Source organism: Delphinus delphis, chromosome 14, assembly GCF_949987515.2.
Source record: "Delphinus delphis chromosome 14, mDelDel1.2, whole genome shotgun sequence".
Classification (NCBI taxonomy): Eukaryota; Metazoa; Chordata; class Mammalia; order Artiodactyla; family Delphinidae; genus Delphinus; species Delphinus delphis.
The window spans coordinates 21,146,115-21,722,830 of NC_082696.1; the positions used below are offsets into that span (position 1 = coordinate 21,146,115).

General features: G+C 40.2%; 4 protein-coding genes, 1 long non-coding RNA gene and 1 pseudogene across 19 annotated transcripts; 3 read left to right on the forward strand and 3 right to left on the reverse strand.

Moving 5' to 3' along the window:
• Nucleotides 1–9,205: 9,205 nt before the first annotated feature.
• Nucleotides 9,206–66,420, forward strand: FUCA2 (alpha-L-fucosidase 2). 4 transcript variants are annotated; one of them, XR_009521904.1, is made up of 9 exons: nt 9,206–9,618; nt 14,745–14,932; nt 17,922–18,261; nt 19,599–19,809; nt 20,054–20,244; nt 28,887–28,995; nt 30,234–30,333; nt 36,832–36,986; nt 66,304–66,420. XR_009521904.1 is itself a non-coding variant. In XM_060029863.1 (8 exons), the coding sequence occupies exons 1-8, from the start codon at nt 9,221–9,223 to the stop codon at nt 36,900–36,902; spliced, it is 1,608 nt and encodes a 535-aa protein (XP_059885846.1). In that variant the 5' UTR covers nt 9,206–9,220; the 3' UTR covers nt 36,903–37,367. The 4 variants fall into 4 exon arrangements, 3 of the variants coding, with proteins under 3 accessions (XP_059885846.1, XP_059885848.1, XP_059885847.1); XM_060029863.1 differs by lacking the exon at nt 66,304–66,420 and having other exon boundaries at nt 36,832–37,367; XM_060029865.1 differs by lacking the exon at nt 36,832–36,986 and having other exon boundaries at nt 9,355–9,618; nt 66,304–66,322.
• On the reverse strand, nt 27,744–71,690 carry PEX3 (peroxisomal biogenesis factor 3). Of its 2 annotated transcripts, XR_009521905.1 has the most exons (15): nt 71,406–71,690; nt 63,229–63,360; nt 58,557–58,638; nt 52,335–52,378; nt 50,959–51,083; nt 50,585–50,651; nt 50,423–50,477; nt 49,728–49,896; nt 48,070–48,140; nt 45,842–45,964; nt 38,416–38,512; nt 35,878–36,037; nt 34,309–34,451; nt 28,331–28,389; nt 27,744–27,894 (listed from the first exon to the last, which is right to left on the reverse strand). XR_009521905.1 is itself a non-coding variant. In XM_060029866.1 (12 exons), the coding sequence occupies exons 1-12, from the start codon at nt 71,476–71,478 to the stop codon at nt 35,954–35,956; spliced, it is 1,122 nt and encodes a 373-aa protein (XP_059885849.1). In that variant the 5' UTR covers nt 71,479–71,690; the 3' UTR covers nt 35,015–35,953. The 2 variants fall into 2 exon arrangements, 1 of the variants encoding a protein (XP_059885849.1); XM_060029866.1 differs by lacking the exons at nt 27,744–27,894; nt 28,331–28,389; nt 34,309–34,451 and having other exon boundaries at nt 35,015–36,037.
• Nucleotides 66,314–155,246, forward strand: ADAT2 (adenosine deaminase tRNA specific 2). Of its 6 annotated transcripts, none has more exons than XR_009521908.1 (10): nt 71,791–71,970; nt 84,306–84,410; nt 86,784–86,934; nt 88,514–88,620; nt 92,937–93,009; nt 93,118–93,232; nt 131,247–131,412; nt 133,480–133,639; nt 144,729–144,818; nt 155,201–155,246. XR_009521908.1 is itself a non-coding variant. In XM_060029869.1 (6 exons), the coding sequence occupies exons 1-6, from the start codon at nt 66,403–66,405 to the stop codon at nt 93,159–93,161; spliced, it is 504 nt and encodes a 167-aa protein (XP_059885852.1). In that variant the 5' UTR covers nt 66,314–66,402; the 3' UTR covers nt 93,162–94,854. The 6 variants fall into 6 exon arrangements, 2 of the variants coding, with proteins under 2 accessions (XP_059885852.1, XP_059885850.1); XR_009521909.1 differs by lacking the exon at nt 155,201–155,246 and adding an exon at nt 146,378–146,760; XR_009521906.1 differs by lacking the exon at nt 155,201–155,246 and having other exon boundaries at nt 144,729–145,403.
• A 25,082-nt stretch (nt 155,247–180,328) lies between these two features.
• AIG1 (androgen induced 1) lies at nt 180,329–414,382 on the reverse strand. Its single transcript, XM_060029870.1, is given in 8 exon segments — nt 180,329–181,035; nt 186,981–186,998; nt 187,598–187,761; nt 221,759–221,874; nt 323,782–323,883; nt 349,979–350,134; nt 413,897–414,212; nt 414,214–414,382. Coding segments are annotated over 8 exon segments (975 nt in total). The 5' UTR covers nt 414,279–414,382; the 3' UTR covers nt 180,329–180,997.
• On the forward strand, nt 414,344–428,323 carry LOC132436882 (uncharacterized). Of its 6 annotated transcripts, XR_009521915.1 has the most exons (8): nt 414,344–414,455; nt 418,176–418,271; nt 419,065–419,196; nt 420,477–420,573; nt 422,952–423,041; nt 424,763–424,957; nt 426,092–426,264; nt 427,189–428,323. It is a non-coding gene; the product is annotated as an uncharacterized lncRNA (long non-coding RNA). The 6 variants fall into 6 exon arrangements; XR_009521911.1 differs by having other exon boundaries at nt 425,288–428,323; XR_009521914.1 differs by having other exon boundaries at nt 420,366–420,573; nt 426,092–428,321.
• A 108,965-nt stretch (nt 428,324–537,288) lies between these two features.
• LOC132437239 (metallothionein-1E pseudogene) lies at nt 537,289–537,604 on the reverse strand (annotated as a pseudogene).
• Between the last annotated feature and the right edge of the window lie 39,112 nt (nt 537,605–576,716).

Below are 576,716 nucleotides of genomic sequence, written 5' to 3' on the forward strand. Positions count from 1 at the left end.
GAGGATTGGGAGTGAACATCCTTGTGGGGCTGTTACTTGGCCCACCACATGATGTAAACTGAAACAGCTGACTACAGACCTACCACTCTGAGAACCTATGTACAGGTGTTCTAGGCATGCAAGAGATGGTCATGCGTGTGAATTCAATGAGCTAGCCATGGACAGGTGACCATCATGAGAACCCAGGCACCATCAGCCTGGGCACTCAGGAAGATGGCTATGTGTGGAAGTAAAGCATGTGGGAGCATCCTCTCTTGAAGAACCCAAGGGGCCAGCCCCAAACATGCCACAGCATGGAATTATCGATAGAATCGTTTAACTCTGTAGGGCAGTTCACAACAAATTTCATAACCAGTACAGGAAGTAGCAAGAAGCAGGGCAGTAGTGGGCAGTCCAACAACAGTGGTCTCCCCACTGGAATGTGGAAGCTGGACTTATGTCTTTTTGGATAGCGTGAGTGCCTACAACAGCTCATGTGGAAAGAGGGAGATAATAAGCTTTCTGTCAAGAAGATAAGGGGGTATTGAGGCAGAATTAATACAAACAAGCAAAACACTATGAACAAAATTTTAAATAAAGACAGGATCCAATCCTGCACTTAAGGGAAAAAAAAAAAAAAAGAGTAAGTGAAAAAAATCCTGTTATGCTGAGGATGAATCCAGACATGTGAGAACAAGTTTCAACATTGTGGACAAAAGTAAGGCAGCCCTGTGAGTTTCTCATTTATTATGCTGCTCAGTAGCTGATATAAAAGGATTTAGCCATGGCTCTTACCTTCAAAAATAAGCAAGATTTCATAGTATTGATAGTTTCTGGAAAACTGTAATGAATGTTCCTTTTTTTTTTTTTTTCGGTACGTGGGCCTCTTACTGTTGTGGCCTCTCCCGTTGCGGAGCACAGGCTCCGGACGCGCAGGCTCAGCGGCCATGGCTCACGGGCCCAGCCGCTCCGCGGCATGTGGGATCTTCCCGGACCGGGGCACGAACCTGTGTCCCCTCCATCGGCAGGCGGACTCTCAACCACTGCGCCACCAGGGAAGCCCCTGAATGTTCCATTTTTATAATTCCATTTCCCTTGTCAATGAGTAGCTACATGGATTAAATTTTAAATTTCCTGTGAAGAAAATTGGGAAAACACATAAAATATAGAGAATAAATCTTATACGGATATTCGAGGGAGTATTTTACATTTTGGAATGAACCTTTGAGCAGTTTTGTGGTCAGATAATGTGGGTTTTACTGATCTTTACAGAATGAATGACATTCTTTCTGGTAAGTTCCCAAGGTATCAATATTTATGGATGAAGAGACTGTGTTGTGAAGGGAACTGGGATGTGGTCCCCATCTAGAGACCTTCCAGGGATTGCAGTCATGTGTATTACACACGCCGCCATCTTTATTCCTCGATAAGAGACTCTACAGATAATACTATGCCAATCTGTCGGGCATGGCATCTCTTCAGATGAGCTACCACCTCACCACTGCACGCACTACCTTCTCTATTTTGACCAGTGTGTCAGGATAGAATCTTTGATAGCGATACAGGTCTCACCTATGTAGCCTCACGTGGGGCTCTGATCATCTTGTCAGAAGATTGCAGCAATTTCTTCTTCGTCAGACTCTGTCTGCAGGACTGACTCTTGACCTTCTTAGTGTCTTCAGCTACTGCAGTGAATAGCCCTCAGGGCTCTAACATGGATAAGATCCTATGCCTACCTCTTGTGAAAATTGCTTGAGGCTTCTTGAGTCTTTCTTACAGGTCTTGCCCTTAGATTATTGCTTAGAATACCCTCACCCCAGTGCCTTCCCTCCCACCACTCAAATGCTCCACACATCTCTCTCGCAGCAGCACCTCATCATTGCTCACCTCTGTGGATTCCTTGTCTCTTCACACTGGACTCTGGTTCTTGAGGGCAACAGAGTTTTGGAAGCTTCTTATGGGCTGGCTTTATATCCTGGGCACCTGACCCATGCTGTTGGCCTCTGTCTGAAATACCTTTGCTCCCACTGTCTGTCTACCTAATTAACTTACTCATACTTGAGAGACCTCAGTTCAAATTTTAATTCTCCAGGGAAGCCTTCTCTGACCACCAGACTAGATTGGGGTCCCCTGCCATATGCTTTCATAGTAGTCTTTATTTCATAGCATGTACCCCAGTTTGCAATATTATATTTGGGTCATTTGTTTAATGTCCATATTTCCCACTAGAGGGAAAGCCATACGAGGGAAAGAACTGGGTCTGTTTTCTTGCCATTGCGTCTGCCGGGCCCAGCTCAGTGCCTGGCCCAAAGTCAGGGCTAACTAAATATATATTGACCTAATGAAATAAAGGAGTAATGACCAAATGAATGAAAGAGTGTTTCATTGATATAATAACCAGAGTCCAGGTAGCTCTCCTCAGTTTAGCATGATGGTCAAAAACATGGGCCCTAGGCAATTTAGGCAAGTTATTTAGCCTCTCTGTGCCTCTTACCCTCATCTGTAGAATGGGGATAATAAAAGTGCCTTATGAGGATTTAATGAAACTGTATGTAGGTATACAGATCGACCAATAAGTAGATAAATATCCATATATGTATCTTTAAATATTTAGAAGAATGCCCAGCATATAGTAAGTGCTAAACAGCATTTACCAAACCTTAAAACTCCCACTCCCTGCGATGACTGGCACATTCAGCCATTGCTATTCTAATGCACTTACCCTGGCTCACATGAATATCAATATTTCATCTAATCTCTTTGTATATTTTTAGTGCTTCTTATCCTCTGTCTCTACGTTCTCCAGGGCTGACTTATCTATCGGTGTAGCAGGCACAGGGCCCAGGCCCATAATACTTGTAGAGACCCACAGAAATGTTTTAATGTCTTCTAAAATCTGAAGGGGCAAAAAAAAGAGCTTTTAGGTTAAAGAAAAATATTTTAATATATAATATGAATATATTTGCCTTTACCCCAGCATAGTCATAAAATATATGCTTTATTTGTTTGTTTGCTTATTTATTTTTACCGAGGAGGAAGGGGCCCTTGAAGGCAACAGTGTCCAGGAAAGTCAGAGTGCAGCCCGGCAGTTCTCAGCCTGACACTGCACCAGAGCCTTCACTCTTCAGTTAGAAGAAATGAGAACAAAAATGCCACCATGGCTGTGTCACAACTTTTGTGCACCATCTGAATGGTTTCTGGTAAGGGCAGGCAGCTCCTTGAGAAAGCACAGCCCTGGCAGTAGGTGATCTTGCTATTCTGGGTTTACCCTCTGAAAGCACATGTGCTCCCCTAGAGCCGGGCTGCAGAGAGGACTCTGCTCCCTGCCGTCCTCTCTCTCCCACTGCTTCCTCAGCCCTCCCGCACCTCCTCACCCACAGGTTTCCTGCCCACACTCACCTCTTTTCCCATCTCCCCTTTGTTCACTTTCCTCTACCCCAGCTGGCTTCCTCTAAAGCACTCTTTTTTTTTTTTTTTAACATCTTTATTTGGGTATAATTGCTTTACAATGGTAAAGCACTCTTAACCTCCTCTTAGCTTTCAGCATCCTTCACCTCCTGGACGCTCCCCTGTGTTTCCCACATTGCTTTGCTTCTTTAGCAATGCTTTTGGGTGCCTCTACCTTATCCCTCTCTTCCTTCTTGTCACTCATTATTCTTGCACGTCGTCCACTTCTCTTTGCATTGTAGTTCCTTTTGATTCCAATTTCAGGCACTCTTTATATCTGCTGCTTTATTTATTTATTTTATTTTTTAAGAGCTCTGTGCTCTTAAGTTTTTTTTTCTTTAATGTCTCCTTTCTCCCTTTTGCCCAGTCCTTTTTCAGTTTTCTGTTAGTTCCTTTTCTTTTTTTCTGCTTCCTCTTCCTCTGAGGATGTGGTCCCTTACCTCTCACCTAACCAGGGCTGTGGAAACTCCACCCTCTGCTCTGATCCCCACAGCCAGGAAGGTCACAGGAAAGGAGACTTGATATATGACAGAGACCTCTTCTTCCTGAATTGGGCCTCCATGCACAGACACTAATTAGATCATTAAGTTTTCAGTGAAGACATTGAGAAGGAGAGAAATAGAAGGCAAGTGGATCGCACATTCTGATGCTTGGCTGTGTATCAGGGTCATAAAATTACCCGGGCCACCCACTCTCATCCAGAGAAAATGTGGCTCCTTTGTTTTGTTAGTAGTCAACCTGCTTGCCTTGCAGACCACCCAATTGCCCCCACCGCCCCAGCCCCCCACCAGTTGGTTGGTGAGCAAAATTGATTGTTCAATCTGGATTACAGGTAGACAAATCCCATAAATTAGCCTCTTTAGTAAATATTTAGGCTCCCCTTTGGGTAAAAAAGCTCAGTATCTCAGATGCTTCTCCATTCCCTGCTTCTCCCTAAGGTGGCAGGCTTAGCTGTTGTTCTCCAGGTGCTGGGAAGAAACATGGCATCCCTGCCCCTTCTGGTCTTCGGGTGCCAGTATTTGTCCTGTTGATGTTCCCAGATGAAGCCTGAAGCTGCTATAATTCATGATCTGGTCTCTGTCAGCCCACCTCAGCTCTCAGTGGTATGCTGGAGTCCTCTGAGATATGACTGTGAGCCCCAAATCCTTGGCACAGAGGCCCCAGGGAACCACTGGAGCCAGATTCCCTGTTAGGTTCTCTGCTACCTCTGGGTCCTGTCTGTATCACTGGAGTATCAAGGTCACCCAGGAAATCTACAAGCAGCCTCTCCTTCTGTCTAACAAGGCTCCATCTACTTAAATTTGCCTGTCAGCCTAAGAGGCTTCCTCTCAAGTCCTAAGTGGGAATCGGGAGAGAAATGCCCCTTCCCTTAGTCACCCCTTATTTATCTGACACATATAATAATAATAGTCTGTACTTAGATGAAGCTTAATATGTGCTTTGCGTGGTTTAATTCTCAGAACCCTATGAGGAAGATGTACTATTATCATTCACATCTAATAGGTGTGGCAACTGAGGCACAGGAAGGTTGAATGACTCCCTCAGGATCACAGAGCTCTGGAGTCGAGGGTGGAGCCAGAACGAGCATCCTGGTGGCCCAGCTGCAGAATCTGTCCTCTCAGACTCTGAGCTATGCTGCTCCCCTGCCTCCTCTGAGCCCCTTGGCCTCTTCCCTTCATTCCTCCTTCTACTCCCTGCCCCCAGGCCAGAAAAAGGAAGGATTTTATTTGCCCACGTCATATGCTCTCTCTACCCTGAAGCTGGTTTACTTACCATATAAAGAACGGCGTGGGTTTGGTTTGTTTTGAACACTTTTCTTCTGCGTTTCCAGAGGGCGGCTGTATAGTGATGTCACCCGTGAGGCGAACGTTTCATTCTCCCATTGTCCACTTCAGCGGAATTCTGGGAACTGCTGAGACTGGCTGGTGGCAGCCATCCAACTCCCATATGGAGATCCAGAATGTGTCCTCGAGAGCCTCACTCAGATATCAGCTCCACCCTCGGCAGCTCACTACATCCCGGAGGACATCAACAGCGTGACTGCATCCTCCGGCAGCAACAGAAATTGACCAAGCCTGGCTGGGCTGCCCTGTCCCACTGGGAGACCAGGAGCAGTGACCATGGTAAGCACCCCGCGTACCTGCAGCTGCCCAATGTGTGGCTGCCGGCCCTGGTGGCTCCACACTGATGCCCACCCGTTGCTGCAAGGGACAACTACTTTATCTTTCTACTTTCTTCACCTGGCACCTCCAGGTGACCTCAGACAAATAGGATGGGATCGGGGCTGCTTGACCGTGTTGCCCACTGGGGCCCAAGGTTCCCCAAGATGAGCCAAGCACACCTGGAGATGTATTGTTTCTCAGATATCTGGATCCTCTATCAAAACCTTTAATTACATAGTTTAAGCCTTAGGGTGGTGTGGTTCTATTGCTCAATTAGCAGTAGCTTTAAGTGTGAAGACTGCAGCTCTGTAAAGCATTATCACAGAAAGTGGGAAGCACCAGCTCTCCATCAGCGACCGTGTTCTAAAATGTTTCATAGATTTCATCCTTTTAGTCATTTAACAAGTATATTTTGAACAAATCTCTTCATTTCCAGACAGATCTATTTCTTATTCATTCCAAATTCTTTATCAAGGATTCCCCACCTGGCATTCTAGGATTCTTATGTGTCCTCAGGGCACTAAGGAAGGCCTTTCGTCTGTTTTCAGTATATCCTACAGAAATTGTACTTTTATGATAAGGTTGTAAAAATGTTCTTTGCCTTCAAGTGAAATGATAAATGACCCAGTGGCATTTATGCAGATCAGAAGGTCTGATTAGCACTCTTTAACTGAAATACATGGAAATGTAAATAACTTATTACATGATAAAAGAAATTGGTTTGGAAGATGGAAACATTCAGAAGGTGAGGTTCACACGTGCAAAGGATGCTTGATGAGAAGACAGGGCCCCACTACTGCCTTCTCACCATGGCTATGTCTACTGTCCCTCTGAGAGTTCACAGTCTCATGGTCACTGTGAAAAATGTCTTTTATGCTGATTATACAATTGTCTGTTTCAAGGGACATCAAGGCACAGTGACTAAAGGGCCATTTTTTTTTTTTTTTCAAATATGCCCTGGAGGTTCAGGGGCCACTGAGGTACTGGATCATTCTAGGATCAAAGACTGGATCATAAAAATTGTCACCCCACTTTATCACTAACTGGGGCTACTGCGATAGGTAATGATGTTCAGTGGATTCTCAGATCTCTCTCTTCCAGGAGACCCACAGCCTGGAAAGACTGGGGGCCCTTATGGCGGAGCTGTAGTTCTGGGAAGCCATTGACACTGCATCGAGAGGGTAAATGTCCTTATACCTGGGGTGACAAGTGGTTGCTGCCACTCCCATGTCTTTGCAGAGACAGGAGAATGAGGGCAACAACTACTTAGCGTCATTTCCTTCTTTAATACTTTAATAATACTTGTTAAAAGGAAACAAGCAGTCCCAAATGGAGTCAATTGTGCTAAACCCCACCAAGACTTAATACCTAACTCACTGTAGTTTCAGCCTCTCCCAGGAGTGGAATTTTAAATCAGTCCGTCTGAAACTTCCTGGTCCACACTAGGGAGGTAATCTGCCCTAGACCACCTGCATTCCCTTAAGGAAAGGTGACCTTACCTGAAATAATTCACTCTTTGAACTTCCTTGTCCCACCCTCTTTTTGCCCATAAAAATCTTCTATTTTGTACAACTCCTTGGATTGCCTTTCTACTTGCTAGATAGGATGCTGCCCTTTTATGAGTGGTTGAATAAAGCCAATTCAATCCTCAAATTCACTCCACTGAATTTTGTTTTTTGAACACACTCAATGATTAGAACCCTGATTCATTGAAGGACTTCAACAGACGTGCTGCTCCGTGCCAGGCTCTGCCGTAAATTCAGGACTACAGAAAGGCAGATCACTTCCTGTCCTTGGGATGCTCACACACAGCCTCATGGGAAATGAGATCTGTATCCTAGCTACAAGATAATCCATGGACTGCTATATTAGTGATTGGAATGAGATATTAATGGGAACACACAGGAGGGAGTAAAACGTCTGGGAGGGAAGGTGGTGACAGAAAGCTTCACAGAGGCACTGACATTTGAACTGGCCTATGGTAAAATGAGAGGCAGTTTTCTATGGGAGCAGATGGGGTGGGGATTCTGGCTCTACTCTGAAAGCATTTAAGAGGAGAAGACAATGAGCTTTTGATGACCTCCCTTTGAAACAGGAGGGAAGGCGGCAGGGCACAACCTTTAAAAGAAATGACATAGCCCTTGAGGATATGACAAAAACTGGTTAGACGCAGTTAGGCCCAAGATGGCGGAAGATTCGACTTCCAGTGGACCTTGAACCTCATTATACACTCATTGTAATAGATTATCATATACTAAATGACACACCCACAGGCACCATGACAGTTCCGAGGCTGACCATAAAAGGCCGAAAGTGGACGGTGGCCAAGTTCCTGGAAATCCTGGAAATCCCCGCCCCTCCCCCCAAATAGTTGGAATAATCCTCCCACTCATTAGCCTATGAAATTACCCAGCCAATAAAAACTAACCACCCCATATTCCAGGGCCTCTCACCTTCTGAGATGGCCCACACTTTGCCTGTGGAGTGTGTTTCTCCCAGGGCCACTCTCGCCTTTTAAAATGGGCCGCATTCTGTCTATGGAACGTGTATCTCTCTAAATAAAACAACTTCTTACCTATCACTTTGCCTCTCGCTGAATTCCTTCTGCACAGAGACATAAAGAATCCGAGATTCAGAAAGTCCTGAAACCTACTGTGCGATTTCAATTAAAAGACAGTGGGTTCAAGTCCCGATCTGAGCTTTGGCTGGTTTTGAAGCCCATCTGAGCTGTGCAGTTTCACCTTGATTAATCATTCCAAGTTTCTGCCTTCTTTCCCAAGCCAGCAGATTTTTTTTTAAAGGAACATTTATTTATTTATTTATGGCTGCGTTGGGTCTTTGTTGCTGCGTGCGGGCTTTGTCTAATTGCAGCGAGCAGGGGCTACTCTTCATTGTGGCTTTTCATTGCGGTGGCTTCTCGCTGCGGAGCATGGGCTCTAGGTGCGTGGGCTCAGTAGTTGTGGCATGCGGGCTCAGTAGTTGCGGCGGACAGGCTTAGTTGCTCCCCGGCATGTGGGATCTTCCCAGACTAGGGCTTGTTGGCAGGCAGATTCTTAACCACTGCGCCATCAGGGAAGTCCCACCAGCAGATTTCTTAAACATTCGTTTCACTGGTTTCACCTGTCTTAGATCACTTTGTTTTCTACTGCAGTGGTTTTCAAAGTTTGATGTTCAGACCAGCAAAATCAGCATCACCTTGAACTTGGTTAGACATGCAAATTCTGGGGCTCCAACCTGCATTGCAAACTCCTGGAATTTCACCTGATACAGACTCAAGGTTGACAGCCACAGTTCTAAACACACCCAGGACTCTGGGGAGTGGGAGTGGGGTGTAAAATGCAGAGGCTGAAAAGGATCTGGGTTTTTCGGTGCCACCGGCCAGGGAGGGGTTGGACGACCCGGCTGAGGTTCCCGCCTTGGGATCCAGGTCCACGGTTCCACCCAGGCTGGTCTCTAGCGTCTCCTCTGGCGGTTTCTAGAAGGAGCTGGAGGTTGAGGGGAGAGGTGCTCCCACAGGTCCCTGAACCAGACTCGTTTTTTCTCTCCCAAGCGGATTGACTAGGAGGCTTAGCTGAGCAGCCTCAGGGCTGGCTTTGGGGTAATACTGGCGTCCTTAGTTTTGCAAGTGAGCGATGCAGGCCTCCTGTGGTCGTTCTGTTCCGGCGCCGGGACCGCGGCCACTCCCATCCCAGAGAGGAGGGTGCCTTTCTCCTAGGACAGCTTGGTCAGGTGACCTTGGCGGCTCTTACTCAGCCAGGGACCCGGAAGGACGAGGGATCAGGAGGCCGCGCGCGTGCGGGCAGGACGGCGGGCGCGGGGCCATGAGGTCCCCGAAGCTGCCTGGGCTCGTACTCTCGCTGCTGCTGCTGCTGCCGCCGCCGGGTCCAGTTGGCGGCGCCGCGCGCTTCGACCCCACCTGGGAGTCCCTGGATGCACGCCAGCTGCCCGCCTGGTTCGACCAGGCCAAGTTCGGCATCTTCATCCACTGGGGCGTGTTCTCCGTGCCCAGTTTCGGGAGCGAATGGTTCTGGTGAGTGCACCTCCCTCCGTCTCCTCTGACCCCGCTTTGCACCCCACTGGCCTCCAGCCACGACCCAGATCCCAGCCTATGGCGGTTTGTTTTGCCCCCTAGTCAGTTTCACCTCCCGCTGTTTTAGCGGTGTTTAGCATTTCCGGGTGTTAAATGAATAATTTACTGTGTAAGTGGTTCGTGCTGGGTGAACACCGAATTTTTCTTCCGTGTGACTGCAAGAGTTGTCAGACAACTGATGTGACTGGCTTCTCAGCTTCTTGATAGCTGCACTTATCAAGTTGTAGTTATCACTCTGTAGCCACCGAATGACTAAGACAGCAGGAAAGTAATCGACTGTGTGGGGTCATAATGTGAAGCGTGAGCCTAAACTGCCGTCCTTGTCCTTAGAGAATCAGACACCTTGTCCCGTCGCTGTTCTGCTGCTACCTGTCAATTTTTAGTTGTTCTGCCATGAAGTATGATTTAAACATAAATTCATGGGTATGTGAGACTTCTGTTCCTTTGGGCATTCACTGGCTCTTTAATGTTAAAATGTTACCACGTGTGGCTCAAGAAACAAAAAGTTCTAGAATGTTTACCCTAAAAAACCCCAATTATTAATAGACTGCTATGTGGAAAGTGCTGCACAAAAAATTGCTCTGTAGCTTTTACCTTGAGATCTATGTAAAAATGTGCATGTAATCCCTTACAACTTTGCAGTGTCTCACATACTTTCCTGATTAAATACCTGAGGTATTTTAAGTTCTTCAAGATAGAAATGGTATATATATATATATATATATATATATATATATATATATATAGTATACATATATAATATATTCCTAGTGAAATAAGAAAATAAACAATGAGTATTTAAACCTGCTTTATACTATATAGTGTACAACAAATTTAATATATACAATATATTTTAGATACGTCAACTGAAAAAAAATACCCTATGTGAGAGTTGTGAATTAAGTTTTATTTGGGGCAAAATGAGGACTGAAGCTTGGGAGACAGCCTCTCAGAGAGCTCTGAGGAGCTGCTCTGAAGAGGTTGGGGGGAGAGATCAGTATATATGTGACTCTGGCGAAGGCGGATACGTGCAATCAAGCACACATTTTGGCAGAAGGTTACCGCTAGTCACGAGAAGGGTGCTGCTAGTCACGAGAAGGTTACCGCTAGTCACGAAAAGGGTGCTGCTAGTCACAAGGAGAAGATTCTCCCTTATGATTTTAGTGCTTTTCTAGATATGAGAAGATGCAAGAATTTGGGCTCATAAAATCTCCTGAAAATATCTAATTATCTGAAGGGCTGTTCTGCCAGTTTCTCCCAGAGCACAGAGTGCCTCATTCCTCATCTCCACCTTGAACTCCTCCCAGGGTGTGATGAAGGTCAGTGACTTCAGTGGCTAGCGACTTCATTCTTATAGAACCAGATGGCAAGTGACAATTTCTAGTTGGCAGATACAATACAGAGTATAAACTATATATTGTATTAACGTTATACTATAAACATTGTACCACTTTCTATAAAGAGACTTTCTGCAACCAGTAACTCTTCTTATTCAGTTAGGCCAGTTGATGTAAAAGAACTGTATAAACTATGGAGTACTATTCATATACTCTTTTGGAATCAACTTCAAAACCAAGGGACTCTTTCTTCCCATAACTTGTATTACCAAATATATTTGCTTCAGGATGTTATAAATCTTTCTTTGCAAGTTTTGTGCTGTGAGGCATTTTGAGTTTAGTTTTGAAATGTTTCAGATTAGCAAGGTACATCAATTAACAGATTTTTTCCTCTTAAGATATAATAAATTATACTTTAATTTGCCATTTTGTTCAACTGGGAAGATTAGGTAAATATACATTTGGTGCTGGGAGAGGATTTGATTGTTAACTGAAACTAGTGCTCTGTGCAAAACAGCTAGTTTTGAGTCATCTTATTCTTTGTAATGGTTAACTTTTTATTTTCTACAAATGAACACAAAGTTGTTTGTTTTGACCTAGGACAATAAAGATAATTCTCATACAAAACAGAGTATATTTTTGATGGTCTGGAAGTGCAATAACCCTGTGGAAGATTCTTTAATTATCTATAGTTTCCCTTTGTGTCCCCTCTAAATCTCTGCTCCCCACCCCAATTTGTCCTGGAGCCATCAACAGTAGAGATGGGTATATCTGACTGTCCTTAATGGCAGTTCGAAACCAAATATAAATTATGGGCTGTTTACTGTAGGTGCCTCTTCTCATCTCTATTAGTATGAAATTTGAGAAGTGACTCTAGACTATAATAGAGAATGCAAGTTCAAATTAGATGTGTTAGGAAAAAATAGAAATCTCTTATCTTTTAACTTTCTGACTGTCCCAGTTTCTCTTTTGTAGTTCGATTTAAAATGTAAAAATGCATCATGTATCAATTAGGATACTTTCACTTCAAGGTATAGAAAACCCAAATAAAAGGTTTAACAATAGGGGTTTGTTACTCTACATAATGAGAAATTTAGAGGTAGTTGGCTCATTGATGAAATCAAAGACCTAAGCTTTCTGTCATCCTCAGCCTGTTGACTTGTCCTGTCATGGTCACATGATGGTGGACAGGCATCACTTCATACAACCTTGTCCGAAGGCAAGTTGTATCTCTTTCTATTAGAGAGGAAACCATTCCCAGAATCTCCCAAGTTGGCTTCCCCTCAAGTTCCATTGGCCAGCTTGGGTCAGGTTTCCATGTGGTAGGTGTGATGGAAACTGGGAAAGTATGTATCTGACTCTTGGGCAGGTAAAGAATAGTGCCTGTGACATATTATGTCCTTCAGTGAAGGCTTCTCAGTGGGATGAACCTCCTGATCATCTTTGGGGACGTAATGCTGATTATGGATTTACTCATCCCTTAGAAACACTCTTATGAAAGGAGTGGTGGAAGGAAGAGTAGAAGATGGGTCAGAGATGGGGCCTGCATCTATTTCATGAGCATAATATTACTGCCATATTTATCTAAAAATTATGTTTTCGATGTTGTTTTCCTCCTGAAGCTTTGCTTAGGCAGTTTAGGCCCCATTGCTCAGAAACCATGCATATAACCAGTGACTCAGAAACCATGCATATAACCAGTGACTCCTTGAAGGCTGAGTCAATATAGTAAAATAACAGCATCTTCTTAATTTTACTGTCATCTCCTCCCCCACTTGTTCTCTGCTAGTGAATATAATACATTTGTGTTACGCTTTATGTGCTTTGTCTTCTTTTGAAGCCTTCATCACTTATGTTACAAAGGACTAACTATGTAAAGATACTACATGTTGCAATTTAAAAGTGAAGAATTAAGAGCAAATGGGTGGCTGTGTTGTCTGGAATGTTCAGGTTGATGAGCTGAGTGGAGTTCACAGAGGGATAGATGGAAGACTATGGAAGTTTACATAAGCTTTCTTTAAGGTGAAGTCAAACTAAATGGGGAAGTGAGGAAGAGAATCTTGGTAATATGTGAGTAAGGGGGATTTAGTAAAGGGAGCTGGGGCAGTTACAGGTGACCCTTGAACGACACAGGTTTGGTCCACTTTTATGTGGATTTTTTTCAATAAATATACACTTGGCCCTCTATATTCGAGGATTTCACATCTCTGGACTCAACCAACCTCAGATGGAAATTTTCATCCACGGTTGCTTTAATCCACAGATGCCGAAACTGTGGATATGGAGGGCTGACTGTATTGGCTGACTGGGCTGGCCAAAAAGTTCCTTCAGTTTTTAAGTAAAAATAAAAGACACATTTTTCATTTTTACCAATAACTTTATTGAACAACATATTCACTGTTTTGTTCCACTACCTTCTGCCATTTTTCAGGCAACTTCATAATTCCATCTTCCCCAAACTTTTTATCTTTTTGAGCAAAGAACTGTTCCAGGTGCCTTTTACAGTCTTCCAGGGAATCGAAATTTTTTCCATTAAGAGAATTTTGTAAAGACTGAAATAAATGGAAATCTGAAGGTGCAATGTCTGGTGAATATGGCGGATGAATCAGAACTTCCCAGCCAAGCCGTAACAGTTTTTGCCTTGTCATTAAAGAAACGTGTAGTCTTGAGTTATCCTGATGGAAGATTATGCATTTTCTGTTGACTAATTCCAGACGCTTTTCGTAGAGTGCTGCTTTCAGTTGGTCTAATTGGGAGCAGTACTTGTTAGAATTAATCGTTTGGTGTTCTGGAAGGAGCTCATAATAGAGGACTCCCTTCCAATCCCACCATATATACAACATCACCTTCTTCAGATGAAGACTGGCCTGTGGTGTGGTTGGTGGTGGTTCAATTCGCTTGCCCCACGATCTCTTCCATTCCACATCATTGTACAGTATCCACTTTTCATTGCCCATCACAATTTGTTTTAAAAACGGAACATTTTCTTAATGTTTAAGTAGAGAATTGCATGCGGAAATATGGTCAAGAAGGTTTTTTTCGCTTAACTTATGTGGTACCCAAACATCAAAGTGATGAACATAACCAAGTGCAAATGATTTTCAATGCTTGATTTGGATATTTTGAGTATGTCAGCTATCTCCCGCGTGGTATAATGTTGATTGATCTCAATTAATGTCTCGATTTGATCACTATCAACTTCAACTGGTCTACCTGAGAGTGGATCATCGTCCAGTGAGAAATCTCCAGCATGAAACTTCGAAAACCACTTTTGATACATTCAATCACTCACAGCACCTTCTCCATACACTGCACACATCTTTTTTTGTGTTTCAGTCGTTTTTTTACCTTTCTTGAAATAATAAAACATAATATACCAAACATGTTTCTTTTTTCTTCCATCTTTAATATTAAAATGTCTACACAAAAATTCACCAATTTTGATAAGTTTTTTTTTAAATGCACGCTGATATGACAGCTGTCACAATACAATCTAATTGTTTTGAATGAAGTTAAAGACAAGTGGTACTAGAGCCATCTTACAGAAGAAAACAAACGAACTTTTGGCCAACCCAATACTATGCCATTTTATATAAGGGACTTGAGCACCCACAGATTTGGGTATCTGCTGAGGCTCCTGGGACTAATCCCCGATGGATACTGAGGGATAACTATATCTCAGATGTTTATGTGAATGCTACTTACATGCTGTTTCCTTCATCCCCTTAGGTGGTATTGGCAAAAGGAAAAGTTACCGAGTTATGTGGACTTTATGAAAAATAATTACCCTCCTGATTTCACATACGCAGATTTTGGACCACTGTTTACAGCAAAATTTTTTGATGCAAACCAGTGGGCAGATATTTTACAGGCTTCTGGTGCCAAATACGTTGTCTTAACTTCCAAACATCATGAAGGTAAGTACAACATTTGCAAAAACTCACAGTGGTTATGAAATGTAAAGTAGTTCTTTTGGACCAAGAAACTAAAGCAAGGTCATCCACATGAAATCAGAGTTTTCTCTTAGGAGCAATCATAAGTGCTTGCAGCGTAAGAGACCATGTGTTCCACCCAGTTAAGAAGCATTATGTATGCAGAAAGATCATACCCTCCACATGACAGAGAAAAAATGGAAACTGATCACATTTTTTTATATGCATATTTAACAATTTCCAAGTAATCCAAGATTTGATTTGAAGCTATTTGAAATGGGAAGTGGGTTGCAGGTCAAAGTTTACACTTGGAATTGCATTCTTCCTTTCTTTCCACCTTTGTAATGCATTCTGGGAAGGCACCCAGGGGATTATTTTGCTGTAGTTTTGCATCATGACGGACATACAAGGTTGTGCTTTTGGCCAACTCTTATATGGCCCAATTGAGGACAGTTTGCTAGTGATGAAAATGACGCAGGTCACCTGGAAGGAACAGGATTATGGAGCTGTAGTGGTGCCCAGAAATATCAGAGATGGTGGAGGAATATGTAAAGGAAACACAGTGGTTGTATTAGGGTTCTTCAGAGAAACAGAACTAATAAGCAGTATAATATATAGAAAGGTTTATCATAAGAAATTGACTCACGCAACTATGGAGGCTGAGAAGTCTAGACCCAAGAGAGCCAGTTGTATTGTTCCAGTATGAGTCCAAAGGCCTGAGAACCAGGAGAGTGGATGATTTAGGTTCCTGTCCAAGTATGAATGCAAAGGCAGGAGAAGACTGATGTCTCAGCTCAAAGACATGCAGAGAAAAGAATTCTTTCTTAATCAGCCTCTTATTCTGTTTAGGCAGGCCTTCAGTGGATTAGATGAGGCCCACCACTGGGGGAGGGCAATCTGCTTTACTCAGTCTACCTATTCAAATGTTAATTTCATCTAGAAACACCCAGGAACATATCCCGAATGATGTTTAACCAAATATCTGGGCACCCAGTGGCCCAATCACGTTGACACATAAAATTACCATCATAGTAATCTTCCACTAATAGGATAGATTCCACCCATTACCATTCCAGTATCTATAAGATCAAAGAAGCATCAGCAAATTATTATTGTTCCAACAGCATGTTAATAATTAGACAATTTGTTTGCATAACCATCTTTGCCTTGGAATAAAAAATTTTCCCTCATTATTTTCCCCAGGGGTGGGTAGGGGATTAGAAGGGAAGAACCAAAACCCAAAATAAGGAATTATCTTAGAATATTTTTCCCATTGGCCACATTCTAGTGGCTTAATGATTTTCTCCTATAGATGTTTCTCAGGCTGAGATGGATATTTATAAAGCGTATTTGCTTGTGAACATGTTGATTTCCTGATGCCTAGGAATTTCTCCAAGCTGCATGGCACAAGGTATTACATAGTGAGCTTATTTAAAAACAAAACAAAACAATCTTAATCACATTGTGAGGACAGATGATGTAGCCCACATTTATCAACTCTCTAGGACTCATATTGTTGGACATTTTCATGCTTATGGGAGAGACCCTGCTGAGCCTGGCTAGGCGGGAAGACCACTGTGTGAGCTTCTGGTGGTGCTACTGAACCGAATACCCATGTGGTTTTAGCACCGCCAGACATTAGGGTCTGTCAAGTTGAAACATTTTGAATAAGACTTTAAATATCATCAGCAATGCTTTGAAGTTTACCACAAACATCTTTAGAACCAGTGTGAGCTCTTTTAAAAGTTTCTTCAAAATGAATCCAGAGTGTGTCCATCTTAGTCTTGTCCTAATTTACAAGAGTAAAGTGTTGCACCAAAGCACCTTACTTATGTCTGTTCTCAAAGATTCTTTTAGATTTTAGTGGGACAGCAACAATGTATTTATGTTCCTAGGTGCCAACTAAACATTTTGAGGCTTTTTAAATTATTTCTTAAGTATTTCAGTTTATATAGGGCTTCTATGGTTTTTATATAGAACAACCAGCAATCTAAATGCAAATTCCTTTTAAAATATGAATTATTTCAAAGTGCTTATGTAAAGGCAGACATTCTTCTTACCTATTTAGTTGGTAGGTAATTCACTTTTAGGTAATTTAAAGCACGACATCCAAGCTTATGATTTTAGAGTAGGATGAGATTACAAATGGTGGGTACATTGCAAAGTACAGAACTACTGGGGACTAGTACCCCACCCCCACCTTGATAAAATGAATAATGAGGGTAAAGGACACTTACTACTATACATGGACACCAGTGTTCTAAGAATCATACTATAACAAAATAAATAATCCTAAAACCAGGGAATATACTTTAATTTTTGGTTTAGAAGACAAATAAGAATCTTGCAGGAGTGCATCTCAGGATCTTCACTGTAAGCAGTAACAGTCATTGTTTAGCATGATAGATACGGAAGGTGTTCCTGTCTTAGCTGTGATCGCTAATGTTGATTGCTGATTTTGTGCTAGACCCTGTGCTAGCCATTGGCTGAGGATATAGCAGGGGACACTGCAGACATGATGCTGTCCCTCAAGGAGCTTATAGTCTAAGAGGGAGAATACAGGAGATAGATCAGACTATACAGACTTTATGGGGAACCCTGAGAGTTGCTTTTAAAAATCTTGGTTCTACTTTGTTTAAATTCTCATTTGTTTCTTGTATGAAAGCAAAATGTATACTATGGAAAAAAACTGCCATAAAGCAGTTGTTTGTGGAAACAGTGATTTATGTATTACGTGTACTGCCTATGTGATTTGAAAGCTTTCTTTTTGTTTTTTTTGGCTGCACTGCGCAGCTCGTGGTATCTTAGTTCCCCAACCAGGGATCGAACCCATGCCCTTGGCAGTGAAAGCTCAGAGTCCTAAGCACTGGATCGCCAGGGAATTCCCCCTATGTAATTTGTTTTGGTGTTTGTATATGTGGAAATTTACTAAAACAATTGATATGCTTACAAGCTTTTTAATATAATGTTTCAGGCTTCACCTTGTGGGGCTCAGAGCGTTCGTGGAACTGGAATGCTGTAGATGAGGGGCCGAAGAAGGACATTGTCAAGGAACTTGCAGTAGCTGTTAGGACCAGGACTGACCTGCGCTTTGGACTGTACTATTCCCTTTTTGAATGGTTTCATCCGCTCTTCCTTGAGGATGAATCCAGCTCATTCCAGAAACAACAATATCCACTGTCTAAGATGCTGCCCGAGCTCTACGAGTTAGTGAACCAGTATCAGCCTGAGGTCCTGTGGTCAGATGGTGATGGAGGGGCCCCAGATACCTACTGGAACAGCACAGTCTTCCTAGCATGGTTGTACAATGAGAGGTGTGTGTGTTATTAGATTGCTGTTGTGACCTTAAACATTCCTACTACATGTATAAAATTTTAATTCCCTTGCTTCTTGAAATATGTCCTTTCAGGCTCATTTGTGACATGGGGGAGGAAATCATTGTAAATAATGCTCATTAGATATATCAATATTTACTCAGAATAATCAAGAGTTACAAATCAGGAGTCAAATACAACTCAATAGTCTGATTTTGAAATCAGACTAAACGTCACAGGATCAATAACTTTGAAGACATTAATTTTGTGGGTCCTCATTTTCATCTTCTATTCTGGGACAACTCTATTTATTCATCACTGTTTCTGATGATGTGCTTTTCAATTCCTCTAATTGCTTCTTTTCATCCTCATACATTTGATAATCTTTGCTGCTCAGACAGTGTCACCCTTGTTTGTCTCCTCTTTTCCCTCATCGTCAGCATTTCACCTCTTCCTGTTCTCTCCTATTGCTTTCTAGCATGTTCCAAGCTACCCCATTAGAAGAGGAAGTTCTGACTGAGCTCCTTGATAAGGCTTACACTATATGGAGCAAAGTTATATTTGTAACTAGAAAGTACTTGGTATCATGCTAGGAGGTCAGGGAGTGTCCTGCTTGTGTTCTCTGGGCCCACAAAGGGCACACATACAAATACTCTGGAGAGCTCTTGATATGTAACTGCAGTTTCTCTAGGTACTCCTTCCAAAAGGAAATATGGGGAACCCTCCACTTCAATTTGTGAACCAAACGATCCCCTCTAAGTGGAGAAGTACAGGAGGTACCAACTGCTATGATGAATAAGGTAGCGGGGGTATTTCATGCTACAGTGAATTCCATGATAACGGTCAACTTTCCTGAGGTTTTTCAATATTAGGCACAATTGTAAGAGAAAGAAAGGCTAGAATATATGTAGGAGATTATTCAGTCATAGGTGAGAAGAATGTCTTGACTGTAAGTTCAATTTTAGCTACCATTCACAATATGGAGGCAGGGAGGAGAACCTTCAAATAATAGTAAAATACTCTTATAAGTGCTATGTGTGCTGGGCACTGGGCTATGTGTTTTACATAAATTAGTTCTGTTCTAATAATAGATGAGGAAATTGATTATTCAGAAGAGTTAGGTAACTTGCTGTGGGACAGCGAACTTAGAAAGTGACAGGCCAGGACTACAATCTCCCCAGGTCTATTTGACTTCAAAACCGTGGGCTTTGTATTATATTCCACTACGGTTATTTTCCAGGAGTGAATTTCAGTCAGACCTCTTTTCAGTGACACTGCTTTTGTGTAAAAATTTTTTACTTTTTGTTTAAAAAAAAAAATCATCCTTTTCATTTCAGCCCAGTTCGGGACACAGTGGTCACCAATGACCGTTGGGGAGCTGGTAGCATCTGTAAGCACGGTGGCTACTATACCTGCAGTGATCGTTATAACCCAGGACATCTTTTGCCACATAAATGGGAAAACTGCATGACAATAGACCAGTTTTCCTGGGGCTATAGGAGGAATGCTGGAATCTCTGACTATCTTACAATTGAAGAATTGGTGAAGGTACAGTAAAATGTCTGGTGACCATTATGGTAGCACTTGTAATAGTGTAGGTGTATGAGAATTATTTTTTCTAAATTGTATAGCTCAGCGGTCTATAACACAGGACATTACTCTTTTTTCTGTGTGTATTCTCCTAGATAGTGGCTATATATATATGTCTAAGTCCATAAATACCACATGTTAACACATTCAGGATGGAATTGTTTTCTTTCTCTAAGAACTATATTTATTCTTAATTTTTTAGCAACTTGTAGAAACAGTTTCATGTGGAGGAAATCTTTTGATGAATATTGGGCCCACAAAAGATGGCACCATTTCTGCAATTTTTGAGGAGCGATTAAGGCAAATGGGGACCTGGCTAAAAGTCAATGGAGAAGCCATCTATGACACCCATGCTTGGAGATCCCAGAATGACACTGTCACCCCAGAGGTATGGTAAGTACTATTAGATAGAGGAAGGCATTTAACATTTCTCAGAGGTAAAGAGAAAAGTAAACTAAAAAAGGAAATGGGATGAATGCCCACCTACACAAAACACTTTCTTTACTTACTCTACAAGAAATTAGAATATTTTAAAACACATTATTTATCAAATTGAGCTGAAATCATCTCTAGATTCCTCCAAACAGTGGACAGATTTCAGGGAAAAATATTCAGCTCTTACAAAAATTGTAGGCCATTCAGAAAAATGAAAAAAAAAAAAATGCTGAGTGGTTAATCCAAAAGAGACTTCAGGTTTAGTCAGGTAAATTCTAACTTTTGCAGGTGTTACATCGCACCAAATTAGCAGGAGGTGCAGAAGGGCAGAAAAAATATTAAAAATCTGCAAAAATAACAGCATTATTTAAATTGATTAAAAATCTTGTACCTTGTTCCTATTATTCTAATAAATCTAAACCTGAAGTTTCTTTAAAATTATCTTAACTGGCTAACTTTTCTTTTAACTAGTATCTCCTGTAAAAGCCTTGCCGCAGGTTCTGTCTGAGCTTTGGAAAGTTCTGTGGGCCAATGAGTCAGACTCTGCAAATATGGTGGTTTCTGATGTGCGGTCTTAACATATATAAATAAGAGTAGCATTAGTGAAGCTCTAAAAATTCACCTTATGTTGCCACCAAAGTGAGTACAGCCTGATCAAGTATATATCAAAAGATTAGACTAAATAATCTTCCTTGAACTTATGACTTAAATTGTCAGTTCATTGAAGGAAATAAAGTAAGGCAGTCTACACAGAAGCAACTGACTATAGAATTTTAGAATGCCGGGTCTGGGAGAAGCCACAATAAGAACTCAGAACCAATCTTTCATTTTACAGAGGCTAGTTTAAATTGGGTTTTAGAATTTGCTTCTGTGTTTGTATTTGACCATGAGGGTGTCGGATCTGGGATTTGACAATGGTTAACCATTATTCCATTACATTTTCTTTCAATAAGTAAAGATAAAAGCCAAGCTACTTATTAGCAAGACCTATAAAGCCGTAGCCTGGCTCCGCTGCACCGAGCCCAGTGGCTTGCCATCCCTGCCTTACCAGAGGAGCTCTCTCCCCGCAGGTTCATCACCTGTGCTTCCCTCCTTGCTGCATCTTTAGATAACTATCTAGACTCCCAGGGCGATCCTTGAAATCCTTTGACACTTTAGCCCTGGCTCACTGTTACTGTCCCCAGAACTACGCTTCACATAATTCTTAGTGATTTTAATGTCAATATTCACAGCTCTTCTAATCTGCTGGCCCCTCAGTTCCGGTACCTCCTCCCTTCTAGGGATCCTTTCCCCTTCTGTTGGTCGTACCTTAGACCTTGTATTTCCAATAATTGTACTCCTTCTATGCTCTCAGTCTGAAGCATTCCATTGTCTAACTCCCACCTCTTATATTTTAGCTCACTTCAGCTTCCAAAGGGATCTGCCGCCTTTAATTCTGTCACTTTTTCTCTTCCTCCTGCCTCAACCCTCTCATGTCTTTTCTTTTTCCTTATCCAGGTCAGGTTCTATGCATCACTCCAGTGCATCCACCCTCAACTCCTTAACTCTCTCTCCCTCTGTCGTACTCATTAAAACTCAGCTTTGATTAAACTCAGCTCTACTTATTCCATATCTACCCCTGTGTAGCTAAATGTGACTAGAAACACACACACACACACACACACACACACACACACACACACACACACACACACACACACAATGTCAAATGCTCTCGCTTTTGGCTTTAAAGCAAACCCGTGTATCCTGGATCCCATCCCAGATTATCCACTCAAGGATATTGTTCTAGCAATTCTCCCCGTTTGCTCCTCATCTTCAATTTCCCCTCTTTGTTAGATCCTTTCCTATCAGCATAAAAACCTGTTTTGGTTTTTTTCATCTTGAACTCTTTCCATCCTACTTAGATCTCCAGCTACTTTCCCATTTCTCTACTTTCCTTTATAGTAGAACATCTTGAAAGAATGTTTTTTACTTGCTATCTCCAGTTTCTTGCTCCAGTTTTCCTCTTTTTTAAAAAAACTTATTTATTTATTTATGTATATTTTTGGCTGTGTTGGGTCTTCGTTGCTGCACGCGGATTTCTCTAGTTGCGGTGAGTGGGGGCTACTCTTCGCTGCAGTGCACAGGCTTCTCATTGCGGTGCTTCTCCTGCTGCGGAGCACAGGCTCTAGGCACGCGGGCTTCAGTAGTTGTGGCGCACAGGCTCTAGAGTGCAGGCTCAGTAGTTGTGGCGCACAGACTTAGTTGCTCCACTGCACGTGGGATCTTCCTGGACCAGGGCTTGAACCCTTGTCCCCTGCATTGGCAGGAGGGCTCCCAACCACTGCACCACCAGGGAAGCCCTCCAGTTTCCCTCTTAAACTCACTCTGGTCAGATTTCCACCCCACACTCTATAAAATCACTGTTATCCAGGTCCACAGGAACCTCTCCCTCACTGGGTCAGTCGCGGTCCCTATCATCTGAGCTTACTGTCAGCATTTGCCCCAGGTGATGGCTGTCTCTGTCTTCACTGTGCCTGTTGGCCATTCCTTCTTAGTCTCCTTTGCTGGTTCCACCTCAAGTCCCCGACCACTAAACCTTGAAGTGCCCTGAGGCTCAGCCCTTGGACTTCTATTCTTTATCTTAATTCCCCAGGTGATCTCATCTATTTTCAGGGCTTTAAATGCCATACTGATGACTTCTGCAGTGCAATCATCTTTTTTAAACTCCAGACTCATATATTCAACTTCCTAGTCAGTGTCTCCACTTAAAAATAAAGCATCTTAAACCTGTTGTGTCCAAAACTTAGGTCCTTAAAATTTTGCCCTAAATTAGTTCCACCCACAGTCTCCCCCATCTCAGTTAATGGCAGCTTCATGCTTTTAGGTGCTTGTCAGGCCCAAAACCTTGGAGTCCTTAACTTCCCTTTCTTTTACATCCCACAGCCAATCCATCAGTAAATTCATCATATCTTTGAAATATATCTGGAATCTGACCACTTCTCATCCTCTCTGTGGCAACCCTCTTCCTGTTAGTCTCCATCGTTTCCCCCATGGATTATTTCAGTAGCTTCTTGTCTAATCTATTTCCATCTGTGCTCCTTTAATCTATCTGCTACAAAACCTTTTAAATAATAAGTCAGGTTACGACACTCCCATGCTCAAATTCTTCCAGCGGCTTCCAGTCTTAGAGAAAAATTCAAGACTTACAAAGGCTTATAAGGTCCTATAAAAACGAGCACCTTGTCTCTGTGATCTCATTGGCTATCATGCTATCCTTCACTTACTCTCCTTCAGTCACTCTGCCCTCCTTGCTGTTCTATCAACAGGCCAAGCATACTGCTGCATTGGGACTCTGTGCTTGCTGTTCTCTTCCTCTGCTCACGTGGTTCTCCCTCACATCCTTCAGGTCTCCTCAACGCCACCTCCTCAAAGAGGTCTTCCTTGACTATTCTATTTATTTTTATTTTTTTGCGTGTAGACTTTCTTCTTTATTGCTGTACACCCAGAACTTAAAAGAGTTCCAGGTATATTGTAGTCACAAATAGATAATTTTTGAATAAATGAACACATTTTAAAATTTAGGGGTCAGGTAATTTCCAGCAATGCCATTGGTTTAAGAAATTAAAACTGCTTCAGATTACCAAATGTGAGAGTGATTATGATTTCTAACATGGCTCAAAATAATTTTTTAAAATTTGAAGTTTGTCTCCAAATCAGTAAGGAATCAGTCTAGAGAATCAGAAGGTCTATGATTTTTTCTGTTTTCTTCATCACTGATTTACCTTGAGAACAAGTTGTCTATTCCTTTTAAGAAAGTAAGTTTAGTGAAGATTTAAATTAATGTGACAGAATGTACAGATATTTAATTTGAGGTTAGTATAAACACAGAGGACCCAAAGAATCCCCTAACAATCCTCTGATCTTCTTTTTTCTTTTTTAACATCTTTATTGGGGTATAATTGCTTTACAATGGTGTGTTAGTTTCTTCTTTATAACAAAGTGAATCAGTTATACATATACATATATCCCCATATCTCTTCCCTCTTGCATCTCCCTCCCTCCCACCCTCCCTATCCCACCCCTCTAGGTGGTCACAAAGCACCGAGCTGATCTCCTTGTGCTATGCGGCTGCTTCCCAGTAGCTATGGATTTTACATTTGGTAGTGTATATATGTCCATGCCACTCTCTCACTTTGTCACAGCTGACCCTTCCCCCTCCCTGTGTCCTCAAATCCATTCTCTAGTAGATCTGCGTCTTTATTCCTGTCTTGCCCCTAGGTTCTTCATGACCTTTTTTTTTTTAGATTCCATATATATGTGTTAGCATACGGTATTTGTTTTCCTCTTTCTGACTTACTTCACTCTGTATGACAGTCTCTAGTTCCGTCCACCTCACTACAAATAACTCAATTTCATTTCTTTCTATGGCTGATTAATATTCCATTGTATATATATGCCACATCTTCTTTATCCATTCATCTGTCGATGGACACTTAGGTTGCTTCCATGTCCTAGCTATTGTAAACAGAGCTGCAATGAACATTGTGGTACATGACTCTTTTTGAATTATGGTTTTCTCAGGGTATATGCCCAGTAGTGGGATTGCTGGGTCGTATGGTAGTTCTATTTGTAGTTTTTTAAGGAACCTCCATACTGTTCTCCATAGTGGCTGTATCCATTTACATTCCCACCAACAGTGTATGAGGGTCCCCTTTTCTCCACACCCTCTCCAGTATTTATTATTTGTAGATTTTTTGATGATGGCCTTTCTGACTGGTGTGAGTTGACATCGTATGGTAGTTTTGATTTCCATTTCTCTAATGATTAATGATGTTGAGCATTCTTTCATGTGTTTGTTGGCAATCTGTATATCTTCTTTGGAGAAATGTCTATTTAGGTCTTCTGCCCATTTTTGGATTGGGTTGTTTCTTTTTTTGATATTGAGCTGCATGAGCTGCTTGTAAATTCTGGAGATCAATCCTTTGTCAGTTGTTTCATTTGCAAATATTTTCTTCCATTCTGAGGGTTGTCTTTTGGTCTTGTTTATGGTTTCCTTTGCTGTGCAAGAGCTTTGAAGTTTTAGGTCCCATTTGTTTATTTTTGTTTTTATTTCCATTTCTCTGGGAGGTGGGTCAAAAAGGATCTTGCTGTGAATTATGTCATAGTGTGTTCTGCCTACGTTTTCATCTAAGAGTTTGATAGTGTCTGGCCTTACATTTAGGTCTTTAATCCCTTTGAGTTTATTTTTGTTTATGGTGTTAGGGAGTGTTCTAATTTCATTCTTTTACATGTAGCTGTCCAGTTTTCCCAGCACCACTTATTGAAGAGGCTGTCTTTTCTCCATTTTATATTCTTGCCTCCTTTATCAAAGATAAGGTGACCATATGTGCGTGGGTTTATCTCTGGGCTTTCAATCCTGTTCCATTGATCTATATTTCTGTTTTTGTGCCAGTACCATACCGTTTTGATAACTGTAGCTTTGTAGTATAGTCTGAAGTCAGGGAGCCTGATTCCTCCAGCTCTGCTTTTCTTTCTCAAGATTGCTTTGGCTATTCGGGGTCTTTTGTGTTTCCATACAAATTGTGAAATTTTTCATTCTAGTTCTGTGAAAAATGCCAGTGGTAGTTTGACAGGGATTGCATTGAATCTGTAGATTGCTTTGGGTAGTATAGTCATTTTCACAGTGTTGATTCTTCCAATCCAAGAACATGGTATATCTCTCCATCATCTTTAATTTCTTTCATCAGTGTCTTATAATTTTCTGCATACAGGTCTTTTGTCTCCTTAGGTAGGTTTATTCCTAGGTGTTTTATTCTTTTTCTTGCAATGGTAAATGGGAGTGTTTTCTTAATTTCACTTTCAGATTTTTCATCATTAGTGTATAAGAATGCAAGAGATTTCTGTGCATTAATTTTGTATCCTGCTACTTTACCAAATTCATTGATTAGCTCTAGTAGTTTTCTGGTAGCATCTTTAGGATTCTCTATGTATAGTATCATGTCATCTGCAAACAGTGACAGCTTTACTTCTTCTTTTCCGATTTGGATGCCTTTTCTTTCTTTCTCTTCTCTGATTGCTGTGGCTAAAACTTCCAAAACTATGTTGAATAATAGTGGTGAGAGTGGGCAACCTTGTCTTTTTCCTGATCTTAGTGGAAATGGTTTCAGTTTTTCACCTTTGAGGATGATGTTGGCTGTGGGTTTGTCATATATGGTCTTTATTATGTTGAGGTAAGTTCCTTCTATGTGTACTTTGTAGAGGGTCTTTATAATAAATGGTTGTTGAATTTTTCCCAAAGCTTTCTCTGCATCTACTGAGATGATCATATGGTTTTTTCTCCTTCAGTTTGTTAATATGGTGTATCACATTGATTGATTTGCATATATTGAAGAATCCTTGCATTCCTGGGATAAACCCCACTTGATCATGGTGTTTGATCCTTTTAATGTGCTGTTGGATTCTGTTTGCTAGTATTTTGTTGAGGATTTTTGCATCTATGTTCACCAGTGATATTGGTCTGTAGTTTTCTTTTTTGACTATTTTATTTAAAAGAACACCTAGATCCCTTTTTGCCAACGTAGTGTTGACCTAAAATAGACTGCCAGTTATTTCTCCAGCAAAAGTGGGTTTATTTGCGATCAGCAAGGAATTGTAATTTGGGGTCTGCAAACATGGCAAGCCACATGTAAGTCCCTGCACAGCAAGGGAAGGAGAACTCTTTTACTGGGGGGAAAAGGAAGCTGGGAAAGCTATAGTAAATGAAGAGTCCATGGCTTTTCATTGGCTGAGTTGTTGCCAGGTAATAAGAGGAGCCTTCCTACTTCATGTGGGCTCTGCTATTGTTGCAGGGCATGGGAGCTCCCCTCTCTGGTCTCCTGACTCTATTTTAATTGAGCTTCCTGTTTATCAATTTTCACACAGGCATGCTCTATTCTTCTTACTGGGCTTCAGTTTTCTCCATAACATTTAATCATCATCTGACATACATTTTTTTGCTCATTCTAATTTTCTCCACTACATGTAAGCTCCATGAGGACAGGGACTGTGTTCAATGCTATGTCTCCAGCTCTGAAACAGTGATTAACATTTTAAGATGTCAATAAATATTTGTCAAATAATTGAGTGAAAAAATGAATGAATTCTGTTTTCTTTGTCTAGACCTTACTCTTCTCACCTTTTCCCTTTTGCTCACATTCATCCTTTAAGTCTCAGATTAAATGTCATTTTCTTGCTAATGGTATAACGTAAAAACATGCCTTTGTTATAATCTTTCAACTTCCTCTTCTTTCATAGTGCTTATAAAAATTCACCCTTCTATATTATTTGTGTGATTATTTGATGTCTCTCTCCCTCACTCTAGTCTAAGCTTTACAAGAACAAGAACTAAGTGTGTTTTGTTTTCTATTGTATCCTTAACACCAAGCACGGTACTGGGCCCAGCATTGACAGATACATACCTGTTGAATGAAGGAGTATGAAGATTTGATCATCAGGTGGAAAGCCATCTATTCTTGCATCTTATGCTCTTTGCTCACATTCCCCCACCTGTTTCCAGCTCCATGAGAAAAGTCTGATGAAGAAGAGTAGTACTAGAAAAATCTCGGTTCCAAGAACTTCCTTTTAGCACTGGGGAAGTGGGGAAGACAGGTGCTGTGATAATTGTGATTTATAATAAGAAATATATATTTGGTCTTTTTCTGTTTCTGGCACAGAGCTCCTAAAACTCTTGGAATTTCCTAAGCGATGAGAGCCATAAAGGTGTCTTTTGTTATGTCAGTGAGGTGATTTTGGACACTACCAAAGGATGAGGGCTGGTTGCCAGGAGACCCGACCATGTTATTAGAGGGTTGGAACTTTCAGTCCCACCCATGGCCTCCAGGGAGGGGTGAGAGGGTGGAGGTTGAACCAATCATCAGTGGTCATTGATTTAATTAATAATGACTAATGAAGCCTCCATAAAAATCCCAAGGATGAGGTTTAGAGAACTTCTGGATTGGTGGAGGTACAGGGAGAGTGGAGCACCTGGAGAGGGCATGGAAGCTCCCTGCCCCTTCCCACATACCTTGCCCTGTGCATCTCTTCCATCTGGCTGTTCCTGAGATATATCCTTTTATAATAGACCTGTAATACAGGAAGTAAAATGTTTCTGTAAATTCTGTGAGCTGCTCTAGAAAATTAGTTGAACTCAAGGAGGGGGTCGTAGGAAGCTCCAATCTATAGCCTGTGGGTCAGAAGCCCAGGTGACAATCTGGACTTGTGACTGGTGTCTGAATTTGGGGAGGGGGCAGTCTTGTAGGACTAAACCCTTAACCTGTAGAATCTGACACTATATCTGGGTAGATGGTGTCAGAATTGAGTTGAATTGTAGGACACCCAGTTAGTGTCCGAGAATTGCTTGGTGGTGTGGGGAACTTCTCCCCACTCCACACACATACACGGGAATTGGGATCAGAACCCTTCTGGTGCTTTTTATGCTACCATCGGGCTAGTTTTCCTTCACTCTATTAATAAAAACATTGGTAAATATTTACTGAATGGAAGTATCTCTGTAAAATAATTCTAGACCTGACCCATAAATAATGAGAAATATTACTATGCTTTTATTCCCTTTTAACCAGGTACACGTCCAAACCTAAAAACAAATTGGTCTATGCCATGTTTCTCAAATGGCCCACATCAGGACAGCTGTTTCTTGGTCAGCCCAAAGCTACTCTGGGGGCAACAGAGGTAAGAGGGAATTTTGTCTTTATTGTTCCTTTAACTTGCTGCCTAGAATAACCTGATGAAGACATAACTTTTAACTTCAGGGTGAGCCTTATATGTGTTCCTCTTATACCTCATAAGAGTAATTTAAAAATGGACTTCATCAATGGCAATGTTTGGCAAAAACCTTTGAAAGTTTTCTTTCATTTCCCAGAAAACCAAACCTATAAAACGGCTATATTATCTCCATGCATATCAATTAAAATATCTTCTTCACAGTCATTCTATGTTGTTCAGGCTCACTGCATGCATCCAAAATGAATCTTTTCGTAAAACTGGAATCCAGATTCTTCCCCTGACATCCCACCCCAGAACACATCTGAATAACTATGAGATGTCATGGCCCTACCATTTCAAGTTCACAAAAAACTGGGGGAAAATTAAAGGTTAATCTCACAGTTTTAACCATCAGCTCTGGCATCGAGTTCACTTTGATATATTTTATAGATTATTTTTAAGAAACTGAAAATTTTCTGGGATATGAATTGTCCAAATGCTTTTCCTTGCATCATTTTTCCATATTTCATTTCTAACACTTATGGCCAATCAGGCAGAAAAGGAGATGAGTTCAGATCTGATGTTTAATTACAGCTTAGTGTCCTGGGCATGACATTATCTTTTTATTTTATTTATGTTCTCTTTGGCTGCCATCAATAGTGTTATTTGAAAGTTCACGGGTTTTGTTTTTATGTTACTCTAGATGATAAGCAAAGTTTTCTGGTTCAAAATAACCACAGATATATAGAAAACTACTTATTGAAATTCACCTTGTATAAGATGAAGAATATAGAACAGTTACAGTAATAATTGATCACGCTTAGGTATTGTTGATTAGTGGAGGTTATTGGAACATCTTGGGGGGAATGGTGGCTGGATAAGGAAGCTGAGCCTTTCTTCAAACATTCTGTGTGAGAACTGGGCAGGCCTTAGTCGTGCAGATTGGTTTGAGAATAATTTTCTCTACTCTGACACTATTCAATCTTTACAATTCTTCTCCAAATCCTGCACACTTTTAAGAGTAATATGGGAGCAAGACAGATGTATACACTCATTTTAAAACAGCTTGTAATCCACTAAATAAAAGTAAAAAATGAATCTTCTGTCCACATTGCTTTTTAAGAGATATCAACCACTCCTTCCGAATAAAGTGAGGGAGTCAGAGATACACTTGGAGACATTTGTGTGTATGTTTTTAATTTCAGGTTGAACTACTGGGACATGGACAGCCACTTCAATGGACTCCTTTGGAGCAAAATGGCATCATGGTAGAACTGCCTCAGCTAACTGTTCATCAGATGCCCTGTAAGTGGGGCTGGGCTCTAGCACTAACTAATGTGACCTGATTTGCAGTAGAGTGCTTCCTGATGCAGTTATATCTAAGACTAGAATGTATCAGGTTTCTATAATTGTAGCACACAGAGAAAGCAAATGTAAAATTGGCCCAGAATTTCCTAAATTACTCACATAACTGGTTTAACTCTCCAGTGCACTTTGCTATTGACGTCCCTTCACACTGAATTTATTTCCACGTGTGATTCAGAGGTGGGGATTTTGTTTCAGAGTAGTGAGGAATTGGTGGTGTTAAGGACTGAGTTGTGTCTTCTGCCAAATTCACATGTTGAAGCCCTAAGCCCCAATGTGATTGTATTTGGAGATTTTAAAGAAGTAACTAAGGTTAAATGAAGTCATAAGAGTGGGACCTTAATCCAATATGACTGGAGTCCTTATAAGAAGAGGAAGAGCACGGATGCAAGCATATGGAGGAAAGACCATGTAAGGATGCAGTGAGAAGGTAGCCATCTGCAAGCCAAGGACAAAGGCCTCAAGAGAAACCAAACCTGCTGACACCTTGATCTTTCAGCCTTCAGAACTGTGAGAAAATAAATTACTGTTGTTTAAGCCATCCTATATGTGGTATTTATTATGGCAACCCTAGCCGACTAATAGAGGTTCATAGGTATATAATAAATTTGGCTTAATATTTTATTTCCAATGCTTACAGTAATTTTCTTTTTATAAAAAAAATTTGTCTTTTTTTCCCTCTTGGTAATAAAACTGATATGTTCACTATAGATATTTAAGATTATACAGAAATGCTTAAAGGCAAAATCACTGTTAAGATCACCACTACTAATATTTTAGTATGTATTCTTCCACGTTTTTCTTTGGCAGGGGGAGGTGAGTGTGTGGGATTGGAGGTATGGGCCTATTTTTGTGGGTGGGCTAATTTGAGGACCAATTTAAATTAATAAATTTACTTCCTGTATATGCTTTTAAGCAAATTGAAGTTGAACAGCTAGCTGAAAATTAGGAAGTCTATTCAGATCTTCCCTAAGAATGAAGCAAAAATAATACTGATGTAAATTTAAAGAAACACTGATTAAAGAACTCACTCCCCTTAACAAAAGATGTTCCACATGGCTAGATCTTTATTTGAAGTGCTACAGGCTTCATTTTGTCATATCAATCAAATGTGGACATCTCATTGTTCCCTATAAATGCTTCAAGTAGACAGGGAAATAAAATACTATTCATATTTATTTTCTAAAATCATCTTGAAGTTGAAAATCTTAAAAAAAATTATTCATTGCTGAAGTTTCTACAACTATCAAAATTTTGAAACCATGCCAAAGTATTTACATGAATAAGTACTTTAAGAGTTCTAAATCCCAAGTAACATTTTATTAGAGGTCCAAAGACAGATTTACATGATCCCAAACACTAGACTAAGGAAAAACAAAAAAAGGAAAAAAGCCCTCAAACCCAAATAAACAGGGTTAGAAGAATCTTAACATAAAAGTGAGGTCATCTGTTTGTTTGAAGAAAGTTTTTTTTTTTTTTTTTTTTTTTTTGCGGTACACGGGCTTCTCACTGTTGTGGCCTCTCCCGTTGCGGAGCACAGACTCTCCACCACTGTGCCACCAGGGAAGCCCTGAAGAAAGTATTTTTGAGACTAAAAACCTGTCAATCATTTAAATTACTACCCTGTCCATCTTGACCTTTACAAATAGAGGGAAAATGGAACTATTTAAGCAAATTATAGTTAGGTATAGGGTTTAGTTAATGGGTAGCTGTGAGGGAGCTAAATGATAAAATACAGCTCAGCATTCAGAGGTGCTGATAAAATGCTTTGCTAATAACCAGACATTATATATGAAACAGAATGAGACACCAAATTTAAGTTTATTTAAGGTATATCTTGCTTATATGTGAAATATACTATAAGTGGGACTCATAACAAGCATTTTAAAATATTCCATCAAATTCTTAGCATTATCATTGGTATGGAGGGCAGGAATTATAGTAAGGATAATTAAAAACCAGAGCTCTTATTACCTATTTTAGCCAATAGTCCTTAACCCCCCAAGCAATTGTGCCTTTTCCCAGAGTTACTAAATAGGCACAAAATTGACTTGTTTTGAATTTCAGTAACTTTGGATTTTTCTTTAATGATGAGAAATATTGAAGGCAAGCAAAGCTAGATTATTAGACTGAATGATTTAGACATTGATATCATTTAAAATATGGATATCACTAAGACTCTCATTTTCTTATGAGTGCCACATTGAAGCAACACAATTACTTTAAAAGGTCAGGCTAATCAAATAAATATGAATTAGGACAATAGAAAACAAGACAGATGTTTTGCCTTCTGTTCATTTCAATTTTGTAAGTAAAAGACCTGGTTAGATGAAAACCTTCCTAACTTGCAAAAAAATAAATAATTGTTCATATCAGATTTTTATATATATACAGTAACCAACACATTTATGCAAGTTTGAAGGAGAAAGTAGAAGCTGTTTTAAGTAATCTCCATTTACCCAACTCACTAGATTAACGGATGCTCTCCATTTTCTTGGAAAAGCATACTGATTGACGCCCAGGCAAGCTGCAGGCTTTCAGTTAGTAGGCTTCTGTCTGGCACATGCTTCACCTTGATTTTCACTTGCTGCAATATATGTTTACCAAGGGTTAGTTGAGTTCGTTATGGGTTGAGTTCGTTATGGGTTGAATAGTGTTCCCCAATAATTCACATCTACCCAAAAGCTCAGAATATGATCTTGGAAGTAGTGTCTCTGCAGATGCAATTAAAGTAAATATCGAAGTAAGATCATACTGGATGCAGGGGTCACAAGCATGTAAAAGATGACCATATGGAGACAGAAGCAGAGACTACGCTGCTACAAAGCCAAGGAATTCTTGGGGCCACCAGAAGCTGGAAGAGTCAAGGAAGGACTGGAGGGATTCTTCCTGAGAGTCTTCAGAGGGAGCATGGCCCTGCTGACACCTTAATTTTGGATTTCTAAGCACCAGAATGGTGAGAGAATAAATTTCTATTGTTTAAGCCACACAGTTAGTGGTAATTTGTTATGGCAGTTCTAGGAAACTACTATAGTTACCAAACTAATTATGCCAGTAGAACTTTTTATCATGTTGCATAAGCAGATGAAATGAGTGTGAACAGTTATAGTTTCTGTGAAAACCAAGTTGAATACTTTGGAAAAACTAGATAAACATATGTTGCCTTTTTTTTTTTTTCCAATTTAAATGTACTGGTTAATTAATTGTGGGTAAAACAGTTGTAAAAGGACTTCCCTGGTGGCACAGTTGTTAAGAATCCACCTGCCAATGCAGGGAACACAGGTTTGATTCCTGGTCTGGGAAGATCCCACATGCCATGGAGCAACTAAGCCCGTGTGCCACAACTACTGAGCCTGTGCTCTAGAGCCCGCGAGTCACAACTACTGAAGCCCGCACGCCTAAAGCCCGTGCTCTGCAACAAGAGAAGCCACTGCAAAGAGAAGCCTGCGCCCTGCAATGAAGAGTAGCCCCCGCTCGCCACAACTAGAGAAAGCCTGCGCGCAGCAACGAAGACCCAACGCACCCCCAAAAAAAAAAAAAAGTTGTAAAAGACTGAAGGGAAATATAGTAAAAATCTACAAGAATTCTGTACCCCTGGTATACAACTATATAATGTTAATACATGTGATCTGTATAAGAAAGACAATTAGAGAACCCTTAGAAGCAGACCTACACTGAAAAGGTAGAAAAGACATGGGTCCTACATTCAATAACTGGCAAATAAAGATTATTTATATTTTAAGTTAAAATATCTAAGAATACATGTGTTATTTTTTAAATGATACCCGGCTTTAAATGACTTCTTGGATTAACCAAACAACTAAGGGTCCCAGATAAAAGGGCTCCTACTGTACAATTAGAAGACAAATTTATAATGTCTAAGTCCAATTAGCTTTAAATACATGTGGTTTTTACCTTGTCATCTCTAAAACTGCTACAACTCTACAGAGGTAGATGATTCCAGGTGATAATTTTCAGATGATCAGCTTTCTATCCTTAACAAGGCTGCACCTGTTCATTCTCAAAATTTCCTTGGATGAAATCCTGGGTTAATATTGCTGGAAGAGATGCATGCCCTATTACACACACATTTACTAATTTTCCAAAATATAGTTTTTCCACCACCCTATTAGAAATAACATCATTATATTCTGTCAAATTTTGAAAAGAAGCATTTGCTCTCCTCTCCACTTTTACATCTGCTTTTTCTGTTTTTTTTGTTTTGTTTTTTGTTTTTTTAAAAAAATATTCTAGGCATAGATTCCCTAGTGGTTGGCTTCAGGCCTAACCTGGCCTTAGAAGAGACTTCACAATTCATTTTCTACCTTCTACTATTTAGCTATATGTTATATGTTAGAGAAATAAAACAACATAAAATGATGCTACTGAAAATATTCTTATGCTACTGAAAATATATCTAATATAATGACGATCATGATTCATTTATTTCTGCTCTAATTACCCATATAAAGAACTATAGATTTACTAGAACAATGAATTATTTCTTTTCAGAAGGAAATGCTATTTATTTTTTCTAAACAAATAAGTTAAAAGAAAGCAACGATTACCAGTTAAAATGAAACTTGAAAACTAGTGTAATCTCCAAAAATAACAGCAAAAATGCTATGGGACAAATAAATTAATAGTTGTAAAGTATTAACTCAATAAAACCATATTTTACTAAAATACTTTATTGCAATAAGATTCACTGTTCAAAATCAATACAAAGTAAGTTATTAAAATTATTTACAAAAAATGAATGAAACTATGTACAGTAGTTAATCATAGCTGTGAGTAAACGGCATCAACACAATTTTTGCCCCTAAATCAATATGTAGTTTCCTAAGGATTGTTAACAACAGTAAAGAAAAAAATTGCTGATCATAGTTGTTCCCTATTTTTTTCTGGCCGTGCCATGCGGCATGCAAAATCTTAGTTCCCCCGACCAGGGATCAGGGATCGAACCCGTTCCCCCTGCAGGAGAAGCAGGGAGTTTTAACCACTGGACTGCCAGGGAAGTCCAGATCACAGTTGCTAAATTAACTGATTTCTCTAAAAAAACGAAGTCCTCAATCAGGTATATTTCAGACAAATAACTTATCCCTTTGAATACTAACTGGAAGTCTGATTCACTCCTGTATACTGTAGTCCGGAGAACTTAATGATTAAATAGCATTATTTTCCAGACTTCACACCTACTTCCCAAACAGATTTTACCTCAGTATTAATGTCAAAGTATACTGAATTTCCTATTATATAAAAGAAGTATCTACATTAATCAGTTTGGAACTAATATCCATGGTGTAACAAATTATTAACAATTCTGACATTTGCCCTGTGTACACTCAGATATGCCCACAAAAACCAGTTTGTTGATGACTTTAAAAAAATATATTAAGATGCCAAATAAATCTATTTTATTATGAAATGAAGACTTTGATTATGAATATATTTTTATTAGACATTTCAGTACCAAATCATTACCCTCTATATAGTTGATTTATTCAGTGTATTTTTTAAAGCAAATGAATTCCACTGTAGTTCTTCCTGAAGGAAAAAATCATTTCTCCAGTTGTTGAGGAGTACTAAAGGCCTCATACACATTAGCAGCGAAGTCTTTCACTTGCTCCATCATTAACAGATCCTAGCAAAGACGACAATAAAACATTACAGTTTATAAAAAGAACAGATAATCAGAATTCATTTCTGTAATCAAGCAACAAAGTTAGCTCTAAGTTTTGTGGCATTAAGGCCAAAAAGAAAACCATTTAATGAAAGTAGTTTTTCTTATAATAAATTCCTGGAGATGTTTATTGTTTAAGTTCTTACGTGAGAGATAGTGGATATGATAAGTATTCAAGTGTGGCTTAGAGAAGACGACCCAAAATAGTCTTCAAATGGATTTCTGTGTGTGTCAAGTGCTAGAAGAGTATCTGTTGAATAAATGATTACAACACTATACAAGTCTAAAGGTACTTTTGCTGGAAGCTGACATGACATGATTGAGGTATATTACTTTCTAACATAGAATATATGTAGTATATCATATATTACATATACACACATACATAATCACACATATACACCTGAGAACAGGGGTTCTTAAGGGATCTGTGAATGTAGATAAGGAAAAAAATTACATCTTTATTTTCATTAACCTTCAACTAAAATCTAGCATTTCCTTCAGTTATGAATGTAAGCAACAAACTGATAGTAGCAGCAGAACCTCTGAATTTGCCTTTAGTAGAAATCAGACATTTTTACATCATATGATAGACAGCTGTGGAAGTTACATGGAGTGCCATTACATCTTGTTATTTAATGCATGAACAAAGAAGCAATATTGCTATATCGTAAATCTGATTTTTAAAAGTATTTTAAAACTGTATGCAATTGGTTTTCTTTAAAACCTACGTATTTTACAATATGCATTTATAGGCATTATTCTGAGGAGGCGTCCACAGGCTTCTCCAGATAGTGAAAGGATCTATGACAACAGAAACCATTAAGTGCCCTGTGAGCAGCAGAGAAACAAGAAGTGAACCTATCCTTTGTGTTCTCTCCTAAGCATCAGAAAACCCAAGTGAGCTTAGGTAAGTCTTGTTCTCACAAATTCAAGGTTAAATTCTCTGAATACCACGTGGCATTTTAACTCATAGAAATCATAGTTAAAAAAATTGGTGGAAGTCTTGTCAATTAATGGTCTAGTTTATAAACTCAATCTACATCCAGTCACACTAAGAAAATTTACTAAGCATTAGTATCAATGATGTTTTTACTAGGTTGAAACCTTTTGTCTTCATTCTCAATTATACAGACTTTAATTAATGTAGAACATAAATTACTTAAGCACCAGAGCTGGTGTTGTATTACGCTTAGCTGTATTTCCCACTTGTCAAGATGAACAGCTTACTGATGAAGCCAGAGACTTCATGAAAATGGAGAAAGATAAAGGTTTAAATGCCAGAAGTTATAACTTTTTTTCTCACACTAATATACATGTAAAAATTAAAAAAAAAAACAGAAAATTTAAAACTAAGTTTTTAATTAAGATTTTTTGAGCTTAAATTAAGCTTAAAATTAAGTGAAATGAGATCAGCCTTATTCATTCTTTCTTCTGAAATATGAATGGCTAATTCTCATGGGTGAGAGGATGACACAGAAGACTGAAGGAGTGAGGAAAAGTAGCATGTTAAGGACAAGCTAATGACACTATACAGAGAAAGGAAGAATTACAACCCATAGTCTCAGGACTCTTCATGTCCTCAAGTAGAAATCCACAGAGATAAACGATACTGAGAAGATGCCATCTTTACACTTAGGCCTAGGGTCTCTTTGCACTGCACATTATGGCAGTGGTTTGGAACTGAGGTGTATTGCAGGTAATTTATTACTTGTTGTACAGTTTCCAAGTTTGCAAGTGACTTGGAAAAAAACCTATGGATTCAAAGTTGTCCTTTTAATAAAATTAGTCTTACTCAATGTATTCTAAAATGCTTTCCTAAGAAAGGAGATGGAGTTATAGGTAGTCTAATGAAAAATTTAAATAACCTACTGAGTATGCAGTTTTTAATGAGCAGATTATTGGTGCACTATTAATTGTTGTATTTATTAGCTATTAAGATGCTTTACCTTTCCCATAAAAATTTTCAATTTTTCCTCAAAATGCGAGGAACTAGTTCGCTGATTTGCCTCAAGGCTCAACTTTTCTACTAGCACAGCTTAATGCAAAACAGTAACACTGTAAATTCAACTGACCACTAGAATGTATTTGGACTAAAATGTAGTCTGTCTAACACGTGTTGGACTATAACATGGAGAAAGGTATTCTCAACCTCATAAAAGTGCCATGATACATTATTACTCTCATGGGTCATGCTACCATACTCTACATGTGGTTTCAAGTTTTTGGTTTCTTTGAACAAATATCATAGAAGAGAAATGTAATTTTATGTTGGACAAATAGGATCACAACCAAGAGTACAGTCTGTTTTTAATAATACCCCCAAGCTTTCCTCTTACCTGAACAAAATGACTAGGTGTTTCACTGCAAACTGAATGGATCTGTCCATTTATTATTGGAATTATCTTAGCTAAAGGCAGGCTGACACTGGAAAGACTGAAAAATCATCATAGTAATAATTATTTTCTTAAATTATCTTATAGGAACTTAATATTTTAATTATAAAAGTAATAGTCATTGAAAAGTACTTATAGAAATGTATTAATAAGAAAATATAAACCACATATAATTCTACCACCTAGAAATAACAACTATGATGTCAATTGACATCATAACTAATTTTTTCCAGTAATTTTTTATATATACATATCTATACTTTTTGTGTTTTTAACACACAACTATAACATCCCAAGCAACACTTGTTTTGCATTTTTATTCACAGGTTATAATCATTTTTCCATCTCATTAAAAGTTCTTCCAAAGTTTTTGTCTGTTTTTTAATAATTATATAGTAATCCATCCTCTAGCTGTGACAATTTATATCATCAGTTGGGCATACAGTTGGGCATTTATATCATAAATTTAAATATTTATATCATACAGTTGGGCATTTAAGTTTTTGCCTAATATTCCTTAATATAAATAACTTTTTGTATTTACAGTAAATTACTGGGTCGAAGGGTATGAATGCTTTTAAGCTTTAAAATGTATATTGCCAAATGCTCTCTGCTTCTCTAACAGTTTATGAGGATACCTGCTCTATCATGCCTTCTTTCTACATCAAGCATTATCTTTTTCTTTAACCTTCATATGTCTGATAGCTGGAAATGGCATCTCACAGTTTTGAGAGCAATGTCAAATGTTTTTTCCCTCTACTTCAGTGAACTGTACTGTCATCTAGTCAGCTGAGTAAGTAGGAAACCTGGGATCATCGGTACTTCCTTCTCCTGCCTATATCCAGCCTCTCCACAATCCTCAATATTTCTTAAATGTGTCTACTTCTCCCCATTGCCAAACCTATCCACACTAGGCATTATCTCTTCTCTAGACTACAGCAATGACCTTCTAACCTGTAAATGCTCAATAAACATTTCCTGGATGAATGAATGAATGAATGTTATGTGTGACTATATATATAATGACTGTTAAATAATGAAACTACTTTTTGTGTGTGGGTTAAAGACTTGATTTATTACATAAAACATCACATTTCATACATTTAAACCTGGGACTACACTAAAATTTTCCTTTTAAATATCATGAAAATGCTGAAGCTATGGTATCTAACTAGTATGCTGTGCTAAGATTTGAGGGAATGCTTTTTTTTTTTTTTAACATCTTTATTGGGGTATAATTGCTTTACAATGGTGTGTTAGTTTCTGCTTTATAACAAAGTGAATCAGTTATACATATACATATGTTCCCATATGTCTTACCTCTTGCGTCTCCCTCCCTCCCACCCTCCCTATCCCACCCCTCCAGGCTGTCACAAAGCACCGAGCCAATATCCCTGTGCCATGCGGCTGCTTCCCACTAGCTAACTACCTTACGTTTGGTAGTGTGTCTATGTCCATGACTCTCTCTCGCCCTGTCACAGCTCACCCTTCCCCCTCCCCATATCCTCAAGTCCGTTCTCCAGTAGGTCTGCGTCTTTATTCCTGTCTTACCCCTAGGTTCTTCATGACATTTTTTTTTCTTAAATTCCATATATATGTGTTACAATACGGTATTTGTCTTTTTCTTTCTGACTTACTTCACTCTGTATGACAGACTCTAGGTCTATCCACCTCATTACAAATAGCTCAATTTCGTTTCTTTTTATGGCTGAGTAATATTCCATTGTATATATGTGCCACATCTTCTTTATCCATTCATCCGATGATGGGCACTTAGGTTGTTTCCATCTCCAGGCTATTGTAAATAGAGCTGCAATGAACATTTTGGTACATGACTCTTTTTGAATTTTGGTTTTCTCAGGGTATATGCCCAGTAGTGGGATTGCTGGGTCATATGGTAGTTCTATTTGTAGTTTTTTAAGGAAACTCCATACTGTTCTCCATAGTGGCTGAACCAATTCACATTCCCACCAGCAGTGCAAGAGTGTTCCCTTTTCTCCACACCCTCTCCAGCATTTATTGTTTCTAGATTTTTTGTTGATGGCCATTCTGACTGGTGTGAGATGATATCTCATTGTAGTTATGATTTGCATTTCTCTAATGATTAATGATGTTGAGCATTCTTTCATGTGTTTGTTGGCAGTCTGTATATCTTCTTTGGAGAAATGTCTATTTAGGTCTTCTGCCCATTTTTGGATTGGGTTGTTTCTTTTTTTGTTATTGAGCTGCATGAGCTGCTTGCAAATTTTGGAGATCAATCCTTTGTCAGTTGCTTCATTTGCAAATATTTTCTCCCATTCTGAGGGTTGTCTTTTGGTCTTGTTTATGGTTTCCTTTGCTGTGCAAAAGCTTTGAAGTTTCATTAGGTCCCATTTGTTTATTTTTGTTTTTATTTCCATTACTCTAGGAGGTGGGTCAGAAAGGATCTTGCTGTGATTTATGTCATAGAGTGTTCTGCCTATGTTTTCCTCTAAGAGTTTGATAGTTTCTGGCCTTACATTTAGGTCTTTAATCCATTTTGAGCTTATTTTTGTGTATGGTGTTAGGGAGTGATCTAATCTCATACTTTTACATGTAGCTGTCCAGTTTTCCCAGCACCACTTATTGAAGAGGCTGTCCTTTCTCCACTGTACATTCCTGCCACCTTTATCAAAGATAAGGTGTCCATATGTGCGTGGGTTTATCTCTGGGATTTCTATCCTGTTCCATTGATCTATATTTCTGTTTTTGTGCCAGTACCATACTGTCTTGATTACTGTAGCTTTGTAGTATAGTCTGAAGTCAGGGAGCCTGACTCCTCCAGCTCCTTTTTTCGTTCTCAAGATTGCTTTGGCTATTTGGGGTCTTTTGTGTTTTCATACAAATTGCGAAATTTTTCATTCTAGTTCTGTGAAAAATGCCAGTGGTAGTTTGATAGGGATTGCATTGAAAAAAGTGGAGAGATTTATGCATTCCTGAAGAGATCAGTCATTATTCTCCTTCACAGTACCTTTGCAGCATTTTTCTTTTTTTTTTTGAATTTTTAAATTTAACTTATTTTTTATACAGTAGGTTCTTAACAGTTATCCATTTTATACATAGTAGTGTATACACGTCAATCCCAATCACCCAATTCATCTCACCATCCCACCCCCCACCCCGCCACTTCTCCCCCTTGGTACCTTTGCAGCATTTTTCAAAACCTGTCATGATTTTTGTTTGATGTGTCTCTTTATATGTTAGTGAATTTGTCTTCCACAGAAATTAAAGACAGCACTACCACACAAGGTCCATATGGTTTCATGCCCACCTCACTCACTGTATTATCCTAGCACTTTGTAAAGGGCCTGGTGCAGTGTGTGCTCAAAACATACTTGTTGACATGATTAATAAAAGTTTCATTCATCCATTGCTATGTCCCACCCCCAATGTCTACTTTCCCAATTCCACCTTCACAAAGCAATCAAAGTGATCCTACAATGTAAATCCCATCCTGTCACTCTCCTGCCACTTTTCTAGTGGCTCCCCAGCATTCTCAAGCTGACAATCATAACCTGTATGTGCTGAATTCTCCAACTTCATCTCACACCATTCTTTCCCTAGTTCCATCCTTTCAGCTGCCACACTGGTCTTCCAGGTCCTCGAAGTGTACTGTGGTCCTCCTGTCTTCAAAGTCTTTGCGCTATGACTTCTGCTCTGAATGTCAACTGCCTCACTCTATCCAAGACCTCATCTTTTTGTTCTTGTTCAAATTATTTCCTTGCAAACTCTACTTGACTTTCCATGTTTGTTCAAATACTTCTATTATATGCTCAACATTCTTTTCCTATATAACACTTATCATAGTTTATGCAATTATGTTTACTGTCTGTTTCTCCTACTAGATTATAAGATCCATGAGGACAGAGACTTAGTAAAGTACTTGATAAATAGCAGATGTTTAATAAACAGATTTTAGATAAATGGACAAACTGGTCATTTCTACATGCTCTTTTGTGAATTATGTTTGTGTCTCTGACCATCTCCTTCTTTGGGTTTCCTTCCTTAACTGATGTGTATATAATGCTGTGAACCTCTGTATATGATGCATATAATTTGCAAATACTTCCCCAATATATCATTTGCATTTAATATTGATTATAAAGTTATAACTTGCTTGATCTTTAACTTTTAAATTTTACCGCCAAAGATTATTTTATTCATATAAAGTTCTTTACTTTCATTCTTAGAAAAACTTTCTCCAGCTTGAGATCAGCTAAATATTCACCTGTTTTCTATCACTTCATTTATGTTTTGATTGTTTAAACCCCCTGGTTTTTGCTTTTGTTTTTGTTTCTGGCTATAAGTATGGTACAGAAGGGCTCTAACTTTATTTTACAATTAGTCATCTTACCATGACTGTCTTACCGTTATTTACTAAATAATACATCTCTTCCTAACTTTTATCATATGCTATATCTTGTATATTTTAGAGCCTGTTTCTGGATTTTATATCGTATTTCACTGATTCATCTATTCCTAGTAACATATTATTTGAATAACTGTACCTTATAATACATGTTCTATAGGGAAAGTATTCATTGCTCTACTTCTTCAATAATTTCTTGAGTATTCTCAGCCCTTTATTCCTCCTTTAGTACTATCAGTTTTTTTTTTTTTTTTTTTTGCGGTATGCGGGCCTCTCACTGTTGTGGCCTCTCCCATTGCGGAGTACAGGCTCCGGACGCGCAGGCTCAGTGGCCATGGCTCACGGGCCCAGCCGCTCCGGGGCATGTGGGATCTTCCGGGACTGGGGCAGGAACCCGTGTCCCCTGCATCGGCAGGCGGACTCTCAACCACTGCACCACCAGGGAAGCCCAGTACTATCAATTTTTCAGGTTCAAAAATAACAAAGCAACCACTCTCTAATCCTCAGTGGATTTTGATGGTACTTTGACCACATTTATAGATTAATTTTGGGAAGCTAACTTTACAAATTTTAGCTGATTCTCTTGGATTTCTAAGTATAAAATCATGTCACTTTCATATAACAATAACTTTTTTCTCTCCCTTTCTGAAACTAATGTCATTTTCTGAAGATAAGAATTTAACTTAGAAAATCAAGAGTCAACTAACAGTTTATTATACAGTAATAAACATTCAGGGAGTGTCTCTTCGCAAAATAAATATATAAAAATCACTGGCATTCCTGAATTTGGTTCTCAAAATTGTCTCTTCCTAGTCTTACTGCACTGGTTAGAATAATAAAATGATGCTGAATAAATATGACAATAGTGACCATCTTTATACTGTTTTTAATTTAATGGAAATAATTCTAGTGTGTTGCCATTAAGTATAACATTTGCTTTTGATTTCAAATATTTTATTATATAAAAAGGATTTTTTATTTCTAGAAGAGGTTTTATCAGTAATAAAAGTTATATTTTATTGAATGCTTTTTCAGCAACACTGAAGATGATGCTTGTTTTTTGTCCTATTAACTTATTAATGTTATGAATTAGTGTAATAACTTTCTTAATGTTTAAACTTCCTTGCATTCTTAAAATAAACCCTAATTAGTCACAGTCTTGGAGAATAACTAGAAATTCCAGGCTCTGATGTGAGACAAATGTGAGTGAACATCTGGCTTTACTACTCGCTGGCTGCGTGACCACAAATTATTTAATTTTTCTCTGTCTTAGTTTCCTCACCTGTGGCAAGAGGAAGATACTAGTACTTACTTCCTAGGGCTATTTTAAGAATTCAATGAGATAATGTTCTGAAAAATACCTATCATACTTGTATGTAGAAAAAGAAAACAGAAGTACTGGTCACTATTATTACTGCTATATATTTCTGGATTTCATTTGTTTATATTTTATTTAGGACTCATATCTATATTCGTACTTTAAGTGCATAGTTTTTCTTTTACATCCCATGTTTATCCATCATATTTTCTATTGGGTTGTTTCTTGTGATAGGAAAACTTTTAATATTATATCTATATATGTTTATATATACACATATATTATATGCACATGTTGTATATATAGTATATACATAAATATATACATATGTAATATATACATATATATGTAAAATTTAATGTTTTATTAGTTTACATCATTTTTCTGTTGATTCTCTTGAGGGTTCTGGATTATTAATTGTAGTACACATAATTAGTGATATTTTCTCTCTTTGCCGATAGTTAAGTATAAACACTGAGTACTACAGGAGTGATAATGAGTACTACAGGAGTTCAGAAAAGACTATCAATGGCTGATGTAATTGTAACATAATTTTTATAATTCTTTAGTGTATAAGATCAAGTATTTGTTTATATTATATCAACTATTACAATTCTTATAACTACTCAGGAAATGACTAATACTTCTGCTAGGTAGAGATTATAGTGAAATTTTGTTGACTGGAGCACCTTGATTTAGGGAGTATTTTATAGAGGCTGAAATTTTTTTTTGATAATTTAAAGAACTGCTAAAAAAGATTTTAGGATGATATTTAAATTGCTTCAGAAAATAAATTTTATGATGCTAGGCATTCCAAATCCTCAATGTTAACTGCAAATTATTCCTTTTTGTATAATAAAGATGGGTCCCAGAGAACCGGGCAAATAAAATAATCTTGCCCTGTGTATTTGAGAATTAAATTGGACATTGCACATACATACTGCATATCAGTTACTGTTACCCCTAATTTTAACAGATGAGTTTATAGTCAGTTAACATTGATTTAGTACCTATTATTTTCTGAATTTAACTTAAAAAACTGCAAAAGAGTGTAAATCCTAATAGGAGATTCAAGGTGCTCATGCTGAGATGATAAGAATATAATAAAACCATAAGATATCTTTTGGCAGTGTGAATCCATGACTTAGTAATAGTTATGATTAAAATCACTACCAATTGCACTAAATAAACATTCCTAATCCTACAATAAGGGCTGTAGAACTAGGAGATAATTCATCAAGTGGGAATTTAGAAACAAGAATGCTTGGCTGAATTATACAGGCTAGTTATGGCTTATAGTACTGGAATAATATAAGAGAAAACATTAAAACTTAAATAATGTTTTCAGTTTTGTATTCTAAAGAGTGAAATCTAAAAAGCCCCAATAATTGAAATTTGGCCTATAGAAAAAATAGTTTCACAACTTAAGTACTTTATGTAGTGGCAAAATTTTTGGAAGAAATGAAAGTTTTAATATTGAATACTGAAAGAGCTCCTCCTAATGAAGGAGTCATTGGTTGAACAGAGTTTAATTTGTTGAAAAAACAAACATTCAAATTTATCCTCTAAGATATTTTTGTTACCTGGAACAAAAAATAAACACATCCCAAAGCACTATTTTATTAGAACATTCTTTAGACTGATAACATTCTTTTATGTCTTACCTATTCATGGAGTTACCGTGTTGCAGGTCCTGTTCAGTAGGTCGAAAGAACTCAGCCATATTGTCTAGCAGTCTACTAAATCCTCGGTTTAGACAGGTATTCAAAACTGTACTAAAATCTGGACTACACAAAATAAGAGGATAAGTTACTTTTCAGATTTTCAATCGAAAAGGAGACAAATTCAATAACGATGTGGTTACCTTTGACAACCACCAACATTTCTAGTCACAATTTAGTTTTTAGACTAAAACACTATAAAAATATATCAAGGAGTCAATCTTAAAAGTTAAGCATAAAAAGTGAGCTTATTATTTAGCACAACACAATGAGAATATTCATTCATTTTGCTAGATTTTCTTACATTAGGCAGCACTTTATAAGTGTATTTTTATAAATATCAATAAATAGTATTCTCTTGAGGAAACACTTGAAGAGGAATCCTCTTATAGTCACAGGTTATTGGTTTGCCTTATATACTCTATCATATCATCCCAGTGAGACAGAATATTTTATTAACATGTACAACAGATGAGGAACTGGATACTTGAGGGATGAAGAAATCTGTCCAAAGGTTATGTAATTAGTAAATATGGGAGCCAGAATTTGAACCCAGGCCTTTTTGATCTTAAAGTTCAAGCTCTTTTTGTTACATCATGTCAGTACCTCACAAAAACTCTTTGATATAAAGAATAATATATGTATGCTATGAGAGTTAGAAACTGCCTAGTTGAACAGATTAGTTCTATCTTCGACATGTAGAAATCTCAATTCAACTCATGAGAGTGGAGGGCTAGGGCTATAAGTTTGGGAATTACTAACATACAGACAGTAAATTAGTAGGAGTATATAAAATTGCTTGGGGCAGCTGAGGATGAAATAAGAACAAATACCTGGGAAACACTAATATTTAAAGGAAAGGCAGGCATAGAGGAACCTAAGAAGAAATGATCTGAGAACTGAGAGAAAAATTAGATTTTTCATTGAAGCCATAAGAGAAAGGAATTTCAAGAAAGCCTTGATCACCAGTGTCAATTACTAGAGAAAGGCCAAGTAAGATGAGCATTACATGTTGACTGGATTTGGGAAAAGTTCACTGATGACCTTTTTCTAGAGCTTCATGGAGTGGTTTGAATAAGAAAAAAGTGGAGATTGCTACTGTAGAAAGTCAAGGGACTAGAACTTGATGAATTCAGATAGTAGAGTCAGTAGCTGAGTTAACCTAAAAATTTGCTGATTTTCTTCAAGATTATGAAAAAATATTATAAACAAAGGATATAATTTGCCCAGAAAACAGAACTAGAAAAAAACTAGAAAAAATGATCTTAAATTATCTTTAGTTGAAAAGAAACTTTGATATTTTAATCACTTAAGATAAAGTGGATGGAACTGGTATTACCACTAAGATTTCACAATGATAGAACTACCTCAACGAGTGTTAAGTGGCTCAATCAAGGTTGACCAGATAGTAAACAGGACAGCCAACCTTGAATCTAGGTCCTCTCGTCTTCTAATTCATAATCTGATGCTTTTTCCATTTCTAACACTCTGGCTCTCTTCTGGGTAATTTAAAATAGTAATACTCAGTTTAGGGAGGATGTGAAATTTTTATCACTCAAAGATTTAGGAACATTATAGACTATCCTGAAAGCGTTAGGGGAAGTAGTTCTCAAAATTGAGTACAGGTGTGTGTGCATACACATTAGCATGTGTGTACATGTGTCTACACCTGAGGCCTAGCTGGAGCTGGCTAGCTTTGGCTGCCAAGAGCATCTTTTCCCAACTCTCCAAGTCAGCACTGAGTGACCTCAAGTTGGTAGTCAGCACTGCTGTGGCTACAATTTGTTTCTGGTCTTTTTTCTTTACAGGGCTGGTTGTTAACCATTTACCACTACACACTGAGCATATGAGAATCACCCTTGAAAGCCTTCCTCAAAATATAAATGCTAACTATCTTCCAGTTCCTTAACTAGTATATCAGAGTCTCTAGGCTAGGAAAGTAGGTGGGGGCAAGGCATGGGTCTCCTAAAAAAAAAATCTTTGCTTCCCTCCCCATCCTAATAAGAGGACCATTAGTTTAGGTAGGAAATCCTACTTAAGGCAGGGGAATAGATTTTAAATTTAATTTTAACAGAATATTATGTTGAACGTTGTTCAAAAAAAACTATAAAATGGTCATAAGTACATTCAAAAAAGAAACACATGCTTTCTATTACATGCAGTATACATACCTTTCCAACATGTCTCTAGTTTCATTGAGTAGTTTAATAGTGGTAACATCTCTAGGAGAAAGCCCACAGGCCTGTGAAATTAAAAGGCCACATTTCAGGGTTTCAAATATTAGCACAGGGTTATGATGAAACAAATCATATTAATAAACTCAGGAGTTCAGGAAGCCTAAAAGTCTATGTTCTATCAACAATCAAAAAATGTTAAACTCAAAACACTATAAAGGTTCATGTGCACAGGTAAGCAGTATTTAGAACATGAGTCACAGTAAGATCTTTGTTTATCTGACCCCTCTTGGACACATTTCTAGAATATACTTACAAAGAAAAAAATAGCCTTTGAGGTTGCAGAGGCCAGGGATTTGTTTTTCTGTGATTGTTAAGACTTTTTATCAGGATATGTATGTGTCTTTTCTCATCAATCTAGTTTAGTCTAAGGCTCTGTGTGTCCTTTCAATCTGAAGTTGCAGGTTTAAATTTAATTCAGGTAAGATTTGGTCTATCATCCCTCTCTTCATCCGTTCTTTTGAATCATTTTCTTTTTTAATTCCACTGTTGAATTTTAAAATTTGGAAATTGCTTTATCATTCCAGAAAGCTTTTTAAATACTATTATTGCATCTCCTTGAGATTCTAATTTGTAAGTAAGTTTTCTCCTGTTTCTTTCATTAATTCTGTCAGGTCTGTTCTGCTCGTTCAATTTAGCCTCCATCCTGCAGTTCACAGGGTTTCCTCACATGGTTTGCTTTTTTTTTTGGCCTATTCATGAATGCAGGGTCTCTCAGTACCCACAAACATCTATCTCTGGGGTTTCTGGGCAAGGGGGAAACCGGCAGGCAATGAAAAACATGGCAGTCTTTGTTCTAACAGGACCTTTACGCTGAGGTATGGCATAGGGGCCTCTCTGGTCTAAGACTTCTCCAATTGTTAAGTGAGAGATATTCTTCTCTCAACGGCAAAGAATGGATGCAATCCACTTAGGTATAAAATTTTTTAAAAATGAGGTCTATAACATGTACTCTTTGGCATTTTTATTATTCTTAACCAATGAATAACTTAAATCACAACTGGCTGGGACACACCAGTGTATAGCAACACCATAGCTGATAAATGTTAGATTAGGCCTTCTTTGTTTCTCAACTGGATGACTCCTTCAGTCCATTCAGATACTGCCATCATTGATTCATCTTAAAAAGCAAATGTGATTGTGGTACTGGCTTGATTAGAATTTGAAATGGAAGTTCAGACTCTTTATCTTGGCACAAAAAGCTCTTTAGGATCTTGCCCCAACTACCAGCTTTATCTTCTGTTACCTGACCTCATACAGAAATGCTCTAGCCAAAGGAACTGAATTTATCTCCTGTGTTCCCCAGGTGTAATTAATACATCTTATTCATTTTATATCCCAATCATACTAGTGTCTGTCACATAACTAATATTCAATAAAATTCTGCTGAATATCTAAAGTTTTTTCTAACTAGAAGTCAGTTCCATTTACAGTTTGTTTTCTAAATTAATGAGGTTTTATTTAAATTACTGAAATACATGTCTTTCAATCACTTACCTTTCAAGAGACTCAGAAATCTAAATTTTAAGAGATAGTGAAAAAAACCTTAAAAAAAAAGAGTAATTCGTTTGGTTAAATGGTTATGAATGAAGCACCTGAACTGCTAATGGAGTTTCTTCATCTGGCATCATATAATGGCACAATAAAGATCTGGATCCATCGTTATTAATCCAAGAAGAAGATTTATGTTGCTCAACGAGATCTCTGATTTCTTTTAGTTTTTGCTCCAAGTCCAAAAGGGACAAAGAATGTTTAAGAGAAACACTAGAAACAGAGAAAAGGGAATTGGGATAAATTGAAACTATACAACACATCCTATACACACTCTTACCCTAACAGGTTACTACCTGAGATCCTGTTTCAACCAGTCAAACCTGAAACTGCTGACTGTGAAATCACTAGAGTAGATTAAGAAATCAGCTACCCATTAAGGACCAAGAAAAATCTTGTTGCAGATTTCACAAGAAAATTCCCACTGTATGAACGGGAGTTAAAAGCCTCAGACACAGATTTTTAAAAGCAGGTTTTTTATCTCATGACCCAAATATCTCTGGTGTGTTTGGAAATCAATCAATAAACAATGAAACATTAAATCTTTTCCCTTAGTATGAAAAGGTTGATACTGATGAAGAAAATGGATTCCACAATGTAACACCGCAGGGCTGTGTCCATATTAGGTTAAGAGTTTCGCAGACCATTTGTCAAATCACTAGCTTCATTAGAACAATTCGAATTTTTCTTTTATTCATCAGAATCAGTAAGTCAGAAAAGCCAAAGCAAAATGTCTTACCTTCCTAAAATCTTCTGCACAGCTTGTTTAATGACAGTGATCAATTCTGTCAGGCCTATTAAAGCAAAAACAAACATAAAAGCGTTGTTGACTTTTTCAATTCCTCAATACTACGAATGAATGAATCAGAACTAGTTTACAGGTCACGAATAAGAATCTTACCATCTCCAAGGAGGTGTTGAATACTTGATAAATATTGCTGTTGGACATCTGGGGGGGCAAGAACTGTCTGTATAAAACAGAAATAAGGTACCCAATATTATTAGTAAATAATAATATTTTCATTATAACTTGAGCTGAGATTCTTTAGGACCTGGAACAACAGGAAAAATACTATTCTTTAACATAACAAAAAGCCTAGCTTCAAAATATGAAGAATAATAATGCTAAAAGTTTATAATCACATGAAATATAAAGATATTTATTCTATATGAATTATCATTCTATATGAATTATTTACCAAATAAATAATATTTGGTTAAATTTTGAACCTCTTGAAAGAAAGGGCAATATCTACTGAAGTCTATTAAACTTACGGTGCCATTTTTGCCAACTGCTGCATTATCCAGGTAAATATATCCACCAATTATGTTTAACTGGACTCGCAAAAGAACCACCAGCATGCAAGTACTGTACACAGCTACGATACTTCTTGTGAAACCTTTACAGAGAAAAGAAAACCACTTGGTACTAATTATTAAAATATAAACAAATGTGTAAAATCACAAACCATTCCTACAGTTATTTTTTCATAAGATGACTTTAAAAATACATTTGTAATTGTTTCAAGTACAAAAATATATCAATTCAAAACATTTCATAGTTTATCTGCTTAAAAAATGTTTATCGTAAATTAGGAATGATCTCTTAATTGAAACAATAACCAAAAAAAACAATAACGGATATATTCAGTGAAGGGTTATATATTATTAGCTTAGAAAGGAAAAAAAGAAAGGACCGGGAAGCATTAAGTGTTGCAGCCTCAGAACTCAGAGCTGTCCACGGAGCTAGTCCTGAGCAAGAGAAGAGGGCTGAGCATGGAAGAGCTCCAGCCGTCAATGGCAGGTAAAAGAGGATAAAGGATAAGCCCGTTAAAGGGCTGGAGGAAGGTACACAAAGACAGGGAAACACCCAGAGACCCGGCTAGGACAGCGTGTTCAAAACAGAGGAGAGAGAAAGGTGTTGACTCTTGTGGAGGGGTCTAGTAGGATGAAAATGTCCAGTGGATTTAGCAACACAGAAGTTACTACTGATGCTTGAGACCTCTGCTTGGGTGGAGATACACGACTGGAAACCAGGCTCTAGTATGTCAAAGAGTGAGTAGGAGTGAAGAAGGAAAGACAGGGAATGTAGAAATCTTTTGTATTATACAATGGATGTGAGAAAGTACAATAGCTGAAAGGAAATACAGGGTAGTACAAAAGTTTAGTTCATTTTCAAATAGGCAAAGTTTAAGCATGATTCAGTTGATAAGGATTAGTTGAATGGATAGGAAAACACAGGAATAACTGACAGTATGAAGTTCTGAGACATGAAGATACATCTCTTCTAGGGCAGCTTTCTGCTACAAATTTTTATCGCTAATCAAAGTCTGCATACAATATCAAAGTAAAGTTACTATCTGGGTTGGAGTAAAAACTTCCTTCAAAGTATATATTGTAGATATCAGTACCTAATATGCATATATGTAGTCTAGGACAGGTTTACATATTATCATAACAATACCACCACCACCGCTAATATTTATTGAGTAGTTTCTATGACCATTAATCTACTTGCTTTATGAGAATTATTTAATCTGAAAAAAACTCTATGAGGTAGGTAAAGAAGAGTTACCCACATAATAGAGTACAAAAATTTCCCATTAAAAATATTTTAAGGCTGTGCTGTTGCACAGAATACGCAGGCTTACTTATTATCTTCAGATCCTCCCATATGTCTAGCTTGTTTGAAGGCCTAAAGAAAAATATCAGAAAATAATAATATAGGTAATCTAACAGAAAACTTTGAACTTTACAGCTCTATACTTAATTATATTTTATCACAGGATAATTGCAGAAAACAAAGCCCATAAAATATAGTAAAAACAACTGTAATTTCAGTAACTGATAATAACAACCACTTTCATAGTATCCTGGTGTATATCCTTCCAGTCTTTCTCCTCCTTCTGAGCATATGCATATTATAAAATCATACAGGAAAAGCAGGAATATTTATTTCTTTCCCTTATTTACTGTTTTATAAATAATGCAGTAGGTTCTATAACTCTTCAAAGGTAAGTAATGAAGTATTTTTTGTTTACAAGTATCATTACAAACACATGCATTTAAATGTGTGTTTGATGTGTTTCTACCCACTGTAGCTATTATCCTTACTGATGTTCAAACTGCCCATCTTTAACTATTGTGGGACTATTCAGGTTAGTTCCGAAGTCCTTTTGACACGACCCCTTTTAGTCTTTGACAACTTCCTTGCTCTCTGACATAAAAAGCTCTTCTGGGTTCATCTTGTTCAATTCTTGCTGCAAACCTGAAATCATCCATTTCTCTGAGAGTCCTGGTTCCTAGTAGTGGAAAATGGTAGTCTGAGACTTAATCCTTTGATTAAGGATGTTCATTGCTACTGGGTAGGTCATTATTTCTAAGCCTTTTCAGTAGACTAAGCTAGTAAATATCAATATATGTATGTATTTATTTATTTATATGAACATATATTCAAAGAGATAAAATACATCATGAATTCATATTGATACTTCTAATTCAAAATTAGGACCACTGGGTTTTTTAACAATCTCATTGTTCTTACATCTGTATTTCTTTTTGCTCACACTAGAAATCAGTGAAACTAACATAATTACTAATTTGCTTCATCCCTCACTCTATGGACAACAGTCTCAGAATAGCAATAGCAACAGTGAAAAGAGTTTTAAGTTTTTTTTTTCAATTCTGTATGCTCTAAGAGTATATATCCCACTAAAAACACACAGCCAAATTTCTATTTTTTTAATTAATTAATTAATTAATTTATGGCTGTGTTGGGTCTTTCTGTGCGAAGGCTTTCTCTAGTTGCGGCAAGTGGGGGCCACTCCTCATCGCGGTGCGCAGGCCTCTCACTATGGAGGCGTCTCTCGTTGCGGAGCACAGGCTCCAGACGCGCAGGCTCAGTAATTGTGGCTCACGGGGCTAGCTGCTCCGCGGCATGTGGGATCTTCCCAGACCAGGGCTCGAACCCGTGTCCCCTGCATTGGCAGGCAGATTCTCAACCACTGCGCCACCAGGGAAGCCCTCAAATTTCTATTTTAAAGTCACTTGGCATAGCTTCTCTTTTTGTGATTACAACACCAACTAGATACGCATTTGGGTTAATTTGATTTATTTTACTATTACTTTTTAAACATTGCTTTTTAAACACTAAACATAGTTTTATAAATATGTAAAATATTTATATGGTTCCAAACTCAAATTTATACAACACAGTATATTCAAAGAAGTCCATTCCTACCCACCTTTATTCTTTTTCTTCTTCATAGGTAACTATTAAAAAAATATACTTTAACTTCCCATTGTTTTCCTTTATATAGGCAAATATGTATATATATTCATATCTGCCCCCTTAGATAAATGGTGGCATTCTATACACATTTTCCTTTATCTTTTAAAAAAATATAACAATATATCCTGGGGATCATTCCATAATAGTATAGAGATAGTAGCCATCGTTGTTTTTTTTTTTTTTTTGAAAACCATGGCATAGTACTCCACTCACTGTGTGTGTATACTATGTGGCTGAAGTTCAGGGCTTTTCAAATCACCTTTGTGGTAGGACCAGGTATTTTTCTTATTTCTAATCTGTCACAGATGAACAGTTTGGTAAAATAAAATAAAAATGAATTACTAGAAAAGTCAAATTAAAAAACCACAAAGATACAAAAAATACAATCCCATATTCTTTATAATTATAATCAGACAATGAGTTACCATTACAGTTGTGGGATATTACTAGCTTCTTATCTTTCTTTGGCACTGGAGAGACTGTAGAGCTTCAGGTGTCCCTTTCCTAGATGGCACAAGTGTGGTAGATATATGGAGAAAATCCTACCAGGCCCTGATGCAACCTTACGCTACTGTTCAGGCCTTGTGGCAGAACACCATATTTTAGTCCCATATTAAACTGGGAATCAACCACAATTCAAGGGTTAGGTATTTTAATGCAAGTAAATCACTTCTTTTGAATGTTATCTAAGATAAATTTCAAAGTGATTCTTATAGAAATTCTAAATGAAACAAGATAAGAAAACAGCGGTTCCAAAATTTTAACACAGGAAGTGCTCAACAGCAGCAGGCTGTGGAAGGGCAAACTAGGGTGTCTGTCTGGAAACTGTACTTACTGGGCATGATTTTGGTGGGACAGGACCGAATTATAGCCATGCAGGACATTTCTTCATGTTGACATTCACCACTATCAGACTTAAAAGTAGATTTAATTGAGTTATGAGACCTAATGTACAGCACGGTGAATACAGTTGATAATAATGCTTTCGTATACTTGAAATTTCCTGAGAATAGATGTTAAGTGTTCTCACCACACACCAAAAAAATGGTAACTACATGAGGTGATGGATATGTTAATTAGCTTGACTGTGGTAATCACTTTTAATATATACATTTACAAAAAATGAAAAAAAAAAATTCACCTTATCTGTTTTAAAGATTCTGATTCCAGACCTATGTAGAACAGAGGAAAGTACTTTCTAGGCCAAGATTCCTTTCAAATGATTTGTCTGATGGAAACCAACTTCAAGTTAAATACAATCAGACTCTTTAATATTACCAAAATATGTTTAAGAATTAAACTAATCCTTTCAAAGTGTTCTACCTGTCTTGTGATGAAGGATGTTTAAGATCCTTTGCCATTGAAACTACACTGCCATTATCAATCATCAATAAGAATGCCAAATATTAAAGGCAGTGTTGTTTATTTGCTACTATAAAACTGATAAAATAAGACTATCAAACCTTTCATTTATTTCTGATTAGTTATTATCACAATTAGTTCAAGGAGAAAATTAACTTGCTTGACAGGCTTATATGAGGCCGGAGTTGATTGAAAACCAATACAAAAGCAGTCATAAGATTGGAGGCCTTACTTTAATCACACTTTGTAAGGGCTCAAGCGTCTCTTTATGCAAATACTTCTCAAATGGACATTCTCCCCTCCCCCAGCCCCCAAACTGCAAATAGTAATTTCAAATCAAAAGAAAGGAAAGAAAAAATAACACAGAGATGTTTAAAGAGGAAACAGGCAATGAGGAGAACTGTTGTGCATCTTACCCTTCCAAGAATTTAAAAAATTCTCCTGTGTTATAAAGAGAAGAGGGCTCACGCCTTTTCTTTAAAGCTATCCAGGATTACCCATCATTAATCCCTTTGCTCTCTAGCCTCCCACATTTTCTCCCACATTTTGCTTTTACTTTTTACCACAGACTAACCATAGTATGTCTTGAATTATGACAATTTATTTCATCTAATTCCTCCTTTGGATGACAAAGTCTTAGAGAGAAAGAGACCTTATCTTAATTATCTTAAATCCTCCAAAACACAGGGAATGTAGGGCCTTACGGGAAACAGGGTTACCAAGAAAGAATCCCACTTATGTTTAATGTGTGTGTTTCTGTGTTGCTTTTATAAATGTGTATTCACTTATTTCATTTGTCTTGCCTTCTCAGTAAGACTAAAACTTAAGGCAATTAAATTTATTTTTCTATATGTTTCTTCTTTATATAATCACATGAACTAATTTATAAACCAAACCTTACATCCATAAGTAGTAGTAAAAGTGTGTCAGCCTCTAAGAATCATGAAACTAAGGAAAAAATTCTTATCACTAGCATTATACTTTAATCAGATTAAAAAACCTGATCAGTTGGTTGAATGAGGGAATATCTAGGTTATGCCTTTTTTAAAGTAGTTTTCTTTAGGGACTGTCATCATGTTGTTGAAGTGCAGAGTTGTAACTTTGTGTGGATTATGGACAGTCAATAATATGTATTTAAAAGCTGCACTATTGCAAAACGGGTGTATTATCCAGGTACTCATACATTTTTCTTTTACTGTTACTTGATTTTTATTTATTTTTTTAAAATCTATTTTTATTGTTGGCTGCGTTGGGTCTTAGCTGCAGCATGTGGAATCTTTTGTTGCAGTGCGTGGGCTCTTTGTTGTGGCGTGTGTGTGGGCTTTCTCTCTAGTTGTGGCGCGCAGTCTCAGTAGTTGTGGTGTGCAGGCTCAGTAGTTGCGACGCGCAGGCTTAGTTGCCCCATGGCGTGTGGGATCTTAGCTCGCTGACCAGGGATTGAACCTGCATCCCCTGTGTTGGAAGACGGATTCTTAACCACTGGACCACCAGGGAAGTCCCTGTTACTTGATTTTTAAACTTTGTTTTAGCCACTTAAAAACTGTTACGACACAATTTGCTTCAAATCCATTCCAAGTTGTATATTTGTTTTCTAATAAAAAAATTACAATTTATACCCCCATCCAAAAAAAGTACACAAACCAACTGTATATAAATTCACTGTTATTTTGGGAGGTATTGTCTGACCACAGAAAATGTCTTCAAAGAAATTTTCCAGCTTGCTGCGTAACCTGCCCGAGCACTAAATTCCTATCTGCAAAATGGAGTTAATAATATCTGCCTCAGAAGCAACCTAAGTGTCCATAGACAGATGAATGGATAAAGGAGATGTGGCACATATATACAATGGAATATTACTCAGCCATAAAAAGAAACGAAATTGGGTCATTTGTAGTGAGGTGGATGGACCTAGAGTCTGTCATACAGAGTGAAGTAAGTCAGAAAGAGAAAAACAAATACTGTATGCTAACACATATATATGGAATTTAAAGAAAAAAATGGTTATGAAGAACATAGGGGCAGGACAGGAATAAAGATGCAGATGCAGAGAATGGACTTGAGGACACGGGGAGGAGGAAGGGTAAGCTGGGACGAAGTGAGAGAGTGGCATGGACATATATACACTACCAAATGTAAAATAGATAGCTAGTGGGAAGCTGCCGCATAGCACAGGGAGATCGGCTCGGTGCTTTGTGACCACCTAGAGGGGTGGGATAGGGAGGGTGGGAGGGAGACGCAAGAGGGAGGAGATATGGGGATATATGTATATGTATAGCTGATTCACTTTGTTATAAAGCAGAAACTAACACACCATTGTAAAGCAATTATACTCCAATAAAGATGTTAAAAAAAAATCTGCCTCACAAGGATACTGTGGAAATTAAATGGGAATAATGTATCTAGCACTGGGCCTGGCACAAAGAGACACCCCAGAAAGAGCACTTTCTTTCCCCTGACTACTGGAGGATGATTACAAGGAAAATGAATATCTTTCGATAAGGCCACAATGATTAAAATATATTTAGTGAAACCATTCCTCTCCACCCCCCTTCTTGTTCATTAAAAGAAGCCATTTCCTTCTGCAAGTCTTCTCAAACTAACACAGCATCACACTAAATTACAATACTCCAATACACACTACTCTCCACATACAAGGTCCTATGTATGAAAGTGCTTTGTACACAGTACACTGTCATGGTAAGATAAATTATCATTATCATATGTTCATGTTATATTTGTACTTCATTTTGTTAATGATATAAAATGTCAGTTCATATGCTTTAGTTATTTAAAATGTATGTTCACATGCTTTAGCTAGTACGCTGTAAACTCTTTAAGAATATTAAAGAGTTAATATTTAATATTTAACATTACTGTCGCTTCACAACATCTGGTTCAGGAACACATTCCCTAAGTACTCCATAATTAAATTTCTGAAAAAGTGTCAGAGTGACAGAAGATCTCTTCATATGAAAACCAGAATACATACAAATATTGTCACCCTAAATACTTTGCACACCAAGGTAGAACATAAATAAATGGACAAAATATTAATTAAATGATATCGTAAGTAAATATTTTTTTCTAAATGAGCTTATTTATTATAAGCTCTAAATAGAAAGAAAAATAAGAAAACAAAGACTTTTGAAAAGTATTTCAGTTACATTCTATAAATTTTCAGTGCAATGTATACATGAGAATGGCTGTAACTTGCATTTACCTGTTTTTTAGCAGAGCTGTAAGGCTCTCAGAATTGAGTTGCTGCATTAAGGCCTCTCTCAGTGTTGGAAGCATGGACAGCACTATAATACAAACAGAAAATTAAAAAGGTCACAAGTGATAGGACTGCCTTCACTGAGAAATGCACATTGTTTTAGGCTATATGACAGGACTAGCAACTATCAAGGGTTGGTAAGGAAGGTCAGGGCTTTCAAATTATTATTAAGAATAAAAACCAGTTACATACTAATAAATCATTTATCTGCTCATGTGAAGCAAAATTATGCATATACATGTGATGATCATAGTGATGCAAACAAGTACACGTAGAAGAAAGAATGGGAAGAATTATTACCAAATGTTAACAGTGTTGGTCTTTGGGCTACAGACTATGGATAATTCTTTTTTTTTTTCCAGATCTTTTACAATAAATGTTTATTTCTGATTCAATAAAATGATCTTTTGTCTTTAGCTATACTTCTTGCTTCACATTTTATTTCTAATTTTAGAAAACATTTATTTCTTAACTACTACAAAGCAACAGGCATTTGTTACGACCTAGACAAAAGTGCATCAGGCTAGGGATTAAGAGCTGCCGAGTTGTAGTTTTGGTTTTGACAATGGCTATTGTTCGAATACCAACATGAAGATACAATAAGATATAATACTCTATGGAAAAAAAGACTGCATGTAATTTACGGGAGTTATTTATTTATGGCTCTATGCATGGTATAAGAAATGTTGGTGAAACGTACATACATAAATTTAAAAACTACTAAAGAAGTAGTGACAACAAAATGAAAAAATATCAAGAGATTACAAATGCCATATTCTAAAAGGGAAAACTTTAGTGTATGATTTTTACTTCTTGACAAGGCAAGATATTAATGACAAGATCCATGTTATTTTTTTTCAATAGAAAATTCAGCTTTTAACCTACTCTAAACATTTATTTCAGTGCTGCATTGTGTAGCTTCAGCACATTTCCTCAAGATACATGATTAAATCACCTAAGTTGTTTAGACCACTAACTAAAGTAGCAGCTCAGTCAATGTAAAACGTGGTTTCTCTTTTAGTGTCCGTGGTATGTATATCTAGCCTAAACACGGTATTTTATCTTACCAAGAAAAAGCAACACTAGAGTCCTAAATTCAGAAAAAGTAGTAGGGAACTTTAAAGATTATGTGGTATGACAACATGATTTAAGAGGAATCTCTTCAATAATTCTCCTGAGAGATAAGAGCTTCTGACTTTCCACTTCAGCATACTCAATCAAAGACAAGGCTATTCTTCTCTTCTAGCCATCTGTACTAACACTGAACAAATATGTTTCTGTATTGAGTTGAATACAGCTTTCATGTCTTGCTTTAGCCACCTGGTCTCCATGATAAACACCCCCAGTCCAACCACAAATCACAGGACAACCCTTCACCAGCCTTGAATCTGTGTGACCCTGAGCAAATTATTTAACTTCTCTGTGCCTCAGTTTCCTCATCTGTAAACTGGGGATGACAGTGGATCTACCTTACAAGACTGTTGTAAGGATTAAGGATAAAAGGCATTAGAACAGTGCTTCTTTACACATGGAAATGCTCAGCAAGTGTTAGCTCTTTTTATTATTATCCTTACTTGGCTTCTTCTGACACATGCCAGTTTGTATCTTCTTAACATGTGACAGGCAGAAATGGACCTCTGCTCTGACTACCACAGAGCATGTTATAACTACCTTTGAGCTGAACCACAGACTTTATTACTTCAGTCTAAGATTAAATTAGTATTTCCAGAAGTCACATCATACTCTGGTTCATAACAAGCTTATGTTCAACTAGAATTCCCAATCTTTCCTCATACCTCCTGTTTTTAAGCAAGCTTGGATAATTCTGTATCAGTACAATTGACTTTTAATGCAGAACAATTCTTTTATCCCAGTCTAGCACTTAAACGGGACTAGACTATTTTGCATCCCAAAACTTCATTTGTGGTGTCAGTTATGCATCCAAGCGTTGTGTCATGTGTAAATTTAATAAGCACTTCTCCCAAATCTTTAGTAAAATCATGAAGATGGTAGAGACAATGGGCAGGGCACAGAAGCATTCCATTAGATACTATCTTTCAAGTTGGGGCCAACTTCTTGCGTTAAAAAACTGATTATATTTACCTAAAAGTACTAAATTTTTCTAGTATGTCCATTACATCTTATTCAAAAGAATAGAAATTTAATTATATGATTTGTAACCCCATTATCAATACATATCAGAAAGCTAATCTGGAAATCTTTTCAGTGAACCTATACTTTGGCTCTTAGTGGGCACCATATTTTAGTTCTAACTGCCTGTATCAGCTATGCATTCATCTGAGGGGTGTGATGGTCATGGAAATGCGCCGCTCGCATCTTCTGCTGGGAGGAGCATAATTAGCTGTCAGCTCCAGCTGCCACCCCTCTGGATCTACACCGCTCTCAGCCAATGACAGTGCTTGGTGGGGATACTAAAGCAGGCCCGATCCTGAGGGACTCCTCTACCAGGGAACTTAGGCTTGAGGACTCCCGACTGGCCTGCCAAAACTTTCTTAAAACCGTGCTGTACTCAGAGACTCTTCTTACCTAACCTTCCTTCCTCTGCCCATTCTATTCACAACTATCAGACCTGTATGGTGGTCTAAAGTCTTTCCTTGCTTACTTCTCCTCCCTCCTCTTTATTCTGCATGGGTGTTCCCCCCAGTCAGTCTCCTGCACATCTAATCCCATTTTAGCTGTGCTTCCCAGAGCACCTAAACTGACACAAGGGTCCATGTCAAACTAAGATGTATTTTGAGATCCCAGAAGTCAGCATTTTTCATTTTTTGAAAATTTGAGTAATAACTGGAAATGAACTGTTCTTAAACTAGTGGTTAACAGTGGGGAGAGGGAAGGGGCAGGGGCAGTACAGGGGTAGGAAAAAAAAAGGATTATTTTGGGATTATATGAAATCATGTATGTGAAACTTTTGAAAACTGTAAAGCACTAAATAATTTTTCATTCAATTAAACAAAAAGAAAAGAAAAAAAAGAAATGGACTGCTCTTATTCTTTAAAAATTCATTAAAATGTCCTTGGTAGTACCACTACATTGAATGCTAAATATTGATTTAAAGAATTGTGTAATTTTTAAAAAGTTATGTTACTGAGTATTTATTATGTACCAAGCACTTTATATGAATTACTGCATTCTCATAAAACATTTATGAAGTGGGTTTTATGATGATCATTTTATAGAGGAAAGAACTAGATTTAGATTTGCCCAAAGACACACAGATATTACAAGGCAAAACTAGGAACGGAACCAGATCTGCCTCACCCTTGAGCCTGTGCTCTTACTTACTGTACCTTATCTGAGTTGCCATTTTACACAGCATTTATGATTAATTTTTGCTTTATAGATTGAAGTATTATTATTTCAAACATTAAAAATCATGGGACTTCCCTGGCAGTCCAGTGGTTAAGACTCTGCGCTCCCAATGCAGGGGGCACGTGTTCAATCCCAGGTAGGGGAACTAAGATCCCGCATGCCGCATGGCACAGACAAAAAAAAAAAAAAAAAAAAAATCATACTCCAGCTGAAATGCAATGTGTCTCTTAACCTTCTTAATCCCAGCCTCTTTATCAAATGAGACTGAACTAAAAACAAAGTTCTTCCAACCTTGAAAAAATATTCTACTTTTAAAATTGAACAAAGAGAACCTACCTTTATAAATTTTTTTCTAAATTAATTGTTCTTGAAAGAAATGGTAGAAAAGCATTAAGCTTCAAACAATAACAAAGAAAAACAAGTTTGACATGGATTTGAGAACTCATTCTTCAAGGAGTTATGCCAATTATAACGTAACACCTTGTTTTCTTCAAATATGGGCAGCTGATTTTGTTATAGCATCCTCCCAGTAGGTTTCTAGCTCTGGAGATTAAATTATTACCACTGATTAACACTGAGTGTATACTATTGTGTTAGACTTACAGGTCTCTAGGTGCCTTGTTAATGTAAGAAATTCTTTACTATGACATACATGGCCCAATGGCATCAGGCCCACTCCTGCAGCCCTGTCTCCTATCACTCTTCTTCCATTGCTCATGCTACTCTAACTACACAGCCTTTTTCGCTATTTCTCAAATATGCCAAGCTTGTTCCCACCACAGGCATTTTGTATGGCTCCCTCCATTGTACCATTTAATTTCTCCTCAAATGTCACTTCCTTAAAGAGGTCTGACTCCTGGTTGCCCCACCTTAAAGAGCACCCCACCCCTCACACAGCTCATTCTCTTGTAAGCAGTCATCACTGCCTAAAGTCATTTATCTGTTGTTTATCATCTTCTTCTCTCACTAGTGAATAAACTCTGAAGGTCAGGTTTTTGTTTTTTCACACAATTGACCAAATTGTTCACCTTCTGTTTCCCCAGTGCTGAGTACTGTTGAGTATTTGCTGAATGAATAAATAAAATGAATGAACAAGCATCTATGTTGCATATTAATTTACACTGATTTTCCAAATCCACATTAAACGATGTATTTCAGTTAAATCATGTAAATACTTGCTAGATTTAGCATTTTTGCCTTTTCCTCTAACTTTGGTCCTGGAGGTATGCAAATTAATATAAATCATCAAGCAACTTTATACATATATAAATAGTTCTCTTTGTCTTACCTGTCATATTGCAAGTCCTCTGGTTACTTTCAAAATGATATTGTCGTCGTGCTTGGGCAATGTATTCTGCAGCCTCCCTTTCTTGTATTTCTCTGATTTTCTTCTGTCCATATTTCCCCAGGATATATATTCCTAAAATTATTTTTTAAAACAAGTTAGTATATCAATGCAGTTAATTAGAGTATTAAAAATTCTAAACAGTATTTTTAACCCACTTTATCCAAATATGAGGCTTATATTAGTGAAAAGCTAAAAATTACAACTTTTAAGAACCTAAATTAAAGAACTGTATAAGAATTGCAACCTGAAGAGAAGGAAAAGGAGACTGGCATTTTAAAAGCCAATGATAGATGGGTACATAAAGACTAGGTCTAAAGAAACAGAAAGGAATTAAATCTACAAAGTAAGGCAATGCCTTTAATAGTGAACTGGAGATATTCTAAATGTCCAGCAAAAGGGAACTGTTTAAATACATTATGGTCTAGCCATACAATGGACTCTTACGTAGCTATTAAAAACTACATTGCTAAATAGTTAATGACTTAAGGAAACATCCATGTTATAGTGTTAGAGGATAAAATAAGATCCTAGAAGTTTTGCTTTTTAATGTAAATAAACATATATGACAACAGATGGATTTTAATTTCTTACATATATTAAACAATGATCATTGCTAAATAGTGGGATAGCAGGTGATTTTCTTCCTTCTTCTTGCTTCTCTATGGTTTACACATTTTCTTCAACCAAAATATAATACTTTTTAAAAATATAAGAAAAAATTTAAAAGGAAGAATAAAAGGAAGGTAGGTTGTCAAGCAGACATCTAAAACTAGAAACTTAAGTGAAAAAGGGAAGGTGAAAAGGGTACAAAAATTCCTAAATTATGACACTATGATATAAAAATATAGGTGGGGTCTTACAGCCTGTAATTTACTTTAACACATTTCAGTATAGACAGTATAATATAAAATGTGCACATTTTGGTCATACCTTATAGGCATTCAGTTGTCCTGACTGGGAATGTTAACACTCCAGCGTGGTTAGTTAGCATTTGATCAAAAGCCATAGTTCAAGGTTTAAGCATTTCAACTAACCTAGCAAAATGAATATCAGAAATGGCTTTTCACAGATTAAATGACTGGTGTTTAAGATACTGGGTTAGCTGAAACATTTTAGTAATATTCATTTGAACAAGAATATACGAGAAAGTCCTTAACCCTTAGGAATGGCTTAGTCTCGGATCCTCAGCTGCTAGTTCGAAGGATTCTTAGTCAAGAGGGTTAACCACATGGCCAGCAGAATCCTACATCTAGAATACTGTTGCATTTGCTTTGGGTAAATCGTTTATGCATGGTGCTGTTGTAGCACAAAGAAAGGACAATGGGATTTCAATGAGCTTATAGAACAAGTTATGATACTGTTTTATCTATCCTTGATAATAGATGTTTTAATGTGAGCCAGAATTTGTTTCATGATAACCTGGCAACAAGGCTGTAGGAGAATAACTAATCCTCACCTACCTCCAACTGTCTGTAGCCTCCAATATAACAAGAAAGAACATAAGAATTGTACATGACCGAAATAACTGGATTTGGTCTGTTTGTCACAGGTGGGAAGGAGGAAGCCCACTAAGAGCTGCAAAGCAAACACGTATCCTGAATTATTTTCACTAGTGTAAGCAATACAGATGAACTGATAACATGTTATATGTCTTAAAAAGACATTGAAAGAGTATGTGCTACAAATAATTAGAAATAAAGTGTGACTGCTGTTAGGTCTAGATGCAAAAAATGTATTACAATCTCCTTAAAGAATAAATAAAAATTCATATAAATGTCTTCAGAGCTACCTTTCTTGTAATTCATCCTCAATAAACTGAAGACAGCGCCATAATACTAACAGAATGAAGCAACTGACTTACGAAGTAACCCTTTGACAGGCAACTCTTAGATAATAACTACTTCTCAATGAATTGCTTCTATTTTATTTGCACAACAGATGGCTAAAAGTTATGTGTAAAATGATTATTATTTCTCAAATAATAATAATAGCGTAAAATGAAATGCTGCAATGACACCCCTTGTATAGTTAAGAATTTTCTGGAATAATAGTAAATTTGATTGGTCTATGTGTTTTCCTGGGGAGAAGGTCCACTGCTTTCATTAGATTTTCAACAGTGTCTGACAAAAACACTTTAGGAACTACAGTTGACCTCTGAACGACTCCAGGGATAGGGGTGCAGAACACTCCCTCCAGAAGTGGAAAATCTGCTTGTAACTTTACAGTGGGCTCAATTCATAGTTCTGTGCCCTTGGATTCAACCGAGGATCTGTTGTGCTGCAGTATTTACTGAAAAAAGTCTGCATATAAGTGGCCTTGCACAGTCCAAATCTGAGTTGTTCAAAGGTCAAATGTATTGTGTAAGTGGCCCTGTGCAGTTCAAACCTGTTTTGTTCAAGGGTCAACTAACTGTACTGTGTTTAATTTGGTAAATGTAATATATTCTTACTAAAGCTAAAAGATAAATTATTATGGGTTGAAGTGTATCCTAGCCCAAATTAACATGTTGAAGCTCTAGTACTTCAGAAAGTGACATTATTTGGAGATAGGGTCTTTGCAGAGATAATCAAGTTAAAAGGAGGTCACTAAGGTGGGCCTAATCCAGTAGGACTGGTGTTCTTATAAGAACGGGAAATTTGGACATAGACATGTGTACAGGAAAGATGATGTAAAGACACAGGGAGGAGAAAGTTATCTACAAGCCAAGGAGAAGGGCCTGGAACAGATCCTCTCTTAAAGCCCTGAGACGGAACAAATCCTGCCAACACATTGATCTTGGATTTCTGGCCTCCAAAATTGAGAGACAATACATTTCTGTTGCTTAAGCAACTCAGTTTGTGGTACTTCGTTATGGCAGCCCTAGCAAACTGATACAAGGCATTAGGCTAAAATCCCACAATCCATTATTTTCCTCGAGTTAGCACTGAAGTAAATTCCTATACAAGGACTAATTTACCCAGGCTCTCATTTGCAAAATTCATAAATTCTGATTTTGTCTGATTTGTTTCCCTACAGAAGTAAGAATGAAGGCAGAGAATTCATTACCTAAAATGTGGAGTTCAGGATACACCTGACTTGCTGCCTGAAGTTTGGCCCAGAAGAGAGTAGATACTGATGGCTGTGGCACCAACTAGGCAGGTAACTTTAAGCAAGTCTTTCCTCTCTCTGGGTCTAAATTTCTTCATAAAATGAAAGGCTGGGATTATATGAGCTTTAAAGTTTCTTCTTTAGCTATGACTTTATTTATGAATAATGAAAACATTCACTAAATATCTCAAAGAATAAATGTAAAATGTTTTGACGTTTCCTTTCAGAACACTGCTGGTAAAGCAAAATATCTTCTAGCCTTCCCATATTACGAATTTGGTTTTCTAAAACCATCACTTAGTGCCTTAATGGATGAAAATCCTTCAGTATAACTATTTTACTAGGTTAATAACGTCAATAAGGGTTTGAAAATAATCTATTAACTTCACTCCCATACAAAAGACCACCAAACCCTTCTATTCTGATTCTATTTCAGAAATATTTTCTAAACTTTGCCACTTTAGTCCACTTCTCTACCACTGTCTTCATTCAGACCCAGATTATTAATGCTCTTGAACAGGTTTAACAGCTTCCTAACTCTCCTTTGTTTCTGGTCTCACACCTTTCCAATCCATCTTTTATATGCAAAGTGATTTTCTAAAACTTGAATCTGACTGTACTACTGCCATATTTAGAATTCTTCAACACCCTGCCATCATTTCTTAATGTACAGTCCCTGTTCCACTTACATCAGAATTACTGATGGGGTACTTGTTAAAAATGTAGCCTTGGGGCTCTCCTGGTGGCGCAGTGGTTGAGAGTCCACCTGCCGATGCAGGGGACGCGGGTTCGTGCCCCGGTCCGGGAAGACCCCACATGCCGCCGAGCGGCTGGGCCCGTGAGCCATGGCCGCTGAGCCTGCGCGTCCGGAGCCTGTGCTCCGCAACGGGAGAGGCCACAACAGTGAGAGGCCCGCGTACCGCAAAAAAAAAAAAAGTAGCCTTTAAGGAAGTTCCTTGAAAACATCCCCAAATGTTTTGTCTTATATGATGCTGTACCCCCAATATATAATATTGGTACACAATTGGAGCTCAATAAATATTTGTTGAATGAATTAAAGAATTAATGAACTGCACTCTGGGCCTAAAGAATCAGAATCTCGGAGAAAGAATTCTATATTTTCATTAAGTCCCTTCAGTGATTTTTATCCATACTAAAGTCTGAGAAGCTCCAAATTCTGTAGAATGGCACAATAAGGAAGGCCCTTCACAATCTGCACTATAGCTACTTCTCCAAATTTATCTTTTGCCACTCCCCATTTATTCCTTGCACTTAGCCATAGTGAAATACACTTTGATTCATCCAAAACAAGGTCTCTGAATCTGCTGAGCAACCCCTTTACCTGTTGTGCCCCCTTCTACTTTGCTAGCTGTAACTCCAGCGGATTCTTTTTAAAATAAATAAATAAATAATTGATTAATTTTGGGCTGCGTTGGGTCTTCGCTGCTGCACACGGGCTTTCTCTAGTTGTGTCAAGTGGGGGCTACTCTTCATTGTGGTGCGTGGGCTTCTCATTGCGGTGGTTTCTCTTGTTGCGGAGCACGGGCTCTTAGGCACGCGGGCTTCAGTAGTTGTGGCTTGTGGGCTTAGTTGCTCCATGGCATGTGTGATCTTCCCAGACTACGGATCGACCTGTGTCCCCTACATTGGCAGGCAGATTCTTAACCACTGCACCACTAGGGAAGTCCCTCCAGTGGATTCTTAACGGAGGCTTGCTGAACACCTCCATTATTCTCTCTCTCTATGCTCCCACAGAACCCTGCTCTATTATGGTACTCTAATACTATCACTGTACTACTTTTGTTTATTTCCATTTCTGCTTTCTGGACTGCACTATGAGTTCCTCAAGGTCAAGAATTGTATCTTATTCCTGTGTATCACCAGAGCCCAATATGGAGAGAGTAGGCCCTCTAATTCAAATGTTTGTTGAATGAATGAAAAACCAAAGAGACCAAACATTAAAGTTTTTTCCCCACCACTGAATGGCCAAGATTCTTGAGCATGCAAGTTGATATCTTACCTAGTTTGCAAATCTGTCAAAATGTGCTACTTCTTCCATGAAGCGCTTTCCTAATTATTTCCAACTGCACAGGCTATCTGCCAGTTTGATATATACAGCATTTTTCAGGTCTTATTGTTTTGTATTTTAATTATTTGTATGCTTCTTGCTGTGGTTTGAATGTTTGTGTCTCCCCTAAATTCATCTGTTGAAATTCTAATGCCCTATGTGATGGTATTAGGAGGTGGGAGTCTTTGGGAGGCGCTTAGGGCATGACAGTGGGGCTGTCAAGAATGAGATTAGTGTTTTGTTTCTTGGTTTTTTTTTTTGTGGTACGCAGGCCTCTCACCGTTGTGGCCTCTCCCGCTGCGGAGCAGAGGCTCCGGACGCACAGGCTCAGCGGCCATGGCTCACGGGCCCAGCCGCTCCGTGGCATGTGGGATCCTCCTGGACCGGGGCACGAACCCGTGTCCCCTGCATCGGCAGGCGGACTCTCAACCACTGCGCCACCAGGGAAGCCCGAGATTAGTGTTCTTATCAAAGGGCCTTCACAGAGATCCCTAGCCCCTTCTGCCATGTGAGACTACAAGAAGTCTGCAACCCCGAAGCGGACCTTCACCTAACCATGCTTGTACCCTGACCTTAGATTTCCAGACTCCAGAACTGGGAGAAATAAATTTCTGTTGTTTATAAGCCACCCAGTCTGTGGTATTTGTTATAGCAGCCTGCACAAACTAAGTCATTTGTTTTCATTCCTTTTAGACCATAAAGTCCATGAAGACAAGAGTGGTGTACTGTGGAAAGAGAATGTGCTTCGGGATCTAACACACCTGGGTTTGAGTTCTAGCTTCCCTGTTACTAACTCTGGGAACCTCAACAAGTTTTTAAATTCTTAGCACTCTGGTTCCCACATTTTTGAATGGGGATAACAATAACTATCCTGTCATCATCCCCACTGAATAGAAGAGCTTAATACAGGGCCCATTGGGCACCCACAAAATGGTAGCTATTACTATTAAAAATCTCTGTAAATCTTGTATTTCCAATCATATTACCTTCAACACTACAGGCACTGGATAAATATTTCTTAAAATTGATTAACTGATATGTACCATGTTATAGGACCTTTCCCTTGAAGCAGAAAGACTATGAGGCTCAAACAAATGCCAATCATGGTCATCTACTCTTTTTTCTTTTTAGACTGACATCCATTCTTGTTATAAAACACTAGGATTATTTTCTTTTTCTGTTCCTCTGAACCTCTTCCCCCCTTTCTCATTCCTCTTAATCTCTAACTATAAAGCTCTCAATAGATTTTTGAAAAAAATCTATAACTATCTTTCTTTTTTGAATTTTTGAATTTTATTTATTTTTTTATACAGCAGGTTCTTATTAGTTATCCATTTTATACATATTAGTGTATATATGTCAATCCCAATCTCCCAATTCATCATACCTATAACTGTCTCTTAAGTGTACTCTTTTGCTTCCCCTATGATTATATCTAATCTACCATTAGGTTGTTCCATAAATCTGACGGGGTATGCTATTTTTTCTGAGATAGCTAAAGAGATACTATTTTCTTTCCTTCAGTAGAGGCAAAAATATTTTATTTATACTTCTTCCATCACACATAAATCATTAGTTTCTACAAATAAAGTGGACTCAGTAGTCTTTGTGTAATTTAAATATACATTAGATATCAGTGCATGAAGATATTAGAAAATATATTTTATCTATAAAGAATTTTTCAAAGAATGCCATTAAAATTTACATATAATCGAGGGTTTCCCTGGTGGCGCAGTGGTTGAGAGTCCGAGATCCCACATGACGTGGAGCGGCTGGGCCCGTGAGCCATGGCCGCTGAGCCGGCGTGTCCGGAGCCTGTGCTCCGCAACGGGAGAGGTCACAACAGTGAGAAGGCCGCGTACGGCAAAAAAAAAAAAATTTACATATAATCATTATTGATCTGTGGTAGACCTCAGAGAGGAGAAAAACATTCTCCTTGCCTCATTAACAAGAAGCCTGTTTCAAATTTTCAAGAATCAACAGAGCTGAATTATTGATGCTAAGAGTATTGCTAATTTCAAATTGTTTTGGGGCAATAGAATATAATCAATAGTAAGAGAAAAACAACCAAATTCTTCGGGAAACTTCTCTTGTTTTTAACTATTTCTGTAACCAAAGCATGTAGTCAGTGATAATACTTCTCCAAAAACTCAAATGCTAAAAATTTCCTCTTAACAGTCCTACATTTCCTTCTCCTGTATCACACAAGACCTTTTATTCTCTCCTTTAGACCCCTGCATGATTGTCTTATGAGGAAAAAGGCTCTCAAGATTGCTATCTAATCTGTTTCTAAATCTCCTCTCAGCCTGTGCAACTCAGTTATGTGAGCTAGGTGGGAATTCATCCCAATCTTGAAGATCCTGAGAAGATTGCACAACTTCCCGAAAGCACTTTCTTATTGCATAATTTACTACATAGTTTGTATTCTAAAACAGCTGAAACAGAGCTAAAATATTGATTTGTGTTTCTTTGTCTAGCATATACCTTCCAGTCCTTCAGTACAATTGTGCTGTTTTCAAAAATTCAATTTAACTTTAAACAAGAACTCGAAGTGCAGGCTTTAGTTAACTTCCCTCGAGTATTATGAAACTTCTGCGAACGGTGAATGCCAAAGTACTGGAAGTACCAAACAGAAACGATGAACCTCACAGTAAAACAATAGAAGAGAAGTAAAAAAATATGTAAGAGAACGGTGCCTTGAAACAGAAAAAAAAAAAAAAAAAATGTGGTGGGTTCTCCCAAGGTGGGTGAGTAAAAGGCGAGAAACAGAGTAAGCGGCAGTATCAGGGCAAAGGGCACAAATTTCACAACTGCAGAGATGTAAAGAACCCTGGAGGTTTGTCACCCGGTTCCCCGTCCCATGGTTGAACGAATCCTGGGCCATCACCTCTATTTTAGAAGGCAGACATCTCTCTCCCACCCCCTCCTCCCTATGCCCCTTTCCAAGAACGCTGTCACCCACCTCCGAGGACCGTACCCAGGAAGATGCATTTCTTTTTGTGACGTTTCAGAAAATTCCACGTAGATCTCAGCATCTTCAGGCCCTGGGGGTGCGGGCTGCCTAAAGGGAAGGAGGAATGGTTCACCAGGAAAACGTTTCTTCGTCGCCTGGCACGGACTACCCGGCTGGACCGCCGTCGTCCCACTCGTTGCTCTCCAAAAACCACGAACGCGACTTTCCGCAGAGACTGTCACCGGAGCGGGAAGGGGGCGGAGACTGTAGCTGAGCAGCAGCGGTTTCTGTTACTGCGGGCGCGCCGCCGCCGCCGCCGCTCACTAGCCTGAGGCGCCGTGGTCCGTCTAGAATTCGCTCCCGAGTGCCTCACAGTTCGATTCCCCCGGAAACGACAGCCCGCCCCCACCGCGTTCCGTTGCCAGCGCTCCTCCGCCGCCGCGGCCTCCGGCACTGAGCGAGGCTACCCCGGTGCAGTATGGAGGCGAAGGTAGGGTCCACGCAGATTACGGGCGGCGCGTGCTCTGTGTTGGCGGAGGAGACCGAAAAGTGGATGGAACAGGCGATGCAAATGGTGAGGGGGCGGGACGTGGATGTATAGGGTGGGAATTTTCTCTGGCTTATCCTGACCGAAGCGTTCGAGTAAACGTCCCCGGGGTTGCTTTCTGGTCTCAGTAATCTCGATGGCGCTCGCATTCTCTGGGTAAACAGCTGGCTTTACTGTCCTGAAATGTTCTTTAGCCCATTCTCACAGTGGTTCTGAGGAAAGGAAGAGACGAAATACAGAAATTATTTCTTTTTCACTTGTTTGAAGTATGCGCCAAACATCCCTATTCGGGGGCTGCTGGCACAGGCGTGCTGCGTCCCCTTGTTTCCTGTGCACATTCGCAAATCCTCGAAGTCACATTATTTTGTATTTAGGACCTCTTGACTCTATCTAGTAGAAGGAAGGAAGCTGAGGATGTTTCCGGTAGAGAACAGGATAAAAACAAGTACCTGAACAGCCAGATTCTCATTCATCTATCCATCCATCCATCCATCCATCCTTTCACTTCCCTCACTCCTTTCAAGACTCCTGATTAAGGAGGGCTCTAATAAGATTTGTGTATAATCCAAGCTTTACCCATACTTACGTGTCCCATCGAACTCTTTAATAGGGATAAAAGTCTATTTGGCATATATGTATATATATATAAATCATGCACACACACATATATGCATATGTTCATTTAAACTTGTTCCTCATACTCTTTTGAAAGTCACTCACAGTAAAAAAAAAAATCTATTTTGTATTACATTCCAGTAAACACACACAGATAAAATTGAAACAAAAGTTTTACAGAACAGTACTTAATCTTCCTATGTACAGTTTTTCTGGTATTTCTCTTTCATTGCATTTTGGAAAAAAAAATGCTGGTCATCACCCCTGATTTGATTTCATGACCCACTCTTTAAGCCCACTTCAAAATTTATTTCCCCCATTAAACTTACAGGATGCATAACTTTCTGTCTGATACTTTAATGTTCACATGTACCTTTAAATAATTAATTTGTTATTTGTAATATGGAGTTGTCTGTCCTGAACTCCTTTTATGTTACTAAATTCTCCAAGCTGGAGACAAGGAGTTTTCATGTGATATCAAAAATCTCACTCTCCTTACCCCAAATCATTTCAATAATATCATATGCCTGGCGGTGCCTTTTTTTTTTTCTGGCCGCGCTGCGTGGCGTGTGGGATCTTAGTTCCCCCACCAGCGATCAAACCCGTGCCCACTGCAGTGGGAGCGCAGAGTCTTAAGCACTGGATGGCCAGGGAAGTCCCTGGGCAGCATCTTTATAAGTAGTGAGGATGATAATAAATGCACATGAAGGCTAAAATATCTCAGATTAAGCTGCATTTATATCTTTCTATGGGCGAGAGACCTGGAGGCCAGGGAATGCTGGAATACTGGGAATTCGTGGTCTCTTCCATTTATTTTCATTTGCTTCAGGAACTCTTCTCAGAGTATTTATGTGGAGCTTGTGTAGATGAAATTTTGAGGGTTGCTGTCATAGAGGACTCAATAGTGGTTCCATAAACAGCTAAGTTTAATCAGTCATTGAGCTTTTCCACTTTGTGTATCAGAAATGTGTTTTCTTTCTGTCCTTTCATATCTTTGTACTAGTCTCTAGTCTTCCGGACTAAACATTTGAGTCTTTTTACTACCTTTTGGTATGACCTTGGGCAAGTCACTTTATCCCCCTAGGGTATTGCTTCCTACTCTATAAAATGGGGTGGTTGAACTCCAAGTAATTTCTAAGCCCTCTCTGGCCTTGACATTTTTGTCTTTTAATTAGATTATAAACACCTAGGGGTGTGATTACCTAGTTTATCAACACAGGGTCAAGGAAGTCCTTAGTTTGCACTTATTTTTTTGGTTTTGGCCAATAGTATATGTTTCTTCCAGGACTTAAAAAAGGGAAAAAAGGGCTTGTCATAAACCTTGGGCTTTGTCCAACCATTCCCTCCCCACTAAAGAAACTTCAAATCTTAAACTAATTCAAAGGATTGTTGAAGTAATTGAAGGTGTATTATGTACTTCTGAGAAGAATTTATGATTAGGCCAGAAGCACAGCTAGTACCAAATCTGGAGGCAGCAAGTTAATCTCTGATTAATGTGTTCTGAGGAACTTGAAAGTGAAATGTCCAGTATACAAGTAATAGGGAGGATACTAGCATCCCCACAGCACTTGTACAGAGTACACATATTTATATGACCAGTTCAAGTAATTAGAATGTTTGTCTCTGATGTTAGCATTTGTTGGGCAAAGGCCTGGAGGAATTGGAATGGAGATGGATTCTTTAAAGTATATGACCAAAGGCAGAAAACATAAAAGGAAAATGAATAGGTTTTAGTTATATAAGTATTGAAATCTTCTCCATATTAAAAAGATAAGATACAAAGTAACAAAGCAAATGACAAAGAGGGAAAATATTTGCAATGTAAATAAAAGGACAGGTTTGATAACCTTAATATATAAAGAACTTTTACAAACTAATGAGAAAAGATGTACACCCTAATTTTGAAAAAGTCGAAGGATATGAACATGCTATTCTAAAAGAAATACAAATAACTAGCGAGTGAACAAGTGTGCGATTTCACTAGTAATAAATTAAATTCAAGTTAAAAAGAGTTACAATTTTTCACCTGTTAAATAGGCAAAGGTGAAAAAATTATAATGCTTGCTGTTGGTAAGGGTGTGTGTGTGAGGAGCTGGCTAGTAGGTTGCTGAAATTGGGGCATCCTTTCTAGAGGGCAACTTTGCTATGTATATATAAAAAAGCCTTAAAACTAGTTTATCCTTTGATCCAGTAATGCCTTTATGGTATTTTTTTTCCCAAATGAAAATATTTTAATGTTTTCTTTTTCTGATTATATAAATAATTCATAGTCATAAGAAATTCAAACTATAAAAAGATTTAACAAATTAAGTAATAATTACCTAAAAATCCTACCCTCAGAGATAATGTTATAAAAATTTTAGGGGCATCCTTCCATGTATCTCTGTCCATGTGTAAACAGACATATATACTTTTTTCTTATATTAAATCTCTGTGCTAGGTTTTTTCAAATTTATTTTTTGACATATATATGTTTAAATAAATGAAATTACGTATTTTCTTTATGATTGTGAATATCTTTTTCTAGACGTAAATATTTCTTATTTTGGTTTGTTTTCCTCACCCCCATTCCATAATACTTTTATTGCTGTGGAATAGATTACCAAAAGTGGGACAAAGGATGTATGTATTTTAAAACCATCTAGACATTTTAAGATTGCCTTCTAGAATTATGCTGCCCAATGTAGTAGCCACTAGCACGTGTGGCTATTTAAGTTTAAATTGATTAAGATGAAATAAAATTAGATATTCAGTTCCTCAGTCACATTAGCTGCATTTCAAGTACTCAGTAGCAACACATGGCCAGTGGCTACCATATTGGACAGTGCAGATCAAGGGATATTTCCATTACTACAGAAAGTTCTGTTGGATAGCACTGGTCTGAAATGGTCATAATTCCATCCCCAGTGTATGAGAATGTTCTGTCCTACCCCTGTTCCCACTAGCCCTGAAATGATCACTCTTTAATATTTGGCAATGTTATAGGTGAGAAGTATTATAATATCTGTGTTACTTTTTTTTGTTGTTCTTTGATAAATTTATCAAACTTTAAATAAAGTTCTCTACACTTTATTATTGTTTGTAAAATCACTATTTTTCATGACAGTTTTCTTTTGGAGAGCTAAGTGTATAATAAAGGTTATTGTTTTAATCATCAGATAATATAATTCTAAGGGTGTAGGCTTAGAATCAAATAAAAGAATAACAGTGTTGCACTTTTACATTCCAGACACAGTGCCATGGATAGTGTTTCATGTAGGCCATAGTGTATAAGCCCCATAGTAGCCCTACCCTATCAGGTGTGTATTATTACTGGCCTCATCTTCAGAGGGGGACACTGAGGTTTAGAGTGAAGTAAACTTCCCAAAGTTAGGGAGCTGGTAAGGAGAGAGCTGTAACTTGAGCCCAGCCACCTGTCTTCACCCCGCCCTGCCTGTACTGTGCTGTGTTCGGTCACTCACTGCTCTCCAGTGCGCCCTACTGGACCTCTCTGCCTGTTCACTTTCATCCCACTGACTACAGTGTATTGAGCATCCTAATTAGACACTCGGATTGTTTTTTCTCTGTGAATTGCCTAGGCATATCCTCTTTTGCCCAATTTTATTATTAGTTTTATTTAAATACATTGTAGGAACCCTTTGTATTTTATAGCTATTTCTAGGAATAATTCATAAGGAAGTGATGGAGACATAAAGTTCTTCACTTGTTTATAATAGTGAGGGATTTGAAAAATAGCCCCATGTTCTAGTTAAACAATAGGGGACCAGTTAAATGAATCATAAATATTCATGTAAAGGAGCATCATCTAAGTTTAAAAAATCATGTGCTGAAAAAATATTACTCAACATGGGGAAATGTTTGTAATACATTTCTAAATGAAAAAGGCAGACTGTTGAACTGTTTATATAGTATAAATCGATTTGACTGTTTAGAAAACTACGAACATGTATATGCAGGCATAGAAAAAAACCTGAAAACTTTCTGTCACAGAATAGTAACAGAGACCATATTTTGGAGTGTTGGGATTGAGTGGTTTTTATTTTTATTTTTTTATTTTTTTGCGGTACGCGGGCCTCTCACTGCTGTGGCCTCTCCCGTTGTGGAGCACAGGCTCCGGAGGCGCAGGCTCAGCGGCCATGGCTCACGGGCCCAGCCGCTCCATGGCATGTGGGATCTTCCTGGACTGGGGCACGAACCCGTGTCCCCTGCATCGGCAGGCGGACTCTCAACCACTGCGCCACCAGGGAAGTCCGAGTGGTTTTTATTTTTTGATGTGTGGATTTTTTTACCCCCAGGTTTTTTGCCTTGAACATACTTACTTCATAGTTAGGAAAAAAGAAAGCGTGAGTGAGTGAGTGTGTGTGTGTATGTGTGTGTGTGAGTGTGTGTGTATGTGTGTGTGAGTGTGTGTGTGTGTATTATCAGAGGGTCAGAGATAGAGGGAGAAAAGTTGCAAGTTTTCTAGAATAAATCAATTGCATATTATTGTTGTTGCATTTTCTGGGCGCCTAGTATTACTATAATATTGTGCTAGGTCTGAGGAAAATTCAAAAAGAAAACAAGCACAGACACATGCGTTGTAACAAATGTGGTGTGATTTAGTGTTTCCTGTGTGTTAGGCCTTGTGATGCGTGCTAGGCCTGCAAAGGTGAGCAAAACAGGTTTGCTAGTGCTTGGATCTAGTGCTTGCCTCCCAGGAGCATACAGTTTAATTGATGAAATTAAGCCACGCACAAATGAAAAAGTTAATGGTAACAAGTTCAGGGTCCCAAATAAGAGACAGATATAAAGTACTATCAGATAATAGGCGACAAAGTCCTGAGCAAGTCAGTTGAATTAAATTATAGGATGCTTTCTTAACTTTAAAAAGGGAAAGTGGGATGTAGGTGGGTGGAAAAGGAGAGAAAGGTTGATCAAGCAGAGGAACCGTCAAGTCCACAGAAATGGAGGACTTGGTCTTAGGTTAGGAGGTGATCCAGCTGTTTGTTCAGAATAGGGCTTCCTAACAGGAGCCCAGGTTTTAGGGGGATCTATAAACCCTGACGCTATGTATAAAAGTGTCATGTACATGTGCCTTTTTCACGTTTGAGAGTCCATAACGTTCATCAGATTCTCAGAGGGGCTCTGGAAAGTTTAAGAACCAAGGACCTAGAAGGATAATGAAAAGTTACGCTGGCTTATTTGGCTGGTGGGAAGCGTGGGTGGTAGTTGGGAGGCTCTCGGTGCCAGGTTGAGGAATTTAATGTTGTAGAGGGAAAAGAGAGCTTCCGAGAGTCATTAGCAGTAACAGCTGTAGCGTAGTTTGACCTTTTAAACGTTATTATTTTCTACCTAAGAGTTGTTCTGGCTAAATTGTCTTTTCCCCTGATTTTTTTTTTTTCTTTTGTAGGAGATATACCTGGGGACTCACCAAGAGTCTGTGCACACTGCAGTCTGTCCCCATCTCTCCTCCTTTTACCACTGCATCACTAGAGAGTAGTTTATGGGAGCAATGGCTTTAGAGAAACTCCAGAATCTCTTCCATCCTAGAGCTGTCATTGTCTGTAACCTGCGGGCTCTGACTAGAGTGAAGGAAATGACATTTAAAGAGCAATAGAAATGACATTAAAGACATCTGGAGTAGAGACCAGTAATTGGGCCAGGAAGAAGAGAGATTTCATTCTTCAGTTTTGAAAGATGATAATTTATTAATTTATGAAAGACCAAGTTGCCATTTTAAATAGTAACTGAGCCTTGGCTCCTGTCAAAAAAGATGAGAGAGTTAAAAACCTACCTGCACACACTTCAGACCCACCTTGCCTGAGTTCTTGTGCATTCATAAAGAAGTGATCAGACTTGACAGAAGAGTTGGTGGGAGTATTGGAAAGTACGAGATGGGATGAGTTGAAAATTCTTTTCAGCTTAATTAAATCTATTTTGAATGTGACAGCAAAGCAAATATATATTTGATATATGCATATATACACATGTGTTTTATATACATGTAAACACACCCACCTATATTTTTTTTAATTGAAAAGCATTTCACTCTAAACTCACTTCCATGGAGTTTTTGGGTTATTCTCACCACCTCCTCCCTAACTCGCCATTCCAGATGCCCACCCCCTCACTGTGAGCTTGGCAACAACTTTAATCAACAACATTATTTGCCTTTTTAAAATACTCCCTTCACTCACATTTTCTCTCTAATTTGGACAGCAAAGGAAGGCATTTCACAAAAAAACACGTTAATCTAAGGAAGTAGGAAGATAATATTCAGGGTTGGGAAATAGAGTTAAAAGGAGATAATTTGCTGGAAGGGAGAAAGAGAAAATCCAAAGGAAAGAATGAAAGGCACAAGCCCCGTCACCTGGAGACCCTGGTGGAGGGGCTGCCAGGCCCTGCAGCGTGGCCCCGGCTGTCTTCCAGGTGAACAAGTCAGGACTTGGAAGGAACCCTACTGGGCAGCTTGGGTTCACCTTCTCCCCGGCCACTTACTCCCTTTCCTCTTACTCTTGGATTCTCTTCTGCACATTTGAAATGGCCACATAGCCTCACATAGAATTCTTCAGGAGATAGTTTTACAGAAAATCCTTGTCACATGGCTCCCCATTTGTTTACTCCTGCAGTTTTTTTTTTAATCTTTAAGCTTCCTATGCCTCACTCTGTTGCTAAATGTCCCCTCTCCTTTTGTCCCTTGAACTAGACCTACTAAGAACCCAAACACTGATACAGTAGCTGAACAACGGTAATTACAGTAGAAATTAGAGACAGAGCCATGGCAGAGAGCCCAGGAACCTGACATCTGGTAGGTGCTCCACAAAGACTTGTTGAACAAGTGAGTGGATGGAGCCAGGTTGCCTGGGCTCTAGTCCCAGCCTCTTACAGGGGCTAATTCCATAACCTTCCCATGGCTCAGTCTTCTCATCTGTAAAATGGGGAAGCTCACGGAACCAGTCTCATAGGGTTATAAACTAAATGAATTAATACAGTGCTTAAAATAGTCCTGGATCAAGGTAAGTTTTTCAGTAAGCTCTAAGCTATTAATATTTGCAAGCTCAGAATCAGAACACTTGAGATGTAGACATAACAGTCTGTTGTAATAGAAACTAGAAACGTAACTTATAGGCAAGTCACTCTTCAGGTCACTGGTTTCATTCCCTCCCTTCCACCCAAATTGACTCTTCTTTCTTGGCCTAGTTTTTTCCTTGGATCTTCCATAACACCAGATACTCCTGGTTTTCCTCCTACCTCAGTAGGCATCTCTTCTTAATTGCCATTGTAAGAGCCTTCTCTGTTTATTCCACCTTTATTTTTTTTTTAATGTTTCAATTTGAAATAATTACAGATTCATAGGAAGTTGCCACAGAGTATACAGAGAAGGCTCACATACCCTTCAGGCTGCTCCCTCCAATGGTAACATCTTCCGTAACTGTAGTAAAATATTAGAGCCGGGAATGTGGCATTGACCCAGTCTGCAGGGCTTGTTCAGATTTCATCACCTTTATGTGCTAACCTTAAAGCGTTTGTGTATGTGCGTGTATCTGTGTGTATGTGTAGTTCTATGCAATTTTGTCACCTGTTTAGTTTTGCGTAATCACCACCAGAACTGCTCCATCACCACAAGGCTTCCTCATGCTACCTCTTTATAGCCACCATCCCTTCCAAACCCTAAACCCTGGCAGTCATTTATCTGTTCTCCATACCTGTAGTTTTGTCATTCAAGAATGTTTTATACATGACTGTGTCACCTTTGGGGATTTATTTTTTCATTCAACATAATTTCCTTGAGATCCATCCAAGTTTTGAGTCAATTAATAGTTGATTCCTTTTTACTGCTGTATAGTTTTCCATGGATAGATGTAGCACACTTTGTCTAACCAGTCACTCTTTGAAGGACATCTGGGTCATTTCCAGTTTTTGGCTATTATGAATAAAACTCCCATGAACATTCATGTCTGTATACAAAATTGTGTATTGTATGAACATAAGGTTTCATTTCCCTGGGTAAATAAATGCCCAGGAGTGCAATTGTTGGGTCATATGTTAAGTGCATGTTTAGCTTTTTAAGGAACTACGGAACAATCTCCCAGGGTGGCTGTACCATTTTACATTCCTGCGGGCAATAGATGAGTGATCCTGTTTCTCTGCCTTGCTGGTATTCGGCACGGATACTTTCTATTTTAGCCATTCTGCTAAGTGTGTAGTGATAATCTCATTGTGGTTTTAATTTGCCTTCCCTAATGGCTAATGTTGTGACCATCTTTTCATGTGCTTATTTGCCATCTGTATGCCCTCTTTGACAAAATGTCTTTAAATATCTGTTGCCCGTTTTCTAACAGTTTTTTTTTCACTGTTGAATTTTGAGCATTCTTTACATAGTCCAGATCTAGACTTTTGTTGAATATGTGGTTTGTAAATATTTTCTTCCCATTTTAGCTTATCTTTTCTTCCTCTTAACAGGGTGTATTAGTTTCCTATGGGTGCTGTAACAAATTACCGCACATCTGATAGCTTAAAACAACACAAGTTTATTCTCTTATCGTTCTGGAGGCCCAGAGTCCACACTGAGTTTCACTGTGCCAAAACCAATTGTCAGCAGGGCTGTGCGCCCTCTGGAGGCTCTAGAGGAGAATATGTCTCCTTGCCTTTTCCAGCTTCTAGAGCGACATTCCTTGCTTGGTTCATGGCTCCTTCCGCCATCTTAAAAGTCAATAGAGTAGCATCTTCAGCTCTCTCTGCTTCCATCATCACAGTGTTTTATACTTTATGTGTCAGATTTCTCTCTGCCTCTCTCATAAGGACACTTATGAGTGCATTTAGGGCCACCTGAATAACCCAGGGTAACTTTCCTGTTTCAAGATCCTTACCAAATACTTGATGGATGAAAAAATGATTTGTCTCTCTTGTGTACCCCAGGTTATGTGTCATCCTAAGCTTATTTCATTTTGTCTTCCTTCAATTAATTTTTTATTTTTGTGAAGACAAACAACACAAAGGAAAACTGATCAACATATTTGAACAGGAACTTCACAAGAGATATCCAAATGTCAGTAAACTTACGAAAAAATGGTAAACCTCTTAACGCACCAGGGAAATGAAAATTAAAACCACAGACACTACCTCATATCCATCAAAATATCCAAAATAAATAATATTAACAATTCCAGTTGTCAGTGAGGATGTAGAGCAACGGGAACTCTCACACACTGTTCATGGGAATGTAAATTATTACAACCACTTTGGGAAACTGGCAGTATCTATTGTACTAAAGGCAAACACACACAATAGCCTCTAACCCAGTAAATTTACTGTTAGGTATATACTCAACAGAAATTAATAGTACCTGAAGAGACAGGTATAAACATGTTCATACGGCATTATTAGTAGTAATCAAGAAGTGGAAACAACCCAAACATCTATCAACAGATTGCATAAATAAACTGTGGTATATGCATACAAAGTAATATAGGGCAATGAAAGTGAACTACAGTTACAGGAATGAACGTGGATGCAACTTAAAAACATGTGAAACAAAAGCAGCTAGAAACAAAATATATACGCCGTGAGTCCATTTATATAAAGTTCAAAAACAGGCATAGTTAAGTCAGAATAGTGATTTAAGCTTACTTTAAATTTCATTCTTTGTGCGATGATTGCCTTAACTGCACGAGTACTTAGTCTCCACCCTCCTCAGCTGTCAGTCCTCCTCCTGGCTTTCCTTTCTATAGTAGCCTATGGTACATTTGTATATTTATTTGTATATAGTCACCAAACCTTGGAGCTCTTCAGTCTTTCAAACTTTGCATAAACTGGGTATGCTTTAACTGTTTTTACAGAACTGGGACAGCACTAGCCTGTGGGTAGCTCATGACACAATTCTGAAGAATGCGGTCTTATTGCTTCAGATACTGTCTCTTTACACCTCTCCATGCCCCAGCTCTATCCCACCACTCCAGATGGGAGAGAAGTACAGTATGCTCCCACCACGTGCCTCTCCTTTCAGCGCTTTTGGCCAAATGATAAGTGTCAGTTGAGCAAGCTTGAAGCAGCTAAGGAACCCATGCTGGCATTATGATACGACGTTATTGCTACTGTAAATAGTGTAGCTGGGAGCAAGAGGCTAGTGCAGGAGATAGAACACACTGTTTTCAGCTAAGTCTTCAACTTGGCACTTTATATGCCCCATGGTGTGTGAAAATACCTCCGCTTAAATGGGAGTCTTGTCTTCCAAAGGGTCTCTGGCCTGCCACAGTAGGAAATGCTGTGCCTTTCTAGAAACAGCTGTACTTGGGATTTTTAATTGTAGTGAGGTGGCAATGATTGTATACTAGTCCAAGGGTTGTACCCGTTTAAGGTTCTCTCTCACCTGTGGTATCAGGGCATCCCAGAGGTAACCTGCCTGTTTTTGCTCTCTGCCTGAAGAAGTATTCCTTAGCTGTCCTGGGCCCCGGAGCTGCTGGAGTTCCCTCAGCCATAGCGCTAGAAGAAAAATGGGCAGCCTCTGATAGAGGGGAGACTTTGCAAATATAATAAATTGGTTTGCCATTCCTGGGATGGTGATGGAACTATGCCTAAACTTATTTTTCTCATTTGTGTTTTTCAGTTGAGGTATACTTCACATACAGTGAGATGCACAGTTCTTAAATGTATTATTCAGTTTTGAGTGATGCAGACATCTGTGTAAGCCACATCCTTATCAAGATAAAGTTTTCGCCACCACAGAAAATTTCCTGTGTCCCTTTCCAATCTACACATCCCCTTTCATGAAGCAACCACCGTTCCAATTTCTTCCATCGTAGTTTAGTTTAGTCTGTTCTAGTACTTCACATGATTTGACTTCTTTTCCCTTAGCATGTCTGAGATTCATCCATGTTGTTGTGTGGATCAGCAGTTTGTTTCTTCTTATTGCTGAATAGTCTTCTATTGTGTGAATATGCCACAGTTTATTCATTCTTTTGTTGATGGGCACCTGTTCTATTTCCAGAGTTTGGCTATTATGAATCACGCTGTTATGAACATTCTTTTACAAGGTTTTTTGGTGGACATATATTCCCTTCTCTTAAATAAATACTTAGGAGTAGAATAGGCTATATGGTCACAGGCTATATGTATGTTTACTTCTTAAAGAAACTTCCAAAATGTTTTCCAAAGTGGTTATGCTATTTCTTTGTATAGAGTGCTCCTAAACTTTTATTGTCTCACTTAGAGCAGAAATTGTGGGCACAGGGAGATATCCAGTCTGGTCACCTTTATGCTGTTGGAACTCTAGAGGATATTTTCTGTAATTTTTAAAGAAACAAAACAATAAGTAGAATTTCAACAAGGAAAGAATTTTAATAAAAGATTTATAAATGTTACTTATTCTTCTACCTCTTTGCAGATACATACACTATCTCAGAAAAGGTGCATAGACCCTGGCAATTAAAAAAAAAGAGTCAATAGCAAAAAGAGTCAGCAGCAGTCTTTTGATTACTTCTCCCTCCAGTGAGAAGAAAAAAGTCAGGGGACTCAGGACCCATGAAGGTGATTTGTTCCTGAATCTCCTTAATATAGATATGATAGAGAACAAAGGCACTAAATACTAATATCTAGTACTAGTATTAGTATTATACTAAAATACTATGTTTGAGAAAAGGGAAGGCTGACCTGCATTTCTTTGTTCTGGTGTTTGTACGTGTGTGTACCGCTCAGGCTGCATCTTTTCTCTCCTACCATCTTTTCATGTTTTGAACATTACCTCTTAGATTTTCCATTTTGTCTTTCAGGCCAAAGAAGCCCTAGAAAATATTGAGGTTCCTGTTGGCTGCCTTTTGGTCTACAACAATGAAGTTGTAGGGAAGGGAAGAAATGAAGTTAATCAAACCAAAAATGTATGTGAGTTGAATAGTATAATTGCAGACATATGGAAGTGATGGTAGGTGTGGAATGAATTTATCGTAGATGACTAGAAGATGGGTCTGTGTAGAGTCCCGTGAGTATCAATGGAAGGATGGTTTCCCTAAACATCTCTTTTTTTGAATGCCCTTTTTTTTCTGATTATAAAAGTGATACATGTTGATTTTTTTAATGAAAATTCTACTTTATAAAACACATCAATTTAATTCATATCGTATCCTTTAGTACCTTTACATAATGTATTCCTCGTGGTAAATTAAAAAGTCACCCTCAGTTGATAGCTATGGAAGTATAAAAAGATTGTATAAAGGAAGCTATTCCTAAATCAGATAATTCAGTGAAATACAGTCTCCACCACCTGCCGTCTCTATCTACAGGTACACTTGAAAAGCTTGTGCGACTTTAATTTATTGTGGTTAGGTTGAGAAGTTCATGAATTAAGGCAACACTTCCTGAACATGGTATCACAACCGTGTGTCACAGTGAGTATAATGAAGTATCAAGTTTTAGGATTATAAAAAGTGCTAGGTGGACCCGAGGATAGCATATGACTTTAATACCCCTCACACAGACCTTGATCTTACTTGGGAGCCAGAGAACACGCTGGCGTTGGAACTGGTGCTGTGAGGACTTTAAAGTTCATCCATCACATCTCTCAAAAAGAAAACTCAGATTTAGTGAAACACAAGCAAAATAGGAACCCGGATTCATGAAGCAATTGTTATGTGGATATCAAAATGCTGCTGAGATAAGTAATAAACCATAATACAGCAATTAGTGAATATGCAGATACTTATGCAGGAGTGGAATTTTGTGTTTTAGATAATTGTCAGATCTTCCTATGTGTATTTTGTAGTTCAGAACAATATCTTTAAGGTGAGATCACTGAATGTCCTAGCAACATCCATCTAAACCCCCAGTGACCTGGGTTTCTTACACACCTTGAAATTAACCTGGATTTATTTTTAGTTTTCTATGCTCTATAGAAGATCACCCTATAATCACAGTATAGAAAGACTCTTGACCCCAAGTGAGGAGACCCCAATCCTGCTTTTGGCTCTGATACCATCACCCTCTGTCACCACCACCATCACCTCTCCCAGCTGTGTGTCTTTAGTAACCTCCTAACGTAGCTTAGCTTCTGGTTCTTCAGCAGTAAAAGAGTTGATTGAGGTGATTTAGGTCAACGATTATTTCTTGAGAACTATGGGGACATTTGATTCAGTAGTTCTGAATCTGATTTTTAAAAAGCACCCGAGTTGGGGAAACTTTTCATTTTTAAGCTCCACATTTGGTGCTGGTATGCAGTCATGGGTGGGAACCTCTTTGCTAAAGCACCTTCCAGCTCCGAGTTTATATTATTTCTGGGCCAGCAATGCTCCCATCTGCCTCTGGCTTCCATGGTACCTTGGCCACTGTGCCAGCACTTTCCACACCCTGCCCTATGTCACAGGTAAATGAACACCTTTCTGTTTGTCCCATCAAATTTTATGCTCGTTGAGGACAGAGACTTTTTTCCCCACAAAGAGTTTAGCACAGTGGCTTATACATAGTTGACATTCGTGTAAGTTTATTGATAAACATGATTATCATGAATATTATCAATAATTATCGCATAGCAGAGTGCATATATCACGTTATGCGTCATTGTGCTTCATATAATTCAGATCGCTTTATGAGATGTAGATACCAGTATATCCAGTATTACACTGGGGAAACCAAGGCTTGGAGAAGCTGTGTAACTTGCCCAGGGCTGTATAATCAGTAACATCACAGTCAGGATTCAGATTGAAGTGTGGTTCATTCCAGACTATGTGATTTCTCCTCTACTCAACTACTCCCATGAGGTATCTGAGACTGGTACCAAATGTCTGCTTCTCTCTAGAGTCTGCCAGTATATAAAATCTCATCCCAAAGAAAATACAAGTGATGACATTCCAGTGATGATATTCTAAATATAGATTTGCTTAGAGTGAGGTCAGTGACAGCCTTGAAAACATTCGTATTTCAAGTGTCCCCTGAAATATTCAGGAACCATAGACACATTTTTTTTTGAGACTTATCTCTCTATGGCATTTTAATTGAAAGAGTGTCCCCTAAAGTATTTAGGTACTTAACTAAAAATAGAGCATAATTCGTGTGGCATCTCAGATTAGGTGTCTTTTGTTGGTGAGATTATGGTACTTGAACTAGGAACTAGAGTGTCAACTGCTAAGGGTGTCCTGAAACCTTTATTTGCTAAAATGCTGGCAGAAATGATAGACCTATTTTTCATATTTACTTTTGAATATTTGTAAAATACAGTTACATGTAGCCAACAAGGTCAATGCAAGCACCTCTTCTTTCAGGCTACTCGACATGCAGAAATGGTGGCCATCGACCAGGCCCTAGATTGGTGTCGTCGACATGGCAAGAGTCCTTCTGAGGTGTTTGAACACATGGTGCTGTACGTCACTGTGGAGCCGTGTATCATGTGCGCAGCCGCTCTCCGCCTGATGAGTATCCTTTGACTTCATGGGTTAATGTCTCGTACTCTTCCTGTGAACTCGAAAATGGCCAAACATCATAGTAGAAACATAACCCATTTCTACTACATGAAAACAGAGACCTATGAAACAAATTATAGGAGGTGCACATTATAAAATACAGTATCCCTTGGCCAAAAAATTTTTAGGAAAGATTTTTGAATAATAAAATTACCTCGTTTTTAATATCAATAAACATATAACTATTAAGTAAGCTAGAGCAAGAAACACATGACAAACTGTCGTGTAAAGATAAACCATAAATTAGATTATAAAACAGTGTGCATAGGAAAAGATCTGAAGACTATGCATCTGTTTTGCCTTTAGTGAAGAGATTATAGGTGATTTAAAATTTTTCTTTCTCTGTTAATATGCTTTTATTGTTTATTTTTGCCATGAATACCTATTACATAGAAAGCTTGAAAAATTTTAAGTCAGAAGTAAATACAAAGGAAAAAACAAATCATTTATGATACTATAATTGTAAATAAATGGGAAATTGATAAAGTTACAGCTCTTTGAATTCTGTCTTTCACAGAATAAGCGGCACAAATACTGAATACAGCAAGTTAACCTCTAAAGATCTTTTAAAAAATTATTTGATAATTCAACAACTCAATTTCATACTTGCATATTTTTATGTACTTATTTTGCTGTGTGTGAATCATTTAATCACTTTAAAAATAATAGAGAGGGTTTTGAATATGAAAATATGTACAGTTTCCACTTTACAAGCTCTCTGCCCATCCTGCCTTACAGAGCGGCTCTGCTTTAGTCTGGTTTGTACTAGGTCACAGGTTGTATCTCTTTGAGGAAAGAACAGGGAAAAATCTATTATTTTTAAGAGGTGAAAATCGCTGGATTAAATTCCTGCCTCCTTTCTGGCTCCAATTCTCTAATGATTCCAAAAAATCATCTAGGAAAGATCAGAGAGAGCACGGAGCTCTGAGCGTTCAGCAGCTACACAGTCAGTTTTCATTCCGTTTGCAGTTGTGACACATTAGTTTCTATATTCTTTAAATCTCTTTCTTTTGTGTAACTGGATTGTGTAACTGGATTTTTAAGACGAAGCCTAAGTTTAATTATTTTTTGATAAGTATGGCTGTTTTTTTGATAATTTATTTTTTGGCTGCGTTGGGTCTTTGCTGCTGCATGCAGGCTGTCTCTAGTTGTGGCGAGTGGGGGCTATTCTTCATTGTGGTGAGCGGGCTTCTCCTTGCAGTGGCTTCTCTTGTTGTGGAGCACAGGCAATAGGCACGTGGGCTTCAGTAGCTGTGGCTCGTGGGCTCTAGAGCACTGGCTCAGTAGTTGTGGCGCACGGGCTTAGTTGCTCTGCGGCATGTGGGATCTTCCCGGACCAGGGATCAAACCCGTGTCCCCTGCATTGGCAGGTGGATTCTTAACCACTGCACCACCAGGGAAGTCTCAGTTTAATTGTTTTTGAGAGTAGCATGGCCTTTCCTCTCCAGGCTAGCTGGTATAAACCCACCCTAGTTTTGTCACAGTAGGCACTTGAACTGCACACTCTTTGTAGGACCTTAATTCTTCCTTAGAAATCCCGCTGGTTGTCTATGGCTGTCAGAATGAACGATTTGGTGGTTGTGGCTCTGTTCTAGATATTGCCTCTGCTGATCTACCGAATACTGGGAGACCATTTCAGGTAACATGAACTGTTATACTTTTTCCTTTTTTCTAATTACTGTGATCTCACGATGGGCTTGCAAGTAGTTAGCGTGTGCTCAGTACACCAAGAGGCCACGCTAGAACCAGGTGGGCTCTCGGGACCTCTGGTCAAGGTCATTGATGCCTCAGTGTAAGACCACAGGTTCATTTCCAGGTGAGTGCTCAGCTCTCTTAATTAACAGAATTCCTCCAGAAGGAGAGTCCCCAGCCTTCTGAGTTTTCCTCTAACAGTCTTCACCCATGCCTTCAGCTATGTTTGAGGACCCTACCACTGTGGGCGTTCTCCATCCATGCGTATGCCTGGCTCCACGCTGTACCAAGTTTGTGTGAGGCTTGGTAACAGTAGATGCTATTTACAGTGAATGTACAATAATTTTGCACAAAGTCAGTCGTTTTGCTTGATTGCCCTGTACTATTTTTGGTGCCTAGCAATCGATACCTGTTTTCATTATTTTTTTTTCCTGCCTTTCTAATGTTGAAATTTCCCCCAGGCCCAAGAATCCACTTAGAAATTCTACTTTCCCTTGAACCTTGCCACTTCTCCCAAAGTTTTTATGTTTAAGGCTATGAACAGTAGGAATTTATATTTCAGCATTTGATCTGTAGACAAATACCAGTTTCCATAAACTGGTTTGATTGTTTTTTTCTCCAGATGTAAGGTTAATCCTAAAAGTATTATGCTTTAAAAAGAAAAGGGCTTAACAAATTGCTGGACATGGTGGGTAGTTAACTACAAAGACCTCAGATATTCTTGGGAGAATATTAAGTACCTATGAAGGGCTAAATTTGGCTGAATCCCACTGAGAACAAGATTTGGAAGACATTCTATTTTGAGTTTTGCCAGCTGAACATTGGCTTTCTTAACAACTCCTGCACTTTTGAGAATAGATGACTTTTGACATCACATCAGAAAAGAAATTGTAATAGAATGATGGAGAGTAAGCAATACAGTTAGCTTGATCATTAAAGAAATAGGCAAAGTGATTTGCTTTTTCCAGTTGCTTCTATCAGTAGCTCAAATTTTGCTTACATAACTCTTCGCAAGTGAATTGCTGACTCTACTTCATTTATGAGAAAGATCTAAAGAATTTCTCAAAGCTTCTGGGCAGAACAAAGATGAGCTATTGGATATCAGACATGGGGGAACATTTTTGACCAACATGCCGGTGACATTGAGTGCACACCATCCTCTCCTGCACGTCCCTGCACAGAATCCAACAGTATCTGGTTGAACCAAAAAATAAGTTCACTTGCAGTGTGTGTACCTGGCCAGATTGGCTCCATCAAAATGAATGGCCATGGTTTGAAGCCACATCTCCAGATTTGATGCCAAAATATGTTTTTTTTTTTTACAGTGTTTTGAGATTCTAGAGAAACTATCGATACCCCAGGCTTCTGGATGCTGTGTTTTCTACTTTTATTTGGTTGGCTTAGGGTGTGGGTAGGGGTGAGGCGGGAATTTGTGGGAGGTGGGATGCTGTTTTTGTATTGCAGAATTATAGATTCTTTTAATACTGTATTATAAGCAGCATTAAAGTTCATAGAGGAGACCTACAGAACTATTCTTTTCAAAGAAGATGGTGATTAATTTACTTTACCTGCCTTGTGTAAAAAAACTATTTTAATTAAGAATATGTGCTTTTTGTTAAAGCCACAAATTTGTAGCTATACTAGATGCCCGAAACGATTACCTTAGTAGCTTAGAGAGATCCAGTTTCCTTCTCCACCTGTAACTCAGTGGGTCTGGTCCCTGAGTGCACATTAGAATCACCTGGAGAGCTTGGACCCAAGCCTGTGCTTGGTCCCCACCCCAGACCCACTGAATCAGAAGCCGTGGAGGGAGGGGGAGCATTGGTATTTTTTTAGTGAGCTCCCAAGTGATTCCACTGAGCAGCCAAGGTGGAAAACCAAGGTTCTAACTTTACCTGAGAGGAGAGTGCTTTGTGCAGGTGGGTGCTCCTGAGACAATGAGGAGAGGTGGGGGACCCGGGGGACGGGAACACTGAACAGTGTAGGAAACGCTGTACTCACCAACATGGTTAGAAGATGAAGTACTGAGAAGCCAAGGGAGGAGAGGGTTCAAAAGAGAAGCAAGTGAAGCCAGGAGTCTCCACGACTGCAGAGAGTTGAGGAGAGTGAAAAGACCAGTGTTTTGGTCAATAGGGGCCCTTGAGATATCTAAGAGGGCAATCCTGGGAGCACAAGCCAGTGAGGATGAGGTTGGGGAGGAACTGAGAGCCGCAAAAGTGACGGCCACGATTCGGGAACGTTCTCTGGGAGGAGCAGGGTATCAGCTTGCGTGGGGGACAGGGTAGAAGGAAGATTATCGGGTTTTTTTTTCCAGCTTTATTGAGATATAATTGACGTACAACATTGTGAGATTATAAGGTGTACAGTGTGATGATTTGATGCTTGTATACAGCAAAATGTTTATACCACAATAAGGTTAGTTCATACATCCTTCACTTCATATAACTACTATTTTGTTGTTGTTGTTATTACGTTATGGTGAGAACACTTAAGCTCCCCTCTCATAGCGACTTTCAAGCATACAATACAGTATTATTCTCTTTAGTCACCATGCTGGAACTTACTCTTCTTATAGCTGACGGTTTGTACCCTTTGACAAAAGTCTCCCCATTTCCCCCACCCCCTCCGCCCCTGTCAACCACTATTCTACTCTCTGTTTCTATAAAGAAAGTATTGTATATATGGTCATATATATATATATGTATATATGAATATTATTCAGCCATAAAAAAAGAAGGAAATTCTGCCATTTTCAACAGCATGGCTGGACCTCAGGGGTGTTATGCTAAGCAAAATAAGCCAGGGAAAGACAAATACTGTATGATCTCCCTTACATGTGGAATCCAAAAACATCGAACTTGTAGCAGGTGGTTTTGATGGGGAAGGTTTATGCAGGCTTTGTGGGCCCAGGCAGGAGCCAGCTGAAGCACAAGAGAAAGGGAGGCTCATCTTGAGCAGTGGACCACACTCGCCGGCCCAGTGCTGGCTCCATCCTCTCCTGGGCACTGCTTCCAGATGGAAGATTCCCTGGTATCTCCTCCATTCATTGCATCACTCGTGCACCTCCAAAGGGGGCAGCGTATCAAGTCCAAACGCCTTCAAAGCCCTATATATTTTGACTTCGTTTTTATTGCTTTCATTTCTTTCCTTGCACTCCCTTAATAATCACCCCACCCCCATCAGTTGGTTTTCTCACTCACGACCTAAGCCTATTCCTACTCTTTCCCTGAGATGATCTGCTCACTCCTTTTAAATATTCTCTATCGTTAAGGCAAGTTTAAGTTTCATCCCCCTGCTGTTACCACAATTTCTATTCTTTCACATGTTGATCACTTCTCTGAAGGAATCTACCAAAGATAGAACAAACTGAACACTCAAAAAAACATCCTTTGTAGTAAGGATCGACTGATTTTTTCTTTAAAGAGCCTGAGGGTAAATATTTTAGCCTTTGTGAGCCACTTACATCTCTGTCACATATTATTTATTTTTTAACCCTTTAAAAATATAAAAACCATTCTTAGCTGACCATTTCTAGCTGTGGACTGCCAACCCTAGCTCTATAGAATCAAACACTTAATGGGCCACCAGTAAAGAACAGCAGATAAAAATAGCTTAGTGCTGGGCTTCCCTGGTGGCGCAGTGGTTGAGAGTCCGCCTGCTGATGCAGGGGACACAGGTTCGTGCCCCGGTCCGGGAAGATCCCACATGCCGCAGAGCGGCTGGGCCCGTGAGCCATGGCCGCTGAGGCTGTGCGTCCGGAGCCTGTGCTCCGCAACGGGAGAGGCCACAACAGTGAGAGGCCCGCGTACCGCCAAAAAAAAAAAAAAAAAAAAATAGCTTAGTGCTTAGTGAGCGCTTAATGATATGCCAGGTATTTAACAGGGGTTATATTATCTAATCTCATTTAATCCTCACAAAATCCTTTTGGGTTAATTGCTATAATTCCCTGTATTTTACATATGAGGGAACCGAAGCATAGAAAGTTTAAGTATCCTACCCAAGATCACATAGCTAGTGATTTGTATTATGATCACACAGTAGTTGATTGAGAAATAATAATTAGTTGATCGAGAGAGATGTTTGAGACCCTATGTCTGGTTTTTTTGGGGGGAAATATGCTTCCTTACCCATGTTACTAATATCCTCAAGGCATGTTAACACTGGAAATGTGTTTACATAATTCTGTATATATTGCAGTTTTTGTGGGATACAATACACATTTTCCTAGGCCTACATTCATTCTCAGCTTTCTCGTTTCATCAGTGCATCCCTGGATATCGGGCTGAGGAAGCAGTGGAGATGTTAAAGACCTTCTACAAACAAGAAAATCCAAATGGTCAGTTTTCCACTACTGTATGTGTGTACTTCACTTAAATCAGTACGAAGAGAGTCTGCACGGGCCTACCTCTTCATTTTCTCTTTTTCTTTTCTATTCTTTTCACAGCACCAAAATCAAAGGTTCGGAAAAAGGAATGTCAGAAATCCTGAACTTGTTCTAATGAAAGACTCATGTTCCTGGACGACATTCTTGGACAGAAAGCTGTTGACATTGTTGAATCGTATGTTTATATATTGTCCTTAATCCATGGGAAAATGGTTTTTCATCATTTGCTCTGTTAAGGGAACAAATTAGCACTTTTAAAAAGTCTGACAACTGCAAACAACTCCTAGATTTTCCACAAGCTGGAAGAACATTTTTAAGAAGGGGAAAAATTAAAGATTGACATTTTAGAAATTAGTAAGCAGTGCCTGCTCTTCCTGCCAAAATCGTTATGCTCGGTCCAGGGAAGTGCTGACTTTCAGGGGATGTGTATATCTGGCCTCAGTTACCTGGTGTGTCTGCATGGAGCGCATTGCCCTATGGACACCTGGTCTAGGCCTGGCCTTTCAGACTCGGAGCCTTCATTCTTGGTAGCCACTATGTTCTCCCAGGGTGTGGGGGGCAGGATGTGACTTCCTTGGAAATTGTATACGAATCATATACATATAGACCGTGATTCTATGGTCCTTAGAGCAGACTTTTGCTTTTATAAAGCATTTAGAGAAAATACATACTGTTAAAACAAATGCTTAAGTATCATTTCAAAATTACAGCATACTGCTATTGCAAAATCTTATTTATGCCTTCTTTGAAGATGAATAGTCTTAACAGTAAAAGAAATGCATAAATGGACAACTCCTTCTTTGTTATTGAGCAACTAAACGGTGCCAGGCTCTGTTCGTTCGCTGAAGCAGTGAGCAAAACAAAGAATCCTGCCCTCATGGAGCTCATATTCTAGCAGGAGGAGACAGATAATGAGCATAACAGATTACACAGTATGTTAGAGGGTGATAAAAATTATGGCAAAAAGAAACAGAACGGGGTAGAAGGGGTGGGCGTGCCATTTGGTGGTGGGAATGCTGGTTGCAGAATTATGGTTAGTTTCATCTGAAATCAAGCACAATTATTTCTCTTTATAAAAATCCAGATTTAGAATTTAAAATCTAAAATGTAAAAGGACTTCCCTGGAGGTCCAGTGGTTAAGACTCCTCACTTGGCACTGCAGGCGGCAAGGGTTCCTTCCCTGGTCAGGGAACTAAGATCCTACATGCCGTGCGGCGCGGCAAAAAACAAAAAACAAAAAGCAAAACTAAAATGTGAAAGTGTCAGCACAACCCTCAAAGGGTATCCACAGCAGGAAGTCCCAGGTATCCATGCTTCCTGACTGCGGCAGGGGTTGCCTCTGATGAACTGCGGCTTTGCAGAGCCGTGCCGGGATGCTCTGCATCTGCCCAGAAGGGGGCCTCGCTGTTCCACCAGAAGCCCAGCTCCAGGCCCTGGAGGGCAGCTCCTCAGTTGCATTTCTTCAGTGGATTTATTTCCTTGATGCAAAGCATCTGTATTTGTTGGTTCTGCCATTTGAGCGATGTCTCTGACTTGTTTGTTTTGAATTACATTACAGGCTGGAATGTAATTGTGGTAAAGTATTTTTATATTGCCAAGAGTAGCAGTTAATCACAGTTACATGCTTCAGAGGATTTATAATTGCTTGGTTTTGTACATGTGTGTTTTTATCTGCATTTCAGAAGTTTTATGGAGAAGAATATGCATGACTTTAAATCTATAATAATGTTACATGTACCTTCCCTTCAATTTCACCTACTTTAAAGATGATCTTCTCATTAAATTTTAGTGCTTTGACTAGGTTATTCCTTTTTGCCATTGGTCATGATTCATTTCTGCTTCTTATGCTTTTCTGCAAGCAGACTTCATTGCACTTATTGTCTTCGTGTCACTTTCTTGGGGATTATTGGTAGATAAAAACCCTGGGAACTTTTTTCTGGGGAGTACCACCCTTTAAGTCCAGCCAAGCATCTTATGTCAAGTAGGTTCTTGGTAAACATTTGTTAAATAAAATTATTGATTGAAATTTAGGGAAAAATTAATAATAAGGAGAATATCTGGGATAAAAAGCCAAAGCCAAATAGTACCCGGGTATTTTACCCCAGAGATAGTCACTACTAAAAGGATCAAGAAAATAATAAAACTAAAAAGAGGGAAGGCCAGAAAAGACTGACCCACTATACATATGTTCTGTCTTTGCTGTGTTTTGGAGAATGGGTAAGTATTCCAAATTCCTAAGGATGGCTGAAAATTTTAATTTTGGTTATTACTTTTTTGATTCTCTTTCCAGTGATTGACTTACAGAATAGTCTCTCCTAAATTTTTGGTCTTAGGCACAGTTCCCTCCATTGCTTTGGGGAACAATCAGTTTGGATGGAGTACTGAAGATGGGAGGTCAGCACCTCCAGCACTGATACAGGACCATTGTGGGCTCACAGATGTGAAGGCTGTGGGATTTTGACAGCAGTTAGGCAGTGGTGGTGAGGAGTTGAGGATGTATGATGAGGTGATCCTGCTTCCTGAGTGGCATATTCTCTAGCTACTTAGATGTGGCTTAAAATATTGAAATGCTGCAGTTAGAAAGATTGAATCCAATTGATTGATACTGATGTAGTGTGTCAAAGAGACAAGCTGAGAGGCTTGTTTTGTGTATGACATAATTCTGCAAGCTGTGGGATGCACAGAGGTTTTAGAATCACAGCCTTCTTTGGAGAAATTAGTGGGAAATGATTGCATCTAAGTTGCTGGGGTACCCAATGTTTACTGGTCTGCACCGGACTCTGCTGAGAATGGGTGGTGTGTAATGCTTTGGCACCGTCAGTCACTGATAAAAGATCATGTTAAAATATCTGTGTTTTCTTGTGACTTGGCACTCTCCCTTACTGTGTTGTATTTGGAGTATCATGGAGAGAAAATAGATAGCCAAGAACTCCAACGTAGGCAAGAACTGTTAATTTTTCTTTAAACTCTATTTGGAAATAACTTCAAACTTAGAGAAAAGTTGAAGAAATACCTATATATCCCTTATTCCTTAAACCTATTAACATTTTATACCTTTAGATTTGTCATTTGATATCTATTATTCTCTCTCTCTCTAAAAAAAGTATATATAAATATATATATAAATACATATATATCAATATATGTTTTTCTGAACCATTTAGTAGAAAGTTATATACATCATACATTCTTATACAATTCTCATATAATCATGGTATAGTTATTGACATCAGTAAATTTAACATTGATATAATACTTTAATATACCATTTGTAGTCCCGTTTTGTCTGTTGACCCCTTCACCTCCTTTAGAGAATTTTCCCCACCCCCCTGCAATATCAGATCCATTCTGAGGTCACATATTGCATTTGATTTTCATGTATCTTTAGCTTCTTTTATTCTAGAACATTTCCACAGCCTTTCTTTGTCTTTTGTGACATTGACATTTTAAAAATAATACAACCCTTCTGCTCCACCTCCTTTCTTTTTATTTTTTTATAATGGTGTTTCCTCATGATTAGATTCAGGTTATGCATTCTAGGTGATATTATGTTCTTCTCAGAGCGTCGCATCTGGAGGCCCCTAAAGGCCATCTGTCCCTCGCTGGTGATGTTAATTTTGGTTACCTGGTGAAAGTGTTATCTGATTTCTTTGCCAAATAATTATTGTTTTTTTTCCCCTCCCTTGCAAAGAATATGCAGTCTGGGGAGAGGAACTGTTACATTTTTTGAGAGAAAATGTATTCAACATTGCTGGAAAGGAGGGGGAAGAAAATTAATGACATATATTTCAAAGCAACTGTTAAATTATTTGATTGCGTTCCTCCTCTTTTATTACGTCTGCCAAAATTTATAAAATTCTTTACAAATTCTTTTCCTAATAATATTTTAAATAGGAATGTCTTAAAAATCAAAAGGCAGCCTCAGAAATAAGTTCTCTCCTAATCTTTTCCTCAGCAAAAGTAACAATTATATCAATTTAATTATATATCTGATAAGATAGAGTTTTGGGAAAATAGGTCTAAGATGTTTCTGGTTTCACAGATGGCCTATAGTGATCCGAGAGGATCTAGGTAGGTAGTCATTTGGCCATAAAATGTGAATTCTCTTGGGTTTCCATAGAGATATCTAGACTTAAAACGTTTTAAGCACTGCTACTTTCAAAATGACTGTCAGTAAAAATAGCAAAAGCCAAGGCTCTTTTTGAAAAAAAATTAAACATTTTTTTTAAAGTAGTGAGAGTCCTGGTTAAAAATCCACGTTGAAGCCAAAGCTTGTCCTTCCCAGTCATTCTGCATCAGCTGGCCTTGAACAGCCCTGGGGAGAAGAGCCATCAGGAACTGCTTTCCCTGCCTTTTGGCAAAGGAATGAGACTACATTGACTTCATCTATGAAGACAACTGCCAACTATTTTCTTACTCCGTGAACTGTTAATTGTGCGTGGTGAGGAAAGGGGTGATGGGTGACATTATTTTTGTGCTAAGATGGCATGTGTTCCGGCAAAAGTTTGACATCTTTAGTATCTTTGTTTTTTCAAGTTGAGCGAATAAAAACGGGCTCGTGGGATTATTTCTCACCTGATTTTTAAGTGACCACTGGGCTCCATACCATGTGTCCATGACTACTAGGGAGACTTTGTGACGTGGTTGAAGAAGCATGAACTTGGAGGTCTGGAGCCGGGGCCGGCAAACCCAGCTTGCTGGCTGTTTGGGAACAACTCACAGGTTGAAAATGGTTTTACACTTTTAAATGGTTGAAAAAAATCAAAAGGAGATTTTAGTGACCCGTGAACATGTGAAGTTCAAATGCCAGTGTCCATAAATTAAGTTTTGTTGGAACATAGCCATGCCCATTTGTTTCTGTATTGTCTGGGGCTGCTTCCGTGCTATAGTGGCAGAGTCAAGTAGCAGTGACAGAGACCTGTGGTTCCCACAGCCTAAAATGTCCAGTGTCTGGTCCTTTAAGAAAATGTTTGCTGGCCCCTGGTCTAGAGAATATGAAATGTTGAGGTTGGATTTCTAAGGTGCTTATTCAAGTTCTGTGACTTTGGAACTGAGTCATGTGGTTCATTGTGTAGCTGTGGTGAATTGCTTCAGTACTGTGATTCTTTTTTCAAGTCGGTTTATGAATATGAAAGAGAGATCCAGGATACTAAAATATTTACCCTGGCTTAGAATATTTTGTTTCCTTACATACACTTTAAGGGAGTGGCAAGGAGAAAAGATAATTTATCATTTTATTTGGGTTTAGACTAAAAAAGCCCATTTTATTCATGATCCTCATATAAAAAAGATTATCAAGTATTTATCACTTTTACTATAATGTCAGAAATCTATTGGACCCTTTTAAAAAGCAGGACTTAAACAGAAACTACCTCTATACCATCCCCATCACTGTGCCTTTGTCAGTTTTCTTGGGGAACAGGCTTGGGGAACAGTTTTCTTGGGGAACAGAACATTCCCATCACTGTGCCTTTGTCAGTTTTCTTGGGGAACACCCTTTGGTGCTAGAAAAGACAAAAAATAAACATTTATTAGGTATTGTGTGTGTTTGTGTGTGTGTGTGTGTTTGTGTGTTTTAACCCAGCATTGAGTTCAGGACAAAGCCTTATGCATAATAGACAGATACTATGTCTTAATTCTAAATTGCATAGTAAAGAAGTCTTTGAGGCAGACTTGATGGAGAAGGAGGGACACTAGCTGTGCCCTGAAAGGCAGGTAGGATTTGGGAAGGCAGGTGAGAGGGTGAGGGCTGCATATGTGATACTAGAGTAGGGGAAAAGCAGTGATGTGAAGATCCAGGCCAGGAATGCTTGGGCCAGGTTACAAAGATCCCCTACTTCTTTCTGAGAAGGAGTCTTTTTTTTTTTTTTTTTTCGGTATGTGGGCCTCTCACTGTTGTGGCCTCTCCCGTTGCGGAGCACAGGCTCCGAACGCGCAGCCTCAGCGGCCATGGCTCACGGGCCCAGCCGCTCCGTGTCATGTGGGATCTTCCCGGACTGGAGCACGAACCTGTGTCCCCTGCATCGGCAGGCGGACTCTCAACCACTGCGCCACCAGGGAAGCCCGAGAAGGAGTCATTTTTCATTCTCTTTCTGATGTGAGTGATTTCATACTCGTCCTGGAGTATGAGTGGTTTGGGGTAGGGGATTGCCAGGGAGCAAAGGTTCTGATCCTACTGTCACTGAGGACTCACACATCACTAGGCAAGATTTGAGTTGTGGGCACAGAATGTGTCAGTAATAGATGCTAACATTTACATTGAATGTGTACCAGGCTCTATTCATATGTTACCTCAGTAATCCTCATATCAACCCTAAGAATCAGTACTGTTATCATCTCCGTTTTACATCAAGGAAACTGAGGCACAGGGAGGTTAAGTAACCTGTCCAGGGTCGCAGAGCACTAAGTGATTGTATCAGCATAGGCTTGTTTATGCCACAGGAACAGCCCTTACATTTTAGTGGCTTAGAACAAAGCTTTGATTCTCTCGTGCTTTACTTCTTGTCCATCTCAGGTCAGGCCAAGGGCTTAGGCCACCATCTGGGACATCATCAGTCACGGTGGCAGGGAGATGAGCAAATGGCGAGCAGGGCTCTTGCTTTGGAGCAGGGCTTCCCACTCGAATGTGCGTGTGCATGGCCTGGGGAGCTTGTGAGGTACACATCGTGAATCAGGAGGTCTGGGGTGGGCCTGAGATTCTGCATTTCTAGCAAGCTTCCAGGTGGGTCCTATACTGCTGGACCATGGGCCGCTCGAGTAAGGAGGGCTTACTGACTTTTGCCCAGAAGTGAATCATCACTTCTCACATAGGAATTAAAGTAAGTCACACAGACACGCCCAACTTCAAGGTGGCAGGAGATGTAAGCCACCATCTACCTCAGGAGGAGGAGAATGGGAGTATTTGTGAACAGCCCTAATGAAGAGCAAAAAAATGTGAAGTTAGGATTTGAATTCAGGCAGGCTGTCTCCAGACTGCGTGCTTTTTTTTTTTTTAAAGGTTTCGGTTTTCACATTTATTTTCCTAGATTTTATTTTATTTTTTAACCATTTAAAAAAATTGAATTGTAGTTAATTTCCAATGTTGTTACCTTCAGGTGTACAGCAAAGTGATTCAGATATATCTACATATCTATATCTATTCTTTTTCAGATTCTTCTCCATTATAGGTTATTACAAGATATTGAATATAGTTTCCTGTGCTATACAGTGGTTCCTTGTTGTTTGTCTGTTTTATATACAGAAGTACATTCTCTTAATCATCACTCTGTACAATCATAGGTGTGGGTCTATTCGCTATGGAGAAAGGGCAGCACGGTGGTAGACAGCCAGTCAGGGTAGCCCTTGAGACTGATAGGTTGCTGTCAACTTGTGTGACAAGTGTCCGGTGTCCCAGGCAGCTTCGTGTCAAAGGCAGCAGTTCTCAACATGGTGTCGCAACTCTGAAATGTTTCAATCCATTTTTTTCTTAATAATGTGCTGACATCTCTGAATTATTTATTTTTGTTCGAAGCATACCTTAGAGTGGATTCAAGCCTTTCCCGATTATACTCTCTCTCGTCTAATATTGTGCCGTGCTTTCTTGTTTTGGAGAAAGGGTGGGGTTAAAGCCAGTATTCAGGGAATTGTGCATGATCCTGGGAACGCCCACGGGTGTGTGTCCATACGCCATTCATCATGTGTGTTTGCTGCAAAGTGCTGGAGTTGCTGGTCTGGAGGAGTCCTAGGCTTGTGGTTAGCACAGCAAACTCAGTTCCCAGCTGGCGGTGGCTGAGAAGCAGCTTCTCTGAGCCTGCAGCCTATGCCCATTCCTAGAAACTTCTGAGATTGTCCTTGACAATTGCCAATTGTGGGAATGAATGGTGGATACCAGGCCCACGTTAGAGTCTTTATTTTATTTTATTTTTTTTGCAGTACGCGGGCTCTCACTGTTGTGGCCTCTCCCGTTGCGGAGCACAGGTTCCGGACGCGCAGACTCAGCGGCCATGGCTCACGGGCCCAGCCACTCCGCGGCATGTGGGATCTTCCCGGACCGGGGCACGAACCCGTGTCCCCTCCATCGGCAGGCGGACTCTCAACCACCGCGCCACCAGAGAAGCCCACGTTAGAGTCTTTAAATGGAGAAGAGAGACCTGAGTTCCTTACAGCACAGAGCCCAGTGAACGGCACATCTCCTTTGACCATCCAGAAAGGTCACAGAAAGCACCCCAGCCCACTTTGCAGCCTGTTCCCAGGCTGAAGTGTAGACAAACTATTCAGAAACATCGGTTTCAGCAAGGCCCTGTCTGCCTTATGGAAAACCTGACTTGCAGATGATACTTGGAATGAATTGATTGTTATTCCGCCATTAAAAAAAATCCTCTCAAAAAGGAGACAGAGGTACATTTCAGTTTTACACAATAAGAGATAAGATTTCAGAATTAACCCATTACACTAGTTGATTCAGTCAGCAATTTAACTAAGCATGAGGGAGAAAATGGGCCTTGACAGCTTTTCTCTTGGAAAATCAAGTTAGCCATGTTGAAAAATGCTTTCACCCCTGTCCACCTTATCTATCATTAATCATGGGACGAACTGGAGAAACCAGAGTTTCTCCAGAGACACTTTTGTCACGTAATGCACGTAGTTCAATTAAAATATGCAGATTAATGCAAAGTTAATAATTAAGGGCACGTAAGAAACAAAGTCTTCCTATTTTTATTAATTACTTAGACGGGAAACCTACAGTATGACTTTCTAAAATTAGTGGAACAGAGTTCTACGGCTCGATCATTCCAATCCTAGTCCTAGAAGGTACTACTAATGATCTTTCTTGGCTGTTAGTGCCCTTTGGAAAAAGACCTGTTCCTCCATCAGTAATCCTGACTTCACAGGAAAGTACTTTCAACTTTTAATCTAGTCTGAACTGGCATTGCTAGAAAGCCATTTCTTTCAATGACATTTCTATATTGGAGGCCTCAGTAACTTAAGGATGTCAGCTTGATTTTTGTATCAACGACATCACCATCCTGATTCAAATGCTAAACAATTTCAGGAAGGATGAAATTTCTTCCTGACCTGAGAGGAAACCCATTTTCTTAGTGATGAGCTCTGCTGACACGACGGTCTGGGGAACCCAGCATGCCTTGCACCTTTATTGGTGGATTTCCTCCTCAGGTAAGCCCGAGACAACACACGGTGTTTTTTCTTTTTATCCTAAGCCCATTTTATCAACTTCATCAACCTCAAGCATTACTTTACTCTTCCCTTCAAAGTCTTGGAGGCTCCATGAAATCTTTTCCAATTACTCCAGCCCACAATGACCATTTTCTTCAAATTCCTACTTAGTGTCACATAGTTTAATACTCATTTGGTGTCTAATTACAGTAATTAGATTGTAATCTCCTTACAAGCAAGGATTTAGCCCGACGCTAGGCCCAGGGGCGGGTTTCGGTCAATGCTTTCGGAGGGATGGATTTGCAGTTCTGGATGGTTTCCAGGCAGCAGGACAAACATGCGTATTAGCACTGCCGAGAGAACGCCGTGTCGAGAGAACACCGTGTCGGCTGGCTGAGCGTGCCCTCTATCTCTGAGCGCTTTGGTGGATCGCTACCAGGCAGCTGGGCAGCCCAGGTAGCGTGACTTAGACCCCTGGCGATTTCCTCCAGCTCTTCTCTTCTCATTCGGACTGGGGCTCGAAGTTTCCCATTTCCGGGTTTGAGAAGTCAGGAGGACAAAGCAGGAGAGGGGCAGAGAGGTAAAACATTTTAGATCTGCTTTGCTAGTACCTAACCTTCCTGTGGAGGCATCACAAATAAAACGAGGACACATTGCACATTTCAGAGCGAGGAAAATGTTGTGCAGAGATTGATTTATATAACTTTTTTTTTTTTTGCTAGATTAGTCCAGAAGCTGGACTAATATTTTAATCATATTCTCTTGAGAGGAAAAGGCAGCTGGTGAAATTGTTGGAGGTGACACGCCAATCTACATAGAAACCAAGTGTGGCTTGGAGACCACCATGGAAATAATAACTTCAGTCATTAAGTGGATAATGAAAGGAAGAAAGAAACCAGATAAGTTTTCCGGTTCAAGAATTTATTTTTATTATAAACTAACCTTAGGGAGACCATAAGCTTTATTATTATTTTAACATTTAAATTCAAATACTGATGGATTTATCTTTTCACTGCTGATTACTCTTGGCAGAAGCAGAGTTAGCAGTGAGGGCTATAGAACATCTTTCATCTTTTTATTTTTAAGTTGCCATTTTAATTGTGTACATAAGCTCAGTTGTGCAGGCAAAGCATGGCAAGGAGCACACAGTGTCACAATTCGTGTCGGGTTTGTTTTTTTTAATTTTAAAATTTTATTTATATTTTTATACAGCAGGTTCTTAGTAGTTATCCACACAATTCGTGTCTTGATACACAATTTCTCTCTCCCTGTGAACTTGGCTTTCCAAGGCTGGCATTCTAACAGTTGGTACAAAGTCACTGGCATCCTGAAATCTAAAGGAAGAGGCCTTTTTCTCTCTCTCTTGCTCTCTTTTTTTTTTGTTTGTTTCCTTGCAGACCTGGATAATGCCAAATCTTCACAATGGGTCTGTAGCTGGCAATAGCAATAAGTGTCTGGAATATGCTCTGGGAAATGCAATCTTTTGCTTGGTAACTGCCCTCAGGTGGAAATTGATGTTTAGGTTATTACTGGGAATTTGTTTGTGCTTTAGAATTTTGTGGGATTAAGGCTGGTGCTGTGATATTCTCATTTGTTCTGTCGACCCTTAGGTATTTCAGAAAAGAGGGAAATGAGAGTCTTAGGGTTGAAATGATCAAACTTTGGAGGTGCTAAGGCTCTATTCCAATTATACTGGCAGATGGCCCAGCGTGCAGATTCTACCCAAAGGTCCAAATACTGTCTCTTCTGCCTGGAACTGAGTTAGTAGAAGGAAATAGGGTAGGGCGGAATTTTGGACTGAAATTTCTCTGTGGCAGCAGCAGATTGAACTGATGATAGGAGAAAGTTTGTATTGTTAACTTTTACAAGGTGACAGTCAATTTCAGGAATTTTACAGGGCTGGAGGATTATTTGGGCTATATTTTCATCTGGTGCTTATCGTTCACACTGCCTGGTTGGATAGCACAGCTGAGCAGAATCCAAAATGAGAAAGAGAATGGGGGCTGATGGTGGCATCGGGGCTAATGGAATTAATGTCCTGACCTGTTCAGCAGCTTTGGGGGCTACAATAGAGAAGCATTCGTAAAAACCGTGAAGGAATGAAGTGGCAACTCCTTGACTCCTGGATGATAGGGAGGAAGAGAATTTAGGAGAGGATATGGAAGAAGGGCCTCCCTGAAGGAGAGGGTAAGACTTTCTTTGGCTTCTGTCCTGATCTCCTTTTCCTAAGGAGGACAGCAACTCTCAGAGTAGACTATGGCTCCCATGGTTAATTTCACTGGCTTAGTAAGAGAAACAGCCAAAAAAGGAAGAATGTTGGTGTCTAAAAGAGAGCAAGTCACTTGTCTATTCATGCTACTGGTTGGTTAGGTGAAGAGCATTGATTTGTCTTTGTGCTGATGGACAGAACTGCAGTGCAAAGTTATAAGTCACTTTGGACTCTTTCTCATAACTCTTTTTTTTTGCGGTACGCTGGCCTCTCACTGTTGGGGCCCCTCCCGTTGCAGAGCACAGGCTCCGGACGCGCAGGCTCAGCGGCCATGGCTCACGGGCCCAGCCGCTCCGCGGCATGTGGGATCTTGCCGGACCGGGGTATGAACCCGTGTCCCCTGCATCGGCAGGTGGACTCTCAACCACTGCGCCACCAGGGAAGCCCCCTCTTTCTCATAACTCTTATGAGAACTAGGTGAGATAGCTTGGGAGCCGCTGAGAAACATCACTCTCGGCATTCATCCAGGCCTTGTATCTTCCTCTCTCTCATGAGTGTGGCTTTTCCTCACCTTGGAGTATAAAATCTGAGATTCAGTTTTTGTTCTGTACTTAGGATGGATATAGGTAGTTCAATACTAATGGGCTGTTTTGTATCCAGGCCAATTAGGCTCACCTGGTTAGATAGCCGCGTTCTCTAGCATGGTTAGAAATGGAGCTGACAGAACACAGACTCATCTGTGAGAATAACTAGTAATTGCTGATATTTACTGACTTTATTGTGTGCCAGGCACGGCTGTAAAAGGCGTTGCAGCTATTATGTGATCCTTGCAGCAACCTGCGGTGGTTACTGTTCTTTTTCCCACTTAAGGAGTGAGTTAATGTATGCAGAGTTTAATGTGCTCAAGATGGCAGAGCTAGTAAGGGGCAGAACCAGAATTTAAACTCTAGGGCCACGTTTCTTCACCATTATACTGAACTATTTCAAGAAGATTACCCAAATAGGAAAAGAACCAAAAGGATGAGGACTGTTCTTCCCTGCCCAGCCCTCCGCTGGAGCAAAACTCCGTAACTCGGGTTTATTCATGAGGCTAGTCTTTGGCTTCCCTCAGTAGGTCATGAATTTGAATGTCTGTCTCTACTCTGTGTGTGGTATTTTGGTTTTGTTTTGTTTTGTATTTTTGAATCTTCCTTGTTTTGTATTTTTGAATCTTTACAAGGTAAATCTTATAGAAGGAAAAGAACTGTTTTGCTTATAAGATCAGATCCCAGGATACTCACAAGCTTAAAAAATACAGCTGGACCATCTGCCTGGTTCTTTGCAAAAACTAGAAGTAAAACTGCATGATTTTGTAAAAACTTTTCAGTGAGACAGGTCTTGTTCAGGATCCGCAGATGAATTGCCAATACCTTTGCATATTCTGTAATCCTTTCTCCAAAATAACAGTACCTATTATCACTTTTACTGTTATAATTATCATTCGGTTCTGTACTAAGTGATTTACGTGTATCTTCTCACACTGACATGTACGTGATAGGTACTGCCATCATGTATCAGTTATCTGTTGTCACAGCAATGTTATGTAACAAAACCCCACAAAACCTCAGTGGCATGCAAAAATAACTATTTATTGCTTATACACGTGGGGTGATTGGCTAAAGAAATCTGCCAGTCTTGGCTGGATTGGCTCATGACATGTAGGATTTGGCTCACTGAAGACTGATCTAGCCTGGCCTTGGCTGGGATAAATGGGGCAATCCAGCTCCTCCATTTGTATCTCCTCCTCCAATGGCCTGGGCTGGGCATGTTCCATTGTGACTGGAGAGCTGCAAGCTCTGAACAAGCCTAATTGCATAAGTCCATTACAGCCTTCTTTGTGCAACATGTCTGTTAATATGTCAGACATGTTGGTTAAAAGCAAGTCACATAGTTAAATGTAAGGATGTTAAATAAGTCATTCCATCCCTGTAGAGAGCATTGGAAAACGGCAGGGCAAAAGGTATAGATATAAGAAATGATGAACAATTGGGCCCATTTTTGCAATCTAGGACATGTTCGCTTTTTCAGATGGAGAACATGAGGCTTAGACAGTAAGTGTCTTGCCTAGGGTCACATAGATATATGAAGTGACAGAGCTTGAATTTGAACCTGGGTTTGTCTTTTCTCAAAGCTGGAGCTCTTAATGATGTACTATAAATGCAAGCTTTAGAAACTAGGTATGCCTCCAACTCCTTTCCAGATATAAGCCATCATTTAACTCCCTCATTATGCCTTTTAACCAATGAAGACAAAATGCAGCTGTTGATATTATATCATGAAAATGCGGTGAGGAGTAATTGGTGTTAGTAAATTCTCTGAAAAAGTGCTAGGTATTATGATCAAAGAAACACACAGACTTTTAAATCACTGCCTGACCTCATTTTACATTGTGTAGTCTTTCAGATCTCTCTTACCTGCCATAGTTTAGAAATGTACTGAGTTTAACATTTCTTAATATTCTCACTCCTCTCTGCCTCAAATCATCCTAGCAATGCCCCAATCTGCCCATACTAGCAGTAATTATACATGAAAGTTATACCCTATACAAATTGCTTTTACAAAAATGACAGTAATATCTTTAAGATTGTCCGGAAAGTTGTATGTTTTAACAGTTGATAAATGTGGACTCTTAGCTGATAGAAAATTTAGTCTTTATATCAACTGCCCTTTCTTCTTTTTTTTTTTAAAATAAATTTACTTATTTATTTTTGGCTGCATTGGGTCTTTGTTGCTGCACGTGGGCTTTTCTCTAGTTGTGGCGAGCGGGGGGTACTCTTTGTTGCGGTGTGTGGGCTTCTCATTGCGGCGGCTTCTCTTGTTGTGGAACACGGGCTCTAGGCACGTGAGCTTCAGTAGTTGTGGCACTCGGGCTCAGTAGTTGTGGACCTTAGAGTGCAGGTTCAGTAGTTGTGGTGCACGGGCTTAGTTGCTCTGCAGCATGTGGAATCTTCGCGGACCAGGGCTTGAACCCGTGTCCCCTGCATTGGCAGGCGGATTCTTAACCACTGCGCCACCAGGGAAGTCCTCAACCGCCCTTTCAACAGATGTGTCCTAGCCTAGTTTTGCTTTGTAACTTGCAGCTACTGTTGTTATTCATTTTATTAAGTCAATTTCATGGCACATGTTTTGAAGAAAGTTGAAAAATTTTATATACTTCTGTTGACCCTAAAAGCAAAACAGCAGAACGGTACATTCAAGCATGCGGCTTGAATGCAACATTGCATTCCTAAAAAGGTAATTTCATGGTGTACCCTTTGGCTCTTGGTCTCTGGTCTTGTCCTGGACCATTGACAATATAAGAAAGACAACTTCCTGCTTCTCAGGAAAAGGAATTTTTTATAGAGCTGTGAGGAGCACTGAGGGTCCATCAGGGTCTTTGTGAATATCCTGTGGATCAGTAAGGTTTTGGGGATCACCTTGGAAATTCAGATTTAGGAAGGGAGAATTTAAAGAAAAGGGAAAATTTGGAGAGAGGTGATACTGTGAAGATGAAGGGACATTGGTTCTGGAATGAGGGGAAAAAACAAGGCTGATAAGTTTCAGTCAACATACAAATGATTGGGGGAGACTGAGAAATTCAATTCAGATTCTTTGTGAACATAAAAATTTGGGGAACTTGAGTATGGGCTGTATCTCTTCATTCTAGCACTTACCACATATATGGCACTCCCCTGCTCGCCCATAAGACCATAAACTCACTTAGGGCAGGGACTGTCACTGTGTCTTGAGTGGCGTAATCACAGGATAGACCAATGCATTGCACTTAGCATGCACTACATAAATATTTGTTAATCAAATGTCCCAGAACCAGCTAATACTTCTGTTGTTTTCCTCTAGCAAGAACTCAAAAACTGCCTTTATCTTGTGTAACAAAAGAATAACCCATGAGTTGGATGTAACATGGGAATTAAATAAAACATAATACCACAATTTATTTAATTGTGTCTGAAGGAAATGTTTCTCATTGTGGTAGAGAGAAGGAAGGAACATCACTGTAAGTCAGGGGACCTGTCTTCTCCTTGTTGCTCTGGTTTTGATCTTGGTCACATGATCCATCAGAAGCTTCCCCATTTATATTTGAAAGTTTTTCAGAATTATAAGTGCCAGATTGATACTAGGTACTATCATTATATAAGACACAAGTTAAACTGGAAAGAAGAACTCCAGATACAGGAGCCATGTCTTTTGTCTTTTTTCATCTTGCACACGACTCCAGTGTCTAACTTGGTGCATGGTCAATAGCTGACACTTGGGATGTGTTTAGGGAATTAACGAATGATCCTAAACTGCAACATAGAATCATAAAGATGATCTCAAATAGTTATTGTCACTTTGTTTATAGATTGAGATTTTCACACATGATTATTCATGCAGTTGAATTATTAAAAACTTATGTAAGATAAATAAAGTTGTAAGGCAGAATTTCTGCCCTCAAGAAACTTCCTGTCTCATTGGCACACAAGACTTAATTAGCTCCTCTTCCCTCAAATTAAACAGTAATAAAAGGCAATGGGAGGGGCTTCCCTGGTGGCGCAGTGGTTGAGAGTCCGCCTGCCGATGTAGGGGACGTGGGTTCGTGCCCCAGTCTGGGAAGATCCCACATGCCGCGGAGCGGCTGGGCCCGTGAGCCATGGCCGCTGAGCCTGCGCGTCTGGAGCCTGTGCTCCGCAGCGGAAGAGGCCACAACAGTGAGAGGCCCGCGTGCCGCAAAAAAAAAAAAAAAGAAAAAAAGGCAATGGGAAAATCCTAGTTAAGTATATTTGGATGTAGGGAGAAACATTTACTCTTGTCAACTTAAGAGAAAAAAAAGCATGGCTCGCAGAAATGAAGGAAATGTGGAAGAGCCACAACCAGGAAGATCAGATCCTACACCTCCCAGGATCTGGGGGGTGGGGCTAGGACACAGGCTCAGCAGGACCCTGCAGCCGGGATGGTTTCGTTCTATCCACTTTCTCCTTCGGTCACTCCATTCAGGATTCTTGTTCCTGGGAGAGAGAATCCCATTGGCATGATTAAGGATAAATGCTCACTCCTTGGCCAAGAAAGAGCCGCTGGGCAAGAATGCATAAAGTGGGAACCGTGTAGTTTCCCGAAGCATAATTTGGGTGCATCTCTGAGATGCAGTGCATCCTACTGGCAGTATTACGAGAGTTCAGAGAAGGGGGATTCTGGTGAGACTTCACAGATGAAAAGGGGTTGAAGCTGGACCTTTAAGGATGGGTGAGAATGACACAAATGAAGAGGAGGGAAGATTTCAGATGGGGCCACAAGAGGGGCAAAGGTTCAGAGTTAGGATTGACCCTGCGTGTTCACCAAAGTTAGGCATGGCAGAGACAGAGAAAACAGAAGTTAGTAAAAAGTCCTTGGATTCGTCTCAGTCGAGAAGTGAGGACAGATACCAGGTTTAAAGGATAAATCAATGACTTGGGCAGGGAAACATAAGTGTAGAGCTATCTGAATAGAAGATATTCCAGCAAAGTATAAGGGAAGCCTATGTTTTTTTTTTTTTTTTTTTTTTTTTCGGTACGCGGGGCTCTCCCGTTGCGGAGCACAGGCTCCGGACGTGCAGGCTCAGCGGCCATGGCTCATGGGCCCAGCCGCTCCAGGGCATGTGGGATCTTCCCGGACCGGGGCACGAGCCGGCGTCCCCTGCAGCGGCAGGCGGACTCTCAACCACTGCGCCATCAGGGAAGCCCAAGCCTATGTATTTTTGAAAGAAAATCAGAAAAATAAATGATACACTGGGAGGAGCTTCTAGGTATGAGATTGAGAATCCAAGTGAAGGGGTGAGTCATGAAGAAGGAGGGAGTCACCACTTGTCCAGAGGCTGGAGGATAGGCAGGGGCTGGATGAGGGTGGAGCTATCAGCACAACAATTTAGATGACACTTGTTCTAAACAGACCAGATCTTAGCCACATAAGGTAGAGGTCACTACTGAGTGAAGGGCAGCAGTGCTGGATGAGGATTCAAAGATGAAGATGATTTGGAGTATCCAATATGGTTAGAGTTCTCAGGAATCAAAAAGGGGTCAGTGAAAGATCACAGACAATATCTCTGCCTTCGTTAAGGTTAGCATGAATTTGAGTTGCATTTCCAAATGACTGGATAGAAGCTATTTTGGGTTAATATTCAAAAGCTAGGGTTTCCAAAACTTTGGAGTCGATTTTAAAGATAAGAAAATTTATTCAGGAATGTAGCCTTTGTTCCTAAACTTAAAGGATTATTGGAAATATTTGGAAGACAGCAGATTGACATATTTTGTTTGTGATGGTTTCCTTTGTTTATATAGGGAGTAGTTGCCACAGAAGTCTCTTGGTCTCATATCTTTTTCATAAAATAAATGTATCACTAGAAACACCAGACATTTTAGTGTTTGACTTAGCACTGAAATAGCACCAAATAGAATCTGTTTAGCCATTTTCAGCCTTCTTCTGTGCTTGCCCATTATTTATGCTGGAGTTATCTCAAAAAATGGATTAAAGGAGAAAGCATGAACCTACAAGCAATCCTTAACCTCAAATATTTGATCTATGTCATCACATTTAAGTCGTTCAGCATCTGCTTAGAAAAGACAACTAGGGAGTTTGGCTTCTCTTCACCCCTTTGAAAGAGTCAACATTAAGACTTATTAATGAGCCAGATTCTCCCCATGCCCAAGTCACCCTGTGGTGGCCCTTTCCCCAACTGCTTAAGGCAATACACAAATAATTGCTTTATGTCATAGATCTGGTTTTACAGAATTAAAAGTAAACCAAAATCTATCTGCTCCCAAAGAAGTCTATGAATCATGTTTTGATAAAAAATAATCACCTTTTATTTAACCATTTTTCAGTCTAAAATGTATCTACCTGGTCTTAAAGGGGCCCTTTAGTATACTGTGTATAATTCTTCACAAGGCATAACCTAGTCATTAATATGGCTAATCCTAACAACCACGGTCACAACCACTGGGACTCCTATTGATTGAGTCTGAACTAAGTTCCTTACAAATATTGCCTATTGAATATAGATAATCATAATGTAGATTAGACTATAGATAATCATAATCATATGGAGTAGGTATTATTATGATGACCCATGTATGTAAATGTGTAACAAGGACAGTGAGGCTTAGGAAGACTAGGTAACTAGCCTGGTGTCACACAGTTAGTAACTAACAAGGCCAGACTTGAGCGTACATCTGGATGGTTCCAAAGCCTCTACCCTTGCACCATGCATTATAGTTTCTTTACTTAATAAATGCCTCTGTGTGTGACATTATGCTAAATTCTTGACCAGAAACCGGTACCCTTACTTGTTTGTCTTTAATTTAAAAATTTTAAACTTTTCCTTTTAAGTTAATTTTAAACTTAAAAAAAGTTGTACAAGCGGTACAAAAATCCCTGTGTATCCACATTCCTCAAAAGTTAATCTTAAAAAAAAAAAGTTAATCTTACATAATAGAGTACAATGATCAAAATCAGGAAATTAATACCATTCTATTATAGTATCTACAGAAGTTATTCACATTTCACCAGTTCTCCCACTACTGTCCAGGACCTAAACCAGGATGACATATTGCATTTAGTTGTCTCGTCTCCTTGATTTCCTTTAGGGCCAGCCCTACGCTCGCAAGACCCTGGGAGCGAGTGCTTCTGCAGATTTTGCACCCTGGGGGCTTGCTTGCTTCATTCCAGTCCCTTTAGTCTAGAACAGCTCTTCAGTCTTTCTTTGCCTTTCACACCCTTAACCCTTTAAAAAAGGACTCACCAGTTATTTCTGCAGAATGTTCCTTGATTTGTGTTTGTCTGCTGTTTCTTCATGAATAAATTTGCATTGTGGGTTAACTACTATAGAAGTTATGTTGTGTCCTTCTTGGGGCATCGTACCAAGTGGCATGTGATGTTGATTTGTCACGTCGCTTGTGATACTACCTTTGATCATTTGGTTAAGGTATCTGCTAGATTTCCCTACTATAAACTATTTTTTCTTTGCCATTAATAAGTATTTTGCAGGGGAGCTACTTTGAGACTATGTAAATATCCTGTTTCTCATAATACTTTTGCCACTAATTTTTCACTTACTGATCACTCTTGTCTAAAACAGTGATTATTATAGTGTTTGAAAATGGTGACATTCTTTTTCCATCATTACTTCTACATCTATTAATTGGAATTTTATTGTAAGGAAGAGCTTTTTCTTCTTCGCTGTTTATTCAATTATTTATTTATATTAGAATGGACTGATGGACTCTTATTATGTTCTGTGGTTTACAGTCTATTACTATCATTATTTATTTTGTTTGTTCAAATTTGGCCAAAAAAACCCCTTCGAGTTGGCTCCTGGATCCTTTTGATATGTTCCCATCATTTTGTTTTAAGCACTTACTTTCTGGCATCACAGGTTTTCCCAGGCCCATCTTGTACTTTCACTGCCTAGCCATGACATGAGCCATTTCTCCAAGGAGCCCTGGTTCATTCTGTTGGAGCATGGTATTCAGAAACCAAGATCTAGGCATTAGGTGTACTTACTGCTGCTGGAGTATCATTGCTTCTAGTTTCTCTCAGAGGAGAGAGCTAGAAACATATGTGCATATACACATGTTTATATCTATTTGAATATCTATCTTTCTATATATATAATAAAAACCATTATTTCATAGTGATACCTCCAATTCCATTCGAATACCACAAGGTTTATCCTGAATGCTCTTTATTTGTAACCCCATTCTCTGACAATGATAAAACAGGCTCTCATTAACCACAATATTTTAATTTATTTACTTAATACTAGAATTCACAGAAAGTAATTTCCCATACCCCTGTATGTACATTTGTGCATGGTTCATTTTATCTTTAGTTTTAGTGCACATAGTAAAAATACTGTTTTTCAAAGTAACTGAGGTTTGTTCCTTTTTCTCCTTTGCTTTCTGTATGGTTGTGTTATTCATTTGTTACTTTACAGTTAGGTTTATTTCTTTGTTTGCCCTACCAGTTACCAATTTATTGCCCTTCATCTCCAAATTCACCCTTCATTACTTACTCTGCAATAATGGAGTTGGATCCTTTAAGTGTTTCTTTTTTGCAATAAGCACAGTGTTATAATTTGCCAGTGAAGGGCCCTACAGGGACATTGTAGAGAAAGGGATTTCTCTTCCTGGTTCCAGGGTGCTGCTGTTTTGTTATCTTCTCACTCCTGTCACATGGCTACCAGCGGTGTGTGGAAAAACCCAGTGCTGCTTGTCCAGACCACAGTGTTCTTTGGTGAGCTCACTGCCTTGACCCTGGTCCAGTGACCACCTCACTGTGTCCCTCCCAGCATGGACATCACACACTCTGGGCCTCGTGCTGCTCTGCTGATGAATGGGTTTCCAGTGTCCCAACTGCTTCTGTGTGCCAGTCCGCTAGTCTTGGCCACTTGGACCCCAGAGGAGTGCTTTTGGTTTGCTGGCCAGCTGTATTTCCTTCCTGAAAGCTTTGGCTTGCCTGTACCACAGAGGGTTATTTCCTGTTTATCTGGTGACTGTGGAGCTGCTCTGGCCCAGAAAATCCACTAATTTTTAGCATTCACTGAATCCAATGAGGTCTGAATCTCATCCTCAGGAAGGAGCCCCTTCCAAGTTCGTTCATTCCTTATACTCTCTCTCTCTATGTTAGAGTATTTTTTAGAGTACTGCTTACACCTTTACAGTTACTCCCATGTTATAGTTTACATTAAATTTCCCTGTTTGAATTAACTGCATGATTTCTACCTCCTGATTGGATTCATACATATTTCATTTGGTTTCCCTTTCCCATCCCTGTTGATTTTGACTATCTATATGCCTTGAGTAAGTGAATCACTACTATCATTGCCAAAAGTCAGAACTATTTAAAAAGGGCTGCTCAGAAGAGTCAATCCCCTGCCCCCATCAGTTCATTCTATCCTATTCTCATTTCCCCCATCCGTTACAACCCATTCCCACCTGCTCCTTGTATGTAACCAATCTCATTAGTTTCTACTTTAGCCTTTCTCTGTTTCCTTTTGCACTATTAAGCAGATACATGTATAATTTCTTATTTCCTTTTTTCTTTCACGAAGGATAGCATCCTACTGATATTCTTTTATACTTTGCTTTTTTCACTTAATATGTCCTAGTAAATACACCATGCCAGTTCATGGAAATCTTTATCATTCTTTTTTTACAGCTGCATAGTACTCCATCGTCTGCATATACTGTAGTTTATTCAGCTACTCTTTTAATCATGGTTATTTAATATGATTATTTTAAAAAACATGGTTGTTTTCAAACAATGTTGCAATAAATAATCTGCAGATATATATTTTTGTAGTTTTGGAGATGTATCTTCAGGTTAGATTCCTAGAAGTGGGATCTCTCAGTTGGGGGGTAAGTGAATGAATTGTTTTGTTAGTCATTGCCAAGTTCCCCTCCCAAAGGGCTGTGCCAATTTGTATTCCCATCAGCAATGCGTGAGAGTGCCTGTTTTCCCCTAACCCTGCCAACAGGATGTGTTGTCATGCTTTTTGAATTTTTGCTTATCTGATAGGTGAGAAACGGTATAGTTCTAACTTGCATTTCTTTAATTATGAGTTATTTGAATATCTTTTCAAATGTTTAAATGACATATATACATTTTAAAATAAATTTTCTGTTCCTGTCTTTTTTTCTGTTTTTCTCTTGAGTTTGGTCATTTCTCCTTCTTACAGAATTCTTTAAATATCGAGGATATTAGCCCCTTGTCTCTGGTATAAGTTACAAACATTTTTCCTAGCATGTCAGCAGCCTTTTGACTTTCGCCATACAAGTCAATCTATTTTATTTTTTTCCTGTATTGGAAGTCATGGTTAGAAAGACTTTCCCTGTACCAAGGTTAAAGAGGAATATACCCATATTTTCTTCCCATACTTACATAGTTTAAATGTCTATGTTCAGATTCCTGATTCATTTAGTTTATTCTTGTGTATGGTGTGAGATAGGTATAGATTTTGTCTTTTTCTGGTAGTTACCCAGTTTTCCCTATTTTTGCCCCAGCAATGTGAGATGCCCTTTGTCACACACTAAATTTCCATATGTACGTGGGTCTCTTCAGGGACTTTTTATTCTATCCCACTGGTCTGTTTGCCTAATCATGTGCCAGTATCCAACTGCTTTAGATATAAAGGCTTTAGAGCAGACTTTAGTGTTTGGTAGAGCCAGTTTCCCTTAGAGTTATTCTTTTTAATTGATCTCCTAGCTATACTTGCACATTTATTTTTCCATACTAATGTTAATATCAAATTGTCCTTGATAGTTAATATGATTGAATTATGTGATGATAAACTGAGGAAGCAATTCAGGAGCCCAGAGGTACATTGCATCAGCAGCTAATAATTCAGCCAATGGGAGTCCATGGCAGAGAGACTTGGGTCCTAGCATCAGTAGCACAGATGGAGTAAGGAAAGTCGTAGAGGTAGGAGGCAAACACCAGGTAAGATCCATATCCTGGAAATCATGGTTGGCTAGAGCCTCAAATCAGAAGTTCAGAAGTTCAGAAGCAGCGGCCAAGCTCAGAAGTTGGCACATCACAGCCTTACACAACTGTGGTAAAGAGCCAGCAGTCTCAGTGTGGGAGCCCACAAATTCTGAGTCCACAGGTGAAGTGAACTTAAGTTACCCATTGGGTAGGAAAATTCTCAACTCTCTATTCAAATAACCAACAATATGGCTTTAAAGAGTTTTGTTTAAGTGTATTTATGCCTGACATATTTCTGGAGTAAGCTTTGTCTCATTTTGTTCCTGGGAAATCTAAGTTCCCTCTTGCAGAGTTCAATAATTTGAAACTAAAAGTTTTAAATGCATTTTAAACAGCCACTTTCCCTCCTCTACCCACACATTTACTAAAATAAACAAGGCCACCCTACAAGCCGCTCTTTGATTTGCATAGCAGCGAGAGCTGATGCAAATTCTCACATTTGGGGCTATTTCAGTTTCTGGGATGGCAAAGAGTTTCTTTCCTTAAATAATCTTGAGCATGGTACCTTTTCTAAAGCATGGTTACTGTAAAGTGAAACATTTGAGGAAATAAAGTGTTCATGATAAAAGAAAAATTTTAGATGGTGTCAGGTTTGATTTTTGCAGTAAGAAAACATCACATCCCTCAGTGGAGAGTTCGAATTTGTAGCCCGGAGGCTGGCTATGGCTACAGCCTCACTCCCACCCGCTCCCTGTCACACAGGGCTCCATCAGTCCTGCCCTCCACACACACGTGTCACTTTTTCCTTCTCATAAAAAAGCAGGACCTGAAGCCCCTTTGCACACTCTTCTGAGTCTTTTCTCCTTAAAAGCATAAAATTGCCACCTGCTGTGTTTCTCTTTTTTTCCTAAAGTAAATTCAGGAGCTTTGTAATTTTAGCCTAATGTTTGTAGAGAATCCAGCAGAGCATATGCTCGTAAACGGGTAAAGAATAAACCCTGATTTATCCAACCTGGTGGTAAGACTGTGAAGTCAGCTCGGCTTGTCACGTCCTCACCCCTTTCTCCCATGGTACCATCTCATCCTGCCCTATTGCCTGGAGATGTCCAGTGTCCCTGGTTGTGCGTCCAGTGCATGAACATTGTTATGTTAACAAGGGTTGATAATGGGAAATTAACTGGTAAAGCAAATTGGAGGAAAAGGGGAGGGAATTAATATCTATAGAGCATCTACTTTGTCCAAGGCAAAAGTGCTTTAAGTACCTTGTTTCATCTAAATATCATACCCCTCCATGAAGTGGGCATTTCACTGTGTCATTTTTCACTTTGTCATTTTTTTCACTGTGTCATTCATTAGCCAGAGTTTTTTCACTGTGTCATTCATTAGCCAGATTTTCTCTTGCCTCTGCCTGACCCAGAGCCCTTGCTGAATTATGCTGCCTTCATTTTTTCTTTCTTTTTAACATCTTTATTGGAGTATAATTGCTTTACAATGTTGTGTTAGTTTCTGCTGTGTAACAAAGTGAATCACCTATACGTATACGTATATCCCCATATCCCCTCCCTCTTGCCTCTCCCTCCCAACCCTCTAGGTGGTCACACAGCACCAAGCTGATCTCCCAGTGCTATGCAGCTGCTTCCCACTAGCTATCTATTTTACATTTGGTAGTGTATATATGTCCATGCCACTCTCTCACTTCGTCCCAGCTTACCCTTCCTCCTCCCCGTGTCCTCAAGTCCATTCTCTACGTCTGAGTCTTTATTCCTGTCCTGCCCCTAGGTTCATCAGAACCTTTTTTTTTTTTTTTTTTTTTAGATTCCATATATATGTGTTAGTATACGGTATTTGTTTTTCTCTTTCTGACTTACTTCACTCTGTATGACAGACTCTAGGTCCATCCACCTCACTGCAAATAACTCAATTTCCTTCCTTTTTATGGCTGAGAAATATTCCATTGTATATATGTGCCACATCTTCTTTATCCACTCATCTGTCGATGGATGCTTAGGTTGCTTCCATGTCCTGGCTATTGTAAATAGTGCTGCAGTGAACATTGTGGTATATGTCTCTTCTTGAATTATGGTTTTCTTAGGGTATATGCCTAGTAATGGGATTGCTGGGTCATATGGTAGTTCTATTTTTACTTTTTAAAGGAACCTCCATACTGTTCTCCATAGTGGCTGTATCAATTTACATTCCCACCAACAGTGCAAGAGGGTTCCCTTTTCTCCACACCCTCTCCAGCATTTACTGTTTGTAGATTTTTTGATGATGGCCATTCTGACTGGTGTGAGGTGATACCTCATTGTGGTTTTGATTTGCATTTCTCTAATTAGTGATGTTGAGCATCCTTCCATGTGTTTGTTGGCAATCTGTATATCTTCTTTGGAGAAATGTCTATTTAGGTCTTCTGCCCATTTTTGGATTGGGTTGTTTGTTTTTTTGATATTGAGCTGAATGAGCTGCTTGTATATTTTGCAGATTAATCCTTTGTCTGTTGCTTTGTTTGCAAATATTTTTTGCATTCTGAGGGTTGTCTTTTCGTCTTGTTTATGTTTTCCTTTGCTGTGCAAAAGCTTTTAAGTTTCCTTAGGTCCCACTTGTTTATTTTTGTTTTTATTTCCATTTCCCTAGGAAGTGGGTCAAAAAGGATCTTTTGTGATTTATGTCATAGAGTGTTGTGCCTGTGTTTTCCTCTAAGAATTTTATAGTGTCTGGCCTTACATTTAGGTCTTTAATCCATTTTGAGTTTATTTTTGTATACGGTGTTCTAATTTTATTCTTTTACATGTAGCTGTCCAGTTTTCCCAGCACCACTTATTAAAGAGGCTGCCTTTTCTCCATTGTATATTCTTTCCTCCTTTATCAAAGATAAGGTGACCATATGTGCGTGGGTTTATCTCTGGGCTTTCTATCCTGTTCCATTGATCTATATTTCTGTTTTTGTGCCAGTACTATACTGTCTTGATTACTGTAGCTTTGTAGTATAGTCTGAAGTCAGGGAGCCTGATTCCTCCTGCTCTGTTTTTCTTTCTCAGGATTGCTTTGGCTATTCGAGGTCTTTTGTGATTCCATACAAATTGTGAAATTTTTCGTTCTAGTTCTGTGAAAAATGCCAGTGGTAGTTTGATAGGGATTACATTGAATCTGTAGATTGCTTTGGGTAGTATAGTCATTTTCACAATGTTGATTCTTCCAATGCAAAACATGGTATATTTCTCCATCTGTTTGTATCGTCTTTAATTTCTTCCATCAGTGTCTTATAGTTTTCTGCATCCAGGTCTTTTGTCTCCTTAGGTAGGTTTATTCCTAGGTATTTTATTCTTTTTGTTGCAATGGTAAATGGGTGTGTTTCCTTAATTTCTGTTTCATATTTTTTGTTGTTAGTGTATAGGAATGCAAGAGATTTCTGTGGATTAATTTTGTATCTGCTACTTTACCAAAATCATTGATTAGCTCTAGTAGTTTTCTCGTAGCCTCTTTAGGATTCTCTATGTATAGCATCATGTCATCTGCAAACAGTGACAGTTTTACTTCTTCTTTTCTGATTTGGATTCCTTTTATTTCTTTTTCTTCTCTGATTGCCGTGGCTAAAACTTCCAAAACTGTGTTAAATAATAGTGGTGAGAGTGGACAACCTTGTCTTGTTCCTCATCTTAGAGGAAAAGGTTTCAGTTTTTCACCATTGAGAATGATGTTGTCTGTGAGTTTGTCATATATGGCCTTTATTATGTTGAGGTAGTTTCCCTCTATGTCTAATTTCTGGAGAGTTTTTATCATAAATGGGTGTTGAATTTTGTTCAAAGCTTTTTCTGCAGGTACTGAGATGATCATATGGTTTTTCTCCTTCAGTTTGTTAATATGGTTTATCACATTGATTGATTTGCATGTATTGAGGAATCCTTGCATTCCTGGTATAAACCCCACTTCATTATGGTGTATGATCCTTTTAATGTGCTGTTGGATTCTGTTTGCTAGTATTTTGTTGAGGATTTTGCATCTATGTTCATCAGTGATATTGGCCTGTAGTTTTCTTTCTTTCTGACATCTTTTTTTTTTGCGGTACGTGGGCCTCTCACTGTTGTGGCCTCTCCCGTTGTGGAGCACAGTCTCCAGACGCCCAGGCTCAGCGACCATGGCTCACGGTCCCAGCCTCTCCGCGGCATGTGGGATCTTCCTGGACCGGGGCACGAACCTGTGTCCCCTGCATCGGCAGGCGGACTCTCAACCACTGCGCCACCAGGGAAGCCTTCTTTGTGACATCTTTGTCTGGCTTTGGTATCAGGGTGGTGGTGACCTCGTAGAATGAGTTTGGGAGTGTTCCTCCCTCTGCTATATTTTGGAAGAATTTGAGAAGGATAGGTGTTAGCTCCTCTCTAAATGTTTGATAGAATTTGCCTGTGAAGCCACCTGGTCCTGGGCTTTTGTTTGTTGGGAGATTTTTAATCACAGTCTCAATTTCAGTGCTTGTGATTGGTCTGTTTATATTTTCTATTTATTCCTGGTTCAGTCTCAGAAGGTTGTGCTTTTCTAAGAATTTGTCCATTTCTTCCAGGTTGTCCATTTTATTGGCAGAGTTGCTTGTAGTAAATCTCTCATGATCCTTTGTATATCTGCAGTGTCAGTTGTTACTTCTCCTTTTTAATTTCTGATTCTGTTGATTTGAGTCTTCTCCCTTTTCTTCTTGATGAGTCTGGCTAATGGTTTATCAATTTTGTTTATTTTCTCAAAGAACCAGATTTTTGTTTTATTGATCTTTGCTATTTTTTCCTTCATTTCTTTTTCATTTATTTCTGATCTGAGCTTTATGATTTCTTTCCTTCTGCTAGGGTTTTTTTGGTCCTTCTTTCTCTAATTGCGTTAGGTGTAAGGTTATGTTGTTTATTTGAGATTTTTCTTGTTTCTTGAAGTAGGATTGTGTTGCTATAAAATTCTCTGTAAGAACTGCTTTTGTTGCATCCCATAGGTTTTAGGTCTTCATATTTTCATTGTCATTTGTTTCTAGGTATTTTTTTAATATATATAAATTTATTTTTTAATTTATTTTTGGCTGTGTTAGGTCTTCATTGCTGCGTGCAGGTTTTCTCTAGTTGCAACGAGCAGGGGCTACTCTGTTGCTGTGCATGGGTTTCTCATTGTGGTGGCTTCTCTTGTTGCGAAGCACGGGCTCTAGTCACGTGGGCTTCAGTAGTTGTGGCTCGTGGGCTCAGTAGTTGTGGCTCACTGGCTTGTTGCTCCACAGCATGTGCGTTCTTCCCAGACCAGGGCTCAGACCCATGTCCCCTGCATTGGCAGGTGGATTCTAAAGTACTGCGCCACCAGGGAAGCCCGGCATTTTTTGATTTCCTCTTTGATTTCTTCAGTTATCTCTTGGTTATTTAGTAGCATATTGTTTAGCCTCCATGTGTTCGTATTTTTTACATTTTTTTTCTGTAATTGATATCTAGAGTTATAACGTTGTGGTCCAAAAGATACTTGATATGATTCCAATTTTCTTAAATTTACCAAGGCTTGATTTGTGACCCAAGATGTGATCTATCCTGGAGAATGTTCCATGAGGACTTGGGAAGTAAGTGTATTCTGTTGTTTTTGGATGGAATGTCCTATAAATATTAATTAAGTCCACCTTGTCTCATTTGTCATTTAAAGCTTGTGTTTCCTTATTTATTTTCATTTTGGATGATCTGTCCATTGGTGAAAGTGGGTGTTAAAGTCCTCTACTATTATTGTGTTACTGTCTATTTCCCCTTTTATGGCTCTTAGCAGTTGCCTTATGTACTGAGGTGCTATGTTGGGTGCATACATATTTACAATTGTTATATCTTCTTCTTGGATTGATCCCTTGATCATTATGTAGTGTCCTTCTTTGTCTCTTGTAATAGTCTTTATTTTACAGACCATTTTGTCTTATATGAGAATTGCTACTCCAGCTTTCTTTTGATTTCCATTTGCATGGAATATCTTTTTCCATCCCTCATTTTCAGTCTGTATGTGTCCCTAGGTCTGAAGTGGGTCTCTTGTAGACAGCATATATATGGGTCTTGTTTTTTGTATACTTTCAGCCAGTCTATGTCTTTTGGTTGGAGCATTTAATCCATTTACATTTAAGGTAATTATCAATATGTATATTCCTATTACCATTTTATTAATTGTTTTGTGTTTGTAGGTTTTTTTCTTCTCTTGTATTTCCTGCCTAGAGAAGTTCCTTTAGCATTTGTTGTAAAGCTGGTTTGGTGGTGCTGAATTCTCTTAACTTTTGCTTGTCTGTAAAGGTTTTAATTTCTCCATCGAATCTGAATGAGAGTCTTCCTGGGTAGAGTAATCTTGGTTGTAGGTTTTTCCCTTTCATCACTTTAACTATGTCCTGCCACCCGCTTCTGGCTGGCAGAGTTTCTGCTGAAAGATCAGCTGTTAACGTTATGGGGATTCCTTTGTATGTTATTTGTTGCTTTTCCCTTGCTGCTTTTAATATTTTTTCTTTGTATTTAATTTTTGATAGTTTGATTAATATATGTCTTGGCATTTTCTCCTTGGATTTATCCTGTATGGGACTCTCTGTGCTTCCTGGATTTGATTGACTATTTCTTTTCCCATGTTAGGGAAGTTTTCAACTATAATCTCTTCAAATATTTTCTCAGACCCTTTCTTTTTCTCTTCTTCTTCTGGGACCCCTATAATTCGAACGTTGGTGCATTTAATGTTGTCCCAGAGGTCTCTGAGACTGTCCTGAATTCTTTTCATTCTTTTTTCTTTATTCTGCTCTGTGATAGTTATTTGCACTCTTTTATCTTCCAGGTCACTTCTCTGTTCTTCTGCCTCAGTTATTCTGCTATTTATTCCTCCTAGAGAATTTTTAATTTCATTTATTGTGTTGTTCATCATTGTTTGTTTGCTCTTTAGTTCTTCTAGGTCCTTGTTAAACATTTCTTTTCTTTTCTCCATTCTATTTCTAAACTTTTGGATCATCTTTACTGTCAGTACTCTGAATTCTTTTTCACGTAGACTGCCTATTTACTCTTCATTTGTTTTTTCTGGTGTGTTTTTACCTTGCTCCTTCATCTGCTGCTTATTTCTCTGTCTTCTCATTTTGTTTAACTTACTGTGTTTGGGGTCTCCTTTTTCACAGGCTGCAGGTTTGTAGTTCCCATTGTTTTTGGTGTCTGCCTCCAATGGGTGAGGTTGGTTCAGTGGCTTGTGTAGGCTTCCTAGTGGAGGGGACTGGTGCCTATGTTCTGGTGGGTGGGGCTGGATCTTGTCTTCCTGGTGGGCAGGGCCGCATCCAGTGGTGTGTTTTGGGGTGTGTGTGAACTTAGTATGATTTTAGGCAGCCTCTCTGCTAATGGGTAGGGTTGTGTTCCTGTCTTATTAGTTGTTTGGCATGGCGCATCCAGTACTGGAGCTTGCTGGCCATTAGGTGGAGCTGGGTCTTAGCATTGAGACAGAGATCTCTGGGAGAGCTCTCGCCGATTGATAGTACATGGGGCCAGGAGGTCTCTGGTGGTCCAATGTCCTGAACTCGGCTGTCCCACCTCAGTGGCTCAGGCCTGACAGCAGGCTGGAACACCAAGACCCTATCAGTCACATGGCTCAGAAGAAAAGGGAGAAAAAAAGAAAGAAAAAAGAATAAAAATAAAAGTAAAAATATAATAAGTTAAAAAATTATTAACATAAAAAAGTAATTAAAAAAAAAAGAAGAACAACCCAACCAATAGACAAATCCACCAATGATAACTAGTGCTAAGAACTAAACTAAGATAAACATAAAAATAAGAAACAACTCAGTCGCAGACAGCAAACCCCAAGTCTACAGTTGCTCCCAAAGTCCATCACCTCAATTTTGAGACTCATTGTCCCAAATTTGGATTCATTGTCTATTCAGGTATTCCACAGATGCAGGGTACATCAAGTTGATTGTGGGGATTTAATCCGCTGCTACTGAGGCTGCTGGGAGAGATCCCTTTCCCTTCATTGTTCGCACAGCTCCTGGGGTTTAGCTTTGGTTTTGGTCCACCTCTGCATGTAGGCCGCCCTCAGGTGTCTGTTCCCTGCCAAGACAGGAGGGGGTTAAAGCAGCGGCTGACTGGGGGCTCTGGCTCACTCAGGCCTGGGGGAGGGAGGGGTACGGTAGTCATAATTGGAATGCAGGGTGAGCCTGCGGTGGCAGAGGCAGGCATGACATTTCAACAGCCTGAGGCGCACCATGTGTTCTCCCAGGGAAGTTGTCCCTGGGTCATGGGACCCTGGCAGTGGTGGGCTGCACGGGCTCCCGGGAGGGGAGGTGTGGATAGTGACCTGTGCTTGCACGCAGTATTCTTGGTGGCAGCGGCAGCAGCCTTAGCATTTCATGCCCATCTCTAGGGTCCGAGCTGATAGCCGTGGCTTGTGCCCATCTCTGGAGCTCGTTTAGGCAGTGCTCTGCCTTCTGTGGGCACACGGGGAAGGAATTCCCCTCTCCTCGCACACCCCGAAACAATGGTCTCTTGCCTCTTAGGCAGTTCCAGACTTTCCCAGACTCCCTCTAGGCTAGCTGTGGCGCACTAGCCCCCTTCAGGCTGTGTTCACGCAGCCAACCCCAGTCCTCTCCCTGGGATCTGACCTCCGAAGCCAGAGCCTCAGCTCCCAGCCCTCACCCGCCCCAGCGGGTGAGCAGACAAGCCTCTCGGGCTGGTGAGTGCTGGTTGGCACTGATCCTCTGTGCGGGAATCTCTCCGCTTTGCCCTCCGCACCCCTGTTGCTGCGCTCTCCTCCGTGGCTCCGAAGCTCCCCCCCCCCGCCCAACCCCCCACGCCCCCCCGTCTCCGCCCGTGAAGGGGTTTCCTAGTGTGTGGAAACTTTTCCTCCTTCACAGCTCCCTTCCAGAGGTGCAGGTCCTGTCCCTATTCTTTTGTCTCTGTTTATTCTTTTTTCTTTTGCCCTACTCACGTACATGGGGAGGTTCTTGCCTTTTGGGAGGTCTGAGGTCTTCTGCCAGCGTTCAGTAGGTGTTCTGTAGGAGTTGTTCCACGTGTAGATGTATTTCTGATGTGTTTGTGGGGAGAAAGGTGATCTCCATGTCTTACTCCTCCGCCATCTTGAAGGGCCCCCTCCAGTGCCTTCTGATTTATTCAATGCCTAGGACAATGTCTGCTGCATAGTAGGTACTCAGAAATCTTGTGCTTATTTGTTGCTTAACCACGGACCTTCAAAGCTTCAAAGCCTGGTCCCCAAATCATTACTTTCAAAGTTGAGGGTGTTAGCAAGGCTGCTTTGGTAGATGAAGGCCTTTTCAGTATTACTCTTTTATCTCAGACGCACTGTTTAGAACACTGCTTTGTCTGACCCTGGATAAGATTTCCCTGACTTCTCTGATTCTGTTTCTTCTCTTTTCTGTGCCTTTGGCTGACCCCAAATTTAGAAAATCTCATAATATAATTTGACCCTCTAGATTTTCTCAAAAGTCTGTCCCTAATGACTGAGCTTACTCTGCACTGCTAGAATGCCAGCAGAGTCTGACCTCAAAAGTACTGAGTCTGCTTTTTCCCAACTGAGAATGTCATTCATATTTCTTTTCAGGATTCTTCCCAGCACAGGAGGATACTTCTAGATGTGGCCAAATACACATGACCAGTAAACAAATGTAAACATGCTTGACTTCCACTAACCACTGGGAAAATGATAATTAAAATTAAGAGAAGCCATTTTTCCATCCAGCAGACTACCATGAGTTTAAAAAATTGAAAATATCCAAAGTTAGCATGGATGTGGGAAAACTCTCATCTATTTTTGGTGCGAGTGAATATTGATGAACATCTTTAGATATCCAGTTAACACGGTTGATCAAGATTTCAAATGTACATATTTGATAGTTTCCTTTTGATGGTTTTCTGTTGTTTGCCAATTAGTTTTTGAATTTTTGTCTCTTTTTTTTCCCCTGTGTTAGGCTTCTCCAGAGAAAGAGAAACAACAGGAGGTAGATAGATGGATAGATAGATAGAGAAATAGCTAGCTAGCTATAGCTGTAAGTAAAAGAGGTTTATTATAGAATTTGCTCACATGATTATGGAGGCCAAGGAGTCCCACTATTTGCCATCTGCAAGCTAGAGGACCAGCAATGCCAGTGGTGTAATTCAGTCCAGGTCTGAAGGTCTGAGAAACAGGAACACTGAAGGCAGAAGACAGCTGTCCCAGCTCAAGCAAAAAGAGCAAATTCCTCTTTCTTTTGCTTTTTTGTTCTTTCGGGCCTTCAATGGATTCAGTGAGGCCCACTCACACTGGTGAGGGCAGTCTTCTTTACCCAGTCTACAGACTCAAATACTAATCTCTTCTAGACATACTCTCACAAACACACTGAGAAATAATGTTTAACCAGCTATCCGGGCATCCCTTAGCCCAATCATATTGACATGTAAAATTAACACATAAAATCTTTTTCTTTTCTTCCTTTCTTTCTTGCTTTCTTTCTTTCTTTCTTTCTTTCTTTCTTTCTCTCTCTCTCTCTCTCTCTGTCTTTCTTCCTTTCTTTCTCTCTCTCTCTCTTTCTTCCTTCCTTCCTTTCTTTCTCTTTCTTTCTTTCCTTCTTTCTTTCTTTCCTTTTCTTTCTTTCCTTCTTTCTTTCTTTCTTTCTTTCTTTCTTTCTTTCTTTCTTTCTTTCTCCTTCCTTCCTTCCTTCCTTCCTTCCTTCCTTTCTTTCTTTCTTCCTTTCTTTCTTTCTTTCTTTCTTCCTTTCTTTCTTTCTTTCTTTCTTTCTTTCTTTCTTTCTTTCTTCCCTTCTTTCTTTTTTTAAAAGAAATCTTGTGGCTGAAATTTGTTTCCTTAAGAGAGTCTTCTTGTGATGTGTGTCCTTCACTTGTTTCCCCCTATGTTCCTTTCATCCGTGCTTGCTTAGTTAGAGAGAGGGAAGCAACTATAACTGGGTTATTTTTTATTTAAAGGACTTTGCTGAGAGCCACCCTCATTCTTGAAGGTCAAAAATAAATGGGAGATGTGTTTCCAAAGAAATGAATTAGCAGATATAGGGAGATACCTCAAGCACAGGCTGACTCTGTGCCATTTTAGAGGGTGGACTGGGTTCTGTTCGGACTGGGTTCTGCTCGGACTTTCTCCTCTTCATCCATAGCATGTCCAGCTCCCGGGTCTCCTTTCTCTAACTGAAGACCCAGGGCTGTCACCAGCCTACGTGGGGTCATGTGTGAATTACAAGAGGGCTTTGGGTAATGCCTGCTGGCTAGTGCTTGGGGAGCAGATGCTGTCTTCAGGTGATCTGGGGAAAGGATTTAGCTCTGCTTGTAGAACAGAGCAGGGGCTTCATTCCAGCTCCCTCTGCTCAGCCTCTGGGCCAGGCATCCTTTTGCAGGGCCTGCCTGCACAACCTTCCCTGGCCCTGCCTGCACAACCTTCCCTGAAGCCCTGCAAAGTATGCTGGCTTTGTCTTCAGATCTGACATTGAGGAAATCGGCATTTTGCCTGAGCTCTAAAGACATGGTCCTTAGACTCCCCCACCTCAGTCCAGGCTTTAGAGTTTTGGGCAGTATGTTTTGTTTGGGGCATGGTCATTTCTTTGTTTCATTGAAGACAGAGTTTTCCGAGAAAAGAGTAAAATAAAATCCCTACTTCTTCTACCACGTTAACCAGAAGTTTAATTTCAGAAACATAACATTATAACTATTTGAAATTGTCTTTCATTTTATACTTTTTTTCAGTGCTCACTTCACTCATTCACAATTGGCTGTGTTAGTCATGTACACTCTCTGCAGAGAGAATAAGTACTTAGATTGCTAAACTTACACAGTATTGCTCAAAAACACTTTTTTCCCCCTTGACTTTTGTGCCAGCAGATCTTTCTCAGCCATCCTGGGTTCTTGTACTCTCCTATGTTCTTTTGCAGTTTTCCGAAGAACGCAGCTGTCTGGGAAGGCACACTAAAGGGGTCAACACTTAGATCATGGAATAATTCATCCATTTCCAATAAACAGCACCAAACCGAGCATTAGTTGGTTTCAGAATTCCAGTTGACTGTGATGATCGTTTTAGCTAAACTCTCAGCTGCTGGCAGGACTGGTGGAATGGTCTGCGTGAGGCTGTGCCTGTTTGTAAGTCCACACTGGGCACGGGGAGGTAGGGAACAAAACAACTACTTGGTTAAGAAATGCTAGTTTGTTGACGATTTTTTTTTTTTTTTTTTTTTGCTTGTTTAAAATTTTTCTTTTCCTGGGTTGTTCGGTCCAACTGGAAAAAACCAGTTTACAATTGACCAGATAGGGAAAGAGTCGGGTGTGGAAATCCAAATTAATTAGAGTTTTTTTCTAACTGATTCTGATACCTTAGGGATTACCACCCTGGGCCACTGGTTTTGTTTGTGGGCAGCCACTGGTGAGGAGAGCTCTTGGCCATCTTTTTGTTCTTCCCGAAGGCTGTGTCTTTGGCCTTAGAACAATTACTGGTGTGCTCACGGCCCTCCTATGAGTCCACCCAGCAGGGTGGCCAGGCCAGGACTTCGGCTCCGTCTCTTGCACGTGGAAGTGTCTCCTACATACTTAGATTTTGTGACCCGGACTCCAGGGTTTGAACAACAGCCCTGTTTGTAAATAGCTTTAAAAGAACACTTCAGTGTCCCCAAGTTGTACTGAGAATTTTTCTCCTGTTTTGTAACTTTGGTGTGTGGGGGGTGGGTAGGTTGGGGTGGGGTGTGTGTGTGTTTCAGTTTAAAGTCCTCAGAAGAGAGTCTTTTCTTTTTTTTTCTTTTTTTCTTTTTTTTGAGAGTCTTTTCTTGTAAAGATTCTTTGTTTTAAAAATAGTATTCTTTGGTTTCCAATTTGCTTTTTATGAGGAGAAACCATAAAAACATATTCATTTATAAGGAGGAGTGGGGTAAAGAGCATACAAGAAATGCATACTTAACAGAACAGCTGTGACAATGTCTTCGTCTAACCAGCATGGTCCAGCACATTAAAAAAAATAAAAATAAAAATAATCCCGGGCTTCCCTGGTGGCGCAGTGGTTGAGAGTCCGCCTGCCGATGCAGGGGACACGGGTTCGTGCCCCGGTCCGGGAAGATCCCACATGCTGCGGAGCGGCAGGGCCCGTGAGCCATGGCTGCTGAGCCTGCGCGTCTGGAGCCTGTGCTCCGCAACGGGAGAGGCCACAACAGTGAGAGGCCCGCGTACCGCAAAAAAAACCCACAAAAAATCCCAGTACCAAACAAATTACTCTTCAAGGGGAGGAGGTTGAGAGCAGTGTGTACATTAAGTGTCCAGTTTAGGTAGAAAATGTAAAAGAATTGACCTCCGCCTCAGGGTCTGCTGAGTATTGTGGATAGACCCAGGACTGGGATGAACATCGTCTCAAACATGCTCACCGCCCAGGTCGTCTGTAATTTGCACTGAGGTGTAATTAAAGCTGCTTTCCAAGATGATCAATGTTTCCTTAGCGTAAAAATCGGGGATCAGCACGTGATCTCCTTGGCTGGCTGGGGTTGGATTTCAGCGGAGGCTGAAGAGAAGAGAATCAAGCATTGGGAATATTTGGACCACGTGAAGCCGCTGGGGATCCTACACACCTGAGGGGTTTTGTGTAACAATTTTAACAGTTGCTGCCACGTTGCATCGTAGTCTTACCAGTCTTGCTAAAACATATTGCACGTTTCTGTTTCTTCAAAGCATGATAAATAAAATGAAACCTTTTTTTTATTAATTCCATTTTTTCTCAAATTCTTTTCCCATTTAGGTTATTACAGGGTATTCAGTATTGAGCAGAGTTCCCTGTGCTATACACTAAGTCCTTGTTGGTTATCTATTTTAAATGTAGCAGTGTGTACTTTTTAAATGTTTAAATCAGGAATAGCCTCAAAGCATTGATCAGTGTCTCCAGCTGTCGGCAGAGCTGGTTCCAGGGCCTGTGGAGGTTTGGGAGACCATCCTTTTGAATAGTGTATCTGCTTTTGGTGGATATTGGTGTTGTTTCCCTTGTGGTCTGGGGTGCCTTCTCAGTGCCATCAGTGTGTGGCCTGCAGCCCCTGACCCATAGGAGCATCTCTTCTATTTCCTTCTTTGCTGCTCCCAGGCTTCTGGGTGCTGAAAAACCCTTCAAACCAGCTTGTTAAGGTTGTTAAACTGGAGTCTGAGACACCAGCCAAGGCCTGAGAGGACTCAGCATGCACCATCTCTGGTGTGGACCAGAAGAGAGCTATTTTTGCCTAAAAGGTGCCTTTCTTGCTTACTTCTTGCCTCTGGCTGTGTTTTGTGTAGATGAGGGTTTTGGCTAGCATAATTTGATAGATTAGGAATCACTGTGGTTTGAAGGAAAAAGATGAATAAAAATAGGGTAAAGGCCCTATTGTATTTGGAAGTTGTGTTCTACCCTGACCACGTCAAGGCAGAATCCCCTACAACTGCTTTAACACCGCGTGGCTGGGCCCTAGGAGAGCTGTCAGCGAGCCTAGACTGTTGGGGGACTATAAAACAGAAACGTGGCTCTGGGTGAATTTGGTAGAAGGAAATGTGACTTCCTGTCCTGTTGCTACCTTGGAAAATAAACCGTTCATCATGGATCTGTTTCCTTAATTGTAAGTTGAAATATTTAAAACAGAAAATAAGAGTCTTCTAGCTTAGCATTTTGAATTGTGTGTGTGTTTCTATTTCAAGTCCTTTAAAATACAAGACTCATGGCAGGTGGCCAAATAGTACGCATCGCATCCAGTGCCGTCCTGACATCAGCTATCAGGACAGGAGCAGCAGAACAAATGCCCTGGGCCTCTCTCATCAACCCTGACCTGACGGAACAGGGCAGGCAATGTCGGAGATGGACACCACTTTTCTGCACAGAAACCTTTTAACCAGCATCCATTAGACAGCAGAGAACGGGGTGGCTTCTCTGCCGGGGCCCCGGAGCTGTCAAAATTGATGAATAAGAATAATTCTGACACACTCCTCATTGGTGTATGGTGGGCTGCCTGAATTTTAAAATCCTCTTCCTTTCTCTAAAAATGTTATATCTCATTCTGTATGTTCCAAGATGATCTACATTTAATATTTTTCCACCCCCTTAAATCTTGCCATCTACATGCTGATGGGTGAAGGGATATCTCATTCTGAAAATCTCAAGCAACTTTTAATTTTAACAAAACTGCAAAATTCATAAATTTTAAAAGGAAAGAAGAGGGGTGGGGAGGCGTATTTCACTTTCAACGTGTTGTCAGAAAGGAGTGAGCTAGAGTCTGGAGACAAAATCTTGGCCATGAAATGATGACAAGATACCCATGATTCTGATCTGTCACAGTGATGATAACAGACAGATTGGTTCTTCCCGAGGGTCCTGGGGGCTTCCTGAGGATGGCGGCTGGTTTGGAACCAGAGCTGAGATTTCCTCCTCTCCTTTTCAGATTGTGTTTGCAGCATGCTCGCCAGACATGGAATCTTAGAAGAGCCACTGCGAATGCTAGATGCAGTCTGTAGAATTCATTGTCTTTTAAATTTGGATATCATTCATGACCACACACACGCTTAGGAAATGGAGTATGCATATGTCATTCAGATGCTCCTGGTACAGTACGTATACTTGTGAAAATGTATCTGTGTAAGGTACTAGAGTCTCTTATAAGGTCCAAAAAAAATCCTGTGTGGATCTGTCCACTTTATAGACCCCAAGGACACCTCTGATCCCTGGTTAGTCATCCATTCACCCACGTCCCCAGTGCTCTGAGAGCTTCTGGGATTGCCTGCTAGCGTCTAATTCATATACTGAATTATAATCCTACTCTACCTAAATCAAATCACTGCCTTGCTTTCCTATTACCTGTAACAATAAAGTCAAATTCCTTGCTTGAGTTCCAAGGCCCCTCTGATCTGGTCCATACCTCCCACCTCCTCTCCTGTCACTGTCCTGCCCAATCCCTCTCCTTCTCAGCCGCCCTGGCCTTCTTTCTGTTCCTAGAGCACCAATCTCATTTCCTCAGGGCTGTCGCACTTTCTGTTCTCCGTGCCTGGAATGCACGTTTCACTCTGCAAGGCTGGCTGCGGCTTCTTGACATTTATTCAGTTCCCTGACCAAATGTCCCAACCTCCGAGAGGTCTTTCCCAACTACCCTATCAACCGCTACTCCCTCTCCATCACTTATCACATGAGCGTTTTATTTTTCTTCTCAGAGACTGGATCTCTGTTTATCCACTTGCCATCTGCCCGTCTCCCAGGCAAGAGAGCGAGCTCAACGGCAGCAGGGACATTGCCGATGTTTTTCAAGGCCCCCCGGGCAGCCCCGAGAAACGGGCCTGGCATGGAGGGGTGGCTGACTCCATATGTGTGGACTCAGTGACCACACCTGCACTAGCTGCAAAGTGAGAGTCATGTTTTGAGAGTCAGAACGACAACAACAAACTAAACTAGGAAAATAAACTTTCTTCTGAACGATTGTCCCAAATGTCATAAATCTGCATTTCCCGCTGGATTTACATCACTTGCTTTTGTTTTTGTTTTTTGGCGGTACGTGGGCCTCTCACTGTTGTGGCCTCTCCCGTGGCGGAGCACAGGCTCCGGACGCGCAGGCTCAGCGGCCATGGCTCACGGGCCCAGCCGCTCCGCGGCATGTGGGATCCTCCCGGACTGGGGCACGAACCCGCGTCCCCTGCATCAGCAGGCGGACTCTCAACCACTGCGCCACCAGGGAAGCCCCATCACTTGCTTTTGGACAAACGAAAAAGTACAATTCTCTTATATCCCAGAGACTTTTCTGCATCCATTTGCTTCCTCCCATCCCTGTCACCTTGGAAATCGCTCGCTCAGCTGGCCGTGCTCTCCTGTCTCCTCTAAAGCCGATTTATAGCTCCTGCCCTGAGGAAGCCCTTCTCATCAGCCTGTCCCTCCACCTCCGTCCTCACTCCTCAGCACATTTGGGTGCTGGCATGTTCACAGGCATCCTATGTGTGAATTTGCCCTTGCTCATGTCCTTTTCTAGAAAAGTAACTTTATCCTTTGATGTAGAGGTAGCAGGGAGAGGGACAGGCAAGGGTACTTTGTAATCATATTTTCAGTTACTTGAAAGTAAAAAATTGTGATTTTTTTTCCCCCTTTGCAAAAATTTTTCAATGCTGTTAACTGATATCAGAAGCCACCTGGGTCTCCTATTAAATGGGCCTGCTGTCATCTTCAGAAATGTAGTGTGTTGCCTGAAAGAAACAACAAAGTCTTGTTTGTCTACCGACTAAAATTTAAAACACGCAATGTGACTGTAGCCAATCAGAATGGTCTCAACCTTTCCAGTAATGACAACGTGTCCATGGTCCTTGACAGCGGGACGTGAAGAAGGGCACTTACTCCTGTGAATCACAGGGTGCAGGATTTCGGGGGTCTCTGCCGACCTCCCAGCCCAGGACAGACCCTGTGAAGCCATCCAGCACTGCAGCAGAGCCAGCGAATAATGAGGTCACTCACCTCATCCTTCCTCCTGCCTCTGGGCAGCAGCAAAGCCAACCGACCCTAGTCAAACAGCTTTTACAAGAGCCGCACACACTTTCTCTTCAGTGTTTCCAAAGACAAAACCTTGGCGGGGTGTGTGAAGTGACAACACAGGAAGGCAGTTGTAGGGCCGAACCAACCCTGCTCTCCATTCTCTCTCCCAGGCTCAGAGACCAGCCTGCCTTCCTGTGGTTTCCGTGGAATCAAAATGTTTGCATGGGTTTCGTCATCTCCAGGAGAAGCTAGCTGGTCATGCAGTGATGGCCTCGTCCTTCACCAGGATGCCAAGTGTCGGGGGATGAACCCAGAGACTTCATAGAGCAGGTGTGTCCCCCCATCCTCCACCTGACTTTCTGCACCTTCAGGTTTCATAACAACCTGTCTCAGAGTGAGGTGTTATTTAATGGTGTGATAAAACAAGGATATATATTTTTACCATGTTCACACCTGTGGGATTTTGAACTACAAAAAGGCAGCAAAGGGGAAAGAGAAAGGGTCAGTGAGACCCTATACTTCATTTTCATTTCTCAACACCCCTGTTTCTGATACCCAAGCATTTCTTCCTTCTACCATTTTCTTCTCACTGAGTCCTCACAGCTCAAGTAGAAAACAACCCATGGGCATGATTAAAAAGAGAGATTTCCTGGAAGGTAGGGAGTACGACTGGCTCAGACCTCCTGCGTTGGTCCCACTGGGGCCTCACAGCTTCAGTCTGGTGGGGATATACTGAGCGCAGGCCTGCAGCTCACGTCCCAGTCGAGTGAGCCCTCACCCGGGATTGGCGGGGCTGTGCACATGTGTGTACATGTGCGTGTGTATGTGTGCTAGGAGCAGGCTCGTGAGATGGGGAGGGTGGAAAAGCCTCAAAATTCAACCTCCAGAGAGGAGTTTTAAGTCAAGAGAGTCCCAACTAAAGACTTTTAGTACAAAACTAGAGACAAATGCATCCTTTATCAAAAGGTGTTACCAAGAAACATGTTAACTACTTGTACTTTTCATTCAAACTTAAAGTTAAGTCACAGTTAACAGGCCCTTCTGGACTCTTAACTAAAGACTGTAGCCGGAACAGAATTATCTAGAGCTCCACAAGAAATCTTCCATGTGCTGTCTGTCACTGGCTTTGACAGGCCTGGTTCTACTGATGTTACCATGTCCTGTGTGTCTCTCTGAACTTGTTCTAGCCCGTGTTTATACTGTCTCTCCACACCCCATCTGCAGCCAGTATTTGAACAACTCCTCCTGTCTCTTTCTTCCAAACAGAAAAGAGGGAGGTACCACCAGTGTCCTCTGATGGAGTGTCACGGAATCACGGCTGTGACATCTTAATAGCCGCACTCCATGACAGAGCCAAAGTTGTCCCTGCTTTGCTAAATGACAGGTCAGGAGGGGCACAAAAAATGACTTTCTCTCAGCCTCCTCCTGTCCTGTACTTTAATGCATTTTCAATCAGATTACTCAGAATTATTAACATTTTATAGTGTATTGGAAAAGTGATGTCAGGTCATTTTCTTTTTTCTTTCCTTTTTTTAAAAAAATATTTATTTAGGCTGCGCCGGATCTTAGTGGCGGCACGTGGGATCTTTTAGTTGTGGCATGCGGGCTTCTTGGTTGTGGCTTGTGAACTCTTAGTTGTGGCATGCATGTGGAATCTAGTTCCCCGACCGGAGATCGAACCAGGGCCCCATAAATCAGGAGTGTGGAGTCTTACCCACTGCACCACTAGGGAAGTCCTGATGCCAGGTCATTTGCTAAGCCTGAGTCTTCCTGCACTTTTATCCCCAGCTCAGCTTTTGAGCTGGTAGCATAAAACCCTCTCAGTTTTCCCATTTGAGAAGAAAGGTAAATGAAATGGGCCTTCAATGTGCTTTCAAGAAGACATGATTTTTAAAGTCACTTTGAACAATTTAGAAATGAGCACAATTGCTTTTTCTATCCCTCATTTGGTTAATAGAGAAAAGGGTTTCTCAAGCTAAGATGAGAACTTCTGGAAGAGTCATGAGCTCTATGGCTCTGGATGTCTCCCAGCTGGTTTTAACAGGCAACTCAGGTCTGGGGAGGGATGGATGGCTAAGTGCCAGCTTAATTGGAACATGGGGTTCCAACTCCAGCTTCACCACTATGTGTGACCTTGGTCAATACCCTAACATCATTACAGATCACAGTGATAAATAACATCGTTACATTATCAGCGGGGATAACAAGAGTAGCTACCTCATAGGATTACTGTAAGGGTTAAATGAGCCCATCCATTTGGTTATTATTCTGGTGAATAGTAATTGTAGGGCAGAGAAAAGAGATTGATTAATCGCTGAGAAACTGGGAGGATGAACAGTTTAATGAAATTCAAAAGCTATTGGAAGAGGGCAATAACTTGGTGGAATTAACATCACATTTTATTTTTATTTTACAAAATCCCTTTGGGGTTCTTGTATATGGAAGGGTGTCTCACTATCCCTGCCACCCCTGTCACTTTAGGCTAGACCATGGCAGCTTCTCCAAGGACTGTATTTTGTCATTTTAAAATTGGTTAAATGGGGTAACTCACCATATTTAAAACCAACCGGACTCATTTTCGAGCTCTTGGATTACACTTTATTTTCAAAAGCTTGGGGGAAGTTCTTACCCAAAATGCCCTGGTGAATCCTAGAATTACAGAAATTTCTTCCCAAAGTACATCCGAAGAACCAATTCTACAAACTGTCAGTTATAAGATGAATAAGGTCTGAGGACCTAATGTATAACATGGTGACTATTATTGATAACACTGTATCATATAATTGAAATTTGCCAAGCGAGTAGAACTAAAGTGTTCTCACGCACACAAAAAAGATAACTATGTGAGGTGATGAACGTGGTAATTAACTCCACAGAGGAAATCTTTTCACAGTGAGTATATATGGGAAATCATCATGTTGTACACTTTAAATATCTTACAATTTTGTTTGTCAATTATACCTCAATAAACCTGGACGGATAGAGAGATAGATAGATAAATAAATAAATAAAGCAAGCAAGTAAGTGAGTGACAAATGGTTCCACCTCCTCTCAAATAGAGAAAGGTCTTTTTTGGCCAAGAGGAGGGAATTTCTTTTCCTTACTTCTCTCCCCAACTCTCAATGCAACCCCAAATCAAGATTATTTAAATTCTCAAACTTACTTAACAGAGTGGTCCCCCAGGGCTATAACCAGCCACGCTTCCGTGTGGAAACACAGCCAACACTTTTTGTTCACCCATTATTGAGTTTCTTCCTCCTCAATTCCTTGAAAAGATGAGAATTAGGTGGGGAAGCAATGTATCTGCCTGTGAGTTCTCCTGTGTCCAAGTTCAGCAGAGGGATGGAAATATAAGGCTTCCTCCCCATGGGGCAAAGATGTGAATGTCTCATTGAAGGAGGCCTCTAGCCCAGAGGAGCCAGAGGCAGGTGCTGACATGTTTTCCTGGCCCCGGGATTGGGCTGTGACCTCCAGGGCCGGCGCTTCCTGCCTGCATCACCATACAGGCTCCAGGGAGTGGGCCTGGCCCCGGGACCATGGTCCTTGCTGTAATGGCCCTTCCTCCACCTCCTTCCACCCTCACCTGGGCTGCCTCGTATTTCCCCAGTGCTCCTTCCGCTCAGTGGGGACCTTTCTCTCCACCCTCAATGCAGAAGGAGCCACACCAGGCTAGTGGTGAGGGTGAACTCAGGACAGGCTTTTCCCCATAATTCTGAATTTCCTATGTTTTGTCAGTGTAAACCAGACTCTTAATGCTATTTTAATGTAGTTGTTTTGTGTGTGAATAATATGCTCTTTTTGCCAAACCTCAAGCCCTGGAACTAAGATCTCATAAAAATGCCTAGAGTCCAAAGCTAATAGCTGTTATTCAGCTGTTATGGGGTAAGGCCGAAAAAGTTTCAGATTGATGTTATTCTCACCAAGGCAGCGGTGATACGAAACTATTGAGGGGGGCCCCAAGGCTCCAGATGCCCGGGGTGGAAGAAGCGCCGTGTCCCATCAGGATGTCCCAGTCGCTTTCCCTCCACAGCCCCTGTAACAGCTTCCGCCTTCATGATCCTCAGCTCAGTGAATAGCCTCACCTCCCACCCAAGCTGAAAGTCCTGGAAGTCACCTTTGACACCTGCCCCCCAACCTCTGTCACCCACCATACACATCTGATCGTCGCCAACATTCATTCAACAAGTATTTATTAAGGGCCTGTTGCACGCCTGGCGTTCTGCTGGGTGGGATGACGAAGCGACGCCTGCTTGTAGGATAGAGGGTAGGGTCATGGTTAAGAGTGTGGACTCTGAAGCCGGAGGTCGCGGGCGGGTGCTGCCACCATTAGCTCTGTGACCCTTGACAAGGTCTTTTTGTCTCCCTGTGTAAAATGGGGATAATAATAGCATCTGCTTCATGGTTACTTTTTGACACCTACATGAATTATAATTTCTAATGCACTCAGTGCCTGGCACATGGTAAATTCCATGTGAGTATTTGAAAAATAAAATGATAGAAGAGAGATTGGTATCAAGCCTTCACACAAACAAGGGAAGTGGCAGGTGGGAGAGGGTGGAGGCCCTGTGAGATCCCAGGAGACTGGGCTGGGATGTGAAGGATGAGTGGGCATCAAAACGTCCATCTTCTGCCACTGTCCTCGTTCAAGCTACAGTCACCTCTCTCCTGGGCCACAGAAATGTCCCTCTAAGTGGTCTTCTTTCCTGTTCCCCTCCTCGCCAGACAGCAGCCAGTGGGGTGTTTCTAAATCTTAAGTCTGATTGGGTCGTTCCCTAAATGGCATTCTTCAGTGGCTCCCAAGTTCCCTCAGGGGGCTTACAAGGCCCTGCATCATTTTCTTTCCACCATTGTCCTGGTCCTCCTTTTCCTCGTCTCTTTAACCCCCAGGAAACACCCTCACACGCTATACTTCAACCCTGCGGAATTTCTTTTAGTTCTCTCTGTAGGCCACAGTCCTTCTCCCTTCTGGACCTCGGCTCTTTTAGTCACATCCACCTGGCATATCTCTCTGCTCTGCCCCACCTTTCCCTGGTGAGCTCCTATCATCCTCCAGACCTCAGCCTCAGCCTCACCTCCTCGGGGACTGCCTTCCCCAGGCTCCTGAGCTGGGTTGGAGCTCCTCCTGTGATTTCCCGTGGCCCCTCCTAGGGCCCTATTGCAGTGTTGATCACTTTATCTATTGATCACTTTATTGTGTAATTTTCCCCTTTACTCTCTGTATTCCTGCCAAGCTCTGGGAGGGTAGAAACTGCCTTCTTGTTCAAGTGTATCCTCTGAATTCAGCACAGTGCCGGGCACATGGTAGGCTCACAATGCATGTTATAGGTTGAATTTATGTCCTCCCCCAAATTCATATGTTGATGTTCTCACAATGTGACCTCCAGTACCTCAGAACTTGGAGATGGTATTATTGCAGATGTAATTAGTTAAAATGATTGGAGTTAAAATATTGAAGAAGAGTGAGCCCCTAATCCAATCTGACTGGTGTCCTTAAAAACAAAGAAACATGTGAAGGGAAAGACATGCATAGAGGGAAAACAATGTGAAGATAATCCAGGGAGAAGACATTCATCTACAAGCCAAGGAAGGCGGCCTGGAGCAGATCCCTCCCTCACAGCCCTTGGAACGAACTACTCCTGCCGAAACCTTGATCTCCAGCTTCTAGCCTTCAGAACTGTGAGACAATAAATGCCTTACCGAAGCCACCCAGTGAGCGGTATTTAGTTATGGCAACCCTAGAAAACGAAGGCAACATATTTCTTCACAGACTGGGTTTCCAGCTCCTTTAAATGTGCTCCTACAAGTAAAGACTTCGCGTGTGCACAAATATCCCCTAAACAGCCCCGTGTTCCACAAATAGTTGGATCCACAAGAATGGCAGGCCCAGGTGGCTGTCAGTCATCACAGCACACAGCCAATTTCAGCGTCGAACGACCCCTCTCCCTGGGTATTCCAAGATCTTCACCCGAGTGGGCAGGGGAGGTGCTCCACTTGTCAAACTCCCACAGTGGGGGGCATGGGAGCTGACGGGCAGGCAGGTGCTTGTTTTCCTTTCCAGCCAGGAGAAGCAGCTGAGGAGGAACCAGGCAGAGCAAAGCACAGGGAAGCAGAGAAATAAGAGTAGGTGTGTGGAGCCAGAGCTGTGCTCATTCTGGTCTCCAGAACCATGCCACTGTCAGGGCAAAGCTGTGCATTAGCCAAAATGTCAGGGAGGAATTTTCCCCCTTTATAAAGAAAGTTCTCCTTCTCCATTTGATTGCAGCCTCTAAGAAGCAATTTTTTCAAATTTCTTCTGACTTAAGAAGTTCAGAGTTATGTTGAGCTGAAGAAACACCAGGATCGTAATTACGGTTATTATAGGGAGTTGTTGTATGCCCATCACCACAGCATCTGGCTGTAATCACATGCTTAATGGAATGCAAGATGATCCATTGCTCATAATGGGCACTTTCTGAGCCAGGCAGCCACCAAGCGCCCACCCTCCCACTTGGAGGCCCAACAGAACAGATGTTTGTGGAAAGAGAGGATGCTTGTGCCTGTCTGGAGGGCCAGCGACCTCAGGGCAGTGCTCAGGGAGAGTCATTCCATAACAAGGTCTTGGAACTCATACGGTTCTGACAAGTCAGGAAGGGCAAGATGCAGGCTCTTCCCTTACTCTGGGTAGCAAGAAGGGGTTGGGGGGGATCGTGATGCTCACCTCTGATCACAATGAGCCTCACAGATGGTGAAGTGTGAGTATGGGATGTAGACCCATAGTCGCTCCTGGTAACCCCAAGCTCCTGTCCCCATTCTTTAGCAACTGGGATGCCCCAACACACTGAAAAGGCAGAATGACAATCCCTCTAGTCAAACAATTCCTGAGGTATAATTATCTTAGTCTGCCCTGGCTGCCATAAAAAAACAACAACAGCACTTATTTCTCAGGGTTCTGGAGGTTGGGAAGTGTGAGATCAAGGTGCTGGCAGATTCATTTCTTGATAAGTGCTCTCTTCCCTGGCTTGCAAATGGCCACCTTTGCCTTCTCGCTATATCATCACATGGAGGAGAGAGGAGGCTCTGGTGAGTCTTCTTATAAGGGCACTAATCCCATCATTGGGGCTCCACCCTCATGACTTCATCTAAACCTCATTACCTTCCCAATGCCCCACCTCCTAATCTCCTAATGCCATCACATTAGGGGTTAGGGAGTCAACATATGAATTTTGGGGGGAACAAATGTTCTGTCTGTGACAATAATTACACTTGCTCTCTCTTCTCCCTTTCTCTCTCTCTCTTGTTTGTGTGTGTGTGTGTGTACCCCCCATTTCTTCCTTCACACCTCAATTTTGAGAGCCAAGAAACCAAAAGTCATATGTCCCTGATCTGGCCTCAACCCTACAGATACGGCCCCTGACTGCTTTTAGTCTCACCCTGACCCCTTTTGGTCTCACCATGCCCCAGGCTACCAGATGCCTCATGCTGGCTTTACCACGTTTGACTACAGTGGAGTATTAGCTCATGTCTATAGGAGTCCCTTTAGACCGGTGCTATTAGAAACCCCAAGGCCACTTGATTGTACTGTGCCACACATTCCGGGTCTATTTTATTAACTTCCCCAAACATAAAACCCTATGGTCATCTAGCCTCTCTGGTATCATCATGCTTGATCTCTATGCTTCTTCTTTTTTATTGTAGTTTTCTGTGGCTGTCTTGCCTCTGTGGTTCCAATGCAAATAAACTTTCCTGTATCCTTAACCAATTCCATAGCCAAGAATCTTCTGCATGCCCTAACAGGCATCTCAAACTCAACACTACCAACGATGAACTTCTAGTATACTTTTGCCCACCCTATCCCTGTAAACAAATGTCTCTGCCATTGATTAGTTCAGTTGGTGATACCACCACCCATCCAGCTGACTATCCTTCTCCCTCACCCTACATCTTACCTAACAAATCCTACAGCATTTAATCTCAAAATACTGCATATGTCAGACTAGAAGGCACGAGCATTTAAAATAGAGCCCCCTGGATTTTCAACTGGGAGATAATCTCTCAGACTCAACCATTTTTGAGGGGGGCAAATTTAATCAACAGTCAAATGTCTATATTTAAATTATTAATTTAGCTACACGTGTATATTTAAAATAGCACTTAAGCTATAAAGATATTAATTTAGAAATCAACATCCTCACTCATGTTTTCTGAAAGAGTTTTATTCAAACTCGTCACGTGCAGTTTTGACACCAGGGTTTCTTTCCTCACTGGAGCGTAGAATTAAGATGGTTTTCTAGAGCAAATCATGGTCAATTCTGTGTTGTTTGAGACACAGTATTTTAGAATCCAAATGTGATTCTGTCTCTGGAAACAGTTCCTAAAGTCACAAGAACCCATCAAGCAGCTGGGGTTTTTTCAACTGTGTATTGTAATCCTCACTATGTAATCACTTAATATATTCATTTAAAAGTAATCTTTCAAACGCTTGTTTGTAACACCATGCAACAGTTGTATTGTGAGGTCATAATCCCAGGAAAAATTACTGCAGTTCGATTAATTGCCTTTGCCTTTTTTTTGACTGAATCAGTCAGGAGGCCTCTCTAACACCTCAAACCAGCACTGATTCAAGCCATTTCAGGCCAGTGTGCCTTCTCCAAACATAGGGCGACCATATGCCCTGTTAGCCAGGGGCAGTCCTGGTTTAGCATGTTGTCCCTATGTAGTTATCAATAGGACCATCTCAAAAGTGTCCCAGTTTGATCATTAATCATATCATCAAGTACTGGTTTGTTGTTCCAACTAAGGTAATTGAAAGAACTCCCTAATAAGGATTTATAAACATTCACATATAAGGTTTGTTTATCTTCTCCATAGGTTTATGTGGGGATGGGGAAGCACTTTGTCTAATATTTAGGCATAAGCAGTGTTTCTTATCAACTCTCACAGGAGCTTCCCAGGTGGTTTCTCTGCTTCCAGCGAGTTCCCCCTCAGTCCAGCTTCTACTGTGCTATCTCTCCCCTGCTTATGACCCTTCAATGGCTCCCCACTGACTACAGGATTATAGTCAAGCTCCTACCGTGGCTTACAACACCCTCATTTTCTGGATTCCCTTTTGCTTCCTAAAACTCATTTCCTGCTTTTCCCTATGTGACAGACTGAATCATAGCCTCCCAAATATATTCACATCCTAATCCCTGGAACCTGTCCATATTATCTTATAAAAAGGGACTTTGCAGCTGTGATTAAATTAAATCTTGAGATGGGGAGATTATCCTAAAATTACCCGGGTGGATCTGATCTACTTACAGTGGTCCTTATGAGAGGGAGGCAAGAAGGTCAACGAGGAAGTAAGGAAAAGGGAGGACAGGCAGAATCACAGGGAAGGGCGATATGATGACAGAAGCAGAGATTGGAGTCATTCACTTTGAAGATGGACAAAGAAGGAGCCAAAAGCCAAGGAATGCAGACCGACAGCAGACGATGAAAAAGGACAAGGGAGCAGGTTCTCTCCTAGAGCTTCCAGAAGTGATCAGCCCTGCCGACACCTAGACATTAGCCCTGTGAAACTGAATTTGGATTTCTGACCTCCAAAGCTGTAAAGAGAACAAATTTATGTTGTTTTAAGCCACTGTGTTCGTGGCAGTGGGTCGCAGCAGCCATAGGAAACACTATATCCTACTTGGTGCTTTACATTCCAGCACCTTCTGTCTGTCTGATGCTCACCACTCACACCACGCTCTTTCCTGCCTCTGCTAGTTTGCTGCCACCCCTCCTGCCTGGAATACCCTCTCCCTCCCACCCAGCCCCCATTTGCTTGGTCAAATCCTGTTCACTCATATGACTCAGTGTGGGTGTTCCCATCACTGACCTCCACACCTACATCCACCTAGGTGGGGTGAGCACTCTTCCTCTGGCTCCCATGATTCATTCACATTCCTCTAGCATTTATTTTTCCATAGTTCCGTAAAATTATATATCTGATTGTCATCTCCAACACTTCCAAGAAGGGAGTGTGTCATTTATTTTTCTATCTCCATATTCAGTAGGTGCTCAATAATTGTTTGTTGAATATTTTAAAAAAAGAATTTAAAGAACTTAACAAATATTTCTTATAAGAAACATTGGGTTATCCTTTGCCCATTGCCAAGTGATTTGAGGAAAAGCCACCTATGTTCAATATTCTATTAGGTATCATCCTAGAAGAAATTGTGATTGCTGCCAATTGGAGAAATTCTAGGAATCAAAATGGAAGAGTTCCAGGTCTCTTTCATCCCTCAGAGAGGGCTTTCTGGAATCTTGGCCCAGGGACAGATGTTTAGTGGATCAGAGAAAGCTTTCCCCTCAGATGAACTTGTTCATCAAGGTCCAGAGGCCAGGCTCTAAGCTCCATTGGGTAATGGGGGCCTCAGTTCAAATGGCTGTGTGCCAGAAGTGTGTCCTCCCACACTTTAGCCCAAGGGGACTGTGCTGCTTTTTAAACAGGTCTTTCTGTCTCTACACCTCTGCTCACTCGTTTCCCTCCTCTTGGACTGCTCTTCTCTCTCCCTTTCCATGTTTCCATATTTCAACCTACTCGTTCATTGAAGTTCAGCTTCTAAAACGTTCCCAACTCCTAGTTGGCCATTTCACAGTTCAGATGAGAGAATATAAATAATTCAGTCCATTCCATCGCTACCAAAAAAGCTGAAGATCAAGTTTCTCCGAGACGGAGCCAACAACATCTCTCTCTACCAAGGAGAGCACATTTTCAGAGGAACGCAAGCATATCTTTCGAATGGTGGTGAAATCGGCCATATAGGCCTCTGAGCATCCTCTTGTGTATATCCTGTGGCCCATTATGGTAATTTCCTCTCCTCTTTACCTTCCTTGTAACTGGGCGATTATACTGCAGATCCCTGGGTACTATAATTGGCATTGCAATATGAGGCTTCATTTGATGCTTGCAAATTATGGGGCCAGGGCTGAAGCTCTGATGTGGGACTTGCTTCCCCATAAGTCAGAAGAAGTTACATGTACATGAGTGCATTGGAATAAAGAACCTTTTCTCATAATCACAATTTAATATTTAAAAATAAAATTTCAGTTACAGAAAAATAATAGGATCAGGCCCACCATAAAAGGAACAGGAGAACTGAAATGAAGTGCTCTCATAAAAGTTTCATAAAATACAACCACACACATATTACACACTTGGGAGAAATGCCATAAAATTTCTACACATGAAGGGGCAATGTTCCCTTGATCTCTTTTCCTGTTCAACAAGGATTTGTTCTGAATTCCGAAATCCCTACAGGTGAGTGTTCACAGGCATTGCAGCATTTCAGAGGAAAAAGGTTACAATCACTGAGTTGGGAAGATGGGAAACGAGAAACGAGCTCCATCCAGGGAAATCACAGGGTGTTGGTAGGACGACGATTTTCATATAGATGTGTTCTTCCTAATTCAGGTTCTCACAAGAATAAGTAGTTTCAGGAGAATTCAACAACAAGAAAACATGGAGAAAGAAAATATGGTGTGTTGAGGAAGTTTCCTCAAGGTAAGAAGACCTGAGTTCCAGTCTCATTTCACCCTCTAACCCTTTATACAAGACCTTAGTGTCTTCTTCTATTTGTCGTGGAGGTTGAATGAGGTTATTTTCAAGGTTCCTTCTACTGTAATATTCTAGTTCTGTCACCCAGTGCTCACTGGTGTGTGAGGACTAGTTTAGTGAGGGTCAAAGTCTATAGCCACTGAGGCAAAATCTTTACCTGGAGAATATTTTCCCAGCATTTATCTACATGAAGAACTTAGTGAGACACCAGATCTAGAACCTGGTAATTGGCCTCTGTCTGTTTTGTTGGTCTGAGAAAAATGCATCCTATTCTGCCCCAAAAATCTTCCATGGAGAGTTAACTTTCTCTGTAGAAGACGTGTGTGTGTGTGTGTGTGTGTGTGTGTGTGTGTGTGTGTGTGAGAGAGAGAGAGACAGAGACAGAGACAGAGACAGAGAAGAGAGAGATAGATAGTTATGCTCTGAGAAGCACAATGTTAAAAGGATACATGCACCCCAATATTCACTGCAGCGCTGTTTACAATAGCCAAGGCATAGAGGCAACCTAAATGTCCATCAACAGAGGAATGGATAAAGAGATGTGGTATATACACAGTGGAATAGTACTCAGCCATTGAAAAGAATGAAATAATGCCATTTGCAGCAACATGGATGGGCCTGGAGATTATCATAGTAAGTGAAGTAAGTCAAACAAAGAAAGACAAATGTCATATGATATCGCTTATATGCGAAATCTAAAAAAAATGATACAAATGAACTTACTTACAAAACAGAAACAGACTCACAGACTTAGAGAATGAATTTATGGTTACCAGTGGGAAGGGTGGAGGGGCAGGGATAGCTTGGGAGTTTAGGATTGACTTATACTCACTGCTATATTTTAAATGGATAACCAACAAGGACCTACTGTATAGCACAGGGGACTCTGCTCAATATTCTGTAATAACCTAAATGGGAGACGAATTTGAAAAAGAATACATATACATATACAAATATATGTATAACTGAATCACTTTGTTGTACACCTGAAACTAACACAACATTAATCAACTATATTCCAATATAAAATAAAATTTTTAAAAAAGAGTGGAAAAAATATTTCACGGAATTGACAAAACCGTGGGTGGAGAAGTGAGGCAGTCCTGAGCCAGAGTCTGTGAGCAGAAAAATAGTAGCCTTAATTGTAAATAACACTCAAATTATACTCTCTTCTCTGCTTTAGCTATAGGTCTGTGTTTTAATGAAATTTATATGGAATAAAGCAATTTCAGGCCCTAAGAAGTTCATTAAATGAAATTATTTATTTATTTAAAAATTATATATGATAAATCCTCCCATTTTCAATTGAGGTCTACTTATTTCAAAAATAGCCAACATAATAAGTTATGACACAAATTCCAAGGCAGCTGCCCTATAACAAAATGGCACAGAGGTTCTCTTGAATTTCATGATTATGAAATTTGACCCATTTGGAGTTCTACATAAAATAAACTGGTGGAAACAATCTACAATGACAATTCTGAACTGAAATCTTCTTTTTCTAGTCATTTGACCTATTTGGAGGCAGCATGGTAGAAGGCAAAGAGTTCAAGTTTCAGAGTCAGGCAATTCTGGGCTCAAACCCTGGCATTGGCACTTCTGTGTGAACCTGGGTGAGTTCTGCCATCTGTCTCTACTTCAGGGTCCTCATCTATCAAACAGAGATCGTATCTTAGGGAATGGTTGTGAAAATTAGAGATCATATATTTAAGTACACAGTGACTAGCATTTGATAGGCGCTCAGTAACAGTAGCTACTGTTATTCCGTTTAATGGACCTGGCCTGTTACACCACTCCCAGCTACAGTGTGCCCGCAGGATGAAAAAGCACCAGTATATCCTGGATGTGGCCAGGAGAGCAGGCTTGCCACTCACTGAGGTAAAGCGTCCTGGAGGAAGCCCTGTTAATACAAACAGGTGAAAACTACTCTCCGGCACTCACACCCTGATTTCCCATTGTCATGGTGACAGGGATACCTGGGCTCCCTCCCTCCTCTTCTAGCCACACCATCTTTGTAAATGCCTCCGTCCCCCATAACTTTTTGAACCCTCCTTAGAAAGTCTAATGAATGGCCCCTTTTGAGGGAAGTTCTTACCTGCATGAGGTGGGAAGCTGGGCTGTGGGTGTCCAGGATCGCTTTCAGCAACACACAAAATTTACAGAGAGCCCAGTCTGGAAGAAGTGCTCATAAAATGTGCCATTGAGAAAGCCCTGGCAGCTAAAAAGAGGAGCTGTCACTCTCCAGCGCAGACACGCTCCAACAGCTTCGCGTCATTAAAAAAATACAACACAACACAGCAGAAGAAACAAACAGAGGGAGAAATGAAAATGCCTCAGTAAAATCTACGCAGTCCAACAGGATCTAGCCCCTGTCATGAGATTTCCTACCGTTCTGTCCTCACTCTGCTTTGGCTACACCGGTTCTGCTTCAGGCTTCACACGCCCGTAATTCTGGATCTTCGCATGGCTCACTCCCTCGCTACCTTCAGGCATCTGTTCAAGGAGGCCTTCCTGGGCAGCTCTGGGTAATAGAGTCCCCATCCTCCCACCCCCTTCCTGCTTCTCTGTCTCTAACTTCTTTCCATTCCCCGGTCGCTACCTCCTGTTCTGCTGCTGCTGCTTCTTTGCACTTACCACTACTGGAACTTTATTTATTTACTTTTTCTTATTTTCTCTTGTCTTTCCTACCCACTAGAATTTAAATGTCATGAGAGTGAGGGATTTGTGTCTTGTTCATCGCTGCATCTCAAGTGCTTACAACTGTGCCTGGCATGTAGCAGGTACTCAATCAATATTTGCTACACGAGTGAATAAATAAACAGAGGAGCAAGAGATGCAAGAGACTGGGTTTTCTCTCATACTAGGTCATGACTTTCCAACTCTAGGAGGCTGCAAATATTTTCCAAGTGCAATTAGGATTGGAGTTCTAGTGAATTTCCATTTTCAGTCTACACAAGGACATCACCACTTAAACCAGTTCCTTTTTAGAAGTGATATAGTATTACATTTAGTAGTAGTATGTTTTCTTCTAATTCAAGTTACTCCAGTTTTAAAGCAAGTGTATCTTCAGGTTGGTGGTAAAATCACCATATAGGTCTCTTTGTGGCCATTTCGTTAACTTCTCTTTACCTTTTTCATAACGGGTGAATCTTAAAACTGCAGAAGAACTTGGGTTGTCTGCCGCAATAAAACCAGCAGCACTGTTAATAAGGGATATTTAAGCCCAAGACTGTAAGCTCAAGGAGGGCAGGAACCTTGTCTGTTTTTCTAAGTGTTTTATACACAGCACATAGCACAGTGCTTGGCACATAATTTGTTGAGAAACTTAACATATGTGATTAAGTAAATAGACGTAACTCTTGTTCTTCTTGGTTACTTTAGCATTGTAGACAGCTAATGAGACTATTGTTACCTTAACCTTTGCATCTAAGTACCCACCTAGTAAAGTTATTAAGGCATTGATTCCTCATTATCTTCTCTCCTTCCCCTGATGGGATGGATTCTCACTCTCCCTGGTAGTCATTAAATTTTTCCTGCAGTCTTGGTGCTTGGTGGCTTCGTTCAGTGGATGTTGCTTCTACAACTACCTCTGTTTGTGTCTTTGTCCCCATCTGCTGCTACTTCGTGTTTGATGTTTCACTCTAATCTCCACAAGGACCTCTGAAGATGGAGGATGGTTATGTCTCAACTCCTGGACTAAGCTTTCTCAGCCCAACCTTGCATGACACTGCTTCTCAGTAACCTGAGATCTTTGTCTAGTATCTTATATGTAGTCTGAACCTTCAATGTGACAGCACTCCTTTGAGGACTCAGAGTAACTTACCCAAGACTAATACCAGAAGATGAATGAAGGCACTACATGACTCATCCTGACTTCACTGAGTATCCCCCAAAACTCACGTCATTTGATTCTCTCCTACCTTAGGGTGATTTCACTATTCCCCCAGCTGGGACACCCTTATCTTACCCATAGGTGTTGGGCAAACTTATTCTCCCATCCTGGTCTTAAAAGTTCTCTTTAACATCTATTCTTAATTCCCTAGAGGCAGTCATGTAAATAAAACCACTATAGTTCTGGAGGTAGAGGCAGGTGCAGATTAATCCCTACTTAGATTTCTGTTACAAACTCTACTTCGTTGACCAATATCCAAATAGGAAAAAGTCAAAATGGGGAACTTTATTACAATTCTAATAATTCTTTTCCAAACCTAACTCAATATTTACTTATTTAAAAATACTTTCAGGTTCTCCTCTCCTTAAAGGAGTAACAAGCCAAAGTAAATTTAGCTTTATAGTTATTTGTTTTATATATCATCAAAACTCTGAAATTCAATGAGGTACCTTGATCTTTCCTTTATTTAATGTTTTCACTATTTAGAATAAGAGTTCAATGACTTCCTGAATGATATTCCACAGTAATCATACTCCCTGAACTCACCTGCCTCTCTGAGGGTAGGTATTGCCATCACCGCTTCAAAAAGTCAATCTCAGCTAAGGACATCTCTCTATCCACCAGCAGACACCCATTCATCAGCGGAAGACCCAAGTTTTTTATAGAAAATGGGCTTTTAACTCATCTTTTTATTATGTAGGACCAAATAGAAAATTTTATTATTAACATATAAGCTAAAATTTTTTCCACCCCAGGATAAACAATGGACTTCATGAGAAAAAATAGAGCATATGGGCCCTAAAATGTTTTAATAGGAAAATGTTTGTTTATTTAGTACCTACTATGTGCCAGAGAGTGTAAGTATTGTTGATTTGCAGACCATTAGCTATGTTCTATGCCCTTAAGGAGTGCAGAGTCAAGTAGAATAGACAGAATTAGTTATGTTAGGGTTAAAGGAATATATATCGATTGAATATAATCGATTTATTTTGGACTCTAATGGAACTGGGAGGATGGAAGGGCCTCCTTGCTTGCTCTGGTCTGTGGGAGGAATGAGACATCCGTGAGGGAGATGGATCAGACACTGAGAATCAAGAGAGGACATTTCCCTACCCACGCTTCCTCCCTCCCTCCCTCCCTTCCTCCTTCTATTGCTTCTTTCCTTCCTTCCTCAGAAAAGCCCTCCTCTGCCCTCTGCCAACTCTTTCTTCCCATCTCCCCACCAATGTCTATTCTTCATTTCCTTTCTCAAGCCAGTGGTTTAAGGGAGGGAAGACTCTTCTTTGGATCTTTTGTCCCCAGATGAAAAAAATAATGCCCAAGTCTCTCCGCTGCTTTAAGGTATTGGGTTTCAAAAACATTTTTACAACAGCCCTTCCAAGGACCACTCACCTGTCTGCCAAAGGTAAGTAAGGCTCTGGAGTCAAGATCGCCTTCTTTGTCACAGGAGGGGAGGAGATTGTTTTTCACACACTTGGAGGGCTGCCAGTACGTTTGCTGAGTTTATTGCAAGCCTGTTTTAGGGTGTTGTTGGCTCATTAAACTCAGTTTCTTAATGTACAAGAAACTTGATAAGATCTGATAAGACCATCTGGACTATACTAGGGGCAGTGCTAGCTATTTATACCTCCAAATTACCTACACTTTGAAATAAAATGGCCAGTTTCACTCTAATTAAGTCATATCTCCACCAGGAAATGGGCAAAAAAATTTCTTAGTAGTTTCCTGATCTCTTTTTGCACTGTTTGACTTGAAACATGGTAGTCTCAGATTTTCATATCATATATTTATACAAAGTAACTTAAAATTATAACTGATATTTATGTTAATAAAATCAACTATTGATATATACTGATTTCCTGGTTTGAGCCATTAGTACGTTCTAAATACATTATTGTCATTTTATACACATCATTTTCATTTCAAACTACGACCATGCAAGGCAGGCAGTATTATTATTTATCAAATGAGAAAAACTGAGCATCAGAAAAGTTAAGTATCTTTTCCAAAGCCATACAGCTAGTAAGTGGCAAAGCCAAGATTTAAGCATAGATGTGTATATTAACACTATCATATGTATATATTTACGTATGTCAGTAAACTATATGATAAATCATCCTCATGTTTATTTTTTCAAGACTGGTTGTAATTAAAATACAGTTTTTTCCTTTTCCATTTAAAAAGCTGGTTTTGGGGAGAGGAGAAGACAATTGCTAACAGATGTCAACAAATTTTTAGAACTGAGAAAGGAGTTTTTATTTGTCATAAAATGTGAACACTGAATATCTATTTAATTAATAACAGTGTAATAAAACTAGATTAGGATGCTAGGAGATAGACAATGTCTGGAAGATTAGGGGCTGTAAGTGTAAGAGGCCTAATTCCTCATTGCCCAGAGTAGATAGTCAATAGAAAAAAAAAATGTGAATATCAAGAAAAAAAGTTTAAACCTTTGTTAGAAACATGGAGATAAATGTCTATCGAAAGACACAGGCAGAAGAGTCAAAAGCAGTCACTCATGTAGTAGGAGTTGAGAATGAGGAGGATTGGAGTCTGATAGTATACTTGACTTTTAAAATTAAAGATGAGGGCTTCCCTTGTGGTGCAGTGGTTGAGAGTCCGCCTGCCGATGCAGGGGACATGGGTTTGTGCCCCGGTCCGGGAGGATCCCACATGCCACGGAGCGGCTGAGCCCATGAACCATGGCCGCTGAGCCTGCGCGTCCGGAGCCTGTGCTCCGCAACGGGAGAGGCCACAGCAGTGAGAGGCCCGTGTACCACAAAAAAAAAAAAAAAAAAAAAAAAAAAATTAAAGATGAGTATTATCCTGATGCAAAATAAAATAAAACAAATGCATGCACATTGTAGATGACTTAGAAAATATAGATGAATACAGGAAGAACAAAGATCATCTCTGAATAATTTCTCCACCCACACTTAGCCATTAACATCTTATTGTGTTGTCCTTCAATAAATTTTTTTTTTCTTTTTGCAGTACACGGGCCTCTCACTGTTGTGGCCTCTCCCGTTGTGGAGCACAGGCTCCGGACACGCAGGCTCAGCAGCCATGGCCCACGGGCCCAGCCGCTCCGCGGCACACGGGATCCCCCCAGACTGGGGCACGAACCCCTGTCCCCTGCATCGGCAGGCAGACTCTCAACCACTGCGCCACCAGGGAAGCCCCTTTCAATAAATATTTTTTGTTACAAACTAAATATATTTAAATATGTTCACACACATATTAAGAAGAATTGTGTATTCTAAGTACTTAATATAAGAGGTATTTTCTTATGTGATTAAAATTTTTTGCATAATATTCAGTTGTTTGAACATTATGTAATTAGCCATTTTACTGCTGTTGAACATTTAACTTTTAAAATGTATTACTTCATTTAGTCATTACAACAGCATTTTGAGTTACTTCTTATTATAATCCTCTCTTTTTTTTTTTTAAAAAAAAGGACCTTGAAAAGGTTACATAACGTTATGTTGAAGTCCTAACCCTCAGTACCTCACAATGTGACTGTATTTGGAGATCAGTCCTTTAATGAGATAATTAAATGAAGATGAAGTCATTAGGGTAGGTTCTAGTCCAATATGACTGGTGTCCTTATAAAAGGAAATTAGGACACAAACAGGTGCAGAGGGAAAACCATGTGAAGACACAGGGAGAAGAATAATGGTCATCTACAAGGCCTTGAAAGAAACCAACTCTAATAACGCTTTGATCTTGGACTTCTAGCCTCCAGAGGTGTGAGAAAATAAATTTCTGTTGGTTTAGCTAGCACCAGCAGTCTGTGGTGCTTTATTTTGGTAGCCCTAGCAAACTAACACATGTACCTATGGTCATGTCACCAGAGAAGGCTAAATCTGGGTTCAAAATACAGGTGTTTTGAATCCAGATTTCAGATCCCAAGCTCTTTTCCTCATACTCTGTACATGTGCACGCACACATGCACCTACATATAGACACACGTGCATTCGTCTTCCCTGGAAGTCACATTTCCATCTCACCACACACAGATTGATGCTGCCATCTTCTCCCTTTGCTTTTATTTCCATTCTTCTTTGTATGTCTTCTTAAATGTTTCTACTTTCTCCTTCTACTTCTTTTCTTTCTGCTATTCTTTCCATGGAAATTCTCGGGCAGCTTCTTTTCACCGTAAACATCTGTTTTGGAATAGCCACAGATCTTTTTATATCCTGACTTGTAGGTCTGTAACCATCTTACGTTCTGTTTCCTCAATTTATTCTTCAAGGCACATCTGGTTAAGAACATGATGTCACCCAGGGCTCTCAGGTATGAACTGGGATTGATAGAGCAACGAACTCCACAGTGTGATATAATTTGTGATATGAATTGAGATTTGATGTGATCAAAGAAAAACAAAGAATACAGTCATTGGCTTGTGATATTTTTGATTTGCAACTACCATAGTTTAACCTAGTTTCTCCTTGTCATACTCTCAGGGCTTTATTTCCTCTCACCTCCAAAATCCCACCTTATTCTCCAGGATCCTATGATCAACAAAAATAAGCAACACTCTTCGTTTGGAGCAATTCTTGCTTTATTTGAGCAGGTGCTAAATAATTATAGACACAGTTAGCATTTAAAGGGTGTGTTTCTTTTCAAATCCTTAAAGCACATGTTCACATTGATGTTTCCAATGTAAAAACAAATTTCAAAGAGAAGAAACAAAGAGAACAATAAAATTTGAAAATCTCAAATCTTGACTAGTCCTGGTAAATAGAAATGGGACAGGTGGTTCCACTCTCCTGAAATCAATATTTTATTCTCAAGAGAGTGGAAGTCATTCTGGCTTAGAACCCCTTTAGAAATGATGAGGGCTTTGAGCACTTCTTTTTTTACAGTGCAGATATGAGCTGTGTATATTTTCTGGGGAGTCACACAATTGGCAAGCGTGTTGACATCCAGAGATTAGTTGTTGTGTCGTGCATCTATTTTCCAGGCTCACAGATTTAAAATATCTTGACAATGACAGTGAGAGTTGATGATGCGGGTTGCTAGACACTGAAGTGTTTTTGGAGTTACTGTTTTTATGTCTTAGAATCTACTTTCTTGAAAGTCTTCAAAAATTTGATAGCATCTCATATTTCCCCACTTCTGCCTAAAGGCAGAGAGATGGATGTAAGTGGCCTCTCAAGACTCCTTGAGCCCTAATAGTCTACGTTTGCCACTTGTCCTGCAGGCCACCAGATGGTGTTAACCATTAACCACAGGAAGTTCTATGGCCCCTTGAAAATAGTGATTAATGAGAGGCATAGCTAAAGTTGTTAGGGGATCCGTTTACCTTTTTTTCCTCAGTTGCCTTAAATGTGTCAGAATCAAGTTGAAGGATGTCTATAATATCCACAGAATGGATCCACAAAACCTCTAATTAAAGAGGATATCATTGTTCTCTCATCTCTTCAGTTGTACAATTTCTCGTGAAGGTAAGTCTGTGAAGACTCATTGATGTGATCTAAAGAGCTGTGATTGCAAGAACTTAAACCTCTTTAATCTCAAATTTGAGTGAGAAACCACCACCAAGTTAGGAGAGTGCAATTCTCCTTCTTTTAGCTGTGTAGATGAAACATAATCCATTAGAGTTTTCCTTAGAACCCACCTGGGTGTCCAGGAAAAGTAATATGGAACGTCCGAAATGTGCATGGGTGTATATAATAATGAGCATGCTTTGATGCATTTCAGTTAAGTTAAATTTTTTCACTCCATGTATGTGAAAGTAAGCTTTGACCTCGAAAATATTTCTGGATTGTATTAGGACTGCCTTTTTTTTTTCTGATAAAGCTCTATCTTTTAAAAAATTGCAATTGTATAAAGATGCAGAGAATTGAAACTTGCATTGCAGGAATATCTGAGCAATTGCATGATTAAACAGCTTCCTCCTTCTCTAAAGACATGGGAATAATAAAAATAGACCCTGGAATCATTTCATGTAACTTCTGTTCATTCATACATTCGATTGTGGTTGTGTTTACTTTGTTAACGAATTATTTATGTTATCCTAACTTTATTTTCGCCTTTAGATTCCAAGTATTATATGAACAATTAAGAGCTTAAGGAAGTACTATTTATGAAATTTAAAGCAAACATCTCTCTTCTAACATTTTTTAATAAAGCACAACATTGTAATATTTTATTCTCCCGTTGCTCTATTTGCTGTCATTTTTATCCACGTGATCTCAAGTCCACACTGTGTGGGTAAAAGGTAATTCAACATTCTGGGACATTCTCTTTGTATTCAACTTCATGTTAGAATGCCTGGGGGGATACAGATGATGTTTAAAGCCCTCTAGTGCTTACCAATTGGCCAAAATTAATTTTATTCTCTATGTTTCTGGCTTGGATATATTGAGTTTCATTGGGCAAAAAAGTGCTGTTGGTAATACTCAGAGTTTTATATTTTCCCTTTTAGGCTGGTCCAATTTAGGAAACAGAATCCTCTAAAGTCATAAGTAGAGATGCAAAAGCCTTCAGTTGCTTCTATGTTACTGAAATCTTGAGGTAAGATGCCATATATTCTAGCCTTTATGTTCTCTTAAACTCCTGTGTTTCAGGTGTGTCAAGCCTTGTCTTCTATATAACACTTCAACATTTGAGGTCGGAGCCTCCTGTTTCTTTTGCGTTCTTCTCTCTGGGTCCCTAATAGGTGCCCAAAAGTAGTTAAGTGACATCAACTGTTAATGTTTGATGGCAATCACCATTGCCAGACAGTTTGGTATTACAGTCAGTAACATCGAGTCATCTTGACCATCTGTATTTCCCCAAAGCAGTTCCTAAAGCCTCAGTGATTTATTTTATGTGGTAAGGCAATTCATTCAGTTGTTCTTAAGCAATTCACTTTACTTTTCTTAATTCAAGTAGAAGTCTATATTGGTTTTTTTTTCTCCATGTTCACCATTCTCCCCAAACGTCTGTCTGTATCTTTGTATACTTCTGTATCTTTTCAAACTTCTGTATCCTGAACTTCTCTATCTTCCTGAACATCTGAACCTTTGACCTCCAGAGGGTGTTGCCTTCATTCCTCCAAAACAGTTGCTGGGTACTGTGTGCTCATTTGCCTGGAGTTCCTGACCACAGTGAAGCCACCTGTATTTGTTTTGGATGCCTAGCTGCCCAGACCTACATGTTTATTATATTTATTCCCACCTGAGTATACCTTGCAGTGGTTGGTGGGAATTGGGGGACCATGTTAGCCCTCATGTATATTCAGTTAAGTCAGAGAAATCACTCCTGAACTTAGCCTAATCAAAAAGGGGAAATTATTGGAAAGACCCAGGGTAGCTCTCAGAGAGGAAGAACTGTGTAAACTAGGAGTCAGATTAGCTCCTGCAGCAACAGGTCTAGAATCAGGGGCTAGGTAACATCATGTACCCTCTCCTTCCCACATTGTTTTCTCCATTTCCTTTCTACATCAGTTTAATTCTCTCCTCCGACATACAGGCTTTCAACCTGTAGTAAAAACATGTGGTAAAAATATGGCTGTTCCAGATTCATATCCTTCCAGTTGTATAAAATAAAAGGGAAGATCCTGTTTTTAAAAAGCCAAAACCTGGAGAGGGGAACTCTAATGGCTGAACTTGACTTAGCTGTTCAGCTGTGGACTAGTTACTAGAGTCAGAGCAATGGAGTACTATCATAGGCCCTGTCTTGGTCACATGCCCACTCTTATGGCCAGGGCAGGTGGGGCAGTCCTGTGATAGACCCTGCCAGAACCACAGGGTGAGACTGAGGGAGCAGCTCTTCCCCCAAACAGGGATTAATGTTGACTGTTATGGACAGAATTATGTCCTTCTCAGATTCATAATTTGAAGCTCTATCCCCTAATGTGACTGTATTTGGACATAGGGCCTTAAAAGAGGTAATAAAGGTAAATGAGACTGTAAGGGTGACCCTAATCCAATATGACTGGTGTCCTTAGTATAAGAGAGAGAGAGAAATGCCAGGAATGTGAGCACACAGAAAAAAGCCAGAAGGTGGTTATGGCAGTCCTAGCAGACTAATACACTGTCCTAGGTTAGCAAACAATATCTGTGATGTGGTACCTACCACACCCAGCTCCATTTTGCTCTGAAATTATCTTACAAAAGAAAGTTAAGGGCTTAGGAAATTAGCCAACTAGCTTTATAAAGAGATGCTCGCAGATTGGATGGGGTTGTCACCTGACCCAAGGGCAGCCCACTCCTAGGCTGGCTGGGATCCCTGTGTGTGTATGTGTGGGGGGTGGAGAGGGATTGGGCAAAGGTTATTAGCTAAGTCATTCAGATTAGCTCCTCCTAGGATGTGGGTCATGGAAGACTGGTTTATTCCTAGCAAGAAAACAGCAAAGACTCTTCTGAAGAGGCAGAATCGCCATGAGAGAGAAATGGAGAGTAACAACTTCCTCCCGTGACCTCAGATCGTGACAGCTTGCCATTGGGGGTGACCAACTTGTCCAAGTTTTCCTGGACTTCCCTGGTTTTGACTGTGAAAGTCCCATGTCCTGGTGGGTTTTCTGATTCCTTACGGTGGCTAAGTCAGCCTCTCTTCTTTTAACACTAAGAGTCCAATTATGATTATAACTGTTATAATTTTTTCTGACTGTTATCCTGGGGAAATAGATTTTTTTATTAAAAAAAACCAAAATAGTGTTCTCTGTGAGTGAGTGAACTCGATATCTAGCCCTGGAGAGGAGAGGCAAGGAGAGAGAGAAGGACAGGATGTGAATGTGGGGGAGACCACTGAGGGAGTGGGAGTTGGTGATGTAGAGGGAGATATGATTAGCGAGAAGAAGTATAAAATGAAATTAAAGACCAAAATGAGCTCTTTGAATATCGCCCCAGCGTTCAGTGCCTGTGGGTAAACATGGGGGCTAGTTTGCCGTAGCTGTAGACCTGTGGGTACAGAATGGCCATTTGCCTCTCTTTCCCCTTGATTCACGTTTACTTGATTCAAAAGGAAATTCAGGTTAAATAAAATCATCTTCTACATATGGCCACATAAAATTTCTTTTATCACTCTGTGTTTCTGTTTTGTTAAACTTTTCATCTTTAAAAGATGTCTATAGCTGTTACACTTATTTTAAAAAAATCTACCTCTAACTCTTCAGTCTAGCTTCTCCCTTCACACCTCTGAAATCATCTTGTCCGTCTTTATGATGACTTCCTAATTTGTTGGCTCCTTCTCCAACTGATCGTCCTTTCGTCATCCTTTCTAAGATTTCACACTGCTATTTTCACACTTTTGAAACTCGCTCTTCCTGTGGCTACCGAGATCCAACTTTCTTACGGGCCTCTCTCTATATGCCTTTGCTGACTCCTTTTTTTCCTGTTTCCTGTAAATATTGACACTGCCAAGGGCCTTCTTGATCTTTTTTTTTTTTTTTTTTTTTTTTTTTTGCGGTATGCGGGCCTGTCACTGTTGTGGCCTCTCCCGTTGCGGAGCACAGGCTCCGGACGCGCAGGCTCAGCGGCCATGGCTCACGGGCCCAGCTGCTCCGCGGCGTGTGGGATCTTCCCAGACCGGAGCATGAACCCGTGTCTCCTGCATCGGCAGGCGGACTCTCAACCACTGCGCCACCAGGGAAGCCCAAGACTGTGTACTTTTTGATGATAGGAACCATATCTTTTCTCTTTTTATCATCAACATCTAACCCAGTGTCTGGCACATGGTAAGTGCCCAGTGATTAAACTATCTCTGCTTCCACCTTTGCACCCCATCTCTATTAGTTTCTTATTGCTGCTATAACAAATTAGCACAAGCTTAGTGGCTTCAAACAAAATAAATTTATGATCTCACATTTCTGGAGATGAGAAATGTAAAATGTGTTGGAAGAGGCTGAATTCCTTTTAGAGGTTCTAGGAAAGAATCCATTTCCTTGCCCTTTCCAGCTTCTGAGCTGCCTGAATGTCTTGGCTCATGGCCCCCTTCCATCTTCAAAGCCAGCAATGACGGACAAGTCTTTGACATTGTCTCACTCTTGACTCTGACTCTCCTGTCTCCCTTTTTCACTTATAATAAGGATCCTTGTGGTTACATTGGGCCCACCCAGACAATCCAGGATAATCTCCCTATTTCTCCCCAACTGATTCTCCACCTTAATTCCCTTTTGCCATGTGACATAGCATATTCAAAAGTTCCAGGGATTAGGACACGGACATTATTCTGCTTGCCACACCCTACTGTATATTTACTGCTGTTCTTTTAATTTTTATTTGTTTATTTATAAATTTAGTTATTTTATTTTTGGCTGTGTTGGGTCTTTGTTGCTGCATGTGGGCTTTTCTCTAGTTGCGGTGAGTGAGGGCTACTCTTCGCTGCGGTGCGTGGGCTTCTCATTGTGGTGGCTTCTCTTTTTTTTAATTAATTAAATTAATTAATTTATTTTAACATCTTTATTGGAGTATAATTGCTTTACAATGGTGTGTTAGTTTCTGCTTTATAACGAAGTGAATCAGCTTTACATACACATATATCCCCATATCCCCTCCCTCTTTCATCTCCCTTCCACCCTCCCTATCCCACCGCTCTAGGTGGTCACAAAGCTCTGAGCTGATCTCCCTGTGCTATGCAGCTGCTTCCCACTAGCTATCTATTTTACATTTGGTAGTGTATATATGTCCATGGCGGTGGCTTCTCTTGTTGTGGAACACAGGCTCTAGGCATGCAGGCTTCAGTAATTGTGGCATGTGGGCTCAGTAGTTGTGGCTCGCGGGCTCTAGAGCGCAGGCTCAGTAGTTATGGCTCACGGGCTTAGTTGTTCCGCGGCATATGGGATCTTCCTGGACGAGGGCTTGAACCCATGTCCCCTGCATTGGTAGGCGGATTCTTAACCACTGTGCCTCCAGAAAAGCCCCTACTGCTGTTCTTTATAATTTTCTGTCTTACCCATGTCAGCCAGGATGAGAGTAGGATATGTTGTTGTTGTTCACCGTTGTACATCCAGTTCTTAGAAAAGTGCCTGGCACATAGGGAACTTTCAATAAATATTTAGTGAATGAAATCAATGGATGCATGCATGCATGCATGAAGCACTCTTGCTCTGTCCAGGGCTGGAGGGTGTTTATGAGGTGAAGGAAAATGGAAGACCAGTGTTAAGTAGAGTGCCTGGATTTATCACAAATCTATTTATTTATTTATTTATGGCCTTGCCGCATGTCCTGTGGGTTATTAATTCCAGAACCAGGGATTCAACTCAGGCCACCGCAGTGAAAGCACTGAGTCCTAACCACTGGACCACCAGGGAATTCCCACAAATCTATTTTTTTAATGCAAGGAATTCTCTCATCTTTATCATTAAATGAAGAGGCTCATATCAGCCTCTAAGGACAGTTCCTAAGTCAACATGACAAGTTTTTCAGGGAGTTATAAGAATTTGCTTTAAAAATACTTCTGGAGATGAGAGTGTCCTGCAGCAGGCAGAGTGGGGGCCCAGGCTCCCACAGACTCACTCTGTGAACTTCAGGGCCAAGAGAGTAGAGGAGCGTGTCTTAAGATAGATATATATGTATATTTTTGCTGTGCCATGCTGCATGTGGGATCTTAGTTCCCTGACCAGGGATTGAACCTGCAGTGGAAGGGAGGCGTCTTAACCACTGGACCTCCAAAGAATTCCCAAGATTGGTATATTTTAAATGCTCCCTCATTAATTTTTTGTGGAGAGGGCCATGGAGCTGACTAAGACAGTTTATCTATGTACGGTACACACATGCACACAACTAACAATCTCGAATGCCAAGACATTCCTCCTCCACCACTCATCTTCCTTATTTGACTCCCAGACCCCTGGCAGTTAGATCTCCAGGCAAGAGTTTGAAAGAGAAATCTCAGGGCATCTAATCAATCAAAGAAAAAAGACCTACAGATGGTGAAATTGGAGAGCATGAAGCTGTCCAGATAAGTCCTCTAATGGGAAGCGGTGGGTTGACAGCCCCTCCCACCTTCTTAGGGACACAGATTGATTTTTTAACATCTCTGTCTTAAACGCGAATGGACAACAAAAAACTGTCTTGCTTCTGGGGAAAGCTCTGAAATGAAACAGAGACACCCAAATAAAAAAGCAGCAAATGCAGCATGTAGTCAAAAAAACTATATAGAAAGGAATAATATATTTAAAACGCTATCAATAGCCTCAAGAAATAAGAGAAGGGATTGCATCCAGAAAATAAAAAAAATAGGACGCTATAAAATAGAAACATTCAGGAAACATAAAAAGAGGTTTTGGAAATTAAAAACATGTTAGCAGTTGAAAAGCTCAATTGAAGGGTTGGAAGATAAAATAAGGAAATTCTGAAGAAAGTAGAGCAAACAAAAAGGCAAAGAGATAAATGATTAGAGGAAAGATTGATGAATTAGAGGACCGGTCCAGACTGTCTAACATCTGAATAACAGGATCTCCAGACACAAAGAACAGAGAAAAATGAAGGGAATAAATTACCAATAAATAATTCACAATATTTTCTAGGCCTGAAAAACATCAGTTTCTTGATTAAAAGGGATTTGAAAGGGATCCCTGCCGAGCACTATAAAAGAAAAAGATGCAGTCCAAGGCACATCATCATAGAATTTAGGAATACTGAGGATGAAAAGAAGATTCTACAAACGCAGAATCTCTGATATGCTTCAGACACTTACAGGGTATCAGGAGTCAGAATGGTTTTGGACTTCTCAGAGCAACGCTGAGACTAAATGACAGTAGAGCTAGAAGATGGTAGAATTCTGAAGGAAAATTCTTTCTGACCCAGAATTCTGTGCTGACTCAAGCTCTTCACTCAAGTGTGAAGATAAAATAAAATTTCTGCTTGCAGACATACAAGGTCTCAAAACATTTCCACTTATCATTTCTTAGGAAGCTAGTAGAAGATACGGCAAGTACCAAATGGGAGCAAACCAAGAAAAAAGAACCATGGGATATGATAGAAGAAATAGAAGATACAGTGCTGAAGGACTGGGGGGACCCTCAGTTCACTGGGCAAGGGTACTCAGCAGCCAGAGTGACTCAGGAGCCCGGAAGGTTAGGGTGGCCATCACTGTGACACCTTAATCCATTGTCTGTGTGTTTAACCTGACAATGCCAGAGTGCGCCAGCCCAGATTCTAATTCGCATTTGGCTTGTCCGAGCCATGTGCTGATGAGTTTTTCTCCTCTTTCCATGCTCTGCTGCTGAATCAGCTGAGGATTCTCTTTCCTACACTTTGGGTTACTCCAGGTGCTACAGATTGGCCATGGTAGAAGCCGAGAGAACAGAATGGACCCAGCATCTGGTGTACACTAGACCCCTGCCAGATGCTCTGAGTACGATTGACCTCATTTTTCCAGAATTTCCTGATGGCTTTGCCCACTGAGTGCCCCATCAGGGCCTCTTCTGATGGCTCAAGGAAGCTGACATCTATGACCTAGAGAATCTTGAGCCTCATTTTACGATGCAATATAATTGGCTTTTTCCTTACACATCTAAGTTGGTGCTTTTGCTACTCTTTTTTATTAATCTAATTTCACTTTTATTAATATGTAAAATTATTAATAATAAAATATTTGTTTGAGGGAAAAATAATTTTTTCATCCTTGGGCCTTGATTGGTCCTTGCAGCAATATAAGAGTTGAGGACATGACTGTATGGGGGATTAAAAAAATGGCCTTGGCTTGTTGATGATTAGACTGAGGACCGCCTAAAAGAGATGGGTGATAGGAGCAGATACGATTAGTGGTCAGCTATTCCTGCAAGTGGTCTAAGATCATGGGGCTGAGGTGAGCATCCTCATGGCCGTCTCCACAATTATCTTATTAGAGCTTATTCCGATTTTCCCTTTGATAGGATTATCCTAGCCATTAAGGGCAGAAGGCTAAGATTCAGGCCAATTTCAATTGTAGTCACAGACTTTGTCCTCCAAAACCGTCTGTAATTTTCCACTATCTCTGAACTTTAAGGATAATAAAGACAGTATGGGAATGGCTGTACATAAACAATTCTGATTTCTTAAAGTTAAGCGAATGTTCTGTGCCCTTTGCAGCATCTTGAAACGCTTCCTCGAGTGTTCACAAATTTCTCTTGTCTCTTTTAGTGGCTGTTGTCTGTAACACTGATCTTTTCCTCAACTATACTGTTATTTATTTTTTCTTTGCTCTTTTATTAGACTGTGAGTTCCTAAAGGGCAGCAAATACCTTCCTCTCTAATTAGTCCTTTAGTTTCTACATTACATTGCTTTGGAAAAGTAGGACCGCCTTCCATCTCTTGAGTCCTTGTTATAATCTAGGTCAAGCCCATTATAACTGTCTCACTGCATGTGTACAACAGCTCAGTGAGGAAGGGCAGATTATCATCTCCACTCTCTAGATGAGAACGCTGAGGCTTGGAGGGCTGAATAAAGTGGTCCCTCAGAGAGGGAACAGCCCAGCTGGGAATCGAAGCCATGCCTGTCTGATTCTGCAGCTTGAGCGACTAAGCCCTACATTATTCGAGCTAACCATTCACTTCCTTTTTGTTTCAGACAGAATAGTTTTCTTTCAGCCTTAGGAAGGTAAACTCGGGAATTTGTCACAAAAGGCCATGAATGTTGTTTTTCTGTTCATTTCTGCCATTTCTTATCTATTACAATTTTTCCTTTTCACTAACTGAAGGGGCTGGGCTGGGACAGCAACAGAAATGAGGGAAGGCTGAAGGGTCTTGGGGAGATCCAGAGTTTGGGGTCTGTGGCAACAATCAATATGCTAATCACCTAACAATCCCCAAACAATTTAACATGAGTACTTCCAGCATCCTGGGACCCACACTTTCCATTTCTGTTCCCATGCAGTGGGGGACACAAAAGCACTCTGTTCAGGTTAGCAGGAGGCCTGGCAGAATCCCAGCCCCACTCTGTCCCCATGTCCACACCCTTGTGTGGCCCCCTCGCCTGTCATTCCTCTGGATAAAAGGGACCATGCCTCCCAGCAGTGGGGTATGCCCACCATTCCCAGTTGAGGTTATGAAACCTGCTGTCTCAAGGAAGGAGAAAGAATGAAAATTGTTGGGTAGGGGGGCAATGTGGACAGGAATAAAGAGAAGCGGGCTGAAGGCTGATAAATGGGCAAAAATAATGAGTTAAAAAACTGCCTTGCTAGCAAATGGCCAGAAATCTGGGAAAAGGAGGAGGAGGGTCCCTGTGGAGATGGGAGGTAGGCCAGAGAAAGGAGAGAGGGAATGGGCCACAGCCATCTCCAAATTATTTTTCCTGTATTGTCGTTTTAAATGTTTAAATATTTGATACATACAGAGGAATATGTACATATCCCAGGTTATTTTTAAGCTGTTAGAATTTCATGTCTAAATAAAGTGTGAGAAAGCACACAGTAGGTAAGACAGGCTCTCTTCCTGGGTGAGAATGCAAGAGGGGAGATATGTCTTTACCTCGAGTGGAGCATTAAAAAATTGCCCCTTGACTGCTTGAAAGAGTATATTGCAGTTAAAAAAATTATTTTTAGGGAAGTGAACAGCTTTGCCCTGTTTTCAGGGCTCCCAATCACATCCCCTCACAGCTGAATTGGAGAGATGCTTTACATTCAAGCCCTTCTGCAGGGAAACAGGCATTTAAAAAAAAAAAAAATTAATTAATTAATTTTTTGGCTGTGTTGGGTCTTCGTTGCTGTGTGCAGGCTCTCTCTAGTTGCAGCGAGTGGGGGCTATTCTTCATTGCGGTGCGCAGGCTTCTCATTGTCGTGGCTTCTCTTGTTGCGGAGCACGGGCTCTAGGCGTGTGGGCTTCAGTAGTTGTGGCATGCGGGCTCAGTAGTTGTGGCTCATGTGCTCTAGAGCTCAGGCTCAGTAGTTGTGGCGCACGGGCTTAGTTGCTCCGAAGCATGTGGGATCTTCCCGGGCCAGGGCCCAAACCTGTGTCCCTTGCATTGGTAGGCAGATTCTTTTTTTTTTTTTTTTTTTTTTTTATTTTATTTTATTTTATTTTTTGGTAGGCAGATTCTGAACCACTGTGCCATCAGGGAAGCCCGAAACAGGCTTTTCTCTTGGTTGTAGTCTTAATTGATATTAAAACAATAGAGCACTCTGTGCCCTAAATAACTCTTCTTAAAAATTAGATTATGTAGCAAGAGGTTAACTCAGGGAATATTATTTGCAAAAATCCAGTAACTCGAAAACTTAGGACATCTGTCAAGAGCGATTTGCCTGAAAATGAGCCTGACTAGGATTTGGTACTCACTGGTGGTACCTCATGGATGACAACCCAGGTGTTTTCTACTCTTAGTTTTTGAATTTCTTCCCCTGATCTCTGGGACTCTTTGCTCAGGCCCAGATAACAAGGATGGAAACACATAGGAAGCTGAGAATAAGAATGTCAAGTTCTTGGTCTCTATGTGCCAAAGTCCTCAGCCCAAACATGAGATAGGAGTGGTTTGAAAGAAGATGAAATTGGGCATCACTGGTCCCTGTCATGAGCAGATGAAGAACCTCTAAGCTGGAGAAGGGGAGAGAGTTCAAGAAGGATTGAGAAAGTTAGATTCCAGAACAGGGCTTTGCAGCCTGTGCTTGGCTCAATGACTTGAGCCAAGTCATTGGTGAGATAGAGGAGGATGAGAGAAAGGCCACAGAATTCAGAGGTTGCTCTGGTGGAGACATCCCGATGCCTGGCTTTTGGTCTGGAATTCTCTCCTGCAGGAATATACTCAATAATGCAATGGATTTAAATATAAACATGCCATTTGTTTTCCTTTTTAACGGGGATTGTGGAAATAGAATTTAGAAGGATCTTTGTGTTCATGTGATGAAAACCGTACAGATAGTACATCTGTATGTGAAGGTGCATGTTTTATGAATCCTAATATGATAATAAGCAATGCATTTGACTACGTTAGGGAAAAAATTAATTACCTTTTTAGTCTCTCCATTGACAAATCATATCACAAAAACCAAGTATGAGTCAAAAAAGGCAAGGAGAAAGTAGCATAGAGGTGACACGGACGATTACTGACCAAGAACATTTGTTACCTTCCTGGACTTTCTGTTCGTGGTACTTGTCAGCTTTGTAAAATTAGTGATTTGTTGTGAATAAGTGTTCATGTTTGTATCTCATTTTTAGTGTATAATTTTGTATTGCATTCTTTTTCTTAAAAAGGGCCTCCAATCTGCTGCCCACGTAACTGTATTAGTTCCTGAAACAGATATAGGAAAAAAAAAAAAAAAGAATAGCAATCTTTGTGCAGTGAACTCATGTCTCAAAAATGCCCTCGTGAGCATCTCAATATGAGATCTTGAGGGATGCTGGTCTCTTTTCTGTGTGATGTGTTTGGTTTGGTATTAGCAGGAGGGCCCCTAGACTGTGTGGGGCTCCAGGCAATTTTTTTTTTTTTTTGCAAGGCCTTTGTCTATCTAAACAATTTGATTAAAAATTTATTACAAAATCCATGGGCCTCTGTCAGGCATAGGGAGAAAAGAGGTGTTCAAGTATTTGTTTATTGTCTAATTGGTGCACATAAAGTTTCTTTGTAGCATCCATTTCTTCCTATTTAGGTTCAGGAGCTGTTTTTTCCAGTTCTTTATTATCAAATGTATCATTTCTGGGTTCTTTCTTTCTTTTTTTTTGAGTTTCCATGTTCAATTTTTATTTTTTTATTTTTTAAATATCTTTACTGGAGTATAATTGCTTTACAATGGTGTGTTAGTTTCTGCTTTATAACAAAGTGAATCAGCTTTACATATACATATATCCCCATATCTCTTCCCTCTTGCATCTCCCTCCCTCCCACCCTCCCTATCCCTGCCCTCTAGGTGGTCACAAAGCACCGGGCTGATCTCCCAGCGCTATGCGGCTGCTTCCCACTAGCCATCCATTTTACATTTGGTAGTGTGTATATGTTAGTGCTACTCTCTCACTTTGTCCCAGCTTCCCCTTCCCCCTCTGTGTCCTCAAGTCCATTCTCTACGTCTGTGTCTTTATTCCTGCCCTGCCACTAGGTTCATCAGTGCCATTTTTTAAGATTCCATATATGTGTGTTAGCATACGGTATTTGTTTTTCTCTTTCTGACTTACTTCACTCTGTATGACAGACTGTAGGTCCATCCACCTCATTACAAATAACTCAATTTCATTCCTTTTTATGGCTGAGTAATATTCCATTTGGCTTACTTCTTATCTCGCAACTAGAGATGATGTAGCAATGCTAGTATTACTCACAAAGCTGGAATCTGTTTGCACTGTTTGCCGTATTACCTCTGCAATTCTCTGCTACCTTTGATTCAATGCTGATCACACCATAACTCATGATGTCACATCACCCATCTGCCACCCATGAATACTGGCTTCCAGTGAGACACAGTAAAGTTGTTACTATGCTTTGTTGATGGTGACCACAAATGCAGGTCTCACCCCAGTTGTGCAGGGAAATGTGAATGATATTTATTTTTCTGGTCATGGTCAATGTACTGTTTGGAATTTTAGGGCATGGATGTAGAAGTCTTTAGACTATAATCAGTGCACTTCTAGCATGTGATCTTTCTCAATGTTGACCACACTGCTGCTTTCCAGACACTGCCACGAGCTGGGAAAAGACGTGGGGGCCTGTGGGTAGAGCAGGAAGGGCAGTGCCATCTGTACAAGCAATGTCCCCTGATCATTTGGCATGATTAAAACCATCCTGGGTTAACACAACCGCACCAGTCAGAGGTGAGAGGCAGAAATCAATCGGAAAGGCAATGGGTGTGCTGAGCAATGATCTTAAAGCCCTCAGAGGAGACAGGTGCAACCAGTTCCAGGGGACTGCCTGACACGGCATACAGAGCTTGCAGAAGGGTTTGGATGGTCAACCCAGATGCCAGAGTGTGGAGTGCACAGGGTGAGGCATTCTTGCCACCACAGGAAAAAGATGCCTGCTGCCTCCAGGGGCTGTGCTCATGGGCAGCACAGCAGTCAGAATGTAGGGGGGTGAGAATCAAGGCATGGGTCCAAATATGTGGCTCAAACCCAAGTGTTGGCAGTGAACTCTTAGTAGCCCAGAGACCTAAACTTGCTATGTGTCTGACATAAGCGAGAGTCGCTCACACTCTGCATATCAGCACCATCTGGAGGCCCAACCTTTCATGATCCCTCAATGCAATATTGTGCTAGTCAGAGGGAGCAATCTGCTTGCCCGGCCTCCTTTCTGTTACTGGAACCTTGCCCTGGGGTCTCGGGTTGACCCTATAGGTATGAATCCCTGAGCAAATAGGGGCATATGGTTGAGCCCAGGTGAAGGGTAGAGGGTCAGATAAGAAAGAATATGGGGCCAGGACTTCTGAGGGTCCCAGTCCAAGCTCAAGGCTCCCTGCCCAGGTGTCATTGCTAGCCTCAGCTGATCCCAGGCACCAGAAGGGACTTAGAAGATCTTAAGGAGTGCGCTTCAAAGTATGGGGCTACCTGAGGCTTAAGAGTCCGGAGCAAGGACACTGCTTGCTCAGGAGTAAGGGATGTCTACTGGATATCAGAGTGATGCTGGCCTCATAGAATGAGTTGGGAAGCATTCCTCCCTCCTCTGTAATCTATAACTGTTTATGCAGGATTGATATTCTTTGTTCTTTAAATGTTTTTCCCCAGTTTTATTGAGATATAATTGGCCTATAACATTGTGTTAGTTTAAGGTGTACAACATAATGATATGATATATGTATATACTGGAGAATAACTAGCATGATAAGTTTAGTTAACATTCATCACCTCACAGTTGCAATTTATTTTCTTGTGATACGAACTTTTAATATTTACTCTCTTAGCAACTCTTTTTTTTAAGATTTATTTATTTATTTATTTTAGGCTGTGTCAGGTCTTAGTTGTGGCACACGGGATATCCATTGAGGTGCGTGGGCTCCCCTCTAGCTGTGGCCTGGTGGTTTTCTCTTCTCTGGTTGTAATGCGTGGGCTCCAGAGAGGGTGGGCTCTGTGGTTTGCTGCCCAGGGGGTCTAGTTGTGGCACGCGAGCTCAGTAGTTGCAGCACGCGGGCTTAGTTGCCCCGTGGCATGTGGGATCTTAGTTCCCAAACCAGGAATCGAACCTGCATCCCCTGCATTGTGAGGTGGATTCTTTACCACTGGACCACCAGGGAAGTCCCTCTTAACAACCTCCAAATATAGAATATTGTTAACTATAGTTACAATGTTGTACATTACATCCCCAAACTGCTTTATCCTATAACTGGAAGTTGGTTACTTTTGACCACTTTCATCCATTTCCTCCACCTTCTACTCCCCAGTTCTGGCAACCCCCCTTCTGTGAGAGATGACTCCTTCTCTTTTTCCTTCTTCTTCTTTGTACTTTAGTGCCTTCATTATAGGAATTAGTACCCCAAACATCCCTTTCATGACTTGGGGCTCTCGATCCTCTCCAGGCTCAATGTCATTGTCTATAATCCTTACTCACCTGGAGGGTTCCTTCATGTTCCCAGTCTATGCATTCATTTGTTCATCGGTACAACAGCTATTAAGGCTGCCTCATGCCAGGCACGCTGAGGACCCCAGGACACAGTGAGAACATGGTGGATGCAGCCCGGCCTTCCAGGAGGGCATTAAACCACTAAACAAAGAGTCACCCCACCTTTACCTCTGCTCTACGGACCAGTGAGGACCCACGGGGTGCCGGGGCAGCTCCCTGGGCCTTTGCCAGCTCCTGGTCCTGCGCAGGGACAGGGTTGGCCACAGGGACTGCCCAAGGGCCGGGGTCCCACCACCCACGTGTGAAGCAGAGTTGGTTCTGCTCCCTGCGACGCGGTCACGGGGGTAGCCGGAGAGGTCGTTTGGTCACAGCCCTTGGGTTCCCCAGCTGCTCTGCTCACAGCCTGCCCCAGGCAAAGGCGGTCGGGTTTCCCAGTGTAGGTGCCTAGGCCAGTCCCCCGCCCCAGGCCAGAATTGTGTGAGAGACTTCTTGAAAGTGGGGATTATATTATTTCTTCTTTAAGTGTCTCATAGAATTTTCCAGTGAAGACTTCTGGGCTGGGAATTATCTTAGTGACAATTGAATTAGGAATTCAATTTATTCAGTTTTTATAGGGAATTTAGGTTTTCTATTTCTTCCTGAGCACATTTTGGTAATTTTTTCTTTTCAAGGAAATTGTCTATTTTATCTAAATTTAAATTATTAGCATAAATTTGTTCATGATATTCTCTTATGACCCTTTTAATGTCTGTAGGATTTCTAGTATAGTGTAGGATTTCCCTTCTTTCATTCCTAATATTGGTGAGTGTTTATCTTCTTTCTTTTCTTGATCAGTTTAGCTAGAAGTTTATCAATTTTATCAATATTTTCAAAGAACCATTTTTTAACTTTATTGTTTGTTCATTTCCTGTTTCATTCATTTTTGTTCTTATTATTTCCTTCTGTCTTTGATTTCAGGTTTGTTTTCATTTCTTCTCCTACCTGTTAAGGTAGACGATTAGAGAATTGGATTTAGACTTTTTTTTTTTTTTTTTTTTTTTGCGGTACGCGGGCCTCTCACTGTTGTGGCCTCTCCTAGACATTTTTTTTTCCCTAAAATAAGTATCTGTAGCTATAAATTTTCTTCTAAGCACTATTTTAGTTGTAGCACACAAACTTTTTTTTTTTGCGGTACGAGGGCCTCCCACTGTTGTGGCCTCTCCTGTTGCGGAGCACAGGCTTCGGACGCGCAGGCTCAGCGGCCATGGCTCACGGGCCCAGCCGCTCCGCGGCATGTGGGATCCTCCCGGACTGGGGCACGAACCCGTGTCCCCTGCATTGGCAGGCGGACTCTCAACCACTGCACCACCGGGGAAGCCCAGCACACAAATTTTGATATGTTGAGTTTTCAATATCACTTAGTTCATTTTAATCCCATTGTAGCTGAAGAATATACTTTAAATGATTTCAATCCTTTTAAATATTTGAGACATTGTATTGCTCAGTATATGGTCTGCCTTGTTGTATGTCCTGTTTGTACTTGAAAAGACTGTGTATTCTGCAGTTGTTACTAGGAGTGGTCTCTGTCAATTAGGTTAAGTTGGTTGATAGTATTATTTAAGTTTCTATACCCTTACTGATATCTTGTTTAACTGTTCTATCAATTACTTACTGAGTGTTGAAATATCCAATTACAATTGTGGATTTGCTGATTTCTTTTTCAGAACTGTGAGTTTTTCCTTATATATTTTGACACAATTGTTAGTTGCACGCACATTTAGGATTGTTATGTCTTTTTGATGAATTAGCAATTTTATCATTATAGCATGTTTTTCTTTATTCTGGTAGTATTCTTTGTTGTGAAGTTTATTTTGTCTGTTGTTAATTTAGCTATTCTAGCTTCCTTATGACTAGTGGTGCATGTTATATATTTTTAATCCTTTTATTTTTAACCTGTAACTTTATTTTAAAAATGGATTCCTTATAGGCAGACTATAGTTTGGTCTTGCCTTTTTACTCAGCCAGAAAATTCCTAACTCTTATTGAAATATTTAGATTCATGTAATTATTGAATGGTTGGGTGTAAATTTAAAATCTTATGATTTATTTTCTATTTGTCCCATCTGTTTTATGCTTATTCTCCCCTTTTACTGCTTTCCATTAGATTATTTTTTTTAACTTTATTGAGAAATAATTCATGTACAATAAACTGCATTCTTTTAAAATGTACACTTGATAAGTTTTGATAGTTGTATACACATATTGAACCACCACCACAATCAAGATACAGAACACTTCAATAATTGGGCATTTTAATATTCCGTTTTATCTCCACCATGGGTTTATTAGCCATATCTCCCCTTTTTAGTAGTTGCCTTCGGATTTACAAATTACATCTTTAATTTATGACAGTTTGTCTTCAAAAACAGTATACCAATTTCTGAATTATGGAAGAACCTTACAAAGTTTCCTTCTCCCATTCTTTGTGCTACAAGTTTTCATACATTTTACTCCTACCTGTGTTTTAAACCTCACAATGTATTGTTTTATTTCTGCTTTAAACATTCATTATCTTTTAAAGAGATAATAACATGAGAAAATGACATATATTTACTCACAAATTTGCTCTTTTTAATATTCTTCATTCTGTGTGGACAGCCAAGATCCCATCTGGTTTCATTTGCCTTCTGCCCATACTGCAGGTGTAGTGCTGATGAAAGATTCTCTCAACTTTAGTATGTCTCAAAAAAAATCTCTATTTTGCCTTAATTTTGGAAATACGTTTCTCTGGGTATGTAACTTTAGGTTCACTGTTATTTTCTCTCAGCACGTTAACGATGTCATTACATTTCTTTGAACTTGATAATTTCTGAGAAGAAATCTATGATTCTTATCTTTATCCCTTTCTATGTAATCTGTCTTTTTTCTACGGACAGTTTTAAGATTTCCTCTTTATGACTTGCTTTCAGTAACATGATTATTATTTCTCTTGATGTGATTTTCTTTGTTTTTATCCTGCATGGGATCTGTTGAGCTCAGATTTGTGGATTTATAGTTTTCAACAAATTTGGAAAAATTTCTGCCATTATTTATTCAAATATTATTTTCTGCCTCCTCCCCTTCTCTTCTTTTTAAAAATAGGACTCCAGTTATATATATATAGTTCCACAAGTCACTGAGACTGTGTTCATTTTCTTCCTCCAGTCTTTCTATTCTCTGTGCTTCAGGATGGATAATTTCTATTGCAATGTTTTCACATTCACAGATCCTTTTTCCCCTACATTCTCTAATCTTCTGTCAATCCCATTCAGTGTATTTTTTATACATAAAGTTTTGTTTGCATTTTTAACATCTTCCTTTTTTTCTCCCAGTCATGTCAACTTTCCCTCTGTCTTCTCAACCTATGGACTACATTTATAATAGTCGCTTTAATGTCCTTGTCAGGTAATTTCATCTCTATCAATTCTGAGTCTGTTTCTATTGACTGACTTTTCCCTTGGTTTGGGGTCAAGTTCTCCTGCATCTTGCGTGTCTAGAAATTTTGGTTGGATGCCAGGCATGATAAATTTGGTCTTGAGTGTTGGATTTTTGTTTTGTTTTGTTCTTCCTTAAAGGGTAGTGTTCTTTTTTCTCTCAGGCAGTTAGTTTCTGAAGATCAGTTTAATAATTTTGAAGCTACTTTTAATGCTTTGAAGAGTGGGACTTGAGTAACATTTACTCAAGAATAGTGACTCATACCTGACCCTTCATGCCCTTTCTGTTCAATGAGGTCTCTTTACTCTGGCTGGTGGGAACACGAATTATTCCTGGCCTTAAATGGGCTCTTGGATTTATTCAGTTTATAGACCCTCAGCAATGGTTCTTTTCCTCAAACTGTAGAGCTTCATCCTACTCATGTGATGACTGATATTCAGCCAAAGACTAGAAGGAACTCTATGCAGATTTCTGGAGCCCCTTCTCTTCAGAGCTCCCTTACGTTCCAGGACTCTCTCCACAAATTCTACCGCCTCAGGATCTCTGAACTCTGGGCTCCTTAACTCAGTGAGACCCTCTGGGGTTTGTTTGAGCTTCCCCTCCCAGTGCTATGATCTGGGAATCGCCTCCAGGCAGAAAGCCAAGGCGATTAAAGGGCACACATAGTTAATTCTCTTTCTTCAGGGACCATAGTCTTCAGCAGCTCTGTTGACCAATGTCTGAAAATTAGTTCTTTTATTATATTTTAACAATCTTTTCTAGTTTACAGTGTGGGAAAGGTAATTCCAGACGTTATCACTTCTTCATGGCTGGAAGCAGAAGTCCCCTAGACACAATATACTTTCTTCCAACTTTGCCTTAATATTCTGCTTTGAGTGCAGAATACATGCTGCAAATTGCCAGGTTCTATCACAGATGCAAACTCTATTTATTACTGGGCTTCCGCCCCTCATCCCTACCACCCTCAGTTCTCAGAAACTTTTACCCAGACTTTCAACTAGACTTTTGAAATCAATACAGGGACTTCCTAAATTATAATTTAACTAGTGCCAAGATTATAGTCTCCAGTTGAGCCAATTTAAGTGGAAAACTCACTTCTTAGAGGTACAGTCTTTTAGGGTATCTGTCTTTGGAAAACCATTTTGTAATATAAAAATTCCAAAATTACTGGTAACCATACCACAGAATTTATATATGTAAAAGGAGTGGTAAAATGGTGATGAAGGACATTTGGCTTCCCTGGAACTGCCAACCAGAATTATGGTTCAGGATAAAACTTGCCAAGTGTCTCACCTTTTCAGTTCAGACAACTGCCTTCTTGATGCCAGTCCCACATTGTGAGATGTGCTAACGGAAGGCCTCCAGCAGAACCAGTTTCTTAAACCCCACTACTTTGGTCTTTATAGAATAAAGAACACAGTGGGGACAAGGGTATTAGACTTCTGAAGGAAGGTTCATGACGTATTAACAATGCCTTTTCCTTCCTTCCTTCCTTGCTGGAGAGCCTGGGAGACAGAAAGCAGGGAGATTTCTATTTGTTCCACCCTCTTCTGTTGAAATCTGTGTTGCCCCAATTCCCTCCACCCTCAGTAAGAGCTGTGGGGTTGGGGGTAGGGTTGTGTGCCATGGAGCTGACAGAGCATTTGATGCTGCTGCTGGAGCTGTGAGAGAGGGTGCTCCAGAGCAGCCTGGGTACCCACCCTTGGCTTGGCAAGGATGGAGGAGTGCCTGTCAGAGAAGGTAGCTGGGGCTGGACAGAAGCAGAGACCTTGGGGTGGATTGCTTGTTGCCTTGGAAATAGGGGAGCAGAGGACAGGGGAACTGTGCGAGGGTGGACCCTCGTGGAGCTCCCTAAAGAGCTGACAGTTTCATCCCCACTCTGAAGCCAGAGTCAACACTTGTTTCCAGCCCCTTGGTGTCTGACTGAGAGGCAGAGAAGGGAGTTGCCAGCTCTGATGTCATTTTCTCTATAAGCAGAAATCCCTCCCTTTTTCCCCAGGCACAGGGAGGAGAGAGGGGGGATGGGGAAGTTTTGACAGTTTGGATTTCAAAAAGCACAGGATGAAATATTAAACCTGAATGGGATGAAGAAATAAGGTGTCTGGCTCAGGTGGGATGTAGGGTTGAGGGCCCAGAACATTTAGCGCTGCTTGATAATGAATGAGTTCCATTCTTGCAAATATCTATATTTAGATTGTTCTTTCAAACTTATTAATATGCTTGTGCATGTATGTAAAACTGGAGATAGCAGTATAAAACTCTTACGTTGTGTTTGATTTTACATGCTTGCAAAATTCCCTTGAGAGAATATTGCTGCATGGGTTGATTTGACTGGGGCTTTGAAAATGTATATTTTCAATAAAGCTTGGACATAAGATGGCTACCTCTCTTCCTGGCAAATCTCCCTGTAGCTAACATAGGCATTTGTTATTACTCCAAAATCCTTCGAATTGTACTTGAAATTAGAGTTATCTGTCTCAAAAATTTTCATTGCTTAGTTGATGAGGAGGCAAAGCATCCAAGTGTCTTTGGAAGTTTCCATGGGGACTTCTTCAATGACCCTCAGCACTTCCATTTCAATAGATGAGATTCTGAGTGACTTTGACAGGCTTTCAGCACTGGGTAATTGGTTTGGCTTAGTGAAGGACAGCAGTGTTGGTCACTCAATGATTAGAAAGTCACAAATATGAGTTAGATATTACCGTGTGGCTATTACTCTGTGTGTAGAGGGGTGTGTGTGTGTGTGTGTGTGTGTGTGTGTGTGTTTAGCATAGCACAAGTCTAGCCCACATAAACATATAAAAATGCTTAATGATAACATATGTTTCTTATTGCTGCTGTAAAAAATTATCAAAACTTAGTGGCTTAAAACTCAAATTTATTACCTAACAGTTCTGGAGGTCAGAAGTCCAAAAGTCAAGGTGCTAATAAGGGCAGTATTGAGGCTCCGGGGGAGAGTCTGTTTCCTTGCCTTTTTGAGCCTCTAGAGGCTACCTGCAATCTTTGGCTTGTGGCCTCTTCCTTGTGTCACTCCAACTTCTGTTACCATGGTCACATGTCTTGTAATCACTGTGAGTCTCCTGCTCCCTCCTACAGGGACCTTTGTAATTATGCTGGATACACTGGATAATCCAGGGTAACCGTCACATCTCAAAATCTTTACCTCAATTCTATGTCAAAGTCCCTTTTGCCATGAAAGGTAAGATATTCAAAGGCTCTGGTGATTAGAGGATGTGGACATCTTTGGGGGATGTTACTACCATGTCAAATTAACTAAAAAAGCAAAAAATCATATGATCTCATGCACCTGTAAAACGTTAAATTCCAACAACCGTTATGATCATGACTTCCTATCTGTCTATTGCCCTCATTTCCCTGTCTGCAACCTTATTGAGACTGCCAATCTCTGGACCATTTTACTACGTCCCAATGTTGGTCCTCTGTCTTTCCTCCTCAGTTCCTTCTAGACCCCATGGTTCATCCTTCCAACCATCCTTGCCAATGCCCTTGGCTCACACCTGCTTGTTCTTTTGTGACACCTACTTTCAACTTCTTTATGATGCCTGGTTTGTTGAAGTCTCTTGGAGGAAATCCCCAAATGGTCCTTGTTATCACCAAGGTAAATTCATGATCTTTGAGGGCCCTCAGTGTGGGCTTGACAGCTTTCTATATTTTCATAGTCTAGGCCACTCTTTTAGGGTATGTTATAGACTCCAACTCCATTCTCTGTTCTTTCACTCTCTTCAGACCATTCTTTGAGGAAAAAATTGCAGCCATCAAAGCCACCAAAAAGAAGTCCATGAACTTTGCCCTTTGTCCTGCAAACTCACTTCCAAGGACTTTTGTCTCTTTCCTCTTTTCTGTGACAGTGGGAGAGGTGTTTCCTCCTAAGGCTAACCCAGAATAGTCACAAACCAGGAATATCCACAATTGATTCACATTCCCCTCGCAGACTGTGTTCTACAGGTCTAAGTTCTGCTTTCAAAATGCCATTCTGGGGCTTCCCTGGTGGCGCAGTGGTTGAGAGTCTGCCTGCCGATGCAGGGGACGCGGGTTCGTGCCCCGGTCAGGGAGGGTCCCACATGCCGCAGAGCGGCTGGGCCCGTGAGCCATGGCCGCCGGGCCTGTGCGTCCGGAGCCTGTGCTCCACAGCGGGAGAGGCCACAGCAGTGAGAGGCCCGCATACCACAAAAAAAAAAAAAAAAAAAAAAATGGCATTCTGTGGGATTCCCTGGTGGCCCAGTGGTTTGGACTCTGCACTTCCACCACAGGGGGCATAGATTCAATCCCTGGTCAGGGAACTAAGATCCTGCATGCCTCGGGGTGTGGTCAGAAGAAAAAAAAAAAGGCATTCTGTAATTGCTAGCTCTACTTCTTTACCATCCACTAATGTCAATGACTCCTCAATTCTCTGGAATCTAGATTCTATCCCTACAACTTCACTGAATTGGCACCTGACCCACATACAGAAAAATCCAAAGTCAAGTTCATTATCAAACCCATCCCAGGCTAATTCTCCTCCAGGTTTCTTATTTAAGGAACTAGTGCTCTCATTAGCTTGACTGCATCTTAGATGGTATTCTCTCAATTACCCTACAGTATAGCAGCTACAAGACCTGAAGATTCAATTTCTTAATATACGTTATATTCAATTTCCTCATATATATTATATATAATAGTCAATTTCCTAATACCTATATTATACATAAACTATACATATTATATATAATATATACATACTTTTCCCATATCTCTATTATAGGACCAGATGTTCATCTATATTTTCTTATATTTTTTATACTTTTTTTTTTACATTTCATTATTTAATCTATCTGAAATTTTATGTGTGTACGTTTTGCGTGTGTGTGTGTTTTAAGGGAGGAATCTAGCTTTTTCTTTCTTTACCAAATTTGTTGTAGCACCTTTCAATCATTTAGTATGCCATTGCTGATTTGAAATGCTATCTTTATTATTTACTAAATGTATATATATTCTAGGACCTGTTTCTGGGTTTGCTTTCTATTTTATTGATTTTTCTCTCTATTCTTGAGCCATACCACACTATTTTAGTTATTGCATTTTTATAATATGTTTTAATAGCACAAGTATGCTTGAATTATGTGTCATTTTCAAGATTTTTCAGTTGTTTTTACCTGTTTCTTCTGTTAAATGAAGAAAAAAACTTTAGCAATTTTAGAATGGAGTTATATAGTACTTATAAATTATTTGGAGGAAGAAATAACCTCTTTAAGAATGGAGTCTTCTTTTCCAGAATTTAGGATATTTTTCCATTTTTATTTGTCTTTTTAAAAAGTCCCTCAGGAGAAAAATATACATCATTTGGTCATGAAAAATTGTCATTTTATTATAGTATTAGATTTAGGTTGCTGGTATTTTATCTATGATAAGCAAAATTTTGGTTTTATTTTGAGGGGTATATTAAGTCTGAAAAATAATTTGAGAAGCTTTTCATTGTTCTGTAGCTTTGGTACAATTTCTTGTTAAATGCTTGCCTGTTAATTTGCATTAGTTAATTATTACTTCTTGTTCCAGAAGTGGATCTAGAAGCACATTCCTCCTCCTCTCCCCTCCTCAAGAATGTGGATGATGGAGTCGTCTTTACACTTGCACGTAGAGAAAAGGGTAAAGCGTGAACATCCTTTTGAGCACTGGTGGGGTTAAGCCAGAGGTTCCAAGCCAGAGGGAGAAACCGCAGGTCACTTTTTTCTCACCCCTCATTGATTATAGAGCAAGTAGTAGAGTCATCCCGATGGATTCTGCTCCAGGACAAGCCTGGAGCTTCTGTGAAGGGTCAGTGGGTGCATTGGCAGCACCTGGGCTGGGTAGGCATGTCTTAGCACATTCCCTGTCCCTGGCGAGACAGCCCTGGGTGTCCTGCCAGAAGTGTGGCCAGAGTTCAGGGCCTGGAGTTCCCAAAGCAAAGATGACCCACCATGGGAAAACCAAACCAAACCCCAAATCTGATCGTATGATCTTATTTCAAACCTAGCAGTGATGTATAAATCCAACGTGCTGCAGTATAAGTGAGTTGAATCAGCCTTAAGTCTAAAGCCCCACAGGTGTCAACTCCTTTAGGTGTTGGTTTGGTGGCAAAAAGTAGAAAAGTGTTATTTGCTAAAGAAGAGGGGTAGTAACAGGGCTCCAGATGAACTGTCCCAGAAAGTCTTTAAAAATATTCCATTCCTTGAGGTTTCTTCATTCTGAGAGTCAACTGGAGAAATAATTTCCTTTTAAATGGTGGTTTTTCTTCTTTCCTGCCTTTTTTTTTTAAACAACATTTAATTTTCTGTTAATAATATCAATTCTATAGTTACATAAAACTTTTTTTTAAAACATAGACCTTTCTCACTTCAGGTCAAAATATAACTTATTTGATGCTAGATGTAACACACAAACATCTCAGAAAAATAAGTAACACTGTCACGGACATCTTTATCTGGTTTCTGACCTTAAAAGGGAATGCCTTTGGTATTTGAGATGACTATTTCTTCTCATGATATGAGATATTTTTATATTACTAACGGTATTATCAAAAATAAATGTTAAAATTTCTCAAAAGCCTTAGAGCAACTGTGAAGAGAATCATATGATTTTTTCTTTGTGAACTATTGAGGCAATGTTTTTAACAAAAATCCTAATATTAAGCCAGCCTTGAATTTTTAGAATAAACCTTACTTTTGAAAAATGATTTCTATAGTGTTGGGTTTATGTTGCTGATATTTTAGCTAAAGCAAGTAAAAAAGTTCTTTTTTTGCATGTTACCTTTGTTTTGAGGGTTTTATTAACTTTGAAAAATAATTTGGGAAGTGTTTCATCATTCTGTAATCTTGGAACAGTTTAATAAACATGAGAATTGTTACTTGAAAGTTTTCAAGAACTTGCTCATAAAATACTCTGGACCCAACTCCTTTTTCGGAGCTAGTTAATTGAACATTAAAAAAAAATGGCTTTCCACAGGGAGATCAGCTCGGAGCTTTGTGACCACCTAGAGGGGTAGGATTGGGAGGGTGGGAGAGAGATGCAAGCGGGAGGAGATATGAGGATATATGTTTATGTATAGCTGATTCACTTTGTTATACAGCAGAAACTAACACATCCTTGTAAAGCAATTATACTACAATAAAGATGTTAAAAAAAATGGCTTTCACGAATATCAGTCATTACATCTTTCTAATTCTTATTGAATCCATTTTCCTTGAATTTCATTGGCTTCTAAGAATTTGTCATAGAGCTATAAGACATATTTTTATAATTAAAAATTTGTTTACATCTGTGCTTGTATTGCCAAGTGGTTTGTGTTTCTCTCTTTTCAGTTAATATATCAGTAGTTTCATATTTTAATGCTATTTGTATAGATGAGATACTGCATTTATTAATCAATTTATTTATCAATTCTGCTGGTTTTTTTTCTTGCCACCTTACTTAATTTCTGTTTTTATTTTTATTTGCTCCTTCCTTATACTTCTCTAAGATTTATTTTTAATGTGTTTTCTACTACCTATTTGGCATTAGTATTATTTAAAAATCGTTATGGTCAAAGACTTTGTAAGTTAGCTTTTCTTTTCAACAAAATTATTCTTTTTGGATTTATCAAAAAGATACATATTTTTAAAATAAAAAAATTGCAAGAACCAGGCTCGGTAAACCCATTTTCAACAGGTAATAGAAAAAAAATAAGAAAGGAAACACCAGTGTTGTTAGGGGTTTGAGATGCACCATGCAGGCATTAGGCTAGGGGTTGCTTGCTCTTTATTAGTTATAGTTTGCATCTAGGAAATATTTCACAAAATTAAATCATGAGATCCAAATACACTCAGGGTTTTAACTAAATCAATGCAATTATTACTAATATTGCCTTGTTTGAGACAACTGTGACATTATCGCAATAGGGAACATCCATCTCGTTTCCTCCAGGCTTACGCTTACATTCTTCAGCCTCCTGTAAGGACTAAATAAATACACGAATGCTAGGCTTCACATCTGCTCCTTTGACTTTCACATATTTCTCAACAAGAAACACAATAGGATTCTATTCTTCCTTGATTAAATGGAATTACAATTGCAAAAATTAAAATCCAATTTTAGTTTTAAAAATTAGAAGAAGTAAAAAAAAGAAAAAAGATGTTATTATCAATAATGAATTTGGAAAGAATTCTTTAAAACACAACTGAGGGCAAGTTATTTTGGAAATATCTGTATTTTATTCTTACATATATATTTCTGCATAAAAGGTGTTCCCTCTCTCTGGGGCAGGGAGGTGAAGGCAGATTCCACTGGTTTCTTTCAGGCTTCCTCTCCTGCATTACCAATGCCCGGGGGTAATGAGTCTTCATTGGTGGCTACATCCTGCTCTTCCGTTTAGACTTAGATCTCATTCCAATTTAGGCTTCTCTTTCTCTTCTTCCATACCTAGAAATACAGGCAAAGTTCTTTATTTGGACATCAGATTAAACTAGGAGCAGGTTTGCCAAAGCTGCTTTAAAAGAACTCGCATCTCTCCACACTTCTCCCCACCCACGCTGCATGCCCATCCCTTTTCTCCTCGCTAAGAAGAAAAGTCATTTACAACTTTCTCCAGAAACTTCCTCAGTGACCTCCCTCCCTACCCTTCCCCCCAAATCAGGACATAACTTCTCTGAGACACACCCAGCTCTTAAGGCCTCTGGGAGTGAGGGACGCAAGTTAGTTCTTGACTCGTTGAGTTTGCACAGAAATCCCAACCGGACTGCCTTGTAACCAGCTTCTAGCAACAGGAGGTGTGGAGCTGATGAGTTTCAAAGAGCCCTCATTTATTTTTATTTTACTCCTGTCCCTTCCCAAGGCAAGGGCTCTGGATTTTCAAAAGCAAATCTTTTTTGTTTATTTGTTTTGTTTTGTTTTTAAGGCCCATAGAGAGCTTATTAGCCACAAGAACTATTTATTTCCAGACCCACGTGTACTTAAACTCAAGTTCTCCCTCTGTTCTACCCAGGCCTGGTAGAACTATGTTTTTCTTCCTGAAAGACTCATACGTACCGGACCGGTAAGACCTTGCCTGTTATCTGTAATGAATAGTTAGTGATATTTCATTTTCCCAGAGATGAAAATATTTAAGTCATTCTCATAAATTAAAGATCTGGCAAATGCTCCCCACTTCTTTTTTCTTTTGCTTCTACTTAAACACCCTTCTCCTAACACCAAATTCTCAGAGCCTTTTGCTGGAATAAAAGAACCCCAGATACTGCATTGCAGGTTTTGTTGGTATTCTCTTATAAGTTGCAAATTCTCTGAAGGTAGAGCCCTTAACTGTTTTGTTCCTGATTATATCCCAAGCACCTAACACAGTGTCTGTCTGAGAGTAGGAGTTCAATTAAGCTTTATGGAATAAATTAATAAACGGTGAACATAGAGAAGGCCACAGAGAACTAGTGGTAAAGCAGTAGAATGAAACATGGAGGGTCGTCACGATAGGGCTTAGAGTAGGAGAGACACCCCCGCGCCTTCCCCCAGCTCCCAGCTCCCAGCTCCTAGCACCATGTGTTTGTGTGATCAGGGTGGTAGCAGCGGAGCGCGGGTAACATTCTCAGAACAGGTGTCCTTAGACAGTCTTTTAGGCTTGGTTTTCATGACTAAGGAACTGGCAGAGATCTATAACACTTTTTCCAAAGTACTTCTCAGAAATCATGTTAAGGAAAACTTCAAATTGAAGAGTAAGGACGTCTGAAGGGAGGAGGAATAGGGTTGAGGGGGAGAAGGCAGGACATGGCTTAGTTGTTGGGTAACCAAGGCAAAGGCGGAAAAACACAACATAGATTCTGTTCAAACAGCAACACATGACTTGGGTCCCAGCTCCGTCCCATGTTCCCTCTCCTGTGGAGAAGCTAATAACTGCTTGCTTTTCTTTTCAAAGTCTCTTTTCTCCTAAGTGTTCTCCTGCAGATGGGTTGAGTTGGCAGCAATAGTGGAATCTTAAAAAGTGGGGGTGGAGAACAGGGGGTGTTCATTGACCCAGACAGGGAAAATGGCTCCCCACCTACTTTAGTCTGGCAGCTTTGAGGTGGAGGGAAAAAATTAGACAGCTGTAAATAATATTTGGAAGAACCAGAGGTATAATTTCCACACCACTAGCAGAAAGAAACCTGTCACAAAGCTGAGGCACGATGCTCTTTCAGGAACGCAGAGGAAGAGCTGATTGACCCTCAGGGAGTCGGTCACGTGTGGTTCCCCCATGCTGGGAGAGGGGCTGCAGGGCAGCGCTGGAACCCTGGAGGCCTGCGTGGGCCTGTGTGGGACATGAGCTGGGTGCGAGGCTGGGGGAGAACAGAGGCGGAGGTTTCTGTCACATGGGCGTGGCTCCGACCTCCTCTCCCTTCTGCTCTTTTACCTGCTTTCTCCGCCCTCACCCCAACCTTTCACTTTTGGACACTTGCATTTCTCCTTGTCTGAAATTTGACTTTAATAAGACTGGTCACCCCAGTCGGACACACTGGAATTAGAATAAATTTTTAGCTTAAGCACAGAATATTTCAGCAATTATAGGCTGAACTGTGTCTCCCTCAAATTCATGCGTTGAAGTCCTGATGCCCAGGACCTCAGAATGTGAGAGAAGGCCAAGGGTGTGTCTGCACAACCATGTGCTAAAGAGATGAGGCATGTGAATCATGGGTCCAAGGGACCGTCTCGGTAGAAGCCAGGGAGGACCTGTGGGGGACCTCTCATCTGATGATGTGGGACCCCACGAATTACATGGGAGAATTCTGTACCAGCAGAAACACTGCCAGCCTGGACTGAAAGAGACAGAGACAGGTTGAAATAAAGGAAGAAGGAATCTGAAGGTGGCTCAGCGGCTGGCTGCTCCTTGGCCCCCGAGGGCGGCCACCCAGCGCCTAGAGTGCAGGGCCACACCCCCCTTCCTGATGAGACCTGAGGGTATGGCATTCAGCCAAAGAGGATTAGTCTCAAGCCTTAAACTCGGAATTTGTCCTGCTGGCTTTCAAACTTGGTTGAGGACTGTGACCCTTTTCTCCCTATGGTTCTTTTTTTGGGAAAGGGGAATGTATGTTCTATGCCTGTTCCACCACTGGTTTTGGAAGTAGATACATTTCTGTCTGGTTTCACAGGTTCACAACTGGAGAGCAATTTTGCTTCAGGACGAATCATACCCCGGGTCTTAACCCATACCTGATTTGATGATATTTAAGATGAGATTTTGGACATAAAAGTTGATGCTGGAAATACTTTGGGGGTTGTTGGGAATGTACTTTGCATGAATGAAGGACATGAATTTTGCGGGGCAGAGGTAGAATGTTACGGGCTGAATTGTGTCTCTTCAAACATAACCCCTCTTACCTCAGAATGTGATTGTATTTGGGGATAGGGTCTTTTCCAAGTTAAAATTAGGGTGAGCCCTAATCAAATATGGCTGATGTCTTTACAAAAAGGGGAAATTTGGAGGTAGCCTCACGTATAGGGGAGCATGCCATGTAAACATGAAGACGGTCATCTACAAACCAAGGAGAGAGGCCTGGGACAGATCTCTCCCTCACAGTCCTCAGAAGCAACCAACCCTGCCAACCCCCCGATTTTGGACTTCAGGCCTCCAGAACTGTGGGACATTACATTTCTATTGTTTAAGCTATTTAGTGGTCCTTTGTTGTAGCTTCCCTAGCAAACCAATGTAACATCCACAAAACCACCTTGAGTTACTTTCTTTTCTTTTCTTCCATTTATTTTTTTAAAAAATATTTATTTATTTTGGCTGCGTTGGGTCTTCGTTGCTGTGTGCGGGCTTTCTCTAGTTGTGGCGAGTGGGGGCTACTCTTCATTGCGGTGCGTGGGCTTCTCATTGCGGTGGCTTCTCTTGTTGCAGAGCATGAGCTCTAGGTGTGTGGGCTTCAGTAGTTGCAGCACGTGGGCTCAGTAGTTGTGGCACGTGGGCTCTAGGGCACACAGGCTCAGTAGTTCTGGCTCGTGGGCTCTAGAGTGCAGGCTCGGTAGTTGCGGCTCACGGGCTTATTTGCTCCGTGGCATGTGGGATCTTCCTGGACCAGGGCTCAAACCTGTGTCCCCTGCATTGGCAGGCGGATTCTTAACCACTGCACCACCAGGGAAGTCTGAGTTACTTTCTTTTAAAAAGAGCAAATGCGTCATTGTTAATTTAGCCTATTTTAAGGGCTTTTTGTTCATAGTTCCTATCAGGCTGATCTGTTTTGTTATTTTATAAGCTAGATCCATGATTCTGAGTAAAATTTCTGAGCTCTCATGTGTCTGGGTTTCCAATGGTGATGTTTTACTAGAAATAACAGAGGATTGAACATCAGTCAGAAGGTGTTGACTTTGCAACCACTTATTTTGGTGGGTCACTTATTGCTGGGCCTCAGCTGCCTCTTAGTAAAAAGAAAAATTGGCATAGATGGTTTCTAATCTAATTTTTGATTCTAAGATTCTGTAATAATGTGATTTTTTATTTTGAAGTTGAAGCCAACATAACCAAAGGAAGGAAACTGAGCCATTAAAAATCTGTAAAGATGGATCCAAGGAAGGGGGCTCAAATGTGGTATTCCTGCTCCTTGGGGGGTTTTATTTGGGGTGTAATAAATGTACTCAGGATTGTAATACTGTACTTGATTGTAATCAGTTCCTTCTAATACACACACACACACATGCACATACAGAAACGACTGCTTTTAATCAACAGTTTCAAACTCAACTACCTACAGAACCAAGCCACTGTAAGGGAGCAAAATGGCGTGGTGAGAACTAGGGAAAATTAAAGGGCCATCTAACGGGGGCAACTGATAGTTCTAATCCATTGTTGCCAGAAGAGGATAGTGGGCTTGGTGTTGCCAGATGTTAAAATACTTGATTAGCTGAGAAATCCGGCCTCTATGTGAAATCTCCCAATTTTTAAATGTTGGTTCAGGGGGCTTCCCTGGTGGTGGAGTGGTTGAGAATCTGCCTGCTAACGCAGGGGACACGGGTTCGAGCCCTGGTCTGGGAAGATCCCACATGCTGCGGAGCAACTAGGCCCGTGAGCCGCAACTACTGAGTCTGCGCGTCTGGAGCCTGTGCTCCGCAACAAGAGAGGCCGCGATAGTGAGAGGCCCGTGCACCACAATGAAGAGTGGCCCCCGCTTGCCGCAACTAGAGAAAGCCATCGCACAGAAAGACCCAACACAGCCAAAAATAAATAAATAAATAGACTTGTGTTAAAAAAAAAAAAATGTTGGTTCAAAAACAAAAATCCTATGTAGGCCTAACAAAACTTTTTGGCAGGTAAAATTTGGAGGAGGCCATCAGTTCGCAATCACTCTCATAAACAAAAAAAATGCGCTCGACACAAAACATCTGCCTCTGGGGAATTAACTAGATGGTTCCATGTAGATAAAATTAATCTCTACATCTGAAATGAGTTACAAAATGTTAGTCAACTTTAACTCACGTTATTAAGAGAATGGCACAAATTAAATTGGACAGATCATTAAAAAAAAACCAACGAAAACCTTAGCTTCACTATTCATTTTTAATGTCTAACTTAAACCTGCTAAAAAGCAATATTCTATTAATCTAGACTGGATCTTTTCTCTCCTGGTTTTCAGGCAATCTTCTCTTAGAAGTAGTAGAACAACGGCCAAATGAACGTTGGAATCGAGCTAACCAAGGGGAAACAGGAGTCATAAGTACTTCCTGAATAACATAGATTGGACACATTAGCTTAAATTTAAATATGGCCTTTCTCCCAAGAAGCTGAGAAAAGTTTGTATTTTGTTTTGAAAATATTTTTGTAAATTAACTAAATATTTTTATAAGTTATCTAATGGAGAAAGATTACAATTCCCACTGAACATAGAAGAAAATTATTAAAAGACTAATTTCTGGTCCCCCAAGCTGTAGCCTGAATTGGTAAAAACATTTAACCCTTTTTCTAATAGACCACTGCCTAAAATCAAGCCAGTTACTGAGAAAGGAAACCCTCAAATTCCTCTGGGCCATTGAACATCGGCTAACACCTTGTTGCATCCAGTCCTAGAAGATCCAGGCACAGAACAAGTACAATTCAATAACATGCAATGACTGTGTTTTATTTGTCTAATTAGATCAACTTCCTGGCATAGTATTTGGCACCAAGTAGGGTGCTCAATGTTTGTGAATTACAGATCATTTGCAGGTGATGTCTACAATGTTGTGACTGTATCCGAGGCGATACCCAGAGCTCTCTAAAATCCCCAAACCATCTTGCCTTTGGATGTAGTTTCATGCAGCACTCAAATCACTCCATATCTGTGCTGTCGTTTTTTCCACCTTCCCATTTTTATGTTATCTGACATACACCTTGGATAAGTTTTGTTTTGCACTGCTGGGGTAAGATTACGTGCCTTGCCAAGATGGAGGCTCTGCCGTAAATAGAAACAAAAGGGAAATCAAATCATAGGTTAAGAGAGTTTTTGGAACAATGAAGTATTACCCTTTACTGCCCGTCCCTCTTTGCCACCTTCAAGTCTTGAATGTGACAGTCGCTGCTTCATCACACTTGCCAGAGGTATTCTGTGCTGCTGAGAGTTCTGGCAGAGTGGTGGCAAGCCCTCTTGCAAGCTGCTGCCCCCACGCGAAGGATGATGGAAGAAGTGGAGATTTGGGTGATTTCTAATGAGACTGTTTGGTTACATTTAATAATTTGTCTATTTCACCCGGGGTCCCTTTAGCTATGGCAGTGTTTTGTTAATCAGAGTGAACTTCCTAAATTTTTTTTTTCTGCTAACACTACATTTCTCCCTATAAAATTTTATAGACATGCTTCTTTTGTCTTAGATTTGGATGTTTTACTAGCTAATATGACAAAGTGAGTAATAACCTTTCAGGTAACTGCCAGCAGTTATAAAAATGAAACTCTTCATAAGGGATCCTGTGCTACAGTGGAATTTTCCATCCGTCTCTGCACACACTCTTTTAGGCAGCAATTCTTTTGTTTTACGCTCCCCCAAACAATACTTACTTCTCTGTGTATCCCAGATATAGCTGTTCAGAACTTCTCCCAGCAGGTACAAAAAGTTCATTAAGATGGTTGTAGACCCAAAGAAGAGGATTCTGGCTCCTGGGCCAATGTGTTCCAGGAAAGGGTACACCCACATCCCCGTTACATGATGCACCCAACACACCCTGCAGTGGAATCCAAAAAGAGACAGAGACAGGAGTTACTCTCGTGTCAGATTTTAAAGCTGCTGATATAACAAATACAGACCCCCTACTACAAACATCCTTCAGCAATGCCAGTCGCCGTTTGCTTCTGATACTCCGCAACATCCCAGGTGTCTGTCAGCTGATAAACGGATGAGCAGAATGTTGTATACACATACAATGGAATAATATTCAGCCATAAAGAGGAACGAAATTTTGATACATGCTACAACATGGATGAACCTTGAAAACTTAATGCTAAGTGAAATAGGCCAGACACAGAAGGACAAATACTATATGACTCTATTTATATAAGATACTAGAATACCAAGAATACTTCATAGAGATGAAATGTATAATAGAGGTTACCAGGGCCTGGGGGGAGTGGGGAATAGGGAATGATTATATATGGTACAGAGCTTAAGTTGGGGATAATGATAATATTTTGGGTATAGATAGTGATGATGCTTATATAACAACGTGAATGGATTCAATGACACTCAGTTGTACCCTTATAAATGCTTAAAGTGATAAATATTATGTTGTGCTATGCATATTTTATGACAATAAAACATTTCCATGGGGTGGAAATTAGGAAAAAAATATCTAAAAATTTCCTTGGTGGAGGGAGTCAATAATGAAAGAAAGATTGAGAAACACTGCTGTAGAGGGGAGAGGCACTCATTAAGCCCATCCAGGTCACCTTGACTAATTGTCCAAACTAAAAGATTTTTACCAAAAGAGGAAGCCAAGCTAGTCACAATTAAAAACAAAAACCAAAAAAAACTGAAGCATTTGTGAGAATCAACAGAAGTTGAACTACCCTAAAGGATTCTGATGCATCGTATTTTGTTTGTATGTTACAGGCAGTTTTATTTTCCTAATCTTGTCCTAATCTTGTCTTGTAAGGAGGTGTTGTGCACCCATCAAAGGGCTTATTAATTTCTATGGAGATAATATGCAATATACCCAAAATATAATACCATAGAGCTGTAAATGATTTTGCAAACCAACGTATAAAATTACAATCTGACTCACTGTAAACTGTTTCCTCAATTAGGCAAATTAGGAGTAGTTCTAACTATGAATGCTAGTTATATTTTTACACTTGTTCCTGGCTTTCTACTTTTGTTCTACTTGAACGAAACTTTCCTTTGCAGCTTTTGGTAACGTCTCTGATGCCAGGCCGCTATTCCTCAGAAGTTGTTTGCAATGCACTTTTGGTCTGTATGGAATCATCTTATAATACTGAATAGATATAACAACCATAGCCACATCCCATCTATCTGTAGAGGACTCCTAAATTCATATCTCCAGCCTGATCTCCAGAGTTCCATACTCAATTGTCCACTGCACATCTCCGCTTGGAGGATGCATCTCCAAGCTAACGTTTCCATGATGTACTCACCATTCCTGCATCCTAATTCCTGCATATCTGCCCCCTCCCTCTGTCATCCAAAAGCAAACATATGTCTCCCACATCCTTCCCTTCTCAAATCAATGACTACTACCTTACTCCAGCAATTGCTTGAGCCAGAAAATATAGGGTCATTTTTGATATTTTTTCTCAAAATCCACATTCAATCAATCCACCCTTAGATCCTATTGGCTCTACTTTCCAAATATGCTCCAAATATCTACTTCTCACCATTGCCACCACTGCCATCTGGGCTCAAACCATCATCACCTCTCACCGGCACCACTGCAATCTCTTCTTGACTCAGTTTTCTCCTTGCTACAGTTTATGTTATAGCCCATTCTCATTGGAGCATCCAGGCTGATCTGAATTAAAGTCAGGTCTTGCCACTACTTTGCTTTGAGAGAGAAAGTAGCTTTTCTCTCTCAACTGAGTATAAGCAAGAGTCCCTAGATGGTTCTTCAAGGCCCTGCCTAAGCAGGCTGGGCACTTTTCTGACTTTTCTCCTACTAATCTCCCCCCTCACTCACTCCACTCCAGCCACAGTGACTTCCTGCTCTTCCTTGAGCACACAAAACATGCTGTATCTGTTCCTGTGCCCAGAACATTACTCCTTACTCCCATCTCCCCCAGTTTTCCCAGGGCTCCCTTGTGTCTTTTAGGTTTTCCTCTATGTCCTTTGTCAGCAAACCTTTTCTGTAAAGGACCAGTTAGTAAATATTCTCAGTTTTGCAGGCCTTACTGTCCCTGTCACAACTCTCAGCTCTGCCATTGCAGTGTAAAAGCAGCTGTAGACCGTACGTAAACAAATGATATGGTCGTGTTCCAATAAAACTTTATTTATAGACATTGAAATTTGAATTTCATATAATTTTCACATGTCTTGAAATATTCATCTTCTTTTGATTTTTTCCAATCATTAAATAATGTAAAAACCATTCTTAGCTGGGTCATAAAAGAACAAAAAAAAACAGACGGTGGGTGGACTGGATATGGCCCACTGGCTGTAGTTTGCTGCTCCCTAATTTATGTAGTTCTTTGTATGATGGCCAACAGGCACATGAAGAGGTGCTCAACATCACTAATCAGGGAAATGCAAGTCAAAACCACAATGAGATATCATCTCATACTTGTCAGAATGGCTATCCTCAAAAAGACAAGAAATAATAAGTGTTGGTGAAGATGTAACGAAAAGGGAACCGTAATATACGTTGGTGGGAATGTAAGTTGGTGCAGCCACTACGGAAAACAGTATGGCAGTTCCACAAGAAATTAAAAATAGAACTACAATATGATCCAGCAATTCCACTCCTGGAATTATACCTGAAAAAAATGAAAACACTAATTCATAAAGATATATTCACTCCAATGTCCATAGTGGCATTATTTGCAGTAGCCAAGATATGAAAACTATCTTAAGTGTTCATCAACAGATGAATGGACAAAGATGTGGTATATATACACAATGAAAAATTACTCAGCCATAAAAAAAATGAAATTTTGCCATTGCAACAACATGGGTGGACCTGGAGAGAATTATGCTTAGTGAAATAAATTAGAGAAAGACAAATACTACATGTTATCACTTATATGTGCAATCTAAAAATACAACAAATGAGTTAATATAATAAAACAGAAACAGACTCACAGATACAGAGAATGAACTAGTGGTTACCAGAAGGGAGAAGTGTGAGGGGAGGGGCAAGATAGGTGAAGGGGATTAAGAGGTACAAACTACTAGGTACAAAATAAGCTACAAGGATGTAATGTACAACACAGGGACTACAGCCACTATTTTATAATAATTTTATATGGAGAATAATCTATAAAAATATCAAATCACTATGTCGTACATCTGAAACTAATATGATATTGTAAGTCAACTACACTTCAATTTAAAAAAGTAGTTCTTTTTATTTCACAAAGCACCTTCATGCACATTATCTTACTTAGTCTTCTCAGCAATCCCAGATATAGCATGTCATCCTCATTCTACTGAGGTAAAAATCAGAGTTGATAGAGTATAGTCAGAATAGGTCAGAACTGACAATGGAAATGTAAAATTCTCAGGTTAGGGAAGTGGATAGCATTCTGAGTATGTAATCCCCCTTAACTTATTCAAGCACCCTATGAAGTATGATTATCCCCATTTCACAGATAAAGAAACTGAGACTAAAGAACTTGTCTTTAAAAATGGCAAAGCTGGGAAAGGAACGCACACCTGATTTCTTTTCTCCTGCATGGACTTGCTTCTTTACATGAGGCATTTAATATTGTCTCCAAAAACAAAGAGAAGGTTTTCTTTTCTTTTCTTTTTTTTTAAGTTGTTTTGACTTAGTAAGTCATCATACCATCTCAGATATAGCAGTCCTGTTATGTGGGGTTTCACCTGGATCGGTGTGAGTGATGCACCCACTTGTCCTAACAGGTTGTGTGCTTTCACAATGTGTTTGCTTGATATAATCAGGGCTCAATTTTCTGCACAAAAATGACTCATGGCCTTGCTCGTCTATTTGTGGAGAGTTCTCAGTTCTTGGTTGACTTTCAACTTCGATCTCATTCTAAGACCTTCTCATCTTAGTGCCCAAACAGCTTATGCTTAAGGTAATGATGCCAATTTAAATTTTAGTCTAAAAAAATTGATAACCATAGTGTGTGTGCATGTGCATACCTATATATGCATATGCTATGGTACTACGAGACTTCTGGGGTTGACTATGTTATTAAGTGTACCTCCAATTTCATTCACTTGAATGTGCAATTAAGAATGAAATTTATTGGGCCTCCCTGGTGGCGCAGTGGTTGAGAGTCCGCTTGCCGATGCAGGGGACACGGGTTCGTGCCCCGGTCTGGGAGGATCCCACATGCCGCGGAGCGGCTGGGCCCGTGAGCCATGGCCGCTGAGCCTGCATGTCCGGAGCCTGTGCTCCACAACGGGAGAGGCCACAGCAGTGAGAGGGCCACATACCGCAAAAAAAAAAAAAAAAAGAATGAAATTTATTAATGCCTCCTGTCTGAGTTGTGCTGCACACTAGGGATACAGAAGCAAATGAGGCAAGGGTGATTCTTGTTCTCACGCAGTACAGTCTAACGAGGAATACAGACACTCACAGAGAAAACACAAGTGTAGTAAGAATTAGGGTAAGGGTAGGAGTGTCATGGGGGCACAGGGATCATTCTCTGCTTTTTTGTGAACCTTACACTTACCATTAGGCTTTCTTTCTCTTGTGTATTCCCCTTCCTTTCAAACCAGTTTTTTCACAGCTGATGAATATGCTCAAATGCTTCTCATTCAAACACAATCAAAAAGTTTCCATCAACTTCACAAATACTGCTCTATATGTCTCCTTCTCTTCAAAGACAAACTTCTCCGGTGAGTCTACACTCACTGATTCCTGGTCTGTACTCTGCACTCCTCCTCCAACAGCCTGGCTTCTTTTCTTATGCTTCACCGAAACATATCAGCTCTTCGACCTCAATTTCTCCTGTTTTCTTCCTACCTTGTTGGCTGCTCTCCTTGGTGTCCTTTCTAAGTTCACTCTTTACTCCAGCCATTAAACGTTGAAGTTCCTTAAGGATTGGCTTTTAAACACTCTTCTCATATTATGTCTTCTGGGTTGATAAGTTCTTCCATGTTCAATGCTGCATGTCTACCACCTATACAGATATTCCACAGATCTATGTCCTAATCCAGATTTCTCCTCTGTTCCAGAACGGTTGATCAAATAGTCCTCAGAAGATCTCATTTTACACATCTATAATGGTACCTCAAACTCCATACAGCTACAGCCAAAGTCATGCTTTTTTCCAACAAGCTTGGTCCTCCTCTGGTATTCCATTTCATTCAATGGTACTATCATTCATTCAGTTTTGTAACTCAAGCCTGGGGTTCATCTTTGCTGTGTCCATCTCTTTCACCACATATATATTCAGTCCATTACTTTGTCTTGTTAAGGTCGTCTCACACATCTCTCTAATAAGTCAGTTTTTCCCATCTCCATGAACAACATCTTAATTTGTGTTGTGATCACCTCTGTCTAGAGTAGCGTAATAGTTTCTAGTTTGTCTCTGCATTTACTTTTGCCTCCTTCCAGTTCGTTCTCATAACCACCAGAGTGAGTGTTTCAAACTAGAAACCTGACACATTATATGCCAGCTTCAAACATGTTATTGGCCTTCCATTGCTCTTTTTCAAAGGCCCCCTTTTTTTTTTGCGGTACGCGGGCCTCTCACTGTTGTAGCCTTTCCCGCTGCGGAGCACAGGCTCCGGACGCGCAGGCTCAGTGGCCATGGCTCACGGGCCCAGCCGCTCCGCGGCATGTGGGATCCTCCCGGACCAGGGCACGAACCCGTGTCCCCTGCATCGGCAGGCGGACTCTCAACCACTGCGCCACCAGGGAAGCCCAAAGACCCCCTATTTTTAATGAAGCCTAGAGTGCCCTTCATAGAGCTGGCTTCTACCTGTCTCATACCCCCACCTCCTACCTTGCTCCTCTTACACTGGCTTTCATTTGGTTCCTGGTTCCTTGATTTTACCATGTTCCTTCCCGCCATGTGGATTTACACATGCTTCTGTTTCTGCCTATGCTGTTAGTTATCCACCCCTTAGACTCATTAAGTTATATTTCTATTTTATAGCTTAGCTCAACAATTATAACTAACCAGTCATCACATTGGAAAGTTTTCCCTGATCTGCTAGAGTAGGTCAGATTTTATACATTCTTATAGAACCATGAATCTCTTTTATTTTTTAAGCTCTCCTTTTATTAGTACTTAAATTTGAATGATATCTTCATTTGCATAATGGTTCTCCCCTTCTAGCATATCTAAGTTCTGTGAGGTGAGGGACTGAGTCTATTTCTACATATCATTGTATCCTCAGTGCTTACCACAATGCCTGTTACATAGCAGGAGAAGGAATAAATGAATAACGTAGCATTTAAGCTGTGATGCGAAGGATGAGTAACAGTTAGTTGAACAAAGGTGGGAGGCAAGAACTTTCTAGTCAAATGGAACAGTATGTCCAAAGACATGAAAGCAAGGGTGAATTCCCAGATGTTCAAGAAGAAACCATTCTTACTGAAATCAAGGGAGAGGGCATGAGGCGCAGGCAGGTGCCAAACTGTGGGTGGCTTTTTAAGCCATGGTAAGAATTATAGACTCTGTCCTAGTGTGGACAACTGGAAGTCTTTGAAGGGTATTAAATAAATATGAAACAGATCAGATTGACCTGGAAAACAGTTGTATCAGAAACGGTGGTGGCCAGGTCTAGAATGGTAGCATTGGGAATGAAAATTAGTTGGTAGATTTAGAGCTATTTAGACCAGTGTCCATCAAAAACTGTAGGTCATAAGCAGTTGCATGCTGTATATATGGTCAGGAGAGCTGGTATCTTTAGGATGTTTGCAGGCTTGTTAGTTGGTGGCTTAAATTCAACCATGGTGGGAGTATTTATACCAAAAACTGCCAAATGCTACATATCTGGCTCTCCTTGCCTCGCCTCCAGAAGAGCTGGTTGTTAAACACTTGCCAGTAACCCACTGGTTACTAGCATTTTAAAAAGCAACAACAGAAGAAAACATAATAGAAAATATCAGAAAGCCTTGCACATAACGATGACAAATTTTTTTTCAGAACTTCAGTTTCACTTGTATGTGTGTGTATGTGTGTGTGTGTGTGTGTGTGTGTGCGCGCGCATGCTTCTTGGGTCATGATGCAAAGGATGTTTCATTTATTTACAGTAAAATTAGTTTGAAAGGCACTGATTTAGGAAATGGAATTAAGAGAACTTGGTGATTGATTGGATTTAGGCAATGAGGGAACTGAGATGAGTTAAGGATTAATCATAGATTCCTGGCTTGATTAACTGGGTGGAGAGTGTTGCCATTTCCTGAGATAGGGAATGCTGTCAGAGAGCTGATTTGGGGGGATGATGAATTCAGTTTGGACACGTTGAGTTTGAGGCATCTGTAAGATATCCAAGTGGAGATATCTTGAAGGCAGTTACATGGGTTTGGACTGTAGAGAAAGGACTGATGCAGCAATACAGATATTGGGTTCACTGGCGAAAAGATGGTGGTTGAGGCCATCAGAACAGATTAAGGTAGAGTACACAGTATGAAGGAAGTATGTCCATAAGAGAGCCCTGAAAAAGATCAAGATTTAAGGGGTAGTTTGAGGAGGATGAGGTTAAAAAGAAGCTGAAAAAGATGGGCTAGAGACATGGAAGAAAGACAGAAGTGTAGTGTCTTGAAGCCAATGGACAAGTGGTTCCAGGGTAGAGTAGGCATCTATTATCACAGTATCTTTGAGAATAATTAGAAAACTGACTTTCCACCTACAAAGTGGAAGCAAGAAAAATTTCAGATTCCAAGTGGTATGTGTATCACTGAAATCTACTTTGTTTGACTAGGTATAAATGATAAATATTTTTTACAGATCTTTTCCTGTAATTGATATCTAGTCTCATAGCATTGTGGTCAGAAAAGATACTTGATACGATTTCAATTTTCTTAAATCTACCAAGGCTTGATTTGTGACCCAAGATATGATCTATCCTGGAGAATGTTCCATGAGCACTTGAGAAAAGTGTGTATTCTGTTGTTTTTGGATGGAATGTCCTATAAATATCAATTAAGTCCATCTTGTTTAATGTATCATTTAAAGCTTGTGTTTCCTTATTTATTTTCATTTTGGATGATCTGTCCATTGGTGAAAGTGGGGTGTTAAAGTCCCCTACTGATTGTGTTCCTGTCGATTTCCCCTTTTATGGCTGTTAGTATTTGTCTTATGTATTGAGGTGCTCCTATGTTGGGTACATAAATATTTACAATTGTTATATCTTCTCCTTGGATCGATCCCTTCATCATGATGTAGTGTCCTTCTTTGTCTCTTGTAATAGTCTTTATTTTAAAGTCTATTTTGTCTGATATGAGATAAATAGTAAGTAAAGAAAAATTGCCCTTGTCAAGCTCAGTAGCTCTTTCTGTCCCATGGCCAAATTTCATCCTATCATATAGACCATGAATTGCGGTGGTCACTGGAGCCCTTGAGGAGTTGTAGTAAGGGAGAAATATCACCCTTCCCTTTTTTGGCTCTGTCGCCCTTGTTCATCCTAGATAGACACATGTACCTATCTTACCTCAGATAACCTTTCAGTTCTTAAGATTAGTTTATTTGAAAGAGGATTGAAAAACTGATTTTATTATTCACATTTAGATAAGGAGCTAGGCTATTTGACAGCTGGGCTATTAGTGCAAAAGACACAGGACACAGACTCATATGCAGTAGCAGCTAATAGCTAACGACATTGAATTCTTAGTGACAGGCACGGTGCTCAGTGTTTTACAAGAGCAAATCTTTGGGGAAGGGATTATATTAGTACCATTTTACGGATGAAGACACCAAGGCTCTGAGAGGGTCAATAAGTGGAGAAGCGGAGATACCCACCTGAGTGGTTTCGCTCTTAGCCTGTATGCCAGGCTCCCCTCGTGCTCTGAAGACTAGGATACAATGGATGGGAACAGCTGTTAATGTGCTCGGAACCAAAAGTATGATCCAACTTTGAAATCTCTGTGTAAATTTTTTTCTTTTTTTCCCCACGGAATATAAAAGCAACTCGTGCTCAGTGTAGAAAATGTGTGAGATGTAGAAATTTTACAAGATGTAAGATAAATCAGTTTTGGTGACGTTTTAACACAAGACTGAGTCTCTTATAAAACTCAGAAATCGAATTTTACAATGTCTCCCAAGGGGAGAAAAGCGACTGCAGGGATAAAATGATTAAACACTTCCTCAGAGAAAGCTCTGACTTACCTCTTAAGAAACAGTCACATCATACGTGCAGTTAGCCTACTGGAATTTACGATTCTGCTTGGCGGGCAATGAGCCTGTGCCCCAAGGTGGGGTTAGACAAAGGATGTGCATCAGCTTCTTGCCCAGTGGATTCTGTGTGTCTCACATGGTACCTCCCACCTGATGCTTCTGAAGGACTTTTCAAGGGTAGTTTGGACCTTTGGCTCAAATGCTGACTTTAGACCTAGCCCTCTCTTTAGATCTAACTGTCTCATTTTAGGGCCAATCTAAAGGCCCCTTGGACATCTCCTGAATATTGATTGCATGGAGACTGGTTCTTGCTACATTTCTGAGAATCTAGAATTCTGAAGTGTTCTGGAGTTCATGTACTCACCAATTTACTCAACAAACATTTCTTGAGTCCCCACTGTGTGCCAGGTGGGAGCAAGCAGCAGTTGGGGTGCAAAGGTGTGCGCTTGAGGAGGAGTGCCAAGTTTCCCACTGAAAAGGCTGTAGGTCCCAGGGAATATGACAAAGGACATTTGTCTAGAAGAGAACAGGGCTCTGAAAACAGGGCTCAAAAAATTCTCCTTGGTGATGTGTATGGTGGTGCTAGAGAATTAAAGTGTTAATTCACAGGCAAATACCAGATGGAGACATCCCATCTGAAGCAGTGCTGAAACATCCTCTAGCTCAGTTACAGACATAATTTTAGAAGCTACAGACATAATTACATAATTCTTCATTTACTGCAGGTTTAATAGAGTATTCTTCAAGACAGTCTTTTAAGGTAAAATCATAATTTAAGATTCATCAAGGTCTTTTCAATGTTCTCCTTAGAGCTAGCCCAAATTTATAGAACCTGGGATGTATCTATACATGGAGCAAGGTTTATGGGTGCAGACACATGGGGCCCTGTGCTCAGAAGGGCCTCACAGTTGGCTTAATGCTCTGCTGTCACCATCTTGAAATTCGTAACAATTTTTGAACAAGGGGCTCCACACTTTTGTTTTGCTCTGGACCCCACAAATTATGTAGCGGGTCCTGTTCATGTAGTTGTGCCATTTATACTTCAGACCAACTTCCAGATCGTCCACGTGGTAGTCCGGTCACCTTGGGTATTATTGAACTTCTTGAGCCTCGGTCTCCTCTTTGGTAAAGGATGTAAACAGTACTGCTTCCCTCAGAGGTGTAGTCGTTAGATAGTGTGAAGTTCTTAGCACAGTCAACTTAGGTTAGACAAAAAAGCAAGCAAACCAAATAAACGAGTAAGCTTTCCAATGCTTCTCTTTATGCAGAAATATAGAATATTTTCCCCAACTTCTCATTCACAAAGATGTTTTCAAGGTTACTAGTCCCTCCACCCATCCCTGGGGAAGCAGGCAAATTGTGTGTGCCTCCCAGAATGAATTCCTGTAATGAGGTAATGAGGGGATGTGTTTTCTTCCTGATTCTAAATCACAAATATCAGAGTAATTTATCCACAAAGGCAGGCCAATAAGCTACCTCAGAATATTTTCCCACAGCAAATGTCCGGGCACACGTCTAAACTGGTTTCAAATGATTGGCCTCCTTTGGGTCCCACTTTCTACAGCCTACCTGGTCTTATGGTGATGTTGCCCTGGAGAGAATTCAATTCAAATTTCCCTTAATAAAATCATGACTGGTTTTGCTTATTAACTTTAATCATTTGGACGGACCTTCTCAAAGCATACAGGTACCAAACATCAAGTTGACACATTTCTGAACACCACAGGGAACATGTGTTCTTTCTGGAGGGAGGTGGGAAGTGTGGTCAGCAAGGGATTGTTATGGCCCAAGCAATCATCAGAATTGGCTGCAAGAATGAGAAAGCCATGCGTTTAAACTACTACCTCTGGAAAAAGAGGAGGAAGAACACGCTATACCCACAACTGAAAATCATAATTTTCCATATTTTGCCAAAGTGATCTCTAGTGTCTCTCTAGCACATTTCATGCACCTCCCTCTCCTAGATTCTTATTTTAGGATTACAAACAATGTTTGGGTTATCCCTGCCATGATTACAGCTTCTTTGATCCAAGCTCTCTCTAATTGCCGACCTTCTTTAATAAACAGCAACATTTCCAGACATTTCCTGAGCTCCTGCTTTGTGCCAGTGCCCTGTGTCGAGTTATAGTGAGGCCACCTCTGCATTATTTGTCACATTTGTCCTCTGTGTGCTGCTTCTACAACTGCTAAATGTTTCTTTTATTTTTTTTTCATTCAACAAATACATATCAGGGCCTGGATGTGTCAGACATGAAAACAGCAGTATGTGAAGTAGATGTGGTCCCTGCCCTTGAGACAGGGTCCCAAGTCTAACAGTAACACAGACATTAGACGACGCCTTAGTATTATGCGCGAGGGAGGAGTAATAGAGTCAATTACTATTTTTAAGTTGAGTTGTAGTGTTCATTTTTCAACTTCATTTTAATTTTTGTCCAAATTAAACCATCAAAAGTTCTATAAAGCTGAAGTTAAAAAAGCAGAAACTCTCTGCCCTATCCAACTGCAGCCCTTAGTCTCCTTGCCATGCCCCATCCTGTTCTCCAGAGGAAGCCACATTTCAACAAGTTCAGCTGTTTCGTTTATCTTTAGTCCCATGTTTCTTAAAAATACCCATATATTGCTGTTTCTTGACTTATCAATTTTAGATATTATCTTCTGACTTGCTAAGATGAAAGATATGGGTTCTACTCTGTTACAACCTCTTTTCTCTTTTTTTCCAATTTTTGCCCACCAAATACATTTGTAACATATTTTGGGAAGCTGAATACGTTTTCAATATTTTTTTCCTTATGCTTTAGTGTTGTATCTAAAACCCAAATTCCTTGTGTTTTGTTATGGGAGTTGATGGTATTGAGTTTTACATTTAGATTTATGATGCATTTTGAGTTATTTTTTGTGAAAGGTATAAGGTTTGTGTCTAGATTCAGTTTTTTTCATAAGGACTTCTAATTGTCTCAGCACAATTTGTTGAAAAGGTATCGTTTCTTCATTGAATTACCTTTGCTCCTTTGTCAAGTATCAGTTGACTAGATTTCTACCTCTGGGCTCGCTCTCTATTTTGTTTCATTGATCTTTGTGTATATCCTTTCACTAAGACCACAGTGTCTTGACTACTGTGGCTTTATAGTAAGTCTTGACATCAGGTGGTGTCAGTTCTCCAATTTTCTTCTTTTTCAGTATTGCATTGGCTATTCTGGGTCTTTTGCCTTTCAACATAAAATTTAGATCCAGTTTTTTATGTCCACAAAATAACTTGCTGGGATCTTAATTGGGCTTGTGTTGAATCTATAGGTCAAGCTGGTAAGAACTGACATCTTAAAAATATTGTGTCTTCCAATCCACGAACACAGACTCTCCCTTTACTTATTTACATCTTTTTTACTTCTTTCACAAGTGTTTTATAGTTTTGCATATAAATCTTGTACATATTTTGTTAGATTTTTATCTAAGTATTTCACTATTTTGATGCTAGTGTAAGTGGTATTGTTTTCAATTTCAAATACCAATTATTCATTGCTAGTACACAGGAAATCAATAGACCTTGTATTCAGTGACTAATTAGTTCCAGAAGTTTTTTGTTAATTCTTTTGGATTGTTTACATAGACAATCATGTCATCTGTGAACAAAAACAGTTTTATTCTTTCCCTTAATCTATATATATTTTTTATCTTCTTTTCTTGTCTTATTGCACTAGCTAGGAATGATGCACTAGGACTTCAGGAATGATTAGAGAGGACATCCTTGACTTGTTCTCAACATTAAAGAGAAAGCATCCAGTTTTTCACCATTAAGTACGATGTTAGCTGTGGGGTTTTTTGATAGATGTTCTTTTTTTTTTTTGCAGTACACAGGCCTCTCACTGTTGTGGCCTCTCCCGCCACGGAGCACAGGCTCTGGATGCGCAGGCCCAGCGGCCACGGCTCATGGGCCCAGCCGCTCCGCGGCATGTGGGATCCTCCCAGACCAGGGCACGAACCCGTGTCCCCTGCATCAGCAGGCGGACTCTCAACCACTGCACCACCAGGGAAGCCCTGATAGATGTTCTTTATCAACTTCAGAAAGTTCTCCTCTATTCATACTTTGCTGAGTTTTCTTTTTTTTTTTTTAAGTCAGGAGTGGGTGTTGGCCTTTGTCAAATTCTTTTTCTGCATCTATTAATATCATCATACAATTTTTCCTGTTTAGTCTGTTGATGTGGTGGATTACATTAATTGATTTTTCAATGTTGACTGGCCTTGCATACCTGGAATAAATTCCACTTGGTCTTGGTGAATAAAACTTTTTATACACTGTTGGATTAGATTTGCTAATATTTTTGAGAAGTTTTACATCTATATTCAAGAGAGGTATGTGTCTGTAAGTTGCCTTCTTGTAATGTCTTTTTCTAGTATTGATATTGATGGCCTCATAGAATGAGTTAGAGGGTGCTTTCTCTGCTTCTATTTTCTGAAAAAGATTGTAAAGAATTGTTATCATTTCTTCCTTAAACATTTGGTAGAATTCACCAGTTAAAACCCTCTGGGCCTGAAGCTTTCTGTTTTGGAAGGTTACTAAAAATTGATTTAATTTCTCTAGTAGACATAGGCCTATTCAGATTGTCTATTTTTCCTCTGTGAGTTTTGGTAAATTGGTCCATTTCATCTAGTTATTATCAAGTTTGTGGACACAGAGTTGTTCATAATATTCCTTAATTATTCTTTTAATGTCCATGGGATCAGTAGTGAGACTCCTCTTAAATTTCTAATATTAGTAATGTGTGTCTTCTCTGTTCTTTTCCTGGTTAACCTGGCTAGAGCTTAATCACTTTTACTGACCTTTTCAAAGAATTAGTTTTTGATTTTATCAATTTCCAGTTTTCAATTTCATCTATAATTTTTATTATTTTCTTTCTTCTGATTGATTTTGGTTTAAATTGCTCTTCTTTCTCTAGTCTCTTAAAGTGGAAATTTAGGTTATTGGTTTTAGATCTATTTCTTTTCTAATATATGCATTTAATATTCTGAATTAACCTCTGAGCACTGCATTCTCTGAATCCTATAAATTTTGATAATTTGATAAGTTGTATCTATTGATAATTTGATAAATTGTATCTATTGATAATTTGATAAGTTGTATCTTCACCTTCTTTCAGTTCAAAATATTTTAAATTTTTCTTGACACTTCTTCTTTGACCTGTGTAGTTTATTAGCATGTTACTTAAACTCCAAATATTTTGGGATCTTTTAGATATCTTTCTGTTATTAATTTCTAGTTTAATTCCATTGTGGACTATGAACATATTTTGTATGATTTCTATACCTTTAAATTTGAGGTGTGTTTTCTGGCTCAGAATATTATCTGTCTTGGTGAATGTTCCACGTGAGCTTGAGTAGAATGTGTACTCTGCTCTTGTTGAATAGAGTATTCTATGTATGTCAATTTGATCAAGTTGATTGATGGTGCTGTTCAGGTCAACTATATCCTTACTAATTTTTTGCCTGCTTGATCTATCAATTACTGAAAAACAGTTGTTGTAATCTCCAACTATAATAGTGGATTTGACTATGTCTTCTTGTAGTTCTATCAGTTTTTCCCTCACATGGTTTGATGTTCTGTTGTTAGAAGCACACATTAAAGGTTGTTATGTCTTCTTGGAGAATAAATCCCTTTATCATTATATAGTGCTTCTCCTTATCTGTGATAATTTTGTTTGTTTTGAAGTGTGCTTTGTCTGAAATAAAGATAGCTAAACCATTTTTATTTTGATTAGTATTAGCCTGTTAAATCTTTCTCCATCCCTTTACTCTTGGCCTATCTATGTCTTTATATTTAAAGTGGGTTTCTTGTAGGCAACACATATTTGGCTACTGTTATCTTTGTCTTTTAATTGATGTATTCAAACATTTACATTTAAAGTGATTATTGATATAGTTGGACTAATAACTGTTTGTAGTATCTATTCATTGTACTTGTTTTTTGTTTCTTATTTTCTTCTCCCTTGTTTCCATTTTCTCTGGTTTTAATTAGTATTTTATATGCTTCCATTTTTTCTTCTCTCTCAGAATATCAATTATACTTCTTTTTGCAAATTTTTTCTAGTGTTTCACATTCATAACTAATATAAGTCCACTTTCAAATATTGATTCCTAGGTAGTGCAGATACCTAATACAGGGTATTCTCACTTCCTCGTTTCCATCCCTTATAACTTCATTGTCATTCATTTCATGTATCCACATACATTGTTACTATTGTAATTTTGAGGAACACTTCTCTAATAGATCAATTAAGAGTAAGAAAAATAAATATTTTATTTCATCTTTACTAATTCTTTTTTCTGTTATTCCTTTCTTTATGTAGATCCAAGTTTCTGACCTTCATGATTTTCTTTCTCCCTAAAGAACACCTTTTAACATTTCTTCTAGGACAGGTTTGCAGGCAATGAATTCCCTCAGTTTTTTGTTTTTTTGTTTTTTTTGTCTGAGAAAATCTTTATTTTTCCTTCATGTTTGGAGCATAATTTTGCTGGATGAAGAATTCTAGGTTGTTGGTTTTTCCTTTCAACATTTTGTAAACTAAGTCAATTCTAAGTAAAGCAATGGAAGCTATAGATAAATGAACACTGACCTGAGAATTTTTTTCTATTGCAAGACCTTAATTCCTTGCCCTAGCTTTTTCTCCTTCTGGTATTCAGTAAGTCCCCCAGTTTCTAGTCCTGTTGACTTTGAATCTCTCCCTTGAACTCATTCTTGTCTGTTCATTGGGAAAGCCCACATTTCCTCTATCATCCACCCCACCTGAAGGGTAAATGGATGCTTCCCAACAACTTCAAGCTGGAAACCTTCAACCCTTGATTCAGTTTAAATTTCTTCCATCTCAGTCCTGGGTCCTTTCCATTTCTGTCTCACCAGCCACACTCTTATCCAGTTCCATAGTAATTCCTACTCTCGATCTCACTGAAGTTTTCTTTTTGAAGTATTTAAAATATATTTAATATCTGGCATAATTTTACATACCTCCACGTATTTTACATTTACTTGAGCCATTTATGATGAAGGTTAGTACTACAAGGGAAAGCCCTATAGAGCCCTGTGGAGGTTTCATGAATTAAAATAGCTAAAATTAAAGCACTAAAGTCTTACCAGTTCATAAATGTTTTCGGATCTCCTAGTCTCTGGGACGGAGAAAAGTAAATTAAATTAAGAGTTACAGTTTTTATTCTCTCCTGAGTAAGTGGCAGAAATGATGTTTTGGGAGGACTGAATAGAAAAATAATGTTAAGCCTTAGTAAATTCTTCTATTTGAATGACTGAATACCAGTTGACTTCTCCAGCGATCTCTGTTAGAACAAGCCAGGCTGCATCATAGAGCTCCCATGTGCTGCTGTGAACTCCAATAACTGATTCACAGCCAATGGGAATGACACTTCCCAGTTACATTTATTTTTAAACAACAAAGACAGTGGGCAAATCCAGGTGTTGAGTCACTAGGAAAGATGAACACCTACACAAACACAACAAAAATCCAGAAGCAATTTTCTTTCCACAGTGTTATCCTTAATATGTTAAAAAGCTGATTTTTTTCTTCCCTAGTTTCACATTGCACTCTTCTTAGTTACAATCACAAACTTGTCTTTCATAAGATTCAGCACTATCCTGGTCATCATTTAGCTCTATTTGTCCCTAGAGCAATGATATGAGGCCACTGAAGGTCATTAATAGGACATAATATAAGATCAAAGGGACACTAGTCCCGCTTCATGGACAGCTGCTTAAAAGAAAACCTGAGGGGACAGCATGTCCTCCTTTGGTGTTGCACCCAAAGACCAGCTTCCTGACTTTACTGGTGTTACCAATATTCTATTTCTTTTCATTAAGCAGTGACATGGTGAGTATTTGGATACTGTCTATGTTTCACATGGGAATAACAAAAGAAGGACTGCTACCATGGAAACCCACCTGATGGCCTTTGTGTTGAGCTCCTTGCTACTTGAATACATGCAAACTCCACATAATAAAGGGCTGATCAACATCAGGCATAAAGCTTCTCTGCAAGAGCACTGATTCTTAACTTTAATGAATGCCTTGGACACTGCAATCTGAGGCAGCATTATTCTTGTCCAACCTCATTATTAGATAAACACAGGGGAACTTGCACACAGACCTACTAGAGAATGGACTTGAGGATATGGGGAGGGGGAAGGGTAAGCTGTGACAAAGCGAGAGAGAGGCATGGACATATATACACTACCAAAAGTAAGGTAGATAGCTAGTGGGAAGCAGCCACATAGCACAGGGAGATCAGCTCGGTGCTTTGTGACCGCCTGGAGGGGTGGGATAGGGAGGGTGGGTGGGAGGGAGGGAGACGCAAGAGGGAAGAGATATGGGAACATATGTATATGTGTAACTGATTCACTTTGTTATAAAGCAGAAACTAACACACCATTGTAAAGCAATTATACTCCAATAAAGATGTTAAAAAAAAAAGATATACTTTGGATTGCAAAGCAAGAGTCAATTTAAGGCCATCTCCCACTATCTGTCTCTTGTAAAAACAAGCTGCATAGTTTAAAGATGCATGCATTCAGAAATAAACTACTGAAAGCAAACTAGGAAGCTGGATCGTTGCCAGCTACATTTCAATAGATCAACCTCACTTGATTTGTATGTGTCCAATATTGCTTCCTCTACACAGTACCTTCTTCAAAGGAAAATTAATTCAAAGGCTTTGAGCATACAATGTTTTAAATGTTGCTGAATTTTATATGCATAAGCATTTTAAAGAGGGATTTATTTGGTTAAGTTCAGGGACTATCCCTATTAACTGACTATGCTAGTAACATTTTTAATTTTCCATAATATTTAATATTTTGGGGGAGTATATATAGTCAAAATTTTAACTGAGTTAACAAAAGGAATAAAAAATTGAGTTAACAAAATTGATGGTACCCCATGGGGGGTATATATATCACTAGCAGTTTTCTTTCTTTTGAAAAAGCACTTTCACCCTTTCCAGTGTCAATTAAGAGTCTCTCTCTCTAATGCTAGATTATATTTGAAATCCTGACTAGTACCCTATTCTTCTTTACATATTTTCACCTGCGTGAACAGCCTCTTGCCACTTTGATTTATATTCTAGAGACCTTCATTCAAGAATGGAATACCAAATGTAGAAAAAGAAAGAGAATGGAAGAATTGATGAACTAATATTTCTGAAATATTAATTTCCAACTTTGATGGAAAATTTGTTCAGAAATACAAATAAATATGTTTTGAAAAACATTAATCACTCTAGTTCTCACTTATCAAGGGTGTGAAAATTTATCTCTGAGGAATTGCAACCGTCAGTGTGTTGGAAAGACAGCCATATTACTATCCTACCCCAGTTCTTATCGTCTTTGACCCTCATGGATTCACGGTTTTGAAAGTATGCATCACTCATTCATTCATTTATTCCTTCAAAATGTACTGAGCCCTGATTATGTACCAGGCATTGTCTGAGGCACTAAGGATCACATGGAGAATGTCGTAGTAGTTACTGCCCACCAGCCTGGCAGTGGTGCAGGGATGACATTGCAGAGCAGTGCTGTGTGTGTTTTGATGAGTGACTGCGGGGATGCCATGGGAGGACTGGAAAGGGGCACCTAACACAGACCCAGAGTGTCAGGGATGGTTTCCTGTAGGAAGTGACATCTGATCTGAGACTCAAAGATAGACTGCATGTGGGAGTAAAGCCTGGAAGAAAATGGTCCCCATGGAGAGAATGATGCAAATGCCAGAGGTAAGAAGAGACCAAGGGAGGTTTGGGGAACAACAAGAAGATTAGAACTGGCTTGTGCAGTTCTGGAGAAGAGGCAGAGCTCACGTTGAAAGGGTTTTGTGTGCCATAAAGTTACATGCCTGTGCAGCATTATTTTTGGTCTCAATTCAAATGGGTCCTCTCTGTGGCCTGACATCCTTCTGCTTCCCTGTTAGCTCTTCTCCCTTTAATTATGTGGATACCTTATACCTTCACATTTCCATCTTCAGCCAAAAAAGTGGAAATAATCCAAAAATGTCCATCAACTGATAAATGGATAAAAGAATTGTGGTATATCCATACAATGACATATTATTTGGCCATAAAAATGTCTGAAGTATGAATTTGTACTACAACATGGATGAGCCTTGAAATCATTATGACAAGTGAAAGAAGGCAGCATAAAGACCACATTTTGTATGATTCCATTTATATGAAATGTCCAGAAGAGGCAAATGCATATAGACAGAGAGTAGATGAGTCATTGCTGGGCTCTAGGGGAAGAGGGGACGGACGGGACAGTGATTACTTAAAGGGTACAGGGATTCCTTTGGGGGTGATAAAAATGTTCTGGAATTAGGGTAATGGTTGCACAACTTGGTGAATATTCTAGAAACCGCTGGATTGTACACTTTCAAAGGGTGAATTCTATGGTATGTAAATTATATCTCTACAAAAAAACAAGGTAGAGGTGCAGATGAAACACGTTTGGCAATATATTGATAATTGTTGAACCTAGGTGATGGATAAGAGGGTTATATTATATTATTCTTTCTTTAGAAAACAAAACAAAAACCCCCTTCTTTGTCACCCACCTTTCTCCTTGCATTTAGATAATTTCATGTCACAATGAAAACAGAAATCAAGAGGTAACTTACTCAGCTTGTGGTCACCAAACCTTAACATTTGCTTACAGCCTTTCCTCATTCTTTCATTTCTGTGTTTTTGTTGTTTTTTTTTTAACATTTTCATTGGAGTATAAATTGCTTTACAATGGTGTGTTAGTTTCTGCTTTATAACGAAGTGAATCAGTTATACATATACATATATATATATATCCCCATATCTCTTCCCTCTTGACAAACGTTTTGCACAAACATTATTCTAGGAGGTAGGGATACAGAAAAAACAGAAGCGGCCTAGCTCCCACCCTCAGGACATCCCCATCCAGTAGCAAAGCCAGATATCTAAGGAGTAATTCCAAATAAACAAGAAGCAGGAAGGAAGAAGCAGTACAGACCTAAACTAGATGAGGAATCAGGAAGGTTTCTTGGAAGAAGTGATGTTTAAGGTACAAATCCAAGGGCGGGTAGATAACCTCTCAGTAGGTTAAGGGGTTGGGCTGGAAATCAGGTGAGCAGTGAGGGAAGAGCATGTGTGAATGCCTTGAGGCAAGAAAGAGCACAGCGGCTCTGAGGGATGGAAAGTAGTGGAGTGTGGCTGGAGGGTGGAGGGTGGGAGGGCAAGGACGGGAAGAGGAGGTGGCACAGGGAGGCAGGGCCGGGATCTCACAGGGCCTCTAGAGAAATCCAAAAATTGTCATTAGTGCTCTGTTCAGATCTGATCAGGCCCCAGAGGGGTGAACAGCTCACAAGAAATTGTCAGCTGGCTGAAGAGCCGTCAGATCAGGCCAAGTCCCTTCCATAGACACATTACCCCTAGCGTTCCTTGGTTACACAAAACCTCCAACTGGATGTACTAAACTTTAAACCAAATGTATGCACAGAATTTCAGAAAGCATGTTATAAATAGCTGAGTACAGTGTGAAATGGTACCGTCACTGCTTCACGGCCAGTTCTTCTCCATCTATGCGTGCAGCAAATGAAGGTCACAGGAAGAATCAAGAACTCACTGTTCTTTCCCTCAACGATGGCTCGGGCACAAGCAAAGGGGTCTCTGCTGGGGACGATAACCCCTGTGCCTGGTTACCTTCTGTTATTTATTGCCAAACATAAGAGGACGTGATGGTAGGTATGGGGCAGAGGAAAGCCATGCGGATGGTGAACCCAGAACAAGAGAGGTGTCTGTCAGAGAAGAATGCTGATGAGCGTAGCTCTGCTCCTACTGGCTGAGCTGGGGGATCTGGCATCACACCTACTGCCGTGATTTCGGCCGCTCCTGGGAAACACCATGCTCTCCTTAGTGAAGCTCCCTTGAACCTCAAGGCCACTTGTCACAGGTCCTGTTTGACCCCTTCAGTAACCAGCCGTGCATGCTGCTCTTCCAGCTGTGCCGTCCCTGTGCGCCTCTGGTCACACACTGCTGCGTGTACAGCCTTGGGGTGATGCTGTCACCCACACGATGCCCATCTATGAGGGTTACGCATGCTCCCTGTTATCCTGTTTCTGGACCGAGCTAGCTCATACTGGGAAGAATATTTCTAAAGGTTGTGAGAAAAAGATGTTCCAGCTTCACTACCACAGCAGAAATTGTACATGACATCAAGGAGAAGACGTGCTACCCCATCCTGGTTGTCAAACAGGAGCTAGTGCGGCTTTACTGTCCTCCCTGGAGAAGAGAACGGAGCTCCCCGACGTCAGCTGAGGCTCTCCAGCCATGGGAGGCTCTGAGATCCGGGAGCTCTTTCCAGCCATTCTTCTTGGGCATGGAATCCTGGCATTCATGGGAATGCTTCCAATTCAACCTAAAGATGTGATGCTGATATTGGAAAGGACCTATATGCCAACACAATGTGCACCGTGTGGTCTGGTGGGATCACCAAGTCTCTTGGTGTTAGTGACTTTAGAACACAAACAGATGCACAGCCCTGGAACCAACCACAATGACAATTAAGACGATCACTCCTCTGAGTGCAAATATGCTCTCTGGCTACTCCAGCTGACGTGGACTTGCAAGCAGGGCTCTGATGAGTCCGGCACTGGCCACTGCAAACACTTTTAAATGGACTGCTGGCAGATACACTGACTTTCTGTACGAGTTAGTTCACAAGTACAAGTTTGCCCTGGCAGAGGCACATATCTTATGTTAGATTCATCTACCCGAATACGTCTTTTCTTTTTTTTTTTTTTGCGGTACGCGGGCCTCTCACTGTTGTGGCCTCTCCCGTTGCGGAGCACAGGCTCTGGATGCGCAGGCTCAGCGGCCATGGCTCACGGGCCCAGCCGCTCCGCGGCATGTGGGATCCTCCCAGACCGGGGCACGAACCCGTGTCCCCTGCATCGGCAGGTGGACTCCCAACCACTGCGCCACCAGGGAAGCCCAGGGTAATTGCTTTTTAATTTCCCTGTATCCTCCAACAGACTGTAAGCCCCTGAGGACAGAGCCAAAGCTTTATGTACTGTTTACCTCCTGCACTTAGCACCATGCCTGGCGCATGGGAGGGACTCAATAAATAAATACCTGCTGCAGACAGTTAAGGAATTTCATCCTGAATCTACATGGACCTGGTTCTTTCAGAATATGGGAGAATTAAAATATGATAATAATAATCAAACTAGTTCCTTCTCTTACTTTGAAAATTATTAGGGAAATGGGCCTACTTAAATGTATAAAGACAAAGTTTTGCATGGCTATTTTAGACCAAGTTCTCTTGCCATTTCCATTCTATCTCAAACAAAAGGTCTTTGGGGCTGTAAATTTCTTTTGACTCTTGGGGTATAAACTCAACTCTGGCGCAGATATCTCCTCATCTGAATTATTTTCAGTTGGTTTTCATTTTGTGTCTCCTGGGAGCCCAGCACTGCTGGGTGCTGTGGGAGATGCAATGCCGGGGAACATGCTTCTGCCCAGTTATTGCAGGCTGTGGAAATCATCTGCTGAAGGAGGGACTGGGATCACGGCAAATAGATTTATGTAATCCCACCCATGCAGCCACCAGAGAATGTGTTCTGAGCCTTCAAAATACTGTTACATTGTCAAAGACATCGAGGAGGCTCCCCTCAGGGAAATGGAGAGGCTGTACTTTGGCTAATAAATGGACCTTTCCTCTACCTGGAATTTCTTATTGCCTGAACTGGGTCATCTCCCCAGGATCCCCTATAGGATGTTACTCTGGCAAGGTGCACAGACTGTGAGCTTCCTCCTACACGTCTATCAACGTCAGTTGGCAACTTAAATGAACCAGGCAAGTAGGAGAAGTGGCAATAAAGCTGAAATTCAACATCAGAGGAGGAGATGGTAGGAGTATCATAAACACTTTACATGGTTATTATTGAGCTAAGTGTAAGGTAGGTGTAAAATATATATAATTTAAAATTGTTTCCTTACTTTATCTGCTTGTATTTAAAACTCACATACTATCACGATTTCTCTTATTAAGCAATCTATCCTAAGAATGGTTTCTCTGACAATTTGATTGATGTGATATCTAAAGAGAATGGATTTGTATAAATCCTTAGAAAACTGTAGACGAAGAAGCTCTTTTTATTTTCTTGAAGATCATTTCAACTTTCTTTCTCTCCCTCTAGATAGTGAGGGGAGGGGATTTGGGTGGCAGACTTTGAAAGGATAAAGAAGATGTGGCACATAGATACAATGGAATACTACTCAGCCATAAAAAGAAACGAAATTGAGTTATTTGTAGTGAGGTGGATGGACCTAGAGTCTGTCCTACAGAGTGAAGTAAGTCAGAAAGAGGAAAACAAATACTGTATGCTAACACATATATATGGAATCTAAGAAAAAAAAAATGTCATGAAGAACCTAGGGGCAGGACAGGAATAAAGACACAGACATAGAGAATGGACTTGAGGACACGGGGAAGGGGAAGGGGAAGCTAGGACGAAGTGAGAGAGTGGCATGGACATATATACACTATCAAACATAAAATAGATAGCTAGTGGGAAGCAGCCGCATAGCACAGGGAGAGCAGCTCGGTGCTATGTGACCGCCTGGAAGGGTGGGATAGGGAGGGTAGGAGGGAGGGAGATGCAAGAGGGAAGAGATATGGGAACATATGTATATGTATAACTGATTCACTTTGTTATAAAGCAGAAACTAACACACCATTGTAAAGCACTTATACTCAAAGATGTTAAAAAAAAATTAACCAAATAGCCATATAACTACGACTGGTTTTTAACTTCCTAGATGGAAATGAACAGGTGACTGCAGTAGTGTACCACCGAGGGGCTGACCCAAGTCTTGGGAATCAGAGAAGGTCTCCCTGAGAAAGAGATTTCAGCTACTATCTGAAGGCTGCATAGGATGTGTAACTAATAATTATGGGTGATGTGACTGAGGAGAGATGGAGTTTGGATGGTAGCGTGGGGCAGGTGAAAGCTTTGAAGCTGGAAGGTACACATAGCTCTTGACCGTCAGTGAGAAGGTCACCGTGGCTGTAATAAGCAAAGGGGGAAGAGGAGGGGGATAAGGCCAGAGAGGTCGGTGGGGTCACGTAATGCAGGTCCCCTAAGCCATGTAAAGGAATTTTGGACTTTATCCCTAGAAGCAATGGGAAGTCATCCACATTCTCTGAGCAAGGGAGTGGCATGATCATACGTATTTTTAAAAAAGAGCTGAGGGGTCCTCCATGCAGATGGGGTGGCAGTGGGGAAATGCCAGCTCTAAGCAGTGGTTCAGCAGAGGGATGACTGCAGCTGGGACCATGGTGTTGGCGGTGGAGAGGGAGCAAAGTGTACGGATTCTAACAGTGCTTCAGAGGTGAAGCTAGAAACTGCTGGATGATTCTCTGTAATAGGCCCAAGAGAGGTGGGTTGAAGAGGTTCCATAGATTTCTGGCATGAATAACTGGATGGGTGGCAATGCCAAGGGGATACAGGTTTGGGGGTGTGATTGGGAAAGCAGGCACCGCATGAATTTGGTTTGCAGTTGCTAAGTGTGAGAAGCTTGTGAGGGAAATCAGGAGACAGCTCCGAGCTGGAGATCTGAGATGGAGGTAGTTGTAAACACGGAGTGGATGGATTTATCCAGGGAGAGGAGGTACTAAAAAAAGAGGACCTAGGTTACAAGGGTAGATTTCAAGTTAAGTATTCTTGCCACAAAAAAAAAAAATTAAAAAATAATAGACAAAAAGAGAAAAAGACCGTGTGCTGAACTCCAAAGAACTCCAGCACTGAGGTTTGGGTAGGGTGGGAAGAGCCAGCCAATGATGCCGAGAGAGTTTTTTACGTTCTCTGCGAAGTTAAAGACTAGCCCGTCTGCTGAGCAGGGGCAGGGCACAGGGAGGAGGGGGATGGGCAGAGCTGGCTGGAGAAACACAAAGGAAAATTGCCAATAGCATCAAAGGCACAAGCAGCATCGAAACGGCGATTCTGGAAGACGGCAGGGAAACGAAGTAGGAGTGTTGGGGTGGATGGAGGCCAGGGATGTTGAGTGAGGAGTGGGGGAAAGGTCATAAGCGCATATAAAATGGTCTTGGTGAGGGGCCTGGTTACTAGCATATGGGGAATTCTAGTTCTTCGTGTATACCCGGGATGTCTGAGAACCAGCTGTTTGGGGTAAGAGAAGATGAAACTCAGAATAATAAACACTGGGAACTGAGATGGATGATACACAAAAACCTCTTCTGCGCAGATGCTGATCTAAGACACTGATTCAACCAGCACCCAAATGGACGCTCTGAGGAGTCGCGTGCAAGCCACACTCTTAATCGGCAAGTCCTCAACTGTCTAGATAGGCTTCTCCTCCTCAGAGGATAAGAAAACAGTAACCACCACTACACAAAGTGTTTGTAGAAACAAACAGATTGGAATAATGGGAAAGCAATGACATTCTCAAATCTCAGGGGAAAAGCCGAGCTTGGGGAATAACTTAGCACAAGAAGCATAAGAAAGTTTCAGAACACTCTTGAGCATTCTTAATAGGTAGCAAGGAGACACAAACCCCACCAAGTAGGACCAAAATCCTTAAGAAGAGCCGAGGATAAAATGAAAATAAGGATGGTGGGGAAAAGAGGAAGAGAGAGAAATGAGACCTTTTCACAGAGACTTGGGCGCTCAGGATTTTTATCGCCTGGAAGGAAGGAAAGATACTATCATTTCTTGAGTGACCCACGTGCTCAATAATCTATTATCTCTAGTGGGAGATAGTGTGCAGGTGTTCCCTCCCATTTTAGAGGTGGTAAAAATGAGGCTAAGAGGGAATAAGTAATTTGCTCAAAGCCCTTAGGAAGAGGGCATCTGAACAAAGACTGTCTGACTTCAAGGATATGGACCTCTACCTGCCAGAGTAGCATGACAGGTTAACGAGTGAAGAAACATGCAGAAAGGGGCTCATTCAGGCTCCCTAAGGACTGAGTATTCTTAGCATAAACACGGATCAACAACAGTGGATACTGTACTGAGTGCCGGTCACGTGGCAGGCATTTTGTACCCATTTTTCTGACTCTCACAGCAATCCTAAGGATCATCACCCTCTTTTTTTTTCAGATGGGGAAACTGAGGTCCACAGAGACTAAATGACTTGCTCAAGTGTATGGGTTGTCTATTGTTACTGTAACACATTACCACAAGCTCTGTGGCTTGAAACCACACACATTTATCTTCTAATTCACAAATTTATTTTCTAATTAGAAATCCAACACAGGTCTCACGGGACTAACATCAAGATCCTGGTGGGGATGCCTGCCTTTCTGGAGGCTCTGGAGGAAAATCTGTTTCCTTGACTTTTGTAGCTTCTAAGACAGCCCACACTCCTTAGTTCATAGCTTCTTACTCCATCTTCAAAGCCAGCAAATGTTGTTTGAGTCCTTTTCACAGCACGTCTGTCTGACTGTTCTCCCAGTCATGTCTCTCTCTGGCCACAGCTGGGAAAGGGTCTCTCCTTTTAAGATTAGATTGGGCCCCCTTGGATAATGCAGGCTAATCTCCTCAGGTCAATATCTTTAATGTAATCACATCCGCAAAGTCTCTTTTGTCATGTGAAGTGACACAGTCACAGGTTCCGGGGATTAGGATGTGTACATCTTTGGGTATCATTATTCTGCCTATCACACACTGAAGTTAAAAAGTATTAAAGGGGGCTTCCCTGGTGGCACAGTGGTTGAGAGTCCGCCTGCCGATGCAGGGGACACGGGTTTGTGCCCCGGTCCGGGAAGATCCCACATGCTGTGGAGCGGCTGGGCCCGTGAGCCATGGCCGCTGAGCCTGCGTGTCTGGAGCCTGTGCTCCACAACGGGAGAGGCCACAGCAGTGAGAGGCCCGCGTACCGCAAAAAAAACCAAAAAAAAGTATTAAAGGGGTTTGAGTCTGGAGTTTAATTTGGATTTGGTTTAAATTAAACAGGAAATACAGTGGATTCTATCTTCAAAATATATTCAGAATCCTACTATTTCTCACACTGCCATTTCTACCACTTTGGTCCAAATCACATCATCTCCCTCCAAAATGACTTCTATGGCTTCTTAACTGTTCTCTTGTTCCATCCTTGCCCCCATCTGTTCTTAACACAGTAGCCAAAGTGAAGTTTTAAGAACGTCTACGATCATGTCAATTCTCTGTTCAAAACTTTCCAGTGACTCTCAGTTTCGTTCTGAATTAAGGACACAGTCCTTACAATGGCCTACGAGGTCCTACATGACCCTCCCTCCACCCCAAGAGTCTCTGTTCACTCTCCCTCTTGCTCTGCTCCAACACACTGGCCTTCTGCTTTCCTTGAACACACCAGGATTATCGCTGGAGCTGAGCAGGAGGGGACTCGACATTTTCATGCTGTCCTCCACTCCAGTGCCTTGATGTAGAAGGGGAGGGTAAATCCTGATTCTGGGATGTCTCTTCTCCATCCAGGAAGTGAAATGGGAGGATGAATATCTTCTGCCTTCATTGCCCATAGTTGTACAAGTGGTTGCCACTGCTCCTCTGGCTAATACCAAATTCCCACTGATTCAGGCTGTGAGGCTGTTGCTCAGATGCTCACTTGTGCATGGGGTACATAGGCAGGAGGTTTGTAGGGGGTCTCTGAAGGGTTTCTCCACTTGCAGACGTTGTGGGAGCCGGGCTGGCTCCAGCTTGCCCTCTTCAACACCCCCTGGCTCCTGCCCACAGTGGAACCTTCTAGATTTTTGCCCCTGGGAAACCCTTGTCCAGGGGCTGGCCTTCTTGGTGGATAGTTCAAGCCCAGCAACCTCCCTTGATGTCACACCAGATCCACAAGAAACTTACCCATGTATCTTTGCCACTTACGATGGTAGGATCTAGGTTGCTCTACAGCTGCCCCTCCCTCCACCCTGCCATATCCTCCCAATGCCCTTTTCTTTGCTCAGGTAGGAGGCATAAGGAAGGTTAGCAAGTCTGATCCCTAAATTAGATTCCTGTCTCACCCTGGATATTTACCAGGGCTTCATTTGGAGCCTCTCACAACTAACTGGCTTTGGCGAGTGTGGGGAGGCACTTCCTTTCCCAGTAGCTCCCCTAGACCCCAAACTCAAGAATGCAAAGACCCTCTCCCTCTTCCCCAGCCAGGCTGAGGAAGGAGGGTGGTGAGGATGGGCATGGCAAAGAGTGTGGATGGCTTTGGGGATGGGTGAGGAAGCAGGGTCCTCTGGCTGTCTCTTATAAGACCCTAGAGGGCTTCCCTGGTGGCGCAGTGGTTGAGAGTCCGCCTGCCGATGCAGGGGACACGGGTTCGTGCCCCGGTCCGGGAGGATCCCACATGCCGCGGAGCGGCTGGGCCCGTGAGCCATGGCCGCTGAGCCTGCGCGTCCGGAGCCTGTGCTCCACAACGGGAGAGGCCACAACAGTGAGGGGCCCACGTACCAAAAAAAAAAAAAAAAAAAAAAAGACCCGGGAAAGGTATCTCTCTTCAATGGGAGGCACTTAGCACGTCACTCTTTCAGCTTGGTTCCAGTTTTCCGATGCCAGGAAATTAGGAAAACTTTCACACACTATCCCAGATGTAAAAGTCAACAGAGAGGCAGTTATGGTTGAGTGAAAGATTCAAGTCGAACAGAAGAAAATGCTGGTCATCTGCTGGCCAGATCTGTTTAACTGGTGAAGAAACATCCAATTAAACAGGAGTTTAATGTGGTCCAAAATTTAATTTTCTTAGTGAAGCAGGTGCAAATTTTATGCAAAAAATTTTTACTCGTTCATGGCTTAATATTCTTTCCAAGACTTCTTAATTAGAGTACACTCTTATTTTTACTTTTAAGAATTTTTTCTCTACTTTAAAAATGATGTATGTTTCCAGCAAAAATTTGAGGAAATATAGAAACGTTTCAATAAGAAAACAAAAAAAAATCTGCAATTGCACGGCTGAGGCATAATCAAGTTTGGTGGTGATAAAATTCTGATTTTGGACAATTTAAGTTTATATCATAAAAGAAAGATCACACTTCACCATGATTTTACTTTGTTTTACTTTCTAGGTTGGAAAGTTGTACAATGGACACATTTGGGGCAGTAGGATTTGGAGCGTGGAATTTATTAAAAACAACTAGGGCCCTGAGAAAACAGAAATTTCTATTTTGCTTTATATAAGCTCACTGCAGTGATAAGAAATGTTTATCCATGAGAAGACGCTCCCAGGACCCACCTTCTCCACTTCACTAATGCCTCCTTGCTTTTGACTGTGCCCTGCATTTAGTGGTCAGCATGTACTATGCACGGCCCCTTAGATCTCAGGTGGGCTCTGGCTGAATGAGAACCACCGTGGGAGGGGGTGATGGCCAGAGGCAGCAAGAAGACTCCTCAGCACACAGGAGACCCACTGTTGAATCCCTGGGGATGTAAATTTCCTAGGCTCTGCAGTGGTTTCCTGTTTGTGTGCCCTGCAGATTGAAAAGCAGAGCTGCAGCAGCAGCAATACTGCAGGGAGACAAGGATGTGAGGTGCTGGCGAGGAGGCACCACATCCAAGGAACAGATTGGCCACCAGGAGTCCTGCACCAGGTGGAGTGAGGACGTCTGCTCTTGTAGAATTTGTCAACTGGAGGGTGACAACAGACAGCATCCTGTGATCTTAAAGTTCACTTGTTTTACTCAGCCCCTCCTTCAAGATTTTCTGATGATCCTTTTAAACTTAAAAACAAATTTGTATTTTTATATCCTTTATTGTTTTGGATTCTTAAAGTGAAGAGTGTATAAGTGAGCAAGAATGAGTAAAGGAAGAGAAAGGACTTGTAGCATCAGGACTTGTAGCATCGTATCTAAAATTCTCAGACCCTTGAGAAGAAAACATGTGCTCTTGCTACTATTGCTGAGGAGCTTCTCGGAACTGCAAATGTAGAAATAATAATAATAATAGCAAATACAGAAGCTTTTACTGTCTGCCAGGCATAATTCTATGGGCTCTACATAGAGTAACTGAGTCCTCACCACCACCCCATGAGGTACGTACTATCCCTGTCCCTATTTTATGTCCGAATAAGTTAAAGCCCAGAAAGGTTAAGTGTGGGAGTGGAAATTCAAACCCAGGAAGTGGCCTTAACGATTAGACCTGGCTGCTACTGATGTACTGCTTCAAAACAAAAACTAAAAGCTCACTTGACTTGTTCACCCACAGGGTTACCCTTCACACAGTAAGAAGGGGTAGAGCATATACGGTTCACTGTATAGACTCTGCAGCCACACCCCAGGGCTTGCACTATGCAGTCCACCCTTGAACGACATGGGTTTGAACTGCGATGGTCCACATAGATGCAGATATTTTTTCAGTAAATACTTAACGACACTACCACATGATCTGAGAGTGGTTGACTCCATGGATGTGGAACCTCAGATATGAAGGAATTGCAGATACAGAGGAAACACGTATACGGAGCTGACTGTAAAATTATCCTCGGATTTTCCGCTGTGGCGAGGGTCAGCACCCCTAAGCCCCACGTTGTTCAAGGGCAACTGTAGTTCTGGCAACAACAAAAAATAGTGTCTTTTCCTTGGGCAAGCCCTATCATCTCTCTAAGCTTTGGTGTCCTTATCTGTAAAATGAGCCAGATAATGCTTATCTCAAAGTGCCATGTGGGGAACTAAATACAGTAATATTTAAAATCGCTTTTGGCACAGCAGTCGACAAAATGGTACTCAGTACAATTCCTGATAATTCCTGTTGCGTTAGAAACCAATGGGACTTCTGTGCTGTGTCCTGCATAGGAGAATACGGATCATCTCACTCATTAGGGGGAAATGTCACAAATAAGGTGCAGAGAAATGCGCGGAGGAGTGATGGTGGAGGAGAGGTGTACAGAAAGGGAGTTAAGAGCCCACCATCAATGGTCAGGGGATATTTGTGCCCCAGACCCCTGGGTAAGTGGAAAGACAGGTGGAGGTGGGCAAGGGAAGGGTCTGGGATGACTTCTGATGCTGAGCTTGGGTCGGACTGAGATGGGGGCTGGGAAGTGGAGCCACCGAGCGTGGGAGCTCAGTGGGCTCCGGTGTCCCTCGCTTTCTCAACTCTCGTGACCCAAACCTAGGAAGACAGCAGATTCAGACGGGTAGGGAGACCTGTGAAAATGGGCAGCAAGCTAGAATCAGAGCCAAGCAGACAGGCAGGCTGGCCAGCAGCCTCGGAGGTATAGATTCAGCTCAACCACACAGAGGATTTTAAGGGAGATCTACTTTATAATTAGCCTGTGACAAGAGGAATGCTTCCTTACATTTTGGCATAAGGTTCTGGAATGTCCAGAACGACCCTGGTATGTGGTATGGTAAAGATTTCACATCCTGAACCTTTTGCTGTTGTGTCACTGGTACGTCGCATCTGAGATAGTCCGGAAGGCAGTAAAACTCAGTACTTTTTTGATAACAATTAAAAGCCCTGGGTTTGTATAATGGGACATGGTGTGAAGGGCATTGTTTAGCTCTTGGCATAGCTATGAATGCCTAGGGCAGAACACCAAAGGAAAAAGTCTACTTTGAAAGCTTTCTCAGAACATAGCTGGGAGAATTCGCTGGTTAATGCAGATACGTGTCCAAACAAGCACTGGTTTGCTCAGGGAGGGTGCAGAGCTGGCAGGCCGCCCTTGGCACAGAGAGCGTGAGTAATGCTTCATTCTAATGAGGGATCTTGGGGGTCTACAATGAAGACTATGTGGTATTTCCCACGTGTCTCTTTGGAATGTGGACTGATTGCACCCACAGTGGAAGAAAAGCCATCAGAAAGTATGCAGTTCCTAAAATCTCTGGGGCTCTACAAGATTCAGATAATTTAATGGCATATAAATGAATTCACAGAAATATACCCAGAGTTCCCAGAGTAAAAGTCCTCCCTTCCCACAGGTAAGTGAATATGAGTGCAAAGTAATGAGACTGTGTTTTGCGGGGAGAGGTAAAGTAATAAATTTACTTTTAAAATTTATTATTTATTTATTATTTTTGGCTGCGTTGGGTCTTCATTGCTGCGCGTGGGCTTTCTCTAGTTGCGGAGAGCGGGGGCTACTCCTGTTGCGGAACACGGGCTCTAGGTTTGCGGGCTTTAGTAGTTGTGGCACCGGGCTCAGTAATTGTGGCTCGCTGGCTCTAGAGCGCAGGCTCAGTAGTCGTGGTGCATGGGGTTAGTTGCTCCGTGGCATATGGGATCTTCCTGGACGAGGGCTTGAACCTGTGTCCCCTGCATTGGCAGGCGGATTCTTAACCACTGCGCCACCAGGGAAGCCTGGGCATTTGATTTTTAAACTAAATCTATAGGCAGTTCCAGACGTGTTGTAAACATCGTAGCAACCCTGGAATAACTGTTAGCTTTCCTACCTGACTCTTCTGAAAGATAAGAGTCATTTGAACATCAAGTTCTTATGTATAAAGCACAGGAATTCATTTTTAAGATATAATTTCACAGTCACACTTCACCTGTGAGCCCAGATCATTTGAATTTTTTCTTTCAGAGAAAGCCAATACTTAATGTTTTGGGTAGAAAAAAAAATCTAAAAAGTCACTAGGAAAACAAACGTTCCCCAGTCCTCATGAACAGTCGGTGACTCATCAATGAAGTGGCAGATGGAATTGAACATGACCGCATGTTTGTTCTGGGGTCTGTAGCCTGGATGTCCCCTTAGATCCAGCCACAGGGCGTGGCTTCCTAAAAGCGAATTCCCTTTTTGTTCAGATTTGGAGTATTATGTGATCATTCAGGCAAAGTATGTGAAGTACTGTGCTGACCTTTATTTTATATCTCTGGACTGGCTGGAGCAAAACGCTCCACAGGGACTGGACCTCCCAAAGTGCTCCAGGATTTTGGTGGGATTAAGTGCAGTCCTGGGTTTGGAAGAACGTGATTCAGTCCTAAAGACTTAAAGGAGGTGATGGTGACCCAGAACTCAGGACAAGAGAGTCCCAAGAGGCGGAAATGCTGAGGGGAGAGACCTTCTCTGTGTATGCTAATATATCAAAGAGCACTTGGAGTTATACAGAGAAATAAGAAATTATCTTAAGATAAATAATTCTGAAATGTTAAAACATGGTTAGAACTGAAATGAAAGTGAAGTAAACTCAACAGGCAAAAATTCTTTTATCAGATAAATTTGGCACCTCACACTTGGGGCTTATTCATGCCCAACAGACAAAGTAGAGATTTCCTGCTATGTATTTACCCCAATTTTTCAAAACAAAACCATTAAATGCATGCTATATGTAATAGCGAATTCTGGAAAAGGTTTTAAACTGACTCAGGAAAATGTACATTTTCACTTGTTTCACTTAGAGGATAGAAGTCACTCCTCTAAGAGGTCATTTCTTCTGTCCTCATTTGCATTTGCTGTAACTCCCTCACTCCCAAAAAAAGCAACAACAACAAAAAATCCCAAGCAAAAAAGCCCTTAAGCAATAAAACTGATGTCCAAGAAAAACATTTAGTTTGAAAAAGAGTTGAAAAATGTAGCCTTGGAAGAACCACTGCTTACATGGAATTGTTCAACAAATTCCTGTTGTGTGAGGTTTGGCATATACTTTCTAAAAATATAAGCATCTGGGGAAATGAGACAAAGCCCAGGTCTTGGACCAAATGAGGCACGCAGTGTGAATCTGTTAGTGATTATATCCATAATGAAATATGTGCCCAAATTTAGCAGTGCAAAATCTAATACAATAAGAAAGCCCAGCAGGCACTGTCCTTACCATAATATATAGCCAACAGAGAAGGTACATATGGCGGCCAGTCCGCTGCTCCTGCTGGGATACGCATGGTGTGATGTCCTCATCTCGATTAATATAAAGGGCAAAACCGTCGTGTGCTGAAAAAGAACAGAGACCAGGTGACACAGGTTCTTATCATCACCCCTAATTAGCTATTTGTCTTCAGTAGGAGAATGGATAGTGTCAATTTCTATCAAAAGTGCCACAGCAGAGAGCAGTATACGGCTCACCTAGGAGGTAGAATGGACGTGAAAACATGCAGTCTGTCAGTTGCTCCCCTTCTTTTTCTTCTATATCTTAATGCTTAAAATTGTATTTTCTTTATGCCCGTTACAGGAAATTATAGAAATTATAGAAAGATATATAGGGAAAAAAGTTGGAACATAAGAAAGGAATAAAAACTACGACTGTTAATATTTTGCTACACGTTCTTTTCCCTCACTCTTTGTGCATATTATTTATACACAGCTAAGAAGTTAAGATCATACCGTGCATGCAGTTTTGTTTGGGATTATAGCATGAGACTTTTTGATATGCAATTATAGAAATACTTCTAGAATATAAACGCTGACCACAGCTGCTTAAAACTCCATTTTATAGATGTAGCAACATTTACTTATTTACTTATTTATTTATTTTTGGCCGAGCAGCTTGTGGGATCTTAGTTCCCCGACCAGGGGTTGGACCTGGGCCCCAGTGGTGAAAGTGCCGGGTCCTAATCACTGGACCGCCAGGGAATTCCCTGACCAACATTTATTTAACTGATTCTTTTTTTTTTTTTGTGGTATGCGGGCCTCTCACTGTTGTGGCCTCTCCCGTGGCGGAGCACAGGCTCCGGACGCGCAGGCCCAGCGGCCATGGCTCACGGGCCCAGCCGCTCCGCGGCATGTGGGATCTTCCCGGACCGGGACACAAACCCACGTCCCCTGCATCGGCAGGCGGACTCTCAACCACTGCGCCACCAGGGAAGCCCTCTGTTATTGTTTTAAAACAGTATAATTAGCTCTGAAGGGAACCACACAAAATGTACATGTGTGTTAAAACAGAGACAGTGTGTATTTTAAAGATCTATTTTATTGGGTTTTTTTCACTATAATCTAGTCACCTCAGATAACATTGGCCTGGAATTTCAGCAACAATTTGAGATGCCAACAACAGTTTTACAATAGTGCGTTCATGTAAAATTCAAATATATAGTTAGCCCTAAGGCCAAGACTTATCGAATCAACTGTAGAAGAAAAATACCTGCAAATGAAACGTTTACACTGAAGATAATGCTGACTCTTAATAGCCTGTGTGGGTTGTAGAATGATGATGTTATTTTTGACTCATTAATGTTAAAAAATATCTAAGCTCTACCTCTTCCTCCATTGCTCCAAACTGAGTAAAAATTCACTCATTTTTCTATAAAGTTATATAAGTTCAAATAACTAACCTGAATATTCTTATCCAGTTATCCAGTTAACTTTATTTTACCTAGCCTACTTGCTGATCATCAGATGTCATACCTGGAAAGCTTAGGATGTGCTTTGGTGATGCCAGGCAAAAAAAAAAAATCTCTTTGAAAGATGAAAATCTCTCCAGATCACTCCATTTCTGGCATCATCACCACTAAAAAGGAGCTACTTGTTCCATAAGTGAGGACAAGAGATCTTTTGGTGCCTAGCTGTGCCTATGTCAGTCTGGCCAGCAGCAAATGCCATATGAGGGTAACAGTTTATCATCAAGAATTTACAGGCACTGAAGAATGTGTATCTGCCTTTCTAAAAATTTATAATGCAAATTATGTTTACTGATAAACAGTATATATTAACAAAGGTAAAAATAGTGCAAAATATTTATAGCGAATATGTTTCCCTGAAGGTAGCTGAAGTTTTATGAACTAAAAAAAAAAAAAAAAAAAAAAAAATCGGTAAAAAAATCTACAAAAGGTCTTGCTGAATCTCTAAGTAACCTTTGGTAGCTAATTGTGACTCAAAATCTGTAGCAGCAAGAGGGATAATTATTTTAGAACTAGGAGTACACGAAATTCAGTTCTAATCCACTCCCAGGCAACACTCTGCTTCAATGACTTAAGAACCAGCAAGGAAATAGTCAACTTCATGTAAGACCATCAGCTGGACAAGAATGGTAAGCTTATGTTTTGTTCATTGTGGTATTTGTAGCACTTAAAAAAGAGCCTGGCACATAGGAGGGGCTCAATGAATATTGGTGCAGATAATTTAATCTTCAAAACCATATCTTAAGTGGGAGTTACCAACTCCATCCTGCAGATGAGATAATAAGGACTCATAAAAGGTAATTGTCTTGCCCAAGATCACAGAGCTATTAAGTCTGGAGAGGGTTCAAGACCAATTCCGTCTGTCTCCAAATTCCATGCTCTGCTTTCTATATTAGAATTATATCTTTAGAAGATATCAGAGTTAAATAATCTTTGACTCAAAAAACCTGTGGGAGTGCATGACTGAAGATCACTTACGATGTCTCTCAACAGACAAGAACTATTTTTTGGTTGAGCCTCAAAATAAAAAGATTTTCACTGTGAAAAACGTATTTTACTAAATGAGTTCTTTCCTGTGGCATACAGCATTCTGAATAATATTATATGGAGGAAGGGACCCACAAATGCAAAGTGCCTACTAAAGTCAAAAGTCCTAATGCAGTCCTGTCTCACGCTACTTGAGTTTTAAAACAAAAATTATTTTCTTAGTCAATTCACATTTTTTCTTAAATAAATCTATTTAAAGGAAAACTTATGAGATGTATAAACTCTCATAAATGGAACACATTAAGAAAGATAACCACAAAAACAAATACAATGAAAACTAATTGATCTTAATAAATGTTTGATAGACATGTTTGCCTGTTTGATTCTGAGGCCTGCTAAATAGGGTTGTTAGTCAGTATTAGAGGGGCATTAAAGACATGCTAGAATGCAATACAGACTCTTCTAAATGAAATCAGAAGGACTGAAAGATAATTGAGGGAGAACTACCTTTTCACCAGGTGATTCAATAGTATTTAATGCCAGGCCCCTGTACCACATAAATTATCTCACATACAATGAGAGACACACCTATGCACTGGAACAGATTATCTGTAAATTGTAGCTGTACCTTCTAAATGCTAAATTATTTGATTTATGAACAGGTGTTCTTTTGCCAGAAAAATGGAAAGACAGATGAGTAGGAAGTTTAGGTATTGATGGAGGAACTTAATGGTATTTAACAAGATTAAAGAAATGAATTTACATGACACAAGAAGGATCTGGACTTGCTATGGGGAAAAATATTTTCATTATCTGTGATGGCATTCAGTAGCCTATAAACTAAAGAGAAGTTTTACAATAAACTCTGCTGTGGAATAAATAGAAGGATAAAAATATATGCTGTGTGACAGTACAGATTCAGGCAAGTGGAGCGAATGAATTATGGGAGCACTCCAGATTACTTTAGAGCTCTAGCAACTGTGGCTGCAGTCAGAGTGTACAACACAAAAAATATCAGACAAGATTTGAGGACTCTGTTCACCTGCCATTTCTCTGGTCTTTCTCCTTCTCTCCAAAGTATTTTTTTTTTTTTAAATAGAAGAGTACTGCTATCATACCACATGAACAAAGATTAAAAATTGTTTCAGTGAACAGTGGGATACATGTATCTTTTTGAATAGCCAGGACATGGAAGCAACCTAAATGTCCATCAACGGAGGAATGGATAAAGAAGATGTGGTACATATATACAATGGAATATTACTCAGCCATAAAAAAGAACAAAATAATGCCATTTGCAGCCTCATGGATGGGCCTAGAGATTGTCATACTGAGCGAAATAAGTCAGACAGAGAAAGACAAATATCATACGATATCGCTTGTACGTGGAATCTAAAAAAATGGCACAAATGAACCTATTTACAAAACAGAAATAGAGTCACAGATGTAGAAAACAAACTTATGGTTACCAAGGGGGAAGCGGGGGAGGGATAAATTGGGAGATTGGGATTGACACATACACACTACTATATATTAAATAGATAACTAATAAGGACCTACTGTATAGCCCAGGGAACTCTATTCAATATCCTGTAATGATCTATACAGGAATACAATCTAAAAAAGAGTTGATATATGTATATGTATAACTGACTCACTTTTCTGTACAGCAGAAACTAACACAACATTGTAAATCAACTATTTGCCAATAAAAATGAATTTAAAAAAAAGACAAAAAGGGGCTTCCCTGGTGGCGCAGTGGTTGAGAGTCCGCCTGCCGATGCAGGGGACATGGGTTCGTGCCCAGGTCTGGGAGGATCCCACGTGCCGCGGAGCGGCTGGGCCCGTGAGCCATGGCTGCTGAGCCTGCGCGTCCGGAGCCTGTGCTCCGCAACGGGAGAGGCCACAACAGTGAGAGGCCCACATAACGCAAAAAAAAAAAAAAAAAGACAAAAAGGATTGTTTCTTCCTTGGAAGCAAAAGCAGCTTTTGAACACGAGGTGTGCCAGACCAGCCCCTGCCTACCTGGATAATGAGAGAGCCGGCAACCCCATATCCACTTATTTGCATCTGTAGAGTACAGGCAGACCTCTGGGAATGTCCTCAAAGTAATGGATGCATCAAATCGCTAAAAATGAGATTGGGGCTTCCCTGGTGGCGCAGTGGTTCAGAGTCCGCCTGCCGATGCAGGGGACATGGGTTCGTGCCCAGGTCTGGGAGGATCCCACGTGCCGCGGAGCGGCTGGGCCCGTGAGCCATGGCTGCTGAGCCTGCGCGTCCGGAGCCTGTGCTCCGCAACGGGAGAGGCCACAACAGTGAGAGGCCCACATAACGCAAAAAAAAAAAAAAAAAAGACAAAAAGGATTGTTTCTTCCTTGGAAGCAAAAGCAGCTTTTGAACACGAGGTGTGCCAGACCAGCCCCTGCCTACCTGGATAATGAGAGAGCCGGCAACCCCATATCCACTTATTTGCATCTGTAGAGTACAGGCAGACCTCTGGGAATGTCCTCAAAGTAATGGATGCATCAAATCGCTAAAAATGAGATTGGGGCTTCCCTGGTGGCGCAGTGGTTCAGAGTCCGCCTGCCGATGCAGGGGACGCGGGTTCGTGCCCCGGTCAGGGAAGATCCCACATGCCGCGGAGCGGCTGGGCCCGTGAGCCATGGCCGCTGAGCCTGCGCATCCGGAGCCTGTGCTGCGGCATTTGGTTTACTGGCTTCCAGTGGAGTAGTGCTCATGGTGGTCCCCACGACGGTAGACCACATTTCTTGCCTTTATGGGTGTCAGGATATCTAGTTTTTCTTATATCCTATGACAACTTTTTTTTTTTAATTTTTATTTATTTATGGCTGTGTTGGGTCTTCGTTTCCGCGCGAGGGCTTTCTCCAGTTGTGGCAAGCGGGGGCCACTCTTCATCACAGTGAGCGGGCATCTCACTATCGCGGCCTCTCTTGCTGCGGAGCACAGGCTCCGGACGCGCAGGCTCAGCGGCCATGGCTCACGGGCCCAGCCGCTCCGCGGCATGTGGGATCTTCCCGGACCAGGGCTCGAACCCGTGTCCCCTGAATTGTCAGGCAGACTCTCAACCATTGTGCCACCAGGGAAGCCCCTATCCTACAACAACTTTTGATCGTAAATAAAAAGTTGAAGGATGGCTGTGCGTGTGTGTGTGTGTGTGTTTGTGTGTACGTGTTCAGAGCACCTGCATTCTTGTGGGTACTTGCCTGCAGGCAGGGCTAGAGGTGTGACCAGACTTAATGGGGAGGATGCGGTGAGGGAGAGTTCTTATGATGTCCTAACAATTGACAGGTATATCATAAATAAAAATAATATGGAAAACTGCTCTAGGATACAGAAAGGTAAAACTAATAATTCTTATTAATTTCATATTGTAACATGAATATTTTGTTCCTTTGCTCCCCCCACCCCTTAACCACATCTAGAGTAAAAGGGGATTAAAATAGACATTTTTGTGCTGTAATAAAGCAAGAAGGAATTTCCAAGTTTGAAGATAAAGCCCATCGTGTTAGCAAAATGTGTTCTAAAACGATAGGAAGGGTGACATGAGAAAGACTGGCAAAAAAAAAAAAAAAAAAAAAAATCACAAAACACTAACTGATGCTAACCTTTGCAAATCTTCCAGGCTCTCCAAATAAGGCAAACGTTTGATGAACGCAGGGAAAAGCAGCGTTGGGTGGGGCATGCACAGAACTGGGGTGGGGCTTCCCCTGGAACAAGCATAACTTCAGAGTCAGTGGATGTGAGGACACGGCAATGTCATCCCAGGAAGCTTGGAAACAAAGCTGATGCAGGCTCTAAAAAACCTACATTTTTAACTCTGAAACCCTGACCAAATGTTTTATCCTGACACCAGAAACTGTCGTTATTAATTTTACTGATGGGTCAGCTCAGGATTCGCCACCTTCCCTCACTCTCGTCACAGTAGGGATATTTTAGTGCTTTGAGTGACAGAAAACTGCCCGTTTTAACCTCAGTAGTTTCCAGTCTCCAGGAGTCAAATGGAACTTTCCCACGTCACGGGCCTCCCTCTCCTAAGGGCTGAGGTGCTGGTTTTAATGTGGTGATGCCGGTACAATATGACACAGAATCTCCCCAGAAACTGCCAGAGCTTTTTAAATTGTGCCTTTCCTGTGTGGTGTTGGATACCCATTCCTGCCGGCTGTCAAATCCGTCTGAGATGCGCTTACACGGGCATCTCAGAATGACGTTAGAAAAGTGACCCAGGGGCAGGACTCAGATTCAGGTGGAACCAATATTTATTAAGTGCCAATATGTTCCAGGCATTTCCAGAATGCTTTATGGACTCATCCAGTTCTAACATTAGCCCCGACAGCTCTTAGGATATGGTTTTAATAATTAGGCCAAATAAACAAAAGAGTGCCACGCATTAAACCAAGCCATGCATATCCTTGCAATTAAGAGCAAATGATGCATTACAGAAACAATTACGCTAAGACAGTGGCATCATTTTACTGGGCTGTTATTTTTGCATTTAAAAAGCATTTTTAATATGACTTGAGAGAAGTTAATATCTCTTCCTGAATCTTCCTAATGAAGGTATCCACAAGGTGCCAAGCGTCTGTGGCATTACTGGGGGGCTCCAGAGTGGTGTCTTCTTTTCAGCCCAGCAGCCTGTGGGCCAACAAAAGGAATTCTTCTTTTTGTGAATGTGAGTCCAGAATTAACCCATGTTGTACCTTAAAACGTAACAGCGACTTGAAAATGACCTAATATTCACTTCTTCCATGAACATTTCACAATTAGCGTTTGGGGTTCTCACAGAAGAGCACCCCGAATTACTGCCCGCAGATGATCAAGGGATTATAATATGATGAGATGCATTCAGACGTGCAGACTCGCAACAGTGCAATGGTCAGAGGGATCTGGTCTGCTAGGGCGGGTTGAGGGAAGGATTCATGCAACAGGAGACATTTCAACCGGGTTTTTATGTGTGACTAGGGCTTCACAAGCAGAAGAAAGGTTAAAGGAAGAAGTTCATTCACAAGGCCAAGAAGAAGAAATAGTGTGTGGAGCACAGTACAGACCACCGAGGGACTGTCACCGCTGTAGGACAAGAAAGAGCATGAAGACTTAAGTCTGGACAGGTGAGGTAGGCAGAAGTCATAATGTGGAAGACTTGTATATGGACTTTGTCCTGTAAGAAGCAGAGCTAGCTCTATAGGCTTAAACTCCTCCATAGAGTTGAAGGTATACAGACACAGGAGAAACATATTTGGGTATTAATAGTAGAAAGAGCAAGCTGGAGGCTGGGTGGAGGACGGACTGCAGAGAGGAGAGCTTTATCTACCGACATACTCCTCTCTCCTTCCTCCTTTCCTTCCTTCTCGCTCTTTCCTCAAGAAATGGCCTTGATTCTCTCCATCACTTTCTTCTAGGTCTTCCTCAGCATCCCCTCTCCCCTACCTCTCCTCAGCCTGCTTACCTACACTTTCCCCGTTTCTACTCTTTTCTCTTTTACTTTAATAATTACCATAATACTGAAAACAGCATAGGGGAAAGGTTAAAAAAGAGAGCTAGTCTTAATTGTGGCAAAGCATATATATGATAGGTAAACACGGTAATCAGTTCATTCATCCCTCTGTGTCGTATGTTGCTTCCCCCGTCATTCATTTATGTGCAGAAATACACAGTGATAAGAATGGCTACCATTTCCTGAGCTACTAAAACAAGCTCAGTTCTATGCTAAACATTTTGCACCAGCATCATGTTTAAATCTTAGAGCAACTCTAATGAAATTGTTTTTTTGTTTTTTTGCGGTACGCGGGCCTCTCACTGTTGTGGCGTCTCCCGTTGCGGAGCACAGGCTCCAGATGCGCAGGCTCAGCGGCCATGGCTCACGGGCCCAGCCGCTCCGCAGCATGTGGGATCTTCCCGGACCGGGGCACGAACCCGCGTCCCCTGCATCGGCAGGCGGACTCTCAACCACTGCGCCACCAGGGAAGCCCCGAAATTGGTATTTTCACTTTCATTTTATAAATGAAGAAATGGAGGAACAGAGGGATTAACTTGTCAGAGGTCATGTAGAACTAGTAAACGGTGCAGGCAGCCTCGGACCTCAGATCTACCAGATCATAAATCTGTTTTTACTGTGACACACACGGCTCCCCAAGCTTGCTTGTTTGTTCATTCATTCAGTAAATGCTGATTGTATTCCTGCCATGTGCCACTCACGATTTCAGGTATTTAAATATATCCCAGAACAGAGCAGACAAAGATCCTTGCCCCAACAGACGGCTGGCTGTTCTTGGGAATGCATTTCAATTAGGCTAATACAAACGTGGAGTCTCTCAGCTCAGAAAAGACCAAATTCATTAGGGCTGCATGAGGATTGTATGAGATTCTATAGTAAAAGTGGCTTGTACAGTATATACAAAAAATAATTTATTTTTTGGGATATTCCTCACTTAAGACAAAGTGCTCCATAATGTCATCTAATATCTACTGCGTGCCGGTCCTCTACGCGGATTAAAGTCATTTACGTCTCACATCGCTCCTCTGAGGCGTATGTTAACATCAATTCTGTTTTACAAAAACTGAGGCACAGAGTTGAGAAGTTGCTTGAGGTTACCAACTGGAAGGTGGTGGGTTTGGGCTTAGACTTGGGCAATTTGGCTTCTGAGCTTATCCTTTAACGGTGATGCTCTATGACCTGTGAAGCCCTTGGGAAGACGTGAGGATTGGGAACAGTCAATGGAAGAACAGGTACAGGGAAGGGAAGCTCTTGGTCTCATGGCTGTGCCTGCGAGAAGGAGCCTGGCCCTTCCCTCACCCAGCCATTCACCTCAGGGGGACTCAGGGGCTGCGAGATGAGTGGCCTCTGCACCCAAGTTTAAAAGGCAGGCTGTCAGACCAGGCTTTGTGCTCATGTTTGGGGATAAATCCCATGGGTACTAAGGGCCTCAGGTAGGCAGAGCGGCAGGAATAAGAATAACCCCAATCCGCTGACACAGACAGGCACTCTCTGAGATGCTGCTGGTGTTCGTTTCTTGCCTTTTCTTTGGTCTACTCTCCTTAAAAGTACTTGGAAAGCATTTAGTGGGTGGGTTGAAGAGGGGTGGAAGGAAGAGCAATGGAAGATACAGTCTCAGTAGAAGGCAAGGGAAGGGAAATTTAATCAAATGTTCCTGTCATCAGTAAACTTTACAGCACACAGTCAAGTTCAGGGAGCAAGTATAGAAAAATGAAACTCATTATTAGGAGTGCTCTGAAATTAAAAAAGAAACTGAAAAAATAAGAAACTAGGATTGTAATGTTATTCATATTCTTCTCAAAAATTATTTCGAGCTCCACAGAATCCACCCATGCATGCACATCTGCATCGTCCCCTGTCAGAGCATTATTCTGACCACTTGATTCCCTTCTCTAAAAGATTCTCAGTATCTTCAGAACAAAATCCAAGTTTCTTAGCATTGCCTTCAGAGACTTACTCTCTATCGGACTCAGCCTGCTTTTCTAGACTAATCTCATACCGTTCTGTACTGGCAACTTCACTGTTCCACCAAGAGGATTTCCATGGCCATGGCTTTGCTCATGCTCCTCTCTCTGACTGCAATCCCCTTGATATTTGGGACCTTCTCTTTAGTACACACTCAAGGCAAGGTCATTTTCTGCTCATCAGAGAACCATCCCTCACAGATCTCTGCCCCTTCACAGCTAGGTGGGGCCGTTGGGACGAGTTCTGGTCAACGGGCTGTTATTAACAGGAGTGATGTGGACACTATTCTAGGCCGATGCAGCTGTGAAGATACTGAATATTAATATGCCACATAATGCTACAGTGAACACCAAGGAAGGGGACCCTGAGGCGTGGGGAACACTTCTTTAGGGAGAAGAAACAAGCTTTACTGACTGCTGTACACTCAGCTCTCTTCTCCGTGCAGGCAACTTAACAGGGTCTCAACAAACCTTTGTTCAAGGACCATGATAGTATGACTTTCCCTTAGGTAAACCCTATTTTCCATTAGTTTTACTATTTAAAAAAAAAAAACCCTGGCAATTTAAGATGAATAAAAAAATAAGTTCCTGGATGCTGTATATAAATAACTTAAAAAGTACCTTCATCTTGAAGGTACAAAAATTATAATTTTCTATTACAGAAAGGAAGGGGACTACTTTGCCCCAAACCATATTCATCTGGGACTAAGTCCCCCAACTAAAGCTACATGTTCACAAAATGTAGAGAGGCATTAATTCTTTTGAAGTGAGAGAATAGTAACACATTTCCATCAACTTTGGTAATTTCCCCGCACTCTTCCACCACAGCACACAAGCAGATTTCCATGGTCCTAAAGAACCTTCTTCACTGAGTCTTCAAATACAATGATTTCAAATGGTTTTAATTTAGTCTTGTTTATGATAAAATAAATGTTATTCTGATTGATTGGCAAACGTTTATTGATTGCAGCAATAAGAGCAATTATGTTTGACATGAAGACGTTATAAAATCTATAACCCAAACCTTTAAAGCCCAATTTGAAATGTCAAATTTGACTTATGAGAACGAGTTATAATCCTGCTTCACGCAAAAAGCATTAAGTTAATGCTGGAGCAAAGTACTGTGGCCAAGTGTGCGTTGGCATAATTAATCAGGGATATTTCAGAAAAGAATCATCTCCAAGAGGTTATTGATTTATTGTCACGACACATTTTTCTTACGGCTGCGAGGGTGCTCTGGAGCTACGATGCACTGGCATGCATTTTTCAGTGACTAAGCCTTGATCTGTCCTCCTGGATTCCTGCCATCTTCACTGACATCTGCAAACACTCACATTTGACAGCCTCATGCCTGAGACTGGTGGCTTCCAAGTTGATTAGGATTAGTTCAGAGGGGTTTTGGACTAGACTGAGTGTAATCGAAAGCAGAGAGCCGTGAGTCTCCAGAGAGTGACATGCACCCTGCCAATGGCATCATGTTAATAGAGAATGTGCATGTGCGCATACACACACATGCAAACACACATATGCATACACCATAAGGCATATGCAAACACATCCATGCAAACACACCCAGACATACACACATGCAAACACATCCATGCATTCACGTGCATGCATACACACACATACACAATGCAAACACACACATATCCACGCAAACATATCCACGCATATATCCCCCCCACATCCATGCAAACACACACCCATACATTTACACACGCATAAACCCACATATACCCATGCAAACACACACGTACACACACCCATACGTATACATACACAAATGCACACACACAGACATACCAACAAACTTAAGGAATGGGGAAGATTTCAGTTTTAATCTTGAAGTTCATCTCTATTATCTATTAAATTAAATTCAAGCTTTTGCAGAAGCACTATTCAACACATATAGATGTAGCTGTAACTTAGCTCTTTTTCACAGTGATTCCATGACATAAGGTAATACTGTCAGAAGGAACCTTTACAGCACAAAGTATTCAAATGTTCTCCCAAAGATTACAGGGGAAAGTCAAGGGAGAAAGAGGCAATTTAGCTCAAAGCTCAAAACTTTTTCTCCGTCGCCTCTTAATTTGGCTCTGCAAACAGAAAAGGACACACTTTCTACCTAAAGCAATGTTGGTGGTTACCGACGTGTGGGTGGGCAGACAGTAGGTACTGGGTGGAGGAAAGCTTCTAAGAAATGGATTACCCTGGGCACAGTACATCACGTTCAGTGCTCCTTCTAGGTCTTTGTTCAAGCAGTATTGCCCTGCACATTCTCGTCTTGCTTAGGCTGCACTGATGATTATGTGGCCAGCACTGAGTCCAGACTCCAGTGACCACACAGGCTCTGTTCGCTGTGGAGAGGTGGAGAGAAGACAGGACCAGGAAGCCATTCACCAGTAGCTGACTACATAACTTTGAGCCAACTGGGGTCTTTCTGGACCCCAGGCTCCTCATCTGTAAGAGTCTGCAACAGTTGACCGCAGGTCAGGTTCCCTGTGGAGCAGACTCTGAGATGGGAACTAGCAGACTCAGGTTTATTAGGGAGTGTCTGAGGATCGGTGCCTGTTTGGAGAAAAGAAGGAAGGGCGGTACGGCAGAGGGAGAAGTGTGTCTATGACGCAGTCTCAACAAGGGTCTTAGCTGACCCCACCAAGAGCTCTGAAGCTGGGCTGGCTGTTCAGTGTTGCCCCAGATTGGGGTAAGTGGGCCAGGTCTTTATATCAAGCATGGACCAGTGACGGAATGGGGCTGCCCCAGGGAAGGGGGCCTGACCTTTAGCAAGACAGCTCAGTTCAGGTGAGAGTGGCTCCTGGAGAGAGCCTTCAGTGAGGGGCTGAAGAGGCAGCATCCCCAGCTGCTGGGGAAGTAAGTCCTTCAGTCCCCAAAGGGGACCTGACTAGCACATCACAGCATCGTGAGTGCACACCCGCGGTCATCACATAGCCAGCTCCAACCTCTGTGTGTGAAACTCATCAAGGGAACAGTTACAATGATGGGAGCCTGACAGCTCACAACTGCACCGCAGGACTATGACCACGCTGACATCGTACGACTTACTGTTTTAGGAGACAAGAAACTGGTCAGTATATGGTAAATTCCTCACTACCGCCTAATTTGGGGGCTATAAAGGCAGCTACCGTAATTTTATATATGGTCACGCGTGACTAATAAGCTTCCTTGACATGTAACTGGCTTTCTCATTAACCAAGGCATAGCTGGCACATCATGCTCTTTAAAACTTGTTATCAGTCTTTAGCTATTGAACAATGTATTCCGCTGAGGAAGGCTGAATAAGGCACACGCTAGACCACTTAGTTTTGATCCCTGTGAACCTGAGGCTCTAGGAACAATGCCAGTCATACAGATGTCGTAAAGGTCTTTTTTTAAAAAAAAAATTATTTATTTATTTTATTTTTGGCTGTGTTGTGTCTTCGTTGCAGTGTGCAGGCTTCTCATTGCGGTGGCTTCTCTTGCTGCGGAGCATGGGCTCTAGGCACATGGGCTTCAGTAGTTGTGGCATGTGGGCTCAGTAGTTGCGGCACGCAGGCTCTAGAGCACAGGCTCAGTAGTTGTGGCTCACGGGCTTAATTGCTCCGCGGCATGTGGGATCTTCCCGGACCAGGGCTCGAACCCGTGTCCCCTGCATTGGCAGGCGGATTCTTAACCACTGCACCACCAGGAAGCCCCTGTCATAAAGCTCATATTCCCTTGTGAGACACTGCATTTGGGAGGGGTTGCTGGAGGAAGAAAAACGCTTCACGCTCCATATCTAGATCACAGGAAAGATCTTCAGTTTTATGTTTTCCTTACGGCCTTATGTCTTGTTATTTGCACACACAGGCCAATAATTTAAATGACTTTATTTGCCAAAATGTGTATTTCAAGTCCTAATTCTCCCCATTTTAATATAATTAATCAAAGACATATATGTTGGCCAGCTTTGTTCGGATCAGTATGAGATTAACTACACTGTACTCATAGTTCAGGCAAATCAAAGAAACCTGACATTTCCCTTAGCCTCTCCAGACTCATCGAGGGTAGAGATACGTTCTGTAAGCTCACACACAGCTTGTGGACTCTTCCCCACACCTGCTTTTGTTGATCCCTTGGAAGCAGGTCACCATTCTGCGAATATCTTAGGTGAACAGAAAAATCCCCGATGAGTGGAATTTATGACACTTCCCCAGGAACCTTCCTCATTAGTGGACAGTGGACTTTTAAGGGCTGTTCGTCACTTTCTGTCTGCAGGTCAACCCCTTGCTCCAGCCAAATGTCTCCCTGACCCAATGCTCCTCTCACTTTGATAGTCATGAATCTAAGCTTTATGGGAGCCACTAAAGAAAGGAGCAGGATGAGGTCAGAGCTCACTTGGAGCCTTGAGAATCTTTTCAGTTTTAAGAATTGAAGAGGATGAAGGGAGAATGGATGAGAGAAAGACTGTTCAAAAGGTATAAAATGAGAACCATTATGGGTTGTGTGAACTGGACACGACAGCCGGTTCCCAGAACACTGGGGCTAGGGATAAAGTGAGCTGAGGGATATAAAAAGCTGTGTGCTGTGCCACAGGAGGGGTTATGAAAGTGGAACGGACTCAAAGTATAAATTGATTCAGTAAATGTTTTGGTGAATTTGTGAGTATGATCAGTGAATAAAGGAATTACTAGGACAGGCTAGGGTACATTAAGAATATCAAGTGTCTTTAGAAAAACAAATATCGTATATTAATGCAAATATGTGGAACCTAGAAAAATGGTACAGATGAACCGGTTTGCAGGGCAGAAACAGAGACACAGATGTAGAGAACAAACGAATGGACACCAGGGGGGAAAGTGGCGGGGGGTGTTGGTGGTGGTGGGATGAACTGGGAGATTGGGATTGACACGTATACACTAATACGTATAAAATGGATAACTAATAAGAACCTGCTGTATAAAAAAATAAAATAAAATTCAAAAATAACTATTCAAAAAAAAAAAGAATATCAAGTGTTTTTAGAGTTAAGGAAGGACAAACAAGTCCATCTCCAACATAACCTCAGAGGACCCTTTCCTCTGGCCTTAACTGACCTGGGGTCTGACCCTCTGAGATGATTGCCCCAGTCCAGGGGAAACAAGATGACATCCAGTGTTTGAGCAAAAATGGTGGAATCTGTTAGATTCTTGAGCAGGAAATGTTTTACCAGCGTCGATGACGAACAGGGAAGGGAAGGAGAAAGAAGCAGGACACTGGCAAGGGCCAGGGCTGCTTTTCTGAGTCATGTGCATATTCTTTGGTTCTGCTTGAGTTGGCCCTTGATCACATTATTGTCTTTGATCAATTTTTGACAGATCATCTCAGGTGATTTCCCTTTCATGCCTGCCATGAATGGGCCGTGTCTTATCCTTATTTCCCTTTAATTCCTCACCTACGGAGCACGTTACAGACAAGCAGGATTCTGAATCAGAGTAATGAAGAGAAATGTCACTGAAGGATATTTGGGCCCCCCTGGAGTGGTAAGAGATGAAAGGAACGAAATGCACACTGTAAGAAGCTCTGACTTCACAGCCTTGCGGAACAGCCGGGGAGGAACATGCACACGGGGTTTTCAGATAGTAGGTACTGAAGACGTTTTTGTGGAATGAGGGAATGGGTGAGGATTCTGCAGAAACCCTGTGGATGCTGAGGGCATGACCTGCTTACTTTCTGTCACTGACAGTTCACAGGGAGGATGAAGGGGTCTTTCTGTAAGGGTCTCTCTCACAAGGCTTTCTCCTCAGAGTGAGGTATACTGTGTCCAGCTCTTGCCAAATTTAAATTGCATCCATGTTAAAGAGGAAAAAAGGCTTTAGCACATTCCTTTGGGGAATGGAAACAATTTATTTTGTTTGTTTCTAATGGAGAGGGCTAGCTCCAGAATCTCACTGTGAGGTCTGAGAATCTGGGTTGAGGACTGCCAGGCAGTCAGAGGGAGAGGGAGAGAGGAAGAGAGAGTCACCCAGACCTTATCAGGTGATGGAAAGAGCAGGAGCAGCCAGTTATAAAGGCGATGCTTAAAATAGAGTTCCTGGATCTAGGTCAGGAATACGTATTTAGCTAAATATTAGATAAACTGATGTACTTTCACTATTCTTTGTTCTAGTTTTTCTTAAAAATACTTGTTTTGTTTTCAAATTAAAACCTTCCTCTGCTGCTCAGCACAAGCAACTACAATATCTTTGGGGGTGACGGTTTCTGTTTGCTTTTCCTCCTTGATCTTCAGAAAAGGAAACTGTCAGGCTTCCGGCTCACCTTCCTCGGGAGCAGGAAAGTGGACGGCATAGATGCAAATGACCTGGACGATAACAAGTAAGGAGATTTTGGAAAGATTCTCAGATTTCCCAGCATGAACTGGATGATGAAAAACATAAGCACGACTTCTCATCTGCTGGTGTCCCCTGAAAGCTTATTTTATAATAGAATTTATTTCCAAAGGGGGGGGTTTAATCTCCTAACAAGAGCGGAGCATTGTCATTGCCAAGCTGCAAGTGTCAGGATGCAGCCTCAAGGTTAACATGGGTGGCACAAATAACAAGGACAACGCATCCTTCTCAGCGTTCCCAAGCCTGTAATAAGACTGCTCGCGTGTTCAGTGATATACGGGCTCTTTTTATCTTCGGCAGAGAGCAGTACGCTTTGGGTCTTCGAGACACTGTTTGATTGCTTTACAGAAATCAATCGATAACACACAGGTAAAGTTGCCTGCAAGGCACATAAATCCTAGCATGGGGAGACCAGCTGTTGTGAGGTTCTGAATCGGTGCCAGTTTCCAACTGGGGAGTCTCAAGGAAATGATCCTGAATCTGGGGCCTTGTTTGGATTTCAATGGAACATAATCGGGCGACATCTGGTCCCCCACCTTGTGCTGGCTTGGCCACACTTCCTCCACTGTGACTCTGGGCACCTCCTGCAAGGCTTCCTGTGAGTGCCAAGCACCAGTGCCCTGCCCGTCACCAGCTGCCAATCAGTTTTTCACAGTGGGGGACAAAAAAAGAACTTGGGGCCTTGAAGACACCTGCTGAGAACAACTCCCAGAAATGCTCTTAAAATGCAGTTTGGGTCTCGCTGCCCCACAAGTTACTGGACATGAGACAAAAGAGAATCACAAAATTAACTTTGGGGGTTAAAAAGCGAGCAGGAGGGACTAAGGATAAGCATAGGAGATTAGCATGTGGGCACGAGGTGATGGAAAGGGAAAGAGGGGGTGAAAGACCTAATGAATAAGGGCTAATAATAAACAAATTCATGGAAATGTATGCACCCTTACTAATAAGCAGTTTCATTCAAGAGAAAAGCCATTTTCACATATTATATTAGCAAACCTTTCTTTTAAAATGAGGACACTTAATGTTGCAGGAATGAGGTGAAAAACACACACTCATGAACGCCAGAGTACATTGCAAATACTGTTTTGAAAGCAAATTGACCTTATTATCAAGGCCTCCAAACCCTTTCCCAAAGACTGTAATTGAACTTCTGGGATCTATGCTAAAGAAATAATAATCACCCTAAATAAAACAAATAAACACAAAATAAAAATACACCCTTCCTTGGCTTAGTAAACAAAGATATTTTCCCTAACACTACTTACAATAGTAAAATAATTAAAAATTATCTTAATGATCTACAATAAGGAAACGTTTTTTAAACTAAGATATATCCACTCAATTTTGTAGCCATTAAAACATATTAAGAAAAACACTTAACATTATCATATTTAGACATCAAAGACCACTTATACTATCAAACATAGTTTTAAAAAGTCTTCTGTGTAAAACAGTCTAAAAAGAACACATTCTAGTGTTAACAGTGACTTCCTTTGTCTGAAGAACAATGAGGGGTCTTCTTTCCTGTTTCTACATTCTTCTAGTTTTTCAAATGTTCTTTAATTTGCACATCTTAAAGTTAATTTCATTTAAATGTTTAAAAGGATACATTGAAGAGAATGTGGCATACGTATAGGAAAATATTAGAATATAGCACTTACAAGAAAAAAGAAATACGAAGAAACAAGACACAGCTTATAGTATAAGCTGAGAAGATGAACCGGAGAAAGGGCAAATGAGCAAGTTCCAGATACCAGAAATAAAATAGAGTGAGGGGGAGGAAGAAGCTTAAGTAAGTGACAAGTAAGAAAGAAAACCCAGTAAAATACCAAGACACGGAAAAGGAAAAGGAAAATGTATCAAATAAAAGTTGTAAGAAGTATTTAGTATTTCCTATGCTACTTGGATTATATAAACCCATCTCCCTTCCCCTGGTACAGTTTAAATTTGCAAGTAGATTTAATATAGAGTTAAATTGTAGAGTTGTAGAGTTGTAGTTACCATAAGTAACACTGACTTTACAAACAGAAACGTCAAAGACAGTTGGGCCAAGTGCAGGAGAGTTACTAGTGTGATTTCCCTTGTACACAGTCATGGCCAAGGGTCATGGTGTTTTAGGTTTCAAATTTTCAAGTCGGTCGCCTGGGACCTAAGTGTCCTAACAAATATTCCCTGTGGCTTTCGCCTGCCAACTGGATTAGTATTCCCCTGTTTATCTCTTTTTTTAATTTTGTGTATAATATTTCAGGATGGCTAAACAGATTTATTTGAGGAGGAATGTAAACGGGAGAATATTAGAAAGGATTGCAGTAACAATGCACATTGAAAACTTCTGAAAAATTGACCACAATGTTTAGGCAGAAAAGTGTAAATTGCATAACTCTCATTTTCTATCCCTCGATTGGCCCTCTGGGAAATGAGTGGACAGCATAATTGTTATATGTCTTTCTAAGATCTTCCACTTGCTAGACTGTAAACCTTTGAAAAAAAAAGTCCTCAGTTTGTAGTTCTGCTTGATGTATATTGGCTGCCTCTATCTTTGTTTAATCCTGTGTAAAATCCCTTCCTTCATTCTAGAAATCCTTAAGAATCCTATTTCTTTTCTTTTTTTTTTTTTTTTTTTTTTGCGGTACGCGGGCCTCTCACTGTTGTGGCCTCTCCCGTTGCGGAGCACAGGCTCTGGACGCGCAGGCTCAACGGCCATGGCTCACGGGCCCAGCCGCTCCGCGGCATGTGGGATCTTCCCGGACCGGGACACGAACCCGTGTCCCCTGCATCGGCAGGCGGACTCTCAACCACTGCGCCACCAGGGAAGCCCAAGAATCCTATTTCTTGAAACCCATATATGATCAAGTAGTAAGTTAATGTGATTCCTGGCAGCAGTGTCCTCTATTTGAAGGCCATGGATTCCCAGAATTTCCTTAGTTTCCCTACCTCTGTTCCTCTTTTTTTTTGCAGCTTGAAAATATGATGAGATAAAACAGGGCAGTTCTTGTTTTCCAGAGGCACCACAAACATTAGGCAGGGCTGTGAGTATGTTAGACTTTCTCCCACAGTGAGTAATTCTTCCTGCCTCTTACTGGTGGATGGAGCCTTCAATTTCCTAGAGAAAAAAGTGCCTTGCCAATGACATCACCCTGTTTTAACAACATGAAGTATTTAATACTTCCTATGCTACTTGGATTATATAAACCCATCTCCCTTCCCCTGGTACAGTTTAAATTTGCAAGTAGATTTAATATAGAGATGTTTTTGCTAAGCCATAGTACGAAAACACTTCCTCCTGCAAATTCTTAGACTGCTTTTAGTTATTTATTTCACTGAAATATCCACGGCTGAGCACAGCAGTTGCTGAAAGCCTCTTAGCAGCAGCACCTAGGACCTGTCATCCAATTCTATTTTTCAACAGCAGGATGAATTAAGTACTCCCATTCTCTCTCACAACTCACACATTTTCTGAAAGATAATCATTGAGAGAAATTGACCATAGACTAACCATTTGATTTTCCCAGAGCCCAAGGATTACCAGCCAGCTTAAATTTAATGCACTAACAGCAAGGAGGGAAAAGAACTTCAGGAAGTTCCTTAAATCACTGTGCGGTTAGAGCTGTTTGTTTAGCTCATTGCTCTCTTGGAGGTATCCTGAACTAGATTTCTTCTCTTTTCATGAGGCAATGTTAACTCTAAGTTAATGGGGTTTCCTCTAACTTTCCATTTTTGTGAACTCCACCCATGTGGGGTTAGTCTGGTGGTGATTCTATTTCTCCAGCTGTGTTGAAAAACTTGAGACTCAAGCATTAAAAAAATTTTTACATGAAGGAAAGGTAAGGGTTACAATTTGCCTGTGTTTTCTTTTTTAATATAAGTGTATTTATTTTATTTATTTATTTTTGGCTGCGTTAGGTCTCCGTTGCTGTGCGCGGGCTTTCTCTAGTTGCGGCGAGCGGGCACTACTCTTCGTTGCGGTGCGCGGGCTTCTCATTGCGGAGGCTTCTCTTTGTTTCGGAGCATGGGCTCTAGGAGCGTGAGCTTCAGTAGTTGTGGCATTCAGCCTCAGTAGTTGTGGCTCGCGGGCTCTAGAGCGCAGGCTCAGTAGTTGTGGCACATGGGCTTAGCTGCTCCGCGGCATGTGGGATCTTCCCGGACCAGGACTCGAACCCGTGTCCCCTGCATTGGCAGGCGGATTCTTAACCACTGAGCCACCAGGGAAGCCCCAATTTGCCTATGTTTTTTTTTAATAGCTTTATTTTCCCCCTATTAAACAAAGGGTTTGTTAAACATTTAAACAAAGCTACTTTTCAGGGGGAAACTTGTCTGTTTAGGTCAAGGCCACCAGTAGTCACACGCCACCCCAGAATCCAGCCTTGCATGGGTTGCAAGATGCCAACTTGAAGAGTAAGCCATGCTTTCCCTTCCTCCTTCCCTCGTCCTCTGCAGGGCATCCTCCGTGTGTGGGAGATAATAAGGTTCTCAGGTCATCTCCAGGGGACTGTCATTTTTAATTTTTCTTCCCTTTCCCTTCAACTAAAGAGCTGAAGTTAAAGAGAAAGGCATGCTTTTTGGTTTGTTTGTTCACTTTAATGAGCAAAATGAAGAAGGAGGCCAACGGCAGGCTCCTCTATGCAAAATATACCAATGAATTGGAAACTTTCGCAGGTGTGGGATAAGAAGAACAGTGGTTAAGGGAAGGGCTCTCAATTTAGACCTGGGTGGAATTCTAGCTTTTCGTTCAGTAGCTTTGTGATCTTGGGACAGACAGTTAACTTATTTAAACCTCAGTTCAAACATCTCTAAAACGGGGTTAGAGAGAATAACTGAATCGTGCTGTGCAGGAGTAAAACTGACAACACAGAGAAAGCATTCATCACAGTACCTGACATAGAGTACGCATTCAATAAATGTTTGTGTTAATCGTCGTTTAATTGTTCTAGCTATAGTCTTTCCTTGATTCTCCCTTGTGATCACAGTATCCCAAAGGTTTTTGAGTGAACTTAGAATAGAGCAGACTTAATTGGCCAGTATGGGTAATCTATGATCATGGATGAATGAATGAGTGGATTAAGTTTACTGGTCCCCAAAGAAAAGCAGAGGACAGAAGTAAATCCCAACTATTTAATAAACACTGAGTACAATTATGTATAATGAACTGAAGTAGTGGGTAGGGAGGGCTGTCTTTAAGAAGTAGAAGACCCTCTCTGTCTCCCTTTATCCCCTTCTCCAATACAACTTTGGCCCACATATTCTACAGAAATTGTTCAATTGGCCTTCAGGTCACTATGCCCAAATCTTACTGAACTGAAACTTTAGGCAGCTGAAAAGCAGCAAGTCCAAAAGTAAATTCACCATCAGCCATTTTGCCATGTCATTGCTCTTCTCGTGTTCCCTGTCCATTATCCAAACAATTGCTCAAAAAAGACATTGTGTACATTCCCAACTTTGGCTATGAGCATGTTAGACAAGAGGAAACTTTATCATGTTCAAGTTCATGTGGGTCTAGAGCTTGGGAAAGAATCCTTAGTTAGGTGAAGCCATGATGTAGACAAGCTCACTTAAGAGAAAGGTGTATATTAAGACCAGAAGAGGGCCTGAGAACAAACCTTGAAGAACTCCATGTTTAAAGCTGGATGGCAGAAGATGAGCCTGCAATGCATAGTAGAGGAAGTAGCCAGAGAGAGAAAAGGAAAGCCAGAAAATGTATCATGGAAGCCAAGGGGAAGAAGATACAAGGATGGAGCAGTCAGTTGCATTTAATGGCACTGAGAAGGCAAAATGAGGACCAAAAATGTCTACCAATGTTCTGGCCAATGGAGATCAACAGAGGCCTCGGTAAAACCCATGTCTGTAGTTGATGGGGACAGAAGACAAAAGTGCAGGAGATCCTGATAACCCATATTATCCAATCTAAACTCTGGGTACTAGAATTTAAGACCTTTCCTTCATTGTTCCTCAAGTTGTTTTCAACTTAAGCTTTCATATATAATTTTCAAAGTGTCTCTTTGCCTCAGCTATGCCAGTCCCTCTACAGGTTTCTTTTCTCATTCTTTTTACATGTCCCTTTTTGATTCTCTCTGCCAAGTAAGTCTATGAAATACCTTCATTGGCTAGCAGAGGTTGCAAGGTAAGAAGCATTTGAGAGAAGAAAAATCTTTAAACAAAAGTTTTATGAGTTTTGCAAAAGGGTGTGGGTGAGAAGGGAAGATAGTACTCTCTTTAATGTTAACAATGGTAAAGAAGAAAGCTTGAACATTAATGTTATTGATAACTTGAGTCATAATTTGCCGGTGGTTGTTCCCAACTCATGAAGAGGCTGAATGAGCACAAGCTCATTTGAATTTATTCAGCACGTTCAATACTCTTATTTTATCACATATTAAACAAGGTGGAAGATTTTATCTTTATTTTACTGGTGAGGAAACTAAGGGATTCTCTAGCAATTGCATAGAAATGGTTCAGTCTAGTGGGAAACAGCTGCCCTTTGCCTTTGGAGAAACCTAGATTCAAATACAGCTGATGTCAGGGACTAAGCTGGAGGACCTTGGACATCTGCTTGGCTTTTCTGATTCTTATTCCTCATCTGTTAAATGGGGATAATAATATTGTCATGAAGATTAAATTATATAAACCCACAGCTGAGCATAAACAGGCATTCAACAGTTATTAGTTTTCTTTCCCTTTCCTCCTTAAATTTCAAAATCCCCAAAGAGAAAGCACCACCAGCTGCACGTGGATATGCTTAACCTTGAGGGCTGGCAGGAAGTGATGAACGGTAAGGGGAACTCAGCCTCTCACCAAAATGCATGCTTTTGGAACCAAGTCTCCATCTTCCACAGACATTATTTGGCATAAGTAAAAATTAGAACTCATGAAGAGGTTATGCTGGCCTATTGGACTGACTGAGTTTGTCGAGTCAAGGCATAGTGTGCACATGTGAGGAGAGGGGCCATGACTTATATTTCTGTGTCCTCATGGCCCCTAGTACTGTATCAGAACCTACCAGATACCCTAAGAAACAGAAGATGGTGTGTTGGCTAGTTAAAGCAGATTTAAAAATGCTGGCTGAAAAAAAAATCTCAATTTAGTTTTGACACAAACTCTGCATGACTTGGGGGCAAATTACATAAAACATTGCAACTTTATTTCTTTGCCGAGCCATTTCGAGCCAAAATGTGAGAACAAAAACAAAACAAAAAACCCAACCTAACTAAACCAAACCAAACTAAACCAAAGCAAACCAAACTAAACCAAAAACAAACAAACAAACAAAAACCAAAAAAGCAAGCATAAAACTTTCTGTAAAAATATAAATGCTTGGGCTTCCCTGGTGGCGCAGTGGTTGAGAGTCCGCCTGCCGATGCAGGGGACATGGGTTCGTCCCTGGTCCGGGAAGATCCCACATGCCGCGGAGCGGCTGGGCCCGTGAGCCATGGCCGCTGGGCCTGCGCGTCCGGAGCCTGTGCTCCGCAACGGGAGAGGCCACAACAGTGAGAGGCCCGCGTACCGCAAAAACAAAAACAACAACAACAACAACAAGAAAAATAAATGCTTAACTGTAACAGTTCAACACATACACACATGCAGGGATTCAGTATGCATTTCCACGGAAAACCCCAAAGACTCACAAGTGCTGCATTTGTACTAATTTCAGAGGTTTAATTTGTTTTTTTTTTTTAAAAAGGTTTCCTCAATTCTTTGTGAAGGTCAGTAAATGAAGATTTTTTCTTTTAACATTTTTTATTTAAAAATTGCAAATATTCAAACTCTTTCTAATAGTAAACAGCACATATCAAACTTCATTTTACTTTAGTGATTCAGGTGTTATTGACTCCAGGAACAGAATGGATGGAACCCCAGGCGCTTGGAGTGCTCCCTAAAAGCCATCAGGCATGGATCAAGGCAGTGAGCTGCCAGCTGTCTTTGATCCTGACACAGTGACTTCAGCAAAAATGACCTGGGGGCTTTGAAAGGATTCTTTCCAAAATAGCCATTCACCGGAAAGTCATAGGATGTCTTACATATTTAGTTTCTATGACTGCAGCTGCATGCTTTAGGAGCAAATGAGATCAAAGATTGAAAACGTTTCCAAAGCCAATTTTAGGATTTAGGATTTCCAATCCCCTTCCACTGTCACTGTCCTAAGTGAGGAGAGGTAAGTGAGCACTGTCTTAATTTTCCCATCCACTACTGACATTTTTACAAGGGGCTGCAGTCAGAGGAAATAAATATGCCCCAGCTGATTTTGTCTTTTTTTAAAAAAAACAAACTGGGAACATAATTTTGTTTCTTCTGATATTTTAATATACAGAGAATGCTAAGCAAAGAAAGAAATAATCTACTATGGACAGTTGATGGCCTGGGAATTCCACACAGAGAAGACTTTGGATTAGGGAAATACCATATTGATAATATGTTTTTATTTCAGCAGGACCCCTTCCTCTCCCTCTTTCAGCTATAAGTTCCATTGTTATCCACTTGGCATCTGTGGAAGATTTTGATTTTGTATGGATTTAATGTTTCCAAAACTAAAAAAAATAAAAATAAAAACCACTGGGCAAGAAAAATGTCTAAACCTATCAAAATGAAATTTATTGATGGCAAATGAAAATCCTAAGTTCTGGTTTAAAAGGTCAGTGACCATATATGCAATAAAAATAGTAGCCCCAGAGATCAGCATATGATAGGACCCAAATAAAGGTACAGGCCTACGAGAGAGGGAGAGAAAGTAATGGGTAGGGGTAACTTTTGAAGTATTAGTCATACTTTATTTTCCATTTAAAAATTTCTAATTTCTTTAGGTTTTTATCATAGGGCCCGTTTCCCTACCACGTGTTTTCAGTGCTTTCCTCTGCACATGATAGAGGCATAAACAACACTGCCTATAATTGGGAAGTTCAACTTTATTTATTTTTGCAGTACTACTCCTATGTCCTAAATTCATAATTGCTTTTTAATTGCTATTCTCTTTAACTTCCTCAGATATTTATTTGATTTATAAAACGACATATTTTCTTAAGTACCTAGGCCACCATTTACAAAGGAAAACACTCTAAAACTGGACATCAATGAAAAAAATGCCACATCATTATTTTAGCCATCTCAGCAGGGTAAGAAAACACGTTCTCCAACTATTCCCTAATCTTTGGACAGAGTAATGATTCACAACCAAACAGAATATCTCAAAATCTAGAGAGGATGGACAATAGGGTTAATAAAATCACAGAATCTTTGTGAAGCATCAGCATATATCATCCCAACTAGAAAAATAATTAGGGAAGTTGATATAAAGCAATGTGTCCTATCTATTAGCATTCTTTGAAATTCCCATGAAAGGCGTGAACTTTCTCCAGAAAAATCCACAAACGCACACACTCACACATTTTCACAAACTATTTATGACCTCCAATCCATCTATGGGCATTATTGGTAACCCCATGTTACGGACTGAAATATGTTCTCCCAAAATTCATACATTGAAGCGCTAACCGCCAATGTGACTATTTGAAGATAGTGTCTTTAAAGAAGTAATTGATGTTAAATGAGATCATAAGGGTGGAGCCTTAATGCAATAGGACTAGTGTCTTTATAAGTAGAGGAAGACACACCAGGGGTGTGATCATGCATAGAAAAAGCCATGTGAGGACACAGTGAGAAGGTGGCCATCTGCAAGCCACGGAGAGAAGCCTCAGGAGAAACCAACCCTGTCAACATCTTGATCTTGGACTTCCAGACTCCAGAACTGTGAGTAATAAATTTCTGTTGTTTCAGCTACCCTGTCCGTGGTAGTTTGTTAGGGCAGCCCTAGCACATTACTATATCCCATTATCAGATATGAAGGAAAGTGTGGTTTGATTAGTGCTGCTAACTATGGGCCACTGCTGTTTAATACCTGAACTATTCTGTATCAGGCAGCTATTTCAGGAGCTATTCTATGTCACGCTGGCTGATGCTCCTACCTGATAGTTTACCTAAGATCACATAATCAGAGCCTTCCAGAATGGGAAGGACCTACTTTTAAGTGTCTTACAAGCTATCACAACTCTAGTAGCATCTTCCTTAGAAAATAAAATAGAAAATACTTCACTGGAGCTAAAGTTGTACATAGGTAAGTTAGCAACTTAAACTGGGGGAAAAAAAAAAAAGTACAATAGAATCAACCCATAACTAGTCCACGAGTTCATGAGTCAATAGCTAAGAAAAAGAAAAATTCTCAAGAATTTTCAGCTTCTGATGGTGTTTACAGATGCAAGATGTCTAGGACTTTGTCTCATGACAGGGTCTAACTGTTTAGGTGCCTGGGGAAGAGTCTCACTCAGATAACTGAAGTTGTTTTAAATTTAAATTTCCCACGTATAACATCTCTGGGGTGTCCACCTGGGCCGAAATTTCCACGTAAGGACGGGCCACTTTAAATGCCCAACCCCTGCTTCATGCAAGCTACAGAAGTTGCAGCACAGCCGAGAATAAGGCATGTTAAATACCCTCTCTTCCAAGTAATACTGCAGAGTGGCTTGCCTTCCATCTTCTCATTTTCTCTGGATCTCTCTGTAATTACCAAGACCTGTTACTTCTGCTTATTATTTTTGTTTGTTTCTGCTTACACCGACAGACTCACATAAGGCAGGAGCCCACTACTTTCAAAAGGCATCTTCTCCCTACATGGAAGGGAAGAAGCCTTTGAAGAGGAAACAGGGTCAGTGGGAGTTGAGTTCAAAGCACCCCCAATGGCTAAGAAGCAAGAGAGGACTTCAAACAGGGAAAGGGCCAGTCTTTGATGAAGCTGAAAATTCAAAAGAATTTCTTCTGCTGGCCTAACGGGGAGATTCTTCCACATTGACCTGTAGGGAAAGGAGGTGGCATCATTACTAACCCGTGAGATTTAGTGTAAACAAGCCGGGACCAGGAACTTCAACATAGGGGCTTCGGTGATGCTGTGGTGGATGTTTTTGTTTAGTCTTAAGAATTTAAAAATGATTTGAAATGGTTCCTTGAATTATATTTTCTGAAAGACTTTGAAAGTGATTTGCTCTCCCTGTTGAAACATTCAGATTTTCAGTACAAATATTGAGGACTTCAGAGAATGAGTTCACAGTAAATGCATCATTGATTATCAGCTTATGGATAAATACTTTGCCTGGGGATCATCTGTTCATATACACAGTGTGAAATAATTAATGAGTTCCTGATGGCAGAGGCATAGTACTCCTAACTTCCCTACGTGGCTATGCTAAAGATTTGTTAATTGGAGAATTTGTCCCAGCATCCCAGCTTGACATTTGGAAAGCATATTCTCAAAGAATAACAATGGCATAAATAAATGTAAGTTAGAGTAGTTTGGTTAGTATGCTACTTGGTCTACTCTGGGTAAAATGGCCCTTACCTGGAAGTAAGCCCAGGAATTTAACTCCATTGTTTTTATAAGGAAATCCTACTGAATTCTTAGTTCCAACCAAGCAAGAAACAAATTTTGGAACACGACCCTTTCAAAAATACTTAGGGAATGCCTATGGTACTTACCAGACATGGCAGACAAATTCTAAGATGTATTTTCAATGATACCAGCTTCCTGGTATCTATGCCTTTGTTTGAAGGTAGGCACTGATTTGCTTTTAACTCATGGTATTTGGTAAAGTTGATAAGATACAACCTCTACGATTAGTTTAGACGAGACTGGGGGTTCTGTTTTGCTAGCAGGCTACTTCCCTTGCTGGCTTTGATGAGGCACGTAGCTATGCTGGGAAAGCCCACATAGCAAGACCTAAAGGGAGCATCCTCTGGCCAACAGATGGCTAGAAACAGAGGCCCTCAGTCCAGCAGCCCTTGAAGAACTGAATCCTGCCAACAGCCATGTGCACTTACAAGGAGATCCTTCCCCACTCAATCCTTCTAATAAGACCCCAACACTGGCTGACACTTTGCATCTTGTAAGAGGCCCTGTAGCAAAAGACCCAGCTAAACCGTGTTTGGAGTCCTGACTTCAGAAACTGTGAGATGATAAATATGTGTTGTTTTAGGCTGCAAAATTTGTAGTAATTTGTTATAGAGCCACAGAAAAAACCTAAGAAACCAAGTGTAGATTCATCTAACTATTCCGACCTTACCCATCCAAGTTCAGACTAGCCCACCATCATTTCAACTGGGCCTTCAATGCTGTTTCAAAATAATTTTATTTACCTTATTAACTTCTTAGCATATTAAGGATTTTATTGCAAAATTTCTCTTCTCTTGTTGAATGTCCCTGATTCTCCCACATTTTCTATTCAATTCTCCAGTATTTTTTGGGTTCCTATACTGTTAGCTGTTCCTATAATATGCACTAAGAGAAAGATGAAGTGGATGGTAAGAATGCTCTAAGGTCTGGCAGAAAGGATGGTATTCACATAAATATCTGGTTTTCAAGAGAGAAATAAGTGACATAGAAAAGGGGTAAGGTGGCATGAAAATTCCAAGGAGGAGAAGGTTCTGTCTGTGGGGAGGGTAGAGTTTGATTAAGCTTTGGAGATGGAGAGTAGAAATGGAAAGAAGATATACAGGCGTACCTTGGAAATATTGCAGGCTCGATTCTAGATCACACTGCAAATATTGCAATAAATCGAGTCACACAAATTTTTTGGTTTCCAAGTGCAAATGAATGTTATGTTTACACTATACTGCAGTCTATTAAGTGTACAATAGCATTATGTCTAAAAAATGTACATATCTTAATTAAAAAATACTCCATTGCTAAAAATGCTATCATCTGAGCCTTCAGTGAGTCATAAAAGTAACATCAAAGATCACTGATGGCAGATCACCAAAACAAATATAACAATTATGAAAAAGTCTGAAATATTGTGAGAATTACCAAAACATGACACAAAGACAGGAAGTGAGCAAGTATTGTTAGGAAGATGGAGCCAGTAGACTTGCTCAATGCAGGGTTGCCACAAACCTTCAATTTGTAAAAAAGATAATTATATCTGCAAAGTGCAGTAAAGCAAAATGCAATAAAATAAGGTCTGTTTATAATGAGGTTTATTTCAGAAACAACAGTTTGCTTGATTTAAAGGGAACAAAAGGAAGGGCAGAATGCCTTTCTTATCCAGAGTGCGTGTGCAGGTGGTGAAAGGAAGAACAGTGGAAAGAACTGTAAAAAGCCAGGGGCCAGGATAGGATGGAGAAAAAGGCCAGAAAAGTCCCAGCTTTCAAGTTCAGTGCCATCTGAGGCCAGAGGAGTCATTTGGGTGCACAGAACCAGAAAATAAAAAACAATTAGAAGGGCTTCCCTGGTGGCACAGTGGTTGAGAGTCCACCTGCCGATGCAGGGGACATGGGTTCGTGCCCCGGTCCAGGAGGATCCCACATGCCGCAGAGCGGCTGGGCCCGTGAGCCATGGCTGCTGAGCCTGCGCGTCCGGAGCCTGTGCTCCACAACGGGAGAGGCCACAACAGTGAGAGGCCCGCGTACCGCAAAAACAAAAAACAAAAAACAAAAACAATTAGAAGGAAACCAGAGAATGCATTCATTCATTCAACAAACATGCACCTGTAATGTGCAGCCCAGTTCTACTCTCATGAAGCTTGCAGACCACCTGTGTCAGCAGATATAGTCATGGTGTTACCCTGAACCTACCTCAGGCCACAGTCCCCTCTAGTTTGCAAACAAATAGCATCAGATAGGTTGTCTCTCAATGTAAGAACTCTGGAGACTTCCAGGGAACATTTAAGACAGTATAGGTATTACATACCTAGGGGTTCTATAAAGCGTACCATAAATTGGATAACAAAACAACGAAATTTTATTCCCTCACGGTCCTAGAGGCTAGAAATCTGAAGTTAAAATGTCGGTAGGGATGCAGTGCTTCCAAAGTCTCCAGGGGAGAATCCTTCCTTACCTCTTCCAGCATCTTGAGGCTGCCGACATTCTCTGGCTTGTGGCTGCATCACTCCAACCTCCGCCTCTGTGGTCAGATTGCCTCCTCTCCTCCTCTGTTCTGTCTAATCTCCCTCTGCCTTTCTCATATAACGACACTCATGATCCAGGAGAAGCTCCTCCTTTCTAGATCCTTAACTAATCACATCATTTTGCCATCTAAGTTAACAGTCATTCTTTTGCCATAATAGGTAATATTCACAGGTTCTATAAATTAAGATGAGGACATATTTTTTTGGTCAAAAATTTTTACATTTCAATCTAAACAACTCATAGAACTACTTTGAGATGTATGACTCCCCTAATGTTTGGTGTTGTAGTTAGCCCATAATCAAACCAGGGTAATTAGCAGGAAAGCATTTGAAACCAAAAAGCCACATGGTTCCTTCAGGGACAGAGGGTAGGGGAGGAAGAATATAAAGAGCTGCTTCCTGTTGGAGAGCCAGCCTGGATGGGAAAGCATTCATGGAGAAGAGCGACTGAACCCCTGGGCCTGAGCTCAGGGCACACAGACAGCTGGGCTGAAGGGGGACCAGGCCAGACGTCAACACACAGCGGTGCCGATGGGGCTCGCCTTGTTCTGGACAGCTGCAGTGCTTTCTGAGAAGCCCCACGGTGCCTGCCATGCTCACAGTTTCCTTTTCCTAAGGGATTTATTATGCATAGCTTGCCATGCTGTATATCCCATGACTCTCCATTCCTGGTTGAAGCCGCCTGGATGAAGAACCAGTGGTCGATCCAAAGCCAGCCTTCTGCAGGCAGTCTGTGACCCTCATGGTGACTTGCTTGTTGCGGTATGTACTCGATGGAGGTGCATCATATGGAATCCTGACTGCTGATTCCAGTCTTTTCTTTTATTTATTTATCTGGCTGTGTTGGGTCTTCGTTGCTGCACGCGGGGTTTCTTTAGTTGAGGAGCGCAGGGTCTACTCTTCGTTGCCGTGTGTGAACTTCTCATTGTGGTGGCTTCTCTTATTGCGGAGCATGGGCTCTAGGTGCGTGGGCTTCAGTAGTTGTGGCTCGCAGGCTCTAGAGTTTAGACTCAGTAGTTGTGGCGCACGGGCTTAGCTGCCCTGCGGCATGTGGGATCTTCCCGGACCGGGACTTGAACCCGTATCCCCTGCATTGGCAGGTGGATTCTTAACCACTGTGCCACCAGGGAAGCCCCCAGTCTTTCTTTTAGAGGCTTTAAATGGGAGACACACAGAGAGCATCAGCAAACAGTAGGGTGGGCTGAAGCAAGAGATACAAGAAGAAGGCAGAAAGCAGAAGCCATGAGATAGAAGAAGCTCTGCGTAAACAGAAGCTATGATGCGGGAAGGTCGTCTGTAGCAGCAGCAGAAACCACAGCTGGTATGGAATGAGAAGTCCAGAGGGAGGAACAGAGATGGAAGAGCTGAGCATTGAACTTGGGAGGCTATTAGAGTTGCTGTCAGGTGTCTAGAACTACTTTCAGATGAAAGGAGCTACTGTCCAGTCCTGGCCTTAACAATGACCTACGTTTGCATCTCTGTGAGGCCCGGCTGCGAGGCTGCCCAGCTGGTTTTAGGTCTTCCCTCACTTTACCGTGTACCCTCTTACTGCATCCACGTGTACTTCAGTGAAAGAACCTGAAACACAGCCTGCACATCCCACTGGTGTCAATAAATAGTTAATAACTGATTATTCTGCCAGTGTGAAACTGACTGTGCATGGAGGAAAGAGCTTCAAACCAACCCTTTGTCCCCAAAGAAAAAACATGAGTCAAGGGACATCCCCATGCCTGGAAGTGGCTTTAGGATTTTCTGCAGCTGTGGGCATTAACATCCAGTGTGAAAACACTTTAAAAACTGCAATGTATTTGTAAATGACAATTAAATTACTTTGTGGTACACTTGCCCTAATTTTAAAAATATGCATACTATATAATTATGTGCTTAACTTTCACTTAATACTAACAGCCCCTCTGACAAACCAAAATTAAATGTAAGTGGGGGGTTGGTTATTTCATTTCCCTTTAAAGAATGAACGTGCTTTAGATGCTGAAAATGAATATTAGATGATAGGTTGTTCTGTTTCATGTATTTTGCAAATTTAAGTTTTTCCGTGGTGGCATCATTTCAGATCTATTACGCTCTTGACATCTGCTGCGCCTCAGAATCTCTGTGGAACTTTGAGAATAGATGTCTTACCCTGGGAGATTCTGATTAATGAGGAATTCAACTAACTGATGGGAGCTGTAGGAAGCGGGGGTGGGTTACACCTACTTTTTGCCTTGATTCAAGTTCAATCGACTGAACTCACATAACTTGACCCCTGGCTTGGTGATGAGCGGGTCGTGTACATCAGCACATGGGATCTGTGGGTGGGAGATGCTCGCCCCTTTGGTTTTCCTCAGTGATCCCTCTCTGTTTGCAGTGTACTCAGAAAAGCTCTTCTCTGGGGGTGATGGGGTACGGTTCCCCTCCCACTACTCCCCTCAAAACCTTCCAGGCCTGACAAGCAACCGAGACAGGGGTTTAGGGTTTTACAAGCTTTAGCCTGGTATCTGCAATTACATCCTAAATTTCAGAGTACTAGAGACATCAAACTGTGCCTTCAAGAATATGTGAGGAAGTATGGTCTTACATGTACCATTGTGATGCACTGTAGGTACACAGGCAGCTCCAGCCCTGCTTTCATGAAGACACTTACAGCTTATGACTAAAATACCTTCCCTTGGCTGAAACTTACATGCATATATGGGTAAGTACTGGTAGCACTTTTTTTTCCTGTAGAAATAATACAGAATTATTAGTGTCATAGATAATATTATTTTCAGGGCTCATAAAAACTCCACTGACTCTTTTTTTTTTTTTTCTGCGGTACGCGAGCCTCTCACTGCTGTGGCCACTCCCGTTGCGGAGCACAGGCTCCGGACACGCAGGCTCAGCGGCCGTGGCTCACGGGCCCAGCCGCTCCACGGCACGTGGGATCTTCCCGGACCAGGGCACGAACCCGTGTCCTCTGCATCGGCAGGCGGACTCTCAACCACTGCGCCACCAGGGAAGCCCTCCACTGACTCTTAATAGCCATAAGACAGTCCCAGGAAACCACTAAGGAGCACTTGCCTTCTGAGCCAGGCACTGATGTTCATCATAGCTCGATGTGCCAGAGAAAGAACCCAGGCAGGGTTGCTAGCAACTTCATCTGCATTCAGGGGTACAAGAAGCCAAAGAGTCTCTTAGACACTGGTCAGTTGGGTTCTTATGTTTTTGCAAGGAAAAGCCAGAGGAAAACAGAGAGACCAAGAACTTTTGAATCAGATCCACCCAAGTTCAAATCCAGATCCTACTATCTATCAGCAGTCTGATCTCCGTAGACTCCATGAACACAGCAGCAGACAGCAAGGGGTAATGTTTACAGATTCCAGGGAACGACTGCCTAGATTTGAATCCTGGCTCTCCCACTTACAGCTAGCAGCTCTTAGGCTTTTTTTTTTTTTTTAAGGCTATTTATTTATTTATTTAGGCCAGTTTTTTAACCTCTCTGCATTTCAGTTTCTTCATCTATGAGATGGGAATATTCGTAATGAAGAATTAACCTACCCAAAGAGAGGTCTGGTCTTTGCTCTTAGCTACTAGGACTTGCTCTCTAGACCCTTGGAATATCCTGCCTGATGGGGAGTGTCTTTGTCTGCCTGGGAACTTTGGCCACCAGCCAATCTAAGAATGTGATTTTATGATGAGGGCTTTGGGCCAAGTGGTAGCAGTTCTGCCCCCAGGAAGGACTGGAGACTGAAGGTCAGCCATGCAGGCAGTATGTGATGGAGCCCCAGTAAAACTCTGGACACCAAGAGCTCAGGTGAGCTTCCCTGGCTGGCTGTACTCTGTGCACAGGGTCACACATCCTCACCAGGAGGAATTAACGCTGTTCAACTGGAAGTTCCACACGTGGATCCGTCCAGGACTCTGCTCTGTGCCCATTCCCTTGGCTGATTTTATCTGTATCCTTTTCCTGTAATAAACATACGCAGGAGCATAGCAGCATTCAGTGAGTTCTGTGAGTCCTTCTAGTGGATTTTTGAACCTGAGGATGGTTTCAAGAACCCCTGAACTTGCAATGGGTGTCAGTAGTGAGGCTGGTCTTGTGTAATTTTGTGGTTGGCTCTCACTGTGGGCTGAACCTTTTGCATTCCCTCATAGAGTTGCTGAGAGGATTACACAAGTTTTGACATGCAAAATATCTAGGACAGGTATATAAATTGCTCAATAAATGTTGGCTATTATTTTATAAACTTTACACACACAAATCATTTTTTAAATGAACACGTACTATGTGCCTGTTTCTGTGTTGAATGGCTCAAATGGATTGTCTCATTTATTTCCCACTAACTCTATGAGGAAACTGAACGAAACTTACAGGGGTTATCTAAGTTAAGCCAGTTAGTGAGCAGAAGCCAGGACTCAAACCCTAATCTTTGTGACTTGAACACAGACCCGTATTTCGTGAAAGCCTATGCTTCTCGCTGATAAGCTAGACTGCGGCATAAGATACTACTGTTGACACACGGGCTACATTGCTATGATTACAGAGGATGTTTGCAAGCCCCCGAGCAAAGTGATCGATCAATGGGAACCACAGCCATCAAGTTCCCCGTGTGTGTCCTTCCTGCATAGAAACACACAAATGTTTCTGCAGGAAAAATCTGCAAGAAGAGCCCCACTTTTGAAACTGCTTCACTGGCTGATAGCAAAGAACAGCACCCTCATCTCAAGCTTGTTTCTTTCTTTTCCAAGCAATTAACACTGTATGATTTTAGCTTTGGGAGGGGCGATCTTTATTCTTGATTGGATTTTGTACTGCCATATGAAATGAATAAACATTTTGGTTTCTGAATTAGAGTGTATCAAATTCCATTATAGTATCAATAAAATGAAAGAAGCAGTAAATTTAGTGTAGAACCCTCAGGGGAAAAATCAAATCACCATGAAACTCTACACACTTAAAATCTCTGGAAGCTGTGTTTTTCTCCCACACCTTTTTTTTTTACTACTTTCGTATAAATAGATGCCATTTCAGTACACTTTGCTGCTGCACATATCAAAATGCTGTCTAGAAGAAGTGACAATAAATCCTGCAATTTCTCTCTGATGGATCCTACTGATGACATACCTGCTATTTCACCTTTCCTTGGCAACTAGCACTCCAGCCCTTTCTCCTTCTCAGTCTTGTTCATTTCAACTTCCTTCCTTTTTCTTCAATTTCTTACAAATTTGACTTTGTTTTTCATACTTCCCAGAGTACATTCTGTACTTATGAAAATGTGCTATTAATAGCAATGTTTCAAATTGGGATAATTCCTCAAATTGCATGCTGCCTGGTTGCCAGGGGACCCAATTTTTTATTAGGTTCACTTGGTTCATCTTTGGGGTGCCTACTCACCTTGAAAAGTATTAAAGGGATCCTATAAACCCTGCATAATCCTCCTATGATTTAACTGGCATGGTGTGGGAAAGGGCCAGTACACTTAATTGTCCCCAAATTCTCATTGAAGATAATTATTCAATCCTCTGTTTCATTCTGTTTATACAGATATTTGTTCCAAAAAAAAAAAAAAAATCCCAGACCTAGGATAATGGCAATACTTACCACTAATCTAGGTTTAATAATACCTTTCCCTCTACCCTGAATGGTTATTGTGAGCTTCGAAAGATATCACGTACATCAGAGAAAGTGCTTTGTGAGCTGTCCTATACAAACGTAAGAGATTATTATAATAGTAACTTGTGTAATGAGGTCTGGCTAGTGTTTAATATTTTGATGAATAAACACAAAAGCCTTGTTCATTAACTGGGCTTTGAGAGGTGTGACGCTCAACTAAAAATGATAATGGGGGCTTCCCTGGTGGCGCAGTGGTTGAGAGTCCGCCTGCCGATGCAGGGAACACGGGTTCGTGCCCCGGTCCGGGAAGATCCCACATGCCGCGGAGCAGCTGGGCCCGTGAGCCATGGCTGCTGAGCCTGCGCGTCCGGAGCCTGTGCTCCGCAGCGGGAGAGGCCGCGACAGTGAGAGGCCCGCGTACCGCAAAAAAAAAAAAAAAAAAAAAAAATGATAATGGTTGCTGATCCTTAATGCTGCTAATTTAGTGATAACAATGTTACAGACTGTTTCTTCTTTCAAGGTTGAACTATTAGATTAATGGCTGAGCTTACTTCCTTTATAGAGTATTTATTTAAATATAATGACTGCTCAGAGAATGAACCTAAGTTCAAGTTCTCTGGGTTGTCAGGAAAAGGCTATAGGGGTAACAGATGCTATGAGCTTGTGAACCCAAACTGAATTTATGTAGTTGTCAAAGAAAAGGAGAATTAACCTGTAAAATGCCATAAAAGCACCTGAGCAAATGCCCAGAACCCTTCTAAGCTCTTCACATTTTCCCAGCTTGCACAGGTAGCGCATTTTCACAATTAAATTGATTCTCCAAGCTGGTACCCCACTATGTCCACAGTCTTTCGTTTGTGGACTTCGGGTTAAACTGTTGAGGGTGAAAGTCTTCTTTCCCCTGTATCTTCTGCTCCAAGCACATTGTACCTTCTTAGCAGTGACATTATGAGTACACACCCATGTGACACATTTACTGTTACTGGAGGCTACTCAATACGCTGTGAATTCGCGGAGCCCTTGTAATAATTTTATGCCCCCAAGGGGTCCACATGCTGCAGAAGGGTAATTTTTCTATCGGAAAAACCCTCAACATCTTTACCTGGCGATCAAGGAGAGATAGCTCTTGACCTTTGGCCTGCCCCTTGACCCCAGAGCCTTACCATCCCCCCACTCAGACCTAAGGCTGAGAAAGCACTGTCACAGATCAAGCTATTCAGAGCCCCCATGCCTATCCCATCTTGACTAAGAGGTGAGCTCTCTCCTCCTTCCAGTCTCCTTCATGTTCATTTCCTCTGGGAAAAACTCCTTCGGAATAGACAGTGACTTTTCCTTCTGTGTGGCCACACCATTGAATATATAATTCTATCATTTCATCTCAAAATATTGTCAGTCACTGTTGCTAGATCTGTTTCCCTCAAGAGTCTGTGAGCTGTTTGAGGTCAGGTGCTATGTTTTATTCATGTTTGCATCACCAGTGCTGACCGAGAAAGTAAACAGCTTTCAACTCATGTGCTAACCGTCATGGCACATGAGAGGAAGGATTCTGATGCCGAATCTTGGCTTGGCGGGGAAGAGTGCTGTGATTGATTAGCTGTGTCTGTGCTGAGAGCAGGTGGGGAGAGCTAAGAGCTTTTCCATAGCGGTGGGAGCTTGATAATGTCTGTGGTGTGGATGGAGAATGCTTTCTGGTTCAAACTGAATGGACATCTAGTCACAGATGAGTCTGGCAAGAACAGATTACAAATACTTGTTGTTTTTTCCCCTCCCTTAACCTCAACTCTCTCCAGAAAATCTCCATCTATTGAATCTTCCTTTCCCCCCACAGCACAGGGGATTTCTCTTCCTATTTCACCCTCAGTGATAGTAAGGCAGTAGTCCAGAGCAATACTTCTGAACCATAGCTGGGTGGCAATATAGAATTATTTGTCTTCTTAAACAAGTTACAGAAAGTCTCCTTCCTCCACTGTCCTGTAGCAATACTATAACAATACCTGTGTCACCAAATAAAATGTACAGGTTGATCTGGGGTGACTTAACATCAGATATCTTGAAAGATGAGACTTCACCTGGTCAAAAGATTCCTGGCATTTTAGAATCTAGGATACTTTATCTGGTTATTTTTAACTGGGAGGTCATCCAAAGAGAGATAAGACTAGGGTACCAAGCAAGTATATAATTATGCAAAAGTACCTTGTCAATTCCAAGAATGCATGAGTTTCTTTCTTCTCTCCTTCCCTCCTCCCTCCCTCTGTCTCTCCCTCTCTTCTTTCCTTCCTTCCTTCCTTCCTTCTTTCCTTCCTTCCTTCCTTCCCTCCCTCCTTCCCTCCTTCTCTCTCTCTTTCTTTCTTCTGAAATCCCTATCAATGCTATTTTCACAATTTCACTTAGCATTCCAAGAATATCACTCCAGATGACCCATCCTGGAATTATTTGGCTTTTATTACCTTCTTGAATTGCTTTAGATAAACCACTAATATCCCAGCTAGAATTCCAATTCTGCACTCAGTTAGGCTTTAGCATCTACATATGCAACTGCAAATGTTCCCACACAATCAACTGATTGTTTATCAACGACTGAAAAGAAGCTGGACCAAAGATTACTGTAAACGGAAGGGAATGAATTTATACAAGCCCCGTGGGGTAATGAAAACACCCTCTGGTCTAGTCTCAAGAACCAGCTCTATCTGCCAACAAACTCTATGTGGATCTAGGATGGAAATAACCTTGGCAGAACCCCAGACCTCCAGTGGGTCATCCATCCAGGGCATCAGATCAGCGTCAGGCTCAGTAACACTTCACCTTCCATAGACCACACACAACCTTGAGTAAGAGACAGATCCCCCGCCCGCCCCCCCTGAAGTTTCAGTGAGGTTGTCAGGGGCACATAGTCTCAGCCATCATGTGAGACAGTCCTCTTGCAAGATGCCTAAGACATTGCCACTTCTAGGAAGTAGAAGTGTTCTGTTTCTAGTTAGTGGTGGGGGGGCTAGGTTTACCTTTCTTGGGTTTTTCCAATTGAAAACAAACTAATAACTGGTTTAGTTTTATCTGTGGGTACCATAGTTCTGAGACTTCTTGGACACATAGTGACTGGGCACATAGATTTAGGATTCCCCTATCCCATTCCCCCATGGCATGGGAGTCACTAACTCTGACAGTGTTGCTGAGTAACAATGGCCTATGATTTGGAGTCAAGATAAAACTGGATAGAAATTCTGGCTCTGCCGATCAGTAGCTGTGAGATTATGAGCAAGTGATTGTACCTCTTTTTCCCTTTATTAACTTTTTCATCTGAAAAACGGGGATAACACTTTTCTTTTCATAGGATTGTAAAATTAAACAAAGTTACATACCTAAGCTGCCATATAATATTCAAGATAGCATAGCCATTTTATTATTTTATTGCTACAGATGCATCACCATGTCCTTTGATGTGAGTCTGGTTACGATATACATGTGATTTTGGTTCTGTTTTCTCCTATTACATCCCAACCCTGCCACTCATACTGAAGTTTGTTTTCCCTTACGGTGACGAGAATCCCTTTTTTGTTATTTCTGAGTTGTGGCTGCTTTCTCATGCCAGAAGCCTTGTTTCTTCTGGACTGAGGCTCAATTCTCCTCACACAGCTCTTACTCCCACTCATTCTAAACCCTGCCCTCTACTTTCCTTTTTACCCCAGATGAGAAGATACACTGACACGGATAAAAACCTGGCTGTGTGACCTTGAGATATTGCTTAAATGTTCTGTGCTTTAGTTTCCTCACCTATAAAATAGGGAGGGTAACAGAACTTACCTCATAAGCCTGTCATGAGGAATTTGTGTGCAAATTCCTTAGAACAGTGCCTGACACACAATAGGCACTGTGAAAATATTTGTTAAACAGAAATAAAAGGAAATAAAATAGAAAGTGGAAATTTTGATAGGAGGTTTAAGAGCAGGGCTGCATGGGAATAAACTCTCTTTGCTTGGCTCCTTTCTTTCTGTTTGTCTTTCAACAACCCATCCCAGAAATGGGAAGATGGTGACAGTCAAATTTGAGTTTGGACCTGAGGAAAAAGTTGTCAAGCAAGTTTGGCTTGAGTCAGGGGTATAGCGTGAGGGGTAAAAGGGCACCACATAACCCTAATGGGGCTCAGTCTCATTCACGAGGGCTGGGCTTCACGGGGATTTGCACTAATTCTGGGCTAAAACAGGGTTTCTGAGTACGCCCAGGGCCTGTCTCTTTCAGCAGCTCTCCTGACCCTGCTAAAAGTGACTTTAACATTTACCTGTGCCCAGCACAGGATCAACTGCAGAGGTTGTGGGGTTTTGTTTTTGTTTTTTTCTGATCATTTTTCTCATGCCCTGTGAGGATGGATAGAAGTTCTCCAGGCGGCCTTGCAAACATCAGCTCAATCAATGTTTGTGTAGGAAAATCTAGAGAGATCTGAGGAACATTGCCAGCGAAGGGCACACAGGAATGTATAACATTTCCGCCTGAGGAATAACTAGCTCCTCATGAAGTCCTTTCAATCAGACACTCAGAGTGTGGTCTGTGGACCAACGCTGGCTGTTGGTACAGATCCACGGAGAGATAAGTACAGGAACTGAGAATAAGCACCAAAAAAAGTGCCACACTAGGGAGAAAGGCTTGTTCTCCTATGGTTTCCTTTCTGCTCTGTACACCATTATAAGAAAATAATTCTGGAAACAATAGGAATCATCCTGTAACCACGAGGCATGAACTTTGAAGACGAAAGGCCCACACAGTAAGGGTGGCAGATCAGAAACTTAGAAGGAAACGAGGTCCTTGGTGGCATCACTGAGCAACTGGAATAACACCAGAAACACTTACCCTTTGACTTCTTTTATGTGAGAAAATAAATTCCTAATTTTTCAAGTCATTGGTCATGTTTTCTGTTACTTGAAGCCAAAAGCTTTCTGATTAATTCACTTCTTGAAGTTTTTTCCTGCTTTTCTCATGAACTTAGACTTTCCTCTTTTCTCTTTCCCCACAGTTCTAAACACTGGAATTGCAGGTCCCTGAGAGTCCCGATATACTGGAAATCTTAACTCTGAGAGTCACACAGTTGAGAGATCGTATCGTTTTAGACTTTATAGGCCTGGTCTCTAGCACAGTGAGTGTACAATGTCCCTTACAAAAGTTTGTTAAATAAATAAATGTTGCCCCAACTCTGTTATAAGCTCCATGAGATAAGACTTCTTCATTAATTAATTAATTTATTTTTGGCTGTGTTGGGTCTCCGTTTCTGTGCGAGGGCTTTCTCTAGTTGTGGCAAGCGGGGGCCACTCTTCATCGCGGTGCGCGGGCCTCTCACTATCGCGGCCTCTCTTGTTGCGGAGCACAGGCTCCAGACGCACAGGCTCAGCAGTTGTGGCTCACGGGCCTAGTCGCTCCGCGGCATGTGGGATCCTCCCAGACCAGGGCTCGAACCCGTGTCCCCTGCATTAGCAGGCAGACTAAGACTTCTTCATGATTGCGTCTCAGGGCCCCGTACAGTGCATGGCACACAGTGGATGCTCAATAAATATTGATATTTGTTGGGTGGATGAATGAATGGGAATTGCTAACGGATGTGATGCTGTATTTAAGGAGTGAGGGATTAATTAGTCAAAGGCACTAATTCAAATTCAAAGCACTGGAGAATTAATATCAAGAGGGGGGCAGTACACACACAAAGTTAAGCTCTTGCGCTCAGGAGCCAGGTGGTGGAGTTTAGGTTTGGGTATCATCACTAACTAGCAGAACAGTCACGGGTAAGTTACTTCACCTGTCTGAGCCCCAATTTCCTTACATGCAAAAACAGGAATAGGAACAGTACCTCTTTCATGTTTTTTTTCTGCGGATAAAATGGAATTGTGTGAACATAAAAGATGTAGCACAGTGCCTGGTATGTAGAAAAAAATTAATCTATATTCACTCTTATTGTTGTCTATGCTTTTGGTGCAAATAAAATTTCTTAAAGAGGTATGAGAAAGGAATGCGGTTTAGAACAGACAAAGCAGTGGCATTTGGGTTGACAATGAAAATGGGTTTTAATGGGGGGGGGGTGCATTTCTGGTACAGGTAGCTCATTTTACTTACAGTTTGAAGAGGGGAAAAAGCTAAGCAGATGGCCTGGTGACACAAAGGACTGCAGCCTACTGTTTCTAGAGCTTGTAAAAATGGAACCCCACGCTGCCAGCTTGGCCGAACTTCAAACGAGTCCCACGAAATGCGTAAGTTGCTCAAGAGGGGGCAGGAACTTGGTGTGAAGCTCTCGAAAGTGCAAAGAACAGTATTATTACATTCATGGCAGCTTGACCCAGCGCTGGGGTCTGGCCCGAGACTGAATGGGAAGCTGGTGTCAGAAAACTGCAGTCAGACAGCGCACTCCATGGAGGGACTCCAGGGATGGAAGCATTTGAAACCCCTGACTCCAGAATAACGACAAATTGCCAACAGATGGCGTGAGTCATGGAAGCGGAGTCTGAGTGAAGCATCTGCAAACTCATGGCCAAGGTCCTGCCCTGCTGGGCTGAGCGGGCAGACGCAGGTCCCAGCCCAGATGGCCACGGAGGTCACCAGGAGAGACACCAGCCGTAACACGCTCCACTCCCAAGAGCTCACAGCCTGTAAAGCCCACAGAGGCTTCCCAGGATCAAACAAACCAAACTATCCTGGCCAGGTAAACCTTCACACCTCTTTTTGGGCTTACTGGTTCAAGAAAATAAAAATGTATCAGGGGAGAAGGGAGGAAGATGGAGAGTCTGGGGGAAGCATTTAGCAGAAAAACTCTCCTGTTCTTCATTCCAGGAATGTATCTGAGACACTTACTTTCTCACACACAGGTTTAGCTTCAAATCAGAAACGTCCTGTAGGTACATATATTTCCCACATATTTTTCCTGCAATTATTTTATAAAATATAGCCACGTGCCAAGCCATGTGCAAAAGTATCGAAATAAATTGTAGATTTTCTTCTTCTTTCAACAATATAGAAACACATAACATGTGCTCTGATGCAGACATGCAACAATGAAAAGAAAATACTGAACACTATTAAAAAAAAATCTTGCATAGAATAAAGTCCTCACGGCATTCCATCTGAAGACAAAGCCTGTCTTCCAGAGTTCCGCCTTCCACACCTTCTACTCCCTTACCTTGTCTGTGGCCATTCCCTAACCCACTTCTGCTACTAGAATTTCAGCCCCTCTAAGGTCAGCATCATATATTGGTCATTTTAAAATCCCTAACACCACCTACCTAACATTTAGTGGGCCCTCAATTAATGACTGAGGAGTGAATGGATAAACCGCACGCATACAGGGCCATGGAGTAATCATTAATATTTTTCCCCAGGAAGGGCAGTGCATCTGAGCTCAGCATGGAATAATCCCTTTGCTGTGTTGTCAGCCAATCTGATTGAAGTTCATTTCATCCTCATCCCCCAATTAGTTTTCGCTGATGTCATGAATCATAGAATATTCACCCCCAGTTGTGAAAGGCCAGTTTCTAAATTCAAGGTACAAGTATTTCTGTTCCACCCTGTTATCAATGGTGTTGGTTTAGGCTCTAGAGTCTAATTGGGCTCCGTTCTTCCAGGATAAAATGATCCTAACCAGGATCTGTCTGAGGAATCCTCACTCACCCCAATCCAAAAAGAGCATGTGAAAAATCTACCTTAAGAGAAAAGAAGGTGCTGCAAGGTGACACTGGTTGGATGAATTCTTTTTTTCCCTTCCTACTATATTTCTCCAGCAATTAACTTTATTATTTTTTTCCCCCATACAAAGACAAAACCTCCAGGTCAGTGCTCAGTCAATTTTTCTTCTGAGACAAAGTTCCTGAAAGGTATCAGATGCTCCCAACCAAGTGGGAAAATCTCAAGGATTTTCTCTTTTCTTTGGGAAACCCCCTTAGGATACTTATCTGATTATCACTAATCGCTCTAATCTACCTTTGAAAGAAGACAATTGACAAACAACAGGAATAGACCTAATGCAGTCTTCCAGAGCATAATTACTTTTTCTTCTTTTATGAGTGAGGACAATGTGTGAAGAGATCGTAAAAAGAAAGCTTTTACCTTTAAAAAGGCTACTTGCCTAGTGTTTTATTTAACAGTGGGAAAAACTGTCAAAGCCCAGGGTTTCCTCTCCTCCCTCTGACTAACCCCCTGGCCACCCTAGTCCCACAAGGCTGGGCGGGGGTATGTTTTAGGAGGGCTTTGCTGTTTTCAGAACATGATCCCTGCTGCTCGAGCACCATGGACAGATGCCAGGCAGGCACTGGAGCTGGCTTCCCAGAAGCATCTAACTCAAAATGCAGATACTTTTTTTTTTTAAAGAAAGGAAGAAATAAAGCCTTTTTTAATGATTTACTAACTCAGTAAACTGTGGACACGATAGAGACAGAACAGCAATTATTCACAACTGGCCCGGCAAAGCTGAGGCGATTTCCCAAATACCTAAACAGGGTTCATTACCCCCTTCCTCTTTATTATCTCATCAAACTACCAATCATTCCTGAATTTCCTGGTCTTTCATTTGAGCGAAATAAATCAATCAACCATGGTCATGTAATCCAAGGACTTGGTGTTGAAATTTAAGAAACGGTAGATTTAAAAATTTAGGTTGAAAATAGAAGATTTGAGGAAGGGCTGCAGTGTCAGGTAGAGCCACTGCTATGGTCCAAACCCTAAGGTGACATCAGAAGCACCTCAGCCTTCAGCCACTGTCACATGATTTTGTCACATTCTGGGCTTCAGGGACAGGCGGGCTGGCCAGTGCTTAAAGTGGGGGGGATGTGAGACTCACGGACAGCACCCCCATCAGTGAGAACAACACCTCGCTTTGCTCCCGGCTTCTGTTCTTGCAAGCTGCTCCGCATACATTTTAGTTATTAGCATTTGGCTCACGGGACTAGCATAGGCTGCGGAGCTTCCGGAGCGTCAGAAAGAGGGGGCGTGGCCAGCATATCATTTTGAAAAAACACCATTTTACGTTTCTATGTTCATGTGCTCTACCTTTCCCACCTAAAAAGGTATTGATGTGCTGTTTTTAGATTAGAAACCAATGGAGTTGAAATGGAGCTGTGGAACAAAATGGCGGAAGGGCAGATGGGAAGAAAAAGAAAGCACCCTGGAAGGTAGGCAATCCTTTAATTAAAAAAAAAAAAAAAAAAGGATCCAGAAAGCTTGTATTCTGCAGCAAAGGGAAAAGCAAAGCAAGGAACCAAATGATAAGCAGGTTATGGTGATAAAATAAGTAACCTATTTAAGACATTTGCCTTTTTAGAGAAGATGCCTAGAAAACAATCAATTTTTACTCCGAAAAGGAAAGCTATGTTATAGAATTTAGGGGTTGGAACATCTTGGAAAAGAAAGTAGTTGGAAGGTGATGGTGAGATATTTCCCTCAATGCATACACCTTGCCTTAAGGACAGGTGGCCTGCACACCTGTGTTTAGTAACGGCACAATGCCTGAACGAAGAGCTTTGGTGGAGGGTAGGGTCTGTCTATGAATTCACCAGGAGCTTAGCCTCAGCCCAATAGTTTCTCTCTTACAACCTGATAGTCTCAGTTCTTCTTCCACCTTACCCTTCAAATTCTCATAAAGGTCCAGAGAAGTGATAAAAACTCATAAAACACTGGAAATGGAGAACAGCTGTCTACTAATTGCTAGGGTTTATATGAACGTTTCATTAAACGCAGAGAAACGCAACAGACTGAGAAACACCACCAGTGTTCTTTGCACTGTGCCTCCACAAGCAACCTTTCCCACAGTTGCCAGCATAATCTTTCAAAACCTTAAATTCGATCTACATAAAACCTGTCCAAGACAGCAAAGGCTCCTGAATGCCCTCGTGATTAACCTGAGACTCTCCCGACTCGGCATCTAAGGCCTCTGTGGTCTGGTGTCTGACTACCTCTTCCTTTCATCCCCCACCGTCCACACACAGGTTGTGCAAAAGGCATATCAAGGCACTCACAGTTTATTTAATATTCCAGACTTTTCCTCTATCATCTATGCCTGTGCTGCCAAAGATAGTAGCCACTAGCCATACATTGCTATTGAGCACTTGGAATGTGAGTAGTTAAAATTGACCTGTGCTTTACGTGTAAAATACACAGCAGATTTCGAAGACCTAGTATGAAATAAAGAATGCAAAATATCTCATCAGTAGTTTAAAAATATTGGTTATCTGCTAAATGATAATACTTAAGATTTGTTGAATTAAATAAAATATATGATTACAATTGATTTCACTTGCTTTTCTGTACTTTTGTTTAATCTGGTTCATATTTGTGGCTTGCATGATGTTCCTGCTAGGCAATGCTGGTCTACAGCTATGCCCACATCCCTTTTTCACTTCGTCCATCAAGATGCAACTCCTCACCCTATAAGACTCAGCTTCAGCATCACCTCTCCCGGGAAGCTTGCCTAGCTGAGTTAATGCTCCTCATAATCTGTATTATAAACATTAACATGGGGGCTTCCCTGGTGGTCCAGTGGTTGAGAGTCCGCCTGCCGATGCAGGGGACACGGGTTCGTGCCCCGGTCCGGGAAGATCCCACATGCCACGGAGCGGCTGGGCCCGTGAGCCATGGCCGCTGGGCCTGCGCGTCCGGAGCCTGTGCTCCGCAACGGGAGAGGTCACAAGAGTGAGAGGCCCGCGTACCATAAAAACAAAAAACAAAAAACCGGAAGAACAACAACAACAACAACAAAATAGCTAAAATAGGGCTTCCCTGGTGGCCCAGTGGTTGAGAGTCCGCCTGCCGATGCAGGGGACGCGGGTTCGTGCCCCGGTCCGGGAAGATCCCATATGCCCCGGAGCGGCTGGGCCCGTGAGTCATGGCCGCTGAGCCTGCGCGTCCGGAGCCTGTGCTCCGCAACGGGAGAGGCCACAACAGTGAGAGGCCCGCGTACCGCAAAAAAAAAGCAAACCAAAAAAAACATTAACATGATACCTGACATTGCAAGCACCCCTTTAAGGTGCTGGTCTCCTCCACTAGATTGACTCTTTGAAGATAAAAACCCTTTCTCCAATATTTCTGCATGAGGCCCTGCCATTCCATGAATTCACTTAACTAAATAAATGCCATTTCAAACTTGAGCATTCATGGTATTCATTCATTTACTCCCTAACACATATTCAATGGGTACTTGCTATGCACTATGAGAGACACAAAGATGAAATATTATAATCCCTTATATTTGCATAATTTATTATAGTTTACAAAGTACTATTATGTCCAGTAACTTTCTTCAAAAAAAAACCCTCTGGGCTTCCCTGGTGGCACAGTGGTTGAGAGTCTGCCTGGCAGTGCAGGGGACGCAGGTTCGTGCCCCGGTCCAGGAAGATCCCACATGCCGCGGAGCGGCTGGGCCTGTGAGCCATGGCCGCTGAGCCTGCGCGTCTGGAGCCTGTGCTCCACAACGGGAGAGGCCACAACAGTGAAAGGCCCACGTACAGCAAAAAAAAAAAAAAAAAATGCTGGGTGTAGGCCATTTTATTTGTATTCCTCTTTTAGATGAGGAAACTAAGGCCCAAAGAGTTTAAATGACTTTCCCAAGGTCATGCAACACTAGAACCCAAGAATGGGAGTTTATTGCATATTTAAGGAGCAACAAATAGTTCTGAGTGGCTGAAATGATGGGTGGCAAGATAGACAGCTGGAGACATCTTAAGGAGTTGAACTTTCTCAATGTTCCTCTACTTTTAGCCAGTCCCTCCCATCTTTATGAACTCTGCCACACCTGTGAACAACCTGGACTACTATTTTCTTAGTACTTTTAAACTGGATTCTATAATATATTGACTGATTTACATTACTTTTCATGTTAAGCAGTAGTAACAATGGTTTGATATATATACATACTTTTATTAAAATACAATAATATGATAGTATACTATTCTTATTAGTGTACAATATATTCTTAATATATAATAATTTCTATGTAATATATACTACAGTTTTACTCTAATATATGTAAAATTAATTAAACAAGGAAGACATTAGAGGAGGAGGTTCTAATGCCAAAACCTAAGTCTATAAATGCCTCAAGGTTAAGTAATCAACACCTAAGAACAACAGATCACAAAGCCAACTAAGCTTTCCCAAATAAGGCAACTGCTTAAGCTACAGCCCATCAAATAATTCCTTGCTTTGTTTCCATGTCTTCTCTATAAAAGTCTTGCCCCAGCTCCCATCTGTGTGGTGCTTCTAACTACTTCTGGTTTGGCACTGCCCAATTCAAACTGATTTTTGCTCAAATAAACTCTTTTTAATATGCCTCAGTTTAGCTTTAAACATATATACTTATATTTTTCCTCATGAATAGTAAAATAGATATGTAAGTAGTAAAAACATTCACCAGTATGTCCGTAAAATAATTTCACACATCATTAGGAATATCCACACCATCCCCTGGGAAACTGCTGTGGACATCAGGGATCCTTTAAAGGATTTTAAACCTGGAAGTGACATAATCAGGTTGACCCTGTAGACTTCTGGAAGCCAATCTCCTAATCTGAGGGTGAAAAGAAGGAAGGACGTTGGGATGAGAACTCTAGCCAATAGTAAGTTAAGAGAAGTTATGTGAGCTTGGAACCCCATTTTAAATTACCTTTAAATAAAATAAACACTGAGATCATGAAATGTCATGTAGAGTCTGATGTAATGTCAGTTTCTACCTCTGAATGAGGCCTTGTAAATATGAAATAGTACTACATAATCCAACAAAGTTCTTCCATGACTATAGTCAAAAATCATTTTTCTGGGAGTCCAAATACCAGAAGCAACTAAACAATGAAATTATTATAAAAGGATTAAGGAAAAAAATTAAATGGTATCGGCCTGATCATTTTCTGCGGAGGGTGGTTTGCAAAGATGGTGTTATCTGATGAAATAAGAGTGACCAGTTGGCCAGGCCATGGTTGCCCAGCCCATGTGAGACACACAATCAGTGACGTCATCGCAGTCTCCCCGTACGGCAGGAGTTGTAGCATCCACTATGTGTTCTAGTGGATTTTAAGGCATTAACTTGCAAATGTGACATGTGTATTACACAATATCTTTTTTCCAACTGCCAACAAGCACCACCTATCTGTTTGGGATAGAACCCCAGAGAAGGTGGAAGAGAACTGGCACTAGGTTGTGGGAATGCCTTGTTGGGATTCCCAACTTGGGAAATATTAGCTGTGGAATGCTTCTTTCACAGAAAGAGACACCAAGGGGCTAGGCAAGTGGAGCTCAATTACACCTTAAGCTGGTGCCTGTGCCGGAGTTAGAAGTTGAGTCTCTTCAGACTTTTTGGAGGCAAAGGTCTTCATATGTGAGTAGTAAGTACACATAGTTTTTAAGGTCTTTGTTCAAACTGCAGGAAATGGAGCTGCATTCTTCACGGTGCCTCACCGCCAAGTCCAAGGGCATTCCTGGAGTCAGGCCTTCCCTCCGCAGGAGGCACAGGGCCCACGTAGGGGCCTTCAGTTTCCTCTGGCTGGAAAGATCAGTTTCTCCCATCTGGGTTTCTACCACGGTGTTGGTGTGATCCAACAGCTAAAAAGATCTCGGCCAAGCATCCTTCAAAATAATGTCTCATGAGGCCACAAAAACAACTCTTGACTTCCCGGGAATAAGAATCGAACTCTTAAATTGAGAATGAGTTGGTGTTTGACACTTGAAACGGAAAGAACACATTTTTAAAAAGCTAGCTCTACACCTACACAAAGAGGCAGATGAAAGTTACCTTTGTTTTCCCTGCTCCCCAGACTACACCCATCCATTTGGTGACAATCATTTCTTTATTGGTTTTGAGCTTCCAAAAGTCCCCCGAGTCCAGAGCCCTCAGAGTCTCTCTCATTTGTGTAAGGAAAGGAGGTTCATACCCCCATAATGGCTGCCCAGATTCTCTCTCCTGCTCCTCAGCTGCTCTCTCCTTCGTGCTGGCCTGTGGCTCTTTGATGCTTCCATCTTTCTACATACTCTGCTGGTTTGGGTGCCAGCAAGGTCCCACACCCACCTTGGCCTCAACTGACTGGATCAAGGGTGACCACTTCATTCTAGAATAGTCTGCTCTGTAAATAGGCCTAGTGCAAAAAGTCAAGATACAGCCCATTAGATTCTCTCTTGAGGGCCTACAGTGGTTATATTTGGTGATGGGGAAAAGTAAGCGATGAGAAAGCCAAAAAGGGGAGAGTGAAGGTTTTCAGAGCTCATTCCAAGGAGTCACTGGAGGTCTGCAGATGTAAGACAAGGGCCGGACGGAAGGGTGAGGGGAGGTCCGCAGGGAGGAACCAAGCCCACACCCACTTTATTCAGACTATTCAGACTAAGATGTTGCTCGAAGAAAGGTTTTTACTGCTTAAAAGTGTTTGAAAATCATAAAAAAGAGAAGAAATAGAACCAAAGAAGCTTTAGGAAGCTGGATAATAGCTAACTAACAGGTGAAGGAGGAGGCAGTGGGCCCTGGGAGAACGGCCATTAATGCAGACCACTGATTCAGGAGTCATGTACTTCTGTTCTTCCGGGGCCCCGGCTCTTCCTAGCTGCCCCGGGGCCCGGCGTATAGTTCACGGCCACACCCCGCACCCCGCTTCCTCCCCCCATCCAATCACTTAAGGCAGCTGAGTGGTCCTGCATCTAAAGAACCTGTTAAAGGAGCCCCAAACTACCCAAAAGATTTTAACCGAGAGATCACAGCTCTTTTGGTGTATAATGGAAGGACTTGATCTCTGCATCATCATACAGGTATTTTAGGCCCTAAGGGTTGGTCTATTTTTTGCCTTTTTTTTTTTTTTCCAGTCTCATAATCTCTTAGGTCAAAGAATTTAGAAATCTCCAGATCCCAGATTGGAGGACACTTGTAGGATACCTCTCAGTGTTGCTTTCTAAAGCCCTCCTCCTAACGCCAGTTGAGTTGGATGGGGGTGAAGGAAGGGCCCAGGGCAGAGGCATTGGCACTGCTGTGATGGCTCCTTTCCACTAGACACTGTGCTCCGTGCAGCAGGGCAGTGCCTGGCTTCCCTCTGTATCCCAGCACTTAGCCCAGTGCCTGGTGCACGGCAGGCACTAAATAAGCACTTACTGACAGGCTGACTGACTGACTGACTGACTCCAGGTAAGATTCTTGCTTTCTGGGACAATCCTCCTACCTCTGAGAAGTCTACTATCTTTGTTCAAGAGTCTTAACTCAATGACAGAAATTCATACAGTTAATTATTTTTCCATAGGGCATTAGGTTATCTTTGGAAATAGGATGCTTGGTGGCCTGTCCTGACATCCCAGAGTTTCCTTAGACAGAATGTAAATTAACTGCCCCTCTGTAATTCCATTAATTTTTTAATGGTTACCTAAATTAAGTAGTTTCTCTATAATTTTCATAAAATTATAAAAATTCTGAGGCCTAAGCATTTCAAATTCAATGAAAGTTAACTGCCTGTATTTTCATTTCTGAAAGCTCATGCTGAGATAAAAGTCTTGGGTAAAAATATTCACAGCAGTTTGCAGAATTATTTGGGCAATTATTGAATCCAAAAAAATGATCTCGAATTAAAAAGTTAATGGAGAAGGGGATCTAGAACTGTCATTTTAAGGTAAGCTTGTACAGGTGTGACTTTTTTCACTACACCAGAGCATTTTTGTAAGTCAAACAAGTGGATAAATATCAAAATAGAAGAATTCAGAAAATCATGGCTGAGTTCCTCTGTCACCACCACTCCAAATGATCTCTTTTCAGACAAGGCGCTTTCTCTTAAAGAGATTTTGAGTAAAAATTTAAAAAAAATGTTTTGACAAAACCTATTGTTTCCATTCTTTTAACTGCAGATACTCATAAGAAAATCTGTATATTTTTATTGACTATGAAACAGTTACATAAACAAGTATGCCAAAAGAGATGGTAATGCCACCTTACCTTAGAATATGTATAAATTTGCTTCTCAAATTGGGACAGAACAAGGAAAAAGCTGGACAAAATTGTCCCAGACATTCTGGAGTTTGGAGAGAGGCAGCCAAAGAGATTGATTTTAAGTATTTTACCATGTCCAAGTTGTAAGCAGATACCTGGCTTTCACAATATGCATGTGTAAAATTTGCTTCTTTTGCCAAAATTTTTTTTTTTTAAATATCAAATAATCTCCTTTTGGGCAAATCAGGCTAAAAGAATCAATGTGAAGCATCAAGGGAAAGTTATGTGTAGTTTTAGAATCTTTACTGCTACAGACTTGATGGTTTTAATCCCCCAGTTCTTAAAGAAAGCAAAGTCAATGGGAATCTTTGCCATATAGTTTAAGGAACTTTTGGCTAACTGAGGAGGCAATGGCAGTATTTAGTTATTGGCAGAGCAAAAGTGACTTTCATTCAGTCATTTATTCATTCAAACAGCATTTACTGAGTTCCTCTTATGTGCAGATCATCTAAGGCAAAGAGACCTGAGCCAGATGTATTTGCTGCCTCCCCTCCCCCACCCCCTACTGTGGGATGCCTACAACATAAACCTGATAGACTTCAATATAAAACAGAGAGCATCCAGGGCTCTAGGATAGGAATGTGACATGTTTAGAAGTTAGGAGGGAAAGGGAGCGCTTCTCACTGGGCAGCCTGGAGAAGGCTTTTTGTAAGAGGTCACCTTCAGCATGAAAGACAAAGTGGATTTCAACAGTGGGGACAAAAACGAAGGATGTACAGTCAGGGAGGGGCACAGAAACAAAGGCACAAGGGAAGACAGGACAGCTGGGGAAGCGGTCGGGTTTGCCGAGAACCTGGTATAGATAAAGGACGGTGCTTGAAATGAAGTCTGAACAAATAGATTGGAGCCCAAACAGGGAGGCTCTTAAATGCCATGCTGGGGAGTTTTACCTCTACTAAGTGGGCAATGGGAAGTCCTTAAAGGGTCTTGAGGCAGAGAATGGTTTAAGAGAGGTGGTTCCAGAAGATTAACCTGGCGGCAGCACACAGAATACAACAGAGGGGAGAAATACCAATCAAGACAGCATTACTATCCTCCCAGTGACAGGGACTGAGGATAGCGTCGGGGGCAGGAGGAAGGAAAATTAAAGGCCGATCCAGAAAACACTGAAGGCAGACATCGGGATGGTGGGAAGGAAAGGAGAGGGAACTGGTATTTATTGAGGACGTACCTCATGTTACTCTAACACATAACAATACATGACATGGGATGAACGTACATCCTGCTGTTCTTGGCACAGTCTGAGTTTATGCCTTGTTTTCTTTTTCTTTCTTTTTTTCTTTCTCTCTCTTCTTTCCTTCCTTCCTTCCTTCCTCCCTCCCTCCCTCCCTTCCTTCTTCCCTCCCTCCCTTTCTTTTCTCCCCTCACTCCCTTCCTTCCTTAAGGTGCTGGAAGGATACTGAAGCAGTTGGAGATGTTGGCTGGAATTTGGGAGCAAAATCACACTCTAGTTACAGATTTGTGAGCCTTCCAAATCAACAGATGCAGGACCCTAGGACTGAATGACATCGCCAAGCATGAGACTGCAGGACAAAGGTCACAGCTCAGACGCCTGCAGCGGCCAGGCAGGTAACGCACGTGAGTGAGGTAGCAGTGGAAGAGGGAGGTGTTTGTGAGGATTATCCTCATTTCTCCCAGAAAGTATTTGCAATTTTATTGAAACAATACGGTCATTAAAACAGTAGTCTATTTCTTAATTAAAGCGGGCAACTACAGCAATTTCCAGTAATTTAATTTAAAAAAATCACAATTTATTTACAGAAATAGTAATGTGTTAACGATAAGACTTACTTAATAGAACAGAAAATGATAAACTGTAGTCATTCTATTTTTGTCCACATTTTTATCTTATGAGAGGTTTTTAAAAGTGCAATTAGTGCTTATCAAAATCCCTAGCTACACGCAAGTATGTTAAAACAAACTGCTGTGCCTTTTTACCGTCCTAAATAACAGCCAAGCAACACTCAGACACTACTGTCACGAACCTGTAAGTGGGGCTGGGGAGAGGGTAGAGGAAGATGGGGAGAGCAGAGAGGTGGAGGTAAAGAGTGGAGAGCATTTCAAAAGGCAATACGCCCAGGTTTCCAATGTACATACCAGTTCATTTATATTAGAAAAATTTATTAATGAGAACTTAAGTTACTAGTCTCGTCATTGCTTCATACCTTTAATTCAAAGCTAATAAGCACTGTAGCCCCCATGGGCCTCACCAGTGGTTCTCAGACTCTTCCTAGCATGAGATTTCCCTGGAATTGTTTACTGGGAGGATTCATTACCACACAGATGGTGGGGCCACATCTGTAGCTCTGGGATGGGTTGTGACAGTTTGCATCTTTAACCAGTTCCCAGGTGATGCCGAGGCTGCTGGTCCGGGGACCACACTTTGAGAACCTCTGGTCTACACACCAGTGAATACGCTAGACAGGGACTGGCTGGCTTCTGTCCTTTCCAGAATTACCGTGGAGCACAAACACGCACTCAGGCTCTGTTTCTCATGGCACTCTGGAAAATGATTCAATGACATGGCTTCACACAGAGGTCCAACTTTTTGCCTCATTGTCTGTGTTCTGAATCCAACCTAGTTTAATATTTTGGAAAATGTTACCCTTTTCTGTACCGAGCAAAGTAAATATTTTGTCAGTTGTTAAGGATGAGCTGCAGAGTAAGACCTAAAGATGTATCCAAATTCAGCAGGAAGGCTTGGAGCTGCTTCGGAACTTTTTCCAGATTGTGATTTGTAATGTATTTCAGAAGCCAGCAGAAATACCAACCACTCAATCTATTAAGAAAAGGCTGAATGAACCTTTTCACAGCAGACTTTTTTTTTTCCACACCAACTCTCATTATGCCTGGCAAAGAAAGGAGAAAGGAGAGACAAAATGCTTTTCTGTCCATAGGATTTCATCTGAGTATTGTTCTCACATAAAGAACTTAGTAGCAGAGTTTTAGAATTGGAAGAAATTTTTAACAATCCCTTTTTGACAGCTGAAATAACTAAGGCCCAAGAAACGTAAATGTCATTTGCCTGAGGACCAGACAGTGTCAGAGCTGGAGTTGGAATTCAACTCAAAGGCTCTTGATTCCCGGGCCAGCACTTCTCTTACTATAACATACCACTTCCATGCAGTAGAATTATAAGAAACTGATTTAAAAAGCAAATAAAAACAATACTACCAATAATGCATTTTACACTGCACTTTCACTGACAACTCCTAAACCAATTGGTTACTGATGGCTTCGCCTACTAGTGAGAGGGCTGGGGGAGCAGATAGAAGGTGTCCTGGAGGGTGTGCTCTTCTCACCTTCCTTCCTAAGAATTTCCAGAAGCATCTTCCAGTGTGGTGCTTTGGGTCTTTAACATGGTGTATGGACTAAGACAGGAGAAATATAGCCCTCAGTACGGTAAAGTTCACATTTTGACAAAGAAATATGTGGGGGAAGATTTATAGAGGTCAAGGGATCTTACAGATCATCGGGGTCACACATCTCCTGTATAGATGAGGAAATCAAAGCTCTCAGGAGTCAAGGACATTGCTTGGGTGCTCAGTCTATTTAATGGCACAGCTCATGCCTGACTCCTGATCTCTTGCCCTGTTGCATGTTGCTATTTCTACCTTATTAACCTGTCTACTGTAGTATGGTGTGTTGATCTTTTTTTTCTTTTGGCTACGTTGGGTCTTCACTGCTGCGCATGGGCTTTCTCTAGTTGCGGCGAGCGGGGGCTACCCTTTGTTGCAGTGCGTGGGCTTGCACGGGCTCTAGGCACATGGCCTTCAGTAGTTGTGGCACGTGGGCCCTAGAGCGCGTGGGCTTCAGTAGTTGCGGTGTGTGGGCTCAGTGTTGTGGCTCACGGGCTCTAGAGTGCAGGCTCAGTAGTTGTGGCGCACGGGCTCAGTTGCTCCGTGGCATGTGGGATCTTCCCAGACCAGGGATCGAACCCGTGTCCCCTGCATTGGCAGGTGGATTCTTAACCACTGCACCAGCAGGGGAGTCCCTGGTGTGTTGATTTAAGCCAGAAAAATGCATGCTTCACTGTGAGTCTAGATCCAAAAACACTAAATCTATTCAGCATTAAGAAAGTAATTATAATAAACATTTCTCAAGTGTGAGCTACGCCAGGCACTGTTCTAAGCACTTTACATGGATTATTGCATCTAATGTCATGTCACTGAGGAGAGGCTAGAACACCATAAGGTAAGAAATGGAAATGAAGAATGAAATGAAATAATGAATGTGAAGCACTCAGCACACAGCCTAGGCTGTTTTCCCGGGATACATGATTGCCTATTAAATGTAATAATCCAAGGTAGGGATTTGGAACAGCTCTTGGCTCACAGGGCATACTAATACTAGCTGTTATTATCACATTTTCCCTTATTTCTTCATGTGGAACAGACCAAAGAAGTTGGATCTAGATGAAAGTTATGAGCCATACCAGATTCAAACATAGGTAATATCCCAGGGAACCAGTTGCCACCAGTGGAGACCACAAAGACCACAGTGTAGCTTGGACCAAAATGCTCTCAAAGGCCAAATGCTGAAGCCAGAGACCACAAAAGAACAGAATTAAACAGGTTTGTATTGGGCACTGGTTTCAAAGAGCTCAGAGGGTTTACCGCCCATCTCCTCATCATTCTTAACCACATTCAAGTTGGAGAGGAAAGTGAACATAGTATGAAGACCTCTTTCATATGAAGGCAGTTTGCAAAGACAAAACTAATCACTCAAAGACAGTGGTGAGGACCCAATTTCCTTAATAAGAATGTACTGATCTCCTGGTGGAGGATAAGAATATCACCATTAATTAAGATGAAACAACAACAATACTGCTCAATAAAGCACTCATGGCAGGTAAACTGCCTTGTAAATTGCCCACGTGGGAGTGCTTGGCATACCAGGTGCTTGCACACTGGCAAGAAACTAGGGAGATCCAGACAGTCTGCCCTACTGCTACCCACTTCCTCTCCAACCTGGCAACTAGTAAGGATTCATTCTGTTTTTGTTTCAGAGGAGTAAATGAGGATCAGTGAGTGGAAGTTGCATGAAGGTAGACTTTGGCTCAAGATAAAAGAGAGAACTTTTTTAAAAAAAATAGTGGTATCCAATGACAACTGTGCTGCTGGCTGAGGTGGTGTGTGCTTTGTGGGTGACCAAGAAGAGGGAGGCCCAGGAAACACTCACAGGGTGTACAGTTATTGGTATAACAATTTCCATTGTCATTGTGATCATTTTCTTATTAGCATTCTATCACGTAGATAGGGGCACTGATTAGAGTTGAAAATGTTTCCACCAAGAGAGGCCACAAAACAGGGCAGTGTTGTTCTTAGGCCAAACTTGAGTTTGAATCCAGGTTCTGTTGTTAACTATAATTATGTGAATTCTGTTGCTCTGAGTTCTGATGCTTTGGAAAGTACCACTTCTATGTAATTAATTTTGAACAACAATACAGGATCTGTATTCGGTGCCTTGCAGTTCACAGAGGTTTCCTCAGAACCAAACGAGGTGTCAGTTAGGGTTGAGGAGTGAAATTTGAGGGAATAGGATTAAAGCAGCAACTTCTGACAAGATTTTTAAAAAGCTGAATCCCTCTTTCCTACCTGAGGAAACACTAAAACTGAAATTGGTAAAAGGGTAAACAGAATCGGGGTCAGAGAGCACCAGAGGTTTAGGAAAACAAGAAAAGACATGGTTTGCAAAATAGTGAGAACGAATAAGGGATCCTTCAGGATGCCTATTTTTTAGGAATCACTACCTGAGGTAGAGGGAACAGTTTATGTTCTGTTTAGACTCAAGTTCTGGTGGACGGGAGGACAACCTGGCTACTTTAAAACATTGGAAGCAGGTTTAGAGGAAGGCACAAATCTGCAAAGATTTGTAAAGACATATGTCAGACACCTCCTTCAAGGTCACGAAGTTGGGCAGGAGAGTTGGGTCAAATACAGGTAAATTTCCTACTTGGAAGAGGATAGTAACAATGGGGAATGTATGATATTATGATATTTTATTCTATTTTTGACCATGGAAAGCAATACCAGCATGTGGGAAAAGGTAATTCAAGGTGTTTCCTGGGTTGGCTGACAGTAGTCATGGACAAATTGCCCTCTTTGAGTCAGTTAATGTTGGTGGCAAAAGCAAGGTGACAGAAGCATGCTCACAGGTTGCAACTTTTCAGAGCTCAAGGTACTCTCAGAAGAAGGCTAACAGGTTTCTATTCAAAGGAGAGTAAAGGTGTTCCAAAAAATCCCAAAACTGGATGGAAAAAAAAAATCCCAAATGAGGACAATACTAGCAGTAAATATAAGTTAACATCTTCACTCTATATAGAGTTCATTCAAGTTGCTCAAGTAAGTGAATTCACAAACAAGAAAATGCAATTAGTAAAGACATACATGGGAAAATAAAATCACAATGAGATGCTGTACGCCTATGCCATGAGTGATGACAAGGGTATAGTGAAACTGGTGATCTCATGCATCGCAGGGGGCGTTGTAAATCGATACAGCCCTTCTAAAAGGAAAGCAATTTGGCAATATGTATTGAGCCATAAACATGATCATACCACATGACCAGTAATCCCACTTGTGGAAATCTACCTTAAATTTAAAAAATATGTGAAAAGCTATATCCATAAGGGTGTTTGTTGGAATAGTGTTTAAAACATTACAAACTTAGAATGGGCATGGGATTTCAATTCAATTCAACAAATGCAAATTGAATACCTATAAGTAGCTGGGTATAATAAAGCAGAATTCCTTCCCTCAATAATTCATAATCACAACTTAATGCCTGTCCTCTTTTCAATATTGTGAAACCATTGGAAAGGAGGCCATGGAAATACATTTTAAGCGATTAAAATGTGTGTGATATATTAAATTTTAAAAGCTGTAAACAAGCATTGTATTTACCACAATGTTTTGGAGGAAAAAGCAAATGAAAGAGCCAAGCAGGAAGTAAACTAAAACGGTAACAATGATGGAATAATGGATCATGTTTTCCTTTTCTTGACTCTAATATGGTTATAGTACCTTTAAAATAAAGACAATAATAAACAAGAAGAGAAACACAGAAAAATGAGGTGGTGATTGAATAAAGGTGAAGATTAATGAGGAAAAGTACTAAGTATAGTTAAGAATTTTTATTTATTTAAAAACTGCTTATCTTTATATATCTTTAGCAATTATTAGTACAAATGATTTGTTAGTTCAATAAACTGTGTTATTTTAGTGGAAAAATTATGAGGGTTCTAAACCACAGATTTATTGAATCTCCCTCATGGAGGCCTTATGAATTTCACATAAATAAAAGTTACTCTGAAGCATGAGCTTATGCAATTCTGCTACCTAAAAATGATAGGCTAAAATTCACTCCAAAGTGAAGAACAGATAAGATTCTGGTGTCCTAACCAAGGTGGGAAAAGCGGTTTCCCCCGGCAAGGAACTCCTGCAGGCAATGGAGCAGTGTAAGGAGGAGAAGCCATGTCCAAGAGCGATGGAGGCCCACGGGAGCAGGGGTTTCCCAGGTATTGTGAGTCCCTAAATTAACTGCTCCAGTTCCCTGGACCCTGCTCTTTCCAGGAGACCTGAAGACACTGTGAGTTCAACTAACACTGTGATTAAAACACCCACAGCATCAATCTTTGTGGGCTTTTTAAAAAAACTAGCGCTGTTTCGAGGCTACATAAAAGAGTCTTTTTCAAACGTGGCCATTGAAAGTTCTTGGGTTTCTCTCTTTTTAAAAAATATTTTAATTTTATTGGAGTATAGTTAATTTACAATGTTGCATTAGTTTCAGGTGTACAGCAAAGTGATTCAGTTATAGATATATTATTTCTTTTTCAGATTCTTTTCTCATATAGGTTATCAGAAAGTTCTTGGATTTTTCTTTACCTTGAACCAAGCATGTTTAGATTTGAGCTTGTCATTCTACTTCTCACCTCCGGGCTCTTTAACCCCTCAGATCCTTTCTACTCTTCTATGACAGTGGTAATCCAAAACCTTACCTTCTCTCCATGATGCCAGGCGAGCACAGGTGAATTTAATTCATTCACTTGCCACTGGTTGCCATGAGCTGTTAGAATTGTATTCTAGTTATCAACTAGGACTTCTCTGCATCTCACCTAATCTAGGTTAGATAATCAGTTCCCATTTCTTCCTACTTCCTGAATATATTTCCTGAGCCCCACTCCCAGGATCAATTTCTGTATCAACAACAGTTCTTTAATGCAGGCAACTGAAACTGACTCTGATCATCATTAACCCGACAACAACAACAACAAGCAATTTTTGGAAGGCTATCAGGGGCTCACAGGACTAAATGGACTCTGAAGGATCCTGCTTGTAAAGTGCCAGGAACAAGAGGTCTAGAGGTGTGGTCATGGGAACTAAGCAAGATCTCACTAACAAGCTGGTTTAAGTTTTGTGTTAGAAAGAAACTATGAAAAATTAGTGAAAAGTATAAAAAGTTCCTAATTAAATATGTGTAGTATCGTATAATGAAAGAGCCCACTGTTGACTTTTAATTTTGGTTTTACCTCTAATTAGTTGTGTAGTTATTTTACATTTCTGAGCCTTAATATCACCCTCTGTAAAATAAAGAACCAGGTTAGAGATGGTTTAAACTATGGCTCCCTTCTAGCTTTCATGATCCTTGAGTCTATTCCAAGAGAGAGACCCTGTCTGAGCCCCTCCTCTCCTGCACCCATGCACCTGGGGCAAAACACTGTTAGGGAAGAGGCAGAGGCCACTTCTGTTAAAATGCAATACAGCCACAGAATCCTTCTCAATATTCCAGATATCTACTACCCATCGGTTGGAGTTTGCATGTAAGGGGAAATCAATCTGCCATTCCTGGTCTGTAGTATATTTTTCTGCTTTCACAGGATGAGCTAAACCAGAAAAACCAAGATATCCTAAGAGCATCAGACAAAGTCTTTGCTCAAAAGAATCTTCAAGACCAGCTGTTGTCCTGCTGCTAAACATCAGTTCAGCTTGTACGATCTCCCTGGTAACCGACTACAATAAGGTATCATCCCGTCAGCCTGAAAGTTTTGTTGTATAGTTCAAACACATTTTAGGAGCGCTCAGCGTGGCATTCGTCATTCAGTTCTTACAGGCCTTGCCTTTTGTCCTCTGTTCTCCTTGTTCACACACCTGATGCCTGTCCATTTATATTCTGCTGGAATCCTCCAAACTGAACATAATGAAGTTGAGGGAAACCTAGAAAAACCCGAGTCCAATTCAGTTGGTCTTAATAATCAAAAGCATCTGGAAAGAGCAATGTCAGAACGTTGTATAATTCAATCAGGAGACGGTAAGGGAGAAAGAGTCTACTGAAATAAAACATTTTTAAAAATGAAACAAGAGTCTTGGCAACTTCTCTCTTCCAAATCAAAAGATTCATCTCACCCAACAAGATGTATTAGGGTTAGATTTGCTACCCGTATCAGAAAGACTTGACATCTCAGTGCCTTAGAGCAGGGATTAGCAAGCTCCGATCTATCCTGCCACCTACTTGTGTAGATTAGAATTTTATTTGAAGACAGGCACTCATCTGTTTGTGTGTTGTCTGTGGCTGCCTTGGCACTCCAACAGCAGAGTCGAGCAGTTGTGATAGAGATTATATGGCCCACAAAGCCTGAAACACTTACTATCTGGCCCTTTACAGAAAAAGGGTGCCTACCACTGTCTTATAGTGTCAATTTAGTTCTCTCTCATGTAAAGAAGCCCAGAGGCCAGCAGCACAGAGGATTAATAGTGTCATCAGGGAACGGACTCCTTCTACCTTTCTGCTTTGCCATCCTAACTTTCATCGTCAAGAGCACCTTGTGACCCAAGTGGCTTCTGAGACTCTCATTACCATTTCTAAAATTCAGGCCAGAAGAGAGAGGGCAAGCAGAAGGTAAAGGGGACCCCTCCCTGATGAGTCAGCTCAGAATAAGAAGCCTTCCTGGAAGTTCCACAAAACACTATCACTTCCATTTTATTTGTCAGAACCTCGCCATGTGTCTTTGTCTAGCTGCAAAGGGGACTGGGAAATAAAGGTTTTTTGGTTTTGTTTTTTAAAAATTTCTGGTGGCCCTGTGCCCAGCTAAAAATAAGGGTCTATTATTTTGGAGAAAAGAGAGTGTGGATGCTGAGTTAGGCAAGTAGCGGTCGTGGCCATAAAACACTATGTGGTGAAATCACAAATAGTAGATGCACAGGTAAGCCATACCTTTTCCCTATACCTTACAGGGTGGAAATTTTTAAAGAATGAAGCATTTGTATTCTGACATCATAAATACTACTTGTTTTGTCTTATGTTCACCATTTGGTATGTATATTAGCCAATTATGTCAGTGATTGTCTTAGCCCATTCAAGCTGCTACAACAAAAATAACAATACTATCATAGACTAGGTGACGTAAACAACAAACATTTATTGCTCATAGTTGCGGAGGCTGTGAAGTCCAAGATCAAGGTGCTGGCAAGATTTTATGTCTGTTGAGGACCCCATTCCTGGTTCATAGCCAGCCTTCTTCTCACTGGGTTCCCATGTGGTAGAGAGAGAACAAGAAGGCATTCTGGGGGTCCCTTTTATAAGGGCACTAATCCCATTCATGAGGGCTCCACCCTTATGACCTAATCACCTTCCAAGGGCTCTACTGCTAATAGCATCAAATACCATTTGAGGGTTACAATTTCAACATATGAATTTGCTGAGGATACAACCATTTAGTCCATCATAGTGCTTGATCAATTCATTCATTCAACAAGGCTTACTGGGGACCTGCAATGTTCCCCACATGGTATGAGGCAAAGGCGAAGTGTGATGACCCAGACCTACAGTTCCTGCCCTCAAAAAGTCTGAGTCAGCAAGGGAGACAGATAAGTTTGTGGACACTGGTATTTCAGGGAGAGAAGTTTCCTGGGGAGGTGGATATTGGCGTATCATGGAAAGCATATAGGAAGGTCTTAAGACTTGAGCTGAATGTTGAAGAACTAGTTGGAAGGAATTTGCTGGTGAAGAAGTGGGAGCAAGGGCATTCCAATATGAGGGAGCAGCATGTGCAAAGACATGGAGGAGAAAGAGAACGAGCATGGATAGCCTGGCTGAGCACAGGGTGTGTCAGGGGCCACAAGAGATCAGCTGGGGAGGTGGGCACACATCACCCCCAGAACAGAAGGGATCTTGGCACCAAGGTGCTACGTTTCCTCTGGACAGTGGTGAGTAGGCACTGAAGGGTATCACTTGGGAAAGTGACATGATCAATCTGTGTTTCATAAAGATCATTCTGGTCATAGTAAGGACAGATTGGGGTGGGGTGAAGAGATAGGAAGACAGTAGAAGGCTTCCATTTACACGTTTGCAATTATGCTTAAGTTAAAGTATAATCTTGTATTGTTGCATGAGAAGATCCATTCACCCAAAAGCTAATTAATAGAGAGATAGATGAATAAAAATAACGTGTGTATTTCATTTAATCCTCCCAGCCCTCCTGTGAAGCCCCACCTTACACAAGAGGTAACTGAGGTTCAGAAAGGTTAAGTGGTTTATCTGAAATCTCACAACTAGTAAGTGGCAGAGTGGGGCTTGCATTAAGGTTTCCTGATCCCAAGTCCAGTGCTCTTTTTACTGCATGTTGAGAGCAACAAGCATTCCAGACTCAACCTGTCACCCCTAAATCCAGGCCAGGCAGTACTATTTGCATGTCTTGGCAGTAGCATATCTTAGTGGCATTAAATGTAGGAAAACATGGAGGCATTTCCTTTCAGTTACTTTGTGAGGCAAGATATCAAGAGTATTTTATTAGGTTTTGGCAAATTCTCTTAATAGGAAAAATCAACCATATATTTTATTATTCTTTGTTCAGTGCTGTGGCAATTATTCAAACACTCATGAAAGATCTATGTTTCTCTACGGTTCCAACTTTCTATTTGATTATAGCCCATCTTTCCTCGTTTATGTGGGGAGCCATAAAGATTCTCAAAACAGACTTGTTTAAAGTCTCGAATCAACAAAATTAAATAATATTTTTATTTTTAAAATTTTCTCATAGATTTTTGTCTTCTCAGAAAGAACTTTCCAGATAGCTGTTCTCATCCACACTCTGTCAAGACACTTAAAAACCTACATTGTGGGGGCTTCCCTGGTGCCGCAGTGGTTGAGAATCCGCCTGCCGATGCAGGGGACACGGGTTCGTGCCCCAGTCAGGGAAGATCCCACATGCCGCGGAGCGGCTGGGCCTGTGAACCATGGCCGCTGAGCCTGCGCGTCCGGAGCCTGTTCTCCGCAATGGGAGAGGCCACAACAGTGAGAGACCCGCGTACCGCACACACACAAAAAACAAAAAACAAACCTGCATTGTGATTGCTACTTAGTTTCCTTGTCTTTTTCTCCACTAGACAGTAAGATCCTTGAGGTCAGCAACAGGGTATTTATCTATCTTTATACCATCTCCAGGCACAGTAGTTGGCACTTGATAGCCCACAATAAACTGTTTGTAGATTAATTCATAACATGGAGCAACAATGTAACTAAACACATACAATTATATTTAAAATGGCACTGTAGTAGAATATTGAGCACATAAAAAAAAATCTACCTTCACTGTAATGTTCCTGCAAAAAGTCAAAGCTCTAGGGAAAGCTTCAGGGGTGTGGAATTCAGAGGGGATGCTTATGGGTCTATTTTGCTGTTTGTTTAGACTTAAGACCACAATGCCTTTTTAACAAGTTGATCCAGAGATGGCTGCTTCAAGGTTCCTTTCCCTTGCCCCTCCGTCACATTGCCTACGCGAAGCCTAGGCTTTACAGATTAAGTCTGCTTTTCTTGGTTTAAAAGCAAAGTCTTTCTGCTTTCTTGAGTTGCTGTCTTAGAAGACCAGATGTTATGCTGGGCACATATGCCTTTAAAATTCACTTTGATTTCTATTCTTTGTCTGCTCTCCATGCTGGTACTTTACATTAAGGAGCCCCTAAAGTTTTGGCCTGCACGGGAGCTAAACACAGGGATTCAGATCCAAAGCTCTTCTCCACTCACACAGCTCACCCTCTCTCCTCCAGAGCCCAGCAGCACACGGTACCACACTTTCATTTTATGATGCAGTTTTGAGGACTGAATAGGTGTAACTACAAAGTAATGAGACATTTTCACCAACAGATCAGAATTCATTATCTGGTCGGTCCCTTGCCCCACACCTGTCTGGAAGGCATCTTTCAGAACTGCCTCAGATCCTGTTCATATCCATACCCTCAACCAGTCTCTAACTCTAGAACAGTTCCTTCCACCCTGACCTTGCCCTCTTTCCTTCCATTTGCTTTAAGCTCTGTTTTCCTCTTTTCTTCTGCTCTTGAGACCCCAAACCTGCACGCCTTCAGAGCTCAGGGATGCAGAGGGGAGAGTCAGTGGGGCAGAGTAAGGAGGAAACCCCAAATCAAGCCTTGTGTGAAGCAATGGGGAGCTGAGGGCAGACTGACTGCCTTCTATGATGCGGTCGTCCCATCCTAGGTGGCCGGTGTGGAGGCCAGGGGATGGCTGAATACAAGAAATGTAACGGCTGAGTTTCTAAGACTGTGCAGGGTTGCTGAGAAGAGAAGGCGGCGAGGGGAACAGCCAGAAGCATCAGACCAGATAGTTGGTCTTCAAGGATCGGTGGAATCTGAATTATCAGGGAGCGGGGTCGTGCTCCTCAACCAGGGCGATTCTGCTCTCCAGGGAACATTCAGCAATGTCTGGAGACATTTTTGGTTGTCACGCTTGGGGGTGGGAGGGGTCACTGCTAGTGAGAGGAGGCGAGAAACATTGCTAAGCGTCCTACAAGGCACCCCTCCCCCGCAATAAAGAACTATCTGGCTCAAATATTCCATACTGCTGAGGCTAGGAAGCCCTGGGCTAGACAAAAGACATTCAGAGCAGGTGTCATACTAAGAAGGAAAAAAAACGTAGAAATTAACTTACTGCTGGAATTTAAAAAAATCATTCAGATCACATCTCATCAACCTCCACCTCACCTAATGTTTGCATACGAGGCACTTTTTCACATACAAATATTCATTTGCTCTTGGTACAGAGCAGTGTGACTGGCCCCTGGTGCTCTCGGAACTGGGTCAGTCTACCCTGGTGTTCATTCTTCAGCATCCTGTGCTGTGTCTCCTTCATAGTGCCAGGCACCATGAACACTGTGTCATTCTTATTTGTGATATGCCTCTCCTCCTAGAGTGTAAGCCTCATGAGGCCAGGGACTGATGTGTCTCCCGTCTATCCCAGGACCCACCTCAGCAACTCATGTTGGGGATGGGCTGGGGGGAAGCCAAGAGAGTGGATGCTGGAGTCCCATTGAATGGGCTGAAACCCGCATTCTTCCACTAATTCACGGTCTGACCCAGGACAAGTCACTTCACTCTCATAAAAACTCCGTTTCCTCATCTACAAAAACAGGGATATATGGCACCTGCCTCATAAGTAGAATTAAGTAATTTAATATGCACAAAGTGCTTAATTAATATTTGTCGATGGGTGAAGCATCAGAAAAGCAAACAAAGACAGAGTTAAAAATCTGCCTGTGTGTGTGGGGGGGATAGATTAGGAGTTTGGGATTAAAATATACACACTACTATATATAAAATAGATTAACAACAAGGACCTACTCTATGGCACAGGGAACTATACTCAATATCTTGTAATAACGTACAATGGAAGAGAAAGTTAAAAAAATATATATAAAACTGAATCACTCTGCTGTACACCTGAAACTAACACAACATTATAAGTAAACTATATTTCAATAAAAATTAAAAAAAAAATCTGCCTGCAAACCACCAATGAAGAAAATGAAGAACGAAGAAAAACACATAAAACAACTTGGCTTTTACTTTGTGGGAGCTTCAGAATGTAAGATTTTTCTTCTTTGTGATGTAACAAATGTGGAAAGCAGTTTGTTAATATTTATAGGCAAAAGCAGTGAAAGTTTTAGCAGGATATACATTTTTGTCATATTGATTTTACTTCACAATAAATGTTCTACCCAGGTTCTCTGACACGTCCGGTTTTCTCACTGTATTTATTGCGATAAGTTAATTTCATTTTCTATCGTCTCCTGCTAAAAACTGATTTACGGCACTATGGTTAGTCAACCTCAAAAAGGGCTTTAACAGTTTTCTGTGGTTGAACATTGCTAGCCTTCTTCCTGTGTAAATGCTACTTCTTTCTGCAGTCTTACATTCTTCTGTAGTATAGGACTCTCTCAAGCACACAGAGGATTTAAATCTTACTTGTTTTGTAATTGATAGTTTCTGCTCTTCACAATTACTCTCCCTTCGGGTCTCTGATCCTGTACTACTCTTCGTTTTTCCTTGGTTATTTCCTATGTAATATATCTTGCAGAAGCTCCAGAGAGAGGCATGATTTCTAATCATTTTTTTACGTATGCAATCATTCACTTGACACTCAGGAAGCATTTATGGAGCGCCAGTGTATGCCAAACTCTGCTCCCAGCTCCTAGGTACAGGCAGTGAACACGTAAGCAAGATCCTGCCTTCCTGGAGGGGGCATTCTTGAGCGTGAAGGGAGACCAAAGAAAACAAAGAAGCAAATGCAAAAGGTAATTTCTGACACTATATAAAGGAGATCAACAGCATGATTGCATTAGTTTTCTATGCCTGCTATAACAAATTGCCACAAACTTGGTGGCTTAAAACGACACAAATTTATTATCTTACAGTTCTGAAGGTCAGAAGTCTGACATGAGCCTCAATAGGCTAAAATCTAGATGTTGTCAGGGCTGCTGTCTTTCTGAAGGCTCTAGGGGAGAATCCATTCTCTTGCTTTTTCCAGCATCTAGAAAGGGGTCCACATTCCTTGGCTAGTGGCCCCTTCCTCCATCTTCAGAACCAGCGATGGCCAGTTAAGCCTTTCTTAAATCATCTCTCTCTCTGACATTGCCTCCCTCTTTCCCATATAAAGGACCCTTGCATCCACCTGGATAATTCAGGATAATCTCTTTATCTTAAAGTCAACTGATTAGCCACCTACATTCCATCTATAACCTTAACTCCCCCCTCTACCATATTCACAGGTTTCTGGGATTAGGGCATAGACTTTTTTGGGGGTCCATTAATCTGCTTAGCACAAAGATATAAGTAGGGACTATAATTTTAGTATCCTCTTCTATACCTACATAGAATAGATGCTTAATAAATTCAATACTTAGTAAATGGATCAGAACTGTATACATTTGCTTCTTGTTAAATGACCACAACGAGATCTGTGTTTTCTGTATTGCAGAATTGGTGAGGGGTAGGTAGTTTCGGTCAACCTTCCGGGTTAACCCAAAGTTATCCCAACACAGAGAGAGGCTCAGGAGCCCCTGCCGCATCAGGCTCTGGAGGTGAAGCCCCCTCTGCATTTCTCTTGCTTCTCCTTTGGGGCTGTGGCCCCTGCAGTATCACTAGTGTGGGATCCCTGGTGGTGATCATCCTTCCCCTCCTCCCACAGCCTTTCTTTTTGCAGCTTCCTGAGAGCTCCACCACCTTGATTTCTGTTGGCTGTGGCCATTTTCCTGAATTATAAAATGTAGTTTTTAAAAAAGATCCTAGAAACCCTGAGAAAACCATATTCAAAAAGAGTCATGTACCAAAATGTTCAATGCAGCTCTATTTACAATAGCCCGGAGATGGAAACAACCTAAGTGTCCATCATCGGATGAATGGATAAAGAAGATGTAGCACATATATACAATGGAATATTACTCAGCCATAAAAAGAAATGAAATTGGGCTATTTGTAATGAGGTGGATAGACCTAGAGTCTGTCATACAGAGTGAAGTAAGTCAGAAAGAGAAAGACAACTACCGTATGCTAACACATATATATGGAATCTAAGAAAAAAAGAAAAATGGTTCTGAAGAACCAAGGGGCAGGACAGGAATAAAGACGCAGACGTACAAGAGAATGGACTTGAGGATATGGGGAGGGGGAAGGGTAAGCTGTGACAAAGCGAGAGAGAGGCATGGACATATATACACTACCAAACGTAAGGTAGATAGCTAGTGGGAAGCAGCCGCATAGCATAGGGAGATCAGCTCGGTGCTTTGTGACCGCCTGGAGGGGTGGGATAGGGAGGGTGGGAGGGACGGAGACGCAAGAGGGAAGAGATATGGGAACATATGTATATGTATAACTGATTCACTTTGTTATAAAGCAGAAACTAACACACCACTGTAAAGCAATTATACTCCAATAAAGATGTAAAAAAAAAAATCCAAAAAAAGATTAAACACTGAAAAGAAAAAATAAAAAAAAATAAAAAAGATCCTAGGAGAACATGTTCCAGATAAGGAAACTGAATTTTAGAATAGCTGGGGGGAAATATCTCAAATGACTCAGAAAGACTTTTGCCTGGTGCCTGAGAGATTAGACAGTTTTAAGGGTCTGCTTTTAGGCAGTATGAATATGGTGAGTTTAAGTTTTAATTTCTGCAGTGTTGCTTGATATTATGATGCCACTATTTTGCTGGGTGCCACGATTTTGCTGCCACGATTTTGCTGGTCCAAAGCATGCAATTCTTCCTCCTCACTAAATTATAGCCTTCGTTCCTCAGAATGTCTTATGAGAATTAAGCTTTGACAATTTAACAAGACCACGCATCAATGATCCTTCCTGCCCCCTGATTATATAACACAGTTGGCTGAATATGTGTCACTTGGCTTCTTTTATTTGTATCCATCTATTTTCCTCTGGATTCATGGCTATGTTCTCCATGCAACTAACTGTAAGGTCTCAGCAGGAAGGGAGGAAGTGGCGCATTGCTGTTATTTTGCTTGTACTTCTGCACAACGGCTACAGAGTTCTGTGGCCAAAAGTTGCTATGAATTATTTTAGTAAAAAGCATTGCTTGAAAACGCTGCAGAAAAATGTTAATATTACTTCTCAGCTAACTTTTAGCTGTAGAACTGAACACGGGCCATGTCTATCAGAAAGATTTTGGAATTAGTTTTTCAGAGAAAACTGGTAACGCCAAGCCACATTTGGACACTTGAGGCCAACCCAACTCATCTGAAGATAAAAACTCAGCAGTGCATTCCTTAGCATGGTTTCTCTAAATGTTCTCGTCTTACTTCATGCCAAGTTAGATAGAATTAGATATGATCATTCATACAGACATTTTTATTTCTCTATAGAACAGTCACTGAAATCTTTGACCTAGAAGATGGTAAAGCAAACCTGAAATCTCCTAAATTAAAGACACGATTCTACCAACTGAAAGTCTGAGAGGAAAAAACCTTCTAGGCAAAATAAATATGTAAGGTTTATGCTTAGCAAAATGATCTGTGAAAACCAGAATTTTTTTCTTTGTTTTCTATTTTTAATTTTCCTTAAATCCACCCTAATGCTTAAATATCAGTACAAACTCATGTATTTTATATTCTACTCCCACTGGGAATGGAGAACAGAGAAGAATCCACTTTCTATGGTTCAGAATGTGAGTTGCCTGACCTTTCATTCTGCTACCGAAAGCCAAAGAACCAGTCACATCTCAGCTCCATGGACAGGAGAATCTAGCCAGTTACACTGTGTTTATAACACAAATCGGAAGGTATGTGTGTGTGTTGTAATGGTTACAAGAAATCTAAATTGAAACTTTGCTACATGTAGCTATAATGTTCACTTAAGTAACTGCTTTTCTTTTTCTTTTTTTTTTTTTGCAAACATAGTTTCTTACAAAGTCTTAGCTTGCTGCTATGGAAGCAATGACATTAACAGAAATAACAGTGGTGCCACAAATCTTCGGGGATTTTTTTTTTTTAATGGAAAGGAAAATTCTAAAACTAAAAATATACTTTTTATTTGCAACTATGGGAATACAAACACCAGAAAAACACAAGAGGACTGTATAATTGGGACATGGGAGGCATTCTATCTGGTGGTTTTAGGGAAAGGACAGTCATGGGATGGAATCTATGTCTTAGGTCATTAAAATTTGGGTAACAGAGAAAAAAAAATCTGCATTAACAAAAGAGATGATATCTGGGAGGGAGTGACAATTCCACCACACCCCCCTTGCACCACTTTACAGGGTAGGGGATACCTGCCCCAACGCCTTCTGGGTTTATATAGTTACTTATGACATTATGAGCCCTGTCCCTTGGCATACGGTTTTTAAACACAGATAACCACTCACCACAGAGATATCATCCCCTATTTTAAATTTTAATTGTCAATCTTAATTGATATTTATTTTACAGAATCCACTGAAAAATGTTCAGATCTAAAAGTATCCAAATGTAAGAGAAATACCATCTTCTTTATCTCAGTTGTGACCATCAATGGCAGTTGGATTTGACGGCATGTTAAGACCAGTGACCTACCTCATTTCAATTGGCCTCTATTATCACTGTTAGCAAAGAGCAGGATGGTTTTCTGCATGCTTACTCATCTTACGATCATAGCTGTAAATTATTTGTATCAAAGTGCTGATTCATATAACTTGCTTACATAAAAATTTTCTTTCCATTAAGGAGCACCATACTTTTTTTGTTTGTTTTCTCATCTTTTGCTTTCTCGTGGATCTTAAGAGTTTTAGGGGGTTAAAAGGAAAGATGATACTTTCTGTATTTTACATCTACTGTAAGGCTAAGATAGGTTAACACTAAAAAAGCAAAACCTTTCCTGTGTTTCTCTTATCAAATAATGTTGGGAAACAACAATACCCCTGGAATAAAAAAAAGAGCAGAGTTGGCTTTATGCCCTCTGTTAGCAGGCTGCAGTAGCATCTTCATTTACAAAGTGGAAGACATTGTATCAAGAATGTTCTTATTCAGTTAAATTTTACATCAGTTAATTGATTTAAAAAAATATTATTCCAGATTTTTGTGAAAAGAAAATATGATGCCTAAAGATTGAAAACTATCTTGAGAAAGAAAAAAAATTGTTGTTACTTATAATACATAAAGAATGACCCCATGACAGAGTTACATCAGCACTGCAGTGAAGAAAGTTGCCTGCTAGCTATTTACAATGGACAGTGAAGAATTCAATTCTAACTTTTGCATTTTGAGCTATGTTGCACATATGGCTATGTCAGCCTTCACTGAAGTTTTGGATCCAACAATAACGACTGTATAAACACTGGAGCAAGTGGAAACTTAAAAATAAAAGGAGAAGTTGTGGAACAATGTAGTCAGATATCTGGGGCACTTAAAAACACAGATACAATAAATAAATAGATACAGACAATGTCTAATGATTTAGAGGAATGAAATTATATAACAATTGCCATGTATTTCCATTGGCAAATCCACCAAAAGTTGATTTCTCAAGCAATTTCGCTATCCATAAATTCTCAAGGTTGATTTTTTTTTTTCTTTTCCCCTGCAATCTGTATTTTATTAAACACTTTAGTTTGGGGAATTCTTTACTGCTGGCTAAAAGAACTCATGCATGCCCTAGGGTGTTGTGATAGCACATTAATGCAATATTACATTAATCAATGACACCAGAGACATATACTATTTTCAAAGGAAAACAACAGCAAAATCCACATGTGTGTTGTCTGGGCAAGTGAGCTTCTGACTTGGCAAAATGTTACATTCCAAATTCAGCTATCCTGAAACAAATCCAATTTGTGAACTTTATATCAACAACAGCAAACACTGATTGAGCAAAAGTAATGTATTTATGCATCCATCATTTATCACCAGAGTATATAATGTGAAAAGAATGAGACATGATGCCAAAGAGAAACATTCCTTGAAAATTAATTAGCAAGCTTCTTGAGAAACTTCTTAAAAGGTTACATACACGTAGACCTGCATCAATCAACCCAAACCAACGGCTCTGTGCATACAACAGGAGCTAAGCCACGACCACCGCTGCTTTGAGTACCTGCCAGAATGTCACCCTCATGTGGCTCAGTTTTTTTTATCCAGAAGGGGCTTGGAAGAGATTATCTGGATAATTTGTAGAAGTCAGAGTTCATGTTTTGCTACTCCAGCCTTGGTTCATGGCTGGTCTGCTCAATCCCTTAAGCATGGACTGGGGATGAAACCACAGATGGGCTCCCTTTCCAGGGAGACCAATTTACCTCCCTCACAGCCCTGGAGCACAGCAGACTTTGGTGTGCTGGACGGGGTGCATGAAGAGCATTGCAAATATAAGCCCCAAATCTTGCAGTCAGTGACTTCAGACAAAAGTCTGTGTGAGGCATGCCTGGTAAAACCCAGTGAAGATACACTATCAGAATGAGGAAGCAACCCAGAGGTAACATATATGGAGAGTGGGTGGGCAGTTAATTTCCATTATGTGAAACTCCCCTTCCACCAGATAGCCTTGGGTTACTTGAACTCGATGAAAATAACTCCTTCTACGTTCTCTTGTTTTCATCTCGAAATTTCTATCTCCACTCCCTGGAACCCTTTTTCCTGGTCTTTATTGCCAAGGCAGACATGTCCCCCCACCATTCTAAGTATAATCTTTCTACCTTTGCTGTCAACTTGAACTCCCCACATGGTTCAGAATATGAGTAATTTTCTCTATATGGGAGATTAAAGATGGCTATAAATCCTTTGCTACTCCTCTCATTGAGAGGTGGCATCAAATTCCTTTCCCCTTGAACCTGACCTGGCCTTAGGGACTTGACTGACCAATAGGATGTGGCCTAAGTGATTCTTTAGGCTTCTGAGGCTAGGTCTTAAGAAATCTTGTAGTTTGCCTGGACCTCCTGGAACACTTCTCTGGGAGCTGCCACGTAAGAAGTCGGACTAGCCTGAGAGACTGGTGAGGCCATATGTAGGTGCCCTGGTCAACCGTCCCAGCTGAACACAGCCTTCCAGCCATCCCCACCAAGGCACAGGACTGTGCCAGCTAAATACCACTGGGTGACCTCTGTTGATACCAGGTGGAACAGAAAAACAACCCAGCTGAGCACTGCCTCAATTCCAGAGCTACCAAATCCTGAGATATAGCACAGTGGTTGCTGTTAAAAGCCACTAAGTTTGGGGGTAGTGTGTTTTCTAGTCATAGGTGCTGGAACAGAACTCTAACTTTTAATTTCTCATGTTTACCAGTTCATTACCTTCTCCTAGAAATCTGCTCTGTTCTTCCAGTGTTAAAATCTTCCCTCAACCCTACCACATCATACAATAAAGCTCTGCTTCCCTCGATGGTAAACAGCTTCAAAAGACTAGTCCACTGCTTCCGTGTCCTCATTTCACTCTTTAAATACACAGCAATCTGGCAGTCACAGTCTCCATTCTAAAATGGCAGGATTCCAAAGTTGGAAGGTACCTTAAAGGCTGCATCAACCAGCCATATGTTCTCTCTTGAATTCCCTTCCATAAGGTCCCTTCTTAGTAGTAGGCGTCTTGATGATACTCTTAACATCTCAAGGGATGTGGTGCTTGGTGCCACTCAAGGACACTCCTTCTATCTTTGGATATCTGAGATTACAGGAAGTTCTCTGACTCTGCACAGAATTCTGTCTCTTTAAAGTTTCCATCCACTGGTCCTAGTTCTCTTGCTCCTCATTATATACAAAAAGACTAATCTCTCCAATTTGGGAGGCACTGGGCAATCATCCAGGTAACACAGGGATTAGGTGGTGGCAGTAGAGATGGAGAGAAGAGTATATTTTATACTTCTTCCAGTCAAAGACATCTTAGTGTTATTGAAATGTGTATGCATCTTAAAATTGATGCTTAATGTCACAGGGTGAATGTCACAATCACCTTTTTTGTTTCTATAATGTAACTGAACTTGGGTCTTGAGACGTCGTTCCATTTAGCTATGGAAAACATGGAGATAGTAGAGTATAGAATGATACAGCATAGATGGTGGTTGAATCCTAGCTGCAGTTCTTTCTTATCTTTATGACCTTGAGAAATTTAGCCTCTAAAACTACAGCCACTTCTAGGGATACTCAATCATGTTCAGTTATTTCAGTCAAATTCAGAACTTAGAGTCAAATTAGGGTTCTGCCCTTCCTTTTCTTTTTCCTGGGGTAGTATCTAAATTCTAAGAAGGCCCATCTGTGTCATGGCATCAAGGAAGAGACATCCGGTCCGTTCGTTTTCACCCACCCCCAATCCTGCTAATCTCCGCCCCCCTCAACGCTCCACCCTTCAACCAATGGTGCTAATCTTTTGGGGGGACTTTGCCCCACAATGCTTTTGCTGTTGAGGTTGCTTCTGTTTCCACAGCCTCTGGAACATGGAATCCTCATCAAATATGCTGATGGTGTTCCTTCCGTAGGACACCAAGGCCTTTTGGATCCCCTCCCAGGGAAGCCTCTGGAGACACAGGGAATTTTAAGACACTTTCCAGGTTGAGCGGATGTCTCAACCAGCTGCTGCTGCTTCCCCTCCACCATCAAGCTGCTGCAAGAGATCCTATTAGGTGTGGCTCCCCCTGGAACGATGGTTGGAATCTAACCCCATGGTTGGAATCTAACCCGGCTCTCTTGTACTGTGGCATCTCCCCAAGTGCCGCTGGGGTTTCTGTTATCTCCTATCTCCAGAGGCACTGGGTGTGGATCACCTTCTAAGGGTCCTTCAGCATCTCAACTGCAGATTCCTCTCCTGCCAACAGCTAAAATGTTATCTCCTTTGGGACACAAAACTTCTCAGACACCACCCTTCCTTCTCTCCAACTACTAAGTTGTCAGGCTTTGGCTCTTGATATGCAAAGCAAACCATGAAGACATTTTTTGAAGTTTATCTTTTAAAAAATTCTACCTAGTAATTCAACAAAACAAAACAAAACCCCAACCCTGGCTCCAGACTATCCTTTATGAATTGCATGACCCAATCTTAGAAGTCAATCACCAAGAACTTGCCTCTTTGTCTTCTGCAATTAGCTTGTGTATGAGGTGAAAAAGGAATTACCAAGAAGAAAAAAACATTGGTTAGAATTTGAAAAGACAGTCCTACTAATTACACTTGATTTGGTAGTGCTTACTTTCTTCCTGAAAACTATTATTAAATTAAAATGATGGTACATCTGACATCAATGACACAATAGCAATGAGGGAAAGAAACGTTAATTCAGAGGTAGTTTCTAAGCAGTTTGGTATAACAGAGTGGTTAAGGGGGTGCAAGCTGGAGTCGAATAACCTGAATTTAAGTCCTGGCTTCACATTAGCTGGGTGTCTTTGAGCAATTTACTAACTTCCTGTGCCTCAGTTTTCTCATCTATTAAATAAGGATAATAATGACAATTAATTCATAGGTCGTTATGAGGATTAGATGAGTTCACAGATGCAAAGCATTAGGACAGTGTCTGGCACAAGGTAAAGACTCAAGAAGTGTTATTTATTGCTACGTGTTGGATGTGGAGGGTGGTACAGGAATGAGGTAAGGACAACTCGACTGATCAGTTTTACAGCTAACTTGCTAGTCCCTGAGGTGGAACTAGAAGCAGGTTCTCTTTCCTCCAAGTCACTGTGCTTTCCCACAGAGAACAGAGATTTGTAAGGCAAGGATAAAACACAAGTCGACTTTAGTTCCACTTCTTGAGACCTAGTGGGATAGAAAGGAGAGTGCCCCCAGTTCTTCACAAAAGAGAATTAGAGTTACTGCTTTTCACCACTCTGGGCAGTAAAGGGTGATGAAGAGGTCCCCAGCCTGTGGATTTCTAATCTGGCTGAGAGAAAGGCATCTTTTGGATGCCTTGTGGGGTCCCATCTACTTATGGGGCCCCCTGGGACCAGTCCTGACTGTAACCAAGTGAGGTCAGCTCGGAGAGCCTGGCTGCCCAGTATAAGTAGCCCACAAAATCCTTTAAAATATATAGCTTAAAGTCAACCACAAATTGAAATTTAAAGCTAGCATTGGTGCCTAAATCAAACTGCTGGGTTACAATGAAGCTATGTGGGAAAGCTTTCTTTTTATGGCTTACACACTTTAGCTACTTTAGGGAACAGTCTGGGTATCAAAGGACATTTCATAAGGAAATGAGGGTTGCTTGGGCTTCCTAGTGGAATTGTCCTACGGATCCTTTGCAGACGAAATGATTCACTTTACCTGCTTGAAAAGCAAAGTAGATGGTCATGCTATTTACTGAGATGGAGAACAGGTTTGGGAGGGAGGGAGGGGTCCAAATTTCAGTTTGGATCTGTTGTATATGAAATGCCTATGAGAAATCTGAGTGGAGGTATTAGGTAGATACAAAACTCAGATGAGATAAACATGTGAGCGATTTGTTGGTTTCTGTTAAGTGAAACTATGGAACAGAGGAGGAAACCCCTCTAGGAGACACTGTAGGAAGAAAAGGGAGTCCAGCATTGGTCCCAAGGCACCACAATACATAAACCTTCTGGAGAGGAGGAGATTGCACAGAAAATGAGAAGCAGTAGCTAGGAGAAAACCAGACGCCAAGAAGACAATATTTTAAGGAAGAGGGAGTGGCCAGTTCGCTCAAATACTGCTCAGAATGTCAAGGGAAGTGAGGAGTAAAAACTGTCAATGGAATTGGTCAACACAGAGGTCACTGCAAATCCTCCATGTTGAACTGAACACAGGTTCAGTGGAGTGATGCAGCAGGCTTCTGATGCCGAGTGGGGTAAAGGGTGAATGGAAGTCAGGGATGCAGACATTCTGTGGGGACAACTCTTTGGAGAAGCTTAAGCTGAAGGAGAGAGGAGAGATAAAGTAGAGACAGGTGGGCTCTGGGAGGGTAAGAAAGGCTGAGAACTCAGCGGGGGGTGTGTGTGGGGGGGGGGAGATACAGATCTTGTCACACCAGAGACTCGTTTTGTCTTTAATATCAACTGAAATCATTATGTAGTTTTCACATGATGTTGTTGTCATAATTCCCATCCTCTACTCTAATAAAACTAGTCTTAAAATAAATCTTTTCTCTGTTCTCTTCAGTAGTATATTCATCATCTAACTACAGTTTCAACCACCCATTTATGCAGCTGACTACCCACACTAACCCCTCTCTGTACCCCAACACCATATTTGGAGACGGACATCTCATCTGGGGTCTCACCAGGGTCTCAAAGATAACAGGTCTCTACAAAGAACAGAAATTTTCTCAGTTGGGTCCTCTTTACTCCCCGATTTCCTTTAATGGGACATCCAGATACTCAACACTCAAAACCGTATCTGCCTTTCCTGTCACCAGGGAACCAACTCATAGTCTCTGGCTTGGAGCCTTTCTCTTGGTGGTCCCCTGCCCAGACCACTCTCTCCACCACCCCCATCTGCCAAAAGCCTACCTTTGTCTTTAAAGCTTACCATACCTGATCCAGGAAACTTCTGCTAATCCTTCCAATTTGATATGATCTCCTAACCTTTAAACCTCCTTGTATACTTCTCTTAAACTAGATTTATTTGAGAGACTGTCTTATCTGCTTGATTAGACTTTAAACTCATGGGCTTTATTGTATTCATTTTTGCATCCCTTGCGTCACTAGATGCAGCAGGCACTCATCAAAGTTTTGTTTAATTGGCTCAAATTATTAATGAATTCTTTAGATGAAGTGAATTTTTCCAGTTGTACGCATGCAATATAAATAATAGTTCACTGGAAACTTAAGAGTGTACTTAACTGGAGTACAGAAATGAGCTCATATGAATATCAGGGCACTGCCAAAAACTGCTCTTCTTTCCTGGAACAAATATTTATTTAACTTTGTATTACGGTATGGAATATTTCAAATATACATAAAAGTAGAAAGAATAGCATAATGAACCCCCATGAACCCCTCATCCAGTTTCAACAACTCATAACATTTTCCCAATCTAATTTCATCTGTTCATCAACCTTACTCCCCCCTTTTTTTTTTTTCTGGAGTATTTTAAAGCAAACTCCAGACAGTATATCATTTCACTTATATATCCCTCAGGAAATATCTCTACCAGATGAGCTTTTGTTTTATAATTCAACCACATGTCAGACCTAACGAAATTAATCCTAATTACTTAAGATGATTTAATATCTAGTCTTTGTTCATATGTCCTCCATTTGTTGCAATCACTTTATTCAGAGAATGCTTGCTTTAATAGTTCTAGCCTATTTTAAACAACTTAGTGCAAGGCACTAACTCTTGATTCTTTTAGCATATGTGCTGGAAGAGGTTAAGGAGAAAGGAGATATTCAATTTCTGCATTACTTAGTTTGCTTGATTCATTTCCTTCCCTTTTTCCACTACTGCTGCTTTGGATCTTTCTCATTAGCATGTTTATCAAAGAATGGGAAGGGAAAGGAGGTGGGGCAAAGCTCTCGCAGTTAGATAGCTACGAGACCATGCAACTTTTTGAGCAAAAGTGATGTGTGCCATTTCGGGATCACACTTTTAACTGGAAAGACGTGTGCCCTCTCCTCTCTTATACCCACTTCTTAAGGGCTTATATACAGATGCCGATGAAGAAAAACCTTAGAGGATCCCAAAGCAACCAGATGAAAGAGCCCGGGGCCCTGGTTGACCTCATGAGGAAGAGCTGGCCTGCCAACTTCCAGACCATCAGTTTTTAAACTATGGTTATTTTGGTATCTGTTACAACAGCTGTTCTGATATCTTAATTAAGATAGAAGGTAAAATTCAACAATGTCAGTCTTATAATTTTCTAAAAATCTAATGAGAGTTTCTATTGCCAACATGACAGATAATCCAATACTCTTTGCATGTGTTTTCAATTATTACTAGCTATCACTCTGTCTTGAAGTATGATGACTGACTGACACTAGTTAACTGAATGTACACTGTGAAAATCCAGTGTGGCTGGATTTTGTTCCAGGCAAACTTTTTTTTTTTTAACATCTTTATTAGAGTATAATTGGTTTACAATGGTGTGTTAGTTTCTGCTTTATAACAAAGTGAATCGTCTATACATATATCTCCATATCTCCTCCCTCTTGTGTGTCCCTCCAGCCCTCCCTATCTCACCCTTCTAGGTGGTCACAAAGCACTGAGCTGATCTCCCTGTGCTATGCGGCTGCTTCCCACTAGCTATTTCACGTTTGGTAGTGTATATATGTCCATGCCACTCTCTCACTTTGTCACAGCTTACCCTTCCCCCTCCCTGTGTCCTCAAGTCCATTCTCTACGTCTGTGTCTTTATTCCTGTCCTGCCCCTAGGTCCTTCAGAACCATTTTTTTTAGATTCCATATATATGTGTTAGCGTATAGTATTTGTTTTCCTCTTTCTGACTTACTTCACTCTGTATGACAGACTCTAGGTCCATCCACCTCACTACAAATAACTCAATTTCGTTTCTTTTTATGGCTGAGTAATATTCCATTGTATATATGTGCCATATCTTCTTTATCCATTCATCTGTCGATGGACACTTTCCAGGCAAACTTTTGTTTGAGTCCTCCCCATGCTACTCCCTAACTATGAAGAAATTATTAAAACTATATGACACTTTAAAAATCTATAAAATGGGAATAACAGTGTTCCCTAGAAGATGAATTACAGTGAATAAATAATGTATATTAAAGGAGTGAACATGGTACTTGACACGTATAAGTATCCAGAAAAGGTTAATTCCATTTCTTTTGGTTCTCTGTGCCATAAGTCAGAAGGATCTAATGACGTTTTCCAATTCTCTACTATAGCTGTAGCCATTCAGGTCTCCAGCACTTGTTCAAAACAGCAAAGTTATCACTGGACACTGATTAGGGGTCCTGGGATTTTCAATGCCAGTTTGTTCCTAAAGACTGAAAGAAGTTATAGGAAAAGCTTGTGGATGAAAATCACGGACCTTAGCCCAAGGATTATATGGCTGCTTAGAAGAAATGTTGATTAGTAGTGTATTAGTTAGGGTAACACGAGCTGAATAGAGCACACAACCCTCACATCTCAGAGGGTTTGAATCCTTTCGATAACAATAGATGTTTCTGGTTGGCAGGGAGGCTCTGTTCCATCTAGTTATTCAAGAGTCCAGATTGGCAGAGTCACCAACCAGCATGGTAACAAGGGATGGTAGGGTCAAGGGGGAGGTACTTATGGGCCACAACTGGAAGTTGATGTATGATTTGAAGTTGATATGATTTCATAACTTCCACCACATTCCACTGTCCCATGAGTCTTATGGTCAGACCTAACTGCAAGGGATGCTGGGAAATGTAGTCAGCTGAGCACCCAGGAAGAAGAGAAATGAATCTGGGGATCAGCCAGCAGCATCTACCATAAGTAGCAGTGAGACTGAAAGATAATTTACTGAACTATAATATTTAGCTTCAACTTGAGTAGTGGGAGAATACACTTGGAAAAACTTACTCAAAATCTCTATTAACAGTTTCTCACAAAAACCCTTTTATGATGTACGAAACAAATTTAGGAAAGATAATATTTTGAAGAGTTGATCAGAAAAAAAATTTCCTGATCACCTCCAAGGGACTCTAGTAAGTAATAAAAATTACTTTAAAAAGTTTTAATGTCAGAAAACCTAAATTATTTTAGTTAGAAAAAGACTCAAGCCTTGGATCATTTTCCTCTAGGAAAAAATAAGCACTTTTGTTTAGGGAAGCATTTAAACTTCTCAGGGATTCTCAGAGTTATTAACTTCAAGTTGTCTTTTCCTAAACAATGATGTCCTAGTTACTGAATCAACAGTACACAGGTGGCCCAGAAACCACAAACACATTCATCACAGCCACTGTCAGAATCTCTGAGATATGTGGTGAAACCTGCTAAGAGGCTGCAGACTATTATGTTTCACTATAATGATATTTCCAGAAATAAAGGGGATTACACATTAATAAAGCAATGAAACTATGCAGGTAACCATGACAACGGCTGCAAATTCAATAAAATGTTATACCCCTGAAAATTTTTTTCTTTTCTTTTTTTTTTTATTGCCAGAAAGATTAGAGAAATTATGAGAAAGAACTGAGAAGCATTTATATCTCATCTGTACTCTCGTACCTCCAAGGATGTCATGGGCATGCTTAGCACATTCTAACACCAATTTCACAGCAACCTAAAATGCCCGTTCCGGTTCCTGTCTCCATATTTATCTTGAGAAATGGTCAAAGCAGGGAGCCCACAGTTCAATGTCTTCAAATGAATTTCAGGGAACTATTTCTCTAAGTCAGGTCCAATTTCATCCATTTTCTAAAATACATTTCTCTTTGAATCCTCACCAAAACAAATGGCTTATCTCTAATGACACGCCCACAGAAATTTCTGAAGGCTCTTAAACATCTAAATCAGATTTCAGAAAATTTTAAAGAAAGACATATAATCTAAATCATTCAGCTTTCCAATTAATCAAATTATGTTTGTTTATGTTTTTCTGGCTTCTGATGTGTTGACAAATGGGATGTCACAAATTGGAAGTATTATTTTAAAGTTTCTCTTCTCCACCCCTCAAGAAATGCACAAAACAAGAACATTCTTTTTATCAGTGGTTCCCACATTCTCCTATGATTTAGCCTTATTATGTATAGATTAACATTCAGATCAATATAGAAAAAAAATTCTGGATGACAATACATTAAGTGGTAGTAAGAACACCAAAGGCCATCTTCGTGTAGCTGGGAAAACTGACCCTGCGGAAGGTATGTGTCAGAAATAGCCCCTCTTTCACCAGGAGAAAATGGAGGGTCACAAGGAGGTGAGACCAGTAAGGGAAGAATTATCTACCCCTCAAATGCTGAGCTGCCCTTGCTTCTGGCTCAAGTGAAAGATGAAGCGATCCATCTTCCCTCATCTAAAGAAATGCCACATTGAGGAGATTTTTTTTAAATGCTTTTTGCTCTTCAGGCTCCTCTTCTCTCCACTGTTTGTCCGCTTGTGGTCATCTTGCCACTCGTCAGCACCTGTGCAGGTTGCTGTCCTCGTCTGATCAGACTTCCGTGTGGGCCAGGATGCTGCCCACCTGTCATCTCTGGAAGTGCCCTGTAACATCCAGGAAGCACTCTCCTCTCTTGGTTCCTCTTCCCCTTCTCCCTCAGCTATTCCCCCACCCCTATGATGACACCTTCTCAGTTTTTCCTCCCCGTAGTGTGGGCGTTGGCCAAGGCTCCACCCTCAGCCTCTTCCCCTCCCTCCCAAATGCAGGCTGTCCCTGCCAATTCTTCTCCCTCAACCTCGAAGAAGGAAATAACTGTCTGGTTCCACACTCCCTCTGAAATCCTTCAGCCACTCCCCAAAGCCATTAGGATCAAGTTCAGTCTCCTTCACCAGGCCTGGTCCTGGGTGACCTCCCAGGGCCACGAACTCCTCACACCTTTTCTGCATTCAGATGACTCTCCACACAGCTTGTCCAACATATGGTGGTATTTCCCGCCTTTGTATATGCTGTTCCTCTAGCTCGGACACCCTTCCTTTTTTTTCCCCATCTCTCTCATGTGTAAATCAAATCATTGTCCTCGTGCAAAACTTTGCCCTGCTTCTTGTTTCCTAAGATATAAAACCGAAACTAGTTTTTGGCATGTAGGGCTTTCCCAGATCTGAACCCCTGCTTATTTCTCTAACCAAAGCTCCAGTTATGCCCATATCTTTGACTTCACTTCCAGAAATATCCAATTATTTTGAGTTCCCGAAGCTCAGCCTGAAAGGAAATTCTCCCTGAATCACTGCATCTACTTCCAATGTCAGCTCCTGAAAAGTGGTCACCTCCTCCATCCTCTCTTGGAGCTTTAATTTTTCTCCCATGATTGGCTGTTCCTTCTCAAGAAGAACGAAGTCAGGACCCAGAAAAGTCCCAAGCACAAGAGCGTTCAGTTGAGCAAATACTCCTGAATGGGTTCATCTCTCACTCTGACTGTTCCTCAATTCCCTCGGGGAGGCCTGAAGGCCCTGCTTCTCCCTCTTGCCAGTGTGTTTCTTTGTCCTTCTGCTATGAAGAGCCGCAGAGGTGCACTGAGAACCTCAGCTACTGCTCCCGGGGCAGTAATGACCACAGGTGCGTTGGGGTCACTACCCAAGAGGTAGAGGAATCGAACACACATCCAGATTCTCCAGGGATCCTGAGGTTACAGCAAGCTGGGGACCCACAGGAAAGTAAGGGCCAGCCCAGAAGGATAAAGAAGACCTTTAGGTTTCTGGCCATACATTAAACTATATAACTTGAAAGTATCCAAATAAATATGTGAATTAAAGACATTTCTAAGATCAGCCTCCCACTGAGTTATGATCTCCTGATGACAGACTGTCTCACATATAAAAATAGCCATTTGCATGTGACTTCTTCCTCCTCTCGGTCAACAGAGCAGGGGATGGGTGGGAAGAATCATTCCCTTCTAAATCACTTGCAATTCTTCCCGGTCTTCTTTTGCCTTTGACTGATCACACTTGAAGCAATTTATTTCTCTTATATAATCCTTTTTCTTTCCCCACTCTTTTCTTCCATCTCTTGCTGAATCACCAGGAAAAAGGTTATTTCCCCATTGACCACTTAAATTTTCTAGCCCTCAGTTTCTCCTTCTGTGAAATGGGAATAATGATAGGGTTGGGATTAAGTATACAATATCTATAAACTGCTTGGCACAGCAGAAGGGGGGAGCGTGACATATGCTGGCTGTGATCATTGTCCTTTATATTCCATTTATGGGTAACAAACACAGGACAAGGCAAGAGACAAATCTCTATTAAGGAAAAGGATGGTCAGTCTTATGGTGAAGTTAACATATATGGCCAGAGCCATCAACTTCCTCACCCTCTTTAAAATAACCAGAACAATCAGTCAACACTTATTTCTCACTCCTAAGTGCAAGGCCCTATTCTAGGTCATGTGGAGGATACAAAAAAAGAGCAGTGAGGAATTCCGGAAGTCATAACTATTTCTTCTCTATTTGTGTAATGTATATTCTAACCATTTCTCAAAATGACAAGGCAGTTTGCAATATAAAACACTCAGGGCAGTGGCAATCAACACAAAATAAAGAATCAGATGAAAAAAATACACTGGGAAAGGAGAGAAAACCAGCTGGCTATGGCATGAGAACATGAAATGTGGCATCAGAGGAGAAGCGGAAATATCTCCCATTAATGAGAAGCACCAGGAGAGACAGCACTGTTTCCAGTATTAAATTCTAGGAGGAGACTATTGCATGGATACTTACATAAAAAAATACTGAGTCGAATAATAGGAAATATCTTCAGAGTCGTTTTGCAGAACAGGCAGCTGAGATTGACAGAAAAGTGCCTGGAGTCAGACAGGCTTGCTTTACATCCAGGCTAGGCTGCAGTGTCCTACCCTCTTTGACACATTAACTTCTCTGAATCTCAGAAACGGCGATAATGATCCCTGCCCCCCAGGGTCACTCTGAGGGTGAAATGAGATCGGGCAAGTCAGTGGCTGGCCACGGCAAGTATTTAACAAAGACTTGTGTCCCCCACCCCCAGGTGTACCCTATATGAGTCATTATTCCTAATAAATATGTATGGACTTTAATGCTCATATATGATTCTTCATAAAAATGGATGAATCATAAGTTGTCTATTTGTAAACTTGTTTGATTGTCTCTCCCGCTAGATTGCAAGCTCCACAAGGAGAGAGGTACTTCCTGTTTTTTCTTCTGGCATAAGGGGTAAGGAGCACACTGCACAAGTATGTGCTCCACCAATATTTATTGCAGGAAGGAAAGAAGGCATTTTTAGTGAGAACTCACTAATATGGTAAGCACGTTGCTTTCTGGTGAGTAGCTTGAGGTGTACACGTGGATGCAGAGACCCTCAGGAGAGAACGGTTTCTGCTCACTTGACAGGCGCTCTCAAATATCCACGTTAGATGTTCTGAATACCCTCATGCGCCTCCATTTAAATCTGCTTTCCCTCCAGTACCAGCATTCAAGGGAAAAGTGTTAAGCAACTCAGCTATTGATTTCATTGCTTTTATGTTCTTTAGATCTATGTGTTTCCAACAGTACGGTGTACTATTTATCACTGAAAGTGCACAATCAGCTTCAAAACAGAATGCGGAGAGTTTATGAGCTAGCCTCGAAAATGAATTACCACTTATAGAACAAAAGTTTTGTATGAAAATATGTTCCCAGTTCGAAATGACTAGCTCATGAGTGAACTTCTGAAACCTGGTCCATTTGTACTTCAGGTGGTCTACAATGTACTGACAGATCCTATGAAAGTTTCACCTTCATAATGCCATGGCGTTAAAAAATGTAATCTAAAGTAAAATATTTTGTACCTTTCCTTTTCTCCTTCCTCCCTCCATCCCTCCTTTTCTCTTCCCATGTTTCCCAAACACAGTTTTAAAAAAATTCCCTATATTCTAAGCCGCATTGGCAGAAGAAGCTCCGAAAAAGTGTTAAGGCTGTGACTCACCTCATTGTAATTCTCCTTGTAGGATTTATGGAAAAGGAGTGAAATCCAAGAGAATAAAATAAAACTGAAAAAATCCCACTGACAAGTAAAAATCCATTCTGTAGGAAATAGAGTTATATAAAAGATTTATATTTTGTTTCATATAACTCAGAGGAAACCCATATCCCCTGTTAACTGCCGTCTCTAATTAGTTACAGACCATTTAACTCCATAAATATTTTCAAGGATTAATGATAACTGACACATGTATTATGCCTTTAATCTTCTAAGTAATGTTAATATTGATTCATTTTTCTTAGAATATTGGGGGTGGTGCCAGATTCTATCCCAGTAGAAACCGAGGCACCTTGTAACCAACGCATAATGGTTAGGTTGACCTGGTCATGCATGTTTACCCAGGTTTGTCTCTTTGCCGTGTCCTCCACTCAGCTCAGCTCCAGCCATCACCACAGTGACTTCCCTCTTTGTGTTCTTCCATCAACCACTTTCCTCAAACCCCAAGGAAGCCTAGATACCCATGAATTCAAGGGCTCTCCAACTTGACTGTGCTTCAGAACCACGTGAAGGAGCATTAAAAAAAAATACAGATGATGCATGGGTCCCATCACAGACTGAATCGATCAGCATTCATTGGTTGGTCTCTGAGCACGAGACCTAAGCCAACCTGGCTGAACAACATTAGTGCAGTTTTAACGGCACGGAAAGAAGAAAGCATTATTCAAGACCTCTAAAAGTGAAGTTGTTTTTAAAGGGAAAGAGGAGTTCTCAATGGGGATCTGTAATGGTTAATTTTATGGGTCAACTTGACTGGACCACGTGGTGCCCAGGTATTTGGTTAAACATTACTCTGGGTGTGTCTGTCAAGGTGTTTCTGGATGAGATTAGCATTTGAATTAGTAGGCTGAGTAAAGCAGATTGTCCTCCCCAATGGGGATGGGCTACATCCAAATCTACTGTAGGCCTTAAATAGAATACAAGGCTGAGGAAGGGAGAATTTGCTCTCTCTGCCTAACTGTCTTCTAGCTGAAACATTGGTCTTCTCCTGCCTTTGGACTCAGACTTGGACTAGAACCTACACCATCAGCTCTTCTGGTTCTCAAGCCTTTGGACTTGGACTGAAACTATATAATTGGCTCTCCTGGGTTTGCAGCTTCAGATCTTGGGACTTTTCACCCTCCATAGTTACGTGAGCCCATTCGTTGTTATATACACACATCCTACTGATTCTGTTTCTCTGGAGAACCCTGACCAATACAGGATCATAGTTCTTTTAACTGTGTGTGCTAGTATAAATATATATGAAGGTACACAGAAAACATTTGAGAGAGATTCTGCAATGATAAAAGCCACAACAGAAAAGAAGACCAAGAGCCATCATGTTAGAATAAAGGTTGAGAAAGTCCCCGCCTTTGGAGAGAAGGCCCCTGTTCAGCTGAAGGGAGCTATGGGGGAATGCAGAATAGATCAATACAGTTTTCACAAGAAAATGCTTTACATTCTGTTCACATACACATAAGTAATCTCATGTGATTCTAATCAATAGGATGGTGAGAACGTGAATATAGATTAAAGGTGAAGGTGTTGTCTGACTTATATTGAATAGTGATAAGCTCCCTGCTTCCTCAGACCTAAGATGTTTACTGAAAAGATAAATGAAAAATACCATCGGGAGGAGAAAGGCAGTGCTGTGTGCTGAAGTCAGCAAAACAGCGACACGAGGATTCTCGGTGATCAAAAGCTCTTTGGCCTGGGCCTCTCTTTTTTATTCTGGTTCTCGGTCCCTATGGTCTGTGATCTATGATGTTGAATACCAGAGGTCACAGTGTTCCTGATGGGTGATGTTCCCTGCTGCATTTCCCTCTCCTTTTATCTTTCCTCCTTCAGTCTTTTATTCATGTTTTTCAGTCCTACTTCTACTAATTTAAGAAGTTGAGAGATGTTTTAGGAAATACACTAAAAATCAGTCATGTTAATATGAGAGAGCTTTATATTAGGAATGAGGGCTATTTGGCAAATTATGTTCTCCATTTTAAAATACTGAAAAGTGGAAAAAAAAAAAAGGTAGTAACTGCAATTTAAAGCAAATCTTCCTAAATACAGACAAAGAAAACAGGATAAGATAAAGGAATCTTTCTGAGTTTCCTATGCCAGAACTATTCAAGCAAACTTTCCAAATACAGGCAACTGGGGAGAAAGAAAATTCACAAGCAAATAATTTAGCATATGACACTTAGTAAAATCTAATGAAAAATCACCAAACTTGATTTCAATATAAAACTGCTGCATGCAAAAACTGTTTTGCAAATGCATTACCGGTTTTAACATAAGTCGCTGTAGAAGGTGTGTTGCACTAGTTATATTCTATAATTTAGACTTTTAGCTTAGTTGTATGGCTTACTTATGTAACTCTACAAAATGATGAGTCTGGAAGGCTTGAGCTTATAAGGAAAAAATGCCTTCATTTTAGTGAGTCCAGTCTACACTCACAGAAATATCAAATTACTTATTGAAAAATCCCAGATGAAGTAACAAGGAATGTTCTGGGAAGTTGCTGTTGACAGTGTGTTGTCCTGATCTTATAGATGTATGTTTCCCAGGATTGCTTAGGGAGGATTATCAGCATTTAAAAAATGAGACTGGGGCTTCCCTGGTGGCACAGTGGTTGAGAGTCCACCTGCCGATGCAGGGGACACGGGTTTGTGCCCCGGTCCGGGAAGATCCCACATGGCGCGGAGCGGCTGGGCCTGTGAGCCATGGCCGCTGAGCCTGCGCGTCCGGAGCCTGTGCTCCGCAACGGGAGAGGCCACAACAGTGAGAGGCCCACGTACCGCAAAAAAAAAAAAAAAAAAAATGAGACTGGCCAGAGGTCTTTTACAGTCTCCTCAGGGAACTCTAGAGGGGTTGAATGGTCTTTTCTTCTTCTTTTTTAAAAAGAAGTATAGAATCTGATTTTGCATAAAAATCTGAGAGCTGGCTTCAGAGAAATAATGAAGAATTAAGAGAATTAAGTATGAATTAAGAGAAATGACTTGTTCCCCAATGTCCTTCCAACAGCCCACCTTGACTGCCCTGACCTTGGACTGTCGCAACTGTCCCATGTTGGTCAAAGCGAGGTCACAGGAGGGGAAGCTGAGGGGGACCTTTCCAAGTCATACCAATCCAGCAGCCTGATCACTGACTTCCAAATAAGGTTAAAGCACAGCTTCATTATCCAGAGCCTGAAATGTCAGCCAACTTCACCAGCATGAGAAGTGCAATCAAAAGGAGACATTGGGCACTGACTTAAAACACACCACTCAGTAAAACGGAAATCCATATAGCAACAACTGATGTCAACATCGCTGAACATTTTTAAACAACTGCAACAGATTACAATATGGGTGCGCAAACTGAGATAAAAGAATCGTTCCCTGCCTGGAGTCTAAATCCAATGAAATGGAATCATATCAACTGGGCAATTTTCAAGCACAAAGAGTTACTTCTTCCTACTGTCCTTTCTTTATCCACCACCTGCATCTTCATCCCCGTTTGCAGCTAACCCTCCATTTTAAGCTCCCATCTCCCCACTTACTGTTGGATCCTTTAAGCATCTTCCCTTCTTTCAGCAAATGTTTGAAAAGGGAACACCTAGGAGGAACAGCAGTGGGAAGCCAATTTTCACCATTACCTGATTTTTCCAACCTGTTACAAAGTGCAACTAATAAAATCAAGAGGGAGCATCATTCCTTGTGCACGTTCAACAGTCATGGTACACCAATACCAAATGAAGGGGCCAAGTTTTGACAATGTGATGAATACCCTTGTGGAAAGGGCTGGTGAAATGGCACTCCTTGAAGGCCCATATTTCACTAACTTGGCAAAACTTCGTTTCAAGGTCATTTCCAAATGCTCGTCTTGTGCAGAGCAGCATGCATAGAGCAGCAGTAGCGTGGCACCAGGTCAATCCATTAGTCATTGCTAGAGTGAGCCTTCTGTGGAGAGGCAGCCTGCTTCAGAGTCAGATGGGCTTTAGAAAAGCATGCCAAGAAAACCTGAAGATTTGAAATGTTACAGAAAAGAAGGTTGCTGCATCTTTTAGCTGCCTACTATCCTTGCAGACGGTGGCTTTTCATATTTTTATGCAAATATTACATCTCTACCCAGTGTGAAAGCCGGGTTAAAGAATGCGGTAAGTGAGTTTGTGCATATGTCTTCAATTGAGAACAGTGCTGAGTGCCAAACTTTGACCAAGCTAATCAGACTGTAGGTCTGTGTGAAAGCCTGAAGTGGTGGAATCTAGTTGCTATAGCTGCAAATTAAACAAATAAATGAGACACCATGGAATGCAGCAAAATATCTGTGGTCTGATCAGTTCATATTTGCCATATGTGTGAATATTAGCAGGCAAATTCTGAGTTTAAGTAAAGTTCTTTTCAAGAAGTGCAACTGAGGGCAAATGCTTAGAAATAAAGAAAGAAGGTCTGAAGTCTACGTCCAAAGATAAATAGTTTACATTTTATATGAGCTTTTAAGGAATTTCATTAACTTTTTAGGTTAGGGGGTATATACAAATTCCGTGTTGCTACAAATACAAGATTTCCACCAGGGCACCTTCCCTGGAAGTTTTAGACAGAGTTTGACACTAATTTGTTACTTACTGTATGATGATAAGTTGAAATCATTAGCTAAGGGATTTACTTTATTTTCTTTTACCTTACCTTATCTCTTCCCGTCCTACTTTAGAGGATTTACACTTATTTGGCCTACTATGTGGCAGGCACTGGGCTATGTACTTCCACGGCTACAATCTCATGAATTCCCACAAGCTTTAAATTCCCCACTAGTGGAACTCGGCAGAGAAATTTAGAAAGACTGTTGGGCAGAGCATGCTATTCTGATTAGCCTCTTAAATCGCATATACTAAACTGTTCCCACGGAATAATAAAACTGGAGAAAACTACGGAGGTCACTTGGTTCAGTTCCCTTCTCTAGGTGGCTCACAGGTCTGCATCTATTTGAAGTGCGGCAAACAGAAACGGAGCGGCTTTTTTTGAGTTAACCTGGTGTGAGAAAGAGAATAGAGCAAAAAAGACATTCTGCTGTGTGTGCGGTCGCGGCAACAAGGACGTATAGAAAGGAATGTTTATTAACATCGATCTTTTTACCCTACACATATAGATAGTAGCAATGTGAACAGCAGCACGTGGACCTATAAGATAATTAGATCTATTACCAGATCACATGAATTAATGTATTTGATAAGGATGAAAAAGTTTGCATTAAAGGGAAACATTTCCACCAATCAGGGCTAATCTTTGCACTTAGGTTAAACATACCTTAACTAGATCATTAGGTGCAAGCTCCTTCTCTGAATATGGATACGGCAGAACAACAGGAAAAAAATCACTCTTGCTTAGATGAAAAGGAAAATAATTTAAAATGCCAAGCATGTTTACCAGTGTCTTGATGAAATATGTTTGTGAGCTACAACGACGATTCATGTTGAAAGACATCTCTTTAACTCGATGTTAAAGCTCCATGGAGAGAGGCCCTCGGTACGGTAAGTGCCGTGGGGTCAGGCAGCTCAGCATTCTACTCCCAGCTAGTCCCCTCGCCAGCGGGGAGAGCTTGGACAAGTGGACGTCATTTTCAGTAACAGTTACTGCTGCCTGCTCTTCCTGTCTGCCACCACGTATGTCATCATCATCTAAATACCTGTCTTGACCTTAGGAATCAACCATCCTCTCCACGTACAGTTACAACGTGGTTATAATTTACTGCTCTGAAAAATCAATCATGTTGTTACTGACTTGACTCAGAGTGTTGTCTCCAAAGCAGCTTCAACTCAATGACACAAACTTAGGCACCGCAATTCAAGACAAAGAATACATCATTTTATTAAACCCCAGTATATCCATTCAATGATCCTCAAGTTCTTAGTCCTGCAGCTTCCCCAGAGCCCATCCCATATTTGCACTGCATTTAACAAGCTGGAATTCCCTAGGAATATGTCTTAGGGTCCTGCAATTTGTGGAAAAACAAAAACAACAACTTTAAATCTTAGCTTAACCACACTGGTCAGGTAAGAATGATGTGGAAGCTTTAGTGTAGAGAACAGTGAAACTGCCGAAAAAGTTAATGGAAGCTTGGACAACACTAACACGCAAGGACGACCACACCTGCCAAGTCATGTGAAAGTGTGAAAACACATCTAGACAAGCTGAAGCCTGCTCAGGGGAGACAGTGTGGTGAAGGGTGTGTATACCATTTCCTCAGTAAATGTTTACTGAGTGTGCACTTAATCCCTGACACTATGCTAGGCTTTGGAGGAAAGGATAAAAAATTTTGTTGTCCTTTATGGCCTCATATCCAATTGGAGGAGTAAGCAAGTAACTGAACAGTAACCAAACAATGTGATGAGAGAAAACATAGGTGTATAAACAAAGTGTCATGAGTGCAGTGAGAAGACCTACTCAGATGCCGAGGAGTCTCTGAACTACTTCACTCATAGGTGGTGTCTGAGAAAGAAATGCAGAAAGGGGGCATCAGACCTTCAGTTCTTCTAGAAAAGTAACTGAGGCAGCAGTGCGGAGACAGGTCTGGTGATGAGACAGTGGGGAGGACAGAGATGAATTGAGCTTGTTGCCTCAGTTCAGTTGAGTGATGATGAAGCCTTGAACCAAAGCAAGGATGGTGGAGGTCAGGAGGCTGGGGTAGACTCAACAGGTACTTTGGAGGTATACACGACATGGCTTGCCAACTAGCTCTGAGGGGTCTGGTGAAAAGGAGCTTTTAGATGCATCTTGCCATTATTGAGATGGAGATGCAAGATGGGGTTACAAGATTTAGAGGAGGGGTTAATGAGGTTGTTTCGATATGTTTATCTCAAGGTCCTTGTGTCAAATGCAGAGTGTGATGCCCTATGAGACACTGGACCAGAAGTACAGACTTGGGAGTAACTCTTGTAGGGCAGAGACTGAAGTCATGAGGGAGAGTGAGACCCTTTTGGAAGAGAACATGAGGAGAACAAATAAGACTGGTGTTTCAATCTTGAACAGTGGATGAAGGGACTGGGCAGATTTGGACTTAAAAAGAACAGAAGGCTCAGTTCCTTATGAGAGTCTTTCCTAAGCTGAAGACCCCATGGTCTTGGTCTACTACTGAAGCTCCATCATCAGGGATGCTCAAGCAGAGACTGAATTTGCCATTATATTGTTCAAGTGATTCAAGTATCACATGGTGTATGGACCAGATGATCTTTAGAGTCACTTCTCAAGTCCAAGATTCTGGCATTCTGTGCCTCTGTGGCAGAAGATGCAGCTTTTCTCCCACTTCACTTTCTTTGGCAGCCATCACTGATGCTTGCTGAGGTTGGAACTTCAATTAAAAGGGAACTGGAAAGGATATAGGGATGGACTTCTGCCAAGGAGTTAAGTCTGTGGCTAATGAATGATCTGTCTGTGGTAGTGAAGAAGGAAGCCAGTTCCCAGGACAACACCTGCCTGCCTGTCCCCACCCGTCCCCCAACTATGAAGAGCTAAGGGCAGATGAATGGGAAACATATGAATGAAGTTTACTTTGAAATATCTATGGATTTAAGGATTAGGGGTAAGAAAACTTGAGTAAACCACTCTTTGGGTTTTGCTGACCCCAAAATATCTGAATATAATTTATAGACCTTCTGATGAACTCACACTACTGCTGGGCCTGCTCATCTATTAAATGTAGCAAGAAAAAGGGCAGAGTATAAGCCAAGTAATATTAGCCTTGAATTCTACCCTTGCATGGAAAATCAGTTCTACAAAGGAATTTGTGATGGCAGGAAGTTACTTTAAAAAGCCATCTGGCTATTACCCTAGAGAAAAAATACCCAAATAAAGCAATCAATATATGGAAGAGCTTTTCAATACATTTGATCCAGGCTATTACTTATCTGGCCTGTAGCTCTTAGATGTTCCAAGGACCCATGGTGTGTTCTTCAGACATCAATTCTGGCCTTTTCAGGTAAGAGAAACAATATATGTACAACCAATAAGCCCCTCTGGGGGGACAGCAGGCCGTGCATGCAAGGTTTGGCTGCAGTGCAGCTGAATTTGAAAAGTGAAGTACAATACAAGGTAGGAAAAAAGTGAATGGTTTGGGGTTGCATTCTCTGTCAACAATTATGGAGGGGAAACGAGAAAGAGTGGGGTGAAAGAGAACAAGAGAAAATGCAGACACAGAATATTGATAAAGTCGATTCATTCACGCAATAAATTAGGTACTGTTCCAGGTGCTAGGGATAAATCAGTCTCTAAAACAAAGATCCCTGCCTTTGTGGAAATTAAATTCTAGACGAAGGAGATGGACAATAAGCTCTAAACACAACATATAAATAAAAGCATATAATATGTCAAAGGCAGTAAGTGCCATGAGGGGGATAAGGAGAAAGGTACGGGGATTCCGGGGGGATGGGGTGGCTTCGGGGCCTAATAGGCTACTCAGCATAAGCCTTACTGAGAAAGTGCCATTGAGCAAGGATTTGAGGGGGTGAGGAAGTGAGTTAAGCAGATCTCTGGTGGAGAGCATTCCAAGACAAGCAGAGTGCTTGGTGTGCTCAAGGAACAGAAAGGAGGCCAGCTCAATCTACTAACATCTACTGATTCGTCAAATGATTATTGAGTACCTATACTATGCCAAGGACTATGCCAGGCACTGAAGAGAGAAAAATTAATCCCCAAAGCTCAAGAAGCTATGAAGGAGATATGGTGTTTAAAACTGTGTGGTTTGGCCGTGACATTGTGCCTTCTTTACCCTAGGACATTTTTAATTCCCTTCCCCCCCACCCCGGTCTTCCTCTTTCTCAACTCCTATTCGATCTCCCTCCTTGTCGTGGCCATTTCTCTTCTCACCCATGATGTTCCCTCCTTTCCTTTTCTCTTCTCCCTATCTTTTCCCTTTCCCCATCCTAGCCTCTCTATCTCCTCCTCTTCTTTCTTGCTTCTTTCAGGACTTTTTCTTTACCTTTGATTTCCTGTAGTTTAAAAGTGATACGCACAGGCGTAGGGTTTTTTGTTTGTTTGTTTTGATTTGTTTTGGCATTTATCCTGTTTGGTGTCCGCTGAGCTTCCTGGATTTGTGGTTTAAGGTCTAAGATTAATTTGAGGGAAATTCTCAGTCATATTTCTTCTGTTTCTTTCTCCTTCTTCTCCTTCTGGTAATCCCATCATGCATCTGTTACACCTTCAGTAGTTATCCCATAGTTCTTGGATGTCTGTTCTGCTTTTTCAGTCTTTGTTCTTTATGCCTTTTGGTTTTTGAGGATTCTGTTGATATATTTTCTAGCTCAGAGAGTCTTTCCTCAGCTGTGTCTAGTCTACTAATAAGCCCACCAAAGGCATTCTTTATTTCTGTTACACTGTTTTTTATTGCTAGCATTTCTTTTTGGTTCTTTCCTAGGATTTTCATCTCTCTGCTTACATTGCCCATCTGTTCTTGCATGACGCCTACTTTTTCCCTTAGCATATTAACCAGAGTTGTTCTAAATTCCCAGTCTGATAATTCCAACATCCCTGCCATGTCTGGTTCTGATGCTTGCTCTGTCTCTTCTAATTGTGTTTGTTGTCTTTGGTATGCCTTGTGATTTTTTTTTGATAGCCGGACATGATGTACTGAGTAAAAGGAACTCCTATAAAAGGCCTTTAGTAATATGGTGGTGAGGTGTCAGAGGAGGAAAAGTGTTCTACAGTCCTATGATTAGGACTTAGTCTTTTAGTGAGACTGTGCCTCTGGACTATGAACTTCCCAAGTGTTTCTTGGGGTTTTTTTCCCCCTCAGGTAGGACAGGAAGGCTAGAGTCAGCTGGAGTTGGGTATGTCCCTCCTTCCAGGTCAGTTAGGCTCTGATGATACCTCAGCAGGTTAGACTCTGGTTAATTAGTTTCCATTAAGGTCAGGCTTTGTTAAGAGCTGAGTGTTCTGATGTATTTCACAATGATTCCTTTTCTCTTCCCTCTGCTGGAAGCATGAGGGGATGTTTCTCTGAAACTTATTGTGGGAATCTGGTTGAGCTCCTGCAGGTAATCTCACAATATTGTGGGAACCTCTCTATGCCTGGGCCACCCTGGACTTTCTCACTCTCAGGTTGTCCGCTCTGAGCCTCCAGTAATCCATCAATTACCATTCAGGTTTCCCTCCCCAGGTGCTGGTTCCCGCAGCGGTTTCTGCTGAGGAGACTCTGCTCCAGTTTAGTTGTAATTCTCTGTATTTGCTTGTCTGTCTCTCTAACCTTGGGGCAGTGGTTTGCTCTATGTTCTCCCTTCTCATATGGATCCAAGAAGAGTTGTTGATTTTTCCAATCTGTTTAGCTTTTTACCTGTTATGATGGTGTTGCAACTTCCAAGCTCCTCATATGTGGAACCAGAAAACCCTCTTCGTCTCTGCCTCACAAACTTGTTCAAAGGTTTCTCAAACATCATTTAAAAGAATACATTGTCTCAATTTACAATATTTCCAGGTGAAATAAAAAATAAGAAAGAAAATTGACAAAAGCTAAAATAAAATACCTTAAAATCCATTACTGATTTAAAAGAGACAGAATAATCGAATCTTCATGTCAAACTTTAGACGGGCAATATCTAACACAGGAGAATTGGGCTTGGTAGAACTAATGACCACAAATGAAAATTCACAATGGAAGAAGCTAAAATCAGTAAAATTTGACATGAGAAAAGCTTATGGACGAGAACAGTATTCAATAATTCTGAAAGTATCTGCCTCACTGTGGATGTAGCTCTCCTTCTTGTTCTTTGGGGTCTTATTTGTTTTCTTTGGGAGGTCCATTGGGAGCCTTGGAACGAAGTTCCCAAGAAACTCCTGACCTCTGTTCCAGTCTTACTTTTATTTTTGAAAATTTTCAGGTATCTTCTAGTTACTTTAGAATATATTGTGAAAATTGAGAAAGGTAGTTTTTTCATATGAAAAAGAAGGTCTTCTTTCAGCCAACAACTTATTCTATGAAATATCCAATATCAGGGTGGCAGACTCCATGGGTCATGAAATGCATAATCTTTCTATCCCAGAAAAGGAAAATTTCTATAAGTTGTATTATTTACCAAAAGAATAATGTCAAATTTGAGTTCCTGCAAAACCAATGATCATCCAAGTGGTATTTAATGCCTTCTTTTCTGGGAAAGACAGATGTACAAAGACTTTGGTAGTTACCAAATGTCAAAGTAATATTGAACAGAATAAACATTTTCCTAAATTAAGGTTCTCTTGAGGATCAGTTACATATAACAAGAACAACTGACAAATCAAGCATGATGAGAGGTGGGATTTATTTTTTTGTCTCCTGATAAATTATATGGGGAATGAATAACTCCTCTTGTGATTAGAAGAACATCTAGGTCATGTCTGCTTAAAGATCTGTGGGATAATAATAATATTCTAACCTTCTGCCGTGCTTGGCATTCTCAAAAGCACTTTATAAACATTAATTAGGTCTTCAATAAGCTGAGACTGTCTTGTTGGTTTTTTCCTGTTATAGCATCACTGAGAGTCTGCAATTTTTCTAGAGTTTAAATATTTATTTACTTATTGCTTTTAAAGTGTATTTACTCCATTGACAATGTTTTAAAATTATAATCAGCATTAGAGAAATGTTCACAGTTCTACTTTTGCAACTAAGAAACAAGCCAGAGTAACAACAGTGCTTCTCCTTGCCCGAGTGAACAGTCTGTTGGTCTGGGAAACTGTTTTCTTACTTACCTTCATCCACTTCAAACATGCCCTTCCCATCCTTTAAAACTGCATGTGTTTTTCTCATCCTGTAACTACACAGTGCCTACCAGGGTGCTTTGCACGTGGTGGGTTTTCAAAAAATGTTTGCTAGATTGAATTAAACCAAAGCTCAGCCCGCATATGTGGCAGCCATGCGGAATCCTACCACAACTATCTGTGACCACTCTCATTACATTTTGGAAACTCTGATTCATTTGCTGATATCACTACTTCTGTTTTTCTTTTGTCTGATTCTCAGTGGACTGAGAATAAAAGGTGATAGGAAGAAATAAATGTGAACTTGACATTCTTCTAAGTTTCAAAAGCAACTACACAAACATGCTTTACATTATCAACACTTAGTGAATACCTAATGGGCAGGTATGCTGTTTGAATTTCTGGGAATACAAAGATAAATAGGGTTGCAAGGACAGAACAATTTTTGATTTTGGATATCGAACTGACTCCATTTAAATGTGCTATACTGGAGCTTCCCTGGTAGCGCAGTGTTTAAGAATCCACCTGCCTATGCAGGGGACATGGGTTTCGAGCCCTGGTCTGGGAAGATCCCACATGCCACGGAGCAACTAAGCCTGTGCGCCACAACTACTGAGCCTGCACTCTAGAGCCCGCGAGCCACAACTACTGAGCCTGCGTGTCACAACTGCTGAAGCTCTTGCGCCTAGAGCCTGTGCTCTGCAACAAGAGAAGCCACCACAATGAGAAGCCCGTGCACCGCAATGAAGAGTAGCCCCCACTCGCCGCAACTAGAGAAAGCCCATGCGCAGCAGTGAAGACCCAATGCGGCCAAAATCAAATAAATAAATAAACAAACAAATAAATAAATGTGCTATACTTTATATGTTTGTATTTTTAGTTGTAGTAAATTAACATTCTTTGTGTGGAGGGTGTGTGGGTGTGTGCTATTTTAATGCAGCCTGGAGATAAGCTAGTGTTTACACAGCAAGGGTGTATTACCCTTCTATTCACCCATTTCCTCTTCCCTTCTGCAAATAAACTCTAGGATTGCTTGCTGAGAGAAAAGAGGAAGACAATGGAAAGAAAGAGATAGGATATTTTCCTTTAGTTATAATCATGTCTAACTTTTGGCAACTTTAGTGTAAATCAAAATTGAAACCCCTGTGGATTTCAGACCCTGTAAGTTTTCTCTTATGCCTGTTTGAATGCTGCAAATTCAAGACTGACTTGATGATTCTCCTGAAATGGTGTCATGATAGACTTATACACTGCATCTCAGTTCTGTGGTTCAGGGCTCTGGATCCCTAGAAATTATGTTGAGATTCTTCAAACAATGAATATGATTCTACACGTAAGAACAGAGTAAATTCTCTCTTGGAATTCTTGTAGTTATAAAGATCTAAGCAGGCAATGATAGTGAGCAGGCCTAGAGAGCCGTAAACCATTTGCAGAAATATTTGACGATTACAAATTGAACTAGACAGTATTAAATAAAATATGTTCTATCCTCCTACATTCTTAGATATATTTTTGTAAAACAAAATAAAAAATATGATTGGATGAGTAGTAAAATTTATAAATTACAAATGTAAATATTTAGTATAATATAAATATCCCCAAATTTTATTTTCTTGCCTTCATTTCAGCAAATTCACTAAATATGTTTTTATAATGGAAATTCTTACAAAACTGGAGCTCTACTGACAGTACTAATCTAAAATATCAATTAAAAATAAAATTTAATTATAATTAAGGTGTACACAACTTGAGTGTTTTCATCAAAATATGAACATTAAATAAATGTAAAAATTTTAATGAATTATTTTCATACGTTAAAATTAGATATTCAGAGGTAGCTATTAAAATTAAAGGCAAATACAAACTATAATTAATTAAATACAATTTTTAAAAAGCTGAAAATGCTGATTTAATTTTTTGATGTTTCATAAATCATATTACGCATTTTTTATAAAGATTAAATTATTCATGATTGCAGCACTGAATGTTCATATTTTAATTGCCAATCCAAAGCATCAGCACCATGTTTTATGCGTGATGTATTTAAAGTTTCACATATACATATTTAGAGTAATGTAAACTGTTTAATATTGCAAAATATTCCTCAGCCATCAAATGCAACTTCTTTGTTAGTAATTCTGGAACCATGAATTGGAACATGAAAAAAAGCCAAGAAATGGTCATTCAGCTTTTCTAAGACAAAATTCATTGGGAAAGAAACCTATTGAGCTCATATTATCTGAGAGGACTTGACATGTTCGTTAATTTATTTTTCCCTTTCCTAAATATTTCTGTCACTCAAATCCTCCTTGCATTTCTAAGTAGTGTTTTTCTCCAAGAGTGAGAATTTTAACCCATCAAAGTGAATCAAGGGAAAATTAGGAGCGTCCAGCTGAAGTTCTAATAACTTCATACAAACTTAATAAACCATTCATTCGCAACATTAGATGGTGCCAGGATCTGCAAAGATTGTGATTTATTCTCTAACCAGAAGGTAACACTGTACAGTTTAGGGATGTAGACAACAGGCCAGATTGCCCAGGACTCTTCTTCTATAGCACATGATGTAATCATTTGTTCTCAGCTAAGGCCCTTCTGGTGTCAGAAACCTTCTAAGCCTCAGTTTCTTCATCTGTAAAAGGGATAATAATTTCTTGTTCGTAGAACCACTGGGAAAATTAAATTACATAGCCTGGCACACAGTAGGTTATCGAAAAATAGTAGTTATTAGTATTGACTGGCAAAGAATTATGGGGACTGGCTGTACTGCATTAGTCATCAATCTAATGATTAGGTACTTCTCTTCCTATATGCCAGGTGGCTGGGCAGAGACGCAGGATTCGAAGGCTGCCATTTTGCACTAGCTGTATAACATTTTTGCGGACATGTACCATGGAGAAATGAAAGTGTGGGGCCAGCACAGCTAACAGCAGAGCAAACTCGGCTTGTAAAAGTGGGGAAAGGCTCCATGAAGAAGACAGTATACAAGCTGGCAGGATAAGCAGGAGTTTCCCAGTGAAGAATGGAAAGGGCATTGGGGGCAGAGGATTGCAAAGACTTGGGAGTTCTGAAAGCATTTCCACATTCAAGAAAAGCAAAAAGTTGGAGAGAGGCAGAGTAACCATGTCGGGCTCCTGGTTCAATTTAATTGACAAGACCCAACACATTTGTTTGTAGCTAGACCTGAGGTGCCATGTTAATCATTCGACAGTGTGGCTCTAATTGGACTCAAGGAAAATTCCAGTTCTCTGAGATGTGCTACTTTTGAGGCGTTGGCTTACAAAAGGTTTGATCAATGGCCCTCAGTACAATAATGTTTGTTTGTTACTATACAGCATTTTCTTAAAATATACCAAAATTGGGGGCAGAAGGGAAACACTTACTTTGGACCTCAGATGCGTGATTTCCAGTTCTTCATTCCCCTGTAATTTCTGTCATGGGTTGCCCTTTTCACTAGGAGCACCCAGGGACACATTCTAAAAATTGATGTAACCAAAAAATGCAGGCTTCTTAGTTAATTAGTTAACTAAGTTAAAACAGTGCTCAATTCCAGAGATGGAAAGGGAAGATGACACAAAATTTCTCTGCAGAAAATATACCCTCAAATCTTGTCAAGCAATGTGCAAACCAGCCAAAGTATTTGATTTGAAACTTGTGAAAGTAACATCATTGCTAAAGCATCCAAAAGAATTAGACTGAGAAGAAGGAAAAGACCTCAAAGCTGCAGGCAAATACCCTGGGATGGGCAGACCCTGACAAGGTGGACGACCACTGCTAAGGACACCTCCAACGCCTGTGACTCTCCCAGGAAAGTAACAGCCCTGCCTCTCCTCCAGGGGAAATTCTCCAAGTACACTGGTTACTTTCAACACAATCTCACCGATGGAAAGCGGAGGAGGCACGGGGTGTCCATAGTGGTGCAGGTGGGAATCAATCCTTAGTCTTCAACAGGGGACAAGCCTTTGAATGGCACAGAAATTAAATCCGTCCTGGAGTGAGCCAATCGTATTATACCGAACACCACTGACACCTCTTATAAACTGTGGATTCATCTACTATGTAGTTTCAATAGTGACTCAATTTCATGAGAAGACATTTTTTATTTATGTTCAGTTTTCTTCTCTAACTGTACTCTCTCACTATAATTTTCAATTCACAGCTATTTAGGTAGATTCTGCGGACAGTCTAAATTAGAAAACAGCTCTTTAGTAGATCTTTTTTTTAAATAAAAGGAAATCATTAGTTTTAGTCCACTTACCATTCCATGATTCAGCCACCCTGGGATAAAATTATCAAGCAACTTCGGGTAAATCATCTCTCTGTCATAGGCATAAATGATCCAGAACACCGCTACAACGAACTGGAAGGGAAAAAGAGATCCTTTATTTCAAAGGCACCAACTGTCCACAGAATACAATTTGTTGGTTATCTATTGTTCAAAGAACCCAGCAAAACTATAACTTATAATGAAAGACAAATCAGCAAGCCAGCTAATGACTGCAAAGATTGTTCTAACTTCATCCCATTAGTGGTAACTGTGGGGGTCCCTCCTCTTTCCTTGATCTCCCAACTGTGTTCTCTCAGGCGAAGGGCTCTGTTTGTGAGGGAGAGAGAGGTGGCCTCTCTGACATCTGGAACAGCTCCCTTCCAGGGCTAAGTGTGTTGGTTTGATTCCTCTCAAGAGGGTTTAAAAGTTCATTGGTGGTTTTTTGGATCCCATTCCCCACTGTACAGCGTTAGAACACATTCAAGAAGCTGTAGTGTATTTTCCTTGAACCCATCATGTGGTTTAAATTAATCTTCACGTTCTCAAGTTTCTATTTCATCACTCACAGCATTGAAATCACTACTATAAAATGTCCCAAAGTCACAATTCCAGCAAATGTATTAATTTATATAGCCTAAGCGGGGGCTTTAGCGACACTGAGAAGCAGAGTGTACGAACAGTTAAGGAAGATTCCTAATTTATGAATAATTCATAAATTCATCTGGATTCCAGAGGTTTATTTTGACCCATCAGCAACATCATCAAAAAAAGCGAGGAGAGTACTCAGTTTATTATCTTACCTTTCCTCAAACTAATGGTGAGAGAAGAAGCTCCGATAAAATAAAGAAATGAATGGCCCAAGGACTTAACCTTCACCATAGAATTTTTTTTAAAAAAATGAATGCTTTTGTAAATAGTCTATAAATGTAGCATGTAGAAAAGGGAATGAACCGTCCCAGAGGGAGGTCTCATAGTCTCTTCAGAGTTACGTGTCAAAATAATAAATACTACGGAATGATAAAATGTGGCATGAATGTTAAACAGAAACAATTTTATCTCATTTCTTGTAAGTCATCCATGCCCTGACATTTTATTAATAATAGAAATTTTATTGCCACTTTTTATAAAACTCCTGGTGTTTATAGCTCAAGGCTAGTAATCAGAAGGATTCCAAAGTTCTTTTAGAAGTACGTCAGTTATCACACGGATAGTCTTAGCCCGAAAAAAAATTCACCCTTAAAACCCAGGACGTTATGAACATTCACTGATTCATAAAACACATTGAATGATAATTACAATAGGCAACTGTAGATAACACACGTAGTTTTAATACCAGATTAGGGTCCCCAGTTATTTATCCTGCTTTTGGGGCAACTATTTTCACCCAGTGGATAAATGCACAAGAGGAAAAAAGAAAAAAACATCTATTATCAGCTTAAGGTTAACTATCGTCAAGATCTTTCCAAGTACAACAAATAATTTTTGAATTATCCGCAATTTGGGTTTGTTCATTCCACTACTAACTTCATGTGTATTGAATATCAGTGTTCCCTGCTCTCAGACCTGGGTGGGCTCCGTGCTTTACAGTCTTGTTATGCAAAGTGTGGTCCCATGGGTCAGCAGCACCCACGCCACCTGAGAGCTTTTTAGATGTGCAGAATGCTAGGTCCCAGCCTGACATGTTCTGATCCTGTATTTTAATAAGATCCTGAGGTCATTCCTATGCACATAAACGTTTGAGATGTCCTGCTTCGGAAGGCTCTGCTCCAGCCACCTGGAACCTCCTCCCTCGCCATGGAGTGAGGCAATCCCAGGTCCAAGAGGCTGGTCTACCCAGAGCCTGCACCCCCTCCCCTTCTAAACCACATCCTGGGAAACCATGACCCTGGAATTTCCTGTCTAAGTAGACACAAGTATGCCTCAGGGCCTGTGTGGGTCTCCTTCTCGGGTCTGACCCTGGAAGACTGACTGTGCAATAAATGTTTGTATCCCTTGACCAGAGAGATGGTTAAGGGGTATTTATTCCTGTAGGATGAGAACCAAAGTTTTACATGTGGCCTGGGTGTCCACACACAGGCATGAAACCGTTTCAATCCTGGATGGAGCCATCAGTAGAATCCCTTTACCTTTGCCACATAGTGTAATTTAATCATGACAGCGACATCCCATCACAGTCACAAGTCCCCTTCCATACTCAAGGGGAGGGGATTATACAGGCCTGAGTAGCAGGGGGCAGAATCTTTGGGCCGTCTTAGATTCCTGCTTACCATATGCTTCTACTCTTCTTTTCCAATATTGTTTTGGCTATTTTAAGTCCTTGGCATTTTCATTTAAATTTTAGAATCTCAGCTTGTGAATTTCTACAAAAACATCCCCCTAGAATTCTGATTATGACTGTACTGAATCAGTATATTCAATATGAGGAGAAAAGACATCTTAACAATATTGAGTCTTCTAACCTATGACCATAATTTATGTCTCCATTTATTAAGATCTTTAATTTCTCAATGTTCGTAGTCTTCAGTGACAGCTCTTGCACATATTTCAAGTCTACCACTAAGCATTTTATGTTTTTTCTGCTATTGTAGATAGCATTAAATTTTATTTTTTATTTTTTTTATTTTTTGCTGTACACGGGCCTCTCACTGCTGTGGCCTCTCCCGCCGCGGAGCACAGGCTCCGGACGCACAGGCCCAGCAGCCATGGCTCAAGGGCCCAGCCGCTCCGCGGTATGTGGGATCCTCCCGGACCGGGACACGAACCCCTGCATCGGCAGGCGGACTCTCAACCAGTGCGCCACCAGGGAAGCCCTAAATTTTTGTTTTTTTTTTTTACATTCTTTGTTTGCTAGCATATAAAAACACAAATGATTTTTTGTATATTGACGTGGTATCCTGTATCTTTGCTAAATTCACTTAGTCATTTGAGTGGTTATGTTATAAATTATTTTTGGTTTTTATATGTACACGATCTACAAATGAAGACAGTTTTTCTTCTTTCTTTACAATTTGTGTGCCTTTTCGTTCTTTTTCTTTTCTTATTGCACAATATTGACCAGAAGTGATGAAGAGTGAGCATCTTTGTCTTCTTCCCTACTTAGGGAAAGTGTTCAGTTTCTCAACATTTCAGTTTAATATTAATTGCAGGTCTTTCTTAGGTGTCTTTTATCAAGTTGAGGAAAATCTCTCCTATTCTTAATTTATGTATATAATGAATGAGTGCTGAATTTTTTCAGATAGCTTTGCTGCATATCTTCAGGTGACCATGTATTTTTTTCTCCTTTATTCTGTTAATATGATGAATGACAGCAATTGATTTTTAATGTTAAACCAACCTTTAATTCCTGGTCATTATGATGATCTTTTTTTATTTAATTTAATTTTTTAATTTTTAATTTTATAATATTTTATATATTATTGGATTCGACTTGCTGATATTTTAAGGAATTTTTTCCATCTTTATTCATAAAGTATATCAACGTCTAGTTAGTTTTTTTTTTTCTCATAACGTCATTTTCTAATATTGGTTACAGGAGGATAATGCTGGTCTCAAAAAATAAAGTGGGAAGTGTTCTCTCCTCTATTTTGTGAAGGAGTTTGTGCAAGGTTGGTATTATTTCTTCCTTACCTATTTGATATACTTCTCCAGTGGCATCATCTGGACTTACAAGTTTTCTTGTGAGAAGATTTAATTGTGAATTCAATTTCTTTAATAGATATAGAGGTTTTAGGTTTTCTATTTTTTCTTGAGTTACTTTTAGTCATTTTTGCCTTTTATAGATTTTCTCCATTTCATCTAAATTTTTGAGTTTATAAAGTTGTTCTTAATATTCTGCTATGGAAATCAGCAAATGCTACAAATCAGGTAGTTCATCCTTAGAGAGCTGGTTGTTAAAGTTTGCCAGCACATCACTCTGGAGAGCAACTTTCTGTTCACCAGGAATGATCATTCATGGTGTCCCTACCACATATAAAGCATTGTGGGATTGATACTTAATAGTGCAATTTGGCCAATCCTTTGACCCTTACCATAGATTGACGGAATTATATGGGTTATTAAAAGCAAAGTGATTTTCAAGAAAGTGTTAGTCACCTTTCTCAGTGTAACACTAGAAGATCAAGATGTACAGCTAACTGAGTAACCAGCCTTCTAAACAATTCTTGAGATAAAAACACTGCACAGATGGTAGCTTCTTGGCTTCCTGCACTGACATCCTCTTGATGGTATGGTCATCAGCAAACCCAAAATAAGTTTGAACTCTACTACCAGGGCATGGATATGAACAAAAATAGGTTCTCTTGGACAGACTAAGTGATACTGAAACGTCCTACTGTTGTGAAGAAGCTTCTTCTCTGGCCAGGACCGGTAGCCAGCTGTTCCTCAGCACACACCTGCTGCTTCTGTGCTGCCAGGACCAGAATACTGTACTTGAACTGAGAGTGGGAGAAGCACAGTCACTTCCGAGTTCTTCAAGCTTCCCAGACAAAACACTTGTGTTACAGTGGTTATTGAGGCCTCATTTGAACCCCCCGGAAGGATTAGAAATAAACACAAAAGAAAACTGGATTCATACTTTGTCTCTTTTTGTAAGGAGTCTCTCATATGGAGTCCAGTAGAAGCTGAAGCTAATCAGCTTTGGTTTAATTCTAAGAAAAAGCTTTACTGATCAGTGGGAAATTCCTTGGAGTTTAGTAACACCAATTAGAATGCAAAGGATGTCACAGAGACATTTCCCCTGAAGGAGGCTAAAATGTCACTTATCTGTAGATTGGTCTGTGAAGGCCATTTAGCGTGATCTCAAACATCCACTGTTGAAGGAGGGAAGGAGGAACTAAATGAATGCATCTTTAAGTTTGCAGCTTCAACATGACTTGAGTTTATAGAATTACTTTCCCTTTTAAAACAAATCTATTAGTACTCAGACTTTACCAATTACTGATTGGAAAACATTTAAATTCTCTTTTGGGCTCTACTCCTTTGCTTCTAGATTTCCTTTTCATGATTTTCTTTCCCATCGATTCTTTCCAAAGTCATACTGTTGCTGAGAAGTAACATTTAGACATGTTTCCAGTTGTGATTTCTCTTTCCAAATGCACAAAGCATGAGAGTAAGTTGTGTGCTCTGGACGCTAGCTGGCTTTGTCTCTGATGGCCTCCACGCAGACAGTGAATGCCTCATTTTGACACGGCCCTTGTCTTCCCACTTCGCACATCTAGGAGATCCTGAGTCCGCAGGTGCTCTCCTTCTGGCTGACTTCCCTCTGCCACACCGTTAACTTCAGAAATGCACAGGGAAGCATAGGGCACTCTGAAATGTTACAGTATCTTTTGTTCCAGAGTACAATTTTTTTCTAGTACTCATTCCTAGAAGTGTGACAAAGAATTCCTCTACTGTAACGATGAGGCTGTGAGTTACATTATATTTTTTTATGCTGTACATTCTACTCAAATTACTTTAAAACCAGAATCTCCATGTAGAGAGTTTCTAAAGCACATGTTGATGTTACACCTTTCTCATGGCTTTCATCTTTTTGGTAGAGTTTATAATTTCTCCATATTTACCCACACTTAGGCCCTTAATTATCTTTTCTGACTGAGTAATTATGTGAGAATAAAAACCCAACTCCTACAGGAGCCCGCATGAGTTGATGCCTGCCTGTATTTCCAGCCTTCACTTGTACCGTATTCTTTCTTGCTCCCTAAGCTCCAATTGGCAATTTGATTGTTCCTAAAACTCATCATGTGCTTTCCTGCCTCAGAACCACAGCATTTTCCACTCTATGCCAGGAATGTCCTTCCCTCATTTTCATGTGGCTGGATCCTCTGTTCCTTCAGGTCTACTTTAGACAGCATGGAAGCCTCACCACTGTTCCATTATTTTCTATCAGAAACCCTGATAGAAAATAGGCTTTTTCTTGTTCAGTTGTTCACTGTCTGGCTCTTTTATGAGAAAGTGAAGTCTCAGGAAGTAGGGACTTCTCTGTCTTGTTTACTGCTGTTTCCCCACTAAATGGCATATAACATGTTTTTGGTAAAAATTTGCTGAATAAATGAATAAAGGTGCATTGCTGTTCCTTGTATGTGTCAGATCCCACATGTCCCAGAGAAGCAAGTGCCTCTTTACTTCTTCAATTTTCTTCCCATTGACCTAAGATTTCTCTTTTATGTTATCCACATTTTTTGTCCTCCTGTCTGTGGGGAGATAAGCCTTTCCTTCCAAGATTATTCTTTTAGCTCATCCCTTCTCAGATCTTTTATCCGTTAGCTCTTCTTTTACCTGTTTAAGTCTTCTATCATCTTAAAATAATCCTTCCCTGAATTTCTAGATCAAGATGGAAGACTAAAGGCTCTCTTTCTTGAAATCAACCAAGAATAAGGGGAATAAGAAACAGAAAGAAACCAATGGAAGCAAGGAACATCCCTAATCCAATAATCACTCTTCTCAGTGGGCTGCCAAGTGTTAGGGAACTTGAACACGGCCAGGGGGAGACACTGATGTGAGAAACAAGATCTGGGGGCTCTCTGGTCTAGTGAGCAGAACGGAGAGATTGCTACAGGTGACACACTGTAAGGGACACTCTGTGACCCTTGCTGGGAACCAGAGCTCTGAGATGTATGGGAGCCCTGGGGAAACGTTCAGGTGTCAGAGGTGATGATGTTCAGTATGGCAGTGGGCAAGCACGGCATCTCTACAAGAAGCAGGATGTGGGCATGTGAGGTAAACAAGACAGGATCTGTGGTCACCAGCCTGAACTGGACCGCTTCTGCTCACCTGATGAAGACCAAGGTTTCTGTCACCATACGACAGGGCTGTGATCAATATGAATCAAAGAGAGAGAAATGAGTCAGACCCAGAAAGAAACCATTCTCCAGGGGAGGGCGGTGGTGGGAAACAGACAGAAATTCAAGCTGCCCTCACTCAGTTCCTTAGGCTGTCTCTAGTTCTAGCCTTTCACAAATCGCTGGCTCTGAAAGAACAAACCAATTTAAGGATGAGTAATCATTAAAAAAGAAATAGCATGGAATGTATTCATTACATTACCACAAAAAAAGAGATACCACAAAAAAGAGAGCGAGATAAAGCTGAATATGACCAAACGGGCGGGGGGTAACTGAACAATACAAAACAGAAAATGGACTAATTAACTGATGATCAAATAATTCTCCATTAAAGAAAAGCAGTCAGAGATGAAAAATTGAGACTTAAAGAAGAGAAACTAGAGCGAGAGAAGGGGATAAAAGTGAATGGGTAGAATTTTGGCAAGAAATAAAGTATAAAAAATAAAACCACATAAAACTGAAAGTCGCATTATAAGCAGTAAAAGGAAAAACTGCCTTTGGTATAGATGGGGGTTTAGCTCTCCACGGTCCTGTGGACTAGGTACACTGAGAAACCTTCCTGCTGTGAAACATTAGGTGCTAAATAAATTACGACAAATATGCTTTCAAATGTATTGCTGAGCAGACAAGAAAGGAAGGGAAATCACTAGGAACCAAAAGCCCCATACAGACAAAAACGAACAAGGAAAAAAACCCAGAACAGTAGCAAACACAGAAACTGGGACTGCCCTGGAGGCAAACGCTAACACCAGAATCTGAGTGTTCTGTGAACTGTGGCCACTGAGATGGATGTCAGTGGCCTTGGGCCCATGCAAATCTAGGGACTGGGTCCTGAACCTGAGGGGCCTGGCCCACCTTCAAAGAAAGGGTAGGCTAGAGAAAGCACCCTTCATCTGGTTAAATCAATTGCTTTCTATTCCTAACTGCTAAGATTGTTTCAATCAAAAAGGTTTCATTTCATTGAATTTTGTTCTGCACTGAGATCATCCTTTTTCCTCCTTCATCTTTATATTCACAAAAGCTATGTGTGGTGATAAAGCAAGTTTTGCAAAGTCAGAAAAGAAATTTTATACTTATATCAATTAACTGTAGTGGATATTGTAGTACTTATCCCAGATTCCCTCTTCAGGGTCCATGCATCCATCCTGCAGATGTTGGGGATATCAGTTGCTGGCCACTGTCAGCTGCAACCCTCATTAGAATTGCCCTCAGCTGCAAAGAACTGCTTTGCTCAAGGCCATGCCCCTACCGCAGGGACAGTCTAAATCCAATGACTTACGGATGCAAGGATGCAAAGACCCAGCCCCTCTGCCTCAACTTAAGGCAACTCTGAAGAGTCATCCCTGCTCTAAGAGCTCCCAGGATGCCCGTTACAACTGCAGTGCGGGTCATCTTCTCCCTCTACCCAATGCTGTCTTCCTCACTTCCTAACAGGTATATCTCCCAAGAGCCCCCCCCTGCACGCACTCTCCATCTCAGAGCTGTTCACAGGGACCCCAATCCAAGACCACGCCATTCATGTAAAAGCTTAAATATGAAAACATTTGTTGTAAATCAATCACTGTAAAGAATTGTACAAAAATTAGTTGCAATCTCACCCTGCAGTAGTGAGTCATTGCCAAAAGGACAGGTATATCCTTCAAGATTTTTCTCCACGCATGTAAAATGCATTCCATACAGTATTTTACAAAATTAGGTCACACTATACCTAGTCTTCTGCAATTTTTTAATTTAAAAATATTTTTTAAAGATACCCCATTTTTCTGAAGCACTTCATAGTACCCCACTGTATGTTACACACCATCATTTACTTAAGCAGTCACTAATGAATACGTACGTTCGTTCCAATTATTACAATTTGCAATAACGTTGCAATAGACATGTTATGTTCATGGTTTTTGCACCTATATGAGAACCTCAGGGGAATAAATGACTAGACGTGAAGCTCTTGGATCCGAGGTCACCACTGCCTGTCGAGTTGACTTTCACAAAGGCTCCTCTGTCATTCCCAGCGCCAGCTGCCTTTACCCCAACTGCAGGCCACCATGTCCCTGTCCCTGTCCTGGACTATTGTGGTCACCTCTTGTCTAGATCCACTGGCTTCAGTGTCCTCTTAACTCTATTTCTACTTTTGGCCTCAGAGTTATAAAATGTTTGTTATAAAAACATTTAAGAACTTCCCAGTTTAAAGCTTCCGATGGCTCTCCCTTGTTTGCAGAATAAAATCCAAACTCCCTTTGTGATACGGCCCCAAATTCTCTTTGCAGTCCCTTGCCAGCTCCTTTCAGGAACCCAATCACCACACTATGTGTCATTTTCCAAACTCACCACACACCTCCAAGTACCCATTCCTTTGTGATTTTTATAACCATAGCTTAAAACTCATTACAATTATTTTTCAAAATCCAAGCTCAATCAGTGTTGCTCTCATTGTGCAGTTGTTTCCTGCCCTCCCCCATCCCAGTCTCTTATCCGGAGTAATTATTTCCTTCCCTGACCCACCACAGGTTTCTTCTTGTGACAGCAGCCCATTTAGCTGTGACTCTTACAAGCCTTTTAACCTGCTGGCCCCTCTAAGATGCTGGAGGGCTCCTTCCACCTCCTTCCCCTCATGTGCTGCTCTCTTTGCCTGGAATGCCTTCTACCAGCCCTCCTAGCTCAACCTTGCCATATAGATGGTTCAGAAATGGCATAACCTCCAAGAAGCCTCCCCTGAGTTGCCCCAGACTCGGGCCCCCTTTCCCTGCATGGGTTCTCAAAGCATATTATGCTTTTCCTTTCTAACACTGAGTATAATTAGGATTAGATCATTTACGGTGTAATCAACAGTTTCTCTTTCCAGTGGAATGGAAGCTCCATGGAGGCAAGGATCAGACTGCTCCCTCTCTGTTGTATCATCACATCTCTCTTGGTGCTTTATAATTTTCTTAACTCTTCATTTTGAAATAATCTAAGACTTACAAGAACTTGAAAAATAATACAGAGAGTTCCTGTGTACCTTTCACCCAGCTCTTCCCAATGATAACATCTCACATAACTGGCATTGGTATAATACTATTAACTAAGCTACAGATCTTCTTCCAGTTTTTACATGCATTCTTTTTTAGAGAGTGTTATTGTACTATAAAAATTTACCACGTGTATCCGTTTATGTAACCTCTACCACAATCAGGGTTCAGAAGGGTCCCAGCCCCATAAAGACACTCCCTGATGTTATTCCTTTAGAATCACACCCTCCCCCCAATCTCAACCCCTGGCAATCATGGATCTGTTCTCCATCCTTACATTTTGTCATTTCTAGAATATTATATGAATGTAATCTTTCCTAGTACTTTATGAAGGATGGTTTACATCTATTTAGTTTCAACTATATATGGGCCAGAGGCTTCACGAGTAAGATCTTATTTAAGAATCACAACTACCTTGAGATAGCTACTATTATTTTTCTACTTTTATAGATGAAGAAACTTAGCTTTAGAAAACTTAACTTTCCCAGAGTCAAAAAGTAAATAAGCTGGCCAGAATGCGAGGCCAGACAGTGGGAACCCAGAGCCATTGCTATTAACCTCCTTAAACACTTTTTGCACGTAGTTCATACTTTTGAAGGAATTATAATTGAATGAATGAATAATTAAGTGCTATAAAGGAAAAACTCAGGTTTTTCCTTCCTGAGTAGGAGAAAAGCCCAGCTCTCCCCTACTATGTCTTTCTTCCCTGTGTGTCTCTTCACCTTCACCAAGAACACTCCACTTCTGACACGTCGGGTCCCCAACTGTGTGGAGGCTATTTTCCCCCCCAACCAATTCTCGGACACCAGCTGAGTGTCCTACAGTTAAGCTCAATTCAGATACTACTGCCCGGAGATAGCAGCAGATCCCACGGGTTATGGGCTCAGTCCCGTGAGCCTGGCCTCCTCCACCCTTCAAAGGCCAGCCGCAAGCCCGGGTTGTCACCTGTGCTTCTGGCGTGACTGGCTGTAGATCGAGGGTCCAACGATCCCCATCTTGGGTTCGATTAACTCAGGGAAACACTTACATTCACTGCTTTACTATAAAGGACATGATCAAGGATACATATAAACGTCCAGATGGAAGAGATGCGTAGGGCAGGTATGTGGGAAGCGGTGTGGAGCTTCAGTGCCCTGTCTGGGTTCACCACTCTCCCTCCACGTCTTCACCAACCCAGAGGCCCCTGACCGCCATATTACTGGCAGTTTTGGAAGCTTCATCGTGTACACATAATTGATCATTTACTCCATTTTCAGCCCTTCTCCCTGCTCAAGAGAAGAGAGGGTGGGACTGAAAATTCCAAGCTTCTAGCATGCCTTGGTCTTTCTGGTGACCAGCCCCTACCTAGGAGCACACCCAGAGTCACCTCATTAGAACAAAAGACATTCCTGGTGCTCTTTTGACTTAGCAATTTACAAAGGTTTCAGGAGTCCTGTGTCAGTTACGGGGTCAACGACTAAATATTAGAACAAGAGATGCTAGTAGTGTTCTTATCACTTAGGAAACTACAAGGGTTTTAGGAGCTCTGTGCCAGGAACTGTGGGCAGAGACCCATATATATATTTCTATTATCTCACAAATGCCAAAGACTATTTCATTTCTCAGTTCTCTAGAAAGGCTTCCATAGAGCAGGAACTCAATGAATGTTTGGTGAGTAAATACTTTTGATTAATCATTCTAGAAAAAGGAAAAGGAAAATGGTCAGAGATGGAGAAAAATCACCAAAAATCATGGACTTAACATGACATACATGTAAAACCACAGGACAGTAGCATGAAACACAGAACAAGGCGGAAGCATCATTCTTGCCTTCATTAGTAAAAAGTGTATTCATAGAATTTCAAGCACCTCAACAAGGATGATTTGACGAGGTACGTCTTCCCTCTGGCAAATTCACATCCACAGGATAGAGAAGCAGTACTGATTTGGAATATCTGCTGGTCCTAACTGATACTAGGGGCTTGTCTTGCACCGTGGAGGCATGCTCCCTTCCTTACTCAAAGTTTAGTTAACAGGCTCCTCTCTTATTTTCATGTCATCTTTGAGATGCAAGCCTTTCCCCACAATACCAGCTTGTGGGGCTGGGGCCCTGTGACCTAGAGTCTGCAGACTATTTGCCCAGGGTCACGCCCTGGGTCATCCCTGTGCCTACAGGCTGAAACCGCACCAATCACGTGGTTCCCCTGACTCTGGCTCTTTCCAGCGTTTCATGGCATCTCCGCCTGGCCTGTTTCACTACTGACTGAAACACGAAACTAATGGCCTTTATGAAAGATTGCTTTTCTTTCCCACCGACAGAACCCAAATTGCCTGGGGTTGGCCTCTAATGGCGGCAGTCTTCTTTTGTGAAGAGTGATGTTTGAAGGCTTATTACACTGTGCTGAGAGCATCCCAGAGACGGTGGACCTGATTAGTAGGGTGGTGTGCATTGTGAGAGGGTAGGGCATGGAAAAGAGGGGGCCCTGAGAGACGAAACTCTGTTTATTCCGCTTTTTGGTCCTCTGCCAAACTACAGAAACAGGGACAAAACACAAATGGCCTTATAATTGTGAAATCAAATCAGAAGTTAAAAATCTTCCCATAAAGAGTGTGAGACACAGATTGATCACTAATGGTCTGTCTCCAGGCTCATGATCTTTTGACAATATCTGGTTACCTTACGCCTCACACAGGTGAGATGACTCTGTAAGGTGTGTCATTTTAGCATTCTAATAACTGACTCTCCTTTATGGGTTCAAAGTTTTAAATTGACCCATTTTATTTGTTTATTTTTTTATTGGGATATAGTTGTTTTACAATGTTGTGTTAGTTTCTACTGTACAGTGAAGTGAATCAGCCATATGTATACATATATCCCCTCTTTTTTGGATTTCCTTCCCATTTAGGTCACCACAGAGCACTGAGTAGAGTTCCCTGAACTATACAGTAGGTTCTCCTTAGTTATTTATTGTATGCATATTAGTATATAAATTGATCCATTTTAAACTGAATTCCACACCCAAATAAATTGATCGAGGCTTCTCTCACTGTCAAGTGACATAAATAGAATAATTAAACACATCCAGAAACCTCACACAAGACTATCTTATTATGTTAGAAACCACTGCCAGTCAATTAGCATTGACAGAAGTTTCTTTTTCGAAAAATGATTTGGATTTTTGTCATCATAAAATCACTGAATAATCCAACTCTTGCTGTCTCTTTCTCTCTCTTTTTAATAAAAGGGGACTATAGTTATTTAATATGATTACATTAAAATGAATATTCACAGGGTAGCTATAAGTACATAAGAGAGATATCCAGCTAACCACAACTTGAATTTAAAGTTCCACCAGAAAATACAGAAAAATCTAATGTAATCTAATCTAATAAAAGTTAATTAAGTAAGTAATTAGAGCATCCTTTTGTAGAAGCATCCTATGTTAGGTGGCTACGTGTCAATGATTGCCTATATTCAGTGCCTTGGGTGTAGTATCAGAATGGCTTGACAGGAATACTACTGTAACAGTGGAAGACGAAGCCTGAACAAATGGATTAGAGCCACCCAAGAAGGATATGTTAACAGAAGAAAACTGGTTGTCACAGTGGTTAGGCTTATTGGTATTAAAGAACACGAACGTGTCTCCAGTTTCGTATAGAGCAGGGGGTCCCCTGGCCACCCAAGGTAGCATTATAATCTACCTAGCAAGTCAATCCTTAGGATGCAAAAGAATGGATCAGACCATAGTAATCTGACTACCCGCCACTAATGTCATCCAATTACCACCCCCCAGCCCCGTGCCTTGCTTTTGAGTTCCCCCAGGATTCTTCTGGCTATCCTTTATCTTCTTCAAAGTTGTTCTGCCTCTAGGAAGAGCTTACAGAGACTCCAGTTGGCCTGACCATTTTTTTGTAATTATAAATTAATTATCTTTCTGAGCTATACTTCAGTCTATAATCACTTAGCATGAGTTCATTTACTGAGAGAAGAATTCCTGTAAAAAAGACTCACAAAACTGAATGTTTGGGTCCTTGGTCCCAGGCTTTAATGGCATTTGAGTACTGTCGCAGCTGGGACACCCACAAATGGCCACCTCACTGCCTTTGAATTGCTATGGAGATAAGAGAGGAAGGAGGCTAAGGTTTTCTGTGTTTTGTTAATTTTTAGATTATACACATAAACAAACTAGGAAAACCGTGTAGCCAGTTCTAGCCATAGTTTGCAATGGGAAAAGACCTTTTGGAGAGGTTGGTGTGTTTGTTTTTTAGTATCATATCAACAACATACCAGTGTTCCTTCTTTTTCCCTCTACGAACAATTTACCCTTTAAATTTAGATCATCTCTAAATAAGACATTTGCAAATGAGAACACATGTTCGCTTTTCCTATTACAAAAGTAACAAATGCTTATTGTAGAAATTTGTGTGAATTTTTGTTTTTGTCTTTATATCATTCTATGATGATCTATGCTGTATAAATAAAGTGGAAGGAGTCAAAAAGCAAATCGTCATCTTTGGAACCCAAATGGCTCAAAGATGCGTGCATGCAGCCTGAGCGTCAGCAATCCGTCTGCCTGACGGCACTTCAGGAGTTTTTTCCTTGGCATTTGGTCTACCTGAACTCTCTGTCATCTGTTTAGGCCCCCTCTAGAACTGCTGACCAATTATGGATTTTTTTTTTTTTTTTTTTTTTTTGGTTCAAGAACTCTTCTCATCAATTAAGAGCCAGGAGGATATGCTAAACTAATTACTTTGAGGATAAGCATCTCAGGAAGGTGCCAAGATTGGGAAGAAACATCTGTTTTTAAGCTGTGCTAACAGAGCAAGGAGACCCAAAGAAAATCTACTTTGTCCAGATGATCCCCACCCCCCCCAGAGCTTGCTTGCTTTCTCCTCCCTTACTCCGTTTTTGCTTGAGACTCTTCAAGCACAGAGCAACAGAGATTTCTGACTGGGTCCAATATGACAGGCATTACTCTCTCGATAGGACTGAGCAAAGCAAGAAGCAGCTCTGATGGCCAGCACGGTGGCAGCTTCCCCTCCTCGGTGCCCCAGTCCTCTTGTTGGCATCACAGTCTGTAGGGATGAGTGAGCTTCCTATTGCCTACTGCCTCTTGTTTTTAGAAGATCCTCTAATAGAGGGAGTGAAACCGTGAGAGCATTTAACAGAGTACCTGGTGTATAGCATTCAATAAATGTTAAATGAACTTGCCAGAAGGTCTGTCGAAGGTTTCTCCCCATTTTCCTGGCTTGCCTCATTTTTTCAAGATAAAGTACATAAGAAAGTTCCTCTGTGTATCCCGCAGTGTAATACAGAAGACACATCGAATAGGCAAGATTATTTACAGGCGGCATTTGCTGAATGATACTGAGGCCCAGGAGGCTGGGCCACTTTGATTAACTGATGTACCTCAGACCACCTCAATCTTGTTGAAAACAGGAGGGGGGGGGGATAAATTATAAATTTTAAAAGAAAAGCAAATTTGACAGAAACCTCTCTCTTGATAAAGCAGAACAAAACGGCTCTCGGGAATTCTTAGTGAGGCATCTCACTGGGCAGGCACAGTTGATTCCTTAGGGTACCCATGCAGAATGTACTGGATCGTCTCTTGCCAAAAATATTCTTTTGCAACTGTGTAGCTCTGAACTATGCCTTCTTAGAAACCCAGAGATGATTTACAGATGATACTAGATACATTTAGTATCCATTTTTTAAAAACGTAGCTAATTCTACTGATAATACCTTATTTTCACATCTTAAAAACCAGTACATTGGGTAAAATCCATGGTGGCTTAAATCTGTATCCAATTGTTGAAACAAGAAGACAAGGCAGGAAGATGTTCTCTCCTTGCCAAAATTCGTACTTTGTAAACTGGCCTGTAAAACTGTATGAAACCACTGGCTCTGTGGTGCCAATGAAATAATATATCACAGAGAAACAATAATAAGCACAAATGAACAGGCTTTGGCTAAACAGCCTCAAGGAAAAAGATAAACAGTGACTTCTGAGCCAGATTCTGCATAAGCCCCTTTCTCATGTTTGATGCACTGTCCTAAATGAGAAATTGTGGTCAGCTCGGAGTTCACGTACATAGCCGAAAGTGCCTATCAGCTGAATGACGAAAAGCAAAGCTGGGAAAAAAAAAAAAAAAAAAAAAGCAAAGCTGGGTTTGGTTTGTCAAAAAGTTTAGAGTACTTGCAAAGAGCAAGCACTCCATTATCAGAATGATTGGGTTCAAGCCCAGGTCGCACCACGTCCTAGCCATGGACCTCAGGCAAGGGACCTGTAAAATGGGAACCCTGTCCGCCTAGCAGTACGACAGAAGCATCTTCTGTGAAGAGGGAATGATGGACATTCCTACCTTTGGGGGCTCTGAGGATTAAAGAAACAGAGCACAGCCCTTAGTGTTGTGTCTGACCCCCAGCAGCATGTAGTAGGAGCGAGCTCTCATTCATAGACTTTTCAGGCTCTTGGGGTGCTAGTGGGTTTCGCCACTATGGGAAGGGAGACGGCCAGAAGTTTCAGAAGGTGTAAATGGAACTGCTCGTCCCCAGGCTGGAAACAAAAAAGAAAGGTGACAGCAAATGCCTCTGCGTATGTAGTATCTTCTTTAGGACTCTAAGGTAATTTGGGAGGGAAGGGGGTACAGGTAGAATTTCTGAATAGTCAGACAATAATGTTACCATATTAGTGAATGTAGGGGCTGTTTTCCTTTGTTGACTCTGCTAATATTGACAGCAAACCCCTGGGCTCCTACGTATTATTTTCTAGGCATTGGGAGCGCTGAGGCTCTTTCTGTTTTGTTATTTGTGTTGGTATGAAGGCAGCCATTCTAATTTTGTAGTTGATTGTTAAGGCAAAGAAAGGGGAGGGGCCCTCCTTAGGATTAAGTGGGCTGAGGTGATAAAAATGGGCAGAGAAGACTCCTCTCCATTCATGCCTTCCAACCTTGGCACACCACTAATTTCTGCTTAGGATTCTTTCCTACTTCACATCCCTCCCCAGTTTCCCCTTGGTGAATAACGAACAAAGTGGTAGGGAACTCACTGAAGCATAAAAGCAGATCGGGACAGAAGGGCTCCTCTGGTTCCCTCTGAGACACAGCTCCCTTCATTTTCCTTATGTTGCACCAGACTTTGGCCACCACTGCCCAAACTGCTGGTATGTTTGTTCCCTTTAAATGAAGCACAGACCTAACCTACAGGATAAAGGGACATTCTGAAGAGGGAAACTTCTTGGAAAGGTTTCTTCACAAGCACTTAGGAACAGTGGGCAGGGCAACAGGGCCACCTGTGAACTGTGGCTACACACGTTCTCTCCCCTCACCATCTCTCATCTTCCCGTCTTCTCTCCTTCCCGCCTTCCTGCCTGTGTCTCTGGGAAAACGTCTCCCAAAGCCAGAATCATGCCTCAACTTCTGTTCCTAGGACAGCTACAAAAAGGCATGATGAATGAAAGTCCTATCCAGGACTGGCTCTTTGTAGTAAAATAGGCAAATCATTAGCATAGTAATTGCACAACAAAAAGTTAATACATTCTGTGTAGGTGGAAATTCCACTAGCTCCTTCCTTGGGGGAAAATATTCCTTTTGATATCGGCTGCTTTAACACAGCACATTTTGATCCAGATAAAACAGGTAAGAGTTACCTCAAAACGCCCACAGGGACTGTAGTAATTTCAGGAACACCCATACAGCAAATTGTTGTTTATTTTTCTATGAAGAAGGAGATGCTTGTGGTAGAAGGATGGGGTGGGGCAAAGGTAAGAGAGAAAGAGAGACAGAAACAGAAGTAGAGAGATAGGGAGGGAAGGAAACATGCAGAGAAGGAAGACAAAAAATGAAAGTGTTCCTTTTTTCTTTCCTTTTCTTTTTTTTTTTTTTAAATCAACAACTAATACTGCATCTTGTTCTTGGTCCCCCAAACAAGGGCATACAAAAGATCCTGGTTTCGGGGGGGCGTGTCATTTTTTTTTTTATAAATTTATTTATTTATTTATTGCTGTGTTGGGTCTTCCTTGCTGCACGCGGGCTTTCTCTAGATGCGGTGAGCGGGGGCTACTCTTCGTTGTGGTGCGCGAGCTTCTCATTTTGGTGGCTTCTCTTGCTGCGGAGCACGGGCTCTAGGCGCGCGGGCTGCAGTAGTTGTGGCTCACGGGCTTAGTTCTCTGTGGCATGTGGGATCTTCCCGGACCAGGGCTCGAACCCATGTTCCCTGTATTGGCAGGTGGATTCTTAACCACTGCGCCATCAGAGAAGTCTTGGAGGGGTCATATTTTTGAGAACAAGAATCATATACATTATTAATGTTATTGAATTAACATTATTTATGTTAATTGTTAATAGTAGAATTAATTAACAAGTCTACTTTTTTCTCCATTACATATTTCAAATACATATCTTACTTATGTATATAAATATGGGAAGAAGATATCTTCCTTTTCTGAGATATATTTGTGGCCTTTTTGCCTAGAGAGAGTGGGAACTCTGTGAGATGGTATACAGAACACGACAATTCTCTACGATTTCTAGGGGACTATTATTAAAGGCAGATTTTTACTCACTGAACGCGGTTGCTGGACTAAAGCAGGGCTACCTCTGACAAATTTCACATGGAGTTTCAGAAAATGAACATAAGCCATCTAGTCAGTTGTGTAACGTATGTGATTTTCTTTGAGAAGAACTTCTTCAAATGTCAGATTTAGACAGTTGTTCATGAAAATACTGCTGAGAATGCACCAAAAAATGGTATTGGCAGAAAATGAATGGAAAAAATTTGCCTTTCTTGGCTAAGATAGAAAATGTCTATGATTAGTTTCGTCAGTTTTACAATATCTATTTCTTATATCAACATAAACAATAAATAACCTAAAATTCTATTAGTTTTTATTTACTTTACATTTAATTATTATTCTCAAGATTTGTTACTTATAATATTTCTTGAAACTAGTGATTTTGTTTGGGCAGCAGTGTGCCTAACTCATGAGGATAAATCATAATTAATTGAAGTCCTCATGGTGACCTCATTCCCTTCGTCTTCTACTTGCTTTCCCAGCATTCCATGCAGCCAGTTCTAGCCATGTGACAGTCAAATGAGATGCATGGGGAAATTGGCTGATGGAGCTTCTGGGAAAGGTTCATTGGTACGATGAAGAGACAAACCCTTAGGGAGAGCTCCCTTAAGAGTGTCTTCCTCTCCCTGCCTTGAACATGGGTGCAAAGCATATGAATGTTTGGTGGTTTATCAACCCTTTTGAGATTGTAGGTAGCATGTTCAAAGACAAAAAGCCAAGACTCTGGAGACAGAAAAGTGGAAAACAGAAAATGCATAAGCCTTAAATGACAATACTGAGCAATACAGCCCGGAAACTACCTGCTTATAGGCTTCTTGTTTATCTTTATTGCTTAAGCCACGGTTGGTTGGATATTCACTAAAAAAATACTGAATTATTTACACGTTGCTTCTGATGCTTGGGTTATAGCAGTAAATTAGACACACAATCTCCCTAACCTCATAGGGCAGGTGTCAAGTCAGAGAAGACATACAGTAGAAATAAAAGAATAAACATATAATGTGCCAGGTAGCAGTAACAATGAAGGAGAATATAAAGTAAGTTAAGGGCATACAGAATGACAGAGGGAGGCTGATTTATAAAGGTTATTCATGGAAGATTTTCTGAGGTGGAATAATTTGAGTAGAGACCTGAATGAAGTGAAAGAGTGAGCCAGGTGAATATCTGGGGGTGTTCTGTTACTTGCAGCTGAAGAGTATCACTAACTTACACATCCAATATGTTTTTTAGTTATTCTTCAAAACAGAGCTCCAATATCATCATTTCTGGGAAGTCTTCCAGGACCTCCCACTCAGTAAAACCAATTCTTTCCTCTTATGGGCTACTTCTGTACCTGCATGTGTTGTTATACTCATCATGTTACCTTTTAATTTACTTGTTGATATGGCTTATAAAGTCACCTTCTCTAAACTGTGAGACCCTGAAAGGCAAGATCAGTTCTTAGTGACCACTATACGGCTCCTGGCACTCAGTACCTGCTACACCTAGCAAGCTCCAGGTACCTGCAAATAACTACTGACTTGACTAGAACTTCTGTCCTTTGATGTTCTGGATATAAATGTGTGGTTTTCATTGTAGAGTGATTAAAAGTAGGCACCTACAGTAAAATTTCTGTCAAAGTGTGGTTATTTTTTGTGTTGAAGATATTTGTCTTGCAAGCTGACAACTCTGAGTTGGCGTGAATGTGTACGAATTAAATAGTTCACCAAGGCAGAAAATCTTTGGTTTTCATTTAGGAGAGAAGAATATATAAGATGGTCAAGAAGCAACCTGGTTCTCTACCGGGAACATCTGTCTAGTCATATTATGCCCTTGGTCTTTGGAAAAGGCATTCAAAAAGGTGAGTTTAAGACAACTCACCTAGGTTAGGTTATGACAGTCTTCGGAACATTTTTCAGAAGACTGAAGAATGGGATGGGAGGTAAAGGCTCCTTTTGCTAAGGAATGAATGAATCCTCATCTCCGAACCTCCCCTTAGGCAACTCAGCTCACACTCATTTCAGCACAGGGCAAAAGCCTATGACTGACTCAACCCCAAATGAACTGGGTTTAACCATGAAATATGACCTTGCTGATATTTATATTTTTAACTTCAAAGGTGAAGAGAAAGAAAAAGGGCATTTGAAGAAACTTATAACCTCAGCGAAGGCTTAAAGAAAATAGAAAAGAGTTTGATTTTAGGTACCTGTGTGAAAATTTAATAAAGAGAGGATCAGGAGATATTAAGTGTATTAAATCCCAAGTTTCCCCTTAATATCAAAACAGAAAGAAAAGCTTTTGTTTACAATCTCAAATAGAATCAAATTCCCTTCCTTTGTGTGTTACATTAACAGACATTAATATTAGTAACTAATATTCATTACTAAGTTTGCTTTCCATTTAAGCCAATCTCTTACCCTTAAAAATCGGAAATGAAAATAACGTTTTCTTAAATCGTAGAGGTATGACAATCTAAATTTATATGCATCACAAAAGTTTTCTGAAGGATGGCTTAGAGTTAGCTAGTATATCAACGAATGAAGACTTTGAGGAATCTCCTTCTGAAAATAATTGCTAGATATGTTTGCTTTGAGTGTGCATTTGAAATTTCAAACTCCATTTTCCACGTTTCCTAACGTGATTATAACACCAGAAAGAGTTAACAAAGAGCTCTGAGACTCAACTCAGATGAAAAGCTCAAATTCCAGAAAAGTTCATCGCGGCACATGCTCGTTTGCTCAGGACACCCTGGATCCCATCCTAGGTTAGAACAGATCCAAATTTCCAGGACCTTCTCAGACCCACTGCTTCTTTACTGAGACAGGTACATCCTCATCTTCACCCACCCATCAAGGTTAGCGAAGCAGCAACCCAGCATCTGCTCTAGAGTAACCCAAGTGAGCCCAGGCACAGAGGTGTACTGGAGAGGTGGTGAGATCTGATTATGTGCGTCACGCAGCTGAGCAGCTGTGGAGGAACGGGATGCACAGACTCGAATTCACGGAAAATATCTAATTGTTCTTCGTCGTTCAATGGGCTGCTTGGGATAGCAGTTGGAGACACAGTTGGGAGTTTTGAAAGAGGCAATTTCATACTCATCATACTCATTGTGTGCTACTCTTTCTCTTTCTCTCTTTTTGGTTGAAAGCCTCAGCGTTAGTCTCCTAACTAGAAGAGTATCTGCCAGCACAAAAGTCAACGAACTCACAGGAGACAAAAGACATTCTTGGTTTGATTGCTCCTAATAAACTTCAGTGCTTCCAGACCACATAATGTCATAGAATTATTTGTAATGCTTCTTTAAAGGGGGGGACAGCGTTCAGAAATGAACTGCACATGGTAAGAAGAGCCTCCCAGGGGTTATCCCTGCAAAAATGAGCTGCAAGGCTTTGGGAGTGGTGGTGGTTTCCGGCCATTAGCGTTACTAATCAAGGCCAGCTTTGCATTTACGGGAATCTACACAAATCAGGATGATACATGCTATGTTCACTCAAGCAGACCTGCCTGATTTCTTCAAGGTTACGCTGAAACAAAGCCTTAGCCCAATTATCTTGGATTGGAATGCTTCATTATTTTAATATATCCTTGAGAGAGAGAGAGAGAGAGAGGAGAGAGAGTACATGAAGTAGACACACATCAGGTCCATGGGTCACAAAATCATATTTAGTGCTTCATGCCCACATAAAGCAATTACTGTCGGCTCGTTACTGGAGGAAGCATTAGTGGAGAAAATACAAATCCTAGATAACCTACCAGGTCTTTCTTGCTGCCATAGTTACAGCTGAGGTGAGAGAGAGAGAGACAATGGGAGTGCCAGAAAAGCTCGGGCCTAAGAGGTCTCTTTGGGAAACTTTGAGCAGACGTGATACATTCAGCTGCCATTCCACCCTCTTTTTATGCCCATTGCCTTTTTGCCCTGTACCAGGAAGCAAAAATAACATTGCTTTGCCCCCCGCAAACTTGTGGTTGACAAACAGAAGGCGTGGAGCTGAGGAAACCAGGAGAAGATGGCAGAGGAAGTCCTCTGTGAGGTTGGCAGTCACTAGGCAGTCAGAGCCTGGAGGTCTCTGGGGACCGACCGCAGGCTTCTAAGTGGAGCCTCTGTACCTTCCTCCTTAGGATGCTTGAGCCATGCCCCAGGCTCTCTGGGCATAGTTTGCCCTTTAGGATCTTGACTGTGTCAACCAACATGGTACAAGCTGTTGAATTACAAATGTTACAACCAATCATTTGCACACATAGGCATTCTTACATTACAGATCCTACAGGTCCTGGGCATTACTGCTATTCCTGTCCTTCTGATATAATGAACTCTTTGGGCCAGGCACCTCCCTCCCAGGCCGGGAGCCACAGGAAGAGTAAAGACGACACCACTTCAGGTGATTCCTAATGGCATTGCTTCAGGAAGGATACATACGTTAACAAGGAAGAAAATCTTAAGTGGTAAAACTACCATGGAATTCCAGACCCTACTGAGCAGCTGGGGGAGATGGAGGAGTTACAGAAGTCATAGCAACGATTACGGCTCGGGCTTCCCTGGTGGCGCAGTGGTTGAGAGTCCGCCTGCTGATGCAGGGGACGCGGGTTCGTGCCCCGGTCCGGGAAGATCCCACGTGCCGCGGAGCCTGTGCTCTGCAACGGAAGAGGCCACAGCAGTGAGAGGCCCGCGTACTGCATTAGGGCTCCTTTCCTTGGAAAGGAAAGCTGGGAAATAACCATGGGGAAAGATAGGCAAAAAATCATTAAATTGCATGTTTTAATGCAAAAACTATTTTGGATAAAAATGATTATAAAGAACCAAATTCATATCCTCTGTAAATATGACTTCACAATAAAATTAATGGGGTCTAGGAAGAAGGCATTAACAGCTTTTTGCCTCAGAATGAATTTCTGTGCATTAGAGTGAGAAATCAGGTAAACAGATACAAAACATCAAATGACAGAGTAAGGAACAATGGAAAATGTAAGGAAATTATGGGCCAGGATTCTTCTTAATATTAAAGAGAGAGACAGAAAGAGAAAAAGAGAGGAAGGAGTGGGGAGGAGGCTCCAAAAAGGTCAGGAAAAATAAAAGGCCAGTGACTGTAAAAGGGAAAATGACTCATAATAACAGGGAAAATTATGAAAAACATAAATATTGACTATAAAATACCAGTGGGCAAGAGAAAAATAAGAGTTAAAGAAATCATTGAAACCGCACATCTCTGATTCATTATTTGTTCTTTAAATTCTTCTGTGAAGCTCATCAGCTAGGAAAGGTACATTATGTGATGAAAATATAATATTATGATTTCTGACTTAAAAAGGGGGTGAAATTAAAGGCATTATTACTTCTCTTCCCTCTTCTAAAACACACAGAAAACAACAAAAATTGTGAGGCACAAAGGAAAATATCAGATGTAATCAAACAAACAAGCAAACAAAAAAGGCTCCCATTCTTTTACAAACCATGAAGCATACACACACGGGCTGAATTCAGGAAGGATGCTGAAAGCTGACAAGTATCTCAAGTCTCAAGCAGGACCAAAAAGTTTTTGGCTAAAGTAACGTCATAAATGTCTAAAGGGCATATGCAATGAGCCTTTGGTGAGAGTGGCAAGACATACAACTGAAGCTCACAGAGACACAGTTTGACACGACATCACAGAAGGGGAGGCAGAGCTAAGAGAAATGGTTAATATTATATTCCTATTTACCTTTGTATTGTGTTATTATTATATTCCTTCTAGCCAAGGAAGACTTCCAGAGTCAGTGACATGCCTATGGAAATTCCAAGGGAGTAAGGGAACTTCCCTCGTGGTCCAGTGGCTATGACTCCACGCTCCCAATGCAGGGGGCCCAGGTTCAATCCCTGGTCAGGGAACTAGATCCCACAGGCTGCAACTAAGAGTTTGCATGCCACAACTAAAAGATCCTGCATGCTGCAACTAAAAAAAAAAAAAAAAAAAGAAGAAGAAGAAGAAAAAAAATTCCAAGGGGGTAAGCCAGTAAAAAGTAACAAAATATACAGACTTGGATTTTCTAGATAATTCTTTCATGCAGAAAGTTTAGTCTTTACAGTTTATACCAATGGAAATTTTCTCTCAGATGAGTATTCTGATAGAAGGTGTTTGCATTTTATAAGGCAAATCCAGAGAAGGAAATATCAAATATATTATGTAAAGCATTTAACTCTGTTATGTTAAGCAACAGAGTTTGAGAGATTTGGTAGATGGCTTCAATTTGAGCAACTATCTAGGTTTTCAGAGGGTAAGGATGAGGAATGAACAGAGAAGTGTGACCAGATTACACTACTCTCCTTGTGTTGTTGTCAAGAGCTGAGGGTTACTTCATCCGAGAAAACACAACTCAGTACATAGAAAAAGCAATTCAGTGATAGTCTGGGTGTCCACTGACTGGTCTTAGAACAAGCACGTAGAGGTTTCTGCCAGGTATAAATAAGAGTCATTGCAAGGATTTATTTTTTAAAAGTTTTTTTTTTTTTTTGGCTGAGTTGGGTATTTGTTGTTGTGTGCGGGCTTTCTCTGGTTGCAGTGCACGGGCTTCTCATTTTGGTGGCTTCTCTTGTTGTAGAGCATGGGCTCTAGGCAGGCAGGCTTCAGTAGTTGCAGCATGTGGGCTCAGTAGTTGCAGCACATGGGCCCTAGAGTGCATGGGCTTCAATAGTTGCGGTACGTGGGCTCAGGAGTTGTGGCTCTCAGGATCCAGAGTGCAGGCTCAGGAGTTGTGGTGCACGGGCTTAGTTGCCCTGCGGTATGTGAGATCTTACCAGACCAGGGATTGAACCCACGTCCCCTGCATTGGCAGGCAGATTCTTAATCACTGAGCTACCAGGGAAGTCCTGGAAGGATTTAAAAAACAACTTTCTGACTCTGCCTACAGAGGACCTTGGACTTGGTACATGGGTTTCTATTTTTCCCAGAAATCAGGTGGCCAATGAAAGTTCTGAATTTGAATTAGATAACACACTCTTAATTGTTCTCACAATTTACAAGCATTCTCTCATTCTTCTCCTGGCTATACACAGGTTAAAATCTATAGAATCTCATGGGGCCCCAGCCCTTTAAAGAAACATGGTTTATGTACAGACAATGGATGATTAACAGATCTGTAAAGGAAGTTAAGCTAAGGAGGGAATCTAACTGAAAACAATGAAAATCAACGAAGCCAGAAGAGACCCAAACATTAAGCAGCATTTACTTAAGTGATATTAGCTAATGGCACCGCTGGGTAAGTGAAGAAGCATGAGCTAATACTGACTTCCTCTCCCAAGTTCAAAACTACCAGAATGGTCACAGACCCACGGAACATACATTTCAAGTTTGGGCTGCTTAAGAAACGGCTATGGGTTGAACTGTGTCCCCCTAAAATTCACACGTCGAAGTCGTAACTCCTAGTGTCTCGGAATGTGACCGTATTTGGAGGCAGGGTCTTTAATGAGGCAATTGAGATTGAATGAGTTCATTGAGGGGCTCTGGTCAGTATGACTCGGGTCCTTTTAAGAAGGGGAGACTGGGAGACGGATACACACAGAGGGAAAAGCATGTGAAGACACAAGGAGAAGGAGGCCCTTTACAAGCCAAGGAGAGGCCTCGGAAGCAATCAAGCCTGCAGACACCTGGATCTCAGACTTCCAGCCTCCAGAACCGTGAGAGAATAAATTTCTGCTGCTTAAGCTACTCAGTCTGAGGTGCTTTGTTATGGCAGCCCCAATACGGAAGCCTAGAATGAGCCCTTTTCTCCCTCTTAGAAGTCTGATGTAAGACCCAAGTTTCTTTCGTGGTTAAATGCTTTTGTACGTCATACTCACAATCCCAACAGGAAAGGCCAATACAGCCAGCATCCAGTCCCGGAGAGAGATGAGCTTCTTGAGCTGCCTCTCTTGTTCTTGGCTCCCACTTCCTCTAGTCAGGAGACTGGAAAGATCGGTCAGCACACAGATGCCAAAAAAGACAGCTTGAATAACCTGGAGGGAGACAATGATTGGTATTAGTCAATAAGATCGAAAGAAACCCAAGCTGTAGGACAGCAAACAAGCTACACCTCTGCAACATGACACAGGGTAAAAGAGGATCAGATGCACACTTCAAGAGCTATTAGCCCTGCAAACCGAAAAAGAGTCAGACATTTACAACTTGCTACCATAGGTGAGAAAATTCATCTTAAAAACACTGCTTCCATTTTTGCACACCTAAGGACAAATGCAAAACATGCATGGACAGAAAGGGGTATCAGTTCTCAAATGACATGTCCCTTATTTTTTTTAAAACATCACATCTGTGGTTTAGTAATATTGACTAGTGTGATTTAACAAACATCTAAAAAGTGCAAAGAAAAAGACTTAAAAAAGATCAGTAGGGCTTCCCTGGTGGTGCAGTGGTTAAGACTCCGCCTGCCAATGCAGGGGACACAGGTTCGAGCCCTGGTCCGGGAAGATCTCACATGCCGCGGAGCAACTAAGCCCGTGCGCCACAACTACTGAGCCTATGCTCTAGAGCCCGTGAGCCACAACTACTGAGCTCACGTGCTGCAACTACTGAAGCCCATGCACCTAGAGCCCGTGCTCCACACAAGAGAAGCCACCGCAATGAGAAGCCCGTGCACCGCAACGAACAGTAGCCCCGGCTCACTGCAACTAGAGAAAGCCTGCATGCAGCAATGAAGACCCAACACAGCCAAAAATAAATAAATAAAATAAATAAATTTTAAAAAGATCAATAATAAACGAGACAATTTAGTCTGAATGTGAAGAAACCTTCCTATGATTTAATCTCTTAGAGTCAAAATTTTTTCTACCAAAGGAAGTGGTAGAAAGCTTCTAGTCCTTGAGTCATAGAGAAATCAACTGAATACAATAATCAGGACTGAAATGGAGCAATTTTCTGTTGTCAAACTTGAACTAAATGACCTCCTTCTCAGGTTTTCAATCTTTATGAAATAAAATCTGTCCAAAGTAATGTAAACTTAGATACCCACACCATTTTCCCAAATAATGTACAACAACCACTTGTACATTCCCCAATCAATTACAAATTGAATTACTGACATCAGCTATGTTTACTTGGACTATCACAGAGAGAGAACATTGAAACGCTAGAGCCCAGTTATTTGTGAAATTCCTAAAGTGGGGGTAAAAGTATTGATGATCCCTTGCCTCGAGTGAAGGCAGGCAGCATACTGTAATACAGCTTGGCAGATGATAATTCAAATTACGGAAAGGGCAGAAAATATATTCCCTAGGCTCAAAGTCATACCCATTTAGCACCAAGAATAGATTCAGGGGAATTTTTCTGATTTCGTTTACAAGAAATAATTTACTGATGATTTATTTGTAAAAGATACAACTTTACTCATTATGTTTAGCAAACGTAACAAAATAATTTTTTTAGTGAATTACCATCTTGGCAGTGGAACAAGTCTGTGAAAGCTCTGTTCCTTCCTGAGGCACAGAACAAAGGGAAGAAGGACCCTCAAAGTTACCCTCAGCAAAGCACTGACATACTCAGATGGTTAAACTCTTATCTTAGCCACTTTGAAAGTTCCCAGTAATGGAGATTCCACCACCAGTTTTAGTCAAATAAACAAAAATCCTGCAGTATTTTTTACGTCTAATACACCAGGCTCTTCTGAACTCAACAGATCCTGCTATTATCAGTCATTCTTAGTCAGAATAATGTTCTATTCTTCTTCATAATTTAGGCTATCTTTTGCCTTCAATGACGTAAGGGTTCTTGCTTTTCTACAACCAGAAAAAACAGAGGAGAAGTTAAGACTGCCACCTTGAGCATGGCACAATTAAAGTGTTGTCAAGAATCATGCTGTGATGACCAGAAATGATTTAAATGACTCAGAGAATAATTTCCTACTTGGGAAAATTTTCCATAGCACATCTTACGACTTTAGATGTTAGATCTTTATGTCAACCCTAATGGGGGTTGAGAAACTGGAGTGGCCATACTGGGGAATAATAATCTCTATGACAATCTGGCAGTGAACATATTAAAAGGTGTCCTACCTGATCGATAACCAGGGAAATGCAAATTTAGATTGCATTTCTCATCCATGTAACTACTCACAATTTAATTCTGAGAGTACCAAGTATTATAAGGATGGAGAATAACCAGAATCCTTATGGTGGGAGTGCAAATTGGGAAAACCATTTTGAAGAACAATTGGCAATATCTAGTAATTTAAAGATGCATATACTCTTTTATCTAGTGACTTCACTATGAAGTCACATTTACATGAAAGTTAAATTTAACATTCATTGCTTCAGAAAAATGGCACAATCTAAATATCTCTTACTAGTTGACTAGATAAATAAATCATGCTATAGTCACACAATGGAATTCTAAGCACACATCAATTTTTCATTCTCACAACAAAACACTAAACAAACAAAAACGGAAACAAAAAATGCTGCGTATTGACACCATTAAAATAAATTTCAAAAAATGCAAAGATAAATTTAAAGATGCATGTATATGAAGTAAAATATGAAGAAACACATGGAATTAATAACAGTAAATTTAGCTACCTCTACAAGGAGGATAAGATTGAGGAAAGCACACAAGGGCCTCAACTATATCAGTATTTTATTTCTTGAGTTGATTATTGGGTATACAGAAGTGTAATCAAATGCTGAAAATCTGTGAAAAAGAGGAAATCTTGAAAGTCACTACAGAAAAAAGACATCATGTACAGAAAAGTAAAGATAAAAATTATCTCAGACTTCTTGTATAAAACAACACAAGCCAGAAAACAGTAAAATGATATCTTTAAAGTGCTTAAGGGGGAAAAACTGTCAAAGGTGAAAGACATTTTCAGACAAATAGAAGCTGAGAGAATTCATTGCCAATAGCCTTTCACTATAAGAATGTAAAAGGAATTGAGAATATGATACCAAATATAACTTCAAATCTACACTAAGCAGCGACAGTTGCTAAAATAGTAAATATGTGGATAACTATAAAAGATTTATCTTCTAATTTGTTTTTATTTTTAAAAGATATTGACTATTTAAAGCAAAAATATAACAATATACTGTGAGGTCTTAAACATAGTTAGAAATAAAATTATGACTATAATAGTACAGAAGACAAAAAGGAATGGAAGGCATACTGCTGTTGAATTCTTAGTTACATATAAGGTGGTATAATATTATTTGGTAGAAGACAGTGATAAGTTAAAGATGCATATAGTAAACCCTAGAGTGACCACTGAAACAACAAATTTGGCAAACAACATTTGCCAAATTTAGAAGATTAATGGTACTATGAAATCTTATACTTCTCTACAGCTGATTCCTTTTCTTACTCTTTTTATCCACTGGTGTCATCTAACACAGTAGTCCCCTCACTATTACCTGTTGGCTACCCTGTCACTGTCTGTAGGTCTCTCCACTGGCTCTCCCCTGCTTATGACCACAGTATGGCCGCCATGCCTGAACTGCTGTGGAAGACTTCCCCAAAGTGAGTATGTGGAAATCAAAGAAAGGAGGTACCAAAAACAATTTTCACCTGATTTCCAAACATCAGGAGACAGAGAGAGAATTGTTCGGTTTTGTTAGGGTTGGTTTTTGTTTGTTTGTTTTTGTTTTGTTTTTTTAACACACACTGGCTAATCCTCAAAATGTAATACCTAAAAATTATGGAACAGGCCATCATTCCCTGCAGAGAAGCAAGGATTGACTTTTGGTTATTTGCTAGTTTAAGAAGCAGTTAGCCAGAACTGTTAAACCATTTTAGATTTCTGCTACTTTGTTAAAACTTGATTTGAGCTGACAGCTAACAAATCACATTAGAGACATTTTACTCTTTTGCCTATATATATCATGTTGTCCATTGTAACTTAAAATTCATTAAGTTAAGAATGTGAAAGTCACATGGAGATGCACAAGTGAATCTTACGTAGGATTACCTTGAAGCATTATTCAGCCCCAGCCATTCTGCAGAGCTGGCATTTCCAAACCATCAACCCAGCATGACACATATACACCATCTGGCTTTGAGTTCTTAGCAGGCTGGTTGCTCTTATTATTTTGTATCATCATGTGTAGAAATGAAGTGGTCAAATGTACCATATCTCTCCAAGAAATATAAATAGAAATCTATCAGAATGAAAAAAAAAAAATCCCAGGATATTTTTGAGTCATTCTAGCATTTGCTCCTCTAGAATGTTCTCTACTGTTTAATTCGCTCTGCATCTTCTCTCCGCCCCCTCAATTCTCCCTGTCAGAAATCACAACTTGTTTACTGAGTCATTTTAGGTTTAGGTTCATTTCCACAAATGTGGAAATGTACCAAAGTTCCATTCATAGCTTTATCTTTTTTCCACGAGTTGTTTTTATTAAATTAATTTAACATTATTTTCCTTTTTTCTCTGGAATGCACTAAACTATTACAATTCTGTTTGTACTAGAGGGCAAATTCATTAAATTTCTAACATTTACTCCCAAACATATATGATATAGTTTATCCAGATGGGTTTTATTTCACCTCACTAGGTCATCTTCGATATCCTCATTTATATGTAATTGTACCAAAGCTACAGTCTATATATCAAGTTATATCATTACTTCAGTTGTTAATTTTTACATTTCAGCCTAATTGGCCAAACTCAGGCAAGAACCAAGGAAGCACCAAAATAAGAAAAGCAGCACCTTACGTAAGAAATGGAATCACTATTTGTATGAATTTTTAAAGACAGTACAGCTGTCTTGACCTTTGGGAGTAAGATTTCCAGTAACTTGTATCTATCACGAACTGCGTTTTGATTATATTGTACTTTCATAAGATTAATGCAAAGAGTACCACAGTGTTTGTTTTGAAGATTTTGCTTAATTTAAAGTTAATTTTAGACACGGCAGACAGAGGAAATAAGAAGGCAGAACTCTGAGGGGTGGCAATGAAATTGGAGTGACGTGGATCATGGAATGAAGGAAAACTGTGGAGAGAACAGATGGGAAAAAGGCAGTGAGATTTATAGGTTGTCATAAGGGAAGGCCTAAAGGAGTCTTCTGTATGAGGACAGAGCAAGGGGAGATGATACAGAAGAAATGAAAAATCTATCTAAACTCTTTTGTAATTAGTGTACAATATTATGTATAGTAAATGTACATGTAATCTAGAAAAGAATAGTAGAATAGAAAGAAAGGAAAGAGAGAGAGAGAGAGAGGAAGAGAGAGAGAGGGAGGGAGGGAGGAAGGAAGAAAAGAAAAGATAAGAAAAGAAACGTGACGCATGCCCATGTGACATACATGGATGTCTTGTATCTGTGTAATTTCTCCTATGCAGAAGGGTGAATAACACATTTGGAAAAATGGTGTGAGTTGGAGGTCTTCCTGTATCTCACACAGTCATATATCATGTGGTACTGTATAGCATAAACAGTTATTTTATTGTCAGTTCATAAAAATTTCAATGCAGTTCTTGCCTAAAAGCAATCCATGGCAATTTGTGTGTTCGGGGAAGAGTGAATTTGACTGAAAGGAGTTAAACACCATGTTGAAAGAATACAAGAGCTACAAAATAGCAATACCATAACACACAATCTTCTAAGGGACTCCCCCTCCATTCCACAAATGCCTTACTTTTTAATACTGCGCAACTCCTTCTTATTATCAAGATCAAGAGTGAATCCCAAACGTATTTCGACACCAAGGGGCAGTGACTCAGTATGAAATCAGATGACTGAATTCTGCAAGGATTCTTTTGCATTTGCTTCCAGTGCCTTCCTTGCCTGAGACATCTGAACATCTGTGGCAATACTACAGTACACAGTGCATCAGTTACATGGAAGCCATGATCAGTTACACGCTTGAATGTTACTCTGTAGAGAAATAAATGCATTTAAAAGCACCACAAGTTCTCTCTGCCTCCTTCATCCACTTAGACTATACCCATCAGATGTACTGCCTGGTGAATTTTCCGTTACTACCCTTGGAGAGAGTTAGCCTGAACAAGACAATACGGTTCTCTCACTCTAATGACTGTAACTTTATTTTTCTAAATCCGCCGTTTAAGTGATGTGCTTTAAGCCCAAGCATTTTCAAGGAATCTTCACCACAAACATTTCTGAGGAGATGGACTCATTGCATCATCAAGCCCGTGGTTTTCAGAATGTGATTTAGAGTCCTTGCCCATGTACACAGACATTTACCTCATACTGCTCTATCTCATTACTGAAAATCGATGAGGTCAGCCATAAGTCACCACTGGCTAGCAATCCATTCAGACAGACAGAAAGAAAAATAAGCTTTTCAGTCAGAAATAATGCACTTAGATAAGCAGCTTTGGAAAGGAAAGCTTTTCCACAAAATTCGTTACAATATCACAGAATCATTTTCAATATCTAAGCAAGGAGAACAGTCATCTAAAGAAAACATTTGGATGTGCTTCACAAAGTGATGGGTGCAATCATGCCATGTTCCAGCACCATCCTGATAACAGCACTGCAGGGATCTTCCCAGAGATTCCATTCTAATCTGCAAATACGACAGAAAATTTCCCTCGGGTGTTTTCACGGTGCTACACTGACATTAGAAGTCACTCAAAACTTTTATAGGTTTAAAGATTTTTTTCAACTATTAGTATTAATCCTTTCAAATACTGAATTAAACACACCATTGATTTATTTAACAAATATTTATTGATTACTACATACAAAACACTTAGTAAACGACTAACACAGACTATTAAATGATTGTACATTGTGCGGCAAACGTGAATGTACTTAGAAGTGTCTAACCTCTAACTTAGTGGCACCTGCATTTGCTAAATGCACAGTAACAGTGGTGAACAGTTATTTAAAGAAAAAAATGTTGTAACTTTAATAACACAAATCTGTTCTGAAGCGCATTAAATGTTCTAACACTATAAAATCGATTTTATCTGACTAAATTTTTACTTGTGGTAACAATTTACTGCAGCAGAAGATGATTTAAGTGCCAAACATAATCATTAGTTAAAGAGTTAGATAAATCTGAAACCTAAATAAAAAAGGACCTGAATTAAGACCAAATCAGATCTTAAGTAGTAAGTTGACATAGAATCATAACCCATGCACAATCTGTACATAACAAACTACACTACATGTATTAAGAGCAAATACATCTGCAGGTAAAGTTGTATTAATAAAGTCGATTAGGAAAACATGGCCCCTGTCCACAGACGTTTCTATTTTAATATTTATGAATCTATTGATTTTGATATACCGTTGAGTCTACATAAAGACTATGTCTGCCTAATTGTAGACAAATACTTGGCAGGGAACTGAATGGTTAAAATACTCACAAAAGCAGTTCCCTGTTTCTAGATGCTGCCTTCTGCCTTCAGAAACAGGGTCTTCCACACAAAGCTTCTGGATGGGCTCTGAAAGGTCTCACTCCCTAACAGATAATATTTTCTATTTTTAACTCAAACTGGCCATTGTTGTACCACATTAATTTGTTTAATATATCATTTTGAAGTTTACTGGTGCAGAGACTGAAAGGTATAAGATGAACCATTCTTTTCACTTCTATTCTCCACTAGTTCCTCTATGACTCCATAATATTTTGCCTCTAGATTAAGAGTATTTAGAAAATCCCAGGGTTCTTATAGTTTGAGAAAGTATGAAGCTAGTGCTGGAAGGGTCCTACCGCCAATCAACTCAAGTGCCAATGTAAAATCTAGAAAAAATGAAAGGTCTCTAAGACATTTTATAATTACATTAATGATACAGAAAAGTCTGATAATATCAATTGTGGAAGATGATGTGGAACAATGCTAGAGGGAGTATATTTTGGTTCAATCACTTTGGAAAATAATGGCATTATCTAGTAAAGTTGAGGATGCATATACCTATGAATGGTCTTATGTATGTCTCCTGGTACCTAGAGTATACAACATGGAATGAGAATGGAGTTTTAGGTATATGCTTCTGTCCTTCAGATGGGTATGAAACTTTTAAAAGTTAGAAGTGGTACTGTTATTAGGAAACTAAGAAATACATTACAGTTCTCAATTACTTAGGTAACAAAGTAAATACGACCATTACTTTCTTCACAAAGTTATCACCTTATGTTTCTACTGAGAAACAACCTATTCTTATAGCTTTAAAATAGTTGACCCTTGAACAACATGGGTTTGAACTGCCCGAGTCCATTTATACATGGATTTTTTTCAGTAGTGGATACTACATACTACATGATCCGCAGTTGGGTGAATCCACAGATGAGGAACCTTGGATACAAAGGGCTGACTATAAAGTTATACATGGGTGTTTCTATTGCATGGGGTTCGGCGCCCCTAACTCCTACCTTATTCAAGGGTCAACTGTAACTTAATGGACATAATTTTGAGTCATAACTAAATTGTAACACGATTTTCTTGTACTTTACAAACTGGTGACATTTAGAACACTGGATGTGTAAGTTTATGCTAGGTTTTATATTTTTTGTTGACTTTTTTTAAGTAGGGTAAGTTTAATATAAAGAATGATTAGGCTATCATAGGAGAGTATTAGATGTAAACAGAATGCTAGAGGGTGCCCCAGGGCTCAGGGAGAGTACCCAAGGAAAGAAGAACTTGGAAGAAGCCCCCTCCCCAAGGATGGGCTTCAGACCTCACTAGAGAAGGTGTGTTTGCAGCCAGTTGGATGGTGGAGAAATTCTCCACCAAGAAGCAGCCTTCCCAGGTAAAGGGGGCCTCTGCTGATGGGCAGGTGCACAAGAGTTGAGTGACCACTGTGGGCAGGAGACCTGGTGCAGGTGGTGCTCTTGTTGGAAGAGCTGCAGGGACTCCACGTTCCCTGTCTGTGGCTGGGCCAGAACGATACTAAATGTCCTTCTACCCACACAGCTGACCACTGGGGCAGCAGCTGGAATCAGTAAGTGAAGCTCCATCCTCCTGCAATGTTCCTTCAGTGCCCTTTACTGAGAAAGCTCAACATTATCCTCAATGTGAAGGAGAAATGCTTAAAAAGTTATGGAAGAGCAGGTATTATAGGGTGAATTTGGAGCCGAGAGACAATAGATATCTCATTTAATTCACCATGACTTCCCTGATATTTAATAGCGTTGCTGACAATATTTTAGTTATTCTAATGAAATGCTAAGAATGAGGGAAGGACATTTGCTTTTAATTACTCAGATAGATGGTCTGACCTATCTCTTGACTTTGGGTCATTTAATTATTTTATGCCACCTTCTATAGATAGTACACCAGGAAAACTGATGGAGATATTATTGTAACACTTTAAATATGATGCAACATTCAAAGTGGTCAAATTTGCTACTAATTTGTGGTACTTGTGTTCAATAGAGAAGGCTGAAGTGAAAGACCAGAGCTAAAATTTGCATGCATATTGAAAATTAACCAATCTCTACCATACCTTTCCTATTCATATCTGAATTGTTTATAATGACAAAAAAAATCAAACAACCCAAATGTGCACAGACTCAACCATGGATAAACAGAGGTATTAAAAAAAAAATACAGCAGTGAAAATAAATTACCTAGAGTTACATATATCAACACAGATGACTGCACAAGCATAACACTGAACAATAAAAGCAAATCTTAAAAGACCGAAAAAGTATCACACTATTTAGATAAAGTTCTAAAAGAAATGAAAAAAAAACAACCCCATAATATTAGACCAGGGACACACATGTGGTAAAACTATAAGGAAAAGCAAGACAAGAATAACAATAAAATGCTACCTAGAGCAAGTTAGAGTCCCCCTCTCCCTGCCCCAATATGCATTTCAGGTCACCTTTTATTTTTTTTGCCACTTGATTCAAGTGTAATGAAATCATCATTAGTGTTGCTGTTTTATAAATGCCTGACTTTCTTGTAGACACATGGCGGCAGGGTTAGGTTTTAGTTCAATGTTGTATCCCTAGAGACTGGCACAACATCTGGGGTGTAGTATTAACACACATTTACTAATTACAGAATTAACGACAGTGGCAAAGACAGCTGAGTGGAGAAGAAAGGGGACCTGACTTGGGGCCAGTAGAAGGATGGCTGGGAAATGCTGGGGGCCCTATAAAGAAGGAGATCACACAGCTATATTTCAACTGAGCTGCACTGTTTTATTACAGGTGTCCCCCGCTCTCCGAAAGTAGAGTGTTCGTATGAACCTCTCAAAAGCTGAAAAAGTAAAGCAGAGAAGCAATTACCTTAGGACACATCTTGCTAACAGATGCACAAAATAAACTGACATAAAGCACAGATGCTCACAGACACAGTTCAAAGCTATGGTGGCTTGATGCTGTGATACTGAATGTACTTCCAGGGGAAGAAGCTTGGCAATGCCATTCTCACTGCTCAGGAGCATCTATAATAACTCACTGTAAAACAAATGCTAAACGTTCTTTCCACTTTTCATCTTTTTTTTTTTTCCATAAAAGTGAAAGTCCTCTATGGATTTCTTTCAGTTAGGGAAAACAGGTACTTTCATAAAAGCCAAGTGGTGTACAGTGAGCTCTGGAAAATCGGGGGGTACCTGCAATTTTTTCCAGTCGTGCTCAGTGCCCCAGTCACAAGGCACGTAAACGGACCTTATGGGTATGAGCGTCGGCCAGGCAAACCCACAAGGTGCTAGGGCAGTGAGGGTGCCCGGAGCTGAATAACTAAAGCGCTAGATCACAGGGTTTAGAGTGGTTAGAGAAAAACAGGGGAGGGATACAGCATGAGCTATTTTTTGGCAGCGGGGATGAGTCACAGGTCCGGTAGGAGTGAACACGTTGAATGATGGGAGACTGTGATCCAAGAATGAGCTAGAGGTCAAGCTGTTCTCAATGACCAGCAGACCCAGGGATGGCTGTGGCAAGAGGATCCTGGGCGGTTATGATAAGAGTCAGGGGAGTTGAGGAGAAAAAAAGTACCGTGAGGAGGGAACTTCATGCACTGATGTGATTGTAAATGTCTGGGACAAAGAAAAATTAAAGAAGAATTTGGAACCAAAATGCGCAGAAGCATAGGTTCTAAAAAAATATCAGAGATAATTTAGAAACCTATCAATTAAGTGTATCAATATAAAATATATGTTTATAAAACAGTGAACAGCAACTGAGCGCCTTGCAGCAATAGAAATACAAGCAATGGCATTTTTCCTTTCAGTTACATTAAGGTAATACATCTTCTTTTGACTTTGTCACATTTCTGTTCTCATAAACATACAAAGTGTGTGTTTAAAAGCTAATAAATAGTAAAAACCCACCAGCAGCCAAGGCTGTACACGGACAGAACAAAAGAAAATAATGAATATACCCCATAAAGGGGTAAAGGCAGTCTCATCACTTTTATTGTGGATGGGATAATGAAGGAAAATCCAAAATCTTCTGGAGTTCCGACAGGTATTAATAAAAATACACAGTTCTTCTTCTAAAAACAGTATTCATCTGGAAACTTCTCCCGACAGATTCCGATTCAGTACCACCCATTAAGAAATCAAAATAAATTTAAAAGTATAAAATCAAGGAGAAACAGCCTAAGAGTTCCAAAAACTCAGAAAACACATATTTTATGTTGCTTCACAAGGTACATTAACTTTGAAAGCTAGCAATAATTTCCTCACCAGAATAACAAATAAATGAAAATAATCTGTTGTTGGTTAGAAATCAGAAAGTATACTAAATTTTATATCAGGAAGCACACTAAAATTTATAGATGGCTGTCTTTTTTTATTTTTCAGGATCATTTTCTTAAAAAATAATTAATTAATTATTTATTTTTTAAACATCTTTATTGGAGTATAATTGCTTTACAATGGTGTGTTAGTTTCTGCTTTATAACAAAGTGAATCAGCTATACATATATATATCCCCATATCTCCTCACTCTTGCGTCTCCCTCCCACCCTCCCTATCCCACCCCTCTAGGTGGTCACAAAGCACCGAGCTGATCTCCCTGTGCCATGTGGCTGCTTCCCAGTAGCTATCTATTTTACATTTGGTTTTGCTGCGTCCTTACATGGCAGAAGGGTCAAGAGACCTCTGTGGGGTCTCTTTTATAAGGGTACTAATCTCATTCACTAGGGCTCCATTATCATGACCTAATCACCCCGAAGATTCCACCTCTTAATACCATCACCTTGAGGGTTATGATTTCAACATATGAATTTCGGGGGAGGGAGACACAAAAATTTAGTCCATAGAAAACGTAAAGTTGTAGTATGCTCACACATTCTGAAGGAAAAAATATATATACGTTTCATTCTTAACATTACATGGATGTTCAACTTACAGTCCATAAGTCTCTTGATCAGAATGCAGCAGCTGAAGGTTGATGTTTCAAACTGGTAAATGCTAGAAGAAATCACGTAGAAATATGGTGGGCAAATAACAGCTAAGCTAGCCATCTTTTCTGTTGTGACTGACATCAGATGCTAGAACTGAATTGAAAATCGTATCTACAGGTGTTCGTCAAATTATGTCAAATTTATAGATTGACCACGAGGAAGCTTATGTATAGTATATATAACATCTGCTTTGGCTATTCAAAAAAAATCCATTATTGATTTTGAGCCCAGGACAGAATATACTTTTGTGACAACAAAATATTATGAATGAAACCTCCCCAAATGAAGAATCAGAAAAATCTTTCTTTTTAGTGGCCTTCTTTTCCTTTGTTATGCTGTGATTGTGCTAATCACACCAAGCAGTGCTCTGAACAGGGTTTACAAGTGGGGACGAAGGCCTCTGCCCAAGACTCTTTATCTAGGTAGAAGCCTCAAATCCCAAACACTGGAGGAAGAAGGGATAAGCCACTTAGATAACTAAGTCCAAAGTGTTCATGAGCTGCTGCAAACACATAACTGTTTTCCCTTTATCTTAAGTGAAGGCTCCACAGTTTTGCAAAGCCTACCTTCCTCTGGGAGTATAGGAAGCATAGTGCTTCAGTGCTGTTCTCTTCCATCCACAGTATATGCATCTATCATGATCAGGACCAGCTGCCTGTGCGCTTTCGGATTAGTGGTTGTTACCCATGCGCAGAAGTGGATTTTACTCCACTTAACTCATAACTCAGGTATCGCTCTAGAGATGGATACATCTTGAGAGGGCAGCATATTATGAAAATTATTCCATACTTTTGAATTGCTTTGTCTTCCAAAACCTTTGATTTAAAGATATATGTGGCAGAGTTTATGACATGTTTGATATTTAAATGGAGCACATATGGGCAAAAATCTAAGTTGCTCTGGTAGCCAGAATGCTCCCAGACATGAGCTTAGAAATGTGTTACTAAGTGATGAAGAGAAAGTACTATGAAAATTCTTTCTTTGGAACACTCCCGAAGCTCCCTATAGGGGTGGCATTGGCAGTGTTTTTCTTTAGGTCTCTCAATTCCCTCTTTGTTGTAAAACTCTTAATAGGATATTATGATTTCGTTACTTATTACCACTACCAAATCATAAGGCAATAAATGATAGGTCTTGGGGTTATGCTACTAAATTAATTCCTTTGTTTAATTCATTTTTATTTTCTATGTTATTGTAGTAAGAACACTTAACATGAGATCTACCCTCTTACCAGTTTTAAGTGTACCACACAGTATTATTAATTACCGGCACAATGTTGTAAAAAAGGTCTCTAGAATTCATTCACCTTCCGTAACTGAAACTTCATACCCGTTGATTAGCAACTCCTCATTTCCCCCTCTGCCCACCGCCTAGCAGCCACCATTCTACTCTCTTCTATGAATCCGATGATTTTAGATGCCTTGTATACGTGGAATCATGCAGTATTTGTCCTTCTGTGACTGGCATATTTCACTCAGCATAATGTGTCAAGCTACTAAACTAAGGTCTTTGAATTGAATAAATATAGTCAACATGTGAAAAGGCTCTCTACAGATACATAATGACAAAGGCATGTTTACACAAACCATTTTCTGGAAGGTGTCTTTTATATAGAAAAATTGGCCCCTGTCTTAAGTCTAATCAACAGGTCTGTCTTACCTTAATGTTGAAAGCATATTGTAAATAATGTATACATCTATTTTAGTAATATTATAATCTCTGTGGACCCAAATTCCTTTGGTGTTTTTCCAAATCACATAGTAAATACAGAGATTGAGATGACTATTTCTACTTGAACACTATAATGAAACATTCTGCACAGGGCTGCAGGTAACCAGCTCCAGTGATGCCCAAATCATCTTTGTGCCTGAATCAATCTCCGATAGGAAAATACTTTAAATTTTTCATGTCATGAGGACAACATTTAGAAAAAATGTGTGTGTGTGTGTGTGTGTGTGTGTGTGTGTGTGTGTGTTTGGTAGTCACCACAATTGAACAGGTTGTAAAGGCTATACATGAAATATACCCCAATCAAACTTTGCACCCAAAATCATGATATACTGCATTTTTCCAAAAGCGTGTTACAGCAATAGAATGATCATCTATATGGTAGTCTACAACATCTAATGTGCTTTTATATAGTTGTTATGCAAGTTGGCCTTTCCCCCTTTCCCACTGGATATCCCTTCTCAGTCTCTTTGCTAGTTCCTCCCAAACTTCTCAACCTCTATACTCTGCGTACCCCAGGGCTCAGATATTGCACTGCTTCTCTTTTCCAGCCACATTCACTACTCTGGAGATCTGATCCAGTCTCCTGACTTTGAATACCATCTCTGCGATAAGGACTCCTATCCACAGTTACATCTCTAGCCCAGACCTCCCCCTTGAAGTCCAACTATCTATTCTACATCCTCACTCGAATGTTTCAAATAGGCATCTCAGAGTTCACAGGTCCAACATCAAACTCCTTGTGTTCCCCCACAAATATGCTCCTCCCACAGTCATCCTCATCTCCATGGATGGCAACTTTGACTTCATAGTAACGCAGCCCCCAAGCTCTGCTCATGCAATTCATTAGCAAATCCTGATGGCCCTAGTTTAAAAAATCATCTCCGGAGTCTGACACTTTGTACCACTTCTAGTGCTACCTCCACGGTCCGTGTCACCACCAACTCTCCCCTAGATTGCTGGAAAAGCTCCCATCTGACCACCTTGCTTTTCTGCCTTTCTCCACTCTATCCTCCACAGCAGCCAGAATGAGGTTGTGAAAAGTCAGATCATGTCACTCTGCTCAAAGTCCTTCAAAAGCTTCCTATCTCATGTGCAGTAAAGGCCAAAGTCCTCAATAGCATGTTCCACAAGGCCCTTCCCTGTCTCCTGCCACTGGCCCCCTCCCTCACCCTGCTCCAGCCCCAGTGCTCTCCTCTTTGGAGCCTCTAAACTTGCTGTTTCCTTGAACTACTTACTCACTGTCTTCATTCAAACATTAGCTTGTAGTGAGGCCTTCCCTGTAACTCTCTGTAAAATGTCCACCCCTCCTCCCCAGTGACACTGCCTAGCTCTCTTCTCTGCCTTTTCTTTTTCTTTACAAGAAACATTTTTTATATCCTCCCCTTTCTCTCCCTAGAATCTGATATCCTTGAAGGTTGGGATTTGTTGTATATGTTATCCCCTGGAGCTCAATAAATACTTGCCAAATGAATGAATGAATAATCAAATTTTAACTCTTTTTGTCTTCTTGCTTAGGATACGGTGGCCTGGCCTGCTCAAAATCATTCAACCAGTATGTTTTGCAGGCTGACTGTGAACCCAGGTCTTTTGATAGAAAGCTCATCCTCTTTCTACCAATGCTTGCTAATTAACTTGTAATACCACATTCTTACCATCTCAGGGGGTGGGCCTGGTTTTCTGATTACTCACTTTTAACCCCAAATATCTACCAGTGCATGTCTCAACAGAAGAACATAAAAAATGTTCACTCAGAGAAGATGGTAACCACTTCCTGTCTATATTGTGAGCCCATCAAGGACAAAGATTATATTCCATTCATTCTCAGATCACCAGTGCTTGGTTCAGTGCTTGGAACAAGGCTGGAGCTAAATGTATGCTCAATCAAGAAGGAGAACCATATTAAGCTAACCCTAACCAGGAACACCGAAAATGTTGACAGTACATCTGACAGGTGTCATGGCATTCTGCCCCTTGCTCATTCACGGGGCAGCCAGGACACCTGATGGGAACTCTGCTACTTTACGAATCTACAGTTGCAATAAATGAGGAAGGCCGAAGCCTGGCTCTTCAGCAAAAATTATATCCTTGGTCAATAACAGTGTGGTCAACCACAGGTACTTACTTTGTGCCAAGACCTTTGCCTGGCGCTTAACAATCTTATTTGACTGCCACAAGAGTCCTTTAAGATAGGCATTGTATCACCATTTTACAAACTGTAACCATATAACTATGAGAGGTAGAGTGAATTCCTCAAGCCTGTGTACATTCTGCTATCAGTCAGTCTTGGAATTAGCCCTCTTGACTTCTACACAATGTTTTATGCCCTCACACAAAAGCTTCTTTTAAATATGAAAGATAATAGGCATTATATTTGCCTTGCCTCCCAAGGTATAAAAGAAAGCAAATATTCTGGTTCTGAAACTTACAGCTTTCTGTTACATTTCTCCACATTCTTTTACATTGACTTAATTCTTATTTCAACACTGTAATAGAAATGGGGAGTTCTAAACAAGTACAATCCTTCAGGGATGTAATTTGAACAGATGATTCAAAAGTCTTTAAAATATTTTTATAAATGCATCTTACTGGGTCACAAAAACTTACAGACAAGAATGTTTATTTCACTGGAGTTTATACTATTAACAATCTGGAAATTGTTAAACTGACCAAAATGACATATTTAAAACTTGAAGGAATGGTGGGATGTTTATATATCCTTGAAACATCATGTCTTTGAACAATAGTTAACAACTTGTGAAAATACTCATATAATCAAGTGTGAAAAACAAGTAACAAAAAGTAACCACAGATGACTATAGTTAATGATATTGTATTGCTTATTTGAAAGTTGCTAAGAGAAGGATCTCAAAAGTTCTCATCACACGCAAAGTAATCATAACCGCAACAGCAACGACTAGTATAACTGAATGTTGACTGTGTGCCAGGCACTGAGCTAGGCTCTCTACTAACCCATCTCATTTAATCCTCACAATAACTCCAGGAGCCAGGGACTCCAATCATCTCGATATTACAGATGAGGGAATACAGGCCCAGAGAGATATCCGATATAGAGCATGATCTCAAGTTTTTGTAAAACATACAAAGAAACAGAGACCTAAAAATACAGGTTTTAGTCAGGATACCTGAACCAATCGATGGACATGATACTATAAGGGTATATAGTATGCCAGGATGCTATGTTCTAGTGATGGACTACCAGTAAGCTGACATCCATCGAAAATCTTATCACAGTTTAACTGGCTTTTTCAAGTGGAAAAGTACACACTTACAAGCTGAACATTTTATTCAAATTATAACTCACTATGTCTAATCGGTAATAAAAATAGTGCTGGCCTCATATTTGCTTGTATTCTCTTTCTTTCCCTGCCATCACTTTCACCTTTGTGCATTTTCTTTCCCACATATTTTAAAGTGGAATCAGAGAAGTTTTTCCATTCATATTTCTGAGAACTTGTTGAAAACTTGTAATGAAAACAGCAAGCTAAAGCGTAAACTAATTATGTCAAAGGTTCTCACGGTATTTCCCCTTAGGAATTACCTAGCATTGTTTGAAACTAGTTATACTGTTTTTCAGGAGAAAAAAACAAGCATTAAATTGACTATCCCTAGAAGAGTTTTGAAAACAGGTATGTTTTGATAGCTCGGCTTGAAGGTGTACTTTCTATGAACTTTCCTGCTATTCAGGGCTATGAAGTAGATGAAACAATTACCTGTGTGTCTGGGTGAGTTGTTAGACTGGGATTTGGTTTGTATTCAGATCAAGTTAAGAAAATGTTTACAGTGCGTCTCTGTCCTAAGAGAACTCACAGAATCAACAAGTCGTTCCAGTACTTATTAGTGTGAGGGACACACCTACTGAATTAGCCTTGGGGAAGAAAAATCTTAAAAAGGCATTTTAAATTGTGGCTACCTGTATAGCCTGGGCTACTTTCTGGAAAGAAACAGTAGATTTGTTAATATATGTGGAAATACACAGGGCAGAATCTGGTTCTCCGACTTACCTCTTTCAAAGCTCTGATATTTATTTATGTGCTCACCATCCCAAACCACTATCATTTTAACACAAGCAGAAGACTAGCTCACATCTATGTTTTGCAAATGCTTTTACATCAACCTGGTATGCATTTTAATTTCAGTACACCTAGTCTACTCTTACTCATCCTTCAAGACCTGCTCCTCTCTCCTTGACAAAGCACAGCTGGAGGGATGACATACACCTTGGTACTGAGATTTTGTATTGCATATTGGTCTATCCTTGAAGTTACGTCACTGTATTTAGGTGTTCATTTCTGTCTGGCTGCCCTAGAAGACCGAGCTTTTCCTGAAGAGGAGCATATGTCCTATTCATCTTTAGATTCTTAGGTACAGTTCACCTGCTTGAGTACTCAGCTGCTCTTAGCAAAGTTCTTTTTACACTCTGAACTTCAGTTTCCTCTTCTGTAAAATGGTCATAAGAATATATAACACACAGATTTACTGTGAAGATTTAATGAGATCTTGCACTTGGAAGCGCCTGCAACCTAGGTTCTCAATGACTGCTGACTTGAATTGCTGCAACACACATCAAAATAGTAAGTCAGAATGGAGCAAAATGCCTGAGACCTAGATCCTCACTACATGATTATCAGATGAATAAATATAGCAAACAGAAACCAAAGGGTGTAGACCAGCAGTTCTCTGAGTTACAAGAACTTCAAATATATGATGAAAGCTATGGCCTTTCTTCCCCTATGCACACATACTCAATTTTGTGTGGAATTTCAGGAAATCTCCAAACCTCCTGAAGTTCAGTCATGGTCCCTCAAGTATATAGGCATCAGAACAAGGCCCTACCACAGACAATCCTGTATACAGACTAGATTACCTTGGTCCAGATGAATTCCGCTTCCTTCTCTGACTGCTATAGTGTCAGTTCATCCTAAACTGCACAAGGCTCTGGCCACCCTCCAGGCCCAGTAGAACACGTATGGAATCACTCTGAACCATGAAGTGTCCTCTCCTCAGATATGGATAGAGGGAAACCAAAATGTGAAGATCCTGCTTTGCTGGATTGTTTTCTGGGATTTAACATTATATCTGAAAAAAGAACTAGACTGAACATTTCAAGGCTTTAGGTTCTTCTCATTCATCATAAAGGCAAACATTTACAAAGTCAGGGTGAACTTTTGTCTCAAGTAGGGTTGGGTTTTGGTCAGAGAGCTCCTGGGCACACAAAATAAGATGCTAATTCTCTCAAGTCTCTGCTAAGCTTAATGCATATATATCTCTCTAGTCAAAATAGAGCTTAATGCATATATCTCTCCATCCAAACCTCATAATGTTTATTTACATGTTCTGGTATCAACTGTAAATATTTTAACTCCTATACAGTTCTCTGCCTCTGGAGATCTGAGGGACAATCTCAGGAGAGCAACCGGTAACACCGACTACAGTGTTATAGGGTTGCCAGGAATTTTCCTGGAGATGATCTTTACTCAGCGGATTATCTCCCCACACATTATCTCTCTAGAGATCCCTTGCGTACACTTTAATAGAACTCTCTTAGACCTGGAATCAGGTGCCGCTTCTTCCCTGCTTTAAAAACACCTGTAACACGGCACTCATCAAATCACACAGTAATTACCTGTTAACGTTTCTGTTTCACCTTCTATATTGTGAGAGCCCATGAGCAAAGATGATGTCTTATTCATCTTTGCATCCCCAGGGCCTAACACAGTGCCTATTTATCAAAGCAACTGTGGAGGGAGAACACAAACATGAAAGGCATGTTTCTTGCCTTTAAGAAGTTCAGAGTGGGGGGGGGGGAATCAAAACAGATAAACACGATGCAATATAATATTAGAGTCGAGACTGGTGGGGAAGGATGAGATGAAGTCTCACTAGAGTGTCCCATCTGCGTTGAGTTCTGGAGAATGAGTAGGAGGCCAGAAGGAGGGTGACGGATGAGGAGAGGGCTGTGCCTGTTCTGGGCAGAAGCAGCAGCACTTCTGAAGGGCGAGCAGAGTGACGGAAGGGACCACGAGCGGTTCTGGAGAACTAACATCAAGAGAGGAGACAAGAGAAGTAGAGAGGGGCTCCAGTAGGACCCGGTTTAGAAATCCATGGTGAGGAGTTCAGCCTTTATGTCAAAGGAGAAGTAGAAGCCCTGTACGGTTTTAAACAGGGGAGCAACTCATTTCAGAGAGCTCACCCTGAGAGCAGATAACAGCTTGGAGTGTGAGAATGTTGAACGCAGGGGAGCCAATCAGGAGGCTGTTTAGGAAGGCCAGGTGTGAGGGGATGTGGGAACAGAAAAACAGTAGTGGATATGGAGAAGAAGACCGAGACTGCAGAATGTTGAGGATATTAAGGAGGAAGACTAGCCAGGATGATGTCACTGGACATGGGAGGAGAAAGGAGAAAGAGTCATCAATAACCACCTCCCAGTTTCAGGCCCACTGTAAAGGGTGCCACTCACCAAAATGCAGAGCATGTTACAAAGCATCCATTTTTGACATTAATTTTAAGGTGTCATTGGGGCACTAAATGGAGAAATCCAACAAGCAGCAGCTGGACAGAGGTGTTTGTGGCATAGGCTATTTCAAGACAGCCTCTGAAAATATCAGAATGCTGATTGATCGATGAAACCACAGAGATGAATGAGTTCCACTAGAATGAGAGTTCACAATGAGAAAACTGAGTCTGAAGCTGGCCGTGTGTAATCCCAACATTTGCAGGACAAAGAGAGCCTGGAAAATGGCCTGATGAAGAGTGTCAGAGAGGGAAGAGAAAGACCAGGAGAGGATGATGAACGTCAAGGAAGCCATGACAGAAGAGCTCCATGGAGAAGGAGTATTTCAATAACCTCAAATACTGAAAAGAAGCTGAAAAAGTACAAATGTTTCCACTGAATGTGACAAAGAGGAGGCTTTGTGTCTTGATGAGAAGAGCAACTTCAGCAGACGTCAGGAGCCAGTGTGAGAAGTCATTTGGAGCTGAGACACTGAAGTCAGTGAATAAGAAATATTCTTTCCCAAAGCATGTCTGGGGAAGGGAAGAAAAACAGAAGAGTAGAGGGAATTCCAAGAGACTTCTGAAACTCTGAAGCAGTATGCTCTCACTGACTCATGCATGATTTATTAAATTTTGAAGATTTTTTTAATTTAATGGGAAATCCACTTGATGGTAAATCCAACAAGTTTATCACTTAGTCACCTGGATAATATTTTGATCATTAATTATAAAATTTTTAATCTCTGGTGATTGGTGAAGTAAGTCAAAGATGTAGAAAGGTAGGTCTGGGATATAATTTATTTGTTTAGAATGGGCCTTTGCTTCAAGTCAATGAATTTGGTTCAGATACTTAAAATACACATTGGTTTCTTCATTCAACTATGCAATTACCCAAGACAGTAAGTCAGTCTGCTTCTCAATATTCTCTGTCATTCTTCCCACACCCATCTGCTGCTTTTAAGATTTCCAGAGATTCCATCTGGACAAGACATACTGCATCTCACCTACCTTAAACCACCAACCAAAAAATCCCCCACCTCCTCCTCAAGGCACAAGGGCACTTCCTCTCTTCAGCTTCAAAATAGTTTCTCCATAACATTTGGCTTAAGTTTGTGAGTCTAAAGGAAGATTTTGCTTCTATACAAACTAGAAGCAGCTCTCTAACCAAAAGGAGGGCACATAACTAGGAATAAAGCTAATAAAAGGTGTGTGAGACCACCACACAGAAAATCACAAAACTTTACTAAGATAAGGTTAAAGGAGCCCTAAAGAAATGGAGGAATATACTATGTTCCTGGAAGGTACAACAATGCAAAGTGTGAATTCTCCCTAAATGGATAACATTCAATGTTATTTCAATTAATAACCTAATTTTTGTGTGTAAAAAATGGCAAGCTGGGCTTCCCTGGTGGCGGAGTGGTTGAGAGTCTGCCTGCCGATGCAGGGGACACGGGTTCGTGCCCCGGTCCGGGAAGATCCCACATGCCGCAGAGCGGCTGGGCCTGTGAGCCATGGCCGCTGAGCCTGCGCGTCCAGAGCCTGTGCTCCGCAACGGGAGAGGCCACAACAGTGAGAGGCCCGCATACCACAAAAAAAAAAAAAAAAAAAAAAAAAAAAAGGCAAGCTGATTCTAAAATTAAATGGAAATGCAAAAGGCCAAGAGTAATAAAAACAACCTTGAAGAGTAAAGTTGGAGAACTTACACTACCAGCTATCAAGATTTAATTTATAGTTACTAATTATAAGTGTGGGGCATTGGTGCAAGAATAGATAGACCAATGGAACAGAAGAGAATCCAGACACAGACAGACACATAAACAGTCACCTGATCTATAACAAAGCTGCCACTGCCATTCTTTGGGCAAAAGAACAGATATTCATATGAGAGAAAATGATCTTTGACTCCTACTTCCCACCAGACACAAAAATCACTACCAGATGGATGATAAATGTGAAAGGTGAAATGACAAACCTTCTGGAAATATAGCACAGGGGAATATCTTCATGATCTTGGGTTATATAACCATTTCTTAAAAGGGCAAAAGAAAGAGTGTACAGTAATGGAACAGATTAATAAATTGAGCTTCATTGAAAGTAAGAACTTCAATTGATCTAAAGGCACCATGAAGAGTGAAGACAAAATATCTTGAAAGAAAATATATTTGTAATATATATATATATATACACTTCTGAAATAGGACTCCTATATACATCTATCCATATATTAATATATATGTATATATATTAATATATGTATTTTCAAAGCCTCCTACAAATCAGAAAAGAAAGACTACCCAAATTCTTTTAAATGGCAAAGGACTTTAACAGGCACTGCATAAAAGAGGCTATTCAAATAGCCAATAAGCAAATAAAAAATTTTAACATTATTAGTGATTAGAGAAATATAAATTAAAACACAATGAAGTATTAATGTATAACCTCCAGATAGCCAGATTAAAATAATAAAATAAAATAAATTTTAAAAAATTGGCACCATAAATTGTTGGTGAAGATATAGAATAACTGGAACTTTTAAACATTGCTGGCAGGAACGTAAAATTTTAAAGCCACTCTGGAAAACCATTTGGTAGTATCTACTAAACTAAACATAGGTGTAGTCTATATTAACCTAGCAATTCTACTCCTAGGCAGACATACACGTGCAACAAACACGTACACCAGCATGTTCATAGATGCATTACTCTTAATAGCTTAAAACTGAAACTGACCCAAAAGTGCATCAGCAATAGAAAGGAAAGTAAATTTTAAAATACACAAAGTAGAATCCTACACAGCAATGAAAAAGGAGAAATCACTGCTACATGCAAACACATGGATGAACCACACAGACACAATACTGAGCAAAAGAAGCTGGACCAAAAAACCCGGCACAAATGCATGATTCCATTTTTATAGAAACCAAGAACAGGCAGCACTAGTCTATAGTGATAGAGGCCATAAGAGTGGTTACCTTTGAGGGGGTGATGACAGGGAGGGGCCAAGGGTGGCTTCCGGGGTGCTGGTGTTTGATATCTTGATCTGGGTGGTGGTTACACAGATATGTTCCCTTTGTGAACGTTTTTTTGAGCTACTCATGTAAGATCTGTGCACTTCTCAGTATATCTGTTGTGCTTAGAAAATAAATAAATAAATAAACAAAATAAACGAGTGAGTGAATAAATTTATAAATAAATGGGATACAGTAAGGAGGTATGGTCAAGTGTATGGAATCATGGCATTCCACACTAATACACCTAATAGTCCAGGGGTTTAAAAGGCATTTCTAACAGTAAATATCTCAGAAAGTTAAATACCTGCGTGTATATCACATATATGTGTCTGTTTGAAACTGGCAAAGGCAAGTGTTAATATCCTCACGTACAGTTAAAAGTGTAATTTTATACACCAGAGCCAGGTTCTGGGTCCCATCCAGCTGAAGTTAAGTAAGAATTCCCTGAGCTGCAAACTGCCCTTTTGTTTTGTATTCCTAGAAATAGAGGTTATATCAGGGAAAAGGAAAAGCAAGGAGTTCTATTTCGTTTGTTGCGCTATCATATAGACACCACGAATGACCATCAGGGTCAGAAGATGTCTTCCCTTTCAAGCCTTTTCACTTGGTTTTAGGTTTCTCGAGATAACTGTCCTAAATTGAGTAAATTTTTCTTAAATGTTATGTAGCAGGTAGGAAATCTCACAGAAAACTCTTACCTTCCATTTTCAGTAGAGTAAATCTGGAAGGTTCCTAAACTAGGTTTGACTCTCGAGCCTACAGCTCATTTTACAATAATATCACACAGTAAACACAGTAGGAGAAAGCTGCCATGGAGTCACCTCTGACCACATAGGATATGATCTTCCCTGTACTCTGAAAATACTTTCTACTTAACTGTCAATTGAGAGATGTAATTCAGCATGAAAGCTTTTGTGCAGCCATTCTGACAAGTCGAAACATTTATGCAAAACATGTAACTCCAGTTAAAACAACAATAATTCAAGCACGTAAATTTTCCGAGGGAAGTTTTCTGTAAAACCATGCTGTCCATCATCTGTTTAACCAGACCATGAATTTAATGAAAGTGTTTGTTCTTCATTTCCCTCTTTTAGAAGAAACAGAACCAACCAAACACAAAGAACCACAGGAACCAAAACACATGAAAGATGTTAAGCTAGAAGTGTTTCCAAGTTATCACGGTGTAAGGATACTTTAGTGATTTCCAAGTTTTGAGAAAAGACTTGTAACTCAGGGGTTCCGAGAACGAGTACTACAGAAGATATCCCTTCCACCTCTGATTCAGAATTCTTCTCCCCTTCCTTGTGTCCTTCTGAATCGTCTTGTCCCCTTCAGAGTCTTCACTTCAGGCTCTTTCCCCTCTGCTTTTCAGCCACTTGGAACAAAGGCTAAATGGTAAGTAAACAAATGATGGGGTTTCCAGATACAGCCAGTTGGCATGTTTTCGTTGCTTGCACTTGGAGGGGAGGAAGTTTTCCAGTTTACATTTAAGGCCCCACATTTTCACTTCTAGTTTGAAAATATCTCAGTTCACTCACAGTATCACTAGAATTTTGTATAGTTAGTTCCCACAATCTAGATGATAGATATTTGCGTCGATGGCAATGTTATAGGTAAGTTATCACTTTGCTCCATTTAAATAAATTGTCCACATAGGTTATTTACTCATGACACATCTCTACAATGTGTAGGCATCTTTATATTGAAATGAATCTTTTAAAAAATTTTATTTATTTATTTTTGGCTGTGTTGGGTCTTTGTTGCTGCGTGCAGGCTTTATCTAGTTGCGGAGAGCAGGGGCTACTTTTCGTGGTGGTGCACAGGCTTCTCATTGCTGTGGCTTCTCTTGTTGCGGAGCACGGGCTCTAGGCGCGCAGGCTCAGTAGTTGTGGTGCACGGGCTTAGGTGCTCCGTGGCATGTGGGATCTTCCCAGACCAGGGCGTAAACCCGTGTCCCCTGCATTGGCAGGTGGAGTCTTAATAACTGCGCCACCAGGGAAGCCCCTGAAATGAATCTTTGACTTTATTTGTTCATCAATAAAAAATTGCTTTTTCCCCCCCTCAAGAAAAAAGCTTAACTGAATGTACAAATTTTACTGTAAAGGAAGGCACTCCTAGAAGTGATATAAAGTTTTCACTTGCCTGTAGATACTATGAAAATTGTTATGTTTGATACAACCTATACAAATTTTATTGTAAATGAAGGCTTTCCTAGAACAGTGGTATAAAATTTTCACTTGTCTGCAGATACTATGAAAATTGTTATATTTAACTTTTTAAATACAGAAATGCCTGAATGAAGGGCAGCAGTAGGATCTGGGGAGAAGCAGCAGCAATCAAAGGAAGCCACCCTGAACCTAAGCCAGGGTCAAAAATCACTGAACTGGAAGAAGTTTGAGAATTGGGAGGACAGAATAAATGCTTTCCTAATTGAGAGATATCCAAGTGTCTACTGGTAGAAAACAGCATATTTACTTATTTATTCAATAAATATTTTCAGCCCCCCTAATTGTGCTGCTAGACACCATTTTATGGGATGAGGTTTTGGAGATGATCAGGACATAGTCCTTGACCTCACTGAATGCAGGGTGAATTGGAAGAGACAGACAAGAAACAATAATACATATATTCACTTTCTAGTACCCAAAATTGAATGGCTTAAACAGCAAAAATATATTGTCTCACAGTCCTGAAGGCTAGAAGTCTGAGGTCAAGGTGTCAGCAGATTGGTTCCTTCTTAGGGCTGTGAGATGAAAACTGTACCATGCGTCTCCCCAGCTTATGGTGGTTTCCTGGTAATCTTTGGCGTTCCTTGGTTGTCGACTCATCATCCCAATCTCTGCCTTCCTCTTCACATGGTGCTCTCCCTGTGTGTGTCTGTGCCAAACTTTCCCTTTTTATAAGGATGCCAGTCGTGTTGGATTAGCGGCCCACCCTATGCCATTATGATCTCATCTTAACTAATTACATCTGCCATGACCCTATTTCTAAATAAGGTTTCATTCTCAGGTACTGGAGGTTAGGATTTCAACAAGAATTTTGGGGGAACATAATTCAATCCATCACAGTACAGAAAGAAAGGCATTCAACTTCACTGTACTCGTTCACCAGACTTCGGGAATCCCTGTAGAAAAGTACCGTTTCCTTAATGGCCTCCTTTCCTGCCACCTGTTTCCAGAAGTCAGTCCCCTGTTCCTACCATCTGCCCCATTTGGAGGCTGGCTGCCCGCAGAACTAAAATCTCAGGAATGGCAGCTACTGTGGCGGAGTGTGCCCAAGAGCTGGAAAGCTGTGTGAAGGTCCTCGTGTTCTCCTTTACTTCCAAAGCAAAGCCCTATGTCTGAACCCGGGCTACTGAAGTTTCAAAAAACAAATCAGAGAACTCAGGAACACGTTACCCTACAGAAAATGATCCATTTCACTTGTGTTGCCAATTCAGGGATAGAATTGTGCCTGGGGACACAGTTTTTTTTTCTGGAGCTGTGGAAAGAATAATGACATTGTTCGACACTCTTTTCTCAGTAAAACTTACACTTCATAGTGTTTATAGTCAACCTGAGGAATCATTCCAGCTATCAACTCCTAGGCAAATAATTTAGACTTAAGGATGTGATATTAAAACTGCAATACGCAACAGATCTCTGTGCTTCCTGATTTTTTTTCCTCTGAAGTTCTGTGCTCTATTCACTCACCCCTCATTGCTTCATCAACAGCCTCACCTTGAAGATGACTCACACCCCGTTCCCCTCCTGAATGCCACACAGGGCTCTGCCTTTTCCCCTCAAATGATGCTCGGTACCTCTCACTCTTCGTGTTGCCTTGAGTTCTTTCTTTGATCGGTCAAATTCCTTTAGTTTATCTGGCTTTCTTAGCTTGGGATGCTTCATTAACCACTTATGTTACCCTAGCTTGACCACACCATCAGCATTCTGCTATGGTCTGTGCCATGGGCTCTTATTTTAAACAAAATTTTGTAAAAATATAGAAATACGGCCATGAGTTGAGAGGCACAGTGAGAATCCTATCTTAGCTGAGCTAAACTGCTAATATACCATTTTCTGCCCAGGATAAACATCCCCAGTTCTGGAGTTTATTCCAGGCCTACTAGCTAGAACTGTGGGACACACTCAGGATCTTCTATGGCTTCTCTGGTTTTCCTCTCTGATGCAGCACAGAAAAACAAAAACAGAAGAGCTCACACCTGGTACAGGCTAAGAGGTCTTTGGTGAACCAAACGTCACACACTCCAAGGTCTTTAGAACTACAGAGTGCCCATTTGAGACAAAGGACCACTATCCTTCTGCACAGATGGCATTTTCAGGATGGAAACAGAGACCTTCATGGAGAAAAGAATCTCTCACTAAAATGAGGTCAGAGGGAAGCTCCACCCACAGTATTAAGAGAGGCCAGAGTCCTTCATTTATTACTGTGAAGGGATTAGAGGAATATAAGGCAAAAGCCTTTATATGGCAGGGCTGTAAGCACTGTAACTTTTCGATGTTTGTATTTTTATTTTGGAATCTTGTCTGTTTCCATGGAATGATCAGTTGAAAAACTCTTAAATTAAAAACAAAAAGGTCCTAAGGAGGCACTAGAAAGGCAAAAAACTGGATTCTCAGACACCACCATAGACCCACCCACACCTCCACATTTGCTTATCTTATGGCTTCTCAGGAATACCTCTGGGGTTGATGAAAATAAAAACAGAAATCTCTTTCCATCTTCCCCACCACTGTCATCACCACCAGCAGGAGCAACAACAACAATCAGAAACACTGTCAATTCCTTCCACATAGGGCAGAAAAGGAGGGCAAAATATTTTGATGGGGCAAGTAATTTTCACTCAGTTATTCATAAGAATCCTGGCTAGTGACCAAACCCCTTCCAAGGCCATAGTAATTCTCCTTTGGTGATAATTTTGGGTTAGAACTTATCAGAAAAAAGGACATTCCCTAGCTCATTTTTGAAAACTTCTGTATTTATCATATCTCCCCTATCAGTGCTATAAATGAGGGCTCAATGTGCTAAAACAGTGTACTTCTAAATACAGCCATAGACTTCACCAGGCAAAGGGAGAATGAGTACATACATTCTACCAAGCAGTGTGGTTCCTGACGTGGGTGGACTTAGTTTAGCTAATCAGGGTCACCTTAGAGTCCAAACATGACTGTTAGGAATAGAGCTCTCAATCATTCATAAGATGCTGTATATCTCTCCTTCACAATATTTCCACATTGTTTTATAAGTGTTCGGGTCTGACACTCCCATCTGACTGCAATATTTTTGAAGGCAGGGGCTGGGTATTACTTACCATTGTATTACTATAACCTAGCACAGCAACACATAGTGTGTGTTCAGGAAGTGTCTGCGGGGTAAGTCAGTCAACTAATAAAAATGGCCATGTTCATTGCCTCTGTGTTGACTTTTTTTAATAAATTTATTTTATTCATTTATTTTTGGCTGCGTTGGGTCTTCGTTGCTGTGCGCGGGCTTTCTCTAGTTGCAGTGAGCAGGGGCTATTCTGCGTTGTGGTGCACGGACTTCTCATTGTGGTGGCTTCCCTTGTTGCTGAGCACGAGCTCTAGGCGTGCAGGCTTCAGTAGTTGCAGCACACAGGCCCAGTAGTTGTGGCGCATGGGCTTAGTTGCTCCGCAGCATGTGGGATCTTCCCAGACCAGGGCTCGAACCCATGTCCCTTACATTGGCAGGCCGATTCTTAACCACTGCACCACGAGGGAAGCCCCCACTGTGTTGATTTTAAATGTACACTCCAGCAACACTCTCCAAAAGTACAGATTCACTGGTAACGGCCTAAGTCACATTTGAATGCTAGACTTGTGCCTAAAGTGTACACAAATCTTCAGGACTCTGGGATATTATAAAAAAATAAAGTGGCAACAAACCTCTTAGAAAGCCTCATCCACCAGAGGGCAGAAAGCAGGAGCAAGAAGAAATACAATCCTGCAGCCTGTGGAACAAAAACCACATTCACAGAAAGACAGACAAGATGAAAAGGCAGAGGGCTATGTACCAGATGAAGGAACAACATAAAACCCCAGAAAAACAACTAAATGAAGTGGAGACAGGCAAACTTCCAGAAAAAGAATTCAGAATAATGATAGTGAAGATGATCCAGGACCTTGGAAAAAAAATGAAGGCAAAGATCGAGAAGATGCAAGAAATGTTTAACAAAAACCTAGAAGAATTAAAGAACAAAAAACCAGAAATGAACAATACAATAATTGAAATGAAAACTACACTAGAAGGAATCAATAGCAGAATAACTGAGGCAGAAGAACAGATAAGTGACCTGGAAGACAGAATGGTGGAATTCACTGCTGTGGAACAGAATAAAGAAAAAAGAATGAAAAGAAATGAAGACAGCCTAAGAGACCTCTGGGACAACATTAAATGCAACAACATTCGCATTATAGGGGTCCCAGAAGGAGAAGAGAGAGAGAAAGGACCCGAGAAAATATCTGAAGAGATTATAGTCGAAAACTTCCCTAACGTGGGAAAGGAAATAGCCATCCAAGTCCAGGAAGTGCAGAGAGTCCCATACAGGATAAACCCAAGGAGAAACACACCAAGACACATAGTAATCAAATTGGCAAAAATTAAAGACAAAGAAAAATTATTGAAAGCAGCAAGGGAAAAATGACAAATAACATACAAGGGAACTCCCATAAGGTTAACAGCTGATTTCTCAGCAGAAACTCTACAAGCCAGAAGGGAGTGGCATGATATACTTAAAATGATGGAAGGGAAGAACCTACAACCAAAATTACTCCACCTGGCAAGGATCTCATTCAGATTCAATGGAGAAATCAAAAGCTTTACAGACAAGCAAAAGCTAAGAGAATTCAGCACCACCAAACAGCTCTACAACAAATGCTAAAGGGACTTCTCTAAGTGGGAAATACAAGGGAAGAAAAGGACCTACAAAAACAAACCAAAAACAATTAAGAAAATGGCCATAGGAACACACATATCGATAATAACCTTAAACGTGAATGGATTAAATGCTGCAACCAAAAGACACAGGCTTGCTGAATGGATACAAAAACAAGACCCATCTATATGCTGTCTACAATAGACCCACTTCAGACCTAGGGACACATACAGACTGAAAGTGAAGGGATGGAAAAAGATATTCCATGTGAATGGAAATCAAAAGAAAGCTGGAGTAGCAATACTCATATCAGATAAAGTAGACTTTAAAATAAAGAATGTTACAAGAGACAAGGAAGGCCACTACATAATGATCAAGGGATCAATACAAGAAGAAGATATAACAATTATAAATATATATGCACCTGACATAGGAGCACCTCAATACATAAGGCAAATACTAACAGCCATAAAAGGGGAAATTGACAGTAACACAGTAATAGTGGGGTATTTTAACACCTCACTTACACCAATGTACAGATCATCCAAAATGAAAATAAATAAGGAAACAGAAGCTTTAAATGACACAATAGACCAGACAGATTTAATTGATATTTACAGGACATTCTATCCAAAAACAGCAGATTACACTTTCTTCTCAAGTGCGCATGGAACATTCTCCAGGATAGATCACATCCTGGGTCACAAATCAAGCCTCAGTAATTTTAAGAAAATTGAAATCATGTCAAGCATCTTTTCTGACCACAACGCTAAGAGATTAGAAATGAATTACAGGGGAAAAAAATGTAAAAAACACAAACACATGGAGGCTAAAGAGTACTAAATAACCAAGATATCACTGAAGAAATCAAAGAGGAAATCAAAAAAACCTAGAGACAAATGACAATGAAAACACGACGATCCAAAACCTATGGGATGCAGCAAAAGCAGTTCTAAGAGGGTGGTTTATAGGTATACAAGCCTACCTCAAGAAACAAGAAAAATCTCTAATAAACAATTTAACCTTACACCTAAAGGAACTAGAGAAAGAAGAACAAACAAAACCTAAAGTTAGCAGAAGGAAAGAAATCATAAAGATCAGAGCAGAAATAAATGAAATAGAAACAAAGAAAACAATAGCAAAGATCAATAAAACTAAAAGCTGGTTCTTTGAGAAGATAAACAAAATTGATAAGCCATTAGCCAGACTCATCAAGAAAAAGAGGGAGAGGACTCAAATCAATAAAGTTAGAAATGAAAAAGGAGAAGTTACAAGAGACACGGCAGAAATACAAAGCATTCTAAGAGACCACTACAAGAAACTCTATGCCAATAAAATGGACAACCTGGAAGAAATGGTCAAATTCTTACAAAGGTATAATCTTCCAAGAATGAACCAGGAAGAAATAGAAAATATGAACAGACCAATCACACGTAATGAAATAGAAACTGTGATTAAAAATCTTCCAACAGGGGGCTTCCCTGGTGACACAGTGGTTGAGAGTCTGCCTGCCGATGCAGAGGACACGTGTTCGTGCCCCAGTCTGGGAAGATCCCACATGCCATGGAGTGGCTGGGCCCGTGAGCCATGGCCGCTAAGCCTGTGCGTCCGGAGCCTGTGCTCCACAATGGGAGAGGCCACAACAGTGAGAGGCCCATGTACCACAAAAAAAAAAAAAAAATCGTCCAACAAACAAAAGTCCAGGACCAGATGGCTTCACAGGTGAATTCTATCAAACATTTAGAGAACAGCTAACACCCGTCCTTGTCAAACTCTTCCAAAAAATTGCGGAAGAAGGAACACTCCCTAACTCATTCTATGAGGCCACCATCACCCTGATACCAAAACCAGACAAAGACAATACCAAAAAAAAATAAAAATTACAGACCAATATCACTGATGAATATAGATGCAAAAATCCTCAACAACATACTAGCAAACAGAATCCAACAACACATTAAAAGGATCATACACCATGATCAAGTGGGATTTATCCCAGGGATGCAAGGATTCTTCAATATAGGTAAATCAATCAATGTGATAAACAATATTAACAAATTGAAGAATAAAAACCATATGATTATCTCAATAGATACAGAAAAAGCTTTTGACAAAATTCAACACCCATTTAAGGTAAAAATTCTCCAGAAAGTGGGCATAGAGGGAACCTACCTCAAAATAATAAGGGCCATATACAACAAACCCACAGCAAACATCATTCTCAATGGTGAAAAACTGAAAGCACTTCCTCTAAGATCAGGAACAAGACAAGATTTCCTCTCTCACCACTATTACTCAACATAGTTTTGGAAATCCTAGCCACAGCAATCAGAGAAGAAAAAGCAATAAAAGGAATACAAATTGGCAAAGAAGAAGTAAAACTGTCACTGTTCGCAGATGACATGACACTATACATTGAGAATCCTAAAGATGCCACCAGAAAACTACTAGAGCTAATCAATGAATTTGATAAAGTTTCAGGATACAAAATTAATGCACAGACATCTCTGGCATTCCTATACACTAATGATGAAAAATCTGAAAGAGAAATTAAGGAAACACTCCCATTTACCATTGCAGCAAGATGAATAAAATACCTAGGAATAAACCTACCTAGGGAGACAAAAGACCTGTATGCAGAAAACTATAAGACACTGATGAAAGAATTTAAAGACGGTACCAACAAATGGAGAGATATACCATGTTCTTGGATTGGAAGAATCAATATTGTGAAAATGACTATACTACCCAAAGCAATCTGCAGATTCCATGCAATTCCTATATAAATTACCAGTGGCGTTTTTTACGGAACTAGAACAAAAAATCTTAAAATTTTTATGGAGACACAAAAGACCTCGAATAGTCAAAGCAGTCTTGAGGGAAAAAAACGGAGCTGGAGGAATCAGACTCCCTGACTTCAGACTATACTACAAAGCTACAGTAATCAAGACAATATGGTACTGGCAGAAAAACAGAAACATAGATCAATGGAACAAGATAGAAAGCCCAAAGATAAATCCACACACCTATGGTCAACTAATCTATGACAAAGGAGGCAAGGATATACAATGGAGAAAATACAGTCTCTTCAATAAGTGGTGCTGGGAAAACTGGATAGCTGCATGTAAAAGAATGAAATTAGAACACTCCCTAACACCATACACAAAAATAAACTCAAAGTGGATTAGAGACCTTAATGTAAGACCAGACACTATAAAACTCTTAGAGGAAAACATAGGAAGAACACTCTTTGACATAAATCACAGCAAGATCTTTTTTGATCCACCTCCTAGAGTAATGGAAATAAAAACAAAAATAAACAAATGGGACCTAATGAAACTTCAAAGCTTTTGCACAGCAAAGGAAACCATAAACAAGACCAAAAGACAACCCTCAGAATGGGAGAAAATATTTGCAAATGAATCAATGGACAAAGGATTAATCTCCAAAATAGATAAACAGCTCATGCAGCTCAATATTAAAAAAACAACAACCCAATCCAAAAATGGGCAGAAGACCTAAATAGACATTTCTCCAAAGAAGACATACAGATAGCCAAGAAACACATGAAAAGCTGCTCAACATCACTAATTATTAGAGAAATGCAAATCAAAACTACAATGAGGTATCACCTCCCACCAGTTAGAATGGGCATCATCAGAAAATCTACAAACAACAAATGCTGGAGAGGGTGTGGAGAAAAGGGAACCCTTTTGCACTGTTGGTGGGAATGTAAATTGATACAGCCACTATGGAGAACAGTATGGAGCTTCCTTAAAAAACTAAAAATAGAATTACCATATGATCCAGCAATCCCACTACTGGGCATATACCCAGAGAAAACTATAATTCAAAAAGGCACAAGCACCCCAATGTTCACTGCAGCACTATGTACAATAGCCAGGTCATGGAAGCAACCTAAATGCCCATTGACAGACAAGTGGATAAAGAAGATGTGGTACCTATATACAATGGAATATTACACAGCCATAAAAAGGAACAAAATCGGGTCATTTGTAGAGACGTGGATGGATCTAGAGATTGTCATACAGAGTGAAGTAAGTCAGAAAGAGAAAAAGAAATATCATATATTAACGCATATAAGTGGAACCTAGAAAAATGGTACAGCTGAACTGGTTTGCAGGGCAGAAATTGAGACACAGATGTAGAGAAAAAATGTATGGACACCAACGGGGGAAAGTGGCGGGGGGGTGTGGGTTGTGGTGTGATGAATTGGGTGATTGGGATAGACATGTATACACTAATGTGTATAAAATTGATGACTAATAAGGACCTGCTATATAAAAACATAAATAAAATAAAATTCAAAAAACAAATAATTGGATAAAGTCAATGTCAAGATAAATTCAACACCTATGTTAAGTATACAAAATAAAAAAAATAAAGTGGCAATCAGATATATGGAGTTTTGGGTTTGTTTCTTTGTTTTACTTTGGTTTTGGCTTTGATGAAAATATAAATGACGACTTTGGCATGTCTACATCTGTCTCTGCTCATAACTAACTTCTGTATTTTATTAAGTCAGATATCTCTTAACTAGAACAGAAAGTAAATATGCATGATGGTGATGAAAAATAATATCAAGCAGTATTATTTTATCTGGACAGTTTTACATGCAGAGTTCCGAATGTTAAAATGAATGCAATGATGAACAATTAATGTAATCTCCCACTTGGTATGTTCTGTGTATGAGCTGTAAAAAATATTCAGAGGGCTTCCCTGGTGGCGCAGTGGTTAAGAATCCACCTGCCAATGCAGGGGACATGGGTTCGAGCCCTGGTCCAGGAAGATCCCCATATGCCGCGGAGCAACTAAGCCCGTGCGCCACAACTACTGAGCCTGCGCTCTAGAGCCCGCGAGCCACAACTACTGAGTCTGCGTGCCACAGCTACTGAAGCGCATGTGCCTAGAACCTGTGCTCCACAACAAGAAAAGCCACCACAATGAGAAGCCCGCGCACCGCACCGAAGAGTAGCCCCCGCTCCACGCAACTAGAGAAAGCCGAAGACCCATCACAGTAAAAAATAAATTAATAAAATGAGTTTATATAAAAAAAAATTCAGAGACCTGCAATAATGACATTTCCATTTAACATCTCCTGAATGTTGTGAGCCATTCTTCTGACTGAAAATGTTTGCTCAGACATTAATTCAGGAGTCAGAGTAGATGATTTCTATGGTGGTCTTGTCTGACAAGCCATTCTGGATTCTTTCTCCCTGATTTTCAGGGCCCCACCCTTCATGTGTCCTCCAACAGATGCCAGTCCCTGCAGATCTCTCTTTTCCAGGCTCCATTCTTGCCCTTGAGCATGGTCTTCCTCTCCCCAACGCTTCCAACTTGCTCCTCTTTCCTCCAACCAACAATTCCCTAGAAGTTAGACTAAGATGCTAGAATGCAAACAATGTGATTACAGAGTAATTCACACAATGCTGGGTATTATTGATATGTACCACCCTCGTGGGCTACTTGTACTTTAGTTGATAGAATGTGCTCCCTGGGATTTTTGAGCATTGGGTTCAGATGCCTCTAGATGTGCCATCTCACTGCCATATTTTCTCACCTTATTCCACTAAAATAGAAACTTGAAGATTGAAAGCCATCAACCTGACATCTCATTTTTATAAACTTTACCTATGTCTGCTACTTAAAGCAGTTTGACATCAGTACAAGTAAAAGGAGTTATAAGAAAAAAAAACTCAGATATGCATACAAAAATGGTACAAAATAAAATTCAAGCTTTTATACCAGCGAGCTTAAATTAATTATTTAAGGTAATAAATTTTAAGTATGACCATATTATTCTATTCTCCATTAGCATCTTATAAAATCTTTGTGGGGGTATGTATATATCACTTGCCTTTTAAAACAAAGGTTAAAAAGATCAGAATATTGGGCTTCCCTGGTGGCGCAGTGGTTGGGAGTCCGCCTGCCGATGCAGGGGATACGGGTTCGTGCCCCGGTCCGGGAGGATCCCACATGTCGCAGAGCGGCTGGGCCCGTGAGCCATGGCCGCTGAGCCTGCGCGTCCGGAGCCTGTGCTCCGCAACGGGAGAGGCCACAGCAGTGAGAGGCCCGCGTACCACAAAAAAAAAAAGATCAGAATATTAAGGAAGCCATTTTAAAATTAGGAAGCTTTAACTAACACATTTTTATAATATTGAGTCCTGTTATTTCCTAAAGTAAATGAATGCTTTATTTTTTTGATTAAAGTTATGGCCAACTGTCAAGTTTCTTCTTTTTCTGCTTTCTTTATAAAAATAATTGATAGCATTTTCTATCCAAATCACACTGAGACAAAATACTGAATTCAAAAGAATATTTTTAATGAAAACAAAACGCCAACCATCTCTGAGACCAAAGTAAACAACCTGGGTCAATGAAGAGTACACATAGTTTGCTAAGCAAAGAGGGAAGACATCTTTATGGAAATCTTATGGTTCAGAGGCTCCACTTGGCAGCTGGCATTGGAAGAATAGAAAGTCCTAGCATGAGCAGTGGCAAAAGTTAAGCTAGTGTAGTCAACGAGTAGGTGACATCAGGACCCATGGGTTATATGCAAGCGTGCTGAAAGTTTCAACATTGCTGATCGAAGCTACAGGAAAGATAAATCCATTTTAAAATCAGTATGACACCACTGGCAAACAAACAAAATTGTACTTGAATGGAATTCAACTTTGGCTGAATTTTCTTAAAAAGCTGGCCACAGTTCTGCCCTTGACACACATGTTTCAGTTTGGCACTGGGCCTCCCAGACAACAAAGCAGGTGAAATTCCTCAAATATATGCATCTAATAAATCATTCTGTCAGTTAGACAGTAACATTTACATATCACCCTTCCAGTTCCTAACTGGCTAATCAGTTGCAAGACCAAATTACACAGTACTGAGGCAATAAGAAACACAGGCATGTAAACAATATCACAATGGCTCATTGTACTGTCAAGTTTACCCTACTTAAACATGCCATTTCTATCTGGATAAAGAAAGCCTCCATAATGATACCATTTTTATGAAGGCCCTAAGCAAGCAAAACTAATCAACACGATATATTGTTTAGGAGTACACACTATCTTTTAAAAGTGGGAATGATAAACACAAAATTCAGGATGGTGGCTACCTCTAGGCAGGAGGCAGAAATATGGGATGGGAAAGGAACATGATGTGGAAAACAACAACAGCAAAATCAATTTTATAATTATGCTTAATAAGTTTTGCATATATCTATTATACTATTTTATGTGTATCATTTTTTCCACAATTGACTTTTGAAAAGTCTCTATCTTTCCTGGAATATGGAGTCCTCTATGTAAGAGAGCATTGCAAGCCTGGATTATGCAGAGTACCTATTTTTATTGTTAGTTAGAAATCCCTTAGAAAACTCTTTGATCTTTGCAATATTTCTGGCTGAAAAGCAAATAAAGTTTTCTACAGTAGTAGCAGCCTATAAAAAGAGCTAATGATGCACTTTTAGTTCTTTGATATTTACACTTCTTTGAAAATTAGGACTTTATTTATTTATTTTTGGCCACACCACGTGGCATCTGAGATCTTAGTTCCCTGACCAGGGATCGAACCCACACACCCTGCAGTGGAAGCGTGGAGTCTTAACCACTGGACCGCCAGGAAGTCCCAAAATTAGGACTTAATTTATTTTTAATTTTATTTTATATTGGAATATAGTTGATTAACAAAGTTGTGTTAGTTTCGGGTGTACAGTACAGTGATTGATTCAGTTAAACATATACATGTATCTATTTGTTTTCAAATTATTTTCCCATTTAGGTTATTACAGAATATTGAGCAGAGTTCCCTGTGTTATACAGTAGGTCCTTGTTGGTTATCTAATATTTTAAATACAGCAGTGTGTACATGTCAATCCCAAACTCCCAATCTATCCCTCCCCTCACTCTCCCCCGCTGGTAACCATAAGTTTGCTCTCTAACACTGTGAGTCTGTTTCTGTTTTGTAAATAAGTTCATTTGTATCATTTTTTTTAGATTCCACATATAAGCGATATATGATATTTGTCTTTGTCTGACTTACTTCACTTAGTAAGATAATCTCCAGGTCTATCCATGTTGCTGCAAATGGCATTATTTCATTCTTTTTAATGGCTGGTACATCGTATATATGTACCACACTTCTTTATCCATTCATCTGTCAATGGACATTTAGGTTGCTTCCATATCTTGGCTATTGTAAACAGCACTGCAATGAACATTGGGGTCCATGTATCCTTTTGAACCATGTTTTTCTCTGCATATATGCCCAGGAGTGGGATTGCTGGATCATATGATAGCTCCACTTTTAGTTTTTTAAGGAATCTCCATACTGTTCTCCACAGTGGCTCTACCAATTTACATTCCCACCAACAGCATAGTGGGAATACATAATGGGAATACCTTTTCTCCATACCCTCTCCAGCATTTATTGTTTGCAGATTTTTTTGGTGATGGCCATTCTGACTGCTGTGAGGTGATATCTCATTGCAGTTTTGATTTGCATTTCTCTAATAATTAGTAATGCTGAGCATGTTTTCACGTGCCTCTTGGCCATCTGCATGTCTTCTTTGGAGAAATGTCTCTTTAGCTCTTCTGCCCATTTTTTGATTGGGTTGTTTGGTTTTTTGATATTGAGCCACATAAGCTGTTTGTAAAGTTTGGAGACTAATCCCTTTTTGGTCACATCATTTGCAAATATTTTCCCCATTCTGTGGGCTGTCTTTTCGTTTTGTTTATGGTTTCCTTTGCTGTGCAAAGGCTTTTGAGTTGGGGCTTCCCTGGTGGCACAGTGGTTGAGAATCTGCCTGCCAATGCAGGGGACATGGGTTCGAGCCCTGGTCTGGGAAGATCCCACATGCCGCAGAACAACTGGGCCCGTGAGCCACAACTACTGAGCCTGCGCGTCTGGAGCCTGTGCTCCACAACAAGAGAGGCTGTGATAGTGAGAGGCCCACGCACCACAATGAAGAGTGGCCCCTGCTCGCTGCAGCTAGAGAAAGCCCTTGCACAGAGACGAAGACCCAACACAGTTCAAAATAAATAAATAAATAAATAACCTTTTGAGTTTAATTACATCTCACTTGTTTATTTTTATTTCCATTACTCTAGGAAACAGCTGGAAAAAGATATGGCTGCAATTTATGTCGAAGAGTGTTCTGCCTATGTTTTTCCTCTACGAGTTTTAATGTATCCAGTCTCACATTTAGGTTTTTAATCCATTTTGAGTTTTTTGTGTGTGTATCGTGTTAAAGAATATTCTAATTCCTTTTTTTTTTATATGTAGCTATCCAGTTTTCCCAGCACTATTTCTTGAAGAGTCTGTCCTTCCTCCATTGTATAGTCTTGCCTCCTTTGTTGTAGATTAATTGCCCATAGGTGTGTGGATTTATTTCTGGGCTTTCTATCCTGTTCTATTGATCTATATTTCTAGTTTTGTGCACCAGTACCATACTGTTTTGATGACTGTGGCTTTGTAGTATAGTCTGAAGTCAGGGAGCCTAATTCCTCCAGCTCTGTTTTGTTTGTTTGTTTGTTTAGAGCAGTTTTAGATTCACAGCAAAATTGAGGGAAAGGTACAGAGATTTCCTATATACCCCCTGCCCCTCCTCCACATTATCAACATCCCTCATCAAAGCAGTAATTTGTTACACCTGATGAACCAATATCGACACATTATAATCACCCGAAGTCCATAGTTTAACTTAGGGTTCACTCTTGGTGTGTAAATTCTATGGGTTTGGACAAATGTATAATGGCATGTATCCATTATTATGGTAACACATACAAAGTATTTTCACTGCCTTAAAGTTCCTCTATGCTCTGCCTATTCATCCTCCCATCCCTCAACTCCTGGCAACCACTGATCTTTTCATTGTATCCATAGTTTTGCCTTTTTCCCAATGTCCTGTAGTTGTAATCCTACAGTATACAGCCTTTTCAGATTGATTTCTTTCACTTAGTAACACACATTTAAGATTCCTCCATGTTTTTTCATGGCTTGATAGCTCATTTCTTCTTAGTGCTAAATAATATTCCATTGTCTGGATGCACCAAAGTTTATTTATTCATTCACCTACCAAAAAAAATCTTGGTTGCTTCCAAGTTTTCGTAATTACAAATAAAGTCACGATAAACATCCATGTGCAAGTTCATTTGTGAACATGTTTTCAACTATTCTGGATAAGTTGCAAGGAGCACAACTGATGGATCATATGGTAAGAGTATATTTAGTTTTGTAAGAAATAGCCAGACTCTCTTCCAAAGTGGCTGTACCTTTTCCAGCCATGAATGAGAGATCCTGTTGCTTCACATCCTTGTCGACATTTGGTGTCATCAGTGTTCTGGATTTTGGCCATTGTAATAGGTGTGTAGTGGTATCTCGTTGTTTTAATTTTTATTTCACTGATGACATATGATGTGGAGCATCTTTTCATATGCTTATTTTCCATCCATATATCTTCTTTGGTGAGGTGTCTGTTAAGGTTTTTGGCCCAGTTTTTAATTGGGTTGTTTTTATTGTTGAGGTTTAAGAGTTCTTTGTATACTTTAGACAGCAGGTCTTTATAAGATATGTCTTTTGAAAATACTTTTTCCCAGTCTGTCTTCTTCTTTTCTGTTGCAGAGCAGACATTTTAAATTTTAATCAAGTCCATATTATCAATTATTTCTTTCATGGATCATGCCTTTACTGTTGTATCTAAAAAGTCATTGCCATACCCAAGGTTATCTAGGTTTTCTCCTATACTATCTTCTAGGAGTTTTATAGTCTAGCTTTTTACATTTAGGCCTGTGATCCATTTTGAGTTAATTTTTGTGTAGAGTGTAAGGTCTATGTCTCATTCATTTTTTGCATGTAGACCTCCAGTTGTTCTAGCAAAGACTATCTATCTTTACTCCATTGTATTGCCTTTGCTCCTTTGTCAAAGATCAGTCTGTGTTTATTTGGGTCTATTTCTGGGCTCTATTTTGTTCCACTGATCTGTCCATCTGTTCTTTCACCAATGCCACACTGCCTTAATTACTATAGCTTTATAGCAAGTCTTGAAGTCAGGTAGAGTCAGCCCCCCAAATTTGTTCTTCTTCAATCTTCTGTTGGCTTTCTGGGTCTTTTGCCAGAATCAGTGTTTTGATATCCACAAACTAACTTTCTGGGAATTTTGATTGGGATTGCATTAAATCAAGTTGGGAGAAACAGACATGTTGAGTCTTCCTATCCATGAACATAGAATCTCTCCGCCTTTATTTAGTTCTTCTTTGGTTTCATCATCAGAATTTTGTAGTTTTTCTCATATAGATCCTCCACAGATGATTTCAGATTTATACCTAAGTATTCCATTTTGGGGCATCCTAATGTAAATGGTATTTTTTTTTTAATTTCAAAATTCATTTGTTTACTGCTAGTATACAGGAAAGTGAGTGTATCCTGCAACCTTGCTATAATCACTTATTAGTTCCAGGAGGTATTTTTTGTCAATCTTTTTCAGATTTTCTACATAATATTTACCACTTTTTAGTGAAAAACAATGTGGCCATCTTTGGTCAAATCAAAAAATGATTTATGGTTATTTCCCTAAACACTAGGTAAAAACTGATTTTTTCAGCTTTATCGAGGTATAATTGACAAATAAAATTGTATATATTTAAGATTTATAATTTGATATTTTGATATATGTATACATTGTGAAATGATTACCACAATCAAGCTAATTAACACATCCATCACTTCACATAGATATCATTTTCTTTCCCTCCCTTTTTCTTCCTTCCTTCCTCCCTTCCTTTCTCTTTCTTTCAACATGCCTAAGATCTACCCTCTTAGCAAATTTCAAGTGTATAATATAGTACTGCTCCAGAAGTTATTCATCTTGCATAACTGAAATTTTGCGTCCTTTGATAAACATCTTCCTGTTTTCCCCTTCTCCCAGTTCCTGGCAAGCACCATTCCTAGTCTCTGCTTCTATGAGTTTGGCTATTTTAGATTTCCCATATTAGTGAGATCATGAAGTATTTGTCTTTCTGTGTCTGGCTTTTTTTCACTTGGCATAGTGTTCTCCAGGTTCATCCCAGTTGTTGCAAATGGTAGTATTTCCTTCTTTTCTTAAGGCTGAAAAATATCCCATTGTTTCTTTCTATCTATTTATCTATCTGTCTATCTCATTTTCTTTATTTGCTCATCCACTGACAGACATTTAGGTTGTTTTCATATCTTGGCAACTGTGAATAATGCTGCAGTGAACATGGGAATGCAGATATCTCTTCAAGATAGTGAATTCGTTTCCTTTGGACATATATCCAGAAGCGGCACTGCTGGATCATATGGCAGTTCTATCTTTAATTTTTCTAGGAGCCTCCATACTGCTTTCTATAATGGCTATACGAATTTACATTCCCACCAACAGTGTACGAGCATTCCCTTTTCTCCACATCCTTGCCAATACTTGTCATCTCTTGTCTTTTTAACAAGATCCATCCTAACAGGTGTGAGGTGATATTTCACTGTGCTCTTGATTTGCATTTCCCTGATGACTAGTGATGTTTTGCACATTTTCATATAGCTGTAGGCCTTGGTATGTCGTTTTTTGAGACACGTCTATCCATTATTTATTTTTTAAATTATTTATACAATTTTTAAAGACTTCTTTCCATTTACAGTTATTACAAAATATTTGCTACTTCCCTAAACACTAGGTAAAAGCTGATATTTTAAAAATCAAAAACCCTTTGCTAAAATATCTTCAAGACATAAAACTGGTTAAAAGATTTTTGGGTGCGTTATGTGCGTGCTTTGACTGGTTTGAAGGTTATTCCCTGATTTACAGCAATTTCTCTAACAAAGGGATATTAGTTGATCATTTTCATCATATTATTAATACAGTAGCTGTCCAGTTAGGTTAAAAATTTCAAGAGCTAGATACTGACACTTAATTGTTTACACTTTTAAGCCTATTTTGAATAAATGAGATCCCAGTGGGGAAAGTACACAGAAGATGCAAATTAAAAATTCAGTTTATTCAGAGGAACAATGCAACCTAGATCTGTACAACACCGCTGTCTTGGATGATGGTGATATTTATTGAAACAGAGAACAATGAGGTAAAAACAAGTTTGGAAGGTGAAACCAATAATTGTTTTTGAACACAAGTTTGAAATGCATATTAATCCTCTAAGCAGAGACACAAAGCAGGCAGTTGGATATAAGAATAAGGAGCTCAGGAGAGATTGGGGCTCAAGATATAAATTTGGAGGATCATCATCACATAGAATATGTTTAAAGTCATGATGCTAAATGAGTTCCTCAAGGGAGCGAGTGTGGACTATACAGGGAAGAGGATCTAGGACTGATTTCTGGGGCATTCGAAATTGAAAGGTTAAGAAGAGGAAGAGAATTATGAAAGGAAAACTAAGAAGAAACAGCCAGAAATGTAGGTGGAAAGTCAGGAGAGTGTATTTTCCCAGAAACCAAGTTTTAAGAGTGTCTCAAGAAGAGAAGGTGACTGACTGGATCAAATGTTCCTGAGAGTTTAAGTTAACTGAAGACTCAGAATTGGCCATTATATTTGTCATTGTGGTGGTCATTGGTAACCTTAATCAGAATGGAGTGGGTTTAAGAGATAATGGGGGAAGAGGAAGTGGAAATTGGAAGTGTAAACAGCTCTTTCAAAGAGTTTTGCTGGAAACAGAACAAGAGACATAGGGTGGCACTAAAAGATTCAAGACAAAGATAAATTTTATTTTATTTTGTTCATGATAAGACATAGTAAAGTATGTTTGCAGATTAATGGAAATGAAGCAGCTGAAGTGGGAAACTGTATAATACAGGAAGGAGAGGAAATAATCTCAGTAATGGAACACTCAAATAGGCAAGAAGTTTTGGAGTCCAGTGCACACATGGAAGAGTAGTCCTTAGAAGTATGGGCAGTTCATCCACCCTAACAGAGGGAACATGGAGTACAGGCTCAAATGAAGGTAGATTGGCAGATTTGACGATGGGAGAATGAAGAAGTTTCTTCTGATTGCTTTTGTTTTCTAATTGAAACAAACAGCATGTTCACTATGCTCTTGGGCCAGTGTAAAGATTGTTCTCTGTGTGAGAGGATCAGGGAAGGGATGCCCAAGATTTAAGGATAGAGGAAAACAGATGAAAAAGGCGCTGTGAAAATAGGAGATTCAAATGATTAGGGAAATGTAGTGCATTGTTGGGCAGTACTGAGGGCCCACATGATATCTGTGGCCATAAATATGAAGGAGGACCAAACAGCATGATTTTCTTTAATCATGCTCAGCTGCTCAGGTGCAAGAATGAGTAGGTAGTAGTTGGGTTTAGTCAGAATTAAAGGTTCTCTAGGTCAATAAGACTGAAAGCAGAAAAGGACATGGTAGTCGATGGTGTGCAAGGGTGTGAAAATGTTGGACCATGGAATCTATGCTTAAAAAATGAGGAAATGAGGGGGGACATAAGGACTGGGAAAGAGGCTACAGCAGAATATCTCTGAGAAATTCTCCCTCTACAAAATAACAGAGCAATCCCCATTTCAGCAAAAAGCAAGGGAGGTTACATCTGACAGGCATTCTTCTAGAAAAAAAAAATCTCACTTTTCCTTTATAATTTCGATCCTCTGGTATAGTGCTGCTCTCTTTCCATTTATGCCTAAAGTCCTTAGTAGCAATTTTTAAAATATCAAATTAGGTCACATCATAATGGCTTTCTGTGACAAACAGAAATTGGCTCAGATTATGTCTATTACAGTCAAGTTATGAGTTTAACTTCTGTTAACATATGGAGAAATTTTAGATATTAGAAGGAAAAATTCATTTAAAATGATAATGCTAGGTTGTCCTTCAGTAAAAACGTAAAGTAGGAATAAAGCAATTGTAATTGTATTACTGTATCTATGGTATACTCCTATTAATTTCTAACTTAAATTTGATATAGACCCATGTCTAGATTGAAGGATATTCCTTTTTTTAAATTATTTTTTTGAAGACAGAGAAGTTATCAAGAAAACTTCTAATCAAGTAATATCATATAGTATTATTGACCATCATACAGTATTTATAGCACTGTGGTGGTATACAGATAAGTGAAATCTTAGTTCAAGGAAACTCATATCATGAGGTTTCAAGATTAAGTCTTATTTACAGTGACAACACAAGGTTCTTCTTTTTTTAAATTCTATGCTATTTGAAATCATATTTTAAGAGTAAAGAGAGGAGCAGTCTAGACAGGTGAGATCTCTAATTTTAGACTGGCCTAAATATGACTGTAGTTTACCTTTGAAACTGACCAATAATAAAAGCATTCTAACAGTTTAGAAAGGTGATTTAGCCAGTTTTGGTATATCAATTCATGTAAACTGCAACAGAAGCAGCAAAACCAACACTGCTCAGATGAGTACTTTCAGGTGCTAATTACAAATAATTCTCATGGACTCACTAAAGTAGTATCTCTGCTAGGAAACATCTGTTCAGATTAGTTCTGTGTAACTTTAATCAAGAAAACAACATTAGAAAAATATATAATTTGGACCTCACTAACTCAGCTAGATGTCTGGCCAATAGTCTCCCTTAGAGACATTTCAGTTTTTAACTATTCCACTGGTCCTTGCAACCTGAAAAAACCTAACAGATTCTTTAGACTTTACCCTATAATTTATCATTTTCATAGACAACACAAGTTTTATACTATGCCTACTTCATTCTTGAATTTTACATTTTAATTCCTCTCAGCTTGTTCAATTAAAAGGGAGTAATAAATAGAATTTTTTTAGAAAAAGAGGAGGTAAATAGGGGTGGGAGTCTATGAAAACTGGCATAACTGATAATGAATGTCAATTACCTGAACTCAAAAAGATAACTTGGTTGAATACAAAATTTTAAATCACATCATTTTCTCCTCAAAATTCTGTAGGTGTTGCTCTGTTACTTTCTTTAATTTGGAGTCTAAGTGATAGATACTAAATTTAGATGACTCAGTACTGTAATATTTGCTCCCTAGCAGGTAATTTGTTAAAGTGCTCTATGTTTATGTCTTATTTTGTTTTTCATGCGTGGAGACTTATATGATAGCTAATAATTATTTTAAATCACAAACTTTGCCAGGATGAGTCCAGATGTGTGTCATTTCTTATTTATTTTGCCTGAGAGATAATGAACATTTTCAATTCATATGACCAGAACTCTTTTCCCCCCGGCACTGGGAATTTTTTTCAGTTTTGTTTTGATTATTATTTCTGTTCTAACTGCTGTGGTTTATTTTTCAGAAATAATAATTGTTATTGAATTTCCATTCTCTTTACGTTATGGCTTCATTTTCATTATTTTAGTTCCTCTTCCTTTATCTTTTGAATTCTAGGAGAATTTTTTTAGCTTGTTCTCCATCATACTGATCCGATTTTCCACAGTGTCGATTTTAGTTTTTACTGGTCCCATTGTGGATTTTAGAGTCTTGCAATTAATCTTCTCTCACCCACCTTCCTTTTCATCTCATCCTGTTGCTTTTTCATTTTTCTATTCTCAACTTGCAACACTGTACTCTGTTTCTTGGATGCATGCCATTCATTCTAATGAATCTGAGAATTCTGAATAGTTTTCTAAAACTTTTTGGTTTCCTAGTGTAAATAATCTTTATTACCATGCTCTTCTTGTGAGTTTCTAAGATGATATTCCATTTCCTTTGTTATTCAAATATTTTCAAGGGTTGCATATAGTTGGGTTTTATTCTATTTACTCAGCTCAGAACAAAAAAAGATTTATCTAAGACTAGTATTTTCCAACAGATAGGATATGTAGATTGATCTTGGGGTCACTCTTTTACTTCAGTGCTGCTCTAGTCCCAGAACTATGGATGAATAATAATTTATATGTACAATTTAAGTTCAATTTAGTAGTATTTTGTAAGTTTTCCAGGTAATGAGCATTCGCCCTGTTGAGAAGGCATTTTGCCCCACTCATAGGTTGGTTCTCTATCACTCTGAAGTAATGGAGTACATGAAAAAGAAACTGTACATCTCAGAGTACACTACTGCTTAGTAGTAGAAACCTACAACACTTTGTTTGTATATATTACATTTCTTAGGATGTAATGCACTTCTGTTAGACCTCTTCCTACTTCCCTGCTGCCTAGTTGTTTCTGGGTTTTACAGACACCAATGAGGCAACACTTTGGCTGCCTCCCAGATCTATGACCCTGGAATAAAGAAGTCTTTCCAGACACTTTATCCCTGAATCAGAAACAAGAAAAGAGCTTCAGTACTATCATCTCAGATTTTAGACCAGCAGATATGGAGGGCCATCAGTTACATATCTGGAAACAATTTCGCTAGCCCTGGCTTTCATGGGACTATCCTCTCAGATTCTGAAACCAGGTTGACTGTAAATTCTAAATTTCTTACATTATTGTGAATTTCATCCTTTCTATTTTGTTTTAAAGATTTTTTGATGTGGACCACTTTTAAAGTCTTTATTGAATTTGTTACAATATTGCTTCTGTTTTATGTTTTGGTTTTTGGCCCTGAGGCATGTGGGATCTTAGCTCCCGGACCAGGGATTGAACCTGCACCCCCTGCATTGGAAGGTGAAGTCTCAACCACTGGACCACCAGGGAAGTTCCTCATCCTTTCTATGTATATACATATTTCTAGCATCCTCACTTTTCAGATGAAGAAACTAGGTCACAGAGCAGATAAGTGGCTTGTCCAAGGAAGCAGTCAGAGGCAGGACTAGGCTGCCAACCCAGGAGATTTTACTCCAGAGCCTGTGCACTTAATCATTGAACTCTCTATCCTTTCTGAACACTAAACTTAGTTAAAAAATTAGTTTCATCCTATAATGACCACAGTCCTCTCAAATCATGGTTCTTGTCTCTGTTGACAGGTATATATGTAACAATTAGAATAATAGTAGATAACATTTATTAACTACTTGATATGTGCCAGGCATTGGGTTATACAATTAATATACATTATCACATTTAATCCTCACAACTCTATGTGATAGATACTATCATTATTCCCATTTAACAAATTAAAAACAACAGCAATAATAACATTAGGCCTTAGAGATGGTAATAAATTTACCCAGAGTCAGATCTGGTAGATGGAAAGGCTGGGATTCAAATTCGATCTGACTTCCAAACCCAACTGCTCACCTTTTATCCTATAAAGCTTCTATTTAATAGGTATAATATGTTGCATATAATTCTACAATAAATTGATAGTATATTTTGCTAAAAATCTCATATGTTAAGAATTATATTATATATTCAACTATAAATACCTTCTGAAACAAAAATTTTCCTTCATCATATACAAATGGTTGCAAATTGGCCAGAGATTTCTGAATGTGCTTGTGGTAAGGGATTTAAATTCAATAAATTTTCCTATATTCACTTTGGTAGATCTCTGTGCACTGCATGAAGAGGCTTTCTTACCCTCTGACTTCCTGTAGGGTTTAACCAAGGAGGAGTACTGGCAGGAAATCAGACAGAGGAAGGAAAGGACCCTTGGGGTATTTGTTTTGTTCCCTCAATCCCTGAGGGTCCTTGCATGCCAGATGAGCACCAAAGGTCACTGTTCGGGCCTCACAGTGGTAACTTGCCCCTGTTACTAGCCCACAAGTTTTGTGCTATATCTTGTGACTTCTCTACACCCTGTCCACCCTTGTAAATCATTCCTTCACTAAATTCACTCAAATTACCGAAATTAAGTGTGCCATCTCTCTTCTCTGCAAAGACCTGGGCTGATACAGAAATGATCTGTTCTGGCATAGAACAAATGCCTTAATATTTTAGAAGAGGATATTCTCCCATGCTATATGCATTCTTAATGTTCATATGTCTTTTTAGAAATAGCAAAGATGTGTAAGTGTAATTACAAAGAAAAGGATGGGTAATGTTACAGCGGACACACTTTCCTTGGACTCCTAATGTTGACTTTTCAAATTGGATATAATAAATCACTCATGACTCAGTTAACATACAATTTTAATGCAAGATGAGTAGAATAAACAAGCAAACCCATGATTACTGCGCATAGAAAACTATTTTGCTCACTTCAGCCATGTCAATTCCATCCTAACTGGGATGTTTTAGGCACTTAAAGATTTATGTTTGCCTCAAGTATTTATGAGTCCAAACTAAATGTGCCTAATACCACTGGGTTTTATAAACAGTCAAAGATAGCTAGTCACTTATATTTATTACATATGTGGTGAAATATTTACACAGCATCTCCTGGACAGGAAACTGTGGGGTTGAAGCACCTCGAGTGATCACTGGCATTATTTTTCTATTCATAGAAAAATGTGTTAGCAGGAATATAGAGAAATAAGCACTCTAAATATTGGAGAGAATGTAAATTTACTGACTTAAAGTTTAAGATACTCTTTTAAAGACTTTGTATAGCAATTCTGCCTCTAATAATTTATCCTAAGAAAATAAGCACAGATGTGTGTAAAAATTTATTTATCCAATTTGTTCACTAAGACAATCAATATAAACACCCATATAAAAAGGAATATGCAGGGGCTTCCCTGGTGGCGCAGTGGTTGAGAATTTGCCTGCTAATGCAGGGGACACGGGTTCGAGCCCTGGTCTGGGAGAATTCCACATGCCGCGGAGCAACTAGGCCCGTGAGCCACAACTACTGAGCCTGTGCGTTTGGAGCCTGTGCTCCGTGACAAGAGAGGCCGCGATAGTGAGAGGCCCGCGCACCGCGATGAAGAGTGGCCCCCGCTTGCCACAACTAGAGAAAGCCCTCACACAGAAATGAAGACCCAACACAGCAAAAATAAATTAATTAATTAATAAACTCCTACCCCCAACATCTTCTTTAAAACAAAAACAAAAAAAAGGAATATGCAGTCATTAAAAATGATGTTATCGAAGAATGTATAATGGCATGGAAAAATATTTACAAAATATTCTAGGTGGAAAAAATAGGTATTAAAATGATATGTAAGCTACTTCCAGTGCCAGCCATGATGGAGAAAGCTGACTGCAGCCTATCATTCCCACTAAAACTCACAACAGAATACAAAAACCACCACCTAAGGACTTAGAAAAGTACACATACCAGGTGTATTGGGAATTAAAGTGAAAACTTGAATTAAGGATCCATAATGGGTGAGATCCATGAATTTTTATTTTCCTTTTTTCCCTAGAATTGACTTGAGGGCAAGCTGAATTCTGGAATTGTGCAGCAAGTACAGACAGCAAAAACTCCAGGAGAAACGCCTTCTTCTCTGCCAGAGGTATGGGGAAAAGACTGCTGTGTGCTGGAGATTTTGAGGGAGATCCCTTTTTTTTTTCACCTTTCATTTCTCTCCCAGCCGTGCTCTGAGGCCAGGCCCAGTCACAGAGCTGCACAGGCAACAGCACATGTATCTAAAACCCCAAGAAAAACCAGAGAAACTGGGAAAAGGCCTTCTTACAGAGGATTTTTTTCTCTTGCTGCTTCTCTGTGAAAGACGTTCCAATTGTGTAGGACTGCACGGCAGCATAGGAGGCTCAGATTCTGAGAGAACTCCATCTTTCTGGCCAGAGAAACCAAGGAAAAGAGTGTCTGAGGGCTGTAGAGTATGGGAGAAATCATGGAGAGAAGAGAGCTGAAAAGAAGCAACTCCTAAGTCTATGTTATGAACTGACATAAGTCTTGGACCTGCCCAGAACAAACCTAAAGAAGCATAGCAGATGCATCAAGACCTGAACTACCATAGAAAACATTACCGTAGTTCTAGACTAACCCTTGAGTGGTGTAAGCTCCAGTAAGATCCAAAAAGCACTGCAAAATCTTTGAAAATTCAGCTGACATCAGAACCACTATGAGACAGAATATGAAGTTAGAACCTAACTCGATTGATTGCCTCTTAAACAATCAAACAGAAAAGCAAGTCAACGTTTTCCAAAGGGCTTTAACAAGACCCAGAGTCTCACGACATAATATTCCAAATGTTCAGGGTATGTTCAAAAATAACTTGACATACAAAGAGCCAGAAATCTGATCAATATTCAAGGAAAAAGACAATTAACAAATGCCACTTCCAAGAATGGCCCAGACGTTGGAATTATCAGGCAAGGACTTTAGGACAGCTCTTCAATGATCTTCCATAAGATAAAAGGTGAACATTGTTTAAAAGAATAAAAGATAGAAATGCTTAGTTGAGAAGTAGAAGCTATGAATAAAATGGAAATTTTAGAACTGAAAAAGACAAAAGCTGAAATTTTAAAACTCCTTGTATGCACTTAATAGCAGAATGCAGATAACAAAGGAAAGAGTCAGTGAATTTGGAGGCAAATCAATAGAAATTATACAACCTAAAGAACAGAGAGGAAAAAAAAGACTGAAAAAAGAAAAAAAACCCATGTCTTCAGAAACCTGTGTGACAATAATCAAAAGGTCTGATATTCGTATCAATGGAGTCCCAGAAGAAGAGATAAAGGAGATAGATGGATGCAGAAAGAATATCTGAAGAAACAATGACTGAAAACTTCTCAAATTGAGTGAAAGATATCAGATTGCAGATTCAAGAGGTTCAGCAAATCCCTAATAGCATAAACTCATAAAAACAGGGCCAGACACATCATAATGAAACTGTTCAAAACTAAAGATAAAGGGAAAAAACTTAAAGCAAGCCAGAGGAAAACAACACATTACATTCAAGGGAGCAATGGTTTGGATGACTGCAGATTTCACATCAGAAATCACAGAGGCCAGATGACAGTGACACAACATCTTTCAAGTGATAAAAGAACTATTAACCAGAATTTTATACCCAGTGAAAATATCTTTCAGGACTGAAGGCAAAACAGAAGAAGTCTTTGATTAAGGAAACTAAAGGAATTTGTTGCCAGTAGATCTGTTCTTAAAGAAATGCTAAAAAAATGTTCTCAGGCTTATAGGAAATGATATCAGAGGGAAATACAGACACAAGGATGGAACGAAGAACAATAAAAATGGTAAATATCTGGGTAAATATAACAGACTATTTTACTCTACTAAGTTATTTAAAATATTTGACTTGATAGCAAAACTTATAATATTGTCTATGGAGTTCTCAAGTTATTTGGATGTACTTAATATGACAATTATCACATAAAGTGGGGAGGGTAAATTGATAAGGTTTGTATGTTTTAATTGAAGCGGTCAACTATTCACTCTAGATTGTGTAAAGTGAGGTGTGTATATGATAATCCCAGAACAGCAACTAAAATGATAATACAAAGAGATAATCCAAATAGCCAATAGTTAAATTAAAGTGAATACTAAAAAATACTCACATAATCCAGAAGAAGGCAGGAAATGGGGAATGAGGGAACAAAAAAAGGGTAAGAAAAAGAAAACAAATAATAAATGGTAGACCTAAATCCAACCATTTCCATAATTAAATTAAATGTAAATGGTATCTACTGAAGTATAGAGATTATCAAATAAGTTTAAAAATAAGACTCAGTATGTTGTCAAAACACAATCCACTTTAAATATACCACTATAGGTAAGATAAAAGTAAAAGGATGAAAAAAATATACAATCAAAAGAAAGCTGGAAAAGTTATGTTAATATCAAGCAAAGCAGACTTTGGAACAAGGAAATTTATCAAGGAAAAAGAAGAATATTTATAATCATAAAACAAACAATTCATCAAGATATATAGCATTCTTAAATGTGTATGTACTTAACAATGTATATGCCCCAAAATATGTGAAGTAAAACTGATAAAACTGAAACAAGAAATAGAAAAACCCATAATTACACTTTTACACAATTACACGATTACAGAGAGACTTCAATGCTCCTCTCTGTTAATGAGAGAGCAGGCAGACAGAAAATCAGCAAGATATAGGAGACCTGATCAACGTTACCCACTAACTTAATATAATTGACATTTAAGGAACACTCTACCTAACAAGAGAAGAATACATTTTTTTTTCAAGTGTACATGAAATATTCAACATGATAGTCCATATTTTAGCCATAAAAACAAACTTAACAAATTTAAAAGAATTGAAATCATGCAGAAAATGATCTCTGATCATAATGGAATTTAAACTAGAAACAAATGATAGAAAGATATCTCAGATATAGCCAAAAATGTGTAAATTAAACCCCACATGTTTAAATAACCATTGTAAAATAGAAAGACTCTCGTGGGGGCAAGGAATATCTGGGAAATCTCTCTACATTTCTCTCAATTTTGCTGTGAACCTAAAACTGCTCCAAAAACAAAGACTTGATAATTTTTTTAAATAGAAAGACTCAAAGGAATTTAAAAAATATTTTGAAGTGAATGACAATGAAAATAAAATGTATTAAAACTTTTGAGATGCAACTAAAGCAGTACTTAGTATTAAATGTTTTAAAAGGGAAGAAGGACTCAATTTAATAAATAAACAATCTGTTTCCACAGATTTATTAGTTAAGAAACTAATAAAGAAGAACCAATTTAACCCAAAACAAAAGGGAGAAAGTAATAAACTTTAAAAACAGAAATCAATGAAATTGAAAACAGAAAAACAATAGGAAAAAACCAGTGAATCCAAAAGCTGAACTTTGAAAAACAAAGAACTTATGAGAAGTCCTTAGCCACACTGATACAGAAAAAAGAGATAAGACACAGATTCCCAATATCAGGAATGAAATGTGGTTATCACCACAGACCCTAAAGACAATAAGAGAAAGATAAGGAAAGAATGTTGATATTAGATGAAATGGATCAACTTTTTGAAAGATATAAACTACCAAATCTCAATGAAAAAGAAAGAAATAAGCTGAATACTCCTATATCTTGAAATCAACCAAAATGAATTTTCAACAAAGAAAACTCCTGGCCCAGTGGTTTTCAATTATAAATTCTGTCACAAATTTCAGGAAGAAGTAAAACCAATTCTGCTCAATCTCTTCCAGAACATTGAGGAGGAATAAGGCTAGCATTACACTAATATCAAAGTCAGGCAAAGAAGAAAAATAAAAAACTACACACAAATATTCCTCATTAACAGAGAGGTAAAATCCACAAAATATTAGCAAATCAAATTAAGCAATATATAAAAAGGACAATATACCACAGCCAAGTGCATTCACCCCAGGAGTGTAAGACTGACTTAATATTCAAAAATCAATCAATGTAATTCACCATATTAAGAGGGAAAAAAAGCCATATGAACATATCAATAGACGCAGTTAAAATCATTTGACAAAATTCAACATCCATTTACGATATTTTTTTTAAAAGCTTCTCAGTAAACAAGAAACAGAAGGAAATGTACTCAAACTGATAAAGGGTATATGCATAAAAAGTCTATAGCTACTATTATACTTACTTGCAAAAGACTGTTTCCTCCTAAAAAAGAAATGACAAGAATATCCACTCTCACCACTTATGTTCAGTATCATATTAGAAGTCTTAACCAATGCAACAACACATGAAAAAGAAATAAAAGCCATGACAATTAGAAAGGAAGAAAACTGTCTCTATTAGCAGATGATATGGTCGTCTATATAAAAAAAGAAAAGTCCATGAAATCCACAACAAAGCTCCTAGAATGAATAAGTGAATTAGCAAAATCATAGGATGTAAGGTCAATATGCAAAAATCAAATGTATTTAACATTTAACAAAAAGTAAAATTTAACAATACTATTTGTTTCACTGAAGAGGACATACACATGGCAAGTAAGACATGAAAAGATGTTCAAGATTATTAGCCATTTGAGAAATGCAAATTATAACCCCAATGAGATAGCACTACACAGCAATCAAAAATTAACTGGATGTCATCAAAATGATAAACTTTTGCTCTGCAAAAGACACTACAGATCATCCTCAATTTACCACGGTGTCACATCCTGATAAACTCATGGTAAAGTGAAAATATTGCCTAAGTCAAAAATGCACTGAACACATAACCTACTGAACATCATCACTTAGCCTAGCCTGCCTTAAACATGCTCAAAATACTTACATTAGCCTATAGTTGGGCAAAATCATCTCACCCAAAGCCTATTTTATAATAATGTGTTGAATGTCTCATGTAATTTACTGAATACTCTACTGAAAGTGAAAAACAGAATGTAGGTGTATTGGTTGCTTACCCTCCTGATCGCATGGCTGACTGGGAGCTGGGGCTCGCTGCCCTGCCCAGCATTGCAAGAGCATATCGTGCCACATATCACTAACCCAGGAAGAGATCAAAATTCAAAACTGGAAGTACAGTTACTACTGAATGTATATCACTTTCATACTATAAAAAAGTCGAAAAATCATAAAGTCGAACCATTGTAAATTGTGGCCTGTCTATACCAACAAAAGGTAAAGATACTCCCAGACAGGGAGAAAATGTTTGCAAATCACGTATTTGACAAAGAACTTCTTTTCAGCATACACAAAAACTCTCAAAGCTTAACAATAAGAAAACAACCCTTTTTTTTTAAAATGGGCAAAGGATTTGAACAGGCGCTTCGTAAAGAAGATATATGTATGATAAGAATGCATAAGAAAAGAGGCTTAATACCATTAGTCATGAGGGAAATGCAAATTAAAGCCACAATGAAATACCACTGCACAACTATTAGAATAGCTAAAGTAGAAGAAAAACTGACAATGCCACACACTGACAGGACGCAGAGCGACTGGAACCCTCACACATTGCTGATGGCAGTGCAACGTGGCACAACCACTCTGGAAAACAGTCTGGCAGTTTTTTATCAAGCTAAACATATACTTGCCATATAACCAAGCGATCCCACTCCCAGTAAAAATAAAAACTCATGTTCATACAAAAACTTGGATGCAAATGTTTACAGTAGCTTTCCTCATAATCACCCCAAACTAGGAAAAACTCAAACGCACTTCAATTTATGAGTGAATCAACAAAGCGATACATCAATACCATAAAATACTACTCAGCGTTAAAATGGAACAAATTATGGATACACACAGCAGCAGAGAGGAATCTGAAATGTATTATGCTAAACAAAAAGCGCCAGGCTCAAACACTATATCCCGTCTGCTTTACATATTTGTGTAGAAAAGGCAAAACTACAAGGGTAGAAAACAAACCTGTGATTGTTAAGATTCAGGGGAGGGTTTGACTCTAAGGGGGCAGCACAAGGGAATATTTTAGTATTTTTAGGTGATTGTGGTGGTGGCAACTATGCATCCGTCAAAACTCAGAACTGCGCACCAAAAAGAGGGAATTATGGTGTCTATTAATTTTAAAAAACAAATTTATACAAACCATATGTATATATTGAATTTTTGTTTCAAAGAAAAGGACATATATGGCTCAAAAGGCAATTGCCAAAATACTAACATTGGTATCTCCTTTAATTTAAATATAATTTTAAAATAATTTTTATAAATAATATGATTTTTCTGAAATCTGAATATATAAATGTGCACACACATATATACACATACATGCATATAATGTATACATGCATATATATACGGTCTGACTTTCCCTCTATGTGTGTTTCTGAGTATTCATGAAGTTCTGAAGAAAATACCATCTTGAAGCACTTCAATGCTAAGATGCACTGAAAATTAGGGACACTTAAGATGGAATATATTTGCTTCCCTATGGTTTCCAGTATTATACAAATTTTCTGGAATTTTAGGTACTGCTTTTGAAATTAAAATTTTAAGTTATAATACAGCCTGACAGTTCTAAATATGTCAACCTGAAAGGGCTAGACCACTGTCTCACTGACTTTTTAGAATTCCATGCTTCTAAAGCACTGTCATGAACACATGCCATTTGCTCAAGATTCAAAATGACAGTATTCTTATCACTTGGTGAATTCAAGCAATTTCTCTGGTGATTCCCAATTAGCCTGTCTTGATCCAGCCTATCAAAGCAACATTGCATACCTTGCTGCCCTCCACGATGGATCTGATCCAGGGGTCTCTCACATGCAGAGAGGGGTCTGTACTCACTGTCCTCTGGCAGGAATACCCTGCAGGTGAGACAGGGGCCCTTTAACTGTCTAGCCACAGGCTGCTAGACGCGAAAGAAAGCTATGTTGTTATGGAATCCTAAGCAGTAAGCTTTTTCCAAGTGTGCTTGGATCACAGGAACATCTGATTCAATATGGAAAACTGTAGTATTGTTCACACTTCCACAGAAACATATGACATTTCAGGGGAACACAGAGAAACAAATGAAAGCCTCAAGAGCAGTTACCAATTTTGTTAAATGTTATACCAGACATGGGGGATGGCAGAGATGGGAAAAGAAGTGACCTCAACATGGTCAGATGACTCTGTAATTTCAATAACATTTGCAACTAAGAAAGGGAATTAGAGATTATATCATCAACTATTTCCCCGACTCTGACAAAACCAGGTCCCTATTTTATGTTTGCTCCAAAAGAAACACTTTCAAAGAGGGGGAAGAGGACTCTGTGTAAAGTATTATACTCAAAATTCTTCTCCCAGGTTAGGAAAAAGCATTATTTAATCCTTAAAGTTTACCTGCATTTTAGGGTCAAGTCTGATTGTACTGAAAAAAAATTTGCAGTTTCACCCTCTTTGTATAATATCCAAAAAAAAAAAAAAGAAAAAGAAAAAACCAAACCAAAACAAACCAATCTAATTTTGTTCAGACTACTCAATGAACTACTGGCCTTCACATGGCACTCTGCGGTTTTGACTGGCAAAGCTAAGTATCATAGTTACATAATAGTATGTAGAATCTCTTCTCAAGATATTTTATTTCCTATTTAAAATTAAGCCATGCACTTAATGGGGTCAAGAATATTTTATTATAAGTATATAAGTAAATATGACAAACTCAAATGCATCATTTAGTATACTTACGCAGTTTTTTCTCCCTTTTAAACATTTTTAAAGGTCAAAAATTCTTAGTGTGTCTAAAAGCAAAAAATCTATCCTCCAGGTATACTTGACCATTTCCTGCTCTTTGAACACCCCAAGCTTTTCAACATCTGAACACTTATTTATCCTGCTCACTCTGTGGTTTTCTCAAATTCTTTTGTAAAACGGATTTAGATAACAAAATTAAGTACCCAGATTATACTACCTTAAACCTCTACAAAAATGCCTTCACCCGGTCAAAACAGAAGACCATGCCTTTGGCTTTCATAAAATCATAATATAAAAAACATCAACAATAAGAATATTTCTATTGATAATCTGCTAGAAAACAATCAAAGGCATTACCTGCTATGCTACCCGATGTCATTTTTATGACTAGCTGAGTGATAAATAACCTTGCAAAGTCAGTGCCTGGAAGGAATTGTATTTTTCCTGATAAATTGTTATGCTTCCTTTATTCCAACAGTAGAGACAATACAATCAAATGTGTATTCTTTTTCACCTGATTTCCCTAAAGATTAGACAAACTTGTTTCTCAATTGCAACAAATAGCTCACCCTTGGTACCAAATACATATTTTTCTCTTTCTTTTATTTTACAGTTGTAATTTTTTACAACATGTTTTTAACTATGTCACAGTAAAAGTGACATAATTAAATATATTTTGAAATATGTTTAAATATGTTTTAAATATAGTTGGCAGAATTAATATATGAAGGCTGTGTCCTACAAGCTATTCCATGTTAAATTACAAAACAAAAACAGCATGGCCTAGAGCAGCATTTTTCAAACTAAAATGTGAAAAAGAATCACCTAGTGATCTTATTAACAGGTAGATTCTTATTCAGAAGGTCTGGGGTGGAGCTGGAGGGTCCACATTTCTACCAGGCTCCCAGATAAGATCACTGCTGGTCCTCACACTATACTTTGAGGAGGTAGGGCCTCACCGGTGTTCAGCCTGTGCATGAATGGAAAGTCAGTATAGGAGAAATAATGAATATAATGGAGCCCTAAGACATGGTAACTATCAAAATGGCGAGTACCACAAACTAGAGCAAATGGGATCATCACATTTCTATTTCAACCTTTAAAAATCAGTTTCTTAAATCCAAAATCAATATTAATTTTTTATAACAAATGTCCAGTTCATGTTTTTCAAAGAAGTTGATTCTTATTCACGTGTTAGACATTCTACCATATAGAGCTGAATAAAATTCTGGTTGCTATATTTCAAAAAAAAAAAAATCTGTAGTGTTTTGAATGTTTTTAGGAGGAAACAGGACAGGAAGAGAATACTCATTGAACATCTGGAAAGTTCCATTTATTCAAATGTTTCCTAACACCCAATGTATTCCAGCACTACTTTGAGGCCTCAACATCCAGTTTCTTTTTTCTTTTAATTTATGTTTGTTGGTTTGATTGATTCCTCATTTCTATTATTTTGGGGGACAATTATTATATAACTTGGGAAATTATTTGATTAATGAATAAGTGAATGAATCTGCATCATTTGAAGAAAATCCATCAGCTGTGATACTAGTTAAGAAAATATTTGAACATTCGTCAGTTTAATTGTTTTTTCTTTCCAGCTTATTTCCAGTTAAGAGTATTCCTCCCAGCATGGCATGTTTCACAATGATAATTTCTAAAATACTTCACAGTAAAGAAAAGGCCTAGTTTTTCCAAAGTTATTCCATTTTCATAGATTCTCACATTGCCTGTTGTCACATGTATGTCTCCTCAGCATAGTTTCTGGTTAAAACTAAAATTAACCAGTTATCTAATACACATAAAGAACTAGCTGAGTCACCACATCAGTACAACAACATTTAAGGTTTCTTTTCTAGGTCACAGGATTTAGAGCCAAGTATACTAGTCATCTATTGCTGCTGCAACAAATTAGCATAAATTTAGTGATTTAAACACAAATTTATTATTTTATAGTTTTGGAGGTCAGAAGTCCAAAATGGGTCTCACTGGGCTAAAATCAAGGTGTCAGCAGAGCTATGTTCCTCCTGGAGGCTCCAGGGATAATTTATTTCCTCGCCCTTTCCAGCTTGGAGACACCTCCCACATTCCTTGACTCCTGGGCCCTTCCTCCATCTTCAAAGCCAGCAGTGTTGCACCTCTCTGGGACTTTCTGCCACCGTCACATCTTCCTCCAACTGACTCTTCTCTCCTGCCTCCCTCCACTTTTAAGAAACCTTGGGGTAACACGGATAATCTGAGCAAATCTCCCTATTTGAAGGTCAGTTGATTAGCAACTTTAATTACTTTGCCATGTAACCTAACATACTCACAGGTTCCAGGGATTAGGATGCAGACATGCTTTGGGGGCCTATTATTCTGCCTATCATGTGGAGACAGTATTCCATTTACTTACTTGAATTTTCCTGAAGCACTTTTAGTTCTTTTACAGTGCTTCAATTCTAGGAAAAGAAGCTCTTGGGGAATAACAATAAGAGTATAAGATTACTGATAACAGTAATATATCAGTAATAGTTCAGTAATAATGTTCAGTATAAGATTACTGAACATTACTAATGTTCAAATATCTTCTTAACCAGTATCACAGCTGATGAATTTTCTTCAAATGATGCAGATTCAGTTATTATGTTATTATGCAATTATTATGCAGTTATTATGCAATAACTTTCATTTCACTTTTTACCATGAGCTCTGATTCTATTGGGATGACTCTCATACTCAAAGTAAGGTATGGATATAGCTGGAACGGCCCCTGCCACATAACCATATGATCCTGGATACGTGTCGCCTGAGATTCCTGAGCTACATTCTGGTACACTGATGCCGTGGATCATGGAATCAGACTGTGGCCACCAGGATAAATGTCCTGACTCTCTGTGATCCAAGTTGGCTAGGACAAGGGCCTTCTCACTGAAGTTTTGAGAAGCTAAACCCTCTTGCAAAATTGCTCTAATGAGCTTAGAATCATTAAAAATGTCCAAAGCACTAAGTAATAAAGTTTATTCAGTTTTTTTTAACACAGAAAAATGAAAAGTTAAATGAGTAAATAATAGTGGCCTAGTCTTTTCATACCAATAGTAGGGACTCACAGGCTGGTTGTTGTAACAGCTGTACAATGCTTAAGCTCCAAAGACTCTAAATCTCTAGTAACAAAAAGAATAACATTTTGCATGAGTGTTTCTTTGAATATATTTTAGACATATTTTCTCACAGGAACCCTCAATTAAAGATTTATTATATTTTAATCAGAAGCCACAGAGATAAAAAGTTTGAATGATTGGCTGAAGGCCCTATACAAACTGAATTTAAGTATGAAAGAGACAAAAATATATTTGTCATGATTATTTAAAATAGGCAGGTCCAACCACTAAATGCTAAAATATAAAGTGTATGACAGTTTAAGCCGAGTCAGATTGGCTCTACTACAGTTTCACGTCACTCAAAGGTTCTGAGAGGTACATCGTTTCTTGTGAGTCTTGTTTTATAACACACAGTACGCAATGCCAATGTGAGTTGTCATTTCTCGCATGGGTTAACAATACCCTCAATTTCTACCGCTCTCACCTGCTAATCCCCTCCCCTGCGCCCCCAAAACTATATCTAATGCAAAGGTGCTTCTGAGAACTGTTCATAGTTTCTATGGTTCTGGTGGGGTTTCCATCCATATTTCAGCTCAGTGCTGTTCCCTGACAACACTCAAATGGGCCAGCTCAAAGTGAGATCAGGAGAAATGGGATAAGGTAGTGATCCAAGAGAAATTTTGTTCACATAGCCAGTAAAAGAATTCTGAAAATCTATGCACATATTTTTTAAATAACATCTAAATATTTTTAACATAAGTTTGAACAGTTGAAAAGGGGACATGATTTCTAACACTCTGATACATATTTATCAGAACTTCAGGGCTGCAGGTTTCAGTCTCCGGAAGTCTGCTACATAACATAAAAGGTAGAGCCAATCCTCAATGACGAGCCAATCAACTCAAGAAGACTTTCTGTCAAGATAAGTCTGACTTTGTTTTTCAATCAAATATGAAGATAGTTCTAGTGACAACTGTCTATCTTCTGAATCCTAAAAGGAACAGATAAATACAGCACAGAGCCTTGTCACGTGCTTGTCCCTTGGATGAACAAGGCAGAAGAAAGGAGAACTGGCAGGCAACACCCATGTTCAGAGACAGATCAGTTTCAAGAAAGAGCTGGAAGTTGAGGAACTGAAAATTGAAACCCCTGAAACACTCTATGCCCTGGTCAGTCTTGGTGCCCAGTTTGGAAAGTGCTGGGGGAAGGGCTTAAATTCTTCTCTGAAAGTATCTAACATGATACAAATTTAAAATGGTATTTCTATACAAAAACCTGCTGACTGCATATCTTCGAAGCATCCTAAGCCTTTGGAAGTATCTTAAAACAGGTGTCAAGTTCTCTTCATCAAAACAAAGGGTCAACAATTAGAGATTACAATCTTGCTTGTGTAGCCAACCTTGTGTATAACCTTGGACGGGCAGTTCTGGCGATCCAGGAATTGGTTCTACGTTTTCTCTAGTCCTCAGAACTCCTAGCTTTTGTTTTAATTCTCTGTCCATACTTGACCATCTTTTAGTGTATGTTTGGGCCAGTCTTTCACCCTGAAGTTCCTAGGTTCCACCCCATGTCCTTATTGGGTTTTATGCTCATGTGATACTTCTCCAGCCCTTTCAGTGCCAGAAGTGGATAAACTGTTAAAAAACAAACAAACAAACAAACAAACAAAAGCCCTCCAACTGCCAAGGCCATCATTGTGCCAACAGAGGAGTTGCTTATGCAAACTATTGCGAACTTTTACACGGGAAGATGGGGAAAGTATAAAGTCCACTGTGAATGCGTTTTGAAAAGCTCTCTCTTCTAATGCTTCTTGGGGGGTGGGGGAAGGTTGGAAGTAAATTACTGACAATGGGCAAAAACAGATGCAAAGAAGACAACTTTATTAGGCGATTTCTCTTCTTTATGAGGAGCTTTCTTTCCTTTGTTAGGAGGACAGTCCTTTCAGAGGAAACACCAAGTAATTCGACAATACCCAGTTTCCTTCAGCTGCTGCGACTTGATCCCACGGTGGGTGCTCTGGAAAGCACCTTGGGGGCGAACGAGTCTGAGGCCGCTCATGACCAAGGTCGTTCGATCCAGCTGCTAAGTTGAGAATCTTCCCGTGCCACCTCTTAGAAGCAGGTGTGTGTTCCCCTCCAAAGAGCCCACCACCTGGCTGCGCCCCACCTCCACTCGTGCCCCAGCTACCAGATAACGTTGGGTGCTACAGAAAGTGCTGCTGCGGGGGCAGCCTGGCCTTCAGACGCAGTCACTGGGGAAGAGGCGAGGACCGGCGTGGATGCTGGAGCACGCGCGCAGGTGCCGGCGCACCCACAAACACACCCGGGCTCGGAGTGAGGGGAGGACGGGGGAGGGGGAGGGGAGCGGCCTTACCAGATCAATGAAAGTCAGGAATTTCCAGCTCCCTCCGTAGGTCTGGTGCGAGGGCATTTCGATGGCCTTGTAGTTGCACAGGATAGAGCAGTAGGACAGCAGGATGGCCACCCGCAGCACCTGGCAAGGGACAAGCGCCATGTTCGCGAAAGGCGCGGACGGGCTCGGCGACGAGGAGGACGGGCGGCGCAGGGCTCTGGCGGGCGCCGTGGGAACTCTGGTCGCGGGCGGGGCGGGCGGGGGCCCTGGCGGGACGTGTCCCGCGGGACCGGCGCGACCGCGAGCGCGCGCGCGGGCAACCTCGCGGGCGGGCGGGGCGGGGCGGTGTGTGCGGGCACCGGCGGCTGTGGGGTGGGCGGCGTGGCGTCAGCTCTTTCGTCATCTACGTCATTCTGCTGCTGCCTTCGCGGGTCCCGGAGAGCCGGCCCGGGGCAGCCCTTCAGAGCCCCGGGAGCGGGTGGGCAGCCTCCGAGGACGACCGGGGCTCGGGGAGCGCGCGCCGAGATCCGGGGACCGCGGCCAGCGGCAGCGGCCGGGCGGAGAGGGAGCGCGGCCCAGGGTGAGCGGGCGCGGGGCCGGGCGCGGGGGTCGGGCAACCCGCCCGGAAGGAGCGGGCCCCGGGGTGGGCCAACGGTCCAGCTCGGGGACTTGCTGGCCAAGTGGCACCGGTGGAGGCGCGCACGTGGGGGGTGCAAACCCGTGAAACGGGGCCCCCGAGTGACTTGCTTTATTTTGGACCCAACTGGAATTTTAGTGTTAGACTACTGTTAATCTCTATGAAATCCCCTTATTAATTCTATTCCAGTGGGTAGGCTGCCCTGCACTTTTCCACCGGGGGTTTATAAGTATCCTATCAATATATAACAAGGCCGACTGTGAACTGTGGACAAGGGGTTTATAAATAAAACGTTGTAAAGAAAGGAGTGTCAGATAAGTTTCTGCTGCAAGATTACATTCAGTTCAAGAGCAGATCATCCTGAGTCTGGATGTAAAACCCGTTTGTGTAATTTAATACTAATCTTTTGAGGGTTAAACTGGTTTTGCCGTTTTCCTTATTTATTTTTTCCTACACTCCAATACCAGGGCTTAATGGAAGGAAAATAAATATAAACTGGATTCCCTCCACCTTCCAGTAAATGTTGTCACACTGAAGTTGCTTCATTCTGTGGGCAGCATCACATTTCAGCTAACGAGATGCAGGGTCAGATTATGAAAGACAACATAGGTATTTCCTGTGGATCCATTTAAAACAGGTGTCCTCTGAAAATAGTCTCTTGAGTCACAGAATGTGGAGTGAGGGGGCAGGGAAAGCAGAGTGCACAGTGTTAAGAGGTAAAGTAGCAACTCCTGAATTTTTCCAACCAGTCTCTTAACCAAAATAAAGAAACCCAGTAGATATTTTCTAATCGGCCTCATAATTATGCCAGTAGAAGTTAATGTCCTCCAAATCAAGATAATTCCAAGAAGATTCTACCAGCATAAAACTATTCATTATTGATGATTTCTAGTTTTATTTTCATGTAAAAGTTGGGTGCATTTTTAAAAATTGTGTGTCCATGCTACAGGTTCATAAGATTGCAAAATTTAAAAGTAGATCTACTGAAGATCTAAGTCCTTAGTAAAGTTTTGAGTTCGTGTGATATCCTTAAAATTTGATACACCTTCCTACCTTACAATTTAGAAAATCATAAATAAGACTCCCTATCCCATACTAGAAAAATATAATAATATTTGTATAAAGCCATTTAAAATTTTATTCTGTACTCAATTTCTTTTTAAGTAACTATACCATTCAAAAAGTGTTTTGAACCTATTCTAATGGTTTGCTTTTGTTATTTTGTGATTTGCTAACCATAATAAGATAATGAGTTTTGTGGGCTTTTTTTTTAAAAAAATGAAACATTTGCATAAACATTGACTCAAATATTTTATGAGAATGTCAGTCCACAATTTTTGGAACATCTTGCTGATTATTTATGAACACATCCAGGTTGCTCTTTTGCTTTTTAGACCATATCTAGTAATCTTAGACATGTTTCACATGTCTCTGCGAAAAAAATATTAACCTACACACAGACTGCGTTTTTCTTAGTGTAAGTATTGCAGTACAGTATTGCACTTAAAACTTCACTCTGTGGAAAGTTATCCTTTTTTATGAACTATAATACATTAATCACTGATAAGTTTTACATGATTCCATATTTGAGTTAGAGAATACTGCTTTTCATTGTACACTGTACAGAAGAAATATCTGCATGTCACTTTTTTAGCTTTTTCATACTGCCCCACAATGAGTGGGGATGGAGGAGAGTAGCCTTGTCCAGTTGAGTTTCATGAAAACATGTTTCCCAAGGGAAGAGTTTAAGACCGTGTTTTAGCTTTTAGTTATTATACATTAGTGTTTCTTTGATTACTGTTAATAGTTCTTAGTCTATATATGGGCTCAAGATATTCTTCCTTAAGTACTTCTAAAAACTGATACAGAATCTTCATTCTTTTTCTTTTTTTTTTGAAGGGGGAGAGCATCTAACATATTGGTGATGATAATCCCTACTAATTTTGGAAATGACAAGGACCCTCTGTCTCCCTTACATTGTCTTCCAACAAGCCAACTTCATATAGCCATGGGTATTTGCTTACAAATTCAGGAGGAAGAATTGTGTTTATGCATATCCTTATAATATTCAATGTTTATGCATTTCCTTTGGTTCTGTGTTTACATTGGATAAGCATTTTCTAACAGTGTCAATGTATTTGAAAGGATTATTTTTCCCCCTTCACAGTTGTCTGCACCATAGGGTAGAAGATAAGATGTGTCCCTTTGAGAGGTTTGGGCTTAGGAAGAATCCCCTCAGTTTCGCAGAAAAGATACCTTTGGGTTGCTCATTTTTCTTTATTATAAAAGCAGCATATTTATTATATTAAAATAGGAAATTAAAAAAAATTACTCCCACTCTCACCACCCACAGAAAACACTGTTAACATTTTAGCACATACCTGCCAGTCTTTCTTACAATATATACTTAGTTGTGACATAACCATGTAACAATTTGCATCAAGCAGATTTTTTTTGCTTTAAATTTAATAAGTATGTTACCTTATTATTTAAAACTCTTTGTAAAAATCATTTTTAATTGTTGCATAGCATGACATAATAGGAGCATAATTTTGCTTAAACTTTATTTTTGGATATTTAGTTTGTTTCCAGTTTTTAATCACTATAAATACACTGTAATGTCTGCATATTTAGTTGAGAAAGCCACTTTTTAGGGATTATTTGTAGCTCAAAAACCAGTTAAGAAACCATCCTTTTACAACCTAATGTGTATATTTGTTCACATGTGTTTATTATGGACTGTGGTTCCAAGGAGAGCTCTTTTGCCCTAGAGAGCAGTTGGAAAGATTAAAAAGTGGGCAAAAATCATTCTTTTTCCCAATAATTGATGCTCACTACAGATATTTTTAATTGCTTTAGATATGAAACATAGTGCCAATACATTTCATTAGCCAGATTTTTTTGCTATTAACCAGGAAGGGTTGTTACTTACAGGGCAAATGAGCGGCGGCGCCTAGCAGTTGTGCTGATGTTGCTGATTGCAACGGCTTTTTCAGGTTTAAAAATGGACTGAATTTGCTATAGAAAACTCTACTGGGACTTCCCTGGTGATGCAGTGGTTAAGACTCCACACTCCCAATGCAGGGGGCCCGGGTTCGATCCCTGGCCAGGGAGCTAGATCCCACATGCATGCTGCAACTAAGAGTTCGCATGCCACAACTAAAGGAGCCCATGTGCCGCAACTAAGGAGCCAGCGAGCTGCAACTAAGACCGAGTGCCACCAAATAAATAAATAAAAATATATAAAAATATATATAAATATATAAAAATATATATATATAAATATATATATAGAACCCTAAATTATGAGATTTCTAAACACCAAGGGTTCTAGACAGTCAGTGAAAAGCTTTAGAAAAAGTAGTGCTGAGATTTGGTGTGAGGCACCGGCTAGATCTCAGACAGATCTGAAACATCCCCTTCACTCCTGAGATCTGTCAGTAACTTTGCCAAAGCTACTTGTCCTGCCAGGAATACTCTCGGTGTGCACATATCCAGAGCCAGCACATTGGGCAAGACTCAATGAAAGCCCACTTTGCCAGTCCCTCTTCGGGATGTAGGATGTCGTCTTCCGGCTTTGAACAATCCACGTGGATGGCTTAGTGGCGATCCAAATTCTACCTGTACTCACTATTTCCTTGTCAAAAACTGCCCCCTTTGCAGTGTCCGCGTTGTCTGGAAGCATCACAAGTGTGCTGTGTTAGAAGAGCCAGTCACTTAATGGCACCAAAATATCCCTGGAAGTGTGGCAAATTGAAGGTAATCCACTTACCAGAATTATTCTCAGGGAGGAAACGTTTTCATAAACTGCTTCAGTGGATGGGTGACTGGTGAGAGAGCCCTCCTAATGTGCTCCAGAATAATGGTAAATCATCGCTGAATTTCTTCTCCCCAGTGGGTGTCAGGGTAATTGCAGAGCTTTTGTTTTGCTGAGTAGACCATATACAGGAGTTTGGGAGGAGCTCACTTGCTCAGGGGAGTAGAGAAGAGGCAGACTCCTACCACCAGGGGGTCTTGTTTCCCAACAGCCTTCAGCCTCTAAATAAATGTTCAACAGATAGTTTAAAGATATTTCAGAAGTCTTAAATCCAAATCCTTCAGAGACCAGGCATGTATATAATTCAGTCAAGCTAAATGTAAGATAACAGTGTAAAATTGAATCTTTGAAAAACTGGAGCAAACGCCCTACGTAGACTCATTGTAGTTCAAATTTTTAAAAATTGTGTCAGCCAAAACAACAACGAGAACAACACCACCACACCTGTATGCTGGTGTCAGCTAGCAGGCTGCAGGGTGGGACTTTGGAAGCGTGTCATGTTAACATCCTACCCAGGGTGTCCAAAACACCCTCTCAAGCCTGCTGGACTCTGCACACAGAAGAAGGTAACAGACCCAAAAGGACGTTGGGAGCGTGCAGTGATGTGTCTGGGCCAAGCCACAATTCTGTGTAAAGTCGAAATCTGCTGAAAGGGCTTCTGAGAAGTATTCCATTAGTACACCCCTCCCTGTAGCCCTACCCCCATCCTTATTTTTCCTGTTTCACTGTGTACAGGATGACTGGAGCTTCAGTAGTCACCTTGTAAGCATGAAGAAAAGAATCAGAGGATCCCAGAGCGCTTTGCCCTAACATCTATAACCTGCTGAACCCATGCCAGCAGTGGCCTCCTTCCAGGCTTCTTGTGATGTGAGAATAACCCCCTATTTGTTGAAAGCAATGTAGTAGGGTGTTCTGTTACACGCAGCTAAATGATGATACCAGGAGACACTTGGGGTGATTTCCCGGCAGGCTTCAAAAAAGTGCTGAGTCATAGGACAGTGGGATAGTGCTAAGGAAACCAGGGTTCAAGTGTATCTATTTTTTATTTAATAAACACCCATATAACACCTACTGTGGGCCAGGCTTTGATCTAAGCCCTTTACAAATATTAGCTCTTCTTATCCTCACTGAGAATGGTTACTATTATTATCTGCATCTTACATAAAAGGAAATGGAGACAGAGAGAAAATTAGGTAAACTGCCCCAAAAGTCACACCACCAGCAAAGGGCAGAGCTGGGATATGAAATCATGTATTTTGGGGTTTTAATTATAACACCAAGCTGCGGATACTGCCAGTCAGTGCACCACCCCAGGTTTAATTCCCCTTCTGTTACTGAGGAGCCATGTGCTCTGGGTTGTGTTTTCTCATCTGTTACAGTTCCCACCACCCCTCATAGGCAGCTGCCTGCTCCACCCACACTAATATCTGACAGAAATGTATCATATGAGGCAGGAACAATATCTGTATCTCAGCATCTTTGTGGACATCATTGTCTGATTTATAAGGATGAGAAAATTTTAGATATGACTTCCCCGAGCCACAAATCATTTTATAATAATTTCCATAAAACTTCCATGATTGACAATCTTTTAGTTATCATTAGACCATGTCATTTAGTTTCACGGCACCTGAGGCATCTGAAGTTATCTTTTGAAAACTTGAGCTATTTTCTTTAAATGAATGCTTCACCAATACCCACTTACACTCCATTTCACCATTATCCTTTTCACATAAACTACAATTTCATCACCAGATTCATTCAATAATTATATGGTTCCATTTATTTTCCAGAATTGCATAATGATGTTCCTTTACAGTTTGCTTAAGCTGATGAATTATTTTTTTCAACATACTCTTTTCTTCTACCTTCATAAGTATTCGAAAATATATACTATGGAAAACAATATGGAGATTCCTCAAAAAATTAAAAATAGAACTACCATATGATCCAGCAATTCCACTCCTGAGTATTTATCCAAAAACAACCAAAAACACTAATTACAAAAGATATATGCACCTCTGTGTTCATTGCAGCATTATTTACAATATTCAGGATATGGAAGCAACCTAAGTATCCATCAACAGATGAGTGGATAAAGAAGATGTGATATATCTATCTATATCTATATCTATCTCTCTATATAGATATAGATATCTGGAATACTACTCAGCCATAAAAAAGAATGAAATCTTGCCATTTGTGACAACATGGATGGACCTAGAGATTATCATACTAAGTGAAGTAAGTCAAACAGAGGGGAAAAAAAATCATGATATTACTTATATGTGGAATTTAAAGAAAAAAAATCAAATGAAAAAATATAGCAAAGCAGAAACAGAGTTATAGATACAGTGAACAAACAGATGGTTGCCAGAGGGGAGAGAGGTGGGGGGAGAGGAAAGAAATAGGTGAGAGATATTAAGAGGTACAAACTTCCAATTACAAAATAAGTCACAGGTGTGAAATGTACAGTGTGGGAAATATAGTCAATAACTATGTAATATAACTACACTTACTGTGGTGATCAGTTTGAAATGTATAGAAATATTGAATCACTATGTTGTGTAATAGGAACTAGCATAGTGTTGTAGGTCAATTATACTTCAAAAACAAAGAAACAAACTCACTCATAGAAAAAGAGATCAGATTTGTGGTTACCAGAGGTGGGGGGTGGGAGAGGGGAAATTGGATGAAGGTGGTCAAAACGTAGAAACTTCCAGTAATAAGATGGATAAGCACTGAGGATGTGATGTACAACATGATAAATATAATTAACACTGCTGTATGTTATATATGAAAGTTGTGAAAAGAGTAAACCCTAAGTTCAGAAGAAAAAAAATTTTTTTCTAATTCTTTAATTTGGTATGTATATGAGATGATGGATGTTCACTAAACTTATTGTGATAATCATTTTGTGATGCATGTAAATCAAATAATTATACTGTACACCTTAAACTTATACAGTGCTGTATGCCAATTATATCTCAGTAAAACTGGAAGAAAAAAATATATATATTGGCAGCCAGACATCTTTATATTGACAGTGAGAATGATAGAATCTTCTTTTTGGAAGAAAAGTTAGAGATCAACTAGTCTAAGCCTCTCATTTTATAGATGATGGAACTGAGGCTGAGGAGAATTAAATGACTTTTTTAGTGTATTTTTTCTTTTCTTTTTATTTTGTTTAAATTAATAGATTTTATTTTTTAGAGCAGTTTCAGGTTTATAGAAAAATGGAGCAGAAAGTATAGAGTTCTCATATATTCCCTCTCTCCATGCCACACACAGTTTCCCCTATTATTAATATCTTGCATTAGTGTGGTATTTTTTGTTACAATTGATCATTATTACTAATAAAAGTCCATAGTTACATTAGGGATCACTTTTTGTGTTGTCCAGTTCTATGGGTTTGACAAATATGTGATGTCATGTATCCAGTGTTGGAAATATGTAAATTTAATGTTAATAGATGCTAAAAGGTCATCTCCTAAATCTCAACATTACTTCTGATTAAAATTCTTAGTGAGCTATGAAAGAAACAAGCTTTCTTAACTTGATAAGGAGTATTTTTCAGAAATCCAGAACAAATATAATACTTAATAATTAAATATGAAAAAAATAATTACATTGAAGTCATAAATTTAAGAAATCTTTCTGCTAATACCACTATCAGTCAACAGTATTCTGGAACTTCTAACCTGTGAAGGAATATAAGGAAAAGAAATAAAGTATACATATTGGGAGCAAATGTACTGTAATCACTTAACAACAATTATAATAACATCCTTGGAGCAAGACCAAGAAAATTATTTGATGTATTAATAGAAACAGAAAGTAAGTACAGGGAAACAGTCAATTCAAGTTAGAGTCAATAACAAGTTAGAAAATGAAACAGGAGAGAAGACTCATTAACAACACTAATAAACATACTTAGAAATAAATCCAACAAGAAAGATGTCAGCCTTTAATGAAATGCAAAAAGCAAAATAAAGAATAAACATAACCATATTGGGGAAAGAGTATAAAGTGATAAATTATAATAAAGTTATTGCAACTACAATTGAAAACTAAATGTAGCATTTTCAGAACCTTGAAAAATTATTTTAAAATTTCACTTGGAAAAGAATAAATAAGTTAGAACAGCCAAGAAAAATATACAAAAGATTAATGAAATCTAGACTTGTAGTTTATTAGAACATAATACAAAAATAATAAATGTCCCAGAAGAAAATAATTTTTATGTGACGAATACCTTGCTAAATAACAGCATGATAGAAACCATAAAGAAAAAGATGAACAGAAATGACTATATAAGCAAAGATAAAAGACAAATGACAAAGGAGGGAAATTTAACTGTCAAATCTGTGAGATAAAGGAAAACACTACTATGTAAAATACCCCAAAAATATGAACATAAATTCATAAAAGAATTCAGATGATCATGAAACATTTTTTAAAAAGATACTTCTGAAAGCAAATTTCACTTAGACTGGTGAAGAATAAGAAGGATTAAAATTTAAAGTATTAGGTATGACCATAAGAAAATAAGTGTTTTCATACATTCTTGGTGGAAAAGTATAAATTGAAATAATATTTCATCTTAGTAATTTCTCTTCTAGGAATTTACCCTACAGAAATATTGTCCCAAGTAATCAGAGGTATATGTATAATGCTGTTACCTTCAGCGAAAACATAAACGCAATCCAAAGGTATGTGACTGAGGGACTGGTTAAATAAATTATGATAACTCCATATAACAGAGTGGAATACTACACAGCTATTAAAAAGAGTGGGATGATGCTGTGTATTGATATAGAAAGATGACCAATGTGTATTGTTAAGTTAAAAAGCTAGTGCAAATCACACACACACACACAAACACTATGATGTATTATTTGGTAGTATGTTTACATACATGTTTGCATAAACACAGTTAAAAAGCTGGAAGGATATATACTACGTGTGATTAGTGGTTTTCTCTAAGGGATAGGGTGGAGACTCTCGCTGTTTTCTTCCTTCTAAATGATTTGGTTCAATGATGCTTATGTTATTTGTAATTAGAAAATCTAAAACAGAAAAACATGAAAATTAAGAAATATATGGTACAAATGGGAACTCAAAGCTAAATTTGTGCTTTAGTTCTAACTTTAAATACTTGAAGGGAAGAAATTTTGAAAGAAAATTACTTAGGCTAGTCCTAAATCTCTGGAATCAGATTTTGCAGAAATGTTTACCTTGCTCTTCCCCTGATTTTTCTGGGTATTACCTGCTGCACTGATTGATGGAGAGTCCAAAGGGATTTGCCTATGATCAGGATGCCAGTGTGTGGCGCCAGAGAGTCACCTAGCCCTAACCAAACTCAAGTGTTAGAGCAGGGTAGGATCCCCCGTCATCAAAACCAGAAACCCATGCCTGCCAAACCAATAATCTGACCTATAGAGCCATTTTTAAAAATCTCTAAATACTCTTCCATTGGTCCATGCACCACCACTGAAAGACAAGTAAGATGACAGCAGTTGCTGTATCAGGTAAAACCACCTGAGGCAGCTGCTAGTTTGGGCAAAAGAATTGCCCTCAGGACATGAAAACATATCTTTCATGAAGCAGGACATTGACTTGTAGGGAATAAAAAGAATATTAGAAATTAACTTGGGTAGTTCTTCTGGAACACAGACCATTTGTGATAGAAGCAGAAATTCCCTCAGAGAAAATTGCAGCAAATAGACTATAGCTACAAAATAGAGAACAGCCCAGAATATACAAATGAGCATGCCTCTTTGAACAAGTAACTGTATATTTTTACAGCATCACCTTCACGGCTAACAAATTTCATCTCCTTTACAGCTGTGTAACTGTAAGACAATTTGAAAAACAACACCACTCTTTACACTATTAAAATTTCAGCCCATACATGTACTTGTAAAAAAGGTTTAGATGAGAGGGAAATCCATACAGTAGTAAATTAATTTTATAAATTATTAACTAGCTGACCCTTTCATCTAAGTAAGAGAATCATGAATTTTTCTCAGCATTTACTTTTAGGGAGATAATAAAGTTAGGCTGTAAAAGGATTCACAACATCCTGCTGAACAATAGATGATAAAGTCCAGGCAAATAGTTATTGGCACAAACTTGTTTTTCTCCTTATAGGAAGGGAAATTTCAAGAGTAACTCTGCAAACAGAGTAATTTTTATAGAGTGAAGACAATACTGTGCAGTAAAATGTGCATTTGACTGGGAGGTAGACCACCGGATTCAGGCCCAGTTCTGCTGTTTATTAATCTGTGGAATTACATAGCTCATCTTGGGCAACCTCTCCAAACCCTAAACCTCAAGTTCTTTATCAAAAGATGGGATTGAACTAGATGTTTATAGTTATCAAATATAATTGCAGATTTTAACAGAATACTTCATGGTATATATATTCCAGGTTATTAATCCACAGGGAGTTGCTAAATAATGTTAGAATGTGGAGGAATCCAAAGAAGACTTATCTAAGTAAGGACTTCAAACCTATTAAAATGAAAAATAGAGAAAATGGGAATGAGGAAAGGAAGGAACAGAAGGAGGCAGAGGAGGAAAGAGAAAGGAAAGCGAGAGATGAAGGAAAGAAGGAAAGAAGGAAGTAAGTTAAATTTAGAATGATTTCAAGTTTTAATCTAATCTTTATTGGCAAAAGTTGATTCTGTTTTTCAATAATACTGTTCTTAAAATGTGCTTTTTCCAAATTAACAAAAGTATGTTTTCAAATGAGTTATTACATTTGAAGTCATAGTATATGATTGTTCTTGATACGGTACAGAGAGTAGTACATAGGCAAATGGGCCAGTTTTTGTACATGAAATACACAAAATATATGTATAAATGTCATATTACTGGGAAGACATTTTGAGTTGTATAATAACAAAAACACCCGGATCAAATAAATCAGAAATGCTGTTTTCTCATTGAACAGGAAAAGTGTTTACAAGAAAAAGAGAAAAAAGAAGAGGAAGATGATAAGAAGCTTGATTTTTTTAAACTAAACTTTTATTTTTGAATTGTTTCAGATTTAAAGAAAAGTCATAGATATTACAAAAGATTGCTAGATACCCTGGACCCAGTTTCTCTTACTGTTAACACTGTACATTTTATGACACATTTGTAACTAATAATATACAACTGATACATTATAATTAACTAAAGTCCATACATTATTCAGATAGCTATGATCATTTTTTGTCCCAGGATCCCATTCAGGATGTCATGTTACCTTTAGTTGTCAAGTCTCCAGATTTGAGCTTCCTATAATTCCAAGTTCCCCACAGCTGCGCCTCCTGCCTTCCCATTTTCTAGAGCAATTCCAGCCCTGAGTTAACGATATTTAATCTGCTCTGGTCCAGCAGAAAGAAGCCTTCACCTAAAATCCCATCATCACCAAACTGACCCCATACTAAAAGTTCCTGCTGAGGTACCAGATCAGTCCTGAAGCTTTCCATGGTGCTCTGTTCCAGCAACTGATTTGCTGAGACCAAGACCCCTTTGCTTTTCATTTGATCTAGTATGAAGTGTCTTCAGCTGAACTTTGACTTCTGCATTCATGCCCTAGTCACAACCTCCCTTTGGTGCCATGTTCTTAAAAGGTGGTCTTGTACCCAAACCCACTCTTGCTATGTGTCTCTGATTCTAAAGTTGGGCTGCTGCTTTAATCCAGTTCAAGACCTTTCTTAAATGACCTATCTGGATACTCTCAGAAAATGAGGAGCTTGTTTTATTCCAGGCGAATGCTCTGCCAGATATTGGAATCTTGTTCCTGAAATCAATTCCATCCGTGCACAGCTGGGTCTCCTACAACTGGGACCCACACATTCATTGAGACACTGGTGTCGTGTCGTGGATCTCCACTCTCAACCCTGGCGTCTAACACACGAACCAAGGACTCCCTAGATGAAGGTAATGATTTCCAGGGTCCCCCATGTACTCAATTTTCTCTGAGTAAATGCCCATGAGCTTGAACCCAGGCTATAAGCCTTAGGATGCAGGTCAGCTTTCCCACTGGACAGAATGGGCCCTTCTGTCAGGCCTGGCTCCTCCCTGCGTGCCCTGTCCCACTGTGAGCCATTGGTCAAACTGTCCAAATGAAATTCTCTTTTAACTGAACAGCTAAGCAAAAAAGGGGAAACTCAGTTTTTGAATGAAAAAAATTAGGAAGATTTGGGGCTATTTCCTGACTTTATCTAAATATGTGTCAAATTCTACACTACATTTTGTGATTTTTACTAACCAGAATTATAATAGTGATTGTCTTTAACAGAGATCTTTCCTTGTTTAACACTACACAAGTCATGATTGGTAAATTTGACCAAGGTAAACTATTTACTTTAGTTCTTTTATTGGACATAAAATTGGTATAATAAAAATTTGAAAATCAAATAAAAATATCTGGAAACACCAAAACCACTGGTTATGTAAATTAAAAATTCTACTCATTTTTAGGATCCTTTTTCTAGCAAGTATGTTTATTTGAAAAATCTGAACAAGTACTTTTTTCACCTAATTTCCAAAATCAGATTCAGCAGCTAACATAAACCATACTTCCTTGAACAATTTCATAGAATAGGCTGTGTCAATAAACACAATCTAGAAGGTATTTTTCCTTATATTCCATTCATTTTAATTTATAATTAATGTCTATTAGTATTCAATAAAGTTATTCTCTATTTGTAATTATTGGCACCTTTGTATTTAAGTGCTTCTGCAGTCTAGACAGGATACACTTATCTGTATGATAAATAATAGATAAATGATTAGTATGCAATTTGCTGTTAATGTGATTGATGGATTCCCCATTACACTACTTCTCTGTTCTTATTTTAGCTCTGATGCCAGTGGCCTCTGTCACTGTATGATGCCTATAATGCCTGCATAAAAATAAGTGGGGCTCCTCATGTTTCTTAAATCTGTTCTTGTTTTGTCATCTCACAAAAATGGTGTTAAAAATGGAATGGTACAAAATGGAGCTTCAAATCAGGGTGTATTTTGCTCAATTGTTACTTTGCTATATAAAATTTACTTTTCAGAGGCAGAATCTTGGGGGTATTTAGTGGGAGGTGTGAAGGAAGAGAAACTACAACAGAAGTGCCTTTTTATGGCTGGGTTTACTGAGGTGATGCAGAATGAGAGAGTGGACCTTCTCCTTCCTCCTGTGCAAGTTCACAGGGCTTGTAAAGGGTGACCAGAAGGCTGAGGCTGGGAACTTCAGGTGGACCTCAGGAAGTTTGAAAAGGCCTCTGTCAGCAAGCAAATATCCATGTATCACCCTTACTCATATTAAAATTAGAAGAAACCTAACGTATGTTTGGAAACACCCTTGCTTTATTTCTATCAAGAAAAGGACACAGGGGCTTCCCTGGTGGCGCAGTGGTTGAGAGTCCGCCTGCCAATGCAGGGGACACAGGTTCGTGCCCCGGTCCGGGAAGATCCCACATGCTGCGGAGTGGCTGGGCCTGTGAGCCATGGCAAAAAATAAAAAATAAAGAAAAAAGAAAAGGACACAAAGAATAGGGTTAGAATATATAAATAATGAATATATAAATAATGAGAACAAGATTAAAATTGGAGAAAATATGTTCATGATTACAAGATGTAAAGTACTAAACAAACCCAGTGTCCAGATCCTAGTTTCTAATTCTATTCTCCAGAAAAAGGAACCAGGCTTTTTGGAGAAATGACTGATTCTAGGCCTGGAGCAGGCAATACACAAGATAAGCCTGAAGCATTTTGTAGTGTCATAAAGTAGGGAAGTGTTCCACAACAACAACAAAACCAAAGATGGAAGGATGCCAAAGGGAAACAGGAGCCAACAGAAAGAGCTCCCAGTGGCCAAAGCTGGAACCATTTGAGCAAGAAAAGATACAATGTAGTATTGAATTATAACCCAAAGTATTTAACAAATACCATGAGTTTCTTACTGGTGTAAATAAATGAATGAATAAATAACTGCACATGCAGAAGAATTCCAAACAGTTTACATTAGATACTGCCTTCTCAAGGAGGTGGAGAATAACGTCCACCCCTTAAGTGTGGGCTACTCATAGTAGCGCCCTTCCAAAGAGTACAGGGTAGAAAGAGGGGGAAAGAGTGACCCTACAGTGGAGAAGGCTTAAGGACACTACCTCAGCCAAGAGATCAAACTTAACATTATTAGTGATGAGTCACGTTGGTAGCAGGTACCTTTGATATGAGATGATAAAAATAATACTCCACCTCTGTGTTCTTCCTCTCCCAAATTCACAACCCCTGTCTAGTCATGAGGAAAAGATCATAAAAGTACAATTTGAGGGATATTTTCCAAAGTACTTGACCAGTATTCCTCAAAACTGTTCAGACCGTGAAAAACAAGGTAAGTCTGAGAAAGTGCCACAGTGTGGAGGATCCTTAGGAGACACGTTAATAAATGATATCCTGGATGGGATCCTGGAACAGAAAAAGGACAATAGGTAGAATCTAAGGACATCTGAATAAAGTGTGGACATTAGTAAATAATAATGTACCAACGCTGACTCATCAGTTGTGACAAATGTACTCTGCTAATGTCAGGTGTTGACAGCTGGGGAAAATGGGTACAAGGTTTATGGGAACCTTCTTACAATCTTTACAATTTTCCTATAAATCTAAAAATATTCTAGAATAAAAAGTCCATTTAAAAATAAATTTAAAAAAATTTTTTAATTAAAAAAAATAGTACTAGACCACAACATCAAAGTAGATAGAAGTCCTCATTCATAGAGCTCTAATAATCCAAGATTCAGACTAAAAATTACACGTAGAGCTGTTCAAAACAGAATTAATCAAGATAGCAAAAAAGTTAGGGGAAATTGGGGAAGATAAGAATAAAATCATCATATTAGGCAGCCATTTTTTGTCAAGTTTTCAAAAGTATAACAGCATAGGAGAATGCATATGAAATAATATTAAATGGAAAGATGATATTAAACTGTATATACAGACTGTCATACAGAGTGAAGTAAGTCAGAGAGAGAAAAATATCATATACTAACACATATATGTGGAATCTAAAAAAAATGGTATAGATTATCTTATTTGAAAAGCAGAGGGCTTCCCTGGTGGCGCAGTGGTTGAGAGTCCGCCTGCTGATGCAGGGGACACAGGTTCGTGCCCCTGTCAGGGACGATCCCACATGCCGCGGAGTGCCTGGGCCTGTGGGCCATGGCCGCTGATCCTGCGCGTCCGGAGCCTGTGCTCCGCAACGGGAGAGGCCACAACAGTGAGAGGCCTGCGTACTGCAAAAAAAAAAAAAAAAGAAAAGCAGAAATAGAGACACAGATGTAGAGAACAAAGGTATGGATACCAAGGGGGAAGCGGGGGGAGGGGGGTGGAATGAATTGGGAGATGGGGATTGACATATATACACTATTGATACTATGTATAAAATAGATAACTAATGGGAACCTACTGTATAGCACCGGAAACTCTACCCAGTGCTCTGCAATGACCTAAACGGGAAGGAAATCCAAAAAAGAGGGGATATGTGTATACATATAGCTGATTCACTTTGCTGTACAGTTAGAAACAACTGTAACACAACATTGTAAAGCAACTATACTCCAGTAAAAAAAATGCAAAAAAATATGAACAACACATATATCAAAATATGTGTATTTTGGTTCAAGTGTTCAGGGGGGAGAGTAATTTTAGCATTATGTTTTAAAAAACTTCAAATAGATGTACCATATGTTGCAAGCCCTGAGTCTGACTACTCCACGATATTCAAAACCCCTCATCCTACCTTTCCCTATTATAGAATCAGGAATTAGGAAGTCTAAAATAATCACCTATCCTGGTATCAAGGGGTGTGCGTGATGGGATGCAGGTAGATGTCCCTGGGGAGGCCCTTCCTGAACAAATGATAATGGTTCACAAGGAGAAAGCTTTGTGCACTTCCTTCTTTGCATCAGCATTACTGACACATGCCCGTAAGCGCAACAGCCATCTTTCAACCCAGGGGATGCAAACCAAATGCCAAATCTGGCAAAACTGAACATCAGAAGAAGACAGGCTTTCTGATGATATCATTGAGCACCTGTACCAGGCAGACCTTGACTCCTGGCTTTTTGTGGCCTGAGACAATTAGACCTCTTACTTTTGAAAACCACTGTGGTCAGATTTTTATGTTGTCTGTAGCCAGATGCAATCCTAATAGTTAGAATAAAGAGATAGGGAAACAGGGCCTGAAGGGTGTAACTTGAGGCAAACTTTCTACAGTCAATACGGAGATATGTGACAAAAACTTTTGAACTTGAATATGTACATATTTTGCCTATTTATATTTATTCTATGGGAAAAAGTATGGATATGCGTAAAGATTCAAATATATGAACACTAATTTGACCACTGTTAATAATATAAAAAAAAGAATCCATTTCCAACAATATGTTATTTACCTAAGTATTGTGAAATGTTTACATAAATTATGGTATAATCATCCAATAGAATATTTCACAGTCATTAAAACTCAGGTTGTATAAGTTCACAGGAAAAGTTTCATAATAAATGTAAGAAGGAGTTTTTTTCAAATTAGGAGCCATCTGATTTTTAAATAAAATAATTATCATTGATATATAATCTTGATAGTGTATAATAGATATTAATATATAATATTCTATAATACATTGATATATAACACACATACATTATATTATATAAATCTATATAATTATATATAATAAATGTAATTGTATAATACAATGTAATTGTAAAATATATAAAAGTATAATTATAATACATGGACAGAAAAGTTTTGGGTGGCAATCATATTGCAATATATAAATGTATCAAATCAACATGCTATACACTTTAAACTTACACAATGGCATGTGTCAATTACACCTCAAAAAACAGAAAGAAAAAAATTGGAGGGGATTTACTAACCAAAATTATAATAGTGGTTGTCTTTAACAGTGATTTTTATTTTTATTGTGTTACACTTCACATTTTTTACATTACATTTTTTCTACATTTTCGAGGTTTACATAGATTCTATATTACTTTTTTTTTAACTTTCTTTAGGGGTTTATTAGTACAAAACAAAAAAATATTACTTTTTAAACCAGAAAATATGCATATTATTTTTTAAAATTTAATCATGCTTAGAAATAGGCTGTCATATGAACATAAATTCAATAAAGTTATTTTCAAATGGTTTGACCGTAGCCTTACTCTTAATTAAATGCATTCCACCATGAGAAGAAATACTCTGCCTTGTGCTTTAGAGTCTAGAAAGCTGCAATTTGGTGTAACTAGGAAGCTGGATCCTACATGTGTTAATACACATTTCTTATGTGTTCCATGGAGTAGGGAGATAACAGTGTTTTAAATATAGCCCTTGTAAAATTTGGAAATTTGCATCCTAAATTTGGATTATTTGCATCTTCAATTGTGTTTCCACTAAGTCTCTTCATTCTTTGGTAATTATGTTTTCCTATATGTAAAAGGTCACCTTCTATTATTAAATCAGGAGGCATTATGGAAAAATGATGTGTTCAGTGACACTACCCCTGGAAAAGTGTTAGCTGAAGTGCTTTCCTTTCACTTTCACACATATTACCTCACTCATCTCCACAACCTCCTAAAAGGCAGATAAGCAACAGATGTTACCATTACAAACAATCATCAGATGAGGCAGTGGAGTAAGCAGGCGTAGTGGGATGAGGATAAGTTGATTTGCAGACCACGTGGGAGAAGATTTCAGAGCCAAGGATGAATCCAGGGTTACAGCATCAGGTAAAAATGTACTTGCTCAACATTCCAGAGAGGGAACTCCTTCGCCGCTTGACTTCTCCAGGCTATTCAAGGCCATCTTCTAGGGTGGAATGAGGGACAGCAGTTCACATGACTACTTTATGAAGCAGAAAATGGCATCCTACGTGGAGAAAAACCCAGGAAAAGACCCACATTAGCACACTCTTGGTCCCCTTACAGATTTCTTAGGCTTTTCCACTTAAAAGGAGTTGCTATCAGCACAATTCAGGGGCCTGGTGAGTTCTTTGTCCCTGGCATGGCTCCATTAACTCCAACCTGACTGGGATGGGGACAGAGGAGATTCCTTCCATCTCTACTTTAAAAAAAAAAAAATTAAAGTAGTTCAAGAAAAACAGACTAGAGGAAAGATATGGAAATGTAGAAAGGGATACAGTGTACCCCTGAAAAAAATGTCAGGACTCTGCGCTCGCTCGCTCGCTGTCTCCATTTATGCCAACTTGGGTGGGAAAATGTGGCAGTGTACACTTTCTGAGGATTTTTTCCCATTTTTATAAAAGCCTGGAATTTTACCTGAGTAGCTTCAGGATGTGGGCTACTCTTCAAGTATCGTTATGCCAGTTACATGCTAATCATATTAATTTTCACTCTTGTGTTGAAAAGATATATGATGTTTGAAGATAGATTAAAAATTCAGGAGAGTCATTTTGAAAACTTCTACCAAGTGAAATGGTCCATATGATAGTCATTCCTCTAAAATTGTGACTGAATTTCCCTTTTTCCCAGAAATTCCAACGGAAAATGTCTTTTAGGGTCTCAATCCCATTTCTCAGTGCAGAAGAGACTGAAGTTACTCTTTGGGATTCCCGCATAGACAGGTTGTTGAACTTCACCCAGAGCTCAGCCAGGCTTTTTTGTGTTATTGCCTAACTAGTAAGTCATTTGGGACAACAAATGGCTCATTCATTGACCCTCTAAACTTAGTTCCTCTTTGCCATGCTCTGAGCCCAGAATTTTATGATGTCTCGAATATTAGCTCCACAGTCCTGCTTATGATCCATGTTTGAGGCGTTCTGTGTAGCACCAGCAAGACCTTGAATGACACTTCACACTCTTCCCAACCCATCCTCACCTTCTGACTCCAGTATCAGTTGGATAGTATGTAAAATCCCGAAGTATGTTTCAACTGGTAAGACTGAAAGCCAACAACAATTTTGATTTTAAAGCCAATCACTTGATGAAAACCCAAGCTTCCACATGTCTTTTCTCATCTTTCTACTACCATCTATTATTCATTCCGTTTTTGAGGCTCATATTTTAAGATTGGTTAAAGAGGTGGAACATGAGTTTTCATTTTCATTAATAGAATGTTAAATTATTACCTAATGAAAGAAGACAGTGTTCCATAGAGAAATGTCTGGCTCCAGGACTGAGACCAAAAAAGTGCAAGATAAATATGTTGTGGTACCAGAAAACAAGGAGGTGCCTAAAAGTGATGGGGCAATGTCAAAAATATACAGGAGTCAATTTGAATGGAATTTCAATGGTCAAATCTGGGACAATTTGAGTGAAAATGAATGAATTAATAATGATTATAATGGATTAAAATCTATAGGCTAAAATAACAAGCCATGGATGCATACTGATGTAAATAGATAATTGAAACAAATAAATAAGTAGAGAGAGTGGAAAGCTCTTCTTCATGCTAGAGTTCCAACTAACAAATAGAGAAGGAAGCGTGGAAACAGAAAATCGTCACTTGGCAACAAACACGGTAATAAATGTTTCAGGCAAGAATAAGCAATAGATGCCAAAATTACTGGGTGAAAAATACGATGAGAAATGGGATATTTATGTAGCCTCAAAGTATCTCTCTACAAATTACTTATTGATTGAACCACAGTGAGGAAACCTGGAAGATACCATCTTAACCAACTAATCAAAGTTAACATTACCAGTAATGAGACGATGAACAACAGCAGGTGTCTGCTGATGTGTTAAAGTGAAGAGGACACAATAACATTTCTGTGGAATTTTTACCCAAAATAAATAACCTGAGTTTAATCTTGAGAAAATATCAGATAACCCTAGATTTAGTAACATTTTAAAAAATAACTGACCAGCACTCTTCAAAAGTGTCGAGGGCGTGAAAGACAAAGAAAGATTCAGGGACAGTTCCAGATTAAAGGAAACTAAGAATATGTGGCAACTAAGTGTCACAGGAGATCATGAATTGGATCCTGGACAAGAAGAATGACATTTGAAGGATAACTGATAAAAATGTGAGTAAGATTCAATGATTGTACTGACCAATGTTAATTTCTTTATTTTTATCTCTTGGTTATACATGATGTTAACTCTTGGGGAATCTGAGTGAAGGTATATGGAGAATGATTATTTTATAAATCTGAAATTATATGAAAATTAAGTAAAGAATTATTTTCAATGCATAAAAATGGGTTGAAAAATAATTTTACATAGAATTTGAAGTACTTTTAGTAGTGACAATCCTGTGAGGCAGTATCGATATTTTTAAGATAAGGAAGAAGTTAAGAAAGTTGAAGTCACTTGCTGTAAGATCACAGGGTTAGTGAATGTTGACTTCAAGACCTTCTGACTTTAAAGCCTTAAAAGGTAAGTGCTACATTAGAATTCAATTTCATCATATAATTATGCCACTGATATTCTGCTTTAAAAATCACCTTTCTTGAGAAGTAATTTATATACAATAATATGTACCTATTTTAACAGTACAGTTTGGTGAGTTTTGAGAGAGATAGATGGCCATGTAACAACCACCACAATCAAAGTATAGAACATTTGTCAAACCCAAAAATTCCCTTATGTACCTTTGTAGTCAATTGCTGCCGTGCTCCCAGCCCCAAGCGGTCATATCTGCTCTCTGTCCATTTCAATTGAATTTGTCATTTTAAGGCCTCATATAAATGGAATCATTTGGTGTATATTCTTTTGTGTCTGACATCTCTTGCTTAGGATAATGTTTTGAAACTCATCCCTGTTGTTGACTATGTCAGTAATTTGTTATTTTTTTGTAGTAGTAGTCCTTTGTACGCATATGCCACGATTTCTTTATCCATTCACCACTTGTTGATGAGCATTTGAGCTACTTACATCTTTGGTTATTATAAATAAAGTTGCTATGGACATTAACGTACAAGTCTTTTTGTGGACATGTGTTTTCATTTGTCTTGTGTAAATATCTAGAAATGGGACTGCTTGGTTGTATAGGAAGCATATGTTAACTTTTTTATTTTATTTTATTTTATTTTAGTGGTACGCGGGCCTCTCACTGTTGTGGCCACTCCCGGTGCGGAGCACAGGCTCCGGACGTGCAGGCTCAGCGGCCATGGCTCACGGGCCCAGCCGCTCCGTGGCATGTGGTATCTTCCCGGACCGGGGCACGAACCCGTGTCCCCCGCATCGGCAGGCAGACTCTCAACCACTGCGTCACCACAGTGGGCTGCATCTTTTTTTTAAAAAAAACAACGTTATTGGAGTATAATTGCTTTACAATGATGTGTTAGTTTCTGCTTTATAACAAAGTGATCAGCTATACATATACAGATATCCCCATATCTCCTCCCTCTTACGTCTCCTTCCCATCTTCCCTATCCCACTCCTCTAGGTGGTCACAAAACACCGAGCTGAGCTCCCTGTGCTATGCGGCTGCTTCCCAGTAGCTATCTATTTTACATTTGGTAATATATATAAGTCCATGCCACTCTCTCACTTTGTCCCAGCTTACCTTTCCCCCTCCCCGAGTCCTCAAGTCCATTCTCTACGTCTGCGTCTTTATTCCTGTCCTGCCACTAGGTTCTTCAGAAACTTTTTTTTTTTTGATTCCATATATATGTGTTAGCGTACGGTATTTATTTTTCTCTTTCTGACTTACTTCACTCTGTATGACACATTCTAGGTCCATCCAGCACACTACAAATAACTCAATTTCATTTCTTTTTATGGCTGAGTAATATTCCATTGTATATATGTGGCACATCTTCTTTATCCATTCATCTGTTGATGGACACTTAGGTTGCTTCCATGTCCTGGCTATTGTAAATAAAGCTACAATGAACATTGTGGTACATGACTCTTTTTGAATTATAGTTTTCTCAGGGTATATGCCCAGTAGTGGAATTGCTGGATCGTATGGTAGTTCTATTTTTAGTTTTTAAAGGAACGTCCATACTGTTCTCCATAGTGGCTGTATCAATTTACATTCTCACCAACAGTGCAAGAGGGTTCCCTTTTCTCCACACCCTCTCCAGCATTTATTGTTTGTAGATTTTTTGATGATGGCCGTTCTGACTGGTGTGAAGTGATACCTCAGTGTTGTTTTGATTTGCATTTCTCTAATGATTGGTGACATTGAGTATTCTTTCATGTGTTTGTTGGCAATCTGTATATCTTCTTTGGAGAAATGTCTATTTAGGTCTTCTGCCCATTTTTGGATTGGGTTGTTTGCTTTTTTGATATTGAGCTGCATGAGCTGCTTGTAAATTTTGGAGATTAATCCTTTGTCCGTTGCTTCATTTGCAAATATTATCTCCCATTCCGAGGGTTGTCTTTTCATCTTGTTTATGGTTTCCCTGGCTGTGCAAAAGCTTTTAAGTTTCATTAGGTTCCATTTCTTTATTTTTGTTTTTATTTCCATTATTCTAGGAGGTGAGTCAAAAAGGATCTTGTGGGCTTCCCTGGTGGCGCAGTGGTTGAGAGTCTGCCTGCCGATGCAGGGGACACGGGTCCGTGCCCCGGTTCGGGAAGATCCCATATGCCGTGGAGCGGCTAGGCCCGTGAGCCATGGCTGCTGATCCTGCGCGTCCAGAGCCTGAGCTCCACAATGGGAGAGGCCACAATAGTGAGAGGCCCGTGAACCAAAAAAAAAAAAAAAAAGGATCTTGCTGTGATTTATGTCATAGAGTCTTGCTGTGATTTATGTCATAGAGTCTTCTGCCTATGTTTTCCTCTAAGAGTTTGATAGTTTCTGGTCTTTCATTTAGGTCTTTAATCCATTTTGAGTTTAGTTTTGTGTATGGTGTTAGGGAGTGTTCTAACATCATTCTTTTACATGTAGCTATCCAGTTTTCCCAGCACCACTTATTGAAGAGGCTGTCTTTCCTCCATTGTATATTCTCACCTCCTTTACCAAAATAAGGTGACCGTATGTGCGTGGGTTTATCTCTGGGCTTTCTATCCTGTTCCATTGATCTAAATTTCTGTTTTTGTGTCAGTACCATACTGTCTTGATTACTGTAGCTTTGTAGTATAGTCTGAAGTCAGAGCATCTGCTTCCTCCAGCTCCCTTTTTCTTTCTCATGATTGCTTTGGCTATTCGGGGTCTTCTGTGTTTCCATACAAATTGTGAAATTTTTTGTTCTTGCTCTGTGAAGAATGCCATTGGTAGCTTAATAGGGATTGCATTGAATCTGTGGATTGCTTTGGGTAGTATAATCATTTTCACAATGTTGATTCTTCCAATCTCAGAACACAGTATATCTTTCAATCTGTTTGTATTGTCTTTAATTTCTTTCATCAGTGTCTTATAATATTCTGCCTACAGGTCTTTTGTCTCCTTACGTAGGTTTATTCCTAGGTATTTTGTTCTTTTTGTTGCAATGGTAAACGGGAGTGTTTCCTTCATTTCTCTTTCAGATTTTTCATGATTAGTGTATAGGAATGCCAGAGATTTCTGTGCATTAATTTTGTATACTGCTACTTTACTAAATTCATTGATTAGCTCTAGTAGTCTTCTGGTAGCATCGTTAGGAATCTCTATGTGTAGTATCATGTCATCTGCAAACAGTGACAGTTTTACTTCTTTTCTGATTTGGATTCCTTTTATTTCGTTTTCTTCTCTGACTGCTGTGGCTAAAACTTCCAAAACTATGTTGAATAGTAGTGGTGAGAGTGGGCAGACTTGTCTTGTTCCTGATCTTAGTGGAAATGGTTTCAGTGTTTCACCATTAAGAACAATGTTGGCTGTGGGTTTGTCATATATGGCCTTTATTATGTTGAGGTAAGTTCCCTCTATGCCTACTTTCTGGAGAGTTTTTATCATAAATGGGTGTTGAATTTTTTTGAAAGCTTTTTCTGCATCTATTGAGATGATCATATGGTTTTTCTCCTTCAATTTGTTAATATGGTGTATCACATTGATTGATTTGCATATATTGAAGAATCCTTGCATTCCTGGGATAAACCCCACTTCATCATGGTGTATGATCCTTTTACTGTGCTGTTGGATTCTGTTTGCTAGTATTTTGTTGAGGATATTTGCATGTATGTTCATCAGTGATATTGGCCTGTTGTTTTCTTTCTTTGTGACATCTTTGTCTGGTTTTCATATCAGGGTGATGGTGGCCTCGTAGAATGAGTTTGGGAGTGTTCCTCCCTCTGCTATATTTTGGAAGAGTTTGAGAAGGATAGGTGTTAGCTCTTCTCTAAATGTCTGGTAGAATTCGCCTGTGAAGCCATCTGGTCCTGGGCTCTAGTTTGTTGGAAGATTTTGAATCACAATCTCAATTTCAGTGCTTCTGATTGGTCTGTCCATTTTTTGTATTTCTTCCTGGTTCAGTCACAGAAGGCTGTGGTTTCCTAAGAATTTGTCCATTTCTTCCAGGTTTTCCATTTTATTGGCATACAGTTGCTTGCAGTAATCTCTCATGATCCTTTGTATTTCTCCAGTGTCAGTTGTTACTTCTCCTTTCTCATTTCTAATTCTATTGATTTGAGTCTTCTCCATTTTCTTCTTGATGAGCCTGGCTAATGGTTTTCAATTTTTTTTACCTTCTCAAAGAACCAGCTTTTAGTTTTATTGATCTTTACTATTGTTTCCTTCATTCCTTTTTCATTTTTTTCTCATCTGATCTTTATGATTTCTTTTCCTCTGCTAACTTTGGGGGTTTTTTTGGTTCTTCTTTCTCTAATTGATTTAGGTGTAAGGTTAGGTTGTTTATTTGAGGTGTTTCTTGTTTCTTGAAGGATTGTATTGCTATAAACTTCCCTCTTAGAACTGATTTTGCTGCATCCCATAGGTTTTGGGTTGTCGTGTTTTCATTGTCATTTGTTTCTAGGTATTTTTTGATGACCTCTTTGATTTCGTTAGTAATCTCTTGGTTATTAAGTAGTGTATTGTTTAGTCTCCATGTCTTTGTATTTTTTACAGATTTTTTTTCCTGTAATTGATATCTAGTCTCATAGCATTGTGGTCGGAAAAGATACTTGATGTAATTTCAATTTTCTTAAATTTACCAAGGCTTGATTTGTGACCCAAGATATGATCTATCCTGGAGAATGTTCCATGAGCACTTGAGAAAATAGTGCTTTCCTTTGTTTTTGGATGGAATGTCCTATAGATAACAATTAAGCACATCTTGTTTAATGTATCTTTTAAAGCTTTTGTTTCCTTATTTATTTTCATTTTGGATGTTCTGTCCATAGGTGAAAGTGGGATGTTAAAGTACCATACTATGATTGTGTTACTGTCGGTTTCCCCTTTTATGGCGGTTAGCATTTGCCTTATATATTGAGGTGCTTCTATGTTGGGTGCATAAATATTTACAATTGTTATATCTTCTTCTTGGATTGATCTCTTGATCATTACATAGTGTCTGTTGTAATAGTCTTTATTTTAAAGTCTATTTTGTCTGATATGAGAATTGCTACTCCAGCTTTCTTTTGATTTCCATTTGCATGGAATATCTTTTTCCATCCCCTCACTTTCAGTCTGTATGTGTCCCTAGGTCTGAAGTGGGTCTCTTTTAGACAGCATATATACGGGTCTTGTTTTTGTGTCCATTCAGCCAGTCTATGTCTTTTGGTTGGAGCATTTAATCCATTTACATTTAAGGTAATTATTGATATGTATGTTCCTATTACTGTTTTCTTAATTGTTTTGGGTTTGTTATTGTAGGTCTTTTCCTTCTCTTGTGTTTCCTGCCTAGAGAAGTTCCTTTAGCATTTGTTGTAGAGTTGATTTGGTGGTACTTAGCTTTTTCTTCTCTGTAAAAGTTTTAATTTCTGCATCGAATCTGAATGAGATCCTTGCTGGATAGAGTAATCTTGGTTGTAGGTTTTTCCTTTTCATCACTTTAAATATGTCCTGCCACTCCCTTCTGGCTTGCAGAGTTTCTGCTGAAAGATCAGCTGTTAACCTTATGGGGATTCCATGGTATGTTATTTGTTGTTTTTCCCTTGCTGCTTTTAATATTTTTTCTTTGTATTTAATTTTTGATAGTTTGATTAATATGTGTCTTGGTGTGTTTCTCCTTGGATTTATCCTGTATGGGACTCTCTGTGCTTCCTGGACTTGATGAACTATTTCCTTTCCCATATTAGGGAAGTTTTCAACTATAATCTCTTCAAATATTTTCTCAGTCCCTTTCTTTTTCTCTTCTTCTTCTGGGACCCCTATAATTCGAATGTTGGTGCATTTAATATTGTCCCAGAGGTCTCTGAGACTGTCCTCAATTCTTTGCATTCTTTTTTCTTAATCTGCTCTGCATTAGTTTTTTCCTCTATTTTATCTTCCAGGTCACTTATCCGTTCTCTGCCTCAGTTATTCTGCTATTGATTCCTTATAGAGAGTTTTTAATTTCATTTATTGTGTTGTTCATCATTGTCTGTTTGCTCTTTAGTTCTTCTCAGTCCTTGTTAAACGTTTCTTGTATTTTCTCTATTCTATTTCCAAGATTTTGGATCATTTTTACTGTCATTACTCTGAATTCTTTTTCAGGTAGACTGCCTATTTCCTCTTCATTTGTTTGGTCTGGTGGGTTTTTACCTTGCTCCTTCATCTGCTGTGTGTTTCTCTGTCTCATTTTGCTTAACTTACTGTGTTTGGGATCTCCTTTTTGCAGGCTGCTGGTTCGTAGTTCCTGTTGTTTCTTGGTGTCTGCCTCCAGTGGGTACGGTTTGTTCAGTGGGTTGTGTAGGCTTCCTGGTGGAGGGGACTAGTGCCTGTGTTTTGGTGGATGAGGCTGGATCTTGTCTTTCTGGTGGGCAGGACCATGTCCATTGGTGTGTTTTAGGGTGACTGTGACCTTATTATGATTTTAGGCAGCCTCTCTGCTAATGGGTGGGTTGTGTTCCTGTCTTGCCAGTTGTTTGGCATAGGGTGTCCAGCACTGTAGCTTGCTGGTCATTGAGTGGAGCTGGGTCTTAGCGTTGAGACGGAGATCTCTGGGAGAGTTTTCACCATTTGATAGCACGTGGAGCCTGGAGGTCTCTGGTGGGCCAATGTCCTGAACTCGGCTCTCCCACCACTGAGGCACAGGCCTGACACCCAGCCAGAGCACCAAGACCCTGTCAGCCACACAGCTCAGAAGAAAAGGGAGAAAAAAAGAAAGGAAGAAATAAATAAATAAAGTCATTAGAATTTTAAAAATTATAAAAATAAAAAAAGTAAAAAGTAAGAAAGAAAGAAAGAAGAGAGAGAAAAAGCGAACCAAAAAACAAATCTAGCAATGATAACAAGGGCTAAAAAATATAGTAAAAAAAAAAAAACAAGAAAAACTGACAGAACCCTAGGACAAATGGTAAAAACAAAGCTATACAGACAAAATCACACACAGAAACATACACACTCACGAAAAGAGAAGAAGGGAACAAAATATATATATCGTTGTTCCCAAAGTCCACCTCCTCAATTTGGGATGATTCGTTGTGTATTCAGGTATTCCACAGGTGCAGTGTACATCAAGTTGATTGTGGAGATTTAACCCACTGCTCCTGAGGCTGCTGGGAGAGATTTCCCTTTCTTTTCTTTGTTCTCACAGCTCCCAGGGTTCAGCTGTGGATTTGGCCCCGCCTCTGCGTGTAGGTCGCCTGAGGCCTTTGTTCTTCACTCAGACAGGACGGGGTTAAAGGAGCAGCTGATTCGGAGGCTCTGGCTCACTCAGGCCGGGGGGAGGGAGGGGCACGGATGCGGGGCGAGCCTGCGGCGGCAGAGGCCAGCATGATGTTGCACCAGCCTGAGGCACGCCGTGCGTTCTCCCGGGTGAGTTGTCCCTAGATCACAGGACCCTGGCAGTGGCGGGCTGCACAGGCTCCCGGGAGGGGCGGCGTGGATAGTGACCTGTGCTCGCACACAGGCTTCTTGGTGGCGGCAGCAGCGGCCTTAGCGTCTCATGCCCGTCTCTGGGGTCCGCCCTGATAGCCGCGGCTCGCGCCCATCTCTGGAGCTCGTTTACGCTGAGCTCTGAATCCCCTTTCCTCGCGCACCTGAAACAATGGTCTCTTGCCTCTTCGGCAGCTCCAGACCTTTTCCCGGACTCCCTCCCGGCTGGCTGTGACACATTAGCCCCTTCAGGCTGTGTTCATGTAGCCAACCCCAGTCCTCTCCCTGCGCTCCAACTGAAGCCCGAGCCTCAGCTCGCAGTCCCGCCCGCCCCGCCGGGGGACCAGACAAGTCTCTCGGGCTGGTGAGTGCCGGTCGGCACCAATCCTCTGTGCGGGAATCTCTCCGCTTTGCCCCCTGCACCCCTGTTGCTGTGCTCTCCTCAGCAGCTCCAAAGCTCCCCCCTCCGCCACCCGCAGTCTCCGCCCGCGAAGGGGCTTCCTAGTGTGTGTAAACCTTTCCTCCTTCACAGCTCCCTCCTGCTGGTGCAGGTCCCATCCCTATCCTTTTGTCTCTGTTTTTTCTTTTTTTCTTTTGCCCTACCCAGGTACGTGGGGAGTTTCTTGCCTTTTGGGAGGTCTGAGGTCTTCTGCCAGCGTTCAGTAGGTGTTCTGTAGGAGTTGTTCCATATATAGATGTATTTCTGATGTATTTGTGGGGAGGATGGTGATCTCCACGTCTTACTCCTCCATCATCTTGAAGGTCCCCCGATGGGCTGCATCCTGATGGCCCAATAACCAGGCTCTTTTCTTAGAAGGGAATGCTTCCTTATCATCAAGTAAAATTTATGAGTCCTCACTAGGGACTTGGAGGGGAAGAGTTAATTAAACAAGAAATAGTTCTGTACCATTTTTGGCTGCTAAGTGTTCTAATATCAATAAAGTCATACCTAAAGATATAATAGCCAAATTAAACAACATCCTAACATTCTGTGCCAGAAAAAAGAAAATGATATATATTATGTAGAGGCAATTATGACTTTAAGAGTGTTTATTTCAACCTGTGACTGAAACCCTTTTATAAATCCTCCCTGTTCTCAAGATGATTGGGATATAGACCCTTTAGTATCTGGCTGAGTTCTATTTTTCTAGACTCTTCTCTCTTTTATTTTCCAGCTTTATTGAGACATTATTGACATATAACATATGTAAGTTTATGATGTACAGTGTCGTGATTTGATACATGTATATATTATAAAATGATTACCACAATAAAGTTAGCTAACACCTCCATCCCCTGACATAATTATCGATTTTTTGTGGTATTAATATTTAAGATCTACTCACTTAACAACCTCCCAATATACGATGCAGTATTGTTAATTACAGTCACTACACTGTGTATTAGATCCACAGAACTTATTCATTTTATAGCTGGGAGTTTGCGTCCTTGGACCAACAATTGTACATTTCCACCAGCCTGCAGCCGCTTGCAACCACCGTCCTACTCTTTATTTCTATGATTTCAAGTATTTAATCTATTTATTTTAGATTCCACATATAAGTGAAAATGTACAGTTTTTGTCTTTCTCTGACTGATTTCACTTAGCATAATGTCATCTAGGTCCATCCATGTTGTCACAAATGGCAGGTGTTCCTTTTTTATGGCTAAACAATATCCCACTGTATATATAAATATATGCCACAACTTCTTTATCCACTCATCCATTGATTGACACTTAGGTTGTATCCATGTCTTGGCTTTGTGAACAATGTGGCAATGAACATGGGAGTGCAGATAGTGTTCTTATTTCCTTCAGATATATACCCAGAAGTGGGACTGCTGTATTATATGGTAGTTCTATTTTTAGCTTTTTGAGAAACCTTCTTACTGGGAAGCCATAATGGCTGCACCGATTTCTATTCCCACCAACAGTGCACACATCTTCCCTTTCCTCCACATCCTTGCCAACCCTTGTTATTTCTTATGTTATTTTTTCAGTGGCCATGGCTCACGGGCCCAGCCGCTCCGCGGCATGTGGGATCTTCCCAGACCGGGGCACGAACCCGTGTCCCCTGCATCGGCAGGCGGACTCTCAACCACTGCACCACCAGGGAAGCCCTCTTATGTTTTTGATAATAGCCATTCTAACATATGAGTTGCTATCTCATTGTAGTTTTGCTTTGCATTTCCCTGATTATTAGTGGTACTAGTGATGTGGAGCATCTCTTTATGTATCTATTGGCCATTTGTATGTTTTCTTTGGAATAATGCCTAGATTCTTCTTTTGTCTTGCCCGCTCTGCCACTCCTTGCCTGCGCCCTAGGTGTCCCTCCTCATCCTCTCCACCCGATGAGCAGCTACACAGTTTTTTATGACCCAGCTCTTCTGGGAAACTTCTGTTCAGTCAGCTATAGTTTCTTACTTCTTCCTCTGTGTTTCTATACAGTTAGCACTTTTATCTGTTATAGTGTATCTTGATGATTTATAAGCCTATATTACCATAGGTCTATGAAGACTGTAAATTTCTCCTATTCATATTTTCATCTCTAAATTCTAATATTGTGGTTGACACATTTTAGCCAGATAATAAAAATTTGCCAGAAAAATAAATGAATCTATGAGTGAGGGGATTATTATAAAACACCATAATGAAGAGACATGGAATTTCATTCATGGAATAAAACTAGAAGGAATTTGCTAACTATAAATTTGTGCTAGACAGAATAGAATCAGCTCTGGTCTTGGCAAACCTTTTTAGTGTGGGGAAGGGGTTCATGGAACAACAGCAACAACAAATGTGTGGAGAAAGGAAAGGTAAGAGGCAGCCAGGGTAGGAGCGTTTACCTGTGTCTTCACCTCCTGGGGAATTTAATTGATTGGCTTATTGAAAGCATCTTTTTTTTTTTTTTACATCTTTATTGGAGTATAATTGCTTTACAATGGTGTGTTAGTTTCTGCTTCATAACAAAGTGAATCAGTTATACATATACATATGTTCCCATATCTCTTCCCTCTTGCGTCTCCCTCCCTCCCACCCTCCCTATCCCACCCCTCCAGGTGGTCACAAAGCACCGAGCTGATCTCCCTGTGCTATGCGGCAAAGCATCTTCTTTTTAAGAGTCAACTTTGTCAAAGGAATCTTTGTGGAAAACGTGGAATTAAGGAACTTCTCCCCTATCATTATAGGAGCAAAAGATTAGGTAGACAATTGCATATAGGCCCATTATGAAAAAATTACATTAGGGCAATTCGTTTGAAATTACATTACAATATTTTGGGACACCAATTTTTCATGGTATGATTCAATAGAAGACATTGATACATTTAAAAATACTGGTTTTAAAAAACAACATTTTCTTACTCTATTCATATCCTTAGTTATTTCTTCTTAAGCTGCCCACAGCTCAAGGAGTAAAATTGCTATGCAGAAGAGTAATAAAGGACATTCTCAGGAAACTTAGAAAGGCTCAAATTTCAAAAAAAAATCTCTATTCACCCATCCACCCTAACATCCATATGAGGACCCAGTAAGCTAAACAAAAGCACAGTACTAGACAAATAGATTATTAACCAGCATAAAATAAATATTTGTAATAAATTCACTTAGAAAAAGCAATTCTTCAGGAGGGAAGAGGAGGTATTGAGCAAACAGGTTTTGCTTTGATCAAATGGAAGAACTTGGGCATGTAACATCACTCTGCTGACATAGAAAGGAAAGGTCTGTGTTCTACATCTTTTGCACCAAACCAGTCACGTATTTCTTACAATATAAAAGGCGAAGTCTGCAATTATTATATTACTGTGTATTAATAGTTAACTTGATGAACACAAGTTTTAAATTCTATAAAAATTTAGAAAAAACTAATTAAAAGTACCTTAATATAGCTTTCAACCATATTCAGATTTTTACTGTCTCAACCCCAAGCACACTTTCATATTAAGTATAAATAGAAATATAGGGTTTTATAAAATATTGTTAATTTACAAATATGATAGAAAAAATAAAGACACTCATTCCAATGATTTCAATATTGTGGCTAACATGTTGAGTTTTTAAAATGTTTTAATGTTCACAAATGAGAAGAAATATGTTTTATATATATATAACATACATATATATAATATATATATATATAACAAATACCCACCTCTAATTATAGAAAGGCAGTGCAGCATCACACAATTTTGCATTAAAAGCACTTCGGAAATTTGCTGATCTTTTACCAGACATTGTCACACATCACATACTGTGACTTTACGTCTTGTGTGAATTAGGTAGAATTTTCACCTGGAATGAAGAACTGGATGTTTTTGAGCTGAATGATATCACTCATCAGCTGTGACAGGAGGTATGGTGAGTTCCTTGGCCATAGAACAGCAGAGAAAGCAGGTATGAGTAAAGGAAAGAGCTCTAGTAGGAAAGAAGTCTGTTAGTAATCTGAAACTTGCCGCATGACTTTAGGAACTTAATGAGATGAGACGGCAAACTAAAATGGACTCTTTTAGGTCAGGGCATCCAGCTACGACTGCTCACAACCAAAATACAATTCAGTAGTCAGGGTAAGTGCAGGAAGTAACATGCAGATTCTAAGATCATATTTAAGAATAAAATGTTTATTTGAAAGTACTCATGATAGTGATTGACACAGAGTAGATATTTAAATAATATATGTTGACTAAGCTTTTGTGAAATAGGAGCTATCTCATAGGAGTAACATGGCTACTGGCCATCTTGTATATTCTTAAGCAAGTCACTTAACCCCTTTGATCTTTAATTTCTTTATGTAAAATTTATACAATGAGAGCCCTTTAATGCTAAGATATCTACAGCACAAAGCACTACACTTTCTATACACTAAAGACTAGCAATGCAGTACAGTTCTCAAGAGGGATTGAACGGTATCTCGACAGGCTGTTTGTCTTTTCCTTTGAGGATTCAGCTTGATAGGCACTGTGTTCTAGGGGTTTCAGGATGAATAAGACAAAATCTCTCCTCTTAGAGAAAAACTTCTTGAGAATGATATCAAACATTTATCAAGCACTTCTTTTATACCAGGCCCTGGACTATATGACTTTACTTCATGACATGCTTACAGCAACCCAATGCTTAGGTTACTAGCATCACAACAGTGAGGAAACCATTCAGAAAAGTTGAAGACGATGATTATGGTTACACCTTACATAACCAGCAGGAAATAGAACAGCAACTACAGACCCTGAGTACTTCCCCATTGCAGTACAGTGTCTTTTTTCTCAGGAACTGGTTTGTTTTAAGGCAAAAAGTGATAATTACTAAGCGATTGCTTCAGAAAAATGCTCAAGAGTCCACGAGAAAGAAAGGAAGACTCCTTCATTTTTAAGTAGCATTTGAATTGAAGTTGTAACGTGGGTAAAGTGATGTCAAAAAGTCCCATGTCAAAACAGCTTGATCAAAGTAGCTGTAAAAATATGTTCTCTATCTGCCATCACGGGCCAAATAAGAAAATGAGATTCGCTAGATGGGGACAGATAGTCTCTTGGGGAACTGGGTTGAGTGTCTAATAGATAAGAAGTTTGGGGATATGATGCAAAATCCGAGGTCTAGTGATTGGTCCCCCATTTCTGAGTCTAGCAAGGAAGTGGTTCTAAACCACACTTAGAACCACTTAGCCGAGGAGCTCATGCTGTTTGACATCTTATGGTTAGTCAGAACTGTACCTCCTTGCTTTTGAAAATGTTTTTGCCTCTGCTTAGAATGCACCCCCTCTTTCGTTTTGTGTATTAATCCTACCCACCCCCTTTAAACCATGACGTTTTTCCCTTTGTACCTTCCGCTCCCCAGGTCTGTCTCATCTCAATCTCCAGACTGTTTAAATTTTTTAAAATGATTTTAGACTTTCAGAAAGGTTGCAAAGACATTACAGAGAAGCTCTGTATGCCACTGACTCAGCTTCCCTAAAAGTTAACTCTTAAATAACAATAGCATATTTGTCCAAACTAGGAAATTAACAAAAGTACGATACTATTAACTAAATCACAGAGTTAATTCAGATTTCACTGGCTTTTCCACTGATGTGCTTTTCTGTTCCAGGATTCAATCCAGGATACCACACTGCACTTAGTTACCACACTTTTAAAATCTTATTATCTGTGACTCATTTATCACTCTTTACCTTGCATTTGAATGATTTGTAGACCTTTATCCTTCTACTAGAGTGAAATCACCTTGAAGGCAGGATTCACGGCAAGTCTGATTCATTTTGTTACCCTGAAGTGACTTGCACTGATTATATGCCTAGTAAATATCTGTTAAGTTATATATAAAATATGTGATTGAGGTTACATCATTTCTTCACATTCTCCTGGATTCTCTTCACCCTTGTTTGCCCTTCATTTGCCAGTTGCTCCTCCACTCATCCACTTCTAAATGTTGCATGCCCAGACCTCAGACTTTGGGCCACTTCTCTTTTCTTTCTATGCTGTAGGTGACAGGTAGGTGATCTCATCCAATCTTGAAACATTAAACACTGCCAATAGGCTAATTCTTCTAAAATTGTACCTCTAGCCCAGACTGCTCTCCTAATATCTAGACATCTATTGTAAAGTGCTTTCCTGACCTCTAACTTTGCATGTCTAATTAGACCGTCGAAATTAACACATCCAGCATGGAGCTGCCCACCTTCTCCGCCATCTCACGCCTGCTGCTCTAACGTTCATCTCCATCTCAGTAAACACAGCTCTGTTTACTCAAGTCAAATACGTGAGAGTCTCTTCTTTTCCTTTCTCTTACAGCCCACACCTAGCCTCTCAGAAAACACATCAGGTTTAATGCTTTGCATGATTTTCCCAGAGGTCACAGAGTGGCAGGAGAATTGGACTCAGATCCAGGCTTTGTTCCCATTATCCCACAGCTGCCTTGGGCATCAGAAGCCGTGGCAAGAAATTAAGTTGTTACATCTGGGTCCAGCTAGGGGCACCGGGCGTGGGGAGTACTAGAGTCAGCCATAGGACATATGCCAAGTGGATGCACAAAGGTAGGAGGACGTAAACACCAGGAGGTGGAGCCAGATCAGAGCCTTCAAATTTGGGGAAATAGGATCTGAGCAACTTAGACTGACAGGTCATGAAAAATGGAGAAGAGGCACCAATAACCAGAAGACCTTGTGAACAGAGACCTCAATCAAGGATCTTTTCTTCATATTCTTTTATTCAATCATGTATTCACCAAATAGGTGGCAGGCATTGTCATAGGCACAGGAAACACAGCAATGGAAAAGAGAAGTGAGGTTTGTGCTTTCACGTCCTTTACATTTTAGCAACAGAAAAGATAGACCATAAACCAGCAAACAAATGAACACAAATTTTTCAAATGAAAATAATTGTTACAAAGAAAATAAAGCAAGGTGAAGTAACAGTAACTAAGAAGGTGAAGATAGGTCAGTGTAAGGAAGCAGCATTTGAGCTCAGCCATGAAGATTGGAGTGAGAAAGAAGATATACAGATCTCCAACAAACACGTGAAAGGAAGCTCAACATCACTAATCATTAGAGAAATGCAAATCAAAACTACACTGAGGTATCACCTCACACCGGTCAGAATGGCCATCATCAAAAAATCTGTAAACAATAAATGCTGGAGAGGGTGTGGAGAAAAGGGAACCCTCTTACACTGTTGGTGGGAATGTAAATTGATACAGCCACTATGTAGAACAGTATGGAGGTTCCTTAAAAAACTAAAAATAGAACTACCATACGACCCAGCAATCCCACTACTGAGAAAACCATAATTCAAAAACAGTCAGGTAGGGCTTCCCTGGTGGCGCAGTGGTTGAGAGTCCGCCTGCCGATGCAGGGTACACGGGTTTGTGTCCCGGTCCAGGAGGATCCCACATGCCGCGGAGAGCCTGGGCCCGTGAGCCATGGCCGCTGAGCCTGCGCGTCCGGAGCCTGTGCTCCGCAACGGGAGAGGCCACAGCAGTGAGAGGCCCGCGTACCACAAAAACAAACAAAAAAACACTCAGGTACCAAAATGTTCATTGTGGCTCTATTTACAATAGCCAGGACATGGAAGCAACCTAAGTGTCCATCAACAGATGAATGGATATACAATGGAATATTACTCAGCCACAAAAAGAAACAAAATTGAGTTATTTGTAGTGAGGTGGATGGACCTAGAGTCTGTCATGCAGAGTGAAGTAAGTCAGAAAGAGAAAAATAATACCGTATGCTAACACATATATATGGAATCTAAAAAAAAAAAAAAAAGGAAAAAAAAATGGTCATGAAGAACCTAGGGGCAAGACGGGAATAAAGACACAGACCTACTAGAGAATGGACTTGAGGATATGGGGAGGGGGGAAGGGTAAGCTGGGACAAAGTGAGAGAGTGGCATGGACATATATACACTACCAAACGTAAAACAGGTAGCTAGTGGGAACCAGCCGCATAGCACAGGGAGCTCAGCTCGGTGCTTTGTGACCACCTAGAGGGGTGGGATAGGGAGGGTGGGAGAGAGGGAGACACAAGAAGGAAGAGATATGGGGACATATGTATATATATAACTGATTCACTTTGTTATAAAGCAGAAACTAACACACCATTGTAAAGCAATTATACTCCAATAAAGATGTTAAGAAAAAAAGAGATTGGAGTGAGAGCATTTCAGATAGAGGGAACAGGAAGTGCAAAAATTTAAAAATTAAATTAAGTTTAAAAGTGACTTTGAATGTTAAAGGAAAATAAATAAGAGCAGTGTGGCTAGAGAATAGTGGAGCAGCGTAGTAGCTATGAAATCAGTGAGATAGGCAGGGTCCAGATTGTGGGAGGCTTCGTACGTCCTGGAAAAGCATTTGTGTTTTATTCTAAGGGCAATGGGAGCCACGATCTAATGCAAAATAAATAAGGATTGTATGTTAGTTTACTGACATTTTGCAGCTTAAGATGAACATCTGGTTGAAATGGGCAATGGAGGGGCTGAGCTAGATCCTCATGCTAAGTAGGATGTCTGACCAAAAAAATATCATGAGAGAATTGATGATAGTTTTATCTCCCTTCCTCCAACAGAGACTTAATCTCAGCAGAATCTTATTTTAATCCTCATATCATAACAAAGGACCAGAACCTAAAAATTCCATTCTTTAGTGGTGATATTCACCATTGGTAATGAAATTGCTGTTTGGGGCTAACATTCACTTTGTAATTACTGGCAAATAAATGCTCTATACATACGTCTTAATGGATGCACTAAAGTAGGTAGTTAGCCTCAGAAGAAGGAATCACATTTTCTTTCTTGTACTAAGATGGTTGGAATGTACCATGGAAGTCAGGACAAGGTGACTTAGACATCTGTTCTGAACCACGTGTAGCATGCTTGCATTGCTAGCCCCTCTTTCTCTCTCTGTCCCTCTCTCCCAATCTCTCTCTCCATTAATCCTCCAGTGAAACTCAACTGTAAAAGGCTGAAGTACCAACCTGTGCTTGTCACAAATTTGAATTCTGGAGACAAGAAACCTAGAAGGCAAGACAGCATAGCAGACTTATTTTGCTGCCACTTTAAAAATGTGGCTTCAAATTACTCAGATTTCAATATCTTCTTTTTCTCTTCAGTTGGTAATTACCATTAGGATTCTATTAACAACGAAATTTTAGCCAATTATGCTACTGAGTGCTGTGTTTCAAAAACAAACAATTACAGATGGCAATCTACTTCACAAATCTTTTATAAAAATGATATAATTTGTTAAGCTGGTTTGCTGGTCAGACAAAAAATTAAAGCAAAGGAGTTTGGGGCTTGTTTCTTATTTAGCACTGGTCAGTTGCACACAAGAAAACTGGCAGGAGACACTGCAGTACTTTCCATTTCGTGAAGGTTGCCAAGTAGAGTCAATTTATTTCCAGAATGACGGAAAACGTTCTTCTAATTTTCAGCAGATATGGTTTTGCTGAAAAGTTTTTGGCCTTTAATTGGGGTCTTTCATCCAAATATCTTTCCTTTTTTCTTGTTTCTTTTTAGAGATTATGGTCTTTTTTATATAAATGTGATAAAAATCTAGGTTTCTACCATAGATCAGCATACACCAAGTCACTTGATTCAATAAAGGATCTGACTCAGCAGGAAGACCAAAAATGTGACACACTTGTCATCTGGAAGGCCCACTGAAACCATCATCATCCACATCTCTACAAGTTTTCTTCTAGAAGCTCATTGTTCCTTTCAATTCAAAATTGTTCTTCGAAAGATTCATTAAGAGAGAATGAATGAAACAAACTGAATGAGGGAGAAGCATGTAGTAGGCCTGGAACATCTGGGTCATGTAGGGCCATATTTAAACAATATCTTGTTGGAAGTTGTGTTTGTATGCACATGTGTGCCAGTGGGCGTGCAAATACTTCAATTTCATGTATTTATCAATTCACAGCCATAAAGCAGGGTGGACCTCAAGGAGAATACCAGTCATCGTTTACCCAAATGTAGCCAAATAGAACTATCCTTGAGGTAACATAATTTTCTATGGTATTGTTTTAACAAATCAGTTACTGACAGATGGGACATTTAAAATTTAACAGTAATTTTCTTTAACTAAACAAATTTAACAACTACTTATGTATCACGCTACACATTGAATCTAATAATTTTGGCGATCATAGATAATTTAATCAACGCTCCTTGAGCAATGAGCATCATCTTCTCTGTGTTGTGACATTTATGTGAGAATGGATGCTTCCAACCACTTGTTCTGTGTCACGTGAAGGTTCCATTTCAGATGGAGGTTTCCAGTAACAGTGTAATAAAATCTTAAATGAATACCAGAAGCATTATTTGTTTTTAAAAAGTCAAACTGAAGTTTGTGGAGGAAAAGTCAGTCAGCGTTTAATGGATGGAACAGAGAGTGGAAACATCTGACAGAACAGTAGGAAACTTTGTACTGTTTTGAATGCCTCACCACTCCTCACACCATCTGTCATGCATTTCTCATGAAATAAACAATTTTCAGAAATGTTTTGTCCAAGAAAGAGACATTTTACATTTTACTGATTTATTTATTCTACGTGGACTTAAAGTAATGACGTTTAAGAAAATCGCTTGTGAAGGAGATACTTTTTTGCTAATAGCTAGTAGTTCTTTTAGTTATGGAGGCTATGAGATGTGGATACATATTATAATAGATGGATCAAATGGGAAATGTAGGGGGGCGGCCTGAAAAGAAAGGCAGTGCTGCCAGGAGCAAACGCTGAATTTCCTGCCGGTTTTATTTCCCCAAATCAAGAGTTTCTCAGAAGGTCTGGCTCATAGAAGGGACTGGGGAAAGGGAGAGGAAAGATGACTCTTCTCCAGGGGGGGTCTCTCCTTCATAAAATTCTTGAACTGTTGCCACAATCTGGCCATATTTTTCTGCCAGAGGAAACATGACAGTCATTATTTACAATTTTCATACTATGTCTCGGTTGATTATCCAAGTCTCTTCCCACCACTCCATATGTGAAATTACATTTTCTTAAATAGTTACTATTTCCTTAGTAGTTCAGGGGCATTTTCCACAACTGTTCCATGACTGTGACCCTTAACTTGACTTTGACCATGGCTTGTGAGAATGTTTTTAACATCACCTCTCTAGGACTTTTTCTACTTAATAATTTTCAGCTTCAGTTTTTCTCCTTTTGTTTCTTCGACTCTACAAATGCCTTTTTTTTTTTTTTTTTTTTTTTTTTTTTGTCGTATCGAGGAGACGAGTGTTGTGATAGGAGACTCTGAACACAGTCTCAGCTTCGATGTAGCTGTATGTTCTTGGACCAGTTACTTAACCTCCTGCTTCTTCGATCCTAAAAGGGTCGTGGTGACGCGTACTCCTCGGGGCTGTGGTGAAGGTTGAATGAGATAATGTATGTAGAGCATCTGGTTCATATCAGGAAATAGATGTTTATTCCCTCCCCACACTTATTTCCTCTGTTTCTTTAATCGTTATTCCCATTACTGTATCCGTCTTCATCCACCGGCGTCTCCCGCTCCCCTGTGTTCCCGGCACTGCCTTTGTCCTTCTCATGGATGGATGACAAGACAGAGGCGCTGTGCGCTGAAACCGTGCTCTCCCCCATCTATTATGCTATGTTCAAAACAATTTTAAGGCTCCAAAATTCATACTTCATAGAGCAATAAAAAGTAGCAGGAATTCTAAAACTACCAGAACGTTGACTTTCACTCACGCTTTTCAAATTTATCTTTCAACCTCCATATTTCTGAGGTCCAGACATATGTTGTTGCTTTCTTTCTCCCACCCCCTATCTCTCTTTGTAATTTCATTATTCCTTTGTTTTCTATTAGCATTTTCCCCCTCCTTTTGCACTATCCTTTAATTGGGTATCTACCTGAGATTAACAGTGATTTCTTCTGGGTTAAATCTAGTGGCCTTGCATCTCTAAATTTAGTTGCCCTGTACTGACCTTAATGCTAATTACTGGCTTTAATGCTAATTACTGGCCTTGCTGTTTAATCTTTTCTTCTGTGGTAGCACCTATTTCCTCACATCTCTCATCCAGTTCCTCATTCTCACACGTGGCATAGCTTCAAATTATAGTACCCACCTTATCTAAAACATCTTTTATAGCCACTTTTTCTTTTCCCTTTTTCCAGGCACTAAAAAAATCTGAAACTCCACCTGTTTTCCATTTTATTTGCTATGATTGTTAGGGATCTCCAGAGAAACAGAACCAACAGGATAGATAGATAGATGATAGATAGACAGATAGATGATTGAGAGGTAGATGTCAGCTGGGCGAATAGATAGATAGAGAGAGAGATCGAAGAGGAGATTTATTATAGGAATTGGCTCATGTGACTCTGGAGGCTGACAAGTCATCATCTGCCGTCTGCAGGCAGACGTACCAGGAAGGCTGGGGGTGGAATTCAGTCTGAGTCTGAAAGCCTGAGAACCAGGGAGGCTGTTGCTGTGAGTCCTGGAGTGTGAAGGCCCCGGAGCCAGGAGCTCCAATATCCAAGGGCAGGAAAAGATGGGTGTCCCTGCTCAAGAGGAGAGAAAGAATTCACCCTTCCTTTGCCTTTTTGTCCCATTTGCACCCGTAATGCATTGAATGATGCCCTCCATACTGGTGAGAATGGATCTCTTTACTCAATCTACCAAACCAAATGCTAGTCTCTACCAGAAACACCTCATAGACCCACCCGGAAATGATATTTTACCAGCAATTTGGGCACCCCTTCACCCAGTCAAGTTGATGCATAAAACTGGCCATCACGAGTCTACCTCTTATCAGCTTGGTACCCATATGCATCTCCTTCAACTTAATTTTCAAGTAAGGACAGTAACAGGATCATAATTCCACCTAACATGATACAGCTATACAGTGCATGACAGAAAACACACTCAGAATGCCAAGCTTTGAGTGTCTGAGTACTCCCAAAATTCTTACGTTGAAATCCTAATCCCTAAAGGTGATGGTATCAGTAGATGGGGACCTTGGGAGGTGACTAGGTAGTGAGAGTGAAGCCCTCATGATTGGGATACTGCTCTTACAGAAGAGATCCCACAGAGCTCCCTAGCCCCTCCACTATGGGAAGATGAAAGAAGACTGGGACCTGGAAGAGGACCTCACCCTATCATGCTGGTCTTGGACCTCCAGCCTCAAGAACTGTGAGTAAATTTCTGCTGCTTATAAGCTACTGCCTCTGTGGTGGTTTGGTATAGCAGCCTGAATGGATTAAGACAGACATCTTCCTCTTGCAAGCTCCCATAAATCCTTCCAATCTTTCCCCTCCCTCTTTTACCTTAAACAATAACTATAAATGTTAAAACACCATTTTAATTGTCCCTACTTAGTTCAGAAACTTGCCATGCTTCTCAATTGTCTGTTTCTTAAAATTAGTACTGAAACCAAGTTTCAAGGCATCTCACCCACTCGAGTCCTGAAATCGGCTTATTCTTTATTATTCTCTATAAGTATTTCTTTGTAAGTTTTCCACATAGGCATCTAGGTATGTAGAAAAGAATCCTGCAATGAATGTATTACTTTGGATTGTCCCGGGCCGATGTTAACCAGTGGTAAAAGGTGGAGGAGCTGGTGTGCAGAAACCATCGTGGAGAAAGTGGAGAAAACAAATGATTTGTCTGTGGTTCCGTGTACTAATTAATTAATATTGAGACACCATCATACCTGCCTATATATGAGCTGACTAACTTTTCTGAGACAGAGAACTGTTCGGGGCTATTTAAAACTATTAGGGCTGTTAACTATTACTTCATATAAGCAAGATGAATAAATCTTATTGGCCAAATAATAACTGAGCTTTCTAGCTTTGTCTTTTAACAGCACCAAAGTCAAGTCTTCCAAGAAAACAACTGCTTTCACAAGTACCATCTCATGGTCTCCATGCTCTGTGCTGTATTTATTATGAGGACTGGTAACTTAGTACTCACATTACTAATAGAGGCAAATATTGATACTTGTGCTGACATTTCAATTGGTTTGGCCTGATCCCCACAGTTTCTGCAGTGGGGCAGGGCTAACTGGCCTTTTCAACCAACATGTTCCAAACAAAACGTACACTTTATCCTTATTAGGCCTAGACCATGCTTACCATGGTTCTTCCTATGCTGATGCTCTCAGTGACTCTGTGAAGGAAGACTTCCATCACCAGCAGATATAAACTAAAATAAAAGTAACACAGAGTATTCCAAAATATAAATAGTAATTTATTTATTGGCCATTTTTGATGCTTTTCCTCCATCATCTGGCCCATTGAGGAAGTCCGATGTGTTAATTCCTTGTCTTTCAGAGGCTGGATGACACCTTTAAGAAACCATGTAACACAGATTCACTGTTCAGTGGAATCATGCAAATCTAGGAGCCCAGCTGGAGCGCAGTCCACATATTAAAGAGATGCTATGGCCAAAAAAGAGTTCCACACTCCTCACCCTACTCCCATCCAACTTATTACTTTGTCCACTACCTGCCAACACCTGTCTCCACCTTGCCCCTTCTTAGTGTACTTGCATCTCCGCTTCTTGCCTTTCACTTCCTCTACAGGATCATGATATATCTCTTGCCTTCCAGTTTGACAAATGACAGCAAGATTATTTGATTTCTCGAACTGGACAGAACCTTTTCTCGTAAGTGTTATTCTGGGCCCTGTTACCTCCCTGGTTCTGGCTCCAGAGGATCAAGGTTGGCTGTTATCTTGAATGCTTCTAAGCCCTGTGGAAATGCAGACAGTGAGATACTTGAGTTTTTGTCAATGTCATTGTTCTACAATTGAAAGCATGCAATTGTTGAACCCATCCTACTTCACAGGAGAGATTCTCTTCCAGGTTTTTGGCTGCAATTGAAAAAGTTTAGGATCTTCTAGACTCTGTCATGTCTTCTTTCTGTAATAACTGTTTTGTAATGCTACCTTTATGATTCCAAAGTAAAAGCCAAGAATAATGTAACCTATATACACAAAGTTTCCAAAAAAATTAAAAAGAATATACAAACTTATATAAAAGAGAAATAGGAGAAAAATAATTCGTAATAGATTAGCATGGATTTCATTAAGTAAATGCGTAGGGATGAGCATTCTAGAAGACATAACACTGTAGTGAGATGGTTGTACCTATGTACCAACCCTACTTGTGACAACTATAAAGGCAGATGGTTAGAGGTGTGTTTTATTTGGAGACTCAAATAGCATACATAAGTGGTGCTACTGTCAGGATGTGATCAAAAACAGTGGTAAAGTCCAAACAAAACAAAATACAATCTTCCCCCTGGGAAATGTAGCGTTGTTGTATAAAATAGAATTAGCTTCTAGACTCAGGTAATATAAATAGGTTTTTAACTTACATGAGTACCTTGTGGAACAATGACATGTTTTGTAGGATTCTAGATAATTTTTTATTGTCTGGACTGTCTCTTGTATTCCAGGACAGCTAGCATTCCTGGACCCTGCCTATAGATCTAGTCAAAGTCAATAGCCTCTTCACTGTGGTGACAACCCCAAATTGGTCCTTCTCCCATTTATAAGATGCCACCAAGAGGGTGGTAGGGCTCCCATTGAGTGGCAGAGTTGGTGGGGGTGTGAATTGACATTTATTACACACCCACTATGTTGAAGCATCCATGACGATAGCTTACATGTTTTTTAACTTCATTTTCAAAATCGACCTTTGAGGTAGGCAGCCTAGAGAGGTTAAATAACTTACTTAAGGTCACACAGCTAAGAATTAATGAGCTGAGTAGAGCTTGATTCCATTGCTGGTGGCATCCTTGGCTCTCTGTGCAGAAAACTAAGAAATGGTCAATATCACACACACAGCAGGAGAGGCCCTTTCATGGAAATTTCAAGGGGGTTCCCAGCTGAGCCATGCCAGACGCATGAAAGCCCAGCCCAGGCAGAGAATGTCAATCAAGCTATTCACAAGCTCCAGCTGAGTAAGGTCCTGTCCACTGCTGTGCAGCAGAGTCTAAATCTTGGCCCAAGACCCAGCCCTGGAACAAGGCTGCTCTCTGTGGGATTTTTCTTTCTTTCTTAAAAAAAAAACAACAACAAACCTACATTGTTTTCCTTCTTATAATGGAAATAATAGATGCTAATTGTAAAATATTCCTACAATGTAGAAATGTATAAAATGGGAAGTAAAAATTCTGTAATACCATCCCTCAAAGATAATTGTTGCTATCCAATTGGTATACATCCTTTGGAATTTTTCTCTGGAGTGTATAAAAACAGTAATTTTAAATGAGATCACACTATACACAGTGCTTTTAACTTGCTATTTTTATTTAACAATATATTGTGGCTATTAATCCTTGTCATTATACATACAGAAAACAACTCCTCTCCTTTATTTTTAATGGCTGCATAATATAGAATTATTTACTCTCTCTTGCTCTAGGTCTATAAGGAAACTTTGCCTAGGGGAAATAGACCACAAAAAGTAATTTTTAAAACTTTTCTGCCATCACAAACAATGCTCTAATGGACATCATTGAGCATATATAACTTTGCACAAGGGTATAACTACTCCCACAGGATAAATTCCTAGAAATTGAATTGTCAAATTGCCCTCTAAAAGGCTCTACCAATTTACAATTATACCAATGGTACATGAAAATCTCAATTCTCTACACCCCAGCAAACTCTAGTTGTTAACAATTCTTTTTTTTTCTACTGGTTTTGGGAAAATAGTGCATGTTCCTTATTTTAAAAATACAGTTAAGTATATGAAAAACTAATAATGCTTGAAATCACACCCTTCAAGGATTTCTTTCGAGATAGTTTGCTACACGTCTGCAGTGTGTTGATTGGTGCCTCCACAGAGGTATGTCCACCAGGAACCTGTGAACGTAACTCATGTGGAGAAAGGTATCAATAGCAGTACCTGTATTAGTCAGGGTTCCTCAGAGAAACAGAACTAGTAGGATATATGGGGACACAGATAGAAGGAGACATTATAGGAATTGGCTCATGCAATTATGGAGGCCAAGAAGTCCCACAGTTTGGAAACCCAGAACCAGGAAAGCTGGTGGTATAATTCAGTCAGAGTCCATAGGCCTGAGAACTAGGGGAGTCAATGATGTAACTCCCAGTCTGAGGCCAAAAGCCTGAGAACTTGGGTCTGTTGATGTAAGTCCCAGAGTCTGAAGGCTGGAGAACCAAGAGCTCCAATGTCGTAGGGCAGGAGAGGTGAATGTCTCATCTCTCTCTCCTTCTCTCTCACTCTTTTTTTCAGTGTGGATCTTTTAATGCACATTTTCTCAGTCTTTACAAGAACCACACAATGTAACTCTTACCCTTCCTCTGCCTTTTTGTTCTATTTGAGCCCTCAGTGGATTGGACTCTATTGGATTGGATGACACCCATCCACACTGGGGAGGGCAGATCTTCTTTCTCAGTCTATTGATTCTCTTCCAGAAACACTCCCACAGACATATCTAGAAATAATGTTTTACCAACTGTCTGGGCATCCCTTAGCCCAGTCAAGCTGACACAAACTATTAACCATCACAGTACTTTGTTCCTTTTTATGGTTATATCAGTACTTCATTCCCTTTTATCATTACATAATGTTTCATTGCATGGATACACCACTTTTGTTTACCCATTCATCTGTATTCCAATTGTTTCCACTTTTTGGTTATTATGAATAATGCTGCTATAAACATACATGTACAAGTTGCTGTATAGACATATGTTTTCAATTCATTTGGATGTATAACCAAGAGTGGAATTGCTGGGTGGTATGATTATTCTATGTTTAAGTTTTTGAGGCACTGCCAAACTGTTTTCCACAGTGGCTGCACCATTTTACCTTCCCACTAGCAATGTATGAGGATTCCAATTTCTCCACACCCTCACTAACACTTGTCATTTTCTTTCTTTTTTTAAATTATACTTAGCCTAGTGGATATGAAGTGGCATCTCATTGTGGTTTTGATTTGTATTTCCTTAATGACTAATGTTTTGAGCACATAATCACTTTTAATGCTTCAGAATAGTCCATTGTATGTATGTACCCTGGTTTATTTCATAATGTATTTAAGCTGTTTCCTACTGATAGGCAAGTAGTATTTTCCAAAATCTTTTCGCCATTATAAGCAATTTTGCAGAATATCTATTCGCTTTGCTCAATAAATACAGTTCTTTATAGTGTAAAGTCCTGGGATTAAGATTGCTAGTGAAAATAATGCTCATTTTACTTTTTTTTTTTTTTTTTTTTTGCGGTACGCGGGCCTCTCACTGTTGTGGCCTCTCCCGTTGCAGAGCACAGGCTCCGGACGTGCAGGCTCAGCGGCCATGGCTCATGGGCCCAGCCACTCCACAGCATGTGGGATCCTTCTGGACCGGGGCACGAACCCGTGTCCCCTGCATCGGCAGGCGGACTCTCAACCACTGCGCCACCAGGGAAGCCCTCATTTTACATTTTAACACGTATTAACAAACAGTCCTCCTGAATAGTTCCGCTTATTTTCTGGCGGTGCCTGTTCTTCCACATGCTGGTTAACGATGTTGCAACTAAGCCACTGAGCCTTGGTGCACAAGAAATGTCATATTCCCTTATTTACTTAAAAAAAACAAAACAAAACAAAACTTAAATTAGACTCTGTGATCTATCCTGTTGACGTGGGAAAAGGGATTAAATTACAGACGTAATTGGGGATCTCCTCCAAACCTGTCCCCCATGCCAAGCCACAAGGCCTTGCAAAATCTGGGGATTCTTAAAACTATTCCAGTGCAGCAGAGAGATCCCCAGAGCCTTCTGTCCACAGGGCTGCAACAGCCATGCTTATTCTCCAGGGCCTCACTGTCCCTAGGCATCTGATGACTCTGCCGTTTCCACGCCATACTTGGGGAACTTTAAAAAGCTGTACACCTAGAGCTGGTTTCCAGACTCCGAAGTGTGCTTCCCCTGCCCCTGGCGGGGACAGGGGCTCAAGTCCTGCTGCCCTCATGACCCTTTGAACCCCAACTTTCTCTTTCCCTGTAAATCACCCTCTGTTTTCTTCCACCTCTCTCTCCATCTCTCTTTCCACTTTCTCCCAACCTCTCTATGAAACCAGACAATTTGGTCAATAAGTTCAGTTGTGTACAAATGACAGGCAGAGCCAGGGAGATTTTGTCTGGCAAATCTGGAAAATTCCATGAGATAAGAAAATAGAAAGGCTGGAATGGGGGTAGAACATGCTTACAGGAAGAACAAACACAGATTAATCCCTCTGTCTGCTTCATTATGTCTATCTTTTTCATCTCTGTTAATCTGATGTACAAAAATTGTTTTTCTTTTCTTTGCTCATTCTTCTCTTGAGGTGTTTCTTGTCTTCCACATTGATTAGAAATCTTTTTAATCTTTGTCACCCTAATAGGTATTAGATTATATTTTGCTTTCTTTGAATTTGTATGTGTTTTATGTAATGATGTTGGTCAACTTCTCCTGTGTTTGTTCTTCATTTATAAGTCTCTTCTGTGAATTGCCTTTTCCTTTTCTTTGCTTATTTCCTAATGAGTGTTTGACTTACTGATATGTAGGTACTCTTTTTGTTTTTTAATTGGAGTATAGTTGATTTACGATGTTGTGTTAGTTTCAGGTGTACAGCAAAGTGAATCAGTTATACATATAGCCACTCTTTTTTTTTTTTTTTTTTAGATTCTTTTCCCATGTGTAGACACGCTTTATAACAAAAATATTCAACCTTTCAAATGCATCACAAGTACTTCCTCTTGGTCTGTTATATACTGGCCAAGTTTTCTATGGTATTTAAGTTTCTAAATTTATGTAATCAAATGTCAATATTTTCCTTTTCACTTTTTGGATTTTTTCCTGAGTGTCACAATAGGCTTTTCTACACCGAGAAAGATTTTTGTTTTAGTGCTATATTTTGTTTTGGTGCTCCCATATTTTATTATATTATTATATTCTTTATTTGCATATTTAAACTATCTGGATTGTGTGTGTGTTATATGAAGAAAGAATATAATTTTTCTTGGCTAGCAAATTTTCCCAAATTATTTATTGATTAATCTACCTGTTATTTACCTACTTGAACTGCTTCCTTTTCCTCATTCTTTTTTCTAAGTAGTATTGCTGATGTATATAACTAGTTCTATATATTTACCTTATTTCTAACCACCTTACTGAACTCTAATGTGAAACTATCAGTTATTTCTTTGGGTTTTCTATATATAAGAATACTAGCATAGCCTCATCAAAGAGAGCTGTTTTTAGCCCTCATATAAACGTCAATGAAATTACAGTTTTCTTCATATGAGTTTTATGTATTTCTTATTAAATTTAGTTATTACTATTGGGAATAGAGTAGATAGGTGAGTGTGGGTCTGTTTGTCTTATTGCCTAAGTAGGACATCTTGAGCAATATTAAATAATAAAGCTGAACCCCTTCTTTCCTTAAAAAATATTTTGCTGCTAGTGAATGCACATTTAAAGTATTTAAGGGACTTGTCAAGTTGCCCTCTTAAAAATCTTTCCAATTTATACTCCCACTCGAGTACCTAAGAGTGTCTATTTCCTACACCTATGTCGGAAAAGGGTCATAATGTGTAATATAGATATTTCATCTGGGCATGATATGAACATGGTCTTTGAAGGAGTAAATCAGATCACCCTGGCAAGAGTTTGGCATATTTCTCTCCTAGTCTTGTTTTCCCATTGCACCAACTGTGGGCTCAAATTCTTTGCTTTGCTGCTGGTACTTTCTCCACTCAGCTCACAGCCTCCTATCTTGCCTCAATCTTGGCTCTAACCTAGCCATTCCTCCCCCTTGTTTGATTTGCTAACTCATCCCTACGTGTAGGAGATGGAGTTGGCCTGGTCAGTCAGATACTGGCCAAGTGGAGCAGAATGTGTCAAAGACTGGGTTTCCCAGGGACTGGAGCTGGGACTAAGTCAAAGTCCAGAGGTTGAAAAGCAGAAGATACCCTGTGCAAACAACAGGAGGACCAAATGCAAACACTGGACCCGAGCTTCTGAAACCCAGACACAGCCGGCTCACTGCTGAGCTCATCAGCCTCAGGGAAGCGGGTAGCACAGTAAGAAATAAGTCTGGAGAAGTAGGCAGGTACCAGAAAATGAGTAGCCGTGTGTACCCTACTTAGGCGTTTGGACTTGGATGTCCAAGTAATAGGGAAAAGATCCAAGTTACAGAAATATGAAATCAGATCTGATAATTATTTTGAAAAATAATTGGAAAGGGGTATGACTGGATGAAAGCTCTATGGAGGAGAAAATGTTGAGGAAGGCTTTTAGATTCTTAGTATGGATGTCTAAATGGCTGGGGCATCAATTCCACGGCTCTTCAGAGAAACAGAGCCATGATGGGCGATGGCAAGTCTGAAGTACGTAGGGGAGGTTGGCAGGCTGAAAACTCTCAGGCAGGAGCTAAGCTGATGCTGCTGTCTTGAGGCCAAATTTCTTCTTCTTCAGGAAAGACTCAGTGTTGCTTTGCAACTGATTGGATGAGGTTCACTCAGATTATAAAGATATTCTCCTTTACTTAAAGTCAACTAATTATAGATGTTAGCCACATCTACAAAGTACCTTCTAAGCAAGACCTAGATTAGTGTTTATCTGATAACTGGCTACTATGGCCTAGACAAGTTGACATATAAAACTGACCATTACAGACTGTGACACTATTAACTGTATAGAGACTACAGGAGAAGCGAATTTGGGGGCAATTGAGAAAAAAAATCTGTTTGGTTTTGGACACGTTGAGAGTGAGGAACCTACAGTACATCTAGGGGGAACAGAGATACTGTAGGGTGTCTGAGAATATGTTCTGGATTAGAACTTTAGAGTGAGGTAGTTCAAACCACAAGTAAGGATAAGACTCCTGAGGAGGAGCTCATGAGGAGTAGCTGCAAATACTCACTCATGGAAGAGAGTTTAGGGGGTGGACCAGAGATTTCAGTAAGCAGGGAGTGGTGAGGGCTATAGTAACCAGAGAGCAAATGGCCAGCAACTTCTATTTAGTTCCAACTAAGTAGCTATGCATAAATGTTGGTCTAGTGTTGTCAAATCTTTCCATGTTTTAAAGGAACCTGGAAAATCTAAATGAATAAATGAAAAGTTCAGGTTTCAAATCCTGTTTCTTATGTTTGCCTAAAATACCACTGAGCCCAAATTGAATGTATCTGTGGACTGTATCCAGTTTGTGGGCCTCTACTTTGAGAACTGAAGAAGAGTGAGACCAGAAGACTGTGGATGAAACTCTGGGAGCTCCAGCATTTAAGGATCAATATGAGAATGTGTCAAGCGTGGGATACAAGGACTAAAATGAGGCCATAAAACATGACCATTGGAAGTCAGGTGGTGAATTAGCCTGTGAAGTATCTTAGTAGTATGGTGGAGGCAAAAGGTGGATTATACATGTGGAAGAATGTTGAGACTATTTTTTCAAACCCTGTCTCATAAATAATTTTTTTTCACATAAACAGTTTAATAACTCCTGCCTCACTTTTAGTTCTTGAGAACACAATGTACGTTTCTTGCTCCCTTCATGGGTCTGTGCTCAGACTGAGGGAATATGTGGTTCTATGGTCCTCGAACACTTTGACCTTCCTGGTTCCTGGAGTTCAAGGGGCGCAAACAAAAAATATCAAATAAACCAAAAATGCAATTTATTTCTACCAATAAATTCGATGTAAGTTTGTGCAAAGCAATTAATAAAGATAATACATTGCAACAATTTATGAACACTGCCCTAGACAGAATCACTGCAACTTCATATATTCAGCAAAAATAATAAAATTTACACAAAACCCTCATTCTTCCCAAGATTCTCTAAGACCTCCAAAGAATAGGTTCATCAAAGGCCAAGGAAGTTGAAGTTTGTAGCTTCTCTACTTGTCAATTGACAATTCAGTATTTAGCCACCAGTCACGCCTGTATTTTTTTCTATGTTCTAAGACCAAAAAGGTGAAAAAGTGTCCAATGCAATTGAAATTGTGTTTGCCCATGAATGAGGAAGAAGTGTTGCTTTGTGTGCATATGCGTGTATGTGTGTGTGTGTGTGTGTGTGTATGTGCACACATGAATGAAAAACTTTATTTCCTCCTGGGTTTATACCAGTCAGCAGGACTCTGCAAGCTGCTTTCATGCTCCATGAACAAAGCCGCACTCTTGCCGTCAAGCTTGAGATGGCAGCTGGAAGCGACTTTTCTGGGGAAATAAATGTAGAGTCTTTAGAGACTGGCCCTAACCAAAGGGGGAGGAAGCTTCATAAATGAGTTGGAAGTTAAAGGAATGAAGAAGTCTGTTACCATAGATGTCCCCACCCTGTCACCAAAATCCCCTTTAAATTCCATGGGATTTCACTAATTGTAGATGAGTATGGGTTAACATGCTTAAAATGCAAAATCCCAGGCAGGAAAAAGCAGTTTTTTCACACTTTAGGCTTGATTAGTTGGTTTTTCTGTTTACACTTCTCTGAGATCAGCAGGTTTGAAAGAATGTGAGTTTGATGGAAAAGGAAACTGGAAAAAAGTAGTGATCATCTTGGAGGGGGAGAGCCTTCAGAGGAGGCAGGGAGAGGACCTCAGAGAAGACATGAGACTCAAGGGACCAGGGGAGCACGAATCTGGGTAAGGATAAGGAGAGGGTTAGGAGGCAGAGGATAAGAACCAAGAAGTTGAAATGCTAAGTAGCAAAGAAAAGTTTTATTTATGTCCTATTGCCACTTGACTCTCCTTGCGGTTAGGTGATGAAGTGCTTTTCCTGGTGGCAATTAAACTGGCAGGGACTTCCCTGGTGGCACAGTGGTTGGGAGTCCGCCTGCCAATGGGGGGGACACAGGTTCAGGCCCTGGTCCGGGAGGATCCCACATGCCGCGGAGCGGCTGGGCCCGTGCGCCACAACTGCTGAAGCCCACGTGCCACAAATTCTGAAGCCCGTGCGCCTGGAGCCCGCGCTCCGCAACAGGAGAGGCCACCACGGTGAGAGGCCTGCGCACCTAGGTGGGGAGTGACCCCTGCTCGCCGTGGCTGGAGGGAGCCCACGTGTAGCGGCGAAGACCCAGCGCAGCCAGGAATAAATGAATGAATGATTAATTGAATGAATGAATGAATAAATAAATAAATTTATATTAAAAAAAATTTAACTGGCAGCTGCCTGGGCTGGGGTTGGGGATGATGAGGGTGGGGGAGAGGAGGGATTGATCCCACCCAGAGATGCTGGGCTAAAGTGAAGATGAGGAAGAATCTAATTAAAAGATCTCAAATTAATTAAGAAACCATGGTAGTTGAGGGATGAGTCATCAGAGCACTGCCACAGAAATCACTTTCTAACATCTTCATCTGTTGGAGAGGGGTTTTTCTCAAATCTGATTTCTCCATTTGGCTAAACTTAAATTGAAATTATGTGTATGTGTGTGTGTGTGTGTGTGTGTGTGTATGTATATATATATATATATATATATATATATAGTAGCTAATACAGTTTAACTGTACAATTACTCTTGTTCTAACTTGACTTTAATTTGTCACAGGTTATTTTTTATAGGTGACTGTAGTTGTGTTAATTCTTGGATTTTAAATGTATTTCCATAATTTTTATGTTAGGGGAGGAGTTAAAAAACTGGTACTAAATTATCTTTAATATCTTATATTCACATACAGATTTACAGTGCTTATTTTTGGACTGAACAGTAAAGGTGAAAAGAACATTTAACCTTTCAATCTGCACAAATTCCCTGAGGAAGGCATTAGTATTTCTACTTAACAGCTAAAGAAACTTAACTTCCCTCTCTACCCTCTTTGTGACTCTGTGTGAGCTATTTATTCACATATGTTGTTCAGAGGGCATCAGGAGGAAGCAGGCAATTAGGAAACAATCTGAGTAAGGTAAACAAATGCCATATAGAATGCTACAGAGTTTGATTAAAATGATAACTCTTGACTTATATTTTATTTTTTTTAGTTGATTGAATTGAGGAAGTTGTTTAATTTCTTTGAAATTCAAATAAAATTAATGGCTATTGTCAGGATGGAGAAAATCTGCATAATGTTGTTTGCATATTAATTACTACAAAGTAACACTCTATAATGTTAATTATTGCTATTATTATTATTATAAAAAGAAAAATCTTAACTCTAGTGCTCTGAAATTATAACTATTGACTTTTAAGAGTAAAGCAGAACACCAGATTCCTAACAACTTGGCTGTCCACACGTTTCTGTAGTACATGTGGCGGAGGCCTAGCAAATTTTGTCTTCACATTTGTTGTGAAAAAGAAATCCTTATGACTACCTGAGAGCTTGCTGTTTTGTTCTGAAGATTCAGTAAAAGCAAATGAAGTAAAGAGTGTGACTAAATATGACAGATAAAAATGGAAGAACTATGCGTCAGACATGAAAACTCAAGAAGACCCGTGATATTCTTATATTGCTGTTTCTCTTAAGCTTCCCAGGGTACGCTAAATTTTTGCAAAAAGTCAGGAGGTTTAGAAACCACACAGAGAAACATTCCTTGGAAAGAGGAACTCTTCAATGGTCTAAGATTACAGATCCTTGAATTGGAATGGTATGCAGTTGAGTTTTCCATTCACAGTTCCAGGAAAAAATGGGATTTTTTTCCCATTAAGAATACTGTTATTTAGTTATTTTGAAGTATACAGTACATACATGCTTTTTTCTTAAACCACTAGATTTCATAAGAGGCACACATTTGAGTATTTCAAACCTTCTCTGTTGATTTTAGATCAGACATGGGGCTCAACTGTAGATAAAATTTCATTTCAAGTACAGTACAGAACAGAAGCAGAGACATCCATCATACGGCTCATAAAGTGCTTAAATTTACTATTTACTTCTTGGGACTGACTCAGCATTCATATTTATAATAACAAAATACTACACAACAACTGCCAATAAATATTGGAAAGGCTGACCTATCTAGATACAGTGCAGTAATTATTACATCCTGACGAAACTCTTAAGTCTTGATGGCAAAGAGAAAAGTGCTTTAAAACTTTAAAAGAATCTTAATTAAATAAAAAATTAGAGCATTGCCCTTTCAGTCAATTTTCCTTTTGCCCTACCAATTAAGTTGCTTAAGTTCTCTAAACCTCAGTTTATTTTCCTATAAAATAGGGAAAGTAGTAACAGCTCAACAAAAAGCATAGGATTCTTTCAGTTGCAAATGAGAGATACTCAGCTCAAAATGGCAAAAGGAAACAAAAATAATGCATTGACCCTCCAGGAGTAGCCTTGCATTGGTGTGGCTGGATTCCAGTTCAAACAATATCAGTGAGGACTCAGTCACTGCCATAGACTGAAAGCTTGTGTCCCCCGCAGAACTCATATCTTGAAACCTAATCCTCAGTGTGATGGTATTTGGAGGTGGGGTTTTCGGCAGGTGATTAGGGCATGAAGGTCTTGAGGTGAGCTGATAAAAGGTAGTGCGTTTTAAAAGAGACCCCAGTGGTTAAAACTTGGCACTCTCACTGGCGTGGGCCTGGGGTTCAATCCCTGGTCAGGGAACTAAGATCCTGCAGGCCGTGTGGCGTGACCAAAATATAAATAAATAAATAAAAGAGACCACAGAGAGCACCCCTCCCCTTCTTGCATGTGAGGACACAGCAAGAAAATGACATCTATGAACTAGGAAGCAGGTTCTCACCAGATATCAGTCTGCCAAGCAACTTGACCTTGGACTTCCCATCCTCCAGAACTGAGAGAAATAAATTTCACCACCCAGTTTATGGTATTTTGCTACAGCAGTCCGAACAGACTAAGACCGTCACTCTCAATGCCGTGGCTCTGCCTTCTTCTGCTAGATCCAACTCTCAGGCAGGTTCTGCTCATGGGGTGAGATGGCCACCAAGAACTCCAGCTTATATCCAGCGAGCTTCAGAAAGAGAAGGTCTGTTTCTCAGCTGTTACAACAGTAGTTAAATCACTGATTGGCAATGACTCTGATTAGCATGACTTGGATGTTGTGTTTATCTCTGAATTACTCCTTGCAATAAGGCAGATGTGAAGTTTTATTGGCCCAGTCTAGGCTATATGTCCACCCCATAAATTAGAGGTATAGTCAGCTCCACTCAAACAGTAGGAACTTGAGAGTAGGTGAAGAGTAGCATTCTCCATAGAAAATCTGGGTGCTATGATGACAAATAAAGAGAATATATTAGGGTGACTATGATAATTAAATAAGATAATACATGTACATAAGATATTATGTGAACATAAGGGATTCTTATGTATTATGCCAGATGTTATTTAATTAGGATATCCCTTAAAAGACTGTTGTTTTTTTTTAAAATAACGACATTTGAGATTTTGTAACTTGAAACATCTGAGTTCTACATCTCTTGAAGGTCTCTTTCAGTTTGCCAAATTCTCCTCTGTAGTTATGGTGGCAAATTCTCATAGAGCTGATGCAGGATTAAAGAACCACTAAGTATTGGAAAGCCTGACCTATCTAGATACAGTGCAGTAATTATTCTATCCTGACGAAACTTTTCTTAAGTCTCTATAGCAAAGAGAAAAGTGCTTCAAAACTTTAAAAGCTGTTGCAGGATTAAAGAACCACTAAGTATTATCTTTAACATAAGGATTTGAATTTCTCTGGAAGAATTAAGCAAGGCTTTGGCATCCAAATAACAATGTGTCTTAAATGAGTAGAAGAGACTAGTATGATCTTATTTTGGAATTACAAAATAAATGATACATTCTTTGAACAATAAATCTGCATGGGAGCACAAATGTTGACAATTGGTATTGTATACTTGTTATTTGAGCACTTACCTGAAAACTAGCTCTTTGATTTTGAATTGTTGTAGAGACTGGCTAGATGGTCATCTATCCTAGTTCCTACTCCTAGGCAGACACAGGGTTGGATTTAACAGCCTCCTTTTTTTTTTTTAATTAATTAATTAATTTATTTAAGGCTGTGTTGGGTCTTCATTTCTGTACGAGGGCTTTCTCTAGTTGTGGCAAGAGGGGGCCACTCTTCATCGCAGTGCGCGGGCCTCTCACTATCGCGGCCTCTCTTGTTGCGGAGCACAGGCTCCAGACGCGCAGGCTCAGTAGTTGTGGCTCATGGGCCCAGTTGCTCCGCGGCATGTGGGATCTTCCCAGACCAGGGCTCGAACCCGTGTCCCCGGCATTGGCAGGCAGATTCTCAACCACTGCGTCACCAGGGAAGCCCTAACAGCCTCTTTGCATTGGGTTGAGACCATGTGACTCTGTCTGGTCAATGGAATGTGGGCAAAGGTGATTTAATCTCCTTCTAGGCATATTCCTTAAAATATCTTGAGCAATTCTTCAGCCCCATCATCTAATATGACACCCTCAGAAGTCACATCTCTAAGATAGCAGATTTATAAAATTGCAGGAGCTTAAATCACTGAGCTAGCAGGAGCTCTGATAAGGGGAACCACTAGACCAACTTTGAAAGGTTTCAAGAGAGTGAATTTTGATCATATTAAATCTGATTTGGGGATTGTTTATTACAACCTGCTTAATCCAATGAGCGAGTCTAGAACAAAACAAAATGTCACTAATAATCACATTGTTTCATTTCTAGACAAATCTACATAGAAGTTCATGAATTTACCAGAGCAGCAATTGATTCAGGCTTCTCTAGACCTCAGAGGAAGTTTTCCTTATCTTTTCCATCTTCAGTATAAAAATAGCTGAAGAAATAATTAACAAATTTGACTCCTTTATTTATTAATTTTTAAAAATCAAACAATTACTATGCACCAAGGTTATGCCAGAAACTTACTAGATACCTGCAAACTCTCAAGCACAAGATAGCCACATTGAATCCGTTATCTTTCCCTATACCTTTGAATGACATCACCTAAGCACCCAGGCCAAATAATTGAGAATCATTCTTAATTCCTATTTCTCTTTAACTGGGTCCTGTAGACCTTACTCTCACATAATTCTTTAATCTTTACATTTCTCTCCATTCTTACCACCACTGTTTGGAAACATTTGTGACCTTGGATTAGGCAAGGATTTCTTAGATATGACAACAAAGGCATTATCCATAAAAGGAAATAAAATGGAAATGTTGAACTTCATCAAAAGAGAATGAAAGACAAGCCATAGACTGGAAGAAAATATTTGTAAATCAGATATCTGATAAAATAGTCTATTCAGAATATTTAAAGAACTCTCAAAACTCAACAATAAGAAATAACTCAGTTTTTGTAAATGGGCCAAAGTTCTCCACAGATACTTTATAGGCCAAAGTATCTCAAAAGATACTTTGCAGCTAGTCAGCATGTGAAAAGATGCCCAACATCATTAGTCATTAGAGAAATGCAAGTTAAAACCACAATAGGGTACCACTACATACCTATTACAATTGTTAAAATGAAAGGACTGACCACACCAAGTGTTGACAAGGCTGTGGCAGAAGGAGAATTCTTATAAACTGCTAATGGGAATGTAAAATATTTGGAAAATATTTTGGCAGTTTCTGAAGACGTTAAATATATACCAATCACATGATCCAGACATTTTGGCTCTAGGTATTTACTCAAGAGAAATAACAGCATATATCTCTTCAAAAACCTGTACATGAATGTTCACAGAGGCTTTATTTGTAATTTTCAAAAACTGCAAATGACTTAAATATACATAAGCAGGTGAATGGATAAAAAATAAAATACAATCCACATTGACAAATAATGAACTGCTGATGCATGTGACAACACAAAACCATATTTGTATCCATGGAAAGTGCTTTACAGTTTGTTAATATTTTGCATTTCCTAATGTATGATGCTGTGAACTGAATGTTTATATCCTCCCAAATTCACATGTTGAAGCCTTAATTCCTAATATGATGGTATTTAGAGGTAGGAGTCTTTGGAAGGCAATCAGGTCATGAGGGTAGGGCCCTCATGAATGGGATTAGTGCCTTTATAAGAAAAGACACAAAAGAGATGATCTCTCTCTGTGTCATGTAAGGCTACAGTAAGAAGACAATGATTCTGCAAACCAGGAAGAGGATGGAGCCAGGAACTGAATCAGCGAGCACCTTGATCTTGGACTTCCCAGCTTCTAAAGCCAAAATTAAATTTCTGTTTTTTAAGCCATCCAGTCTATGGTATATTTGTTGCAGCAGCTGGAATTGACTAAGATATATGGATAGAGTCATCTCATGATAATGTAACTGTCATTTAGTAATGCAATGCTTATACAGTCTAGACCAGGGAGTGACAAACTCTTTATATGAAGGGCCAGATAGTATATATTTTAGGCTTAGCAGACCAGATTGTCACTGTCACAACTATTCAGTTCTGACTTAACCACACAAAAGCAGCTATAAACAATACATAAATGAATGGGGATGGCAGTGATCCAATAAAACTTTATTGAAACAGACAGTGAGTGGATTTGGCCCCCTGGTTTAGATTATTAGCACTGGTGTGAGTCTTTCAAACTTCCCCCTACTTGATAAGTTGGATCTGTGTCCTACTGGCCATTTGCCTAATTCATTGATCCTGGGTATCAGGAAAGTCATCAATGGATCTCAGCCATCTCTGTGGTGCCAAGAAGCCTGAGTTATCTGGGGACTTTTCCAATGTCAGTGAACAGATTCTTTATCTCACAAGATGCCAAAAGTCCATGAGAAGTGTGGTGGATTAAATATGACTGCAATTTTTTTTGTCCCCACCATGGAGAGGTGGTTTATTTCTGCTCCCCTTGAATCTGAGCTGGCCCTGTGATCACTTTAGCCAATAGAATGTGATGAAAGTGATACTGTACCAGTTCTGTGCCTAAACCTTAAGAAGGCGTTAGAATATTCTGATTTTATAATTTGGGAGCCCTGAGCCACTATGTAAGTCATCTTCTTACCCTATGAAGATACCATAAGCGGAGATCACATGGTAAACACACGTGAAGAGCTAGAGATCCTGAAACTAGATGGAGAGAGAGAGGCCCGACCATTCTAGCATCCAAAGCTAAGTTTGGCCTCACATCCATCCTTAACGAGGCATTAGAGTGGGCCATCTTGGGTGTTCTAGCCAAGTCAAGCCACAGATAACTGCAGACTCAGCCAACATGTGGAACAGAACTGCCCAGATTATTCCAGTCAAAAAAGATAATAAAATAAAAAGCTACTAAGTTTAATTAGCTGAAACAAGGAGATAGAAACATTGAATGAGACCTCCATCTGAATGAAAGAATTAGAGTAGGCTAGTGATTCTCAGAGTACGTTCTATGAGATGCCTATAGGTGTCCACAAAAAAAGAACATAAGGGTTTCATGCTCAAGTAAGATGAAAACTACATTGTGAGTCAATATTAAACAGGTTTAATATTTACTGCAGAATTAATGTGTACATTTACTAATAAACATTATGAAACTCCAAGAGGAGGATGTAAAATTTGCCTGTGACTTTTTTTAAGGTGTACTTATTCACATCCTGAGGAAGAATTCCCAGAAGATATGATATCTACGCTGTGTCCCGAACAAGAAATAAAGTCTGGAAGATGCTGGACAAGATGGTCTTAGTTTATTTCCAGCTCCAAAATGTCATTATCTAGAATCCATTATGAAATGGTCTCTCTCTCTAATACAAGCAGTAGAGCAAGCACATGGAGTTCCTGGTGGGTATCCAAGCCTCTCATACAGCCTTCACTCAGTTGCACTCATTATGGATAAAGGCTTCTGCTTTAAGCCACCCAGATGCTTTTGACCTCCAATCCAAATTAATGCCTTGAAATGAAAATATGGTCATTGAGGATGGAAAATAAAACCCAAATCATGATCTAAGGTGTGAGACCTCAGCAAAAACTTTATACAAACTAAGCTTTTCTCATTTGGTATCATATTTCAAAATAATGACTCTGGTGACTCTCAATTTGAAAATAGGCTCAATGGGCTTTTCTTTTTTAAACTAGTGAAAACAAAAATGAAAACAGCATAACACTATCCAATCTCATTTACTTGTTAGGATATTATCTTAATTGCTTTACTCAACATCTCAGCACCAAATTTCATGAGTTAGTTGCCCATACAGTTTGCATTTCTTTCCTCTCTTGCCATTTACTCCACAGTCTACTACAATTTGGCCCCTTCCTCTCATTCTCAATTACTTTCAAAAATGGCACCTGCTCCCAGGTGAGCTCATCCAATCCCAAACTTTCAACTCTTACCTATGTACAACATGACTGAGAGTAACGAGTGTCCCTATTATCTATACTCCAGTCCACCTCCTGCCCATACCATAAGCCCAATACTCACACTCCAGACCTATACCGTCAACTGCCTATTTCTACCTGAATATCACACAGGTATAGAGAAACTTCTCCATCCCCAACAACAACATCAAACCTGTTCAAGTGTTTATTCATTGATTCAACTAATTTTTGTTGAGCACTACTCTGGGTGAAGAACTTTGCTGGATATTAGATTCTGGCTGTGATCAGGACTCTATCCTTGGGGAGCTTATAGTCCAGTGGTGGAGATACATAAATAACCAGAGATAAATAACCAAGTCTTCCACTTACAGGGGAAAACACAAGTTTCTATGTGAGCACCTAGGAGGGACCCTTCATTCAGCCTTGATAGTGATGGTGGGGAGGTTGGAGAAGGGTGGTATAAAGGCATTCCAGAGATAAAAATAATTAAGTCAAGTCTTTAAGGATAGCTACGGCAGATAAAGGAGAAGAGAACAGCAGCCAGCCAGAGGAGGTACCTTTCTGGCAGACTTACAGGGAAGAGACTAAGTCACGTACTCACAGAACAGCAAATCATTCTGCACGGCTGGACCAGTGAATGACGGTGGATGAAGAGTAACAGGAGAGGAAGCACAGGTGGAGGAAGAGCTGCTTTTACAGAACACAGGTTCATTGACCACGTTGATACTGTACAGCAGTTACATGTTTTCTTTTGCTTTTTTCCTTGTAGATGGAATATTTTAAATACATATTCCATGTTTCTAATACAGTTAAACAAACTTCTACCCTGTGACCCAGAATTCTATTCTCAGGTACTCAAGAGAAAGGAAAACACATTATGTCCACACAAAGACTTGTACAAGACTTTCCAAAGCAACTTTATTCATAATAGCCCTAAACTGGAAAGAACCCAAATGTCTGTCAATGGGAGAATGAATAATTGTGGTATATTTAAATAATGGAGTCATAGTCATAAAACAGAGCAAGGTACCAAGACATGCAACAACATAGTTGCCCCTCAAAATCACTATGCTGAGCAAAGTGAGACAGATACAGATCACATACTATACGATCCAATTTATATAAAGTTCAAGAATAGGCAAAATATATTACAGTGACAGAAATCAGAAAATGATTGCTCTGGGTGTCAGGGTGGATGGGGAAGGGGAAATCGATAGGAAAGAGACAAAGGGAATTTCCTGGGATGGTGGAAATATTCTTTCTCCTGTTTTAGGTGGTGGTTACATGGGTTTAGTCAAAACTCATTGTGTTAAACTCTATGATCTATGCATTTCATTGAATGATAATTATACCTCCGTTTTTTAAAATGCCAACAAGAATATTTCTTTCAAGAGTCTAAGGATAATAATACTGTTTGCCCACAGAAAAGCTGCTCAAGTCTTGCAGTGTGGTCCATTACAATATAATGACCCTAAAATATATTCTTAAAGTCATGGAAGAGAACTATAAACACAAATCTAGGTGTAAAAAATTTACTCAAGAAGATGATAAAGCATAAATACTTTTTTTGTTTTGTGGCCTCACCGTGCGGCATATGGGAATCTTAGTTCCCTGAGCAGCGATTGAACCTGCTCCCCATGCATTTGAAGTGTGGAGTCTTAACCATGGGACCGCCAGGGAAGTCCCAGACTTCCCTGTCATTTTAACTGCAATTTGTAGATGTTTTGGAACTTTTCAATTTAAAAAAACCTGAGAAATCAATGACTTCCATGAATTAATTTATTAAAGCACTGAGAAAAAATCCAGATGAAAAAAGACTATAAAAGAAAATTGAGTGATAAAATCAACAGAAATTCTTTTAATATCAAGAAGTAAATTATAAAAAAAAATCTTTCAGATAATACAAAGAGCAATAATTCATTAAGAGGAAGAGATAAGTTTTGAATTAAAAGTACTAAACAGGCTATTTATTCTTTGATAATCTAATTAATGAAGAAGAGTGAATTACATGAACTTCTTGGAAAAATATTTAAATGTCTTTCAAATTAGATACACAACACTGGCTTTGATGGAGACAAAATCAAATTCACAATATACCATTATAAAAAGGACACAAATGACTAGCTGATTCACAACCATCATCAATTGAAAGAGTATTTAAAATTATTCATACATCAGAAATTCTGCAGTGCCCTGGAATCTTACAGCTCTTACAGCTTACGTATGAAAGAAACTTGATTGAGTTTTTTCTCTACTTGACAATTCTGAAAATTTACTTTTAATTATGAATAAGTTGTGAACCAGAAAGAAAACAAATTTTGATCAAGCATACCAGAGGAATAACTGAATTATCATTCTATGGGAAATGATATAACAAAATTCTTGTCATGTGGTCAACAATATGCAACCAAAATGTAGGACAAATAGAATTATAGATGTGAACCAGGTAGTTAACTAATAAAAAATATAGTTTTTTTCCCCTAGAGTTTGTGATATTTCTGGAATTTGTCAGAATTTTAAAACTTGTAATTTGTTGTGATTTCTCTTTGAGATAAATATTCACTTTCACTCTTAATTTTGTATTTGTAATTTTGTATTCTTTTCTTAAAATGCAGATCCAAAATTACACTAGTGGAAGGCCCTACCACACCTGGACCCAACTGCTGTTTTTAGATTTTGTGTTCTTCAAGGTCGTGGGTTGTGATCCTTTTCTCTTTGTATTCCTGGCACACTGCCTGACAAAAAGTAGGAGCTTAACAAATATATGTGCAATTAAATGGAGTGGGGGAAATAATCTGATAGCTTAGTATAAAGCAAAACATCATTGATGGAGGGGGCACTGCAGACACATCAGATCACAACCTAAATTCTCTCCAGGGAACAAATATCCTTTTACTTCTTGGGATACCGGCCTGGAAGACTCTAATTTTTAAGACGGTTTATCCAATCCAGCCCTCCTGTAACTTCACCCCTGCAAGTGCTACTCAGTTAAAATTAAAAATTAAATATAGGATTCTGTACATTGCCTTATCTCTAACTTCCATGTGAGGACATAAACTGAGTACCTTTCTGGTTTCATAATGTTTTGGGGAAATATTACAAAAGGGTAAGTAAGTTTTGAGCCTTTGCTGTACATTAAACTATATCCTGAATAATTTAGTTATCTATCTTTGCATTGCAAAACCTAATGAAAACTGTTTTGTAACGCAATTAAATTGATAGTCGTTGTAAGTCCCAGTTTGCTAGGTGAACTGAAGTTATTTGTTACTTTTTCACAATTAGAAATAGAAGTGGTAGAATTACCAACCTATGGGTTTGCTTGAGAAGCTGTTTAGTCAGGCAGTACCACCCTTATTCTATCCCAACAGATGTGATGCTATTTTTAAAGACTTCTGGGAAAGGGAGATTCCCTCACCTCCCTCAGCAACCCGTTCTGATGTTTAACAGCACTTGCTGCCAAGGATGCTGGTTCTCTGAGCCTGGCTGGAGTATTTTTACGTTTCTGTGTGTTGGTGTTTTTCCTTGTTCCCATTTCCTCCTTTCATATTTCTTTTATCCCCTCCCTTCTTTGCCCTTTTTTCCATTAATTTTGCTGGTAGACACCTTTTAATTTTTTTTTGCAAATAAAAAGGAAATTTTAAATTGCCTAAAATCTAAAATAAAAGCAAAACAGGTAGAGTATTAATTTAGGTGTCACATATACTTGGGATGGAAATGAGTTTTAACTTAAATTTTGTGCAAATGATACACAGGCATTTGGTAATCTGTCACTCTGCCTCTACTACCCATTTATGAACTTGGCTGTGTTGAGGACATATACCATTTTATTGAAACACATTACATTTTGGTAGCTTTAAACATTTCAACATATGTATAATTTCATTTTAGTCTTTAGTCTCTTCTGAATCTCTCCAAATTTCCATATTTTTCATTCTTTTGATGAGCTCTGAACTGGAAATGAAACTCTAACAGAGGTCTGGGTAGTGCTACACATCTTGGGCAGAACGCCTTTCATCTTTACCTCGTTAATTTACAGTTTTTACCTGTGAATCCATCAATACATGTAGTACATAGCTGACCAATAATTCTTAAACACCCAGCTGGCTAAGTCTCATAGGAGAGGTGCGATTTGACAGATGCCAGGAAAATACTGGTGTTTTGAAATAGTTCTCATTATCAGACACCTGACTACTTGAAATTTCACTGTCAGTGATTTATTTAATTGGAACTGTTTCTTTGTGGGACCTTTGAAAATGGAAGACTTCCTAGAATTATAAGACTTTAATCAACTTAGTCCAAGAAATCAGCACCTGGCCAGAAGAGTGTCTGATAGATGGCTGGGAGTGGAGAGATGAAGAGAGAGGGTGACCATACATGCCAGTTGGCCCTGGACTGTCTTGGTTCACGCCAGTTGCTCAATCTTGTTTATTCATAGCTTCTCCTTTCACTCTCAAATATATGGTCACTTCAGTAAAGTCAATCAAAGGGAAATGTGGTTACTAAACGCATTTGTGAAGTCTGGGCCATAGCTTTCGAGCCCTTACTCCTGGACTTCAATCTCAGCTCTCACTTGCTGGCTGGCTCATTATGGGTAGGTTATTTAACTTCTCTTGCTCTCAGCCTCCCCACAGACCAACAGGGACCTAACATCAACTGTCTTTTGGATGTGTCTAGTAATGATGCTGCCGACATTTATATTGGAAACTCCTGTTTTGCCCGGGCTTGGCATTTCTACACTGCTCAAACCTACCAAGACAGATCCTTTTCAACTCTAGAGTCACTCTCTATCTTGTTATTTGCATTTCATTTCTTTTTGTTTTCCTAAATTTTACCTTTTTAAATGTTCTTTTATACATACCAAGGGACTGGTCACACTTATAATCTGTGCCATTCTGTTTGGCGCTTACTTTCGCCTTCATCTATGTTATTGGCTATGGTTCTGTGTGTGTTTACTCTGCCCTTCCTACCTTATTGTAAGTTTCTTGAAAGCAGAAAGATTCATCTTGCCTTTTCCCAGAACCTAGAGCAATATGAAGAACAATAAAGAACAGATTCGTGCGGCTTCACTGAGTTAAAACCCTAGGCTATATAGCATTCTCAGTTTCATTCTCAAATTATTTTCGCCGAGGATGAAAGGCACCGAAACGATGGCCATCTGGTAAAGGGTGTCTAATAGCTTAAAAGAAGCCCAAACATTCTTAAAAAGTGTAGGCATTGCATCTTTCAAGATTGAGATTCAAAATAAAAACAACTTTGATAGCGACAATTTCTTTGCAACGCAAACTGAGAAAATGAGTCTGCCTTGAACTAGAGGAAACTTATACAGAGTTTGAGCTGCGTCTCCATGGTTCATTGGGTTCTTAGCCTTCTCACTGGGCCTGCCAATCAAGACACTTAGGAGAGTGTTTTTTTGGCAGACAAGCTCTGACTACTTGAAATGAGGCAGACATCACCAGAGCATTTCAGAGGCCAGACAACAGATGGTAATAGTACATTTCAACTATTAGAAGTTTGGATCAGAAAGATAAAGGTGAAGGCCTTATCTCATTTGTCAAATGATGTAATTCATTATTGAATCAGGACAAACCAGTTAACATCTGAAGTATAATTTTGGTTGCTATTTATAACACACTCACCAGTTCATTCGGCTTAACTGGCTTATTTAATTGTGTGTAGCATTTCGCAAAAAGGTTGGGGAGAGTGAGGAAATGACCTATGCAAATCGCAGTTCTGGATAAATCAAAACTTTTCTTCAAGGGCCAGTTAAACATTAGCATGCTTGAGTTACTTGATGAAATTATGTTTTATTTAAAATAATTTGAAGCAGGAAACTCTCCAAGCAAATTTAGTGAGCTTTGACAATATGTGTAGGATTTTGGTGCCATAGTTTTTCAGAACGAAAGTGCACACAAAAAGTACTCATATTCAGACTCACAAAAGGAGAGGGTGGTGATAAGTGAGTCAATTAATCTTTTAAAACATTGTTACCAAAAGAAAAAATGAAGATGTTAGCAGGTCAGGGTATCTACACTGGGAAATCTCTATTTCTTACTGAGAAGTGAATAAGTTTAGTCTTGAAGAACTTTAGAGGATAAAATCTTGGTAATGCTGGCATTGACTCCAGAAAGAAGAGATCATATGATCAATCAGATACTAAATGTTTTATAACTATCACACTATTTACCGATGGAGTTATCATTATCATCATCACCATCATGGCTAACATGTATGTGCCAGGCAATGTTCTAAGAATTTCTACCTGTCTTAATTCATTTTATTCTCTCAAAAATTCTGTGAGGTAGGTGCTCTTAGTATGCCCATTATAAAGATGAGGAAACTGAGGACACATAGATAGTAAGAATTACAGAATATTAGAGTTAAAAGGACACTTCGGGCTCACATTGTTCAACTCTCAGTTTATAAACAAGGATTCTTAGGCCCAGAGATTAATGGCTTACTCAGAGTCACATAAGAAGTTAGTGGCCAAGCCACAGATATTTATATAAACAACCAGCACATATTAAGTGCTTACTGCATGCCACTTATCTGTTGCAGTAACACTGAAATAAATACTATTGTCCCAATTTTGCAGGAGAATAGGCTCTCAGAGATGTTAAGGTATTCGTGCAAATTGACCTCAGGTAAATGAGGGTTTTCGGATTTGGACTTGGGTCTCTCACTAGAGGTCTTAATAATACCAGTAGACTGCCTTCCAAATAGGACCACCTCTCCTGTGTGTGCTTTCCCCTGTACCAGCTGGCCTCCTCCTTAGGCTATAAGCAGCTGCATGTTAATCTCTGATCTTGTGAGGTCTGATGAGGGAGGAAGCAGTTCATGGGATCCTGGAATGATTGAAGAAATAAACCAAAATGAGTGGCAGCTTCTCTTCTAACTTCTGAACAACCTAAACCAGTAAGAGCCTTTCCATTTTTTCCATATAAAACCAAACCTCCATAATAATAGAAAATTCAACCATATAGCGTTATGATTTCAGACATTTTGATATTTAAAATCATGCAAATTTTCTTCATTTCTGCTTTCATTTAGTTTTTTTTTTTTTTTGGGGGGGTGCTTTTTGCAAACACTGCTATTATATTTATGTGAATGAACCTAGTGATGAAATCACTTATTGAGAACTTAAACTCAAATGTAAGTTGTCTTCTTTTTTTCCTTCCTCAAATTTCACCCTGACAATGAAATTTAATATTTCCCAGCATGTATATCTCACAGTGTTTGTTTTCAAATAACATCATGGTTCTAATTAATAAGGGATGTTTTAAAGGTGATAACTGGCTATTTGTTTTTAGCATATATTTGTTTCTACACAGTAAATATTAGAAATGCTTTTTAAAATGAAAAATATATATTGTTGACTAAAGAGAAGATATATATGTGTGCATATATATATATATACCTGAAATTTGTTTTGAATGTTTGAATTTTATTTATTTTTTTATACAGCAGGTTCTTATTAGTTATCCATTTTATACATATTAGTGTATATATGTCAATCCCAACTGAAATTTTATATAATCACATTTTTTGTAGTTACACACACATGAAAATGTTGGTTTTCTAAGCTGCCCAGCCAAATATCACATTTTCTGTATAAAGGGGAAAAATTGAAAAATTAGATTTTCAAGAGCAAAGTGAATTTGGGAGTTGCTTCATTGACATGGAGACATAATTTGAACTTAAGTATTCGCTAATAAGAGAAAGTTACCCTTAATAGATATTCAGAAGGCTATTATTTTTACTCATCTACTTTGATAACACAATGAATGTCTGAGACAAGCTGGGGGTGGTAACCAAGGGCTTCATTTATCTGAAATCAGAAGTGCCCATAATGGGTTGGCAGGGCTGTGGGCAACATTATGTGTTTCCCAGTTCTTTCTAATTAGCCGTAGAAAAATGTGAAGAATAGCACCCACATTATCCAAATTCTCTTTAGGATTTGCTACCTTAAAAACTATTTTCCTTTTGTTATGTTCAAAGTGTATAATTACGCTTTCAGAAAGTCCTCTGCTTTGGAATTCTTTCCTTGCTGACCTGCCACCCAGTTGCAAGTCATATCCAGCAGCCACTACTTACTTACTGAAGGTTCTTTACGGGAAAAGTTTTAAAAGTTAGTTAAAAGCATATATCATACATATATTTTTTAAATCTCCAATGTCTGTCCCCTTTTTTTAAGTCACTTACCCCAAAAAGGCATGTTCCTCTGGCTCCTGGTGGCTTCTCATACATCATCTGTCACGATTCTCAGAGCTTCTTCTTGTCTTAGGGACTTTACACCTTCAGTTCCCTCGTCCTGGGGCTCTCTTTCCCTGCTCTTAGGTCAGTTCTCAGCGCAAATGTCACCTCTGTGGATACTCCCCACCCCCATCCAGTATTTCTCTACCTTATCTATCTACTGTCTATCGATTACCTTGTTTCATTCTTCATGACTTTTTTCATGATTTAGAACTATCTTGTTAACTTGTTTACTATCAGTTCCCCAACCAGATTGTGAGCCCCACAGAGCCCAGAGGCCTTGTCTGCCTTGTTTATCCCTATATCTCTAGCTACCAAATAGTACCCACCACATGGGCACTTAATACATTAATTTTGGGAACAAAAAAATAGATACATGGATAGATGATAGATGTCTTCCACTCAAAAACTAATCTATGGAGATAGAAGTTAGAATGCTGATTACCTCAGGGGTATAATAACTGGGAAAAGCCACAAGAAATCATCTTGCAGTGTTAAAAACATCCTCCATCTTGATCAGGGTAATGGTTATACAAACGCACACATAGGTATATGCAAAAAGCGATCTAGTTATATACTTACAATGTGTTCTTTTTTTTTTTTCGGTACGCGGGCCTCTCACTGTCGTGGCCTATTCCTATTATTTGTCTGCACTGAAATGAGTGCTGAAGACAAAAGATAAATAAAAGGAGGAACTAGCATTTAGAGAACACCTACTAGGAGCCAGGCAATTTGCTAGACACTGTACACAAATTACAATAACGCTGCATAGTAAATATTTCTACTTCTATTTTACAGATAAAGAAACTGATACTCAAAGTTTTAAAAATAATTTGCTGAATTCCCAGCCAGTAATTGGTATATCTAGAATTTTTGAGGAAGGTCTTTTTTTTTTTTTTTTTTTTTTTTGCGGTACACGGGCCTCTCACTGTTGTGGCCTCTCCCGTTGCGGAGCACAGGCTCTGGACGCGCAGGCTCAGCGGCCATGGCTCACGGACCCAGCCGCTCCACGGCATGTGGGATCTTCCCAGACCGGGGCACGAACCGCATCGGCAGGCCGACTCTCAACCACTGCGCCACCAGGGAAGCCCCAATGTGTTCATTTTGTGTACCTAAATTTAAACATAATACTAACTGATGTATCAGTCCAACGAGGCCCAGTCTGTGTGCATGGCATTTCGTAAGCTTGGTGCTTTGCCGGGCAACCCTAATGCTCAGGACAAAATCTTTGATTGTGCGAAAGTAATTATTGCCTTAAAGGACAGACCTAAGATCAACAGCAGAACAGGCTGCTTTCCCAAAGCCACATATTATTCTTTTTAATGTAGATCTGTTTTAACTCTGACCCTATCTGTGTCATTATAGGAGACTTTATTTGGCTAAGGCCATGCCAGGGCTTGTACATAGCGGCCAGGGAAAGGTAAGAAGGCAGGTGTAAAACACTAACTTTAAAATTTATTGTATTTATTCACCCCAATGCATAGTTGACACAGTCTCTGCTAATTGAGGATTCCACAGTCTAGATCAGGAGAAATAATTAGAAGACAATGATAGATAAAATTAGAGGGCACTAGGGGGACATGAAGTATGTCAGTTTGCTGGGACAGAGCCTTTTGACATATTCATCTATATAGGCAAGAATGTCAATGGGAAATGACATACTGAATAAGTGCCTCCTCCATAAAAAATTTTTAAAAAGAATAAACCAAATAATTAGCTTTCCGGTACTGCTATACTCTATGAAAATCAATGAGAATGGTCTCATCTATGTAGGTGGACTTTTCAGATAACTGAATCTTAACCCTCTTAGCTACAAAATATTTTTTAAATAACTTTAATTTTCTCTTGTGGAAATCTTTCTAAACGATCATGGATTTCTTCCTTTCCTTATGCAAAATGTATTGCTATGACACACTCCTCTCCATGGTTTGAGCTCATGATGCACACTGATGGTTGCATGGGACCATCTCAGTGGTTATGCCCTGCACTGTGTTGCTACTGAAGTAACAGCTTGATGAACGCCCCTGCTGAACATCTATGTAATTTTGCTATCTCCTGCTTTGCTGAGAGTGTTCTCCTCTGGGTCTCAGCTAATATCCTCTACTAGTAGATCTCCTCTGACGTAAGGCTTTTAACATGCTACCTTATTTTACATAAAGTGTCTAGCTAAGGGCCTGAGTCACTACTCAAGCTTTGTGACAACTATTTGACTTCTTTTTCTCCTCTTAACTCAGATTCCAAGCTATATAAAAGAGGGTCAGATCTGATCAGTGGATAGATTGGGAGTGGGTCAAGTCACTATTCTCAGAAATAACCTAAGTGTAAGGATTTAGGTACCAATAAAAGGCTTCATTGGATAAATTCAAGAAAAACACTTTTTTCCCTAAAACGTTTTAAGGCTGATAATGGGAAAAAAATTCTTCTCATTTCTGGGCATACAGCACATTGAATTTATATAGCATAGGTTTAAACCAAAATCTCTATCCCCTTATCCATAACCATTATTATTATTTTTTTAATATCTTTATTGAAGTATAATTGTGTGTTAGTTTCTGCTTTATAACAAAGTGAATCAGTTATACATATACATATATCCCCATATCTCCTCCCTCTTGCGTCTCCCTCCCTCCCCCCCTCCCTATCCCACCCCTCTAGGTGGTCACAAAGCACCGAGCTGATCTCCCTGTGCTATGCGGCTGCTTCCCACTAGCTATCTATCTTATGTTTGGTGGTGTATATATGTCCATGCCACTCTCTCACTTTGTCACAGCTTACCCTTCCCCCTCCCCATATCCTCAAGTCCATTCTCTAGTAGGTCTGTGTCTTTATTCCCGTCTTACCCCTAGGTTTTGCATGACCTTTTTTTTTTTTCCCCTTAGATTCCATATACATGTGTTAGTGTACGGTATTTGTTTTTCTCTTTCTGACTTACTTCACTCTGTATGGCAGATGCTAGGTCCGTCCACCTCACTACAAATAACTCAATTTCGTTTCTTTTTATGGCTGAGTAATATTCCATTGTATATATGTACCACATCTTTTTTATCTATTCATCTGTTGATGGACACTTAGGTTGCTTCCATGTCCTGGCTATTATAAATAGAGCTGCAATGAACATTTTGGTACATGACTCTTTTTGAATTATGATTTTCTCAGGGTATATGCCCAGTAGTCGGATTGCTGGGTCGTATGGTGGTTCTATTTTTAGTTTTTTAAGGAACCTCCATACTGTTCTCCATAGGGGCTGTATCAATTTACATTCTCACCAACAGTGCAAGAGGGTTTCCTTTTCTCCACACCCTCTCCAGCATTTATTGTTTATAGATTTTTTCATGATGGCCATTCTGAATGGTGTGGGATGATATCTCATTATAGTTTTGATTTGCATTTCTCTAATGATTAATGATGTTGAGCATTCTTTCATGTGTTTGTTGCCAATCTGTATATCTTCTTTGGAGAATTGTCTATTTAGGTCTTCTGCCAATTTTTGGATTGGGTTGTTTGCTTTTTTGATTTTGAGCTGCCTGTACATTTTGGAGATTAATCCTTTGTCCGTTGCTTCATTTGCAAATATTATCTCCCATTCCGAGGGTTGTCTTTTCATCTTGTTTATGGTTTCCCTTGCTGTGCGAGAGCTTTTATGTTTCATTAGGTTCCATTTGTGTATTTTTGTTTTTATTTCCATTTCTCTAGGAGGTGGGTCAAAAAGGATCTTGCTGTGATTTACGTCATAGAGTGTTCTGCTTATGTTTTCATCTAAGAGTTTGAAAGTGCCTGGCCTTACATTTAGGCCTTTAATCCATTTTGAGTTTATTTTTGTGTATGGTGTTAGGGAGTGTTCTAATTTCACTATTTTACATGTAGCTGTCCAGTTTTCCCAGCACCACTTATTAAAGAGGCTGTCTTTTCTCCACTGTATATTCTTGCCTCCTTTATCAAAGATAAAGTGCCACATGTGAGTGGGTTTATCTCTGGGCTTTCTATCCTGTTCCATTGATCTATATATCTGTTTCTGTGCCAGTACCATACTGTCTTGTTTACTGTAGCTTTGTAGTATAGTCTGAAGTCAGGGAGCCTGATTCCTCCAGCTCTGTTTTTCTTTCTCAAGATTGCCTTGGCTATTCGGGGTCTTCTGTGTTTCCATACAAACTGTGAAATTTTTTGTTCTAGTTCTGTGAAAAATGCCAGGGGTATTTTGATAGGGATTGCATTGAATCTGTAGATTGCTTTGGGTAGTACAGCCATTTTCACAATGTTGATTCTTCCAATCCAAGAACATGGTATATTTCTCCATCTATTTGTATCATGTTTAAATTCTTTCATCAGTGTCTTATAATTTTCTGCATACAGGTCTTTTTTCTCCTTAGGTAGGTTTATTCCTAGGTATTTTATTCTTTTTGTTGCAATGGTAAATGGGAGTGTTTTCTTAATTTCACTTTCAGATTTTTCATCTCTAGCATAGGAATGCTAGAGAGTTCTGTGCATTAATTTTGTATCCTGCTACTTACCAAATTCATTGATTAGCTCTAGTGGTTTGCTGGTAGCATCTTTAGGATTCTGTATGTATAGTATCATGTCATCTGCTAACACTGACAGCTTTACTTCTTCTTTTCTGATTTGGATTCCTTTTATTTCTTTTTCTTCTCTGATTGCTGTGGCTAAAACTTCCAAAACTATGTTGAATAATAGTGGTGAGAGTGGGCAACCTTGTCTTGTTCCTGATCTTAGTGGAAATGGTTTCAGTTTTTCACCATTGAGGACGATGTTGGCTGTGGGTTTGTCATATATGTCCTTTATTATGTTGAGGAAAGTTCCCTCTATGCCTACTTTCTGCAATTTTTATCATAAATGGATGTTGAATTTTGTCAATAGCTTTCTCTGCATCGATTGAGATGATCATATGGTTTTTCTCCTTCAGTTTGTTAATATGGTGTATCACACTGATTGATTTGCGTATATTGAAGAATCCTTGCATTCCTAGGATAAACCCCACTTGATCATGGTGTATGATCCTTTTAATGTGCTGTTGGATTCTGTTTGCTAGTATTTTGTTGAGGATATTTGCATGTATGTTCATCAGTGATATTGGCCTGTTGTTTTCTTTCTTTGTGACATCTTTGTCTGGTTTTGGTATCAGGGTGATGGTGGCCTTGTAGAATGAGTTTGGGAGTGTTCCTCCCTCTGCTATATTTTGGAAGAGTTTGAGAAGGATAGGTGTTAGCTCTTCTCTAAATGTTTGATAGAATTTGCCTGTGAAGCCATCTGGTCCTGGGCTTTTGTTTGTTGGAAGATTTTGAATCACAGTTTCAACTTCAGTGCTTGTGATTTGTCTGTTCATATTTTCTATTTCTTCCTGGTTCAGTCTTGGAAGGTTGTGCATTTCTAAGAATTTGTCCATTTCTTCCAGGTTGTCCATTTTATTGGCATAGAGTTCCTTGTAGTAATCTCTCATCATCCTTTGTATTTCTCCAGTGTGAGTTGTTACTTCTCCTTTTTCATTTCTAATTCTATTGATCTGAGTCTTCTCCCTTTTTTTTCTTGATGAGTCTGGCTAATGGTTTATCAATTTTGTTTATGTTCTCAAAGAACCAGCTTTTAGTTTTATTGATCTTTGCTATTGTTTCCTTTATTTCTTTTTCATTTATTTCTGATATGATCTTTATGATTTCTTTCCTTCTGCTAACTTCGGGGTTTTTTTTTTGTTGTTGTTCTTCTTTCTCTGATTGCTTTAGGTGTAAGGTTAGGTTGTTTATTTGAGATGTTTCTTGTTTCTTAAGGTAGGAATGTATTGCTATAAACTTCCCTCTTAGAACTGCTTTTGCTGCATCCCATCTTACCCATTATTTATCCATCCTCCCAAATATATCAATTTCTTTAGAACTAGAAATTGAGGTTTTGCCCTAAGAAACCACTCAATAGCTTGGGAGGAATGCAAAGGTCCTTGATAAGCTCTTTCCCCTATTTTTCTCCTTTCTGCTCCCCTCTCTTCCTGTTCCCTCCCTTCTGACCCTGCTGGATTGCCAGGAGTTCAAATTTCAGAATCTGTGGTTAGAAGGGGATCCCTTTGTTGTTTGGATGAGGAAGTGGAGGCCTAGAGAGGCAAGACAAGTCTCCCTCTAGCTCAAGGTGAGAGTGGGACATATACTTTGGGCTGACAGAGCCACCCACCTCACTGCTCCCTGAGAAGCGCAGATCATCATGGTGCCCTCTCCATGGGTCCTGAGCAGAGGCATCCTCAGTGGGTGCCAAAGACCTTGTTCTGCTTTGCCTCTCTCTCACTTCATATTTCCACAACTTTTCCCCTTTAGTCTATGTCCTATTCCTAGACCTCTAGTTCAGCCCATAGCAGTTCTGTCCAAGCTTTGGCCTCTCTGTCTTACCCAGACCCCCAATATCATTCCCATTTTTGCTTTATCAAGATAAATCAGTGTGCGTCCTAAGGTAGCTGTCACTCTGGAAAGGCAATTTAATAAATTAATCTCTCATAAGAAGTTAATGACTTATTAAGAGCTTAAGATATTAAGACCTCACTATTTGTATTTGGCTCGAAATGGAAGATTTCTATAGGTGCAAAGTCTTAATCCCAAGTGATGACTGTTGAGTGAAGAAATTTCAGCTACGACTTATTTTGGAGTGGGGAGGTGATGGAAGAGAGTAGAGTGGGGAAGGTCTAATTTGATGTTGTTAAATTATTAATGAGGCATTGTAAGCCTATGTTTCCCTATATCTAAGGGGGCATTTGGGCTTCAGTAATCCTGGACAGAGTCCTACTCCTGCTACTGACTGTTTCCTAATCTGATTTTTTTGTTCTTTACTCTTCAAGAAGGTTTTCCATGAGAAACCACTGAACTTGGTTTAGGATAACTTAGGATAAAGACCAGATGTGTGCAGCCCTTGAGTGCTCTCAAGAATGAAGAAGCTAGTTTCCCTAGCAGCTTGGACTGCTGAAATGTGCAGTACCCTTTCAGAAACTGTGGACATGGCTAGTCCCAAGCTAAACCAGAAAATCATCAAAGTTTGTTTGCATCTTGTTCATCCCCATCAACTAAACTCTCCCTCACCCTTTTCTCCCCTGTACATTCCTAATTCTGTTCTCCAGCAGGCCTTCATCCGCTCTCCATCCTTCCCATCCCCAGGGCTGGTTTATTCACTGGGGCCTTTTCTTTTCTAACATATTTTTACAAAGATGAAATCTGGTTAAAATAAGATCCAAGAGAATGTCTTTGAAGAATAAAAAGGGCCAACTTGTCAAAAGGGATCACATGAAACCTGAGGAATGTGATAAAGAGGGGAGAAGGGGGTTCTCAGGCAGCCAGCCAGCCCCAGATCAGTCTTAGGGGTAAAGTGTAAAGCAGTGGTTCTCAAGCTTAAATGAGAATAGGAGTCAGGGGAATCTTATTCACTTAGGAGTTTCCCAGGCCTAACATTGAGGATTCTGATTTGTAACTTTAGGGGACAGCCCAGACTTTTAAATAGGCATTTCAAGAAACATTGCTACAGGTGGTCTTTGGAATATACCTAGAGAAACTCTGGAGTGTGGGGTGACATGTGGTTGGTTGGATATCTCTGGGCTCCACCCACCCTGCAAAAGGCAGGAGGATCAGAGCTTTATCCTTCATCCTAACAGATGCCACCTTGTGTCTCACTCAGTAAGTCTGGCTTTAGCTGATTTGCCCTTAATTACCACCCCCTCCTTCCACTCCCCAACCAAAGGAGGTTATAGTGGGATAAAGAGACTGGTCTGCATTACAGTGGCTTGTATCCTAGTAACAATTCAACAGACAGGCTGATTCTCCCTCAAGATTCTTTTCTTCAACTAATTTTTGGAGGCCTAAGTCTTCTTCACACCACACAAATCATGATTCTGCTTAATTTTTCTCCATATACCAATTAAAGCAGATGAGTAGGAAGTGGGAGATCCATTAGAAGGCAGTTCTAAATCATGCCTCTTTATTAAGACCCAAGGCTATAATCCATTTATTCATCAGAATCCCATAGCAGGTACCCCTTTAGTATTTTATGGATATATATATATATTTTATTCAACGCTTACATTTTATTTTCTGAAGTTTATCATTTTTACAAAACAGAACAAAAAGCAGGTATCAAAAACAGCAAAGAGTTTACAGAATTTCTGCACCAGTTTTCACACAAGTCAGTGATTATGAAACTGGTGTCTAATGTAAATAGTAGATACAGTCTGACTTCCTTCTTGGTCATAAGCATTCAGGTGGTTTGTTTTAGAGCTACTGAATAATTACTTTTCATAAGCGACGGTCATCTTTTGAGAACCGATTTGGTTTGTCCAACAAAGTAAACACTTTTTGATGTGTGGCATTTTCATTAAAAAAAAATAACACTGAGCTAAAATACAGAATGTGTATGTGTTTGGATCCTAACCAAATCTTTTGAGATCCCAATTACCCTGAAGAACACTGAAGACATTTATAGGACATATTAAATACTAGTTATATACCTCATAATGTTGAAGGCAGCTACTATAATTCTAAAGAAAATAGCATTTCATTCAGAGGCTGCCCAGAGTTTGAACTACATCATAGTTTCCACATCCTTTCTGATTTGGAGTAGTTTCCCCAAATAGGGCCATATTATTAGAAAAAAAAATTGTATGCTCATGCCAAACAGGGTCTGGCATTTTACAGATACATTTGTGTAGAGCAAGATTCCTTGCTCTGTACCCCAGGTGGCCACAAAGTAATCAAGAGGCCACGATTATTGGATGCTGAGAGGAAGAAGCGTACTTAAACTCACATAATCTGGAGGCGAGTAGAAACAGAGTTGGAACGTGGTTGTGGTGTTCAGCCACCACTTGTTCCAGGAACACATTTCGTTTAAATAAGGGAAGTATAGTCCAGTTTTGCAACGTTAATAGCTGCCAGTATCGCAAACCTTTTTTATAGATTTATCTGAGGGAATGGCATGCCAGTTAATTCATTTTGCACAGTTTTCTGGAGGTATTTATTACAGAGATTTATATAGAATGTATAGTCATAAGGAGTCAGCCACATCATCTTGACCCACTTCCTTACTTAAAAAAATAGAGAAACCAAGGCCAAAGACTTAAGGAAACTAGTGGACACCTCCAACCCCCGATACCTAACTCCTCTTCTTTCCTTTGGGAACTTGTCTTTCCATGAGGACCACATCCCCACTCCAGGGAAAGATATGACCAATCAGATCATCCCATCACCCAGAGCTCAGTGATTGGTTTAGGTGCAAGGACTTGACTACTAAGGCTGCCTGAGCTATCTGGGAAGGTCTTTTCCTACTGGGGTTGTTAACCTAGGAAAACAATAATCTGGGACTGCTGCCACCACCCTGCAGAATGTTTGTCTGAAGAGAGAAAGGAAGCAGAGAGACACAAAGAGCTGTGACAGGAGAAATGACTGAACCAGGGTAACAGCATTTGAGCCTCAGGATCCCACTGAGTTGGAATTTAGTCCGTGAAATTCTAGTTGTGTGAGTCAGTGAAGTCCCTTTCATTAAGCTAATTTGAGTTGAGGATTGAAACTTGCCAACTGAGAGAGTCCTGATTAATAACATGGCCTTGCCTGGTTCTGGAAGCTTTAGGTACAATGGCTCCTGGTACCCAGTTCTCCTGCCTGGGTGTATCAGCTTCCGTGCTCTGTGGCAGCAGGTCTCAAGCTTTAGAATGGATAAGTGTCAACTGCATTATCTGTTAAAATGCAGATTCCTGGGCCCACAAAGGTTCAGGTTCAGTGGGATTGGGTGGCAATGGCCATAAATCTGTCCTTTGTCAAGCTTTTTCCTGAATGAGAAAAGTCCTTACAGTGGCCTGGGAGGCTGTTCTATTCACTGGCTGTCACATCTGTTCCCATCACACTGTTTCTTTAAGGTCCACAAACATGCCAGGCTTGCTCTGGTCTTAGAGCTTTATCTTAGCTGGTCTCTCTACCTGAAAAGTTCTTTACTCCAGGTCTGTCCAACTGCTAAATCATTTCCTTCAAGTCTTGGCAGGAATGTCACTTCTCAATGAGTCCTATTCTGACATTCCTATTTAATACAGAAACACCCCCCCCACCCCACACATATCCTTTACCCTATTTTTGTTTTTCCCTGTAATTCTTTTTATCTTCCGAAGTTCTCTACCATTTATTTCCTATGACTATTTTCTATCCTGTTCCTCCTCCATCTCCTTTCCCCCCACTAGGATACAAGCAGAGATCTTTCATGTGTTCACTGATGTATCTTAAGTATCTTCAGCACATAGTAGGCACTCAATGCATACTTTTTGAATGAAAGTGCTGTCAGTTCGAAGCGATTTCTGACTCTGTAAAAATTCCATACTGCCATGTGGACATTAATTATTTTAATTTCTTAATATCTCATAATCCAGATTACCAGATTTCCCTTTCCTTTGAAACTGAGAAGTAATAAGAAAGACAAGTAATGAAAAGAAAGTTCCTACCTTGTTGTGATACTCCATATGGGTGCCTAGATGGGGTCAGCTATGCTCCAGCCAACCTCACTTTCCATAGATCTCCTTAGGGCTGAGTGCACAGTTTACCAATGCCAGTTTTGGTTTTGACTACAGAAGTTTTCTGGGGAGAGGAGTTTTTCTGTTACCATATTGCCCTTAAATATAAGCAACTAGACAGACATGTGTCAGCATTAGGGGCTGGAGACAGGGATGCCTTTACTTAAAGACAGTGATTCTTCCTAGCAGAGGGGATGTCACCTAGTTTACACATATTCATAAATATTTTTACTTGTGCTTCAACTCAATTCAGGCTATCTTTCTTTAGTGCTTGATGATTTTGGAACAAGGCAGTAAGAATCAAAGTTTGACTCATGACTGTCTTTAGGGGTCTTAGGTCATCAAAACTGATGTCTATTTGCTTTTTTAAAAAAAAATATTTAAACGAATTACCTAAATATCCTAATATTCACATTATACCACTTAATCTAGTCCTTTAAAATAGGCATTTAAGATTTCAACTAATATTTATTCTTGTGAAGCAAAACGCTGCTTGCTACCTTCCTTGCTCAGTTTCTGGGAGCTTGGGCAGCTGCTGCTGTGTGTGCTGAAGGGAAATTGGATTCTTAAAGAAAGTGCTTAATCTTCTCTATTAAGCAATTAAATAAAATGGGCTCTGGGAGTATGTAGCAGGTGGGTTTGGAAGTGAAAAAAATGTTCGAAAATCACGTTTTGCGTTTTAAGTGGACGTTTTAAAAATGCAATGGCGTACATTTAAGAGAAAATGATGAGGGGGGAGTTTTTATTAATTGCTTCAAGTCAAGAAAGGCTGAATATTAAAGAACTTATACAATGAAAGGAGAAGCCGCTTAAGTGGAAGTAGGCCCTGAAGTTAAATGAGATCAATCTCAAAGGACACAGTGCAGCTTATTTCAAATAGTTCAGATTTTTCTCCTTTGAAAAAAAAGTATCGATAAAAAAAATGTATCACCGGTTTATTTTGCAGAGTCGCCCTTCACGGCTATGTCGCCATTGCTCGGGCACCTCAGAAATACACTGATTATAGGTCGAAATGAAAACAAAACAAAAACGAAACCGGCAGTGCTATTCTCGCAGTCATTAAAGGGGCTGTCCTTTTAATGCACTCGCTTTTAATGAAAAGGGAAAGGAATATTTGATATGCCTTGACATTTGGTCCCTTTCCGCGAAATCTGAAACTTGAGACGCAAAACATTCCGCAGTTGTCGGTGAAATACCTGCCTTAAAAGCAGAACCACAGTGAATGTCTTTGGCCCGGAATTCCAGAGACTAATTTCCACCCCTCCCACGGAGTCACCTGCTCAGGGGGAACCCCGGCCAGAAATCCGGGTCGCGCCAGGTCAAATCTTGCGCGTCTCTTGTTTACTCCGCCCGGGGCAGGGCGGCGGCGCGGCCGCTGGGTGGGGAGGGCCGTTTCGGCCCGCGGCGCCCGGGCACTCGGCTCCGCTCGGCTCGGCTACTTGGGCGCCCGGCAGGGGCGGCGCGCGGTCCCCGCCCGGCCCGGGGACCACCCGGACTTGGCGCTCAGGGCGTCCGCTCGGCCCCGCGGCCCCTCACCGCGGTCCGGCCGCCGCGGCCTCCCGGGAACCTCCCCCAAGGGTGCACACGAGTCCACACAGGCAGGCTAGCGGCTCGAGGGAGCCCCGGTGTCCCCCGGGTGTCACCGGGCCGGGGAGGAAGCCCAGCGCCCCGGCCCCACTCGCCTGGGATTCCCCCGCCCCCTGGCCCCGCTCTCCCCGCTCTGGGTGTGATTTCACTCGCGTCCCTTCGGAGGAAGGGAAGCGCGCAGGCTGGAGGCGGCTGCTCGCCCCAGGTCCCAGCGCGGCCCACCAGGAAACCGGCAGCTGCTCCCCGCGCCGCTGCCCAAGCCGATTTGAATACCCCGGCGAGGGCGGGCCGCGTTCCCCGAACTGGGTGCGCCCAGGGAGCCCTGAGGAGTGACCCCGGGGAAGGCAATGGGGGCATTTCGAGCGCGTGAAAAGTTCGTGCTTCCGCAGGGGCGGGCTACTAAAACACTTTGCAAAGCTCCAGAAATGCAGCCAGGAGCTACAGTCTGATTTTGTTTTTCTTGACCGATAGCATAAATGTGAGTAGAGGCGGGGGCGAGGGAGAGGAAAGGAATCAGAGGTACCCGGACAAAATCATAAAGACAATACTAATTATTCTATAATTCCGTGTGTCTTCAAGACAGGGAACTATCATCTGGGGAATAGGGAAGATGGGGGTGGGGGGAGGAGGTTTCCACATCCCTAAAGGAAATTCTCAGGCTCCTAAAGACGCCCAAGGTTTTTTTTTTTGCAAGACAAGTAGAGACCGGCTCTCCGGGGAGATCCCCGACCGGAGCGAGCGGGAGCGCGGCCGCGATCTTCCCGCCCGGAGCGGCCTTGGCAGGGCCCGGCCCTGCCCTCCCGGTCGCCTCCCTCCCCAGTCTCCCCGCACGCCGCTCAACCCTCTCTGTTCGCCGGCTCCAGACTGGTTTTTCTGGTTCAGCCTCCCTCCCTGGGACGCGCTGGGGGATCCGATGACGTCGCTGGCTGAGTCTCTCCCTCTTCCTCCCTCCCTCCCTCCCTCCCTCCCTCCGCCTCTCCCCCCGCCCGCCCTCGCCGCGCACTCCTCCTAGTAACTTCTGTTCGGGGAGGCGCTGCCAGGAATAACCCGGTGCGTCCACAGACCGGGAGGGGAGGCGGCCGCTGCGGCTCCCGCACGCAGACTACTGCGGCCCGGGCCTCGCGGCTCCCTCCTGAGCCCGGTGGCCCCTGCCCCGGGCCCATCTCCGTACCGTGTCAGAAAAATAAATAAAGGGAAGAGGAGCCTGGGCAGGCGGTCGGGATCGCTTCCCTCCCTCCGCGCCCGCCCTCCCTCTGTCCTTAAGGAAATGCTACCAGACACCCCCCACCAGACACGCTCAGCCTTGGCGAGGAGCGGCCGCCGCGGCAGCGAGAACAAGGGCACCAGGGGGGTTTCCTCCCCCTCCTCCTCTCCCTCCTCTTCCTCCTCCTCCTCACCGTCCTCCTCCTCCTTCTTCTCAGCGGTGACTTTCCAGGTGAGCGGCCGCCGCTGCTGCTGCGAGGATCCCCCTCGCCCGCTTGGGCTCGGGCCGCCGCGTCGCGCCCTCCTCCCGCCCCTGTCACCCGGCGGCGGCCGGGAGCTGACAGCCGCCCGAGGGGCTCGCGGCCCGGAGGCTGGCGGCCGGCGGGAGGTGGGCTGGAGGTGAGGGGGTGGAGAGGAGGCGAGCGGGGCGCCGCCGAGCGCTGTCTCTCCCCGCCGGAGGAGGGTCTCCACAGGAACATCTTCGGTGACTGTGGCACAAGTCTTGGCCAAGTTGTGTCCTGGACGTTGAAGCTCCCGGGAGCCCGGAGCAACTTGGAGGGTCTCCCGGCCAGTTAACCATATTCCTGCACGTCTCGACTTTGGGGTGCTGGGTGCAGCCTTGGGGTGCGTGGACAGACCATTCGGGCGAGCAGAGCGGCGGGAATCTAGGTTCCTCGGCTCGGTAAGTGGCCTCGGCGCGGTGTTTTTCCTGTCTCCTTTAGCATTAGGAGCTCGTTTCACTTTACACGAAATCGCCTCCGCCTGACCCCACGGCCCCTCCCGCCGCGCGCCCCCGGCTTCGGGCGGGCGTCCAGAGGGTGAGGGTCGGAGGGGGCGGGGATGGGGGAGACCTCGGGAGGGGGGTCCGGCGCGTTGGGAAATGCGGGGAATACCCTGGCCGAGGAGCTATGCAGATGAGGGGACGCTGCTTTGCGTAAGGTCCTGGGTGGGGGGAGGAGGGGGGCGGCGCGGGAGCGCTGGAGGCAGGAATGTGCCTGGTTACTAATGAGGGACGTGCACCGGCGTGCACCGCCGGGCCACCGCTGCGGCTGCCGCGGCCGCCGGCCGCCAGTCTTCAGGTAGCGGGGGAGGGGGCCGCGCGGCGCTGGCCGGGGGCGGGCGGCCGGGCGGCGCGAGGGCCGGGCCGCCGGCCTGCGGCCCAGCGTGCGCAGCGCAGGAGCCGGCTGTTGGCATTTCGGCGACTCCTTTCTCCTCGCGAGCGAGGAAGGAAGGAAGGAACGAGAGAAGGAAGGAAGCGAGGAAGGAGGGGACTGACTCGATGGAAGGTTCAGGCGGAGGCGCCCTCGGCTTGCGGGTGCACCGGCCGCAGAACGGCTCCCCGCGCGGCGGGCTGCCCGGGGGCGCGCGGAGACGGGTGGGGGCGGTTTGCATGCGTGTTCCTCTGTGCGTCTGCCCGGGGACCGGGAAGGGACATGTGTGTTTGGGCTGTGCACTGTGGGGAGCTGGGTCTGCGCCTTTATGTCTGTTCCCTGAAGTGGGTGGAACGTTGGCCCGTTCCGGGAATGTTCCATGACGTGGTGCAGCCACAGGAAGGGGGTTAACGAGGGGCTCTCTGCCGCGGCGGCTCTGCCGGCTGCTATCAAAGCAGATGTGCTGCCGCTGCTCCTCCTCCTCTCTCACCTCCCTTCACCCCTCCCCCCGCCTTTCCATTCTGAGCGTCTGGTACTGGTAGGGGTGAGACAGGAAAACACTGCTGGGCGGGGGGTGGGGGTGGGGATGGGGGTGGGGATGTGTGTGTGGTGTCTGTCGTATTTGGTGGGGGAGACTCCAGATCTGCTCTGCCAGCCCAGCTGTTATCACAGATCGGTGCGCTTTTTACGCATGTGCCTCCCGTGTCCTGTCCCTCTTACATAACACATACAGTGCAGCAGAGGACACGAGAAAATGCGACCCCAGCCCTCCAAGCCCAAACTGGGTGAGGGGATAGAAGGTCAGGAAGTGTCCCTCGGTGTTGTCCTTCAGGGACGTGGCTCCAGTGGGGGAAAAGGAGGGGGGAAGGAGGGTTTTCTTCAAGTGGCTCTTCTCTTGTCTGACTTGAAAGCATCTAAGTAAAAAGGACCGCAGGAACTAGTCCTCTCTAATGGGAAAGCTTTTACATGCTACGCCGAAGAAAAGTGGGTACTTTAACCTCGGGAGTGCAGAGAAGAGACAGGGTCCTTAATAAAGGCACTCGGAGGAGATGGGCAATAATACGTGCGGGGTAGGGGGCAGTGGGGATGGCTTTGAGGGGACCGGAGGATTCCCCTGATAACAGATAGGTTTCGCTGGAGGGTTTAGGACACCTGTAATGGTTTAGAATTCGCACAGGAAGCGGAGTGTGCAACTGACATTGCAAAAGCCTTACTCTCTGCACAGTTACTTAGGCCTAAAATGAACATAAAAAGGCTCGTTTCCGGTACTTTCATTATAGTGGAAAATTTGAACTGATTTTTCTCCTTCCTTTTTTTTTGCCATTTTAAAAATAATTCAGTCTACTTCCAAATTAATATTGGTACCCTCCCCCATCCCCAAAGGCTAGACCTGGGTAAGTCACAAGAGAACTGTGTTTTTCTAGCATGCTCAGAGCCCTAGTCAAGGGCTATTGATTTTTCTCTTCAGTACAGTTGTTTCTTCTGTAGTACATAATCAAGCCCAGAAATTACTTGAAATATTAATAAGATACATTTTAATTAAATTTGCAATGATCTGTCCTCCTAGAAAAAGTCAGTTTAACTTTATTAGAAACATTTCCTCTAGTGATATAGTAATATTTGGTGATATTTGTCCTTGAGGAAATCAAGTTTTAAAAAATATGTGCATATATATTATGTGTAGTATATATTATATATATTATATTCATATCACATACATATATCAGAATTTGCAAATGTCCTGTGCTTTTTCACCTTATAAGAGTGCCAAAGCAAAATTTTAACCAAGAAATTGTGTAATGAGTAGATTGGTTTTGATTTTTAGGATATAGGCCAAATAGTTTATCAAGACAGAAATGCCCTCCACGTGAGTAAAATGCATATCATTTTCATTATTCAGACAAAATTCCTGTGGAAACCAAGAAGTCATGGTACCAGATGAAAACTGTGCATTTTCATTTTGAGGTGAATGGGATTTACCAACATCGCCTTAATGATAGTGTGCTTCAAGTGTCATAATCCTTTTGACCACTAGGTTTGAAATGCAGTATATTTCTTATATACAGAAAAATGTTATATTACAATGGTGAATCTTTTGAAAATTGTCTGAGTTTCTTGCTTTGAACATAGGTCAGGTATAAAGCAAAATCTGCTTGTTGGAGACTATATTTCTGTGATGGTGATTGTATTTTATGTGGTTGGCTTTATTAGAGACTGCTTTTATTTATGTAAGGGTATTTATGATTAAACTGATGTGAAATTGATTTGGGGACAATGTTGAGAATGGTACTATATTAATGATATTACAAATTAAGATATAAGTGATTTTTAACTGGTTAGATCCTTGTGGAGGTCTTTGGAAAAATACCATTAGAATAGATAAAACATGTCTATATTTCTCTTAAACATGGAATGTAAAAGTGAATTTACTATGTATATATTATCACATAATGAAATCATGCTATTTGACTACATTGAAAGATTAGCCGGAAGAATCTTTTGATTGATCAGGCTCCGTTTACATGAGATGTGTTTACAAATGTTCTTGTTACTATGAAACCAAAACAGAGACAACGTGTATGCAGGTGTTCCTTGTGGAATAATGGTACATGTGTCTGCTTGAGCTTTTGGCCCTTTGTCACTGTTCAAAAAATTAGGCTGAATCTTTTACGCTGATTCAGTCTCAAATGAAGAATCTTTAAGAATTTACCAGTTTTGTTTTTTGAAGCAGGACTTATTTCAACAAGTAGCAACAATAAATAACATGTACTCTATCTGTGTTGGTTTTAGATTTTTGAGTTATCAGTAATTAGCTGAAATTAATCAGAAAGCTTCAACATAGGGAAAGTAGCTTTAAAGACTTATAGAAAATGTTATTTGGCGTGGAAAGTGTAATCCATTAAGACAGGGGATAATTTAATACCTGATGTGGTAATTATTATAATAAGGGGAATGTGGCTAAGATCAACTGGGTAGATGGTGGTGGATCAAACTAGTCACCTATGTCTATCACAAATAAACACTGTTTTCATGTTTGGTTCATAGTCAACATCAATGGAACTCTCTGTAGGTCTATGCAGTAGACCTGTAGGAGAAATGGTTTGCAATTTAAATCTCCACCTGACAATTACAATTTAAATCTCCACCTGACAATTACGGTGATATGCTTCCGGTTAATGTATTTATATATGAATTCATTGTGAATCCATATTTTGGCTAAAACTTGGTAGGTAAGTATTGCACCTTTTTAAGTGATATTATAAAAAGGAGCAGAGGCAGTTTTCTAACTCAACTCAGTGGACTTCAGATTTCATAAGGAACTTCAGACCATGTGTGTGGCTTTGCTGTAACCACAGGGGCAGAGCCTTCATTAATCTTGAGTAAAACTATAGTGAATGTTCCAGTGAGTCTTCTCAAAGTTTGAAGTTGTGGGTGAACACAGAAGATGGGGGGAAAATGGGAAAACTTTATGAAAACAAGATTGTGCTTGTTTGAAGCAAATTTTGTAAGTGATGTAATTTTCTGTTTGTTCCTGATATTTGATCACAATCAAAAGCATTGCTTTCTATATGCTATTTATGGCAACTCTAACAAAAAGGAGGTTATAAATCAGTATTTGTAGCTATGAGATGGCTCTAAATAATTTGGAAAAAATATTTCAGCATTTTGTCTATTCCTGTGAAGCAACACCCAGGTCTTTGTTTACAAGGAGAGGACACAGCTTACTTGGTCTGTGCAATCTTTGGTTTCTCTGAGGTGGATCATGGCTACTAGCATGAAGTTAGATATAGGACTATACCGTCTTAAACACTGCATTTCGAATAGAATCAGAACTGCTTGATATTTTGTGTCACTATTGTCCTGGGCCAAATAATGTGCTGCTAATCTTGACATATACTCCCATTACCCATCATGTGGAGTGTTAACTGTGATGTGTGATCTATCCCACAAGTGTCCATAATGTTAGATTTCCTAACAGTTACAAATTTGGAGTCTGACCATTTGACATATTTGAAGAAAGTGCTTTGGAGAGAAACGATGGAAATGATGTTTGTGTGCCTTAAGACAATTCTGGGCAGAAAGCAGGTGGGGTTTGACCTACCCCTTCGGTCACAAGATGGCTGGATGTAAGGTCAGGAAGTACTCAGGGATGTCCAGCATTTTTGACTTGTCACTTCTAATCTTAGCCCTTTCTTCAGAGTATTATGACAGGTGCCCTCGTTGTCTTGATCAATGCAATTTATTCGTCCATTCATTCAACCAGTATTTACTATGGGTCAGGCCTTGTGCTAGACACCAAAGGTATAATGATGACCCAGACCAGAAAAAGAGCTTGTAATCTAGTGGGGCTGACAGATAGCAATCATGAGGTTTGTTATAAGTACTATGGAAGAAATGTAAAGGAGTGTATAACAAGGGGTCTACCACCCCTGTCTGGGAGTGAGGAAGAGGTCTCTCTGAGGAGGTGATGTTTGGGCTGAGACTGCAGGATAAATAAGAGAAGAAAAAGGTAGGTGGGGAGAGGGAGCATATTGTACAAAGAAGAAACGATGCAAATGCGCCGAGGTTGGGGGATATACAGTGTTTTGAGGAGTTGAAAGCAAGCCAGTGGGGCTGGAGGGCACATAACAAGAGAGGTAATGCCAAGGTGAGGCCAGAGCATGTGGGCATGTTGACCACATGAATCATTATCTAACTTGGCATAAATGGAGACTGTCCTTGGCACATCAGGGCAGGTGATGACCCTACTCTTAGCCATGTTAGAGACTGATCATTGGAGAGGGAATTTGGGGGGCAGGGCCTAGAAGCTGGAGGAGGCTTATGTATAGCATGTGTCTTTTCACAATGCTTCCACATAAATGACCTCCCTGGAAATTTGTTATGATTTTATGTGCTGACATTAGTTTGAGGGGTTTAGTTGTATAATTATTTGCAGATAATTTTTTTTAGGAATAAATAATTTGTTTTAAAAAGTAATTATTTGGGGCTCCAGTTAACCAAATTGTCCAGCATCATTGATTCAGTTAATGAATAACTGCAAATTCAAAAGTCTCTCCAAGGTCACTGTGAGAAGTAACCGATTAATCTCTAGAGCCCTGCATGAGCTGGGTCCGTATGATTCTAAATAGCTACTAAAACAGTCAATTCCCCAGATAATTTGTCTACATTTTTGCAAATATCAGAAAGTTTAGAGAAATTTGGATGTGATTTTTTTTACTTTCCATATGATGAGGAATCAGTGTAATACATACAAAAGAGTATGAAGGCAAAGAATAGAAAAAAAGAGGTTCTTGAAATACAGCATTCCTTTATGCAGCCTTGGACTAATATTCCATTTTGTCAGCTGTATCATTTAACTATTTTCTCCCTGTTTTAAAATTTATATAATGTAGAAAATTCTATTTAGGTGGCAGAAAGGGTATGTAGTAATCCCAAGCCTGAGCTGTGGAGTCATACTGGGCGTCAGAATGAGTAACTGACAGAATAAAAGGACAAAGATCCCTGACTGCAAGAATTTTACAGTCTAGAGAAGGCATATGGCTTCTAAGTAAACTTTATTAAAACTTACTAGTGATTTTATTTGAACTAATTAGAGAGTCACAGAAGGTTATAAAAGTACTGCAGACAGGTCCTATGTACTCTTCACATGGTTTTTTTCCCAGTGGCTGCCTTCTAGAATGAGAGTATTATACCAAAGCAAAGAAATTGATATTGTTATATGGCATGTGTATACTCCTATGTCTTGTTACCACAGGTATAGATTCATGTAGCTACCCTGCTGTCAAGAAACAGAACTAAAAGATGTTCCTTGTGCTGCCTTGAGGAGGTGTGGATATAGATCATACCTATCTCCTTTCTCCCCACCATCCCTAAATCTAGACAATAATTAATTTGTTCTCCATCTGTGTAATTTCTTCACATTAATAATGTTAAATAAATGGAATCATATAGCTACAGCAAAAAAACAAACAAAAAAAAACCCCCAAAAAACAAGTGAAAGCAGTGTATAAATGAAGGCATATTTTTTTCCAGCAAGAAAGATTAGAAAGTCTTTATGGGAAGACGTGATTTTTTTGATTGGGGGCCTTTGAAAGTTGAGTAGAATTTCAGTGAGCAAAAAGGGAAGGGAGAGGGGCTTCCTTGGTGGTGCAGTGGTTGAGAGTCCGCCTGCCGATGCAGGGGACACGGGTTCGTGCCCTGGTCCGGGAGGATCCCACATGCCGCGGAGCGGCTGGGCCCGTGAGCCATGGCCGCTGAGCCTGCGCGTCCGGAGCCTGTGCTCCGCAATGGGAGAGGCCACAACAGTGAGAGGCCCACGTACCGCAAAAAAAAAAAAAAAAAAGGGAAGGGAGGGCCCCAGCATAATTTGATCTGAAGTCGTGGGGAATAGTTAAAGTTACGGGAGGGAAAGAACAAGGTGAGCCTGGGAGGGCATATTGGTTCCAGATCCTGTGAGGCTGTATAGCCCTCCTAAGAAAGCTGGATTTCACTTAAGGTTTTTGAGCAGAAGAGTGTTGCTATAATATGTATGTTTTAGAAAGATTATAAGGGTATAGGGGATACTGCAACTAAGACCCGGCGCAGCCAAATAAATAAATAAATAATTTTAAAAAAGGGTATGTGAGTTGGATATCTTGGTAGCTAAGAGGCAGTAAAATTCCTGTAACGCCCAAAAGAGAAGTAACTACTCTCTTACTTCTACTTGGTAGTAGATTGATACTAGTGCCTAGCAATAGGAATTCTTTCATCCTGTTAATGGACATATTTAAAGCACCTTATAAAATAGTAACAAGAGTGATTAAAATATTTTGATAAACATGGCCAAATAGATATGGCAGATTGTCACCCTGAACGAAATTTTAAGTACAGTGCTGCATTACAAGTACAGTGCTACTACAAAACTTTTTACTCCAGAAAACACTCATAAATATAATAGTGAAAGTTGACCATCAAACACCAACTTATAAAAATGGTTATACTTAGAATTACAAGGTATTTGTGTTTTTAGGTATAAATATTTAAGAAATGAAGAGATGATTCATTTCATGGTTCATTAGAATGCTGCTTTTATCTGATACCCAATTGTACCTAACGCACGACAATACTGGACAGATAGCCTACTGCAGTGGATTTGAAAAGCAGTGTTTTTTTGACAAAGATTTATTTGGTGGTTTCGTTTTCTCTGAAAAAGAAAGCAGGAGCTCACTGAAGCTCTTATTATTTGCATTGTGGCAGATTCACTTAATTTCAGAAGCTTAACAAATAGATGGGACTTTTGAAACTAGGCAGTAGGTAAATGTAGACACACCCTCATTTGTATTTGCTTGGGGATCTGTAGGCATGCATGTGTGTATGGGCACGTGTGTGCACGTGAACACACACATATACTAATCTTAGAAAATCATATGTATTCCGTGAGAAAGAAAATTTTGATACGTAAAATACAGCATAGTAATTCTCATCCTCATAGTCGCAGGAAGTATTTCTTTTAAAATGGAGATTAGGTCTAATTCTATAAAAAGAAGATGATAGGAAAGGTAATTTAAATTGGAAGCAGCTTTGTTCACTAAAATGCTACATTCATTTGAAACATGTTTTATTTCTTTTGGAAGCCAGACAACTAGTTTAATAGTGTACATGTGAAACACTAATTGGGCTTGTTAATTGGATGCAATTAAACTGAGGTTATTTTATACTGCTTAATTGTCTGACAGTGACATGCGTTGCCATGCCTGTGTAATGTGAGGCAAAAATGGGGGGGTATAGTGGGAGTGGGGGGCGGAGGACGTAAGGTCTAGTTGTGTCTTTGCAATTAACTTTCCGTCAAAACTTGGAAACAGGTCGTTTTAAACTCTCTGGACTTGACTTGGAAATGGAAAGGATGGGAACAGATGGCCTCTAGAGCCTCTTCCAACTCATATTTTATCAGTTTATAAATTCTACTTTGTAGTTATAGAGAATGCAGTGTCATTATATTCAGTGATTATGGTATTACAAGGATGAACTAAACACTTAAAAAAATCACCACAGTGCCAATTTAGCAAATCCGTTAGAAGGAAAGGAATTTAGGCTTGAAGGGCACTTAGTCTGTGCAGGCTTCAGACCAGGCACTCTCCAGTAACAAACCCGAGAAGATTTGTTGCCATATTCATGGTTACACTTAAGGAAAGGGAGACTCAGAAAGGTTAAGTGGTTTTTGCAAGAACACTCTGATAGTTGGTGGTGAAGCAGGATTTGAACTCAGGGCCATTTGGTTCCAGAAACGTTTGGTCTTTTCACCATTCCATGCAGCATAAGCAATTGTTTACACATCAAAATTATTTCAAAAATTAAAAAAATCGTCAACGATTTTATCCCTTAGCACAATGTTCTCCACAACAGTTTATGCACATCTGCCAGTGGGAAACGCAGGTAGCCCTAGGGGTTAAGAGCCTGGTTTGAAGTCACACAGAACTGGGTGAATTCCAGCTCCATGACCAGCTGGGAGAATTTATGAAGGTCGGTTACCTTTCCGAGGTTACAAAATGAGGATGATAATATCTGTTTAAGGGCCACTGTGAAATTTTTATGAGAATGTGTATACCAATCTCAATGAGCACACAGTAAGCATTTGATACCTGGTAGCTATGATTACTATTAAGAAAAGGTGAGATCAAAAGAAATGACAATAAAAGACTTACATTTGATTGAAATGGTTTAAGAAATGAAGTCAGAAGGCACTTGTTTTTCAATAGTTAACAAATGCAAATAGCAATTAAAGTTCGGGGTGTTTTTCCTTTAGCTCAGCCAGTGCTACACTAGTGAAGTGAACTAAATTCTCTGATTCTCTGTGGATCATCCTTCTGGAGTTTTTGGTCTAAAAATAGGCTTTGAGGCTGGAATTACCCAACTTGAACTTCTAGGTAAATTGCAAGAGCCAGAGAGTCAGTATTTACCCCTGGGGCCTTGGGCTTTCTTAGGAGACCAGCTAAACTGTTCATGGGACTGCTGACTTTTATTGTTTGTTTTTTTAAACATCTTTATTGGAGTATAATTGCTTTACAATGGTGTGTTAGCTTCTACTTTATAACAAAGTGGATCAGCTATACATACACATATGTCCCCATATCTGTTCCCTCTTGCATCTCCCTCCCTCCCTATCCCACCCCTCTAGGTGATCACAAAGCACCAGCTGATCTCCCTGTGCTATGCGGCTGCTTCCCACTAGCTATCGATTTTACATTTGGTAGTGTATATGTGGGACTGCTGACTTTTAAACAAACACTTATTAATTCAACAAAAACTTATTAAGCACCTACTCTGGAAAAAGTGCTATTCTAGATACTGGGGATTCATCAGTGAACAAAATAGTGAAAAAAAAAATTCCCTGTCCTCATGGCGTTTACATTCTAGTGGACTAATTTAGAAACTTTTTATGGCATATTCAGCCACTGTACTGCTTTCTAGTGTTTTTAGGAATTTCTACTTTTTAATTGGGTCTCTCAACCCAAATAACAGTTATAGAAGCATTGCAAAATCTTACTAAATCAATAATGAAAATATCCCATTTATTATATATATATATTTTTTTTTCTTAGTAAGGTAGTTTTTGAAGAGGTACTGTTTTTATATGACTAAATATTATAGCATTAGTTTTTCTGGTTTTTTGTATTTTGGCTGTGCCGCACGGCTTGTGGGATCTTAGTTCCCCTATCAGGAATTGAACCTGGGCCCTCAGCAGTGAGAGCACGGAGTCCTAACCACTGGACTGCCAGGGAATTCCCCATAGCATTAATTTTTTTTAAAAAGTTCCTCTTTATGGTTCAGCATTTCCCCTCTTCATACCTGTAGAATCAGGTCCTGGCTATTTTTTTATGGGGAGGAAAAAAAGATGGTTTACAAATGACACATATTGTAAAATGCATTGCTAAGCTTGCTAAAGTGAAGCGATGACCACAAATTATATTTGGAATGTATATTTTTAATCTTATTTAAATGAATTTTTCAGTTTTTAACTGATAATTTTTGTTATAAAATTTCTAGTGGGTTAGGATGGTTTACACTTTTACAAAAGTGTGGTAAACACAGTGCGTGGTATGCAGTAGGCACACAATAGATGTTTGGTGAATGCTTAAAGTCATAATTCTCAAGAAGCTTACTGTCTACATGGTGAGAAAAGACATTTGACCCAGTGTAAGAGAAGGGGTCATCAGAACCACACAGGGCATGAAGTCCTGCTCTCCCACACACCCAGTCCATCGGTCTGCTCACCCTTAACTGCTTCTTCGGTTTTGTAGAGAAGTTCTCCAGGAAACAGCTGCCTCACCGATCCACGCTACGATCACAGACACTTCTTGAAGCCATAGTCAGCGCCTCCTTGGGCTCTGCACTTCCCGTTTTGTTTTTATAGCCAGGGCACAGATGGAGTCATCTTGAGGTATTTTTTTCCTACAGTTGGACAGAGAAGTTTAGAGTTGAACTGGGATTCTTCTGTACAGGACAGTTTTCTTTGGATGTCTTTTGTTCAGGGTGCTCTGAAAAGGAAAGCAGTGTGAGGATGGTCATTGCTCAGGAGGGTGGGGTGTGAGGAAGAGTTGTTTCTTGGTGGGCCTGCTTGGATGAATTAGCAGAAAAGAGAGAGTACTGTATATATTCCTTTCCTCCTTTGAAGACGCTTGCCCTATGGAGGCAGAGAAAAATGAAGAAGCAAAGGCTGGGGGTGAATCTTTTCCTCTCATTTGAAGCTAGTGATGAAATCTGGCGTTGCAACTCAGTAGTGGCCCATGGGACAATCCTGATGGCTGGCCCTGAGACTTTATGGACAGGTCATGGGAAGTTCAGCTTCTCATTATGCAAGGAACAATTATCAAACTTTATTCTTCTTTTTTCTCCTGATGCTTACATTTTGAATAATCCCCATTTCTCTAAGCAAGGGAAAAATCCAGAGTTAGAAACATTGAATTAATTCTCTTTGGGAGAAATAGAGATTTTGGGGGGTAAAATGGGGATTTCAAATATCTCTTGTGCCCACATCGAGAGGGTGTGCTCATCAGAGCCCACGCCAGGGGTGCAGAGGACACCAGAGTGGCTGATGGGAAACCCTGATCCCCACTAGTCTATTGCTTGCCTCATTATTGATTTTCAGAATGATTCAGGCCAAGTGACTGTACCTCTGTTATATTTCACTGTTTCTTCATCTGTAAAAAATGAAGCATTGTTTATAGCACTGCCCTGCCTCCTGGGAACAGAGCAGGGTAACAGGAGAGAACTGGAACTATTTTTAGGATGTGAAGCAACACTAAGTTTTGAGAATAATTCAATTGTTGAAAAAAAATCTGATGCACAGCAATACATTTGTGACAAGGGTTAGTAGAGTGTTCTTGAGATAATTGACTGCTATTGATGCAGTTTATCACAAGCATATGTAACTGTTTTCAGAAAGATCATGGTCAGTAGCTCCATAGCTTGCTGTAATATCCCCGATGCATCTAAATTTTGCGTAGGTCACTAATGCACATGTGTAAAAATGTCGAGATAGTTATACCCATGTGAAGCAAAAGAAAAGGAGTCCAAAGACATTTGTTTTTGAATTTGTAATCTGTTTACTTCTTCAGATGACCTCAGTAATATTTACGATGAACTTGTTGCCCAAATTTAATCAAGTGTAGCTTTTAAAATGGGCCAAGTGGCTGAGAATATTCAAAATGACCTTTAAAAATAAATCACCTGACAGTGTAGAATATAGCAAATAATGGGATGCTGTGTGGAGATTAGATTTTTAAATGGATAAACTCCAAATTCGTTCGGTCATCAGTTGACTTTTGTCCATGTTTGGTGAGAATTTACTAATGTTAAACCTAATAGTGTCTGAAAATAGGTATGATGGATATTAATAGCTGATCTGGAAAAAATTTTACGTTCTAGCTAATAATCTCAGGAACTTATATTGTGAAGACATTGTCCTCATAATTTGTCTTTCTTTTCCTATATTCTTTTGGGTTATATAGAATGGGAACAATGAGAAGTAAATAGAAGACATTTTGAAATTAATAACAAAGTTTTCCTGGCTTTGAAGCTTGCTGTGATTATTGTAACCTTTCTTACAGCTGTAAAAGCAGTCAGTGTCTAACAGTATATTTAACATTTGTCATCTCCTTTAAGCCAACTGGTTTTGGTTTAAGTTTCATAAAAAATTTTTATAATATGCCACAAAATTGTGTAAATCAGACTACTGTTCTTATGTTTGACATGTAAGTATTTCTGAAAAATGAGGCAATGAGACGGGTAGGCATGGGGAAATGGGATTTTGAGACTCTTTTGGAATATGCAAGTGGTCTCCGTCCTTATTCAATGGAACCTCTCCTTGTGCTTTTTTCCAGACAGGTCAGATCTTGGTTTTGAACAGGCTGCATCTTCAGTATCAGTTTAGTGTTTTGTGGGAAATTTTACCTCTTCCTGTCACTCTGATACAATGTGTGGTACTGCAGTGATGACTTATTTAGGGCATCCCTTAAAGTGCCTAATTTGAATTATGCTGGTTAATTTCCTTAAGGGTAGGATCTGATGTATTGATTTGCCAAGTGGTGACAGGACACTTTGCAATGTGAAGTCTTTCATAGCATTTCAGGATTAGAGAAAACCATCATTAAATCCCCAACTGAGCAAGTAGAAATCACTCAGGACAAATCACCAAGGACTGCCTGCATTTGGTCTCTGCTTACACACCTCTTCCTTTCTTAGGGAGGCCTTTTCCACTCTTGGACACTTCAATTTATCAGCAGTTGAGCCCTCTGCCGCTATCCAGAGCAAGTTTGCTTATCAACTTGCATGACAATCTTACCATTATTTAAAGATAGCGATCATGTTCACCGTAAGTATTCTTTTCTCCAGGCTAAATATCCCTAACTCCTTCAGCTAGACCTCTTATTATGTAGTTTTCATTTTTATTTTATTAATTTCTTTAGGGATCAGGCTATTCATTTCTGGAATTTACTCCAGGCTATTTTTTTTTTTAATGAATCCTCAAAAAGAATTACTTATCTTCAGTTACTCTTCAGAATATATCCTCTTGCCAACTGGCTTAGAAACGTTTTACAGAAAAGGCCTAGACATGTTTGCTGAGACTTACAACTGGAACAGAGCAGGAATGTCTAATAATATAATACAAACCTATTTTAACATATATAATTTTGGAGGTCCTGGCACGTGTAAGATATATGGGAATATGAAATAAAGTATAAATAGAGTATAAAATATAAAGAAGAGTGTTTCACTATTCTCATCATCAAAACTTTTTTTTAATAAACTAAACTTAAATAATAATTAAGGCGAGCTTGGTCAGTGAAGGCAGGTTATAAGCAGAGGGGTTTTTAACAAGCGGTTCCCTTACCTGCTGTTCTTTAAGACAAGCTCAACAATTTCTGGTAATCACCAGTTTCTCTTAACCCTATGGGGCACGGTTTCAAACTGTTTACACCTGTGAGACTATCACTACAGTCAAGATAGTGAACATAATCCTCACTGCCAGAAGCTTTCTTCTGCCCCTGTGTGTCATCATCAAAACTTTGACACTTTACTATATTGAGGGAAAGAACTATGCAAAGGAAGCCATAATTAAAAGAAGCAGGTTAAGTACCACAAGGGAGGCATGTATGAAGTATTAAGGTGCAAAATCACCCCTGGCTGGGGATATCCAGAGAGGCTACCTGGGAGGAGACGCTTTAGATAGGCCTTGATGTTGACAGGCACCAACCTGGGAAAGTGCCAAGAGTGTTTTCAGAAAAGCATCTGATTTGAGGGCAGCACAAAATGCATATTAAGTGAATGTTGGTGAAAAAGTTAGAAAGGTTGGGGTATGTTGTCTGAGGGCTTGTATTTCAGCCTAAAGAGTTTGTACCTAAAATGGTAAGTAGTGGTGGGCATACGTACTGTAACACACGGAGAGTCTGGTTCCCGATTTGGGCAGTTCCATACAAACACAGTTAAATGAAACAGATGAAAGACGTGTATGTGAAAACTTCTATGCAGAAAATCCTACTGCATTTGTCAATAGTTTGAAGTATGTGTATTTTGCATAGGAGACATATTGGCTTTGAATTAGCATATTATTATTGCAGTCTTGGTCCCAGGAGCCCAGAAATCTCGAGTATAATGACTTTAATCATAAAAATAAAGCAAATATATTGCTGGTGGACACGCTGTTATTCACACCTGTACCAGTTATTCAAACCTGTGCCAGTTATTCGAACCTTTTCTACTTCCCACTTTTTGGCCATAGAAATGACATGCCATACTGATACTAAGTTTAGCTCAAATGGTTACCACTTTAATATAAATTAACCTTTTCTTCAATTTATGTTTTCTGTTAATTGAAAGTGCAGATATAGAATGTTGGGAGGTACGTCCATGCAGGTGTATTACTTTTTTTTTTTATTTTTATTTTTTTGGCGGTACGCAGGCCTCTCACTGTTGTGGCCTCTCCCACTGCGGAGCACAGGCTCCGGACGCACAGCCTCAGCAGCCATGGCTCACGGGCCCAGCCGCTTCGCGGCGTGTGGGGTCTTCCTGGACCTGGGCACAAACCCGTGTCCCCTGCATCGGCAGGCGGACTCTCAACCACTGTGCCACCAGGGAAGCCCCAGGTGTATTACTTTTAAGAATATTATCTAGACAGTACCTGCATGGGTTTTGTTGCATCTTAATCACAGTTTGGAGAAATATTCTTAATTTAGATCTAGCTTGTCTTTAGTGTCCATGAGAAAACTCTCTTCTTTTAATTTGTCTGCACAGATTGCTTATTAATCCACATAATGAATAGGAAAGAAGGTGGGTACCTAGATGGGGGCATATTTCATAGAACAAGTGGCACTGTATGTAGAAGTGATGTATCAGACAATAACTGAAAGTTAATAACTATATGTTACTGAAACAAAGGTTATCATTTTCTGAGTGGGCACTCTGAGTGTGGAATCCTTGTAACCACTATGGAAAGTAGCTTATTTTAGATTTAACTCTAGTCACACTTTTAGTCTCTGAGGAAGTACACAGGATTTTGTGAGGAACTAGGAGAGAATAAAAAACTACGGTGTCGGGCTTCCCTGGTCGCGCAGTGGTTGAGAGTCCACCTGCCGGTGCAGGGGACGCGGGTTCGTGCCCCAGTCCGGGAAGATCCCACATGCCGCGGAGCGGCTGGGCCCATGAGCCATGGCCGCTGAGCCTGCGCGTCCGGAGCCTGTGCTCTGCAACGGGAGAGGCCACAACAGTGAGAGGCCCCCGTACCGCAAGAAAACAAACAAACAAACAAAAAAACCTACGGTGTCGTAATAAAAGAATTTGTCCAGTTCACTAATTTTTGATCTCACTTTAGTTCGTGTGGGAGCCCTGATGTCCCAATAATGTGCTTGACGATAGGCCATGGGGGCACTTAAACTATTATTTAGACTTTATCGAGGGCCAATTCTGAGATATTAAATGTAGATGGAGGCTGGAAAAGGAAGGGTGTTCTTAAGCATTTGAGTGCTGCATAAATATATTTCCATTTGAAGAAGACACTAACTTTTACGGAGAGCCCGAGGGTATGAGGTGATGATTCCTCCTCTTGCTGTCTCTAGAGAGAGTGAACCACCTGTAGGTTCTTGGACTGTCTTAGTGCTGTCCTTTGTATGGTTATACAGTCTTGAAGAGATCAAGGCACTAGTCATTTGTGCTGAAGGCCACTTAATAAAGAGAAGGTTATAATTCGGGGGGTGATTTGTAAGAAAAAATCATGGGGCTTGGAAATACGGAAGTAGAAAAATGGTCTTACTGGAACCAGATTGTGAAGCATGTAGGCAGGTAGGTTTTTCAGGAAAGGTTTATTCATGTGTGTGTGTGTGTGTGTGTGTGTGTGTGTGTGTGTATGTATGTGTGTGTTTAAAAAGAGGTTCTCCCTTTATTCCTGTACTTTCCTGTTCACTCAGTGAGCTGTCCTCTCCATTGGACTATGCTTCAGATATTTCATTTTGAGCCGGGCTCTGACCTGGGAAAGTTCTGGCTCTAGAGGAACAATGCAGTCCTACAGTGTGTAATGAAATAGGATGTGACCTGAGAAAGAAGAGCGTCCTGATGATTTTGTTACTGCGTTTTTTGGGAGCCAGTTTTCTGGGAAAACAACAAATGACTGGCAGATGTCCATTTGAGAAGAAGAAAGACTCAATATTGGATATTACGAGAGAAGGATAAAAACTTAGGATGCCTGTATATTTTTAGAGATGCCAGCTTGTGAGACAAGTCAGTCTTTCACAGTCAAGTTACATCAAAGACTAGTCAGAGTCTAAGAAAATGTGGAACCTCTTGCCGCAAACTGGGATCTCAAGAAACATGGAGACCCAAACAATTACTGCAGTAACTCACTATTACTCTCATCTCGTCACTACACATCTAAGGGAAACCAATCCTAAATGAAATAATGAGTTTTAAAAGAATTAACTTGGGAAAATTCAAGTCTCAATCCTTTTCATTGAATGAAGTGATAATACATTTTATTAAGTTGGATTTGTTCACTCTCATAACATACTTCAAAGCACAAAATTGGAACATTTAAAAATTTTTTTCTGGCAGTTGCTAAAGAGAAAGTCTAAAATATGCTATCCTGCAAAACATCCTTTTATCCTCACAGTCTACTTGTTCTCTTTCATGATATAAAAGAGATGCATTTGAAAATAGCACCAGGAACCTAAAGAATTCATACTTTATTATTATGGTTTATATTTTCAATTATATGTTTATTCACAAGTTGATTTATTTTATTGCTGTCATACTGGTCTTCATATAAGTCTATACTAAATTTATGGTAATACTGATTTCCTTTAGTATGTAATTAGGATTATAAAATAGGGTGATTTTTAGTCGTCCTTCTTTTATTCTTTCCAAGTGTCATCATCAGCAATTAAGTATAAACCAGAGAGCATGAACTTTGAATAAAATCTTCAGTGAGCTTAGACAGTATTTGGGCAGTTACTTGCAGCTTGTGGAGTGTTAATTATATACCATTGACAGATGATTGAAAGAGTAAGTAAAAATATGTTCTAATCAAAAACACAAGAATCACTGCAGTGATTTAATGGATAAAAGGATGATTGATATGAGGAGAAAAAAGACACAAAAAAGTTGATGTGAGATCACCCAGCAGACAGACAACCACAGCAGTATTTCCTAGGATCGAACACATTTGGAAACACTGTTACAATGGAGAATCCTTTGATACAACTTGGGAAGCCTAGGGAAGTTGTTTAAAAGTTGCTGTATTCAAACTAAGTAAATAACAGTTTGATTATTTCCCAGGCCTCTCCCAGCACTCATATCACAGAGGCGCTGGCTACCAAGCTAGCCTAAGAACATCTTATGTAGTACAGAGGGGTGGTTTTAGTTTGGAGTTAGGAGTATGGAAATAGGAAGGGTTTGCTATTCCTTTTCAAAAAGATTGGAAGGAGCCCATCTGAGGTCCGTACATCTATGCTAGTCCTGTGTTCTCTGAGCCAATTTCTTGATAAAATGGGGATAGGGAATATATGTGAAATAAATGTTAATTCTAATAAACTGTGCCACTTTGATATTATTAGGTGATAAAATATCCCATTGTGTTATTCAGATGTTTGGAAAATAGGACAGCAGAAGTTCTCAGGGGCTTTGGATCACTTTGAGTAGAAGCCAAGGTTACCTTCCATATTGCCCTTAGTACATGCCCGGATAGGACAACTAACATTTACTAAATCGTAAAGTCTTTCATGTATGTTTAAAACGTAAAAAAAAAAAAAAAGAAAACTTTAGTAAACTTAAAAAAATGTAACTTCTGGGAGTTCCCTGGTGATCCGGTGGTTAGGACTCAGCGCTTTCACTGCTGTGGGCCTGGGTTCAATCCTTGTTCAGGGACCTAAGATCCCACAAGCTGCGTGGCCAAAAAATGAAAAAAAGTAACTTCTTTATCATGGAGGGGTAGAGCTGGATGATGAACTTCATGAAAGCATCAAGATGATGATTTGTAAGTCTTTAGATTCATTTACTTTTGAATCCATAGGTTACAATGCAGTGCACATTTTCAATATCATGATTCTTTTAGCAGCCTAAATGTATTTAAAAATAGACTTTATTTTTTTAGAGCAGTTTTAGGTTCACATCAAAATTGAGTGGAATAGGGCTTCCCTGGGGGCACAGTGGTTGAGAGTCCGCCTGCCGATGGAGGTGACACGGGTTTGTGCCCCGGTCCGGGAGGATCCCACATGCCGCAGAGCGGCTGGGCCCGTGAGCCATGGCCGCTGAGCCTGCGCATCCGGAGCCTGTGCTCCGCAGCGGGAGAGGCCACAACAGTGAGAGGCCCGCGTACCAAAAAAAAAAAAAAAAAAAAAAAAATTGAGTGGAAGAGAGACGTCCATATACTCCCTTGGCTCCCATCCACCTCTTCCCCCTCCTCCTCCCCTCCTCCCCCCAGCACGCCTCCTCCACTATTAAAGTCTTGCACAGAGTGGTACATTTATTACAATCAATGAACCTACAATGACATGTCATTATCACCTAAAGTCCATGGTAAAGCCCTAAATGTTTAAATTCCATGTCCTGATGTGAAACATTGCTTAGTTCAAATGTTAAAGATATTGGCACAGTATAACATCTGTAACATTGATTCACCAGAACAGAATCTATAATTTGTTAAGCTCATTCACTTTTTATTTAAAAATGATTGTACAATACCTTATGGTCTCATTTTTAACCCTTATTAACCTTAAGTCACTGCTTCTCTGGAATTACACGTGGTTGTCATCTGGTTTGTGGTTTGTAACTAAATGGAAGGCTGGAAATTTTGGATAAAGGAAACTTTAAAAATCACCATTATTTTTATATGAATAGGTAATTTCCATTTTAAAACATTCTGGCCAAAAGTTTTGTGTGCCATTAAAGTGGATATGTACAAGACTGATTCTTAAGAGACTGATTTTTTCAAATATTAGATGAGATATGATAACTTAGGACCTAATAAGTAAAAGGACTTTATATGTTGTGTTTAATAATGAAAACGTTCAGAATATGCTTTTAGAAACGTCTAAGGGGTGTCTTCTTGCCTTCTTTGACCTCACTGGAGCTGTGCAGGAGAGAACTGTTCTTTTTCCTCTTACAACTGACAGTTACTTGAGGAATCCACAAACAGGAGATGGCAAACGAGGAGAAAACATAATTGCAACAACACTGACATGCTTTTCACTTTTGATTATTTAAAAATAATCCTACTGGAGAAAAAGTCATCTTGGGGGAAATTACGTGAAAAATTAAGAAAAGAAACTTGCGCCAGGAAACTGCTTCCTCTGAGCACCTGGAAACCCACGCCTTTCCCCTCACTCCACGGAAGAAGCAGGAGGACGAGCGGCCGGGCCAGGCCGGGCTGGGCTGACCCGGGCAGGCGGAGAAGCGGCTCCCGCGCGGCCCCCGGCGCCGGGGTCCTTGCAGTCCCGGGGAGCCCGGGCCGCCCGCCCAGGAAGGGGCTGAACTTGGGCCCCCCGGGCCGCTGACACTCGAGAGAGTGTGAACGCGGTGACGTCTCCGCCGGTTTCAGCTGCACAACAGGAAATGCCCTCGGCCTCCCCGCTTCCTGCCGGGAGAAAGTGGGGCTCGTGCTCGTGCTCCCGCTGCGCCGGCCCAGACCTAGTTTCGGGGCTGCGGCGCCGCCGGCTCCCCCGGGGGCAGGGCACCCTGAGAAGGCACCGACTTTGCCAAGGCTCCCTCTGCCGAGCCTGCCTGGGGACTCCGCTGTGCTGGAAAGGCCGGGAGATTGGGCGTCACAGGCCTTGGGGGAGACCGCGGCACTTGCATCATAGAGAACCCCGGTCCGCTGGACCAGAAGCCTTGGGGCGGATAGTGCTAAATAATGCTGGCTGCAGAGGGCCTGAGCGGACTTGTTCATTGCCTTGACAGAATGTACCATCTTTCTTTTTACAAAGCCCTAAAGGCAACCTCTTGTTTCACCCTACTTCTGTCACCTTTTTACTTTGTTGTGGAAGCAAAGATAGGATGTTTAGTGCAAAGCACAAGCGTCGTGCCCTTATACTCTTCGAGACAGAATCATTACAAGAAAACGCAGTATTTATGATTTTCATCGTTGTTATTTAGGTCATGAATCTTATTTGAAAAAATGCTTATGATCTTGTGAATTTAGGAGCAGTACTGTGGCCCTGGATTTACTATGCTCAAATTATAGATGCAGGGTTTTTTTGTTTTTGTTTTTTTTTAAACTATTTTTCTACTTTTTTTTTTTGCTATAGATAGGCTTAAAAAATTGAAGCCAAGCAAATCCAGCCTTTTTAATAACACGTGTTTTACTTTGCAGTAATGATCTTTTGAGTTACATTTTAGAATCAGTGTTCAATAATAATCTATTATTTAGTCACATGAATCTTGCCTCTTTCCTATACTAGTGAGCATGGTAAAGAAGAGTAATAGTAACATCGGCTGGGTGGTCATGATTGTGATTACTTCTCTGGTCGACTCACGAGTGGCCTTTGTAATGGTAGGTTGTGCCTTTGGTCCCACGGTCAAAATGCCAGGGTTCCCTGGGAGGTCTGCTAAGGTTTCTTACATCACAGACTTGACAGAGAGGATTTAATAGATGAAAATATGATTTAGTAGTTCATAGTAAACCTAGAAAATCATTCTGAACTGGCACATACACTGTTAACATGTTTTAAGTCAAACTGAGTCACAAAGCTAATGACTGACCTATGCTTCTACAATCGTTGCCTAAATATTTTCCTTTAAAAATATTCCCGCAGGATCATTAGATGTGGATGTGGTACCATGTCATTTCCCTAGGGATGCTTTCAGCTGATGTATGCAATATGGGAATTAAAGAGTATTTGAGTACCCTTGGAATAAGAGCTATACACTTAAACATTACATCTTTTTTAGGTAGCTTTTTCCTTTGACAAAATATAATATAAATATCCTCTCTTTTTACCATGTGAGCCTCATTCAAGTTGTTTTCATAGCACTCTTATTTGGTTGTGAGTTGCACAAAAATATTTGTACAGATATTCTCAGTGACCCTCTAAAGGAAATAAAGTTAGAAGTTAAGAACAGAGGGGAAGTTGTGACTGCTCCATATTATGCCAAAGAGAGTGGACTCCATTAAAGTTTGCTCTCAATAGTTAAACGGATTCAAGGGGCAAGTGGGATGGTTTGAGGGAAAATGTGTTGTAAAGCTGGAAAGCAATATGTTAATGCAAGATTCTGTGTGTGTGTGTTTTTAATGTGATTCTTTTTTCCCATCTCTCCCCCATAATAAAATTACACAGGAGGAATATCTGAAATAACAAGGAAAACTGTTAAAGTGGAAATTAGTTTCAATCCTTTGTGGACACAATAGAGTTGGGTCCCCTGCATTATGCCTATTTGCTTTATAATAAGATTTAACTTCTTTTAAACCGAGCTTGGACATTTATAGCACTGGTATTATGGAAGTATTTATTTAGCAGTATTAATATAAGGGTCAATTACTCCAGATCTGTATTAGCAATAATCCGCAGTTTTTATGCAGCATCTCATTGGGGGTGCCAAGTAGGATTCTTAGACACATTAATTAAATCGCATAACAACCAGGAGATTAGCGTGCTGTTTTGTAAAAACCACTGTGTGAGGCATTCTTATGGACTGTACATAGAATCTGCCTTTTTATAATGTTAACCCAAACCCAACACCTCATCTGTAATTGTGGTCCAAACATATATAACTTGATTCATATAGGAGTTACAAATATATCTACTATGGGGGGTAGATTCTACTTTTTATGTGGCAGGAGACTTTTGTGCCTGGATAGTGAACAAAACTATAAATCTGAGTAGGGTGGGTAGAGGAATAAATCGTTTATTTCTCAGCGGAGAAGTTTGTGCTTCTTGGAGGAAAATCCTAGAATAAATGCAATCCATTATATCTTGGAATCAATATTTGAAATATTTAAAAAAGTATTTTAAAAAAAATTTGTTTTCTACTGTCTGCCTTTCCCAGTGAATTTCATAAGCCAGGGCAGAGTTTGTCTTGTCCTCACTGATTCCTCAAGGCCTAGAACAGGGCCCTGCCCAGAGCAGTTGCCCAGGGCACAGGTGCCCATTGAAGATACTAAGATGCTGCCACTATCTCTCATGTTTTAGACGCTGTTTCCTCTTTCTGGGCTGTAATTTCAGAGTCCTCTTTTTGTTCAGTGGTTTGAATTCAGCGAATATGAGACAGTATTTGGTTTTTTTCAACGAGGTGTAAACACATAGTAGAGGCACAGTAGGCATTTAGTAAGTTGAAAAATGTTGAAAGAAGCATGATATTTAGCAATATCGTCAGCCCGGGTGCTTTGTTTACTGTACTGATCATGTGTAGTCCTCCTTTTTCATCTAAGGAGAATCGTTTTTTAACAAACGTATTGACCTATTGATTTACAAAGGAAGACCTTCAGTGAAGCAAAAGATCAGTCCACTTGAATTTGAATCATTTTTATTAGCACTTAACCCTAAGGCGCTACATACCAGTAAGAGATCCAAAGATTCTTTGAGCTCTTAAACATGATTTCTCTTTGACCATTCCTTGCCTAATAGGATCTTTGATGTTGCCTTTGAACCTTTCTGGAATTGGGGATTGTGGATTAAAAGGCCACTTCTCTACTTTCAGTGCCTAGGATGGTGCCCAGCATAGAATCTAGGGGCTCAAGAGGGCTAGCTTCGTGGGTGGGTATGTGACCTGTGCAGTCCCACAGGCCCCTGAGCTTGGTTTAATGCTCTGTTGCCTGGAAATTCTTAGTTTTTGAACGAGGGGTCTTGTATTCCTGCTTTGCACTGGGCTTTGTAAATTATGTAGCTGATCTTGGTGCTCAATAAATATTTGTGACAAAATGAGTAACTTGAGTATAGGACTTGGAAACTTAGATATTTTATTCCTGAAAGCATTGGTTTGATGGTGGGTCTTAGTTTCCCTGTCTCTCTGAGGTGCAATGAATGAAAAACAGACTGGGTTCCATCCAATAAAGTATCTCAACTAGAATATTATTTGGAAGTGAATATGAATGGCCTTAAAAAAAAAAGTATTTTCCAAAGTGTTCAATATAACCTCTTGGTTGGGTTGGGCTAAGTAAAAGTTCTGATAGAGTGTGGAAGATTGAAGCTAACATAATGGGAAATGTAATAGGTAGCATCACCTCTCTATTTTATTCTTTTCTTTATGGTGTCAGCTGTATTTCAGTTCGTGTTTATTTAAGTATTAACTTATAAATATTTGTCCTTATCAGTGATGCAGTTGTTCATAATTATTGATTTATTGATAATACTCAGTGTGTTAGATATTGGGCAGAATTTATATTAAAACATGTTTCTTCGTTTTCTGGAGAGTATGGATGAGTATGTAAAATAATGAGAGAAGGTATCTAGTAGTGGAAGGAGCATGCTGTGGTCATCTGGTCTTTCCTTTGCCTCCAGAGACAAGTTGGTCTTTAAAAAAAAAATCTATATTTAATGCTCTAGGGATGTAAATTTCATCATCCTTGTTGAGAGCCAGTTCTGTTGCTTAATCAGGTTTATGGCTAGAGAAGAGGCAGTATAGAGCATGACCAGGAGTGTGGGTTTCAGAGCTGGGCTGCCTGGGTTTGAACATTGCCTCAGCCACTTTCTAGTTGTGTGACTTTGGGAAAGTTGCATCATGTCTCTTAGCCTCAGTTTTCCTCACCTGTACAACAGGGGTAATTCCTAAAACGGATCTCAAAGGTTGTTCTGAGGATTAAATGAGTTAATATATGTAAAGTACTTGGTCTATCATAAGCACTCAATACATACTAGGAAAGGAGGAAATTGTTAAAAGTTTACTTATTTACCTAGTTAAGTTACTTATATATTATCAAATAATAATTGAAAGCTTACATCTCTACCCTCAAAGCCATCATGGTCTAGTGAGGGAACTGACTTGTAATCCAAGGACTAGGATATTGTGGAATAAGTGCAAAAATAGAAGGCAGTAGAGGGTGAGAAGACCTGGAAGGAGCCCTAAGCCATCCTTGGGGGAGGGGTGAACCGTTCTCTCAGCAGCTTTTCTGAGGGTCAGTAGGTCTCTAGAACAGTGTGGTGAGGGTTTGAGAATGCATGGGGGAGTTTGGGGAATCCTAAGTAGTTTACTGTGTGTGAAGCTTAAAGGATAATTGGGAGCTCATGAAAAATAGGGTAGAGATGTAAGCTGAGACCAGGTCATGAAGATGTGGACCAGAGATACAGGAGGGCAACCAGGAAAGTCATATCGTAGGAGCCAGGGTTTCCCCAAAGAGGGAGGGAGTGTCAATACCAAAGGCTATGGACAGTTAAAGTAAGATAAAAACTGAAAAGTGATTTAATAACTAGGAGATGGCTGGCATTTATTTTTTGTCTATCATTTGCTATTTCGTGTGAATGGCTGTTTAAGCTCCTACTATTGGTAGGTGTAGGGAAGACATTTAAATTAGACACAGAAGTTTCTGATTTAGTATTAAATCCTCGAATTACCAAAAGAAGTTTAAAATCCTTTTTTCTCTAGCGTTTTCAGATTAGGATAAACAAGTTCAAAGTTAGTTCATGGCCCCACTCCATTGTCGTCTTCAGTTGGGAGCCGGGCAATAGAGCTTATTTATCATTGTAACTTTAGAATCTGATCAAGCTTTTAGTTAATAGTGATAACTAAAAATAAAAATTATTGAGTGCCAGGCACTTTTCTAGGCACTTTACGTGTGTTAATTTAATCCATATCTTTAAATCTTTATCCTCTTATCAGGTGGGGCTTTCAGTCTCCTCATTTTAAAGGTGAAAAAGCTGAAGGACAGAGAGATAAAGTATCTTGTCCAAGGTTGCAAAGCTAGTGTGTTTTGGAGCTTGCGTTTAACAGGCAGTCTGAATTCAAACCTCAAGACACCTCTTTATCATGACTGACCCTCCTGCTTCCTTACTGTAGCTGTTATACGTTTGCTGGATACATGGGTGAATGAATGAATAAATTACTGGAAACAGATGGGATTGATAATTACTCTTATCCAGGTTAGTAAATGTGATTTTAAAAAGTCTTTCTCCCTGTTAGTGGTTAAGTTTCTTTTCTTTTTCTAAGGGCACTTTTTTTTAAAAAAAACAATAATCCAGCTCCTAAAGTCTTGAAGTTTAAGATGTATTTGAGAATTTGTTTCTTGGTAGTTGGGGAATAGCCAAATGAGCTCTCTTTCTGGTATGGGTCTTGGGGGGTGGGTCCTCAGTTTGTTAGTGGTGGTAATCCAGAACGGGAACGTGTTACCTGGGTGGTACAAGAGTGGAACAGTACTGGAACTCCCTGGGAAATGGTAGCACTGTGAGCCACTGGACCAAGGCCAGCTCTGAGTGCCCTGACCTTTAGAAGCCAGGACTCTTGGAGATACCAAGATAACTAAGTGACAAATAAGTAGCAGAAGATGACAGGAGGGACATTATTCTTATGTTTGTGACTTTCTTTTTAGCTGTAACTCTGTGACCTTATGTAGCAGGTATGCAAAATGGTCTATAATTCTTATCTTTGGAGGTGAAATGAGTGTGAAAGGAAATGTTTGCAGGGTTTATAGAAAATTTGACTACTGTGTCTTTACAATGAACAGAATAACTTCATATGATGAAACTAAATTTCCTACTGTAGAAAATTTTTAAAAAGTTTATGTTTAAGGACATAAAAATGTGCTTGAAAGGTCTCTGTTTTTACCCAGAATAAAGATTATGTAGAGTGTTTTTTAACTCCTGTGGTTTCATCTGTGAATAGGTAACTGAGACATTTCTGCCTCCACTGAGGACCAAGATTCTTTGCTCTTTAACATTACTGACCAATGTGGAGTTGGCATATATTTATTTATAAGTTATTAATATTACTTGAGAATAGTCACACTAAATGTGAAAGGAGTGGAGTGAGAGCTGTGTCAGGGTATGTTTTTTTAAACTAAATATGATTATCAATATTTAAACATGTAACGTTACTATTCTTGCACAGATGATGGATATTGCGTTTTATTTCCTAAAGGTTAATAGGTTTGAATGTAGAGTTTATTTGTAGAAGGAAAATAAGGGGAAATTTGTAAAAGTGGGTCTTTGAATAGAATAATAATAAACTTATCCATCCTATAAACTGCATTACAGCATGTGTTTCATTAAGAGCAATGTGATTTGAAAAAAAGGCCTGTATGTGAGAAGACTACTGTGGACCTAGATTTAATTAGAAGATATTTGTAGACGGTTCCTGATTTGAGCTGTCACTGGCAAAGCACATCCCTGACCTCGCCAAAGAGAATCTAGTAAGATTCACTTTTTGATTTTTAAAGCACAATTATAATCAAATCTTAAAATATGAAGCTCTGAAATGGGTGAATCAAAGCTCTGTCATCAGGAAGAAGATAGAGGAATTTTATATATTTCATACAAAATGCATTTCATACTATTATTTTCTAGTTTTCCTTTTATTTACTTTATTTAGATCATATCTCATGAAAAAAGAGAGTTGAGCTGACTTACTTTAAAGGTCTTTATAATTTTTGACAGTTCTTTTTGCTTGTGTTTTTATAGACCTAAAATTTTTTTAAAAATGGCAAATACACTGGAATTAAGAAATCCAGTGTGAGTGAATGAAAATGTCATTAAAGGGATAGATCAGTGACTTGGAGTTAACAAAGACATTTAAATCAAAGCGGAAAATATGTTTTAAAAAATAAAACAATCTAAATTGTATGACTTAAAAGTAAAATAATATGTAGGGAATTATATACTAAGAAGAAACACATGAATGTGTTAATAACAGACATTTATATTAAAAAAAATCATGGTGAGAATGATTTAATCTGAGACGTCAGGCTCTCTCAGTTAAATTGCTTTTATGCCATCCTCATTTTCAAAATTATTGAAACCTGTATGTGTCAGTTTGGTTTTACATTGCTTGGTCATGGGAGAAAAAACATTTGTGTAAGTTAAGGCTCTTTCATTCATTTATTTCCCCTGTACTTATAAGATATGAACATGTTAGTTCTCTAAAATTGAAAGCACATTGTGTTTATTGGTGAATAAGAAGTTCTTATAGAGTGCTCTATTTTTACAGCTGTGCTTCATGGCATCACGTTCCAAAGAGGTCAGCTGGGCATGACCTCATGGGCATGAATCTTGGGGAGACAATTCTGAAACAGCCACAGGCCTGCAGAGTTGAAAGCCAATGCAGAATGCCCAAATGCTGTAGTTAGGAGGCATCTAGTCTATTAGTGCTTTAATAGGGTTTTTTGGTTTTTTTTTAAAAGTAGAATCTAAATTCAAAACTGAATTCAAAGGTAAGAGGACCAAGTAGGGTATACGGCCCAGGAAGATGTAGCTAGTAGGAAGCAGAATTTGCATCCATGAAAACTCTGGGTACTGTTGCAGTTTTAACTCTGAGTTTGCTTAATAGAAAAAATAAATAGGATGGTGAAGAGAAGGGTCGGGGGGGTGTTGAAGGAAGAAAGTATTGAAAAAGGGAGGAGAGAGACTATTGTGATAGTTTCATTTCAGTACTAATAGTGTTCTTGTTAAAATTATGGAAAAATATTATAGTTTTGAGAATGTGTGTGAAGCTATCTGAGAGACAGAATTTGCTTATCTGATGTACAGATACGATTATTTTGGGGATATTGCTTAGCGTTGTTGCCCTTTGTACAATCATGTCCAAGGTTTGTGGCAGCTGTTGGGTACACATATCATTGGAAGTTGTATGTAAGACTCTCCTTAAATAAAATAAAATCTGAAATACTAACATTTCCCCATCATTTAGAAAAGATGTGTTACATTCTCTTTTATCATCACTGTTAATGGGAATGAAATTTGTCAATTTGAAGTTCACATGCACTCATACCCGTTGCCATCTTCTGTGGGTGAGCTTTACAGGGAAGTCATACATGTGGCTTCTGCTGGCTGTTGCTGTGGCCTTCTCAGCACCACACCAAGACATGCACTCAGGAAAATTTGAGGAAAATGTTTTAATAGGGCTGGGATGAGTAAGTGACTCTCATTTTGGAGATGTAACACCAGTACTTCGTTTTTCTACTATTAAGCGTATTTTATTTTTCAAATCAAGTAGATTGATCATCTTGGAGAAGGAAGAATTGGTGGCAAAACTGAGAGCATATCACAGATGAAACTGTTACTTAACTTTCACTTACTCATATGTGGACGATTAGAATAAGAGTAGGAAAGAAGTTACCTAATTAGATTTGAAATTTTTAGTGACATAAATTAATAATTGTTTGTGGCAGCATACGTATTAACAATACCATATTAGAAGCAATATGTTTAAAATCTAGTTTAGCTAAACTAAACTATTGCCTATAATATTTTTGTATATCCACCGGGTTAGAATAGAAGCTTTTGGAAAATTAAAAAGTACTGTATATAAAGAAAGAATTTGCATTACAGTATGATAGACAATTAAAACACCGTAGCTTCTTTCAACACATATATCATGTTTGCTTACTATTCCTTAAGTTACTTAACAAATATTTATCGAATGTCTGTTTATATGCCAAACACTGTTCTAAGAGCTGGAGATACAGTGGGAACAAGAAAGTTGTGGTTTCAGCCCTTGTGGGGGACACGCATCCATATTAATCCAATAATCATATGACTGTATAATTACAAACTATGCTTAAGTGCTACGCAGGAGAAGAGGAAGGTGCGAGGAGAGAGGAGAACGGGGCAGCTCTGTCTTTTTGGCGAAGGCAAGGAAAGATCTTCTGAGGAGGGTTGTGTTGAGCCCAGAGTGACTGATGAGAAGACATTAACTAAGTGAAGGGAGTTGGCAGGTTCTGCAGGTGGAGGGAGCAGCTTGCACACCGGCCCGTGATGGGTGGGATCGTGGGTCCCATCAAAATCAAAGGAGCACTACTGTGGCTGGAGCACCTTCAAGAGCAAGGGAGGTGAAGGGGGAGAGTCGGTAGAGCCTTGCAGAGCCTTAGTTTAGGATTTTGGTCTTTATCCTAAGACAAATGGAATGGAAAGCCAAAGAAGTTGTTTGAGCATGGAGATGAAAGGGTCAGATTTGCTTTGTGAATATTACTCAGTCTGCTGGGGAACAAATTGGAGGGTGCCAAGAATGGATCTGGAGCTAGTCAAGAGGCTATCGCAGTAATCTAGGGAGTGGGTTGTTAACATTGGATTAATCCACTGCAGCGGAGCGGTGGAGGTGGAGAATGGGGAAAAGCGGGGAGATTTGAGAAATTTCCGTGGGGAGAAATAGAGGATTTGTTGGTGGATTGGATGTGGAGAGTGAAGGAGAGGAAATAGCCAAGAATGAATCCTGTGTGTGGCCTGTGCACCTGAATGGGCAGAGTTGCCATTCGTTGGCCTGAGAGGAGCCCGGTTTCAGGGAGTGGTGATGTTAGTTTTTGGATTTGTTGAGTATAAAGTGGCTTTGAACTATCCATGTGGAGATGTCAAGTAGCCAGTTGCACATGTTCATCTAGAGGAGAGGATAGATTGGAGATAGAAATTTGGGAGCCATCAGCATATACATGGTAATTGAATTGGGGTAGATGAAAGGATGTAAAGGAGGATATTTAGTGTGAGAAGAAGAGAAGTCTTGGGGCCAACCCTGGAGAATCCCCAACTTTTAAAATCTTGAAACAAGGGCATGAGCCCACCAAGAAGATTAGAAAAGGCTGGCCAGAGAAGAAGAACAACAATAAAGAGAGTCCAGTGTCACAGCCTCAAAGTGAGGAGAGATGTTAGTTTTCCAGGGCTGCTATGACAAAGTACCATAAACTAGGTACCTGAAAATAGCAGACATTTATTTTCTCACAGCTCTGGATATTAGAAGTCTGAAGTCAAAATGTCAGCAGGGTTGGTTCCTTCTGAGGGCCATGAGGAAGAATATATTCCATGCCTCTCTCCTAGCTTCTGGTTCAGGCCTACAGTCCTTGTGGTTCCTTGGCTGGTAGATACATCACTGCAATATTGGTCTCCATCTTCACATGCTGTTCTCTCTGTATCTCTGTGTCTTCACATGGCATCTTCTCCTAAGAACACTAGTCATACTGGATTAGGGTCCCACTGTACTCCAGTATCACCTCATCTTAACTAATTATATCTGCAACAACTCTATTTCCAAATAAGGTTACATTCTGAGGTACTGGGGTTCGAACTTCAGTATCTTTTTTTTTTTGTGGGGCGGGGCCCCAATTCAAATATAAGCAGATGGACTCTGTGTGAGACCTTACAGGGGAGGCAGTGACAATTAAGACAGAGTTCCCATTCTGATATAATATTTTAGCACAGGTAGTGTTCTTCTGTCCAATGAGGTCCAAATAAAGTGAGTATGGTGGCTGAGATGAATGTGAAGGTGCAATAGAAAGAGGGAGGATAAGATGGGAAAAAAATCTTAGAAGAAATGAAATTTGAATTGGGCCTTGACAGATGGGGTTCAGGATTTAAATTTGCAGACAGTCGAAGTAGAGGGGCCATTATGGGGGAGAAAATCTGCCCAAAGTCTTGATCTAGAAAAATGTTCCCAGCCTTTAAAAAGTAGGAATCTGTTATGTGTAATTTAACATCAGAGAGCCATGCACCTACTGGTTTCCCTTTATATGAAGGGATATTAGATGTTTTGTTTGTTGCAAGGCGTCTTGTGGCATGAATAAGGCTGGGTTGTACATTCAGTTGCTTTAGTCAGCAGTTGCTTATTGAGAACTTACTCTGTGCCAGGCACAGTGCCAAGGGCTGGGGATAAATCAGAGTTTAAGTAGGTATTTCACCATCCCTCCCCACACCTCTGCATTAACCGTCATTCTAACACACAGTTTATGGTTAATAATAGGAGGATTTTATCTTACGACCGCATCCATTTTCAGAGTCATAAATTTAACTAATAATAATTGCACAACTTACTCAGGGCCAAGCACTATTCTAAATACTAACATTATGTTAACAAATTTAATCTTTACCAAAACCCCTATGAAATAGGTTCTACCATATCTCATAGGCGTTAAGGTGCCATCACTCATAAGATGGCATTTGATGTATTTCTAAGAAAGAACAGTAAACCCTACAATTAATTGAAAGATGCTCTTGATGATAGCAAGACACCATCTGGCTTCAGAAATGTTGAAATAGGAAAACTATGCATATGTCTTAGAATTGGTGGACAACTTAAATTTGCTGGCATATGGTAACTGTCGTTAGTTGACAGATGAGGAAGTGGAGGCACCGAGAAGGTAAATAGCTTGCCCAGGGTTACACACGGATATGCAGTGATGCCCGGAGTCTAACACAGGGGGCTTAGCCATCCTGCTCCATCGCCTGTACCGCGACTGCAAAATCCAAGCACCTCCCCAGCGCCTTTGTTCATATACTGGGAGCCTGGTATTGTTTCAGGGCCCCAGGTTGACCAAGTTTGGGGGACGTTGTGGCAGAAAAGGTGTGTGCGGAGGTGCAACTTGCCGTTGGCGATTTGGCTAATCAAGCATTTGGTAGGGTGGGGCTTTTGGTTGGCTGCTTTTTATCAATCTAAAATGTTAAAAGTGAAGAAAGGCCATAATGATGAGCAAAGAAGATGGGGGTGAAGGTGAGGTGGGGGCAGGAGTGGGTGACTTTCTTGTGGAAAATGATGCGTCTACACGGGTTTGAAGTTTCGCTTCCTCTGTAGGCCACCTTAGCACCCCCTCTAGCCCTTATCTTGATCTCTCCGACTGTCATCACTTGTGCTCTCGCTTTTTTGCCTGGTTTCATTTCCTGTGAAGTTACCTTTCCCCTGGCCTAAGGTGGCCCTGAAGGTATCTTTAGCTTCCACGGCTTGTGGGAAAGTGTCCTGAAGCTTAATTAAGAACTGGAAACTGAATTAAAGTTGACTAAATAAAACCCTGAGTGGTGAAGTACAAATGTGATAACTTTTCCTTTTTAATTTTTCCATCTTCATAGACACATCCAGTGTACCCTGATACATGGGTTGCCCCCCGCAACAGGTTTTTTCTTTTTTTAAAATGAGACCTTTAATTAATTAATTAATTAATGTATTTATTTATTGGCTGCGTTGGGTCTTCGTAGCTGTGCGCGGGCTCTCTCTAGTTGCGGCGAGGGGGGGCTACTCTTCATTGCGGTGTGCAGGCTTCTCATCGCGGTGGCTTCTCGTTGCAGAGCACGGGCTCTGGGCGTGCTCAGCAGTTGTGGTTTGCGGGCTCTAGAGCGCAGGCTCAGTGGTTGTGGCGCACGGGCTCAGCTGCTCCGCGGCATGTGGGATCTTCCCAGACCAGAGCTTGAACCCGTGTCCCCTGCATTGGCAGGCAGATTCTCAACCACTGCACCACCAGGGAAGCCCGCCCCAACAGGCTTTTAAAAAATATCAGATATTGTTCATATGTTAGATTATTTGAAACTATCCAAATGATAACATGAAGGAAATTTACTTTTTTTTTTTTTTTTTTTTTAGTGGTCCAGAGGAAGTTCTCAGAGTGAGAGAAAGGGTTCTCATTTGAATCCCAAGGCTTGAGGTTTTGAGGACAGTGTAATTGCATGAATAAGAATCAAACTGATACAAACTTTATTGAAAAAGCTTCTCCTAAGCTATGCTGTCCAATTCCCATAGGTCACTGAGAGCACTGGCTTTGTCACCCTGCACGGGGGTTGGGGCCAGTCTCTGTGCGCTGGCTGATGACACTGACGTAGGGTAGCTGACAGGTAGCCCAGTGCTCCTCTGGTTTATGATATCAGCTCAATACATTTTAGGACCTACTCCTAAAAGAATTTGATTTTTCTCCTTCTAAATATGCAGCACAAGCAATATTTCCATCTAAGCAGTTGCCACTTGGTAATGATTACAAAACCTTACCATGCTTTAGACCTTTTTCTGTCTTCCTTTCATTTCTATATTTTTACTCTCTGGATGTTCCCATTAATATTATGTTCTAACCTAGTAGTCTTTTTTTTTTTTTTTTTTTTTGCGGTACGCCGGCCTCTCACTGTTGTGGCCTCTCCCGTTGTGGAGCACAGGCTCCGGACGCGCAGGCTCAGCGGCCATGGCTCATGGACCCAGCCGCTCCGTGGCGTGTGGGATCTTCCCGGACCGGGGCACGAATCCGTGTCCCCTGCATCGGCGGGGACAGGCGGACTCTCAACCACGGCGCCACCAGGGAAGCCCCTTAGTAGTCTTTTAATTAAGAATATACCTTGTGTTTATGGAACTCTTATTGAGTTGGGTTGTGAGAGTGCTCAAGTGACCCCGCTGGTCTGGAGGAGCTCACTGTAGGGGGAATGATGTGCACATAACTATCAAGCTAGGATGAAAACCACCATGAAAAGAGAAGTACGATGAGCAGAAGGGATTAATAGATGTCTGAGGAGCAAGCTATGAATTTCTACTCAAGGCACTTGGACAGGCTTAGTGGAAGGGAACAACACAGTTTGGTCAGTGTTGTTGGCATATGTTTAGAACTAGATGTAAATAACAACTGTTGTTTGTATTGGGATCTGTAGTTGTATTTTCGGAAGGAATGGTACTCTGGAGCAGTGGTGTTCAATGGAAGTCTGCAGCGATGGGACTGCCCTATATCTGCACTGGCCACAGGGTAGCTACTAACCCCATGTGGCTTTGGAGCACTTGAAATGTGGCTGGTGCACCTGAGGGACTAAATGTTTAACTTTATTTAATGTTAATTTTAAATTAAATTTAAACAGCTACCTGTGGTTATCATATTGGACACTACAGCCAGAGGAAAGATGTGTCTAGCTAACCCAGTATGGCGATTTGGAGTGGTCATTTTGATCACAAATCAAAGAGACTTTGATTATTTTTCAGCACAATTTGTCATAAATGCTAGTGCTGCTGGAGTAGTCATGAGATGCTAAAGTACAGTGACTCTTTATTAAGAAATAATGACTGGTTAGTTAAATTAGTCACACACTCGTGTGCATACGTGTATGCTCACATGTGGGCACGCGCACACAGGTGTGTGCATGCGTGCATGCACACACACACAAAAACACACACACACATCTTCCCCCTGGCTTCTTGAAATGGAGGGAGGGAGAAACATAATGTTTTTGAATGCTTGCTGTTTTGAAGGACAGGTGATGAACTAATTACCCTTCTACCTGGGGCAGTGTCAGGCCGGGCAGAGAATCTCTGATGGAAGGAAAGGACCAGTTCTGGAAAGGGCCTCAGATGATTCTTAGTTTCCTCATCTATAGACTGGGCATAACAATACCTCCTCTGTCTGCCTCAAAAGATAATATGTATTTGTCAAAGCTCATTTTCAAGGTTCGCCCAAGCAATGTCTAAGATTTTGCTAACCCTGCATCTGGGCATTTCTCTGTGGAAGCAAGAGATATGATGATACGTATTTTCTTCTTTCTTAAGTGCCCTCTGGCAACCCCTACACCTCTTCAGAGGCTCGCGCTTGAAAATCTCTCCTTTTCAGTTCTGCCCCACGCTTGTCTTGGAGGTCTTCCTTTATGGGTTCCAGTGGTACTCTGCTCAGTCCTGGACTCGGCCCCTCTCAATGTTCGTTTGCCCACCATACAGCGGAATGCTGCTGGGCCCCCATCAGCTCCCCCTGAATGCTGCGTGTGTCTATTTTAAAGCTTTTTCATTTGTCTGTGTTTTGTCTTCCTGGTCAGAATAGAAGCTTCCTGGGCAGCGACAGCTTTTCAGCGTTATTTTTAAAAAACTTTTTAAACTTAATTTTATCCAGTGCTTTGCAGAGGGTGGCACTTGGTAAGTGTGACAGGCTGATAGTGAAATAAGGACTTGGGTCTTTAAGCTCAGCCTGACATCTTCAATGAGCACTCTTTGATTATTCAGATCAGTGGTTTCAAGCTTTATCATGCTCAACAGGCTCCCGAGGTGCTTTAAAAAAGTTCAAGTTCTTAGGCTCTATAAATACGATTCACTAGGTCTGAGGAGGAGCATAGGAAACCTGAATTTTAAGAAGCAAATCAGGCAACTCTGATGCAGGTGATTTGAGGACTGCTCTTTGAGAAACATAGTCTATATGTTATGATACCATTTCCAAGTACTCTGCTTAAAGAAACCTTTTCTGACAGCAAATATATTTCTTTTAAGCAGAAGTGTGGGGTTTTTAATGTTTTTGTAATGTTTTTAGAAGGGGATGGGAGAAGAGGTGGGAAATTTTGTGGGTAGAACATTTGCTTAAACTGTCTTCTCAAATGCCTGTCTGGGTCAATAAGATAATAGAAATATCACATCAGAAAGAACGCCACGATTTCATCAAACCACAGTGATATAAAACACTTAATAAGCCATCACTTGGAGCTTATTTGTCCTTATTTGAGTCTCAGTTTTCACTGGCTCAGTGATCCAATCTTCTAGAGATGATCAGGAGCTGTACATTAGAGGGAAGGAGAAGAGTGTCGCTGGTAAAGGATGGCACACTGATTGCAAGAGTGATAGCGGACAGCCTGAAAGTGAAGAAGGAAATAGACAAACTGTGGAGATCAGACATAAGATCTTAAAAAGGCAAACAAAATATAGGCCAATGGGGAAGCCGAAGAGTGAAGGAGTAAGCAAATGCATGCATCTCAGTAGCTTGAGGAGGCATTACTGAGTTACCCCAGTTTACAGTAACTATTGGTTGATCTTTCTTCTTAGAATCTAAGTTCTACCAGGGCTGAGACCATGCTTATCCCATCTGGTACTGCATTTCCAGGGCTTAATGTATTCCTTGTCTTATAGGAGAGTCTCCATAAGTGTTTGTGTGTGTGTGCGTGTATAAGATTTGCTATAGTAATCTATGCTCATGATAATGACGCTAGTATTTTTCTAGTAAATCAATATAAATAAATATGTAGGTTTTCTGGGTGATCTGTGTTCATGATAATGACCCTGAGAATTTTTTGGCTGAAAGCCAAGTACTTTTAACCTTTTTGATATATATTTTTTAAAAATCTCAAAAATTTTTGGTATGTGAAGGCTTATTTTACATCCTTAGTATGTAATTCATTCCCCAGCTCTGTACTCTTTAATATTGTTGCTCTTTCCTCTGCCCTGTTCATATTTAAATTGTCTTAAAATGCATGGGGTTTATTTTTCAGATTATAAATGCTCATGTATGTAGATACATACGAAAATATTTTGAATCATCAACCAGTGTACACTATACCAATGCCACGTGAACACAGCATATTTTAGTCTTCAAAAATATTCAGATAGATTTATGTATATAGATAGAAATCTGTATATACCAATTTGAAGATGTCTTTTTATATAGTTAATGCCAAATCATATTTTATATGGCTAATCATCCTTTGATATATCATAATGGTTTCCCTGGAGCATGACACATCTATTAAAATTGATATTTTAGCATGCATACTAATTAAGAAAATGTATATTATGTGCTAGGCAAAAACATGGGCTCCATATAGTAGAGAAAACCATATTTAGGTCCCTCCAAGATGGTATATCTCCTCTCCAGGTGTTTCTCATTTGTGTTTAAACTTGCTCTTTAGTAGGTTTTTGTTAACTGAAAAAGGAAAATTATTTCTTGATATTATATAAAGCAGGTTAAATTGTGCTGGCTTACTTTGTATTTTGTTTCAAAACTGTGCTTTTAATTGGTCATGTAGAATTGGGAATTCATTTTCTCAGAAGGTTGTGTCTTACTGGCAGGAGGAAGAGGTGAAGAGGAAATTCTCTTTTTCCATAAGTACATGTTTGGTCTTAGGCAAATTTTTTTTTTTTTTTTTTTTTTTTTTGCGGTACGCGGGCCTCTCACTGTTGTGGCCTCTCCCGTTGCGGAGCACAGGCTCCAGACGGGCAGGCTCAGCGGCCATGGCTCACGGGCCCAGCCGCTCTGCGGCATGTGGGATCTTCCCGGACCGGACCACGAACCCGTGTCCCCTGCATCGGCAGGCGGACTCTCAACCACTGCGCCACCAGGGAAGCCCTTAGGCAAAATTTTGAAACAAGGAGAAGTGTGACTCTGAGAGTGACATCCTGCCACTTAGCAGCCCGTCCAACCTAGCGGGCCTGAGGGCATCAGGTTATCAAAATTTAGTCCTACGTTATCTATCACTATATTCCTTTCCAGTCTAAACTACTCCAACATTTCTAGTTCCTGAATCATCTGTTTCCATCCCAACCAAAAGTCCCAGTCAACAGTTACTTAAGTACCTGTCCTGATTTGGGCAATGAGCTTGGAACTGTGTAGAAAGAAAGGTGAATCCTATGCTATTTACATTTTCAGGGAGTATACATACAATCTAGGATTGCTTATAAGACATGCATAACGAACTCATTATACTGGAAGACAGAATATGCATAAAAGAGGCATAAACCAAATGAAATGAAAGTTCAAAGAAAAAGATTACAACCAATTGTAGGAACTGGAAAGGTTTTATGGACTTTGAAGAATGTTTAGCATCTTAAAAGCAGAGATGCTGTTGAGAGATGGCATTCCAGGTGAAGAGAATGTTACAGATGAAAGTAGGAGCACCCCGTATGGCTGCCTAAGAGTTGAATATTGCTAAACTTTTGAAGGCAGCATTCACATAGACTGTGATATAAATGGTGCCCCCTGTAGTTGTTCAGCATGGTGGCCGTGAGTGAAAGCCAGGAGGCAAGAAGTGTGCAAGGATAGGATCAGAGAATCATAAGGGGTATAGCCTGGACCGTATTGCGATGGATCTTTAATGAAAGAGTGAAGTTGTTTTACCCCTTTCACTGTGAGCTAAAAGGTCTTAAAACCTTCTCAAACGCTAAGATTCTATGATTTCTCTAATTCAGTTGGTGAGAGGGGCTGAGGAAGAGTTTTGAGCAATGGAGTGGCTCAAATTTTCAGAAGATGACACTATATATATATATATATATATATATATATATATATGGTGAAATGAATTGAGAAATTACTAGACTTCAGATGTGTATAAAGTGATTCTGCCATCTAAGTGATGCTGGAGTAATACATCAAACTGGGGCTCTGAGGGGTCACAAGATTATTCCCAAACCAGCCCACCCTTACTTTGATACATCTTTACTTCTTCCATATCACACTAAGACTTCATTTTTTTTTTTTGCGGTACGCGGGCCTCTCACTGTTGTGGCCTCTCCCGTTGCGGAGCACAGGCTCCAGACGCGCAGGCTCAGCGGCCATGGCTCACGGGCCCAGCCGCTCTGTGGCATGTGGGATCTTCCCTGACGGGGGCACGAACCCGTGTCCCCTGCATCGGCAGGCAGACTCTCAATCACTGCGCCACCAGGGAAGCCCAAGACTTCATTGTTTTGATCTCTTGTTTGGCATCCTTGTTAATAAGCTTTGCTAGACTTTCAACTTCAGTATTTCTTTCACCGTTTATGTCTTGTCTTATCTTTATGTATATCAGGTACCTTCTGCCTGCACTTTTGGAAATAGACCTTTCTGAGTTGGTCCTAGGCTTGGACTCTGTCCTGTGAACTGCCTTAGTGGGCAGCCTCTTGATCACAGCTGTTTGTTTCTGGATTTCGATTCCCTTCTTTAGCTCCAGCTCCATGAATCAGGAGCCCAAGAAGGAGGCCTGTTATTAGGCTGTTGGAATAGGATAGGGACAGTCATCAGGCTCAAACTACAGAAGTGAACGTGGAAAGTAATTCATTAATTCATCAAATGTTTATTGAGCCCTCTTGAGGGTAAGCACGGGCCTTGTGTGGCTTCCCTGACTGGTCCTGCTTTCATTTCTTTGGCCCTTCCTCCCTTCCAATGCTCTAAGAAGTTTAAGATTTTTTTCACAACAGCTGAGTCTCTCTGGGAGTATCAGCAAGACTTCTGGTAGTGTTAGAAGGCAACAACCCGGGGACAGCAGCAACTGGTTTTATTTTTGGTTTTCCTCAGTCAGGTGTTTGTAAGTTGAGAACTGCCTGTATTCAAACAACGTGATTTGGTAGCATGTCATGAACTCCCGTAGAAATAATGGATGTGGTACAGTTAAAAGGATAACAAGGAGCCATTCCTAACATCACAAGCTATACAGTAAATGTTTAAAGACCTGGCTGTGGATTAATGGCTCTGAGGACACGGATATGCTATGGGTCCTTCACAGTCTCATTTTGTGTAAAATTTGAGTCTTGCTTTGGGTACAGAGATCCGGCCGTGGGTGAACTTGCCCGGGGAGTAGTCATTGTCTCATGGTAGGTACTGGTTGATGCATTTGGGAGATTTTATTTAGGAACTCATTAGATTACTGCTTTCATTTGTTCTAGTCAAGTTTTAACTTTTATCCCTCATGCACTCTTATGAAACAAATAAATAAAAGATATAACTATCCAATCACCTTTTACAATCTATCGATCTGATTTTTAGGTTTTCCTTGTATACTCCTGATCTTTGCTCATAGCCCCACATTTGAAATAGTTATAATCATGATATTGATATAGCCCTTATTTTCAAAACCATATTTTCATAAACACTTTCCATTTTGCTAATTTCTGTACTCTAATTTTTCTTTTCTTTCTTTTTTTTTTTTTTTTTTTTTTGCGGTACGCAGGGCTCTCACTGTTGTGGCCTCTCCTGTTGCGGAGCACAGGCTCCGGATGCGCAGGCTCAGCGGCCATGGCTCACGGGCCCAGCCGCTCCGCGGCATGTGGGATCCTCCCGGACCGGGTCACAAACCTGTGTACCCGGCATCGACAGGCGGACTCTCAACCACTGTGCCACCAGGGAAGCCCCTAGCTATTTTTGAAAAATAAATTTCTATGAGCTCTTTACATATTATAAATATTAATTCTTTTTTTTTTTTTTTTTAGTGTTAACAACTTTTATTACCACTTACATATTTCATAGGAAAGGGAATGTAGCAATCAAGTCAGAGTGGTGTAAAAACGCAGGTCGGCCCGTGTTCCTCCATTGACACCCGGGGCAGGCTCTCCGCGACATCAGGCACAGCAGCTGCACTTGTCCGAGGCCCCTTTGCAGACGCAGCCCTGGGCACACTTGGCGCAGCCCACGGGGCAGCAGGAGCAGCAGCTCTTCTTGCAGGAGGTGCATCTGCAGGCTTTGCAGCTGCAGGAGCCAGCACAGCTGCAGGAGCCGCCAGTGGGGCAGGAGCACTTGGGGTCCATCTGGAGGAGAAGTGAGGCCCGAGGTCCAAAGCAAGGGGCAAAGCCGCTTCACGGGTCCGGTGGGGACCGTGTATATAAATATTAATTCTTATTACTTTTACTTGGTTCTAATATTTCTCAATGGGATTTAATTTTGTTTTGTTATTTTGTAAGTTTAACAATTTTAGCTTAGTTTTATCTGGTGTATCTATTTCTGATTAGTATTTGATGAATGCTTTCAAAGTTTTTTAAAAATTATAGTCATAAAGGTAGTGCAGTTCTCTGCTTATTATTCATGTTGCTTCTTGGTCTACTGTCAAGTGTATTGGATTCTTAAAGACATGTATATTCTAAAATCATGGAATGATCAAGCCAGAGGGAAATCATCAGCTTATATTTTTAATATTTGGAGGATCTAACAAATAATATTTCCCATATCTACAGATAAATGTAGATTTCCAGATGAGAGTTTAGAAAGTAGATGAAAATTACATTTAAGACCTGAATACAGTGAAGCTGGTTGGTAAATTAAGAAATATATTTAACTTCAGGGTTTAATAACAAAAAGTTGTATCATGTTTATAAAACACTTTAAAAACACTGTTTGAAAATCAATTTTTCCATGTGTTTTTGAGCATTTATGACACTGCTTTCCAGTGTCCTAATTTTAAAATTTAAATATAATTTCAGAAATGTGGCTTCAAATCATTGGTCATTTGCAAAAATAACTTTAGTGGCCTCTTATTGATTATCTAAACTGTGTCTTGTTGTTGGTTTTCTTCTTCTGAGGCTCAGATTCTATTATGTAACTGGGGTATACTTTTGGAATTTATAAAGCACTTCAACATTTTTTTTTATTGGTTTAATTGATCTTATAATCATTTAAAAATAACCTCAGTTACCTGATAAATATTTAGTTTATTGGTAATAGTTGAGCAGTTTTATTTCTCAACTGATTTAGAAATAGAAATTTAGAAATAAATTTAGAAATATATTTCTAAATTTAGAAATATATCTTCCAGTATTTCATTACAGGGAGGAAGAATTTAAAAAGCTAATGAAAGGTTGTTTCCTTTAAGTAATTTTAGAAGAGAAATTGCTATATCAAAAATATAAATGGGGCTTCCCTGGTGGCGCAGTGGTGGAGAGTCTGCCTGCCGATGCAGGGGACACGGGTTCGTGCCCCGGTCTGGAAGGATCCCACTTGCCGCGGAGCGGCTGGGCCCGTGAGCCATGGCCGCTGAGCCTGCGCGTCCGGAGCCTGTGCTTCTCTCGGCAACGGGAGAGGCCACAACAGTGAGAGGCCCGCATACCGCAAAAAAACAAACAACAAAAAAAGGGTAAACAAAATCATCAAAACAGTAGTTAGGTTGGTTTTAATACATCACAGAGAAGGAGGAGTCATTCCAGTTGTGTGCTTATGACATATCAGCATACTCTTACCCTGGGTCAATAGATATGATAATCACAGTTTGCTCATGGTTACTGAACTGATAAATTATGGTGTGGGATGTGAAATTGAACCAATTCAATTAGGAAGGCTCAGAATGAAGTTTGAGGCAAGTTAGGATTGACAGATGAGAACAAATGAATAATAAACTATTCTTACAGACTATTATAGGTTCGGTTTTACATTTTTAATATCTTCAGTATTGGTAAAGATGTTCTTGCATGTGGGACTTTTTCTTTTGAGGGGTAAGAAAGGGCAATTTATCTTCTTTGATCACATGATCAATTTCATTGAGCTGCTTTATTTTCACTCAGAAAGAGGATAGGAACTAATATCCATAATGTGTTACTGTTTAGACCAAAGTATGCTAAAGGGAAATTTGTCAGTTCTGATAGTGTTTGGAATGGAGTATGACATTCATCTCTGATTCTGCACCTACTGTATTTTCTCATAGGTTTTATTTTTTCATTTCAAGTTTGCTGTCCCATTGCTCATGCTGAACAACAGACTTACAGAATCATATCTAATATATTATTGAAGGAAAGTATATGTGACACTGCGAACTTTTGACTCTCGTATTGTTTTCAAATGTTATTTACTAAGTTTTCCATGAAATGCTTTTTAAGGAGAATCAAAGGGATTCTCTGGCATAAAAAGGATTGATAAATCATATTTGGGAATGATGTTATAATGATTTCCATTATAACAAATGGAAAACAAAACAAATGGAAAACAAAAGAACATGTGTCTTCAAACTCATCTACTTCCTACTCATCTATTTCCTACTTCCTCATTTGGAGGTTCTTGTCAAATACACTAGTTGAAATCCAGGCAGGGCGAATTGATATTGTAAGTCTTAAAAGTACAAGAAGCTCATGTTTTGTATTGATACAAGCTCTTGTATTTATATTTAGTCTTCAGTGAGTGAGCTTGTACATCTTGCTCAGTTTTTGTCTCTGTCCTCATTCCCCAATGCCAGGCCGCCATTCTGTCTCCTTATAATATAACAAAATGACCAATCAGTGTTAGGACACTTTGAGTGAAAGAGATGCTCAGAGACTCATTTAAGCAGCAAATTTTCACAGAGATGTGGTTTAGTTTTGGCTATCGTTTACTTTATTTTGGTGGAATAATCAGCAAGAAAACAAGAGAGGAGTGAAATAGATGCAAGAGAGGAATATTGTGGACTTTAAGAAGGCATTGTTGGTTGATAACTCTTTCTTGAAAAACGAGCCCCAAAGTGTGCCCCCATAGTGGCGATTTCTTTTGTTTTGTTCTCTTAATTGATATCGGATAGTCAGAATCAGTATGGGAATAAAAGGGAATCACTTGAGTCATCTGCCTGAGTAGGGAGACTCCATATAAGTGAAGTCTCTGAGTCTAGATACTCTATACAAAGGAAGCACTATGTTTTATTTCAGAATTTCTTGAATTTACTCTTGACAAGAATGCCCCCGAGCCTGTAAATTATTATCATTGTTGTTACTAAGTGGCATAGATGAGAGACTGAACTTAATAAATAATCATTTAAATTATATATTCAATCAACAGCAAGGGCACATCTATTAAAAGTGTTTTCTGGGGCTTCCCTGGTGGCACAGTGTTGAGAATCTGCCTGCCAATGCAGGGGACACGGGTTTGAGCCCTGGTCTGGGAAGATCCCACATGCCGCGGAGCAACTAGGCCCGTGAGCCACAATTACTGAGCCTGCGCGTCTGGAGCCTGTGCTCCGCAACAAGAGAGGCCGCGATAGTGCGAGGCCCGCGCACCGCAATGAAGAGTGGCCCCCACTTGCCGCAACTAGAGAAAGCCCTCGCACAGAAACAAAGACCCAACACGGCCATAAATAAAATAAATAAATAAAATTAAAAAAAAAAAAAGAATGATCCATGCTTTTAAAAAAAAAAAGTGTTTCCTGACATGAAAAAATATTATATTTTCACATCATTGTTTGCATTGCCTTCCAAGGATGATTACAGCATTTGTTCAGGGTATAGTTTTTATGGTTCAACAGCCCAAAGTCTTAAATCTTGTGCCTGGGTAGATTTTGTGTTGTACAGTAGTAATTCTGTAAATTATTTACAATAAAGGGGAAAACACTGGAGAAAAGATCTATCTGTGTACTGCTCCCAGTTTTACAACAAGGGAATACTGTTAAAGTTCCAAAGTAGCTTCAGTAGTTCAGTAGCTGAGCTATTCCATCCCCCTCCCCCCTCTCCAACATCCTGTTTCATCACAAATATTTATCATTATATTCATTGGTTCTCCACCCGCCTTGTGGGCTGTTGTGCTTGCTGTCACCCGGCCAAGAGGCTGGGGAATGCCTATCCACAAACAGCATGGGGTGTCTGGCTAGGGTGCTCACCAGGTCCTGTAACTGGCTAACACTGAATTGTCGTCACTGTTGTGCCATTGAAATCCATGTAGAGTCAACCTATTTAAATAATTACCAGAATCACCAATAGCAGGCATGTTGCTGCTAGTCATAGTGAAAATATACATACTATTTGTGGTGAGAAAAAAACTGAAGTCTACAGCATTTGGAGATGTCATTCTGATGTGTTATGGAAGCATTAAAATTAAAGAAAAAGAAAAATGACTATTTAAACAAAATCACTGCCTAAAAACACTAGTCTGTTTGACTGCTTGGTTAACAGTTTAAAAGACTTGTCTGGTTTTCCTGAAAAGTCCATTTAGTATTAACTGGCTACTCACTTTTAAAATATTAAATGTAAACTAACACAAAATACAATACGATAGATAATAACATACATAGCATACCGCGGCATACCCCGCTTGTTTCAGAAGGGATGGATTTTTTTGAAGAGTATTGGCCAGGAATTTTGTAGACTGGAGTTATGGGTTTTGGGGAAGAAGACCAGAGAAGGTGCCCTTCTCATTGCATTATATTATGGGATGTGTCCTGTCAACATAACTGATCACCGTGATATTAACCTTGATCACTTGGTTAAGGTAGAGTCTGCTAGGGTTTCCACTGTAAAGTTACTACTTTTCTCTTTCCATGTTCTGTTCATTGGAAGTCAGCCCACACTTAAAGGGAGAATAATTAAGCTTTACCCCTTGGAGGGAGGGAGTATCTACATGATTTATTTATTTTGGTATGGACTCATAAATATTTATTCTTTTATTCTTTCGGTTATCATCCAGTGCTAATCACTCTTTATTTTGTTGCTCATAAGCTTATTTTAAACTTTTTAAATTGTATTTTGCTTAGCCATCTGGTATTCTGTGTAGCTTGGTGCCTCACGCATCACCCGTCTTTTTGGCCTGTCCCACCTCCACGTGTTTATGTTCTTTCTTCAAACCAAGAGATTTGGTTTTGCAGCTTTGGTTAGCACTTAAGGTCATTTTCATAGTCAAGTCTTAATGTATGCGCTGTGGGAGGAGAAGTCATAACACAAAACTTCTTGTCAGCAGATTGGCGAACTTACCTGAGAAATTGAGACTCAAGATTGTGAGAATGTGTGACTAGGACCGAAAGCAGATTTCCAGGTAGGAAATCAAAATGATTTTCTTTAACTCCTTTGCACTTGACTTTGTAGAACTCAAATCACCATTTCTTGTGAGATGCAAAATTCCAAAAGGAGGGGTGGCATAAATATTGGGGTTGCATTAGCAAATCACGTTGTGTTCCTCTTTTAGATTCTTCTTAAGATTCTTTTATTTGATTTTTAAACAGTAAGGTAATAGCTGAGCTTTGAAATGAAACCCAAGGGGAGCTTGCAGAAGTCTATCTGTATTTGCAAAATTATTATAGATATGATTTTGAACGTTGAGGCCTATTGAGAAGTACCCATCAGAGAACAAAATAATATTCAGATTTTTCATGTCAGAGAACAGCTGTGGTTACAGGATGTTTTATGTATTTCACAGAATATTTACTAAATACGGATTGATTTCTATTTGGCATTTCTCATCAACTCCCTTAAGATGTGATAAGGTCATAAACTCTGTTAGAAAGGAGGGGCTCAGGGAGAGGAAGCTCCCAGATTGCATATGTGCTCGAGTTTCTGCATACTAATGTTACCAAAACAAGCATCAGTTTGCCACTGTGGCAGTCTTACAAAGAGTAAGTTAAAAAAAAATCGAGCTCATGTGAACACGAAGACAAGCAACTGAAAATCTGGAATACAACTAGAGTTAACATCATGCAGTGATTCTTACCTTTGCTGTTGGAAGTATAAAAGCAGCGTGATCCCTCCAGCTAAATTACAGAGATTTCAACTCCATGGGAACATGAAGAACCTATCTGTCAGAGGGTGTGTGTACACAAATGCTTTCAAAGCACGGGGGTGGGAATGAGTTTGGGGCGGGCACGGTGGCCGGGGCACAGAGACCAACCCTCCAAGTCTTGCCCACGCATTTTTATGTCTGTATTATAATAAGGCCTTTGTGCAAGGAGGCTAGATAGAACTTCATGTCTGCTGCCTTCTGGACTTTTACATGATCTAGCTGCCATCACCCACCTCCCTTGTCTCTTCAGAAAGGAGGCAAGAAAAGGCAATTAAAGAATACTGCGGGGAGGGAAATGCTCCTCCCCGTTTTGCTTTTTGGAATGTCAACAGAGTTATGGCTTTTCTGTGTGTCTCTAGGGGTAGTTGGCTGCTTCTGTCCACCGTCTTTTTCTAGGGAGAGGCTTTGAATTGCAGTCTTCACGTAGTGGGGGGCTCCTGAAAGCTGTAATCAGCTTCCTCCTTTGTGGGGAGGAGTGCTTTCTGGTGGTCATCTGGTGTCCTGCCTTCTACTTAAGGCCCCGGGGATGGCGTGGAGTGATTGGTGAATGAAGTATCCCTGCCCACCATTACTTGGCCTCTGTCTCAACTCTGAAACTTCAAGTCCCTTATCGAACTTGTGCCTCACAGCCACGCTCATCTCCGTCAATCCCACCAATCCTTTGGTTAGTTTCTTCACTTGAAGAGATAACTTCACAACCCGACTATTTATTATTTGTCCATGTCCCTGTCCTGTATTTTGGGAATGACAGAAAAGTCTGGAAAATGTTTATTTTTGCTGTACTTCAGTTTAGCTGATCCGTGGGATAAATCAGATGTCCTGCTCTGTCTTGGTTAGCTCTGAGAATAATCTCTAATAAGTCTTAGACCATTTTTGTACCACTTAAAATTTGAGGTTGAGTTTGGATGGCTCTCTGCACCAGGTTCAGAGATACAAATCTTTACTCTTTTCCTTTCACTCCTAAAGGTTATGCATGCCCAACCTCATGGATGGCTCTGTGGTGGTAGAAGGAAATTATTGATGAAAGGCCTGAGGATTTTATGTGCCTGGGGGCATAATAGCTAAATGTTTTCAACTTACACTTTGGGCCACACTCATCATTTCTTCACCCAAAGAAATGATCTATTTCCCCCATTGTTTCTGCTTGAAACATTCTTTCTGGCTTCACTCTTAAAAATAAATGATCTGCAACTAAGATGACATACACCCACATACCATCAGTTTCATTTATTAATTAATTTATGACTTTACTATTTTTGATTTACTTTTGTGTGCTGGCCTGAGCAGCCGAAACACAACTGGTAAGTGTCGGAGCTAATGTTCTAGAAGTAAAGTGCAGACTGCAAAATATTGCAATGCATTGAAATGGGCTGTAAGAGAAAATACACAAAGCCTAGCTGTGACATAACAGGGAATCAAGTTCTGCTGGGGGACTTGATAGAGGAGTAAATTCTAGAGCTGCATCTCGCAAGCTGCATTGCAGTCTGTCTAGAAGGCAGCACAAGGAAAGGCATTCTAGGAAGACAGAGCCCTGGCATGCAAAGAACCAAAGACATAAAACCAACAAGTAAATCTTCATATGGCTGGATTACAGGGTATAGGGAGAGGATGGATGTCACGAGGGAAGGATCTGGAATGCTCGGCAGGAACCAGGTCAGGGAAGGTATGCCATGCTTTATGTTGGAGCTCTATCCTATAGGCAAGGAGGAGAGACACGTTCAGATTTGCGTTTTACCAGGAGCTCTCAGGCCGCAGAATTAGAGAATGAATTAGCGGGACCCAAGCCTACACTGGAAGACATAGTTTGCAGACAGTTACAGTAATCTTCAAAAGAAACAACTGGAGGCCTGAACTCATGCTGGGATATTCAGAATAGTGAGCACAGGATGGATTTGCAAGTCTGGGAAACAGTACTAGTGACTGAGTCAGTGTGAAGGATGAGGGAAAGAGAAGGCAGTTCTCAGGACTCTAGCTGGACCACAAGGTGAAGAGGGATGACATTGCCCGGGATGAGAAATACAGGAAGATGAGCAGGCCTTTGAGAAAAGCAGTGACCTGCATTTTAAACTTGTTCTATCTATCGTCATGTGTGGTCTATGGAAGGATCGCTGGTTTGGGGATCAGAAAGAACCTGAGTTTCAATTTTACTTCTCCAATTTATCACCTGTGTAGTTTTAGGTAAGTTATGTAACCTCTGGGGTCCTTAAGTTTCCTGGTCTGTTAAGTGGGCGCTAGTAGTTACTAGCTTGAAGCCCATTGGTGAGGGAGAAGAGAGATAATCTATGTAAAGCTCCTGACTCAAAGCCAGTTTTTAAATAAAGGGCAGATTCTTATCTCTGCTGTGGTCTGTAGGCAGATCTTGAAACCTGGAGCCTAGAGGGGAGGCTGAAAATGCAGTCTTCAGATTCAAAAGCATAGGGAAGAACAGAATTTATCAGGGGCCAAGGCAGCCTGCCCATTCATTCGTCCAGAATCAGTTGTTCAGAGCTGGTGTGTGTCAAGTTCTGTGCAAGAACTAGGGAAGTTAAGACGAAAAAGACTGTCTCTGGCCTCAAGGATCTTAGAGCCTATAAGGGTGACACAGGGAAGGGAATCAAGAGTGTTCTGAATAAGAAGAGGATCAGGGCAAATCAATATATCCAGATTTTAAAAGTTGTGTAGGGCTTCCCTGGTGGCGCGGTGGTTGAGAACCTGCCTGCTAATGCAGGGGACACGGGTTCGAGCCCTGGTCTGGGAGGATTCCCACATGCCATGGAGCAACTAGGCCTGTGAGCCACAACTACTGAGCCTGCGCGTCTGGAGCCTGTGCTCCGCAACAAGAGGGGCCGCGATACTGAGAGGCCCGTGCACCGTGATGAAGAGTGGCCCCCGCTCGCCGCAGCTAGAGAAAGCCCTCGCACAGAAACGAAGACCCAACACAGCCAAAAAAGTTGTGTAACATAACATATATTCATAAAAAGACATATACAGTTGGATGAATTTTCATGAACTAAAGAGCAGATCAAAAAACAGGACATTATTAGCATTCCAAGAGCACTTCTCTTGTCTTTTTCCAGCACAAGGGTAACTATCATATAGATTTTGCCAACTTTTGTACCTTACATGTATGGAATCATACCATACGCTGTGTTCTCTTTTGTTTCTGGCTTCTTTCACTTACCAATACGTTAGCAAGATTCATTCATGTTTCGGGATGTAACAATCATTGTCTCATTGTTGTATGGAATCCCACTGTATGAATTTACTACAATTTATTCATTCTGCTATTAATGAATTTGGGTTTTGTTTTTGGCTATTACAGATAATGCTTGTGTGAATATCTTAGTACATATCTGTTGGGTGTATTCCTAGGGGTGGAATTGCTGGATCTCAGGGCTTGTGCATATTTAGTGTTAGTAGTTAACAACCACACACTTTTTCAAAGTGGATGTGCCAATTTATACTCCTTTCAACAATACCTGAGCGTCCTAATTGCCCCCACCCTGCTGTGGTATTTTCATCTTTCTCATTTTGACCATTTTCATGGTTATGTAGTGGTATAGCCTTGTAGTATTAGTTTTCATTTCTCTGATGATTAATGAAGTTGAGCCCCTTTTCATAAGTTTTTGGCTGTTTTATGCTCTCTTTTATAAAGTGCCTGTTGAAATATTTTGTTCACTTTTCTATTGAACTTTCTGCCTTTTTGAAGCATCAATTTTAAACAATGAGAATTATTTACAAAGGACCTACCAAGAGCTATTCTAGCAGGGGGATCAGAGGAGAGGACAGTAGAGTCATACTTTTGCCCTCGTAATCTTGACCAGTCTTTCCAAAAGGATGGCTGGGCACAGGAGGAGTGAGATGATTGACAGATAGAGGTGGGACCCAGAGAGCATTTTTGCATAGATGTGAACCTATGTATGTGTGCTACCAATATAGAGCCACTGGAGAGGGAAAGGTGGTTGATGTAAAGGAAAGGTGATCATTGATTGAGCAGAATGCTGGAGCAGCCAGAGTGCTCTTAACTCCAGGAAGGGCTGATTGGGGCAGAAGGAGGGGAGGATAGGGAGGTGTGCTACTAAGTTTATGGGCAGAAACTGTACGTGGATGAAATTTTTCCTTGACAAACTCATTATTTTATTTTACTTAAAATTTATTATTTATTACTATTTTTATTTTATATACAATTTCTAAAGGTTATACTCCATTTACAGTTGTTACAAAATATTGTATTGTACAGTACATTCTTGTAGCCTATCTTACACCCAGTAGTTTGTACCTTACATTTTTTTTTTTTTCTTGTGGTACGCGGGCTTCTCACTGTTGTGGCCTCTCCCGTTACGGAGCACAGGCTCCAGACGCGCAGGCTCAGTGGCCATGGCTCACGGGCCCAGCCGCTCCGCGGCATGTGGGATCTTCCCGGACCGGGGCATGAACCCGCGTCCCCTGCATCGGCAGGCGGACTCTCAACCACTGTGCCACCAGGGAAGCCCTGTACCTCACATTTTACTTACGGTTTTTGTGAAGGAGAAGGCAAAGCCACTTGTCCGTAAAAGTTGGATAATACTGAAGAAAATGGGGACCATTTGGAGCTGCCTCTAGAAGCATGGTGATAATAATGCTCACCTGACCTGCAGAGGGCTCAGCAGAAGTAGCCTCCACAGTTGATGGTCCTCAGCCACTCCGAGGAGGTGATGCAGGACCTGGAGGGCCAGTGATCTAAAAGTGGTTTTGTGGATGAGTATGCTGAAGGCCAAGGTGGCAGAGGGTGCTGGCAAGGATAAGGGAGAAGTTGGTTCCCAGCCGGATCTAGACAGGATCGGGAAAGGAGCCTGGAAGAGGAGCGGGGGAAGAGGAAGGAGCTGGGGAAGAGAGAGATAGGCTGGGGAGGAAGAGGTCCTGAAGTATTGGAGGAGAGGGGCTGAGGAACTGAGTGTCTCTGTGAGGCTGGAAAACAATAGCCCGGGAATGTGACAGGTTAGGTGACGTGATGAGATTGACTAGAATACCTGTCCTATCCCTGTAAGGTGTTGTGGAAAATGATCAAACACTTAATTAAGCAAAGAACCTCTCAAAGGGGGTCACATTTTGAGTTTTAGTTTATCTTCATTGTTAGTTAATAAACATTTTTCATTAAATGAGGACTTCTGAAGAAGTTTCATTGGAGTATTGTCCCCCCCCATATCAGTCATTGGTCCTTAGTTGGTTCAATAAAGTTGGTTTTAGATAATGAAGGCAAATATAGGGACCCAAATGTCAGGTTTTACCCTTAAGTAAAATGCTGAAAATGAAGATCTGTTGCATCAGCAACTTCCACTGAAACAGGGTGGGCCTGTCACTTAAAGCACTTACATTGGGAGTCTTCATTTGATCCATTTGGAGTCCTCATTTAATCCAACACTCATTTGTTGTGTTTCCTCATTGCTACACATGGAAATTAATAGACTGTGCTAAAATCTTTGGTTTAAATTTAGTACATAAGATGCATATTGTGTGATGTTCTCAGCTGAAGTCTTGAGAGTGAAGTTTACATTTTCCTAAAACTAGCAAATATTGCATTGCTAAATGAAAAAGGCTTCAGTAGAAGAACTGTATCAAGGAACTGGCAGATTGCACATCCTATGATGTATCCCAGTATGTGTACGATTTACCAGGTAGCTCGCTGAAAATGTAGATTTGGGGCCTGTCCATGGAGGTAATGATGTGGGTTGTCTGCAGACTCAACTTTGAGAGACTTATAGACAAGTGTCTAGTTTTGGAAGATTGCTACAGTACTGGGCACCACCCTAAGTCCTTGTGACAAAGAAACAAAATAAACAACAAGAAAGGAAAAAGTAGAAAGTAGAAAAAGTAAAGTAGAAAAGAAAAAGCTAAGGAGAAAATAAGATTGATGAGGGCAAGAAAAGAGACAAGAATTTAAGTCCTGAAGAAATCCCTCTACAAATTTCTGTTTCAAAAGGCAGATTTCAAAGGATGATAGAATCACAACGATTTTAAGATTACAAGTGAAAAACAATGTGAAGTATGCAAGGTTACATGGGAAAAAATATCAAAAGATACTGTCCATGAAGAGCCAAAGTGGTTATAAATTCAAACTTCAAGTATCAAAATTAAAATGTAACGGTAAGTTTTATTTTTCCAACAACTTTTAAAATTGTAATGTGATGGGTATATTACTTGGGATAAGTTTTGGTCATAGAACAGGATTGTTATTATAAACAAATTGGATTATTTTATTTTTCTCCTGAATATCAGATCATGCCAGTGAGTTATCGAGGCAACCTTCAATGTCCAAGATGATTAGCACTGCTGCCTAGGGTTGTTGTAAAGATTAAATGAGATTTGAACTCTGGATGTCAGAATCCCTGGGTTCAAATTATTGCCCTGCCACTAACTAGCTTTATACCTTTGGGCAAGTTAAGGCGGCTTAGTTTCTTCACTGGTGAAATAGGATAATAATAGTGCCTACCTGTAGCAATGTTGCCAAAAATAAATAAGTTAGTAAATGTAAAGCATTTGGAAAAGTGCAGGCCACGTGGCAGACATTCAACAAATGTTACTCTGAAACATAACATCTATTGTCATTCTCTGTAAAAGCACGTACATTTTTTTAAATGATTATTCAAAATAGGGACATACATATGATTTTATAAAGTTATACTTATCTTGAGCCTTAGTCAATTAAATTATTGAATACCTACTCCTAAGACACTCCAAGCTCTGCTGTGACAAGTAAAACATGGCCCCATCCCCCCGGACACTCGAGCCTTGGTAAGTTATCCTGTTAACTTGGTTTTCTGGGGTAGATATTATGCTATGTTGGGGAATAGCATAGATGTTAATTGAAACTATGTTTTGAAGCACAAGTAAAAGATAGTGCATGAAGGACAGAAGGGGATGCTAATAATAGATCATAGCTTGATGTATTTCTAAGCATAGCAGATCACCCAAGAAAAGATGTTGGTATTCTTCCAGAGCTAGATATAGTAAAATGGATGCAACAGAGATAATATCAGAAAAACTGGATATTCAAGTGCTAAGTCTGCTATTTCCTGATTATGTGACTGTAGGCAATTGATTTGACCTATGTCTCCGTTTCTTCACCTGAGAAACAGGCCCATAGCCACTTTGCTGAGTAGCGTGTTTAAATGAGCCAATGTTTGTGAAGGTGTTTTATGAGCTACGAGATGTTAGGCATTTGTATGTTTTTTTCCATGATTTATATTCTATAAGGCTTGCGGATTTCTGAAGATCCATGGCTCAGAAATGAGTACTTAGAATAATGTAGTTTTAATAGGATTACAGAGAACTTTATTATTCTCTGTAGAATTACCTGTAGATCAGTAATAGATGGGTAACTTGTGGCAGAAATCAGAGCCCCCAAAAAGTCGCAGCTGGAAGGTGAAACAGGACAGAGAGGTATGCGGCTGACCTAAGGAAACAGTTCATAAGCTGTGGAATAGGAACTGAACCGGAAGATTCTCCCCTCCGCTGTCCACACCATTCCTTGACTATTTCTCAACTGAGTGGAAGGAGTACAGGCTTTGAAGTCAGACCTGAGTTAAAATCCCTGCTCCGTCACTTACTAGCTGTGACTCAGGCAAGTTATGAAACCTCTGTGAGTCTCACGTCCCTCATCTGCAGAGGGGTAGAATCACTTGCCTGGCAGAGTTGTGGGCACTAGAGATCACGTCTGCAAGCTACCTGCCCAACAGCTAGCTGATATGTTATTTTTCTCATGATTATACACTGCCAAATTTCAAGGCAACTTGAATTACACACTTGTTGAATAGGAATACTAATGCAACTAATAATAGCAACTGTTTAACTAAAGGGTTCCATGTGCCAGGCACAAGTCCAAGTACACTACACCTATGAGTATTTATTTAATCTCCAAAACAGCCTGATGATGGAGGTATTACTGTTATGGCCACTGAGGCTCCAGGAGTGTAACTAACGTGTCCAAGGTCACCCAGCAACTTTATGGTGGAGCAGGTTTCCAAACCTGGCCGCTTGTGACTCTGGATCCCACTTTCCTAGTTACTGGATTATTCCTGTTCCTCCCTGGCCAGTTTAGGGATGTGGGACAGAGAATGAAAGGACTAGTTGTTTCACGAGAACTGTTTTTTGAGTAGGGTGAGTATTTGCTTTCGGAATCTTCATTCGGGTAGACGGTATTGGAAGGGGCCAGCGCTTACCCATCACGTAACTTTTGAGTATGTTATGAAGCCTTGTAGAGCTCCACCTTCCTTCTTTGTACAGTTTTATACTTGTCAGGATTGTAGTGAGCATTTAAACGGTGGATGATAACTGGAGGGCACAGTCCTGGCAGCCATCTCCAGTTCTAATCTCTGCTCCCCACTCCCTTCTTAAGTAGCAGGCTGGCACTGAGGACAGAGCCTTGGGGAATGCCTGCTTTCTTTTTCCACTTTAAACCAATGGGGTTCTCTGTTATTCAGCACTCCCATGTTTTAAACCAATGGTGTTATATCACAGGATTCTGCAACTGATCCCCTTGAAAGGGCATTAAAATATTTGCTCACATACCTTCTCATTGATCTGTTACATACTTCCAATCAACTGCCTTAGGTGAAGATGGGCACATCACGTCGGCCTTTTCATTGATTTGCATCCTGTGTCTGGATATGTGCACTCAGAGCACAGTCCCTTTAAGAACCACTAGCCCTCAGCAAAAATAACCTAGAGCAGCTCAGGTTACTGCCAGGCTCCAAAGACTCTTCAGGGGGTCAGGTTGCTTATTTCTCTGGCACCTACCTCAGCAGGAATGTAGGAAGAAGTTTATTTATGCCAGCAGAGGGGGTCTGGGTGGATCTGTGCACTGGAGTCCCCACCTCTAGCCCTCACCTCTGACTTTTTCTGGACGTGCCCCCTATTTCATGGTAGGAAGGTTTTTGGTTGGGCCACTTAAGTGGCATTCGATTCATTGTGACCCTGTCCCTGGACCTGGATGTCGGAGCCAGTCTTTCCTATCAACCTTGGGTTTTGGATTGTTTCTTTGAAAAACAAAAATGAAAACGATATCAAAAGCCATCAAAACAAACATGCACCTCCCATCCCAAAATTGAAAGCATGGCAGTGCAGTGAGGGGAGGTCACGGGAGGACACGGCCTTTTCCCCTGGACCCCCTGTGCCTGCACGTGTCTGTCTCACCAGCCTTTCTTGTAAGGAATGTTTTTACTGGCTGTACGTAAGCCCAAGGAACAAAGAATAAACAGGGCCTGATGCTCTGTAAAGATAAACAAACAAACAAATGGAATGAAGTCTTCAATTGTGAAAACAGTGAGATATCTTAAGAGGCGGTACGGTATGGGAGGGGGCAAAGAACCGGCGAGGGCTTAGACCATCCGGGGCCTCGTCTCAGCCATGCTACTGAATTAGCTGAGAGGCAGAATTGTTGAGTTTTGTCAGCTAAGTGGTATCTGTGAGTGACTCACATTCTTTAATTTTCCTAGAAGGAAGATGTGGCTCAGAGAGGTTGGGTGACTTACCTAAAGTTACTCAACTTTAGGTTGATAGTAGATCTGGACCTACAGCCCAAGTACACACGTCATTGCTCGTCATCCTGCTGCAATGACATTGTAAAGAGTCAAGATCTCTCCAAGTCCCTGTTTCCTTATCTAGAAATGGGGATTCTGCTACCTGGCATACCTTCTTTGTAGAATCTTTTAAGGATCTGCTAAATGAGTGTGGGTGGAAACACTTTAAAAAACTATTAAATTATATATTAATTAATAGTAAATTATATATATACACATATGATGAGATATATGTACGCTGTGATACCTAATATTTTGTTAAAATTCTTCTTGTGGGAGCATATTAACAAAAATGTGGGTTCTTCTTTGGAAATGTGAAGCACCATGAAATTCCCGGATGTATGGTAAAAACTCTAGACTTAGAGTCATTAACCTGACAGTTTTACCTACTAATGCTATCATTACTCTACCTTTCTGAAAAATGGGAATAATAAATTTCTCGGCCTATCTTAAGTTTCACATATGTATATATGTGAAAGTACTTCATGAACCGTAATGCACAGAAATGAATTATTATTACCAAATATTCCTGAGGGCCACAAACCCTATCCAGAGAGCACGTGAGGTATGATTAAGGAGATCGGTCATATATTCAAAAGCAGATTTCAACATTATCTGACCTTGGTGTCAGATAAAGACTGTACTCTACAGATAGTGATTGCAATGAATTAATAAGTCCTTTTATTATAGTTTCCAAATGGAAGTATAATCATATAGAAGGTAGAGATTTAAATGTTATTTTTACGACTTTCTCAGTTACACCATTTGCTCTAATATTTATATGTCTGATTTATCTCATTTGATTATTACAGAATATTCGTGAGTTTTAATTAATATTATCATTATCTGATGAATGAGTGGTCAAAAGATTTTCCTAAGACCTTATGGAATGTGAATGGCAGAGCTGGGAATTGAAACAAGGTCTTCTGGTCCCACATCCTGTGCACTTGCCGCTGTAACCTGTCTCTTTGTGCTGTGTTGGGGGTTCCATTCTGTGGACTGTATTCTTCATTGGTTTCTTTCATTGATACAGTCATTCATTCAACATGAATACTCTATATGGAACTCTGTCATATTATCTCATACTCCAGGACTAAAACTCTTTGGATAGAATGGGTTGTTTTATGTCTGATTCCTTTAATGGAAGGAGAAGTAGTGACACTGACACTTGAACCTTGCAAAAATACTGATTTGGGGTTGGGGGAGAAGAGGAGACAGGCCATGAAAGGGGGAACCACTGTTGTCAGAGTCAAAATAAATCTTTGCTGTGCAATAAGGTAGTCCCCCAGTCCCATAGGGTATTTACATTTACATTAATTAAAACTTAAAAATCAGTTCCTTGGTCACACTAACCACATTACAAGTGTCAATAGCCACCTAAGGTTGGTGGCTACTATACTGGATAGTACAGATATATAGACATGTGTCTGGTCACTGAAATAGATAATTTTGATGTCTGATACGTGTATGTATAATTGCACACCGGAAATGAAATTGTTCTGTTATACATTTCTACCTAAGACATAATGAGAGCTACCATTTATTGAGCACCTTCTCAATAAGCACTAGGCACACAATGTATATTGTTTTATTTTATCCTAACAACGTTTTTCACACTGGGAATCTAAGGTTTGAGAGGTCATGTAACTGCCTAAGATATGATAGGGCTGTGGACTGATGCCAGTTTTCTTTGATTTCAAAGAGAATTCTCTTTTGCTCTAGCATGCTGTCTTTCTATGTAGCCTAATTGGATTACATCAGGAGTTAACATTCTCAATGCATTGTCTTATCATTCAGTCCATTTCAGTTCAGCAAATGTGCCAGGCGGTCACTCTGTTGGAAGCAGGAGGTGCAGCAAAATCAGCACAGCACAGCCTCTGACCATAGGGAGCTCCAAACCAAATAGAGAGTTCAGACATGTAAAGAATAATTGTGATAGTGGAGCATGGTCTCTGACCCAAGACTGTGTGATGCAACCAGGAGCCACTGAAAGGTTCAATCCAATCAGTGCCATAGTCACATTTATATTTGGTAAAACTCCCTTTTTAGTCACGGAGAGTCTTGTTTGAGAGGGAAGGGAGAACCTATGATAGTTATTGTATTTACCTAAGTGAAGGAATGTTGAAGGCTAAAACTAAGGTCATAGTGGTGGAGTTAGAGAGAAGATTGATGAGAGAGAGAGGCAACTTGATAAAATTGTCAGGCTTCGGTGGTTAGAGCTGAGGGTAAGAGCAGTTAAAGGTGACTCTCTCGTATCTACCTTGGGTGCTTGGTGAATGTTTGGCCTCCTCAAAGGACGTTAGCTATGAGGAAAATGTTGTGCATGAGTGTGTGTGGTGTGTTGTTGTGTGTTGTGTGTATTGTGTATGTGGTGTGTGTTTTGTGTGTGTGAGCAGTCACCCTCAAGTAGGTGAATTGCAGGGTGGGAAGGGGTGAAGATAATGACTTAATTGACCACAAGCCCATAAAATATCCAGAAAGCAATCTTATTTGGCAAGTGGAAAAGGCCGCTATAAAACAATGACATCTTTTAAGAATGCAATTAAAAAAATGAAAAATAAAGCAGAATCCTGCCATAATACTGACTAAAAGGGAGAACTAACCTTATAGTCTAAATATGATGCATCTGTCCTAAAAGGACCAAAAGGGAGACTAAAAGGGAGACGAAAAGGGAGAACAAACCTTATAGTCTAAATATGATGCATCTGTCCTAGGCTAGGCGTAGGATAGTGAAGTAGAGATGTATTTTCCATATAGTCACAACATGTAAAAATGTTTATTATCATGAGATTCCAATAGTAACATAGAGGATGGATTTAAATATGGCTTCTAGGGAGCCTAATGTTGAAAAGGCAGATTTTTCTACATTTTCTTTGGTATATGTGCCCCCCCTTCTTTTTATATAATTAAATAATCTGTTTTTAACTTAGTGACCAGATAATTATGTTGTTTGATATTTCTAAAAGATAAAAGTTAGCAGGTGTTCTCTAACATGGTTTCTGGCAGTTCTTAATTTTTTTTTTTTTTTTTTTTGCGGTACACGGGCCTCTTACTGTTGTGGCCTCTCCCGTTGCGGAGCACAGGCTCTGGACGCGCAGTCTCAGCGGCCATGGCTCACGGGCCCAGCCGCTCCGCGGCATGTGGGACCTTCGCGGATCGGGGCACGAACCCGTGTCCCCTGCATCGGCAGGCGGACTCTCAACCACTGCGCCACCAGGGAAGCCCGGCAGTTCTAAATTTTAAGCAGTGGTTTTTTTGTGTTGCAGCAGAAAATAACCTCATAGGGTTAAATACTTATAATGATAGCATAGGTTCCAATCTCGAGTAAGGAGGTTCCATTTTCTTTAGGAAAAAAAAAATCAATTGTTCTGCTGATAGTACATTTAACAGACATGGAATTACTAAAACCAGGAGTGCTGATGGAAATAATTTCTTCTGGAACTCAATCTGTGGTCTTTGGATTGATAGTTATGTCTGTGCAGTTTGAAACAGTGTCTGCTTTGGAGATTGTCATTGTTTTAAAATTATATGAGGATCCTCAATTCAGATTTGACCAGCATAGACCACCATGACAGAAGGCTGTCAAATGCATGATGCGGGGTGAAACCTGATTATTTCTGGGTGCCTTGTCTAGTTTTGAGTTATTTAAAAACACAAGCTTCTGTAAACTTTGTGAAACATTTTTGGTTTCTGAGTCAGTTAACTTTAAGTACTTCTTTCTTCTTGGGCAAATACAGACATATCTCATTATCTTGTGTTTTAGAATTTTTTTCCCAGTTTCTTAAAATTGTTTTTCCTCTATTCATTTTCAAAATGAATAATAAAATCTTATGAAATAAAATAGACTCTAGATTTAATGTTTTATTATCTCACATTTTAAGTTAGGAATTACTTGCTGAGCTGTTATTAATTAGGAAGTTTGCAATACTTCTATGGGGAGAGTGTTGCAGGTACATGTGTATTTCTTCAAAGTTGCTTAGCAGTGATGAACTAGAGGGCACCAGCGAACATTTCTATTCGGGTTCTTTAAACTAGGCCACATACTGTTAACACGTATGCACAGGAGAGAAACGTGAATGCTTTGCGAAATCTTAGTACTAAAAATAATTTCCACCTGTATTTATAGCAGTGTTATCATACTTGAGGAGAGTGATGCAGAACCTACCAGTATAGGAAGAAAAATGTCATCTTGTTACCCTTCCTGGAGAGCTGCCCTCTAGAATAAAGCCCTTCAGTTCGTCCAGAGTTAGAGCAATGCTGCTCATAGGTCTTCTCCAATTGCATGGGCAGGATAGTTAATATCATTAAGTGCTGAGATACATTCTATCACAGAGAAGTGTTCTGTGCCTAATAATTAACTGGGTAACAATGAAAATCTGTCCACTATTAGGAAAAGATTGGTAATTAAGACTTCCAAATAGGGCATGCAGGTAGGAAGTGTTCAGGTCCCGAGGCAGCATTTGGGGTTCCGTCAAAGCCAGTTGCCTTTCTGGTTCATTGCGTCGGCACATTTGCTTAAAGGAAACTGGAGAGGGAACATTTTTAGATATTCAGATATTAAAATGTGCATAAATCCAGCATTTTCTAATATGAAAGCTGTGTGAAAAGACTTTCCTTTGCAGGGTAACTGTCCATATGTTTGAGTGGGAGAATAAAGAACAGATAATTTGAAAACTGTTGAAATTGTTGCACATGTAAAAAGTTATTTTCCTCCTCATAAAATAAAAAACCAGGATTTAGTCTGAGTTAACATCTTGTCACTTAATGAAAATATTTGCATATTGCATTTCATTGGTTGATTCATTCATTCAGCATTTTGGCACACAGTAATATGCCTACTATGTGTAAAACACCACAGTAGGTATTTCTAATACATGTGAGATTTATTTCTATACATGAGCAAACCAATTCAGAAGAGATATAATTGCAAATATGGTGTGCAAAATGTCCACTTCTTGGGTGAAGCTTATAATTAAGCTTAACTCTACTTAAAAGCATGTTTTAAAAGAATATAGCTGCAGAACTGCAATCTGTGTCACTTTCCTAACATTTATTTGGAAAGCAACTAATGTTCTTCTTCTGTGGATTGATTAAGTGTTAATGTTTGGGGAGCATGCTTTGAAAAACGAGGGACTGTTATATGAAGGAGAATGTGACTGAGAGAAAAGATTATGTGGCATTTTATAAGATAGTTGGTGGTACTGTTTAATGCTTATAGAGTTGTGTTAAAATTTACTAAATAGCTTGGTGTTGCAGGAGCTTATTTAAACCAGCTCTTTGTGGTTATGTCTGGTGAGGAAGCTTCAGCTTCGACTCTCTCCAGCCATATAACTGCAGCATAGTGACTTCAGGTCTCTTGTAAGAAAGTCTAAATGTAGGCTGTTGAATAATCCCTTTGAGGGCCCTGTAACTATTTTTATGCCTGGATATGCGTCATCAGTGGGTATTTTCTCTGGTGACTTGCTTACATCAGGTCTCCTACCATACATTCTATCAGTGAGTGACTTATGATTGATGGGAACCACGGCTGTTGTTTAGCTTATCTGTGACCTCAGCGAACGGACAACAGGAATTTCCAGGCTGTCACATTCTCTGAATGCTTGAAGACAGGGGCTCACGGTGTTGATCCAGGCAGGTAGCAGAGTGATATTATTCACCAGCGGAGGATGGGAGGAGGGATAGGAGAAGCAAGGGGAGGGAGAAGGAGGGGAAGGGAAGGGGAATTCCTTTGGCGAACGGCGGCAATTCTGGCTCAGCTGGTTGCTTCGCCCTTGGAGGCTGTGTTGTGTGGGGAAAGGTGCGTTTCCTGAACCCGAGAAAGCGGCAGTCAGAGCCTTGATGGACGCACCGAGTGACTCCGTGGGGTTGGCCAGGGAGGGCATTGAGTTCTCTTTCATGAGTTAAGATTTTGTTTTGCTAATCACTTGGGTTGATCCATGAGCCACTGGATTGTTCTGATCCTGGAGAGAAGTAAGGGCTTTGAATTGAAGATGTACCAGCATTCGTGGCGATGCGTAGGAATCCAGTGCTGTCTTTCGTCTAGAAATGTTTGGAGGTGATTCGAAAAAGTTAACCTGCACCTCACATCAACACATTTTTGGGGAGTAGAGCCGTGCATTGATGTATGTGTGTGGAAATGAATTATAAGTGAATTCACAAAAGTGTTTTCTCATTTTCTTCCTTTTCCCCACCTCTTTCCTACACATGATGAATAAGTTTCCTGAACTGTAGAATGAGAGTTACCAGCATTTTCAGAGCTACATTTGCTTTGGGATAAGCGTGTCCATCTCCTAAACATTTTTCCTCATCTCTGTATTCCCGTCTCCCCCTTTTCTTCCTCATCCTCTTTTTTCCTCTTCCTCTCTATTTTCCCCTGGTGTTATTTTGTTTGCAAAAGCAGTTCTTGGCCTTTTGCTGAGTTAAAGATGACCAGATTCTGCACAGATGGAGTGAGGTACACATGTGAATCAAACCTATGCTGGTCTGCCTGTGTTTGCAGGCTATCCTTCCAGTGATTATTTTGTTTTTTTAAGCGACAATTAGACAAAATTACAACACTCTTTTTAGTGTAATGCAATTATATCATTTAAGCATTTAGGCAAAATTGTTTTTCTGATCTTTTAAGACTATTCTCATTATGGAAATATAACATTTATTGATTTGACTATCCAAGTTTTATTCCCCCCTTTCTTCCCCAGTACTGAAGCCATATCCCCTTAATGTAACAGATTACTAAGGTTACCATTCGTGTAACTAATTTCTTACTGGCTTGCCTCCCGGGAACCACATTCTGAGATATATCCAAGAGGCTAGTATCCCCAAACAGGTGCTAGGTGGGGCAAAAAAATTCCTAATGGAAAAAAGAGATGTTTATTCCGATCTTTTGTACCTCATCCAATGCCACTGAGTGGGCATGGACGTTCATTATTATTTCGATAGCCTCATTTCCAATTAGCTATCCTAATGGTAAAGATCTGTCCAACTGTCAAGTCATATTGTTTCAATTTCAGACTTTTAAAATTCAGATGGTTAAAGGAGAAAGATAAATGAATGCCTTTGTAAGCCTCATCTACCAAAAAAGCCCACTTTTCTTTCCTCTCAAAAAATCGCTTCTTGGGTAAGCAGTATGACTCATGACCAGCAATTTATAATTTGAAATTTGTGAAAGATTAAAATTCAGAACTCTGTGAGTTTTGAGTCATTAGTAGCTGAATGAGGTAAGGCTTCATAATGTATCTAATTCGAAAGAAATCATTAAAGTGTTAGATCTGTTGTTTATGTTTTATATCATGATACTTTCTCCAGGAGCCGTTGGTGACTAGCTTTACTTTCATAAAAGTAACATTATATGAAAAAGGGACATTTGGGTGTTTGCTCAGATGTTAAGATTCTTTTTTGCCCTACATTGTAGGGGATGTTATTAGAAGCTGTAAAATTCTCCTTCTCTTTAAAATGTATGAATGCTTTTATGTGGAGGAGTGTAAGAGCAGAACCAAACATGTAGGAGGGTTATGTATTCTTCATTAAAAATATATTTCACAAAAGATTATAGTTTGTGTGGGAGGGAAATAGCTGCTTGTCTGCTGATTGCATTGTGCTTATTCCATGTAAGAACTATTTGAGTTTAGAAAGGATAACCTCATTTTGATAATTTGATGACTGCTTCTGCTTGAAGAAGAGAATGTAATTTCAAGGCTGCATGCTGATGGGCAACAGTAATTACTCTCTTTTTGGCAGAACTTAGCATGGAATCTGCTTTGGTATTTTTGTAACTACATGTGCAAATCTTTTCTTCCAGACCTTTTCTTTCCCCCTCTCTCTATGTGCAGAGCTTTTTGCAGTCTTCAAGACTGTGAAATTCCAAAGGTGTTATATCTAATGATATCAGTGTATGATGATGTATAAATCTAAGTTAGAGCAATACCTTGCCTTGAAGTGGAGTCTTTTTGTTAAAGCAGACGGTTCACTGTGAGTGGATTCCGCTGTATACTTGGTTTCTATGGCGACACTTTTATTACTTATGGATGATCAGAACATTTGAATGTAGTAGGAGTGACTGGCGTATCGGCTTTGGTCAATGTGGCTGGTGGGGTTTCCTGGTTAATATGGGATCTTTCACTAAGTTTCTTGTTATGTTGCAAGGGGATGATGCAAATACCCAAAACCCACCTAAAACATTGAGGAGCTATGATAATTAATTTTACCTTCTTATAGATACATTACTCCAGTGTTACACAAGGAAAAGAAGAAACCCTCAAAATTATGTAAAATTAGGATAATACCTATAGGGAAGTGTCAGAACGATTGAATGACCTACATATAGAGCTCATTCTGGGAGGGTGTAAAAAGATTTCATTTGGCAAATGATTCTTCCGCTTTTTACCTATGTAATTAGTATGTTAACAGCATGGAAGGAATTCCTTAGTTTTATGAATTCTTCTTAGTGATTTTTCAAGTTTCAAGAGGCTGTGTATTTTACTGTTGTCATTTTACAGATGAGGACTGAGAGGTCTGATAAACTGATGGGCTTTATACCCAAAATTACACATTGTACTGACAGCAGCTAAGGGGCAGGCCCTCTCCATTGGAACTTTCCTGCTGTGGCTTAGGAGCTGGAAGGCTCAGATCTCATAGGTGTGGTGTCAGGAGAGAGCTTGGTGACACTGGGCCCAGTCCTCCTGCAGCCCTGATAATGGTAACAGAACTGTGCTAATTAGGTAGGGCAATGTTTGCAGCTTTGAAGGTTTTGTCTTGATTCTCCTGGGACAGAAGTTGCCAGTGTCCTTTAGTGACTGCTGTGTGGATCCACTGTGAGGTCCTCAGATGTCTATTGCAAGACATCATTACCTGAGTCAGCAGGGTAGAGGCTCCTGTTGAATGGTGGCTCATAGAGCAGGAACAAGGAGCTCAGTGGTAGATGCAGATCACTCTGGACAACAGTGGATGGAGATAAGTGTATTTCTTGTTCAAATATTTCATTCTACTCTTTTCACTTAGTGTGAAAGATCTAGTTTCTATAAAAGGAAGAACCCAGATGCTATATTTTTGGATACAAATGATGGAACTCAGGTCTAAGAATTTTCATCAAAGGCATCCTTCTAACTTACTAAAGTTAGATGACACTATCTAATTTCCTCAAAGCTAAGGGATGGACAGGAATATCCTCTAAGAACCTGTGTAGGGGAATTCTTGCTGTGTCTTAAACAGGTTGCTGTCATTATCTACACTCACCTTCTCAGCATTCACTTGCTGCAGAATTTCATCTAAAAATATCTCCCTTTCCAAATCTTTAGATTTTTTATTGGATGTTTAAAAATTCTTGACATGGAGACTTACAGGTATTTAAATAACTAATTGTGCACAAGTGCCTCATTTTCTATAAAATTGCAGTCTGACTCCTGTGTGAACTAGGTAAGGTCATATTGAAAATGGTTTCTTTCTGTTATTTAGGTTAGTTTTATGTGAGTGGAGCGGTATTCACAAGGCCAATAGCATAATCCAATAAATAATTTATCTTCCTTCTGAGGGAATAAGTTTAAAAAAGACCAAGAATAAATGGTACCAACCATGAAAAAGGCCTATGCTTTTTAACTGTCAAGCATAAGGTAAAAATTCTCTGTCCTCAAGAAACTTGAATCTAGTATGGGGAGAAAATGGTGTGTGTCCCATGCTTTATCCAAACTGAGTGCTGGACGCATCAAGGGTGACTGAGGTTTGAGCCCCAGTGGGTCAAGGAAGGCAGGGGGTCCTAATAAGAGAAGGGAGAATCACTGGGGTGAAGACATATTTGATTTTATAGAACTGCTCTGTCCAATAGATGTGTGAGGAACCTGCCATTATGATCGTGACTTTGAGTTATGCCTGGGCATTGACGGGAAAGAGAAATCAAGATGGAACCCAGCTGTAGGCTGAACTTTGCCTGAAGATGTAGTCAGAGTCAAAGCCATGTTGGCTAAAGGGCAGGTTTGGCCAACTGCGGAAGCAGAGTGGGTCCGTTTTCCCCATTACATTCATTTGTAATGAAGTACTGAAGCAGACCTTTCTGTTTTATGTGGAAGACTGTCTTCAAGGAAGGGCACCAAGTGCCTTTAAAGGTGTAAAGCCCTCGGGCCTCCGAGAGCCTGGACTTTGAAAGGCAGTAATGATCCCTGAGAAAAGAGGCTTCTTTGTCATTAATGTAGGACACTTTGGTGACTGTCTGGTGGCAAAGGCCTGCCTGTCAGTCCCACTTGAGGCTCAGCTGTCCCCACTGGGAGGGTCCGATTCCTCTCTGACCTTTGTTCCTTTTCACTGGAATCAGTTTTTTTTGGCAAGGCTTGACCTCCTGGAGCAGCCCTCAAGTTATGGGAATCTTGGCAGGAGTGTTGAATTTGTGTCCTAGTGAGAATAATTGTCTGAAATATCTCGACGTTCTCCTGTGTTGGTGGGGATGGATCTCTGTTGGAGAGAGAACAAAAAGGGAATGTAAGAGAGCTGACTTTAGAACCCTGGGAAATAGTCTTATTTGGGGGACAGGAAGAAAAACAGAATCTAGTAGAGAGGAACAGTGAGGGGGTAGATGGAAGACAAGAAAAAAAAGTAAATAAGAGAGATGCACTATAGAGTTTCCAAATACTATCAAATTTACTCGTTCAATATATATAGAGGGTGTTCTGTATGCCAGGCCCTGTGCTAGCTTCTGTGGATACAGTAGTGAACCAGACCTTGTCCTTGTCCTCAAAGAAGTCTTTGGAAGCCAGAGATCTCTGCCCACGTAGCACGATGGAGTGACTTCTGCTGGTGTTTCCAAGTAACCCAGAGAAACAGAGAAGCAGCCTGTGGGGTGAGCCAGGTTAGGAGGGGGGTCGGGGTGGGAAGATGGAGGGATGTGAGGAGAAGACACTGTAGGAGGCTGGTGAGGGTGTTACTGAAATGTCTGACTCTGTGGTCCGTGGTTGCCCAAACAGCTGAAGTCCAAAGGCCTGGGAAGGGTGAGATGAAGGGGCCAGAAGCCAACAGGAGGGCAAAGAGCCTCCTCTCCAGCTGTGAGGAAGTGAAAAACATTTCATGAAAGGAGTCTGGCCTGAGCCAATAGAAATCTGAGTTTGAGATAGAGGAGAAAGAAGGTCCAAGAGGGTTAAATTTGGAACGTTAGTGGAGGGCTGAAAAGGTTGAGTGACTGAGCTGACCCTAATGGTAGCCCATGTACTATCCATCCCTAATGCGTTATTATCCCTGATACTCAACCTTTGTGTTCTTCCAAAAAGAAAAAAATCCCCTACTGTATATTTCAGCTACCACTACCCTCAAAAGGCTTTGCCTTGTCACACCTAATCTACTACAGCCTTCTAGATGCTACTCCTGACTCAAGTTGCTCTACCTGGGATTCATTTCTCAGGCGGCTGCAAGGCTCACTTTCTTAAAATACCATTTTTAATAGGTTACTGTGAAGATCTAGAACCTTCACTGGCTACCCATTGCCTACAGTTTAAAGGATGTGCTCCTCCATAAAACGAGAAATGCCCATTTTCACAAGACTTCATAATTCACCCAGGGCTTCATATACACAACCTTACTGAGTTCTTACAAAACCCATATGGTGTACAGGACAGATATTGCTGTCTTTCTAAATTCACAAATGACATAACAGAGGATCAGACAGGTTAAATGACATGCCCGGAGTCACAGAGTTCATGAATGGCAGAGCCAGGAATAGAAATCAGGGGCTTCTGAGTTCAAGTTCAAGGTGCTTTGTACCACACCATGGCCTCACCTTGCCTGTGGAGCCCCATCTCCCTTCTAACCCTGTGATTTCTGTAATTAGGGTGACAAGGTGGTCGGTGTGCCTTCCCTTCCAGCAGGAGTACGCTGAGGCCTCTCGGCATCCTTGCAGTCCCTGTTCTATCTGCTGAGAACCGCTGGGAAATTGTGATCTAGAGTTGTCAATGGAGACACATTTCCTGGCTGGTTTTCCCTTAGACCGGGAAAAGACTGTCTCCTGCCAGGACATCTGGGGAGGCACAGAAAACACTCTGTACTTCCCTGATGTCGTCCTTAGTGCCTGCTTGTCTCATGGGACTTGTAGAGAGGGTTGTCACTGACTTTGCAGTGGTTTATGGAGGCCCTTTGCTGGCAGGACCATCTCTTCCTCCTCTGACTGCTCTCTCTCCAATAAGGCGTCACTGAAGCACAGTTTGCCTTTTCACCCAGAGGAAGTAATGGTCTGAAAACTTGTTTAAAAATGTATTCTTATTTGTTATATTAATGAATGTATAGATTTGTTACCATTTAGACATGAGTAGTTCTGGGAAGTACTGTATACAGAAGGGGGTAGAGCTGTGCTTTGAACTACTTGTTAAAATCAGGAACATTTGTTAGAATGCAATGATTAGTGAGTCTGTTAACATGATTTTAGAGTACACTCTGTTTCCATCATTTTCTCATTGGACTGAAGCCAATGTGATTTGGATTTTGACAGTTTGGGGAGGCAATTTACTGTATTCGAAATTTAAATGATATAAAAAAATATGCCTGACAGTTGTCTAGAATATCAAGAATTGCCTCCACTCCTATAAAAACTGATGTAGGAAATACATGCATAAGGATTAGCTAAATAATGTATTGCAAGAGTGTTGCACTGCCTTGAGGGCTCCACTTTAAGACACACACACACACACACACACACACACACACACACACACAAATCCTGGAGTCTGTTTGGAAATTGTGACCCTGAATCCTTTAAGCTGTGTTTCCGTGATGAAGGGTGCATCATCTTTCCAATGACAAAAGCTTAGGAAGAATAGTTGCAATACTTTTCTGTAAAATGAAGTATTTTAGAGTCCTCATTGTTTTCCACCCCCTCGTAATAGTACATTCCTCCTGGGAACGATAGCGTACTTCTCAGGAGGCTGAGATATGTATCTCTTAATTTTTTTCTAATGCTTTCCATATGTTGGAATTAAAAGGCCAGTAAAGGTATGGGGGTAGGAATATGAAGGATTCAACTGCTAAACTCTGAATTTTTTTCCCTTTACTTTCTTTAATTTTACCAAAGGTATTATGATATACAAAATACTGGAATGACATACAGTTTGAACTTGGGTAGTAAAGCATTTTAGGGAGGCGACAAGACATGTAAATTCTAAATAGTGTTGAATGGAAATATTTCTGAAATGGAATTTCAATTTTGAACTCTTAATGTTGTATTATTTACCTTCTAGGTAATTTTTTGAAGTTTTATTTATTAAGGTACTCGTTGGAAATGCTGACTTATATTGTGACCTTATATTCTTCATTGGACCTTAGTTACAATTAGCTGGCCAGGTAATAAAAATTGAATAATTAAAGAGGACACTCTTGGTTAAAAATAATTAGATATATATGTACTGTTAAAGATTGTTAGTATACCTGTTGGACTGTACAATAAGGTAAAAGATGGTTAGGTAGACTAACTTATATTTTATTTAAAGTATTAGCAAAACTAAAAGAAGCCTGATTATAAGATTTGATAAGGAGAAGAACAAAAATATGGAAAATTGATATTTTTTAGATATCTTTATTCCAGTCTTGAGGTCACATGACATATCTATAATAGGATTTTTCAAAAGGGCTTACTTAGCCTTTTTGTATGTTACCACATTGTTTTTCTCCTACCTTGTTAAATGACTTTTACTATTAGTGGCACTCAGTTTAAAGTCATTCTCACTTCTTTAGAGCTGCCCCTGTGGCCCATTCACCTCCATTCTTGCCCCGCCAATGCAGGCTGTCATCACCCTGCAGCTGGAGACCATGGCATCTTCCACCTCAAATTGATCTTGTACATGGTCCAGTTAACTTGACCATAACTCTCTCAGAGCACCCCTCTTTCTGGTTCAGAATTCCTCAGGGGGTCTTTATTATTTACAAGATGAGAGGCAGCTTAGAGACAAAAAATAGCATAGGGCGTGGAGTCCAAACACCTGCTTTTAAATTGCTGGGCCTGGAAACATGACTGTTCATCAACACTCCTCAGATTTATATGTTTCTACTAACAGTCTCAAGTTCACCTCCTGAACATCTTGTCAAAGCCAGTGGTGTCATTCTTTGTCTTCCTATAGTCAACTCTTAACAGTGTTTGGAGCAGTTGACCATCACCTTCCTTAATGAAATGCTTGATTCTCCCAGCTTCCCTGATCCTACACGTTCACAGCTCTTCGTCTGCCTTGGCTTCTCAGTCTTCTTAGCTGGCCTTCACCTAAGTGTTGTAGTCCCCCGTGACTGTGTCCTAAATCCAGTTATCTTCTTTATCTGAACTCTCTAGCAGATATGAATAATTGCATTGTTTCAAATATCATCTATATGCTGGTAATTTTCAAAGTTTTATATCTATGAATGGGTCTTCTCCTAAGTTCCCGACTTAAATACTTCCTTAATATGTGCCCTGGGCAGTCCGATGGACATTTCAAAGTTAGGAAAGTCAAAAAGGAGCTATCAATGTCCCCCTGCAACAGCTCTGCTCCCACACCGAACTTGGCCCACTTCAGTAAGTAGAACCACCATGCCCCACCCCCCCATTGCTCAGGCCCAAATTCCAGAATTCATCTCCTTCCCTCTGACTTCCCATTCAGTGCAGCGAGTCCTTTGGCTCTCTCTCCAAAATAACTGCTGAATGAGAGGTCTTCTTACTGTCTTCTCTGCCATAGCCTCAGTTCAAGCCACCAGCATCTGGCCTAGTCTGATGCAAAAACTCTTAGCTCACTTCCCCGACCCCGCACTCCCCAGAGTAGCCTATTAAGTATGAATCGTATAACGCATTCCCTTGCTACAAATTCTCCAGTATATTTTCATTACCCTTAGAATAAAATGCAAGCTTCTCGCCATGCCCCGCAGGGCTCTGCCATTCTGAGCACATCTCCCTCTACTCTCCCCATCCCCTATGAGACTCAACCAAACGTTCAGCCTTCATTCTATTCCTTAAACTTGCTAACCCCCGCCTCCTTGCTTGGTCTTGCACTTACTGTTTTTCCTGCTTGGAATGTGGTCAAGCCACATCTTCTGAGGTATGGCTCCTTTTCCTAGTTTAAATCTCACCTGCAACATTCCTTCTTTGGACAGGCCATCTGGGACCCAAGTCTGAGGAGTTCTTCTCTCCATCTGCAATGCACCCGATATCACACTATTGTGATAGAACTTATCAGAACCTGAAATGATCAATTTAATTGTTTATGTGTTTTTTTGTGTGACTTTCCCCACTCTGGACCCTGTGAGGTCAGTGACGTTTTGTCACGCTCCTCTGCATCTCAGTGCCCAGCAGAGTAAACAGTGCATAGTGGGCATGTCAAAGTTTTTGTGGACTTGTTCACCACCTTGAGCCCACTTCCTTATTTATTAAATAAAGGTGTTTGGACAGGTGACTTCCGAACCTGTCCTACCCAGACAGTTTTAATTCTTCGGTACGCGGGCCTCTCACTGCTGTGGCCTCTCCCGTTGCGGAGCACAGGCTCCGGATGCGCAGGCTCAGAGGGCAAGGCTCACGGGCCCAGCCGCTCCGCGGCATGTGGGATCTTCCCGAACCGGGGCACGAACCCTTGTCCCCTGCATCGGCAGGCGGACTCTCAACCACTGCGCCACCAGGGAAGCCCCACTTACGTTCTTAATGTCCTGTAAATGGGCTGTGTTTATTCAGGTCTTTAGGCCTTTGCTCACTCGCTTCTCTCCTGAATGTCCTTCCCCTCTTCTGTGCCTGACAAATTCCTTAAGGATTTCCCTTCTTCTCCTTTTGTCTGTACCCCTCAGAGAGGAATATAATTGTTTTATGTCTATGTGTCTTGCCTGTGCTACTAGATGGTTAGCTCCTAAGCATGGGGCTATAAGTTATAGTTATAACTTTGAACCCCCATGACATCTATTATGGTGCTAGCCTATACCACATACTCAGTACATGCCTTATAACTTAGTAATGAGGGCATGATGTCCCAAAATGTTGATTTCAGAACAGTAAGAATGTTTGGACTGTTTTACTAATTTACTTGGAACAAAACATTTTTAAAAAGCAACCAAATAGGTGTATCTTTTTTAAGCCTGAACTGGAGAAAAGAAAAATCTGCAAATGGAAATTTAGGCTTATGATGATGTGATATTTTGCAAACATTTGTAAGCAATCTTAACAAAGTTTTTTTAAAATATATATTTGTAGATATTTGAAAAGAGAAATAAATGGGCATTGTTTTCTTATAAACTGAGGTTAAAGCTTGAGCTGGGTTTTTAATTTGGTTTGGTTGGTTCAGATATTAGGAACTTAGAGAAGCTCTATGAAAATATCCCACCTACACGTTTTGAATATCCACTTCCTGCTTATCTTCGGAACAGCTTGGTTCTTTTAATAGCAAATGGCTGAGTGGAGGGGGAACCATTTGTAGTGGGTAAATTTAAGTACAGTGTGTCCTCCCATCCCAAGCAGAAGTCATGCTAACGGCCCAGGGATTGGTGCAAATGTGTTTGCTTTTTGCTGTTGGCCAGATGCCTGAAAACTCAGTAACTCAGGATGTTACCCATTCTTATGCAAGTAGAAGAATTACGGGTCAAATTTTTAAAAATTCAGGCGCTAGGGAACACCTCATCTATTCTTGCTATAAACATGTTGATTTATTATGTTGTTTTAGAGGCTGTTTTTTCAAATTTCCAGAGGCTAGGACAGGAAGAGCTGGTGTTGGGGAGAATCACAGGCTTGTTTCTTCATTTCATGTGTAAACCTAATGCTGTATGATTGTGTGTATACACAAATGGTAAATTCCTCTTAATCCAGAGTGGCTGGAAACTGTGTGCTCAAAATTAAGGGTAATCATATATTCCATTCATGGATTAACTGTTTTCAAAGAATTCAGTCAAATACACTGATAGTATTTAAAATTAATTTTTAATAACATAAATGGCACTTAGTAGCCCATGGTAATCATTGTGTACATCAACTATTGGTGAAGAGCATTATTCTAAATAATGCCTGTGATTGGATTAATTCTTCGTCTATCCCAGAATTTGCTGTTTTGCATAAACGGCTTGGTTTCAAGGCATCCATTTCTTTTGGAAAAGTAGAGATGAGAAAAAAAAAGTCTGCTTCTATAAATATCTTGTTTGGGGTAAATAGCCATTTTTTTTTTTTCCTAGTGAATAGATGCAAAGGATTTCCCAAAAGGTTGCTGTACTTTTGCATGGGAGAGCTGGGAGAACACTTGTTGGGTGCACTGTGGGCTGTTGAAGGCAGGGGAATCTTGTTCTGTGTCCTTATACAGCAACCTCATGCTGGGGTGTAAGCTGTGTGGTGTCTGGAAAAAGGTTTGCTGTGTAATGCTTTAGGATTGGCGTTGCAAATTCTTCCTGTTAGGGGAGCATTGCTGATATGGATGGTGGAAGGATTGTGTCCTATGGCTGCTGGTGTGACCCAGTTAGATCCCTCAGGGAATTAATACCTACAGAGGTCGGGGCTGAGGAGACTGGGAATATAGAGAATATAGGGAATACACTGGATTCAGAGTGTCTCAATCGAAGAGGGTGGGAACCATCGGGGTCACACACCGAAAAGTGTCGGATGGGAAATGAACCAGGAAGAAACCCAATAATGCATGGAATTTTACTGTAACCCTCAAAATTGGCCATAAAAGGGCTGACTTCAGTTTCAGGGAAAGGGTAAATACTTAATTCAGACCTATGTGTTTAGGTAAATCACAATATCTCTTTAGTTTGTTTTGGTAGGATGACTTGGACTTTTTCCTTTTGTTTTTAGGTAGAGACGCGAATGCTCTTTAAATGATACTCTGTGATATTCTGTGGATTTCCTTTCCCGGTGAGCTCACCGGCTCGTCATCCCCCAGACTCATCAGCAGCTGGTGTTTCACCAAGTAGTAATGTGACTTTCACCACACATTCACTTGAACAAAAAGAGAAGGCATCAATTTATACTTTAAAATAGAGTTTGAAAGGTTTTATGAAATCACCGTCCATTTTGATTAATTTTTGCCAGCAACTGCCCGCACTCGGGCTTTGTTCTTGGTTGGGTCATAACTGTTGAGGGAAGATTGCTTCTTTTCTGGAATGGTTCCAAAGACTCATTGTTCCAGACATCGGACATCCTTATGTTTTTCAGGTTCTACAGTATTTGGTCTAAAGCAGATTAATTACTAAACTCTCAGTGAATAATTAACCATTTGACTTGTTCCCAAGTTATATACTCACTGGGTTAGAAATGATTTCCCAAACTACTGAAGATAAGAGAAGGTTATTCCTGGTTTCACAATGTCCCCATTGTTACCGACTTGTGTGTATATGTGAGAGACATCAGGTAATACCTATGCACTGGTCCGGCTACTCAATCAAACCACTTCCTGGGGTTTTCTCCGGTAATGGCAGTGATTCAGAAGATACCACAGTAGTTTTAGAGGACTGCTCCCTGTGCGTAAGACTGAACCTGAATGACTGGGAGCTGTCAAATTCAAAAGGAGCATTTTTGTTGCACTACCATTAAATCTGCTGTTTGCTTTTGCTCAAAATTGCATTTCAGCTGAGTTTAGGATTGCTTGTCTGTCTGCTTTCAACAGTATATTTTTAAAGATTATTTACTTTATAGTAGTGGGTTAATGCCTAATTTCCATCACTTCACCAGTCCATGCCTTAGTTGAGTTCCCACTATGTACAAAGTACTACTGGAGGCTTGGGGCTCCACAGGCAAAGGTAAATCATTTCCGGCAAGGTAGTCATTTGTACCCATTCAGGAGGTAGTGGTACTGGGGAGATAAGAGATCAAAATGGAGGGGCCCAAAAGGGTGTTAATGTAAACATATGCAATGTTACTATTACAATTACGTTCCTCTATGATTTTAGTTTATGAGTCTATTACATCAGGGGTCCGCAGCCCCTGGGCTGCAGACCAGTATTGGTCCTCGGCTTGTTAGGAATGGAGCTGTACAGCAGGAGGTGTGCAGCAGGCGGGTGAGTGAGTGAAGCTTCATCTGCCTCTCCCCATCGCTCGTATGACCGCCTGAACTGCTGGCGCACCGCGCCCCCCCAGCCCCCATCTGTGGAAAAATTGCCTTCCATGAAACGGGTCCCTGGTGCCAAAAACACTGGGGACCGCTGTATTGCATAGTATGTTGCATAAGATAAATTTTGTATTTTTAGGATTTAATTTACAATATAAAGATACAGATAGAATTTCTTTTATAAAACTTTTGTTTTATTATCTTCCTTAAAAAGAAAATAAGAACGTTCATAATTATCTGAAATCACAAGATATGTGTTCTTTTCCAGCCCTTCAGAAGCTCCAAAATTGCTCTTCTGGCCTTTGAGTAAACAAGAACCTTGGGAATTTCAGAAAGTAGTTCTCTCCTTGGTTATTTTGACACTTGACTTGCCTTTTTCCTTCCAATTCTTTTTTTTTTTTTTTTTTTTTTGCGGTACGCGGGCCTCTCACTGTTGGGGCCTCTCCCATTGCGGAGCACAGGCTTGGGACGCGCAGGCTCAGCAGCCATGGCTCACGGGCCCAGCCGCTCTGCGGCATGTGGGATCTTCCCAGACCGGGGCACGAACTCGTGTCCCCTGCATCGGCAGGCGGACTCTCAACCACTGCGCCAGCAGGGAAGCCCTTTCCTTCCAATTCTTGCAAACCTTCTCCTACACTCTTGGCTGGATGATCCAGATCTAAGGAGATAACGTATAAGGAAGCATTCTGTAAGCTGGGAGGTATTGTGAATAAGCGTATATTACCATTGTTATTATCATTGTTGTTACTGTTTTCATGGAATCACTGCATTGTCCTACCAAGCATACTTCACTTCTGCAATGTCATAGATGACTGTGACTATCCCAATGTAGAAGCTACTTTCTGCTTGAGCTTAAGAAAATTTGGTTCACTGATGGGACCTTGTCGTAGGCAAAATGTTGATTTCACCAGACCTGCTATTGGCGTCCTGACTGAGATTGTGAGATTGTCAGAGAAAAGAGGTGATGGGGAGGTTTATGAAGGGAAAAGATTCAGTCTATTTATATTGTGTGGTAATTGTGCGTTGTTTGGCTATCTGCACACCGTGAGGCTCACTTTATAAAACTGATACTTGGTTTTTATAAATATCTTTATTCTTAAAATGAGAGGCTGTTCTTGGTAGTGGTTAAGAGTGCAGGCTCTGGAATTAAATTGTCATGCTTCTCATCCTGATTCCTTCATTTCTAGCTGGGTGAAAACTGGGCAAGCTTTTAATCACTTTGTGCCTCAGTTTTTTAAACTCTAAAATAGGGATAATTTCATTACACGGTAGGGTTGTTATGAAGCTTAAATGGAATAATGCATCTAGAGTAGTTTGCACTCAATATAGATTAAAGAGGAAATAAAATTCTGTGCTGAAGTGATGACATGTACCATTTCTTATACTGTTTTAGGCTCTATTTGATGGAATTTGGTTGAGTTTGATGCTCTGTGTCTTGAGAGGAAGAGAAAGGGACGAGGAGGGGTGGTTAGAGCAGAGGATGCACGTGGAGGAACAGGAAGGAAGGTGCGGGGCTGGGGTAGCCCTTCCTAGACACAAGCCCACGTGCTTTACGGTACTCAGCAGCTTACAGAGTTCTCTTATATACATATCTTCCCTTCAATCCTCACAACAACCCCTATTGTACAGAAATGGGAACTGTGCCTCGGAGATACTCCTTGACTGGCTCCCAGACAAGTAGCCAGAAAGGGGCTCAGGGAGGTCAGAAAAGCAGAACTCCTAGACTTGGGTGGTAATGTCCTTCCAGGACATGGTCCTTCTCCGCTGTATACAAATGTTTATGATAACCTTGGTGCTGAAGCCCAAAGGAGCAGAGGGTCACATGCTGCTGCAGACCTGTGGGGAGGGTATTGGTGGAGATCTGGTGGTAGGGGCGTCTCCTCCTGTGACCCTCAGAGTACTAACCCACCGCTGTTCAGGGCCGGTCTTGCCACCGCTAGGGTTGTAAGTGTCCCCTAGCTCCTCTTGGCCTCTGTGTGACGATTGTGCTTCATTTCTCCGAAGGGCCATTTCGAATTGGTGTTCTATGGGAGAATTTGTCAGTCTGTCCTTCTTGCTAGGGAGGAAGGGAATGAACGTCTATTGAGTGGTCAGACACAAGCGATGCAAGATTAGCAGTATGCATACACCTTAACCTAGGCCTGTTTGGGGTCACTGTGTTGATAAACTTGAAATTACTAACATATATAATCTAAACCTTAGTTTGATTTAAGTAAGTCTTCTGATTGTGAGTCGGTTAAAGTGTACATTTTAAAATGGTGGTTGTTATATAATATGTATTTTACTTTTGGGGGGTGGGTTCTAAGATTAAACACAGCTTTAAAGTTCGATTTTCTCCTTATGCTGGTGGTCCTATTTGTCATATTAAAAATCAAGTGATGAGGGAAAATTCAGTAGAGTGCTCTGGAATTTTAAAAACGTTGAGAACAAATTAAAATTGGAAGAATTAATTTATGCTTGCTAACGAGTAGAGATTGAATTGATTTTAGTGTATTTAAATACATTATTTTTATGAAATCATTTTCTCCTCTGAATAAGAAATTTATATATAGTTGATACAATATGTTTGTCAAATAAATAAATTTGTTTTTATGCATTAAAATTTTGATTAGCGATAATCCTTTTTTTTGATCTATATGCACTGTAGTTTTCAGAGAAGAGGTAGGTAACAGTGACTTTTTTTTTAAGCAGCATCTAGACCAGGTATTCTCAACCTTGATACTGTTGACATTTGAGTCTGGACAGTGCTTTGTTGTGGGTAGGCTGTTTTGTATATTATAGGATGTGTAGTAGCATCCCTGGCTACCCACCAGTAGTCACCAATAGTACCCCCTATTCCCAGTCTTGACAATCAAAAATGTCTCTAGACATTGCGAAAGGTTCCTGAGAGAGCAAAATCATCCTCAGTTGAGAACCATTGATCTAGGATTTTCAATATATACTCAAATCATCTACCTTACCTAAATCTATATTATTTTATAATTTTGAATGGATGTTCAGAATCATACCAAAAAGGAGAAAATACTATATTTATTGAGGCAATAAACTGTACTCATCAATTATGAAAAAATAAGACTTTTCTTCAATATGCATTGAAACGTTTTTTATGAACTCTCAGTTACCATGACAAATCCAATTTACCAGCATTCCAGATGTTTGCATATTCTGTCTCCTCATTTTCTCTCAAAGTAGATGTATGCCTGTGATTCTGAATTAATTTATAACAATGACTTTTTCTTAACTTCACATAACTGGAAATAATAGTGTGGTTTGCCACATATTAAATGCTCTCTCTGATAAGAACATTCTACGTGTTCCTCATGCACATACTGAAAGGCTTCATTGCCTTTACAGATGAGCAGGTGCCTCAGTGAAGCAGTTGTGCAAAAGGTGCTGAAGTTTAGTTTCAGAAACCCCTTTATGGACTTTTTAGTGGATGTTTTAGCATAAGGAGACACATAGATACACTTGGCTATTAACTCCCGTAGGGATACAGACATTTCACTTGGCCCAGGAATTACATGACTGCTTTCTAAAATGTGTTTTGTTAAGGATAGAACATATTTTTTGTTCCTGTGAACCATGAACTGAAGCTTTAGCCAATCAGAGGAAGGAATGGACTGTAGGGTAAAAGGAAGTATTTGTTCCGTTATTATAGTACATGGCCTCTCGCCATCTTTGATAAAGGATTGAAGTGTTGTGCACCCAAAGTCTGCTACCCTCTTGACCCTTCATCAGTCATCAGCCAGACTGTGAGGTTAAGTGAACTGTGGCTCAGTAGGGTAACTATTGTTTAAGCATTGTGTAACTCTTGAAAACGGAAATTACTGACACAGCAGTCTTGCAGTGTGATGTCTTTCTAGTTTTAAGATTATAGACATATGTTTCCTTTCTGTTGCTAATTCTGCCAATTAGAGGTACAAGATAATATATAAGACTTGAAGTTGGGTTATTCAGATGGGTGACCCTGAGACTGTTGGAAGTTTCTTTCTTTTTCAAAATAAGAACATAGACAGAAATGACCTAGCACAAAATTTCAAGAATTTCACATGGGATCCTGTTGGAATTTTTATTGTCTTAAAACCACTAGGGTGCCTTGCAACTCGTGCATGCTGCTCTTCCACTATTCATGTATTAATTACTGAAAGCATATTTTTGTCCACATGTTTTCTGAGTAACTGATAGCACATACAAATCCTTTCATCACATAGCTTATTTTTTTTCTAACTAGCTCAGGAAAACTTTGTAAGAGCTATGTCCAGTATTCACAGCTTTATGTCATCTCATCTCTATATTTATGCCATGTTCTTAAACAAGTAGAGTAATGTATCAGCTGCAGCTGTTGCTGACCAAGGCTGTTAGAGAAGTGGGTGGAGGAAGAATCAGAGATGCTGTGTTCAGGTTCTGTGTTTCAGAAGCATATCTGTTGCAGTCAATCTGTGATGATAACAACTGGCTTGTAGAAGGCAGATAAAGCCAGATATGTGTTTCATCTTTGACCAAATGTACAGTAGCTTGGATGCCCTAGCGATAGGTACTGCTGATAGTTAATAAACTGTTTGTGGATATACGATTGTCTGACTTGTACAATAAGAAATACTCATTAGTGTGAAATATTCATTAGTTTTGGCTGCAGCCTTTCTATAAAGTTATTAACATAAAGCTTGATTTTTAATAGCATGCAACATTTTAAAAGAGGACAAATGAAAATACATAATAGCCAAAGAGTAAAATGTATGTTTTCTGATGTAAGTGGGCAATGATGCTTTCTAATTAAATGTATTTTGATTAAAGTAAATATTTACGCCAAGGCACATATCCAGTTGCTTATTAGAAGAATATTAACACCACACTTACTAGAGCTGGTTAGGAATACTGGACTTAGTATAGTCCTATCTAAGATTTCTCATAACCCACTGGATCTCACCTTTCCCCATCTTCCATCATTCCCATTTTCCAGTTTACCATGAGGGCAGAGAA

Bases quoted from the DNA above. Each gene is read 5' to 3' on its own strand.
- FUCA2 (XM_060029863.1), top strand. From the start codon at position 9,221: ATGCAGGCCTCCTGTGGTCGTTCTGTTCCGGCGCCGGGACCGCGGCCA. The intron at 18,262-19,598 runs GTGTGTGTGTTA...TTTTCATTTCAG, and splicing joins GCATGGTTGTACAATGAGAG to CCCAGTTCGGGACACAGTGG. The intron at 30,334-36,831 runs GTAAGTGGGGCT...ATGCATTTATAG, and splicing joins AACTGTTCATCAGATGCCCT to GCATTATTCTGAGGAGGCGT.
- PEX3 (XM_060029866.1), bottom strand. From the start codon at position 71,478: ATGCTGAGATCTACGTGGAATTTTCTGAAACGTCACAAAAAGAAATGC. The intron at 50,652-50,958 runs GTAAGTTTAATA...TGTTTTATACAG, and splicing joins CAGTTGGCAAAAATGGCACC to ACAGTTCTTGCCCCCCCAGA. The intron at 50,478-50,584 runs GTAAGATTCTTA...TTGCTTTAATAG, and splicing joins TCAACACCTCCTTGGAGATG to GCCTGACAGAATTGATCACT.
- ADAT2 (XM_060029867.1), top strand. From the start codon at position 71,875: ATGGAGGCGAAGGTAGGGTCCACGCAGATTACGGGCGGCGCGTGCTCT. The intron at 84,411-86,783 runs GTATGTGAGTTG...CTCTTCTTTCAG, and splicing joins AAGTTAATCAAACCAAAAAT to GCTACTCGACATGCAGAAAT. The intron at 86,935-88,513 runs GTATCCTTTGAC...ATTCTTCCTTAG, and splicing joins AGCCGCTCTCCGCCTGATGA to AAATCCCGCTGGTTGTCTAT.